The sequence below is a fragment of the Neofelis nebulosa genome, chromosome 14 (genome assembly GCF_028018385.1).
Source record: "Neofelis nebulosa isolate mNeoNeb1 chromosome 14, mNeoNeb1.pri, whole genome shotgun sequence".
NCBI classification, from domain to species: Eukaryota; Metazoa; Chordata; class Mammalia; order Carnivora; family Felidae; genus Neofelis; species Neofelis nebulosa.
The window spans coordinates 73,783,827-74,194,193 of record NC_080795.1 but is presented as its reverse complement, the minus strand read 5'-3'; the positions used below and the strand labels follow the sequence as shown (position 1 = coordinate 74,194,193).

Sequence of the window (410,367 nt, the reverse complement as noted above, 5' to 3'; positions counted from 1 at the left end):
CACCATATTTCCTTAACCATTCCTCTATCGATGGACACTTACGTTGCTTCCATATCTTGGCTATCGTAAATAATGCTGCAGTGAACATAGGGGTGCATGTATCTCTGCGAGTTAGTGTTTTCATTTTCCCTGGGTAAATACCCAATAGTGAAATTATTGGATCATATGGCATTTCCATTTTTAATTTTTTGAGGAATCTCCATACTGTTTTCCAAAGTGACAATGTCAGTTTGCATTCCTGCCACCAGTGCACGAGGGCTCTTTTTTCTCCTCGCCAACAATTGTTTCTTCTCTTCTTGATTTTAGCCATTCTGACAGGTGTGAGGTGTTATCTCATTGTGGTTTTGATTTGTATTTCCCTGAGGATCAGTGATGTTGAGCATCTTTTCATGTCTATATGGAAATGTCTATTCAGGTTCTGTGCCCATGTATTTTTTTCAGAGAGAGAGAGAGAGAGAGAGAGAGAGAATCTTATGCAAGCCCCACACCCAGTGCGGAACCTGACATGGGGCTCTATCTCATGACTGTGAGATCATGACCTGAGCAGAAATCAAGAATAGGATGCTTAACCGACTGAGCACCCAGGCACCCCTTGTTATGCCCAGAATTCGTGATCCCCAAATACTGCCAGGGAGCCGAGTCCGATGCAAAAGCAAAAGAGCCTTTATTCGAGTAGCTCGAGCTCAATCCCCTACCTGCACTGACTTAGGGGTGAGATGCCGGGGAGCGAGAGCGAGTTTCAAAAGCACAAAGGTTTTATTGGGGTCTAGGGGCAGTTGGTGAGGTAATGGCTGTGGCCTCAGCCGATTGGCTGGGGAAGGGTCCGAGTCCTGTTAGGCAGGTGAGGGGGGGGGATTACTCAAGGGGAGGAGGTGTGGTCAAGGTGAAGGACACAGAACAAGATGGAGTCGGCCGGCGTACGCCCGCCCTTTCACCCCTCTCTGCCCATTTTTTAATCACACTGTTGGTTTTTTTGGTGTTGAGCTGTATGAGCTTCTTGTTTTGGGGGCGTATTAACCCCTTACTGGGTATATCATTTGTAAATGTCGTCTCCCGTCCCATAGGTTGTATTTGAGTTTTGTTGATGGCTTCCCTCACTGTGCAAAAGCTTTTTATTTTGATGTAGTCCCGAGATTATTTTTGTTTTCTGGATAAGAGACCTATCTAGAAAAGTGTTGCTACGACCAATGCAGAGAAGTTACTGCCTGCGTTTTGTTCTAGGATGTTTATGTTTTCAGGTCTCACATTTAGGTCTTCTCAGTGCACTGTGTTCATGTTGAAATTTAATATAAATATTCTCAGGGAAGATGAGTGGAATTAAATTAAAATGTGTGAATTACAAAGCATTACAGAAAATAAATGTAAACAAAAGTCAATACAGTTAGGAGTGGAAAAACACCAGGAGGGAGACACAAAATCAGAATATTTGTAAGAAAGTAACAGATGTAAAATCCATTATGCTATCCAGCTCAAAAGAACACTCCTGAAACTCAAAGACCTGGGAGATAAGTAAACAAAAGAATGGACCAAACTATATGAAGTGAATGCAAGCAAAATTTAGAGTACTTATGGCAAAATGAGTATCAGACATGACAATTTAAAGCAAAGAAGCATAAAATGGAATAAAAGTTATTCTATAGTAATAAAAGTATTAGATAAAATAAAAATCCAACTCACGGCCTTATATTCATTGATTGTACATTATTTAAGTGTAGAAAGCCCAGGGCCTTATAAACATAAGGACAGATAAGCAGTCATCTCTACTAGAAGATTTATGACCCATTTCTGTCTTTGATAAATATGATCAATGAAGAGTAAGACCATTTATTATTTGAGCAATATAATTAAGATAATTTGAAAAGTTCATAATAGACAAAACCTTCCAAAAAGCTTATTCTCATTTCCAAAAGAAAAAATTACAGAAATTATATTTACTTACTAGTCCCTAGAAATAATATTAAGCATAAAATACAGAGTAAACCACTAACTACAATTGGGAAATTCAAAATGCTGTCCCCCTGTGTATTTCACAGGAAATACAAACTAGAGTTATTAATTGGAAAATAACAGCTTTAAATATTAGCAAACTGTCTAGGCTTTAGAATCAAAGACATTTTATATGCACCTGCCAACTCATAAGCCGCCTGCAAGCGTAAATCCGCCGGACTGATTTCAAATGGCCAAATGAACCCATAATTGCTTTCTGCAGACCTGCTCCTCCCACGGTCTTCCCTGTCCTAGAAAATGGCATCATTGTAGGCTCAATTGTCCAAGTCGAAGGTTAGAAGGCATCCTTGACCTACCTCTTACCCTTACACATCGTCAGCACTACTGCCCGAACATACCCTGAATTCAGTTACTTACCTCTGCCTCCCCACCTCAGCCGTGTCCAGGCTATGGTACCATCTCCCAGCTGGACCATCTCATACAGGCCCCTCCCTGTTTCCCTGCTTCTGTCCTTTCCACCTTTTGATTCCTTCCCCATACAAAAGCCACAGTGACCTTTTTAAAACGTAAGTCGGATCATTTTATTCTCACGCTTAAAACCCACCAATGGCTTTCCATAGCACGTCCCGTAAATGTGCTTGTGTAACTGAATGGCATCCGGAAAAGCCTCGAAGCTGTGGGATCAGCAAGACTGTTTTCAAGACTCCCCCGATCCATAGAATCACCTGGAGAGAGCTTGTTAAAAAACTAGATTCCCAGGCCACTATCCTGAGGATTCTAATTAGATGTTGTGGAAGTGTGTGTCTTAACAAGTACCCTGAGGTGTGAGACACACGGAGGAAGTCAGTTAAGGGTCTGATGGAAACTCAGGAAAACACTGAAGCATTGAAAATGCATACAGGAAATGTATACAGGAATGTACCTTGTGGGAGTAATTCAGGAAATGTATTACACAGGTAAACGCAGATCTGAGATGCCAAAGGAGGGAGAGTAAGACCAGCCAGAAAGCCGTAACATCAGGTGGGTCCCTCCTCTCCCAGGACAGAGGGAGGAGGTGGTGGTGGTGGTGGAAAACACGCACCAGGTCACCTGGAAGGAACCAGAACCGCAGAGGCCTCTTGGGCAGCCACGGAGGAGATCCTCCCTCCGTGGAGTGGAGTCGCTCACGCACACAGGGATTGTGGGAGAGACACCTGGAGCCTCCTTCGAGGTTCTCCAGCCTCCCTCCAGTGCTTCCTGTTGGCCAGGCCCAGCTGGGAGCCACGTGACCCGGAACTCTCCAGAGCAGAGCAGAGACAGGAGAACAAACGGACACAACTGCACGCAGGCTCAGTACGTGTATTGTGAGTTTGGATACCACATCACACCCTCGTTAAAATCCCGCAGAGGCCTGCCTGGCCCAAAGGGTACGAAAGCCAGTTATCACTGGTAAATTCTTTTAAGGGAAAAATCTCCATTTAACTCTCCTATTCTCCCCTTCTGGGGCAAATTGTGGATAATGGATTGCCCTTCGTGTAAATGATGCCTTCTAAGAGGGTGTGTGGGTGCCAGGAGGCCCTGAATGCAGAGTCTAAAACCTACGTTACGTGGAACAGCGGGAAGCCAGAGAAATGCGTACACATCCGTAGTGGACAGGCCGACAGAAGCCCAGAAGAACCGATTAGCCAATAATTCGCATGTTATGTATTCGTACAATAAATGTGATGACCAGTCCCCAGATTTAGACAGTTTCCTAATAAGACTCCATGTCAGTAGTATTTTCAGAGTGAAGTTTGGGGTGAGGAGAAAGCAATTTAGCTGTAATGGCAAAAACAAAAACAAAACAGTGTATTTTTACCTAGCGACGAAAGGAACACTTTCTTTCAAAAGCCATCATGCCACTGCACTTAATATTTTTGTTAACATCACACACTCGGGCTGGTGAAAGTAAGAGTGTATTGAGAATATTGCTCCTTCAGCTGAGTTGAAGGAAAAAAAAAAACCACACACACACACAACAACCCGGCAAAGTCTCTGTCACCTCCTGTGCAAAGTCCAAGCACCTTAAAATCAAGTCTCTCAAGACCTGACCTCTGTCTGGTGCTTCAGCCTTTTTTCCATCTATTATCTACCCAATATTCTGTGCTAGTTTATGTGGTCATTTACCTTCTTGTCTTTGTTCAGGCTTGCTTTCTCTCTCTGGAATGTTCTGATGTAGGGAATGTACCACATAATCTCCAGCTTCTGGCAAATTCCTCCTTCTTCTTTAAAATTCCTATCAAACCTCACATCCTCCAGTAAGCCTTCCCCATGTCACCGGTGCACATCCCTCCGTCCCTTGGGCTTCCATATTTAATGTACACACATACCTGTCAATTATACTTCCTTCAGTGCATTTTCACTGCTAATGTGTCTTTATCTCTCATGAGATCAAGGATAATTTTTTAACCTATCCTTCCATATCTACCACTTGCTCCTATGTTTGGCACATAATAGATGCTCAGTAAATATTTCTTGAGAAGATTTAATAGAGGCAATAGCTGAAACCGTGGTACCAAGTAAAAATCCAAGAGAAAGAGAAATTTGCTTCTGATTTTCCTAAATACTGTGATTTGAGAAACCAGGGTAAATTCACAAGAAAAAAATTAAATGATGGATTGTTTTATATTTTGTTCTTCAATGAACATCTCTGGTTAGATTCCATTTGTCCATTTGCTGTCTTAATTTACCACGATGGCAAGCCTTCATCTAAAGTGGAGCGATTGTTTTCTCATTCTTATTCAGCTTCATATAAATAACAGTTAAGTGGAACCATGTAAAATCACTGTTTTGTAGGTCAAAAATGGTCAGATATTGGTAATTCCTGTGGTTCAACCTAAAGGATCGAGAGCTGGGTCTCTCTCGCTTGCGTCTGGTTCCTATATTTTACACAGCACATGTAATCTTGGTTCATTGTCTTAGTAATTTATGTAGTTGGTGAAGCAACCACATACATTTTGTTAAAGTAGAGGTACATGGAAGGAACCCAAGTGTCCATCGACAATAAATTCGTGCAATAAATTTGATGACCAGTCCCCAGATTTAGACAGTTTCCTAAGAACCAGTCCCCGGATTTAGACAGTTTCCTAATAAGAAAGAAGATGTGGTTTATATATAATGGAATATTGCTTTGGCCATGAGAAAGAATAAAATCCTGCCATTTGTAACACCATAGGTGGAACTGGGGAGTATTATGCTAAGTGAAATAAGTCAGGCAGAGAAAGACAGATATCCTATGTTTTCACTCAGCCCAAGTTTTCATCAGCCCAAGTGTGTGATGTGGAACTTGAGAAACTTAACAGAAGACCATGGGGGAAGGGAAGGGGAAAAATAATTTCAAACAAAGAGGGAGGCAAATCGTAAGAGATTCTTAAATACAGAGAACAAACTGAGGGTTGATGGAGGGGTGGGGGAGAGGGGAAAATGGGTGATGGGCATTGAGGAGGGCACTTGTTGAGATGAACACTGGGTGTTGTATGTAAGTGATGAATCATGGGAATCTACTCCCAAAACCAAGAGCACACTGTATACGCTGGTATGCTAGCTAACTTGACAATAAGTTATTTTTTTTAATGTGGTATATACATAAAATGGAATGCTACTAAGCGATCAAAAAGAATGAAATTTTGCTATTTGGAATGATGTGGATTGAACTTATATGTGGAATTTAGGAAATAGAACAGATGAACTCGGGGGAAAAAGAGAGACAAACCGTGAAACGGACTCTTAACAACAGAGAACAAACTGAGGGCTGTGGGAGGGGGATGGGCTAGATGTGTGATGGGCATAAAGGACGGCACTGGTTGAGATGAGCACTGGGTATTGTACAGAAGTGATGAACCACTGAATTCTACTCCTGAAACTGATATTACACTGTATATGTTAACTAACTGGCATTTAAATAAAAACTTGAAACAAAAAAATAAATAATCTATGGTAAAAAAAAAAAAAATGGATGCGAGGGTGATCTGGCTATGACATCTGTCACCCCATTGATCACCAGGGTTGGTTTGGCTGATCTAGCCGGCTAGGCAGGTGTCCCCTTCCTCCCTCACTGCTCCAGGTGTGTCCCTCCCAAAGCTTCGCTCAGTCCAAGAAAATGACCTTCCCTGACAGAGGAGGATCATTCTTTAGTCAACGGTATACGAGTGGCTGCAATTCCCTGCTAGAAACTCCAAACAAGTTCTCAAGGCACATAAAATAAATAAAATAAAAATGGAATAAAATAAATAAAATAAAATGGAATAAAATAAATAAAATAAGATGGAATAAAATAAAATGGAATAAAATAAATAAAATAAGATGGAATAAAATAAAATAGAATAAAATAAATAAAATGGAATAAAATAAATAAAATAGAATAAAATAAATAAAATAAAATGGAATAAATAAAACAAAATAAATAAAATAGAATAAAATAAAATGGAATAAAATAAGTAAAATAAAATGGAATAAAATAAAATAAAATAAATAAAATAGAATAAAGTAAAATGGAATAAAATAAATAAAATAAAATAGAATAAAATAAATAAAATAAAATGGAATAAAATAAATAAAATAAAATGGAATAAAATAAATAAAATAAAATGAATAAAATAGAATAAAATGGAATAAAATATACAGAATAAAATAAATAAAATAAGATGGAATAAAATAAATAAAATAGAATAAAATAAATAAAATAAAATGGAATAAATGAAATAAAATAAAATGGAATAAAATAAATAAAATAAGATGGAATAAAATAAAATAGAATAAAATAAATAAAATAAGATGGAATAAAATAAAATAGAATAAAATAAATAAAATAAGATGGAATAAAATAAATAAAATAGAATAAAATAAATAAAATAAAATGGAATAAATAAAACAATAAATAAAATAGAATAAAATAAAATGGAATAAAATAAGTAAAATAAAATGGAATAAAATAAAATAAATAAAATAGAATAAAATAAATAAAATAAAATGGAATAAAATAAATGAAATAAAATGAATAAAATAGAATAAAATGGAATAAAATATACAGAATAAAATAAATAAAATAAGATGGAATAAAATAAATAAAATAGAATAAAATAAATAAAATGGAATAAATTAAATAAAATGGAATAAAATAAATAAAATAAAAATAGAATAAATAAAATAAAATGGAATAAATAAAATAAAATAAAACAAAACAAAACAAAATAATAAAATAAGTAGAGGTAGATTGTCTCCGCGCTGAGTGCTGCCTCAGGAAGTCATGAGACACCATCCCAGGGTACTGTGTCAGCAAAGACTGGAAAGTCGTCTGGCGGAAGAGCCTGAGGAGCGACTTCTGCCTTCTGTAGAGGAGACTTGGTTCCTACCTCCATGTCCGCTCCCAACTTTCAGCTGCACGAAATCACATGACTCTGTGAGAATTAAAGTAATATCACATCAGTAAAATGTTAATTTGTACCTTTGTGCCTGTCCCACAATTGAATTTTCAGGAAGCTGATTACATTTCTTTCTATGGATTCAGGAAACCATTAGTCCCCCTGATCTAATTTATTGAACATATTTTGGCCCTTACAGCTGTCCATCAGTCATCCCTAAACACACTTAGTGCAAAAGAATAAGATGGTTAATGTTAATGACCATCACTTCCTAGAGGAAAAACGATGCTGGTGCTGTGGGTATGGTAGGAAGACAGTGGTCACTACTGCAGGACCTCGTGGTCCTCTGCTGGGGAAAGTCAGAGCTCATTGGAAGTGTTTCACCTGCTGTGAATATAAATACTGGCGTTAAGATGAATTTTGGCGTTGATACGAATGTTGGTGTTAATATTTTTCTTCGTGCTGCTTCCTTAGTTCCTTCTAACTTTTAAACTTCAAAGAATCTTTGGAACTAAATAAGCTGAAAATATCTCTTAAAAATAAGAAACACATTTAGATTCTGGTGCACAGCAAATTCCCTGTGAAGAGAAGTTCCAAATTTGTGATGCTATTTGCATTTCCATAAACACAGAGTATCTTTGTCTGAGCTTATTATGTGACAAATAACAGTGTTAGAAACGGGGTGTTTTAAGACTCTAATTATGCACATGCTCCCATTCTCTTTAGTGCGTTTACAACGTGAAGCAATACAAAATTTGTACTTTTGGCTCAAGAGCTTTGTTCTTAAAACTGACATTTTAATGATTTTTCACTAGCATTGGCCTCGTTTAATGTAACTAAAATATTCAAAAGAAGTTTTAAAAATGCAAAGGTGCCACGGCTCCCCAGGAACAGGTCTGAGATGGAGGGGAGCATGCAGGGTGCCTGTGAGGGAGCGCCCCCCAGGCAGCTGCCTGTGAGCGGGAGGGAAGGGGCCAGAAGCAGGAAAGGGGAAAACCGAGCTGCCGTGGAGGCCTGACAAAGACCTCAGCCGATGCCTAGCGAGCTCTGCAGCTGACAAGGTCCTTTAGAGTTGTCCTGAGTCAGGCTTGGGGAGCAACCTTAGACCCCACAGTGATCAGAGAGAGTGGAACACAGGCTCTGGGTTCTCATACTTCCATAAGAGTACCAGGTCCCAGGCACGTCAAGGGAGCAGCAGAGAGTTCCAGAACCGAAAAGGCCACAGAGTCAAGGACTACAGGTGAATTAGGGGTAACTGGTGTGGATGGACGTCCTTCACCCCGAAGAAGAATCGGAAGCCCACCTATGAATTTGGGGCTCACTGTAATCATGTTCCCTTCAATTTAAATTACTTCAATTTAAATAAAATCAAACCTTCAGTAGCTCAGGTGCACTAACCACGTCTCAAATGTTCAGGAGCCCCATGTCGGACAGCACAGAACACTTCCATCGTTGCAGAAGATTCTAGTGGACAGTATACTTTGTCTGCACAACCGCGTCTCCCAGAGATGCTTCGGTCTCCCTCAGACACTGCAGGAGGAAGGTGCCAGTTCCCAACACCCTAACATCTATGGCCTCTCTCTGCTCCCCTTGACTGGAGATGTCTGTTTAGCCCCCTCGTATCTATCTTTTTCCTTCGTCTTTTGGTTTAACAAGCCAGAAGTGGACTCAACAGCACCTAAAAAGTGTTTCCGTCTCGTTAAGGATAGGCCAGGAAGGAGGGGGAAATATTTGAGTCCATCACACTCATTCTGTTAAAGAAAAGGACAAAAACCAGTCAAGTTTTCATATTCAAAGAGTGTTAACATTCATACATTACTGTCGTTAACATCCGAAAATACAGCATCAGTCATTAGCCGGCAAGAAATGCCCGAAAAACAAAATTATGACATTAATATATTTTAAAACATAGCAAATAAAACATTTTAGGATTAACCTCCTCCCCCAAAAACCTGTGTTTGACGATGATAGAATCTGCTTCCTTGGGCAGACCTTTCCATGAGTTACCTCCTTTAAGTATTCAGTAAATATCTCACTGGTGGCTTGAGTTGCTGATTCCCCCACAGTATTCTACAAGTTTGTGTTCTGCCGACTACCCCTCATTCGTCTGTGGTCCTTGACTGTGTGGCCTCTTCGGTTCTGGAACTCTCTCTTCTAAAATGTCTCCGAACAAACTCTTCTGGACCTGAAATTTAGCGTCTTTAGTACACGCAGTGTCCATTGTTCCTTCCTCCCAGAGTCTCAGCAAAAGTCTGGCCATTGCACACGCCATTTGTGGTACTTAAAGGTATTTTTCCTGGTCGGGTGTCCAGTATATAGGTTGAAATGTGTCATTTCGGCAGATCTTTCCCTTCTGCATTGCACACGGGCCCTCCCGTGAGGTCTATGGGAAGGGAAAGGCAAGCCTGTGTGCGTGTTCCTCTGTGTAAGGGAGCGGAACAAAATCACACATACAAACACGGATTGAATTGTTGTCACACGGATTGAATTGTTGTCAAATGTGATAGATAAATATACTCTGCACTATCTAAAACACTGGTTCTTAGGGGCACCTGGGTGGCTCAGTCAGTTGAGCATCCGACTTGGGCTCAGGTCATGATCTTGTGGCTCGTGAGTTCGAGCCCCACATTGGGCTTGCTGCTGTCCCCTCAAGAGCCTGCTTCAGATCTTCTGTCCTCCTCTCTCTCTCTCTCTCTCTCTCTCTCTGCCCCTAATGGGAAACCGACGACCCAGTCTATTAATTTGGTTAATTGGCCAGCACCCTGATGCAGAAGTTGGGTAAAGATTGGATTGGAGAATCTGGTTTAGAATTGAGGCTACCTCGGGGCTTCCGATTCGCTTCCCAAATGGAGATGGTGAGTGCAGCCTGCCCGAGCCAGCAGGTGGGGGTAGGAGTGGTGACCAGACCCTCACAGCCCAAGCCTAGTCTGTGTCCTCATGGATCCTCTCGCTGCTGGGCAGCAAGTGAAGTCTCCGGCCCAACAGAGGAAGGGCAGCAGGTGTCCCTCACCTGCAGGGGAACGACCCTGCCCACTGGTGAGATGGACCAGTCAACGAAGCACTTCCTCCCCAAAGAAAGGGAAATGATTAGGATGATTAGGATGATTAGGATGGAGAGAGGAATGTACACGCTCCAGATCTTTCTCCTCCCTGGAAATAAAAGGCCGGAGCGCTTGGATGACTCAGTCAGTGAAACGTTGGACTTGAGCTCAGGTCATGATCTCTCACCATTCATGAGTTTGAGCCCCGCATCGGGCTCTGTGCTGACAGCTCAGAGCCTGCAGCCTGCTTCTGATTCTGTGTCTCCCTCTCTCTCTGCACCCCCCCGCTCCCGCCCCGGCTCATGCTCCATCTCTTGTAAAAAAAAAAAAAAAGAAGAAGAAAGAAAGGAAAGAAAAGGCAGAAGCCCCCATCCTGATCAGCGGACCAAAACAACATGAGGAGAGTTCCTTCTCTCTGCCTATAAATAATCCTTGTCTTATAGTTATACTGGGAGGTGGGGGTGAAATAAAACACATGAACTGCCTAGGATAGGCAGGCATGTGTCCAGCATGGTGTCGGGATCTAGTAAGTGGCCACCTGTTCTCTTCTGCCCCCATAGTCTTAGATCTTTGAGCTTTCTAGTAGGAGGTGCTGGGTGCGAATAATCTTCACTATATGTTCATTGAATCAAATCAGTCAGTTTTATTTATTGAGACCTCAACATGCTTAGCACTGAGCTTATTTGGCTTAAAAGAAGTGGAAGAAGGAGCGCCTGGGAGACTCAGTCGATCGAGCGTCTGACTCTTGATTTCAGCTCAGGTCACGATCTCACAGGTTCACGAGTTCAAGCCCCGCCTCGGGCTCTGCACTGACAGTGTGAGGTCTGCTTGGGATTCTCTCTCTCCCTCTCTCTGCCCCTCCCCCTCAATAAATAAATAAACTTGAAAAAAAAAAGTGGAAGAATCACAGAACTTTTCATACCCAAAGGGGCCTTTGAGCTCATATCTCATCCCTTCATTTTATGAAGGATGACCTGGGGGTCCAGTGTGCTGGGAAGGGAGGGATTCGAACCTCCAGCTCAGCCTGCTTTCCACTGCAACACATGCCAGGTGGAGGTGGAGGAGGGGAGCTGCTCAGAGGCAGTGTCTCAACCACGCCTAAATCCCCACCACCCCAAGCAGTGTTTGGCAGGTTTCTGGCTCTCAGAAAATATCTGTTATGTGAATTAATTCACCATATCCCCCCTGCTTGGCCTTTGGCAAATGAAGGATAGCTTGTGGCTTTGCAAGACAGATCCAGTCTGTGATATAACTTTCTCATACCGCATGCAGGGGCTTACAGTTAGACTCTTTCATGGCGTACGTAGCAAAACTTAAAATGTTGTATATTTTTGAGGATATGTCCAAGACTAATGCACCACTTAGGGCGTGTTATATTTTTATTTTAGGTAGACGAAGTCATCACAGGTTGGCGACAAACGTCAGAGTCTGGGACGAGTCCCTCGGACAGCAGCAGAGAGCACACAAACCAAAGGTACCACCTCCCCAGCCATCGGAAGCTTCCTTATAGTTCTCTTCATTGTCATTTGGTGGCTAGAATGCACCTTCCTCAAAGATACAATTATTTAGCATTTACAGATGGTTCACGCTGTGAATGTTCATGTCTATTCCCAAAACTTAGACTCTGGATTTATAGGGCTCTTGATCCCTAAAAATCAAATCTGTGGGCATACAGGCCCCAATTTCTTGTGTCAATAATGGTGAGAGTGGTGAGGTCAACATCGACTGCTAACATCTACTGAGCACTTACTACGTATCAGGCAGTATCGTGTGTACTTCACCCATAGTAACACACTTAATCCTCACCATTTTTATCCTCGGTTTACAGATGGGCAAAATGAGGGAGAGAAGTTTAGAATGTCTGAAGGTCTGGGGGCGCCTGACTGGCTCAGTCGGTTAAACGTCCAACCTCGGCTCAGGTCATGATCTCGTGGTTCGTGGGTTCGAGCCCCACGTAAGGCTCTGTGCTGCCAGCTTAGAGCCTGGAGCCTGCTTGGGATTCTGTGCCTCCCTGTCTCTCTCTGCCCCTCCCCTGCTCATGCTCTGTCTCTCCCTCTGAAAAATAAGTAAACATTAAAAAAAATTCGAATGCCTGAAGATCAGGTAGTCTTGACACGTTGGGACAGCCCTGCTGAGCCCTCGTCGAATGCTGCTCACGCTACCCTTTCATGGCTCGGATGTCACTTCATAGCTTCTAAAGCTCTCAGGGTTGCCAGGACCAAGAGTCCCCACCATGTGCCCTCCCGCCCACCTCCTACCCCCAGATGATCTGCGAGACTCTAGCTCAGCTTCTTCCACACCAGGACCCCTCCCGCTCTCCGTACTCCCCCAGTGACAGGAAGCCTCTCCTCATTCCTAACTGAAGATCCTGGCGGTGCCTCCTGAATGCCCTCAGAACGAAGCTCAGCACCCGTGACCAGTAGCATCCCTTAAAGCATTTGGGACAAAGCTCTCGTTATTTCAGTGCTTCCTTCGAATGCACAATCCCGGGCCTTTCAACTTTCCTTCCACTTGTCGTGATTTCCAGACTGTTACCGTCCAGATGGCAAAATCTATTTTGAACCGAGGCAAACTATCTTTGTGATACAAATGTATATGCTGAAATTATCATTACAAAAATACCTGAACGAGAGCTATATTTATGTCTTGCATAATAGAAGCCGTCAGGCATTCATAACATCCCGAGTCAACTGTGGAAGTTTTGTGGACTTTCGAACGTGGGCTTTGTTTGAACGACGGGTACGGAGTTGAATTCCTTCTGAAAGCTGGGTTGCTGGTTTTAACCTTGGAGACCAGTTGGTCTCCTATTTCCCAGATTAGTGTAATTTACAGAGGTTCAAGGGTACTCTGCTAGCATGAATATTCATGGTCATAATTACCCCCCAGCAGCATCCACACATGAAAGGAGTGTGACTCCCGTTTGTGAAGGATCAGGGAGAGGCAGCCAGTGTGGAAGCTGGTCTTCAGACCCCGGGAAAATCCCCATTACGGTGATGACATTTGAGGACTAGAGATGTCTTAGCACAATTCTTTATGGTAGTACTTCCTACGGTCTGTTTGCAAAGCCGTTTTCATTTTTGAATTTTTTTTTAATGTTTATTTATTCCTGAGACAGAGACAGAGCATGAGTGGGGGAGGGGCAGAGAGAGAGGGAGACACGGAATCTGAAACAGGCTCCAGGCTCCGAGCTGTCGGCACAGAGCCCGACGCGGGGCTCGAACTCATGGACCGCAAGATCATGACCTGAGCTGAAGTCGGACACTCAACCGACTGAGCCACCCAGGCGCCCCGTAAAGCTGTTTTCATTTTTGTTACTGAGAAGTAATCACCTTGCAGCCACACTTAACATGTCTGTGTGAAGGTTGTTTGCGTGCTCCTTAGTCATTGACGGACTTGACCATCCACACCACCTCAGCCTCTGGCTGGGCGATCCCGTAAACTAAGAAGGCCGCACGTGAGAATGAGGTCAGGCAGGTTGTCAGTTTGAGGGACGGGAAGACGTTAGACACAGTGATACGCCGGGAGGGCCAGAAGAGGCCCATCGATCCTTTCGTAGCCAGAGCGGCCCTTTCCTCATGCTGTGGAGACAGAGTGACCGGAGGGGAAGATCAGCAGAGAAAGGTTCTGTTCCTTGGGACCGGAGGAGATCACGTTTTGTGGGGCAGGTCACCGATGCCGTGAACTCTTGTGGTCCTGTGACACTGTATGATCAAGGAGGGACACATACCTCACTCGGGATGGGTTTGTTGAGTGCCGAGTGCCTCCTCTGTGTTACATGATACTATCCATCACCTATCTTTCATCTTCAAAATAACCACAAGAGAAATCCTGTTATTCCTACTGGACTGAGTCTCAAAGAAATTAATTTGCCCAAGATCATAAAGTAGAGCCAGAATGATAAATTTGGGCCCATTCTTTGGCTCGCCTTCCTACTCTCTTCACGAGGTCTTTTTTTTTTTTTTTTTTTTTTTTTTTAGTAGACTTTCTTCTTTAAAGCAATTTTAGGGTCACAGAAAACTTGAGCGAAAAGCACAGGAATTTTCCATATATCCACTGCCCCCACTCATACACAGTCTCCCCCATTATCCACATCCCCCCATGAAGGTGGCACATTTATTACAACTGCTAAATCTACATTGACACACGTCGTTATCACCCAAAGTTCATAGTGGGCATTAGCGTTCAAAGTTGGTGTTATTCATTCCATGGACTTGGACAAATGCATTTCCCTGACAAATGGTCTGGAGCCTCTTTCCATTCGTGTATTTGCCACCTGCACATCTTCCCTGGTGACGTGTCTGTGAAGATCCTTGGCCCTTCTTTCAATCACACGGCTTTCTTATCGTTGCATTCGAAGAGGGTTTTTTGGTATGTTTTGGATAACAGCTGTTCATCGGATGTTTTCTCCCAGTTTGTGGCTTGTCTTGTCATTCTCCCAAAATTGTCTTTCATGGAGCAGAAGTTTATAAATTTAACGAAATCCAGCTTGCCGATGACTTCTTTCAGGGCTCGTGCCTTTGCTGCTGTATCTAAAACGGCATCGCCCGCCCCCAGGGTCCGTCAGCTCTTTTCCTGTGCTCCCTTCTGTGAGTTTTGCAGTTTTGCCTTTGGTGTTTAGGTCAGTGATCCGTTTTGAGTTACTTCTGGTGAAGGCCACAAGGTTTATGTCTAAATTCATTTAAAATATACACATACTGGGGACACCCGGGTGGCTCAGCCGGTTAAGCATCCGACTTCAGCTCAGGTCACGATCTTGCGGTTCATGAGTTCGAGCCCCATATCAAGATCTGTGCTGACAGCTCAGAGCCTGGAGCCTGCTTCGGATTCTGTGTCTTCCCTCTCTCTCTCTCTGCCCCTCCCCCACTCGTGCTCCCTCCCTCTCTCTCTCTCTCTCTCTCTCTCTCTCTCTCTCACAAATAAACACTAAAAAAAATTTTTTTAATATACACATACTGTATTAATTTTCTTAGGTGTGTGATATTTTGATGCTATCATAACTATGCTTTTGTTGCTAGGATATAGATTTGCAATTAATTTTTTGCCGTGGTAAAATACATATCGCATCAAATTCATCGTCTCGAGTATTAAAAAGTGTACAACTTTTTTTTTTTAATTTTTTTTTTTTTTCAACATTTTTTTATTTATTTTTGGGACAGAGAGAGACAGAGCATGAACGGGGGAGGGGCAGAGAGAGAGGGAGACACAGAATCGGAAACAGGCTCCAGGCTCCGAGCCGTCGGCCCAGAGCCCGACGCGGGGCTCGAACTCACGGACCGCGAGATCGTGACCTGGCTGAAGTCGGACGCTTCACCGACGGCGCCACCCAGGCGCCCCCAAAAAGTGTACAACTTTTTAATGGGATTCAGTATATTCACAGTGTTTGTATCACCCCCACCACGTAACTCACTTTTGTGTTTGATTTTGTACCCAGCAGCCTTGCTGATCTCTCTTACTATTTTATTCATTTGTTAGTTGTTTTGGATTTTCTGTCTACCTACAGAGAATGTGGAGTTTCTTTCTTCCTAATCCTGTTCCTTTTGTTTTCCTGCCTTAGTGCATAGGGAAAGGCACCAGGACGGAGTGGGAGGGAGGTGACAGCAACCGTCTCTGTCTTCTTGCCGATCCCAGAGGAAAAGGTCAACATTATAGTATTAAGTCTGAAGCATTTCCTTGGTTTCATAATCCGTGCTGTCGTATTCAAAATCTGAAGTTTCTCGTCTCTATTCACATTCTTGTTGCTTCTGCCGGTTCTCACGCTAAGTGCCCTTTTTCCTTGAGTGCTTGCTCATTTTTACTACAAGCTGCCCGAAATTTCTTAGAAGATAGTTTAGGGGCTTCTCAGAGGCCCGAAAAGTGCTCACCCGGGGAGCGTTGGCCTGCTCTCTGGGGCAGACGCTACCTGAGGACCCTGCCCGTTCGGAACCACTTTACGCTAAATTCAAGGTGGCTGGGTTTTAACTGTGGCCGCTGTAAACCCATGGAAACCCTAGCTGTGGTGACAGCCCAGCCCTTCTCTGTCCTACTTCCCTCACAGTGCCCGTGGGGGCAGGCACAGCGGGTTTACTGTTCAGTCACTCTTACGCCAGAGCAAAGCCTTCTAGGGGAGAGGGCGTCCCCTCACTGCGCACCTGGCATGCTCAGGACCTTGACCTCTGTTCCCAGACTCCGCAAGGCCAGCAAGACCAAAGCATGACTTTAGGGGCTCAGCAAATGCCCTCAGGCCAAAGGTGGCTTCAGGGACCCACTCCCTCTCTGGTTCCTCCTTTTACTGAATCCTGCCCTCATGGTTCCTTATCATCTTATCACATCTTTCCTGATCTCCCGAGGGTTTTCAGTGGGAGGTGGGAATCTTTGGTCCATGTATGCTAGCCCACCATATTACCAGAAGAAAGTTCTTTCCTTGTGTTCTTTAGTAGAAGGACTCAATCTCTGATGTGTGTTATGCCTGGTGATTTTAGTCTTTTTTTTTTTTTTTTTCTTTCTTCCACCATTGATGAAAATATTCATTTTGCCCAACCGGTCATTCTGACTAGACTCCAGAGGTTCTGGCCCTGACAGACAGGTGGTGGGTAAAACAGTCACGTCGGGTGCCTGACATTAAGGGAGGAAACAGTAGGGGAGAAAAGGCCCTCTCCTCTTTATTTTGGGATTAGTGTGATCCTTTGGGGCTCCCGGCCTTATGGGCTCACTGTTTATCACCCGGAGACTCATGACCGATTCAAGTCCTGCGTGCAAATTACTCCTCACAACATCTGAAGTGGGTGAGCCGCGGAGAACTGCAACTGGGCTGAGTTCACTCTTTATTACGAAGATCCAGACGTTATGGCCCAAGAGATACATGCCTGGAAGTGAGAGACGCGGCTTGTCCTCAAAGCCAACATAATTATAACAGTTGAATTTCGCTATTTACTTGATTAAGCCATAGATATGGCAGCCTTTTAAACAAGAGCACAGTAATTAAAAAGCAGAGCCATATTTAATAATGACTGTAACGTACGTCTTCAAAAACTAGAATTTCCTACAGAGTTTACAGTGTACTATCTGGGTCTTCGGAAAATTTACACTTTATACTCTTCGTATACATGATACTTGCCTTCAGCGGGTCCGTGTGCGTTCGTCAAAATTCTGGAAAGAATTGAAACCTCAACTGCCTTCAAGGGCTAAGTGGCTGACAGAAAGGAGGGGGGATGGGCCGTAAGAACAACAGAGGGTTCACACTTTCCAGGGAAAGTCGGACCCCCCCCCCCCCACTCCTCCCAATACCTTGTGTCTGTTGCCTAAATTTGGTCTGAGGACATCAGTGTGGGGCTCCCGGATGAGACCGACCGTGATTCTCTTTGGGTCAGAGACAGTTTCTGATTTAATTTCATGATTGCACCGTAGTAGAGTATTTTTTTTCGTTATTTAACAAGTATTCACAAATGCTATATGCCAAAGATGAAAAAGAGAATCTAATTGCTTCAAGAATGCTGGTTCTAATAGGGAGAACAGATCAGTAATGAGACGATTACATGATAATGTGATAAATGTTCTATTCGAGCTCTCTGCTGCACTGTTAGATGTCACCAGGAAACGTCCTATTTGCACAGACCATGGGATTTCTGGTGTCTAGAATCTGGGAGGCACTTAATGTATTCCGTTGAATGCCTGGCTGGGTGACCAGGGCAGTGATTCCAAAATAATTTGACTGATTATCAGTATCCCTGGGGGATAGGTGGGGAGGGGGGGGAGGGCTTTATATAAATGCAAAGTACTGGGCCCCATCCCCAGGCCTACAGATCAAAATTGACAGGGCGGCAGCCCAATGACCTGTATTATCTAGAATTTTCTAATGACGGCAATACGGGAATCTTTCTTGTTCTGTTTCCACATAGCCGTTGCCGAAAGAACTGGGAGCCGACAGCAGGGGTGGGATCTTGTGGGGGAGACTGGTGGGCTGAGATTTCTAGGCACCTGAACTTATACAAACGCCCCTGCAAAAGCACACAGGCTGGATTGTCTGCATCACCAGGAGGCTGATTAGCTACATTCAGCCTACATAAGACCTGCCTACAGGGATTCTACCGTTGGCCCTGGCTGCGGGGTTTGCCTGCTACAGCATCATTTAAGGATTCTCAGGTGCAGGGCACCTGGCTGGCTCAGTCAGTAGAGCACGCATTGCTTGATCATAGGGTTGTAAGTTCGAGCCCCACGTTGGGTGTAGGGATTACTTAAAAACCTTGAAAAAAAATAAAGCCTCTCAGGCGAACAGAGCCTCTCAGCCGACCTCCCCTCCAGCTGCCCACGCATCAGCACTTTACTTCTCCACAGGTCAAACTCTTGCTTCCACAAGGTTCCGAGCTACTTGAAACCCGGGACAGTCTCTTACTATTGTCTCCATGCTCTAAGGAGAGCACTTGGCCCGTGTTTGCTGAATGAATGAATGAATGAATGAATGAGTTGAGTCTACTTGAAATTTAATTTAAAATGACATCTCTCAATTTCCTCTTGCCTTTTTTTTTTTTTTTCCTGTTGCAGAAGCAAGCGAATTGAGAAATTAGACGTAGATCCTAGCAAGCGTTCCTTCCCCGATGTGGCTAACATAGTTCAAGAGGAAAAACCCACGCCCCGAAGAGTTCGATCTGAAGCCAAAATTATACCAAGTGAGGAAGATCCAGACTTTGAAGATAACCCTGAAGTGCCCCCGTTGATCTGAAACATCAGGCCAGGTGGACGGACCCACCCGATCCCGTTTTCCTCAGTGCAGAGCGGGCAGTATGCCACGTTTGGGGTAAACACAGAGTTATTTGTCGCCATCACTGCTCCAGAGTCTCACTTCTACTTTATGCAGTAATATTCTTCCAGCAGTTTGACGTTCAAGTGTGTACCTTAAAATGCTACGGCTCATTTGCCTATAATAAAATGTCGGCTAGGGCAAACGTTCAGTAAATCATAGAACTCTTACATTAAGACGCTGATTTTTAATCACAGAACTGCTTGCTAATGCAGAGAGACGAAGTCGGAGATAAAAGGACTGATTATTAAGTCGGTGCTTCAGCAAATTGGTCAAGCTCAGAAGTTGAAACTGTAATTTCAGATCAAATTGGAATGCTCTAATATGATTTTAGCGGTGTTTCAATTTTCTTCTCGTGATTACTGGTGGTAATGCCTGGGGTGAGGAGGAGGAGAGCTGGCAGGAGTAGGAAGCGAAAGCCGTTAAGGCTGTAGGTACGGGCTTGACATCTGCAAAACGAGAGGGAAGCAGGTGGAAGTCTAGTGGGCTAAATGGAGCCTGGGAAGGCAGCACACAGCTCGGAGAAGACAGGCGCTCTAGTGCAGGATTGTCCACAGAGGACGAGCCCGTTGGGTCAAGACGGTCGAGCCCAGCTACCCGCCGGCCACACTCAGTCCTTGGCTGGGAGCCACCTGCCCAGAGAGTGGTGGCCACAGTGGGAGACTTGGGGTGCTCTGCGCACGTCGTGCGGGTTCTCTCTTGGGGACAGCCGAGCAGGGTGCCTCTATCGGCCACAAGAAGGTCACAGCAGCTCTACCAGCCTTGAGGAGGTTGCCATGAGGGCTCATGTGAAAGAGGAAGGTGCTCTTCGGTGCTGGAGGAAAGGAGACCCCCCTTACCTAGGGGAAGAGAGTTTAGCAAAGCTGTTGCCCGGGGTAACATGAAAACATTGTAAGTGTACCCACTGCCCCAATAGGTTTAGGGGAGGAGATTTCCATGTAGAATGCCAAAGTCTCCACTGGTGCCTTTAGCTGCAAGGCAAAAGACACAAATAATTCGTCCATTTTCAAGCAGCGTTTAGAGAAAATATAAAGGGACTAAATTGGCTAGGTTCAAAATCAAACTTTCCCCTCCCAGTCTCTCCCCAGCCGAAATACAAACAGCCTCACCCTGACCGTGGACCACATTGCTGTTCTGGGTCTCCAAGGAATTACCATCCGTTCAGAGTTAGTGTCCCATAATGCCTGAAAACTCTGTTTGTCAGTGCACAGTCATCTGGGGTAAGCGCAAGGCCCCTTTGCAGCAGGCCGGGTGGGAGATGCACAGTATAAAATCTGGGCAGTGTGGGCAGGGATCGCCAGTGAGATCCAAGCATGAGACAGTGAGCCTTGTGGAATCCTGGGGGAGGAGTGTCCTAAAAACCTAGAACAGCGAGTGCAAGGGCCTGGGATGGCACACGGTTTCAGGAATAGCCAGCAAGCCAGTGGGACTGGAGCAGCCTGAACAAGGCAGAGTATCAGAGAAGGGAGAGCCAATGGAGAGCCAGGCCCGACGATGCTTGACCTAAAAAGACACGCCTACCGCTGGGAAATTCGCACCGCTCCCGAGAGAGCACCTTCGGATTTCATAGTGTTGCGTTTTTGGTCTTTTGCCCAATGTTTCCCTAGACTCATTTCATTTCCGATCTTCGGAGAAATCCTCTCAACTAAGCATTTGCTCATTCTTCGTTCAGTAGGCATGTGCCTCCCGTGGACCAAGTGTGGGGAGAATAATGGTGAACCAAAGGAAACAGGCCTTGGGTTTCACTGAGCGTATTTTTCTGTGATGCAGACAAATGTGAATCAATTGCACGAGCAAACTAAGCTAACTCTTCTGAACTCACTCTCGCATTTTAGGACCGAGGCCCCTAAACACCAGGTGGCTTGCCCTAAGATGGCTTAACGGTATGTTAGAATGGGATCGTCTGTAGGTCACTTTGGACTCAGTTTCCCCCTTGAAAGGTTTTTCCCTCCCCAAGCGAATGGGACTATTCACATGCCGATGTTTTCAAAGAAGATAGATGCAAACCAACTTCATGAATCTTAAAGCTACTCACTCCCTTGGGAAATATGCAAAGAGGTGTGAGGGTAGAAGGGCTTTGTGGCGGATGATGTCTTTGGGGGTCATGAGCTCTAAGACCCTTGGGCAGGGCCCGTGCCGTGTCCTCACTTGGATCCTGCTGAGCGTGGCTTCCGGGGGACTTTGGGGTGAAGAAGGACGAACACATGTCTTCGGAGAGAGCTGTTACCTTTCTGTGAGCTCTGCCTGCGACTCGGCGTTCCTCCTTTGTAGCCCAAACTTCGTGAGATGACCTTCACGGGATTGCACCGGGGAGCTTTGAAGAGTGTTTCCTGAAGCTGGGGACATGCAGGCTGGTGCCCGACTCGTGCCTGAGAAACCTGAAGCCCACGATGGGCCGGAGTCCCATCCTGCCGGGAGAATCACCCCTGGGCGCAGGGAAAAGCTGTGCCACAGGAGCGGGGAACGTGGCCCTCTCCCAAGGCTGGCGGGGGGCAGGACGCCCGAGCCTTTGCTAAGGACCAAATGTGGGGTGTCGTGGGTGCTGTCCATGTGGGCTGCCCCGAGGGGTGAGGAGCCCAGGCAGGAGGCTGGAGGCCTGCTGCTGTGTGCGGGGCTGAGGAAAGAAGCTGGGAGGACTGGCCAGAATCCGGGTCGTAGGAGAAGGGCAACCGGGAGCCTCTGCAGAGTCCATGAAAAGGCCTCAAGAGGCAGAAACGTCCGCTTCACCTATCCCCTCGGCTGGCAGGACAGGAAGCCTGACCGAGCCGTGTGACGACCATCTTACCTGCACCTGGCAGCTCCTGGCCTTGGACTTGAATGGGTAAAGAGAGGGAGTGGCCACCTGGCCATAGAGAGACAGCCAAGGACGGGGACGAGCTGGGGGAATAGTGCCTTGACCTTACTTTCCTCCTTCCCTCCAATCTCTTGCTAGGGTCTCCCACCGGCCAAACACAACCAGAGGCCAGGAGCAAGGGGGCCTGTCAGTGTGGCCCTTAGAGGTTCCGTTCCCAGGATCCACCCTGTGGTAGAGGGCGGCAGTGAACTGAGCTGACACACTCCCTCTCGCCTCTCTGCCCTCACCCGCCCCTGCCCTCCGGGACTCGGGGACGGAGCAGGAGAGCCAGGAGTCGGGCTGAGAAGCAGGGGAGCAGGGTGAGAAGACGGCCACACGTCCCCTCTTCCTCAGCTGCGGTTTCCAACCTAAGCAGCCGGGGACCCTGGCAGGGGAGGGAGAGGAGTGGAGAATGTTCATGCCAGGTAGGGGACTGTCGCGGGGGACAGTCTCATTACCGAGTAGGGACTGAGCGCCGAAGGGTCATCTATTCCCCCTGAGCAGGAGGAAACACCCTAGACCTGCCCACATGTTCCTCCAGGGCAGGTGAGGGCTGCGGAGGAAGGAAGGAAGGGGAAAGGCAGAGCGGGAGGCGTGAATGCATTGTTTCGATCACTGCTGCGAGGTGAGGTGAGCATTCAGCGATAGGTTCATGCGAGTGATGGTCCGCGGTTCCAGGGTCTGGTACTCTGGTTCCCTGCAGATTCTCCCTGTGCCCATTTCTTTTTTTTATAATTTTTTAAATGTTTACTTTTGAGAGAGAGAGAGAGAGACACAGAGCATGAGTGAGGGAGGGGCAGCGAGAGAGGGAGACACAGAATCCGAAGCAGGCTCCAGGCTCTGAGCTGTCGGCACAGAGCCCAACGCGGGGCTCGAACCCGTGAACGGCGAGATCATGACCCGAGCCGAAGTCGGACGCCCAACCGACTGAGCCACCCAGGCGCCCTCGGGAAGGCTCATGGCTATGCACCCACATCAGTTTCTGCAGGGCCAGGACGGGCCCCAGGAGAGAGAAAACCTCGCCCCCCCCCCCACCTGGTGGGGTGCCAGCTTTGGGTCCCGATGCCCAGATGCTCTCCAGTCCACGAACTCTTCCTCCTGCTTCTCTTTTTAGGTGTCACTGAGCAGCAAGAACTGTCCCTTCTCCACCATCATGTCCCACCGTCCCCTGAACGGCTGTCCCCGTCTCTGCCTCCTGCTCCCCTCAGCGGGTCCCCCCGCACACGAGTGGCCCGTGAATGGCCGGAGGCCGCTGACCGTGGCCGTCACGGGGGGCGGGGTGGTGAGCGCTGCTCCGGCCGCAGGGTCTGGGCGACAGCGCCCTCCTTCCCCTCGCACGGGTGGCTGCCCTCCGCGTGACAGCTGGGGCTGCACCGTGGCGTGTGTCTGTCACCATTTCTCAGTCTGTCACAGCTTGCCTGACACATTTGGATGGAAAGTGCTAGCCCGTCTCCAGTTGACGCCTGTCAGGCCAACGTGTCTGGCACTCCTGGAGCAGACCTTTGCCAAAAGCAGCTGTTCTTTTCCAAGTTCGCTCCCTAACTTTTGCTCCTCTCATTTGGTCTGGCGCTTTCCTCGTATTAGAGATCAGCCTCGGTCGGCCCTTCGCTCGGCGGACATTTACGAAGCACCTGCTAGGTGCAAGGAGCCATACCGGGTGCCAGGGAAAGTTCTCTTCTGAGAGCCCACTCTCCCGGTTCTCCGTCCAGTCGTCGCGTGAGGCCACTACCCGGGGGACCCCTTCGGCCCCATCCTCTTCCCCGTGTGTCCGTCCCACCCCGTCCTGGGACGCTTGGGCCCATTCCTGTGGCTTCCATGCCAGCTCCAGCCTGACGCTCCTGAAATCCCCCTTCCAGGGCCTCGATGCCTTCCTGAAGGTCACCTGACTCCTCCTGCTCCAGCGCTCGCCCGTCCATCATCTTCTCGCACCTTGTCCTGCCTCCCGCCCTCTGACTTTTGTTTTTTGCCCTCGCTTCCCACTCACCCAGACTGGAAAACACCATCACTGCGTCCTGTGTTCATCGTGCAAGTGGTGACTAACTCCTGTCAATTCTGCCTCACAAAGAGCTTCTCGTGTCTCCTCCAAATCCATTTCCACAGCTCACATTCACTCTCCTGCCATCTGTTTTTCGACGTGACTCCCACTTCACCCCTCCTCGACTTAAGTACCCCCTCTGTTGCCTGGAGGACAAGACCTGGGCCCCATCCTGCTGGGAGGCCGCATCTCCCAACACCACCCCACCTCCCGCCCCCGCCGCCCCGGCACCTCGAACCCACTACACCAAGGTCGTCACCATCCGGGGGGTTATGTGTGCATTGGCCCTCTGTCAGCGGCATCACTGAGCTGAGCTTGGCGATGTGCTGAATCTGAGGGCACAGGTGAGCCCTCTCAGGGCTGCCCAGAAGTCGGATGATGTTGCCAAGGTCCGGGGACAGCGTCCCCTGAGGGACAGAGGCCCTGAGAAGGCAGGAGCCAACACACAGGCACCCGTTCCTTGACCAGAGCATCAATTGTGGAGATAATTATACACAAATGGGGCCCTTTTCAGGGACAAATTAAGACCAACTTGATGGGCCATCATCTTGCACCTGCCCATGGTCTGTTGAAGGGAGAACTCACTGACCAGAGCGACCCAGGGACTCCCGGATAGCACTCAGGGTTATGGAGAAGCGGGTTACTGGCTCTGCTCGCCTCCACCACCAAAGGGAAAAGTTAGAATGCCCATTCTGGTTACATTGGCCACATAACACACATTCCACACTTAGTGACAAAGAACAACCATTTTACTATACTCCCAGTTTCTGTAGGTCAGAGATACAGACGATGGAGTCAGCTTCTCTCTCTTATTCCCAGGATAACTTGAAATCTGGACGCTGGAATCACCTGGAGGTGTCTTCACTCACACGCTTGACAGTTGATGTTGGCTTTTGACCAGGACTTCAGCCGGGCTGATGGCCAGAACACCGACACGTGTCCACAAAGGCTGGTCTAGCCTTCCCCAGAGCCCGATGGATAGGCTCCAAGAGCGAGCATCCCAGAAGAACGAGGAAGTGCGTGGCCTTTTGATGACCTAGCCTTGGAAGTGACACAGCTTACTTCTGTCATACCCTGATCCAGCTTCAAGGGGAGAGGACTCAGTCCCTACATCTTGCTGGAGGAGTGGCTAGCTTCCGGAAGAACGTGCAGGACAAGAGACATTGTCAGGAGAACACGGGCCATCTCAGCGCCTCTCATCCTCCACGAAACCCAAGTTTAGGCAACATTCCCTGCTCCCCAAGAAAACAGGAAGTGGTTCCTCTCCTGTTGGTGTATGAATAAAAGATACGGCCAATGGTGGGGGGAGGGGACCATCGGCTGCTTCTCCTTCCTATGACGGGTTCTATAAATAAAAACAGTTACCAATCAATGCACGGCCAAATAAAGATCGCTGGATGCCGTCTAGAAGGGTTGTTCAGAGTTATGAATTAGATCCCATTTAATGTTCCTTAGGTCACGCAGATAAAGATAAAAAAGAGGTTTTTGTTTTGTTTCGTTTTGTTTTTTTTTAAATGTCCTTTGGTCATATTTCTCTGTGAGCAGCAGTGAACTGTGATACTGTACTGAGCTGTTCACAAGTGACTATTTTTCTGGCCTTACCTTTCCGTGCTATCTGATGTAGCCCGGGCTTCCCGAGGGCTCCAGACTCGGGCTCGTCTCAGTGTGAGCTCCCTGTCAAGCATCATAGATCAAAATCTGAAGGATCAAGCTAACGCAATGCTTAGATGAAAATCTATAGCTTTTGTTAAAAAAAAAAACAATTTTTTTAAATAGGTAAATTTATAACTCCCCCGTGGGTATAAATAAATAAATAGCAAAGATTGTATTAAACTCACTAATGAGTGAGCCAGTAGGATGTTACCACTGGTCCCGAGGGGAACTTGTGAGTCGCTAGCATAGAGGCAGGAGGGATTGCTGTCATGAATTCACAGACAGACACAGCTCTGTCTGTCCACAGGGCGGCGACTAGTCTCAATCCACCTGACACAATCCACAGGACTCCCAACTTTTGACAGCTGGTCCTGTTGTGAATCAGAGGATGGAAGGTGGAAGTAACACAGGAAGTTGTGCGGGCAGGCCACCCAGTCAGTGGTCTGTATCTGTCCATTCCAGAACATTCCTCAGTTTTTCTTGACACTTCAAGTGCATTTATGAAAAAAAAAAAAAAAAAATATATATATATATATATATATATATATATCAAAGACTGAAAGAAACTCGGGATTTAACTCTGGAAGCTAGAAAACATACTATAAATGTACCCAACAATGAAGAGAAATCAATCGTGAAAATAAGGCACGAATCCACGAATTCGTGAATAACAATAGAAGCAAATAATAAAGAAAACTGTTCATTTGGAAAGACTGGTCAAGAGAAACAGGAAGGTGATGCAAATTAACAAAATAGAGAACAAAAAAGGGAAAGGAGGGAAATCTGTGACCTATATGATAGAAATTTAAAATTTTCAATAAAATACTAAGGAAACTAGACACCGATACATTGGAAATTTCTGAAACGCTAAAACATTTTAATGACAAAAATCCATTAAAAAATAGAAAACTTGGGGTGCTGGGTGGCTCAGTCAGTTGAGCGTCCGACTTCCGCTCAGGTCATGATCTTGCGGTTCGTGAGTTTGAGCCCCGCGTTGGGCTCTGTGCTGAAAGCTCGGAGCCTGGAGCCTGCTTCCAAGTCTGTGTCTCCCTCTCTCTTTGCCCCTCCCCTACTCATTCTCTCTCTCTCTCTCTCTCTCTCTCTCTCTCTCTTTCTCTCTTTCAAAAATAAACATAAAAAAAATTAAAAATAGAAAGCTTGACCTAAATCAATGGCTGTTAAAATCTTGAAAATTTTCCAAGTTTCACTTAATGCAAAAACTTCCCTCCCCAGCCTCCTTCCCCCACCACCAAATTTCTGAGGCTCTAGCAGTTTTATAAGAATTCTATAAAATTTTCAAAGGACAAAATAGTCTAGACCGTCTAAGTTGGTCCCCCTGCAAACAAAAGATGAAAAAATTGCTTATTAAGATGCCACCTAGAATGATCTTCATACTAAACCAGATAAAGACAGTTCATGAAAAAAAATATGGAGCCATTTCATTTGTGAACAATGATATGAAACTCTTAAATACAGTATCAATTAATTCAATACCACTGTATTAAAAATTACACACCACTAGCAAGTAATCTTTACTTCAGGAATGCAGGGATGGTTTAGCCATCATGAAATCTATCAATTTAATGCACATTAATCGATATAAAGGAGGACTGTATCATATCATCATCTCAGTAGATGCAGCAAAGTTTTGCTAAAGTTTAATAGTTATTTATGATTTTCAAAGGGAAATTAAAAAAAAAGTAATAAAGGGAAAAACTCTTAGAACAATAGGCATTAAGAAAAATAATTTCTTTAACCCGCTAAGATTTTTCTTCCTCCAAAAACCTATAGCGAGCATGACGCTTCGTGAAATTCACTTATTTGTATGCACTTCCTTAAGCTCGGGACGAAAAAGGGTGTTTCCCACCTTTCTTCTGGGTCAGCATGCTACTGTGTGTTCTGATGGGAAAGCAAAACAAAACAAAACAAAACAAAACAAAACATAAAAACAACCAAGTAAGAAATAAGAGGTATTGGGATGACCTTGCTTTCAGATAACGTGATTATGTTCACAGGAAGCCTAAGAGAAAAAGACAAGTTGTTAGAACAACTGAGTTCAGTAGATTTTCCCAGTTGTGAGATCAGTATGCAAAAACGTTAATAGTGTCCCTCTACATCAGCGACAGTGAATTAAAAGTAGGATAGGATACAGGCCGCTATTCACAAACAAGTTTGCCATCTGTAAGCAAAAGCTATCAAGTACCTAAGAATTATCCTAAACATGCAAAAATATTGAGACAAAAACAGCTTCTATCTAAAGGACATGAAAAAAGCCCTTACTCAAGTGTAGATACACTATTGTGCAGGGAAGGGGCGATGAAACATTAAAAATGTGTCAGACCTTCAATAGTTAATTCGATTCACTTCCAATAAAAACAGCAGCAGAACTTGGGGGTCAGCAAATGGCTAAGACAAATCGTAAAATAAAAGCCAAAACGGGGCGCCTGGATGACTCAGTCAGTTAAGCGTCTGACTTCGGCTCCATTCATGATCTTACAGTTCATGGGTTTGAGCCCCTCATCAGGTTCTCTGCTGTCAGCACTGAGCCCGCTTCAGATCCTCTGTCCCCCTCTCTCTGCCTGTCCCCTGCTTGTTCTCTCTCTCTCAGAATAAATCAACTAAAACAGAACAAAATGAAACAAAATGAATTGCAGACTCACCTTGCTACACACCAAGAGGTTCCCTTATTACCACAAACAAATGGATGAAAGATGGATTATTTAGTAAATAGCGTTGGGAAGGAAAAAAAGTAGGAACCTCTACTTCCAAATCCCAAACGGAATGAAGAAGTGAATGCGAAATACCAGTCTATAAATGTGATAGAAAAAAATGTAGGTGAATATATTTTGGATCTCAGCATAGGGGAAGGACGTCTTCAACACGACCTCTTATATCCAAAGTTATTTGAAAGTCTCAAACCATAAGAAGTTAGTGTCTAAGTCACATGAGAAACTTAGATCGGGAAGAAAAGGACTAGGAAGTGGACAGATGGCAAAATCTAAACGCTAACAAGCACACGTGACCAGCAATCAGAAGAGACCAGCTAAACAAGGAGATAGAAAAACTTGTCATCATCAAGTGTCCGGAAGAGGTGGAGAAAGGGGAACGCTCGCTCTCCTCTGGAAACCTGTCTGCAGCTCTTGGTGCGGGGAGGGTGGCGGTCAAATCGGGTACCAAGTGGCGCCCAGCGGGCAATACACCCTCAGCAGGCGCCTGGCCAATCAACGCCCGTCATTCCTGCCACGCGTATCCCGGCGAGACTCGCGTCTAGGTCCGCGGGGAAGTGTGGTTTATTGCAGCACAGAGTTGGAGGGGCCCGACATCCAGGGGAATGGATGAATACGATGATATCTATGCTTCGGATGTCCTTCTTTTCAGTTGTCAGGGGCTGCGAGCTAGATGTACATGCAGACGCATAGATCTCGAAAGCACACAGTATAATCTGTGTATTTTTTTAGACTACACACTTGCTGAAACACAAAAATATTTTTTTTGAGAGAGAGGGCGCGAGTGAACGAGGGGCGGAGAGAGGGAGAGAGAGAGAGAGAATCCCCCAAGGGGAAGGGGAGATGAGGAGAAAATAAAGTGGAATAATTCAGAGGTCGCTGCCTAGCTAAGGCTAGAGGTAAAAACCTAAATCAGTAAGTCTTAACGAAGAGGGGGACAAGGAATCTCATAAGAATGTACGGTGTTAGACTATGTGTGGGTTTCACGAGGCAGGAGTAGTCGTGGCCGGTTACATATTCCCGCACGCTATCTGCGATGCTTGGCATCTTCTCTGACCTTCTGAAATAACACGGATCCCCTGCCTCTTTGTCTCCCTGTCTCCCTCGATTTCCTTCCCTCGACAGCCATTTCAAGGGTTCATGGTATGAATCAGGCACTGAGGGACGTAAGTGAAAAAAGCAGGTCTTAAGTTAATCGTGATAGGCTTGTTGTTTAATGAGGGACAAAAGTTCTTGCCTCTTAATGCCCTCCCCATCCTAAGGCCAGGCCTGGAGCGCAGCTCCGAATGGGGACAGTTCCTTTGAGAGATTTTACAACTTCCTGTCCACTAGAACCTAAGGTTCTCTTCACAGACAGAGCTCGTATAGGTCACTGGTGGCCCCAAGGGCTTGGAACAGTGCTTGCTAATACTAAGGATTCCTCATATTTAGTGGAAAAAGGTTTAAGTGACTACCAATTTAGAGTCCTCTGTTTCCAGTTGGCTGAATTATTCCTAACAGCACTATAGAAATGAGGAATGAATATTGATTTATTGATTCACCTTCCCTTCTCCCCTAGGATCTAAGCTTTCTGAAGACAGTCAGTCATGTTCTTCAGCTCATTACAGGTCATAATTAATTAACGCAAAGCCGCTATGTGGTGTGTTTCATGTCTGTATGCATGCATGTGTCTTAATTATTTTCTCTGTAATCCCACATCCCCACACCCGTTCTATTCCTCCATGGGATCCAATCCAGTCTATTTAGTTTATGCCTTTCAAACTTTCTCCCTTGCATTTATTTTGGTACACATGTGTCCTTTTAAAAATTGTGTTTCGGGGCAGCTGGGTGGCTCAGTTGGTTAGGCATTGGGCTCCAGCTCAGGCCGTCGGCTCACGATTCGTGAGTTCCGAGCCCCGCATTGGGCAAGCCTGAGCCTCGCTTTGGGTGAGCCCCACTTCTTTCTCTCTCTCTCTCTCTCTCCACCCCCATTCCCCTTGGGGGATTCTCTCTCTCTCTCTCCCTCTTTCCGCCCCTCGTTCACTTGCACCCTCTCTCTCAAAAAAATTAGGAGTGGTTCTCAAGAATCTGCACAGAGCTTGGCTCAAAATCAGCAATTTGAACGACTCCCCCGTGCTGCCCTCAGAGTTTCTACCTTTCGTCTCACTGCCCTCCCCCAAAACCTCCAGGGGCTGGATATTCTGGACTTGAAAGCCTGGTTCTTATGTGGACCAGCTGACCCTGAGCCGGGTTCAGACACTCAGGTGAGCTCACAATGGACAGCATCCCTCCACCTACACCCAGCAGGCTTCTCGAGTCCGATCCAGCCAATTCCTGGTACAGGAAGGTAATGAGTGGAGTGGTATGTCCAAAAAACTCTGGATTCATAGAATCCACTTCAAGAATGCTTCTACTAGTTTGGAACATTATCATATTTGACGATCATTGATAAATGATTTATAAAGTGTCTGCTAGGGGGCCAACGCAACACTAAGCACATCGTCAACAGCAGTCTCCAATCAGAATAACCCTGCCGTGTTGGAAGTCTTAGCCACATTTTACAGATGAGGAATGTGAAGTTCATGGAGCTTGAATGACTTCCAGCTGTTTTAGGAAGAACAGAGTCTGGATTGAAACTCAGATCTATCTTACTTCAAATCCATGCCGTTCCCACAGCACATGCTTGCTTTATACTATTCTATACCGATTTATAAGAAAAATGTACAAAATTCTATATTTGTATATTAATAAGATCATAATCTTACCTCCACATATAAAGAATCCCAAACTCTCTCCTTGTATCAGAACAATTTGCAGTGACTTTTTAATATTGCATTGCAATGTCTCTTTAAATCAACTCCTTATTCTTTCCTTTTTTCCCCCTATTAATTAGCCAGGTTGCTAAGCTGGCACAGTGAAGTGGTGTTAAAGTGTCCCCAAATTAATAGTGCCTCATCAGCACTGAGGCAGGGCGTGAAATTACCTTCTGAAGTGTTACCTGAATGCAGTTAGCACCCCTTTTGCTGCTGACTTCAGACAGGAATGAGAACTCAGCAGAAACGTCAGCAGGTCTGCATTAGCCATCAGCAGAATCCTAGGGTCAGAGAAGTGAAGTCGTCCTTGCCCACCAGTGTCCTTCCGATCACCCTGCTCCCACAGGTGTGCTATCCCCAGCACGCAGGGCACAGGGCTTCCAGAGCTGGTTGTTCCCAATTGGAATCATTCTGTCCCTGGCTCACCCCTTAAACAGAGCACATTGCGTCTCCAAGCAACTAGATCAATTGTGAGTTGTGTTAATGGACAGGTCAGGGCAACTCCCTGGCACCATGGAAACACTAGCCCTGCCTTCAGCGCCGGGTCTGAGCTGCCAGGAGCCCCACGCTGGATGGGAGAGATGCTGGGGGTGTAGCAGAACAAAGCGGGGCTCAGTGGGGGCCTCCAAGTGGAACTCTCTCCAGGTAGGTCTTTAGGCAGCCGAGGCTGGATTGCGAATTTCCTCCCCAGCATAAACTCCAGTGATTCCCAACGTGGCCAATATCAGTCCTTAGAAGTCTTATAAGGTTTAAAAATCTGATTTGAAATGAAAATGTACTCATTCAGCTGTTCATAGAAAAGAACAAACTCAGGCCAGATCCATCTGTCCAATGATCGGAAACAATTGCCCCTAGGCTAGAGAGGGACCACAAAATTCACAGGAAGGTTGTAGCTGAGGGAGGGATGATGGTACAGTAGAAACCCCTGGCAGACGTGCGTTCTTACGAAGATGGGGCAGATCCTTGCTCAGACGCTTAGTAGCTGTATGATCTTGGAAATACTACCCACCTCTTTTGAGCCTTGGTTTCCTCTTCTGTAAGATCCGGTGTATAATAATGCTGATCTCATGAAGTTGTTGTGAGGATAAAATGCATATAAAGCTACTGGCATATAGTAAGCACCTTAGTAACTGTTAGTTATCAAAATAATGATGGCGGTGGTGATGATGGCGATGATGATGGTGATTATAATAGTGATGGTGATGGTGATGATGGTGGTGACGATGATGATGATGGTGATGGTGATGGTGGTGACAAGGGTGATTATAATAGTGATGGTGATGATGGTGATGATGGTAGTGATGGTGATGATGATGGTGATGGTGGTGACCATGGTGATGATGATGGTGGTGATGGTGGTGATGATGGTGACGATGATGGTGATGATGATGGGGGTGATGATGGTGATGATCGCAGTGATGGTGATGATGATGGTGACAATGATGGGGGTGATGATGGTGATGATGGTGATGATCGTGGTGATGGTGATGATGATGGGGGTGATGGTGATGGTGATGATGCAATCAGGAGGTCAGCCATTGCAGCACATGAACACTTCCAGCCTCTGCCTATATCTAAAAGGAGAAACCAAACTTCTTAGAAGGTGAGTGAGCAGTGCTCCCTTGTCTGTATTCTCCACTATTCTGTCCCTCCATAAGATTTTTTAGGAGCTCCAGAGAGGAGAGAGCAGAGACGGTGCTTGCTGGCAAGGGCCAAAGAGCTGCCGTTGTTTTTTCATTAGATCTGAGGAAGGCCATTCTGTGAGTTTGGGGTGTTAAGTAAGCAAGTAAAAGTCATTTTAGTCAGTCCCTATTTTTAGAGAAGAGTTGTTTTGTAAAATATAATTTTAAATGTGTTCTTTCATCAACAATGACTTAATTCATGTTAAACCAGAAAATTAGGCTCAACCGCACATCCTTCACATGACATACTTGGTTAAGTGAAGCTAATCTAATATTGTAAAAATGAGAATAATAATAACGAACATTTATTAAGTGTCTGCTGTGCGCCCTTCACTTTATTCAAGCAAATATTGATTGAACGCTTGCTGTGTTCCAGGCTAAGGACACAGCAACAAAAAAAAAAAAAAAATGGGCAAAAAATCTGCAACCTTATGGAGTTTACATTTGACTGAAGGGAAACAGAAAACAAACAAACAAATAAACAAGCCAACCATATAGTATAAGAGAAATGGAGCGGAATAAATAAGACAGAGGCCTAGAGGGTACCACGGGGGCTGCCATTTAAAATAATGTGGTCACGAGGGCGGCATTTGGGCAAAGAATAAACTGACTTGTCAGACTCAGCATGGACTTCTTGGTCAAGGGGGTTCCAAGTAGATTTAGCAGTAACTGCAAAGGCCCTGGGGTAGGAATGATCGGAGTTCCGTGGAGGAGTGACCAGAGCGGCTACATGGCTGGAAACCTCCAGGGGGAGATGCCGTCAGGGAGTTAATGGGGCCAGATTACACCTCAGAGGACTCTGCCTGCCGGCTCTATTTTCGTTCTGAGACAGAAGTGGGCGGGGAGGACGCTGAAGGGTGGGAGCGAGGTGTAAGACTTTCCCAAAGGCCCGCCCTAGCTGCTCTGCAGGGGCAATGGGAAAAGCCATTGGCCTGTTAGAAGTGGTGGTGACAGGGGCGCCTGGGTGGCTCAGTCAGTTAAGCGTCCGACTTCGGCTCAGGTCACGATCTCGCGGTCCATGAGTTCGAGCCCCGCGTCGGGCTCTGGGCTGACGGCTCAGAGCCTGCAGCCTGCTTCCGATTCTGTGTTCAGAGCCTGGAGCCTGCTTCCGATTCTGTGTCTCCCTCTCTCTCTGCCCCTCCCCCGTTCATGCTCTGTCTCTCTCTGTCTCAAAAATAAACAAAAACGTTTAAAAAAAAAATTAAAAAAAAAAAAAAAAAAAAAGAAGGTGGTGACAACCCAGAGGGAGACCATGCTGGCTTAGATTACGGGGTGGTGGAAGGGGTTGGGAGACGTTAACTGCATTTTGTGCATATTTTCAGGAGAGACACATCAGGATTTGCAGATGGAGTGTGTGTTCTTGAGAGAGAGAAAAAAAAAAAAAAAAGTTGAAAAAAAAAATTTAAAAGGGGCGCCTGGGTGGCGCAGTCGGTTAAGCGTCCGACTTCAGCCAGGTCACGATCTCGCGGTCCGTGAGTTCGAGCCCCGCGTCGGGCTCTGGGCCTATGGCTCAGAGCCTGGAGCCTGTTTCCGATTCTGTGTCTCCCTCTCTCTCTGCCCCTCCCCCGTTCATGCTCTGTCTCTCTCTGTCCCAAAAATAAATTTAAAAAAAAAAAAAAAAAAAAAAAGTTGAGAGAGAGAGAGAGGAGTCGAGAGTGACTTTGAAGTGTTTGAGAAACAGGAAGGATGAGTCGACTTAAACCGAGGTCTGCAAGAGTTAGGAGGGGATGGTGGTCGGGCGGGGGGATGCGGCCTTGGCCTTGGGTGTGCTGAGCTGCCAACACCTTTTGGATACCTGAGGAGGGTTGCGTGGGCAGGTGGAGGCTGGAATTCAGGGCAGAGGGCAGGGCGGGAGGTATGCTTCCTCATGCTTCGGCAACACTTAGAGGTGTTACTCACCTCGCTGTGCAGTGAAGGAAACTCAGTTACCGAGGTAAACGATGACATTCATCCAGCTAATGAGTCAGGATTTGAACCCAGTTCGGAAACCACCCCTGAGTGCCAAGTGCCTTCCTGCTCTGTTGGAGGTTTTAGATGTAAAGAGAAAACCCTGGTGTGAGTCTCTCGTTTTTTTCAAAAAATCTTTGTAGCTCAGATCCAGAGCCAACTGGCCTCCCACTCACTTGAAAACACTGCAAAATCCCCTTTTCTGAGAGCCTTTCATTGGCTTTTTAAACACAGTCATGCTTCACAGTCCACCCAACAGGGAATCGTTTTTGGCAGGAACACCAAGAGATGATGTCACTCTCCGAGGACAGGGAAAATCCGTGCGCCCCCGATTCCTCTTTAAAACGGCCACAGGGGCTTCTCCTGCCTGGTGCTGGAGCTGAGTCAGCCCGTGTAACCTCTTTTTGAAAGGGCATTTCCATGATATGGCAAGAACATTAAGTCCGTTTATGCCCTATGACCTCAGAGTTCTAACTCCGATCATCTAACGAGCCAAGGGAAAGAGGGGCCGAGAGAATGGCTCATAAAAACTGGTGAGAGCCAGCAAGAAGGAGAGGCTGATTCCTCAGTGAAATTTCTGCTTGGCCAACACACTGTGGTCTATCCCTACATCACCAACAGAAGGACAAGAGCACCTGGTGGGGACATGTCAAACAGAGGAGGGCCCGTCTTGAATCCAGGTTTCCCGAGACAGACACGAAACGGGTCCAGAAGGGCACGCTGGCCTAGGAGCTGTTCTCAGCAGTCAGCGGAAGAGGGATGGGTCCAGCCCCCGATGGGCAGAGTGTGAGAATCTGTGGCCATCTCTACGACAGTCCAACTTCCGGTCATAAAGTATTTCCCCACGTGCAAAATGCACTCACCCCTTCCCAAGATCCCCCCGAATCCTGTATCATTACAGCCTCAGCTGTGAGATCGGAATCCCATCATCTAAATCGGGTCCGGGTGCTGATGAGGCTCACGGGGTGCGCTTCCTTGAATATGGCTCTTCTCAGATGGAAGATCCATAAACTGAACGGGCAAGTTAACTTCCCCGCGCCCCCAGCGTGCGATGCATAACCAACACCAAATCACTTCACCGGACATTCCGATGTACACGGGGCTTTGGGGGGATGTCAGCTGAGTGGTCTGGTGGCTTTTCAAGGTCTGCCTGGCTGGTCTGAACGCCTTTATGTCCCCGGCACTGGGAAGCCTCCAGAATCTCCATCCAGCTCACTCCTCCGCTATGGTTATTTTCTGCTGGGCTGTGTAGAATCCCGCTCTGCAGGCACACGTTAGTATTTGGTCAGACTTAAGTGAACCCTGTGCCTAATTCCGGAGTTCCTGGTATGTATGGCTCCCTCCTTCTCTGCGGTACCCCCTTCTAAAAACTCCACCCCTGATAGCAGCTCCAGGGCGCAGAGACCTCTGCGTTCTTTTTGGATTTCATCTCCCTCTGCAATATTCTAGAAAGTTCCCCAAGGCAGAAAACTGGAACAATCCTGGGCTCGTCTCACATACTTCCTGTCTCTCAGGAATCACAGCATGCGATGTCCCTTGTCCGCGTTGCCCAGTTCTTCATAAGCAATGTATGTCGCCCAGTAAAGATGCCAGACAGAAGCTGATATTAACGGAAAACAAAACAGACAATGGAAACAAACCGTAGGTGATATATAAAATAAAGATGCATCAGCCAGAAGATAAAAAATAGGATTGAGAATTTTGGCAACGAATCAGAAACTATCAAATAATTAAAATCTCAGAACTGAAAAAAATATAGTAACTAAAATTACACAGTACGGGCTTCTCGAACAGAAGATTAAGCCCCGCCCAGAGGAGAACTTGTAAATTGAAAGATACCGAGAATCAAATGAGAAGAGGAGAGACAGACAAATACAGAAGAGAGGGTAACGGAGCCCCTAAGGACAGAAGGTCCAGAATGGGGCAGCAGCAATTTTTAAAGAGATAACGGTGGGAAGTTTATAAATCTGACGAAGGACATCAAGCTAGAGATTTCAGAATGTCTACAAATCCCAAATGGGATAAATGAAAAGAAAAATTACGGCGAAGCACATCATAGGAAAACTGCCAAAAACCGAAGGAGAAACAGCCTCTTAGAAACAACCAGAGCAGGGGCGCCTGGGTGGCGCAGTCGGTTAAGCGTCCGACTTCAGCCAGGTCACGATCTCGCGGTCCGTGAGTTCGAGCCCCGCGTCAGGCTCTGGGCTGATGGCTCGGAGCCTGGAGCCTGTTTCCGATTCTGTGTCTCCCTCTCTCTCTGCCCCTCCCCCGTTCATGCTCTGTCTCTCTCTGTCCCAAAAATAAATAAAAAACATTAAAAAAAAAAATTAAAAAAAAAAAAAAAAAAGAAACAACCAGAGCAAAGAACAACAGTAACAGACAGGAAGGGTTTACCCTGCAGGGGGGAGGCCAGGGAGTCAGGCAAGAGTCTGGCTCCACCTAGGAGGCGAGACGTAAGCTGGGCCTTGAAAGATGGCCATGGTTTGGATGAAGGGTCTTCAAGGTGGAGGAATGAACAAATACCCAGAGAATTGGAAATTCAGGACACGCACTTCTGTAGGAACACAGTGCACTTAGATCCTGGAATGGTAGGTTGGGTACGGACTGGGAATGAGCCGGAATGCCTCTCCAGGAGCGTGAACTTCCTTTCTGAAGGTAGTGGGGCACCACTGACAATTTTAAATGAGGGCATTGACTAAAGGAGCAACAGGCAGTGAGGCATCTAGGTGGCTCCAGTTGGGTAAAGCATCTGACTCTTGGTTTCAGCTCAGGTCACGATCTCATGGTTTTGTGAGTTCAAGCCCCGCATTGGGCTCTATGCTGACAGCACAGAGCCTGCTTGGGATTCTCTCTCTCTCTCTCTCTCTCTCTGCTTCTCCCCAACTCATACTGTCTCTGTCTCTCTCAAAATAAATAAATAAACGTTAAAAAAAAATTTAAAAAAAAAAAAAAGAAGAAGAAGCAAGAGGCAGGCACTGGGGAGAAAAGACCCAGGTCTCCTTGCCCAACATTTATAGAGACAATATGAAAACGGCCCTCGTCCCTGACCTCAACCACAGAACAGAGTTTGACCTGGGGAGGGAGGCATGGGGATGAGCATTTACTCAGTGCTTCCTTTATGCCATTAGTAATAAAGACACCGTAATAACGATACACGTTGACAAAGGCACCAGGGTGTTGGCTTTCGTTGTGATCTCCTTGGGAGGCCATTCATTTCCTTCATGTTTTTTTTGTCGTGGCAAGCTCTTTTCCTGTCTTTGTACTTTTCCAGGCTTCTGGGAACAGCCCACTCCTGCTTTTGGGGCCTGGCTAACGTCGAGTCATCCTTTAGGGTCTCCCGTCCCACCTCCCTCCATTATTCTGAAAATATTTCCATTATAGCCATTATTTCAGCACTGGTAACGCACTCCCCCCGGGCACTCTGCGCTAGCCCACGAGCATCTCCAAGGCTGTACCCACGTTACCATCTTGTGTTCTCAGCACCCAGCAAAGAATCCAGGCCACTGTCAGAGTAGCCATGACCTTGGCTACTGCTGGTCTTACGGGGTTGAGTCAAAGAGGGTGTGGCCAGTTGCACCCTGGCCCCTAAAGCTTTGACCCAGAAATGACATATCAGTTTTGCTTTGTTTTTTTTTGTTTGTTTGTTTTTTTTTTAATGTTTATTTATTTTAGAGAGAGACAGAGCACAAGCAGGGGAGGGGTAGAGAGACAGACGGAGACACAGAATCCGAAGCAAGCTCCAGGCTCTGAGCTGTCAGCACAGAGTCCGCCGTGGGGCTTGAACCCACGAACCATGAGATCGTGACCTGAGCTGATGTCCGACGCTTCACCGACTGCGCCACCCCGGAGCCCCTCAGTTTTGTTGTCTTGGCCAAAGCAAGTCACGTGGCTTCACCTAACTTTATAGGGGCAGGGAGAACTGAGAATTTCTGTGAATCAATGACTTTGACAAGCCTTCAGCGACTAATGGGATAACATCGTACGTTTTAAGGATCGATAATGTATGTGTGAAATACCTAGAAAGCAGAAATACTGCCCAGATATTATTTCTAAGTTATCAGAGAACTACACTGTTGTGGATGTTTGGATAAGGGGAATATTAAATCCAACGTGAGGGGTTGGGGGAAGACTTCATGGCGACAATGGTGATCGAAAGACAATGAGGATTTGGCCGTGTGGATGGAGTAGAGCAGGCATTCCGGGGGGAGGGAACAGCTAAGGTCTGGGGACAGGACAGCAAAGGGCACACTGGACAAAGGGCATCGTCCACTGCTGCTTGAGAAGGCGTCCGCGGCAAGAATCATTTCTATGGGGAAGAGCTGCCAATGGCCAGCTGGGAAAGAAAATGCCAGCTGAGCTATCTTCAGAAGCAAAGGTGCCCGTCTGCGAGAACCTGGATGCCACGGATACGCAGAAGGCAGCCCGACCCCAAGACCACGGTCACGGTAGCAATCAGATGAGCTCATCGTCCTCCCGAGAGCTTGTTACGCAGCCCTGGCGTGTGAGATGTCTGTGCCACTCATACCCACCCAGACAGAGCTGCAGAGATGAGCTCATCACCATCTTTACAAAAAAACAAAACTCCCCATTGAAACAGCCGAAATGCTTGGCCCCATGCTGTCAGGAAAGCTGTCACCATGGAAAAGAGAAAGAGAAAGTCCCCCAAATTAGCGTTGAATCTCTTCCAAGAACTGTCAATATTTTTGGAAGCCCCCAGAGAACAAATGTTTTCCTGAGCCTGGCAGGGGAGGCAGTGTGGAAAAGACATCGACTCCAGGCCGACTGAGGGCGGCCAGTCGGTGCCCGATCAGGGGGTGACACCTAGGCTGGGCAGTCAGCCGCGTGGAAGGAGACAACAATGCCCCATCTATATAGGCTGCTGAGAACGCAGGCAAAACTCTTTCCGAAACCTCAGGGCAGCATACAGATCCCAGGCCTGTGTTTCTGTTTGTAACCCGAGTTTTGCCGGTTTTATGCTAACCTGCTAAATTCAAAACGTGCCTCCCCCAGAGCGTTGGCCTGGGTGTCTCCGAGGATGTGCTGGTCTTATCGGCCGTTGTGTCAGTCAGAGCCTGGGTGCTCTCCAATGACGGTAAGCCCAAGAAGGGCTTCTTCAGAGGACTATCTACTCATAAAGGCAGGGGAAAGCCGTGGGAGAATTACGAAGGACTAGTTCAACGCAGGGGCGGGGGAGGGTGGTCACCGTCTCACTTGGTCACTAGCTGCCCTAGGAGGGGCGTGACCTTGGGGAGGCAGCTCAGGCAAACCCCGAAGGAGCAAGCTAGAGGAGGGTTTGGGCTGCCCGCACCCTCGTAACGGGCCGCCAGCTCTTCCCGGGAAAAGCAGCTGGGCAGCACATCTACATGTATACCCCGGTCCTCCCGACGCCCTGCTCGCGTCCACGTCGCATGCACGCTCGGGGACTCGGGCCTTCAGCGTCCTGGAGGGCTTCTCTCCCAAGGGGACTCTTAGAATGGAGGGAAGTTAGTAGGACCCAGTAACCTTCAGCTACACAAACAAGTAACCTTCAGCGGCCAGACCGTGGTCACTCGTCCTCGATGTCTTCTGCTGGTGCCGGCCGAGTACTGCCGTCATCCCCTGTCCGTCTGTCTCGCCCCTGAGGATGCCCCATCGTCGTCACCGTCTCCACAGTCCTCTGGGCGTCAGGCCCTCCTGCTCGACCCTTGCGATAGTTGCAACCCCCTGGTTTCCGATGGCTAAGTGCCGCCAGCTGGCCCCCACTGTTTGGGGGGGGGGTCCCGTCATCCCCAGGGCTATTTGCAAGCCAAGCTCTTTCATAGCTTCCCCCGCGTTGGCCCTGGCCCACAGAGGCGCTCCCCGACTTCTCGTGACGCAGGTGCCCTCCTAACAGCTTTCTTCGTTTGCGGCCAATGGTCTGGGCTCTGAGCCCTCGCGAGAACCACCCGGTGGGCCTTCCGCAATGTAGGGACCCGTTCCGGGATGCCCCCTGCCCCGAGCCTTCCCCACCCGCCGTGGCAATCCTAGCACCTCCACTCTGCTCAGCGTAAGGCATTGCTTTCTCTGTGCTTCCAGAATCACCTGGAGTCCCGTGGCAGGATGTTAGGCTCCGTTAAGCTCAGAAGAGCGCCCCTGAGTCCGTGAACGCTATCCAATTTCACATCCTGCGTGACCACCTCGGTCAAGGACCCGTCAGGACTCGCTCCATGCACACGCCCTGGCTTCAGGCGGGACGCGATGGCTAGGTCTAAGTCATGTCTTCTCCTTGTCAGGGAGCCATTTACACCTCATTCTGTGCCCCTCGTCCTATTTTATTGTATTTTTTGTGTTACAAATGCCGTTAACTAATATTGCCGCTAATGAAATACATGATGCTGTGGATGAGGCGGTATTTTCTGTGATCTGGAAGATTTCTCTTTCTCGAGAGACAAAGAAGTCCCAAGGGACCCTGGTCTGCAGTCATGATCACAGGACAGTGATTCAGTGATGAACCCAGAGGACAGGGCCAGGGGTGGGGACCCAACCAGGAGAAGCTGAGGCAAGACTGGCTTCCTGGAGGAGGTGGCCAGTCGTGTCTCCTAGCTTTACTGGTTTTACACTGACCTGCCAAGTACAACAGGACTTCAAAACATGCCGCTCCCAAACCATTTCTTTGGGCATCTCCACGGCTGTACCTGTCTTATCCATCATTGTCTCCATGACCACGTAGACGAGTACTGGAAAAGCCTCAGGAGGTGGCAAGCAGGAGGATGACAGTGACCCGCACGAGACCTGGCAGAGGGGCCGAGATGGCGAAGGCAGCTCGAGGCCGTCCTATATACGAGCTACCCCCTGCCTTTCCCCCGCTCATTCTGTTGGAGTGCAACACAGAGCCAGCAGAGACAGGGTTATCTCTGCCAAAGGGGACCGCGTGCCATTGGATGACTCAACGTGGAAGCAATTTGTCCCCTCCTCTGAATTCTCATGTGCCTTTTCTGTATCCCCCTGGATCACTTTCAATATTAGATCGTTGATATTTGCATGCAGGTTTCAGTATCTCTCTTTCCCTAAATCATGAGCTTTATGAAAGCAGAGACTATATTATTTACTCCCGTGATACCCCAGGGTCCAGCACAGGGCCTCGCACCCGTTAAACGTCCGATAAGCATTTGTTCCGTGAATGAATGAAGCAGGGTAAATGAGTGAATGAGAGGGGAGGGATTCTCCCTTACATGAGAGGCTTTTTATTAAATATACTTTATTGAATATACATACTAAATCAGCATAAATGTACGGAGGGGGTCAAGAGGAAACAATATTAAATATGAAAGAGAACTATCTATGCAAAAGGGTTTCTTAAGGTGCTTTGGAAGGGAAGCCTAGACAATGAAGACATTCCCCCCTCCCCGTTATGTCTTATTTTTTCATGAACTATCCCAAATTTCTATTTAAATGTCGTTAATGTGTCTACTAAAATGACCTGTTGATTGACATAATAAGGCAACATCTCAGACTTCATGCCGCCAAACCAGCTTGCTAGCTTCTTTTCACACTTAACGGCTAATTTCGGAGGTGAGACTAAGTACCCAGGTCTGGGGTTACTTGAGATTTTTAAAATTATCCCGGATCCCCAGGCAACACCCGCCATGTGGCTCGCATAGGCGCGCGGATGCAGGTGTATACCTTGTATCAATGTTTTGTGTCTTAGTTTTCCCAAGACCCAGTGAGATATGAATAATAATACCTGCTTTAAAAATGAGACTTTCGGGGCGCCTGGGTGGTGCAGTCGGTTAAGCGTCCGACTTCAGCCAGGTCACGATCTCGCGGTCCGTGAGTTCGAGCCCCGCGTCGGGCTCTGGGCTGATGGCTCGGAGCCTGGAGCCTGTTTCCGATTCTGTGTCTCCCTCTCTCTCTGTCCCTCCCCCGTTCATGCTCTGTCTCTCTCTGTCCCAAAAATAAATAAATAAACGTTGAAAAAAAAAAAAATTAAAAAAAAAAAATGAGACTTTCAATGACAGAGATGAGATTCTTGACTCAAGGCCACGTGGTCATTAACTCTGAGTGTCAATGTCAGAGCCTAGCCTGTCTGGTTCAGAGCACAGCTCTGGGATGGGGTGGGGGGAGGAAACTTCACAGACACGACCCCGCAGAGCAGTTCACTCTTTGTGACAACAAATCTCTTGGACATTGTGTGTGCCAGGCACTGTTCTAGGCACCGGGATACAACGGGGAGTGAGGGAGAGAGAAATAGTATCTGCCCTCTGGGGGCTTCCAAGTGTGGCAGGGCGGAGGGCAGGAGGCGGGACAGATCATGAACATAAGTAAAATTATGATAGAAATGGAAAATTAAAGCGGGGAATAGTAACGGGAAGAAATGGGGGAGGTTGCCTTGAGATGGGGTTCCCCGGGGATAATGTCTGGAAGGAGGTGGTTATCTGACAAAAAAGCATCCCAGGTAGCGAGAAAGGCGAGTGCAAAGGCCCTGAGGCAGGACTGCACCGAGCAAGCGTGTGTGAAGCCTAGCAGGAGGGCAGGTGTGGCTCGATCCAGGCGAGCATGGGGGAGTTGGAAGTAAGATCAGAAAGGTAGAGGGGAGTGGGCAGGGCTAGGCTGCAGAGGGCCGTAGAGGTCCTCATAAAGACATGGCTTCTGTCCAAGGTAAAACAGACCAGTGGAAGGTCAGAGGCAAGAAGAGACATGAACTGACTTGCATTGTAACAGGCACACAATCGGGGCGGCGGGGGAGGGGAGCTGACTCATTTGTTTTCCCTCCTCACTGGGACCTTTGCTCCCAGCTCCCAGGATCTCCCCGTTCGCATCCTTAGAACTCAGACCTCGCTTGGCCATTACGCTTCCTGCTCCAGGAAGAAGGAGAGAGGCGAGGGTGTTTGGAGGTGTTCCAGGGCAACACGGATCCCCGGCCTGCATCAGCGGCCGCTTCACTGGCCGTAGCTTCGTTCTCTGAGACCCGCCCTGTGCCGCCTGCCGCGTCCCCGAACAGGGCCAGAGGACCTGGGGGCCGAGTTGTGACTTTGCCACTACCTGGCTGTGGAAACTCAGGAAAGTCACTTGGCCTCCCTGTGCCCCAAGCACAGAAGAAGAATAAGCAGGGGGACCAGACTGGTGGGGACACAGCCATGTACCCAGATTGCCTGGCTCCACCTCTCCCCACCTACCCTGCGGGGCACTGGGGAAATAGCTGGTGTCCCTGAGTTTTCATGTCTGCCTCTGCGTCCGTCTCACACAGACAAGCCGAGAACCGAATGGTGCAGGATAGGGAAGCCCGGCTCCTCGAGTCGGGACAGACTCTCTGCGGACTCCCTTATACCCCAGCGTTTCCTGCACGAGCAGGCTGGAGACTTGACCTGAAATGGCACCCCCCCTCCCCCCCCCCCCCCCCCCCGCCCCAGGACTCTTTTCCAGATCCCTGTTCTGCCTCTCCTGCTCCTTTACCAGGTGGTCCTGCAAACATGTCCTCGAAATTCATCTGCACCTGAATCCTGGCGTCAGTGTCTGCTTCCGGGACAGCTAGTCTAAGTTGCTGTCGTTGGGGGGAAAAATGCATTGACCAAAAGGAAGTCTCTGGGCCTTAAGGGGCCCTCCCTAGACTCTGCAGAGGTCCCAGCTCAGGCGGTGTGGGTCCGAGCTAGAACAGTGCCCGAGGGGTGGAGGTGAGGGGCGGGCACACGAAAGGGGTGACGGGGGATGGAGGCAGCGGGAAGGAGGGCAGGCAGGAGCCCAGGATGCCTCCACGTTGGTGGCTTGTGCGATCAGGTGGACGGAGAAAGAAAGAAGAAAGAAAAAGAAAGGGAAAGAAAGAATGAACTTTTAGAAGAAACGACTGGGTTTCTGAAGCCTACAATGATGGCTCAAACCTGAATTCTTATTTCATTTTATTTCTATTTTTTTTAATGTTTATTTGTTTTTGAGAGAGAAAGAAACAGTGCAAGCAGGGGAGGGGCAGAGGCACAGAATCCGAAGCAGGCTCCTGGCTCCGAGCTGTCAGCACGGAGCCCGACACGGGGCTCGAACCCACAAACCGTGAGATCATGACCCAAGCCAAAATCAAGAGTCAGATGCTTAGCTGGCTGAGCCAGCCAGGTGCCCCTCAAGGCTGAATTTTTCACTTGATCAAGCTGTCCCCCCCAACATGATGTTGCTGATGAACCATGGGCTTGGTAAAGTCTGGAGTGGCTGGAAGGGGTGGGGGAGTTCAGGAAGCAGCTTACCCGTGGTGACTGAGGTAATCGGGAAGGAGGGGGGGAGGTGAAGAGGTGAAGAAGAGACAGAGGCCCAGAAAGGGAAAGCCACACATCACTTCTTTCACACATTGGTTTTCTACAAGGCCAGAACGTTCTCCTACTTTCCATATACACAGAAATGTGTGTGGCCACTCTTTGGGGACACATGGACAACCGTGAGAGTGTCCTGAGTTCTGCTCTAAAGACTGTCACTTTCCCTAACATGTTTGTCGGGACAAAGAGCTCCCCGAGCTAGATGTGGAAATCATTGAGGGGTGCACAGCTTTTTGCTAAGGGGTGCCTTAGCTTTTTGTTTTCGCATGCTCCGTGTTTACACAGTACCTGGTAAATAGAATGTTCGGGTCAGTTGGTGGGTGGTGAGTGACTGAACGAACGAATGAATGGACAGGGACATTCATTATCCCCAAGACGACGACAATCCATTGAACAGGGAAGAGTACACCCTTGGAGACAAGACAGAGGAAAACCCGGGCATATCCTTTGGTGCATCAGTCTGTACTTGAGGCAGAAACACTGCCAAGGTGAACCACCTGTCGGCCAGGGCTTCAGAAACTTCTACTACAAATTAGATCTGCGTTTCATATTTATTCTGTGGTGCATTTTGCATTCCAGACAACACCGGCAATACTCTGAAAACGGTTTGTTAATATTAAATTAGAATCCCTTGGGGCTCTTGGGCAGCTCAATCGGTTAAACATCCGACTTTGGTTCAGCTCATGATCTCATGGTCCGTGAGTTCGGTCCGTGAGTTCGAGCCCCGCGTCGGTCTCTGTGCTGACAGCTCAGAGCCTGGAACCTGTTTCGGATTCTGTGTCTTCCTCTGTCTCTGCCCCTCCCCTGTTCATGCTCTGTCTCTCTCTGTCTCAAAACTAAATAAACATTAAATTTTTTTTTTTAATTAGAATCTCAGCATGTCCAAGCTGGAGAGCGCTGGATTTCTTGCAGCTGTTGCAAATGACCTCAGAAAGCGCTTTGGTCAAAGGGAATAACTTCAGAATTCAGGGGAGTTTGAAGAACTTTTAGTCCGTTCTTAAAGATGAGGAAACCGAGGCCCTGAGAGGGGAGGTGGTTTGGTCAAGGCCTGTGTAACACCTGCGTAACACATTAGTTTGTAGAGGCCATGCCCCCCTAGCCGTAGGACGCTGGCCAGAGGCTAGTTAGCTCCCCTTCCTGAGCAGTCCGTTGAGTCTCATACTCTGGGTCACCACAGCCACCCTAATAGCTCAGGGCCAGGTACCAGACGATCAGGCACAGCCCGATGCCCCAGAGCCCACCAAACTAGCCAATCTGGAGCCCGCTTGCCCTGCCTTCGCATGTCCCTACCCAAGGAGACCACAATAAAAAGTGCCTGCCCACGGATCTCTCCTCCCTTTCTGCCTCGTGGCTGACCCCACCACGTCCAGAGTGACCCCATGTGGCATGAGGTGATGTCCCCAGGGAGCTGGGAGTCTACTCTTTGCAGTTCGATTCTCTTTTTTGAACTGCACCTGGCCTCGCCATGCCTCACCCAAGGTAGTATGATTAAAGCAGCCCCACGGAAAACTGGGGCCAAGACCAAGGCTGGGTGCAGAACTGAGCTGGAACACGGGTCGCCTGTCTCACTCCAAAGACCCTTTCTCTACTATAGATGCAGGTTTTGTAATTTCTCCCTTAAATGTACTGCTAAATTTTTGCTTCGGGAAGCCTACTCTTCATTCTGAGGATGCTGTGTGACCTCCTAGGTTAGAAGCCAACCATGTTCTCTAGCACAAACCTCACAGAAGCGAAAATCCACACTCAGCTCTTAGGAGAGCTTTTGCCCATCCAGCAATGCTGTGGAAGTTGACAGAAAGTCCTACTTTGTGGCTGATGTAACTTCTGCCTGTTTCTTTCAGCTCCTCGGTGGGGTTGGAAAATGCCCGATGACGAATTTTTCCTTCCTTCAGACTTGGGCGTGTTGTGTGTTTCACTTTAGCAAAAGTCTAAAGTTCAGGACCACATAAGTGACATTTGCGTGGCCTGACCAAATGGATTCTTTTTTTTGAAGTCTTAATGTCGGTTACAAATATGTCGACAATTGAATTACTAAGCGCAGTTTCCTTTCTTCTTTTTTTTTTTTAAATGGGCATGCCCTTAGATATTTTTTCAACAATCCATTATTCTCGGTAACACGATAAATCACACACAAAGAAATCACATTGTTGCTAATAGCTTGCTTACTTTTCCTCTCTCTTTTGTACAATGTCAGCTAAAGGTGAATGCTTACTTAGCATTTGGAAGCCGATTTGGAAGGGAGGTAAATGTCATCTGACCTGATTTCTCCTATCTGATATTTGAATCCACCGAAACTGTGCTTCTCAAATCGTTCAAGAATTAAAGGTCACTTGTAGTGTCAAAAAACCTCTCAGATCCCCACAAAATAGTAGTTGTATTGTTAGTTTCCACTGATCTAGGAACTATGCTGCTACAAGTCCAGGAACCCTTTTAAATAAAGTTTTACTTTATGAATCACAGTGGCATTTCTGCACATTTCACAATATATATTCGCAAGAGGGGCGGCCAGGGAGGAAGCCTATGGATTCAGACTCTGCAATTACTTTTAACAGCCCTTTGATGCCGCTAACACTCTCTCCAGACTCCCATAACCCACGATGGTATTCTCGAACATTTCTGTAATTCTGGTTTCTGCTTTGTATGCTCCCTGTGTTGGGCATCTCACTACTTCAAAAAGAAGTCCGCTGTATCTTTGAGCTGCTCTTCCAAATATGGGAAGCTTCCTCTTAATAGTGAGCTGCAGTCTGTCTCTCTGTGGTTTTCATCCCATGGGCCTGTTTCACATGGCAGTCCCCCCACACTCAAGTCCTTTACCCCTAGTAGGGCCAGGCTGAAGCAGGCCCAGGAATGGCTGCTGTGCGGAAAATGTGAGAGGTTAAAAGCGGTCAGGGTGGAAAGGTAAGAGGACTGGGCTGTGGGCCCCAAGTTGAAAGTACCAGCCTATTGACATCAGGGATGGAAGCATCCAAGTCAAGAGCCCAGAGCGACCACGAAGAAGCAGAGAGATGGAAACCGCAAAGCTGACGGATGGGGAACCCGGGGATTCCAGGCTGATAGATAATTACGACAGGGAATTTATTAACCGGGTGGCAAGAGGTGGCCAAAGGCAGGTGCAAGGAAGTCTTTGAGCCACCATCTCAACGTAGTGGGAAAAGCACTGACAGGAAAGGCGACACATTTAAAGGCGATTATTACGGAGGATCTCCTCTTGTGACCTCCAGAGGTTCGCACACGTGATTCTAGCGATCTGCAACCATACGCGAGGGCGCATGCGCGCGCACGCCTGCTCCCTTCTCGGTGTTTCCTTTAGTAACGGAGCATGTGACAGCTCGGGGGGGACTATAGTGCCCTGGAGACTCCCATTTCTTCCCTCCCACTCTTCCTGTCTCCCCCTTTTCCGTGTAAACATACCCAGCTCCCTGAAAGTTCTCAAGACCCCTCAATCTGAGTTTCTCTAAATATGTTCCCCCGGGTCACAGTGTGGTACTGAGCGTTTGGCCCACGACGCCATGTGTGGACTGGACGATGGGGAATAAGATGGGACCATCAGCTTTATGGCTCACTGCGTCTTCTACACGGGGCGTGCACTGCACCCCAGGGTTAACACCCACCCCCTGAAGAACAAGTGCCCTGGACTCAGATCCCACCCCCACCCCCCCACCCCCCCCCCAACTCCCCCCCACCCGCCTGGACACTGGGCTGCTTCTCTCCCTCTAACTGGGTGAGTCAGTCTGTCTCCCTCCCGCCCCAACATCTACCCCTGAACAATATCATTCAGGGCTGGACTTTGTTGAAGTTTTGCAAAAAGACTCCTGGTTTTTAGTCATTCCAGCACCTTCCGTTTGTCAGTGCGTCCCACAAATATTCTCTGGGCGCCTCCAACGTGCCCGGCACTGTTTGAGACGGTGATGATGCCGTGATGAACAAGACAGGGTCCGTCACATGCAAGTTTCAGACCTTCCAGGGTGAACCGGCCTGGTCAGCGAGGACACCTGTGTCTCCCAGAAGGAGGGGCTGGCCTCACCCTGGGCTCGGAGAACCACTGAGGCTGCAGCGACCTTCGGAGGTCACACCCCAACCAGGCGAAATGGAGAGAAGGAAGAAGACCTGGTCCTCTGGGAGTTCATTTTGAGGGGACAGCAAGCCATTTCCCAGGAGTCACACGGCGTCTCGGTTCCTAGAACCGGGTCAGATACTGGTTTCTGAGCCCGTCACCGGCAGGGAGGATGGAAACACGGGATTAGCATGGACTGTTCCCTAGGGCACCAGCAGTGCCTTCCTTATATACCTTTTTCTCACCACGCTCGGCACCTTAGAGGCCGGTAGAGTCCTCAAACTAGAATACTTATTAGGACATGCAAGTCTATGATAGCGTTTAATGTATCGTTTTTTCAGACACGCGCATGCGGTCTGTTGCGATGGGCAGGAGCACAGCCAGACCTGGCACAGGGTCTTGCCTGGCCCTCAAGACCTCGCTGACCTAGGGCATGTGCTTGGCGTCTTGAAGTATCTATTTGCAGGTCAGAAAGTTGATGGAAACCATAGGAATAATCCTACGTCATGGGATTGTCGGGAGATGGAACTAGGTAATGGCACAGAGCCACACAAAGCAACTACTCAGCCCTCAGCCGCTTGCAGGGTGGGACTCGTGGGTCAAACCAGATGCCTCGGGGCTCATGTCCCTGCCGCCCGCCCCCCCACTCCCATTATTCATCAAACGTGATTGACCTTCTCTTTGTGCCAGCCATGAGGTCAACTCCCTCCGGCAAAGGCCCCCAGGACCACCCCCAGAGTTAAACAAGTTGTGTATATTACTCATTGCAGCGAGGTCTAGGTCTGGGGGTTTGTTCGGAGATTTGGGGCTGGTCTGCAGAAGCAGGGATCAGCTCTAGTTTCGATGCAGTTGGAAAGTGGGTGCGATTCTATAGCTGGACATCTAATTCTTACCAGGGGGACGGTGGGCAGAGCAGAGCGAGGACGACTGACTGGTAAAGAAGTCACGGTAACACCTTTCAGCCAAGAGAGGGGGACGTCTGCCCCCACCCCTGAGTCTCAGAGTAGCCTTGTCTGACCTTGGGATTCTGTGAGATTGTTTCCGTGCAACAGGAGAATGAAATGGCCCCTCCGTGACTGCCTGGTGGGTTTGGCTGCTAATGCTGGACCCCCGACCCCCTGCCCCCCCCCCCCCCCCCAGATCAAAGTCCCTGCTCTCAAGTGGTTCCAGAAAAGGACGGCACTAATGGAGGTGGGGTATGTAGAGAAAGCAGGGCTCATCAGAAGGACCTTCAGGGAGAGCTTCACAAAGGAGGGTGCATTTGATCTGGGACAAAGGATGGGGGGGGGGGGTGAGGGAGGCAGAGAATGACCGAGTGAGGAAATCCTTTCTGTGTGTGGCCGGCTGCGTGTTCCAAATTATAAATTCAATTCAAGCCTCGGCAACTTTGCCACTGTGGTTGTTTGCTTCTCTTTCTTTCCAGGAAGAAAAATAGCCTTTCTATTTTCATCACCCAGATTGCCATTTGTCATTCTCAAGGTGCCTCGGTGCCTTTGTCTCTGCCGTCAGCTGGCAGCAACCGTTGCTAAAAATAGCTGGCGGAGGGAACCGCTATACGCTCGACATTAAAAATAGAAAGGGAAGCACTGGTGTGAATAATGAATGGGAGAGAATCCCTCTCCCACTGCTCTCTGGCTCCTCTGGGGGCCTGGCCGCTGGGCAGAGCCCCGCAGGGCAAGGCAAGATTCAGGCTTTTTTTCTTTTCTTTTCCTTCTTTTTTTTTTTTGCTCGTCCTTCAGTGAAAGGGCAGCCCGCAAATTGCACTTTGCACCCCACCTGCCTCGGGTGGGGAAGGCTGAGGAGACGTGGAGGCTTGGACCAGCATTCTGGAATGCAAATCAGGTGTCTAATTTGCAGGCACACACTCAAAAGCCATCTGGTCCCAGACAAAGGAGGGAGGCGCCCATGGCAAGGCGGTGAGGGCATTGCCCTCTGTAAGGGCAGCTTGTTGTTGGTTTGGGCTTTGGTTTCGAAGACGCAGCGGCGGCTAATCACAACCGGTCGGAGAGGCAAATTGGGCCCTTCTGAAGCCATCGGATTATGATCTCTGCACAATTGGAGAGATGGGCGGGGCGGGGTGCCTGTCACTTAAGCATCCCACTCTTGATCGGGGCTCAGGTCCTGATCTCACAGTCTGTGAGTTTGAGCCCCGCACTGATAGCAAGGAACCTGCTTGGGATCCTCTCTCTCCCTCTCTCTGCCCTTCCCCCGCTCACTCTCTGTCCCTCTCTCTGTCTCTCTAAATAAATAAATAAACTTAAAAAAAAAAAAAAAAGGAGCTGGTCAAAGTTATTATTACATCAGCCAGAGGGGAGCTCTCCCCACGTCCAGGAAAATCAAAGGCTCCTGTCAATACTGTCGAACAGCCAAATGCTCTTAGAAGGACGCAAAAACTGCATTTTACACTGACTCATTCCCCGTGACCAGAGGCTGGTTGTGCTGCTGGCTGTCCCAGACTCTCAGGGCCGAAAGAACCCAGAGCTTGGAGGGTGAATTGGAGGGTGCTGAGGCCCAGAGAGGGGGAGAAAGCGGTCTCAGATCACACAGCACCCCCGTCAGAGGCCTGGCTTCCCCACCACCACTGACTCGGCCTCCCCGGAGGTTCCCTGCTGCGTCACCTCTTCAAATCATCGCTGGAATGGGAACCTTGTTCCCCAAAGCGTTCTCCCTCTGCTCCTCTGAGCCTTGAGGTGGGTGGGGTTCATCCTCCCTAACCAGCCTACACCTCCCTGCGTGCAGTCCCCTCCCGGCCCTGAGCTGTGGGGCTACTGCAGCCCAGCGCTGCCCCCCGGGGGTAGAGGGCCTCCTCGTCGTGCGTCTAGGGAGCCAGGGTGCGATTTGGCCAGACTGCCACTCTCCTTACCTAATCACGTCTTCCCAACTCTCTGGAGAGAATCGTGGCTCTACTGGGAAAGAGCCTCCCGTTCCTTAGCACCGGGGACCTCATTCTCAGCCCATGCCAGCACCCTCGTCCAAAGGCTGGGAACACAGCTTTGGAGGCACCTCGGGCTCAAATCCAATGGTGCTCCACTCGGAGCAGTGGGCCTCATATCTCGGGTCCCAATTGCCTGCTCCTGTCGGGGGACCCGTTATGCTGAGCCGGTAGAGCTATTCCAAAGCTACGACCTCCAGGGGGGAAATGCTGAGAGCAGTGACCTCACATTACCGGCACTCAGCAGATGGGTGTCCCTCCCCTTCCCCCGAGGACCCCGCCTTCCTGTCTGCTGCAAACCTCCCCAGACTCCAGACAGGAGCTGGGTTTGAATCCCAGCATGGGACACACTCCCTGGGGTAACCAGCGCCTGGGGCATCCATTCCCTCCCTTGTGAGCAAGAGATCAAAGCTCCCTTGCAGGGCCGCAGAGCCCTTTAGTAAGCTCAGGCAGGGAGCCCATCACAGGGGAGTGGCCCAGTAGGGGACACTTATCCCCCAGGACCCAGGTAGGCAAACCGTCTTCCTTGTAGGAGCCGTAGGTCCTGCACGGAATGTGCCGAGTCACCCTCCTCTCCTTGCCTTTCCCCCACAGTTCACTTTCTCAGCCATCCTTGTACTCATCCAGCATTATTCCTGAATGCATTTACTAATGCATTTGTCAGACCCCCAAATATAGACTCGGGACTACATCCTCTGAGTGTGTTCGCAGAGAGGAGTGAGTCGTGCTTCCTGACTTTGCTGGGGTCCCTCCGGCTCACGTTCATCAAGAGACCTGGAGATTCCGCGAGCGTCTCCTGCACTCTTCCTATTTTGCTTCGGTCCTAGGAGTGGCAGACTGATTAATGTCCCCCCCACATGACCAGCTTTAATCCTTGGAATCTGTGGATGTCACTTCATATGACAGGAGGGATTTGGCAGCTGTGGTTAAGCTGAGCATCTTGAATCCTGGATGATTGGGATGGGCCCTGAGTGTAACCACAAGTGTGCCTAAAAGAGGGACACAGAGGGGAACGTGACGTCAGAGGAGGGGCAGGTGCTGTGATTCAAGGAGGTAGGGACCGGAAGAGCGAGGGAATGACGTGGGCAAGGGTGCCAGCAGCACGACCAGCTGGGAGATACAAGCAATGCATTCTCCCCTGGAGCCTCCAACAGGAGCCACCTTATTTTAGTCTGAGAAGCCTTCTTTTGGACCTCTTACACCAGAAATGTAAGCCAGTCCATTTGTGTAGTTTTAAGCCACTAAACTTGTGGCGATCTGTGACAGTGGGAAGGGGAAAGAGATACAGTGGCCATCCGTGTTTTCTCCCTAGTTTACAGACCAGGGAGCTGAGATTTGGAAGGCTTATCCCATGGCTTAGTCAATATCAAACAAATAGTAAGTAAATTCTTCCACCAACTCGTTGTCTCTGTTGATGAGTTAATTTTACTCCGAGTGGTAAAAACAAATGCACACTCGGTCTTAACCCCTCCTTATGTATATGACTGCCCGATCTTTCTCCTGGTAAATTAAAGAAAGGAGAAATGACGGAAGTAAGGAATGAGCAGCCTTTTCAGTATCTTGGACCTGGTTGTGCTTCTGGGTCAGAATATGCACATTTTCACCACGCTTTGTCCTGTTCTGTGGACAAGATGGGAGCCCTTGAGGCTTGAAAGGAATGAAATTGGAATAAGTACAGATGATCTCACTGTGTCTGTAGGTTGAGTTCAGTTGTGAGTTATAACTGATCCTACCACAGTGACTTTCAAAAGAAAGGGATTTATTTTTCTCATGTTTCAAAGGTCCAAAAGTAAGTGCAGTGGCTCAAAGACGCTGTGAAAGAATCAGTTTCCTTCTGCCTGGCTATTCTGCCTTCTTCTAACATGTGGCTTTTATTCTCATTGGTTTACAAGGGTTGCTATACATCTAGCATCACATGCGTCCTGCAACCCAGGCAAGAAGAAGGAGGAGGTGTCACGGACATAGGGCTTTCTGCAGAAGGCAGAAAGAGAGAGAGAACCTCAGTGACCCTCTCTGAGGTTTGTGCGCACATGTGCACACACACACACACACACACACACATACATATGTATCTGAGCTATTCTTACCAGTTTGCAGAAATGGAGAGAGCACTAAACACCCATTCCTTACTCAAAATGTACCTTTGAGGACAATTTAATCGGATATCAGATACAGTGAGAACAGGGTCAGTAATCAGCCCCACGGTATCAGAGGAAACAGAACATCTGCCCAGAGCTGGCCCTGAACTGGCCAAACGGAAATGAATGACACAATGACTAAGCAAACCCAGCACAGAAGAAATAAATATACTTACAAAATGATCACGGCCTGCAGAAGTCAGGCACAGACCCCAACCTGTAAGAAAACACGACTCCTAGAAGGGAAGGACGTGTGTCCTAATTCTCCTGCTGTAGAATAACTTAGTATGAACGTTAATGTCAAATGTAAAAGCTCAGACAAAAATTGATAAAACAACAGAACAGCCTGAGATGAACAAAGACGGTTTAGACTTAGGGTCCCTGTAGCAAACAGAAGGCACTTAATCCAGGATGTTGAAGAGAATTGAATCAAGGTCCAAGTACAGAAGTCTGTTCAGGATAAAGGATACCACTGAGGAATGTTGAGACACCCAAACACTGGTGACAGTAAGAAGCTGTTACCAATCCTCGGCTTCTAAGAACAAGAAGAACCCATGTTACCAGAAGCATGGGAGGAGGGCCATCCAATAGGCACAGAGGGATCCGGCCACTGCTAAAATCAGAACAACAGTCAGGGAGACAGAGGCAGAGAAATCCTCCACAACTCTTTGCTCTATTTTCTGGTCTCCTGCTGGTGTCTCCCACTGACTGAATCCAACCAGCAGAGACAGGGAAAGAGAGAAAAAGTAATTCAGTCCTCGGGGCACAGAGCAGAGAGAAGCAAAGAATAAATGGGGGTCTGGGGAAACAGATGCAGAGCAGCTAACACATGGGTACCACCAACCCAGGACATGCGACGCTTTAGGCCTCTTGTGGCTTTCTGTCTCCAGGAGACCTATAGCTCACGCCACGGTCATGTTGTGAAGCCAGTGGGGCGACAGTTCCATATCCTAACACTGCCATTAGGGCAGCTTCCTCTCAGGGCTGGCCTCAAAGGAACTGTTCCTCCGCCGTCTCGATCGAAGCCAACTAGACCCATCCTAACTCTGGTTTCCCCAGTGGACGCCCATGGGAGCCAAAAGCCACTAATCAAATGTTTAGGTATGTTGATGCCATTATGCGGTGGATTTTGGTCAGAGAGACGTGAGAGGAGCAGAAGCCCACCAAAAAAAAAAAAAAAAAAAAAAAAATCCCTGTCCTTCCTCCCCTTGATGCAGTGATTCCATACAGCCTCTCCAGAGATACCCCACACGACCAAGCCGCCAACGATGAGAAGCTAAGGCCCAAATGCACTTCCTTCCTTTTCTTCCCTGCCTCTTGTTTCTTCTCCTGGGGTTGCACCCCATTCAGTTAAGCTCAGCCTAAGTCTTCGCTTTTGAGGAAATCCAGCCTAAGACACTGGGTTCCAGAAGTGATCCAAGGCAACAGACCCTCTAGATGAGGTTTTGGAGCCGAATTTCCCACGAGTCAGAAGGCAGTAGGAACCCCACTGCTTTTGGGAGGTACGGTAATATCGTCCCACACAAAATGGCATCAGCACTACTAAAGTTTCACGTAGCATTAATTGAATCGAGGTGCGGTGCAAAGCTTAAGAAGTCAGGGGCGCCTGGGTGGCTCAGTCGGTTAAGCGTCCGACTTCAGCTCAGGTCACGATCTCACGGTCTGTGAGTCCGTGAGTTCGAGCCCCGTGTCGGGCTCTGGGCTGACGGCTCAGAGCCCGGAGCCTGCTTCCGATTCTGTGTCTCCCTCTCTCTCTGCCCCTCCCCCGTTCACGCTCTGTCTCTCTCTGTCTCAAAAATAAATAAACGTTAAAAAAAAAAGAAATTAAAAAAAAAAAAAGCTTAAGAAGTCAGACAACAGTCGCGCTTGACCGGTGCGGGGGCAATGATGATTGTGAGAAGTTCGGTACGGGGTGAGCTCTTTTCATGGCATTCAAGTCTTCAAAAATGAGAAGGAGAAGATAAGAGTGATTAATTGCCAACAAAAAGCTACTTTCAAAGCCAGACTACCGTAGGGCCATTTTATAAAGGAGCGTCTCATCTCCAACAGTCGCGGGTAGTTGCCAATGCAGGGTTTCAAAGAAGGGAGATGTAATCCAGACCGCTGTCCTATGTTAGAGTCCAGACCATGACAGGGAAAGAGTGGGACCGTGAGAGCCGACATCGGGACATTTGGGCAGGTGCAATGGAGAACCTCTAACTCCACATTCTCCTAAACCCTGGGGCTGAGAGGATAAAAAGAGAGAATTCCCCCTGAAAGAGAGAATAAAGCCTCCTCTTCCATGGAGATACTATAAAGACCTCACCTTTAAGTGGAGGCCTCACCGGAAGCGGACGCCTCTCAAGATCTGACCCCTTCGTCGCCTTCAGGGTGACAACCAGGGTCAGTTTTCACCTCCGCCTAAAACAGGAGGCGCAAGTCTTACCCCAGAACGAAAGACTTCGTACAAAGAGACAGAAGACTTCCCTCCTGTCAAACGACTTGGACCCACCATTAACCTTCCCTTCTTCACTGGCCAGCCATTCCTCTCCAACAAAGTTCTCCAGCACTCTTCAGTCAGAGCACACATTACAGACACCGATTCATGCTTCATCTTGGTGGTGTAGAACCGTCTAAACCGAAAAACCGAGAGAGTTGCCATTCCAGGAGGGGAAAGAAGACACTTCGGTTTGAAAGCTGCTTAACAGAAAGCGGATCTAACTTCCGCTGTTTCACCAATTACACACCCGCGTACCTGCACACATGTATCTCTTTATGCAAACAGTTCGTGGATTATCAACGAAAAGTAAGTCATCTGTATATAACACGAACAACAGAAAAAACTCAAAGAGCGGTAGTTTTACAAAATGTTTATTTCTCTGTCACACAGAGATGCCGGGGGCAGGCGATCCAGGGATGAAATGAGAGGTTCACGCTTTCCGACTGTTTGGATCCAACTGTTCATCTCTCTGATCCGCCTTCTTCAATGAGCGGCTTCCATGCGAAGGGCGAGGTGAAGGGAGAAGTAAAGAGGACAAACAGGACACAGACCCTGATATTCAGGGTCTCACAGTCTGACGGCGGAGACAGATGTGTAATAAGTGAGTTTATTCCAGTGACCGCTGCCCCCGTGAAAGAATGTATAAGGGAGACGGGCGATACGAAGGGCGGTGTTCCCAGTTGAGCTTGAGGTTTGGTGGAGACACGTCTCTTGAAGGGAGTGGACCTTAAACACGTGGAGACTTTCTGTAGGAACTGGAGGCGTGTCAGCAAAGGTAGACGGCGAGAAATGGGATCCCATGTCTGGGAGCAGCAAGTCTAGAGCTTGGCAGGGACAGAGGAGGGGAGGGGAGACTGGAGAGGGGGTGACGGACACACCGGGAAGGGCTCGAAGGCCACACCCAACTGTTCCAATGTCCCAATAGATGGAGGGGACCCATCGAGCAGAGGTGCCATCATGGCCAGCCCCTGTCCCCCCCTGACCAGCGGTCATCCTCCCGCTTTCTCAGAATAGCATGAGAGTACCCCCTGTAGGGAACACTTGTCCTTTATTATCAGCTCAAATGGTTTAGGTGAGTTCCCCCCCTCCCCATCCCATGGCTCATGGGTAGACAAGAGATCAAGGTCTGTTCAACCATTGTAGTCCTTTCCCCTGGCCAAAGAAGGTGACCCGAGTTAGTCCAATGGGATGCGTTCTTGTGGTTTTGTTGAAACTGTGTGTGTTGGGCGTGATTTCTGCTGGGGTCACCAGGTGAAGAGAATAAAAGCCTGGACAGAGCTCCACTGACGGCATAAGTAATATGGAAGAAGGTTGAGCTGAGAGGTGGAAAGGAGCGAGGGCTTGCTCGCGGCGTTCGAGTCCTGGGTTCCACTGCTCCGGGAACTCCCGAGCTCTGCAGCTCCGTGACCCTATGAAGCCTCTTTTGTTTGAGCCAGCTGAGTGTGGCAGTTGCCACACGAGTTTTGAATGATATGGTAGTTGTATAGAACAAGCCTTGTAAAGAAAAAAACCATCTACGCAGCAGGTAATACCATTAGGAGGCCCTGAAAAGTCGAGTGACCAATCGCCTGGTGTGCTGGGACCGTCCAGGTTTTAGCCTTGGAAGTCTCCCAGGCTCGGTCCCTGCACTTGGTGGCTGTCAGGTAACATTCATGTTTTCTGTGGCACAGAGGAGACTAAGGGGGAAATGAAGGCTCTCTTCAAATATCTGGAGGGTTCTCACATGTAAGAGAAAAAGAGATGATTCTGTGTGGCCCCAAGGAGTAGAGGCAGAATAACTCAGCAGAGGCCATGGAAGCGAGACTATTAGAAAAGGCAGATTGTCTTCATTATAAGGAGAATCTTTCTAAATATCAGAACTGTCACAGGGTGGAACTGGTTTGGATGGAAGGGGAACCCAGGAGAGGGGTTATGTGGTCTAGCCTTGGATAGGCGGAGCTGGGCACGAACCCCGGCCCCGCCCCTCGCCAGCTGTGTGGTTTGGGCAAGTCAGTTAATCTGGCTAATCCTGCCTCCACATCTGTGAAAAGGTAGTCACATAGTACCTACTTCGCTGGGACGTTGTAGGGATTAAATGAAATGAAGCCAGGTTAAGTCCTCAGTGGGTTTTAGTTGCAAACATTGAGAGGCTAGGAGCTGCCCTGTCGGTCATAAAGGCTGGACGATCCCTTGGTGCAGATGTTCTAGAAGGAGTCGAGGACTGATTCCTCCGAATGAGGAGTCTTGGGATGTCGTTGAAATTTTCTTTCTAGGCAACGATTGTGTTTTGCTTTGATTTTGTATAAAAGATGTTGCTGATAGGGCCATTTCAGAGACGGGTGCTGGCGATAATTTTTGACAGACTCTCCCCGTAAAGCTCTTTCGGGCTTCCCTAAAATACATTTTGCTGAGCTTTAAAATGAGTAGCATCTATTTGCTCCCAGCTGTCTGGACTTGGGGTTATTTCTGCCCTCAGCCACTTTAATGAAGCTGTTAAGAGTGACAAAGTGTGTCACCAGCCACGGCTCCGGAAGGGGGCTTGGGTCAGGGAGATGCTTTCCAGCAGCTGCCCGGAGATGAAGCCATCAGCCACAGGGACCATCTGGCTCCCCCACCTCCCACCGGACCCAGCTCCAGTGGGGAGACCAGAGCAGTGTAGACCAGCTCCACACACCATGGCTGAAAGGATTAAGTACCATCTTTTAATTTCCTTTAAACGTTTGGCTTTAAAAAACAAAAACAAAACAACTCACTTTCATACAGAAAAGGGAACGCATCTTTAACGTACATCTTGACGTTTTTCTAGATGTATACCCCCATGTGACCATTGAAAACTCCAGCCAGTGAACATTTTCACCAACTGGAAGGGTCCCTTGGGTGCTCATTACACCCATCCATCGGAAGAAGCCACTGTTCTCGGTTCTAAAACCATACATTGGTTTTTCCCATTTTTGTTCTTTGTACCAATGGGATTGTCAGGTATGTGCTCTTTTGTGTTTGACTTCTTTTCATCAACGTGCGATCTGTGAGAATCAGAACGAGCCTCAATTCATTGATCCATTTGCTTGTTGATGAGTATTTGAATTCTTCGCAGGTTGGAGTTGAGAGTGAAGCTACTGTGAGTGTTCCTTGACGTGTCTTTTTGTGGACACACGCATTCGCTTCTCTCGAGTGTATCTATGCAGGAGAGGAAGTGTGGCTTCATAGAAAATCCTTCCATTTCTCTTTAGTAAATGCTGCCCAAGGGTTCTCCACGGTTGCCCAACCACTGTAAGCCTCCCCAGGTGTGCACGACAACCCCAAGCATTTGGTCTCCTTCTTTTTCACCTGAGCCATTCATTGGGTTATGCAGGTACCATCGGGTTTTATCACCCAAGTCAGGATTATTTTTTTAACATTTTTTTAATGTTTTATTTTCTTTTTGAGAGAGGCGGCGAGTGTGAGCGGGGGAGGTGCAGAGAGAGAGGGGACAGAGGATCTGAAGCGAGCTCCGCGCTGACAGCTGTGAGCCCCATGAGGGGCTCCAACTCACAAAGAATGAGATCATGACCCCGACCAAAGTCAGATGCTCAACAGGCTGAGCCACCCAGGCACCCCAGTCAGGATTATTTTTATTTCCGTGTGCGTTAACAACTACCCCAGGGCTGCTCACTCAAAGTGTGGATTCAGAGTTCACGGCCCATCCGCAAAAGTCTTGAGTGGTGGTTGTGGGTTGAGCTCAAAAATCTACATTATTAACAAGTACTTTATTACAGAGCAAGCTTCCTGAGAAATGCTGGCCTAAGTGGATCTGTACGGTGTATCTGTGGGCTGTTGCTTTTGGTTCCTTGAGAGCGTGTCCTGACAGGAGAGAGGGTGAGAACCCACACGGATCCCAGACTTCTGGACGGGAGCTAATGATGACAGCCACGTGTCATCTCAGTTTTCAAAACAACCCCCCAAACTGAAACTCGGATTTCCCATCTTGCAAACGAGGACACTGAGTTCTAAGGGTAGGCAAAGAAAGAGAGGTAAGGGAATTTGCCTAAGAACTCATGACAGAGGATCAAGGCTTAGAAGCAACGATTGTTCTATCCCCTGTGAATGATTTGTCTAATATACCAAGGCTTGGGGAGCTTTTTTGTTATTTTTAAGTTGTATTTATTTATTTATTTTGAAAGAGAGAGAGAGAGCATGCACTCAAGCAGTGGGGGGCACAGAGAGAGAGAGAGACAGAGAGAGAGACAGAGAGAGACAGAGAGAATTCCAACTCGGGGCTTGAATTCATGAACCGTGAGATCATGACCTGAGCTGAAATCAAGAGTCGGACGCTTAACTGTGTGAGCCACCCAGGTGCCCCTTGTTTGTTATTTTTACACGCAGACGCTTCTTCTCTCCGAGATGAAGGTTTAGGTAAAATCCCCATATATGAAACAGATCATAGTTAAGCTGCTTGGGTAGCCACCAGGGCCGGGAGCACAGCGCCTTGCCTGTGTGACCTCCCTGAGCCCCAATGTCCTCCTATTTCACCTGCTGTGGGCCTGTGACCCTCCCTGGGTCCTAGGACGAGGGCTTCCAAACCACAGGACCCAGCACGTCCCCAACAGGCCCTACGCACAGATGTACCATTTGTATGGCGCTCCATTTTTATTTATTGAAGGAAACATCCTTTCCTACGATCTGGATTCTCTTTTACTCACCCCTAAATTTAACCTGAGAGCAAAATACAACCTGGGGAGCAGGGAGCATGTTGTTTGGAAAGGCAGCAACTTTTGTAGGATGGCAACTGGGTGGCCCAGGAGGTAAAACTGGGAGTCCCGGCAGCAGCGAAGGCTCTTGGGGCTTCATTACTAAAAGCAGGAAGCGGAGGGCAGAAATACTACTCGGAAGAGAACTCCCCTCCCAATACCCAGATAGATCAATTTCGCGCCCTGGCGCTCTCTCCTCCTTGAGTGGCAAGCTATTCTAATTAAACTTGGAGGCCCCGGGGCGCCTGGGTGGCTCAGTCGGTTGAGTGTCTGACTTCAGTTCAGGCCACGATCTCACGGTTCTTGAGTTCGAGCCCCGCATCGGGCTCTGTACTGCCAGCTCAGAGCCTGGAGCCCGCTTTGGATTCTGGGTCTCCCTCTCTCTGCCCCTGCCCCGCTCATGCTCCGTCTCTGTCTCTCTCAAGAATAAATACACGTTAAAAAAAAAAAAAAAAAAAAAAAAGAGATCTCTTTGGGCATGCATTCCTTGCCACCTTAGTCTTTCACTGTCCAGATATGTGACCTTGAACCAATCATTTCACCTCCCTCATCCTTGGTCTTAGCGTCTGTGCAACTGTATCCAGAGCTCTGGACCCCAGAGAGCGGAATGAGGATTAGGTGCCTTGTGCCAGGAGAGGGCCAGCCCACGGGGCGGCTCTGTAAGGACCCGGCTCCTGCCTCGGCCCCTGCTGAGCCGAGTATGTGCCCTGCAGACCCACCAGCCGTCCAGATCACGTTTTGGTAACGGGGTTGTGACTTTCCTCCGCTCTCCTGCTGGGACCGGGATGAGTCCCACCATGCTGTGTACCAGGCGAGGGGAGGGGAGGGCGATGACAACATCAGTAGGAGGCACTGGAGAGAAACACATTGGGGCAGTCGATTCGATCAAGACAGGAGGGAGGATGAGATCATTATGCTGGCTCTTTCAGGAGCAGCACGGTGGCCCAGCTACATCCAGGCTGGGGAGCTGGAAAGCTGCAATTTTAGCTGACCTGGAATAACAGTCACTACCACTTATCGAGCTCTCAGTGCGTGCCGGGCATTGTGCGAAGCCGCTGGTCTACGCGATCTCGTGTATCCTCCCGACAGCCCTGTAGCACAGGAGCTTTTGCTGTCGTAAAAGCTGGGGCTGGGGAACCTTCCCCTGGCCACTCAGCCAGCAAGCAGTGCGGCCGTGCCCTCCTGGGCTCGTGAGACCATGCCAGCTGGGGTACCGTTTGGGTGGCCGTCAGAGGTTCGAGAACAGGGGCTTAAACAAGTCACAAGTTCATTTTTCTCTTGCGTCGCTCTTTTTATTATTATTATTAATTTACATCCAAGTCAGTTAGCCTTTAGTGCAATAACGATTTCAAGAGTCGATTCCAGTGATTCATCTCCTACATGTAGCACCCAGTGTCTCCCCAGCAGTCTTAATGCAAGCTGTCAGGGACCAGGCCCTTGGATCTTATCACTCAGCCTCTCATCTGCATGGCGCCTGAGGACTCGGCATCAAATCCTCATCCCCAGGGGCAGGAAGTGGGGAGGGGGAGGAGAAGCACGTGGCGTCACTTCTGCTCTTACAGCCTTGGTGAGGTCCTGTCTGGCCACAAGAGAGCCTGCAAATGCCCGTGTTAGGTTAAGATGTACTGTTGTTACTAAGGTTAAAGAAGGGATTATCAGTGGCCAGCTGGCACTCCCTGCCTCAATGACCCCATTACTGGACCTCATACCATGAGGTAGTGGACAGAGCGTGACCGGGACGCCGACCACTGAGACAAAACAGAAGCTCACGGGCACCGACCATGTTCCGGGAAATATGTGAGAAGCCCTGGATATATGACTTAGGAGCCATAGCCCTGCAGACAAGAGGAGAGCATGAATTGAGTGCCTACCACCCACCTGGACCTGGCCTGCGGGCTTCCTGGGCGACATGTCCTACGGGTGCTGTGCTGAGACATGAGGACACTGAGGCTCAGAGGGGTGAAATGACCTGCCTCAAGTCACGTGTCTGGCAAGTGGTCAGGTCAAGATTCAAAGTCCCAGCAGTGTGACCCTGAGCAGGTGACTTTCACTTCGCTGTGCCCTTGACCTCCCCATCTTAACGTGGAGACAATAGTATCTACCCCACAGGGCTGCAGCAGGCTGTGGATGCTTTGATGTAGCTAGAACACTGGGGAGAAGCCCGGCCCGCAGCAAGCCCTCAGGAGTGGTTAGACATTAGTATTGTTGTTAAATTATTGCTTGTTTTATCCCCCCCTCCCCCCATCCAGTCCTAATCCCAGCGTGACAAATGCCGTATTAGGAATACAGGAGGCTGGGAATGTCCAGAAAGGGGGCAGAATACTTTTGACCTGAAAACATAGAAAAGTCTCATAGAGAAAAGGCCTTTGCTGCATATTGAAAGAAGGGTAGGATTGTAACAGGCAGAGAGAGGGGTGAGGCTGGATGAAGAAGGAAGGCATTCTGGGGAAGAGGTCAGCCTGGAAGAAAGGCATCCGGGAAGGAGGAGGCAAAGCGTGTCGCGGGACAGCGAAATGGCGAAGGTGAGCGGGAGACCAACGCCAGGAGCTAATTGAAGGAGCCTGGCCTTTTACCTGAGGGCCATGGGGAGCCCTGGAAGGTTTTGATCATCGCTGTGCCAGGGGAAAATTGCCATGGCAACAGCTCTGGGGAAGGAAGGGAGTTGGAGAGGCCGGCTCAGCAGCTGGTGGCATGGTTTAGGTAAGAGGTAATGAGCACCTGCATTACAGCTCTGGCTTTGGGAAAAGCCGGGAGGGGACCGAATAAGCACAGTGCGTGGCTTTGTGTAGGGAAGGAAAGGCCGATGGAGTAGTGAAGCAGGAATGCTTAGCCCACTGTCTGAAGCATAATCTCCGAAGAATGTTGAGCCTCGTAGCATATCACGCTATCTGCCTATGGAGACAAATTAGGTTTTATTTTTTCCAGCTGGCTCTGCTTAGACCCTGAACTATTCCTTCATTCACTTGCTCACTTGTCAAGCCGTGTGCTCTGAGTCTATAGTAAGCAAGTTCCCTTGGTACAGAGATCGTATCTACTTTAGACGACCATTTATATGAGTGAGGTATAGGGTTGGGTGCTGTAACAAAGGAGTCCTGCTGTAGACTATTGTAGAATATTTGTGTCCTCCCCAAATTCACACGGTGAAACCTAATCCCTGAGGTGATGGTATTGGGAGGGGGGGCCTTTGGGATGTGATTAGGTCAGAGGGTAGAGCCTCGGTGATGGGATTAGTGCCCTCATAAAGACGACCCCAGAGACCTCCATATGAGCACACTGTAAGAAGACGGCTGTCTATGAACCAGGAAGTGGCCTCATCAGACACCGAATCTGCCCATGCCTTGATCTTGGACTTCCAAGCCTCCATGACTGTGAGAAATACATTTCTGCTGTTTATAAGCGACCCAGTCCACGTTATTTTGTTATAGCAGCCAAAACGGACTGACAGCCCCCCAAATACGCTGTTATAAACAAGCCGGAAGCTAATTTCTCTTTCTCCTATAAGGCTGGAGGCAGCTCAAGGATGGTGAGGGAGCCTGAATGGCGAAGGGAAGCTAGCCTACTGCTAATTCATGCCTCAGCACGTAGCTTCCATCTCATGACCCTAAATGGCTGCCCCAGCTCCTGCCATCATGTCGACATTCAAACCAGCAAAAAAAGGGGAAGGGGAAGGAGAGCTGCCTTTCCCTTTCAGATCATGATGCAGAAGGGGTGCACATCACTTCTGTTCACATCCCATTAGTTAGAACTTGTTCCCATGACCACATCACTGCAAGGGAGGCTGACGAGTGGTCTCCTTAGTTGGGTGTCCACGTACGGAGATTAAAAACCTACCACCGCAGACGAAAGGGATATTGGCGAAGGAGTAGAGTCTCTGCCACTCTACCCTACCCGCCAAGTGCCCAAAAAAGTGCAGGGAACTTAGAAGGCACTTGATGAATTTGAATCGTGAGTTAATGAACATGTTGAGAGGTACTGGGGATACTGAGACATAATCGACAGACCCTCGGTCTTGAAGGAGCTTTTGGTCTATTCTGGAGCCTAGACAAGTCAAGAAATAAATACAGTGAATCGCTGTATGCCACAAGGGTGGAAGCCTTGTAGGGCACAGCTTAAACAGTCACAGAGGAGAAAGGCAGCCAAAACCAGCCGGGGTGAGAGAGGTCAGAAGAGACTCCACAGAGGATGATGTTCAGCTGAGTCTGGAAAGATGAGTAGATGTTTGCCTGGAGAGCCAGGTGAGGAGGGCTGCTCAAGGGCAAAACAAGAACAGAAGCAAAGACAGGAAGGTTGAGATACCACCTGACATACTCAGGGTCGGGCAGGCAGGAACCGAAGGCGCCCCACTAATAGGGTCAAGTTTCACAGCCTCAACAGAGACCTTTCGAGACTCCCAGTCTTCATGATCTTTTTGGAGCATGGCTTCTGGAATGATGCCCCACTAGGCTTCTTGCAATTCTAAATTTCCACAATCTGTAGGGTTTGCCAAAAGTATTTCGTGGCTATTTCCCTGCTAATGCTTATCACACCAGTAATAAACGCACTGAAGTTAACATCCACCCATCCTTTCGTTTGCTTATTTAATGAGAATTTTCTGGTCTCATTACAGGCTTTCTAAGCAGCACTCTGAAGGACGCCTAGTCCTCCAACCGCATAGTGCTGGACATCATGGTAACTTCCAGCTTTTTATTTTTAATTTTTTTTAACATTTATTTATTATTGAGATACAGAGACAGACAGAGCATGAGCAGGGGAGGGGCAGAGAGACAGGGGGAGACACAGAATCCGAAACAGGCTCCGGGCTCTGAGCTGTCAGCACAGAGCCCGACGCGGGGCTCGAACTCACAAACAGGGAGATCATGACCTTAGCAGAAGTCGGACGCTCAACCGACTGAGCCACCCAGGCTCCCCGAACTTTTTTTTTTAAGTTTATCTATTTCTTTTGAGAGAGACAGAGAGGGCGTGAGCAGGGGAGGGGCAGAGAGAGAGGGAGAATCCCAAGCAGGCGCCCTGATGTCAGTGCAGAGCCTGACACGGGGCTTGAACTCACGAAACTGTGAGACCATGACCTGAGCCTCAAACAAGAGTCAGACGCGTAACCAACTGACTGAGCCACCCAGGCGCCCCCGCTAAGTAAGTGAACATACAGACCTGAGTCTGAGTTCAACTGCTTGGAACTCCACCTGAAGTCCTTCACCATGACGGTATATTGGCCCTCGAATGTTGGGTGGTTTGAAAAATAGCCAACAGTTCTTTCACAGTCCTTCCATGGACTCAATGTCCAAATTTGAGGGGCTTTTGACTCCTTCAACTGGTGGAGCACATTGTTAAGTGATGCTGCGTGGCTTCTGAGGCTGGGTCACAAAAGGCCATGTGGCTTCTGCCTCGTCCGCTGGAAGCCTTGCTGCCCTCTGAGAAGTCCAACTTTCCTGCGGTGGCCACACCAGAGGGGCCGTGTGCAGGTGCTCTGGCCCGCGTTTGGGGAGCAGAAACAGGCCATCCCTGTCCCGCCCTGTCAGAGTTCCCGACCCACAGAATCCACGAGAGTGATGAACGGGCTGTGGCTTGGCACCAGTGGGAGTGGGGAGGTTGGCTCCACGGCAGTAGCTAACTGGAACGTGAAGTAAGATCTCGTGCTCACAGTCACCCGTGTGTCATGTCTATCGTTAGTCTCCATGCCCGAATGGAAGCTTTCTGAGTGCACAATCGTTGCCTCTTCTGTTTACAGCTTTTCCTGGCACCTAACAGAGGACACGGCCTAGAGGAGTTGCTCAGTAAACATTTATGAAACGAATGAATGAGTTTTTAAACGTAGGCACAGAAATAGAGGACCAGGAAGAATCGGTCCTCAGCCTTCTTCCGGCCAAAGCAAAGAGGAAAATGTGAGTCTCCCACAATTCCCAGGGACGGCGAGATAAAAACCACAGCGAAGCTCTGGAAAAGCCTAGATGTTTCTGGCACTATTGGCTGCAGTCATTTTTTTCTCTTGTCTTATCCTTTTCCATCATCTTCCTAGATGGTGAGAGATGTTCCACGGTTTAGGTTAGGTCTTACCTCGTTCCTTGCCAAACGTAGAAGATCCTGGAAACTCTTACGTGCTCCAAAAATATTTAGTGAATGAGACCTCCTTGCATCCAAAGCCACAGGGCCAAGTTTTACGTCCGTGCAAGTAATACAAAACTGAGCTCTTAATTTGGAAAGGAAAGGATCAGCTAATTAATATGCAATGTCAGCAGCCTCGTGTATTTTATGGTTCAAAACAAAACTGCATGTCCTTTAGCCCAGTCGATTTCCTGTTTGTTATCACATTAGGCCTAGTCCAAGGCAGATGGAAAATTTGAAGGACATCTCCAGCCATTAAGACCGGCATAAATCTTTCAGAACGGCATATAAATACGTAATCCTTCCCATTAACATTTTTTGGAATTAGGGTTTACACAATTTCTTGATTAAGCAGGAGCTCTTTTGCGTAGTTCTGTTCCTTTCAGCTGATTATAGGACCCCCCGCCCCCCCTCCAAATCTATAGTCCCGGGCCTGAATCCCTGGTGCTGTTGATTTTGCTTTCAAGGCAGGTTCTGTTCAAAATCCCATACAAAGATCTTTGTTGGTGCTGTCCTTGACCTTCACTCTGTCTGTGTGTTTTTGTCGTCAGCTCGCGACAAAGAACAATGCTTCTAGCACCTGGGTTGCAGCCCTCTGTGCTCAGAACATCTGTGGTCTTCAGGGTAGCACCAAGCACCGTCACCAGCGTCTCTACTTCATACACAGAAGGATGAAGGCACAGGACGATTGAACCCGCCTAAGGTCACAGCAAGAAAGTAGCAGAGCCAGGAGCTGAACCTTGGGCTGCTTTGGCCCCAAGGCAGTATTCTTCTGGCCTTGCTGGAAGGCGCGGAAGGCAAGCTGGCATTTTGTAGAGCTGCTCCTATGTGCCAGGCACTACACTGGGCCCCATACGTCTCTTTTGTCATTTTATAGCCACAGTATAAAGGACACATTTGTATCCCCACGTCACATATTGGAAAACTGAGGCTCAGCGATGGTTAGCACTTGGCCCGAAGTTAAGCAGCTACCAAATAGGGTGTGTGAATCTTGAAGGCAGGATTCAGGTTCGGTCTGCGAGACTCTGCACACTGCTCTTTTCTCTAAGCAAGAGTTTCAACATCAGCTCATGAAAGCTTTTTATCTGTGCAGCTGGTGGTTCCTTTGGTGTGGTCTAACAGATGGTGGATTCCATGGGAGGCCAGAGGTGTCCTGTGACCTTGAGGTAATAGTTAAACGTCTCGGACTCTCAGCGTCTCTGACTGTAAAATGGATTTATGACATTCTCCTTCCCTTACCCACCCCCAAGACCTTGGGAGGACCAACTTTTGGCCTGAATAAAAAAACTATCTGTGCCAAACCCTCACTTTACAGATGAAGATACTGAGGCTTGGATAGGCTGCTTAGCTTCTCCAAGTTGCTCAATGAATCGATGACCGAAACTGTATGAGAACCCTGGAGTGTCAGTCAGCTAATGCTTTGTAACAACTGCTGAGGTTCATTCTAATGTTACAGACCTAACTCTCATGCACGTAAGATGAATATATGTCAAAGATTTTTTTTTTTTACACAACTCATTAAGTAATGAGAGTGATTGATGTTGAGACCAGCTCAAAGGAGATTTTCAAGAACAGAGGGATATACAGTCAAGAACGCTGCAATGAATTCCCTAAAAGATGCACAGCAGGTTACCATTCAAAAGACCATAAAACATAAGGTTTGGGGTTATCTTTTCTATAGCGCACAAAACCATTGCATCTCTCCAGCACAAAACCCATTTGCATTGCTATCAGTTTTCTCTGAGTTAACTTTTGTCCCTAAGGAGTGGTAAAATAGCATCCTCCATAGATAGTCAGCCAAAGGTGCAGATATCTATAGGTCAGAAGATCCCCAGAGGGCTTTCAGTGCTCTACCAAAAGGGCTCTAAAGAATCTCTTTTGCTGATTTCTAACTTTCCCGATATAGAAAACCAAAGAAATTTCAATAGCTTTCAATCATAAGCATTTATTCATCCATCACAGGTCAGGAGGCAGAGGCAGTGGGAGGGCTCTGCTCCCCTCCGTCTCATTCTGGGGGCCCAGGCCGGAGGGGGCAGCGGCTGTCTGGAGCACGTTCTTGTCAGAGTGGGGGCCAGGGCTCCCAAAGAAGCACAACCACGTGATGTGTCTTAAGGCCTCACCTGGGAAATGGTACATTTTTACTTCCGCCCATATTCCACTAGCCAAAGCAGGTGACAGGAACCAGCCCAACATTAGTGGGAAGTACGGTGCTCCCATGGCTGTGGGGGATGGATATGTGCTGAGCAGTGATAAGCATGTCGAGTTGTGCGAAGACTTGCAAAAACCATGTGGACACAGAGGCACTATGTAAACATACAGGAGCAAGCGGGTTTTAAGTGTAGAGATCAGTTGTGACCACCGGCCCCACCCCCCTTTCCAGAAGTGAAAGAAAGTAGGGTTGGCCAGCCGAAGGTTAAGTTTGGAAATGAGCTCGCTCTGATGCTTGCTTTCGTGACATAATCTTCTAATACTGGCCGGGCTTTCGTGGAGATATTTTACACGCTCACCTGCACTGTCAAATGGGTGCTGGCCGCTGAAAGTCAGTTGAGGAACATGTTTCTTAAGTAGGGGGATGTCTAGCTCTTAAGTCTGCAGAACTGTGCCTGGGGCGGATACAGAATGCCACGATACTCGTGGCCACGAGAGGGGGTTTTCCTGGAAGAACTTTGAGAAATATTTGAAGTTAGAAGAAGGCAACAGCTGTAATAGGGCACTTGCAACGAATACATGGTATATAATATTTAATGAATTCATTTTTTTAAAGTTCATTTATTTATTTTGAGGCAGAGAGAGCATGAGCAGGGGTGGGGCAGCGAAAGAGAGAGAGAGAGAGAGAGAGAGAGAGAGAGAGAGAGAATCCCAAGTGGGCTCGAACTGTCAGTGCAGAGCCCGACGCAGGGCTCGAACCCACAAATCATGAGATCATGACCTGAGCCCAAATCAAGGGTCGGACGTTGGACTGACTGAGTCACTCAGGCGACCTTTCATAAATTACTTTAATGTGTTGCTCTATTTTTCAACGCTTTTTTTTTTTTATTTTATTTTTTATTTTTTTTATTTTTGGGACAGAGAGAGACAGAGCATGAACGGGGGAGGGGCAGAGAGAGAGGGAGACACAGAATCGGAAACAGGCTCCAGGCTCCGAGCCATCAGCCCAGAGCCTGACGCGGGGCTCGAACTCACGGACCGCGAGATCGTGACCTGGCTGAAGTCGGACGCTTAACCGACTGCGCCAACCAGGCGCCCCTGTGTTGCTCTATTTTTAAGTTTGTCAGAAATAACTAGCAGAAAAAACACCTCATGGCCAACAACCAAAGATGAAGTTGGGGTGTCATCCACGGGGAAGCCTGAGACCAGGGTGGGACTCGCAGAATCACAGAACCTGGAACTTCTTCCTAGAGCAGGGCTGCGTCCAAGTGCGGCCTCGATGAAGCCGAGGAGATGGGGAACAGGCTGGGGGAGCACGGTTTCCCCAGAAGTGGGGGCCCAAAGTCTCTTCCTCTTAATTCCATTTTTCTTCCTCTTCCTCCTCACCTGGTCCCGGGCCCGCTGGCTGCTACCATTTAGGAATTGCTCCCCCTGGTGTCAGGTGCTGTGCACTACACTTCACAGAAGCCCCACGGCTTTATGCCACCTGCCGAGTCAAACCCTGGCTGGAACTTCCACCCGTGAAGTCCGCGTGAGGCGGTTTCAGAAAATTTACAAACGAGCACCCACTTCAAAGGGAGCCTTAAGTCAATACACTAGGCTGCTCTGCCTTTGAGGAAGAAGGCTGAGATGTTCTTTGCGTCTTTGCCTTCATCTATTTGTAGCATCAAAGGAAAAGTCAAAACGATGAAATTCTACCTAACATGATGTTGTGCAAATATTACATGAGCTCATCTTTCTGTGACCTCATGAGGAAGTTATTATGGCCATAATACTTAATATGTATGTCATACAGAGATAATAGAAATGGAAAATCAGGTTCAAAGAGATTAATGACAGGTCAGACGGCAAGAATAACGTAGCCCCCAAATCTACCTGTAATGCAACATTAAGCCCTCTGGGTTAGAGTGAGTTTCAAACCTCACCACCACCGGGTGAGGAAAATAGAGCTCTTAAGTTTGCAGAACCGTGCCTGGGGCGGATAGAGAATGACATCTCCATTTTCCGGAAGGGGAAACTGAGTCTGAGAGATCCGACTTGCCTTCCCCGAGGCCGCTTAGCCAGTGTGCCAGTGTCGGGACCAAAACCTAGATCCTCCGACGTTTAACCCTGTGTTATCACTGCCTTCTTCTGAAACACCGGAATGATAGTCTTTTGTGAGTTTCACGTTCCCTGAGGAAAATTTTGTCTCGTCGTGAAGACCTTTCCAATAATAGGGACACCACCTTCTGGGCATTAAAGAAAATTCTAGGTCTGGGTTTTTGCTTAGCCACTGCTCTTTGATTTACATAGATTCCACATATATCCCTACAGTTAATATTCGGACAACCCGCATACGTTCTCTTTTTTTCATTAAAAATTTTTTAAATGTTTATTTATTTTTGAGAGAGAGAGAGACAGAGTGTGAGTGGGGAAAGGGGCAGAGAGAGAGGGAGACACAGGATCCGAAACAGGCTCCAGGCTCCGAGCTGTAAGCACAGAGCCCGACGCGGGGCTCGAACTCACGGACCGCGAGATCATGACCTGAGCCAGAGTCGGACGCTTAACCCGCTGAGCTGCCCAGGCGCCCCAACGCACATTCTTAAAGGTGCATTTGTGCGGAACCTACATCATTGGACGGTGGTGGGAACTGAATGAGGTGGAAAAGGAAAGGTGCTTGGCACGGGGCCCGCCACAGAGCAGGCGCTCGGCAGGTGGTTGGGGTGCCGGTTACACGGCCGTGGGATTCCTGGGAAGGCAACTGGCTGGAGATCTTCAAGCAGAGACCAAAGAATGCGGCTACAGATTGGAACTGATTAACATTTTATAGGCCGGGGTCACGATCCCTTAGTGGAATGTGAAGTCCTTGGAGTGGGTTCATGTTACCGCCGAATTGTGTTGTCTGGCCCCCCCCCCCCCCCCCGCCCTGCCCACCAAGTTCGTTGGTTGACTCTCTAACCTCCGGTGCTTCAAGACGTGACTGTCTTTGGAGACAGGGCTTTTAAAGAGGTGCATAGGTTAACAGAGGCGGCTAGGGTGGCCCTCATCCAATCTGAGTGGTGTCCCTGAAGAGGAGAGTTGGACGAATAGATGCCAGGGTGTACACACACAGGAAAGAACCACGTGAAGCCGGTCGAGATGCAAGCCAAGGAGAGCGGCCACGGAAGAAACCAGCCCTGCCTGGCACTTGGTGTTGGACTTCCAACGTCCAGGGTGGTGAGAACGTAATTTTCTGCTGCTTAAGTCCCCCAGCCTGTGGCGTTTTGTGACGGCAGTGCTGGCAAGGTCATACAGGCTGTGACATCAGTGTTTCATAAAATGCGGAATAGCAAATATCACAGGGTATCATCGCATCAGGATAGCACTGTTTCGGTTATTTCTACGTCGATCGTATTACGTGGGCTGGGCTGTGATATAAAATGCGTCACCAAAGACGGAACAGCACCGGACTTGACACCCCAAACTTCTCTCCTAATTTGGATATCATATTAATTATTATTATTATAATGAACATGTTCGTATTCACAGTATGTCAGTTAGTATGTATTAAGTGCCTCTAAGTGCCAAAGGTTTATAAATGTGAACTCCCCTACTCTGGAAACATCCCTTCGAGGTAATTATTATTCCTATTTTACCGGTGAGGCTGAGACTTGGTTATTTAAACTGTCCAGGGTCAAACACCAAGCATTTTTTAGAGCCATGATTCTTGCCCAAAGCAGGCTATCTCAAAATAGGCTTTCCCTATTCAGCATCATTGTGCAGCTACCCATGATCCTCTGCCCAGTTACTTAGCACCCAGGCATCAGCTTCCCCTCTGCAAAGAATTCAGTGATGGAAATTAGGAAGACCTTGGACTTAATAGGCTCTGTGCATGCGATTGGCTAAGGGTACAATGGGCCTTTGATGATTGCGGTAAGAACACAGAGCGCGTCTCCAGTTGGCATGGAGCTTTTCTTCTTGTCGCTAAGGTAAACGGAGCATCGTGATGTCTGTGGGGGCGGGTAATGAGGCACAAAGGTCTGGTCCATCAGGACTGGAAGGAGGTGAGAAAATGGCCCTGACACTCCTTGTCTGAAGACACTGTGAATAGAGTCTTTGCCCACAGTATCCGGCCCTCCTGTGCAAGCAGGCTCCCGGCCAGACGCTCTTGAAAGCAGGTACATGGGCTCATTAGCAGGGAAATGGCAGTGGGTAATCGGAATATGTAAATGGCATGGGCAAACAGGGTGTTTTAACAATCAAGACCTGGAGAGAAGGAGCTTAATTTGGTAGAGAGAAAGGAACAGACTGCCCAGGGAGCCAATTACTGGAGCCAGAGGCTAGATGCTCAGCTTAGGGAACCCACAGTCAGAGCACAGAGAGGCTGGGACACTGGGTGAATTTGTTTCCACCTCTAAAATGCCAAGTGACCCACGACCCTGCTTTTTTCCAGATACCAATTTGTGCGGACTCTCTTTCCTAAATCCCTCATCCTTCCCTCGTCTCAGGGATCTGCCAGCACTTTCCTTCCGGACCTCAGCATCTCAGCTGGGCACCACAGTAGTCCCGCAGCTGTTTTCATGGAAATCGTTTCTCCCACTCTCAATCTGTTCTCTACGGAATCATCAGAAAGCCCTTTCTGAAACCACCTGGGACACATCACTCCATCCTTAAAGCACCTCAAGGTCCCCAAATTCATAAGCCTGGCATGTAGGCAAGCCTGCCCCACGGGGCCCCTGCTCCATTCACACTTCCAGACATCTTGCCCTGGAAATTCCATGCATTGTCTTGACTTCCAGCCTTTGCATATGCTGAGCCTTCCGCCAGGAACAGCATTCTCAGACAGTACATCTCAGTAGCTAAAAGCACAGACTCCAGATAACCTTGGCCCCAACCCTGGGGCCATTAGCTCTTAGCCACGTGACCTTGAGCAGGGTACTTAAGCCCTCCAAGTGTCATTTCATCATGGTTAATACAGAGAACAATAACCGTGATTCCTACCTCATAACTTTGCTGCTAGGATAGATGAGATCATCCGTATAAAGCTTAGCCCAGTGTCAGGCACACAGTAAGCACTCAATTAATGTAAGTAACGATGATGATGGATAAACATGTACCATGAGTCAGGTCATCAAGATGTGATGATGATACAGAAATGAGTAAAATTGATTTGCATTGTTGATCTCATCTTTTCAACTAAATATGGAATTAGATACTCAATTTTCTTTTTTGTTTTTTTCCCTCCTGTTACCCACAGAGAGCCATTCATGAAACAGGAAATCAGTAAATGCCCACTGGAAGGATTAATGAATGAATTCATTAATGGATGAAGTGAATATCTTAACCCAATACAGGTTTCCCCCGCTACCTGCAAGGAGACCTTTCCTACCAAACCTTTCCTCAGCCCAAATGGCATAAAGCGAAGAAGCAATTAATATAGAATTTTTTTTTTAATAGCATTTCCAGACCCTGAGGAAAACCTCTCTTCGGCTTTTCTGATACCTTAGGACACATTTTGCTAACGGATGCACAAAATAAATGGAGATGAACCACAGATGTTCCCAGATACAGTTCAGCGCCCCGGCAGTTGGAAGGCGTGACGCTGAATGCAGTTCCCAGTGAAGGAGCTGGGTGGCACTACCTTCCCCACTGGGGAGGAGTGCTGTCTCTGAAATGGCTCAAGGCAGAGCATACCTTGAAAGCTGTCACTTTCTGCCTTTTTGTTGTTGCTGTTGCCGTTTTCGTAAAAGCGAAAGCCTTTTAAGATTTCTTTCGGTTAGTAAACACAGGTAGGTCTTTCGTAAAAGTCAAGCGGCATAACGTAAACTTTCGCAAAGCTGGGGATACCTGTATATTTAAAAGGAGAAGAAAAGAAATGATATTAAGAAACGCCCAAAATAAATGTAAAGGTGAATGTAAGACCTGCAAATACAAGGCAGGGAAAAGAAACGCTTTCTCCAATTGAGAACAATCTAAGCGAAGTCCTTTAATTATTGCCATCTGGAGTGAAGGTGAACGCCATTTGGCTTGGAGCTCATTCATTCGCCATCCCGCCTGGCTTGAGCTGCCTTCCACAGTCCTATGTCCAGACTCCTTTGAGTAATTTAGTAAATGTGCCCGGTACATCACGGGCTCTCGGTCTAGCTCAAAATGGAGTCTGAGGTAGGGAGCTTGGGAAATTATTCCACTTTATAGATAAGGAGACAGGCTGGGGTATGAGTCCAACAACTTGCCCAAGGCCACGAAGCTCAAAGTCACAGAGTCAGGGCTAGAATTCGAATCAGGGCACCGTAAGCTGCCCTCATCTTCTGGGTGCCTTTTGCCTTTCTCCTGATTCATTCCCAGAAAGCTTCCTCACCTGCAAGGGAGCGAGAGTTCATGCGCCCTAATGTACAATGAAATGACATCCAGGAAAAGGAAAACAAAGCAAAAACATGGAGCGAGGAAAGAGGACAGCACCTTTGATGATTTGCTGTGGTTGAGTTTTCAAGAGTAAAGAATACACAGAGGGAAGCCTTTGGCCTGGACTGTGACAACACCCAAAATTGGAGTTTGCCTGGTCTCCTCCGAAAAGGCAATGGGTGTCTGTCTCCTTAGGAGATGCAAAGACCTGTCTCACTGGCTCCTCCCAGAGGTAGATTTATAACCAGGTGCAGAGCAAGCATTTTGGGGACACTGTTACTCGGTTAGCAGCAGTTTTATGGAATCCTATGATGGTGAGGCATCCTTAAGCCCACAGATGGTGAAACCAGCAGAAGCATGATGGGCAGGAAAGACGATTTTGTATCCAGGAGATGTGTCTGTTCTACCGGAGACACTTCTTCCCCCAACCACGACTGGAAGGTCCAATGTAATCAATCTGCCACCGGGTGGCTGGCTGAACCATCGGAGAAGGTGCCATCCTGGAGGCTGAGCGTTGGTCCCCTCTGTTTGCGGATCAGGCAAAGTGCAGTAGTGTTGGCAATGGTCGCCCCCAGAATATTAACAGAGGGTACTTCTGGGCAACCAGACGACAAATTATGCTTGCTGCCTTTTTGCTGCTTGGTATGCCATACTTTCTCTACAACGACTAGGCATTTCTTGTGCAACAAATAATAGCAAATTTAAACGTGGTCTAAAACAGGGGCACCTGGGAGGCTCAGTCAGTTAAGGATCTGACTCTCGGTTTGGGCTCAGGTGATGCTCTCGGTTCATGGGATCGAGCCCCGCTTGGGGCTCTGTGCTGACAGTACGGAGCTTGCTCGAGATTCTCTCTCTCCCTCCCTCTCTGAAAATAAATAAGTTTAAACAAAAATGTTCTAAAACAGTCATTTCGTGTGTTTAGGGAACCGGGTGACAGGGTAGGCAGGGCCCCCGTTAGCTCGTGCCCGTGAACCTGAGATTCCGTCCTGCTCATTTGATTACAAAAATAGTCACTGGAATGTCATGTCTCCGTAAGCATGTTTCTGTCCATCTGGTCACTCGAGGCTGACAGCCCTGGGAAGCAGGACATACAGGGGGAGGAACCGAGGCTCAGAGAAGATCTTTTGACCTCTCTCTTCTTACACATTCCCAAGAAGTCTCCCTGTCTGCAGGAGAGGAGTTCATTGGCCCTAATGCACAAGATGAAGGCCAGGAAAAGCGAAAACAAAACCAAATCAAAGGCATAGGGGAGGGGTATCAGTTGGCAAATCTGAAGACTAGGAATTGGTCCGGTTTTCAAGGTCACACACTGAGGTCGTGCAGAACTGGGATGCAAAACAGCCAGCGGAATGCCTTGTTTGTACCATGGCCCCCAGCCTGCCTTTCTGGATTCTGTGTTCCTGAGCTCTGTCCTGGTAGCCACACCCAGTTGGTACCTGGGGCTTTCAGGGACTTTAAGCCTCAAAGAAGATTCCTTTCAATGGAATATAGTCATTTGATTTTGGTTAGCTGGAATCCGTGCTAGAGGCTGTTGAGATTACATAGTCCCCCAGACGACACTGTGAGTGCATCCTGTTTTTCGTGACGTTTCCAAACCTCCTACCTGAACAACACCGCACTGGATTATAAAACCATTGAGCAAATCAATTTCCAAACTACATGGCAGTTTCCCTATCACCGGATTTAAGTGGATCAGGGTTATGAATTTGATATTGACTTTACCTCATGCTTTATGGGAGGCATGAACACAGCCTCTGCACTTGATCTTAAAACATTAATATTTGACAGTCTGGGGCTCTCGTCAAAATAGAAGTGTCTTCATGGGCCCAAGGATCCAAATTGTGATTCTGAAAATCTGAACTTTCGACTAATTGCACCGTAACGACGTCTTCTTTCTACGGGGTCCTTGACTAGTCTCCTTTTGTGCTTATCTGGAGAGTCTTTGTGTTTTAAGTTCTGTCACAATGTTTTTGTCACCATGTTACTTAAGTCACAGTGAATACTAAGACTCTAAGAATAAAGACTTTCACATCGGTAAAAGGCAAAACCCAAAATCTCATACACAAACACACAGCAAATGCTTGTGAGCCAGGCATTGTTCTGGGGGCTTTACCTTCCGCATTCAGTACTCATCACTGGTTCACAAGCCTACAGCACACCAGACATCCTTCTAGGCTTCAAGGGTAGGACTCTTGAGGCCCCACTCCCGCCTGGTGAGATAATAGTGACCAAGTAAACAAAATGCAAACAGGATCCTTTTAGGCAGTGATAAAGGTAACAAAACAGGACGGGGTTGAGGGCAACTTCAGAGAAGGCAGGTGCTCCCACATGCAGACAGAACTCTTCCCTAGGCATCGGGATTGCACTGGGATGGGAAGCTGGTGCAGGCACTGGTGGGTCGGGGATGAGCACGGGTGGCTGAGCTTCCCTTTGGAGCGCCTCTCTCTTAGGCTCCTCCCTTTCTCTGCACTTTTCCTCCTTCCAGAGTTTCCACTGACTGGTTCCTGACCAGCCCCCGACTCCTTGCTGAGCATCGGTCTCTTCCTCAACGTGTGTGGGGGTCCCACTGCGCGCAGTCACATTTCCATCAGCCAGTCCACGCGGTCTACGCCAAGCCCGTCCCGCAGCCCAGTGACCCACGGATGATCGTTCTCAGTCGGGTTGTGGCTCTTATTTTCCATTAGGTTTCCATATGAGAGTCACTTTCTGGGCAAACTCTTCTGTGGCATTAAGCGGTTTATTTGTTTGTGCCAATACAACACTGTTGAATGATTTCAGCCTGTGTACAGTTTAACTCCTTTCTTAAAGCTACCCTTATTGGTTCCGAGATTTCTAAGGTTCTCCCCTCTGGCATTCATTGATACAGATCCTCTACCTTCTTTCCTTCTGCCCGCACTCACACTTCCTCTCCCCTCCCCACCCCTCCCCCTGCTCACCTCCTCCCCTCTCCTTTCCCCACCCCTTCCCCACCTCCACCCCTCTCCCTCCCACCCCCTGCTCACCCCCTCCCCTCTCCACCCTCCCCCACTTCCTCCTCATCCCCTCCCTGTCCCCTACCCATCTTTTCTCTCCATACCTGTCCCCTCCCCCATCCCCTCTCCTCCTGGCTCCTCCCCTTCTCTCTCTTTTTCTCCTTGGCAAACTCTCTCAGGCAATCCAGAGCTGGCAGTCCTTTGCAGGCCTTCTGATGGCTCTTCTCTTATGCACTAGGGATAGCTCCTTGACTTGGCCTTGCTCTCGGCTCCTCCCCCCCTCCCCACCCTGTCCAAGCCAGCCAGGGAGCCTGGAGAGAGTGGGAAGGCAAGGAGGCACCAGGTACCAGGAATGAAACCGGTGGCCCTGTGGGAGGGAGTGAGCGGGGAGTTATGTTCGAAGTGCTGGACCCTCACTGTCCTCTGCCGGTGACTTCACAAGATCTAGTCCCCGCCCAACAGTGGCCTCACCTCCCTCTGCTCTCCCCTGCACTCACTGGGCTCCAGCCACACCTAGGCACTTGGGGTTCTGCTGCCTGGGAGGCTCTTCCTGACATTTCCTTAGTTGCCCCTGATTGCCACTTGGGTCTCACCTCAAAATGTCACCTCACAATGAGGCCTTCCAGGACCAGCCAATGTAAGGAAGCTTCCCACTTCTGGCACAGCAGGCTAATTTGTTTCCTCATAGCACTGGCCGCTACTGGAAATCACCCTATGTTTGTTTTCTGGTACTGTCTTCCACCTTTCTAGAATGCACTCTTGGAGCGCAGGGATCTGCTGTGTCCCGGTGGGAGAACATGGCCCCTCTCAGTGGAAGCTCCCTCCCTTGGGGTTTAGTAACTGAATGAATGAACAAGAGACTCGGGCAAGAGAGGGAATGCCTTGCTGGAGCTGGAGCCCACGTTAGGAGCCAAGCCAATTCCACGAGTTCTCTCTCTTCAACCCTCTGCTCCACCGAGCGGTCAAGGGCCAAGGGCCAAGGGAGGTGAGGGCAGCACTAGCCACCATGAACCCGAAACCAAACAGGGCGCCGCCCAGGGTCGGTGGGCTCGCGCCGCGCTGGGCCTCGGCCAACCCAGCAACTTGGATGTTACTTCCAAAGCCAAACGGCAGGACTGGGAGGCGAAAGGAAAACGTAAAGCTGCCGAGGCCGCAGGCCGACCGACGAATCCCCCCGCCCCACGCCCGGCACCCCGGGCCCGCCTCCCCTTCCCCTCTTGGCCCCCGCGCCCCGCCCCGGGGAAAGCCCCAACGCCCCGCGGAGCGCGGGCAGCCCCGCGCGGGCGACCGCAGCGCAGACGGGCCCGCAGGGCCCGCAGGACGCGCAGGGGTGGGGGGCGGCGGGAGGGGGAGGCGGGGCCCCGCGGGGGCCTCCCGCCGCGACGGGGCGGGACAATGGGGCCCCACCCCGGCGAGGGAGGGAGGGGGGGGCGCGGCATGCGCTCGGCCCGCGGCGCGCTGGCTCGCGGCGGCGGCTGCGGGGCTGAGGCTGGAGCGGGCGGGGAGGGGCGCGGCGGGGGGAGCGCGGGGGAGGGCGGAGGCGGCGGCGGCGCGTGTGGCTGGCGGGCGGGCGGGCGGTTGGCACCGGGCTTGTAAATAAACTGCGATGCTGTCTCGGGCTCGCCGGCCCGGGTGCCGCCGCCGCCGCCGCCGCCCCGGAGCGCCGGTGCCAGGCTCCCGCCGCCGCGCGCCCTAGCGCCTCCGCGCCAGCCTCGCGCGCCCTCGCCCGCTGCCCGCAGTGCCCGGCCCGCGCCCCTCGGGGTCCCGCGGCTGACCCGCGCGGGATGTGACCCCCTTCCCGCCGCCCGGCCTCCCCAGCCCCCCGGGGGGCCCGCCGTCGCTTGCTTTTGGAGGGGGGGGGGGTGGGTGGGGAGCGGCGCGCGGATCATGGCATTGGAGTTCCCGGGCTTGCAGCCGCCGCCGCCGCCTCATCCACGCACCCCGAGCGCCCCTTCTTCCCGGAGCAGCAGCGGAGAAGGCGAAGCGGCCGGCGGGGGCGAGGCAGATGGGGCTCAAGGCGCGCAGGGCGGCGGGGGCGGCTGGCGGCGGCGGCGACGGGGGCGGCGGCGGCGGGGCCGCTAACCCGGCCGGAGGGGACGCGGCGGCGGCCGGCGACGAGGAGCGGAAAGTGGGGCTGGCGCCCGGCGACGTGGAGCAAGTCACCTTGGCGCTCGGGGCCGGAGCCGACAAAGACGGGACCCTGCTGCTGGAGGGCGGCGGCCGCGACGAGGGGCTGCGGAGGACCCCGCAGGGCATCGGGCTCCTGGCCAAGACCCCCCTGAGCCGCCCGGTCAAGAGGAACAACGCCAAGTACCGACGCATCCAAACTTTGATCTACGACGCCCTCGAGAGACCGCGGGGCTGGGCGCTGCTCTACCACGCGCTCGTGTGAGTACCCAGCCGCTAGGCGGCGCAGGTTGGGCCCGGGGCGGGGGCCGGAGCCGAGAGGGCTCCGGGGCTTCAAAGCCCAGGGGCGCCCGTCTGCCGAGGGGGAACACCGGTCTGTCCTCGGTGTTTCTCCGCTGTGCGTGCCCGTGTGTCTGTGAGCCACTCTCTGGGTGTTGGACACCAGGGCTTGAAAGATGCAAGCGTGATTACCCAGCTAATTTGGAGATTGGATTGGCGTGTCTGTGGGCGCGCGGGTGCGCATTTATGGCACCTTGTCCGGATGTTGGTATCGAAGCTTAAAAGAATGATGTGGTTTTTCCAATTAACGTGGAGGTTGAACAGCATAAAGCGGATCCTCCCCTATGCTCTGTTTCTGTTTGGGGTGGGTCCCTTCTCCTGGGATCGCTACGGAGTTTAGATGATGCATCTTGGAGTTGGGGATGGGAGTGGAACACTGCCCATAGTGGGGTGTGTGTGTGTGTGTGTGTGTGTGCGCGCGTGTGCGTGCGTGTGCATGAGCGCGGGTATCAGTTGCTTGCTTGTGCTGCCCTTCCTAGGGCTCCATCCTGGTATAGAACCTGGTGTTGCTCTAACTGGGAGCTGGGACTGGTCAAAATGCGTGTCTTTGGGTTATTTTTACGGAAGTTAATGAACACGAGAGTGAGAATACGGGAGAATGAGAATATCTCAGGATCGAACCTGGAGAGCTGGGGCTTAACGGTGCCAAGAGATGAGGGCCGCAATTTATTTTGGCTGAATACCTGCATGATTTGGTCCTGATATTCCCTCCACCTCAGCTGCTGCCCCTAGCCTGGCCTTGGCTGGACAGGGGTGCGGGCCACGTGAAGGGGCCTGGGCTGGAGGTTTGACCCGAGGCACCCTTCCCCTAGACAGAGCCTCCTTGCTAGTCAGGATGAAAATGCGTTGCCGGAGAAGGAAGATGGAACTCCCTTCTGCACCTGACACTTGGGACAGAAAATCTTATACTTGGGGAGGGAGACAGGATGTAAATGGTGACGTTCCACCCAAGAGAGGAAATCAGAACTGTCGGCACACCCCAGGGCTGGCAGGGCATTTCCAGTTACCCCTTGCCTCCTGTCTGTGGCTTAGTCATTCTGATGGCTGCTTCTTGGGAAGCTGTACGTTACCAGCATTTTCGCGGAGAATTGGTCATAAGTTTGGCCCCTCCTGTGCCTTCAGTGGTGGATATTCCTCTGTGTCCTCCTGCATTTGACCCATGACGGATGTGGTCCCAGGGAGTTCAGGGAGCCTTGGAGTTGCTGCCTGCCAATCATCCTTGGTTGAATTGCTTTTCCAGATTTGGCCACCAGGTGGGGGCGTCTGCACAGGACCTCAGACTTGGCAACAGGTTTCTTTGGAGGGGTTGCAGAAGCCTGGAGAGGATGCCTCCCTGAAACTGGCAGGAGGGAGGGGGGCATCCGGCCAGGAGGAGCTGGCAGGAGGGAGGGGGGGGGGGCATCCGGCCAGGAACATGAATTTTGGATGGTCCAGACTCCAGCATCCACTTCTGCATGAATTTGCAGGTGTTAGTGGCTGGAGAGAAGGGTTACCAGAATCTTCTACTTGCTTTCTTTAGATGGTAAAAAGCGATTGAAAATACATTCATTTCTGTTTCTAGCACTGTATTTAGTTAAACTGAACTGAAGGGGGTTCAGTTAAATTGGCTAATTAGTTAAATTAATACTGGAATGTGATAACGAAAAAAGGCACTACAATGATTTGAATGCACACAAACATACCTACCCAGACCCGACCTGCCTTTTGCATGTAAGTGGTGCTCACCATTTATTGGCTGACTTCCAACCCTGGGGTCCCACGGCAGCTTGTGGGGTACCTCTTTCTTTCTTCTCCTCCCACTATTCTCAGCTAGCACCCCTGCACTGCCTTATTCAGCCTGGAGGAGGCATAGCTAAGGCCTGTTACTGACGGAGTCTTGGTTTTATCCTTCTTTCAAATTATTCCATCACACGGAAGCAGGTTTGAGACTGCCATAGCCTGTAGCCTCAGTTTCCCCGAGAGGGCCAGGAAAATCTGAGAGTGTGGGATGAGGAAGAGGTGAATGCCCAACCAGATGCTTTCAGACATGCAGATCATTTATTTCATTGAACTCTCTCTAGGATCTTGTGAGGTGGGAATTACTATCTACGCTTTATAGATGAGAGTAAGAATACTTCAATGGGACCACTTGTCCAGGATCACACAGCTACTGCTTTGGATGCTCACATCTGAATGCAGTGAATCAACTCCTGTTTTGGGAGCCTGGATCCCAGTTCTGACCCTCTGCCAACAATTTGGGGGCTCTGGGTATTTCACTAGGCATCCCTAGTGCCCCTCACCCCATTGGTAACACAGGGCTCTTAGGAACGCCTCTGCCCTCACTTGCTGGCTCCCGGCTGGCAATGGCTAGAAATGGAATTTGGAATCAAAATGGGCTAGTCAGAACCCAGGAAGCACAGTGGCAGGAGAACGTGGAGGGGGGCTAAGGTGCTGGTGGGAATGCAGGTTCTGATGGACCGGGAATCGCATACCTAGTTAGTGGGTGCATCGTACGCCCCTCCTCCAGCTCAGAAGGAAGTGCAGTCAAGTGAACAAATTGAACTTTTCATTGATGATTCAGGGTTTTGCAAGGCACTGAAATTCGTGCTCCGAAGCATCCATTATCCTGTTCTGGGCTGTAGCTAATGGCATGAGGGGGGCCAGGAAATTGGGCTGACCACGGGTTCACACGCTAGCACAAGCTTTTCTTTATATTTCAAATGAACCAGTTCTGTGAGATGTACTTCCCTCCCTTCTGTCCTAAATAGAGACGATACAGCAGATGCGGAAACCAAAGACCCTCACCCCCAGTCTTCTCCCTTTGCCTTAAATGACCATCCCTGTTTTCTCCTGGCTACTCACTTTCACCCTTGGCCCAGCTCTGGTGTCGTTTTCCTCCGGGAAGCTTTCGGCTGACCCGGCCGTCCCCACCCCACGTTGAGCTAGAATCGCCCTCCTCTGCAGTGCCCCCAGCTTTTGCTCGTCTCTGCCGTTGAACTGAGAGCTACTCGAGAGTTGGGCCGTGGCGTTCTCTGGCTTCGTTCTCAGTTTCCCGCGGGCTGCGGGGTCCGTGGTGGTTACTCGGTGAGCATTTAGTGTACGGGTGAGTGGAAGAATACTCTCGGGTGAACCCAAACTGTGCTCTGTGCGGCTTTCCTGCTGTCACCACCATTGTCACCACAACACATAGGCACAGTCAACATTATAGGACGTTAGTGATAAGAATAGCTCACAGGAGTCTTAAAATGGACTGAGGGGAGGAGGGGGAAAGGGTGGGAGACCAGGCTTTGACCCCAGTGTGGCCCGTGCCTTCTCTGCATCCCAAGCCTGGAAAGGATTCTGCTGTTGCAGAGAAAGTGCTGGACTTGGAGCTCCCGTCCGGACTGACTGAAGTGTCTGTGACTTCGCAGGACCTGCACGTTGGGGATGACGACACGCTGCTGTCATCTGAGTGAAATTAGCCCAACGTCAGGCCCTCAGGATTCATTGGTTGATTATGAATAAGGTCTCCCTAAAAGCACATACCGGGGCGCCCGGGTGGCTCAGTCGGTTAAGCGTCCAACTTCAGCTCAGGTCATGATGTCGCGGTCCGTGGGTTCAAGCCCCGCGTCGGGCTCTGTGCCGACAGCTCGGAACCTGGAGCCTGTTTCCGATTCTGTGTCTTCCCCTCTCTCCGCCCCTCCCCCGCTCACACTCTGTCTCTGAAAAATTAATAAGCCTTAAAAAAAAAAAAAAAAAAGCACACACCACTGTTTGTTCTGGCACCTTCCGGGGACTCCCCCTTTCTAGCCTGTCAGTATAGAGATGCTGGCTTCATCTTGCTGGATTGACACTGCACTCGCTTCCTGCTGCCCTCGCCACACCCTGCAGCCAGCCGGGTGTGATCACTCGCTCACCCGTTGACAGAGCAAGGGCAAATGGTCACAAGCAATACCCGCTGTTTGCATTCCCCAGCCCTAACCTCACCCTAACCCTAACCTTAACCCTGAGGTGGGCTGAGCCCCGGGACATCATGAGAGGTGGGGCCTGAGGACCCAGCAGCTGCTCTGGAAAGGAAAAGCCCGGCTGGTGGACTTCTTAGCATGTTGACTAAAGATCCCTCTTTTTAAAAGCCGATCAGGATTCCAGGTGCTTTTTTTTTTTTTTTTAATATGAAATTTATTGTCAAATTTATTGTCTAATTTAATATGGAATTTATTGTCCGGGTTCTTTATCCATTCATCTGTCGATGTACATTTAGTTCCTTTCTACATCTTGGCTGTTGTGAATAGTATTTCAGTAAACATGGAAGTGCTAATACCCCTAATTTCAATTCTTCTGGGTAACGATCCGGAGGTGGGATGGCTGGGTCGTAGGGTCATACTGTTTTTCGTTGTTGCGGGACCTCCGTATTGTTTTCCACAGTGGTGGCACCAATTTATGTTTCCATGGACAGTGTGCTAGGCCTGAAGTTTCTCCTCATCCTCACCAGCATTTGTTTCTGTTTTTTTGTTTTGTTTTGTTTTGTTTTGTTTTGTTTTGTTTTGATCATAGCCATCCTGAAAGGCATGAGGCGTGCTATCATTGGGTCATCCTTTCTTGGGTTGTGAGAGCCTGGTCTTTGGAGTCAGACCTGGGTTTTTTTTTAGTTTTTTTTTTTTTTTTAATGTTTTCAAATTTATTTTTAAGACAGAGAGAGACAGAGCATGAATGGGGATGGGGCAGAGCGAGAGGGAGACACAGAATCCGAAGCAGGCTCCAGGCTCCGAGCTGTCGGCACAGAGCCCGACGCGGGGCTCGAACTCATGAACTGTGAGATGGGGACCTGAGCCGAAGTTGGACGCTTAACCCACGGAGCCACCCAGGAGCCCCCATGGAGTCAGACCTGGGTTTAATGCAACTCTGCCATTTCCTAGCTGTGGGACCTGGGGCAGTTTGCTCACTTTCCTGGATTGCAGTTTCTTTGTTTCTGATCCGGAGAGAATCATGCGAACCTCCCAGGTTGACATTCAATTGAGGTGATGATATATAACACCTAAACATGTCGCTGTGCTGGTTTGCAACCTTGGGCGTTCCCGGGGTTAAATCTGAGACTGGCCCCATGTGCAGAAGCGAGAGGCGGGCCACTCCAGATCCACAGGCCGGCAGGTTTAATAAGCAAGGGAACTTATTTGCGAGGCTTGTCGTGGGTGCTGGAAGCTGAGCAGATCTCCCCACCCGCCCTCCAGAATCTTAAAGGTTTTCAGAGAGTCCTTAATGGGATTCAGTCCCATACGCAGTACAGCCGTCTGAGCAACACCTTACTCTCCAGGCTGCGTCTTTGGCTCAGCTCCCACTGTGGGAACCGTGGACAGCGCGCACATTCCAAGGTCGAGGGAGGCGGTGAGGTCCAGCTCGCGGGTCACCCGGCGGTCACGTCCTCTCGGTGACCTCCTCCAACGCACTGCAGATACTCAGTAAACATTGTTTCCTTTTTTGCTCCCGCTCTCAGTCGCCTTCAATCTGCCCTCCCCTGGCCCCCCTCATAGGATCCCCTCGCCCCTCTCCCCTCTCTAATAACCTCATGTTATTTTCTTGTGGTTTTCTGAATGCCTTGCCTTCTTTCTGCCATTCCTTTTTTTATGCTACTGTTTTATGATACCAACCACCGGAGTCGGATGAAGACGTCGAGGAAGGGGTTGACCGCAACAGCCCTCAGTGTCGGGTCTCCGGGCCCCCCGTGAGGCCGTGTGCTGGGCGGGCCTGTGACCGCAGGTGCCCGGTGTCTCACTGTCCAGGAGCCGGGCTCACGTCAGGTGGCCTCAGCACTGGAAGGGAGACTACGGGGTCTCCCCTTTACAGGTGGAAACAGGTTCTGAGAACCTGCATGATTTGCTCAGACTCTTGGAGCGACCTGAGCGGCAGAACGGGGATCCCGCAGGGGTGTCCCGCCTGGGTCACAGGGCTGTCTGCACCGCGTCACTGTTGTCCCCAATGGAAGACGATGCGGAAGACAGGTAACAGGGAGAGACTGAAACTCTGCCTTCCTGGGAGAGGCGCCTTGTACGGCTGTGTTTCTGAAAAGTCCCCAAGGAAGGGGCACTTGGCCAGCTTAGTCGGTAGAGCATATGACTCTTGATCTCCGTGTCCGTGAGTTCGAGCACCACACTGGGCATAGGGCTTCCTTTAAAAAAAAAAAAAGTTCCTAGGGGAAGGCAGTGTGGCTGGTCTGCAGACTATGCACTGAGGCACAAGGCTTTTCAAACTTTGACATGCGTGTGACCCACCTAGGCGAGAAGGTACCTTAAGAAAAACCTGGCAGACTTTTCTCGAACCGGTCATCAATTTGTGAATCAAACGGACTCTACCCTCCTTCTGAATAATACAGTGGAAATGAACAACATACCTGCCGTGGGGCCTGAAATGACCGGAGTCCATTCATGAAGAAATAATTAACAAATTCACATTGTGGGAAGTCTTGCAATTTGTCTGGCACGGACTCTTCCAAAGGTCCCTGATGTAAAAACAGAGAGACCTGTCTCGGTTAAAGGAGCTGAGGGGCGCCTGGGTGGCTCGGTCGGTTGAGCGTCCGACTTCGGCTCAGGTCACGATCTCGCAGTCTGTGAGTTCGAGCCCCGCGTCGGGCTCTGTGCCAACAGCTCGGAGCCTGGAGCCTGCTTCGGATTCTGTGTCTCCCTCTGTCTCTGCCCCCCGCTCCCCGGCTCACACTCTGTCTTTCTCTCTCTCTCAAAAATAAATATTACAAAAAAATAAAGAATGTGAACCTCTATGGACATTGCAGTATTATTTATAACAGTCAAGACAAGGGAACAGTCTTCGTGTCCAATGGGTGGGTGAATGGATAAAGAAAATGTGGTAAGTAGGCACAATGGAATACTGTTCAGCCATAAAAAAGGAGACCGTACCATTTGCAACAACATGGATGAGCCTTGGGGGCACTTCACGGTGAAGAGAGTATATGTGGGTATTATACTCCTCTTAACTTTTTAAGTTAAATTAAAAAAATAAAAAGTTAAAAATACTTTTTTTTTTAAAGGGCCCTTGGGTGGCTCAGTCAGTTAAGCATCCAAATAAGTGAGGCAGAGAAAGGCAAATACTTATATGTGGAATCTTAAAAAACTGAACTGAGAAACAGATCGCATTGATGGTCGCCAGTGGCCAAGAGTTGGGGGGAAATGGGTGAAGATGATCAAAAGGTACAGACTTCTGTTTGTAAGATGAGTAAGTTCTGGGGACCTACGGGACAGCGTGGTGACTATAGTTAATACTGTATTGTATATTTGAAAGTCGCTGAGAGAGTAGATCTCAGAAGTTCTCATCACACGCACACATAAACACACAGAGGTAACAACGTGACGTGTTAGATGTGTTTATGAACCTTCTGTGGTCATCATTTCCTAAAACATATGTATCGCAAATCACGTGGTACGTCTTAAACTTACTGATGTTACGCACCAATTACATCGCAGTAAAGCTGGAAGAAACGCAAATGAAATTCATGATTCTTCATTGGACCCCAGATGGGAAAAATAAATAATAATAAAGGGTGTGTTATAGGGACAGTTAAGAAAATTTGAACATGGGCTCCACATTAGATAACATCACTATGTCAAAATTTAATTTCTTGAGTGTGGTAATTGCATCGTGGCTCTGTAGGTGAATATTCTTTTTTTTTTTTCACACAAGCTGCACGGTGCAGTCTTTAGTGGTGAAGTGTCACAATATCTCAACGTATGTTCAAATGTTCAGCACACATACAGACTATACGCAAGCATACTTACGTGTACAAAGTACACACAGATAGGAGGAGAGAGAAAGGCACGTGAGGCAAAAATGTTAACAGATGGAAAATCACGGTGAAGAGAGTATATGTGGGTATCATACTCCTCTTAACTTTTTAAGTTAAATTAAAAAAATAAAAAGTTAAAAATACTTTTTTTTTTATTAAAGGGCCCTTGGGTGGCTCAGTCAGTTAAGCGTCCAGCTCCTGATTTTGGCTCAGGTCATGATCTCACGGTTCGTGGGTTCGAGCCCCGCCTCCGGCTCTGTGCTGGCCGTGCGGAGCCTGCTTGGGATTCTCTCTCCCTCTCTCCCTCTGCCCCTCCCCACCACTCGGGCTGTCTCTGTCTCTCTCAAAATAAGGAAATAAAAACTTAAAAAAAAATTTTTTTTTTCTAAAAAACACTGAACTTGCACAAACAGCACAGAGCACATACATGGATACAGAACCAGGCCCCACCCCAGAAATTGATACGGTTGGTCTCTGGGGATCCAGGCATGGTCCTTAGGTGATTCCAGATGAAGCCAGGCCTGAAAACTGTTGGCCAAGCTGGACAGGCTCTCTTAGATTCCTGGATGCTGTAAAGAACGTGCCTCAAGTTCCTCTCCACCTGGGGCTTGTGCCCGGGTAATGACACACACACAGTGCAGGGGTGCAACGTAGCGTGCTGAAGTCATTCGTTTCGAGGCCACACATGCTGATTCAGGTGCCACGCTAGAGGCAGATGAGCCATAATTCTCCTCTGGAAAGAGGGACCTGAGCAACTAAATTTGGTAGTCTAGCAATGCAGCAAGAGAATGCAGATGAGGAACCAGTCATGCACGAAGGCCGCGCTCTGTTGAGCCTCCTGTGTTGGGTGAAGGGAGCTTTCTCCGAAGGAGGTTTACGCGGCTGGAGAGAAGAGGAAAGTCCTCCTGTGTATCCAGCTGAGGACTCAGTTTCCTCTCCTGCTTGAAGAACCAAAAGCCACATGCAGTTAACTTGAATACTACCAGTTCCATCCACGTGGCCACAAAAGGCCAGATTTCCTTCCTTCTCATTGCCAAGTAGTGTTCCATTGTGTATGCAGACCACAACTTCTTTATCCATCCGTCAGTTGATGGACACTGAGGCTCTTTCCATAGTTTGGCTGTTGTTGAAAGGGCTGCTATAAACATTGCTAAGTGAAATAAGGCATACAGAGAAAAACAGATACCATATGTTTTCACTCTTATGTGGATCCTGAGAAACTTAACAGAAGACCATGGGGGAGGGGAAGGAAAAAAAAAAGTTAGAGAGGGAGGGAGCCAAACCATAAGACTCTTTTTTTTTTTTTTAATTTTTTTTTCTTAGTGTTTTTTATTTATTTTTGAGACAGAGACAGAGCATGAGCAGGGAAGGGACAGAGAGAGAGGGAGACACAGAATCGGAAGCAGGCTCCAGGCTCGGAGCCATCAGCCCAGAGCCCGATGCGGGGCTCGAACTCACAGACCGTGAGATCATGACCTGAGCCGTAGTCGGATGCTCAACCGACTGAGCCACCCAGGTGCCCCCCATAAGACTCTTAAAAACTGAGAACAAACTGAGGGTTGATGGGGGGTGGGTGATGGGTATTGAGGAGGGCACCTGTTGGGATGAGCCCTGGGTGTTGTATGGAAATAATTTCACGATAAATTTCATATTAAAGTAATAATAAAAAAACTTGAATACTACCTTCTTATTCTTGCATGGTTAGGAAGCTCCCCCTTTCAACTTGGTGTTTGTGAAAAATAATTCCCTTGGCTTTTAAAAGTCTCATAGATCAGCCGGGATTCTGCGGTATTTTCCAAAGAATCAAGAGGCCCCGCGCTCTGTATTTTGTCTGCGCCTTCAAGTGTTGACAGAATGAAAACAAAATTTGTCGCATCTCTTTCAAACGGGGCAACGTGAAGAGAAGCCAGGGAAAGATCTTCGAATGTGGATTGACTAAGACCCCCTTGCAGACATGGTGCCATGTGGTTCTGGTTTGGGGTGGCTCAAGACAGGTGTGGGTTTGTCAGAAGTGCACTGGGGTGGGGGCCCTAGGGTGGCTCAGCCTGGTAAGCGTCTGACTCTTGACTTCAGCTCAGGTCGCCATCTCAAGGATTGTGAGTTCGAGCTCCACAGCAGGCTCTGCGCGGATGGAGTGGAGTTCTGCTTGGGATTTTCTCTCTCCTTGTCTCTCTGCCCCTTCCCCGCTTGTGCACTCTCTCTCTCTCTCTCTCAAAGCAAATAAATAAATAAATAAACTTAAAAAAACACATTGGATGCGCCATTAGGAGAACAGCATTAACTGTGTGGTTCGGACACCTCAGTAGTCCCACAGTCTGCAAATACCCGCCGCATGGCATTGATGTGAGAATCCCTTGAGACGATGTGGGTGGGAGTATTCTGCAAGCTATGGTCGTGTAACACCCAGAGGTAGCGTTTCCTTAAAGCCGTAGAAAGATCAGGGGAGCCCATGGTTGGGACCTTTCTGTCTGGAGCATCTGCTCACGCACGGATTTGCCTCACTGCTGTCTGTGCTGCGTTACCCGATACCAGGAACCCATTAACTAACTGACTAGATTAACTAGATTAACTAACCAGATGTACTAACCTAGCCTGTACATCTACAGGGGTGTCCGCTTCCCTAAGGTGGTCACCTATGGGGAGACTGATGAGGACAAGGTTTGCAGGTGACAAGGTGATGTCAGTACCGAGGTTTCAGGCCACCTCGGGTTTTCAGGTGTCATCAGGTGCCATCCACACTGTGGCCTTGTCGGGCGGGACTTTTCATTCTGCCACGGAGGAGTAGAAGAGTTTGTTTGAAATGTTCTCTTGGGAGAACAAACTGGGAAGGAATTCAGGAAGAAGATCGCTTCTTGCACGGAGTTGAGGAAGAATAAAGGTGTGTGTGGCTCGCAGAGCGTCCCGTACATCAGCTGTTCTTGGATTCCTCCTGTGGTGGGCTTCCCTCCATGCTGAAGACCTGGGCTAGGGTCTCCTTCTCCTCTTCTCCATCCTCCCATCCTTCTAGAGACCTTTAAAATCGCCTGGACCCTGTAAGAGTGTTACGGTTGAGTTGGGGGCCTATAAATCCAGCGTATCAATTATGACCAATGTTTCCTGCATCATTTCATGGATTATTATATCCCTCCTTGGGCAACATTAATGAGATTCCTGCTTTATATGTGTTAGTAACAATAACTCTTACAGCAAGTCCTTTCTTACGAATTGCTAAATCTGGCTTTCCTGAGGAGGGGGCAGCCTGACAGAGCATTTCTCGGCCATTGGCCCTTAGATTCTTTGCCAGCTTGCTTTAGAGGCACCTGAGTGGCTCAGTCGGTTGGGTGTCGGGCTCTTGATTTCGGCTCAGGTCACGGTCTCACGGTTCATCGGTTTGAGCCCCGCATTGGGTTCTACGCTCATAATGTGGAACCTGCTTGGGACTCTGTCTCCTCTCTCTCTCTGCCCCTCCCCCACTTGCTCTCTGTCTGTCTGTCAAAATAAATAAAAAATAAACTTAAAAAAAAACTTGCTTTAGCAGTTCAAGCCCATTTCTGCCTTTGTGGGTGTCTTTTTGAAGGGATGAGATGAAATATTACCTAACGTGACTCAGAAACACTTCGCTAGGGGAATGCGTTCATCCAGTCCGGGCCATCTGTACTAATGGAAAATCACTTAGCACTATCACGCTGTTTATCTCCCTCCTCCTACCCTTTCTTAGAATCCCAGCCTTTGCTTTGGCCCACCCCACATGTGTCAGTCATGGATGCTTCTCCACCTGCTGGTGTCGGTCCAGAAAATGAAACCGGAAGGACTTCGTAATCAGCAAGTCCAGTGAAACTGATCATCTGTAGTTACGTGACAGCGATGTATGGGATTTATGGACCCGGCACTGAGAGAGGCACTTGGCCAATTATAGACCCTAGAGGCCTTCAGAGCTGGAAGGAACGAACTATAGAGAAGAGGAAACTGAGGCCCAGAGCAGTTAGAAACGTGCCTCCAGTCACACTGCTGGCAAAGGGAAGACTTGAACTCAGACCTTCTTCTAAGGCCGGCTCCCATTCGCTTCTGCTCCTGACCCTCCAACAGCTGTATAACAACAGAGCAGTTTTGCTACAACAGAATTCCTCTGGGTTGCACTGGCTTAGGGTCTGGATCAAATGAACAGAAGAGTCGAGCCAGGGGGCAGGCTGATCAGGCGTCCATACACAGGCTCCAGGTGGCCGCTCGCCGAGGAGGGTTTCTCCTTTGCTGAAATTCCCAGGGCCCAGAGCACCTTTTCTCCACCCCAACCCCCCACCCTCCTGTCCTCTCAAGTGTCGTGTCAAGGAGTTTCTGATTTCCGTTGAGCTCAACATTGAGGTGGGGCTTTCAAAACCATCATCTTGTAACTGATGTTATAATCCATTTGGGTTGTTTATAATGTCACCTATGGCTGGGCCACCTGGGTGGCTCGGTCGGTTAAGCATCCGACTCTTGGTTTCGGCTCAGGTCGCGATCTCACGGTTCGGGAGTTCGAACCCCGCGTCGGGCTCCATGCTGATGGTGAGGAGATTGCTTGGGATTCTCTCTCCCTCTCCCTTCCCCTCCATTGCTTGCACTCTCTCTCAAGATAAATAAACTTAAAAAAATTTTTAAAAATGATGTCATCTGTGGGACAGCACCACCACTTAGTCCATTCATGGAAACTTGATTTATTTTTATGAACAGCAGGAACTGACATTTATAGAGTCATTTCCCTGTGCCACGTTGGGGTTAACACTCAAGATGGCCCTAAGGTGTGGCTGAGAGTTCAGCCACCAGGGGTCCGGAGTTCTCACCCTGGGTCTTAGGCTGATTTGCTGTGTAGTTTTCAAAACGTCACTTTACCTCCAATCTGATAAAAATGGACCTAATGCTCCCCGCCTTCCAGGTTGTTGAATGGATTACATGAAGTGATTCATCCAAGCACTCAGCAGAGTGCTAACATTGGACCTTCGCCTGCGTTCTTCCAGAAGCTCCCGGAGCCAAGGAGCCCAGTGCAAGTGGTTTATTCGACACAGGATTATTTAGTCTTACTTTCATGATCTCTTCTGTGAGCAGTTTTTTAAGACACTTTTTTTCCATAATTGCCCCCACCCATGACATTTTCATACTGCAGATAAACTGCATGTTTCTTTCTGTACTGTATGTATATCTATATAAAAAGAGCAAGATTTTTTTTTCCCCAACCATTCCCCTAAGAACTGATTTTGCCCGCTTGGAGGCAATACCATCCATCCCTGTTGAGAATGCACGATTTAGGAGAGAATTCCAAAAAAAAAAGGAAAAAAAAAGAAAGAAATGAGAGAAATAAGTAAAATTGGGGAAAGGCAGGGAAATCCAACAGGAAGGAGAAAAGGGCCATGGATGCATTTTCAAGCAGGTTACTATGGGGGTCCTTGAAGCTCAGCCCCCGGGGACCCTGGACTGCAGTGTGGAACGATGCAGAATTATCCTCAAACGCCCTCCATCCCTGGCTCGGGGTATTACCTCTCAGAGGAATCCCTTAGACAGAAGTGTGGGCTGTTCGCCAAAGGTATTTATCAAAGGCCACGTCTGACAGGTGCTGCCCGTGGGTTCTGGGGAAGTATGGGAGGGGACTGGCCGTGACTGCCACGCGTCGTGTCCTTCCTAAGCGAAGGAAATATTGTGACTTAAGTTCGCAAGTGTTTCTGTGTTTCCTCAGTAGTTCTTAAGTAAAGGAAGTCTTTGTGGCCTAAGGGTCATGGCAATTCTATAGTGTTTTTTCTCCCTCATTAATTTTTCATTTAGGACAAGCCATTCAAGAAGAAAAAAATCTGAATTAAAAGTACGTGTAAATAGGTCAGTTCAGTGCCTGGTATGTAGTGATAGCTAACCTTTCTGAGCTCTTACCATATGCCGGGATTGTAGAGTTCTCGAATGTACAGTGAAACCTGGCCATTGTCTGCGTTTTCTTTTGGTGGAAGGAGCCATATCCTTGTTGAGATTACTGTGTGTTCACAGTTTAGTAATTTTCATGAAATGAAAAGAGAGAGTTACTTAACTAGTTTTTTCAAATGTTTGTTTATTTTGAGAGAGAGAGAGACAGAGAGAGCAGCAGAGGGGCAGAGAGAGAAAGGGAGAAAGAGAATCTCAAGCAGGCTCCATGCTGTCAGTGTAGAGCCCCATTCAGGGCTCGAACTCACGAACTGTGAGATCGTGACCTGAGCCGAAATCGAGAGTCGGACGCTTTACCTACTGAGCCACCCAGGCGCCCCGGAAGGGAGAATTACTTTAAATAAGGATGGAGAACTTTGGTCTTGCCGACAGTATAATTCTGAGTGGTTTTTGCGATACTTTCAAAGAATGAAGAATCTTACTAATTTATAACGTGAGAAACATTAGCATTTTCAAAAACAAGATTAAAATAGATATTCCCGTTGTTCTCACAAACACGTCTTTTGTTGAGAAAATGGGAGGCTCTTGGTTGTGAAGTGTGGTCCTGTGAATTCCACCCTTTGGCTCCGTTGTGGCTTCCTGGGGGAAATAATTAACGTTCACCTTCAGGATCCTGGAATGTTAGAGGGAATGTTAAGATTTCTTCTTGAACTCCTCTTTTTGTGCCATGATTTTAACACCTTATATGGTTGGGAAGATATTTCTTGGGAAAATCTTCATCCTTTAGGAGTAATATACATGCGTCCAAGCATCTGCTCATGGGACTGAAGGAACTCTCATGGATTATTCAGCAGACGTTGATTTCAGGCCTTATAAATGCCAGGCTTTGGGCTAGCAATAGGCGATACATCTGCCTTCGTCGGGCTCCCGAATGAGTAGGTAAATAAATAATCAGGGGCGCCTGGGTGGCGCAGTCGGTTAAGCGTCCGACTTCAGCCAGGTCACGATCTCACGGTCCGTGAGTTCGAGCCCCGCGTCAGGCTCTGGGCTGATGGCTCAGAGCTTGGAGCCTGTTTCCGATTCTGTGTCTCCCTCTCTCTCTGTCCCTCCCCCGTTCATGCTCTGTCTCTCTCTGTCCCAAAAATAAATAAAAACGTTGAAAAAAAAAATCATATAGTGGTGTGGTACCCACTCCAGTGTGTACATTTACCGAGTCTCCTGGGGGTTCAGGAAAAGTTGTCAACATGGTTTAAATGAATCAGGGAAGATTGCCATCAGCAAGGACTAGATTTCAACATACATGCAGGGTTAAAGACCATTTTTCCTTTTATACATTTCCCTCCGTACGGCCGTGACCATGACTGCGTCACACATTTAGAACCCAAAGGTCTGATTGATTCTCACACTGAAGGAATGGTGCTGAAATAGAGGCAAGAGAAAGTGAGACCATGAAACATACATTTGGATGAACCTTGGGTTGGGCTATTTAAAGAGGTTGAAGGCTGGTCTTCTCACTGCCCATTTCTTATGTGCCAATATCTATTCTCTGCAGCCCAGAGCCTACTGCCCCACCAGGCACAACCAGATACTCAGTGCTGGGTAAAAGGGTACAGTGCCAGCCCCAAGAGGTGCACAGTTTAAGTGATAGAATGAGAAACAGGTAACAGTTAGGGTGGCTTTGAATCCTGGCTCTGCTGTTTTTTCAGCTGAGTAACCTTGAGCAAACTGCTTAAGCCTAAACCTGTTTCCTCCTCTGTAGCATGGACCATGCTTGTGCCCCTAGTTGGTGGAAGGAGGAAAAGAAATGACTGTCATACAGTCCAAAACCTGGTTTTGGCTCATGGTCAGTGTCTGATAAATGGCTGTTCTTTTGCAGTCCTGCTAAGATAAATATGTCCGTGAGGAAAAGTAACGTTGAAGTCGGTATCGTAATTTCTACCTGGAAGTTGTCGCCCTGAACATGAAATTCTGCTAGAATTTGTGACTTGCATTTTGCTACAAGGAAGGAACTGACATCGGGGGTGGGTTAAGAGGAGTGTGGAGAAGGAGGTTCTGCAGCCTGACTCAGGTTTCCTAAGGAAGCAGGGGTGCCGAGAAAAATGCCTGTCTCATTACCGAATACCCGATGCATGCTCCTCAGAACGGTCAAGGTCATCTGAAACGCGGGAAGACCCAGAGACCGTCAGAGCCAAGAGGAGCCGGTGCAGACACGGAAACTAAATGCAAAGTGGCATGCTGGACGTGATTCTGGAACAGAAAAAGGACACCGGGTAAAAACTAAGGAAATCCGAATAAGGTCCTGACTTCAGTTAATAAGAACGCATCAGTGTTGGCTCGTCCGTTGTCACAAGCGTACCAGACTAGTCTGAGATGTCAGTAATGGGGGAAACTGAGTGCACGTTGTACGCGAACTCTCTGTGCCATCGTCTCAATGTTTCCGTAAGTCGAAAACTCTTCTAAAGAAGGCAGTCGATTTTAAGGGAAACCGGAGGACTCTGAAGCGAGGCATTGCACGCATGTGAACCCTCCAACCTGGCAGGGAGGTATGGAAGTTCGGCCTTGCCAGGTTGCAGTCATGGCTCCCGCGTGTCACCGTTAAGACTTGAAATTTGGACCCAGGTCGTGCACTTTCAAGTCCAGGGTGGTTTTCGCTGTTTCTCTTTACCCCACCCCCGTTGTACTCACCGGTGTCCGTGCAATGATGATGTCGCTGAGGGATGGTGTTCGGGTCCTACCCACATGCCATCATCCGGATGGATCCGCCAGAACCAGGCGTCCACTGACTGATTCCTTGGGCATGGGAGGAGGGGACAGTACGCTTTTCTTCATGTATCACTGACCAGAACTGGGTCACCTGCTCCCCTTCCACGGACTGATGGGCTAAAGGCCAAGGGAACCACCATCAATGGCTCTGACCCATTCCGATTCACCCACTGGGGTCCGGCACATCCGGCTGGGCAAAACGGGGTTCTGTTAGGAGGGGCAGGGGGAGGAGTGGCTTCCAGGTAGACAGCAACATGCCTGCCATACATTGTCACCGGGAGCCCATAACAGATGCCCACTGTCATCAGTGACTTCCTGTCATGTCAGTCCTCGGGCTCTGCTCGAATGGCTACCAGGCCTGGCCCTCTGCGGAGAGGGGCGTCCACCACTGCCTTTCCCACGCAGAGTGGTTAGGGGCACGGGACATGGTTCTGGAAGCCCTGGACACCCTGATGGGCCTTGCTGTTGCCGCCTCCCAAGCAGACTTGCTGAGCCAGAAAGAAGTGACAGGATATTAATCCTTGTCTGATCGGAGCTACTGTGTTTTAACTATAGTTGGTTGTTGGGGGTGGAGTAGGAAGCGGGAAACCGGAGAAGACTTCTCGCTGTGTGGCCCTGTTCCCGACTCGCCTTCTACCTGGAGGGAGGTCATGTTGGGCCAGAGATGGCCCGATGGAGTGAATGGGCCCTGGCCCAGGGGACAGGGTAGCAGGGCTCTTGTTCTGGGCTCTTTGACATCATTGATGCAGGCTTCACCCTGAGGTAAAGGTGGATGGATTTGATAAAGCTCCTGCCTTTAAAGACCTCCCTGTCCAGACAGAAGTGAGACGTGCACATGACCGTGGGAGGGGGGGAGGGTGGCCTCTTGGTCAGTGCTTCCGATGTGGGAGCAAATCTTTATTTTGCCGTCTGGGTGACCTCCAGAAAGTTGCTTATCTTCCCTGAGTCTCAAGTATTTCATCAGTAGAATGGCAAAATAGGACCTGCCCCATCAGACCGGTGGCCGTAGGCTGGCATAATGGCTGTAAAGCAGCTGGTTTCATACTGTTGATGGCAACGGTAGCCAGTGACGCATACAGAGGCAGATTGGCACACAGGCTGGAAGACAAAATAAAGGCAGACTCCTGTGGGTTGGTTCTGAGATAGGGCTCTGGCAGGCTTCCTGGAGGAGGCAGCCTTTGAACTAGGCATAGAACGATGCAGTGGTGTCAGGGTCTGGGTTAGGGCTGAGGGCAGAGGGGGTAACGTTGGCAGAGCCTTGGAAGTGAGAACGGTAGACGGTGAGTCAGGTGTGACCACTTCCCAGTGGCTGCGGCTGGGGACTCTGGATGGGTGGGGCGGTGGGGGGGGCGGGTAGCTGAGCCGTAAGAAGATGAATTAGGTGTGGCTGGAGGGGTCAGGCTTTTTCTAAGCTTGGAATTGCTGTGCACCTTTGGGCAAGAGACTGCCATGTCTCTGTGCCTTTCCTTCTTTCCCTGAAAAATGAGGTCGTTGGATACTTTTTGGGGTTTCTTGGTGGAGGAACCAGGAGCATCATGGTGGAACTCTTCCTCCCTGGGCAGCTGTGTCTCACATTTCACAGGATTTTCAGCATCCCGGGCCCTGCCTACAAGATGCCATTAGAACCCCCAGGTGTGATCAACCAGGCCATTCCCAGGCTTTCCCAGAGGCTCTGATGGGGGCTGTCGTGCCCTTGGCTGAGAACCACTAGCCCCCAAAGGCCGTCCCTCTGTGGCTGATGTCTCTGGCCTCAGAGTCCCGGCATTCACGCTGTCAGAGATGAGTCGAAGCAAAGATATATGGAGGAAACTGGAGAATTTATCGTGCTTGTGGGGTTCGTACGGTGTTTTTACGACTTCGGGAAAGCCTGAACTGCTTTTTGAGCTGCAACGGTTTGGCTCAGGTAAAATCCCCACATCCATCATTTCAAAAGTTGGGGAGGGGCGCCTGGGTGGCTCAGTCAGTTAAGCGGCCGACTTTGGCTCAGGTCATGATCTCACGGTCTGTGAGTTCAAGCCCGCGTCGGGCTCTTTGCTGATAGCTCAGAGCCTGGAGCCTGTTTCAGATTCTGTATCTCCCTCTCTCTGACCCTCCCCTGTTCATGCTCTGTCTCTCCCTGTCTCAAAAATAAATAAAACGTTAAAAAAAAAAGTTGGGGAAAATGAGTTACCCGGATACAAACCACATGCTGCCCAAGCACGCACACACACACATACACACACACACGCACGCACACACGCACAGACATATATCTCAATTCCTCAGCCTCAGCTTTTGGAACATTAATTAGTGTCACTGCGTGAAACAAATTAAGCTGGGGACCTTGTTGCTTCCATGTGGAAAAAAAAAATAGCACCGGGAAATGCTGATGTTGGAAATAGCAGAGCCGTGCACGTTTACTGGGGTACCACCAAGGCACAGAGCCGCCCCTTGTGATGGAGCTCACTATTCCAGAAGCCTGGGCACTTCAGCGGGATGGGAAGGTGGTGTGCGGGTGACCTCGTGGCTTGCGTTTCCGGTGAGGAGGGTGTACTGGAACAGAGGGACTCAGCTGGGCTGCAGGGGTCCGATCTCAGATTTGTAACCTCAGGCAAACTGCATATCCCTTCTCTGCCTCTCAGTTCTATTTATAAAATGGGGGTTTCATAGGACCCACCTCAAAGGGTGGTTGCAAGGATTATGTGCCTGCATAGACATAAACCACGGAGAAAAAGACCCCTGGGCCCAGCGCCCACGGGGCTGTGTGTATCTGCTATTCTGCTGATGATTTGTCGAGGCCTCTAGGATTCTAGCTGTAAAACACAGTAGGTGCTCCAAAAACACCAGCTGAAAAAAGAAATAAAACCAAATCAGGGTCCGGGGAGTCATAGCAGGCCACCTCAGTGGGAGAAGGGCCGCCTTCTTTTCCCATATCGAGTTTTTCAGTTCTAGTAAACTACACGTGATGTAAAATACACCATTTCAACCATAAGGGTACAGCTCAGTGGCGTTCGTATGCTCACCTTGTCAGGCAGCTGTCCCCACCGTCCATCCGTAGGACCTTTTTCATCCTGCAAAACTGAAACTCTGCCCTCACTGATGTCAGTCCGTTAAGGCTGCTATAACGAACACCACCAGCGGGTGGATTAAACAACACACCTTTCTGTCTCACGGTTCTGGGGTCCGGGAAGTCCGAGATCAAGGTGCTGGCTGATTTGGTGGCTGATGAGAGCCCACTTCCTGGCTCACAGCCAGCCAGCTCCTTGCTGTGTCCCCACGTGATGGAAAGACAGGGGTGCTCTCTGGGGGTGTCTTTTTTTTTTTTAATGTTTGTTTTTGTGAAAAGAGAGAGAGAGAGAGAGAGAGAGAGAGAGGGAGTGTGAGTGAGCGGAGGGGAGGCAGAGAGCAAGGGAGACACAGAATCCACAGCAGGCTCCAGGTTCTGAGCTGTCAGCACAGAGCCTGACCTGGGGATCAAACCCACTAGCCGCGAGATCATGACCTGAGCCAAAGTGGGACGCGTAACCCACTGAGCCACCCAGGCGCCCCTCTGGGGTGTCTTTAATAAGTCAGTGATCCCATTGGTGAGGGCGCTACCCTCATGACCTCCCAGAGGCCTCACCTCCTGCTACCATCACATTCACAGACGTTGAAGGGGGGACAACAACGTTGTTGGGGGACACAGACGTTCAAGCCACAGCCCCTTTAAACACCAACTCGGCATTCCTCCTTCCCCGCCCCCAGCTCCTGGCTGCCACCGTCCTACTTTCTGTCTCTATGGGTTTGACTACTCTAGGTTCCTCGTAGAATGGAGTCATACGGTATTTGTCCCTTTGGGACATTAGCATAATGTCCTCAGGGTTGGTGTTGAAGGGTGTGTGAGAATCCCCTTCCTTGTTCAGGCTGGAGGATACTCCACTGTCTGGAGGGACCCCTTGTTGTGTGTCCAAGTGACCCCAGGACACTTGCGTTGCTTCTGTCCTTTGGGGACTGTGAGTGATGCTGCCGTGGGCGTGGGCGTGCAAAGCCACGTTAACGCTTTACCCTGGACCAGGTCCTCTTTGCGTTTCTCTGATGTCTCCAGTCCATTCCGCGCACCGCTCCATGGGCGCAAGAGGGAAGAAGGACGGCACGCGCAGTGGGGAGGGGGGGCGCTAAAGTGATCGCTGGCTGGCTAGGTGACTTTGGGCAATTCTTTCATCCCTCTAGGTCTCCACTTCCCCGTCTGCAGAGTGGGGGGTCCTCATGTTTCCTTCCCAGAGTGTTGAGAGAATAAAGCGAGTCAGCATATACAGCACTTGGAAGAGCGCTGACACGCGGTAAACACTGTCAAGGGGGAACTGCTGTTGTTCATAGAACATCTGGATCTGGGCACATTGGCCGTGAGTTTAATCTCACCGTGACCCCGTGTGGACGTGAGGACGTGGAGGCCCAGAGAGGTTAAGTGACTTACCCGGCGGCACATAGCTGGCCGGCTGTGGGGCTGGACGGGAGCTCGGAGGGTCCTGAAGACAAGCCCATGCTTTCCCTCCGAGCGCCTTCCCGGCCTTTCTCCCCGAGCTCCAGCAGACCTGGCACCCCTTCCAGCCTTCAGTAATCTCTGCCTTGGCGAGGTTCGCCATGAGTACCCCGACCAGATCGTGGCTCTGTTGCAGGCCAGAGCCATGCGTGATATATTTTCTTTTCACTAGCCGTGCCAGGCATGATGCTGGGCATGGGGTCCGTGTTTAACAAACACTGTTGACTAATCCCCTTGGCCGTGCAGTGCCTAAGCTGAGTTCCAAACAAAACCCAGATCTGAATGCGGGCATCAAAAGCTGAGGTTGGAAAGCTGAACGCGGCTGACTTCCGTGGGGATGACACACACACACACACACACACACACGCACGCACACACACACCAGGAGCTCGGCAGCCTGTGGAGAAGCTTCTGTGCTCTGGTCGGGGCCGGGGCCGCTCTCCTGCCATTTCCTCAAAACGATCCTGGCCCGTTAGCGGGACTCAGCCAGAGTCTGTTGTGTGTGGATGCTGGTCCAGTTTTGAGGCAGTGGTTGTGCTCAGAGATGACGGTAAACAGATCAGTGGGGACTGATCAGTTAGGGACCAGCCTTGCGGGAGGGGGGGTGTCCGTGGGTTGGAGCAAACCAGGATAGAGCTGACTGGCCTCTGAGCCCAGGGGCTGGGGGCTCCATGAGCCTACAGGGCCCCTCAGGGGTACGGCCCCTGGTCCTGAGCCCCAGGCTCTGGTATAATAGCTGAGGATACCATGCTCACTGGTCCCAAGGCGCCCCATCTGATGACTGTGGCAGCCCGGCATCTCTGGCCTCAACCCGGCAACGCCCTGACTTTGCTTCTGGCTTCTGCCCTGGCCCCCCTCCTTCCACTGCCCACCATGAAGCCAGGGTTGTCCTCTTCCCATGTGAGTTAGATCATGCCCTTGCAGCTCAGAGCCCCTCAGCTCTGCTAACCTTGGCACGAAACCCACTCGCCTTGCTGAGGTTCACGGGCCGGAGGGACCCAGCCCTTGCCCTCTCACCGCCTCCGCCAGGCTGCTCCCCGGTGGCCTCCCCGGGGCACATCAGGTCCTGCCTCCCCTCGGCAAGGGCCTCTGCTCCTAACCGTTGTCTCTGCCTGGGAGACCCTCCCTCAGCTCGTGTAAGATGCCTTCCGCAGTCTCTGGGTGGGGCCTCTCTGATCAGCCCCTCCACATGTGTCCTCGCCGTGTCCCTATCCTTCGAAGCACCTGTCAGAAGCTGCGGTGACCACAGGTTCTAAGTTACGCATTTATTTGCTCATGTGTCTGTCTCCGCCGCGTTGTGAGCTCCAGGCGGGCAGAACCCGTGTCAAGTTCACCTGGGTGCCCCGGGCCCAGCTTGGGGCCAGCCCGTAGCATGTGTTTGTTAGACTGACAGACTGGCCAAGACAGACGGACTCACTGGAGTGTGTCTAGAGGGGGATGAGCTGGATGACCAGAGGTGAACCTGAACCCCCTGCCTTGCTTGGTAGATCCGGGTATCTCTAGCTTGGAGGGAGGAGGGGAGGAGGGCCGTGACCCTCACTTCCAGACGTCCCGAGTTCAGTGTTGTGCGTGAGGACTAACCTCCTGGGGTTTCACGGGCCAGCTCAGGGGGCAGCAGGTAGAAGCAACAGCAGAACCGCCTCCTGACGAACCCAAGAACTCGGTACCGGCTGGGCCCGACTGCAGAGGGCTGGCTGTCTTGGAAGGAAGGGAGTGACTCATCTTTGCTGGTCCATGCCAGCGGAGGTGATGAAACAGCACTTGGCTGGAATATTATTCACCCTTAAAAAAGAAGGAAATCCCGACATGTGCTACAACGACCTGAACGAACCCGAGGACATTGTGCCCAATGAAAGAAGCCGGACACAGAGGGACAAATATTTCGTGACACCACGTATATGAGGCGCCCAGACAGTCCAAATCACAGAGACAGAAAGGAGAATGGGGGTTGCTGGGGGCCAGGGAGCGGCGAAGGGACGCTTTCTGTTTACCGGGGGGCAGAGTTTCATTCTGGGAGGATGGAACGTTCTGCAGATGGATGGTGCTGGCCGTTGCGTAACGATGCGACAGCCACCGAACTGTGTGCTTAAAAGTGGTTGAACGGGTGAATTTTACATCGTGTATACTTTTCCGCAATTAAAAAAAAACTGTGCTTGGCTGTGGCGTGAGAAACGAGGTACAGCTGTGGGTGTTTGGACCCCCCGTGGTTTTAGAGGTCCTCCCAACTCCGGGGTGTTTCGTTCTGTATCAAATGAACTTTATTTGAGGGGCACCTGGGTGGCTCAGTTAGTTGAGCATTTAACTTGGACTCAGGTCATGATCTCATGGTTTGTGAGTTCTAGCCCTGCATCGGGCTCTCTGCTGGCAGCACGGAGCCTGCTTGGGATCATCTGTCCCCCCCCCCCCCCCGCCCCCCCGCCTCTTCCCCACGTGCACTCTCTCTCTCTCTCTCTCTCTCTCTCTCAAAAATAAATACATCTTAAAAAAAAAGAACTTGATTTGAAAATGTTCCATTGTTCCGTTTTCCTGCTTCGGGTGAGCCCCTCAACACTCCAAGCAGGTGGATACTAGTCCTTGTTTTGTTCTCACGGTCTTTCTGCGGGACACGTGGGGTCCTCGTGCTGGGGGGACCGAGGACATCAGAGCTCATCTCATCAAGGCATTGGAGAAAACGGCACGGGTTAAATATTTTCAACAGTTACCACTTCTGCCATGACTCTTGGCCAAGTCCTGTTCATCACGGCTCCAGGGTTGGGGCACTGTGCCAAGAGGCACCCCCTTTGGTCAGATCTTTGCCTGTGTGTCTGTTTATCCATGACTGCGTCTTATTCTCCCCTGAGCCCCGGACATGGCCGTGGCCTTCTCCCTCATTAACTAATTCATTCGACATTTATCGAGCACCGGCTGGTTCCCTGTCCCTGGGATTGGAGCTGTGTGGACAGTCCCACGTGGAATGTAATGTGTCCCCAGCCCAGTGGGCACACAGAAGGGGTGGATGAAGGCCGCCTGGGTCCGGGGGGTGTGTCAGGGAGGTTTTCCCAAAGGAAACTCTTGAGTCTCATCTTGAGAGCTGAAGAGAAGTTCAGAAAGCCCCACAACAAAGGGCATCAGCCAGATGGTTTCTGGAGGGTTTAATTCCATCTTTCTCTGGAAAGAACTTTCTACAGCAACCCTTTCTTCCGTCCTTTATGACCCTTTGCAACTCTGCTTTCCTTCTTTCTTCCCACCCACCCGCTCCCTGTTTCTTGCCTTTGGAGGGGCAGAGACAAAAGGAAGGAGACCATGAACGTGGAGGAGCTTGGAGTCTTGAGACTCTTCTAGAAGGAGAAAGCACTTCCCCCTCAGCTTTGCCGCCCTGCCCCCACTCTGTGGTCTTTGCCCGTGGGAGGCAGTGTGAAGTCAACCCCTCCGAGCCCAGTGGTCAGACACAAAAAACCACGTGAGGCTGAATGAGAACATCCTTCTTGGAGGCCGGCAGTGGGGGAAGCCGGTGTGAGGGGAGGATGGGGATTTGGACACGGAAGTGTAGACGGTGAACATTTTAGTCTGACCCTAAGACCTCTGAGTTCGGGTGGGTGTGGGCAGGGCATGGCATGATCGGATTTAGGTTTTGTGAGGAGGACTTTGCTGCTGGGTGGGGAGATACACGCAGTAGTTAGCTGTTCCAAGATGTTGGCTCCAATTCAGAGTGGGGCCTGTCTTGGGCTAGGAGGTACTCGTGGTAGTCTAACCCATCAAATCACTGCAGCAGCTCAGCTACACTGGCATTGCGTTGTCCCCATATTGTCATTAAGGAAACATCCTCAGAGAGGCACCTGGGTGGCTCAGTCGGTTAAGTGTTAGACTTGGGCTCATGTCATGATCTCACAGGTTTGTGAGTTCAGGCCCCTCATCGGGCTCTGTGCTGACAATGCAGAGCCTGCTTGGGATTCTCTGTCCCTCTCCTTCTCTCTCTGCCCCTCCCCTGCTCGCTCTCTCTCTCTCTTTCTCTCAAAATAAATAAGTAAACTTAAAAAAAAAAAAAAAGAGGGAGAAAACATGCTCAGAGAGGTCCAGTATCCCACTTAGGGTCACACAGCCAGATGCAGCCGAGAAGAATCCAGGCCAAAACCTTCCACTGCATCTGCGACACCACACTTCACTCTCCCACCAGTGGGGGCCCTTCTTTCTTTCACCCTCTCCCTGCAGCCTTCGGGAACCTTCAGGGCCACGGTTGACATTTGTGTGCAAGATAATTTCCTTCCTGCTCACCATAAATGTCAAACTGAATGATGGAAGTGATTCAGCAAGAAATAGAATTTGAGGGGGGGCGGGTGGAAAAAGAGCTGTGTAAAAACATTTGCAAATGGATTAAAAATTTGAGTCCACCAGCTCATGCCAACACACTTGGAAGTTTGCGAGATATTTTTAGACGTCGAAATCCAAATGGCACAGATCGTGGGCTGGGAAGATGGAAATGGAAAGAATAGTTGGGTAGCTTTGACCAGAGATTGCTTCGCTGAGTTTCTCCTGAGCTATAAAACAGCAGCATCCCAAATGCAGAATCCCCTAGAAGCAGCTCTTCCTCCTCTGTTCTTTTTCTTTTCCTTCCTCGTCTTTTCCCCTTGTACAGCAGGAACCCTGGGGCTCTGCACCTGTTCTTGGAGACCCCTGGAGAGATCAACACGCTGCTGCCCTTTCGTGCTTTTGGAGGCCAGCAAAGGAAGCCCCGCAGGAACCAGCCGAGGAGTCCTGGAGAGCTTGTTGGCTCGTGGACCTCGAGGGAACCCCGGGCAGGATCAGGAGAGGGGAGCGGGGCTTACCTGGGGCCGGAACCCCCGGAGCCAGGGGCCAGAGGGCCGGCCAGACACGTGCTCTCATCTCTGCTTCTCTCTGCGGACCCCCCCCCCCCAACCTGGTGGGGACCCTGTCCCTCTCTCTGCCCCTGGGGAGGGAGTGCGCTTGATTCTTCGGTTCCCAGGTTAGGGACTCGGATGCCCGCTGCTGGATCCCCCTTCCCAACCTGTGTTCTTGGGGGTGAGTGAGGGTCATGAGAGAGCATGACAGCAGCTGCGGAACGGGGGACCGAGCAGCTCCCCAGAAGAGGGAGGGGTGCTTGTCAGTATCTGTGCCGTCGATCTCAGGGGTGCTGTTCCCCCGATTTCATTAACAGCGCACCAGGCACTTTCCCAGATGCCCTGTTAACTGTTTTAATCCTCACGATGATGGCACGGAGTAGGTGAAGTGAAACGAAAAATACAAAGAGGATAGGATTGCCCTGTGGTGTTATTGGGACAGGGAACCAGAGAGCATTTAGAAGTTGCTGAGGGCGATGTCCGGTGTGTAGGGCTTACTCAGTGTTAACTTCCTTTTCCATCTCTTTAACAGGTTCTCAGTTACTTTGATTTATTTTTAATTTTTTTTAACGTTCATTTATTTTTGAGTGAGTGAGAGAGAGGGGGGCAGAGAGAGGGAGAGAGAATCCCAAGCAGGCTCCATGCTGTCAGAGCCCGACGCGGGGCTCGAACTCCCGAACCGCGAGATCATGACCCGAGCTGAAGTCGGACGCTTAACTGACTGAGCCCCCCAGGCGCCCCTCAGCTACTTTTATTTTTATCGAAGGAATACGTGTATGCGATTCAAACCCCAAGCTGAAAAGCCCCCAGCCCAGGGCCACCCTCGCCCAGTCCCAAGCCCCTCCCAGAGGCAACCACTTCTCCTTCGTCTGTTCTCAGACCTCCTGGTGCTTCTGGCCCGGCTCTAAATCGTGGGTTTGGGCTGCTGTCTCTTGATGAATCAACTCTAGGCATTTTTATTGATTTCCTGTTCTATCTCGACTCCTTACGGTTTATTTTCTCCTTTCCTCTTTTCTCTGCCCCCACTGCTCTCCTTCCTGTACTTCTTCGGTCTCAGATATGTCTCTTTCCTCCATTCTCCCTTCCTTTCCTTGTCCCCCGCCCCCTGCACTGTGCCGTCTGTCCTTCCTCCTGTGCCTAGAGGCTCCTCCTCACCTTCGCTCAGGTCTCTTCCCCTTCTGCTTTTTTTTTAAGTTCATGTATTTATTTTGGAGACATCACAAGTGGCAGAGGGACAGAGAGAGAGGGAGAGACAGAATCCCACGCTGCCAGTGCAGAGCCTGATGTGGGATTGGAACTCATGAAACCGTGAGATCATGACCTGAGCTGAAACCAAGAGTCAGACGCTTAACTGACTGAGCCACTCAGGCGCCCCCCTCCCCCCACCTCTTCTGCTTTCTTACGGGGACTTCTCTGTGCCCTCTCCTGGAAGCTTTTAGCAACTTTTATCTATTTTTTTGGTAGAAGGTGTACCTTTATTATGAATCTTTCTGCCCATTCTGTTCTGTGTTACAGTTATTTATAACCAGGTTATCACTGACTTTTTTTAGTTTTAATTTTTTTAAATTAAAAAAAAATTTTTTTAATGTTTATTTTTATTTTTGAGACAGAGAGAGACAGAGCATGAACGGGGGAGGGTCAGAGAGAGAGGGAGACACAGAATCTGAAACAGGCTCCAGGCTCTGAGCAGTCAGCACAGAGCCTGATGCGGGGCTCGAACTCACGGACCGTGAGATCATGACCTGAGCCGAAGTCGGACGCTTAACCAACTGAGCCACCCAGGCGCCCCATCACTGACTTTTTTTAAAGTTTATTTATTTTGAGAGAGAGCGTGAGCAGGGGAGGGGCGAAGAGAGAGGGAGAGAGAGAATCCCAAGCAGGCTCCACGCTGTCAGCACAGAGCCTGATGTGGGGCTTGAACTCACCAGCCATGAGATCATGACCTGATCTGAGATCAAGAGACGCTCAACCGACAGAACCACCCAGGTCCCCCATCACTGATGTTTAGAACCCTTTATCTTGCATGCGTTGCCTTATGACGTCTTCAGAACGCTCCGTGACACGAGATTGGGGGTTCTTCACTGTGTGGAAGAGAGAAGCATCCATGGGGTTCTGAGATGACTCAACATCACATGGGGGAGGGAGAGTGCCACACGGATAAGTGTGTTCAGGGCCGGGTCCCCTGTGAGTCACCCTGTTTCCCTCCAGCAGGGTGCCTGCTCCCGGGAGGGGGGGCTCAGGCAGTGCTGGTTGATTGGCGTCAGAGAGAAGTCACGTTCATCGTCACCAGCTGCATCGGCCATGCCCTTGGGCTATTTGAGGCCACGCACATACACACATACACACATTCTCCCACACATACCCCTCGCACACGTTTCTGGCTGTACATTTTTTATAGCTTTCTATAAATCCTGATTTCTGTTTGGGAGGCAGCCTGCTTGTACAAGCCGTGGGTACTTTGTGTCCTCCTGATACCCCGGATAATTTATGGGCTTGGAGATAGAGAACTTGCCTCTTGCGCTGACAGTATTGAATATACATTGCTTCCTTGCAAAATAGCTTTCAGAGTTGTAGTAAATCCTCTGGAAATAAGCTGGAGTTAACTATGGGTTGGTTAAGTGCCAGTAATTACGCGTTCCCTGGGAATTTCTGCTGACATGTGGACGCATGGCTTTAATGGGGTCCCAGAGTCATAGAATTTTGGAGCTGGAAGAGGCCTTTGGGATGGAGAGCCTGATCCCACAAAGGGGGGGGGTTGCCTGAGGACACACAGCTTATTAGTGGCGAAAGAGGCCAGTGCCTGGGTCTTCTGAGCTTGGTTTAGCCCCTTCGTTCTGTCCCTTTCCAGGTAGGGCACCCTTAGGTCAAGCTAACGTGAGGCCTGATGTGGTTTGCCAAGCTGTTTCGCACAGCACTTCCCAAATTAGTTATTTGTCGGGCACTAATCTCGTTGGCCGCAGTTAAAGCATTGCATCGACAGGAGCTTAGGGTGGGTGGATCGATGTCGAGATGGGAATTGGGAGCCACCACGGGGCTATCAGGAATAAACACGTACCAGAACGTTATCTGGTGCTTTTCCTGCCCTAAGAGGGAACCGGTAACCTGGCTTGTCCCTCCTGGGCCCTCGTCTGTAAAGAGCCCAGCGTTCGAACAGACACAGGCGATTAAGTATCCTTCAACTCTGGCCAAGTCCAAGGAGCGCGGTGGTCTGTGTTCGGCATCGGGCAGGGTCCCTGGGCCGCAGGCACATGAAGGACAGACATCTTGCCTGGAGATTCATGGACTGTTTTACAGGCAGACAGAAAGGGAGTGGAGAAAAATGGCCAAGTTCTGGCCTCCAAACAGAGCCTTGGGATTAAGTCAAGCATTTATTAACTGTATGACTTGCGGCCAGGCACGCAACCTCTCCTCTAAAAGTGGGGTAGTTGTCACGTGTAAATGTGCTTGGTGCGGAGTAATCGGTGAGTTTGTTTTGGTAGACTGGGCAAGACGTCTCCGAGGCCTGACTGCTTAGGGGACCCTTTCTCTTACTTCTTCTTAGCGTGATCTTCGTGCCCCAGTTGGGTCGCTCCTGCTCACTCGGGAGCGTTTGCGTGGGGTGCCGTGCAAGGTGCAGGGGATATAGAAGGGGAAGCTCCTGCGTCTCTGCCTCAGTGGACTCAGTCTGCCGGGGACACGGGGAGGTCAGGAAGAGGCGCTGCCGTGGGGCTGGGCATAGAGCGCAAGGCACCCCTGCCCCTGCCCGCTCTCCCCTCCGTGCCTCTCGTCTGCCTGCCTGGCAGCCGGACTCCTCCTCTCTGAAAGGACAGCTCTTGGCTCCCCCCCACCCCCGGAGTGACAGTGACACCACGATGAGGCACTTTTGGGACCTGAGTCTGAATGTCTGCTTTACAAGTTCCCATGACACCCTGCCATCCGTCCACCTTTCCGAGCCTCAGTTTCCCAGTTGGTAAAGTGGGCGGGAAGCAGTGAGAATTTCGAGATGGTGTGGATTGAGCGTGGGGTGTGTTATCTGGAGACACGTTGAAGGTGGTAGTCCGTACTTGGAAGTCTAGGGTGGCTCAGTCCGTTGAGGGTCTGACTTCGACTCAGGTTATGATCTCAAGGTTCCCGGGTTCGAGTCCCGTGTCCATGTTCTTTGCCGTCCGTGTGGAGCCTCCTTCGGGTCCTCTGTCCCCCTCTCTCTGTGCCCTTCTCCCTCTTGTGCGCGCTTTCTCTCTCTCTCTCAGGAAATAAATAAACACTGAAAAAAAAAAAAAAAAAAAGAAGAAGTCCAAGGGCCCCTTACGGTTTCTCGCCAGGCCGTCTGTTCTAAGAATAAAGCTCAGTTTCTAAATTGCTTTGTAATTTCCACGCCACTCGTGCACTCACTGTGTTGCATTGAATCCGCGTAACTGGGGGAAATGGGCAGGAGTTATTTTCTCCATTTACAGAAAAGGAACAGGCGTGGAGTTGGGACCTGTGTGACGTCACCAACCCCGTGGCCTCTGCGGCCCTCCTGGCATTCTGCAGAGTGGCCGGTGGAGTGGCACGGCCCTGTTTCACCAGCTGCGTTTCACCAGCACTAACACCTCACCCTGCCCCGCCCCCCCTCCATTTGCACAACCCCGTGAGGCAGGTTTGATGATCCCATTCCCTTATCTTTACACATCAGGAAACCGAGGCACAGAGAGGTAACATGACTTGCCCAAGTTCAAACCCGGGCTGTGGGCCTGCAGAGCCCTTGCTCACATCCTGTACACAAGGCCACCCTTTTGTTAGGAATCGAGGCCTATCTGGAATAATGGCAATGACTCCGTTTGTGTTGGGCGTAGGGGCTCTCTGCGTGGGGCGGACACAGGCTGTGCTTGTAGCGGGGAAACACATCCTTGTACCACCTTGCACACGCGGAGCTGAATGCCAGGAATGCGAGCAGGTGGCCAGGTGAGGGCGGAAGGGACAGCACAAGAGGCGGATGAGAAGGTGCCAGAAGGGGCACAGGCTGAACCAAAAAGAGAAACGCTGTATCATCTCCGAGGTTGGGCTCCAGAGCCAGACTGCTTGGGTTTGGATCCCAGCTCTGGAACTTACCTGCTGTGTCACGTTGGGCAAGTTCCTTAACCTCTCTGTGCCTCAGGTTTCTGATCTGAAGAAACGGGTCACAGGGGTTTGTCTCACTTGTCAAGCTTGGCTTGCTGTGACGATTAAATTACTTGGTGTTTATAAAGCACTGAGAGTATGGGCTGGCACTTAGCTCTGAAAATACGCGTGAAGTAAATAAAGAAAACAAACAGACGGGGAGAAGAGTCTCCAAGGGGCAGGGTGACTTGGACACTGGGGTCCTGAGCACCCGAACCCAGGGCTCCTGGAACCCGCTCCATACAGAGCCAGACTGCCGCCCTTACGTCTCCCTGCTTGCTGCAAAACTGAGAAAGTGAATCAAGGTAGCGTAACCACCGTGCGCAGTTGTGGGTGGTTCCATCAGGGTGTGTGTGTCTGGGCCTGGGCCCCGGGCCGGGGTGGAGAGCAGGGGAAGGGTGTTGGGGGACACATGGAGGTGTTGGCCGGGTGGTGGTGAAGATCTTTGGCCGAGCCCTTTTCTCCACGCGCCTTCTTGAGAACCCAGGTGCTCGCTCATCTGTGACACGTGGGCATCTCTGTCCCGGCCCCTTTTCACATCACTTTGATTCTCAGTAATGCTGTTTTTCAATTAAATTATTCTTAGCCCTCGAATCTCTGCAATTAAAGAAGCAATTTTCTGTCCTTTCCCTGAAAGAGATTGCTTACCTGGTTTGGTGGCACCTTTAAGCAGAGAACAAAGCAGGAGCGAATACCCCAGGGCCACTGGCTTTAATTGGTGCTGCTGGGGGGGGGGGCAGTTTCCGCTGGGGGGTGAATTTCTGCAAAAGCTAACCGACAAGGAAGGAGGCCCATCAAATGCTAGTCCTCCCCACCCCCCCCCCCCCACCCCCAACCACCTTTATTTCCAAAGGTTATGCTTAAGCGGGTCTTAGTGATAGCTCCAATTTGTAATTCTAATTTCCTTGGAAATAGGGCTAAACAGAGCATTTGTCATTCCTCTCCCGGTGGATTACCAGCCACAGATGACGATTTATGGCCTGAGCCTCTCTCTGGGACAGAGATGGGTGTTGGGGGTTCAGGGTGGGGGCTGGGTGGACTCCGTTAAAAATATCTCAAAGTCATTTTTTTTTTTTTTCCTGTAAGTCTGGCGGAGAGAGAAACAGCCTCTACAAAAGCTTCAGGTTGCCTGGTTATATTCCGAATAAAATATGAAGCAGGAATACGATATTTATTTATTTATTTTTAAGAGTATTGCCTTAAAAAATAAAATTTTATTTATTTTATGATATTTATGTATTTATTTTATTTAAATTTATTTTTGAGGGAGAGAGAGAGAGCACGCAGGGGAGGGGCAGAGAGAGGGAGAGAGAGAGTCCCAAGCAGCCTCTGCACGTTGAGTGCACGGAGCCCGAGGCAGGGCTCGAACCCATGAAGTGGGAGATCATGACCTGAGCCGAAATCAAGAGTCGGATGCTCCCCTGACGGAACCACCCAGGCGCCCCAGGAACATGATATTTAAAGAAGCGAAATGCTTTCAGCACTGCAGGAGTGGTCTTCTACCTGGGTATTTATTTGAGGAAGGAGAAGGTCCTGACTTCAGAGGGTCAGCTGAACACCAGCAGGACCCGTGAGGAGCCCATGCGGGCCCCCCGCCCCAGGCTGACACCTGGGGCAGGCTTTCCAGGTGGCTTGTGGCGGGACTGAATGGAGAGGGAAACCGGGGCTCATCTTGGCTGAAGCCACTGGTGTTTGAGAAGTTTGGTGTTGGCAGTTAGAGCCTGGTCTTGTAGCCATTTACGCACTCCGTGAGTATATTTAGCACCTACTGTGTGCCAGGCTCACTGCTCAGCATTGGGGGGGAGACAATGTTGAACCCAAACCAAAAGGTCCTCTGATTCCACGGAGCTTATAGCCAGTGGGGAAAACAGACATCGTTCAAGGAACCAAAACATGAATGTCAAATCACTACCAAAAGTAATGCAGAGAAAGAGTGCCTGGTGCACAGAGCTCCTTGGAGAACTCAGTGGGCTTTGCCGACATAGTTGGAGCCACAATCGTCTCATCTGTGGAATGGGGCTAATGAGACCCGCTTCTCGGCGGTGGCGTGGGTGTGAGGGACGAGCCAGCAGGTGGATCTGGCAGGCCAGAAGCCTTTAACAAACGGGGACACAGAATTCCTGGTTCTTCACGGCAGTGTGGTGTCACTGGGAGCAGAAAGTCACTCGGGGTCCCGCACACAGAGTCGCTCTGGATTTAGGGCTTGGTAGGGCCGGGCCCTGTAATTTACAGGCTTCCACTCACCTTAATGTCCTGTGAGGGCGCAGTCCCCCAGGAAGCAGTGAGGCAGGAAGGCAGGGTAACCGTCCAGGGTCCTGGGTTACTAACTGGCGGGGTTGGCATGTGATCCCAGACTGAGAAAGTGCAGAGTGGACGTATTTTTTTTCTTATGCCCTGCTGCCTCCCTGGTGCGGGGAGAAGGTCATGTAACTTTGAGCCCCGACTTCTTCAAGAGTGAGGCAGGAAGTGAACCTGGCAAGGGGTCGTGGGCAACAAGGTCATGCATTCATTAGTTACTTCCCGTGCATTTTTCTGTGCCTGGGAAGGCTCTAGGCACAAGGACACAGGGGCCAGGGAGGACTCAAAGACTTCTGTCAGGAAGCTTGCATTGCAGTGCAGACAGGAGGCCAAGATGAGCAAATGAGTCACCTGGGCCAAGGCCGAGGTGAGAAGTTCCAGGAAGGAAGGCAGCAGGGAAAGGGTGGAGGGTGTGTGTGTGTTGAGGGAGGGGTTGCTTCCAAGAAGTTCTCTGGGTTTTTTTTTTTGTTTTTTTTGTTTTTAATTTTATTTATTTTGAGAGAGAGAGAGAGAGAGAGAGAGAGAGAGGCAATCCCAAGCAGGTTCCACATCGTCAGCACAGTGCCTGACACAGGGCTCGAACTCACGAACTGTGAGATCATGACCTGAGCCGAAATCAAGAGTCGGATGCTTAACCAACTGAGCCACCCAGAGCCCCAGTGTTTTAAGGTGACTCTGAGCAGAGACTTGATTGAAGTCAGAGAAAAAAAAACACATGTATTCGTTTCCGACGGCCTCCTGTAACAAATTGCCCAAAACATAGTGGCTTAACACAGATGTGTTACCTTACAACATGGAGGGCAGGAGTTTGAAATGGGCCGCACTGAGCTCAGACAAGCCGTTGGCAGGGCTGCTTGCCTTCCGGAAGAAGAATCTGTTTCCTTGCTGTCTCCAGCTTCCAAAGGCCACCTGCACTCTCTTACGCCACCTTTAAAGCCAGCAACAGGGGCCTCTTCCTGTCTGACTCTTTTCTCCCATCCTTCTTCCTTCTTCCACTGTAGGGGACCCTTGTGATTACCTTGGGTCCCCTTAGGTAACTCAGGATAACGTCCTCGTCGAAAGGTCAGATGATTAGCCACCTTGATTCCTCTTTGTCTTGGAACGTAAGTGCTCACAGGCGCTGGGGATTGAGACAGGGGCAACCAGGACCTTAATGGAGGAATCTTCTGGGTAAGAACTGCCAGGAGACTCTGGCCAATCACTCGTCTCCTTGGGCCTCACTTCTCCATCTTTAAAATGGGTGTAGTAATATCCATGCATCATCCGTCTTTACAATGCTCTGGTGCAGTGTTTTAAGGCACCAGACCTACCCGTGGTGACGATTAGCAGTAGGGGAGGCTGGAAATCTTTCCTTTTGACTCAGAAGGTGTTTTCCTCCGGCCCCGGTCTGTGTCAGGCCCTATGTGGGAATCTGATGATACTGAAAATTTTAAAAGCCATGTTTAGCAGAATGTAAAATTCATTTTAAATTTGTGCTGGACACAGAAATGTGGTGTGAACTTTGAGTTCCCAATTCATCTTAACCGTGTAATACAAAAAAAAAAAAAAACACAAAATCTACGTTTGGCTGTTTTACCTTTAAAAGGTTTGAGATTGCGTTTAGAAGTTGAGAGAAACAAAATCAAAACTGAGTCTGGAATACACAACAAAAATGACATTCCGGCCAAGCAAATTATAAGGAAACAGAACCAAGGAGACAAAAATGTTGGCCCGGCTCAAAGAAGGTTCGTGTGCAAATAACTCCCACACTTATTTCTGTAGAGGCTGCGTTTCGGTTTGTTATAAATCAGGGCGTGATATTGTCTGAAGAGAGATTTGCACAAGGGTAGCGACCTACTACTGTTTTCAGGGTTTTGTTTTTTGTTTTTTTCCCATCGTACGCTGGAATGCAGATTTGAAAACAGAACTGAGGGTATCCTGCGTAGATCTAATACTGTTTAGGAAATGCTGAAAATTTGTCTTACTGGACGGTCACCTGTCGATCGAGTTAAAATATCTCACAATGTCATCTGTAGTCACAGTTTATCTTCTGTGACCCCTTCCGGTGTTTGAACGTGGTAATGTAAAAATCAGAGCTCGATTGCAAACCTAAGGATTGCTCTAAAGAATTTTATTGATAATTCCACTTGCTGCTGCCTCAGGCACGCTCAGCAGAGTGAGGTGTCTCCAAATTACACTTAATTAAAAACTATCAAGGGCGCCTGGGTGGTGCGGTCGGTTAAGCATCCGACTTCGGCTCAGGTCATGATCTCACAGTTCAAGCCTTGCGTCAGGCTCTGTGCTCACAGCTCGGAGCCTGGAGCCTGCCTCGGATTCTGTGTCTCCCTCTCTGTCTCTGCCTCTCCCCCACTAATGCTCTGTTTCTCTGTCTCTCAAGAATGAAAAAGCGTTAAAAAAAATTAAAAAAAAAAACTATCTAAGAACTACATGGACTCAAGAAAGGTTGTGTTATTTGGCATTTTGTTGATAGGGTGCATCGTATGTGAAAACTTATATTATAAAATACAATTCATGCATTTGGTGGAATGAAGGCAAAGAAATTTTGTGGCATAAATATATGATGATTATGAATTGCCTTTTAAAAAAGCCATTTAATAAGTGTTGACCCTGCCCCTTTTACAAGGCACCAACTGGTGGGGACATCAGAATTGACTATCAGGCCAGTGGTGAGAAAAAGCTGAGGGCTTGGGGGCTGGACGGAGCCTGGGGAACTTTCCTTGAAAACATCGTCTCTACTTGCTTTCCTCTACTGCCTTGGGCTCCTGTTCGTTACTCAGTCTGGGTTTGGATCCAGTTTGATTTGGGGCATGTTGCTGTCAAGTCCCTTATTGATAAAGCAAGGATAACAGAAGTTTCCCCAGAGTTGCTGTGAAGACAGAAGGAGCTGAAGGTAGCCTGCGGCGGGGGGGGGGGGGGGGGGGGGGGGGGGGAGCTGAGGTTGCATCAACTTGGGCCGGCGTCCCCCCCAGTTCCTGTCCTTGTGCAGTGGTCACCGAAGCTCCCCGAGCTTTAGTACTTCCTCTGTAAGGAGAGTCATGGCTGCCTCTGCCTTATTTGTGAGGATCAAAGTCACCTGACACGGTGGTGACCCTGAGCCTCTCTTCCATCATCTGAAGAGCCCCATCCTACCTGTGTCTGCGTTCATTTGTTCATTCAGTTTCGTTTCCTAGAACGTTCGAGCGTCTATTCTGTGCCGAAAATATTAACACACTGACAAATTAAAGAGTCAATTAACACTCACAATGAAATACATCAAATCAGATCAAATCAAAGAAATGAAATCATAATTACCAGTGGAAGCATTGGGTCGGTGGTCCGGAATGCCCTGTGCATGGCTCCTGGGGCTTCTCACAGCCTCGTAACTATGGGCTCATGGGCCTGTGTTCTCCACCAGGGCCCCACGTGTGTCCCCCAGCATGGGGACTGTACCTCTGGTACCAGTGTGTGATCAGTAAATATTTATGGGAAGAATGAATCCCATTCATGTCAGGCCGGAGGTTCTGAGAACTCAACTTTGGGGCCAGAAACTTTGTAGACCTAGAAAAGCTTGCAGAAAGAGGTTCATAGAGATTCCATGTGGGATTGACCCTTCTCTAGACTCCAGGGGCTTCCGGCCGGCTCCTGGTCCCCTCCTTTCTACAGCCTCCTCTGCTCCCACGGCACAGTGTTTCACTTTCCCTTCGCCTCTTCCAGAAGCTTACATCGATACTGGGCATCGTTTGGTCTCGTCCGTGCATGCGCAGTCCTTCCCGTCAAAGTATTGCCCCCACAAGGATCCTCATCGTACATGAATTGGCTTCTAGAACTTTCTTGCATTCATATTGGTTCAGTTTGACTTAAAAAAAAAATCTTGGTTGATTAATAGTAAGCCACATTTTGGTTTGAAAGATCCCTGGATAATCTCAAAGTACAATATAGTTTCTCTAGGCCTTAATTTCCTCTTTGACATAACGGGGTCACAAAAATCCGCCCTTGAAGGTTGTGGTAACCACACGAGCAGATTGGTTCTTTGGCAATATTTATCCAGCATCTACCGGGTGCAGGTTCTGTTCTAGGTGCTTAGAATATATGAGTGAGCAGAAAAGGAAAATAACCTTTGCCTTCATGGAATGAGCATTCTAGATGGAGAGGTGGCTGCTAGATGCAACAGCTTGTAAAACTGTATAGTATGTTAAGTATATTATAGAGAAGCATGCCGTAGATAAGAACTATGGCAGGTCCATTATACCTCCATAAAGACATTAACTAATTTTGAAAAAAAAAAAAAAAAAGAACTATGGAGAAAAATAGAGCAGAAAAAGGGGGATGGAAAGATCGAACACAATTTGGCAACTTTGAGATACCGTGCAGATGTTGGTTTGCTTTGTTCAGTATGTACTAACAAAAATAAGACAACGCAACAAACTTTGATCGGCTTCCCTCCGCTTCCAGAAACTTCCAGAAAGGCAGTATCCTGCCCTTGGATGTGCGTCTATCTTAAATTCTGGTAATTTTCAGAAAGTTAGAATGCTGTCTCTGTGGTCAGATCACTCTTGCTGACTTGGAAAGAAAGCTGACCCAAAGGACGTGAAGGAGGAGTAAGCTGTTTCTGTGGAGTTATAGGGCACATGTCGGTGGGGCGTTCTTTTCCACAAACGGGTGGCCAGGGGAGCTTTTCATTGAATTGGGAGCCGGGAGGGGCTGGGGATCCACATGAATGGCGCCGGCTTTTTTGACATCCCATTCACGGAGAGTTCAGGATGCCTGCTCACATTCTTCTCCCATGGACTCTGGACACTGGAAAAGCCAAAGGAACCCCGAATGGGGACTCTTCTTCCACTGTGGAGAAAAGACTAATGTTTTATCTCACCCAGAATCTGGGGTCGTGCAGTGGCTATACCTGTTTGTGTGTTTTCTTCTTTTCAAGGGGAAGGCAGATTATTTTCAGCGAGAACGGGGCCATCAGTTCAAGAAAGAGTCCTTGAGTGCTCTACCTGGGCCCGGCACCATGACAGCCACTGGGGATCAAGCAAGAGGGACACTAATTCATGCCCTCATGAAGCTTTGGGTCTAGTGGGGAAGGCAGGCATTTAAATGAGCAACTACAGTAAATTGTGACTCAGGGCAGTGTGTCCGGTATGGAGGACAGGGAGGGAAAGATAGGGGCAGTGGTTAGATTACAGATGGAGAAAAGGGGATGAGTGAGGGATTTAAGCAGTTGAGTGAGCGATTGGATTCACATTAGAAGGGGGTCACCCTAACTTTAGTGCCCAGTATGGAACGGAGGGGCAAGTCTCTGGAGGTAGGAGACTGGTCAGGAGTCTGGCAAAGACATAATTGGAATAACATTAATGTAGGAAATTGAGGATGCCTTTCAACCTAGTTGTAGTGTTTGACTTTAATGCGTTTGAATAAATTCTTGATTGGTTTAAACTCTGGACTTGAAAACAATGTGCAGTGTTTCGACAGACTGCCGTTTTGTTATGTCTCGGGTTTCGCCATGTACGTTCATTGCTCTCGGCCCTAGATGTCTTAGCTGGTCACATCTCTGCCACTGGAAAGCTGGGTTGCCATGGATTCTTACCCCAACCCCAACTAATTCAATTCCAGCTCACTCTGCTAACATTCACTGAGGGCCTGCCCAGTGTCCGTCTTGTCTCAGGTGCTGCCGACGTAAAGATAAAGAACATATGGTCCCTTGGGAACATGAATTTCCATTTTGGGTCGATAGAGCATTAACAGGAAATCTTTGGGCATGGATCAGGTTGAGTTAAGTGAAATCAATAAGCGTTTTTACCTATGGTTCTCCATGGTTCCTCACGGCAACCCTGTGGAAACAGATTTTGTTAAACTGGCTTTAGGGAAAGTGAGGCTGATGTCTGGAGACACAAAGTCACTTGCCCAAGGTTGCACAATGAGTGAGGAACAGCCAGGAGATGTGAGTCCAGGCCTCCGGCTCTGCTTGAAGAGCCACAGATGGACAGGGTTGAGAGAACATGATGATCTCTGTGTGAGGCGGGGTGCTCCCCAGGCCGCTGTCTGGCCCCAGCAAGAATGATGCAGATATGTCCCCATAGGGCCACAAAGATGAGGCATCCGTGGAGGCGCCCTGAAAGCAAGCCTTATTCCCTCTCCTCCCACTCTGGGGACTGTGGAGCTGCCCGTAAGGACAACAGCCAACACACCTCTGTCCTCATGTCTGATTAGGCCTCTCTGAGGTGAAGCAGCCTCCATCGTCCTGGGAGACAGAAGAGGCTGGGTCCCGTGGGAGAACATCTGTCTTGGTGAGATATGTCCACGGTGGGCTCCAAGGGGAACCAGACCAGGCGATGCACGGGGTCTGTGGACTCCCCAGAGATCAGAGCTGGCCAGGACGGGTCGCTCCCCTGACCGAGGAGACAGAACTTGGATGAGCATTTGGCAGGACTGTGGTAGCAGGATGGAGACCCTGGACGTAGATGACTGACCATATCGTCCCCAGTCCCTTCAGATTCTGGGAGGATGTGATTCTCGCGTGAGCAGCAGTAGATGTGGGAGCCTCTCCTAGTCCATGTACGTGGTCAGGACATGACTCTCTCAGGGCTCGTAGGACGGAAGAATCCTGGCGTGCGGTACTTGGGTTTTCGGGGATGCGAGTGGCCTCTGGGAGGCTGAGGTGATCTGGATGTGCCACTACCTGGGGGCAGCCTGAGGAAGAAGGTTCTAGAGCCCAAGCCTGTCGGAGGTGGAGCATGAGGAGTGGTGGGCAAGGCATAGGGCCTCAGCCAGGGGGTCACCACTCTGCTGTGTATTCAGGACTCAGGGGCAGTGGAAGGGGCATGAGCCCCGAGGCTGGTGGCCAGGGGAGGACTGGGGGGACATTCAAGGAACTGGTAGGGCTGAACACCCCCTGCTGAGCCCTTCTTCCCGCTGCTACCGTGCGGGGCAGTACTCCAAGATTAACAGATACTTTCTTTCCCAAACTCATTGTTTTGCAGACAGGAAAACCTTGGTTTGAGAGCATGATTCGTTCCAGAAACGTGCTTGTAATCCAAAGCACTTGTCTATCAAAGCAAATAAAGGAAACCCAGATGATTCGTTCCACAACCCAAAACTATTTATATCAAGATGATTACAGCACGGTAATATAGCACCAAATAATAAAGAAAATACAAAATATGAAGAAAAATAAACGAACTGCGCTTACCTTTGAAAACCGTCGTGGCTGGTGGAGGGAGACAAGAGAGAGGAGGGTTATTGCGTAGGGCGATTTTCACTATCACTACCAGAATCATTGCTATCTTTTGGCTCAGTGGAATTTTCTTCTGCATGGGGGCCATTGCATACGCTTGCACAGATGTTGACTACGGTACCGTGTTGATAAACTCTTGTCATCCGCTGTATTTCGTGTACCTGGAAACAAGGCAGCAGAGGAAAGGGTCTGTATCTGCAGGCGGCCCGACCTAGAGCCCAGCATTCCTGAGCTCACTCTTGACTGGAAAAGCGAAGGACTGTCCATAGTGGCTTTGAAGTGACAAAAAAAAATACACCAGCGCCGGTTGTGGGCACCTTCCAGCCTTCCGAAAAATCACCGATGTCTGCCAGATACCACGGCTTGAGACTGAGCATCCGAGCATGGGAGACGGTCGCCCACGATCCCACAGTGAGAGAGAGAGAGAGAGAAGAACCATTGGCTCAGTTGGGATCATGTGACGTTCAGCATCGTGTACTACTCGTGTTGCAAGACATCGCTCGTTTATCAAGTTAAAATGTATTACAAATGTTTCTTTGTCTCGCGGAACACTCACAGAACAAGTCACTTGCCATCCACGGTTTTACTGTATACAGGGAGGAGCTGGTGGTGACGGTCCCCCACTGGTGTCCTCAAGGCTCCAGGTGCTTGTCACCTGGAGTGGAGGAGGGCGTTCTACAACAGCTAGAGCTTCTGTAGGCACACACACTGTGACGGTTGGAAAGGCCCCGCAGACCTCCCTAATTTGGATCCTTGATTTCATGCAAAAGCAAACTCCCCAAGTCTAGAGACGAGGGGTGACCTTCCCAAAGTCCCATGGGAGGTTGGTGGAAGACCCAGGGCTGGCACTGAAGAATTTCAGCTCGACTCAGTGACGTGTCGACATGGCACGTTGAAAGGATGCTATGGAAACACACAGTCCAGCAGTTCCTAATGGGGCCTGCTCACTTTTAGAATTTCTGTGACCGTATCCTGCTCCACACAGAGATTCTGGTTTATTTGGTCTGATGCGGAGACTGAGATTGGTCTTTGTTTGTTATTTATGGGGGGTGATTCTTATGCGTAGCCTGTGGCTCAGTTGAACTAACTCCAAATGATGCTTATAAAGGAAGGTCCGGGTGGACCTCTAGGCAAAGCACATGTTGAACATGATCTCCAAGAAGAAGTGGCTCATGAAAGAAGCAAGAAATGCCTCTGGTTGAGATCGTCTCGGAATGATGGTCAGCTGCTCAGGGCACGGCGCGTCCCTTACTGTCTGTGTTCGGTGCTTGGCACAAGTCATGGCAGGGAGTAGAGCATCGGTAACTGCTTGCTGAGTGAGTGAACGAATGAATGGGAGCACTTGTCTCTAGATACAATCTAAGGCCGTGAGCAGAGGAACTGGACAGGGTGTCTGGAAAAGTCCCATTCTTAGGACTTTTTCCGCTTGTGTTTCATGACCCGACATGGAGACACAACCTTTCAGGGTGGACCTCGAAATACGTGTCCTTTGGAATAAGAAAACAATCAGTGTTTGAGAGAATAGGGTATGGGGTCGAGTGGATGGAGTCTCATGGTAGATGACAACGCTTCTCTTCTTAGAGGGTCTTTTCATTAGCTGGATGACCGCAGCCTTGGGATTACCTTTACTGTCTTGGTCTCATCATCTGTCAAATAAGGATGTGATGCCTCCACTTCCTGCCTCACCTAGATATTCGTTCAACACACACGTTCGGGACGTCTGTTGGCAGCCGGCGTGGGCTTGGTGCTGAGGCTGCAAAGGTAATAAGGCGAGATGCCCGCTCTCCCAGAGCTGTTCGTGCAGCCACTCCTCTGGTCCTCACTGATGCACGGTAAGGAGGGCCGGCATGTACCCGGCACTGTGCTTGCAAGGATCAAAACAGAGGGATCTGGAGGGATGTGCTCTTAGATGATGTTTTGAAAAATGAAAAGCTTTACTCCAGATGCCAAGGTCACCCCCCCATTTCTGGGCTTGAAATGGCTAACGCGTCATTTAAGAAATAAGCTTAGAAGTCGCCGTCCGGGTCCTCCTGACTTGCGTCCGGTGTCCCTTCTGTTACAGACTTTATCACATCATACAGTACTGTTCCATTTGGAGGTCTGTCTCCTCCCACAGGGTGCAAGTACCTTTATAGGGGAGGGCTGGTCTCCTGTTCACAACGTGAGTTCCCAGAACACAATGAGTGCTTAACATCTGCTTGTTTACCTGAATGAATATAGCTTTGTGCCAGTGGGGAAGGTGTTCTAAAATGCATATGAGGGGTGCCTGGGTGGCTCATTCGGTTAAGCGTCCCACTCTTGGTTTCAGCTCAGGTCATGATCTCACGGTTCGTGGGTTTGAGCCCCGCGTTGGGCTCTGCGCTGACAGTGCGGAGCCTGCTTGGGATTCTGTCTCTCCCTCTCTCCGCCCCTCTCAAGCTTGTTCGCTCTCTCTCAAAATAAATAAATGAACTTAAAAAAAAATGCATGTAAGTCATGTTCCTGGCAAGATATGTGCTCCATATTTTTTTAAAAAATTTATTTAATTCTGAGAGAGAGAGCACGTGCATGTATGAGAGGGGGAAGGGAAGAGAGAGGGAGAGGGAGGATCCCAAGCAGACTTCGCGCATCAGCCCGGAGCCCAGTGCAGGGCTCTATCTCATGAACCGCACGGTGAGCCGTGACCTGAGCCGAAATCAAGAGTGGGACGCTTAACCGACTGAGCCACCCAGGCACCCACTCCATATTTTTTATAAAAACATAAAATTTACATGTTCAACTTAAGATGGGTGTATCTCGCCCTGTATTTTCCATTTTTAAGATGTATTAAAGGAAATCACAAGCCTGGTAGCATTTTAAGGGTTAATCACTTTTAGTGAACTGTAGGAAGCTGTGTGTGTGTGTGTGTGTGTGTGTGTGTGTGTGTGTGTTCTGTGAGTTGGTGGGCAAGAAGGGAACACTGACATGTTTCTAGGTGCTGGTTTTCGGGGACCAGAGGCTGTGGTTGCTATTTTAAATTGTTTGTGTTAATTATTGCAATAATGTTTTGTAAATAAGTTGCCTTCTGCAAGAGTAGCTTAGTGGGTATGTTTCCAAGGAATTTTGGACCTCGCTGTGCAGGCATTCCGAGCTGGAAGAGCTTCTCTGAAGAATGAAGGGAGCGTGTAGGTAGCAGAGGGACTCTCTCTGCCTTAGAGGAAGGGAAAGGCTCCCAGAGAGGAGGGGGAGGAGGGAGGCAGCCTGGCCGGGAACGAGGCAGAGCCAGATGGAGGCCTGGAGGAGGAGGAGGACGAGGAAGCACCAGCAAGGTAACAGACCTGCCCCGAGCCGAGATGCAGAGATGGAGACAGATGTGAGGGACCGGGCTGCAGAGGGACAGACAAAGGGGACACAGAGGCAGACGCTCATAGCTGGGGAGAGACTGGGAGACAGATCGAGGCCAGGGAGCCTCCCCGGGCGGAGGCACAGGAGGACGTGGGCATGACTGAGAGATAGATCGTGGCTAGGAAGCATTGCCTAGAATTGGTCCATGGGGAACTTGTTATAAAATCTTTACAGCGATTAAAGACCATTTTATTGAAAAGAGATCTGGGCCTCTTTGGGGAAGAGAGAGCCCGGCCTGGGCCATTTTCTCCCCAGTGCTCGTCTGCTATTTCAGGCCATGGACTGTGAGCGTGGGGCTGGGAGACTTGGGTTTACTGCCTCTTTTCATCCTGCCTGAGCCGGAAGGTGATTCTGGAGGCAGTGCTCACAGGGCCCAGCAAGGGCCAGCCGGTCACTTCCCAGGTCTTGACTGGGACGCGGGTGCACTTACATTTGGACTTGCTGGTTCACACAGCAGATACAGTCTGTGGCAATTCCTTTCCTGCAGAGGCTTCCTTTGGAATCAGATCTGGTCGGGTTTTAAGGGTTCATCAAGAAGTAGGACAATTACCCAAGAGAGCGGTCAGAGTGGTTTCCTCCTCTCCCTTCCTGAGATCACTGACCTCATCCTGGCCTCTCACCGTGATGTGATTAATTAGATTAAAGGAGCCAGAACAAGGAAGAGGAGGTGAGACCCCAGGGATCACCTAGTTGGGTCCTTTTGTTTATAGATACAGAGACTGAGGCCCTGAGGGGTGGACTGACCAGAAACCCAGGGCTCAGTGAACCAGGCCGGTGGTCTTTCTCCTGCTGAGGGAGGGAGGGCACCTCAGCCAACAACCTGCTGCCTGCCTGACCCATTGCCGTTCCCGTGGCAGGCATCACTAGTCAATCACGAGCATCGCCAATCAGTCATGATCTGCTGCTTGCAGAGCCTTCTCCAGCAGGGCCTGGGGACGCCAGGAGTCATGTCGATTCTGCCTCTGCGGAACAGGATGAGTTCTCTTTACTGCCCCTGCAGTATACAGGGCTTTCCTCCTGCTCTTTCTTCTGCGGATAGCTTTATAGTTTTAATCTGTGGTCCGCTGTCCACTGATGTGATGGATCATAACACGTGTGATATTGGAGGTAAAAGGAATAATCCATCCTTCCTCTGGAATCCAGGTGTCCCTGATCATGTGTGAAAGCTGGGCAGCAAGACAGAATGGATAGTCCGGTCCCAGGGGTAATTTATGTCCTTGCTTTTTTGCTTATTTTATTAGAGGGGGGCAAGAAAGCCCCTTACAGTTAGCGTTTGAGTTTCGGTCCCTTGTAGGGAAGGTTTTATCATCCCTTGGAAGATGAGGAAGCCATGAGTCAGAGAGTTCGGCCAAGCTCACCCAATTGGAGTTTTAATCACCGTGCTGGTGAGGTGGGGAGTCCGGCCCTAGGGCTTTGGGAATAGCTGAGCTCACAACCCCGCACTGGGCAGGTGAGATCGATGGTACTTTATTATCAGACATGCTCAGAGCCCAAGGGAGAAGGACACCACATGCCCCACGGGGCCCCGCAGGGGCTGCACTCATGACCAAGGAGGGGGCAGGCTTTGTCGTATCAAGAGGGCGGGATGCCCCCAGTTCCCGAGGGACGACGTGATGGGCTTGTTCCAATAACTCTGGGTTGGCAGGAAACTGAGGCAGCCACTGTGCCTGGTCCCCCTGAGAGGCCAGGGACCTTATTCACGGGAGCAGAACAGGGAGGGGAGCTTGACATCAGGGCCGTACAAGGTCCTCCCAATGTCACCCGGTGTCACGGCAGCCCATCATGTTGAGCCTTTCCCCCCCAGCTGGGAAAAGCAGGGCTGAGGACGCTCAAGGCTGAGGCCTCTCCTGTCCACCCAGAGCTTGCGTTGGGATCACAAAGGGAGCACGGGTTTCTTCCCGTCTCCTGCTCTCGTCAGTCACTCTCTATATTTCGTCACAGCTGAGCACTGTTTCATCGTGGAGTTCATTCCCTTCTTAATTCCTCTTTGTGTTTGTCATATTGTGATGGTTGGGAAAACCCAGACACCCTACGTGAATGCGGGCATCATCTAAGAATCAGAGCGAAGTAAGCACCCAGGCTGGGACGGGGATTCGTGGACCTCCAGGCGTCGCGTGAGTCATCGGACGTGACCGTGCGTGCAACAGTTCGTGCCCTTGCTGCGGAGGGTGGTGAGCCTTTACAGACGGAGTCCCCCATGGGCTCCTTGAAGCAACACTCTCGATGGCACATCTCCAAGGACATAACTACTACTCGCACCCCGTGGAGGGTTGGGGGTCACGGCTGTTAGGAAGGGAGATGTAGCACTGAGCTTTCAAAAAATCCTCTGCAGACACCGAATGAAGACGTGGGTAGTGATGGTGGTGATAAAGGGCCCGGTGATGACAGCATGTATGGAGTGTCCCTGTTGCTGGACGTTTCCCTTACACCTTCCCCTTTACCTTCCTGAGGACCTCTCCAGGAAGTTCGTATCATTACCATCAATAAATGTTTTTATTTTTAATAACATTTTAATTTATAAAAATAATATTTCATTTATAAAAATATTAATATTTTAATTTAATTAATATTTTAAAAATATTTATCTATTTTGGGGGGGGTGGAGGGGCAGAGAGAGAGAGAGAGAGAGAGGGGGAACGAGAATCCCAAGCAGGCTCTGCACCGTCAGCATGAACTGTGAGATCGTGACCTGAGCCGAAATCGAGAGTCGGACTCTTGACCGACTGACCCGACCAGGTGCCTCTGTGTTATTACCGTTTTTAAGATGAGGAAACTGAGGCCCAGATCATCTTAAGTGTTGAAATCACCCAACTAACAAGTGATGGAGTTTCCATACTTCTTCCCTTACGTGGAGGTCGTAGGACGAAGGAGAGTGCGTAGAACAATTTAGCGCAGTGCCCGGGATGCAGCGAGCCTTCCACGCGGTCAGCAGCTCTCGTTGTCCTGGCGTTGTGTGTCATGAGACTTTCGGTGACTGTTCGGCAGGGTGTGCTGGGATCCGTTGGAGGGCAGGTTCCTTCTGCAGAACCACGTGCTACTCTGCCTTGTGGACAGATGTAAATTGGATCGGAGGGTCTTTACCCACAGCTGGGCTCACCAGTCCTGCTTTCCAGGTACAAGTTCATTGTAGTGGGTTGAATGGTGGTCCCATGAAGATATGTCCTACCCCCCAGCCACTGGTGGATTTGACCTTATTTGGAAAAAGGGTCTTTGCAGATGTGATTAAGTTAAAGATCTTGAGATGTGATCATCCTGGATTACCTGGGTGGGCTCTAAGCCCAATGACAGGTGTCCTCATAAGAGACTTTCAGGGGAGAGACGCATGGAGGGAGGAAGAAAGGGCCATGAAGGATGAAAGCAGGGAGTGGGGGGACGCGGCCACAAGCCAAGGAACACCTGGAGACCAGAAGCTGGAAGAGGCAAGGAAGGATCTCCCCTAGAGCCTTCAGAGGGAACGAGGCCATGCCATGCCAACACCTTGATTTTGAACTTCTGGCCCCCATGAATGAACCTATTTGCTTTCATTCTCCACGTTCGTGGTCTTCTGTTATAGCAGCCCCAGGAAACTAAAATACCCATGGTATCTCAAGGGCCCCTTCTGCTGGTGGGCTTGAAAGATGACCAGCCCGGGTGCCCCCCAGCCCTGGGCACTTACTCTGCTCTCCCACTAAGGGGCTGTGGGCCTTGGGACAATGTTTTACTTTCTGGGCCTCAGTTTCCTCATTTGTGAAGTGAAGGGTGGGGATGGGGATTATGAAATAACAGAGGAGGGTGGCCTGAGCTCAAAGGCCCCTCCCTGGAGACATGAGGCTCCGTTGTCATATACATGGCACCCTTCAGGAGGGGGTAGGGGCTGGGGTGCGGTGGAACATGGGGAGGAAGGGTGCGGGGCAGGGGGCACGTCTTCTCTGGGGAATGCACGGTAGAACCAGGAGTGGGGGCGGGAAATCAGCAGCCCAGACTGCCTCTCCACTTCTCTGGGCCTGGAGCCAGCTAGCTGGGGTAGGGGGGGTAGGTGGGGGGTGGGGGTGGGGGCGGGGGCTCACTGCCGTCAGGAACAGGGATTTGACACAGCGGGAAAGAAAAGGAATAATAACAAGCTCTCCATTTGAGATCATGTGTCTGCAAATGATGGGAGGCACAGTTAGGATATTCCTGCAGATTTTTTTTTTTTTTTTTTTAAATCCCAGAAATAATTCTTTTGACCTAGTTTTGGTCGTGCTCAAGATACAGTTCTAGTTAACTGAGCTGATGTCCAATATGCTTTTTCAACGTCCCCGGGTGACCTTCAGGGCCGCTGGTCTGCTTGGGTCTCAGCGCTGGATGGACCGGGTGGGTCAGGCCAGGACCTGCAACGGGTCCGGTCCGTGTGGCTCAGAGGGTCAGGACGTGGGCTCTGGAATGAGACTGTGGCTCTGTAAGTTACTTAGCTCTCTGAACGCGTTTATTCAGCTGTAAAATGGGGATACATTTGCCTTCCTCGAGGGGAGTCCCTCATTTGACCTTCACGACGGCCCTGGCAGGCAGGAGTCCTTACTGAACTGCGTTTGTTAGAGCTGTGGATGTGGTGTCATGGGGAGGTTGGGTAACTCTCACGGTCATGTGTCATGGCCATAGAATGCCCAAGCTAAGAGTCTGGCTCCAGTGCACACTCGTAACCACCGTACCTCTCTGCCTTTCCTGATGGCTGTTCAGTAGTGAGTGCCATTTGGTGGAAGGAGCTAAGCCTTGCACGCTCTGGGGGTCCAGAGAGGAGCGAGGTGGCTGGACAGTGGGCCTGACTCGGTGAAATCGGGGTAAAGTCCTGGAACGTCCGTGCACGTAGTCGAGTGGACAGAGGGTAAAGCTGGTCCATCCTGGCAGCTTCGGTGGCCCCCTGAGGGCACACACAGTACGGTTTCCTGCTCCACACAGACAGCAGACAGGGGCATATGGCACTACTCCATTTTTTAGGACACATCAGAATCCTGGCCTGTCCGTGCCCCTGGAGAAGCGGCTGGCATCTTAGCAATGTGGTGGATGGAGTGTGTGAGTCCGGGGAAGGGGCCCCCACTGTGAGCAGGCGAGGCCTCCTGGGCCCCCGTCTCCCTCCCACCCTCCTCCGGGACCTGCTCCTTCCCGGCAGGTGCTGCTTCATGACTGTGCTGTTTGCTCACGCTGTTCCTTCTGCCTGAATTCCCTTCCCTCTGTCCCTCCACCGTCTACCCCTGGGTTCCTTTGTGTCCTCAGACCTTGGCTTAAAGATCCATCGCTTCCTCTCCCAGGCAGCCGAGGTTCTATTGCAGAGACCGACAGACGAACAAGTCAATGAACGAACAGTGAGGCATGATGGCTTGGAGACAGAGACGAGCGAGACAGAGGGGGGTGGGGAGGGGGCAGCCCTGGGATGGAGCTGTCGTGCCCAGCGCGGGTGTGTGGGCACAGCGGCTGGTGGCAGAGGACCTGGTTCTCAGAGGGAACCGTGTCCCGAAGCCCCGAGGTGGGAACGCCGGTGTGTTCTGGAAACTCGGAGGAGCTGGGGTATCATGGAGGAAGCGGAGAAGGAAGAGGTGAGTTTGGAGCAGACCTACAGGATGGGGAGATCAGACCAAATGTAAATGCAAAGGGGCGCATGGGTGGCTCAGTCGGTTAAGCCTCTGACTCGACTCTGGATTTCTGCTCTGCTGATGATCTCACGGTTCCTGGGATCGAGCCCCACATGCGGCTCTGGGCTGACAGCGTGGGGAGCCTGCTTGGGGTTCTCCCTCTCTCTCTCTCTCTCTCCCTCCCTCTCTCTCTCTGCCCCTCCCCCCTTGCACATGCGCTCTCTCTCTCTCTCTCAAAATAAATAAACGCTAAAATAATTAAAAAATAAATGCAAATGCAAAATGGATCCTGTGGCATGATCCTTTTGGCTGTTGTTTTGAGAACTGACTGGGTGGGGAGCGGGTGGAGGGCCATTTCAGTGATGCAGGTGGGAGGGGATGGTAGGTTGGACCAGGGTGGAGAAGTGAAGGGGGCTCAGAGCTTTCTGGGTTCATTTGGGGAGTAGATGTGGTAAAGGAGGAAGGGTCTGGACTGCCTGTGGATCTCTGGCTGGGCTGAACCGAGGTACCATTCCTTGACAAGAGCCCAGTTTGGAGGTGAAGCCCAGAGCCTGGTTTGGACATGGTGGGTGTTCGTTGTCTGTGGCTGTCAGATGGTGGAGGCACTGAAGAGGCAGCTGGGTGGGGGAGGCAGCCGCTCTGAGTGGAGGTTAATGACCTTCCTCTTTCCTGCTGTTGGTGGTGCAGCCCAGACTATGGAGCTAACCGTCCTACCGGAAGATGGGTCATAGGCACTTGTAGGATGATGTCAACCTGGGCCCGTCCTGACTCTTCCTCTGCAAAATGGGGCTGGCATCTGCCCGTTGTCAGAATCCAGACATCTCCCTCATTCCCTGTTTTGAGAGACAAATTTTGTTTGAGATTCTGCAGTCAGATCTAGGGGAGAGGGTCTGCCTGGGCCAGCGTCTCACATCGTGGTATTACCTTTACTGTGTTCCAGTGTGTTCCTCATTTTCCAGCCTGGGAAACATTCTTTTTTTTTTTAATTTTTTTTTTTTTTTAACATTTATTCATTATTGAGAGAGAGAGAGAGAGAGAGAGACAGAGCATGAGCAGGGGAGGGGCAGAGAGAGGGGGAGACACAGAATCGGAAGCAGGCTCCAGGCTCCGAGCCATCAGCACAGAGCCCGATGCGGGGCTCGAACCCACGAACTGTGAGATCGTGACCTGAGCCGAAGTCGGACGCCCAAACGACTGAGCCACCCAGGCGCCCCCTGGGAAACATTCTTTTTGTTGAAGACAGAATAACCAACAGAGGCAAAAAAGGTGGCTTTCTGTCTTTCATCTGTTGCCGACTGCCATTGGTGCTAAGCAAATCACCATTTTGTTTTCCATCCTCCTCCTTAGGCAACACGGTTCTTTCTGGTCACCCTGGTGTCTTTCTTCTGCTCCTTCTGGGTTTGCATTGTTCTCCTGTTCTTCCTACAGATTTGAAACATTTTTAACTATGTTGCCTGTGTCTCAGTCTCTGGGTCCTTTTGCTCACCTGCCCTTCTGTAATTGGTGGTTATCGGAGAGCATTCGCCGGCTCCCAGCATCCGTTTCTCGAGACTTCTTGTCGAACAATGTGTGACTAAGTTATCAGGATTTCATTTTCTTGGAGCTTTTCTTGGACCAGAGCTTAAGCTATCATTACGCTGCGAGCTTCCTTCCACACACCAATTACATGCGTGCATATATTTGTCGTCAAATACCTTACAATCCATGTTTTTAAATTTATTTGTTTTTTTAGAGTAGAGTATGAGTCGGGGAGAGGGGCAGAGCGAGAGAAAAAATCTGAAGCATGCTCCGTGCTCTGCCTGACCTTGGGCTTGATCCCACGACCTGGGAGCATGACCCGAGCCGAAGTCGAGAGTCGGACACTTGACCAACCGACTGAGCCACCGAGGTGCCCCTTAAATCCATAATTGTCGATATCTACAGATAAGGTGACCACAATATTGTATATTGCACCGATGCATATACATACATCTAATCAGAACATTTAGAAAATCCAGTAAGGCTCTCCTCAGTACACACGTGAACTCTATATAAGCCTTTGAATCGTTCACCTTCGTTGTCTGTTGCCCAAACTTCCCCTTGGAACATTCTGGTCTTGCCTTCTAGTTTGCCTTCCAAACATCGTATTTACCGTTTGGATTAAAGTTTAAATGTGTTCCGTGTTAACCTCAGCAGCACTTGTGTTGAGCACCTACGATGTGCTAGCCTGGGTCGCAGAGTTCTAAAGGGGAAGGAGGCACGGTTCTTGCCCTGGAGAAACAGGGGGGCTTCTGCACTGTGCCGGGGAGCATCTGAGACCTCATCGGAGAAGCAGGCATTCTCCTCGCAGCCTTGAGGAATACAGGCCACACCGAGAGCTCCAAAACACGATGCTTGTGCAGCCTCATTTGTCAACCCATCTCGAGCACGCTGTGGTTTGGTACGAGCTGTTCATCAAGGCATGAAGCAGTTAAGTAAACACTCGTGCTTGTCTAGAGAATTCTTCCCTCTGTGAGTCTGTTCTGACCACAGTGACCTCTCTTGTGCTGCCTGGGATCTGGTTAATCTCTGTCTTCTTCTGAGTAAAGCACACAGCCCACACACTTCCGCCTGTCAGCCCAGGAGACATCCAGTCCTGGCGCTGGGTGCCTGCAGCTCAAGGGCAAGGGACGGCCGCGGATGTCACCACGTTGGCCTCCTGACTGCGACCGCCCCGAGGGCTGGCAGACGACCCATGTCTGTGCCCAGGACGCTGCAGTGACGAGATGATGTTTTCTTAGACACATCAGAATTTATCCAGCCAAATTTTCATCCCCTGGAGTGGGTGCCCCCAGATTCCAACAGGGAAGCTCTGTTGGTTTCTTTATCTGTGAAGGGAGAGAATGGCATATTGAGAAGAGCACAGTCAGACATCACAGAGCTGAGACGCAGGCCTCATCAGTTGCTGTTACTGGTATGTTCCTCAGTTGCCTTAGGGCTTTTGGACCTCCCTTTTTCCCATCTGTGAAATGGGCTGTTAACATTGACCATCCTGGAGGATTAGAAACAAATCTCGTGGGGTGCCTGGGTGGCTCAGTTGGTTAAGCACCCGACTCTTGGTTTTGGCTCAGGTCACGGTCTCACGGTCCATGAGTTCAAGCCCTACATCGGGCTCTGCGCTGACAGCACGGAGCCTGCCTGGGATTCTCCGTCTCCTGCTCTCTCTGCCCCTCCTCTGCTCTCTCTGTCTCTCAAAATAAATAAACAAAAAAAAAGAAATAAAGCTCGTACCGCACCTACAATAGTTCCCTGCACATACTAGCCAAGAGCAGAAAATAGCTCGTCCCTTTCTCACCGGCCGAGAGAGCTCTCTTTGGGCACAGGCAGCTAGAGCAGCACAGGTAGGTGGGGGCATGGCCATCTTGCCTCTGGCCGCCATGACGTTTTCTTGGTGAGAACAGCGGTACTCACCAGTTATCCGCAGTTTTGTTTTCCATGGTCTCGGTTTCCCCACGGTCAATCACATTCCAAAAGCAGACGATCCTCCTGATACGGCGTCCGAAAGAAGGTCAACGGTAGCCTCACGCTCTGTCCCAATGCCCACATCATTCCCCTTACACCATGTCGTCGCGGAGGCCTTGGTTCATCGTGACAAGAAGGGTGAGTACAGCTCAGCAAGGTGTTTTGAGAGAGACTGCATTCACATAGCGTTTACCACAGCATATTGCTACAATTGTATTTTATCATTGTTGTTAATCTCTTACCGTGCCTCATTTATACGTTACACTTTACCACAGATGTGTGTATAGGAAAAAAAACCACAGTCTGTACAAGGTCTGGTACTTTCTGCAGGTTCAGGCATCCCTTGGGGGTCTTGGAACGTATTCCCTGCAGATAAAGGGGGGCGCTGTACTTTGAAAAGGGCCTTCTGTCTGGTCCCAGGAGCCCGGCACTCAAGCTGCTGGACTTCCCCTGTGACCTTGGGCATCAGTGAAATTGCAGTGGCAATACAGAAGGAGGTAATGCTCTTAAAAACAATATTCAGATGAAAACTATTACACTTTTTAAATTTTACTCAGGTGGCTCTGTCTTCAAGTATGGCTGGAACCAGTTGCTTCAGTATCAAGGATGTTGTACCGCTGAAAAATGAGATCAAAGATGCCTGACCGAGGCTTAGGTGAGAGCCTTCTGTCCGGCTAGAGCTTGTGACGGGAAGGGATTGCCTCTTTCAAAGGAGCACCGCCATGCCTTAGATCCCAGAGCCTCCAATGTTGACAAGGGAGCATCTAGACCTTTCTAGACTGAGCCCCCCTCAGTTACGCTGAGTTTTCTTCCTGTGTTTCTGCTGTGTGTCCGCCTTGATCTCTCTTAGCCCTCAGGCTCTGAGGTAGGTGCCAGGACACCCATTTTGCAGATGAGAAAGCTGAGGTTTCGAGACTGACTTGCCTTATGCCACGTGACTTTGAAAGGTTGAATTCGGACTTGAACCGCGGTCTGACTGCAGAGCCCTCCCCACCACGGAGGTACCATTTCCTCACCTGCCCCCGCCCCCCCCCCCCCCCCCCCCCGCCCACAGGCATCTTCATTTTTAATTTAGCAAATGAGGAGGCTAAAACTCCTCGTGGAGAATAAATGACTTCCCCTAAACTCGCAGCCATTTGGAAGTGGAACCAGGTTGGGACTCAGGACTGACTCCCGTGCCTGCTTTTTTTCCTGCTCCCCTCCTCACCTCCCCGAAGTGCGTCTCGTTAAACCCACCCAGATGACAGATCTCTTCCTTCCAGATGCCCGTTGATGCTGGCCTTGTCCAGAACGCCGTTGATCTGAACTCATGTGTATCTTGTCCTCGGGCATCAAAGTAATTGTTTCCTCCTTGTTTTCCTGTGGGACACTCAATGTGGGTAATAATGCCCTTGCGCAGAGGAAACCCAAAAGCGGATTTCTTATTCCAAACCACCAGCTGCCAGTGGTGCTCCTGCTCCTGTGTGCACGAACATTCCCTAGAGGTCAAGATGCCTGTCTGCCGCCTGGCTGGCTGCAGGAAGTGCCCCCCGAAGATGAGGCAGGACGGCTCAGTGGAGAGGGGTCTCTGTGCCAAGCCTCCCTGGTTTCTTCCTCTTGCTGCTTGGGCACACAGGTGGCGACTCCTCTTTGCTGTGGCCAATCCCAGGGGGCTTTGCCCGCCCTCGAGATGTCCTGGAGCCCTGCCTCACCTTTGCAAACAGCCCCTTGATAAAAGTGTCCCCCAGTTTCCGTGTTTCGCTATGTGATAACCTGGACTCCGTAGCCCACCGTGTTCACCAGGGATTTCTCCTCTGGGCCAAAGGAGTATCAAACAGTGGTGATGGCTCCTCCGGGAGGACTGTCAGCATCTCAGGCCCCCACACTCCTGCACACTCACACCCTGGTTCTATAGGTCGGCCCCCTGGGCAAAGGTTCTCTTCTCTGTCTCACGCAACAGAGAGCTCCTGCTCTGTGAAGCTTATCTCCTTGTGCCAAGGCTTCTGTGCCTCCCACTCTCTTTTTGTGCCTTGCAGGGTCCCGAGTGGGCCCAGCCCCAGTCTTACCCCTCACTGGCCCCTCAGAGCTTCAGGCTCAGGAGATGCTCCCTTAACACCTCTCCTGAGTGAATTTGGGAATCTGTAAGCGCTGGTGAGTTTGGAACCCCAAGGAGAAGGCCAGTTTTGGAATTCCAATGAGCCGTCTGGTTTGGAATTTGAAAGAGAAGGCAGAAGTATTGGGAGATGAATATTTACAGATCTCTCTTTACCAGGAAAATCCTTTCTTGTTTAGAAACATCAAATTCAAAAACAAAGGCAAGCCGAGCGCCTCGAGACATCTCATTCCCGGGGACGGAAGGCGTCTCGAGGCAGAACCAGCACCCCCAGGCCTGAGTCCTATTTCCGCTCTGCCACTGTGATCTCAGAGGGGTCATTCGACCTCCCTGGGCCCTGGGCCCTCTTCTGAGAAATGAGAGATGTGGCCGGGAGGTCTCTGGCAGGTGCACTGTCAGATCTGCGAATAGCTCGGACCTGTGTTTCTCAGCCTTTTGTTCCTTATCGCGCCCCCCCCCCCCCCACCACCGCCGCAATGAGCCTATAGACCTTTTCCCCCTAATCAGATGAAATTTTAATCCTATAGATATACTACCCCGTGCTGTAGCCCTTTGAAGGGCCATGGACCATGGTTAGAGCTAAGGTGTTTTCTGCCCACACCCCCCACCCCGAACCAGCTTGGGCCCCATTGAGAGGGCGTAGTGTCAGTGACTTCTCTTTGGTGGCCGGCAGGACTCTGCCCAGACCATGGGCCCAGCCCTGCTCTTGAGAGGTTCACGGTCTCAGAGGAGTGCAGACAGAAATGGAATCCCATCGGAGGCTGTGGTGTGCTAGGGAGGGGGCCCTGTGCTCCGTCCCTGCCTGACCGGGGGCTGGATGTGCCGTGGTGTGGTCCAGCAGCTGGGGCCCGGGGGAACTCGCAGACTCAGGGAGACAGAGGGGCAGACAACAGGGGCCGGCATTCCTGGGCCACGTGGAAGATGCCCGGGACGGGGCTCACAGTATGGGGGTGTCCGTGACAATCCTCTGGTGGCAGATCTCACGCTCGCTGCATGGGCCAGGCTGGACTGCAGGCTGTGGGGCCCGCTACCCTCAGTCTGGCAAGAAACTCGGGCTGTTGGGGGCCGGGGGGTGGGGGGAGGGTGGAAAGGAAGGACAGGGTGGGCTCGGCCTGCAGTCCAGGTCCCTGCAGTATGTGGTTCAGGGGGATGCTGAGAGTCCTCCCAGGGGGTTCTGCACCTGCTCTCACTTTGGGGACCTTTAACCCCGTTTGAGCTGGTGAGGCGTCACAGCCCAGCCAGAGAACAGCAGCGTGGCTCCGTGGCCCTGCCAGGTAGGTGTCTTTACCAGCACTGCCTTGCAGCCTCTCCCAGGCAGTGGCGGGGGGCTCGGAGCCCGAGCTGGGCCCGCCGTGCATCAGATTTCATCTTTCCACTCGTCTTTTCCTTGCTTATTCCTGTTTTGCCATCGCTTGTGCAGTCGTGTAAGTGACTCTGGAAGGCTCATACATTCCCAACGAGCAAAGTGTCTGCTTTTTCCCTCAATGTATTTCTGTGCTTCTGGCCGACTTGACCGTCCTCTCCTAAAAGGATCGTCGTGGTCACCGTCTCTTCTCCTTTGCCGCCCTCGGTCTGTGGGGTTGGACATTCACAGCCGTGTCGAGGCGTTTGAGCTCCTAGAGATCGCCCTCCCTCTCTGTCCTCCCCAGCCACCCTACCTAACCGTCCTCCGGAATCACCGATTCAGCCACGTCAGACGTGACAGGGCTTCTCCCGCAAAGAAGCGGCTGGAAATCAGCTGCATTTGACAGGGCTGGGGCCAGGGAGGGCTCAGAGTCAGCCACCTGCCGGTAGGACTCTGAATGTTAAATCCAGAGGGGGACCTGGGAAGGCAGGCATTCCCCAGCTCGGCTGGAGGGGATCCCTCCCTGGGCTTTCCCCAGGCTTCCGGCTCTTTCCCTGATGCTCCTCCCTCTTCCTGGGGAAGCATCCCTTCTGGAGCCCCCGGGGAAACCTGGAGCACCCGGGGCTGGCTACTTTACCCCTCTGCAGTGCGGATTTCTCATCCGTAAGCGGGGCTGATGCCATCTTCTACCCCGCAGGGCTGTTGTGAAAATTAATAATTTAGGTTAAGCTCCCAACAGGGCGTGCTGTAGGAACTCAGGACGAGGTGGATGCTCCTGTTATGGTTAATTATTATTATTTTGTGTAGCGGGACCCGAGCCCGGTCGTCACGGGGGTGCGTCTGCGGGCTGGACCCGCTCTGGGAGGCTGGGGCCAGCGGCTTCTCGGCATGAATAATTCATCGCCGGTCTCCTTTGCTCCTGAAGCAGCGGCTCCTGGCAAACACTGCAGACGGATTCATTTGTCGTGGGTGGGCGTGCATGCGAGAACAGATGGGATTCCCCAGTCACGTGCTCCTGCAGCCGGCGCGTGACACACAGACGCGCCGAGGAAGCCCTGCTTCTTGGAGGAGACAGGCAGGAAGCTCAGCCTCTGAAAACAGAGGTGGCGAATCTGCCCACCGCCCCCCTCCCCCGGGGTGGGCATGGGTGGCAAAAGCTTTGTTCTGTTCTGCATGAGAGGAAGGTATTTTCCATCCCACGGTGTCCTTGACAACGTCTGACAATGTTTGTTAACCATGGTGGGGGGGGGGGAGGTGGGGGGGGGGGGGAAAAAAAGCACATGCGTCTCTTGGGAATTACAGGATCAACTCCAGAGCCATTCGCTTCATCTGTACTGGCTTCCAGGCCCTGTGTTAGGCGGGAGAGGACACAGGTGGATGGAGAGCCACCCAGAATGTTATGGAAACGCAAAGAAGGGGGTTGGTGACGTACAGGAGGTATTCAATAACCCGCTACTATATTAATAAATAACTGCTGGCTGAAAGCTACTTCATCCAGCCTGTGGCAGTCAGGGGAGGCTTCCTGGAGGAGGTGGCCATTCAACTGCTACTTGGAGGGTGAGCTGAGGGCGAGCTGGGGTTTCTGGATGAAGGAGCATTTTGAGGACCATGTGAGAAAACGTGGTGTTTTCAGAATACTGAGTAAATGAGGGGCCCCTGGGTGGTTCAGTTGGTTAAGCATCTGACTCTCGGTTTCAGCTCAAGTCATGATCTCTCGGATTTGAGTTCGAGCCCTGTGTCGGGCTCTGCACTGGCAGCACGGAGCCTGCTTGGGATTCTCTCTCTCCCTCCTTCTCTTCCCCTCCCCCCTGTGCTGACATGGGAGGAACAGGAACCCCAAGGCTGCCTGTCAGGCCAAATCAGTATTACTTTGCTTTATTTATTTTTCTTTTTTTTAATGTTTATTTATTTTTGAGAGAGAGAGAGAGAGGGACAGACAGAGCGTGAGCAGGGGAGCGGCAGAGAGAGAGAGGGAGACACAGAATCTGAAAGAGGCTCCAGGCCCTGAGCCGTCAGCACAGAGCCCGACGCGGGGCTCGAACTCACGGACCGCGAGATCGTGACCTGAGCCGAAGTCGGCCGCTCAACCGACTGAGCCACCCAGGCGCCCCAGTATTACTTTGCTTTAGATAAATAGGGTCAACGGAGCTCAGTGCTTGGTCTGATTGGAGGACCCTGTTTTGAGAGACATGACGCGCAGCCCAGGTGTGCTGCTGGATAACAACCAGCGGTCCCCTACCTGCTGCCCTGGGGCAGGGGAGGTGGCCATGCTGTGCTCCCGTGGCCCCCAGGATCCATCTGGAGCATGGCCACGGCCTCCCCCCCGTTCTGTGAGCTTGCTGGGCGTCCCGGCTGACAGCTGGACTGTGCCGTGCCAAATGCACACGCCTCTCTCACCTTCACATTGCTCAGGTGGCCAGTGGTGTTCGCACCAGGGTTTCTGCTCCGTGCCTGAAACGTTGCCAGGATGCTGGGGTCCCGGGTGGCGATGGCGTGGCACTCCTTCGGGGCAGAAATGACCCATCTGCCTCCTCCTCTTGTGATGTCCTTCATGGGCATATTTTCCTGGACAAGTGTGCTTTGTGGATTACCTGAATCGGAATCACCTGGGACGAAGGTTAAAGGGCAGCTTCCTTACTGAACGAGAATTTCCGGTGGTGGGGGCAGGGAGATCACATTCTTCCATCACTACCCTTGGTGATTCCGAACTCCTTCACGTCTGAGAAGCACCACTGTAAAGCACAAAGCTTTTTTTTTTTTTTTTTTTTTTTTTCTGGAATCAGCCGGGGGCTATTTGAGCAGCTGCCGTGTCCCAGGCGCTGTGCCGGGTGTCACGCAATGGGCTATTTAGTCCTCGTTCCGGGTCTGGGGGCCGGTGGAGTGAGTCCATTTTCCACTCGGTTAGTAGGGAGTGAGGCTGGGGTTTATACCCCAGTTGCCTAAGGCCTGTAAGGTCTTCATCCGACGCTGGCGCTGAGTTGGTGCCGCGGACCACTGGACAGGACGGGTGCCCGGGGCACCAGCAGCAGCTGCATCGTCGTCCCCCTGTGCCCGCCTCACCCCCACCCCCTTGGGAGCTCCGGGCTCCTTTCTAGGCCATGGCTTCTCTGCTGGCTCGGAGAGAAGAGCATCCTGCTGTCCCCTGGAGGCTCAGCGCGCAGAGCCCAGGGGCTGCCTCTGGCTCCTGTGGGCGGAACAGCAGAGGAAGGGAGGGGGAGGATCAGGAGGCCTCTTGTGGTGAGGCTGATGTTTCTGTTTATTTGTCTCGGGCTGGGGCAGGTACCCGACTCTCCTGCCTCCTCTCCTGGGCCTTTCCCTGGTTCCTGGGAGCTTCCCTCCTAAAGCCTTTTCCACCTCCCACGGGGCCCCTCCTGGGAGTCCCCCCTCCCCTCTGCGGCCCAGGGCCACCTCCGGTCTCTCTCTTCCCAGAGCGCCTTTCCAGCGGGCAAAGGCAGCCTTTCTCCCCGGGACATTCCTACCTCCCTGGCCCCACGTCGCCACGCCCCCACCAGGAATCAAGCCCCCTGGACCACTCACTGTTGTTACTCTGCTAAGGCCCGCCCACTCTTGCCCAGCTCCTCCCCGGTGTCCTTTCCCTCCCGGGTCCCCTAAGTCAGGGGACACATGTACCCCCAGGTGGTCTCAAGTCCTTTTCACGAGACAGGTGCTGGTGGATGAAGCAAGCCCAGTCCCCCACCCAAGAGGGTATTGAATTCACAAGAGATTTCTTTGTAAAAAAACCACTTCCTCGTGTTTTCCCCTTCTCGGGAAAAATGCCCATTCGCATTTACAGCAGGTAGTGGGCTTGGGCCTCACAGCAGCTGAGTCTGTGCAGCCCCGCTTAGCTGTCCTGGCACCTGTCCCTGGAATCCTGTTCCTTCAGCTGGGCATCACATGCAGTTTTATAGCCACGGGGCTCCTCGGGCCCCTCCCGCACCTACGAGTCAGAAGCTGCTGGAACGAGATACCCAGGTGCTCTGTATGCACAGCAAGGTCAGAGAAACGCTGCTCTGCGCCTCACCTTGAAGAACAGGGAGCCAGGTGGTAGCTGTTGTATGAGGACCTGGCCGAGACCAAGGCTGGAGTCCCGTTCTGCCATCTGTCACCCTCCCTATAAATTAGCTAAGCGGTCTCCAAAAATACCTCTCTGCGTAACGACCTGACCTTGGCATCCATGAGGTTCCGTGTATCCCAAACTCTTGGTGGGAAAATACGACTGAGTTTCTGCAGAGATGCCGTTAAAGGTCATGTGGCACCTACTGTCCAGTTCGTTCTTTAAGGACGTGTGTCAGGCACTGTGACAATACAGTGCCGCTTCACGTGGGATTCTCCCATGAGCCTCTGCCCCGAGGACAGGTGTCTCCCTCCAGGTGGATGGGCTGCTTCTTTGCATCTGGCAGCAACAGTGTCTTTCCCTCTTTGTCCTCTTTGACCTCTTTTGTTTTCTGGAGGCTCAGAGATGATGGTAACCGAGACTCCTGGCCTGCCTCTCTTCTCCTTCCCAATAAATGAAACGCTTCCTTTTTGAAAATCTTGAGTTTCGCTGTCAGATTTCTCTATGTATTCAAGCTGCCTTATAGCCTTTCAAAATTAGTGGTGGTTGTCAGAATGGCTAAATTAACAACTCAGGAAGCAACAGGTGCTGGCGAGGATGCGGAGAAAGGGGAACCCTCTCGCACGGCTGCTGGGTGTGCAAACCGGTGCAGCCACGCTGGAAAACAGTATGGAGGTTTGTCAAAAAGTTAAAAATAGAACTGCCCTACGACCCAGCGGTTGCATTACTAGGTATTTATCCAAGGGATACAAAGATGCTGATTCAAAGAGGGTACATGCACCCCCATGTTTATAGCAGCGCTGTCAGCAATAGCCAAAGTATGGAAAGAGCCCACGTGGCCATCGACGGATGAATGGGCAAAGAAGATGTCCATTTATATACATACAATGGAATATTACTTAGTGATCAAAACGAATGCAATCTTGCCCTTTGCAACAGTGTGGCTGGAACAAGCAAACTAAGTCTGTCAGAGAAAGACCAATAATCCTGTGATTTCACTCATATGCGGAATTTAAGAAAGAAAACAGATGAACCTAAGGGAAGGGAAGGAAAACTCAGATGAAAAAAGAGAGAGAGGCAAACCATAAGAGACTCTTAAGTCCAGAGAATAGACCGAGGGTTGCTGGAGGGAAGGTAGGTAGGGGGATGGGCTAGATGGGTGATGGGGATTAAGGAGGGCACTTGTTGGGATGAGCCCTGTGTTGTTATATGTAAGTGATGAATCTACTCAGGAAATTCTACTCCTGAAACCGATACCACACTATATGCTAATGAACTTGATGTCAAGAATATTTTAAGCATTTCCCCACTTTAAAATGACTCGTTAGGGGTGCCTGGGTGGCTCAGCCGGTCACGCGTCCAACTCTTGATTTTTCAGCTCAGGTCGTGATCTCATGGTTCATAGATTAAAGCCCTGCATATAGTGCAGAGCCTGCTTGGGATTCTCTCCCTCTGTCTCTCTGCCCCTTCACTGCTGAAGTGTATTCTCTCTCTCTCAAAATGAATAAATAAACTAAAACAAATAAAAGAAAACGACCCGTTATAGTCGTCTCTTAAAGAAACAGCACCCCCAGCGCTTTTAAAATGTGGCTTGACTTACGCATCTTACGCATAGCACTTCTGAAACTGACCTGTGTGAGCAAAAGTGGTCTGGCTGGTTGGGGTCATCAGCCAAGACCGTCTGGAAATGCAGATTGTTTCAGGGCCTGAAGTGTTTTCTCACCTTGACCCACACGGACCTCTAGAATAGGAATTGTCTTGAGAGCCAGGTGGGAAGGGGATGCAAGGGTGATTTAGATGAGATGCTCATTTATTCAACCAATATTTCCTGAGCCTCTTCTGCATCTCAGGCCCTGGGTTCTGTAGATAGTTCTGGAGATGTACATCCCAGACAGATGCACGGTGGAACCGGGAAGTGGAAAGCAGAGGCATGATGGTTGCCCTGGAGATGCTGAGCACAGAACTCTTTATTTTGGTGGGGTATCTAGGAAGTGGAATCTAGGAGGTGGCATTTTTTTTTTTAACGTTTATTTATTTTTGAGACAGAGAGAGAGACAGAGCATGAACGGGGGAGGGGCAGAGAGAGAGGGAGACACAGAATCGGAAGCAGGCTCCAGGCTCTGAGCCGTCAGCCCAGAGCCCGACACGGGGCTCGAACTCACGGACCGTGAGATCGTGACCTGAGCCGAAGTCGGATGCCCAACCGACTGAGTCACCCAGGCGCCCCGGAGGTGGCATTTAAACTCAGTGTTGGGGATCTGCAGGTGGCACAAAGTAGGGAAAGGACTTCTTTGGCCAGGAATTCTAGGCCCGAGGATCAGGAACCGTCGCTGAGTCACCTTGGGTCCCCAGGGTCTAGCACGGCTCAGGGACAGAACGGGAGCTCCACACAAGTTTGTAGATTCCATGGATGCTTGGATGGAATTAGAGATAAGTGGGAAAAATCTTTGGAAGGCAAGCGGGGCACGACTTTTTGAAAAGTGGTAAAGCTATGAATGGGTCTAACCTTGGAAACAATATAACATAGCAATTAATGACTCTTGTTCTTCATCCCTGGGTGTCTGTGAGTTCCTCTGGGGAGGGATCCTGTTAGCTTTTCTGTTGCTGCATAACAGATGACGCGGCACTTAGCAGCTTCAGACACCCATTTACTATCTCGAAGACCCTGCAGCTTGTAGCCCTGACACGCTGTGGCTGTATTCTCCGCGCAGGATCTCAGGGCAGAAGTCAGGGTGCTGGCCAGGGCCGTATTCTCATCTGAGGCTCCGGTCTTCCTCCAAGGTCACTGTTACTGGCAGAATTCACTTCCTTGTGGTCGTAGGACGGAGGCTCTGCTCTTGCTGGCTGTCAATTAGATTTTGTCCTCAGTCACTGTCCCTCCTACTGAGCCCTCTCCGTTACATGGTGACTTCCTGCTCTTCATCTCGGTCATGGGCTCACCGGATTGGGTCAGGCCCGCTGAAGCTAATCTCCCTTTTGATGAACTCCAGTCAGTGGGGACCTTAATTACATCTGTAAGATCCCTTCTGCCATACGAGGTAAAATCACCATCAAGAGTGCCATCTTGTCCTATTCACGAATCCTGCACATGTTCAAGGGGAGGGGATTATACAAGGCGTGCACGTCCAGGGCTGGGGGACTGGGGCCATCTTGGAAGCCTGCCTACTGCAGGGCTCATGTTTGATCCATCCCTGGATTCCCTGTGCCTGGCAGATACCAGCGTCATTGCAGGTCAGGGCACACCCGGAGGACCAGAGCAGGGCACACGGAGGATTCCAGTACACCCAGAAGATAGACGCAGAAGATTCATAATGCAGCACACCAGGATTTGGCAAATAGCCTGGGGATATTGCCGGATTCTTGAAAGTATCTTCAAAGAGTATTATGCCAGAGTTTTCCTGGGGGGAATTTTGGGGAAGCCATTCTACACTGAATCTTTAAGAAGCAGCCTACTGAGTTTAGTCCATGATGATTTACAAGGAAGAAAAAAACACAACACTACCTGACACGTGTAGTCTGCTCAACGCTTTTTATAGCCCTTTGGCACGGAGCTTGATTAATTAAGTGGATGGGTGGGTGATCGAGAAGGTGGATAAGTTCCTTGTTACTGAGTTCATTTATTTACTTACTCCTATCTGTCCCCTTCCCGCCCAGCAACTTCCGCCAGCCAGTGTGCAACATATCTTTATTGAAAGGCCTCCCCCCCACCCCCCCCACCCCCCGCCTGCCCCCCCGTGCTGTGCTGGGCACTGACGCTCTGAAACCTTGACAGTCCTGATTCTTCTTTTGCCCACAGTTGCTCGCGGTATGCTCTGGGGTTGCTTGAGCCTCCGTTACCTAGGGAACAGGTAGAAAATGCAGATTCCTGGGCTCTGCTACCGACTGGCTGAGTTATACTATCTGGGGGTGGCACCAAGAATATGCACTTTTCATAAGCAGCCCGGGTGGTTGGTGGCAGGCGGTGGCGGGGGGGGGGGAGGGGGAGACAGGCCAGCAAGTAGGCACGTTCAGTACGTGATGGCGGGAGGCAATGGGGACATCAGCTGCTCAAAGGGCCGGATGTGTGAGGTCACCAGTCCGTTGGATGTTCTTTCTTTCTCTGTGGGTTTAGAAGTTGTTGCCCCAAGTTGCCGAGTCCTTGAGCCCCTTTTCTTATCCCCACCCCAAGATTTCTATTCCCAGCACCACTTGACTGGGTCCGTTGGATGTTCTTCTCTCTCTGTGGGTTTAGAAGTTGTTGCCCCAAGTTGCCAAGTCCTTGAGCCCCTTTTCTTACCCCGCCCCCCAAGATTTCTATTCCCAGCACCACTTGACTCAGCAAATAAATAAATAAATAAATAAATAAATAAATGAAGTGTTAGCACCTGGCACCCATTGTCCCTCTCACCAAGGCCACTCTCTGCTCTGATTGCTAAGTGTCCAGGTGGTACCTGGGATTAGATAGTTTGAAGCAGCACTCTTCCCTCAGCTAAAAGATTTATTCCTCCCTGTAACCTGGTGAAATTGGAAAATTTGCACAGAGAATTCAAGCCGCCCACACACGGCCGCCCACCTGGGACATTTCTGCCTGGTTTCTTGTTCTCCGTGTCTCAGTCTTCAGTTCTCTGTGGCCTTTCCTGACCCGCAGGCTGTAGGGAAGTGACGCTTTCAGAAGACACAGTTATATTTCAAGGGGGGGGGGGAGCTGTTCCTTTGAAGACCCCTTCCTCTGCGGTGCCTTTTGAGAGTCCCCGGCTCCATCTTTGTTGTGACGTCATATCCCTGCCACAGGCTAGAAAAGCACCGAATCGAGGCATTGGTGCGTGAGGAGATGTTACACGAAGAAATGACGGGGCCCTGCTGCAGTGTTGATCTTGCCGTGAGCCAGCCAGGTGGCTTTGAATTTGTCGGTTTCCACTGTGAGGTTCAAACTCCTGGAAGGTGGGACGCTGTCTGCTCCCTTTGGCACCCCACCTTGCTGGCCCAGCACAGCCCCTGGCCCCGAGTGGGTGCTTTATCAGAGTTGTTTGATGGCCACGGGATGATCACTAGTCCACCACGTCTGGAGGGTCACCTTCCAGATAGTGGGGAGGCGAGCCTCAGCAGCTCTCTCACCCTGAACCCATGTGCGAGAAGGGCTTCTCAAAAGCAAGAGCCAATCTGTGATCTCCCACGCGTAGGGAGGCTGGGTGCTAGAGGGAGAGAGGGATGGGGACCGCATGACTTGGGGGTCTCTGTTCCCCGGGAACAGAGGGAAATGGCCCTTTCCTGCAACAGGACATCTTCTCCTGCACAGTGTGGACTGAGGGTTCAAGGGTGGGGTCCGTCTCCTTCTCACGCCCAGGGCAGCTCCATGGCCAACTTCTGAAGAACGGGGAATGTCTCATCTGCTGCAGTGATCCCAGCCACCTGCATCTTGCCCTCTCGCCTCCCCTGACCTCACCCTGGCCCTCGGTGTGGCGGGAAAGTACAGACCTAGCGGTCACGGAGATACGTGTTCAAAGCTCATGCGTTCCGTAACCGGGATTGTGGGTGAGGCACTTGGCAGTCTTCACTTTTTCCTCATCTGGAAAAGCAGGACAGTGGGATTATTGCAAAAATTAAGATCAGTGCTTGTCCTATACAGATTGCCTGACCTTCATGGGAAATGCCCGATGAATATTCTCTTCCTCGCCTTGTCCGCCAAGAATGTCCCGCGGTGGAGTGACGACCCAGAATTTTAGTTCTTGTCTCGGTCGGGGTTCAGCCACGGAAGCAGAGCCAGCAGGAGATACTTATTAAGAGATTTATTGCAAGGAGTTGGCTTGTGTGACAGTGGGGGCTGGCCAGGCAGTTCTGAAATCCTCAGGGGAGGCTGTCGGGACAGCCAGGCTGGAACTTCCCGCACAGACTGAAGCTTCTGTCTGCAGGTGAGATTTGCTCTTTATCAGGGAAGCCTTACCTTATGCTCGGTAAGGCCTTTCAACTGATCCGGTCAGACGCACCCAGGTTATCTAGACTGGTCTCCCTTATTGAAAATTAACTGATTAGGGACTTGACTCACATCTACAAAATACCTTCATGGGAAACACTTAGTGTTTGAATTACCGGGGACCGTACCTAGCCCAGCGGATACGTTACAATCCCAGGTCCTAACCAGGGGAGGAGGGAGAAGGGAAGAGGCATCAGGAGAACATTCTCAAGTGACAGAGCCCTCCTTCCCCTGGAGACTTTGGTACGTGACCTTTCTTCCCATCAAGAACCACTGATCGTCAGAGCCCATTCTGGCCTACTTCCTTCTGCCCTGATCAAAGCTCCCATGTTCCCCCGTTTGCCCTGAATTTATGGGAGATTAGGGGAAACGGGGCCAGTCTGAGCTGTGTTGGCCAACTCAAGGCACAGGTCAGCTGAGGAGTCCCTGGTGGCATTGGCATCAGATGAGAATTGAGGAGACGAGATCAAGAGTGGCCCTGGGGAGAGGACAGTGTCACCCTCACCCTATGGCCCTGACCCCCTGGTGAGGTCTCAGCAGCTGAGCCAGCTGCAGGACATTTTCTGAGATGTCCAAAGGATGGACAAATCCAGGTCCCTATTCTCTGCGGGGTGTCCCGAGCTGAAGAGAAGACAGAGGCATGGTTCTCCCCAGTAGGGTAAGCGCGGCTGCTCTGGGAACACAGCAGGAGAAAGTCACGAGCCCCAGGTTGTATGGGTCAGCAGAAACTTCCAGGGGAGATCACTCCCCACCTTAGTTCTGAAAGAGTCATACACACTGGCCGGTGGAAAAGGGATTTTGATGCTTTTGTCCTGGGGGCTTCTGAAGTTCGCCATTGACACGGTTTGGGTGGATCGCTGGCCTTCCTTGTAAAGTAGTGTTTCTGAGGCATGGCACGGAGGCCAGATTCATGCTGCTTAAACACCCTAACTGCTAATTAATGAACCCGAAGCCGCTGTTGCTCAAATGTGCCAGGCACGGCACTTGGAGCAGCCGGCTCCCTGGAGAGCAGAATGGGCCACGGTCCGTACAGAAGGCTCTGGCTGGAGTGACCAGAGAGGCTGTCCAACTCCAGAGTCGGGGGGCAGCTCAGAGCAGCCCCGGGGCCTCCTCAGACCCAAGGGGCCTCCAGGACCAGAGGAGGGCACCGGGTCATGGCTCTCTTGGTGACAGTCCTCCTTTGAACATTTTCTGGCTTTGGGAAAAATTTTTTTTTTTCCTTTACATTAATAAGCTTTATTTTTTAATGCAGTCTTAGGTTTATAGAAAAAGTGAGCAGAGGGTGCAGAAAGTTCCTGCATGTTGCCTTCCCTGCTCCACACACGTTCCCCTTATTAACATCGTGCATGGCAGGGGCAGGGCACCAATGCTGATACGTTATCATTCACATCAAGCCCAGGGTTTCCTTTAAGGTTCACTCCTGCAGGTCTGTGCGTTTTGCCAAATGCGTAATGTCCTATATCCAGCATTGCAGTATCACACGGGACGGTTTCACTGCCCCCCAAGTCCTCTGTGCTCCGCCTCTTGGATCTCCGGTGGAAGCATGCATGGAACAGCATGCGAGGCCTGTAAATGAGCCCATTTGTAAACAACCTGTTAGGTCACGCTGGACTCTGACGGCAGAAAGACCAGATCCCGTCACAGCAGCCGTTAGTGCCTTTCGGAATTAAGATGTGCTAGAGGTTTGTGTTTGGCGGTGATCAGGCATGTTGAAGAGGGAATTAAGGGAACTCAGTCTCAGAGCTCACCAAGCAGACGTTGGCCACCAGACGCCATGCAGTTTGGGGTGGGGCTCAGCTCGGGGGTCGATTCTCAAGCCGGGCTCCTTAAGCCAGGAGGAAAGTTGACGTTCAACAGACAGCAGGAAGAAGTAAGAGCAGAATGGATGGATGGCCCCATCACTGGACGATTCACTCACACCACACCCTCCTTCTCCCCGCATGCCTGCACGCTCTGGGCAAGGGGAGGGTTTTAGATGATTCTCCACAGTTCTGGATGGAGCGATCTCTGGGGTTCGTATTCCAGAGCCTCGGCCCCGCCTGTCTCCCACACCACCCTCTTCCAGCGGCCCACATGCCCGCCTGGCTTCCAGAGGAAACAGACATAGTCAGCTCTTCCTCCGGGGGTGCCATGTGCTGAGGGTTTCAGCCTCTGGATTCTCCGAGGTCCCGCTGACCAAATCTAGGTGGCCCCTGTCCCTCCCCTCTCAGGCCAGCACTAGTGAAAGCATTGCAGGGTTGGCTGTAGGCCTCAAGCATTTGCTTCCCGTTAGCGCTGACATTCGGAGGAGGGAGGGCTGGGCAGAGTCTGGAGTGAAAAGAAGAGATGCTTTGATTGCTTTCCACTTGCACATTGATTTGTTATAACCAAACGTGTTTCCTCCTCCCCAATTCTTGGCATCGTCAGGATCATATTCATGCCGTTAAAAGGGACACAGGACATTCTGGTGGCAGGATCTGCTTATCCAACTTTCTTATGGAGTCGGGGGCTCTCTTTCTGTGATCCTCGGAAGCCCCCGAGCTGGGAGGATTCCCACGTTCATGGCTCCCCGTTCACAGCTGCATCCCTGGCCCCTGTTAAAGAACAGATATTCAGTGCCACTTGTCAAAGATAGTAAGGCATTTTGTTCAGGACAGTCGCTCTAGCTGTAGGGACGACCGCAGTGGGATTTTACCGTGGCGGGCAGAGATTGGGTTCAACTCTGAATGCGGCGTGGGCAGGTGGGAATTTTTAGCCAAGGGGCAGGGCAGACCTCAGCGGACTGGAAATTGCTAAGAGGAAACAGCAGGGCTAATGGTGAGGGGGGCGGTTCCAATTAACCAAACCCTAACAGGAAACTCACTGAAGACAGGCAAGGTGGTCAGACGTCACCTGGAGGGTGGAGGAGGACGAGGAACCCGAGATCCAAAGTGATCAGGTGTAGAGAGCGAGGATTCTGCTTAAACTGACCGAGCAGGGTGCTTGGTGAAGCCCGATTTTACAAGGAAGTACACAGGTGGGCCTGGGAGAAGGTTCTGGTACAGGTGTTCCTCTGCTGACTCCCTTTGGCCTTACCGCCCTTCCCCCTGCCGCCCCAGCCCCAGCCTTTTCACGCTAATTTTGTGAAGCCGAGCAGAGGGTTTCCCAGCTCGCCTATGCTGAGTGCTGGCCGCAGCCTCCGGCTGAGGATGCACGGAGCTCTGCGATCACGTCGGGGGCCTGGGTGACGTGTCAGAGCCACAGTTCTGCGGGCCACCGTCTGCTTCTCACGGTCCTGGTGGACCAGCCAGTGTGACCGTGTAAAGACGTGGGAGGGACAGGACCGCAGTTCAGTGCCGTCGTGTCCAGATGCGAAGGGACAGCATCCAGACCCCTGGAGAGCCTCACCGTGCTGTCTGTCCATGCCCCCCCCCCCCCCGGCCGTCTCTGCCCATGTGGACGAGGCTCTGTGATCGCTTTCCTTATGGACGGGACACGAAAGAGCTGGGCCCTGCAGCCCAGCACATCGGCCGGCTTCCTTAACGGCCAGAGTCAGAGCTGGGGTGGGACCGTGGTGCTGGGACCCATGGTGGCATCTCCGGGCCAGGTGGCTGGCTCTGCCTCCATGTAGCCAGTGCCCCTGGCGGCCGTCCTACTGAGAGCCAGCTGATCTAAGGGTATCACATGTGACTTTCAGGGTTATTGTACGAGATGCATACCTGCGCGCAAGGCTGTGGGGTCCGACTCTGTGCCTGCAAATCAGACCATGGCCACGTGAGCCACGACCAGCCCCGTGCTGAGGCCAATGGGATAACGTGAGAGGTGCTTGTGCGTGCACCTTCCCTTAGCATCTATCTCTCCTCGTTGTCTTTGCCTGTTTACATGCTTGTCTCCACTCTAAGGGCCTGGACGGCAGGGGCGATGCCCCACGATTCTGTCTCCAGCTGTGCCCAGCTCACAGTGTAGACAGCAGACTGCTTGCCAAGAGAATGAGCGAATGAACAAATGGACGATTGGGTAGTTGAAGGCAAACTGGGCTAAGAGGCAAAATCTGAAGGTTGGAGAGTTATTTTCAGTGAACCTAAAAGACGTAGAAGGCATGATTTGGTTGTGGATCCATGATGACTTACCAGGGGGAAGAATGAGGAACAGCACCAAACAAAATAGGACCGAGGGCTAAATTATATGATAAAGTCTGGGGGTGGCATATGCCTTCTGCTCCCTGCCTTGAAACTAGCTCTGAAATTGGGATAGTTGTTCATTTGCTCTTCAGCAAATATTAATTGAGGAGCTCGTAGACCTTGAGCTGGAAACTCAGCACGAGATAGTGTCCCACCCTAATGGAGCTAAAACCTAGAGTGGGGAGGTCACTGAATCGATTTAGCAAATATGAAAGGAAATAGAGTAAAACCTTAGTCGCTGGGGTGAGCGGCTTTTTAGATAGGATAGGCAGAAGAGGACTTTCTGAGGAGTTGATATTTGGGCCAAATCTTATGTCAGGGAACCAGGTGTCCTTGTGGGTAGAGAGAACAGTCAGTGCAAAGGTCCTGAGACAGGAAGGGGGTTGGCTTGTTGGCTTGTTGGAGGGACTCATTAAAAGGCAATGGGTTGGAACCAGGCGGTGGATGGAGAGAGTGCCGTGGGATGTGGCCAGAGGACCTGTTGTTCAAACAGAGAGGGTCTTCTTGGGTTTTTCTTCTAAAGGAAACACTGGAAGCCACTGGGGGAGTTGTTTTTCATTTCCTCGGAGTTGACTTGTTTTTCATTTCCTCGGAGTTGACTTGTTTTTCATTTCCTCTGGACTGCTTAGTGCTGATGGCTGTGTGAAGAGAGGGTTGTGAAGAATGGGTTGAGGAGGAACAGAAATAGAAGCGCGGGGGCACCTGGGGGGCTCCAGTCGCTTAAACATCCGGCTTTGGCTCAGGTCATGATCTCGTGGTTTGTGAGTTCGAGCCCCCGCGTCAGGCTCTCTGCTGTCGGCATAAGGCCCTTCGGATCCTCTGTCCCCGCCCCTCTCTCTGCCCCTCCTTCACTTGCTCGTGCTCTCACTCTCAAAATAAATAAAGAAATAATAAACAATAAACATTAAAAAGAATCGAGGCTGGGGTAGCACTCGGGAGGCTCCTTCAGGGCTCCAGACGAGAGGTGATGGGATTGAAATCACAGGGGAGGAGGGGAAGCATTCAAGGTAATAACAGCTAATCCTTCCTGAGCGTATATTCTGGAGGGACTCTCGGAGTGACTCTTGTGACACTCTCAGCGGCCTTATTGGATGGGTCCTATTACTGTCCCCAGTACCCAGATGGGCGAGCTGGGGCTTAGAGAAGTCACTTGCCCGAGAGCACAGAGCTGGGAGGAGCATCGAGGATGCTGTTCCCCACCATCCGTGTGGATCCATATGAGTTCCAGGGTAGAACAGACACGTCTCGCTGCTGGGCTGGGTGTGCGGAGGTTGGGAAGAGAATGTACCAAGTGTCTGGTGGACAGGAACCCAGAGTTCTTTTCCGGACTTTTTTTTTTTTTTTTTACCCCTTCAGCTCAGGCCCTTGTTCCTCGTCCCCAAGGCCTTTGCACTGGTCTCCTCCCCATCTGCCACCTCTGCAGACACGTAAGCACATACCACTGTCAGCCCAGAGACATCGTGCTATCTCCCTCCTACGTAAGGCTGTGCCATCACTTCCCTTGAGGTCCGCACTGGCTGTTCCATCAGCCAGCGCGACTACCATACCCAGTGGGATCCTACTGGGTGATCTTCCCCGCTCTTCCTCCCTCACTGTAGCCGAAACCATGTGGTCCCCCCCGAAAACAGACTCTGCCTCCAAAGTCCGCTCAGCTCTGAGCACAGGGCAGGACACAAGGCAGATGGTCGGTACAAGATGCCCGAACAGATCACGAGAGATTCTCCGTTCTCACTCGTCTCCCCTCAGCGACTCTGAGCAGGTGAGGAGGCAGGTTAAGGAAGCAGAAAGGACCTCCCGAGAAGTGCCGACTCATCCCCTGCTCTTTGCTCTCTGTCCCCTGATTCGTGCTCCATGGAGTGCTGGTCTACTCTTGTCTGAGATAACCTTTCATTCCGCAGACAGTGATGAGGCACCTGTTGGCGCTGGGCAGTGTTGGACGTACCGTGAGGCAGAGGTCAGCAAAGCAGGCAAAAAATTCCCGCCCTGGCAGAGTTCGTGTTTCAGTTAGGGTCACGGGCAAGACGGCAAGTGAGCACGTGAATATGTGGTGGGGGAACGAGTGGTCCTCCTGCTGTGGAGTCAAGCAGTGAGAGCAGGGGGCGGGAGGGTGGTTTGCTGTGATGCGCTGAGTGGCGAGGAGGCCTTGTCCGAAGGACCGCTGGAGCAGAGAGCACGAGGAAGGGAGGGAAGAGAACACCGAGCACATGAGGCTGAGGGATGAAGCGGGCTTGGAGGGCACTAGGAGCAAGGAGACCAGCGAGGGCAAAAGCAGGATGTGAGGTTAGAGAGGTAGGAGGCCAGGAGCAGAGACAACCAGGGCCCCGAGAGCCACCGTAAAGCCTGGGCCTTCACTCGGCGGAATCCAGAAGCTCCTGGAGACTTTTGAGAGGTACTATGAGCCGACTTGGTTCCCAGTAGCATCTCGCCAGCTCCCGTGCAGATAATAGACCGGAGTGGTCCCATTTTACAGAAAAGAACACTGAGGCTCATAGAAAGTTTATTTAATGGCAAATAGCTGGTAAAGGGGCAGGCCCTGGTCTGGTCACTGGGGACCTCGAGGTGGGCAGGATTCTGGTGGCACATAGGTGCATCGCGGTCATGACTCTGATAGAAACACCCAGAAAGTGCCTCCATCTTCATGGTATTCTGGACACTGTAAATGGGTATTGAAATGTCAGGGTTTTTGGGGGGATCCCTTCTCTCTCCCCTCCCCTAGCCCTGTGGGTCTCAGGTATGAATGACCAGTGAGGGCCAGGATGACAAGGCTGGGGTGAGAGGCAGTAGAAAGCGGGTGCTTCAGGAGAGATAATCTTCCTGCGGGACAGACAGCTTGTTGCTTACCTGCTAATAGAACAGCCTCCCAGGAGAGCTGCAAAAATGTTCAAACGCACTGGAAGGAAAAGTCACCCCCCCCCCCCCCCCCCCCCCGCCCACAAGCTGAGTCCCAGGCTGCCGTGTGAGCCCGCGGAGGCGAGAGCCCTTTGTGCACATCCTTAGAGTTTTTACTGCAACATTGTTAACCACCGAAGCCTTAGAGTTTTTACTGCAACATTGTTAACCACCGAAGCCTTAGAGTTTTTACTGCAACCTTGTTAACCACCGAAGCCTTAGAGTTTTTACTGCAACATTGTTAACCACCGAAGCAGGTTGATTCTACCGCACACACAGAGCCATAGCTTACGAATAAATGTCTCAACCACGTGGCATATTGTGTCATTGGTAGGTGCTCCGGCATTTTGGGGACACCTTCCGTTGTTTGGGCAGAGGTCTGGGGAAGCCTTCCCCTTTCGTTGGGAGATTCCTAAGACGGCCCGGCTCAAAGGGCACCTGACGTGGGGCTGCACTGGTGCGTCCTTATGTGTGTGGAGGCACGGTGGCTTCACTCTGGGGTCAGAGGTGGGGGGTGTGCCCAGGCCGTCTGGGCACGCAAGGCGACGTTCGGCTCCTTTCCTTTGGGGCAGACCCAGCGTGACCTGGGGTCCCCAGGAAGCTCAGTGAATCCATCTGACATGCCGCATAGTTTATCCGCTTCCTTCCTTCTCTCCTTTTGCTCCTGGATCATCCTCCCTGCCCGTCTTGCTCCTTCTTCCCTTTACCCCCTCCAGTTCCACCCACCTCTCCACTTCTAGCATCATCCAGTCTCTTCCTGTCTCTCTGTAATCCAGCCACTTAACCTGCAATATTTACACAATCTATACATCTCCGGCAAAATTAAAATAGCATTTTAATAGGGGGAAAGGCTTATGCAAGTAACCTTTAATAAAACGTTGAGTTTGGGGGGACACCCCCAAAGAGATTCTGACATTTGAGACTTTTTTTTTGGCAAAGCACATAGAGAACTTAGGAAATGTGAGTGAGCACATCATTTTGGAGAATGCCATTTTAAAAATAAAAGCCACCGTGATCTGGTTTCTTCCCATTCTATTTGACTATAACGCTTTTTTTTTAAGGCATAAAATGCAAAAATGAAACCAAGATGCTCCAAAATTTGGGGAGACTGTATTACACAAAAAATGAAAATAAAAATTAGCTAGCATGTCAAATAGCGCACCTGCAGCCCATCGGACCTGTGCTCCCGTTTAGCAGAAGCTGCTTGTAGAGAGTCAAGACGGGACCCTGGGATTTGTGCTTGCCTTTGAAGACACACTGATTTCCCTAGAGACTTGGTGACTTTCTTTTTTTAATTGATGTGGGATTTGGTGATACTCAGCGTGTGCCTCTGACACTGTCTGCCTCCTCCAGCCATCTCTGAGTAACCACCCAAATACAGCACACAAATAACCTTGTGAGGCTTTTGCACAGAGTAAATGTCTTACAAGTTTGATTTTTTTCACAGTAGATCTACTTTTTTTAGAAGATAGCCTTAGGACTCAAAGTAGGAAGGGAGGGAGGGAAGGAAGGAAGGAGAGAAGGAAGGAAGGAAAGAAAGAAGGAAGGAAAGAAAGAAGGGAGGGAGGGAGGAAGGAAGGATAGGAAGGAAGAAGGAAGGAAGGGAGGGAGGGAGGAAGGAAGGAAGGATAGGAAGGAAGAAGGAAGGAAGGGGGAGGGAAGAAGAGAGGGAAGAAGGGAGGGAAGGACAGGAGGAGAGAGGGATGGAAGGAAGAGGGAAGGCAGACAGGCAGAAGACAGGTGGGTAGGTAGCTGACATTTAGCTGAATACGAAAAAAACAAATTCTTGAACTTGGAGTTAGGTGATAATAATTTGAGTCCTGTATCTTATTTGCATCTTTGAGCAAGTTACTTGTTTGGGAATTATTTTCTAACTTTTTTAAAACTTATTTTATTTTTCATTAAAAATTTTTTAAATGTTTATTTATTTTTGAGAGAGAGAGACAGAGCACGAGCAGGGGAGGGGCAGAGAGCGAGAGGGAGACAAAGAATCTGAAGTAGGCTCCAGGCTCTGTGCTGACAGCCCGACGTGGGGATGGAACCCACGAACCATGAGATCATGACCTGAGCCGAAGTCGGATGCTCAACCTACTGAGCCACCCAGGCACCCCTAACCTTTTGAAATAATTATTAAATGAAAAAAAAAAAAAGCTTTTCAAGCTAAATGTTCCACAAGCCAAGGAGGTTCACTGGGTCACCTGTGTAACCCCTTGTTAGGCATGATTTATTGAACACTTGCTTTAAATTCTCAGCTGATGGGCTCTGGAGAACCTGTCCCAGGCCCTTAGAGATCACTGTTGGAAAACAGCATTTCATGACAAAGCTTCTACTTTGTACTGGGCACTCCCTGTGCGAGATTTTACATGATTCCTCCCCTCACTCTACCTGGTGTCCATGTTCTTGTTCTGGTTTTCTGTTCCTGAGGAGGCAGTCGAGTCCCAGGGAGGTTAAACATGGCCAGGTCACCAGGTGCGGAGAAGCAGGGGGCTAGAGAATAACCTAGTACTTTGCTCTCAAGCCGGGCCCCTGTCCAGCTCATCGTGTGTTGAAAGGGAGTACTGCGGTCGGGCGGGATGGCAGATGATGGTCGACATCACGCAAGGCGGTCACATGGGACACAGTGAGCCCCACTCAGCCCCCCAGACTGAGTACTGAAGTTTCAGGGAATGATTTGGTAAAATGAGACTTTAGCCCATTAAGCCACCGTCCAACTGGATCAATTGGATTTGATGTGTCTGTGGCAGTGGGGCTTTTTATGAAAAGTGCAGTGATAATAAGAAGCCACTTGGGAAATAAATGGGCTCCAATGTCAGGGGACAGCACGCATAACCAAGCTGTAGTCATCCCCGAGGCATAACCACACACGGGAATAACAGTGAACACGGGGCGAAACTCTAGGTGTCATCACAGACACCGGGGTAATCTCTCCATCTTTTTTTTAAATGGTTGTTTGTTTTTCTTTTTGAGAAAGAGCGAGTGGGGGAGGGGCAGAGAGGGGGGGGCACAGAACTCCAAGTGGGGTCCAGGCTCCGTGCTGTCAGCACAGAGTCTGACCGGGGGCTCGAACTCACGAACTGGGAGATCCTGACCTGAGCCAAGGTCTGATGCCCAACTGACTGAGCCACCCAGGCACCCCAGTAATCACTGGTTTTTACATACGATCTGGATCAGCTCTTGGTTGCAGAGCCCTACTGCTCGGTGTAGGTCACGGCTGGAGAACTGATCTCCCTGGAAACTGAACCCGGACACCCCAGTGTGTGTTACCCTCATCTGCAAAGTGGGGGGAATAGCGGTTCCTTATGGAGATTAAGGAGGCAACAGGTGCAGTGCGCCCAGCAGAGCGCCCGGCTCAGCAGGAAAAGTGACAACGGCGAGTGCCGGGGCTCCTCACGTATGATCTCCTGTGACTGTTACGACCAGCTGGGCTACCAGATCCAGCTCCGTTTAGTGGATGGGGACCCTGGAATCAGACAGGACTGCGTAAGGCACTCATCCAGACGGATGGTAGACAGAGGTGGGGCCGAGCTCAGGTCTGCGGCCCCAGCCTGGGCCTAGCGTCTGGGGGGCGCATCGGCGAACAACCTGGCACATTGTAGAAGCTCCGTAATGTGTGGTGAATCCGAAAGCTCCCGAGGATGAGATGCTGGTTGAGCACCTGGTGTTATCGCTTTGTGATTAAAAGCCTCTCCGCTTTCCTGAGTTTGTTTTTACGTTTCTGAATTGCCTTGAGCGAAGATGCTGGGGCAGGTTAAAAAAAGGGCTACGTTTTGATTGCAAAAGCTGTACTTTTTTTAATGTTTATTTTTTTTTGATAGAGCATGAGCAGGGGAGGGGCAGAGAGAGAGGGAGACACAGAATCCGAAGCAGGCTCCAGGCTCTGAGCTGTCAGCGCAGAGCCCATCGCGGGGCTTGAACCCACGAACCGTGAGATCATGACCTGAGCTGAAGTCGGACACTTAACTTACTGAGCCACTCAGGCGCCCCACAAAAGCTGTATTGAATGGAGCAGGGAACCACTTTGATCTGAGCTGTGGTATGTGAAACGGGCTTCAAGCCATCTCTTTGCTACTGAGACCCTCCTGATGCCTCTTTCAGGGCATGGTATGCATGGAGAGTTCCAGATAAAACAGCAGGGCTGCGAGGGGATCTTCAGAAGCACGTAGGAGCCCTGTGCCTGGTCTGTGAGCTCTTCGTGACTGTCGCTGGGGCTGGCTAATTGAGCTTTATGGCTGGTTGCCAGGGATGCAGGCCCGTTCCCAGCAGGCCTCAGCTCGCTTTCGCACCCCGTGCATTTGGAGCTGGTCCTCGGGTGTGGGTTAAGTTGCATCTCTGGGCAGAAGCACACGTTGTCTTCCCAGGCCGTCCAGGCAGCCCTGGCCAAGCTGCATTTAGCACCTCTTAGCAGCAGACGGAATCCGTCTGTGGTTAAATAAGCAAATGATCCAATCTGAGGGCTTTCCAGCTTTGGGCTGTGCAATTACCAGGGGCCTGAGGATCGGGGCAGCCCCACGGCTTCTCCAGCCCGCACTCCTCACACATGCTGAGCCCTGCTCCGGCCTTCCGGGGCCCCATTTAATCAGGATGATGAGGGTAACAGTTGTGGCCACATTTTAGGTACTTACTCTGGATCAGGAAGTCATTTTTCAAAGATTAACCCATTAATCTTTTTTAAATGTTTATTTACTTTGAGAGACAGGGAGAGCACACACACATGCACAGGAACTGGGGAGGGGCAGAGAGAGAGGGAGGGAGAGAGAGAGAGAGAGAGAGAGAGAGAGAGAGAGAATCCCAAGCAGGCTCCACGCTGTCAGCACAGAGCCTGACGTGGGGCTCGAACTCATGAACCTTGAGATCACTGAGCCGAAATAAAGAGCCAGATGCTTAACCGACCGAGCTACCCGGGTGCCCCAACCCATTAAATTTTCTAACAAAAATTTCGGGGCATGGGGGTTGTACTAGTTTTATGACTGTTTTCTGAGACATCGAGACATCGAGTCAGGAGCTTGAGGCCTCCATAAGCTCTTAACGGGCAAGAATAGAAATTGGTCCCAGGTCTGACGACCCCAAACCCACGGCATAACGGTGGCCTTTTGCTAAAACCTTCCCTGAGCCCGAGGGTGGAAGTCTGCTCTCTCTTCAACCTCCCCAGCCTCTGTCTGGAATTTCTGGTGGGTGCCCCTCACCTCCTCCTGGCGCGGCAGGGAAGGATGCTGCACCCTGCCCCCCACACAGATGGCCCTCAGAGTGCTTGCACTTCTGGTCTTTCCTCCTGACTCCAGGCCCTCTGTCAGAGTCAGGGTCTGTAACGGCCACGCCGGCCCCGTGGCCTACATTTGCTGCCTGGTGGGTAGCTCCTTTGCTTGAACGTAGACCCGAGTCTGACTGAGTTTTGTATGACATGGGGCAAATCAAGGGACATGGCAGGTACTGGGCATACCCTGGCCCGACCGATGAGGACAGAATATCTCCGTGGTGGGTGGTGAAAGATTATAACCTTACCTTCAGCATGCCTTGGCATTTTCATGGAACGTGTCCCCGGAATGAAAGGCACGTGTCTAATGGTGGGATGAGCGGCGGCCTGGAACACTGCGGTCCCCACTTTGTCACTTAATCAGGACCTTAGGAAGAAGCACAGGGCCACCCTCGTCTGTCCTTTGGCTCATAAGCCCTCCGTCTGATGGGTTGTCCTGTGGCTAAAAGGAGATGTTTGGAAGAAAGCCCAAGCGCGGTGCTCCCCCGAGAATAGGCACTTGGAGACATTATTCCATTCACTCGTATGTTCAGCAAGCGTTTATTGAACACCTACTATGTGCCTGGCACTGTTACAGAGTGGAGGACGCTCAACAAAGTGTGGCCTGCCGGCTAAATCTGGCCCGCGATCCAGTTGTGTAAATAAGGTTTCATCTTGGAACCCAGCCGTGCTCATTATTTATGTAGTGTCTACGGCAGTTTGTGTGTTACAAGGCAGAGCTGAGTAGTTGAGACAAAACCAAAAACCAAAAAACAATAAAAAACCCCTCTATTGGATTATAAGGTGAAAAGTGCCGTGGCAAAAATGGAGGAGCCTAAAGGGGTGACCGCAGCGGGGTGGTGGAGAATGTCGCAGTTTTTTGACCGTAGAGGCTGCCCAAGCAGACCCAGGGGCATCAGCGTAGGCATCGTCGGGAAGGTGACATTTGAACAAAGAGTCGAGGGAGATGAAGGAGTGAGTCAGGCTGCCTGTGGGCTAAGAAACTCGAGGGCCAGGGGAGCAGCGAGTGCAAAGGCCCTGGGGTGGAAACGTGCCTGGCATTTCTGAGGAACAGCAAGGAGGCTAGTGTAGCTGGAGCGGCGTTAGGAAGATGCTGAGTGGTAGCAGTGGAGATCAGGTAGGTGAGGGGCCGTGGACAGGGCTGGAAGGACAGCCGAATGGCTCTGTTTTGAAGGTCCCGGCAAAAATGGTAAATTCTCCCGTGGAAAGTTGTAACCCAACTCGGGAACCAACGATGACTTCCAGAGGGTTTCTTTTGGAGACAAGTCAATACAATTGACCCAGGAGCTGAAGAGCCACTGTTCTCCTTGAACACAGAGGGACTCGGTGTGGGTCTTAGGAGTGACACTGTAACCAGGCATGTTTCTCCAGGGGGAAGCCGAGTGCCGAAGACATTCAGACGGTCTGGCTTGGAGCTTCTGGGTAATCAAAGTCCATGACGGTCTCAGACGGCCGCAGGTGCACACAGGAGTGGGCGCACACCGTCGCAGGTGTGGTCTGGGGACACAGAGGCCTTGCGCTACATATCCCGGTCGGTTCTCAGTGGGGGCTTTAGAATGGGTCCTTACTGTTCTTTTTCTGGCTCACGAAGCACCCCGTGTCCGCACACAGCCTCTCCTGCTGCGGAGGCAGTTTCCAAGACAGCAGCTCCCCGGGCAGTGTGACATCTGTATCCACAGCAGTGACAGCCATTTTCGAGACTGGTGGCCGCAGAACGGTGCCCCCCTCCGTGTGGGATGTGGTGCAGGAGGCTGGCTGGCACTTGCTGAGAATAAGCCTCAAGGGGGTCAGAAAGTTGAGAAATGGGGTAGCTGTGCGGAGTCTCCTGCTGCGGGGAACGGGATGTTTTCTCTCCTGCTTGCCGCAGGCCAGGAGGGAGGATGTTTCTGACTCCGTGTTCCCTTGGTGAGCACTGTGTACCCAGGGGCAGCCTTACAAAGCAGTTTGGTGCTGTTTGTTTTAGCTTGACAGGCTCCTAAAATCCAGATCAGCCTACGGATTTGCTTGCATGGGTGTCATTCTCCAGCCACCCGCCAGGCGTGGGGGCGTGAAGCGTTTTGTAGCTGAGCACATGTTGTGTGTTGGGGGCTTTTGTGTCCCTTATCTTGGTACAGCCTCCCCAAAACATCAAGGACACGTGAGAGCTGCCTTTGTCCTCCTCCTCTTCTTGCAGACGCAGGTGCAGAGGCTTGCAGAGGTTATGTGCCTGCCCTAGTCCCCCACCCAGTAAACGGGGGCGGGGGTGCTGTTGAAGATCTGGCCTTCTGACACCCTGATCTGGAGGGCTAGTTTCTGAGCCGTGGACTAAACGAGCCTCAGTCCGGCCAGCCGTCAGCCCCCATCACCGCTCAGAGTACACAGTAGCCACTGTCGGCCGAATCAAGGAACGAAGGATCATGGGCGCCTGGGTGGCTCAGTCGGTTAAGCGTCCGACTCCGGCTCAGGTCACGATCTCGCGGTCCGTGAGTTCGAGCCCCGCGTCGGGCTCTGTGCTGACGGCTCGGAGCCTGGAGCCCGCTTCGGATTCTGGGTCTCCCTCTCTGTCTCTGCCCCTTCCCCGCTCGTGCTCTCTCTCTCTCTTTCCCTCACAAATAAATAAACATGAAAAGGGAAAAAGTAAAGAAGGAGCCAGGCTTTGTCTCTGGGGAATTAACAAACTTTAATTTGGAGGATGCATCCCAGGTGGACGCACCCACTTAACTCCACAACTAGGTCATCTCTCTGGATTCTGAATGATATTTCACTCTTTTCGGAAGTGGAATCCGCCCCTGTTCCCAGCCCCCAACTGAGGGCAATCCCAGTTTGTCCCGAGATTACGGAAACCAAACATTCAATAGTAATAACATTTGTAAGGGCCTACTGAATGTTTGGCATTCTCTTGACCCCTTCGTCCCTATTACCTCATTTAAACAATAACACGTGCTCCCATTTTATTATTATTAACACGCCAGCCTAATGCTTACTGAGCACTTAAAATGTGCCAGGTAATGTTCTAAAACCTTTGCGGGTATTGGCATTTGTAATCCTTACAGCATACCTTGAAATACCGTTATGGCACCCGTGTTTTACCAAAGAGGAAACTGAGGCACAGGAAGGCGCTCAGGGTCGTAGAGCTGAGGACAGTTGAGTTTAGACACAGACGGGAGGTACTACTTTCTCGCCTGCGTTGCATCGGTGCTAGGTGGCCCTCGGGCTGCAAGAGAATCACCTCGGGGCGTATCTGAAATGCGGAAGTGGTGCCTTCCCCTCACATTCTGTTTCAGTACCTTGGGGCGGGGCCCCCACATCAGTATTTTTGTTGTTGTTGCTTCAGTACCTCTCTCTCTTTTTTTTAAAGTTTATTTATTATTATTATTTTTTTTAAATTTTTTTTCAACGTTTTTTATTTATTTTTGGGACAGAGAGAGACAGAGCACGAACGGGGGAGGGGCAGAGAGAGAGGGAGACACAGAATCGGAAACAGGCTCCAGGCTCCGAGCCATCAGCCCAGAGCCTGACGCGAGGCTCGAACTCACGGACCGCGAGATCGTGACCTGGCTGAAGTCGGACCGCAAGATCGTGACCTGGCTGAAGTCGGACGCTTAACCGACTGCGCCACCCAGGCGCCAGTTTATTTATTATTTTGAGAGAGAGAGAGAAAGCACAAGTGACAAAGGGGCAGAGAGAGAGAGAGAGAGAGAGAGAATCCCAGGCAGGCTTCCTGCTGCCATTGCAGAGCCTGATGCAGGGCTTGAACTCACAAACCGTGAGAGCATGACCTGAGCCAAAGCCAAGTGCCGGAGGCTTCTCCGGCTGAGCCACCCAGGCACCCCTCAGTATCTCTTTTGATTGTGATTATGACACCCATGACGAAATGTGCATAACGGGAATTGTACAGTTTCGGGAATTCACGGAGAGGGGACAGCTTGGTCACCACCACCCATGTAAGAACGTTGCCACCTCCTACACTGTCCTTTTCCATTGTCACCACTGTGCTGACTTTTGCAACAATCACTTTCTTTTCTTTGTACGGTAAAACCTTGGTTTGCGAGCATCGTTCGTTCTGGAAGCGTGCTTGTAACCCAAAGCACTTGCATATCAAAGCGAATTTCCCCATAAGAAGTAATGGAAACTCAGATGATTCCTTCCACAACCAAAACCAATTCATATAAAAATGATTACAATACTGTAATATAATACAAAATAATAAGGAAAACACAAAATGTAAAGAAAAATAAACAAATGAACCTGCATTTACTTTTTTATAAAATTTTTTAACATTTATTTATCTTAGAAAGAGAGACAGAGCATGAGTGGGGGAGGGGCAGAGACACGGAGGGACACAGAATCTGAAGTGGGCTCCAGGCTCTGAGCTGTCAGCACAGAGCCCAACGCGGTGTTCGAACCCGTGAATGGTGAGATCATGAGCTGAGCCAAAGTCGGACGCTCAACCGACTAGCCACCTGGGCGCCCCAACCCGCACTTACTTTCAAAAACCTTTGTAGCTGGTGTGAGGGAGACCAGAGAGAGGGGATTTATTATGTAGGACGACTTTCACTATCACTAATGGATGTTGACTACGGTACCGCGTTGATAAACTCTTGTCATCCGCTGTATTTTGTGTACCTGGAAACAAGGCAGCAGAGGAAAGGGTCTGTATCTGCAGGCAGCCCGACCTAGAGCCCAGCATTCCTGAGCTCACTCTTGACTGGAAAAGCGAAGGACTGTCCATAGTGGCTTTGAAGTGACAAAAAAATACACCAGCGCCAGTTGTGGGCACCTTCCAGCCTTCCGAAAAATCACCGATGTCTGCCAGATACCACGGCTTGAGACTGAGCATCCGAGCATGGGAGACAGTCGCCCACGATCCCACAGTGAGAGAGAGAGAGAGAGAGAAAGAGAGAGAAGAACCATTGGCTCAGTTGGGATCATGTGACGTTCAGCATCGCGTACTACTCGTGTTGCAAGACATCGCTCGTTTATCAAGTTAAAATGTATTACAAATGTTTCTTTGTCTCGCGGAACACTCGCAGAACAAGTCACTTGCCATCCAGGGTTTTACTGTACTTTCGTGATGTGAGTGTTCATTGCCGAACACTGTATAGTCAGCCTCTGCCCGTTTGGGGACTTTATGTTATTGGACCCATGTAGTAGGTGCCATTTTGTATCTGGTTTCTTTCATTCAGCCTTATGTGGGTGAAATCTATCCGTGTTAGTGAATGTTGCTGTGTCTCGTTCATTTCCATTGCCGTACAGAATGCCATTGTATGTCCCCACCACCTGTCACCATGGATGGACATTTGGACTGATTGCCATATTGGATTATTACAAATTATGCTGTTAGGAACTTTCTTGTGTATGCTTTTTGATGCATATATATATACATGTTTTTGCAAGGTCTGTGTTAGGAGTTGAATTGTTGCTTTCGAGGGTATGTTTATCTTCAAATACGGAATATAATGCCTGTTTCCTAATGTGGCTGTATGAGTCTGTACTAGTAACAGTACAGAAGAGTTCTCCACACCATAGCTCAATGACCCTCATGTTGCAGCCGTTTCAAGTTCAGCCATTCTGATGGGCATGTGGAAATGTCTCCTTGTGGCTTTGATTTGCATTTGCCCCATGGCTGATGAGATTTTTCTCACTTTTCATTTGGTTAAACGCCATCTGGAGGGGCGCCTGGGTGGCTCAGTCGGTTGAGTGTCCAACTCTGACTCGGGTCATGGTCTTGCGGTCGTAAGTTCGGGCCCCGCATCAGGCTCTGGGCTGACAGCTGGGAGCCTGGAGCCTGCTTCGGCTTCTGTGTCTCCCTCTGTCTCTCTGCCCCTCCCCTGCTCACGCTCTCTCTCTTTCTCTCTCTCTCTCTCTCTCAAAAATAAATAAACATTAAAATAAATTTTTTTAAAAAGCCATTTGGAGATCCTTTTTAATGAAGTGATTGCTCCGATCTCCACGTCGCTTTACTGTTGGTTTGCCTGCATTTCTCTTGTATGTTCTGGATAAAAGCCTTTTATTAGTTATATGTGCAGCAAATATCTTTTCTCACTCAGTGGTTTCACTTTTCCCTTTCTTAATGGTGTCGGTGCTATTGTTTTGTGACCAATGATTCTTAATTTTAATGCAGTGAAATTGGTAAACTATTTCCTTTATGAAAAAGGCCGTGGAGATCATCTACATTATTTTCTTCTAGAAAATTTATTGTCTTATCTTCCATGGAGACGTCTATCAGGCTGGGACTGATTTTTGTGTATAGTGGGAGGGAGAGGTCAAGTTTCACTTTTATTTTTTTCCAGTTGATACCACATTTTCTCAGGAACATCTTTTGAAAACTATTTTATCAGCTTAGATGTTAATGTTTGTTGAAGCTTCATGGTAAAGTCCAAATTATAGCCTAGAATGAGAACTACTGAACTCTGTTGAAATCACATTTCATACAGAACATACAGGGAAAAGCACAGAATCTCAGAAGAAGAACAGGAAAACCACTGCCAGTCCCAGCAAATGGACCCAGAAAGAGGTCCATTCATTTATTTCATGAAGACCAGCATCTAGGCTATTTTACGTGACAGTCCCCAGACCCACGCCCGGCACTTTGTAGATGCTTGATATTTTTTGAAAGAATGAGAACTTTCATTTATTTGCTTCCATCCCTGTTGGTCTTTGTGTCTTTTCACAAATTCAGGTCATGTTCTACATGCGATTGGCAACACGATTTCTTCCCTTAACAACAAAACTTCCCTGTTTTCTAATAGTAACTTCTACGTGATAACTTTTACTGGTTACGTGTAGAATGTTTTTACCCAGTGCCTTGCTGTTGAACTTGTACATTATTTTCCAGTTTTTAACGAGTGTAAATAACATCTTCTGTCCTGGGGTCCTCACATGCTCTCAAGTGTATTTCTTCAGAATACATTCCTACAGGTGGATCAAGGTATGGATATTTATGAATATTTTAAAACTTATTTCCAGATTTCTTGCCAAAAACTTTCGAATCAATTTCAATTTCTCCAAGCAAATGATAATAGTGCCTCTTACCCAGAATCTTCAAAATTACTTGCATCATCATTTTTTAAAATTTATTTTAATTACTTTGTTTTATTTATTTTAAGTTCTTTATTTTTCATATTTTATTTTATATTTTTAATTTATTTCCTTCAAGGGTATTTTTTATTATTTAAAAGCATTTTTAAATGTTTATTTATTTATGAGAGAGAGAACGTGAGCAGGGGAGGAGCAGAGAGAGAGGGAGACACAGAATTTGAAGCAGGCTCCAGGCTCTGAGCTGTCTGCACAGAGACTGATGCGGGGCTTGAACTCACGGACCGTGAGATCATGACCTGAGCCAGAGTCGGGTACTCAACCGACTGAGTCACCCAGGTGCCCCTTAAGCGAATTTTTAAATTATATATACATATTTAACTCTTTATGCTTCTTCTTTTTTAACTTGCTGAGATCTTGTAAGAGTTCTTTATTAAGGACAGTAACATTGTGATTATCAGATATACTGCAAATATGTTTTCCAAATTGTCACTGTCTTTGAAGTTCATTGTTTTTCTTTTCTTTGAAAGTTTCACGTCATTATGTACAAGATCTACACTGTGAAACTTTTGTTTGATGTAGTTTTATCTTTGAGTTTCTCCTTCTTCAAGCCCTCCCTGCATTGTCCCAGTGAGATTATCTCTAGTTTTCTGAATTGAGATGTTTCTTATTGGTTTTAAACAATTTTTCTCATAGTGAAGAATTCTTTCAGGGCTACTAATTTTAAAATGCCAGGAACAGAGGCACCTGGGTGGCTCAGTCAGTTGAGCGTCCAACTCTTGATTTTCGCTCAGGTCATGATCTCAGGGTCCAGAGATCAAGCCCTGCATCGGGCTGTGTGCTGAGTGTGGAACCTGCTTAAGATTCTCTTTCTCCCTCTGCCCCTCCCCCACTTGCATGGGCTCTCTCCTTCTCTCAAAAAAAAATCACATTTGATCAATTGCCATTGGTCATTTATTAAGATGATTATATTGATTTTTTCCTTTGACTTATTAATGTAATGACTCCCACTAATAACCTTTCTAATGATAGACTGTCTTCTTTTCCTGGTGTAAAGACTTTATTATTTTTGGCATTAATAAACATAATGTCCTCTTTGGATGTAATAAGCTTTGTTTTCTTAATGTGCCATTTGATTCTTCTACTGGGATTTGATTTAGAATTTTTGAACTATAACTATTTGATGGAATGATTTTTCAGTGTTTAAAATTCTGTTTTGGTTGGTTTTTCAACATGATGCTTTCCTCCTCAAAATGGATTGGGAGAATGTCTGCTTTTCCTGAGAGCCAGAGGAATGACTCATGATGCATTCCTTGATGGTTTAAATGAACTCGTAACTTTTTATTGTATCTCTCTGCTGTGTTGAGTTTTAGTTTCAGTTTCAGTTTTTCTTGGTACTGACTTTAGTAATTCAGATTTTCCTTTAAAATCATCTATTTCATCTACATTTAAAAAGATAACAGCACAGAACCAGCTATAACACACAGTTTTGTGATTTAAAAATGTATCTAGGGGCGCCTGGGTGGCTCAGTCGGTTAGGCGTCCGACTTCAGCTCAGGTCACGATCTCACGGTCCGTGAGTTCGAGCCCCACGTCGGGCTCTGGGCCGATGGTTCAGAGCCTGGAGCCTGCTTCTGATTCTGTGTCTCCCTCTTTCTCTGGCCCCTCCCCCGTTCATGCTCTGTCTCTCTCTGTCTCAAAAATAAATAAACGTTAAAAAAAATTTATAAAAATGTATCTATTTCTGCACTTATAAAAGCTTCTTATTAAAATTGTGTTTGCTTATGTTTAACCGGCTTTAGTTTGTTTTTCAATTTTACTCTTAATGTTTGCTTTTATATTTTTAATTCCATTAAGATGTTCCATGATTTTTTTAATTATTCAATTGAAACCTCACTCCATTTATTTTAATCTAGACTTCTCCAATACTGCCAGCCTTGAAGGCTATGTATTTTCCTCTGAAAACAGTAGTGGACAGCACCTTTACATTCTGCTATGAGATGTGCTCATTACGATTTTCTTTTTACTCAGGAGAGTATGCTCTCTTAGGAAGGAAGGTAGATATCAAAATCACCTATAGGGTCTTTCCAGATAATATAGGTGATCTCAGAAAGTCTAATATCTTCCCTGCCTGCCTTCTCATCCTTTATTTTATTTTTTCCTTTTCCTTTGTCACTTTGTTTTAGGTGTGTTGCTAATAGGTAAAGAAAAATATTAGATTAGATTTTTTTTTTTACCCTCTCAGTGTGTTTTAAGGAAATTCGATCCTATTTGCTTTTACTATCCACTTGATCATCTGTCATCATCATCTTGTTTTATCTTAAGCTTCTGTAAGTCATATTTCCTTGCAATTCCTTGGTCTCCTATGTTTGGGGATAGGTCTGCTTCTGCACTTCTTTTGTTCCAAGGTGGATCCCTTGGTCTGATGGGATGTTATGTGAGATCCAGTGCTTGTCAGCCAAAGAAGTTCTTAGATCATGGTGCTGTCTGAGGTCCAGGAGGCAGGAAAGACCAGGAAGTGTATCTGTTCTTCCAAATGGAATGGCTGCCCATTCCGGATGGAGGGGTTACCGTATCCACCTTGCTTCCCAGTGACTGGTTGGTCTTCTCAAGTGATCGTGCTGTATGGGATCTCTGTGTTGGTCTCCCGCCTGGCAGGTTGGGTTCCCCAGAAAGCAAACTCCGAGGACATTAGCCTGCAGGATGTTTGTTAGAACTTAGCACTTGTGGGAAGGAAGAGGAATCAGCACTGAGCATAGCGAGAAGTTGGGTGTGGTGCGGTCTCTACATGGGCCTCAGCCAGCTCCACTGGGATCTTCGGAGCCGGGACGATCTTTCATAAGATTGTCCCAAGTTGGAGCAAGGGGGCTAGGCCTCTGTCTCCCCATGTTGGTTAGTTGTTGGCGGTGGGCCACGTCTGGAAAGAAGCATGGTCTTGGGCGAGGAGTTTTCTTCAGCCAAGGCCATCTCCTCAAGGCTGGTTGCTGGATGTTCTGGTAGCAATGCAGCATCTGCAGGGGGAGGAGGAGAGCCCTTTGTTCCTGAAGGGGCACTTGGGTGGCACATGACAGCATCCACAGAGGTCTCCTGGGTGCCAGTCACAGGACCACATGCTGTATATGCATTATCCTGTTCAACTCCCTCTCACAGGAGCTCCGTGAAGTCGGCACTGCCAGTGTTCCCATTTTACAGATGGTAAAGTGAGGCACCGCGAGGTGAAAGAACTCGCCCCTGGTCGCCAGGCAGCAGAATTGGTACTCAATCTGACTTGAATACCCTGCTTCCTTCCGTACTTCTATACTGATACGGAAGGTGTAAATCCTGCTCTCCATTTTCCTAGCAGTTACTTTTGGCATTAAAAAAAAAAAGATCCTTGAACCTGTATTTCCCCACTGACTCTCCGGTTATGGCTCCATGTTGCTGTTACACTTCAGTGACCAGCTGACAGGTAGGAATTCTTGGGTTTGCAACCTATTCCCATTAACCTCTGCATGGACGTTCTACCACTTTCTAAGGTTTAATACACTGTGCTGAGTAGTCTTAGGGCCCTGATTCTTTAATCTTCCATTATTCATGGCCTGTCCATTTCTGTTTGTATGCTTGTAGGAGTCTGTTTCCATCCCAGAATTTCAAATGTGCCAACACGTTTCGTGTTTTCTTTTGTTCTCTCTGCCCTCCTCTTGGGGAGATCACTCATTCGTTCTTTCGTTTGTTCACCTTTTGAAATGTGTTGGCCTTCCTTCCCTGCCAGCTGGGCGATGGGTACACACAGAGGTAAGTCAGCCAGAGTAGCCCACGGGGACGAGGACACAGAAGGTCAAACACAGCGCGTCGGGATTGGCGAGTGCCGGGGGAGACAGACCCAGCAAAGGCTTGCTGAGTCTGGGGAGGAGTCTTTAGGGCAGAGAAGCCTTCTTTTAGAAGGGGAGCTCTGACTTGGGATTTGAAGGATGCACAGGAGTTTTTCAGATGACAAGTGAAAGGTCTCGCATTGACTCCCAGTCTCCCCAGTGAGGCTTTTCCTCTCAGAGGAGGTCTGACAAAGTTCATCACGGCTCATTGTAGCTACCGCTTCACGCGGAAACCATCTAGATGCTCTTCCTCTGTTTACTTACGAGATCTGTATTTTTCAGAGGAGAGACTGGAGCCCAGAGAGGTTACACAGCTGGCCCAAAGTCACACAGCCGGGAATCGGCAGAAGCACAGCTTGGTCCCCCGCCTTGTGGTGCTCAGAGGGAAAGGCAGGACCAGAGACTCAAAGGCCGACCTGGCCCTCGCTGGGAAACAGGAAGAGCTGCCTCTAGATTCTTCTTCCACTAGGAGGCCCTCCGTTCCCTACTTCACCATGCCCCCATCCACCAGAGCCCCTCTCCAGACACCCTGCATGAGTTGTATCGGCCCTGCTTTTGGGGCAGAGTGGGGGTGGTTGTGTGAAACCAGGGTGCCGCTGATGGAAAATCACTGCGCCGAGAGGTGAAGGGGGGTGGTCCTTGTTAAACTAGCCTACCAGGGTTCTTGCTAAGGGCAGACGGGGACGCAGACATTGTGGGGCTGAGGAACCCGATCAGCTATCCAGGGTGGTCACAGGTGTCACACGGGAGATGCTCTCTCTAAACAGACCCGGCAGCATTATTTGGCAAGACTGAGCTGAGCCAGGCCAAAGCCAGGACAGGGGCCAAGGTCAAGGCCGAGTCAGAAAGAGGGCTCAGAGGAGCCTGACAATAGTCTGCTCAAGGAGAGGGTCTCCGTCCCCAGCCGACGTTCTACAACACAGGGCCCAGCAAGGTCTGTTGAGTGGGTGAACGCACACACGCTGGGCCATCTCGGCACTAAAGCGAGTGGGCCTGGCTGTAATCCCCAGCTGCCCCCCTTCCCTCATTGCCTCTCTAGCAGCCTGAGGCTCTGTCTGACCTTTGCTGGGCTCCCAGCATCCCCACCCCGCTGCCTGCAGGCTGGCGGTGCCCCCCGGACCCCCGCCTGGCCCCTCACCAGCATGACCCTGCCCTTTACAGATGGAACACACTGTGCGTGGAAGATGTACGTGATTTCCCGGCCCCTGCGAGCCTCCTTGCCTCTGAGGCAGCTGGAGGCATTCCTCTGTGACGCCACCCCACCCCTGTAGCATCTCTCCCCACCTCGCCTACCCTGTGTCCTCATGGAGCAGGTGGACAGCGGTCTTCAGAGGAAAGTTGCTGGCTGTTTGGGGGAAAGAAGACAGAATGGTTTGGGGGTGGGGTGTTTTCAGCTGTGGGCTCTTAGAAGACATGGGGCCGGATTTTTGTCTGTTTGCAACGAGAGAATTTTCGGGAGAACTAGACGCTTCTTATGATGATGCTCGGGCTGGGTTCTTTGGGGACCCTGTCCCATTCGGTCTTCCCCCAAATTCTCTGAGGCAAGTACTTCCCTTCACTCCATTTCAGAGATGGCAACACTGAGGTTCAGAGGGTCGGTATCTTAGGCAAGTGGTGCTGAGCTAAGAAGTGGCAGAGCCAGTATCTGGGTGCGGGCCGTCGGGCCCCTTGGCTCCTGCCTTGTCCACAGTATCAACCTGTGAAGGACAGCAGGCCCCCGCCACCCTCCCTGTATCCTGTCCCCAGCTCCTCGGCAGCTTGGGCCTGTGTCTAAAAGCATCTTGAGGCTAAAAGCATCTCTCCTGTCCCTTGTTTCCCTGCCTCACTTCTCAGAAGCCTGACCCTCACAGCAAGGTGGCACAAAGCCCCATTAAGATATCATGGCAGGTGAATTCTATCTCAATAAAATTGCTATTTAAAAAAAAATGGGCAGAGATTCCAAACTTTGTATTGGGGCCCTCCACCCCCAACTCCCCTTTCTCCCTTCCGCTTCCCGGAAATGCATTCCTCCTTTGGTTGTTATTTATGTGACTGAGCCAAGTTCTCTGCCCAGTTAGTGCCTTGGAGCCCGGGACGGGGAGCTCCTCCAGCGTGGGCCTCAGGCTTGCGATGAAATAGTGTTGGGATGCCCAGCTTAGCAGGTTTCCAGTCACGTGGCCGGATGTCCTCACCCCAGTTCTGACTCCAGGATCAGCCCGGCCGCATTCGGGCCTGCCTGGGCCTCTCTGGTCCTCTGTTGTACCCAGGGGGGCTGAGCCAGAGTGAAGGGACCCCGTCCCCGTGAGAGCCAGGCTGCTGGGCCTCCCGGACACTGGTGTTTATTCCTTCTGCAGCCACTGCTAGGATGTCACCCAACTTTTGCCGTTTGGTTCACTGACGTATCCCAAGCACGAGAGCAGTGCCCGGCACGTAGCAGATGCTGGGTAAATATTGTTGAGCGACTAAACTCTCATTGCAGGCTGACGGTGACGTAAGTAGGAGTTAGCTCGCCAAGGAGTCTTCCACGTGTAGCAAAGTCCTCTCCTCTTCCTTGCAGAGTAACACCACTGGCAATCCTTAAACACTGGGGGGGATCCTGTGGCCTGGGAACCCTTGTACCCTCTCTAGGACGTGGTAGTAAACACATCAGGGCCCTGCTGGGAAGGACTGTCACTGCTCAGGAGAAGCCTGCATCCAGGCTCTGTGCAGAGGTGCCTTCTTCCTTCTTCTAATTAGCACCTCCTGCTTCCGTAGTAAGAAGACTGACTCTCCAGGAATCAAGCTGGATGTCTTAAGTTTGGTGAATGTGGCTCAACTTCCTGTAACCGTGTGTGTGTGTGTGTGTGTGTGTGTGTGTGTGTGTGTTGGCCAGGTAGCTGTGTCAGGGGAAAGACCCCAGGCGTGCCCAGGCAGAGGGCAGGCAGGAGAGTTTCTGGCCTGGGCAGCTTGGGAAGTGGGCCAGGCGGAGAGGCAGACTTCTGAGTCTCGAGGGGCTGTCGTGTGTGGGCACTGGCACCTTCTTCACCTGGCTTGTGATGCGTCACTTGGACCACCAAAGTTGGGAGAATCGCCTCCTGCCTGTGAAGGTGACCGTATGTATACGGGAGGAGTTGAGATGTTTGCCTCACTCTCATAGGACCTGTTGTGAGGCTGGAGGGGCCACTGTGTCCACGGGAGCTGGAAGAGAGCCCAGGCTTTGGGCTTACACTGGCCTGAGCTCAAAACTTCCTTCTTCTGATGCCCCTGCTGAGCGCCTGGTAGGGACCTGTGGTTTTACTTCTTGACTCTTCTATTCTCATCCGAGGGGATGATAGAGTCCCGTAAGTAGTTCTTGAATGAGAAGGAGGGAACGGGGTGAATTTTCTCATGTGTCCAGCCCAGTACTTGGCCCACAGAAGGTGTTCAGTAAATATCATGTGTGTGTTTTCCTCTTAGGTGGAGGCAAACACGGCTGTGTATCTTTACATTGTCTTAATTACTGTTATCATCCTGGTAATAATACAGCTCCAGGATTTGTTGGCCTTTATATCATCACAGGTAGGCTAAGCCAAAAAAAAATATTTTTTTTTAAAGATGCCAAGATTTCCTCAGGAGCTCCTGGAAGGGAAATCGGGAAGGTCGCACAGCAACTAGCAAATACTTAATTTGTTGCGATATGTTCCCTGTCTTTGCCTCTTGAACAATTAGCCAGATGAAAAAATAGCTGTCTGCCCTCAGAAACAGAACATAATATGCAATTAAAATTAAGGACTTGCTATTTGAGGGGACCTGTTACATGAAATTAGAGGAGGAAGCGATCGGGGAATATTACTGTTTCGCATCTTTAGGAATCGGGATCATTGGCAGAGAGCAAAGAGGGAGGGCCAGCTGGACGGGGCTGCGCAGGGGAGGAGGGAGAAGGGCCCCGCCTCGCTGGGCGTGGCCACTGCCGGGGGTAGTTGGGTTACATACAGAAAATGGGGTGTCTTGCAGCTGTTGTCAATGATGGGGTGAATCCTGGGGGCTGTGGTTATGGGGAGAAACTTAGACTATTTAGAATGGCCCAGGTTTACATTCTGGCCCCTCCGTTTAGTCGTCGTGTTATTCTTCCCTTCTAAACTTGGTTTTCTTTTCATCTGAAAAACAAGATAATCTTTCTGACCACAGAGATTTGTCATGGAATTCAAAATGAGACAATGCTCAGGGCGCCTGGGTGGCTTAGTCGGTTAAGCGTCTGGCTTCGGCTCAGGTCATGATCTCACGGTTGGTGACTTTGAGCCCCGCATCGGGCTCTGTGCTGACAGCTCAGAGCCTGCAGCCTGATTCAGATTCTGTGTCTCCTTCTCTCTCTTCTCCTCCCATGCTCATTCTCTCTCTCTCTCTCTCTCTTTCTCTCTCCCTCTCTCAAAAATTAATAAAAACATTTAAAATTTTTTAAAAAATGAGATCGTACTCGTAATATGCTTCCTAAAATATTGCAAGTAGTAAGTCTTCAACAGACATTAATTTTTATTATTCTGTTTGTCAATGTGCAGAGATGTCCACGTATAAAGCAAACCCATAAACCAGGTTACAAATAGTACCTGATCTCGAGGATGGCTCTGGCTGCAGGTAAAAGAGAACCCAGCTGAAGGGGACTTGTACACTAGGGGCATTTATTATCCCACAGAACAGGAAGTCCCGGCTTGGTTAAGTTAACTGTCAATGACTTGATGGTTGCCATTAGTAGGTGGAAACAGGGAGTTCCCAATCAATGGGCATAAAGCTTCAGTTCCACAAGATGAGTAAGTTCTAGAGATCTGCTTACAACATTGTACCTATGGACAGCAATACTGTATTATTATACACTTAAAAATTCATTAAGAAGGTAGATTCCGTACTAAATGTTCTTACCACTGTAAAATAAGACTAAAATTAAAAATGAAGGAAGTTACCTAAGGGGGCCAACTCTCCCCCCCAAAACAAAACAATAACAATAATAAAAAGCCAATAGCAATAACAACAACAAAAACCCAAAGGGCTTGGGCATCTCTGGCATCTGGACAGTCACATCTACAAAAGTAATGTTTTTTTCCCAGATCATGTGATTCCAGACTAGCTATAACTTCTCCCTTTGTCAGTTCTGAGCAGTTAAGTTTCTGTGCCTGAAATGCTTCCATTCCTTTCTCCCTGACCCCCAGCAAGTTAATGAGACCGTGTGGGAACATTGGGTGGGGTATGGAAGCCCACAGGTCAAGGCACAGTTGTGAATTACCAGCATCGCATTTGGAGCGGAGGAATTATATTGACAAAAGGTAAAATGCTGCTGATTGGAAGATAGACCGTCAAGTTAGCCACAGCTTTTTGAGACGAGAAAGCAGAAACGTTAAATGTACACATCAATTTAAGACATCCTGATCTCAGAAATATAATAATGCGAGGAGAAGGAAGTGCATCTTTTAGAATTGGAGAATTAGTATAAAAACCGTGGGGAATTGGAGAATTAGAATAAAAACCGTGGGGATGGGAATTTGGACAGATGAGAGAGGAAATGAACTTGGCATGCTCGGCAGGGTCAGTGAGATAAAGCACACTGATTGACACGAAGGTTCCATGAGGGTCTAACACTAGCCGGGCCTCGGGCTCCGCACTGAGTCATACCCTGCCCTCAAAGAGCTCACAGTCCGGAAGTGATAGTGATTTCTTACCTGGAAAACCTATTCCAACCTGGTGAGTGCTGGGATGAGGTATGCAAAGAGTGCTAGGTGAGCTCAGGTGAACACTTATCTGGCGTGGGGGTGGGAGGGGGCGAGGAGAATTCCTAAAGGAAGGGGTACCTGTGGTGCATCTCCAAGGTTAGGAGGTGGACCAGGAGGAGACACTGGGCCGGTATTGCAGAGAGGAGGACTGATCCAGCCAAAGGCTCACAGGCGGGAACGTGGCTGTTCATTCTTTCCAGGGAGGGCCGTGGAGAGGGGGGCAGTGCCCCCACCACAGGCTGTTGGACAGGGGAACTGGGGCCGTACTTACCCTGAAAGCAATGAGAACCAACAGAAAACAGACCAGCAGGGAACCTCATCACTTGACAGCCAGGGTGCAAAGAATGGGTGCAAAGCAGCTATTCTCAAAGTGGGGTCTGGGGACCCTGTGGGCTGCTGAGACCCTTCCAGGGAGTCTGAAAGGTCAAAAGTATTTTCTTCATAATACTCAGAATTTATTTGCCTTTTCCAGTCTCATTGTCTCAGGAGCATACGTTTCAAGCTACATCAGGACACCCTGAATGCAGAAGCAGGAGTGAGCGTCCGGCTGTCTTCTGTTAAGACAGACGTCAAAGAGAGTAAGCAGAGAGACAAAACAGTGCCCTTCTCTGCTTTGTGAAATATAGCTATTTTCAAAAAAGATACGTATGCTAAAATTTCATATGTTTATTATTTTTAAATGAATTAAGCTTATGTTAAAATATCTCAGTTTTAGTGTCGAAGAGAGTGAATATTGATAGATATGATCCCATGAACGAAAAGCGCCTCTATAAGAATGTCAGACTTTGAGAACCGCTAGATGAAAGGTTAACTTTCTGGGAGAGCCAGTTCCGGGGGGTGCCAGCAGGGGGAGGTGTCGGGTCCAGGCCCTTTGGGCCCAAGGGTGGGAGAAAGGGGGCAGGAGGGAGAGGAGGAGGGCCCAGCAGCCCAGGACACAACTTCGTTCGATAGTTTCTCCACTCTGTGTTCTAGATGTTAACAGGGACCGTTTCCTGCAGCCCGTGGCGCTGAATCTGACATTTGTGTTTTTCATCTCGCTGATCTTGGCAACATCACAAGGAAGCGGCCGGCAGGGTTCAGATTTTACAAATGAGGCAACTGAGGCCCAGAGAGGGAAAGTGGCCTCCCCCAGGATGCGGAGCGAGGCAGGACACAGAGCTGGGCTTCAAGCCCAGGTCTCTCTGACTCCGTGGTTTGTGCGGGTCTCTCCCACGACCTGTCACCTTCATTGCTGGGTGGGTGTTGGAGGCCCCAGTCCCTGAGAGCTGTTCCAGGGCTGTGGGGCCCCTGTCCCCCGGCTTCCTGTGGGGCGGTCTCAGATGGCGTCTGGAGAGCACCCTGACCATGGTTGGTGGCAGACTGTGGACGCTGGATCTGGCAAAGAGGCTCTTAGCCTCAGGAGCTTTTTGCCACTTGCGGGGGCTTCTGGGAGGAGGTGTGCCGCCAGTGATGAGCTCATCCTTGGGCAGGACCAGCTGGCAGATGGGGAGGGGGAGACTCGGCTTCAAGGCAGGCTGTCTGCTTTCAGCACATGGTGGACCCCACCGCGCGTCTGTTACGTGCCAGGTGCCGACCTTGGTCCATCGACAGAGCACCGAAGAGGAGAGAAAGAACAACGGAGATTCATCCAGCTTGTACAGTGCGGGCAGCACGCAAAGGTCGAAACTGCACTGGGTCTGTGGGGGGCTCTCCACCCAGAGGCCTGGCCTGCCACTTGTCAGCCGTGTTACCTTGAGCGTGTGACTTAACCCCTCTGTGCCTCAGTTTCCTGGGAGTAAAGCTGAGATGCAAGAACTCGCCTTGTAGGGTTGGCGTGAAAATCAGGTGAGTCAGTACCCGTACAGCGCTTAGGTCCTGGCCTGACGGCTAGAAAGCACTGGACAAATTCACTCCCAACATTCGATTATACCACACAACATACGAAGATCAGTGTGTCTCATGAGTGTGTGTTAGCTGCTTAAGGCACGTCTTGCCACATCATTTTACCCGGAGGCCTGCGTGTTAGGTGTTTTATTATCGCCCCAGTGATTTTGAAACGTAAACCGAGGCTCAGAGAGGCCCAGTGACCTGTTCCAGGTGTAGATGTCCAAGGCCATCTCTCCTATCAATTCCGACTGTAGGTAGCTAACTTTCCAAGGCCCGCTTCTGTGGCCGGAGGCCTGGATGTTGCCATGACTTTGAACTTGCATTCTCCTTGCACGGAGAGGAGCTTCTTTGATGGAAGAGGCCTGCATGGAGTCGTGGTGGGCGGGGGGGTGGGGGAGGGAATCTTGTGAGAAAGGGGGAATTCGCTGACCTCATCTTCGGGGACAAGCAAGAGGGGTCCGGAGGGGAGGCTCTTCACCTCAACGAGAGGCCCAAGATCCCAACCAGAGACGGCGGCCACGGCGATTCTGAGATTCCGCGGCTCCGCTCATTTTCCGGTGCTTTCTTTTCAGTGTCTCCCTGCTCTTCCTGCTCCTGAATAACCACGGTTAATTTCGCGGAGCCCCTCCTTCCGGGAGCAGAGCCCTGCAGTTTGCCTGTATTTCTGCCCATAATAGTCGCAAGGAACCCAGGAGGTCGTGCTAAGGAGAGTGCTCTGTGCCCCCCTGAGCCCACCCAGCCAGGCCCCCTGATCCAAGTGTCCTCACTCGCTCCAATCTCAGAAGAGCCTTGAGGGGTGGGAACTGTTAGGGTGCCCATCTTACAGATGAGGAGCTCCAGGCTTGGAGACAGGTGGGACGGTGCCCAAAGCACCTAGCTGGCGAGCGTCAGTGACAGAACAGCGTCAGAGACAAGATCTATTTCTGGAGCCCGCCATTAAGGTACAGGCTGGGACAGAAAAGCCCTTTCGCCTTCCCTCGGTGGGGTGAGGTTCTGTATATGGGACAGAGCAGACGGAATGGATGGCTGTTGGCGGTCCAGGCCAAGCCACTAAAAGGCTAGAGACGTGCCCGCTGCTGGAGCCATGGCTGCAAGATGAAGCGAGGTCTCCTGACACAGCGGGCACGCTGGGGTGGAGGGCCTTGGGGGCTGGGGCAGGAGCCGGTAGGGGGGCAACTCACCCTCAGCTTTGTGCCTCCGTGTGCAGAACAAGGACGTCTTAAGTGGTGACAAGCCACCCTCGGTGGGCCTCGAGACTGGATCACAGGCCAGAGCTGAAGGCGGGTGTTCGCCAAAGGGCACGGGCATCAGTGTGTTTGCTGTGTGCAGAGGGGACATTGAAGGAACACAAGGCCTCCTCGGCTGGTATTTACTCTGGAATTATTGACTGTTGACTTTGGAGCCAAGGCTTGCGAGGCTCCAGCTGTGCTCCTAGAGTCTTAAAGGAATAGGAGGGGTTTTTTTTCGTGATGGAGGTAGGGGGTAGAGTGTTGGCGTGTGTGTGCCTGCTTGTGCTGACTGTGCAGGAAGACGGGCACCTTCCGTGCCTCTGGAAGATACTGCCTCCTGCTTGAAATAGGGCGCACCTTCAGAGGGGGCTTAACCTTAACCAACCCCATTGCTCTGGGGACCAGTGTGTTGAAAATAGCCAGAAGCACACTCCTGCCAGCCGTTTCCATCTCGTCCCTCCCGTCTCGGCTCAGGTGTGCCCTCCTCCAGGAAGTCTTCTCCGATGGCCTAGGCCAGGTGGAGGCTTCCCTCCTACGTTTTGCTGCACCCTGCGTGGCCGAGTTCTCACCTTCGCTGTACTTCATTGAAGCCTTTGGTTTACATGGCTGCCTCCCGCAGGCTTCTCAGACCAGGGACTCAGAGCTCAATAAATATTTGTGGCCTAAATTTGACAACCCGAGGAGGCAGGCTATTAGTCCCATTGAGAGCAAGGAGAGAGCTTCTGAGAATAAGTCACTCACCCAAGTTATTAAGTGTTTGCGTTGAGACTCGGACTCATTTCCAGTAGGTCACATTGGCTAAAGGCTCCAGAGGAACAAGGAAGCCCAGCAAGTGGCCTGTGACACGGCCGATCAGCAAGTGTGACTTGGGTGCCTACTGAGAGCCCTTGTGTCCTGAGCGAGACAAGGGGGTGCTTCCTGCCCTCAAGGAGAGTCCGACTGAAGAGAAGGCTCCGGTGTGAGCTGACCTTGCAGGGCAGTGGTGGGGAGTAGCCGGGGGTGGGCACGGAAAGCGCTCTGCGTGGCTCCTGGCACAATAAGTGTTCCAGAAATGCTGCCTCTTGTTACTAACACAGTTATCATTTCTAGCGGTACCAGTAAGAAGGGCATTCCCGGCAGTGGGCTTTGCTCCTCGGCGTCTGCCCCAACTCGGAGTGGGTGGTTCCCCACCTTGCCAGCTGTGTAACCGGATCCCCTATTGCTGTGCTGCTGAATTCGGCCAAGCACCCTTGCTCTCCTCTTCCTATTGATTGGGGCCGTTTGAGGCCAAAGAGAAAGCACAGGGCTCTAATGGCAGAGAGAGCTTGCCAGAGGGAGCAGGCTAGTGGCTTAGACAACTGCCCCTCCCACGGAGGGGCCACGGGCCCACAGGAGTCACTGGGGACACACTGCTCCAGGTAGGCATCAGGAGAGCATTGCAGGACACCCTTACTGGCGTCTGCTTCTTCTTCGGGGTCAGGTTTCTGCAAGACTCATTCATTCACTCATTCACCCATCATTTCATTCATTCATGCACGCATGCGTGCTGTGAGTTATTTATTAAGTGCCTACTGCGTGTAGCTCATTGAAGCTTGGTGAGCTTGGAGGCCCAAACCACTGGCGATCATGAATAGTGGAGGGTGCCCATGTGGAGCGCTGGCAGAGTCAGGAGCACGGACTCAGCCAGGAGTCAGATGAGACTTCAGCAGGACCCAGAATGGGGGAGCGGGCGGTGATGGGCTGGGTCGGCCGAGGAAACAGAGCAGCTTGGGGAAGGCCTGCGGTTGGGAAAGCACAGAGCCGTGCTAGGGTGAGGGAGGTGATGATAGTGACGATGGCAACAGTGGACATTGATCGAGAGCCTGGTCGTACTTCCCGACTTCCTGAACACCGTGTGCATGGCATCTCAAGGAGCGTCAAGTGCTGTGTGTGGATATGCTTATAGGAGCTCGTTTCTAGGGTTGAGACGTCTGGGTGTGAGTCCTAGCCCCACCCCTGTTCGCTGTGGGATCATGGACAAGTGACTGAGCCTTACTGAGCCACAGTTCCCTCGTCTTTGAAAACTGACAATACAGTCGTGTATCTATGTCAGTATGGACTCATGATATATATTTTATACTTTGGGTTATAGTCTTATTCTGCATTATTTATTTTGTTGCTCAGATTGCTACAGCTTTGGCCAGTTTCCAGGTGGGTCCTGTGTCCCTCTGACATACTTCCATTGATGTGTGTGTGTGTGTGTGTGTGTGTGTGCACGTCTTTACTTTCTAGTGCTAGGTGGTTCTCCAGACTCATCCCATATAGTCGCTGCCACAGGCTTAGAACCAGCCATTTTTCAAAAGATCTCTGGTTTCTTTTACTGGACCATGGTATTCACAATCAAAATCTGGCTGGTGCTGAGCTCATTATTATTGGGGTATTGTTGCTTCTAGACAAATCTCCAGAGCAGAACAACTCCAAGTAATCTACCCAGAGAATCCTCTTCCAGGAGGTAGAGCACTGCTTTCCACCCCCGAAGTGTGGGCTGCACACAGTGACTTCCTTCCGATTAGTCCAGTATGTAAAGAGGGAAAACGAGGGCCGGATTTTCAGTGGCAAAACCTGACACACACGACCTCAGCCAGGTGGTCAAGACCAACACGTGATATTGGCAGTGTATACCCTTGATAGGATGTGATGAGAATGGCCCTCGACCCGCGCCCCCAAAACCCATGACTCCAGTCTGCTCAAGAGAAGAACACCTTAGAAACCCCAAATGGGAGACACTCAACAAAATAGCTGACCGGTTGCCCCCTCAAAACTGCCAAGGTCATCAACAACAAGCAAAGCCTGAGAAACTGTCACAGTCCAGAGAAGCCTAAGGAACATAATAAAATACGATGTGGTATTCTGAATGGGATCCTGAGGCAACAACCCCCAAAAAGGACAGTGGGGGGGGGGGAATGGTGATACCTGAATTAAATAGTACTTATTTAATTAGGAATTTATCAATATGAGTTCATTACTTGTGATAAGAGCACCATGGTGACATAGGATGTCAACAATACGGAGATTGGCTGTGGGTCTGTAGGCTCTCTACTCTTTTCACGACCTTTCTGCAAATCTAAAAGTTTCCTGAACTAAAAAAATTATTTTAAAATGTAGGTAATGTTGTTATTACCAAGTAAGGGTCTTGTTAAAAAGAAATGAGACACTGTAAACCCAACACGGAGTAAGCCGTCTGTTCATGTGTATTTTTAGTGTCATTATTGCCACTCAGTCCTTGCTAATCCCTGATGAAGGCGGCCGATGCCTCATGATGACCCTTTGAAAGAGGTGGCACCCCATATTCCTTATGCAAACTCAAGGTTCACGTACTTGAATGTCACTATTTTTCAAAATGCACCTACTGTGTACCTAGCAGTGTGCTCTCTTTTTCTGGAAGTGGCACATTCTGATTCTTAAATACGTCTTGGAGGGGCAGAGCTGCTGGGAACCATGTCCTTGCGACAGAACAGAGTGACATGTGTGTATATTTCATTCGGACAAGTGATCTGGGGAAGACATGTTGGCAGAAGGGACAAGGTGACCCCACAGCACGAGGTCTACCAGAAATAGTTGTGAAACTCAGAGACTGCACTGCCTCCAACTAATCCCAGTGATGCTTCTTGTTTGTTTGATGTTATTGTTGAGTTTTGGCTGTCAGGCACTAGAGGTTGAAGAAACATACGTGGCAGAAATTGTTTTCGAGTTGAAAAAAAAAAATCCACCCAGTAGCTTAACTGTGCAAAATTAGGACAAAGCCATCCCTGTTCTTTTTTTGTAGGTTTGGAGGTCTTGAGTGGAGACACTGTATCTGATTTTTTCAGGTATTGCCAACAGGCTTAATAAATGTTGAGTGAATGAATGACTAAATAAATGTGAAAATGACTTAATTTATTAGTCCAGCTCTTTAAACACCAGTGTGCTGTTGGAGTTTAATTTAAGAGCTTATTCTCCGGGGTAAATGGAGGGTCTCATAATCTTTCTGGAGAAGGAAAAAAATACCAATACAGGAAATAATTGCAGATGAGTGTGCAGGAGAAAATAATGATATGAAGTTGCCTCTCAACTTTGGAGGTTGATTGGGAGGATAAGTCTGCAGGCTTTTGTGGCCTCAAGCTCGAGTTCTCTGCACGTATAATGTTTGATGTTGGTTTCTTATGATTGTGCCTTCGATGTACTGCTTCCTTTTTTTTTTTTTTTTTTTTAATCTTCACAACATCTTCCCCTGGACTAATTCCTAGTCATCCTTTAGGACGTTCAGTTCCGAAAGAAAAAGAAGGAGAACTTCCAAATTCTTTTTACAAAGCAGTCATAACGACGGTGCCAAAACGTATTGAAGGCTACATAGAAACAGAAAACTGTAGGCCAAATTCCACTTACGAATATCAAGCAAATATTCTAAATAAAATATCAGCAGAGTTCAGCAGTACATTAAGAGATCCCATGATCAAGTGGAATTTGTTCTGGGATGTAACATTAAGAAATCTATAACAGTTTTCATTGTAGCAAATTGATCTGAGGAGAACAGGCAGAGGATCATCTTGATAGATGCTGAAAATGCATTTGGCAAAATTCAACATACATTTCCTGAAAACTTTCTTAGTAAAATTAGAATTGATGTATTTTTTTTTACCTGATAAAAAAAAGACCTATCTTAATTCAAAAGCTAGCATTATACCTACTGAGAAAACATTGGAACATTCAGAGTCATGACATGTGAAGGCAAGAACATTCACTGTTAATGCTGTTATTTAACATTGTACTAGAGATACTAGCCAATGTGATTAGACAAGAGAAAGGAATTGGAAGTATGAAAATTTTTTTAAAAAAGGTAAAATTATTGCTATTTTCAGATAACACGATTAATACCTGAAACATGAAAGAATAAAGTTAAATATGCTACAAGAGATTCAGTAAGGTGGGAGGGCAAAAATTAATACACGGAAATCAATATGAAAATGAAAATGAGACCACAAACCTATGTACCATAGCAATAAAAAAAAAAAAAAAGGGGCGCCTGGGTGGCGCAGTCGGTTAAGCGGCCGACTTCAGCCAGGTCACGATCTCGCGGTCCGTGAGTTCGAGCCCCGCGTCGGGCTCTGTGCTGACAGCTCGGAGCCTGGAGCCTGTTTCCAATTCTGTGTCTCCCTCTCTCTCTGCCCCTCCCCCGTTCATGCTCTGTCTCTCTCTGTCCCAAAAATAAATAAAAAACGTTGAAAAAAAAATAAAAAGATAAAATACTTAAGGATAAACTTAACAAGGAACGTGCAAGAGTTACATGAAAAGAACTTTACTCTGAAGGTAGTCAACAAAAGCCCCAAACAAATGGGAGGGTTTGGCATGCTTTGGAATTAAAAAGCCTTTACATAAAGATGTCAATTTTGCCTGTGTTCATCTATAAAATTAACTTAATCTCAATATAAATATTTTGTTCTTAATTCTGTTTACATGTTTTACTAGCATTTACTTTCTTAATCCAATAACAAACCATGACACAAAGAACGTCATTACCAACATGTCTATTCTATAGCTGAGGAAACTGAGTCACATAGAGGTTGAGTAACATGCTCAAGGTCATACTCAGCTATAAAATGGTAGAGCCAGCCTGAAAACCCAGGGAGTTCACCTCTGGCTCTCCCCCACTTCAACCATGGTGCTACATCATGAAATGATAAGAAACGAATACTGTGATAGGAAAAGCACACACGAGCACCCAACTCATTGTCTTTCTTTACTGGGTAAAATATAGGAAAAATGCCTGCCTCATAGGATTTTTTTTTTAATTTTTTTATTTTTTAAAATTTACATCCAAATTAGTTAGCATATAGTGCAAAAATGATTTCAGGAGTAGATTCCTCAGTGCCCCTTACCCATTTAGTCCATCCCCCCTCCCACAACCCCTCCAGTAACCCTCAGTTTGTTCTCCATATTTATGAGTCTCTTCTGTTTTGTCCCCCTCCCTGTTTTCATATTATTTTCATTTCCCTTTCCTTATGTTCATCTGTTTTGTCTCTTAAAGTCCTCATATGAGTGAAGTCCTATGATTTTTGTCTTTCTCTAATTTCACTTAGCATAATACCCTCCAGTTCCATCCATGTAGTTGCAAATGGCAAGATTTCATTCTTTTTGATTGCCAACTAATACTCCAGTATGTGTGTGTGTGTGTGTATAATACCACATCTTCTTATCCATTCAACCATCGATAGACATTTGGGCTCTTTCCATACTTTGGCTATTGTTGATAGTGCTGCTATAAACATGGGGGTGCATGTGTCCCTTCGAAACAGCACACCTGTATCCTGTGAATAAATGCCTAGTAGTGCAATTGCTGGGTAGTTCTATTTTTAGTTTTTTGAGGAACCTCCATACTGTTTTCCAGAGTGGCTGCACCAGCTTGCATTCCCACCAACAATGCAAAAGAGATCCTCTTTCTCCTCATCCTTGCCAACATCTGTTGTTGCCTGAGTTGTTAATGTTAGCCATTCTGACAGGTGTCAGGTGGTATCTCATTGTGGTTTTGATTTGTATTTCCCTGATGATGAGTGATGTTGAGCAATTTTTCATATGTCGGTTGGCCATCTGGATGTCTTCTTTGGAGAAGTGTCTATTCATGTCTTTTACCCATTTCTTCACTGGATTATTTGTTTTTTGGGTGTTGAGTTTGATAAGTTCTTTATAGATATGGATACTAACCCTTTATCTGATATGTCATTTGCAAATATGTTCTCCCATTCCATTGGTTGCCTTTTAGTTTTGCTGATTGTTTCCTTCACTGTGCAGAAGCTTTTTATTTTGATGAGGTCCAAATAGTTCATTTTTGCTTTTGTTTCCCTTGCCTCCAGAGACATGTTACATAAGAAGTTGCTGCGGCTGAGGTTAAATATATTTTTGCCTGCTTTCTCATCTAGGATTTCGATGGCTTCCTGTCTTACATTTAGGTCTTTCATCCATTTTGAGTTTATTTTTGTTTCTGGTGTAAGAAAGTGGTCCAGGTTCATACTTCTGCATGTCGCTGTCCAGTTTTCCCAGCACCACTTGCTGAGGAGACTGTCTTTATTCCACTGGATATTCTTTCCTGCTTTGTCAAAGATTAGTTGGCCATATGTTTGTGGGTCCATTTCTGGGTTCTCTATTCTGTTCCATTGATCTGAGTGTCTGTTCTTGTGCCAGTACCATATTGTCTTGATTACAGCTTTGTAGTATAGCTTGAAGTCCAGGATTGTGATGCCTCCTGCTTTGGTTTTCTTTTTCAAGATTGCTTTGGCTATTAGGGGTCTTTTCTGGTTCCATAAAAATTTTAGGATTATTTGTTCTAGCTCTGTGAAGAATGCTGGTGTTATTTTGATAGGGGTTGCATTGAATATGTAGATTGCTTTGGGTAGTATCGACATTTTAACAATATTTGGTCTTCGTATCCAGGAGCATGGAATCTTTTTCCATTTTTTTTGTGTCTTCTTCAATTTCTTTCATAAGCTTTCTGTAGTTTTCAGCGTATAGATTTTGCACCTCTTTGGTTAGATTTATTCCTGGGTATTTTATGTTTTTTTTCTGCAACTGTAAATGGGATCTATTCCTTGATTTCTCTTTCTGTCACTTCATTGTTAGTGTATAGGAATGCAACCCATTTCTGTGCGTTGATTTTATATCCTGCAACTTTGCTGAATTCATGAATCAATTCTAGGAGTTTTTTGGTGGAATCTTTTGGGTTTTCCATATAGAGTATCATATCACCTGCAAAGAGTGAAAGTTTGACCTCCTCCTGACCAATTTGGATGCCTTTTATATCTTTGTGTTGTCTGATTGCAGAGGCTAAGACTTCCAATACTATGTTGAATAACAGTGGTGAGAGTGGACATCCCTGTCTTGTTCCTGACCTTAGGGGGAAAGCTGTCAGTTTTTCCCCATTGAGGATGATATTGGCGTGGGTTATTCATATATAGCTTTTATGATCTTGAGGTATGCTCCTTCTATCCCTACTTTCTTGAGAGCTTTTATCAAGAAAGGATGCTGTATTTTGTCAAATGCTTTCCCTGCATCTATTGAGAGGATCATATGGTTCTTGTCCTTTTTTTTTTTTTATTGATGTGATGAATCACATTAGTTTTTTTTGTAGATATTGAACCAGCCCTTCATCCCAGGTATAAATCCCACTTGGTCGTGGTGAATAATTTTTTTAATGTATTGTTGGAGCCGGTTGGCTAATATCTTGTTGAGGATTTTTGCATTGATGTTCATCAGGGAAATTTGTCTATAGTTCTTCTTTTCAGTGGGGTCTCTGTCTGGTTTTGGAATCAAGGTAATGCTGGCTTCATAGAAAGAATTTGGAAGTTTTCCTTCCATTTCTATTTTTGGAACACCTTCGAGAGAATAGGTGTTAACTCTTCCTTAAATGTTTGGTAGAATTCCCCTGGAAAGCCATCTGGCTCTGAACTCTTGTTTTTTGGGAGATTTTTGATTACTAATTCGATTTCCTTGCTGGTTATGGGTCTGTTCAAATTTTCTATTTCTTCCTGTTTCAGTTTTGGTAGTGTTTTTGTCCATTTCTTTCAGATTGCCCATTTTATTAGCATATAATTGCTCATAATATTCTCTTATTATTGTTTTTATTTCTGCTGTGTTGGTTGTGATCTCTCCTCTTTCATTCTTGATTTTATTTATTTGGGTCCTTTCCTTTTTCTTTTTGATCAGACTGGCTAGTGGTTTATCAATTTTGTTAATTCTTTCAAAGGACCAGCTTTTCATTTCATTGATCTGTTCTACTGTTTTTTTGGTTTCGATAGCATTAATTTCTGCTCTAATCTTTGTTACTTCCTGTCTTCTGCTGCTTTGGGGTTTTATTTGCTGTTCTTTTTCCAGCTCCTTAAGGCATAAGGTTAGGTTGTATATCTGAGATCTTTTTTCCTTCTTTAGGAAGGCCTGGATTGCTATATACTTTCCTCTTATGACCACCTTTGCTGCATCCCAGAGGTTTTGGGTTGTGGTGCTCTCATTTTCATTGACTCCCATATACTTTTTAATTTCTTCTTTAACTGCGTGGTTAGCCCATTCATTCTTTAGTAGGATGCTCTTCAGTCTCCAAGTATTTGTTACCTTTCCAAATTTTTTCTGGTGGTTGATTTTGAGTTTCATGGCGTTGTGGTCTGAAAACATGCACAGTATGATCTTGATCTTTTTGTACTTACTTAGGGCTGATTTGTGTCCCAGTATATGGTCTATTCTGGAGAATGTTCCATGTGCACTGGAGAAGAATGTATATTCTGCTGCTTTAGGATGAAATGTTCTGAATATATCTGTTAAGTCCATCTGGGTCAGTGTGTCATTCAAAGCCATTGTTTCTTTGTTGATTCTTTGATTAGATGATCTGTGCATTGCTGTGAGTGGGGTGTTGAAGTCTGTTACTATTATGGTAGTACTATTGATGAGTTTCTTTATGTTTGTGATTAATTGATTTATATATTTGGGTGCTTTCACGTTTGGTACCTAAATGTTTACAATTGTTAGGTCTTCTTGGTGGATAGACCCCTTGATTATGATATAATGCCCTTCTGCATCTCTTGATACAGTCTTTATTTTAAAGTCTAGATCGTCTGATATAAGTATGGCTACTCTGGCTTTGTTTTGTTGACCATTAGCATGATAGATGGTTCTCCATCCCCTTACTTTCAATCTGACGGTGTCTTTAGTTCTAAAGTGGGCTCTCTTGTAAACAGCACATAGATGGATCTTGTTTTCTTATCCATTATGTTACCCTATGTCTTTTGATTGGAGCATTGAGTCCATTGATGTTTAGAGTGAGGACTGAAAGATACGAATTTATTGCCGTTATGATGCTTGTAGAGTTGGAGTTTCTGGTGGTGTTCTCTGGTCCTTTCTAATCTTTGTTTCTTTTGGTATGTACATATGTATGTATGTATGTATTTATTTAGTCATCTTTTCTCCCCTCAGAGAGTCCCCCTTAAAATTTCTTGCAGGTTTGGTTTAGTGATCACAAACTCCTTTAATTTTTGTTTGTCTGGGAAACTTTTTATCTCTCCTTCTATTTTGAATGACGGCCTTGCTGGATAAAGAATTTTTGGCTGCATATTTTTCTGACTCAGCACACTGAATATATCCCGCCACTCCTTTCTGGCCTGCCAAGTTTTTGTGGGTAGGTCTGCTGCAAACCTGATCTGTCTTCTCTTGTAGGTTAGGGACTTTTTTTCCCTTGTTGCTTTCCGGATTCTCTCCTTGCCTGAGTATTTTGTGAATTTGACTATGATATGCCTTGTTGATGGTCGGTTTTTGTTGAATCTAATGGTGGTCCCCTGTGCTTCCTGGATTTTGATGTCTGTGTCTGTCCCCAGGTTAGGAAAGTTTTCTGCTATGATTTGCTCACATAGCCCTTCTACCTCTATTTCTCTCTCTTCCTCTTCTGGGACCCCTATGATTCTGATGTTGTTCCTTTTTAATGAGTCACTGATTTCTCTAATTCTTAAATCTTGCTCTTTTGCCCTAATCTCCCTCTTTTTTTTTTTTTTGCTTCATTATTCTCTATAAGTTTGTCCTCCATATCGCTGATTCTCTGTTCTGCCTTGTCCATCCTTGTCGCTGCTGCATCCATCCATGACTGCATCTCAGTTATAGCATTTTTAATTTCATTCTATGTTTTACTTCTTTTATCTCTGTATAAAGGGATTGTAATCTATTTTTGACTCCAGCTAGTATTCTTATTATCATGATTCTAAATTCTAGTTCAGACACCTTGCTTGTATCTGTGTTGGTTAAAACCCTGGCGTTGTTTCTTTGTGCTCTTTATTTTGGGGTGAATTCCTTCGTTTTGTCATTTTGAAAGGAGAAAAGGAATTAATGAGGTAGAAAAATTAAAATTAAAAAATATTAAAATTAAAAAATGTTAAAATTAAAACACACACACACAAAACTCGAATAAGTGATGCTAGATTCTAGGTGTGTTTCGGTCTGGGTGTTGAAAGTGCTTTGACAGATTAGAGGGAAAAAAAGGAGGGCAAAGAAAAAAAAAAGGAAATCGTTTGAGAATTTGAAAAAATGAATACACTGAAGTAGACTAAAATGAGATGATGGGAATAAAATAGAATTTGAAAAATTATACACAAAAGTAAAGAATATAGTAGAAAAATTAAAGGAAAATATTTTTAATAAAAATTAAAAATAAATGTGAATTTTTTTTCTGTATTCAAGAAAAAGAAAAGAAACGAAAAAGAGAAAAAAGATTAAAAAAAGGAAAAAAGAAATCGTTTGAAATTTTGAAAACATGAATACACTGTAGACTAAAATAAAATGATGGAAGTAAAATAGAATTTGAATAAATGTACATAAAAGCAAAAATACAGTAAAAAAATTAAAGAAAAATATTTTTAATAGAAATTGAAAGTAAAAATGAAGTTTTTCTGCATTCAAGAAAAAGAAAAGAAACTAAAAAGAGGAAAAAAGAAAAAAAAAGAGATCGTTTGAAAATTTGAAAAGGTGAATACACTGAAGTGTAGACTAAAATAAAATGATGGAAGTAAAATAGAATTTGAAAAAATTTACACAAAAGTAAAAAATATAGTAATAAAAATTAAAGAAAAATATTTTTAATAAAAATTGAAAATAAAAATAATTTTTTTCTCTTTCTGTATTCAAGAAAAAGTAGTGTACAAGAGAAAAAGAAAGAAAATTGAATAGATGGACCTGCTCACAGATTGAAATAGGACTGAAATTACTTCGTTTTCCCCTAGAAGTCAGTCTATGTAGGGCTTTATCATCCATAAATTAAGCCGTTGGTGAGATTTCTGTTCCTGAAGAGCGAGGTTGGCCCAATTGGGCGGGGCTCAGTGTAACGGCTCCGCTCTCCACTAGATGGCGCTGCTAGCCTCCTGGGGTGGCGTGCTGTGGGGCTCGTGGGTGCGCCTGCGCCTGCGCGGGAGCGGTGAAAAATGGCGCCACCCAGCCACCCAGTGTGTTCTCCCAGATCGGCAATCGCGCGCCAGTCCTCCGTCTTCAGGTCTCGTCCACTCCCCGCTTTTTCCCTCTCTGTGACCAGGCCCCGGGCAGTACCTCTCTCCCGAGTTTTGTCTGGGATGTGGCTGTTTTCCCCGCCCCTTACTTCCGAAGGACTGCGGCTTTGACCCGCTCCGCCCCTCTGCGGGAGGGTCTCACCGAGCAGTGGCCGAATGAGCAATGGACGAATGCCGGCTGCACCCGGGAACGCCCGCTGGACCCCGTTGTTGCCGGTGCCCCGAGACTGCCGCCAGGTGCCAGCCCGTCCCAGAAAATGTTCACGAGACAGTGTAGAAGCAGCGTCTCCGGGATGATGGAAAATCACAACACGCGTCTGGCACCGGGCTTCACCCTTAACGGCCTTGTTCCAGCACCAGCGAAGGTGGCCTCCTTCCGGGGTCTGCCGGGACCGGGAGGCTTCCACAGTCTCCACCAAACGTCTTTCCAGCAGTGGAACCGCTTTTCCCCGTGTGGCCCGAGACCCTCCCGGACCCCACTCTGCTCCTGGGGATTCGCCCTTCCCACCAGAGCACCGCCAGGTAGGGAGCTGCGGGGTTGCAGCCTTTGTGCTCCCCTCGCTTATAGTCTTAATGGGATTTAAACCCTCTTCTTTCTCCCTTTTTAGTTTAGTCCCTGTGGCGGTTTCCAATTTTCCGCTTTCTCTCCAGCTGCTTTTGGGGAGGGGTGCTTTTCCCGTATTCTCCCCCGCTCCAGTCTCCATCCTCTCTCTGTTTGCAAAAGCACTTCCCTTCCTGCACCTTCCCGCTCCCCAAGTTCACTTCTCCGCGCCCCGTACCTGCTGAATTCTGTGGTTCAGGTTGTCCAGATTGTTGTGTTAACCCTCCAGTCGGTTTTCTAGGTGTGTGGGATGGTTTAGTGTTGGTCTGGTTGTATTTCATGGATGCAAGACATGCAAGAAGCTTCCATGCTGTTCTTCCATCTTGGCTCCTCCCCCCTGCCTCATAGGATTGTAAGAATTAAATGATTTTACACATGTGATGCATCTACAGTGCCTGATGCAGAGTAGCTATGCCATCAATGTTAAGCCCTCTTTACCTAAGAAGGAACCCAACAGAAAATAGGCTTCATGTTTATTCATTAATGTGTTCAGTACAGTCTTAATGCTTGGCTCTGATGTAAAGCAAGAACAATTATAAAATGAATGAGTGGCGAAAAGAAACAAATGATAAAAGATGAAACACAAAACAGAATCAGTAGCAGGACTGATAGAACAGCATTTACCACCTTCTCACTGATATTCTCTCCCCATGTTGAAATAGACATTGTCATTATGTTGTTATTCTTTATCGCCAGATAAAGGTGGAGAATGGGCAATAGCTATTTCCTAGCTATGTGATTTTGACCATGTTTAACTCCAGATCTTAGTTTTTTTTTATAAAATAAGGCAAAAGAAAAATAACATTATGCACTCTATGGTGGAATAATCTCTACCAAAAAGTACCTAGGCAATTATCAGAGTTCACTATTCTATGGTTATTATTATTTGGAGTAGTTGTGTAGTAGTTTAGCCATGAGCTCATGCTGACCTTGGCATGCCATTCATCCATCTGCCCATCCATCCATCCATCCATCCATCCATTTATTGAACCCATTTGTTAAGTATGTATCAAATACCTACTGTGTACCAGGTTTGTGTGAGGTCCCACACACAATGAGAAGTTAAACACTCCTGTATCTACTCTTCTGGAATTTGCAGTCAAGAGCACTGATAGTCCTCCAGCCTGGGATCTCACCACCTTATTTCCTGAGCCCTCCCAGCATAATCAACAAGGCAAGCTCCCTCAATGATGGAGAAGTTTTTCATGGTAAAGAGGCATATTCAACGGAGAAGGCTTAGGGAATCCATTGTAGCTTCATAACATGAAGTCATCAACCCAGAGCTATCTGTTATATAGGTGCGTCGCCAACACTTAGATACCGATATTGGGGTGTTTTTTTTCTTTTCCTCCTAAAGTAATTTCCTCCTTAAATGTTTTCAAATTATATCTGCTCCAGTATTGCCTTGCGCAATGTTAACCACATCCTGTGTCTAATCTGTATTCCACCTGCCCTGAAATGTTTTAATTCAATTTTTGCATTATGTCCGATGTGATGAATTAGAGCCAGAGAATCATTGACTAAGTGTCAGGAAAGATGGATCGAGGAGTTGAAACTAATGGCATTTGGGGACGATATTTTTCCGCAAATATCAGAGTCACAAATGAAGAGGTGAATTATGTTACAACCAAGAGCAGTACACAAACTTCAATGATACACGCGGACTTTTTACAAGAGAGTGAATCGCATCTGAGTTTAGATTCTTTGAGAGATTCCGGTTTGAAATATAAGGTCAGCTAGGGATAAAGAGTGGAATCACCAGTCCCTGGCACTCAGAAAGTACAAAGGGTGGAAGAAAGGAGGGCTGGAAGAAGAGGGAACCAGGAGGGTTTGGAGGATGAGACATGGAACGTGGTGTGGAAGGAACAGTAGTGAATGAAGGACGCACTCTGCGGCCTTTCGCTGGGGCTGCTGCTGTTGGCCCCGGGCTAAGTCTTCAGGCTAACAGAAGCCACTCAGGGTCGATGTGACAGAGCTGTCCCCATCAGAAGGTCACCCTGGGTCAACACCTTCCGAGATGTGGATTTTTAGGAACACGTTGATGAGCCCTCCTTGACATGATGCATTCCAAATGCTCTTGGGTCTTTTTTTATGTGAATGTATAGCTATATCAAACCACATCCTGTATGCGCGCGTACGCGCACACACACACACACACACACACACACACACACACACACAACATGGCCTGGTAACATTGTCCAGAGTATGCTCCAAAGGATACCAAACAACTGTGGAAATAAAGTTTCAATAGCAACATAGTTTGGGAAGTACTTATCCACCAAATGGACTCATACTACACATGAGCTCCTTAAAGGCTCTGAGAAGTCCAGCACCATCTAGCCTTTCCCAGAACCATTTGCCACATGGCACCCTTCTGTGTTTGAGGATTTTATCCACCAATATCCTTCCGAATTCATGTTCCACTTAATACTCTTGGAGGGATTTGAATCAACACATCTCGTTAGCTCTGCCAGTGGCCAGGTTTTGCTGAAGGAAGGGCTTCCTTCTGAATCTGGCTTCTGACCCCGTGCTCTGCTTTTGTCTGACTTATTCATAGTATTTACTTACTGAGAGCACCTTCCCTTCACTGTTCAAATCATTGCCGGATGGGATTCCCTACCTCTTGTCCCCCCCACCCCCCACGCTAGCCTCAAAACCCAGACCGACTGACTGTCTGCGTCCCGACCGTGCTTCCAGACTCCTCACTGCTAAGTCTCATTAACGTGGTCATAAACCCTGGCCTCCTCTTGTCTTTTCTCAGCTCATTACATCTGCTCTCGTGCGGGCTGTGAATATGAAGACCATGGGCCCTTCAAGCCCGCTTGCCTTTGCACTTGCTGAACGTCTTGTCACGCTCTCCCTTCTTCGCCTGACCGATCCCATAGCCCCTTCATAGGTTCTCACATGTCCTACTTCCAGGCATCAGGGGACCTCAGGGATTGTGCCGTCCAGCAGTACCTTTGAGACTGCCTCAGAAGCGAGCGTCATCCACCCTCGGGGGTGCATTTGCCTCATCGTGTCATCATCTCCTTTGTTTGTGTCCCCCAGCTGAGCTGGACTTCTCAAGGGCAGACTTTGGCTGTTCCTCTCTGTTTCCACTGTTCCTTTATTCCTTTCTGTTTTCACTGGAGCTGAGAGGTGCTCAGTAGACGTTTACAAATGACTTGGCAAAGTGGAGTTTTAACAGGTCCTTAAAGCGTGCTTTGAATTTGACTCAGGGGTAAGGATTAAAGGGTGTCCGCGGGTAGAGATGTGGCATTCTTAACAAATAACAGATCCTCTGTTTGGAACCTTCTGGTAGACCTAATTTAAGACATAGGAGGATTTTGTTATACGCTTTGGAGAGACGTTTTGAGGGCTTTAAAAAATTATGCTTATTTTTCTAGTATGGAATTAGTAGCAGTCTCTTTTGAAATATTGGAAAACAAATAATTGATAAACGATTGATAAGGAAAAATTCACCCAAGCCACACACGAAAGGTAAAACACTAATACTTTTTTAGTGGGCTTCTTTTGGTTTCTCTTTGTTCAACTTTTCATCAGAGAATTCAAAATCCTACTCATTTCATGAAGTATCTTACAACATTCTTAATGTGGCCGACATCCTACTCATTTCATTTACATAAAACAGAAGTGTTTTACAACATTGTTACTTAATGTGGCCGACATTATTTTGTTCACATACTTTTAATTGCTGCGTAATATTTCTCCCCTTGGATTTTGTTTAAGGGAGTTATTATGTTCCATTATTATGTCATTATAAGTAAGACTCAAAGACTTTACTGGACCTATATCTCTGACTGGGTTTTAAACATGTAGGTGGGCAGTTTGCAAGCCTAAATGCACTTTGCCTGGATTAATTTACAAGATGTAATTACTGGTGTACTCGCTTTAATCAATAATTGAGAATTCTGTTTTACTGCCTTCACGACTTATTTTATGGGTGTGCAAGGAAGTTCACTTCATTTTCGTTTCTTTCGGTTACTTTTAATATTGACCATTTTAGGTATTTGTCATGTCTTCAGGTCTCTTTTTTTAGGCATCAGAGAGATTTCCCACAAATAGAAGTTCCACAGGCTGATAAACAGAGTTGCTATTCTAAACAGTTAAAACAACTGTGATCCGGGTGTCAGCAGCCTGAAGAATTCAGAGGATAAAAAATAGTGATTTTTTTTAAAAGGTCAATACATAAAAGCCATGTTGGAAATAAAAAAACCTTTGCCTAGGAGCTATCATGAGGCACGGACATCGGTGGGGAGTGTTGTTCAGGGAATCTGGGGGTGAGGGGCTGGGGAGGTTAGTCCAGAACAAATCCCACATGAAGCCAAGAGGTCTGCTTTGGGCCAGGTGTTCCCGGCGCAGTTCCATTCGTGGCCAAAGTGCTTATCTTCAGAGTGTCCCCTCGAGAGCGGCGTGAGAGTCCAGCGTCCCAGCTTCTGGGCCGTGTGTCCTGGAGTGGTACATTCATTGCTCAGTACTTCTGTGAAATGGGCTACCTGGCTGGGGGTGAGGACCAAAGACTAAAGCAGTAGGTGGCCTCTAACCACGAATGGCACACTGGTTGTTTCCTGACTTGGTTTTAGAACAGGCTTGCTCTGTTTCTTCAGCCATCCATTGGTGAAGAGTCCCCCGCAATAGCCCCAGATTCCTCTGATGGTCTCGGAGTCACCGTAATGCCTTGCGTTTTTAGAGGACTTTGCAGGTTGTGAAACACGTTCGTGTCTGTTATTTTCCTCGGTCCCCACACTAACTTGTGAGGAAGGTGTCCATCATCATATCTTTTAATTCTTATTCTTGCATTTTCTAGCCGGGCGGCCTTGGGAACGGCAACGGCTCTCTGGGGCCTCAGTTCCTACTCGTTAGTCCTGGCTGGTGCCCTCAGCACCCAGATTCAACACTCCTCTCCTGTGACACCACCTCCAACCCCCCAGACAGGCTGGGTCCCTCCATGGTCTTTTCATCCTTATGACACCAGCATCATGTCTTTTCCATTGTTTTCTAGCACAGCGGTTAATACGCACTTGATGAAAGAATTTGTGCTAGACAGATACCCAGCTGAGGATTGAATGGGCTGGTGTGTGCGAAAGGGCGTTGGAGGTGTCCACTCATTGTTGACTGAATGCATGTGAATTCCTTCTCTCTGCCCTTGGGATTACAGGATTGGGCAAGACTTTACTGTTCTGTCATCAAATTTCTTAACCAAGGGCACCTGGGTGGCTCAGGCGGTTAAGCATCAGACTTTGGCTCAGGTCATGATCTCGCGGTTCATGAGTCCAAGCCCCGCGTCGGGTTCTGTGCCGACAGCTCAGGGCCTGGAGCCTGCTTCAGATTCTGTGTCTCCCGCTCTCTGCCCCTCCGCTGCTTACACTCTATGTCTCTCTCTCTCTCTCTAAAAAATAAATAAACATTAAAAAAATTTTTTTTTAAATGTCACATCCAGTGCAAAAACCCTCCCACAGTCACTGGATTAATCAGTAATCCTGTTTCTCCCAAGGAGGCTGCTGTTGTGTAAGAGGTCTTGAGGTAGGGAATGTAGACTTCTCCACCCTGGAGAACACAACCATGAAGGGACCTCCAACACAAGAGAAACAACAAAAATTGTCTTCTTCCAATTTTCCTGATGATAGCTCCTTTCCATAGACCATAAATACATCTAAGATAGTCAGGGTATAAGTGAGAAAACACGGAGGCAAGCCTTTGGGGTCTGGCATCACAGGGCCTGGACACATCTCTTATAGGCTGTCAGGTATTAGGTTGGGTGATATTAATGCCTGTTGTCCAAACTGTCCTGGGTTAAGTAAGGCCTGGTAAGCCAACCATTGGCTGCGATTTGGGGAACTTGCATTGGGTGCTAAGTGAGGGGGTGGAATGAAAACCAGAGAGATAAGGGAAATCAGGAGAGTACACTCTGGGGGTGTCTGGGTGGCTCAATCAGTTAAGCATCCGACTTCGGCTCAGGTCATGATCTCACGGTTTGTGAGTCTGAGCCCTGCATAGGGTTGTCTGTTGTCAGCGCAGAGCCCCCTTCAGATCCTCTGTCTCCTTCGCTGTCCCTCTCCTGCTTGGGCTCTCCCTCTGTCTCTCAAAAAAAAATGAAAAAAAAAAAAAAAAGGAGAGGAGAGGAAAGGATACTCTGGACTTAAGCCCATAAGAAGAGCCAAGCAGAAGCCCGATAGAAGCATCACCTGAAGGGCCTGGGAGGCGAGGCTGAATCCAGGTTACCCTTCTTCCCCACCTTCTTTTCTGGCACAGTCCCTTTTATAAATGACCGCTGTGTGCCCAGCACTGTCCTGGACCCCAGGGACACCAAACAAGCTTCATGACCTTCACAGGTCTAAAGAGTGAGACAAAGAGTGAAGGGGAGAATAAAGGCATAAGCCAGGGAAGATGAAAATAAATTGAGGTGATGCCCCAGGGAGGCAGGAGGTGAGGGAGCAGGAGGGGTGGGTGTCGGGAGAGCCTGGTCTGCAGGGCAGAGGTACCAGTGCCTGAGGGCCGCCCCTGGCGCTGTCTGAGTGGAAGGCCTTGGCCAGCAGTCCAGAGGGATACGATCGGGGCCGACCCCTCTTTCAAAGACAGTTCTTTTCTGTGAGGTGCAAAGTGCGATCCTTCACGCGTTCTGCCAGCGGTTCCTGAGCACCTACTATGTGCCGGGGACTGTTCCAGTGATCGGCAGAAGCGATGAACAGAACAAGGTCTCGGCCCTCACAGAGCTGTCATCCTGGCTGGAGGAGACACACAATCAGCAGGGAGACCCAGTGTCGTAGGTCAGGTGGGCATGATGGCCATGAAGCAGAAGAAAATGGGATGGGGGACAGAGTGAAGGAGGTGGGGCACGAGGGAGGGAGCTGCAGAGAAATCTAGGCCGTGGGGTTGCTTGGCTAATTCCAGGAACGGCAAGGGAGCCAGCATGTGCCGGTGGGAGGGGGGACAGGAGACAACACCACAAGCTCTGAGAGATGAGAACTTCTCTGGCCACAGCAAAGGGCTTCGTCATGTGGCTGGTATCCCAGTCAGGGGCCCTAGAATCTTAAGAACTGAGGCCGTGTTAGGCAGTGATAACCGGGAGAATCTAGAACGGAAGTTAAGGGTAGATGGTGTCAGAAAGACAGAGCTGTCCAGATTTGGGCCCGAGAAACTAAATTCGTATCAGATCCAAGGGGCTAGTGCAGGCCCAGGAGAGTAGATGGGAGTCAGAAGCTGGGTAAACACAGGAAGGGAGTAGGAGGGAAGCAGGAGAAAGTTCTGGGAGGGTTGGCAGAGATTGAGCCTGGGCTTCCTATGAATGCGATCCTAGTCACCTGCCTGGTGGGCACCTTGACTTAGGCTTGCCAAAGGAGAACCTTTGAATGACCATCAGGGTGCTTTGGAAACTCCCATTGAATCATTTGTTATGTCGGTGGCATCACCACTAGTTTCTAATGATCACTAACATGATCGGGAAGCACTACTCAACTCTCTCACCTGGTCACACGGGGGTAGTTGGATTTGTCTCAAGGTCTTTTTCCAGAGTATGTGCTCACATTCAATTGGTTGCTCTCTTCCTGATGCAGAAATCCAGCATCCCACTGCCCACAGACCTCTAACCCGCTAGCTTTTGTCCAAAGACCCTGGTGTCCGAGGTGCGCGGTGAAGCCGTGTAGCGAAGGTGTCGCCGCTGGCTTGACCCAAGCAGAGGAGGCCGAGAGAATGATACACCCCTTCCCCAGAGCTCCCAGCGGGACAGAGCCTGGAAGGGCTCCCGGAATATGAGCCCATCCGAGATGCAGACAATGAATGGTGCTCTAAGCCAGAAGCAGTTCCAACAATTAGAAAGTATTCGGTTAGAAAGGAACAGGTTGCCTAGCAGGATAAACTTGACCTGAATCACAGATGAGACGTTTTTCCCTCTTAGGCTTAAACCAACGAGCGAGAGGTTTCCTGCTCTTTTAAATGGTGGGTAACGTGGTTGAGGGCCCACTACGATCCAACTGGCATGTTATGTGACGCTTTCTCATTCTACTTGACCCTCACAATTATAGTGTGCTGTTCCCAACTGACAGATGGAGAAATGGGGGCATGGAAAGGCCAAGTACGGGACCAAGGTCAAAGAGATGGCAAGCATCAGGGGAGTTAGTGCAGAGAATTTGTTGATGAGCACACGGAAGGCAGAATTACAGCGACAGACAGGGATGGCCCCAACCCGTTGTTCTCCATCCTCTGTGAGCTGCTGGTGTGTGTATGTTTTCTATGGAACCGTGAACTGCCAGTCTGGACCATCAGGGAGGCTTTGGGGGCTCACAGACCCCCTTTAAAATGTTTTGAAAGCACTGAGTCCTTGTCCAGGAAAAGCGTGCATTCACACAAATTAGTATTTATCTCTGGGGTTCATACTCACCCACAAGCACATCCCTGGACATAAAATGAACATTCTCGAACCTGTCCGGTTCCCATATTGCAATTCCACATCGATGTTGTTAACCTCTGGTGGGGTTCCTCCATGCTTTCTGAACACCTCCACGTCATGGTTGCAAGCTCACTGCCTCCTCACCTCTGGAAAGCTCCGTCAGAACATTTCCCCCCGAATCAAATAAATAAGTCTGTCACGTTCTGTTTGGTCCGAAGTTGATGGTGCTGGTGGAATTCTTGAGCTAGAAGGAACCAGACGTCTCTAGGCTGACTGTGCCCAGGGTGCCTTCTTGATGTTCTCCTTCCTCCAGATGCTCTTGGGTTTTACAGGAAAAGCCTTCTGTGGCTGAACGAGTCTGGACACGGCCTCCTGAGACAGAGCTGGCCAGGATCCCCAGCAGAGCCATGGCGACTCCCAAAAGGGGGTCCAAGGAGGGGGCATCTCCCAAACCAAGTAGGCCTCAGCATGTGTTCTTTGGAGGCATCTTGAAGGTCTCGTGTTTCTCAGAAAACACTTGAGTCAACCCTGATTCAGCCCAGGCCCCTCCCTCGTTGTAAGTGGAGGAAACGGAGTCTGGAGGCCCTGAAGCTGGTTTACGAGAGTCATCCACTCCTCCTGCCAGAGTCACCGTCTGTCTCCTCCGTGCCGGGTCCCACTCGGGGGATAAGACCTGGCCTCTGAGCTCAAGAGGCTCATTTTTTTGTGGCAACACGGACGGACGAATGATCACTGGACTCCACAGACACAGTCGTGAAGAAGCGGCTTCCACGGGGGGAGTGACGTTTCAGGTGGGCGTGGGGATGGGCGGAGTTTGGATGAAATGAACATAAAGGGCCTTCCAGACAGAGGGACCTTGGGGCCAGACCACAGACACCTTTAAGGAAGGGCCGTGTGGAAGCCCAGTACGAACTCCGCAAGCCATTTTGCGACATCGGCTGGGTGTCCCACGGTGTAACTCGATTCTGACTGTCTACCTGCAGACAGCCTCAGATCTCCCAGGTTAAGGACTAGGTCCCACGACACTGTCCCGGCTTCAGGTGCCAGATGCAAATCCAGGTTGTCACCTGTGCCTCTGACCTACCGCCTATAACTCAGAGTTCCCAAATGCCCTCTTCAGATTCGATTCATTTGCTAGAACTCAGGAAGACAATTTATTTACTAGATTATTAGTTTATTATAAAAGGACATAATTCAGGAATAGCCAGCTGGAAGAGGTGCTTAAGGCAAGTCTCTAGGGGACCCAAGTGCAGGAGCTCCTGTCCCCGCGGGTCTGGAGTGCGTGACCCGCTCAGCAGGTGGATGCGTTCAGTAACAGGAAGGCTCGTCAGATCTTGTTCAAGAGTTTTTGTACGGCTTCATCTGTGGCCCACCCTCCCTTCCCCTCCCAGAGGTCAGTGGAATGGCTGTAAGTTCCAGCCCTCTATCACTTGGTCCTTCTGGTGACCAGTCCTCTGCTGAGGGTACCTTGCCCCGCCCAAGATGCCTCATTGGCACAGACTCAGAATGAATGACAAAAGACCCTCCTGTCACTTAGGAATTTGCAAGAGTTTGAGGAGCCTTGTGCCAGGAACTGGGATAAAGACAAAATATGTTAATGTTACAGCAGCGCCAGGAGAGGCAGGTGACTCACCTTGCAAGAGGAGCTTGTCGCTGGAGAAGGAGCAGCCAGGGCTGAGATGAATCGGGGTGGGGGTGGGGTGCCTCACGAAGGGCTTCAAATGCAGCACTCCGGGGGCCCGGCTGGCCCTGGAGCCTTGAGAGTGTGGAGCAGGCAGACTGTCTTACCAGGATCAGAGGGGCAACGGGCCTGAGACCAGCGTGAGGCGGGGCCGTGAGTTTGGGGCACTACAGACTCCACAGAGGGCAGGTGAGAGGCTTGACTTGGGGAGTTTGGGGCCGCAGCTGCCTCTAGTGATCGATGTCCCTCTCCCCCGTCTCCTTTCAGCGGTGGCTGCCCCGGGGCAGCTCTGTGTGAGCTCACGCTTGCAGACTGACCTTGCACGGCCTGCGTGCATGCAAGCTTAGTCCGCGGTGCAGGGCAGTGAACGATCCTGGCGTCCACTCAACCACTGGGGGGAGAGGAGACGTGGGCCAGTGTTCCAGCCTCCTGCCCTTCCCGCGGATCCTTCTGGGAGACTCTGTGGGAGCTTCCTAGGTGGTGCTGGGGGAACGGACCCGCCGTTCTCCGCAGCACAGGCCCACGCTGGCTTTCCTCTCTGCCTCCCTCTCCCCACTCGCTCCCTCACTCTAGCTTCCTGGACTCACCTCCCCAGAGAACCGCCCACCCCAGGCCCTTTTCTCAGGCTTTCCTCTGGGGGAAACCCAAACTGAGACAGGGACATAAAAGGAAGTGGGTGTTGTTTTTGTTTTAAGTCAAGTGAATCTCATGCCAGATGGCCTGACTGGGTGAGTAACGCAGTATTCTCTGGCTCACTCAAAAAAAGATGATTTTCAAGATGTTCGCGGTACTCCCTGGGTAAGTGACTCAACTTCCAGAATCCCAGGGCCTTTTATTACTATTATCATAAAAAATTTGTTTTGGATCTACTTCATTTTCTCCTATGCCACAGGGCTGTAGAGCCTCCCACCTGACACATATTTAAAAAGCTATCTAATCTGGGGCGCCTGGGTGGCACAGTCGGTTAGGCGTCCGACTTCAGCCAGGTCACGATCTCGCGGTCCGTGAGTTCGAGCCCCACGTCAGGCTCTGGGCTGATGGCTCGGAGCCTGGAGCCTGTTTCCGATTCTGTGTCTCCCTCTCTCTCTGCCCCTCCCCCGTTCATGCTCTGTCTCTCTCTGTCCCAAAAATAAAAAAAATAAAAAAAACGTTGAAAAAAAAAAATAAAAAAAAAAATAAATAAAAAGCTATCTAATCTAATCCTAAACTCGTACTTAAATTGCCTCTGTATCATTTCTGTTAGGGACCCACTTCCCTTGTTTCTCTCCTTGTGATGGGGGAGCTCACTACCTTGCAGACCCTACCCCTTCCTAGGCAATCGCTCAACAAGTCAACCCCAACAGATATTTAGTGAGCATCTGCTAAGAGCTCGGTGTGGGGGTTTTTGAAAGCGTTCATCCCGGCTTACTTTCCTCCCAGTTGTAAAGCATGTGGGAAATAGCGCAGAAGTCTGATGGGGCCACGTCTCAGCTCTGTTGCTGATAAGGATTCATCAGGAAATGGGGCTCTGTCCTGAGCCAAAAAAGCTTCCTAACAGACCATGGGACAATGGTCCGTTAACAAAAATACAGACCATGGGACATCCCTAAGGGGGAGAGGCAGGTCTGCAGAGTGGACGTACATCCGGCCAGCTCTGTGGAGGACTGGGGTCTAGCTGGTGGCTCTTGTGTACTGAGGAGCCAGGTCCCCAAAGTAGGAAGGTATCCATGGGTGGCCTCTGAAGCATCGTGCCTACGTTGTAGAGAAGTGGGCACCAAAGACCTGGCAGCCTGCCACCGTCTCCTGGGGGAGTGCTGGCCTCCCCTGGGACCAGAATGGGACTGTAAAGAAAGAGGTGACAGATGTCCTGCCATTCCCACCCCAGTCCCAGCGATTAGATGTGTTAGATGAAGGGACAGACTCCCTCTGACACTTGCCCCAGTGCACAGCCTGGGGAAGTCAGAGGGCAGTGCGAGAAGTTTGAGAAACGTGACTGTGACAGTGATGTTGAGCCCGGGGTGCTGGGGCCTTGGAGATCATTTCAGCCAGCCATTCTCCTCCGGGTCAGTTCTGCTCCCCCCAGGGGACACTTGGCAATGTCTGAAGACACTCGTGATTGTCACAATGGGAGAGAAGTGCTACTGGCATCCAGGGAGTAAAGGCCAGGATGCTGCCAGATATCCCACAACACGAAGGGACAGCCCCCGCCACAAGGACTTAGCGGAGCCTGAATGTCAGGACTGCTGAGGTCACCACGCCCTGGTTGAACCCAGCCGTCTGTTTCCACGTACCAGATCTGGAAACAGGCCCTGACATGTGACAAGACAGCCCGAGGCTGCACGGTGGGCCAGGGGAGGAGCAGGGGCCAGAATCAGAGTGCCCCTGCCTCCCAAACCAGGGCTCCCCCTGACTGCCACGCCACCTCCTGAGAAAACAGTGCCCAGGAGATGTGTGCTCAGGGGAGGAGGAAAGGACAAACCTAGGAGCCCAAAGCTAGACCATCTGGTGCCACGCACATCTGGCTGGGTGCTCCCCAGTCCCTAGGATGACAGTACCGGTGAGGAGGGGCGGTGCAGGAAAGTGTGCTCAGGGCGGGAGCTTCCGTCTGAGGGAGGTTAGGGGGCCGATGAGGTGGCTCTGTGCCCCTGCTGTCCAGGGCGGCCTTGCGTGAGCAGCGACAATAGCTGTTCTGGGCGTCAGCACACTTAGGAGTAGGTGGGGAGAGTGTGTGTGTGTGTGTGTGTGTGTGTGTGTGTGCATTACCATGGCAGTGGTTAAGACACAGGTTCCGGAGTCAGACTGGGAAGGAATCCTGATTCCCCCCACTTGCTTCCGACTCAAACGTAAACAAACCACTTCGTCTCTCTTTGCCTCAGTTTACCTATCTACAAAAACGAGGAGAGTAAGTCCCTTCTTCACATGGCTGTGGTGAGGCTTAAAGGGGGCAATGGCCAGAAAGTGCTTAGGGACACACGAACTCTCAGTAACCACTGGGACTCACCACCTCACTTGTCCTGAAAAGCACAGCATTTGGGGCCGAAGGGACTTCGGGGGGCACCCCAGCTCTCTCTGTTTACAAGGGATGAGGCTGTGGTTCAGAACGCAGGGCTCACCGTCTCACAATAGCCCGGGACAAGGCCTCCTGCCCCAACCCAGAAGTCTTCCCAGAACATTTATCTTGGAGAAACTTGGCTTTGAAGGGACACTTACGTTCCCCTCACTGTGGTGCCAACCTGATGGCTGGGGTGAGTGGCCTGAGAACAGAAGGCATGTCTTCTGCTGCTTTTTGACTAGCAGGGAACATTTACGGGGCCTCCACTCAGTGCCTGGCACTGTGCTCAGAGTCTCATAAAACCCCCCCATCACTCCTGTGATGGTCTCCCTCTTACACATGAGGAAACAGAGGCTCAGAGGGGAAGTGTGATTGCCTGAGCTATCACCTACGTAAGGGGCTGCGCTGACATTTGAAGTTGGTCTGCCCTCACAGCCCTGCTTACCTGACTTCCTGGAGCCCAGGCGATGCCTGCCTTTTGCCGTTCCGGTTTTCCGAGCCCAGAGGACCATCTGAGAGTCTGTGCCGTCTTTGGTTTACGAAGGCAAATTGAGAACCCAGATAGTTAAGGGGATTTGGCTCGAACATTTCTGGGGGTGAATGTGCCCCAGAAGTTCAGCGAGCCTGGACTCCCTGTTTGCAGGTGGCAGAACCCTCACCTGCACTAGTTCAAGTTCAGAGGGAAAGATCTTGGCTCGTGTCAACAGACCACGTGGTAGTCAGGCTTGGTTAAAACCAGACATGCTCAGAACCTGTCGGTCTTCTCTCTCACCCCGCTTCTCTCTGGATGCCAGCTTTCTTTTCTCAGACCCGCTTTCCCACAAGAGTGGAATTGTGATTGCTGCCAGTTCAAAACTCACCTTCTAATTGCTTTGGGTTCTTCCTCTTCAACTCATTTGGAAATTCCAGGGAAAGGTTCTGATTGGCAGGCTCGTGGTCACATGTCAATCCCTGAGCCAATCGCTGTGGTAGAGAGGCGGGACTTTATGATTGCCCCTCCCACCACAGGGCGGGACCTTCCCGCCTGGACAAGTAAGTCGGGAGGGGTGTGGCCAGCATGACCAGGGTGACAGGAGTTCCCCAAGCAAGCCGGTGGTGGCGCCTGGTGGTGCGAGGCCCTGGGGCTCTGGCGGGCACCTCGGTCGCTGCTAGAAAAAGGAGCGCGCTCTTTCTGGATGTGTGAGCCTTGCTCACCACAGGTAACAAATAGCCTCGAGATCTTTTTATAGCAATAATTTATGCTCACTGAACCCGCAGCTCTGCGGTAAGGTAAAGGGAGGCATTCTACATCCCGACCTCAATCTGGTTTCTAGAGGGGCTTTGTGACATTTCCACAAATAGACCAGTTCTTGATTAAGTAGCCTAAAGAACAGGCACATTGTCTCTTCACCTAGAGCTTCATGCTGTTGCTGCCCTGAGGACTGTTTGAGAACTGACACTCTTGCTGAGTGTCCTCCAGGGTGGTGCCCCGGGGACAGCGCTGATACCCCAGGCAGGCTGCAGGGCTGCTGAAGCCCTGCACCCAGCCCTCCCCACATCAGAGGCTGTTTGCTGGGAAGTGGAAAGAGCAGTGGCGACCAAGGGGTGCTGGGGGTGCCCGATCCACTCTGCAAGCCCTGCCATAAGGGAAAGAAACGAGCTTAAGGAGGAGTTCAGCCCCCGGGAGAGGAGAGATGGGACCTGGAAGGCAGGATGTCCCTCCGTGCAGAGCAAGACCAGGCTGCCTTCTCAAAGAAGGTAGGAATATCTCGAAAGAATTTGCCTACCAGAAGTGGGGTTGACCCACCACGGAAGTCTGGCCATGGAGAGTCAGAGGAGCAGAGAGGGAAGCGTCCCCTGAGCGTTGTCCAAGGGAGAGGCGGCACTGGCCCAGGAGCACGACCTGTCCGGTTTTAGTGGCTGCATATCCTTGTGGTGGAAGGTGGAAATGTCAGGCTGGCCAGAAGCTCAGCGCCAGGAAATACTCAAATATGTAATTAATGCCACGTGTTTCGTTTCCTGTCTCACCCAGACAGCTTCTGGTTTGCAGCTGGCCTGCAGGGAGAGACCGCCCTGAGCCAAGGAACTAACGTCTAGTATCCTTGGCAGTTGTTCTTGCTGTGCAGTGATTACTTGGCATGCTGGTTTATACATCAATCTTTTTGAATTGTGTTAATGTGAGTCTGCCTATGATAGGGGAGACCCTGAAAATGGCAAAGACACTAATGCTAAGTTCCATCCTGTAAGGGTACGTGGCAGCCAGCTGCCTCTCGTATAAGTATCCATCCCTCTTAGCTTTCCTTCGGATTTCTACAGTGGCGATCCTGTGAGTGTTCAGCAAAAGTTGGGCACCAGGAGAAAAATCAAACAAGCTCCTACATCTGCCATAACGTACACAATTCAAGCCCCCTCTTTTTTTTTTTAAGCCCCCTCTTATCTGCAGGGCATGAAAAGACAATATCGTCACAGTCCCCAAGGAGCTAAGTAGACAGATAAGGAACACACACATGTAACCACAAGGCAGTGAAAACCTCCGCCTGTAGCCATTTTAGAGCTTACGCTGTTCTCTCTTGCCTGCGATCTCACCCTTTTGCTATTACAAATCCAAAGTCTGTGAAGGCAGGTAGTGCTAACTCAAATTACAGATGACGGAATGACACAGAAAGGTTAACCAGATCTGCCCAAGAGCCGATTTGGACACACGTTTGCCCAGCTCCCCAGTTTTGGCCCTTTCTGTGTGCCAATAGCTGCCCCGAGTTGTCGATCAATTTTTTTTTTTCTGGTAGTCCTTCTGCCTGCAAAACCTCTCCCTCTCCTCCGTCTCCCTCCCCACCTTCCCTTCTTCCTGCCCCTGCATCCTCCCAGTCTCCCAGTCAGAATCCTACTGCCAACCCTTCTATAAATCCAAACCGTTTATCCGGGAATTTATCGGGCATCGTGCTAAGTGTGGAACTAGAGGGTCAGGACAGTGAGGAATAGGCAGATTCCCCAAACCTCCCCAAAGAGAGAAAATAATCCTTAACTGTAGGAACCATGATGGAGCTGTCAAAAACTCATGAAACCAGCTATGAAGTCATGACACATGAGTCACCGAGTATTTCTGCCCTAACAGGTGACAATAGCATAATCTCCATCAAAAGGAAAAATAAAATCAAAGAGAAAAAAAAAAAAAAAAAACCACAGAGGAGCGCCCTTGACATAAAAGGAACAGTTGTTGTTGTCACTTGCTGGCGCCATCTTGTGGTTAGAGCTGGTATTCCCAGAGCTGAGTAGCAACACCGCGCTCCCTGTGCCTTGCTTCCCCCAAGCACCAAGGTGCCCTTGTGTCCAGGGCAGCATCCGACTTAATCACAGTGACTTTCCTATGTCAGTCTTGCTCTGCTTTCCTTAAGTTGCCATGACTTTTCAGCCTCAGCACTCTTGATATTCCCAGCCTGAGGATTCTTTGTTATGGGGTCAGTCCTGCGCATCGTGAGGTATTCAGCAGCATGCCTGGCCTCCAGCCGCTGGATGCTAACAGCATCCCGACTAGCCTTGTGGTCCGGTCCGATGGGGGAGCCTCCCGTGAAGGGGAGGACAGATGGATTCGCCAGGCTCTGGACCTGCGCTGTCCAGCCGGGTAGCCAGTAGCCCCGTGTGGCAATTCACATGTAAATTAATTAAAATCGGATACAATTAAATATATACTGTCTCCATCACCCTAGCTGCGTTCCAAGGGCTCTATGGTGTCATTCAGTGAGTGACACCACATTGACAGCCCAGAGAGAGAACGTTTGCTTCTTCACCAGAAGTTCTGTCCGACGCTGCAGCACTGGATTTCCCACACAGCATGGAGACCCTGAATTGTAGCCTTTGCTAGATTCGAGCATAGGTATCCCCCAGGAAAACTTAACTTCCGCCGCTATGCAAACCAGCAAACCTGCGGTGCGAATTTACACAGAGATATTTTCAGTGTTAAGTAACCACCTCTGAACGTGTTGATTCCAAATTAGGGCAGTTCATACCTTGGTTTGTCATCCCCGAAGTGTTGGTTCCTGATTAGAAGCTGCAAATGGTAATTCACTTCTCCTAGGGTGTGAATTACAGTTAACTTGTAGGAACAGATCACAGTCTTTATAATGCAGTACGTAAAACAATTTTTGTTCATGTTTATTTTTTTGAGAGAGAGACAGAGACAGAGACAGAGACAGAGCAGGAATGGGGTAGGAGCAGAGAGAGAGAGACACAGAATCCGAAGCAGGCTCCAGGCTCGACGCGGGGCCGAACTCACGCGAGATCACGCGAGATCATGACCTGAGCCGGAGTCGGCCGCTTAACCGACTGAGCCACCCAGGCGCCGCTATGATGTACTATTTTAATGTGAGTGGCGCTGTGCGAAATGCAGCAGAGGCTCTGAGAGGTGTTAAGTCCTGTCCTGCCTCTGAGCATCCTCTTGTGCTGGTCCTCTTACCTGGATAACTCTCTTTCTACCTGGCTGGCTAACTCTTACCTAATCCTTCCTGTCTTGACGTAAGCATCATTTCTCCAAAAACGACCCTCTTTGATGTGGCCATCTAACTAAGTTCACTCGTAGCTATTCTTCACTCCGAGGGTCCTGTCCTCTCACCTCACAGCACTTGTCATTGTGTGTTGGCTTGAGTGTTTGGCTCACCCTTTTCTCCTCCCCTCCCTCACTGGCAGATAATTCCACAAAATAGAACACAACCATGTTGTTCACTGCTGTGTTTCCAGCATCAGGACATTAACTATCATGCAAGCAAAAAGCAAAGCCAACAAATAAGTTTTCACAATGCTAAAAAATAGTCTGGGACGTCACCAGAGGGTACTTCCTAGGCTCGGGAAATATTGGATGGATAAAGGGAGGGCCGGGGACCTAGTGGGATCACACTGTTCATTGGTGGCCGAGTCAGGATTCGAATCCACACCTGTCGATTTGCAGGTGCTTCTTTCTGAGAACCACGGAGCCTAGGGGCAGAAGGGATCCTTAAAATCAGCCAGCCCAGGGTCTCCGGGAGCCAGGCTGATATGATACGTGGGTGGACGAGCCCACACAAGACGAGAGAGGACGGTGACAAAGCTGTCAGCGTCGCCAGTTAGAGCGAGCTCAGTTCAACTATGTAAAAACAAGACCAGCCAGTGACGTGGACTGCTGCCCGAACTGTTTTGCACTTGATTCCTCCTCCCCAGCATCTCCGTAGGTGCTATCAGCTTCCATTCCTCAAAAAGCAGTGCCGTGTGTTTGGGGGCCTCTTTGCCCACAGGCCATCCCCCCAGAGAGCGCTGGGCTGGAGGGAACAGCTTCCTGTTCTCCCCACCCCCACCAGACTCTGGCCTGAAGTTTGGGTGAGGCTGGCCAGTGAGATACCCTGCTGCTTCTTGGGCACCTGTTTGCTTTCCAACCCGTACCTCCCGGGAGATTTTTCCAGGCAGATATCGAGGAATTTGCTCCATCGTTTTGGAGGACCATCGGTTGCAGCTCAGCTGTATGAATCATCCACGTCCCCTCATTAGACTTGCTGAGGAAGGGGAAGGAGTGGTGAGTCAAGCTTCCGAGCCGTGATGGAGAGTGGTGGAGAGAGCTCCAGTCTTCCCTCGTGCTAACAGCATCACCCTCCCGGATCACTCGAGGCTTCTCAGAGGACGGCTGAATCATCCTGACCTTTAGAGATGCTCCCGCCCCCGCCTCCCTAGGCTCTGCTCACCTCAAAGGCGCTGGCATTTTCTCAGGGTGAGGTGATGCTTGCATGAGCAGAGGCCAGAAGAGGAAACGTAGCTGGAGAAAACCAGTGTGGAAATGCCAGTCTGCTCTTTCTGGAACCCGACAGCCAGAGCAAGGTGCCATATGGCTTCACATTCCAGATTTACTTGTAAAGTAACCCCTGTGTGCCCTCTGTGGTGGGGAGGGGAGGGACCAGCTGTGGTCCTGTCCTGGCCAGCATCCCTATCACCGTCCTCACCATCACCGTCACTGTCATTGTCACTGTTATCGTTATTATCGCCATCACATCATCACCATCGCCATAACCCTCACCCTCACCATCACACCATTAACATCACTACCATCACCATGGCCATCATCATTGTCATTGTCAATGTTGTTATAGCCCTGATGGATAATAAATAATAAGTATTTATCGAACTCCTATTTTGTATCAAGTTCTGTGCCTGTCATCTCATTCTCCTATCATCTTATTCTCCAAAGCTCTTGCATTTTAGAAATAAGGGCCCTGAGACTAAGTGATTTAGGTAATGGGGAGAGAAACCTCCCAATTATAACGTGTCAGGGTAGGATTCAACCCAGACTGTGGCCCGTCCCAAATTGTGCGATCTCAGTGTACGTGAGATTCTCCCTCAATAGTGTCTATCACAGCTGTACTCAAGGAATTATTCATGTGGTAATGGCCTTCCTGATCCGATGTAGGTTTCATGGGTGAGGACCGCGTTGTTCACTGCTACATCCGTAGTGCAAAGCCAGTCAGACCTGGCACATTGTGGGTGCTCTGTACCTACTAGTTGCTTGAACAGGTTCTTGGAACCATCACACTCCTACAGTTTTACATATTCTATGCAAATTCCAAGTGTATTCACCTTCATTGTATTTTTTAAATCCTTCTAGGCAGATCTAAGGCAGGGAGGCAGGACAGGTATGCATGATCATATTCAACAAACTAGAGAAGCTGAGTGAATGCAGCTACTTTATAATTGAACCAGAACTCCAGTCCTTATTTCTGATCACCGATTCAGTGATACTCTACATTTCATCAGGGTCATAAGTGTCAGTATCTTGCGTGACAGAGAGGAGTAGGGATTCACCCAAAGTCCCTCAGCAAATCAGAATTGCTACACCGTGACCCTTGATCAGCTCACCAAACGGGAACGTGGTCTCGCAAAACTGGTCCCGCAAAACCATTGACCAACTGGTCCCGCAAAACCATTGACCGTGTGGAGCTGTATGTTGCCAGCTAGGCTGACCTTGAGAAATTGATCACTTTATCATAGCTCCTTGCCCTCTTCTTCGGGTTACCACCCATCTTTTGTTTCCTGACGTCTTTTCACCCTTTTTTTCAAACCTTCAGGAACCCACCACCAAGTTGCCCCACCCAAAGCACGCAGTCCCCTTTTCGGCACCGGACTCCACCCCTTGCTCTTCTCCCACCTCCCTTACTTCTACACTGGCTTTGTCTTACCCATCATCTCTATGCACGTGCCCCCATCAGCTACCTGATGCCTGCACCTGTGGCCTATGCTGGGTCTTTCCCAAGAATATAGACAAAGTCACTTACTATGTGTTACTTACCTGGGCTCTGGACATTCAAATTCTGCGGATTCCGACCCTGATGAATTATGTGACCCTTGGCACTGTTTTTAACTCTTCTGGGCCTCAGTTTTCTGATAGTGGAGTTATAACCACCCCTGCATAAGGTTTTCTTAAAGAGCCAGTGAGTCAATATGTGTAGAGTGTTCAGGACAGCGTTTGGTACCTGCAACAAACTCAGTAAATGTCTGTTTTATTCGGCTCTGAAAATGACGAGTACTCTGCACACACAATCTCATTTCATCCACGTAACAGCTGTGTGAGAGCAGTACTATTATTTACAGTCAGATTTAGATCTCTCTTCTTCTAGTGCCCGTGTCTTTTTCCTCATATTGAAAATGAACTCAGGGGCACCTGCGTGGCTCAGTCGGTTAAGCGTCCGTCCGACTTCGGCTCCGGTCATGATCTCACGGTTCGTGAGTTCGAGCCCCACACTGGGCTCTGTGCCGACAGCTCAGAGCCTGGAGCCTGCTTTGGATTCTGTGTCTCCCTCTCTCTCTGTGCCTCCCCTGCTCACACTCTGTCTCTCTCAAAAATAAATATTAAAAAAAATTTTTAATGAACTCATTCATTCATTTAAGACACCTTGTTCTTTTCTCCATATAATGTCATGATCCTATAAAAAATCAATTTGTCTCTTTAGGGAGGCCTTTCAGGAGAGTGTCTATGGTCAGACATTTTAGGCACCACTGCCTCCTAAGAGAGTAGATGCTTGTGGCTGACAGAGACAGGAAGGAAGGCACTGCAGTTTCCCTGAAATGACACGAGGTAGGATGCTTCCCACTCAGCCCGTGCATGGATGTAGCTTTTTGGCAATGTCTTTGAATATGACACACTTACGAAACTACTGGCAAGGCTACGTGTTTAGCAGATGAGAGGGTTACTTCTAAATTTATGTTATTGGAGGATGGGATACTAGTCCGACAATACTCTGTACGTAGTGGAACTGTCCTCTCTACCTGGATATCCTTGGATGGGGTCACAGCGTATCACTGGAGAATCTTCCTTCCTCCCTGGGTGTATTTCATAATATACCTTCTCACTTACTGAAATCATGTTCCCAAAGAGGCTTGGATAATCCGTCCCCCCCCCCCCCCCGACCCCTGCCAAAAGTACCTGTACACACAGGCCAATTATTGCCGAGCAACGGGCTTCATGTAAGCACAGAGGACATGCAGCTTCTGAGAATATTTGTCCTCTGTTCTGCCATAGTCTTCAAAATAGAAACATGAGTATCCTCTTGTCTGCAAATCTTATTCCATTTCCTGTCTTTGTCACTGAACGGATTTGACACAGATATGCCTTTCATTCCAGGGTAGGAAAGAAAATATATGTAATTGAGAAGCGCATACTGTAAAGGTTGGCAGAACCACATGCAAAGTCATTCAGGACCTCACATGGTGGTCCCCACAGGAATGTCACCTCTGGCTTGCCAAGTCGGGGCGGGAGTATCTCTTGGGCGGGAGGAGTAGCTGGGAAACCAGCTTCTCATTGGAAGGTCCCTGAGGAAGCCACAAGCAGCACCTGGGTGGTCATGCTCTTCCTGCCTTCCAGAATGAACCATCATACCTCATCCCAGATGGCCCTTCACGAGGCAGGCTGGAGCCTTGACGTTAATTCCTATGAGGTCAGCGAGCTTCGTCTTCTTCAGTCTCTGCCTGCTTTGTGTCCATAGGCCCAATCTAATTTCATAGCACTGCTGTGGCTTTCCTGGGTGTATTTTCCCAGCTCGATGCCCGGGACACAGATGGGTTTAGTCGGGGCTCTGGTTCCAATCTGTGGTGCCAAGACCTGAACACAGAAGAATGTACTGCAGGCCAGGCGGTGTGATGTTTACGCCATCAGAAGGATATCAGCAAAGTTGCGTCTTGCCCCCGTCTAACACAGGGTCTGGAACACAGGGTGCCCTCAGTGAAATCGTAGCTAACCAAGGACTGAATAAGTGATACAATGGATGAGTGAGTGACTGAATGAGAGAAATGGAGTGAGCAGTCCCACCCATTGAACACAGTAGCCCACCGGGGGATTGGAGAGTCTTCAGGATGGAGAGGTGGCCAGGCAAGCAGGCCTTCTACAGGGTACATGTTAGAGCAGGACCGGATTAAGCCCTGCCCTTTGCTGTGGCCTTCGGGCACAGAGACAAGGCGCCAGCCTGTAGGAAGAGCTCACAGAGCTCAGCACAGGGCCCTTGGAGAAGTGACCCTGTGCTTTCTTCTCCTCCCCTGCAGGTGATTTTTTTTTAAGGTATGTCGTGTAAGAAAATTGGTGACAAGGGAAGAAAGGCCCTGTCTCATGAGCGAGAACTACATATGATCCATGCTCCATGTGTTTGCTCAGTGATGTTTAGACTTTTATGACCGTACCTCCAGAAGTATTGAAACACTTTTATTGTGAAGGAACCACGAGGGGAAAAAATAAATTATCATACGTTTGAAGCTTTGTAGTCCAGAAGTTAGAAACCCAAGTGTCCATAGGGGCCTGGCAAATATTACAAAAGGGTAATGTGCCCAACTGAGACAATAGGGATTCGTGGGGCTTGTGAGCAACTAGGAAGGGCTGATTTCTCTAAAGGGAGAAACACTGGTTCCACTGACTGCCACCAAGTGGGAATGGAAGCCCAGTGTTACCAGATCTCATTTGTCACAAGAGAGGGCAAGTCTGGATTTTTGTGCTGATGATCTTCAGTCTAAAACACCTCATCAACTTAACAAAACAGATTCACAGGCCAAATTCTGCCTGCAGGATGCCTGTTGGCTGCCTGTACCCTACTTGTCCCTCTATCCCTTCTGAAACAACACCCGAGAAGGAAGGATTTGGGAAATCAGATGATGACTTGGGTAATGAGAGTAGGGGTGGTGATTCCTTCTGGGAGAAGTCTCAGTAGATGAGAGAGAGAGAGAGAGAGAGAGAGAGTGAGAGAGAGAGAGAGATTGATTTCTGGGTGAGTGGGAGGTGAAGGAATGGCCCGTCTTTGAAGAGATATGATGGCAAAAAGAAAGGGTCATGGTTTGTGTTTGAACGAGGGACAATCAAGTGAGCTCAGGGCATAGAGAAAGAGGCTAGGAGATCAGCATCACCTATCTGAATTTATGGAAAACCAACCATGGGCAACAGTGGATGTGAGATTGGGCAAGGGAGGGGTCAGTGATTGATGGATCAATAACCACTGGAGGTCATTGACTGGATCGAGGACACATGGAGAGAGTTCGTTCAATAAGCAGAAAGGGCACTTCTGCAAGTCTAGAAGGAGCAGAAATAGGAAGAAGAAGGGGCTGGGTAGAAGAGTCAGGATGTTTTTGTGCATGCAAAGCCATCCCGTTTAGTGGAGAAGAGGTGGGACTCATGAGAGCTATTTTTATCTAGTGAAAAGTTCATGGTTGTGTGAAAGTTTTATACCAAGTGATTAGAGGTGGATAAGCCCCGTGTCTCTTTTTCCATAGCTTTCTAAGATTAGAGAGATGATGGATAGGTTTACAACAGAGAAACCAGGTCTGGATTAAACCCACAGTGGAATGGGCCACTGTGTGCTTTCATCCATTCACTCAGTCACTCATTTTTCACAGACTTGTTCGTTTATTCAGTTATGAAATTGTGGTGCTGGGTGCTGAGGATAAAGAAGGTCTCACAGCTGAAGAAGGGACCATAAGACATGTACATACACAATTGTGATCCGAGGTAGGCTGTCCGCAAAGGTAGGCCAGAGCAAAGAGATGAAAAGCTCAGGAGTTAGGGGCAGAAGCACCTGGGAAGTGGAGGCCACTGAGTTGAACGCCTCAGGATGGAGAGAACTTGTATCCTCGTGCATAGATGACACTCCTGGAAAAGTGTGACCGTGTCCGCTCTCCAACAGGCACCTCTGCCATTGAATTTCATCAGTGGCTCCTGCCCGTGAGGCGCTCAGGCATTAATGTGGAGCTCAGGAGGACATTCCTACAACAGTGCTCGAAGCTTTGCCCCCTGGGCGGCATAGCTTTCTCTTCCCTCTCTCTTTGCTCCCTTTAGACCAGGACTGTCCAGTAGAACTTTCTGTGATGGTGGACCTCTTCCGTACTTCCACTATCCAATATGGTAACCACTAGCCACATGTGACTATCGAGCACTTGAAGTTTGGCCGGTGCCACTAAGAAACTGAATTTTAAATTTGATTTGATTGTAATTAATTGAAATTTAAATAACCACATGGAGCTAGTGGCTAGTGCGTCGGATAGCACAGTTTGAGACTGAGGACTCCTTCCGGTTTTCCGTGTCCATGCAGCATCCAGCTCAGTGCTTGGTGCTTGGTCAGGTGCTCAATATATGTGCAATGAAGGAAGCTATATCTTGCTGCTTAAAATCTAGACTGCTGCTCTAGAGGAGAAAATATCTGTTTTTAAAAATTTTTTGTTGTAATACCAGTACAGTTCAGACAGTGTCATATGAGTTTCAGGTGTATAATATAGCGATTCACCAATTCCGTACATTACACAGGGCTCATCATGGTAAGTGTGCTCTTAATCCCCATCCCCTGTTTCTCCCCACCCCCCACCCACCTGCCCTCTGGTAACCTTCGGTTTGTTCTCTAGAGTTAAGAGTCTGTTCTCTGGGTTGTCTCCTTTATCCTATTTGTTTTGTTTTGTCTATTTTTTGTCTTTTTTGTTGTTGTCTTGTGTGTTTTTGTGTTGTCTATCCTATTGTGTATTTGTTTTGTTTCTTAAAGTCCACGTAAGAATGAAATTATATGGTGTTTGTCTTTCTCTGACTGACTTATTTTGCTTAGCGTTATAGTCTTTAGCTCCATCCATGTCATTGCAAATGGCAAGCTTTCTTTCTTTTTTAGGACTGAATAATATTTCACTGTGTCTATGTATATACCACATGTTCTTTGTCCATTCATCTTTTGATGGACATTTGGACTTCTTTCAAAATCTGGCTACTGTAAATAATGCTGCAATAAACATGGGGGCTCGCATACCCTTTTGAATTAGTGTGTCTGTATTTTGGGGACAAACAGTAGTGAAATTACTGGAGCCTCAGGTAGTTCGATTTTTAACTTTTGGGGGAACCTCCACACTGTTTTCCACAGTGGCTGCACCAGTTTGCATTCCCACCAGCAGTGAAATAGGGTTCCTCTTTCTCTGCATCCTCGCCAACACCTGCTGTTTCTCGTGTTGTTGACGTTAGCCATTCTGACCGGTGTGAGGTGACATCTCATTGCAGCTTTGATTTGCATTTCCCTGATGATGAGCGATGAGGAGCCATCTTTTCATGTGTCTGTTGGCCATCTGTATATCTTCTTGGGGGAACTGTCCATATATTTTGCCCATTTTTAACCAGATTGTTTATTTTTGGGTTTTTTGGATTTGGGGGTATTGAATTGTAAACGTTCTTTATAGATTTTAGATACCAACCCTTTATGAGATATGTCATTTGCGAATACCTTCTCCCATTCCATGGGTTGCCTTTTCGTTTTGTTGATTGTTTCCTTTGCAGGGCGGAAGCTTTTTATCTTGATGTAGTCCCAGTCGTTCGTTTTTGCTTTTATTTCCCTTGCCTCAGGAAGACATGTCTAGAACAGCATTGCTATGACCAGTGTCAGAGATGTATTTCCTGTGCTGTAGAAGACAGAATATTTTTATAGAGAAGACCTTTTTACCCCTGAGCATGTCCCCTCCTATGGATTTGGTTTTGTAAATTTGCCAGTAGAAGGTGCCTTATCTACATTCCCAAGGTCAGTGTGGAGCGTGAGGCCCAGGCTTTGAGGGAAGGGGAGGCTATTATTCCCCAAGAGGCGGAAAAATTGGAGTTTATGGTCAGGATAAGAGCACTGGGGAGACCAGACAGGGTGGAGCTGAAGACAGAGGCCATGTGCTTGTCACATCCCCATAACCTGCCCCCATCAATCTTAACAATCCCAACTGATAAAATGTTTTGTGTGAGTGGATATTTTGAAGAAACCAGTGAAGAGGCTGACTCTTGTCCCCTGGGGTGCAAAGCAAAACAGAGACCCCGCCCAGCAGGAAATCCTGGGATTAGCAGGTTCTTTTAGGCAGCAAAACAAAGCACTACAAACTGCATAGGTTATAAACAACAGAAAGTTATTTCTCCTAGTTTGGGGGCTGGAAGTTCAAGACCAGGGTGCCAGCATGGTGGGGAGAGGGCCCCCTTCCAATCCTCCTCCTTCTCGCCTTGTCCTCTCCTGGCAGAAGGGAAGGACCAGGGAATGCTGCGGGGTCCCTTACAAAGACACCTGCTCCATCCATGAGGACTTCCCGCTCATGACCTGAGCGCCTCCCAAAGGCCCCACCTCTTAACATCCTCACATGTGGGTTAGGATTCCAACATGTGAATTCTGGGGGAACACAACCTCTCAGGCCATTACAGCGGGTATCCGAGGGAATGCACTGACCCCCCCAGGCATTTAGGATAGCTGAGGACACACTGGCTCTGTTTAGATTTTTGAGGGCTGAGGGGGTCTCTAGGTCCCCTGGTTTAAACTGGTGGGATGGATGAATATAGGAGCAAATGTACAGAGGAAGGAAAAGAGTTAAGAGATAATAGACAACGTAGATTCTTGTTCTCCTGAAAAAGTCATCAGTCCTCGCTGCGAGGGCCCTGGCCCGGCTCTAGTCCAGCCCCTGCCTTGTTCACAGGAGGTGCCTGGGGCCCAGAAAGGGTGAAAGACTGGCCTGAGGCCACACAGCTGCCTGATGGACGGTAGGACAGGAACTGGTTCCATGTCCCACATCTCTGATTCTGATGGCTTTTCCACCGTATTCCAGGTGCTCTTATACTGTAGGAAATGGGATTTCTCAGTGTGCAGCTCCTTTAATGGGTTTGCTGAGGGTCCCTCCTCGGGCAGTGCACTGGCTTCTCCTGAGGTTTGCTGAGCCAGCCTCCCCCACGTTATATAAGCTCGATTAAGAGACAGACACCTTGAGGAGGGGGTGAAGAAAGACTAGGAGCTCGCATCACTGGGAGGTCTCAGCATCCATTCTCCCCCCACCACCCTCTGCGCCGTCACTCCCCCCCAGAGCCACTTTTCTGCCTGGCTGTGTCCTGCACGAAGCAGCTCGATTTTCTCTGTGTCAACGTGTCTTCAACAGGAAAGGGCATTTGCTGACAAACAAGCAGCCTGTTCCTGAGAGCACAGATGGGAATTCTGGATGGGCGGGCGCCGTTTGGGGCTGATGATAGCGAGTGTCCCCTTCCACCCTCGGCTTCCCCCCGCACACCCCTGTCAGACCACCGAGTTCCAAAGAGCAGTGACAGAAATAACAGCAGTAGTAGTGAAATGAACAGTCCCCAAGTGCGAGCCACTCTTCTGAACACTATCAGAGATTAACCATCCAGCAGCCCCCTGGGGTGGGTCCCACCATTATCCCCAGTTTACAGTCCCCAGAGAGGGCAGGAGGCTTGTCCAAACTCACCCAGTTAGGGAAGGGCGGAGCTGGGATCTGAACCCAGCCAGCCTGACTCTCACTGATCCCCGAGTAGGGCCGAGTAGGGGGAGTCCCGGGGAGCCGGGGAGCCCTGATCTGGCTCTGCCTTGCACATTAGTGTGTGACCTTGGGACCACGCGGAAGCCCTGACCTTCAGGGTCTCCCAAGCGGGGTAACACCTGCTCTCACATCATTGTCGTGAGGACTAGAAGGAACAACGTTTGCATAGTGGTCCTTCCATACTCCGCCCAGCACCCCAAGGTTCTCAGCACATAGAGAAGGGAAAATTACAGAAGTCATCTGTCTCTCTAATGCTTTGACCATCTGAGGCTCGCCACTACATGTTCCGTTCCCTCTTACTCAGCTCACCCCTACATAGCCCCGATTGGTTCCCATTTTTCCTGTGTCAGGTTTACTTGGAAGAATAGCTGGATGATAGGAACATTCCGTGCATTTTATGGGGTTTCTCTCTTGGCCGGTGTTTTGCAGAGTTCATTTCTGTCCTGTCAGACTTCCAGGTTCAGTTTCGTAGCACAGAATCAACCCCCCAAAGGTCCAGGGGCAGGGGAGAGTATAGGGTATATTGAGTGTTTATTATATGCCAGGCATAGGCTAAGGCACGTTGGTTTTTATCCTCGCACGGAGTCCAAATGCATTTACCCATAGCTGCGATTTCTGCATCATGATTCCTCCATGCAGAGCCCACAGCTTCGGGGGTTGTGCTGAGCCCTTGACACTCTGTGAATTCTGTGTCTATAGAGTGTGTTCAGAGTCCCAAGCTATTGACCAGCACAGAGCATGCTGGTACCAGCCCATGATTCATAAGTGGGAGCTGACTCTGTGTCACTTGACCTGAGGAACAGTTATGTTGCTGATCAGTCCATGGACAGGCTTCAAGGCCTCTGCTCCCCTTGAATTATATGTGGCCATGGCCAATGCCAGCTCATGAAGGAGCTTTATACAAATTAGAAAAAGGTGGATCCCAACATCTTCAGGAGGAATAATTGCAAAAGGGGCCTCCTCCTTGGGCAGGCTCGTTGCCAAAATGGAATTCCTGCTCCAGGAGACTCGGAGACTCGGGGCTTGCTTAGTGGCATTTCAGCCCGTCCTGGAGGACTTTTGTGCCCTTGTGCAGTGCACAACCTGAACAACCCTACAGGGTTGTTGCCTGTGAATTGTTGCCTGTGCATATGATCATTTTGGAGAGACAGTTTTGCATTGGGGCATCTCTGATCCAAAAAAGATTTGATAATCAGTAGTGATAAGATGAAGGGTGCTTAATACTGAGAATAACTATGAGGAGGAAGAAGGACAGCTGGGAGGAAGGGGTGACAGGTCAAGTTCAGGGAGGATTTGGCCAAGCAGAGAAGAGGTTGGAGATGCAGCGTTTGGGCTCAGGACCCAGAGGAAGAGGGCTGCCAGGTTTCAGATCCTCGTATCCTCCTGGGCATACTCCTTAATCGTTATTTGTAAAGCAGGGATGATAAATCCTAGCTCCCAGAGTGTTTCTGAGATTTAAACAAAGGAGAAGGAGTAGCAAGTTGGGCCAAAGAGGACAAGGGGAGTTCCAGGTGGAGGGTACATCTTGAGCCAAGGCTTGTTGGCCGGGAACAGGACGGCGTAAACCTCTTAGTATTAAAGCAACGTAAGTGAATGCTGGGAGCAGGAGAGCCAAGGATAGAGAGGGATTCAGCAGGAAACCCTGGTTCAGAGGAACCAGCAGGGAGACATGGCCTAGAGCAAAGTCACAGGGGAGTAAGGAAAGCCTCTACGAGATCACTACTTCAGACCAGTGAGGGGCTGGCACAGTGAGGGGGCTGCTTCATTGTGTCCCAGCAGAGAGAAGCCCAGTCCAAGGGTGGGGGTACCACATGCCCTGGCAGAGCTGTCCAGCCATGGCCGGGTGCCCCGAAGGCAGGACCGTGGCACCTCCAGACACCGTAATACACCTGCCAGCTGGCCTCTCCAATGGGACTCTGTGGAGTTCTGGCCTGAGGTCCTGGCATGTCACCCTGGGGAAGCTGGGTGATCTTGGGTGAGCCCCACCAGCCTCTCTGAGCTCGGTCTCTCACCGCTGAAAAAATCGGCCCAATCACAGTGCCTGCCTCACAGAACTTGGTAGGTTGTGAGGCATGTCCATAGCCATCGGCTCAGTGAATCTTCAGATGATCTCGGGAAAGAGCCAGGCACCATTTCCCCTCCACGTGTGTGGAAAGTGAGGCTCAGAAAAGTTAAGCAACTTGTCCAACTTCCATAGCTAAGTAGCAGCTGGAGAGAATATCCTTATTAGTCCTCCCGCTTCCTCTCCCATGCTGACCTTGGCCTCAACTTGTTTGTGCTGAGAAGATTATTTCAGGGCATTAGCCAGGTGGGCAGTAGGCAGTAGGAAAGATGGGAATGCAAACCAGTGACTATGTCAGTGCCACTCTGACCTGCATTTGTTACCTATATTATGTTCTGCCGTTGAACAAATAATTCCGAGATTTAGTAGTTTAAAACAAAAAGTATTAATTGCCTTACAGTTTGTCTGGGTCAGGAACCTGGCTGTGGTTTAGCTGCAGGTCTCTGATTCGAGATCTCTTATGCATTGCTGTCAGGCTGTCTGGTGGGGCTGCATTCTCATCTGACGGCCAGTGTGGGGAAGGTCTGCTTCCAGGCTCACCCTCGTGACCAACTTTGGCAGGCCTCGGTCCCTCCCCATGTGAGCCTCTCCATGGGCTGCCTTACAACAGCTTCCCCCAGGGCTAGTGATGCAATCGAGAGTGACAGAATTCATGAGAGGGTCTTCAAGAAGGATGTCACAGTCTTCTTACCATCTCATCTCAGAAGTGACGTCCCATCGCTTCTGCCCTATAATGTGCCTTCAGAGCAAGTCACTAAGTCCAGGTGACATCCGCAGGGAGGAGTCTGTACGAGTGTGTGATTACCAGGAGGCAGGGACGGTGGAGGCATCTTAAGGACTGCCTCCCATATGACCGCTGACCTGCCTGCCCCCACCACATGGAGATCTCTTGAGACATCTGGACACCTCGGCAGAAGGCGGCTGATGAATATGGCACATCCTCCGGTGCTTTGTCAACGGGCCACCGATCTGACTGTGGCACAGGAGTTGTTCTGCACAGCCAGTCTGATCTCCTTTCTCTCTCTTACCATGTCAACTTCTTTGTCACCACAGGGCCTTTGCCCTCAGTATGCCATCTGCCCGGATCCCAGAGAATTTGTTTGGGGTCACCCTCTCTAAAGCACTGCCCCTCTCCTTCCCACCTGGCCCAGCTGGCTGGCTGTACTCTATGGTAACTACATATATGATTTCTTTATTAGTAACTTGAATAATGATATATTATTTGCTTTTATTATTAACTTAATGTATAATAATATATTACACATTGTTATTTATTTACTATTACTCTTCACCCCCAGCAGAATGCAGGGACTTCATTTCCCTTGCTGGCTAGCATCCCTTAGCAAATCCTAACTGAGAACCTACTGTGTTCTGGGTTTGGGGGTGTGGTTTTTAGCTCGTACCTGCCCACGAGCTCACCAACTAATGAGGAAACAGACCATCTAAAACCGGCTACAAGGAAGGCTCACATCTTCTCCTTTCTCTTGGGGTGAGCCATTCATTGGTTCCCAGGGGTGGGTAAATCAAATAGATTCCATTGCTTTGCTTTAGCTAGAGCCGGGGAATTGGATTTTTTAATCCCCTAAATGGAAACAAGCGCAATTTCAAGAAGTTCAGGGTTATTATCCCCATTTACAGATGAGGAGAGTGAGGCCCAGAAAAGTCAAATGTTGCCCCAACGTTCATAATTAATTAGCGTAAGTGGTGGAATGGAATTTTGAACCCAGGTCAACAAAGTCTGTGGCTGTCCCACCGCCATGGGCCCACCCCCACCCACAGACTCACCCCACCCCCACCCTCAACAGTTCCAGATCACTTTACTTACTGGATGTTACCTGTTTCCTCCTCTTACCTGTCCTTTCTCTTGACTCTTCTTGTTTGCAACATTTTTTAAAAATTGGACACGTTTCCAGGGATTAAAAATTCTAGTTCCCCTGGATCTTTTTAAGGCAAAGATGGGGAATCTGTTCTTTTTGCCAACCTGTGGAAATCAGTCAACGCTTCATACTGAAGAGATGAGCCGCCTAGGTTTGTAGGGATTTCTCTCTAAAGAAAAGGACATAAAAATCCCGAAGACGTTTGAATCATTAAAATTTCATTCCCTGCAAAGTGTCTGGAAAGGAAAATCAGAGTTCTGACTTCAAGTCAGAAAGCCGAAAGAAGGGGGTAATGACAGAGAGCCCGAAAACCCACCGCCCAGACCCGTCCATCCAGCGTATTTCCCTCCTGACATTTTCCTGTGGAGTTTGACATCCTCATCAGCACTTTATGTTACTTTGAAATCACCAGATTTTGATTAAAATGTGGAATATAAAGTTTTATTTAAGAGACGGAGCAAACATTTTTTTAAAGGTCTCTTAGTTGCAGGGAAGGCACAAGGCAGGAATGAGGGAGGGAGACAGACATCTGGACAGAACCGCCAGCCTGCAGAGAGGGGAGGGTTCGGTCCGCCCTCACGCAGCATCAGGGTCCCGTTGCCCCCGCTGTCCACTCCCAGGCAGCGCGACTATGACGCCAGGCTGGTGCCAACCACCCCCCCAGGGCAGGAGGCTGGGTGGGCTGAAAGGGCAGGTGGCAGGGCGTGGGGGGAAAAGACAAGCCTGTGTCTCATGTCACTTCCCCTTCTGGGCGTTTGCTTTGGTCCTGTAGATTCATTCTCCCAGCCTTCTGAAATCAACCCCTTCCCTCCCTGGTACAGGTGAGCATGAGAAGTCAAACCCCATTTGTCCTGCAGAAGCTTCCAGAGCAAGCATCCCGCTCTCCCCACCCCCCCCCGCCCCCACCAGTCTGGCTCTTGGTGTGGTTAAGGTGTCCTCATGGGACACAGCCTGGAGATTAAGGACCCGGGCCCGGAGTCCCACAGACAGACCTACCCCTCGCCCCCAGCATTTGTGAGGCAGGGCTGCGGTAGAAATGAGGCCCTCCAGACCGTGGGCTTCTTGCTTCCCTCCCCGCTCCCCCGCCTCACCGTCAGGGGCTTTGTGTGCGTGCATGTCTGTGGACCCCCAGCTCACAAGTCCACACTCCGCCACTGCCTGTCCCCTCCATTTAGCATTCCCTCCAACACCCCCCCCACCTCCTCGTCTCTGCACGGGCCTGGGCTGCCCCGGGGAACCCAGAGCCAAGAGGAGGCTCACCCAGCCCCTGAAACGTGGGCAGAGGATTTGCACGGTCCTGGGTGCACAGCTGTGAAACAAAAGGGACGATATGGACTCCAAACTGGCAAACTCCCTTGGTCTGGGAGAACCTTCTCCTTGCAGGGGCAGGGGACACAGCAGGAGGAGGACCCTAGGGGGGCCGCTAAGGTTAGAGCCAGGGCAGGTCTGGGTTCAAGCCCCGCTGCTCCCTATCATGCAGTTTAGAGCGAGTTACTGAATCTCTCTGAACCTCAGTGTTCTCCTCTATCACGGGGAGCTGTTATTATCAGCATGTAACTTCATAGAGACCACGGGGACCCACAGAAACAAGGTCCGGAAGGTCTTAGGGCACCTGGCACACAGAAAGCCCCCATATTAGCTCTTGCTATTTTCTCAGTTTCCTTCAGTTGGTGTGTTTCTTGTCCATAAAGACAAGGACCAGATTTGCCAAATTCACCACTGTTCGCCCAGCACCTGCCTCGTGGCTGTGCACACAGTCCGACTCAATAGTAATTTGCTGACTTTTTGGGTTCTGGGTAGGGCAGTGAATAAACCAGTAAAACAATCAAATCCCCTTTGTCTGGTGCTTCCATGTTAGTGAGGGAGTTGGAAAAACAAATGAGCACCAAATATAGAATATGACCAGAGGGTATAAGTAAAACCTTGGGTAAAACCTAAAACAGGGAAAGGGGCCCGGGAGGTGTTATTTTAGAAGAGACAGTCAGGGAAGGCTCTTTGATGAGGTGAATGAATGAATGAGTGAATGAATGAATAAATGAATGAATGAATGTTAACTGTCTAAGGGCAGGGACCGGGTCTTTTCTCTGCTGTGTCATTAGCCTCTTTCTTGCCTTACGTCTGACGCACAGCACGGTGCATGCTCAAAAGGGTTGTGCTAAGGGTGGATACAGGTCTGTTGGTATAAACTTCTACCAGGGGTGGGGGTCTACACCGCTCTGCAAGTGGCCTGGGAACCCTGCCTGTGTTCCCAGGCGTAGGAACCCCATGGTTGCACACACTGTGGAACCACACACTGTGGGGCAGCCATCTCCCTGCTGAGCAAGCTTTCGGATGTTATTTTATATGCTGTGCCAACTTCTTCCCCCACAGCACTTCCTCCTTCAGCCGTGAGCCCTTGGCATCATCCCACCCCAACCAGTCTGAATTCCCCCCAGAGATGAGAGGCTCACGATCCTGGGGAAGGTCACTCTCATGCTGACGTGACATTTCTCTCCCTGTGCTTCCATTCAGGGTCTGTGGGCCTGCTGCGGACTGAACGTTTGCGGCCCCCATCAGATTCCTTTGTTGAACCCTAACCCCCAATATGATGGCATGTGGAGTTTGGGCCTTTGGGAGGTGATGATGCCATGGGATTCGGGCCCTTATGAGGAAAAGAACACCGGAAAGTGACCCTCTCCTTGCCATGTGACGACAGAGCAAGAAGACGGTCACTTGCCAACTAGAAAGCGGCTCTCAGCAAGAACCGAATCTACCTTGATCTTGGACTCCCAGCCTCCAGAACCGTGTGAAAGAAATGTTTGTTGTTTAAGCCACAGTCTTAACGGTGGTAGTTTTGTTATAGCAACTGGTACTAAGACCAGTTTCCTCCCATGGGGCCCAACCATGGTCGTCCATCTCGCGTGGGACGTGTGATAGATAGGTTGCGTTTCCCTGAGTCCTCTCTCCTCCAAACTAAATAGTCCCAGTTCCATATTCGGCTACCTGTTCTGGCCTTATAATCCTATTTTCCTTGATTGGGACCATGGTGTGAGCAGGTGCAGGGACTGAATGTCTGTTATGTCCAACTGTATTAGTCTCCTACAGCTGCCGTAACAAAGTACCACACACTGTGGGGCTTCAACATTCAACATTTATTTTCTTACCATTCCGGAGGCTAGAAATCCAATATCAAGGTTCCAGCAGGATTGGTTCCTTCTCTTCTTGGTTTATAGGTGGTCATTTCCTAGCTGTGTCTCCAGCTGGCTTCTCTCTGTATGTGTCTGTGCCCTAATTTCCTCTTCTTATAAGGTCATTAGTCATATTGGATTACGTTCTACCCATATGACTTCATTTTAATTTAATTACCTCTGTAAAGACCCTGTATCCAAATAAGGTCACAATCTGAGATACCGGGGTTAGGACGCCAACATATGAATTTGAAGGGGGACACAGTTCATCCCGTATCAGCCCACCATCTCCTTTCTCAGATGGGGAGACTGAGTCCCTGAGTAGAGAAAGGTCTTGGCCAAGGGCCCAAGTCTGTGTTGGAGCCTAGAAGGGATCCAGTCCCCTCACTCCCAGCACACTGTTTATCCGTTTCATCCGTGTGACTGATGTTTTCTGAAACCCTCACAATTAGCTACTCCCTCCCTTCATTACTGTCAGAGTGCCCATCTCCCCACCCCCATCCCTCCAGGGGCCTCAGGAAAAGGCAGGAGAAAGCCAGTCTGTCCCTGCGTGGGCGTTGATTCTGCCCACTCCCAGCTCCTACTGAGCCATGGTGTGGGGCAATCCTAGAAACAGCAGGATGAAGGCCAGGGAACACGCTGGCCTGATTTTTTTTTTTTTTTTAAGAAAAAAAAAATTAACTAGGACAGTGAATACAAACATTATTCCCAATTTGTGCAGGCTGGGAAGCTTCGAACTTTGCTTCACAAAACAATGAAATAACGGTAGAGCTGAATCCCAGGAAAGTGGCAGGTTATAGCAGCCAAAGCTGGGTTCTGGAAGCATGGGTGCCGTCACCTGCCAGCTTAGAGACCCTCAGAAGGTCACTGACTGGCTCAGTTTTCTCATCCAATAAAATGGAGCTGATAACTCATCCTCCTTTTTCTGCCAGCGTGATGATTTGAGGTAATCTGTATGTAAAGAAGTTGACATGACATGCGGTACCTAGTAGGTGCTCAGAAAATGGCCCCTTAATAAATAAAAAGAAATTCATGTTAAACTGCGTTCACTTCCCTTTTCCTCCAGAATAGCCTTTCCTTAGAGAAGCAGTTAATGAGGTAAGGAAAGGGAAGTGAGGGTTGAAGACTGTCTACCTGCCTCCCTTCCTTCATTCGTGCGTTTGTTCACGTAATTCGAGTATCACGTATCTGCTGATTTCAAGACACTGTGTTTAGAGATTAGGGGTACAGAGATAAGTAAATAAAGTCCCTCCTCTCAAGAACTGTATGGATTGGCCGAGAAGAGACAATGCAGCGGAAGGCATTATCATGAAGTGAGGTGTGTGCGTACCATGCAGAGGGAAGGCTAACCGGACTGGCCATGCATTTGGGGCCATACCAAGACATCAGGGAGGGCTTCCTGGGGTTGTTGAACATGGGATTGAAAGGTATGTAAGGTATTTCAGGTGGAAATGTCAAGGAGAGTGTGTTGCAGACTGCGGGAGTAGCACCAAGAGCCTAGATACGGACTCGGGAAGCAGGACGACAGTTTCAGAGAAAGCACGAGCACAGTGTACTTGCCAGACTGTCTACAGTGATGCAGAAGCGGATGTGGGAGAGGGTGATGGAGAGCATGTCCGGAATCAGATCGTGGGAGCCTCAGGCGCTGAGATCAGGAGTTTGGCTTCCTTGAGTAAGTGATGCGAGCATATTAAATGTCAGGGAAGAAAGGACACAGTCGGATGTGTTTTAAATAGACTACTTCGGGGGCGCCTGGGTGGCTCCGTCGGATAAGCTTCCGACTTCGGCTCAGGTCGTGATCTCACAGTTAGTGGGTTCGAGCCCCGCATCGGGTTCTGTGCCGACAGCTCAGAGCCTGGAGCCTGCTTCCGGTTCTGTGTCTCCCTCTCTCTCTGCCCCTCCCCTGCTTGCACTCTGTCTCTGTCTCTCTCAAAAATAAATGAAACGTTAAAAAATTAAAAAAAAATGGACTACTTCGGCAGGGTGGTGGTCGAGTTGCAGGTGGGCGGGGCTGAGAGCCATGCTTATCTCCGTGGCTCAGCTGAGCATGTGATAGGAGTCAAGTCACCTAGTGCAGGCACATGGCGAAAAGGGGGAAAGGCGAGAAACGTGGAGGTGGAAGCAGCCGATGTAGAGACTTTACTGGAGGTGAGAGATGAGGGAGAGTTTGAAGAACAAACCCAAGTTTTGACTCAGGTGGAAAACTCAGTGACGCTGCCATTTCCTAAAAAGGGGGGCTAGGAGCAGGTTTGGTGGGGGTAAACAATAAAGTTTGGGATGTATCAGGTTTTGGGGGGGGGGGTCTATGAGACCCCTAAGATTCCACGGAATGGAGAATCCAGGAGAAAAAAAAAAGGTGAGTCAGGTCTGGTGAGTTCAGGCGTGCACATGACCAGATTTGGTGCCTGTGGAATATCTAGGTGGAGGAGTCTGGTAGATGGTTGGATGCATGAGTGTGGACCTCGGCAGAGTGATCAAAGCTAATGAGAGGGATTGGAAGTCATCACTATAAGGAGGTGAAGGCATGGGAGAGAAGGAAGATGTTCAGGATCATGAAGGCTGAGAAGAGCACTCAGGAAACCCAGCTCCTTATAGTTCGTGGAGACTAAGAGAATCCTGGTCTTGGGTGATGATGTCCCTAGGCATCCATTCTGTGAGGGCAAGATGCTGCGGGGCCTGGGTCGGGGTGGTACATATGGGGTACCGCGGTTATAGGCAGCCAGTTAGTCAAGTGCGGGACCCTTGCAGCATTTGCACCTTAGAAAGATGCCCCGCCTCCTGGGGCGGAGCCTGGCTCAAGCCAGTGTCAGGCCCTATCAGGCTGGGGTCATAGCAGATAGGTCAGTGACAAGGGGGGTAAGTAAATCCTTGGGGTAGGAGTCCCACAACTTAGGATCAGGAACATCACCACTAATGAGATGGCCCAAAGCTCATCTCAGACCCAAGGAAATAGGCAGCCAACAGACTCTCCGGTCTGATGGGCTGGGGACTCTGGGGTACTCAGTGTCCCGACTGGAATTGGCTGGTGAGCTGGGGAGGACTGAGCCCACCGGGGAAACCAAGCGCAGCTCCAGCCGAGTGGGCCTAGCCAAGGCGAGGTGCACACAGTTCATCTGGGCCTTGGCGTCCCCATCAGAAGGTGAGGAGATTGGCCCAGGCCCATCCCAGGGACCCCTTGCAACTCCAATCTCAAAGACGGTGTTCTCTTTCCCTCAGGAGGTTGTGAGCATCGAGGGCAGGGGCGGTCTTGGGTACTTTCGTAACTCTACTGTTGATCCAAGCTTGAGTCCCGGCTTCAACTCTTGAAGCTGTGTGACTTTGGACAAATAACTCTGTTGTGGGGACAGTAGTGCTTACCATTGGTCATTGTGGGGATTAAATGAGAAGTATCTAGATGTGCCCATAGCAGGATGTTTTTGGCGGACCGGAGGTCGGCTATCTTCTTCTCTAAAGGGCCAGCTAGTAAGTAAATACTTGAGGCTTTGTGGGCCACAAACAGTTTCTGTCACAATTTCTCAACTCTGCCTTTGTAGCACAAAAGGAGCCACAGACAATCCGTAGACGAATGGGCATGGCTGTCTTCCGAGAACATATGTATTCTTTACAAAACACGTGGCAGGCTGGATTTACAGGATTTGACTCGTGGGCTGCAGTTTACTGACCCCTGACTCAGATGCCTCAGCCTTGTGCCACCTCTCCTGAGGCCATGGGATCACTTCCCCACACTCCTCCCGCCTTTCTGTGAACAAACGCAGGACTTGGTTTGGGGGGAAGAAGGCAGAAGGGGGCTGAAGGGTCAACCCACGTGTGAGGCTCAGTACCGGGCAGAGTCTGGTACAAATGGAAAACGCCTTCCTCGCTTCCTAGGGGAAGAGCAAGCCCCACCGAAGGCATGTCCAGGAGAGAGAGACCGGGAACACTGTGTGTCCTGCACACATGATCACTGCCCCGAAACAATGGGCCCAGGGTGCTCGACTCCGCACCAGCCTAACAAACCCGCAAGTGGCACGCTCTGTGCTTTTCCTCGGACCGCACGGAGAAATGTAATTATTTTGGGAAGCTCCGTTCCCCGCGATGGGTCATCACCAACTGTGTCCAAAGGCCTTCACGCCTGCGTTTAACTGGTTGTGTGGAAGCTTGGAAGCCTGCACAGCTCAGAGCTGGCCTCGGAGGGGTGAAGAAGAAGTCACCTGCCCCAAGATTCCCATACACATGGATCTGAGCTGAACCAGTGAAGGCAGAAACCATTTGCCTGCTGTCTGAAGGCTTGGCCTGGCTGGGACTCGTGCTTTGGCCTCTTCGAGTATTCATTGGGGTCACCCCATCTTCGAGATTTAAATGAAATGTAGGCCCGACCTACCTCTATTCCACATATGCAGGTATGTTGGGAACCCCCAATGAGCTATTCTTCTTCACTCTCCCAACATCCCTGCCACATGGTGGTGGGGGACAGGTTTCCTTCTCCATCTCAGTCTTGCCTTGCCTTCTCCCCTCTGAGCTAACAGAGGCGTCCGACTCAGCCCCTTGCTTTGACTTCTCTCCAGATTTCTCTCTGGAAGCATGTGTCTATAGAGTTGACTTTGCTGAGAGCTCAGGATGTCAGCAGAGACAGGAGAAGCAAATTAAGCACCAAGCAGCAAATAAAACTGTACATTAAAGATTTCTGCTCCTCAGTTAATGTGTCCCCAAGAATTGCCTGTTTGCCAGAATGTCTTTGTTAGCCCCACCCTCCCCAGGCCCATGGTATGATTCTGACTTTCCATCCATCGTCCCTGTCTTCTTTCACTCCCCTCTGGGCTCTCTCACTCCCACCAAACCATGCCCTGAGGCCACATCCAGGCCATTTTCCAGAATATCTGCTTTAAAAAAACCCTCTCGGGGTACCTGGGTGGCTCAGTCGGTTAAGCATCCGACTTCGGCTCAGGTCATGATCTCATGGTCTGTGAGTTCAAGCCCCGCATCGGGCTCTGTGCTGACAGCTCAGAGCCTGGAGCCTGTTTCAGATTCTGTGTCTCTCTCTCTGGCCCTCCCCCATTCATGCTCTGTCTCTCTCTGTCTCAAAAATAAATAAACATTAAAAAAAAAAACCCTCTCTGTGTTGGTCCTCCACCCGCCATGTGGGCGCAATAATAGTGCCCATCCCCAGGGCTCGGGGCAGGGGGTGCAGGGGACCACAAGCACAGGTGAGGAGTGGGCCAGTCAGAGGGCTACCTGCCCAGGACTCCTTTCATGAGGCTAGATTCTTTCTCCGTAAGGACCAGATTTTAAAGAACAAGGAGGATTTTACCTGGCACACTGGTGGGGATGTGATTCTTAGTGAAAGGAACAGCCTGGGCCAAACCACAGAGGTATGGTAGTGAACGATGTGTTCTAGAAATGGAACACAGAAGAGTTTGGCTCAGGTGTAAATGACATGGGGAAGCCACAAAATAATGCGACTGGGAAACCGGGGACAATTGTGAAGGCCTTGCTGAGACTGTGAGTCGTGCTGTGAAGTTTGCATTTTATCCTGTAGGAATCCGAGTCCAGCCCAGAAGTGACACAGTCAGATTTTCTGCTTAGATGCATCCTTCTGTGTGTACGTAAAGGGGGAGCAAATGAAGGCAGGGAGACCCACAATGGCGGTACCACGGCCAACCAAGATGGCGGTACCACGGGCAACCAAGATGGCGGTATCACGGCCAACCAAGATGGCGGTACCATGGCCAACCAACATGGCGGTACCGCAGCCAACCAAGATTGTGGTGACAGATCTGGGTTTTTGCTGGGCAAGATGGTGGTCCACGGACAGCGTTTTAGCAGAGCACAATGGTGGTGCCTAGGCAGATTTTCACAGGATGAAATGGAGGGCTCTACCCTGTCTTAGTAGTAGTAGTAGTAGTAGGGTGATAAGAACCTGGTGGGACCTGGGAGATGCGGGACAGTTTGTATGCATCAAGCATCGTGAGTTTCTGTGGCTGACTGACCCCTGACTGTCTCTACAACTCTACAAAATGGGACAACTTTATGTCCCAAGCCAGCCAACTACTCAGTAACTATGACCTAGTTTGGTGGGTCTCACCCCCCAGCTGCGTGTTTTAATCACCTGAGACCTTTAGAAATGCAAAGACCAGGTCCCACCTTAGACTACTTGAATCTGACGTCCCTTGTAGGTAGGTCTTGGGCACATGTGCTTTTTTATTATCTTTCACAGGCCACCTAGGTAATTCTAATACGCAGCCATGGTTGAGAACCACTTACGAGTGGAAATGTGGGTAAGAGGAAGTTCTCACGTTTGCAAGTGGATACAGTGGCTTCAGCAGGTGTGGATGGAGGTGCCGATCAGTCGCAAATGTTTTGAAGCTTCACCGGGCACGAACATTCATTTGTTTTCTCATCTGCTGTGAATAACAGCAGCTCCTCGATTCATTAAGGCTTCCCTCTTCCACTTGGTGCTGAATATAATTTCAGGAGCCCTGGCTCAGAGAGAGCGGTGCTGTCGGGATGCATTTATTAGATTTCCTTCTGAGAGATCAAGCTCTGGCTTCTCCTTTGAGTCGAGCGTGAGTTGCTTGTTGCCCTCGGAATTAGGTGGGTTGAGAAGGTCAGAGAGATTTACCGGGATCATGAACAATTTGGGTACATTTCAGGGCGGAAGGGGGCTCAGGCTGGTGTTCAGTGGTGGGCTGGATGTCCTGGGTGACACTGTGACCTTGGGTGCGTCGCGTAGTCTCCCCAAGCCTCCGTCACTTTGTCTCTAAAAAGGGCAGGTAATGCCATTCCCACTAGACAAGGCCAGCATTCCGATGAGACGGTGACATGGTACTCTTCACATATGTTTGTCTCAGGTGCTTTTTACATCAGCCCCGTGCACATGGGTGCTATCATCCCCATTTTAACCAATGAATAAACCGAGGTCTGAGAGTCCAGTAACTTGTCCAAAGTCACGTTATCTGATAAATGATAATACCAAGAATATGGCCTTGGCCTTCAGACTTCAGAGCCCATAGTGTTAATCCCCAGATAAAATGCTATGTGCTGTGGCACCTGGCGACTGTATAAACCCAACCATATATTAATTTTTTTAAGGGTCGTACTTTCAAGATTGACAGCTTTACTGTTTGTTAGAAGTAAAGTCTTGTGGATTCGTTAGACATCGTGGTGGGCATCTATTCATGTTTTATTTCGTTCCTTCATTCAACACGTAGTTCGGGAAGGGAACTAAGTTTGTCCAAGGCTGGTCAGCACAGGTGCCGTGGGAATGAGGAGGCGGTCGTTTCTGAGGACCTGAGAAGGTAGGAAGGAGGTTGGCCTGAGGAAGCTCTTCATTTTGCTTAAAAGTCTTCCATTGCAGAGTCCTGAACAGGCCCCGGTGTGCCCGTCTATGCAGTGATAAATCCACACTGACAGGCCAGACCATTAGAGCAACAGAAAGCCCGTTACATCGTGCTGCGCCAGTGATCCAGGCGATATAGATGAGCGTGCGAGCAAGCAGGAGCCCAGAGGGTCGTGTGGCTGCCATCCATCACCCCCAGGCGGTGCCGCTGCTTCGTGGCGGGTGCCCAGTGGCTCTTCGGTTCACGGACCCCGCGGCCTGGAGTCAGGCCGACCACGGGGCCAGTCTGGCTCTGATCAGTGAGGAGTCTGCCTCTGTTCTCTGTCCTGATCTCAGGCATGTTCTTAAGGCGGCTGTGTCGATTTATTCTTTTAAGTCACTCAACCAAAAAGTACTGAGCCTGCAGGGTGCTGGGAGGGCCGATGAGTGAGACCGAGGCCCCTGTCCTCACAGAGGCCACGATTCAGGATGAAAAGGAGCCTGCCAGCAGACAGGTATCACTGTGCCGGCCGTGGCCTCATAGTTAGAGCTACGTTAAGGAGGACATCTCCCTGGTCGACTTGAGCGTCTCCTTAGTGGGGGGACCCAATCCTGTGACCTCACATTTTTAGTTTCCCAGGATTCTGGAGAAAAATATCTAGCAGACCCAGGCAGGCCTAGGGTTCAATTCCCATCACATCGGCTGTGGGATCTTGAACTTGAAAAACCTCCTCAGTCTCTCGAGCCTCAGTTTCCCCAAAAGTCTGCAGTCTGTGCAATCGGATGTATCTGGGCCTCTGTAGTATTTCCTGACACTGGGACACATGAAGACATATTATCATCCTTTTTGCATGCCTTTCGCTCCCCCCCAGCATGCCCTATCATTATTCTCCCTGGTTCTGGATTGCCTTGGTTTACCCCACTGCTTTGCATCTCAGGGGCATTTGGGGATCATAATATTGTTACAGCTCAGCCTTTCTGAAACCTTCCTCCCTTGCCTTTAATATGTATCTCTTTTTTGCGTCTCCAGCCCCTTGGCAGCTTCCTGCGCTCACACCTTAATATTTCTCTGGCCAGTCCAAAGCGCTTCTCCAAGGTCATGGGATCTAAGTATCCTTAAAGGCAAGGACCCAGGATTCCTTGGGGCAATGGATTCAGGCCCAGCTGACGCTTCTGTGGCACCCAGCAGTATCTCACATAGTACAGGCACTCAGAAAATAAGTTTCGTGCCTGCCTGCATCACACCCGTTCCCTCATTTTGCCATTTCGAAATGGTTGTTGACAGATTCAGAGAGGGTGGGCAGCTTACCCTAGGTCACACAGCTGTCTTCAGCAGAACTTGAGCTCAGGCTGCGTGATGCCACGTGTACAGGATTGAGCATTTCCCCTGGGCTGGGGGAATTTCCCACCAGTGCTTCTCCAGGGTCACACATCGTGCCTCACAATGGCCCACATGGAAGGACCTTCTGCTGTCCTCACTTTGCAAATGAGGAGTCTGAATCTTGGGGAGCTCAGGAGCTTGTCCCCAAATCACAGAGCTCGGGAGCTGGCAGAGCTGGGGTTCAAACCAGGTCTGACTTCAGAGACTTTATTCTTCACTGCTGTTTCACCTCTCCTTCCTAATACCCAGCTCTGCGAGCTGGTGAGTAGTTGGTGGCAGTCAGAGTGATTCCGAAGAAGAGACAGAAAGTGCTCGAGGTGGACAAGGTGGGTGGAGCATTTAAATATGAGCTTTAAATACATAGATTAGCAAATACATAAATAATAATAAATGAATGAATGAATGAATGAATGAATAAATAAATAAGAGCTTTCAGGACCAGGATGGTGCTGAGGGTGTTTATGCCACAGCAAACCACTGAAATCATGGGAGTTTGGATAAAAGGGGCCCATTTAATGACTGCGTTTTATCTGGGGACAGATGGGGTCTTTTATAAAAGGACCACATTCGGGAAGAGAAAATAAGCAGAGACACAAACAGCAACTCATATGTTCAAAGCCTGAAGCAGATTTCCTGTCCCAGGGTCATTGTTAGTAAAAAATGTTTCTATGAAAGTTTCCAAAATTATAGATGCCTCAAAAATATTCACTGAGCTACATTCGGGCTATTTTAAGGCAGTCCCTTAAAATAAGGCAGTCCCACTGCCTCTAAAAGATTGAAACGCATTCAGAAGCATGAATCATAGACCAATAACTTGTGATACAAGAGAGAGACTACTGATAGTTTATAATTCAATTTCGGCCTGAAATGAAGTTTAATAATACATAGAGCGGCCTCGTTTTCCTCTTATTAAAGTGAAGGATATGGCTTCAGGGAGAAATTAGCTAATCGAATAGAAATATTTCAGCTATAAGAAAAATAAAGGACACAGATTGCCCTCCTAAAAGGAAAAACAGGAACTGCGCAATCTTGAGAAGTAGATTATCTTTCAACTTGAAGAAAGTACTCACAGACGAAGGCCTGTATGACAACTCAAGAGACCCCAAAGAAGAATAAGCCAGGGAAAAACCCCAACATTTTTTAAAGGTAGACAAGGGAAAGTCAAACCTTGTGAGTGTGAGCTTTGACCTTTTCCTACCCCTGGAGTCATAGCTCTGCTCTCTCAGTCTTGTGTCACCTAGACGCGACCTGCACCTTACCGCCCCCTTCCCTGTGTCCCCCTTGCCCTTCTCCCTGTCTTCGCATGTTCCACCTAGACTCTTGCAGTGGCTTCCTCATTGTGTCCAGTTTTCTTCTCACTGTGTCCAGTGTCTCCTTCACATTGCCAGCTAAGTGATCTTACTAAAATGCCAGGGATGCTTGGGTGGCTCAGTCCGTTAAGCGTCCGACTTCAGCTCAGGTCATGATCTCACAGTTCGTGGGTTCGAGCCCTGCATTGGGAATCTCTCTCTCTCTCTCTCTCTCTCTCTCTCTCTCTCTCTCTCTCTCTCTCTCTTCTGTGTGTGTCCTTCCTTAGCTTGTGCTCTCTCTCTCTTTCTCAAAATAAATAAACTTGAAAATATGTATATATAGGAAAAGTTTTTTTTAATAAAATAAAATACTTAACCATGTCTCTGATTTTCTGAAAATTATTCTGCAGTTGGGTCTCTGTCACCTGCAGGATTAAGTCTAAACTCATGATTTCAGTCCTATTTACCTTCATGGTCTGCTTTCCTTCTGCTCTCTATTCTGTTCCCTGAGGAATTCTGTCCTCCGTCTAATCAGTTTCTTGCAAATGTCGGAACACATTCTGCTCTTTCGTGCCTTCCGGTTGCCTGTCTATCTTCTCTGTCTGCTGTGAATGTCATTACCTTACTTGTTCATCTGACATGATCCTGCTTCTCTTGGACACTTCTCTCAAACATCATACTCTCTGTTAGGTGTTATTTTGGTGTTTGGATTAGAGGAAATACCGAATTTTGCTAACTGCTTGGGACAGTATTTCCTGGGCTGTTCTTGATCTCTTTGGTTTCTGATGCTGCTATCCCATAAACCAAATTTCACATTACTGGGGACTCTTTTCATGTAATTTGCTCTGTTGCCTTCACATCATAATTCTGGCAATGTACTGTTTGGATTATTAAAGATACTTAATAACTATCATTTTCTTTTAAGACAAGGCCCCTGCCTTTACTCCTGTTTTTCAAAAAATTCTGGCATATTCTCCCATGTTACTTTGGAATCATTTAGTTTAACTTTGTGTCTATCCTCCACCAAAATCTTTGGGGTTTGGGAGGAATTATATTAAGCCTAATGAATTGGGAAATAATCAAAATCTTTACAGTAACATCTTTTCTTCCAGAAACAGTTTTTTTTTCTGTATGTCTTCCTAGAGATCTGAACATTTGGTGTTAGGATTTTCTTTCCCTCATTATGTGGTTGCTGGAGTTATTATTGTTGGTTATGCTAATTTAAATGCAATTACTTTTTTAATTTTATTGTTTCTGTTTATGTGTAGGAAATGTATTGTTTTGGGCACGTGCATTTATTTTTATACCCAGCCACTTTGCACTCTTGTCTCTTGTTAGTTACAGTGCTTGGTTTGGCTGCTATTTTTTGTTTGTTTTGTTTTCAGTTGGTTTGCTTGGGAGGACTCCTTCAGAGGTGGATTTTAGAGCCAACTCAGCTGGTTCCCTAGTGACTGTGGTGTGATCTGGAGCAAATTAACCTCACGGTTTTTCAGTTTCCTTATCTGCTCATTGAGTCTACGATAGCACCTACCTCCTAGGGTTATTGTGGAGATTCACTTAGGAACTTTACCTAAAGTGTTAAACAATGTCAAGTCCTCATGAGGACTCCATAAACATTACCTCTTTCTATTTCTGGAGATAGACAGTCATGTTACTAAAAACAATGGTATATTGCTCTCCCTTTTTTGCAAAATCCAGAACTCTTAGTTTTGATTTCTAATTCCTCTGATTTTTCCTTCCTAAATGAGACTATAAAATTACTTTGATGATAATACGGGTCCTTGTCTTGTCCATGATACTAGTTGGATCCCATGTCATAGCTCACAGTCAAAATATTTTCTCATGTGAACCAAACATTCTTCTGTTTTTAATTTACAAGATTTTTCCCCCCCAAGGAGGGATAATAAAGTGGATCACTTGTTCTGTTGCTATGAACAATTGACTTGCTGATTTTAAACCCTGTAGCATTTCTGCCATAAACCCTATTTGATGGTTGCAGGTTATCCCTTTAAATTGCTCTTCTGCAATCCATACACTAACATTTTGGAGGACTTTTGCACCCAGCTCCTTAATGTAGATATTTTCTCCCTTCTGTCAGGTTCTCTCCTTGTAAGACTCTATTCTTGTTTTGCAGAGACCAGGTTCTCCCGAATCCTACTGCAAAAGCTTTTCTTGCTTTTTGAAAATGTTTTTCGGGCTCCCGGAGCACATCTCCGTCAGAAGTATCTTCTGGCTTTGAGACTTCAGGATAATGTTTTCCTCCACTCATATCACACTGCTCTGTTCGTAGATTCCGTGTTTCTCGTATTTTTCCCTTTGTCATCTATAGATAAGGGGTTTCTTTCCAGCCCAGAGCGTGGCAGCAGGCAGACTTATGGGAACCACCTGTGGCCTCACTCACTGCCACATTAGGGACGGTCACAGCCTTTTGCCAGGTATACATCGAGGAGATTGGTGGGCACTGTGCCTCCTGGCCCAGTCCCAGGGGCTTCCAGGCATTTGGTCTGTGCAGATGTGATGGACTGTGATGGGGTCTTCTGTTTTCCGGCAGTCGGTCCGGTTTTCCATCAGTCCACGGCACATGGAGGACCACTGCCCAAGCTCTTCCTGTCTCCAATCCCAGTGGATGTTTCTCCTGCAGTGAGCCCATCCCCTCAGGACACAGCATGTGCCCTGATGTTCTCTGCCTTGGCTTTTCCCTGGAGATGAAAAGACTGGAGGAAGGAAGTGACTGAACACAGTGTCGGCAGATTCATAAAGCCATGCTCACAAGCAGAAAGAGGTCTGCTGACTTTTCTAGTGAGTACAGACCCTGGTTCTCTGTCAGTAGAGAGAGGAGGGCAAATGCGTCCTGTATGAGTTCCCTATGGCCACCATAACAAAGTACCACAAACTGGGTGGCTTAAAACAGCAGAAGTTTATTCTCCCACAGTTTGGGAGGCCAAAGGTCTGAAAGCAAAGGGTCTACCGGGCCACCTCTGCAGGCACAAAGGAAGAACCCTTCCTGGCTTCTCTCAGCTTCACTGAGCTGCTGGCCATGGTGGTGGCCTTCTTCCTTCCAGTCTCCACCTCCGTCTCACCTGGACTTCTTCCCTATGTCTGTCTGTGTGTCTTCTCTTCTTACAACGACATTAGTCATTGGATTTAGGACCCACTCTACTCCTGTATGACCTTGTCTTAACTAATTACATCTGTAGGTTCTCAGGTTCTAGATGGACATAAGTTTTGAGGGGACACTATTCAACCCACTATACAGCAGCACCTCTCAGCCTGGCTGGGCCTCTGTCTTCCAGAAGACAAAGTCTTCAGAGGTCACTGAGTCTTTCTTGAGTCTAGCTCCTCTGAGTTAAACTAATAACAGTTAACAATTACTTAGTATTTCCATGGGCCAGGCACTTTACATGTGTGAATGCATCAAGTAGAGTTGATGAAAATTCTTTCCAAATGCTGACATTAATTGACCTATCGCTCTTGGGTTTTGGTATAGTTCTGAGTTAGGAGAGTTTGCCTTTTTCCTGAGTCATCGGTATTTTCATGAGGAGTAGGAAGAGGGAGGGCAAGGCTTCCTGGACAGATACCATCTTAACCTTTCTGTCTCTTGAAGGCTAAGGTTACTTTTTTTTTTTTTTTTTTTTTTTTTAACGTTTATTTATTTTTGAGACAGAGAGAGACAGAGCATGAATGGGGGAGGGTCAGAGAGAGGGAGACACAGAATCCGAAACAGGCTCCGGGCTCTGAGCTGTCAGCACAGGGGCCAGATGCGGGGCTCGAACTCACGGACCGCGAGATCGTGACCTGAGCCGAAGTCGGCGCTCAACCGACTGAGCCACCCAGGCGCCCCAAGGTTACTTTTATTTCTTTTATTTTTTTGCTTCTTTTTAAAACCAATTAGTAACCAAAGGGCAGTCCTATTTCTCAATTTCCAGATTCTTTGGTGGCCTCTTACTTTTGATCTCACGTAGTACCTGTGTAATGGTTGTGCAGTGGCCTATACAGAGCACATAGCACATAGCTTCTGGGGTCAGAAGCCTCATCACTGGGTCTTGCCTTTGGATGGGTTTACCGGACTCATTCTCCATGCGCCCCACCCCCACCCCCCACCGCCTGAGTCACCTCAAGCCCCAATACAAAAATTGGGAAAGTTCCAACTTCCTAATCAGGATGTTTAGCTGTTTGCCTGTGATGCCCAGCACCCCCGTTGAGAGCCCTCCTCCTCTGCCTTCATGCAGGTTGGGGGGGGGGTGGTTGTTGAGGGACATGACCAAGCTTGCATCAGTCAGCTACGGGAGTAAACACCCAACCCGGGCAGTGGGGCTCATCTCCTGGCACCCCATCACTCCTGCTCCTCAATGCTCCTCCTTTTCCCCAGGCCCTCACCATGGGGACCACAGTGGAATGCTCTGCTCCCATGCCAGCAGTCCCCACGGAGAATGGAGAGAAAGGAGCCTTAAGAGGCACGAGCAGCAGATCCTGCTCCGAGAGGGGTAGCGAGCACTGGAAGTGGACCCTGGGGGGCTTTAGGGTAAGGGGACCCGGGCCTGAGGACGCACAGCAATACGGACGGACAAGGAGCTAGTAAGTGAGAAAGGGCAATCGCTAGGGAGCAGGAAAGCACTAGAAGGAATCCCGGGTGAGGACGTGAAGTCTGCAGGCCCGTCCTGGCAAAGCAGCAGCAGCCCAGGGATCTGAGCAGGGTTTATTTCCACTCTTGTCCTCTGCATCCGCCCCCCAGACAGAGGGGACGGGCACATGTGTTACCTCTGTTTTTAAATTGCTTTGAACTTAGCATTCTGGGGTCAGCACATTTATTCTAGTAACTCATTTATGTGAGGGGATCTGGCTTTCCTAGTAAAGGTTGTGATACAGACTTCCTTTTCTTAGGCTGTCATTGGATTTAAGTGGGAAAGAAAATTGGTTTAAAAATATAACTAATAGTGCAGCTAGTCTCCCTGGATAAGACAAAGACGGCGATAGGGTGTCTGACCAACGGACATTTGGGAAGGCCTGGGAGGGATCTAGGGCCCTTCAAAGTTCAGTATTTCACCGCTCAGTGTTCTCCGTGAGACAGCTGGGATTCAAACTCCGAGAGAGGGACCTATTCAAAGGACTTGGTGATCAAAACGATGTAGATTTGTCTTGCCTTCTTTTTTTTTTTTTTTTTTTTACATCTTTTAATGTTTATTTAATTTTGAGAGAGAGGGAGAGAAAGAGAGGCAGAGTGTGAGCAGGGGAGAGGCAAAGAGAGCGGGAGACACAGAATCCGAAGCAGGCTCCAGGCTCTGAGCTGCCAGCAGAGAGCCCCACGCGGGGCTCGAACTCAGGAACGCGAGATCACGACCCCAGCCGAAGTCCAACCCTTAAGTGGTTGAGCCACCCAGGCACCCCTGCCCTGCCTTCCTAGACCATTCTTCTGTTCACTTTTTTTGTTTGCAGAATCCTTATTATACAGGTACAAGTTCATTCCTTTATCTAGAATATGGTGAGAGTCGGATTTCTTGCATATGGTCCTTGCTACTCAATGTGAGTGATTTTTTTGGCAACAATGCTGGCACTGGCTTCATTTTCTGAGGCACGCCTGTCCATGCGGGCCGTGTTCAGGGTGCCAGTCCTGCTGGAGCGCTGAATGGGTCATTCGCACACACATCTCTTCCAATGCTCATGGTGCTCCATGTGGTAGCTGTGCACCTGCAGATCGGCCCCTAAATCAAATACCAGAACAATATCAGAATCAATATCAGAAAACACAGAACAGTGCCTGGCAGGTAGTAGGTGCTTAATAAATATTCATGGACTGGATAAGCAGCAGGAGGTGATAATAGTTAACCATCAGATAGACCTGGACCTTGGTTCCGCCACTTCCTAGCGGTGGGATCTTGAGCTATTTACTCACCCTGTCTGAGCCTCAGTTTCTCTTCTCTGTAAAGTGGGGGTGACAACATTCTTACAGCATGGGGGTATTGTGAGACTTCCATGACTTCCACGAGCAAGCGAACCATGTCAGTCACTGGGCCTGCCCCACTGCAAGCACTCTCATTGCTGATACTAATGATTATAAAAATAAATGTTAAGCGGTTCTGAATTACGGCGCCTGATTCCCACATCTGCCTTATGTATGGCTCTTGCATGCATCCTTAATGATTTAGCTTTGGGAACCCCATTTTTCTCCCTGCTGCTGTATTCTTTCTGGAAATGCCTTCCATCTTTGTCTGTGTCTCCAGACCCTCCAGAGCCAGGTCCCCTGTCTTGCCCTTCCCATTAGCTGACTCCTTCTCTCTGTGCTCCTGCAACCCTCCCGGTACCCTTCTCTCCAGGGGTGTTTGTCACTGTGGATGCTGAGTTGCCCTCTTTATCTGTTCTCCTCCTCACTGGACCAGCTTGTCCAAAGGCAGGATTGCAGCTGGAGATTCTGATGAGGAAGGAGGCCATGGAGGAAGAGAGGGACCCAGGCTGGAAGTCAAGCGCAGTCGCAGGGTCCAGCTCTATTTTTATTCAACCTAAAACCTGGGACTGCTTGTCTTGTGAGGCTCCTGGAGATGTCTTGCCTTTCTTTGTTCTTCAGCCTTCCTGCCTGTGGCTCCCCGCAGGCCTGACACTGACAATTCTCAGGAAGCCCCAGGAAGCCTTAGTGCTTGTTTCTAGGACAGGAAGCATGCTTGTCATCCTCAGGGGGCCAGAGGAGGAGACAGGCTCTCATGGGAGGAAACCAGCTGGCCCGGGGAGAAAAGAAGCTGGTGGATGCATTTTTGTCACCGGGGAGCATAAAGAGAACCATAAGGGAGCTTTGTGACTCCTCAAGAGTCACATAACCTTTCTGATCTTCTGTTTCCGCAGCTCTAAGACTTAAAGCTTGATTACAAGAGCAGTTTTCCAACTGCGTTCAGCATCATGCAAAGCATTCTTCAGGCTGATTGGGCCCCCAAGTCTGGGAAGAAGGGGGAGGCCTGTGGCCAAGGCCCCTCCCTTTGTTCCCCTGCCAATCACAGAGGCCCCTCCCTCACGTGTGCCACCAAGCACAGAGGCTCCGCCCTTCTTACACCCACCAATCAGAATAGCTCTGACCAAAGGAATTTACATATTGAGCCTTCCTCTGTGCTTTTCTTTTATATGATACCATTTTTTGGCTTTTAAAAGCTTAAAATGCCCCAGAACGAGATCGTTTGCACGTCTTTTTCCATGCCCAAGAATGTATGATACTAAAAATTACACTGAAGTTTGCAAAGACAAGAAGAAGGAAAAGGTGAAGTGATGGGCATTTATGGGCCTTCTTCTGTATACTCAGCACTACTGTGAATCCTTTAGTGACCGGTATCCTGGCCCAAAGCTGACTCTTCTTTTGCACTTAGCTCAAGACTAAGTTTACTGAGGAACAGATCATGCTTGAGATCACTAATTCCGTTCAATTAAACAAGTATTTATGAGCCAGTGCTATCCCCTGGGCTCTGGGGATTCTGCGTTAAAAAAAAATAACATTGCCCCTGTTGTTATGGAGCTTACAGTCCTCTGAGGAGTCCTGGATCTGGGAAAAGATGTGTGTGTGTGTGTGTGTGTGTGTGTTTTTTAATTTTTTAGTTTTTATTTATTTTTTGAAAGAGAGAGAGAGAGAGAGCACGAGCAGGGGAGGGGCAAAAGAGAGAGGGAAACACAGAATCTGAAGCAGGCTCCAGGCTCTGAGCTCTAAGCACAGACGCGGGGCTCGAACCCATGGACCGTGAGATCATGACCTGTGCCAAAGTTGGTCGCTGCTTAACCAACTGAGCCACCCAGGCACCCCTGGCAAAGGATGTTTTAAAGATAAGCTGATTAGGCCCAGAGCAGTGAAGTGATTTGGTCCGAGTCTCACACAGCAAGTGATATCCCTAGAACTAAGCTGTAGGTTTCCAGTGATTTCTATAAACTGCTTCACTTCTGCCTTCCCAGTTTATTACTTATTATTAGCAGGATGACTAGAAGCTGCCTCTTGAATGAGCCACAATCTCAAGCGGTTTACGTGGTCTGCAAAGGAGCCAGTCTTGCTGTTAATGGCCCCAGCGGGGGCGGAAAAAATGGGGAAATCTTCTCATTCCACTCTCACTATGGATTCTCACTGCCACGTGGTGTCGCTGTTGAACACAGGTCCTGCACAGCCCAGTCGCTGCCTCTTCACCCTGCACAGGAGCTATTACTGGCCCAATTCTACACTTGTTTGCAAGGTGCTGCGAACTTGGGTTCCAGGATTTCACCTCTTGGATTCCATGCTTTTATGCTGAACCATTGGTTCATAAAGAATATTTTCATGGCTAGGTGGCTGGATCGGCTTTAGCTGCGTATAATACTGGGATCAACCTTCCCCACAAATTCTGTGGTCCACGCGTTAGATCAGTGTTGCTGACCAAGACTTTCCCAACCTCTGAGCCATTTTTGTGTCCCGTCTTGTTTATTTCCGTGTATAATCCCATGGACCCTTTTTGCAGTCTTCTCCCACTTCCCAGCTCAAGATATAAAGGGATGCTGTGGAGGCTCTGTCTGTCTTTGTTAAGCCAGGTAATAGTCCATGATCCTCTTTCCGCGGAGCAATTTGTGTGTGTGTATAATGAGGGCTATCACTCATGACACTTTGCCCTAAATAGCAGTCTTTCTAAGGTTACCTGGTCTCTCTCTCTACAAAGAGGTTGCTCTCTTTTATATTAACTTACAATTCGCACAACCTCTTCCTAGCTCGTCTGGTCCCTATAGCAATTTCTCTTTTTAATAAGTTCGGATGTGCATATATTGGTGTGATTTAGCTGTGTCACACCTATGCACACTCAGCTGGAAACGGGTTTGAGCCTCCGGGGTGAACCACTGCCCCTCTCTGAGAGTCACGATGTGGTCTCCGTGGCTGTGAAAGCTTAATGGAAAGTGCTTCCTGGGTGGGGAGTGAGAGAAAAACAAAAACAAACATGCTGAGAACAACTTCCAGGAGCCAAGAAAATATTCACCTGAGGGAAGGAGAAGGAGAAGCGTTTTTCAGACGCCCACACCTGGGCGCAGTGCAGGCTAATACAAAGGATGCAGACATTGGAATTGGAAGGGTGTGTGTTCCTGTACTGTGCTTTGATTGGCGTGGCCTTGGGTGAGTCACTCAACCTTATGAGTCCCTTTCCTCCTCTGTAAAGAGTTGAGTACCTACTGTGCAGATTTAAGGAGAAACAACCCAGGGAGGGAGCTTAGCACATTGTCTGACAGTAAGTAGAACCTTGCACTATCAGCAAGAAACAATTAGCCTGCAGTAAAGACTGTTTAGTGAAGGGATATTGTGCAGCTCGTGGGCGGGGCTGAGGCAAGGGTAGGCTAGTGAAGCACCCAGAGGCCGGCAACTGCAAAAGCCATTACCACCCCCGGTTGAAGGGCCAGGAGGAAGAAAGATACTGGAGTCACTGTGGCTGTCATTTATAAAGCGGGGGCCGCCAAACAGAGAAGCTTTCGTTGGGGGCATGGGACGATACAACTACTGCCAGACTTGGTGCCGAAATTGGGTGGGGAGTGGGGGGCTCACCTTGCTCCCCAACCTCCTGGCTCCTGTCATTGGCTTGCGTTGCTGTCCCCGCCCCCCCGGGAGAGGTGGTTTAGTAAACACGATGAGCAAGGAAGACCAACCCAAGAACCGGTGTTTCAAGAATATCTCAAAGGAGAATCATTAGGGAACGTATTTGTCAGGTTGTGAGGCTCCTAGGCGGGGTTTTAGGGCAGCAGTTAGTGAGCGTGGCCTGGACAGAGATTGGCCAGGAAACCAGGGAGGTCCCCGGAGCAGTCAGCGGTCTTATCTCTGGAACTTGGGAGTTCATACAGAGCTGTTGCTAACTTAGTTTGTGGTCTTAGGATCTTGGAACATACAGGACTGTGTGAGCTTAATTGGTATTGCATGCCATGATTCATTTGATCCCAACTGGTTTCTGTTTTCTCTCTCATTTCCATTAGCCAAACCCTATCAGAAGGTAGCCAGCAAGGGAGCCCAGACAAGATGGTCAGGAAAGGGAGAAATGGTCCTCGCTCCCTCTCCCACTGCTTCATTTCCCCAGGGATACTAATTCTTCCTCATTTGTGTCACAGCAACATGTCACTTTCCTCTTTTCGTTGTCACACTTTGAGAATTATTGCTCCAAGCCTTTGCAAATTATAATCATATATATTACGTAGATATAATTTAACATAATATAATATGCATAATACATAATATAATAATACATAATAATAATACATAATATAATGTATTGAAAATATATTATGTTGTTGAACATTTTTATGTGCCAAACACTTATGCAAGGTGTCTTATGTACCCAGAAGTCTTATTTTCTACATCGGCACTGCCCAACGGAACTTTCTGGAGAAGTTTTATAATCTGTATTGGCAAATATGGTAGCCATTTGGCACATGTGACTACTGAGCATTGTTACTACCACTCTTATACATAATGAGGAGCTAGGTTTTATAATTTTAGTTAATTTTAGTGAATTTGTATTTAAATGGCCACCAGCAGCCAGGGTCACTGTGAGACAGTGCCGTTCTAAATTGCCTCGCAAGGGCTACTTTCATTATCTGCAGTATAGACATGAGAAAACCGAGTCCTGGTGAGATTACGTACCATGCCCACGGTGACCTGGCTGGTAAAGATGGAGCCAGGACCGGGGCTCAGTTCTCAGTGGCCCCCAAAACACTCAGCTCCGTGACATGACCGCCTCCTCTGCCTGGAGACCCTTCTTCTCAGCCTCTTGGCTAACTCCTACTCATCCTTTGTGATCCAGCTCCAGGGTCTCTTCATGAAGACTCTAGAGTCCTCAAGCCCAATTTTCTTTTTTTTTTTTTTAACGTTTATTTATTTTTGAGACAGAGAGAGACAGAGCATGAACGGGGGAGGGGCAGAGAGAGAGGGAGACACAGAATCGGAAGCAGGCTCCAGGCTCCGAGCCATCAGCCCAGAGCCCGACGCGGGGCTCGAACTCACGGACCGTGAGATCGTGACCTGAGCTGAAGTTGGAGGCTCAACCGACTGAGCCACCCAGGCGCCCCCTCAAGCCCAATTTTCAATACACGTCGTCATCATATCCAGTAAATCTCACCCCATGTCCTTTTCAACTTGCATTGAAGTTATTTGCTTAATCATGTACATTTCTTAGCAGAGTGTGAGGTCTTTCAGGAAAAGAACTGAGTCACCGTGGGAGGCACTCGGCAGGTACGAAGAAACAGTTTTGTAAACAAGTGTTTTATCATCATTGCTGCCTTCCACACACTGAAGTGGTAATGCTAGACCCCGGACTTGTTGGTGCTAATTTCATCCATTTCCTTCATAGGTTTAAATTCTATAGATCAACAAGATCTCTGCTGAGAGAAAAATTCAGGCCTGCCTGCCTCCCTCTTGGGTTCCTTGTGCACTCCGGTTCTTGGGCGATCAATAGCTCTGGCTAGGAGTATTTTAAGCCTGCTGTCTTTTGACTTGAGCCTTTCTTCTCCCAGCCATCACGCGTCTGCCAGCACGCCTCCCCAGCGGGGTGGCGGGTCAGCAGTGCCTGAAGATTGTGGTATAATGCAGCAGGTTCTCCCGAGCAGTGTGCAAAGGTGGCCAGCTGCCTTCTGGACAGATACGTACATCTCTGGGTGTCCAGGATAGCCGTGGGCCAAAGAACCACCCTGCTGAGGGGCCCTGGGAAGTGTGAATTTGCTGGTAAAACAGGGTAAAGGCGTTCTGACTCACAATCTGGGACACGGCATTGTTACAAATGGATTTGAGAGCAGAAGAGGGAGGACAGCTGAATCCTAAGAAAATGACTCTATAGCCCAGAGAACATTCTGATGGCGTCTATTCAGGACTAGTCTGTGGTCAACCCTTCCGGGTGAAGGGACTCAAAGGAAATGACCCTGTCCCCGTGTCTTCATTGTGTTGTCCACCGTGACTGTTTGTGCTTCAGCCGCTTTGCGTTGCCCTCCGAAATCAGTCCAAATTCCTTAGCGTTGTGTTCCAGCCGTGGCAATAGGTCAAGTCTCAGATGCCAGTGAGGGCCGGGTGGGTAAGATCAAGAGTGAAGCAACAGTTCGGGGGGCTTGACAACTGGAAAGCCCATAGCTTTTCAAAGGAGCAGCCACTGCTGTATCTGACCGTTGTCACATGGAAGAATGAAAAGCCCACGCTCTCCTTTTTCTTTCAGTAGAAGAGCGAAATCTAGATTTTGGTGTAAAATCGCTGATTTCTCACTTTGCGAGACCAAGTGAAGCACATCTCTGGGTCAGGCTTCGTCCAAGGGCTGTTATTTTGCAACCCCGTCATCTGCCCCAGTACCATTGCCCTCAGTTCCCTCATGCGCTCCACTTTTTTGCCATTTTGACCATCTGGAGTTTTCTGTCCTTGTTCGTACCTCGGTACGTTTGCACGTGCTGTTCCTTCATCCTACAGATCTTTTCCTGCCCATTCATACATTAAGCCTATACTAGTCCTGCAAGGACCAGCTCAAGTGTCACCTTTTCTAGAAGATTCCCCACATACCCTGGCATTTGCTCCTTCCCCTGGGCTCTTGTGGCTCTGTTTCCACCTGGTCTATCGCATTTGTTCTTCTACATGCTAATTTGTGAGCTCATCGTGGGTTTTCTCAATTTGACAGAGTGCTCTTGAGCTCCAGAACTGTACGATTTACAGAGTCAGCTTTCTGCTGAACCCCGCTCCTCCAAGTGTCCCAGTTGGAACTGATCTGCATCCCCCTCCCACCAGCATGATTCCATCCATATGTTACGATCTCACTGAATGGCAGCACCCCCATCCAGTTATGAGGCAGGAAGTTGGGGAGTCATCTTGGATGCCTTCCTTTCCCTCACCCCTGTAATCCTGTCAGTCACCAAGCAAGACCTCCTTTCGATTTCTCCATTTAGTTCCTATCCCCCTCGGTTGGCCCTTCCTGTCACTTAGTAGATGGTCAGTAAATAGTTCCTTTGTGAACTGTTTAATTGCGAGCTTATTATCACATAGGATTTCAGAGTCAATTGCACTGTGAAGGCTGCAGCCATCAGGGACGGCTCCCTGAGGAAAATGGAATGGAGTGGGACCTTGCTGGCTGGGTAGGCTGAGGGCAGGAAGGGGGCAAAAGAGTTGGACAGTCAGGGAGGGTGGAATGATGGCTGGAAGGAGCAGGGGCCATTTTATAGCAAGAAGGGCGTGCTGGCCCGACTGGAGTGGAGTATCATGGGATGGATAGACGGAGGGGAATGAGGTGGGATGGGTGAGCCACGCGGTCAGTTCCAAAGGGCCTGGAAGCCTGGAGAACACACCCGGAGTCTGTGCACTGGAAAACGAGGAGCCTTTGCTGGTTTTTGAGCAGGAGATCTGTGTCTACGTGCCCCAAGTAGGAAGGAGCAGAGCAAAATAAAAGCAAAGGATGATGACAGGGAAGCTGACCGCATGGGCCAAGGGCTTGGGGTTCCTGGGAAACTGGGGCGGTCATAAGACACCGGGCCACTGGGCTATGTGTGAGCAAGGGCAGCACTGGAGGGAGACCCTGTACACTGGAGGGACATGGAGTATATATAGAGGAAGAGAGAGACCCAGGAAGCCCATCACCTCTTAGTCTGACTTGCTAAGCAGTGACGAATATGAGCCTTCTCTCTACCACAGTTGGAAGAAAAATGGCCAAGCTGGCCGTGTCTCACTCTTCACTGGCTGGCGTAATCCCTTGTTAGGGCAGCAAGTTCATGAGGATACTTACCACCATTGTGATGCTAGGGGACCCTTGCTAGTGCTTTCTGCAAGGTGCTTGTCCATGCAAGGTGCTTTCTGCAAGCAAAGTGCTTGTCCGTCGTCTTCTCTGGTTCCCACACGAAGCCTACCAGGTCTTTGGTGGTGCCGGTCTTAACCTACTACAGATGAGGCTGCTGGGGTCCTGGAAGAGGATTAACCCACCAGAGGTCGGGCGGGTGGAGTCCCGTTATGTGAGTGTTACTTGAGATTCGGTTTAAAACCTAGTTCCCCGGTGGTTGGCGGGGGGGGGGGGGGGGGTTCCTCCAAGATTCTGTTTTAGTGCATGTTGGGTGGGACTGAGGTTCCCAAGGTAGTTCTGGAAACCACAGTGCTTCCCCCCACGCTGCCTGGCTCTGATGTAACAGTCGTGGGGTCACGGGGTCATAGTGCGAAGCGCTGATGTGTCCCCGAGTTGCAGACTTCCCAGTGCCATCTCCAACCCCTGAAAGACCTTTGGGGCATCTCTCAGCAGGGACCTGTTTTTACAAACTGCCACTTTCTGACAGCCTGTGAACACCAGGGTGCGCCTGTCTTCCGCACCCCCTCCGAGCCAAGACAGAAATAGCCCTTCCTACAGGGAACAAAAATAGAGATCGTGAAACAAATCCGTGTATTCTTATCTCTGCGCAGGGCACTCCTGTCATATGGGCAGCCGCTGCTTCAACATTCTGCCACGTGAAATGGCAGCAAAGGGCTTTCCCTGTCGGGAAGCGAAAATGCAGGAAATGCAGTAAATGTGTCACTTTCCATGATGGAATGATGATCCATGGTCTTGTCTTTTTCTTTTTCTCTTTCCCTCCCTCCCTCCCTCCCTCCCTCCCTCCCTCCCTCCCTTTCTCCCTCCCTTCCTCCCTCCCTCCCTTCCTTCCTCCCTCCCTTCCTTCCCTTCCTCCCTTCCTTTCCCTTCCCCTTCCTTCCTTCCTTCCTTCCTTCCTTCCTTCCTTCCTTCCTTCCCACCCTCCCTTTCCTTCCCTTCCATCCCTTCCCTCCCTTCCCTTCCTTCCCTTCCTCCCTTCCCTTCCCCCCTCCCTCCCTTCCTTCCCCTCCCTCCCTTCCTTCCCCTCCCTCCCTTCCTTCCCTTCCTCCCTTCCCTTTCCTTCCTTCCTTCCTTCCTTCCTTCCTTCCTTCCTTCCTTCCTTCCCCTCCCTCCCTTCCTTTCCTTTTCCTTCCTTCCTTCCTTCCTTCCTTCCTTCCTTCCTTCCTTCCCTCCTTCCCTTCCCTTCCCTTCCCTTCCCTTCCCTTCCCTTCCCTTAATAGACACATTCTTTCAATCTGCCCTCATTTCAGTTGTATTCAGGTTGCTGTGTGTGTTACTATCATACGTCAGAGGTATGTATAGTTGGATGAGATGTAATCCTTGCCCACACGGGGCTTCCCACTAGTCAGGGAAACAGATACATAATAGATATTGACAACCCAGGGCTACAGGTTCTGGAACAGGAGGATGCCCAGGGAGTTGTGAGAAGGCACAGACAAGGGCACGCAGCCTCTTTAGAAGCCAACGTCCCTCCGCCCACAGGAAAAGCATCTCCATCATTGCCCGGCCTTGGGCTCAGTTCTGTGACCTTAGAAACAGAATTTAAATTGCTTCATTTTTCAGAGAGGCAGGAAGGAATTACTTGTTGAGACTTTTAAAAAGTCATGTGCCCAATTCTGGAGGAAGTAATAGGACATGTGGGCTGAGAGCCATGGGCACCTCCCTAATTATATTCCGTTTTCCGAAACGAGGACATGCCATTTCTCAGATCTTGGAGCAAGATGCCTCCAAGGGATTAAATATTAATAAGATCCTTCCTTCCTCTTTTTCCATCCTTGTTGCATCTTAAAATGCATTTTCCCTTCTCTTACCTCATTCATTTATTCTCTTGATCCATCCAATTGGAATATGCTGTGAATGTTGCTGGCACAGGGGACACTCATTTAAAATAATGAGTTCCCCTCACGAGTCTTGACCCTGGACAACCATCGGAACGTCTCGAGAATCTAGCTTTCATATGAATACAAATGCTCTGGAACCACCTCCAGGTTAGATTTTTAGGCGATAAAAGCAAAAATGTAGGAAAGTGTGTAGTCTGGTAACATTTGTGTGGGAAATGATTTGGGAGGGAAAAAACGTGCACGCATATTTTCTTCTGTCTGCACAGAATATGTCTGAAAGGATATATACGAAGCTAGAGGCACTGGTTGCCTGTGGAAATGGGAACAGTTGTCTAAATAGAGAAGAAGGGAGACCTTATTCTGTAGCCTGTTGAACTCTGTGCCACATAGAATATGTTTCCGTTTGGAAATTATTTTAGTTAAAAAGTAAAGAAATAACAAACATTCTCTGCGGACCTCCCAGCAAGCAGCCATTCTGAATTAGTGCGTTAGGGTGCCCTCCACGTCCAGTTCTGCCTACCAGCCACCTTTAACTATTTGCAGTTCTCCAAACGGCCCATGTTCCATCCGGTCTCTGTACATTGGCAGATGCAGTTCCCTCTGCCTGGTACACGCTTCCCCTCCAGCGACCCGTCTCCACGCCCTCGTTATTACCCGCCGCCCCCGCCCCCACTACCTTCTTCAGAGAGGTGCCCCATCTCTGAAGACAACCCATGCTCTCCCGTGACGATGGCCCGTGACGTATGGAAGTGCCCATCAAACTCCGGAGAGAAGAGATCACCTCTGGCATATTCACATGGGAGCCCTGAACCCGGCCCCTAGACTGAGGCAGGTAAATGAAGATTGAATAATGACAGACCAGCGAGCTCTGTAACGTGTCCACTGCTTCCAATCACGCACTATTGAAACGCCCTTGGCCTTTAAGAGTCCAGGAAAGGGGTTGCCAAACTGCAGCCTCCAGGCCACCAGCTTTTTGAGTAAACAAAGTTTTACTGGAACACAGCCATGCCCATGTGCTTATATATTATCTACGGGCGATTTCTTGCTACAGTAATAGATTTGAGTAATTGTGACAGAGACCATATGGCCCACAAAGCCCAAGATATTTTACTCTGTGGTCCGTTACAGGAAAGGTTTGCCGTTCCCTGGTCCGGGGTTTCTTTGGCTCCTGCTACAAGATTCCAATCCCAGCCGGCTTTGCCTTCTGACTGACTGAGGTGGCTCTTATCCTAGGTTGGCCAAACCATCTCAGTTTGCTGAGGACCGTCCTGATTTTTAACACCTAAGAGTCTTATGTCTTGAGGTGCTTGGGTGGCTCAGTCGATTAAGTGACCAACTCTTGATTTCAGCTCAGGTCCTGACCCCAGGATCATGAGATCGAGCCTCATGTTGGGCTCTGCTCTAGGTATGGAGCCTGCTTAAGATTCTTTCTCTCCCTCTGTCTGCATCTCCCCTGCTTGTGCTCTCTCTCTCTCTCTCTCTCTCTGTCTCTCAAACAATTTAACATGAAATGAAATGAAATAAGTTAAAAGAGAGTCTTATGTCTTAGGAAACTCCTCAGTCCTTCACAAACTGGGATGGCTGGTCACCCTATGCGTCCCCTATTAGCCAGTAGAGTCCTTGTGGACCGAAACCACATTGCTTCCCAGACACATTCCCCCCTAACAGAGAGCTGAATAGACAACATGGCAGTCTGCATGCCCACAAAAACTCTTAGGGGAACAAGTGCATAAATGGTCATGATTTCAGAATCAGAACAACCCAAGCACTCTGACAACTAAAGTATACTTTTAGGAAGAAGGGTTGAATACCAAGACAGTGAGTTGCTTGTAGCTGTCATTAGTGCCTCCACTGTCTATTTCTACCCCTCACCCTCCGGGGTGGCCTGTGTCCAGCTTTGGCCAATGAAACGAGAATAACACTGACCCATCAGTTCTGTTTGGGAGTGTCAGGAGCCAGTGCGTCAGGGGAGCTGTGGGGGACCAGGTGATAGTATAGCATCCCTCAGGGTAGCTCCCTGCCCAGACCCACATGGACTTGTAATGCGAGCGAGATGGAAGTAAACTCTGATTTTGTAAAATTATTTACTTAGTTATTTAATATGAAGTTTCTTGTCAAATTGGTTTCCATACAACAGCCAGTGCTCATCCCCAACAGGTGGCCTCCCCGATGCCCATCCCCCACTTTCCCCTCCCTCCCACCCCCCGTCAACCCTCAGTTTATTCTCAGTGTTTAAGAGTCTCTTATGGTTTGCCTCCTTCCCTCTCTGTAACTTTTTTTCCCCTTCCCCTCCCCTCTTGTCTTCTGTTAAGTTTCTCAGAATCCACCTAAGAGTGAAAACCTATGGCATCTGTCTTTCTCTGTGTGACTTATTTCACTTAGCATGACACTCTCCAGCTCCATCCACGTTGCTACAAAAAAGCCAGATTTCATTCTTTCTCATTGCCAAGTAGTATTCCATCGTATATATAAACCACAACTTCTTTATCCATTCGTCAGTTGATGGACATGTAGGCTCTTTCCATCATTTGGCTATTGTTGAAAGTGCTGCTATAAACACTGGGGTACAAGTGCCCCTATGCATCAACACTCCTGTATCCCTGGGGTAAATTCCTAGCTAAACTCCGATTACATGAAACCACAGAGATTCGGAGAGTGTGTGCTATTGCAGCATAAACTATCCTATCATGACTGATCTACTGTTCTAAATCATTTACAACATGTTTACAACATAAAGTTAGTTTGTATTTGGGCTGTAATGCAGAAGGCTCTAGGAAAAGCCAGGTTAAACCTCCTTGGACAAGGAAAATTATTGATCAACAAATTGTCCATGAAATCAGAATTGTAGGTCGCATAAGGTCATAGAATAAAAATGAAGCTTTGGAATCAGAAAGACCGAAGTTCACATCCTGGCCTGGCTATCTGCACGTTCTGTCTTGTAAGGCAAATGACTTGCTGTCCTCAGTCAGCACTGTCCAGTAGAATGTTCTGCAAGGTTGGAGGTGTGCTGTCCTTCACTGCCCAATATGGTACTTGCTAGCCACGTATGACGATTTCAGTTTGAATGAATTAAAGTTAATTAAATGAAATTTAAAATTCAAGTTCTCAGTCATCATAGCCACGTTTCAAGTGCCCAGTAGCTTTAATGTGCAGAGAAAATATATATAAAAACACCCGACCTTGGGGCGCCTGGGTGGCTCAGTCGGTTGAGTGTCCGACTTCGGCTCAGGTCATGATCTTGTGGCTTGTGAGTTCGAGCCCCTTGTCGGGCTCTGTGCTGGCAGCTCAGAGCCTGGAGCCTGCTTCCAATTCTGTGTCTCCTTCTCTCTCTGCTCCTCCCCTGTTCGTGCTCTGTCTCTCAAAAATAAATAAACGTTAAGAAAATTAAAAAAAAAATACCCGACCTAGAGTAGTTGCTCAATATGAAAATTCTTCCTCTTGCCAGCAGTTGATCTGTTCCACATTCCTGCAGACAAGGGGGGGTATAAATACACCATTCAGAGAGATAATATTTGGTGAACAGCTGCCAGTGTGGTCAGCATGGGGCTGTAGGGTCAGCCATAAGTCTGGATGTCTACAGTTCAAGAAATACAAAGGATCTGATCATTCAGACATCCCACAAGTACTTATGAAGGTATTTCCCTGGGTTATGAAGTAAGTCTGAAAATCTTAAGAGTTTAGCCCCAAGAATGAGAATTTCCCAATGGAGAGGGCAGATAGACCAAGAATCCTAACTTTCTAGTTTCAAACTTTTTCTTTCTGATTGTCCTTTTCATCCTCAGGTGGCTCCCACGGAAGCACTGTTTCCCACAGTAATGGCCCACAGAAGCCTAAACCCCTTGCCCACAAACCCTTTTAGCATCACTGAAATAAACTAATCTTTCAAAACTACCTTACTGAACTCCAAGGGAGAACATTAGAGGGATAAGCTTAGAGCCTATGAGGAATTTACTTCCAGTAACGGCATTTATGAAGGAGAGAGTTCTGGTGCTTTCCAGAGAGAGTTCTAGTCCTTTCTAGAACTCATCATCTCTTTCCCAATTGGTATGACACTTGAAGGTAAGGACACCCTTGCATGAGTCTTATCACTCAGTCTCTGGAGCATTGCCCTGCACAGCATGACTCCTTCATCATCAGGACCTAGAGAAATGGAACCCTCCTCCCCACCCAATGCCTTCTATTTCATTCCAATGTCCCAGTCTGAAGACCTAACCCTTCCATGGACTGACACCAAGAAGGACCTCCCTCTTCAGGTCTGACAAGTCCTCAAGCCCAACTGCATGACCATGAGCCTTTCAACATGGAACCCAGTCACCATGTAATAAGAGGTATAGCATTTCAGTAACTGGCCAATCATTTTCTCATGTGAAACTGGATTAAAATCATGCAAACATCAGTGTTAAATCACTAGTGATAGTCCTCTGGGAAGATCATGGTTTTTACTGAGCCTAAGACAAATGACTAGCCATTTATCCAACTCTGCATGCATCAGTCCACCCATCCTTCCTTCTGTTGGTCCATCTCACTATCCATCTATTTATGCGTTTGTCCAATCATCCCCACCTGTCCTGTGTCCCTCCCTTCCTCCCTTCCTTCCTTTTTTCTTCTCTCCCCACTTCCCCTCCTTCTTCCTTCCTTCCAACTGTATATCTGTATAACTGTATAACTGTATAACTGTATAACTGTATAACCTTCCAACTGTATATCTGTATAACTGTATAACTGTACCTACCTGCCCATGAACATTTGTAATGTGATAGTCAATAACTTGTCCTCTGGAGTCAAATTGAATGGGTTTGGATTACAGCTGTAAGTTATTGCCATGTGACTTGACCTCTCTAAACCTCCTTTTCCTCATTTCCATGGTGGAGGTGAATAATAATATTTACTACATGCTTCTTGGGTTGGGTGAGAATTGCCTAAGGTATTAACGTCTCAGGAACACTTTGTGAGATACGTAGCTATTATTATTAATTACCTACTATAGATATTAAGGAAACCAAGACATGTAAGGTCTAGCCAACATGAACTTCTCACTACAGTGAGATTCAAACCTTTTCCGCTTTTTATGTAATTGATTATTTTACTATTTATCACTTAAGGTAGCAACAGGTCAGTCAAACATATCATTTGAAAATTACAACCCATGGGACACCTGCGTGGCTCAGTCGGTTGAGCTCCCAACTCTTGATTTGGGCCCAGGTTATGATCCCAGGGCCGTGAGATCGAGCCCTGCATCAGGCTCTGTGCTGAGTGTGAAGCCTGGTTGGAATCCTCCCTCTGTCTTCCTCTGTACCTCTCCCCCACTCGTTTGCACTCCCTCTCTAAAATAAAAAATAATTAATTAATTACTTAAAATGAGAAAAGGAAAGAAAGTTAGACGTCAGTATGTGAAAAGGAGACTCCAGAACCCTTAACTGGGTGCGTCATGAACAATTTTGGGCATTTGGACAGGACTAAGGTGGGATGGGGCCTTTTGGGGGACAGTTGGTCCTACAATCTCCCCAGCAGCAGCCCCTGTTCTGTGTGTATCAGTCAGGCCCTAGACTGTCTGTACAAAGGATATTTCCTTTGTTATCTCTCTTCTGTTATCTGCCCATGGAGGCCAAGCTATCTGTCCTCATTTTGTCTTCTAAGACAGGCTTAATGTTGTTGTTGGCTTTTTAAAATTATTTTTTCCCTTAGGGTCCTCACCTGGTATCCAGACCTCAGTTATAGATGGTTTGAGTGAATGGATCGCCCCAATAATTTGGAGATCTTGGCTCTGGGGTCCTCTCCTTAGATGGGGCTCAATACTTTGTTTTCATCCAATTACGCATGGATAGCATCTTTCATACCTTTTGTTCAAGAAGCGAAAGCCTTTATTTTCCCCAAGTGAAGCCTCTTGTGGATTTTTAGTAAATAAAATAGACAACGTGAATCTTGTAAACAATCAGAGATACACTTTGGGGACAATATTATCTGAACTAAGTGTGGTTAGTTGTGATCGAGAAACATGTCTGAAAAGTCTAGTAGAAATGTAAAACTTAATTCACCTCAATTAATAAATTGCCTTTATCACGATATAATTTGGATGACCTGACTTTGGAAATGCCCTGGAAAACAACAACAATAATAAATGGCTCCTCTGTGCATATTTCACATCAGCAGGCTAAACTTTGGCGATGGAGAATTCTTTTTATTGGTCGTTTCCCAAGCTGTGAAAGGAACATTTGTGTTCATCTCTCTCAGTATCCAAAAGGGAAAGTCTATTTGTGTTCAGATGAGAAAGGCAAAGAAATTAACATTTGCGGTGCACCTGCTAGGTGTTCGCGCTGTGCCGAGTGCTTGATAAGCATTACTAGCTCCGTGAATCCTTAATGCCATTCTCTGGATCTGCTGCCTCCGTTTCCTCCCCACGCACTCCAGTCTGGCTTCTTTCTTCCACCATTCACCGAAATAGTTCTTGCCAAGGTCTCTAGTGCGGGACATTAAGTCCAGTGGACATTTTCCAGTCTTCATCATATTTGATACCTCAGCAGCATTCAGCACTTCTGGAAATCTCTTCCTTTATCTTCCATGAAACGATACATCCTGCTTTTCCTTCTCTCTCTCTCTCTCCCTCTCCCCCACCTTTTTCTCTCTGATTGTTTGTTCTCTGTTGTCTTAGAGGCCCCCATCTTTCCCAGGTGGAACACATCCCTGCCGAAATCTCACACGCAAGACCCCCCACTCTCTTCCGTGCACATTCCACTCACAATTACATATCTGTATATCTGTTCTCAGTCAGAACATCTCCTTGCCTTCTTGTCGTCACCACTCAGATAACTTCATCTTTTTCTCTAAAACCTTGTGGTTTCCCAGTATTTTCTCAGCTCTGTGGGTGACACTTCCATCCATTCTCCAATAGAAACTTACAAAACACCCTTGAAATCTCCCTCTCTGTCATCTTCCATATCCAACTGATCACCAAGCCTTCATGGCTCTACCTCCAAACTACCTCCTGAGGTCTCTCTCTTCTCTATTCTCCAATGCCACCCTTGCTTGTCATCCTTAGTTCAAGCTACCTGAATCTCAAGTCTGATCGTTGGCAGCTTCCAGAATGGCTCTCGTGCCAGACATTGTTGCTGCAGCCGTTTGAATCTCGGCTAGAGGGATCCCTGTGAAAATGCAGGTCAGGTTGTGTCTCATCTATTTCCCCGCCTCCCCCCGCCCCCACCTCCAAATGAAACATACCAGTGCTTTCCATTGTTCTTAGAATAATCACAACATCCTGACCGAGATCCATGAGGACTTTCTGCCTGGGATAGCCTCAGTCTTCCTCTCCTGCCTCACCTCCTTTGTTTACTAGATGTCAGTCCTTGGCTGGGCATAGAGGATGCTAAGATGAGTAATAGTACTTTAACATTTTTAATTTAATGACTAGTCAAGATAGTGGGCAGGAGTCCAGGTTGTGAATTTTCTACTTCTTACTAGGATTTTGGATTTGCTATCAAAAAGGAGGGGCTAATTCTCACAGATGAACTTTGAGCCTGGCTTCTACATTAGCTGAGTGCATTAAAGTCTACTATATTACAAAACCATTTTTCTACAGGTGGGGAACAGGCCGTTTCTAAACAAGCAAGGAAGACTTCTATAAAAGAGAAGAGAGTCATGTCATTGCGACTTAGACATACTTGGAGATATTAGGATGTTTCTGCTTGCTACTGAGGATGAAGTCACAGGTGGAATAAGACAGTTGAGAGGGCAGGTCAGAGGACATTCGAGACTTTTGGAAAGTCTGTAACTTAACAAGGAGACAGAGGAGGAAGATCATATAAAAGCATTACCAAAAAAAATGGCAGATGTGATTAAGGATTTTGAAATCGGGAGATGGTCTCAGATTTTCCCAGTGGGCCCTAAATATAATCACACGTGTCCTTGTAAGAGGATGGCATTAGAGATAGGACACAGGTAGAAGGGAAGGTGGCAACAGTGGGGCAACAAGGCAGAGATTGGGCTGATGGGGCTGCAAGCTAAGGAATGCCAGCAGCCATGGAGGCTGGAAGAGACAGGTAGTGGATTCTCCCCTGCAACCTACAGAGGGACGCAGCCCTGCTGACACTTCAGTTTCAGCCCGGTGATACTGATTTGGGACTTCTGGCCTCAAAAGCTCAGGGAGAATGAACTCCCGTCATTTTAGGCTGCCAAGACCCTGTAATCTGTTACAGCAGTGTCAGGAAACTCCACGCCCCGATATCGATAATGTAAATCATGCTGTGTGAGAAGCACTCACTGTTAGGATCTATGCATTTTTAATTAGCCTGCATACGATGACACAGACCACTCTTTCCCACTCCCAGCCTCCTCGATGCAGATTCTCGTTTCGTGAGGACCCAGCCATAGAGTATCCATATAACCTTGAAATGAGAACATATCTGAGCGATTTATTTTTCAACCCAGCTCTCGTATCCCATGTCCTCTGCAGCTCAGCTGACATTTTTTCCTTTTCAAAATCATGTTAAAATCCACTTCAATCGTTTGAACCCTAGGCGTTCAAACCCTTGCCACTTTGAACTTCTGTCTTTTGCTTCCTGTCACAACTTGGAGAATTGTGTGTCGAGCACAAGGCCTTGCCACCCAAGAATGTGAATAAAGACACTATCCCTTCATGGGGAATGGTCCCTCAACATTCCAGCTGTGTCCCCATGTTGTGGAGATGTCCTGGGTCCATCCATAGACTGACAACGTTGTATGGAAGACCAGGTCGAGGACTGCGTGAGTGAGTTCAGTTCAGCTCAGAGATTCGTAAATATTAGTCCTGTACTGAAGGATCTCAAAATCCAGATAACAACACAGACACATAAGGACTCCCACACAATGTGCTGCCTGCTCAAGAGGTAGGACAAAGTACTCTGCAAGCAGAGATACAGACACAATATGGTGCCAGAGAGTCAGAGAGCTGTGGAGAAGGGCCACACAGGACTGATGAATTTGTAGGTAGTTGTAAGGCAAAAGAGGGTGGAAGGAAGGGCATTTTAAACAGTAGGAACAGCATGGGCCAAGGCAATGAGGACAATTTATGTGGACTTGGGGGTAAACAGGTGGTCCCAGAACAGGAGAAGAGGCCACATTTACACGGGAGAACTACCTGAACAGGAAGTTCTGAAGGAAGTTGATGTGGTTTTTTTAAGACTGAAAGGGAGGGGTGCCTGAGTGGCTCAGTAGGTTGAGTGTCCGACTTCGGCTCAGGTCATGATTTCACAGTTCGAGAGTTGGAGCCCTGCGTCGGGCTCTGTGCTGATGGCTCAGAGCCTGGAGCCCACTTCAAGTTATGTGTCTCCCTATCTCTCTGCCCCTCCCCTGCTCATGCTCTGTCTCTGTCTGTCTGTCAAAAACAAATAAACATTAAAAATTAAAAAAAAAAAAACAATTATAAGACTGAAGGGGAAGATGCTAGATACCTCATGTCCTGTAAATACAAGCAGTTTTTTGAAATGGTAAGTAACGTGGGAATGCCAACGTGGGTAGGATGAGAAGACCCCTCACGTACCATTCATGGGAGGCTGAGTTAACCCAACTTTGGTAGAGAACCACTTTGCTGTATGAAAATACCCATATATTTTATCCTGAGAATCCTGCCTCCAGAAATCTACCCTAAAGGGATAAGACAAACTATGGGAAGACATCATGCATAAAGAGATTCATTGCAGTCATATCTATAATGTGAAAAGCAGGAAATAACTGATATAATCAAGAAGAAGGAAATAGCTAAATAAATCAGAATTTCCAGCGCTCACAAGGTAGCAGCCAGAGGGGCCAAACCAGAAACAGGCCTTTTTGTTACTAAGTATGGAAAATTCTCATAAAAAACTAACCATTTTAAAGTGCACATTTCAGTGGTATTTAGTATTTACACGATGTTGGGCAAGCATAACCTTTATCTGGCTCCGAAACATTTTCATCTGCCCTGATGGAAACCCCAAACTCATAACTGGCCACTCCCCATCTTTACTCCCCCAGATCCCTGGAAACCATGAATCTGCTCTCTGTCTCTACGGATGTCCTTCTTCTGGGTATTCCATGTACATGGGATTATACAAGATGTGACCTTTGGTATCTGGCTTCTTTCACTTAGCATTATGTGTTTTGAGGTGCGTCCATGTTATAGCAGATATCAGTACCTCATTTCTTTTCATGGCTGCATTATATTCCATTATATGGATATACCACATTCTGTTATCTACTCATGTATCTATGGCCGTTTGGGTTATTTCCAGCTTCAGGCTCTTATGGCCAGTGATGCCATTATGTATGTTTTTAAACAGTAGTAACTGCATACAAGTTTTTGTTTGAATACCCATTTGTAATTCTTTTGAGTGCATATGTAGAAGCAGAATTTCTGGGTTGTCAATTGTTTTTTTAAAAATGAACTTGAGTATGTTTTTAGTTAGGCCTTCATGACTCAACTTGGCTTTAGTTCCAGCCACTCCCTGTGGGGTTTTTTTAAATGTTTTATTTATTTATTTTTGAGAGAGAGAGTGTGTGTGTGGGGGGGGGGTGGGGGAGCAGAGAGAGAGGGAGACACAGAAAATGAAGCAGAGTCCAGGCTCCGAGCTGTCAGCATAGAACCCAGTGTGGAGCTTGAACCTTCGGTGATCACCTTCTGGGTGTGTATGTTTCTCAGTGCTTTCAGACCACATTCAAACCAGTGTAATGTGTCCTCGGTGACTTTTCCCCAGTGGCCACCCTGGCATAGAGCACAGGTGATGGGAAGTGGCTGTGACCTCTTGGGGGGTCAGCAGCCCGCGGGCCGCACTGATCACCGTTAACGACTCACGTGAAACCAGGAAGAAGTTCTTCCGCCCAGCACTGGGGTCCCCGCCAGCGAGACGCAGAAGAACATACGGAAAGGAATAAATCACTTTTGTTCGCTTCAACTGTTTGCTGGTCTGTCCTCCATGTGTGTGTTTTCTGCTGAGAGAAATGCAGGAAAATATAATGGGAAAAGAACGGGATTTGGAGTCAGACATGTTGAATCCATTAATGTATTCATGTTTTCATGCGACAAGCACTTGATAGGACCTCCTTCTTCCTACCCTGATGCTGAGCTATCTGCTGGAGAGTCAAAGACAGATACTTGATCTTTTTGTCTCTCTGAGCCCCTGTTTCCTCCTCCAGACAATGAGAAGTAATAATAACACCTTAACTGGAGGAAAACCCCAGACGGATCCTTGGAAACAATGGAGCAGATATTCAGCAAGAAAGGCTATAGCGAGCTTCCATAACGAAAAACACAGTTACTGAAAGTTTTGCTTCTGTCCCTTGCTCATTCCTTGCTCGTGCTCGGTTTCCCATCGGGACCCCCTCCCGGCCGCTGCCCTCCCTTCTTCTCCCTCTGCCCAGGCTCCTCCTGGCTTCCCCAATGAGCCCCTTCCTTCCCTCGCTCCCTCCGGCTGCCTGCCTCCCTCCTGCCAGCATTCCTCGCCCCCAGCCCTCTGCTGAGACCCTGTGGCCTCTGAGCATCCCTGTGGTCACCGGGCCAGGCCGCTGGCACTTAACGGGGAGGTTTGCCCATCAGGAGGGCGACTATTCTATTTTGGAAGCTTCAGGCCAGCAGAGCTCTCGACCTCCGACGTCGAGGGAAGGGAGCGCTTGGTGGCGCCTGCCTTGGAGCTGGAGATGGCCTGGCAGGCATCGCAGGGAGAGGGAGCCCTGGCAAAGCAGCCCTGGCAAAGCATGGATCTTAGAAATGGAATTCTCCTGGAGGGGAACAGGAGGGGGAATGCAACAGCAAAAGCTGCTTGGCGGGGGAGCAGGGGGGGATGCGTATCGTGGGGGGGAGGAGGAGACCAACACCCCGCCTACTGTGCTCTTGAGAGGCAGCCGGGGAGACGGTGAGAGTGTGCCAGGAACAGACTTGTGTTCGGTCCCTTAAAACTGGGCAGGGGGACAGATGGGGCTGGGAACAGGATGGCAGCCTGCTCTCCCCGACTCCCTTCCTAAGCGAGTGCCGAGGTTCTCATTCTGTGAAAATTCGGGAGAAGCACATGGCCCTGCTTCTCTTGCTGGAGGACAGGATAAAGGGCTGGAAGATAAGGCTTTCGAGGACCTTCTCGTGCCCTGCTGTTAAGGACATCTCCCTTATATCCACTGGGGTAGATGTTTTTATTTTCTAAAACTGCGCTAGAAGCTGGGGAGGCAGAACCGGTCCCTGACCTCCTGGTGCCAACACGGTGGATGTTTCCAGGGAGTCTTACAGGGTGCGTTGGGGACAGGGTGCTTTGGGGGCACACGACCTGGTGCCATCAGAGACAGCCTTGCGGTGCAGGTACATCTGAGCCACGGCTAGAAGGAGGGGTCGGAGAGAGATGGGTGAAGGGTACGAGGAAGGTGACTGAGACGGAGTGGGGGGCATAGGTAAGGAGCAGGGAAGAGAGGTCAAGAGGAAGTCCCCAGAGCTTCGGGACCATCAGTGACAGGAGTCAGACCGGAGGTGGGTCGTGGGAGCTCCTTGGCCTCGGAGTGAGCTGAGCCACCCTGTGGGCCATGAGAAGCCACGATAAGTCTCTGAGCGTGAGAAGGTCTACAAAGCCCTGCCTTGGGAAGTTCTCCCACGTAGCAGTGCATTGCTGTTAAGTCACGGGTGAATGTCAGGGGCCAGGTGGGGCCACTGCACTTGTCACCATGGACGGGTACACTAGGGAGTGAAGTAGATGAGGTATATGTATATATACACATAGGTACGTATGTATGAATCATAGATACATAGGAGGAAGAGATTTGTATATGTGCATTTGTGTATAAATATATATACAAGGTAGATTTGGTAGGTTGGGGCATGGCTCTGGTGGGACGTCAGTGCTACTCTCCCAGAGTAAGTCAGCAAAGGAGGGACAGGCTCTTCTTGGGGACCAGAGAACCTCCTGGGGCTGCTGCACCCCGAGAATGGTGCACACAGCCGAGGTTTGCCTCCGAGGTCCCTCTCCTCTGTCTTTTCAGGACACGTGGCTGTCCTCATGGAAGGGCAGGTGGCATGAAGGGTCTAATCCGAGAGAGGTGCTCAGGCCCCGTCTCCGGGCCCGAGTCCGTCCACTGGAAAGACCGTGAGATCTCGCCCGCTGGGTTGCCTGCCACCGAACAGAGCCGGTGCTGAGCGAATGGAGCTCCCTGCCCCGGCCTCCACTGCCCATTCCAGACCCAACAGCCATCCTTGGCGCTTGTGCCCCTCTTGTCCCCCTGGAATCCAGACAATTAAAAAGGTCACATCACTTCTGCTTCTCCCGTTCAAAACCCTATAGTGCTTAACCCTGGCCCACAAGCCCAGCCAGGCTTCTCCATAGTCCTTTCTACCCATGTCCCCCTTGCCGACTACACTGAAGAGACAGTAGCCTTTCTTCTTAAACGTGACGATAGTGGTGATCTCATCTGGACCTTCAAGTTTCTTCTTGAACGTGATGATCTCATTTGCACTCTCAGATCTCTGGAATACTAGGGTATTCCGTCTTCCGTGATGTACTCCTTACAGACCTTCATGGCCAGCTCCCTGGACCTTCATCTCTCAGCTGAAATGTCACCTCTGCTGAAACGTCTTCTTTGACCCCCCAAGTGAACACGTCCCATCCTCTTCAGTCATGACTGTTTGGCACATCTTCTTCATAGAGCTTTTCTCTCTCAGAAATTATCTTCGGGATTTGCTCATCATTCATTGTCTGTCTTTCCCCTACTGAAGCCTAAGTTCCGTGGGGCTAGAGGCTTGGTTTTTCTTTTTCACTAAGTGGTGGTACCCTAGCACCCAGAACTGAGTCTGGTGTGACTTATATTGGGTATTTGGTAAATTATGTTAAATAAGCAACTGAATGTCGGTCGGTACCCTTATCTTAATTGTTAATTCCATGTGGAATTTGTCAAAGCTGGTCAAATCCATGACTGTCCTCGACAACCAGATTTGTATGTATGTATGTGCATACGTGTATATATGTGTACATTTTGTACACACATGTATAGTCATATATAGATCTATGATTACACACACGTGTGTATAGAGATGCATATAGATTCATATGCAGGTATGTATGGATGTGTGTATACAGTTAGCTCTTGGACAACACAGGTTTGAACCGCTTTGGTCCACTTATGTGCAAGTTTTTTATAGTATAGCACTATAAATGTGTTTTCTCTTATGATTTTCTTAATAACGTTTCTTTTCTCTAGCTTACTTTATTGTAAGAATACAGTATATAATACATATAACATACAAAATATGTCCTAACTGACTTTATTTTATTTATTTATTTATTTATTTATTTACTTATTTATTTATTTTGAGAGAGAGAGCATGTACATGCACAGGCATGGGGGAGGGGCAGAGAGAGGGAGAAAGAGAGAATCCCAAGCAGATTCCCCGCCGTCCGTGCAGAGCCTGATGCAAGGCTTGACTCCATGAACGGTGAGATCATGACCTGAGTCAATATCAAGAGTCGGACACTTGACCGACCTGGCCACCCAGGTGGCCCTGTGCTAATTGACTTTATGTCATCAGTAAGTCTTCGAGTCAACCGTAGCCCATTACAGCTAGGTTTGGGGGGAGACAGAAATTACAGAAGGGTGTTTGCGTAGGGTGTCAGCACCCCTCACCCCTGCCTTGTTCTAGGATCTACTGCACATATTTATGTGTCTCAGCAGCAGCAGAACAGACAGTGGTATCTCCGCTTTGCAGATGTGAAAACAAGGCTCAGAGAAGAGTCCCCTATTTTGTCTGGGTTTAATGGGGGCAGGTCAGAGGCACGCTTACACTCAGACTTGGGTGGGTTCCTCCTGGTCCCAGTTATTGGAAAGAAACAGAGACGATAAGCCGTTGATCCTTTAGGCTCTGAACATTAAAATCCAGACCTGAAGTCTGGCCTCGCATAACTGTGGCCAGTGCCCCTGTTGATGGGACATAACCAAGGGCCAAGAAGAGTCTGGGGGACCATTGCCTCGTCTGTAAAATCACATTCCTGACGACGGCCCAGAGATGCGGAGAGGGACAGTGAGGTCATGGTCGTGACACTGATTTCATGAGAACGATGCTTGTCTTCCCGTCCAAATTGAAATTGTCAGTTACGAGTCCTATTTCAGACTCTGCACCTCTCTTATCTGTCTCTGCGGGGCTTCGGGAAGTGAAAAAGCGCTCAAGGAAAATGTTTCCAGAGTGCGATCTTCGGGAGCCAGTGTCTGCTGATCAGCATTGTTATGTGCCGTCTGTGATGGACTCTTTTGGCAGCCAGCCCATGGCATTCTCAGGAAGATGTCTTCGGATGCATAAAATAAAATTAATAAGATTACAAAAGTGGCCAATTATCCTGAAACACAGTTATCAAAATTCAAAACAAACCATTCTAAAAAATACGAACATATGTGCATCTTTATTAATACGTTAGGAACAAGATCAGGCAAAAGGTCAAATAACGGCCATAATTACAAAGCAGTGGGAAGTGGAAATGCCTCTTTGAGATATCTGTCACACATGTGTCATATCAAAATGCCTTTGATTCTTACTAACGACAAGGGCTATTCTGTGGATGACTCTTAATGCTCCTGTATTAATAATCTGTTTACTCACGACGAAGGATATGGTAAAGTTCCATGAGGGCAGCGGTCAGTGAGCTGTTTTGTAAACTGCCAGAGAGTAAATATTTCTGACTTTTCTTTTTTGTTATTTTTTTAACGTTTATTTACTTTTGAGAGAGAGACAGAGGCAGAGAGAGACAGAGCATGAGTGGCGGAGGGGCAGAGAGAGAAGGAGACACAGAATCGGAAGCAGGCTCCAGGCTCCAAGCTGTCAGCACAGAGCGCGACACGGGGCTCGAACCCACAAACCATGAGATCATAACCTGAGCCGAAGTCAGACGTTCAACCAACTGAGCCACCCAGGCGCCCCATTGAGAAGCTTCTGTGATCCTTCTAGGAATCACACTTTGGAGATACTTATCTAAGTCAAATCCTGTAACAAACACAATACCCACTTTTTAAAAAAAATTTTTTTAATGTTTTTATTTATTTTTGAGAGAGAGAGACAAAGCATGAACAGAGGAGGAGCAGAGAGAGAGGGAGACAGAATCTGAAGCAGGCTCCAGGCTCCGAGCTGTCAGCACAGAGCTGGACACGGGGCTCAAACTCACAAACCGCAAGATCATGACCTGAGATGAAGCTAGACGCTTACCTGACTGATGCCCCCACAATACCCACTTTATAGTTGAGAACTATATTAGTCCAGGTTCTCCAAAGCCACAGATAGAACCAATTGTGAGTGTGTGTGTGTGTGTGTGTGTGTGTGTGTGTGTGTGTGTATAAAGAGCTTTGTTTTAAAGAATTATCTGTGATTAGGAAGCTGGAAAGTCCAAAAATCTGCAGGAATTGCAAACAAGAGAGCAATTATGGAAAACAATCCGCTTTACTCCAAGCCCACCAATTCCAATGTTAATCTCACCTAAAAACACCTTCACAGAAACATCCAGGATCACGTTTGACTCCATATATGGGCACTGTGGCCCAAGCAGGTGGACACATAAAATTAACCTTTACCAGGACCCTGAGTCTGGAGGAAAAGTCACTGCTCTGAAGTCTCATGGTACTCATGTCACAGATGTCACTAGATTTCAGGTTTCTTCCCTTCAAGAACATTGGTCACTGGGATTTCATATTTCACAGAAGTGTGTTACATTGTTGGCATGTGAGTGGTGATGCTGAGCTATCTGGTCTAAGGGGCTGCTGGAACCTTCTGCAGGCCTAGTGATACTTAAAGGGTAAATATTCTAGAACTTGGCGTTGTGGAGGAAGACAGGCCTGGCTGACACTTAGAGTTGGATTGTGTCTCGAGGGCCGTGCAGAGAACCTCCAGCCCTCCTAAGCTTATCAGCCCTACTCAGAGGTCTGGAATGTACCCTCAGAGGCTAATTGCTATGAGCCTCTGCTAATACAGAGAACAAGCCGGGAGCATACTAGCTGAGTGAATTCATTGATCATTAGCAGCCTAACATGGGCACACTTACTGATTTTTTAAAATTTATTTTTAATTTTTTTTGATGTTTATTTATTTTTGAGAGAGAGAGAGTAAGAGACAGAGCATGAGCGGGGGAGGGGCAGAGAGAGAGGGAGACACAGAATCTGAAGCAGGCTCCAGGTTCCAAGCTGTTGGCACAGAACCTGATGCGGGGCTTGAACTCACGGACTGTGAGATCATGACCTGAGCTGAAGTCGGACACTCAACCTACTGAGCCACCCGGGCGCCCCACTGAGAAGCTTCTATGATCCTTCTAGGAATCACACTTTGGAAATACTTATCTAAGTCAAATCCTGTAACGAACACAATACCCACTTTTTAAAAAAAATTTTTTTTAATGTTTTTATTTATTTTTGAGAGAGAGAGACAGAGCATGAACAGGGGAGGAGCAGAGAGAGAGGGAGACAGAATCCGAAGCAGGCTCCAGGCTCCGAGCTGTCGGCACAGAGCCCGACGCGGGGCTGGAATCCACAAACTGTGAGATCATGACCTGAGCTGAAGTCGGACACACTTATCCGACCGAGCCACCCAGGCGCCCCTGCACACTCATTTATTATTAAGGAACAGTCCATAACCTTTAAAAATCACCTACCGTGTGCCCGATGCTTTAGTCGGGGAGCCTCAATCTGGACTCAATCTGGGCTGCAAATGGTTCCATCTGTGGAACTTGAAAAACATTCGGAGGCTCAGTCCTCGTGTCCACAGATTCTCATTTAATTGGTGTGGAGTAGGAACTCCGGCTCTCACACAGTCTGTGTTAAATCTCGCTAAGTAGTCGGCCACCGACGTCTCAGCACGAGGAGCTTAGCAGGGCCTGTTGGGCTCGGGTCCAGTGGTTCCCAGCCCAGGCTGCACGGTAGACTCACCGGGGGGAAAAGTCTTAGATCCTGTTGCCTGGGCCACACCCCAGACCAAATAAATCAGCATCTCTGGTGGTGGGACTCTAGCGTCTTTATTTTTTATAAAGCCCCTCCAGTGACACTAATGTGCGGCCAAGTTTGAGAACCAGGAGTCTAACTCTTTGGAATTCCTGGAAATCTGTATTTTCAGCGAACACCACAGTTCTTAAGGAAGACGTACTCACAAGCCCTTGCCGTGGACATTAGTTCTTTTTTTTTTTTTCTTTTCATTAAAGTTTATTTATTTGGAGGGGGAGGGACAGAGAGAGAGGAAGAGAGAGAGAGTAGGGGTGGGGCCGAGAGAGACAGAGAGAGGGAGAGAGAGCATCCCACGCAGGTTCCCATGCCGCCAGCACAGAGCCCGACGCGGGGCTTGATCCCATCCAGTATAAGATCGTGACCTGAGCAGAAATCAGGAGCCAGATGCTTAACCACCTGAGCCAGCTAGGCGCTCCTGGGGAGCAGTATTTCTCAAATTTCAACGCATACACATCAGCCATCCATCTCATCATAGTGCATGGTCTATTTCATGGGTCAGGAGGGGCCTGAGATCCTGCGTTTCTCCCGTCACCCCCGTGATGTTGATGCTGCTGGCCCTCAGGCCATGCTTTGAGTCAGCGAGAGAGTTCGTCTTCTCACTGCCCCAGGCCGGGCAGCCGGGAGTCCTGCATTTGGACCACATTGCCTTAGCCCCACCGGACTGTGCCCACTAGGCTGGCACGGGTGTTCCGATCCGGTCCCGCCCAAAGAAACTGCCGCGGGGAGCTGGGAGTGACGGGTCTCCCTGCCCCTGAGCCACTGGCCCCACAGAAAGCTGCTTTTTCAGGCATAAGTTCCAGCAAACACATGTCATCCTGGCATGGGTGGCAGTTTTCCCCGTGGATGACGCTGGTTGCGTAATCTCATTTTTGTTATTTTTATTTGTTTGTTCGCTTTGGCCACGGGAAGCTCAGAACCAAAATGCAACCCAAATGTGGAACGATCCTGAGATTTATGGCTCTGCTTCTGTATATAAATTTTACCTTCGATCTTATCATCCCATTTGCAAGGAACTTCCCTGACATCTCTGAGTTGCCATTTTCTGGAGCACAAAACAGAAATTCTCTAGTTACTTAGAGGCAGTGTGGTGCTGTGGAAATCTCGTGGTCTCTGAGGACAGATGGATTTGGGCGTGATTGTGTCCTGACTCATTTGACTTCCAGCTCTGTGGCCTTGAGTCAGTCCCCACCTGTCACAGACAGGCGTGACCCCGACCCCACGAGGGCGAAAGTGAGGTCGTGGGACATCAAACGGAAAACGGAGAGACGCAGAGGAGAGGGGTAGGAGCGGACAGCAGAGGCCGAGGAACCTTCTAAGAAGCAAAAAGACCTTTGTCTGCCCTGGTTTCCAGAGAGCGAGACTGCAGCCCGGGCCGGCAGCCTGCCGGCTCCCGGGGAAGGTATCTAGCCCAGCCCAGCTCACAGCTGGTAGGGCAGGTGTGGGGATTCTGGGCCTGTCCTTTGGAGACTATCAGCAGGGACTTTTCCAACTCCAACGTCTTTGAGTCTGCGAACTCACCCATCTGCTCGTTTGGGCTCCTTCTCAGCAGGGCGTTTTTACATGTGTTGACAAAAAAAATCTTTTGACATGTAGAAGGTTAGTAATTTTTAGATTTTGCGAAAAGACGCTCAAAAATCTGTCTCCCCAGCCGGTCTTCCCTTCCCTCCCCCTCTGTAGAGTCCTCCTTCGGACTAATTTGGCAGCCTCGCAGGTCCCTCCTCCAAGACTTTTCAGGATTTACTTTGCAAACCTGGGTATCCAGCTTCCCCGTGTATCTGCAGTGCCCGTATGATCCACATCTTTTCCAGAGTTGGGCAAACACTGGCAATAACCTTGGTTGGACAGACGTTGGAGTGGAAAGAAGACCGGTGGAGGGAAGAGAGCCAGATTCAGGTCAAGAGTCCTGCGTTTGAATTTGCTACTTAGAAGCTGTGTGACTTTGCGGGGCGCCTGGGTGGCTGAGTTGGTTGGGCGTCGAGCTTCAGCTCAGGTCATGATCTCACAGCTCATGAGTTTGAGCCCCGTGTCGGGCTCTGTGCTGACAGCTCAGAGCCTGGAGCCTGCTTCATATTCTGTCTCTGTCTCTCTCTCTCTGCCCCTCCCTTGATGGCACACTGACTGTCTCTCTCTCTCTCTCTCTCTCTCTCTCTCTCTCTCTCTCTCAAATATAAATAAACATTTAAAAAAATTGAAAAAAGAAAAAAGAAGCTGTGTGACTTCAGGCAAATTGCTCAGCATCTCTGAGTCCCAGACATTATCATCTGTGAAAGGAGGCTGATGACATTTACGTTATAGGCTGTAAACTTAGAATGGAAAACCCAAAAGTGCTCACCATATTCTCTAGCACACAGTTTCGGGCAGGTTTTTGCCTTTCTTTAAAAAAAATATTCTTTTTTGACATCTTCAAGCCAGTTCTGGTGCGTTTTCCTTCAGTGTGTTTTATTGACGTGACATGTTCACTCTGCGCTAAGGGGACAAAGGAGATGGTTGATTGAGTACCTACTCTGCTCCTGGCTCTGTGCACGCATAACAGCATCTTGGTCCCACAGCATTGCTTTGAGCCAGGCATTGTCATCGGTGACCGTTATCCCTGTTGTACAGACTCGTGGGAGCTGAGTGGCACAGTCGCCCAGCTCTGAATGGCGGAGTGGGGACTGCACCCTGGCCTCGTCTGATTTTCTCTGGGGCACCTACTCGGCTCTGCATTCACAGTCTTGGGGTTGATGATGCCGACCGTGGGGAGCGTTTTGATATTTCGGAGGAAGGCAGAGCAGGATAGAAATGAGGCACAGAGCAGGATAGAAACGCCTGGTGGAAGTGAGCGGGGACACCCATCTTGAGTCAACATAAGGGAACCGTTTGATACGCGGTCGAGACTGGAGCCAGGATGGGCTGCCCTGGGGGGCGACATGGGCTCCCCACCGCGGCAGGTGCTGCGGACAGGTGGGACACTCCCTCGGCTCTGTCGACGGCTCTGCTGTTCCTCCTTGCGTGACCTTTCCCAAGTCCCTTCCACCTTAGCGTGTCCTCTTCTGTTAAGTTGGTAGAGGGCACCCACCCGCTGGCGTGGCTATGAGCTTGAAGTGAGGTGATCCCGCAGCAAGTGCCAAGACCCGTTTCCGACATGCAGGAAGGTGCAATACATGTAGCCGCTAGGATTATTTGCATTTCCACAAATAAACTGTGGTTTGTTTATTTTTTCTTTACGGTTTGGCTCATTTGCCTAAAAGGCCCCCGATTCAAAGGCACGTTAGGTGTTTCCACACCCCTCCAGGCTACTGCGTAGGCGAGATGACGTCATGCTGACAAGCCCTCAGTGCCGTGGCAGCCCCTGGAAGGTTCTCGGTCAGCTGTATAGACGGTGGTGGTAGTCGTTAGTGGTGGTAGTTAGTTTCGCTGTTTGGGTCCAGTAGGTGGTCCCAGAAGGTGGGCTCCAGAGGTCATCAGTGAGAGTGAGTGCACGTGGGCACAGTCCACTGTAGCGCCCCCAGGTGGCCGTGCTGAGCTTGTAGGGTAGAACCTTCACAGCCTTCCAGCTCCCAGAGCCTGGGTGCCGAAAACCGGTTGGGCTTCCGTCCCTCCCAGGGGCAGGTCCTAGCTTCTCTTCCCCTCCCTGCCCCCATCCCCGGGATCTCACAGTGAAGTCACTGAGTTTGCTTTTAGTTGATCAGAAGGGCCCGCAAGTGATCTTTAGGTAGTAGCATTCGCCCATTCATGTGTATGACGCTTTGTAGCTTAGAAAGGGTTTCCCAAGCCCCCTTTTGTCTGTTTGCTGGCTCATTCATTCCCCAGGTATTTATGGAATGACTGCTGTGTTAGGGATCCTGAGGGCCCTGGGGAAGCAAAGAAAACTTGGGTCCTTACCCTGTCCTTGAGAAATGCCATTTAATGTGGTCTTGGGTCCTGAAGCCACTTAAAACCTTCCAGTGACCCTCCTCCGTGCTCAGGGAAACCTGTACCTCTTACCTTGGCTGATCACCCGCATGGTGTGGACCCTGTCTCCCTCTCAGGCTCTGCTTCCTGTTCTCTGGTCCACTCACTGCACCTAAATGGGCTTCTTTCCTTGACTAGCCCTGCCGTGGGCTCTCAGGGTTCAGGGCTGTCATGTGGGGACAGCCCCCAGGTCCCCTTTTCAATCTTTAGGTCTCTCTTACCTAAATCACCACTGCACAATGATGTCAGTTTCATGTCAAGGCTAAATAACAATGTCAATGACCACATAGGACCTCTGCCTTTGATAAACCCATGTCAGTGCCCTCTCCTCGTCAGGCACTGAACCAGGCCCTGGTGCATCGTTTCTAGGGGCTCCTGTAGACAAGGCTGGCTTCATGACAGCAGAGAAGTGGTCCAAGTTGTTCTTTCTGTATCTCCAGTGCCGAAAAGAGTTATTAGCCTTGCACATAATCGGGGCACAATATGTGCCTATTGGCATGTGTGATCACTCTTCCTTATCTTTACTTGGTGTCTAAGTGTTTCATGAGAACAGGTCACAAATCACTGCAACACAACTGGGAGCCAGAACTTCTCAAATTATAGTGTGCGGATGAATCTCTTGCTAAAATGAATAGTATTGGGTCCCATCTTAGAATTTCGAATTCAGTTTGAGTGAGTAAATGAATGAATGAGGCTTCTCTTAAACCTTTGTAATGGAAAGGATACAGACCATCACCTAGTCCAGGGGCTGGCAAATCTCTTCTACAAAGAAAGAAATATTTCAGACACAGGGGGTCTCTGTTACAACTGCTGAGTTCTGATTTTACATTGGGGAAGCAGCCACGGATGATACAGAATGAATGGGCGTGGCTGTGTTTCAATAAAACTTTATGTATAAAACCGGGCAATGGCTCGACTTGGCCCATAGGCTGTAGTTGCCAGTCCCTGAGTCCAAACCTCCTTATTTTACAAATGAGGAAACTGAGGACCAGACTCAACACCTTGCCCACGATCAGAGTTAAGAGGGAGGTGGTGGGGGTTTTGCCTTCTGTTGCCCATAGTTCTTGGAAGGACAACCTCAGATGAGCGTGTTTGGAAAACAAAATGTGCCCGTTTCTGCAATGAAATGCTTACAAGCAGGACTCCCTGCATATGGAGATTCTCTTTCAAGTAGTTGGAAACTAGAGAAATCTTGACTTGGTATTTTTAGAAAAACGGCCTTTTCTCAACCATCAGTTTTCAATCTAGCACTGTCAATATGCATTGCCAGAGTTTTAATTGAAACACCAAATTAAAGTTTTCTCTGATTACTTTAGCAAAGCTGAATACTCACGTCTGCTTAAATTTTTTTTTTCAGAAAATCATAAAGCTTTGAGATCCTAGGGAAGCTGAGGCATTCAATAAGAAAGTTGGAAGGTTGGAGAAAGGGGTCCCATAAATAAGGAGCCCCTTAGAAAGTACTTGGCCAGATTATCCACTCACTTATTCCAGAATTATCAGACGTCGTCATCCAACTGTAAATTCTCTGTTCGGGTCGGTGTGGGCACGTAGGAAACCACCTTCTTTTACCCTGCATGCCCTGCCCCACCTTGCTGTTGCCTGAATACACAAAGACAGAAATCTCACTTAAGGGGTATTTTCTGAGCCCCTGCTCTGCATGAGGCCTTGGATTAGGTCCAGCTTTGAGGCGGAGAGGACAGGAGTTAGGAAAAGGAGAGAAATACGCACGGGGCACCGTATTCAAAAGGCTCACGGTCTGGCGGGGAAGGCAAAATGTATGCATCGTGTAAGAGAATTCTAGCTGCTAGAACAAGTCTTTAACCAAAAGGATAGTTTCTTTCTGATATAAAGTCCAGTGGCAACAGGGAGTAGGGGGTTGGTTGTGTTAATGCCATGAGTAACAATAAATTAGTGTTTTAAAAAGCAGTGTTTTTCAAAGTACGGTTCTTAGAGCATTTGCACCAGAATCACTGAGAGAGCTTGTCAAAACTTCAGCTTCCTGGGCTCCGTCCCCCGCTGTTTTCATTAAGGAGGGTCAAACATCCTCCTGGGAGTGCTGATGTATGCCAACATTTAGGAATTACTGATGCCGGCTGTAATAAGGGTTGAGGATTGACAAGGAGCCATGTGTGAGATTCTGGAGAGAATTTCAAGTCCTGCTAAGGAGTTTAGACTTTGCTCTGTAGGCTGTCGAGAGGGCCTGAAGGTTTGGATCAGGGGAGTGACGTGTTCAAAGCATGGCTCTGAAAGGGTTGATCTGCCAGCTGTGAGTTAAAAAGCCATGGTCCACGTCCAGGAAGAACGTGCCAGGGTTGAGTGTGAAAATACATGCAAAGAATTTAAATAGTGCCCTGCACAGAAGAAATGGACGGCACATTCCAGTTTCAGTCTTGACCCCTGAGCTGAGCTCAGGCAATGAGAAGTGAGAGGAAGCAGCATGGCTGAATTCCAGTAACAGAGATGGAACACAATCGGGGACCCTGGTTAGGTGGGTGATTTTGTGTCTTTGCTTGTGTCCCCCAGAGCCGAATACAGCCACTTCTTCATATTCGGTGGGATTGGAAGGTGGCTCTTGGCATCAGGCCTGAAGTCCACAGAGAGCGTATTGGAGCTTACTCCTGAAGTATCTGAGATGGTCACATCTGGGTGTGAATCCCAGGGCTCCACACTCCCCATCTGCCAGCTTTTGTTGCCTGCAAAACTATCCATTTCCCCATGGACACAGTCTTTTCTTTTGCCTTTATGTCTAGTGTCCTTCTAGCAGCTGTAATAGATAAGCCCTCAAATTTCAGATACGTAACACAAAATTTCAAGTATTAACCAGGGGGATAGTTTCCTCCATATGGTGATTCAGAACAGACATTCTCAAAGTGTGGCACTAAACCAACAGCCTCATCTGGGAGTTTGTTAGAAAGGCAAGTTGTCCGGGGGCCTGGGTAGCTCAGTCAGTTAAGGGTCTGACTCTTGATTTTGGCTCAGGTCATGATTTCACAGTTCCTGGGTTCTGTGCTGGCAGTACAGAGCCTGCTAGGGATTTTCTGTCCCACTGTCTCCCTGCCCCTCCCTTAGTCATGCTCATGCTCTCTCTATCTCATTCTCTCTCTCTTTCTCTCTAAAAATAAATAAACATTAAAAAAAGAAGAAGAAAGACAAAGTCTCAGGCCTTACCCCAGACCTACTGAATCAAAAACTCAGGTGGGGCCCAGAAATCTGGGCTTCCACACACCTTCCAGGGGTTCTGAAGCAGCTCAAGTTTGAGAACCACTCCTACAGACCTCTGGAACATTCTGCTTCCTGCCTGAAGGGGCAGGGTGGAGAGGCAGATGCCACAGGCTTGATGCACCTGCTCACTCTCCGCCCACTCCACTGGCCACACCCACTGCAAGGCAGGCTGGGATTTGTAGTCCAAACATCCAAAAGAATTAAAAAAACAAACAAACAGGTGTAATGAAGAATTTGCAGCACGGCCCCTATTTTCCAATCCATAAAATAGGCACAGTAATGCATGGTCACAGAGACACCATGAGGATTATTTGATAAAATGCAATCTCAGCTCCTGGGGCTCAGAAGAGATGCTCAGTAAATGTTAGTCCCCTATTCATCCTGCTCTTGAGCCCCCAACATAGTCCTGAGACGATTGGTCTTCCATCATTTATGCTCCTGGGGAACTTTTCTGTTCTGCCTCTGTAAAGAACACATCCAGAGAGATCTATCCAGCAATCAGCTCAGTCAGCAAATGCTTTCACTCTGTACATAATGAGGCAGCACTGAACGAGGTCCTATTATCTGAAAGACACTTTATTTTTTTATGTTTATTTATTTATTTATTTATTTATTTATTTATTTATTTATTTTAAGAGAGAGAGAGTGCGTGAGCAGGGGAAGGGCAGAGAGAGAGGGAGAGAGAGAAAATCCCAAGCAGGCTCCATGCTGGCAGCACAGAGCGTGACTCAGGGCTCGAACTCACAAACCGTGAGATCACGACCTGAGCTGAGATCAAGAGTCGGACACTTAACCGACTGAGCCACCCAGGCGCCCCCAAAAGTCACTTTAGATAATTAGTATCATTCATTCCCAACTACACTTTGGGAGGTGCGACGTCAAACTCCCTTTTTTACAGAGGAGAAACCCAGGGCTCTGAGACATAAACTGGCTAGCAAAGGTCTCCTGTGACAACTGAGCCAGGCTGCCCGACTCTTTCTGCCCCACCTGGCTTGCCTCCTTGGAGCTATAGAAGAGACAGGAAAATAAAGGGTGAAGCCCAAAGCCCAAGGAGCTCACAGTTTAGATGATGACAGCGGATAGAGACAGAAAAAGACACTGACGTTAAAAGCGTGTGTATGTGTCTCCTCACCTTGTTCTAGGGAGGGAAAAAAAACCCCAGAGATTTAAGACAAACGGACTCGCATGACGCCATTAAAAAGCCAGATGAGCTAAGCTCTCCATGAGCCATAGACACGGAGGTCGTGGTGTGCTCTGACGTCAGTTTGGATTTGCGTGTGTCACAGCTAAAATCTGCTGATGCACAGTGTGTGACACACGAGCCTAGGAAAAGCCCTGTCTCCATGGCAATTGGCTGTGCGTCTCAGACATCGTCTGGGGGCTAGGAAGGCCAGCTAGAGGCCCTGGAGACAGTCGACCCTGTCGGAACAGCGAGGCCTGGGAGGAATGCAAAGCCCCCTTGCCCTTGCCCTTCCCCTTGCCCTACAATTCATTGTCCTGGGAGAGCCCGGAAGTACAGATGGGCTCATTGCCAAGGAGATACAGTTGCACCACTAACACCCACCTCCTGAGATTCTAAGAATACTGGTTGACACAGGTGGCCTTGCTTTGCAAGCAAATACAGATTTTCTGGTTGGAAATACAGAGGAGCTAGTTCACCCAGAGAAAGAGAATAAATGGCCAGTAACATTCCCAAACCATCAGATTCAGTAGAAATTGGCTAAGTGTCCTTAGTCTAGAATGCCTTAACAATAGCTGTGATTTGTTGAGCGTTTACTGTGTGCTAGGCACTTGACTGGGCCCCATGCTTTTATTACTGCCAGCCCTTTCAACAGCCCTGCAAGGTAGCTATTCCCATTTTACAAACAGGACTACTGTGGCTCAGAGAGGCTAAGTGCCGTGCCCAAAGTCACACAGCTCACAGGTCTAAGCCCAAGCATGGGTTCTTTTGTCTCCATCTGTCTCTGGCATTTAAGGTAATGGGCCAGCGAAACCAGCCCCAGCCCCAGGAGGTATCTTAGCAGCAACTTGCTGGGCCAGTGCCTGTGGGAGTGGAACATGGCACCTCCCCAGGAAACTGGACAGCAGTGGGGACACAGAGTAGAGCAAACAGCATCAGATCAGCCTCTTTATGGGAAGCAGGGCTCTGGGCCCGGAGATGGGGTTCCAGCCCCAGGAAGTCAGCCCTTGGGAGAGCACACAGAACTGCCGACACGTGGGTGGGTTGCCAAGCAGATGCCAGGCCCAGGACTGAGCTGTAAGAGCTGGACGAGCCCAGCCAAATTGTCCTCCTTCACCATCCAAGCTAGAGGTGAGGTCAACACCAGACCAGCAGGATGAGGGCGTGTGATGCCAGCTCAATCCTGCCTCAGTAGGAGATAGTTACACGTTGCAGGGCGCATTGGCCTTAGGGTCAGATAGAAGATTAACCCCAGTTCCACTTTCTACTTGGTGCAGAATCTCAGGCAAGTTACTCAGACCTCAGCACCTCCTGTCCCTGGACTAAAATGGGGACAGTGATTGTACCCACTTATATAGATAGTCATTGGTCGAATTAAATGAGCCCGTTCATTCAAAGGACTTAGCCGGTGGTCTGTCACACAGATAGAACTTCATAAATGGTGTTGGTATTTCAGTGTGTAAAACATAAAACCTAGGTAACAAAACAGAGCCGTTTCTTTTTCGCTCGTGTACATGAAGTCTGGAAATAGCCTGTCCAAGGCTGCTGGGGCAGCTCTATGGTGGCAGAGGGGGCCCGGAGCACCTTGTGTTTTTGCCCGACCCTCCTACGCATATGTCTTCATCCTTAACAGCATACATGGTGCAAGGTTCATGGCCCGGATGCAGATATTTAAAAACTTTAATGAATCAATTCTTTCTAATATTAAAATAAAAAAGAACCATGAGGAGCATAGAATACAATAAACACCCAAGAACCTACCACCTAACTGGAGAAATAAAATACTATGAATACAGAAGGAGAAGCCCCTCGAGGATCCCTTCTTCAGGTTGTAATCCCTTTGCAGAGGTAACTATAATACAGGTGAATTGGCTACACAGGGTGGGGGTGAGGGGAAGGTGAGTGCGGACCAGTCGTGTGAAGTGCAGGGTCAGATCCTGTCATTTAATCATGGGGTTTTTACATTAATTTTGACTTTTTAAATATGGTATCGAATATCTTGGTTGCTGAGAGGCGCCTGGGTGGCTCAGTCGGTTAAATGTCCGACTTTAGCTCAGGTCATGATCTCAGAGTAGGTGGGTTCGAGCCCCGTGTGGGGCTCTCTGCTGTCAGGGCAGAACCCACTTCAGATACTCTCTCCCTCTGTCTGTCTGTCTGTCTGTCTCTCTCTCTGTTTCTCCCCGGCTCTCTCTCTTTCTCAAAAATAAATAAACTCAAAAAAATATCTTGGTTGCTGAGATTTGTAGCATCTCCTTAAATTTGTTCTTGTAACAGCTTTATTGAGATCAAATTCACATACCATACAGTTCACTCATTTAAAGTGTCCATTTCAGTGGTTTCTGGAATGCTCACGGAGTTGTACAACCTTCATCAAAATGAGCTGTAGAACATTTTATCAGCCCCCAAAGAAACCTTATGCCCATTAGCAGTCACTCTCCATTATTCCTTCTCCCCAGACTGTGGTAGCCACTCATCCACTTCTCTTTCTGTAGATTTGCCTATTCTGGACATTCCCTACTTCCCAGATGTATACCTGTGTCCAGCTCCTTTCCCTTACCATGCTATTTCCAAGATTCCTCCATATTGTAGCACGTGTCAGTATTTCCTTCCTTGTTGTTGCCACAGAGGACTCCACCGTATGGGTAGACCACATTTTGTTCATCCACCCGTCAGTGGATGGACATCTGGATCACATCCACTTGTGGCAATTACCAGTAATGCCGCTGTGACTGTTGGTGCATGAGATGAGTGTCTCACTCACTTCCCCTTCGTCCGTGCCCTGACACTCCATGTAAAGAGCTTTATTGTGTGGCCGAAAGAGCAACCTGATTCCCCGACCCTAGTGTCGACATGGCCTCTGGCGACGGTGCGGATGATGGCTGGAAACAGTGGGAGTGGCCAGGTCACCCCCAGGCCCCCTGAAACTATCTCCGCTGCACTCTCCTGTTCTCCAAGTCACATCTGCTCCTGCAGCTGGATCCCCATGGTGCCTGCTATTCACACATTCTGCTGCTTGCCTCTTCTGCAGAAAGTGGAGGGAAGACCTGCCTATGACCCTTCTCTTCCAAGCTTCCAAACAATCGCCACCATTTGGGAAGCCCGCTGCAGAGCCGAGGATGAGGATCTGGGCCAGTCACAGAACCAAAGAATGCCTGCAGGAGCATGGGCTGCACGAGCGTAGAGTGGTGCAGGGCCGTTTCCCAACATGGAGCCTGGTGGGGCGGAGAGGCAGGAGTATGTGAAGGTGGCTGTCCTGGGAAGCGTGAGGGGAAGAAGGAGGAGGCAGCTCAGTCTTCAGGGAGAAAACCAATACATCAGCATGGATTGATGACTTCGGGACCACTGCACCCCCTACTTTTCTCAACCTACTCCAGATACAGAGCCAAACTGCATGCCTGTTCCTAGGCCCCAGTGTCTCTTTTGCCTCTGGCCTCCCTCGGAGAGATTTAAGTTTTAGGGCTGTTGGGAATGATGAGTTGGTATGAGTTTGGTATGTTCTAGCAATAGGTAGTGGTAATTTACTTTGTGAATTTATTAAAACCCAACGAATTGTACACTTTAGAGAGTGATTTTGATGGTATGTGAATTATGTCTCAATAATAAGAGACTGGAAGACCGAATGGGATAGTAAAATGTGATCGGATTGATGGATGAAGGTTGGATAATTCAAAGCAGGAACAGATTCCTGAACAACTGTGGAGGCTCCAAACAGATACCATTTGATTTTGGCTGCTTTTTTTTTTTTTTTTAACCAAGGATGGGAGTAAGGTGGAAAGCATTTCATGGTAAGAAGCAAGACAGTCTCAGGATCGAAAGTTCCCCTCATTCTTAGAAGCTATTTTCCAGATAGCACTACCCCAACCACCCACTCCCAAGCATTCTTTACTCCCCCACAGACATTCTCCCCTTTTCCCTTTTATCTGGCTAAATTTTTCTCCATAGCACTTATAAATATCTGATATAATATGCATTTATTTTTCATTTTTTAATTGTCTATATTCCCACTGGAATGTAAGCTCCTTGAGAGGAGGGAATTTCTTCCTGCTCTCCTGTATATACATGCATGTACATACACCCATGCATGTATGGGTGTATATACATGGCTGTATTGTCCATAGAACAATTACACATAGTATGTCTTCAGTAATAATCAAGTGAATGAATAAATATCCTTATTTCTTCTGGAAAAGAAGAACAGAACACTTCTATCCCCACAGTTTAGACAGAAAAGAAGAAATAGAACATACTATGCATTTTGTGCAACCTCCTTATTATATTTGGAACCCACCTGCATAATTGGAGAAGAAAAATTGGAAATACAGGTCAAATTGGAACCCAGTGATCTCAACTTGTTAATTTCTGCAAAAAGACAGCTGGAAATTTGACAGGGATTGCATTGAGTCTATAGATCAATTTGGGGAGTATTTTCATCTTAACGATATTGTCTACTCCGTGAACAAAGAGGTCTTAACATTTAGTTAAACTTTAAAAAATAATTTAAAAAATTTCAACAGTGTGTTGTAGTTTTCAGTGTATAAGCATTGCACTTTTGTTGTTAAATGTATTCCTAAGTAATTTATTCTTTTCAATGCCGTGATAAATGGAATTGTGTTCTCAATTTAATTTTCCGATTGTTCATTGATTTTGTGTATAAAAATGCATATTGATCTTGTATCCTTTGACTTTGATGAACTCATTTGATAGTTCTATTAGTTTTTCAGTGGATTCCCTGGAATTTTCTATATACAAGATCATGTTCATTTGCAAATAGAGATAGCTTAATTCTTCCTCTGCAATGTGGCCACTTTTTATTTCTTTTTCTCACCTAACTGTCCCAGGTAGAACCTCCATCCAGTACAATGTTGATAGAAGTAGGGAGGCATCCTTATCTTGCTCCTGATTTGGGGAAGGGAACATTCATCTTTTATCATATATTAAGTATGGTGTTAGCTGTAGGTTTGCAAATGCCTTTTATCAGATTCTATTCTAAGTTTTGAGTGTTTTTTCCCATGAAAGGTGTTAGATTTTGTCAAATGGTTTTTCTGTGTCCAGTGAGATAATGATGTGGGTTTTTTTGTCCTTTATTTTATTAATGTGATGTATTCCCTTGACTGATTACATATGTGGAAACAACTTCGTGTTACTGGGATAATGACACCAGGTCATAATGTATTTTTTTTTCATTTGTTACCGGATTCAGTCTGCTAGTATTTTGTTGAGGTATTTTGCGTCTATATTGATAATATATATTGATCTGTAGTTTTCATGTGAGGTCTTTTTCTGGTTCGGGTATCAAGGCAATAGAATGAATGGGTAAGAGTTCTCTCCTCTTCTGTTTTTTATTAGAGTTCATGAAATAGTGGTGTTGATTCTTTTATTACTGTTTGGTGGAAGTCACCATTGCAGGCATCTGGTTCTGGACTTCGTTGTTGGGGGAGGATGTTTTACGGTTACTCATTCAATCTCTTTACCTGTTAACATCTATTCATATTTTCTATTTCTTCTTGTGTCAGTTTTGGTAGTTTGTGTTTTTCTAGCAACTTGTCCATTTTATCTGAGTTTGCTCCATTCTTTCCCCCTTCCTTTGTGCTACAATTGATTGACCTACCAATTACATTTCTATACATCATATGCCCATGGACACAGATTTATAATTATTGCTTTACACATTGCCTTTTAGGTCTTTTAAATCAAATACAGAAAAAGAGCTACACATAAAAAAATACATCTGTAAAGTCTGTTATCTTTAACCTATGTAGTTATTTTTATTGCTGCTGTTATTTCTTCATGTAGATTTGAATTACTACTGTCTGACGTTCTTTTATTCCAGCTTGAAAGACTTCTTTTAGCATTTTTTTTAAGTTTATTTATTTTGAGAGTGAAAGAAAGCATGAGTGGGAGACGGGAAGAGAGGGAGAGGGAGGATCCCAAGCAGGCTCCACACTGGGAGTGCAGAGCCCCACATGGGGCTCAAATCCACAAACCGCAAGATCATGACCTGAGTAGAAATCAGGCACTTAACTGACTGATCTACCCAGACGCCCCTCTCTTAGCATTTCTTGTAGGGCAGGACTACTAGCAACAAATTCTCTCAGTTTTTGTTTATCTGGGATCGTCTCAATTTCTCTTTTATTTTTGAAGACAGTTCTGCTGAATATAGAATTCTTGGTTGACAATATTTTTCTTCTAGCACTTTTAATATGCCTTTCACTTTGCTGGCCTCAATAGTTTCTGATGAGAAATCAGCTGTGATTCTTCTTGCGGATGACTTTTGCATGATGAGTTTCTTCTCTTGTGAAGCTTTCAAATTTTTTTCTTTGTCTCAGGATGCTGAAAGTTTGATTATGAGATGTCTGGGTGTGATCTGCTGAGTTTATCATACTTAGACTTCATTCAGCTTCTTAGATGTGTAGATAAATATTTTTCATCAAATTTGGGAAGTTTTCAGTCATATTTCTTCAAATATTTTTTCTGCCTTTTTCTCTCTCTCTCTTCTCTAAGACTCCCATTATGTATACATTGATACACTTGAGGGTGCCCTGCAGGTCTCTATTCATTTTTCTTTTCTTTTTGTTCCTCAGACTGAATAATCTCAATTGGCCTACCTTCAAGTTGACTTATTCTTTCTCAGATTTGATGTGGACTTCTTCTAGTGAATATTTCATTCCATTTAATGTCCTTTTCTGTTTTGTTCTTTTATATATATAAACATATAGATAGATAGATAGATAGATAGATAGATAGATATCCTATCTCTTTATTGATATTCTCTACTTGGCAAGACATCATTCTCAAACTTTCCTTTGGTTCTTTATACATGGTTTCCACCAGTTATTTGAACATTTAAAATATGAGATTTAACATCCTTGTCTAGTAAGTCTTATAGCGAGGCTTCCACGGGGACAGTTTCTACTCTTTTTTTTTCTATGTATGAGCAATACTTACCTGTTTCTTTGCATGGCTCATATTCTTTATTAGAAAGTGGACGTTTCAAATAATAAAATGTGTCAACTCTAGAAATCAGATACCCCTGGGGTTTGTTGTTGGTGCTGGTGTTTATTCAGTGAGTTTCCTGAATTAATTCTGTAAAATCTGTATTCTTTTTCAGGTATGAACATTGGCTTAGTCAAAAACTAGTGACTGAACAGGGATTTCCTTAAATTCATAGGGCCAAAAGTTCTCTTATGAATTTCCTTAAATTCATAGGGCCATAAGTTCCCTCTTATTCATAGGGAAGTTCTCTCTGCCTTCGACGAGGGATTCTGCATGCATGCTGGGGAATGCCTTCAGTGTTCAGGCAGGCAGTTTATAATTCCACCTTAGCCTTCACTTCCTGCTTGTGCAGAGCCTCAAAATCAACCAGAAGTGAGAGCTTAGGGCCTTATCAGGTCTTTCCTAGCCATGCACAAAGCCCTGGACTTGTGCACAGCACTAAAAATGTGCCTGGTCTTCTACGTTTGCAGGACTATGCAGGAGCCTCTGTGATCCAGATTTTTCCTTCAAGGTTTTCGGTTAGTGCATTGTTTTCCCCAACTGTCATTGCCACCTCAACCAGATGCAGTGTTTAACAATTTCCATGGATTGTTTTCAGCAAAATCCTCTTAGGCAAAAGCTGTTCTCGTTGTGTAAGTCCTGAGTTAGGTCAGATATAGATTTGATTCTGCAAGTCAGATTCTTCAGGAAACTACCAGAAAGGTCAAGTAATGGCAGCTCTCTGCTAATTGGGCTTTGCAGGTACTGTAACCCCACTTTGTCCCCTCCGGAGGCAAGTTTTTACTTCAATTTGTGGGTCTCTTGGTTTTTGAGGCTCTCATTGGGCTGGAAAGGGGGAAATGGGACTACGGACGTTCAAATGCAAAAGCTTGCTATTTCTACCGAGGTTCAGCTGTTTTCCTCGAATAAATACTCCTGGATTGTTTTCAAGCCTTTGGTTAATTTACAGAGTTCTGAAAAAGCTGATGTTGGTTTTCCCCTCCTTTAACGGAGGAGAAGACTTTCGGAAGTTCTTATTTTGCCATTCCTTAACAGTCTTTTCCATTCATTTATTCTTACAACCTGCCCTGTTAGTCTTTGGAAATGCAAAGAGAAATAATTTATACTTTTTGCCCTCAGAGAGCTCACAGTCTGAAGGACACAGGCACATGTAATGAAAATATGATGTGACAAAGGCATTAATGGAAGCATATACTGTGATGATGTATCCAGTAGTTCTCTGATCATGGTAATGTCCTCAGGAGTTAGACTGGTACACCTCACTATGTTATGCATTGTTAGTATCCCTAATCTGTCTATATAAGTGGTTTCTTTGCATTGTTAATTTGTTCCTTAAATGTCCCTATAATTTCTGGGGTGCCTGGGTGGCTCAGTCAGTTGAGCATCCAACTTCAGCTCAGGTCATGATCTCACACTTGGGTTCGAGTGCCGCGTTGGGCTCTGTGCTGACAGCTCAGAGCCTGGAGCCTGCTACAGATTCTGTGTCTCCCCCTCTCTCGCTGCCCCTCCCCCACTCATGCTCTGTCCCTCTCTCTCTCTCAAAAATAAATAAACATAAAAAAAAAAAGTCCCTGTAATTTCTAGATTGCTTGGTTACCGGTCATTTGCTTAAAATGGAGTGCCTCTACTCCCCACCCCCAGGCAGTGGAAAGGGAAGACGGCCATTCTCCGGCTCATTCCATTCCTTTCCCCTCTCCTCATAGCTGCACTCCTTACCTGTCAGTGGGTGTGTGAATCCGATTGAAACGCAGATTCTGATTCAGGAGGTCTGAGGTCAGTCCTGAGACTCTGCATTTCAACAGATTCTCAGGTAATGCCGGTCTGTGGGCCCCGCTTTGAGAAGCAAGAGCTGAAAGATTTAGCAGATTTGGTTGGCCCAAAGCCCGCCCCCTCTGTCTTCTTGATAGAAAATAGCTCCCATCTGCTTTCTCCACCTGGGCTATTTATGCACTTGAACTTTAGAATGTAGGTCACAGAAGAAGCCTGTGGGATTTTCTTCAGGGCTCCAAGTGGAGGAGAAGCTCATCTTCTACAGTGAATTCTTGTAAGGTTCTGCCCAAAGGCCAGGACTAGATGGAGGGGTTTCCAGGTCACTGTGAAATCAATCATGGTTGAGTACTTTGGATGCTGTGCATTATCAGTACTGGTAAAGGGAAAGCCAGGACAAGACTGGATAGTGACAAAACATGTCAGGTGGCTCTTATACACCTTTTCTCTAGGCCCACTGAGGAAAGGAGAGAAGAAAAAAGATTATAAAGCAGGAGGGGAGGAAAAAGAATGCCAACACATGGACTTGAGGGCCGCTGTGTTTCAGGGGCTGTAGGAGAACATATTGCTTCCGGACTCACACGACCTGAAGGAGCTTACGTTTATCGGTAGCAAGGCTTTGGGCCTGTTTCTTCTGTGCCTCAGTTTCTTCTTTTGTAAGATGGGGATCACATCAGTACCTGCATTCAACCACCTGTCACACAGTTGGTGCTTAGTGATGTTAGTGCTTGTTGCCATATCACGAGGCATTTTGCTCGGCCCTTGTCATCTGTGATGTCACTAAATCCTTCTAACTTCTTGAGGGAGGCGTTGTGGCCCCAGTTTATAGCCTAGGTCACAAAAGCCCAGAGAGGGTGATCTGTCCGAGGCTGGCAGCTGGAATCAGAGCCAGGAGTGGAGCCCACATCTGCCTTCCAACTCCCGAGTCTTTGCTTCTTGGGAGAGACCCCTGCATTACGCCAGAATGGAAGCATCTGGGGAGGCTTATCCCAACAGCACAGTGTGTGACACAGAATACCCTTCATAAATACGTGCTCTTGCTTGATCAGACGAGTGGGCAAATTCTTGAAAGAGAAGTGTAGAAGCTCTTGGGACATCTTTGTCTGAAGACGTCAAAAGGTGCTTTTCCAGGTGGTTGAAGTATTTCACTGATAAGGATGGCAAAATGGAGTGGCTGGAGTCTTAAAAACCAGTGACAAAGGCAAAAGCAAGAGGGAGGTGTTTTACCTGGAGCGGTGTCACTCTCTAACTGCTTATGGCCTGGGATTAAAATAAAGCCATTAGGATCTGTCAGATTGGAACACACTTAGGATGCCCAGGGACCTCGAGGCAGATAGCAGATAATGCCAACTGGGATCCTGTGTTTTAGCCATGGTCCTTTCCATCAGGGGGAAAAGAAAAAACCAACAATGTGTACTCCTTGCCTCCAGACCATTCAATGAAAATAGATTTTTGGAGACAAATGCATGTCTTCATACGGATCTTGTCTGGTCTCAGGATTGACTTTAGAATATCTGGGGCAGTTGATAAACTGGAGTTCACAAAACCCTCCCTCGATTAAGTTTCCCGCTGCCAAAATGTTGGTAGTTAGTGGGTAGGGATGAGTTTGAGGCCACCTTCCGGAGTATGCGAAGGGAAGCTCTTGCATTTGGCCAGGGAGGGGCCGCAGGTGTAAGGAATGCCCTGATCTGAGAGGAAAGCCAGTGACCTTCTTCGAGGTAGCAAGTGTCTTGAAGGACTTGGGCCCAACTTGAGGCCCACCCACTCCTCTTGGAGTTGGGGAAATGGTCTGTGGATAGGCCAAACGTCCTCTCAGAGATTGTTTTTATAATCTGCTCATGTTCATATGCAGCTAGGCCATTGAGGCCCTCAATCTTCCAGTCCCAATTTTAAGGTAGGTGTCATCCAATTTAAGCCCACTTTGGAAATGTAGGATTTTGTGAAATATCTTAACATATACCATGTCCCGCTCTGTGTAATGATAACTGCAGGCTCATTAGGTAGTTAGTTAACTGAGGCCAAAACACAGGTCATATTCACAGACTCTATTCCACAGGGTCAGCCCTTCTATTCTTCCATAAAGAATTGCTGAAGATCCTTCTAGCCAAGCAGAGTCGAAGGGTTCAGATGGTGTTGTCAGGAATCTGTTTCTCCGCTCTGCTTTTCTCCATGTGGGCTCTATCCTCTGTCAGATTCTTCCCTCCTGGAGGCAAGACTGCCCCCCCGCAGCTCCAGGAATGATGTCCCAGCAGTGAGCCATCCCAGCAGAGAGATACCTCTTTTCTTGTAGTTCCAGCAAATATCCATCCCACACTTCCCCTGATTGAGCTAACTTGAAATCACCATGGCAGGATGGGGAAGGAATCTGCTGCTTGCCCGGATCCAGGGTCTGTGCCCACCCCTGGTTGGGGTATGGAGAGGCAGCCCCCCATGAATCACACGGACTGACTACATGGGAGTGTAAGAATAAGCAAAAAATATAGAGGCATGGTTATTCGAAGAAAATCCCCAACAGAAGTTGTTGGAATCTGAGCCTTCCCTTCGCTTTGGCCCTGGAGTTGCGTTGAGTTCCAGAGGGGCAGAGAGCGTCATGAGCTCCTCCTAGAGGCCAATATGAAAGAATCTGCTCAAGCCACTTTCTGGTTTTAATTGGGGAGGTGAGGTTGGAGACCTAACGTGAACAGGATTGACAGTATTCTCTTTTTCCAAGTAAACACATAAATAAGCATATGAGTGTGTGTGTGTGTGTGTGTGTGTGTGTGTGTGTGTGTGTGTGTATGGGTTAGATATTAAGCATATGAGTGTATGTGTGTGTGTATATATATATGGGTTAGATATTAATGAGTCTATAAGCATATTCATATGCTTATTTGTGTGCTTACTTAGAAAAAGAACACTGCCAATCCTGTGTAATATCTTTATCTCTGTATGGAAGTTTATAGACTGGAAAGGGTCTGTGGACCAGCTTTCGGGAGCCACAAAAGGTGGATTCTGGTATCAGGAGAGCAGACAGTGCTGCCATATACGGGCTGTGTAGCCTTTGGTAAATTGTTCAGTGTCTCAAGGCCCACCTCCGTGGACAGGGGTCATGATAGTACCTACCACTAGGATTTGGGTTAGGGTGAATGAGTTAACGTTTGTGACCTGCTGAGACCAGCGCCTGGCACCTGCTAAATAGTGTATTTACTGTTATTTTCATTTTTCCCTCCTTGTTCCAAATGATCGTGCAGAATGGAACACTCTCAGCCTTCAATAGTCATTTCCCTTATCTGTTTAGCAAACCAGGCGTTAGGGTGGCTAATGCGAGTTAACAGACGGTGATAGGGTTGTGCCACCGGCTTGGATCTCGCCTTACCTGGGGAACCCTGGTGAAGTCCCTCAGACCCTTCGAACCTCATTTCCTCTTCTGTCCAAACAAAACAGAAAACGTACACAGTGTAACACCTAGGTTTATTCTGGTAAAATAAGAGGAGAGGACACGTTTATACATGGAAAAGGGTAGAATTCGGTTGGAGTTCACAGAGGCGGGGAAGTCTAGGACCACAGCACAGTGTAACAAGAGCCACAACCAGTGATAAAAGTCTAATGACAATTATTATTACAATGACTATAATTTCCTAGGCAGTGGCTATTGGCACATATTTTATAGACATCTCATTACCTACATGAACTTTATGAGGTAGATGTCAACATTCCCCTCTTTTATAAACTATAAACGTGAGACTCCGTGTTTAAAGCACATGCACAGAATGGCACCTGTGTAGCCTGTGCTTAGATATAAGCGATATACTTCTTCAAGGTGCTGAGTACTTTCTGGGGCAGGTAATGCTTGGGCTGAGACCTGAGGGCTCAGTTGAGTGGGTTGGGAAAAACAGCAGTAAAATGTGACATTCCAGGCGGAAGGGACTGCACGAATAAAGGCAGGGAAGTAAGAGAGAACACACTGTCTCAACTCTGAAATGGAACACCCCATTAAATAATCTGATGTAATGCCCTGCCATGGGAAATGCACAGACTGGAACAATCTATCAAATATTTCCAGCTTCTTGGGGAGGGAGAACAAATGAACAAGGGGGCATTATCAGGGCAGGGATCAGGCTTGCCGAACCAAAGAAATTGTTCCCCTCTTGCTAAATAATGATTTAAAGTGTTTATATTTCCAACTTCACGACTGCCTCATAAAAGAAACCAACACCCCAGCAATCCCCCTGGTGATGGGATGCTAAACCAGCACATTTCTCTGCAAACCTCCTATTTCCGTTAACTTTATAGCTTCTTCATAAATTTGCTGCTTTGGGCATTTTTTTTTCTCCCACGTTCCTTCTCTCCTGTAGAGAAATGGTTTATTGGAAATATCCCATTTGGCTATTTTGAAGCAATGATTTATTTATTTCCTGGTTTTATTTAAATTCCCTTTGACTGTGCCCAAAGGGCTCTGGGCATTTGCACAAAAATTGGAAAATGGGACAGGCAGTCTGTTACTGTAAGCAGCTGGGCTCCCCTAAAATAATTGAAGGCCCCCAGCCATGTCCCATGTGGAAAACAGCCCATGCTCTGATTCCTCAAGGTCAGTGTATTGAGAAGGAAAAACCAAGAAAGCCTTCTCATTTCTGTTTTTTTTTTTTATTTTTTTTTCAACGTTTTTTATTTATTTTTGGGACAGAGAGAGACAGAGCATGAACGGGGGAGGGGCAGAGAGAGAGGGAGACACAGAATCGGAAACAGGCTCCAGGCTCTGAGCCGTCAGCCCAGAGCCTGACGCAGGGCTCGAACTCACGGACCGTGAGATAGTGACCTGGCTGAAGTCGGACGCTTAACCGACTGCGCCACCCAGGCGCCCCAAATTTCTGTTCTTTTTTTAAAGTATATTTATTTTATTTTGAGAGAGACAGAGACAGCACAAGTGGGGGAGGGCCAGAGAGAGAGGGAGGGAGAGAGAGAGAGACTCTCAAGCAGGCTCCGCACTGCCAGTGCAGAACCCGATGTGGGGCTCGAACCCACAAAGCTGTGTTATCATGACCTGAGCCGAAACCAAGAGTCAGATGCTCAACTCACTGAGCCACCCAGGTGCCCCAAGAAAGCCTTCTCATTTCTGTGTCTGGATTCTGGAGGGATCCTTTGATTTTCTCATTCATTCACTCACTCATTCATTCATTCATTGACCAATTTGAGCACTTCTTACGTAACAGACAGTCTACTAAGTTAAGAGGCTACTGAGGTAAATAAGATGTAGACACTATTCCCAAGAGGCTCACAGGCTAATAGTGTCAATGAGCAAATAGTGGTAACTGCCCGGGAAAACATGTTCAAGGCCGCAACAACATATATGTTGGGGAATAGCTAAATAAATTGTAACAAGCTCATGCCATGGACTGCTGTGCAGCAGTTAGAAAGCATGAGGAAGTCTGCATGTTTTAATACGCTTAAATATCTAAGACATGCTGACTAGGAAAATGCTACATTGAGTATGATACAGACATTGAGTATTTAACAGACATCTTAACCGATGTCGCGTAAACGATTAATTTGCAAGATGACTGAAGGAAACAATAGTTATTTTCTTATTTTGTTGGGAGGGAGAAGGGTGGTTTCAAAACTCCAGAATTTGTGGACCATATCTGTCTGTTTTAAAAGCCATAAATGTAGTCCATTTATGTATTAGGAGTTCAACTGCTAAATGTAACATTTGATGCACATATAGGCTACAGACATAAGAAGAAAGAGTTTCAGGAAGAAGGGAAGCTTTTCTGTAGGAGAGCACATCTGACAAGGGCTTTGATGCATGAATAGAAGTTTTCTGGAATGATAATCCTAAGCAACACGCTTACAAATAGGAACAAACTGCAAGAGCTGTACCTGAAAAAGGCAGGTACAGATTCGATCCTGCAGGCCCAGGGATGCCCACAGGGAAGGGAGTGCTGACAGTCTTTGAATAGGAACTCAATCCATTTCAGCTTTCAGAAGTCAGCCTTGGGTCCCTGCACAGCCACTGAGATCTGACCAGTTCCAGCTTTGGCACAGATAAGATAAACTGAGTCAGAATACGACAGGAGGAACTTGCATTGAGCACATTCTACGTGAAAATCCCTGTTCTAAGTATTCCCCGTATATCGTCCCATTGAACCCTCACCACTGCCCTGTGAACAAGTGCACTAACATTACCCCCACTTTGCAAATGAGGAAACTAAGGGACAGACAACACCTGAAAACCATCCCAGAGGAGGCTCACTTCTTTCCCCAGGCTTTCGATACGGACAGGCATGATTTCAAACTTGAGGTGACACCTTACATGCCGTAAGACACGTGACAAGACCATTCAAGATGCTAAAAAAAATGCATATTCTGATCGCAACTATTACGTAAATGCATAAAAGAAATGCCAACAGAAAAGATGCCAATGTGATAAGTTAGCAGGACGTGGGTAGCTTTTTCATCCTTCCTTTCCATTGGTTAACTCCAGTGCTGTGGTCATGTTCCTCTTACAATAAAGACTGTGCTTCTATAAATAATGAAAAGACATTTACCTCAATGCTCCAGTGTTGCCAATAAACAATGACGGGATGACACGGGCAGAAATGAGAGAGGCTTCTCTGCCGACTGGAAAAGGGAGCAGAGGACATCAAGCTCATTTCTATGCGGTGGGACTTGAATTCAAGATCCTGAGACCAGGACCTCAGTCTCCCGTGTGCACAGTTAGGGGCTAGGCCCGTATTCTCTCCAAGATGGATTTTCTCCATGAGATGTATTTAAAAACTAAGTGGAGAAACAGGAAGCCAGATGAAATGGAGTCACAGTATAAGAATTTTTACCCTATTGTTCTTTCAGTCTTTCTGGTTAAAAAGAGAAAGTCTCATTTTGGTGACAGTATATTTTTAACACCTCTCTATCCCCTACTGCCTCTCTCCCTGCCTCTCTCCACTGTTCTCCCTCCTTCCTTCTTTTCTTCCTCTTTTTCTCTCTTTCTTAAGCAATAAAATAAAATAAAATAAAATAAAATAAAATAAAATAAAATAGAGAGAGAGGGAGAGGAAGAGAGAGAAAGAGAGAGAATTCATGGCCTCAGCACATTAACCAGGCAACAGTATCTGGTTGTAATTTAGTCAGTCTTGTTAATTTCATTGCACCTGTTTTTACAGTTTCCTCCTATTTGTAGCAAGTAATAATACAGTTTCCTTTTTAAAATAAATGTGAAAGTACCTTTTATGTTAAACCATGAAGCTCGAGAAAAATAAGGAGTTAATGGTACCAGTAGCATAAACATGGAGAATCCGGAAAGCTTGAGAAGCCTGCACCATCTGATATCTTTGGACCTAGCCAGTCTTGGGATTCTGGGGTACCAAGTACCTCGGTCCCTCATCGGACCCTCATTGGTGTTTGAATCTGCACAATGACATCCGGGACACCTGCCTTTTCTGCTCGGCTGCGGCTTTCCTTTCAGCAGCGAAGTTTCCGTGAAAGCCTTTTGCCGCTGATCTCCCCTCAGATTTTCAGTGAAGCATAGACTTATATGCACAGTTCGACAATGGGAATACCTGAATTGTGGGGTCGATATATTATCCTAAGAGTGTAGAACCGGGAAACAAGGATGATTGTTGGACATTTCTATTCTTACAGGTTCAGTAAAAGGAAGGAATAAACGGAAGTGAACAGTTATTGAGCACTTACTGTGTACATCGAACCGTTAGCAACTTGATCTTGCTATGAAATTGAGGCTCAGGGAGTTTAAGTAATTTACTCAGGGACACACAGCCATTTAGATGGGAATCAGGATCCGAGACCAACTCTGCATCCAAAGCGATTGCTGTTTTCCTGAAGCAACTCTTGTCTTACTTGATGAGGATCCCAATACAATCTCCACAGATGGGTGAGAAAAGGAATCACTTTTTATTTACTACTTTTTACTCTGCTTCCCATCTGGCTGAAACCCATCAGAGCTCTACATGTGTTTCCTTCCCCCTCCCCCCACTTCCAGACCTTTACAGTTTTCCTGCCTGAAATTCCCTCCCTACTCCCTTTTCACCTGCTCTGCTTTGCAAACCAAAGCCACTGTCACCTCCTCCAGGAAGCCATTGGGCATGATTTCAGATCATATTGTTCTTTCTCCTTTTGAGAGTTCCAGTATGGGACTAGAGACTCATCGTGAGACTGGCGAGGTTGTATCGTATCTGGTGTGTGGGGATTCAGCCCTCCTGTACCATGTGTAGCCTCGTGAGTTTGGGCAAGCCATTTAACCTTACTAAGCCTCAGGCTGCTTGTCTGTAGAAAGGGCTCACTCAGCATTAAGAAAGAAACCTCATGGCACGTATCACGTTTGGACTGGCATATTAATCACATGGCTCTTCTCTTTTTCCCGTCTAGTAGCTTCCTGTCCTGATACTTTTTATCCACTACTGCTGAGTTCCTCATACAACAGGGATTTATCTTATAATTCCTCAAAAGCATTCAGAGTCTGCCACTCTTTCCTTGTGTAAAATATTACGGTAGGACCAAGGTGGCATCCCAGTGTCACTGCAGAAGAGTCATTTGTTCGGGGCAAGTTCCTATTCTCTCTGAGATTTATGTTCTCATCTGTGAAACTGGGAAAGTCTACTCCACAGGATTGGGGTAAACAAATGCTTATACATCAGTATAAACACTGTTTCGTCCCCCTGCCCAAATACAGTGTCAGATGTTATGATAAACTCAGGAAATTCTATTACAGAAACTGACTTAATTATTCACTCCTTCAGGAAGTATGCATTTTGTACCTGCTATGTGTGCGGTGCTATCCTAGGTGCTGGAGAGCCAGCAGTAAATGAATAGCCATGGAATTTACATTTTTAGCATATTTATCAGCTTGAGTTTCTTACTGGTTATCTTGTCAGGAGCAGAAACAAGGAAATAGATCTTTCTTAAACTAGATGCTCTGCTGTTGAAGGTGGTGTAATATAGAGGTTAAATTTGCAGCTCTGGAATCAGAGAAGTCTTGATTCAAATCCCAGCCCTTCCACTTACCAACTGTGTGGCCTTGGGTAGGTCCCTTGACATCTCTAAGCATAAACAGGGCCAGTATTACGAGGTTGTTCTGGTGGTCAGAGGAGACCAGGGATGCAGGTCGCCAGTGCATCATAGGGGAGTGCCATGGATGTCATCACCCTTCCTAGTTCTTACAAGGGTGGGAATGTCTTCCACTCACCCCTTCCCATAATTCTTTGCACAGTGACCTACACGTAATGGGTGTTCAGTAAGTGCTTGTTGATTGAATACTAAAAAGTTACTGGACAGAAACAAGCAGATGCATTAACCGACCACCTCTCAGGTCAGCAACTCTTGACTTACCCACATCGGAGGTATCTGCCAATCTACATGGCTCAAAGAGACATTTCTTTCCCACTAATGCATGGGGGGAGAAATGAGCTGAGCTTACTTCCTGCTTCACAAGGAACTTGATGTTGTTGTTAAGTGGTTGTGCAGAGAAGACTAAGTTCCTGAGCAAATTAAAATATCCTTGATCTATCCAGATGCCCTTGGCTGTGTAATATTTGATACTGTCTTGAGTAAGTTGGTTTAATTCCCGCTCCGCTTTTCACTTCTGTGACAAATGGGAATAAGCTTTTGCCTTCTACCATCCAGTGCTTTTCTAAGGCCAAAAGGAGGCGATGGATAATGATTATAATAACAAAATAATTATTTAAAACGGCATCGTTGCCTAATGTTGTTATGAAGCAGGAAGAATTTTACCCTGCACTTAGATAAGCGCAGTGATGAGGGCTTTGGCAGTTTTCCAGCCGCGTGACCTGGGGCAACTTATTTAACATCTATTTCCTCATCCATGGAATGTTTATAATAATTATGGTTATTTCATAGGGTTGTCATGAGAACTGAGGGAGTTGCTGCATGTGAAGCGCCTAATATAGCATCTGGCACATACCAGACCCTCACTAACTCATTTATTTATTCAACAAACACTCATTGAGAGTCGACCATGTGCCGGGCACAAAGCGAGATGCTTGACGCGTCCATGAAGACAACAGTCTCTGCCCCGATGGCAAGGTAGTGCCGAGACGCTGTTACTAGTCAAGAGCCCATGGGCTTCCTGTGACAGCCCAGGCATCAGGGTTGGTGTCGGTTGCCCGTTTGGAGGACAGTATGCTCTATTTTCTGGGTTAAATACCGAATGAAGGTGAACACAGTAGAGGAGGGAGTGGCTGCTGGGTCCCTTCTCTCAGTCTGTGTTTCAACACTTATTGGCACGAGCTGCTGGTAGTGAAGACAAAGTTCCTGCCGTGTCTCCTGGCCCATCTGGAAACGGCGCATTAGACTTGAGCTGAAAAATACCCTTTAGACACAGAACATTTCCAGGGCAATAAACTAAGTGGCAGAGCCAGGATTTAAAGAACTGGTCTGAGGCCATGATTTGAAGGGAAATGGGAGATGAGAAAGCTGGCATATATTTAATGAGCTCTTCCTGTCAAAGATCGTTCTTTATGTTATCACACCAGACCTTTAAATATTCACAGCAACTCAGGTGTTGTTTTCTTGACACGGAAACTGAGACTCGGAGTGTTTAAGTGACCGAGATCATTCATCAATGACAATGTAGAGCTCAAGATTCAAATTCAGGAATTGCCTTATTATCTTTCACTGAGTTTTTCTGTGATCGATTGATCATTGGCCATCTGTAGGGTCTCCTTCAGTCACTTGAGACTGTCCTAAATATCACATTTCACTAGAATCATTGCAAGGGTCACCCATGGCATGGCACTTTGCAGCACCGGCTGTGGTCTTCCGGCTTTCACTGCCTGCCAGTTTCAACGTTCATATCCACTATCCTTTCTCCAGGACCCACAAGGTCCTTCCACCCTCCTCCTCTCTAATTACTTGGAGTTTCATTGTGTCATCCCCTATGTCACCAGCTTCCTAAGTCAGGGGCTTTCATGAAATGTGCTTTAATTCTCCAAGCAGTAACCATAGAGGTATGTACAGAGGTGTTAAATTCCCTCCATCTCTCACACGGCTTTTATTTATTCATGTGTTAAGACGCGGTTGATTATATCTTGTTGGATTTAGCAATGTGCCAAGAGCAGGGTGTATTTGCAGAAGCTATCAGCCCATGGGATCAAACCAAGTCAGAAGGAGGATGGGAGTAGGGCAGAGGGCAGCGGTAGTTCTTCCAGAATTCCCAAAGTTTCAGGGTTGGACTGACTTATGGAAGAATAACTGATCCTCCAAAGAAAATGATTTAAGAGGCCCAGGGCTTTCTTTATAATGGGTTAGTCCCTTAATAATTAAGGCTCTGCCAAGCCTTTCTATCCATCAATTAATTAGTCATTGGGTAAGCTCATCAGCCTGACACATAAGATATTTCATGAGTCCCCACCACATTCTTCTCCAGAGCATTTTCTTGTCTTGCCCCATTGCTGTGTCCACCTATGGTTCTTTATTCAGCATCCCTTTATTAGGACTTTCCCTCTTCCTTCCCCATTCATGCAGTAGAAGGTTCCGTATTAGGATCTGTGACCCCATGGAAATGGCTGATTGGGCTGGGGGTGGGGGGCCCTAACCCAAGCCGGGCCAGTGGATTCCCCCCGCTGAGAATTCAGTCTTAGGCCCAAGAGGTGCTATCATTTTCTTTCTGGGAGCTTGGAATGCGACACGTATTTGGGAAGCTGTTGGTGATTCTGTTGCCTGAAGAATCCAGGGGGGAGGAGGGAATGTGGCAGGGGTGGGGGGAGAGAGGAGAAGAAGAAGAAGAGGGGAGGGGGTGGAAGAAAAGGAAGAGGAGGAGAAGGAAGAGGAGGAAGGGGAGGAGGACACTGCACAAAATGAGGCAGAAAGGAAAGAGGGAGCATTTGAGCCCGGCTCTTGTAACGACTTTGACTTAGCTCAGCAATCCAAGGAGACACCCTAGTTTTTGTTTGGTTTTCATTTTTTGTCTTAACAATAAATCCCCTTTATTTCTTAGGTGCCTTTCAATCTGGCTTCTGCTATTTGCACTCAAGAAACCCTAGCCATTAGAGCATGAATCCAAACCATACCACCCAGCTTTCACTTCCGCATTCCTTCCATCTCTGTACATCTCCAGGCCTGTGTTCACATGGCCCCGCTGGCCTGGACCACCCCCCAGCTACTCCCAGGTCAGGCCCCTTCCTGTTCGGTGAAGTCCTTGCCTGCTGCCCCTGCATGGGCCATGGGAGGTGGTGCCGTGTTCTGGTTAAGTGCCCAGAGCTGGGTCCAGACTGACCCCGAGTAGGAACCCGGCCTCTGCTCCAAGGGCAGAATCCGGAGCCAGTGCCATTAATGAGGTGAATGTTTGTGAGCTTCCTGAGCTGCAGACAAAGACGAAACACACTGGTTCCTACCTTGTAGAGTTCAGTGTGAGGATCAACGGAGATGCTGTGTGCTCGGCCCTGAGCACAGAGTAAGTCTCGGTGGATGTTAGCTGAGCACAACCGTTGTTCTGTGCCACTCCCCGCTGTGCCCCGTGACTCCATGCGCTTTGTAAGGTTGCCGTGAGCGTATTCGTTTTCCGTTGCTGTGTAACTAATTGCCACAGACTTAGTGGCTTAAGTGAGAACCTTTTACTAGCTGGCAGTTCTCTGGGACAGGGCCCTGGGCATGGTATGGCTGGGCTGTCACTCAGGGCATCACGAGGCTGACATTCGGTGGTGGCCAGCTGATTCCCAGCTGGACCCTCTTCAAAGCCCATTTGGGTTGTCGGCAGAGTTCAGCTCTTGGGGTTGCAGGATGGAGATCTCTGTCCCCTCACTAGCTGGCAGCCAAGGGCCATTCTCAGCAATCTGGGGCCACCCACATTCCTGGTCACGTGGCCCCTTCTTCCTTTAAGCCAGCAGTGGAGAATCTCATGCTCCAAAGCTCTGACTTCTTCTGGCCCCTCGTCTCAGATTTAAAGGGCTCATATAATTAGGTCTGGCCCACCCGACAACTTCCCTAAAAGTCAGCCGTGCCATATAAGATAGCCCGATCATAGGGATGGAGGCCATCAATCACATTCAGTCCCAAGAATTATCCTGGGGCCGGGGAATCCTGGAGGTCACCTCAAACTCTGCCTGTCATCAAGGACCTTTAGAGAATAACACATGGGGCGTCTGGGTGGCTCAGTCAGTTAAGGGTCCAGCTCTTGATTTCGGCTCGGGCCGAGTGGTGGCCATGGTTATTTTGTTGTTTTCATTTTGTTCACATTAGTCTTAGCCTTGTTCTCAGTCAGGCTTCTGTGTTCTGAGGGTCAACACTGCCTTCTATTTATTTTTAACTCCCAAGAAAAGATACTGGAATCTCTGCAAGCTTCAAAGATTTGTTGGTTGTTTTGTGTGTTTGGATTGAATCACCCGATGGAGGTCAAGGTTAAGCCGGAATCATTTGGGAAACAATTGTCTCTTGGGAAAGGATTTCCGAAGTATTTACTCCCAGGTAGAATCAAATATTTTCTAAATGAAAACCATTTGCCCTTTGCAATTGTGCTTCTGTACTTGGGCTCAGAAAACCCTTGCCAGGACTGCTGAGTTAAATAGAGCCCAGTGGGCAACTCTACTGTCTTTCTAGTTTTGCCCAATTCCACTGTCACATTAGCATAGGCGGCAGCACCGAGGAGAATTGGGCATTTCTGATGGATTCATCCAAAGAAGAATCCCATTTGTCCAGCATGGACCCCATTCACACGGAGCACGTGCCAAGTGGGTTGGGCTGACAACGACATGTAAACCCATACATTGGATGATTTCAGACAAGGCTGAGTGCCATCAAGTAGTGAACAGCATGATGCCATTGCGAATGGCTTGGGGACGTGCTAGCTCATTTTATTTGAGGAGGCAGTGGGGAGGCGTCTCTAGGAAATGACTGAGATCCAAATAAGGTGAAGAAGCAGTCCCATAGAGATGCGTGGCACATTCCAGACCCAGTGTCAAGTAAATGCAAATGTCCTGAACCTGGAGTTTATACAGCGTGTCCAAGGAATAACTGGTACAGAGTGAGTCAAGCAGGTGGATGACGGGGGAGGTGAGTGTGATCTCTTAGAGTTTCATAGGACACCAGGTGCTGTGGGTTATTCCAAATGCAGTGTGCTGGTGAGGGTTAAGCAGGAGAACGGTGGGGTATGACTTACTTTTTATTTTAATTTTATAGCTTGTTATTGCATTGGTGGCCCAGTGTCCTTTTTTTTAATGATACAAGTTACATACCACAAAATCGGCCACTTTATAAAGTATACAATTCATAGATTTTTAGTATATTCACAAGGCAGCGCGCCCAGCACCACTAGAGCTGATTTGCTATTGGAAATGGTGGTTCTGGCCACTGTGTGGAGCATGGACTGAATGGGGGAGGCAAGGAAGCTCCCGAAGTGGTCTAGGTGGGGTGGATGGCGGGTGGGAGCGGGGCAGCAGTGGTGATGGAGAGAAGCAGGGGTTCCTGGGGCTTCCAGTGTTCCAGATCAGGTGACCTGATGTGACAAGTATGGGGATGGACAGCCTAGCTTTGGGTCTGCTACTGGTCAGTTGCCTGACCACAGGCAGGTCACTTAATTTACCCAAGCCTCAGTTTCCCAATGTGAAGATGACAAGCCACCTCGTGTGTTAGCTATGACAACCAAACAAGTTGAAATACACACGCATCCCATCACCTCGCCCACCATGTAGGGTGTGCTCTGTAAGTATTTTTTCTGTTTCTAGAGCTCCTGGGTTAGATCTTCCTGTCCCCCACCCCCCAGCCACTGTCCCCACCCACCCCCAGAAGGCAGCCCCACCTTGAGGTTGGCTTTCAGGAACTCAGTTCAGGCTTCCCCCTGCCATTACAGAGTTAATTTCCCAGACCTGGAATGGGAAAGCAGGTTGAGCTTCCAGCCACCAAGGAAAACACTTTTCACAGAGATGGGACAGTTGTGCACAGTTCTGACTTTATTGCCGCCAAGTTGTGTGGTCTTGGGAAAATCACAACCCTTCTGAGTCTCAGCGTCCCCTTTTACCAAAGGGAGATATTAACATCCATCTTAGGAAGGGTGTTGATGACCTGGAAGGAAGAAAGACCAAGGGAGACCTAATATGAGATGCCATAGGAACCACAAGGGCCTGTACAAATGCCCAGAGTCGTTTGTTTCATTCCATATCTGCAAGTCTGAGGTCATCTCCTCTGCGCACGTCTGTGATCCGCAGTCAGCTATGCACACTTGGGAGAAAACTAAAGACAACCGTCCTGATTTATAGGGAGACCACATGTCCTGGTTTGTCGAGGTTTGTTCTAGTTTACTGCTGCTGTCCCAGAACACTTATGAATAGCTCTACCTTTCACTGTCAAACGTGGTCTGGTTTGGACAATAAATTATTTGGTTACGCCATTTATTCGCTTCATCACTTTTCCCATGGGTCAAATTAGACCTTTTCCTTTATTGCTTCAGCTGAAACGGAAATGCGAGGTTCTGATGATTCGAGAGAAATTTCAGAGATCCTCGAGGTTCTTTTAAATTACTTGCTGTTGAAGGAATTTCTGCCCTTTTCTCTGCCTTTACAATCTAGTTGACATAAGATACCCTTCCAGTGTATGTGCATAAGGATCTAATTTATGTTATATATCTATATTGTGTCTATAAAATATTAATGAAGGCAAACATTTTTGTGGGTGTCCGCTGGCTGAACCAGAGGGAGATGAAGGGCCTTTGTAGATTGGCATCTCTCTCAAGCAGTGAAGAAGAGAGATGGATGTATTCATGCGCGAGATGGACGGTGGAAGCAGGATGTTTTCTCTGCTTTCCCTCCCGTTGGCACCAGAAATCTAAGGGGAAAACCCACGCTTCCATTGATGCTTTTAGACTGGGCTGTCCAGGTGATTTATTAGCTCTGAGTTAATGCTAATGTTGAGCCTGCAGCTCAGAGATAACCCGGAATGCATCCTACACGCACCAGGCTCCCCACACACCCTGGCAACATATAGAGGTTGAACTGGCGGCTGTGGGGCAAACCTAGGATTTAGCATTTTCTCATACCAGCATCCAAGTTGAAGTTATTTTAGGAAATGGACTAATAGAGCCTGGATGAGAAAAGCGAGGGGAAAATGAAACCAGGACAGAAGATTTGCTTCTGGGAGAATCCAAACCAAGTCGTGGACCGTGCTCCAGGTTGTTATTTGGCTGGAATTCATTTTGAAACCAGGAGTTTTTAATGTCTGATGTGGTTTGGCTTCTTAGATTTGAATAGCCCACTCTTACCTCCGCTGGTGCCATGATTGAATGTCCTCTCCCAGGCAGGGGTCGTGGTATTTGGGAATCCTTCAGGCAGTGGTACAGGTCACCAATAAGATTGGCTTATGGGAGAGGATTCTGTTGCTCTCACAGAACAGGGAATAAGAGGCAGGCAGATGCTGACATTTGCTCGGCAGCTCAACGATGCCCGAGCCATTGTTTGCGTGATCGTGTTCGCTTTTCCCTCACGCTAGTTGTCTCGTTGTCATAAAACGCTGCATCGACGGGCATTAAACCCATGTGTAAGATGGAAGGAAGACACGGGAGGCCTTTTATAAGGAAAGCCAAAAGCCTTCCTGCCCCATCTCATTGGCCAGATCTGTCACATGACCACCCAATCCACAGGGAAGCTGAGGGTGTCAGTGTTTGGGCTGTTCTTATAGAAATTGGGTATCCGTTAGTAGTGAAGAGAAGAAAGAGTGCATATGCCAGTAGTTGGCTGAGAACATCTGTCGCAGGGGTGGCAGTAATGATTTTGTTACTTGAGTGCTGTACTTTAGAAGTTAGGAATGTAAGCATTTGTTGACCAATTGCTATGTGCCCACTATGTTGTCTGAACAGAGGAAAATAAGTCAACATAGTAGCCAATGGCCTAACGGAATTTAAAATTACATTCTTGGGGTGCCTGGGTGGCTCAGTCGGTTAAGCGTCCGACTTCAGCTCAGGTCATGATCTCACAGTTCGTGAGTTCAAGCCCCGCATCGGGCTCTGGGCTGACGGCTCGGAGCCTGGAGCCTGTTTCAGATTCTGTGTCTCCCTCTCTCTCTCTGCCCCTCCCCTGCTCATGCTCTGTCTCTCTCTGTCTCAAAAATAAATAAGCATTAAAAAAAAAATTAAGTTCTTGATTCTTTTTTGTGTCCATATTACCTAGCACAGTGCTAGAAGCATAGCAGACAGCAAAGGCATGTGGTGAATTCATCCACAGGACAATTAAAAACAAAAGCGTGGAACTATTTGCTCTGGAGTCTGTTGGGGTAAATCCTCACCAGTCAAAGCATGGTACAGAGGCCAGCATCATGTGGGAGCTTGTCAGAAATGCAGTCTCTCAGGCCCCACCCCAAACCTACTGAATCAGAATCTGCTGTTTAACAAAATCTCCCAGTGATTCCTGTTGCATATTGAATGTTGCAAAGCTCTGCTGTTACCGTAATGCTTGAAGTAGCTTGATCATGTTTGCAGAAACAGGAATACGGACTTGGACAAGAACAAGGGTAGCTCTTCCTGTGGTAGAGGGGGATGAGCGTATGCTCCAGAGTCCTTTGCCTGTGGTCTAAATCTATGTGTCTCTACTTCCTGGTTGGGTGACCTTCACCGACTACCCTGTGCTGGACATTATCAAGAAGATTGTCTCTGTTGTCCACAGGGAGGTGGTGAGGGACAGGGCGTCCAAGGCATTGAGCACCTTGCCTGGCATGCTGTGGGAGCTCAATCAACGCAAATTTCCTTTCTGGGAATATTCAACATTGGAAGTGTCGTGCCACCTTCAGGGCCGTCGTTGCTAAGAACTGGAGGCAAGAGCTAAAGGGCGTGATGATGTGGAGCCATCATGCAAAGTACAAGCGTGGCCTGGAACCTGCCGGAGGATTGGGGTGGACGTCACGAGTCGGAGGGAAGGCTTAAAGGCATCCGCAGAGACTCAGCCATTTCTATGCCTTGGTTTCCTACGGCTGCCATGAACTGGGTGCAAAACAACAGACACTTATTCCCTCATGGGCTGGAGACCAGAAGTCCGAAAACAAGGTGGTGGGCAGGGCCGTGCTCTCTTTGCCAGCTCTGGGGAAGAATGCTTCCTTGCTTCTTCTGGTGTTTCCTGGCAATTCTTGGCGTTCCGTGGCTTGTAGATACACCACTTCGGTCACACAGCCATCTGCTCCCTGTTACAGCATCACGTTGCTTCTCTCTGTGCGTGCCTATCTCTCTATCCAGATTCCCCGTATAAGGACACCGGTCATACTGGATTAATGACCTCGTTTTGACTTGATTATCTCTAGAAAGACCCTGTTTCCAAATAAGGTCACGTTCTGAGGTAGTGGGGGTTAGGAGCTCAACATACCTTTTGTGTGGGTGGGTGGGAGGGGACAAAATTCCACCCATCCCACTAAGCAAGTGTTCTTGGTGAGAAGCAGGCGTGATTCTGGAGGGATAGGGGCAGTTGATATGGAGAACAACCTAATGTATATATGGCCCCAGCAAAATGTTTTAAAAAAAGGTTTGGAAACAACCAGCGAGAGAGAGTGCTTTCTTTCCAAAAATTAGTGTGGGCATGACTTTTAAGGACTATGCCTTCCCTTTGCCCCATTGCATGTGGATTGAGATAGATTCTCACCTCCCTGCTCTCTGTAGAAACTTTCAGAATAATGTCACAGGGACCTTCCTGAGTGAGAAGCAGGGAGACACTGTAAGAAAATTGCTGTGACTTAATATGGTGAGGGTTTGGAGGTTGTTTTTTTTTTTGTTTTTTTTTTTTCTTCTTCTCTTTTTTTTCTCTTTCTGCCTGTGCTGGCAATAGCAGCTGTCTCTTTCTCGGCAGTGACAGGCTGAGAAAATGGAAGATGAATTTCGGCTGGGCGTGGGTGTGATTTCTCTTTTCTCTAGCGGGGGCTTCATCTTGGAAGGCACAGAGCTGTTTTTATCCTGGCCTGGGAAACTGAAGAAGTAACTGTCGGTGTGCAAATGAGGACGTTGCAGCCTCCAGGGGCACTTCCTGCGGGAGCCCTGGCAGGGTTACACACTAGAGTGCTGATTGGATCTCCCCCACCCCCACCCAAGGAGGCAGCGTCAGGGGAGACGCTGGGAGGGGTGTTTGGTCCTGTCACCTGTAAACAGGTGAGCTAGGCCGAACATGGCCCTGAGGCAGAGAAGCAAACATGGTTTTGACAGAGCTGCTTCCCAGATGGAAGGTGAACGATCAAACCCCGGCCTGCCCTTCCCAAAGCCAGTGGCAGTTCGGCACTGCTGGAATGTTCTGTGAAAGATGCCAATTATATGGGTTGATATATTTGCCCGTGCTCTCCTCGCCCCCGATCTCCTTGTAGGAGAATCGCGGCACATCCTTAGTCCTAATGCGTTCAGCCTGGGGCTTCACTCTGTCCTGCCATGTTCCATCCTGGGGCGATGTTGTGTTTGCTTCCTTGCTCAGCGACAAGAATGCACCTCATGGAAGGCCCGAGAGTGCCTACCACCACCCCCTGCTCTTGAATGCCCTGATTGATCCTGTCCATTCTCACAATTTAACCAACCACCTGTTAGCTCACGACTTCCAAACTTCTAGCTCTAGGTAAGCTCTCTTAGGAGCTCTAGCCCATGTTTGCTCACTCACTATCACCTCCTGGAAGCCACCTCACAGGCACCGTGGACACAACCTTCAAACTTAAACTCACCAGCTTTCTTCCGCTCCTGCTTCTGTACCAAAAGTCAGTGAAAGGCAGCTCCTAGCCACACCGTCCTCCAACCTCTATTGTTTTCCACTCTCTATCCTCCTCACTGAAGTCGTGAAGTCAATTAACTGTAAGTCTTCCAAGGATTTTGAGTCAGGCTCCTCCTGCTGTCCAGGGCCACTAGCTTGGTTGAGTCCCCCATCCCAATCGTCTCCCCGGAAAGCTATGCTAGCAGCACCATTCATGTCCTTCTTCGCCACACATCCGGAAAGATCTGTAGGAAACACAGATACGATCAGGGCTGCATGCCCTCCCCCTGCTTAAAATCCTTTGTCAGGGAGGAAAAATTTTCCCCTACCCTTTTAGATTCTGTCAGTGGGACATGCAAATTAAACTGACAAAAGACAGATCAACAGGAGAAAAGGCAAACTTTATCCATGTATGCAGATGGCAGAAAATATGGCTCAAAGAAGCCATTAGAATTTGGAGCTTAAGAGGCGAAGGGGAAGGGGAGGAAGGGCACTTCTGGAAAGAGGAATGACTTTTGGAAAGATAGATGGGTCCCGGGGGAATAGACGGGCATTAGATAGTTTTGTGACTGTTTGTCGATGCGATTTCTCATCCCAGTAGGGACTTCTAGTTTGCTGTGATAAAATTCAGTCTTCCCCGGTATAGTAAGCTTCCCTTGAAGGGGGGTTTATGACAGCTGAATTGTTTGGGAAGGATCTGCTTTTCGGCAGATGGGGGTGAGGGTGGAGTTCAGACATAGCCCTTTTCTGTACCTTTTGATTCTTAAATGCCTTTAGCTCAAAATAATTTTTAATGCCACAGTGATAGATTCTGGATGCCTGCACCTTCAATGTCTCCCTGTTATCTGCAAGATAAATGCTCCGTTCCTTACCGTGACATATCAAGCTATTTAGGATTTGGCCTCTATCTTCTTGGCTTCACCTCCTAGAAATTTTTTCCTTTCTTCTTTGTCTACTTCTCCTTTCCTTCTAAGAATCAGCTAAGTGGATAACCCTGGAGGGAGACTTCCAGATACCCCCTGGCTGGGATAGCTAACTCTTTGCACCTCTATCCCAAGATTACCCTTATCCTACACTTTGACCACCATGTATTGAAAACGTTTTCTTGTCTCCATCTCGACCAGATAGCAATAAAAATAAGGACTGCACTTTTTTGAGTGTTCACTATGTTGTACACACTTTTCTAAGCATTTCTATGAAGTAATTTAAAACTCGCATCTCTCCGAGATCGGTACTAGATTAGGAGCTCCCTAAAAGAAGGAACTGTTTGGGGTGCCTGGGTGACTCAGTTGGTTGAGCATCCAACTTTGGCTCAGGTCGTGATCTCGCTGTCCGTGAGTTTGAGCGCCGCGTCAGGCTCTGTGCTGACAGCTCGGAGCCTGGAGCCTGCTTCAGATTCTGTGTCTCCCTTGCTCTTTGCCCCTCCCCCATTAATGCCTGTCTCTCTCTCTCTCTCTCTCCCCCCCTCTCTCTCTCTCTTTCTCTCTGTGTCAAAAGATAAATAAACATTTAAAAAAGTATTTAAAAACAAAGAACTGTTTCTTTTACAGTCGTGTATTCTCCATGCCTAATTCTTTTCCAGATTCATAGTAAGTGCTCAGTAAATATTTTCTTTAATAAATGAGTGAACAGATGGATAGATAAGAGAATTATTTAGTATAATATAGTACCCCCTGTCCATATGACTCAAGAAAATTATTCATTTGCCGCTTCAAGGCCTGAAAATTTTGGGTTCTCGAAAAAGCCCACTAGTTGAGAAATCACGTGGACTCGACTGGTGTAAATCAGAAAAGTTTACCCAGAGGCAGAACTGCCTGAATCTTGACTAAATGTGTGACAAAGTTAATAGGCGCTCCCTCTGGCTAATTGCAGTAGCTTTGATTTTGTCGACACGATTTTGCACAAGCAGGGGGGTTTTTCATCAAATGCAGCTTCTTCGCTCTTGATGGAACCAAACACAATCCCGCCGGCTTTGGTTTTATGGTTTTTAACTTCCGCGCAAACTCAGTCGTGCTTTTCGCCTCCCTCGCTTCTGAGTCTGAGTCCGAGCTGTATCTACGGTTCATGAGGCAAGGGCGATATTGCAAGACCCAGGCAACGGGAGGTGAGTTTGTAATTTTCTTACAGGCGAGCGAGAATAGAAATGGTGGTAGAACTTATCATGGGCTTGGGGAAAAGAGGAACTCCCTTCTAATCTTGTGGAGGGCTGAGATTTCAGTATCGGTTGTCACGATCGAAGGGAGAAAACTGACATTTATCGAAGACCGACTGTGTGCCAGACACCGGGTGGGGGACTTCGGGATATTTCATCGCATTTTCACATCGCTCGTTTATTCGTTGACTGCCTATGGCATGGCAGGCACAGTGAACGGAGGTAAGCAGAAACAGACTTAGCTGTGCGTTCTCAAATACCGAGCATATTTAAAATTGGGAAATGCTATGGGCCCGAGAGGTTAGGAGAAGGCCTGCTTCTCTCAAAGGCTTGATGCCTGGTAATGAGAGACAAGTGCAAAAACGTGGAATGAAGTCAGCCAGACTCTACATGAGAACAAAACTTGTGCTTGGTAGGAGAGCTACAGAAAGGCCAGGGAGCGGGCAACTGTGATGAGGGTGTGTTTACTGTAACCTGAAGACAGAGGAGGTGGACGAACCACCACGTTACAGGAGAAAATACGTGAGGAATCAGACATGAACTGCGTCTGCCTCCTCAGAGTGCTGGAAAAGTGTCAGCGACCACCTTAGCTTAGACCTCCTTAGAGATGCCCTTAGCACAGGGCCATTGGCCCTGATCATTGTCACCCTGCAGTGGGTTCAGGTTACCACAAAGCACTGGCCGACAGGTCCCTGTATGAGCTTGCTCAGGCTGCCATAACAAAATAGAGAGACTGGGCAGCTTAAACAACAGAAATGTATCCTGTCATAGCTCAGGAGGCTGGAAGTCCAAGATCAAGATGTCAGCATGGCTGGTTTCTCCTGAGGCCTCTCTCCTCGGTGTGGAGACAGCCACCTCCTCTCCGTGTCCTCACGTGGACTTTCCTCTGTATGAACAAGCCCCTGGTGTCTCTTTCTGTGTCCACATCTCCTCTTTTTATACGGACACCATCAGATTGGATTAGGAGCCCACCAAGGGTCTCATTTAACATAATCAGTCTTAAAAGACCCTGTCCCCAAATTCATTCATGTTCTGAGGTCCTGGGAGTTAGGGAGTATATGAATTTGAGGACACAATTAAGCCCATAACAACCTCCAAACAGCTCTGTCCCTAAGGATAAAATTGGGATCGCAGTAAAAGGAAGACAGAGGGCAAGAAGGAATCCCACTCTCTTGGGAAGTGTAAGGGAGACTTCATGGAGGAGGGAAGAGTTAAGCTCAATTTTGAATTTATGACTGACAGAGAATGGGAAGAGGGGATCTAGAACAGGGAAAATGGCACATATGAAGTCATAGCACTTTGAAAATATCTTAGATGTGAGAGTCCAGTGTGACCAGAGGCTGGAAAGCGATGAGCAAAGTAGGACATCGCACTGAAGTCCCGATGCCCTATCCTCAACTCTGAGTCAACTATGAGAGTATGGATCTTTCTCAGGGGAAGAAACAAGAACCATCATTTGGATCCGTTGGGACTCATGCATTAAGCACTCGATTACATACTGACTTGTGTGGGTGGGTCACTTCTCTCTCTGCCACCGTGGACAAGGGACCACCTCCCTGAGAGTTTGTCTGCTGATAAATGAAATCAATGACACTTTCCTCTAAGGATGCTGTGATGCTTCAGTAGGATAATGGATGTGAAATTCTCAAGATCTTGGTATGAGTGTTAGTTACTCTTATTTTTATCACGCAGAGAGTGTTGCCAAAATGTGGGCACGGAATGATATCCTCCTCACCCAGTTCGTGTTCATTGATTCGGTCTTGGCGGGATCCGCAATGAAACCTGTTGTCCTCTGCTTGTCGTGGAGTGCAGCTCCAGGAGCCCATTGATACCTGATACCCCCACTGTCTTCCCAGGATGACCTTGCAGTAGCCTCGAGATGCCTCTCTTTATACTTCTGCAAAATGGCACAGTCCTTAATAGCTACAACTCGGGTTTATTTTTAAGAACACCATGCCTAGTGTGTAAAATAATGGCATTCTGGCTCTGTATTTCTTGGAAGTTATTCCAATTTGGGCCTTGGCCACTTGTCAATTCTTTGGTTTATTTTAGATAAACCACTAAACCATGATTCTCCGGACCTGCCTCCAGGTTCTTGCGCGGATGTGTGTGCACACGTGCGTGCGTGCACACACACACACACACACACACGCACACACACACACCTCCTTTTCCACCAGGAATGGATAAAAACACTCCATAGTTGGTATTTAATTTTCATATGTATGTTATCAGCACGGCAGTCTTAAATCCTTCCATGACTATTTCTAGCACAGGAACGCAGACTCTCAGGGGAGGGAGTGGTTCCTGATCATTTGTTCCATGCCCCCGTGTGCTAGTTGGGTCTCCTTGCTGACACCACGTAAGGGGAAATGCATTACTTCCAAAGAAGCAATCCTACCCCAGTACAGCTGTGGTTCTATATCCCTGGTTCCACGCAGGTCTTGTGGGCTGTTAGCCTGGACCCCATAACCAGTGGAATGCTGGGATAACTTCTCTTAAAGAAAAGCCCTGGTTTGCAGCATTTGCTACTTCCTGTGGTAGATGTGTTCCCACTGTGGCCAATTTCAAGCTATCAGTGTAAAGTGAGTGAAATCAGAGACAGGAAGAGGTGCTCATTATTGGCTCCTGCCAGATGGTGTGAGCAAGCTCCAGGACATCCCTGTCACCCAGTTGGCGTCACATGGGTAAAGCCTCTTATGACATCGCTGGTCTTCCATCTGAAGCCCACGTCCTCACCCACCCTGTCGTCTCTGTCCTGGGTTGCACTGGGTCCTACCTACTCCTGAAGAGTTTTTAGCAGAAGTGGAGACTCTGCACTCCTTCCCCAGCCACTGTTACCCCCTAAATCCCAGAAAATGAGTCCAGTGATCTTTCTAGATTGAGTATCTGACTTCCTCTGGAATGCATTGAATTGTGGCTAAAATTTCAGTGCCCTCTGCCTTCACAAAGGGACGCGGCACTAGCTACTTTTATATTCGCCTCATACCATCGCGATTAGAGGTGTGAAAATATTTTATAAAGTCTTTTCTCGGGGGAGTAATATTCCTCAAGGTTCTTCCTACCAATAGAGTGCAGTTTTTTTCTCTTGGGGCTCAATCAGAACAAGCCTTGCTAGGGATCTCTTCCAGATCACTTCCTGATCCTCAAACAGGGGACATACTGGTGGGTTTCTTCTGTCTCAACTTTATCATAAATACTTGATTAATGCAGCCTCTCCCTTTAAATTGTAAACCTGGAGAGGGCAGGGACCCTGTCTGCTCTGTCCATCATCGTATTAGTGTCTCACATAATGCTTGGAACACAGTAGATGCTGAATAATGAGACCTGACCTTTCCTTCATGCATTCACTCATTAATTTCCAACTAACTTCCTTCCTTCATTTCACTCCTTTTTCTGACAACTGAATTACCATTACGTAGCTGATGTTAGGAACAGGGAGTTCTAATGAGCAGAATGGAAAGTTAGGACAAAGGGTTGAGAGCTCAAAAAGTCTCCACATCAAGGTATTTGGAGTTGACCATGGTCTAGGTATTGGCTCATTTTTCAGCCACTTAGAATAAAGGTTGTCCTATTCCCTTTGACTCAAGTAGCTACAACGAATCTAATTATAACACTTTTTGGAGATAGAGGGAATGGCAAAATGAGAAAGCACGCCTTGGGTGTTTGGTTCTTGAGGGTACGTTATCTTCCCGCTGATGGAACCTGGTGCATCAGACCCCTTTAACTGTGACCAGTTAGTAGGGAGACAGGTCAGAATTGGGGAGGAGCGAGGCAGAATGTTCTTCAAAAGAATGATTCCTCACTTTCAAGGGCATATAGACACGCAGAGTCTCCACTGCCAGAAGGGGGGCCCAACAACTATCAGACTGAGCCTGGGCTAATCAGTCCACAAAATTAAGTTTTAAAAAGCAATTAATTCTGTTTTTGCTTTTGTGTGAGACTGAATTTTAACTCTGGGCTATCTCCATTACATTCTACAAGGATATAAGCGTAAATTTTAGATCAACAAATTAAATCCATTTGAAAACAAAATATTATTCTGGAGCTTAGATATGTTATTGGATTTTAATAATTTATTATTTTTTACGTTTACCGAAAATTTATTGAACACTTGCTATATGCAAGCCACTGTGCTCAATACTGAGGAGTCAAAAGTAAATAAAATCCCCACCTTCTCTAAGTTAGTCTTTCAACACAGGTACCTACTGCATCAGGATCTCCTGGGGTTTTATGTCAAATTTCAGATTAACCCAACCACATCCCATGCATACTGTATCAGAGCCTGTAGGGAAGAGTCCCAAAATGTGCACTTTTTTTAAGTGGTCATTGTGGAAAACATAATAGTAATGACTTGCATTTATGCTTTTTCAGTGATTGTAGTATCTTGGGATGCACGCCCTAGAATCCTTAAACACCTTACTTGTAAGCCCCGTCTGGCAAAAAGTGCTAAACTCAAATACCACCACCTCTGCAAACTACCCCTACTTTAATGACTTCAGCATGTTTTTGTGCTTTGCGCACATTTCCATGAAAATACTTCTTACGGGCGCCTGGGTGGCTCAGTTAAGGGTCCGATTCTTGGTTTTTTGGTTCAGGGCATGATCTCACGGTTCCTGGGTTCGACCCCACCTGGGGCTCCACCCTGGCAGTGGAGGCTGCTTGGGATTCTCTCCCCCTCTCTCCCTGTCCCTCCCCCACTAACACACGTGCGCTCTCTCTCTCTCTCTCTCTCTCTCTCTTTCTCTCAAAAATAAATTAATAAACACAAAAAAATTTTTTTTAAAGAAAATACCTCTTACATGGGATTACAGTTATTTCTGTAACTGCCTACCTCCCTCCTGGACAGAAAACTGTGTCTTGTTCCTGTCTGAATCCCCAGGCTACCACACTGATTCTTAGTGGGTCCAGAAAAATCCTTCCTTCTTTTCCTTCCTTCCTTCCCTCTTTCCTGCCTCCCTCTCTCCCTCCCTCCCTGCTTTCCTTCCTTCCTTTTTTCCTCCTTTGTCTGAGAATTTATTCATCATTGTCTATAGTATCTAATTTAATCTGTTGAATATGTAAATTTACACATTTGTGAAGGAACAGAATTTACAAAGCGCTTTCACACACAGCGTATGCTTTGATGAGACAACCAATAGCGATCGTTGATAACATAGCTTTAGCCAAGTGTTTGTCAATTGCCAGCCACTCCTGTTCACCTTCATGATTTTTGTCACAACCAGGTTGGTATTGATTTAATACTTTTCTCTTTAAGGAAACTCAGTGGTTCTTACTCCATAAATTTAATCCTAAGCAAGACTATCTGTGAAGTCATGTATCTGATGTGCTAAATTATGTTCTTTCAAATCCGCTTTAAACATACAACTATATTTACACTACTAAAAGTTCCCTGAATGCCAACCAGGCATACATTCCACATCGTATGAAAGACACTGTCCTAAGCCTACCTGTGGCTGACTGCACTAGACAGAATTCTTGGTTCATATTTTAAGATGTCCTGCTTGTGACTCGTAGGTTTCTCCTCCCTCCTGACACCGTCTTACTGTATCTAGCAAAAGAGACACACATCTGTACCTCCAGACTTTCCTCCTCCTGAATGTTCTCTTCTCCCTAACCCGAAGCCCACCTAGAATACCTTCTCTTGCTCTAAGCCCACCCTGAGCTCTCCCTTCTCTGGACCTAACTTGACCATTCAACGAAAGCAAGCAATTATATACCAAGTGTCTGTTATTTCCCTGCAAATAGTGGGTTTTCCCATGTGCATAGTCACTCAAGGAATATGTCTTAACTCCACTTGTCTAACCATTTGCCCTGGATGGTTTTGAGATCAGTGGACCAATGTGGGAATTAACCAGTTTTCAGAATCCTGGTTTGCTTTATGGATTTGGTAAACAGAGGCTCTTTTTGGTGTACTTTGTGATTAAATGGGGACATTCCCTTCATTCAGAATATTCTGGATATTTTTTAAAAGAATGATGCTTTAGGGGCGCCTGGGTGGCGCAGTCGGTTAAGCGTCCGACTTCAGCCAGGTCACGATCTCGCGGTCCGTGAGTTCGAGCCCCGCGTCAGGCTCTGGGCTGATGGCTCGGAGCCTGGAGCCTGTTTCCGATTCTGTGTCTCCCTCTCTCTCTGCCCCTCCCCCGTTCATGCTCTGTCTCTCTCTGTCCCAAAAATAAATAAAAAACGTTGAAAAAAATATTAAAAAAAAAAAAAAAAAAGAATGATGCTTTAGGGGAAAAAAATTCCATCAGCTCAGAGCCCAAAGTACTAATTTCAGTCAGCTTCTACACTCACTTTATCATGTCCTGAAAATCAGCTTACCTTGGCCATGGTACCTCCTGGTAACTCTTCCTCCAATTTTGGAAGGGAGGTGGTGGCTGGGGTCATTGTTGCTTATTTATTCCCAACCATCTCCAAGCTTAGGATCTCAGAGTCTGCACTCTTTCTGCTTTTCTTCATGCTTGGAATCGCAAGAGGCAGATTTGGAGATGTGAGGATATTGCACTCAGCCGATAAAGGACCTCACTTAATGGATCTTAGGAAAGTAATATCTGAGGGGGAAAAAACAGAAAAAAAAAAAAAAGGAGTGTGGTGTACTGGGAAGAGAACCAGAGAACCGAAGAAAATATCAACAGGGTTTTAGGATTCGTGCCAGCTCCACAAGTATCTTCCTGGGGGACCTCAGGAAAGGAGCTGGACCTCTCTGGGACTCATCCTCCTCTGTGAAATGGTAGAACATTCTTTAGCAGCAAAATCTTTTCTTTTAAATGAAATCTTGCGTTGAACCACAATATTCACAGCAGATGAAAACTGAGGTGCTCTGTTGAAAGAGGATATGGGGCAGGGCAGCAGGGCTGGTGCCTTTCCCTTTTGGGAGGGAGCCTGAGCACTAGCATGACAACTAGATTTACGTTTTAAAAGCTCACAATGACTGTTTCATGGAAAATGGATTCAAAGGGCCAAGACTACAGGCTCAGAGACCACTTACAGGGGTAGTTGTTGGGTGTGTGGGCGATGAGGGAGGAACAGGAAGCTGTGGGGCCCCAGGGTAAATAGCGCTTTGGTACAGACACAGAGGGGAGATAAGGAGAGGTAGCCCCCCAGCCACCAGTGGGGTGGATGGCTTCTCCCAGCCGTGTCAGGTCCCCCGTGTGGTCTGTGAACTGTAGAAAGAACAGAGAACTGACCCTGCATGACCAACAAGCTCTATGAAACTGACCTTGACCTTGGGACCTGCTCATCAGATGTGACCTGAGACCATGGCATCACCTGGGAGCTTATCAGGCCTCACCCCGGATCTACTGGGTCAAAATCTGCATTTAGGAAGGCCCTCACGCAATGCCCGTGCACACTGGAGTTTCAGAGAAACGTTAGCAGAAAAACGCCTTCGAAACAGATGATGAGTCTGCACTAGATTCCTCGATGAATTTGCTGGGATTGACCTTGGGCAAATCACTTTCCTTTTCTGAATGTTCTACTCCACACCATGGAAACCATACTGTTCACCTCACAGACTGTTGGGCCAGAGATACCGTAAGTAGAGTTTAATACTGAGCTCACTGTTGAAACAAAAGCTGATGTTCAAGAAAATAAAGGAATAAAGGAAAACAGTATTCATACACACACACACACACACACACACACACACACACACACACCATTCCTCTGTGGACAAGGAAACAGGAAAGAAAGTGAGGAAGAAGTGCTAGGCCACCACTGTGATTCTGGTGTGAATTTTTGGTTTTCTGTCTTCTCCAGTGAGGGACATCTATCATATTTTCTGTGGGGCAGGGGAAAAGTTTTCTCTCCAAATTGAGTATTTCCAGGAAAACTGTCACCATTTCATAGTGCATAGAAAGAACATGGATTTTAAATTGAAACAGACAAGCTTTTGACCTCCCTCTGTACTTCCTAACCTGTAAGACGCTGGCTGGCTGGATTAACTTTAGTTTTTCCCATCCGTACAATGAAGATAATAAAACCTTCCAGATGTTTTGTAAGGATTAAATGAGATACTATATGAAAAGAGTCTCTTTTGATAAACCCCCCTTCCTCCTTCCTCTTCTTTGACTGCTTTTTGTCTGCCATTATTGGAAGAACCTTTTTCATCAAAACTGGGGTTCGAATTATGGCATAAGAGCATTCATTCATTCAACAGAAATTTACTGGATGCCCACCATGTTCCAGGTGCTATTCTAGGTGCTAGAGTTACAATATGGCCAGGTTTGTTCATTCTTCTATGACATCCCCCAAGCTGTGGGTTACACCGATTCTGGGTACTGTCCTAGGTGCTAGGCATGCAGCGTCCTGGAGTTTGTTCATTTTTAAATTTCATTTCCCATCCTATAGGTTACAGCAGGGCTACCTGACCTGCATGGGGCACAGATCTGTTCTTGGGATACAGTTGTGGTTATTTTGTGGTCATTTTCATGGGATTCAGAAAACTTGCCTCATTTAGGTTTCAAGGATAAGGCTCATTTTGCAAGGTCTTTGCATCCTCTATTTAAAATGCACCCACAACCACACACTTGGCTAAGCAAATTAATAACACAAACAAGACTGGAAATATTTAACCTCCTTAGGAGAACAAACTGTTTTTCAAGGAGTCTGGCAGGGCCATTTGCATGCAAACACTTAACGGGCTGCTTTTAAATGATCCTTATCTATTTATTGAAGCAGGTCTGGCTAGACCCCTCCTTGGCAGTTCTTTGTTAGCTATTAGTTGGAGCCACTGTTGCACGTGAGCTGGAAAAAGTCATCAAAATGCATTTATTGAAAGATGCCCAATCGTTTGGCTTCCAGTGTTTTGCATGGGCCTCTGCTCAATTAGCTAGGCCAGTCAGCTTTGACTGAGCCTGCTGTTAGAGCCAGCCACGAAGAAATTATGACTCCATATACCTCGCACATAGTAGGTGATCTGTAAGCAGTGTTGAATGAGTGAATGAATGAATGAATGACGTTGTCTGACTTATTTCCTCTGCACCCTGCCAGGACCCTTTATTAGGACTCTTCTCCAGAGGGGTGCTAGTAAGCAGTCAACAACCAGCTCAGAGTAGGGAGGAAGGAAGAGCCCTGATTTGCAGTGTTTGCTGATTTCTGTGGTATGAATAATCCCACCGTGGTAAACTTGAAACTACCAAGGCGACCCCACTGAGCATGAGGAAGAGAGAGGCACCATTATATAACATTTCTGCCATACTGAAAACAAAAGGCGTAACCCCAGGGGCACAGATAACAGAGAAATGTAAAAAATTAGGCAGTGATGAATTTTGAACTTGTATTACCTTTGTTTTTAATATAATATAGTTCACTGGTTCCTAATGACAGTTGTGTTTAACAGTGGGCCCTCAGGAGACACCAAGTGATGAGGTGTGTTCTCTCCCCCCACGAGGCTTCACTAGCACCCTGCGTGCACCCCTCAGTGGCATTTTTCACCTTTTCCTGTGTGTATTAAGAGCTACTTGTGTACTTGTCCCTTCCCTAGGGTCTGTGCCGTCCCAAACTGTGAAACCCAGATGCCCAGTGAAGCTCCCTGTCCTTTGGGATCCAAGTGGAGTGCGTTCCAACGATACCACACCACCAGTGGGAGTCTGCTCCCCTCTACCCAATCCCCTTGAGCACCAGGCGGGAGCACGGCCATGTTTGCCTGTTGCCCTCTGGCTGGGAAATCTGCACAGATATCATCCAGTGAAGGAATGAGCACTTTATTCCTGAGCTGCAAGGCCGTTGCAGGGCTGTGCTTTGATATTGCTGCTGTTGCTGTTGTCATTGCTGTCTTATATTCTCATGTGACTTGGTCCCCTTTTCTCCTTCAAGCTTCCACTCCTCCCTTTCTCTAGCCTCCGACCTACAACTCTTTCACAAGATGCAACTCCTCTGCTCCATGGGTCATGAGAACAGTTTATTATACAGAGAAATGTGGCTATTTATGCTTTTTTGCCTATTCCCAGTTTCATTACATTTACTGATAATCATGGGCCCTCAGTTCCAAATCTTACCTCAGGTTCCCCAGAACCCACTCTAAGCTACAGAATGCAAAGGGATGCTTTCGGCAAAGCCCCGTGGAGGAAAGCTTGAACCTGATCTCACAGGAAGCTCTGGAATATGAGTTGCAGCTCAGAACTTCCTGACCTGGGACCCACCCATCACTGGGTAACCCCCACCCTCATCTGGTGGGCACTTCCTGCCCTCTGCTCCCACCCACGGATTGAGCAGTTCTAGCAGTGCATGGCCTACTTCTTCCAAAGAAGGAGAGCAGATTTAGCTCGTTGAAGGCAGAAGCCTGAGGAGCAGCAAAAGATCTTTAGTCAGAGGATCATCCGCCACAATCGTTCAGAGCAAACTGCTCAAGGCTTTGGAAGACCTATCTTCCTCTCTTTTTTCCTAATTGTCTCTCCGAGGAGAAGAAAGCAGGATGGAGACTTCCCTCTGCTATGAATGATGGCATGGCTCCTAGACAGCACGTTGCTGTTGCGTAGCAGGGAGAGGGGGGAATAGGCATACACCCAACCAACAGTCCCCATTTACAAGGTGATATTTGGAAAAGCGATCGTATGTTCCAAGAAAGAACCTCAGTGCCTGTGAACCAGCAGAGGTCAAAAGGACTAGGAGCCCTAGCCTTGGCAGGGATTGGTTAGAGAGGGTCAGCAGGCTGTGCTGCCATTCACTCGATAACTATTCCTGGACTATGCCCTCGGCACTGTCGCCAGGTACCTGGGCTACAGCAGTGATCTGGAATGACATGTTCCACCTCTCATCTATCTGAGACAGTGTCCTCACCTATGGCGTGGGATAAGTCATCCAGCCCAGCACATTGGTAGAGAACAAATGAGATAATGACACGAAAGTGTTTTGTTAGCCCCCATGGGGTGGAGTCATTTTTGCTTTCCCAGGTAAAGCATTCATCAAAAGGAGGACTCATTCAAATAAGGAAAGAGCCTAATTCAGTGCTTCACAAATGGCACATGTGTGATTGGAAGGAGGGGAGTGGAAGAGATGAGAAGTGTCAAGACAGGCAAGTGAGTAGGGCTCCCCTAATCCCTCCCCATAAAGCTGCTACACATTTTCCGTTGGAATTATTGGGCTCCTGCAGAAGATTTGCTTTTGAAGAAAGGATTCTGCTCATAAAATAAAGAAGAAGGGAGGGAAATAAGGAGAAAAAGAGAAAGAAATATTGGCCTGGTTCATTAAAAATCAACTCCAGTTGGGGGGACGAAAGTCTACCCATGTGTTTTCAGGAGCACATCTCTTGCTTAAATTGTGGTCTGTGTGTTGGTATTAGAACTAGTTAAGGATCTATAGAAATTACCTAGCTGTTAGGAGGAATTGTAGCTCAGACAGGCAAAGGGACTTGGCCTAGGTCACCAAGGTAGCTTGGGGCAGAGCCAAGACTAGAACCCAGATCCCTTGACTCCAGTCCGGGGTCTTTCACTGCCCCTCCCTCCATGCCTTGCTTTATAGTGAAGACAAGTATATATATACAATGCATTTGCTGGGCACCTCAGTTCTGAGTCATTCTGCATATTTTTCTTCTCTTTGTGTGTGTTTTTTTCCTTGTCCTCATTTCAAGGAGAAAACTTAGTGTCCTCATCTCTAAAGAGAGAGAGAGAGAGAAATCCCATTTGAAATGCTGCACTCATGACACATGAAGCATTGATTACTCAGTCCCCATTAGAGCCCCATGAGGTCACAGGGACCTTGATAAATGGATCTGGGGTCTTCTCTGCTGTGGCTGGCATGGTTTTCAAACCAGAGCTTGCAATAGTCTACCGAAGCGATAGCTGGCCTTCAGACCTGCCCGCTCAGAAAGCTCTCTCTCTCCACATCCTCTGAGCCTGTGGCCTGTCAGTAAGAGACGGACAGACCAAGGACAACATTTGCCACTCTCTCAGGGCTGGAGGGGATGATGTGTGAGGAACTGAGTGTCACCGGTGTCGGTTTGGGACTTTGAGCCCCCATTCTATCTGTAGCTACTCTCAGATAATGGAGAGGTGAAAACTGTCAAGCTGTCTGAGAGATGGGCTCTGGGAGACAGAGGGGGGTGAGAAACGTAAGCCAGAATCCTTCTTTCCCCTGACAGGGCCTGGCTAGAGAAGGGTGAGGGAGTCATAGAAAGCTGTAGAAGAAGAGTGGCTCCTTCATTAGTGAAGTCCACTGTGCCACTGGGAAGACTGTCATTCAGATGGCAAAGCTGAGGTGGACATTGAATGCTCCAGCAACAGAACAGAGTTTCCAAAATGATTCCAGTGGCTAGAGATACGGCAGGGCCTAAGAAGAAGAAATTGAGGAAAGATAAAGATAAGAGGACTTAGGTCCAAGAGGTAGTCAGTTCCACAAGCAGTGGTAAATGGTCCAAGCTTTCATAATAACAACTGTGGGGGGGGGGGCGGACAAAGCCTGTATTTCTATAAGTTCACTTTGAAAAGTCAACCGTGTCATTCTTGTGCCCCAAACTCCAGTGAATTCAGAAGCTGTCCGAATAGGCTGCGGTGGGACCTGAAGGAGAACCCCTCTTCTGTCCACAGCACCAGGCAGTCCATCGGTGACTGCCTGCGAGGCCGTGCACGGAGAAGAGCATCCCAGGAAGGTTGAGGCGAGGAGAGTGACCGCAAGTAGTTTATGCCTATGTGGAGAAAAGCCAGCATCACAGCCCGGGGGTGGGAGGTGGGGTGAATGGTGACGTCATTGGGGGCAAATCAGAGTGACATGAGAAGATCCCGTCTGCAGGAAGAGCACGGGGTCTGCAACTGGAGGTCTGGAGGACTAAAGCCTGACAAGGCGCCGGATGTGAGACCCTACCCAAGAAGAACCTTCTTCGTAAAGTCACTCTGCCTGGACCTACGGAAGGGGAACCTTTCCCTCGACGCAGTCAGACCGCCTTGTGTGCGGATCTAAAGATCACTCATTAAGTGAACACGGAAGTGTCTCAAGGAGAATGAACAGGATGGCAAAAAGGGCAAAGGTCTCTCACGGGAGGCCGGGTTTACGGACCCTGTGTCGGAAAGAGAGGAGACTTGGGCTTTCAGTGACACCTTCCAATGCTTGAGGAGCCACTCGTGGAAGAAAGGTGGTGTTCTCTTCGGAAGGGAGAAACACAACAACTGGGCGGAATTTATGGGGAGACAGGTGTTGACTCCTTTAGAGGAAGGACTGACAGAGGCTCTTGGGACTGAAACCAATGGGAAGGGACTTCCGCAGGGATTTTTCAGGAATGGCCAGCATCAGGTTAACCCCTGGAGATGGGAAAGCGAGTGTGGGAGGCTCTGCTGTGTGTGTGTGATGAGTAAAGGAAGTCAGGCGACCAAATGGGCAAATAAGGCATCAGTGGGCATTTACCCTGTGTGCGGCATTATGGTATGAGGTCAAGAATGTGAGTTTTGGGGGCGCCTGGGTGGCTCAGTCGGTTAAGCATCCGACTTCGGCTCAGGTCATGATCTCACGGTTCATGGGTTCGAGCCCCGGGTCAGGCTCTGTGCTGACAGCTCGGAGCCTGGAGCCTGTTTCAGATTCTGTGTCTCCCTCTCTCTCTGCCCCTCCCTCACTTGCACTCTGTCTCTCTCTCTCTGTCTCAAAAATAAGTAAACATTAAAAAAAATTAAAAAAAAAAAAAAAAAAAGAATGTGAGTTTTGATGGCCAGACAAACCTGGGTGGGTTTGAATGCTGGGATTACCACTTAGTAGCCATGTGGCCTGGGAAATATAGGTAACCTTTGTTGAAAGATAATTAAAAAAAAAAAAAGCAAACTCATGATTCTCATACAGATATAAAATATATTTTAAGGATTTTCTTTAATTTATCAGTCATTGACATAACCAGACAAATGTTATAAAGGGCTCAAAAAGGAATCTGAAAAACAGACACATTTATAGATCAGGAATTTTTGAATTGAATGGGCAAGTGAGACAACATTGGTTTCCTTTTCATAAGACAAGAGAGAAAGAAATCAATTAAATCCTCATTAGACAGGACAGAATTTGCATTAGTTTGCATTGCTATCTGTTATGTACAATTTACAGGCATAAAGTAGCTCAGAGACAGGGAAAGAATAAAGTCAATAAAGACCGTGAAAGACTTAAGATAAACTGGAAGGGTGTGATCTGAAGAAAGCAGAGTTTTCTACTGAAGCACAATTTCTTTACACCTTGTAGGGCCTCTGTTTGCCCATCTTGAAAATGGCCATGATGTGTGTCAGTAGTTTGCTGTGAGGATTAGACAAAGTGATGCCCGTCTTGCATTTTGACCAGCGACTGACACACGGCAAGGCTTCAGCGAGGAGCCCAGCAGGCTTGGCGGGTGGGTGGAAGACAGTAGAATGTGTCACACCTGCCACAGGGCAGGTCTGTGCAGTGTGCTGTGGGGAGCCCAGAGCAGGACACCATGACCTCTGATGTGGGAAGCTGGAAGGCAGTGGCTTCTATGCAGGCTGTTGACGATAGCAGCATTCATTGAGTGGTCGTGTGCTTTTAATGGATTGTCTTGTTTAATTTTCACAATGACCCATTAGATATATATAATATCCCCAGTTTCTACATGAAAGTAGGGTAGTGAGTAGATGTTAAGGTGTACCCCTTGACGCCTTCTGATGTACATGATAACATAAAAGTACAGCACCATCTTGCTAGGCTCTATCCATCCATCCATCCATCCATCCATCCATCTATCCATCTATCCATCCATCCATCCATCCATCCATCCATCTGTGTATCTCTTCCTGGCTTTGAAGCAAGCTGCCATCATGAATCCCTACAAACATAGGAAATAAATTCTGCTGCCAACCCAAGGTGGCTTGGCACCACCTTGGTCCACCTAGGTTCTTCCCCAGTCAAGCCTCTGATGAGAACCTAGCTCTGGCCCACACTCTGATTCCAGCCCAAAGCAGAAGCCCTATCTAAGCTGTGCCCAGACTGTTGAATCACAGATACTGTGAGATGATAAATGTGTGTCTTTTAAGCTGCTAGATTTGTAATAATTTGTTAGAAAATTTATATAAATAGTGAGGCTATAGATATCAAGTACTTGCCTGGTATGTCTTTACTAGAAAGCATTACAGATATGATTCAGAACCCCCTCCTTCTGACTGCAGAGACACAGCACTACCATGGCAGGTGCCCACTGAAGGTTCCTTCTTTGACTATACACCAGCTGGAGACAGGATCCACATCCATACAGTCTGACTCCAAAGCCCACAGTGTTAGCTGTGATTTATTCTTTTCAGAAAGTGGTTCTCAATCGTGACTTCACAGTATTATCACATAAGGGAAGTTTAAAAACCAGACCAGCAGTGGCCCCACTCAGGACAACTAAATTAGGAGGTTCATGGGTTGAGGGAAGCCATTGGCTTTTGGGTTTTGTTTTTTTTTTTAAGATTGATAGGTGATTTTAATTTGCAATTTTACAAACCATTGTTCCAGGACAGAGTGATGCCTGGAAAACCCGTATCAGCGCTACATCGGGGGAGAAGGTCCTTGCTGAAAGATAATTTTCAGGATGAAGCACACTCATAACTGACATCATAGCTTTCCATTGACACAAACATGTTTTCTATACCCAGCTCTTCTTGCCTAAGGAGGGCGAGGCTCCCATTCAGCCTGTGCTTAGCTGGCACCAGCCATTTTCCCCAAGTACTCTGATAAATGCTGCTAGACAAGAAAAAGAAAAGACACAGAGGGTTGTGTGGGTTCAGAGAATGAGGAAGAACCTCACAGAGAGGTCAGAGAGTCACTGATGAATGAGAGAGGCAAGGACCAGTGAGTGCGAAATCCTACTGTCTGTCATCCTCAATGAAGAGGGGGCCTGATGGAATTACTCCCACTGTGTCTGGATGCCTAAATGCCAACAAATGTTCCTCTTCTTACATAGGTAAATTGTTTTTAGAAATGGCCTGTCTGCTTCCTGCCCTTCACCGCTCCTCCATAATTGAACCCCAAGGGTCTGTTCTAAGCTTTCCTCTGTCTCGTTTACCTCCTCTCTGATAGCCTAAAGCCCAGAACACACCCTGCTGCACCTTCTAGACTCTGATGCAAATAAGCATCACAAACCTATTCTAGATCCAGAAAGTGTCTTAGGAGAAGGAGATGTGGAATAAACCTGAGCTGAACCTACTGTGTGCCAGGCACCGTGCTAGAATTTTGAATGCTAGGATTTTGCATGCATTCTCTAACTGATTCTTCCAGTGGCTCTAAGCAGTTAGACCCATCTTGCCGAAGAGGTCATTGGGGCTCACAGTCAACTTGCCCAAGATCTCCCAGGTAGTTGGTGGCAAAGACTTGAAATTAGTTTTTTGACCCTAGTATTCCTTCCCCATCCTTCATTTCCTACATGGAAAAGCACAGCAACTGGTGCCTTTTTCTCAGGGCACCCCCAGATAAATATCATACCTCAATTTACAGTGTGACGCTCGTTCCAGATGTTGGGAGTAGTAGAGCCAAGTGAAACCAAGCTTGACAAAACTCCTAACACCCATGGCTAGTGAATGATCTTGCATTTTTCTCCAAGTGGCTGATCTTAGAAATAGGTGAGAAGGGGATCTCAAAGTCCAGGATGCTGTGCAGTTTGGAAATTGTAGCTAACAGCTGGTAACCCCTGAGAACATATTAGGGTGCCCTTGACCATCCTCTGTCCCTGCAGAGTAGCACATTCCATATCCATTCTAATGGTGGTCACTTTCCAGTGGAATAATTGGTTTCCTTATAATGCCATAAATATCTTAAGGGCAGACTTGAATCTTGGGTTACCTCTGGACCTTGACACAAGGCTCAGTACAGAGTAATTGCTCAGTAAACATGTATTGAATGAAGGACTGAGTGAATGAATATAAAATCCAGGAACATTTAAAGATAAACGCAGAGCCCAATGAGGGAAGGAAATTGCTACAACAATCAGCCATGATGGCCATTGTTTCTGCAGTGCAGCTGGGCAGACAGATGTGTCTCCACCATGCTAATGCTAGCATGGGACACACTTCTTAAAAAATCTCTCATTTTGGAAACTTGAAGCCACTAAGTGTCTCCATTCTAATGAGATTTCCAAAAGGAGAGGGAAAAAAAATCTAGAATAATCAGAGCTGTGTCATGCTGGGGGAAAAACAGCATGGGACCCAGATCTTACTTTGTGTCTCTATGTTTGGCTCTCAGAAGAACTGGTGGAGCCATTTGTAAGAAAGTGCTAATGGGATAAGAAAATATAAGATGTTTACACCTTTTGATTTGGGTCTGAGAGGACCATTTTTTACATCTGAATGAGAAAAGTCTCCAGGGCATGGTGAGAAAAGTAAGTAATACACCAATTACACATTGGCATTCTTCCCACTGTCTTCAGCCTGAAGGCAGTTGAAAAGGCTGGTGTCTGATTTGGCCACCATGTAGGTGGAGAAGGTAAATACCTACTTGGGAGAATTTCTGAGCTGCTGGGAAGGCTCGGTCCCTTTTCTCCAAAAACCTCTGTCCCTCAGCTGGCGGTCCCTTAAGAAGTACCTTAATCTTTAGGCACAAGACTTTATTCTCCTTTAAAATATAAATCCCAAGTGCTATTTTACACCTTTTAAACTAGCAAGTCCAGTAGCAAATGGTAATAACCATTGCTGGTAAAACTGGGTGAAAATAGGGTCCTCATATGTTCCTAGGGACAATGTAAAGTCCTGTAACCTTCTAGAATAGTCTGGCAGAATATATCAAGAATTCATACACATGTTCAAAATCAAGATACACTGGGGATTTATTCTAAAGAATTGGTCCTCACCAAGGAAAATATACATGCACAAAGATATTTACTCTAGCATTATTTATAATAGCACAGAACTGGAAGCTATAAACCCAAATATCTATCAATAAGAGACTAGTTATATATATTTCAGTGCGCTGATGTCATTGAATGCTGCTCTTTCATTAAACATGATGGTTTTGAATATTTTATAGCTAAGTGGAAGAATATTTATGCTTTAATAAGATAAAATGTAGAACATAATGTTGTGACAAAGCAATATGTAAAAATTGTATATGCCTGTGTCCTTGGGCTGGAAAGGGGACAAGGGTGGGGGGGGGGGAGAAAAGAGTTGACTTGTTAGACTTAGAATTAAATATAATGATTTTTTTAAGTTTATTTATTTTGAGACAGAGAGCATGAGGGAGGGGCAGAGAGAGAGAGAGAGAGAGAGAGAGAGAATCTCAAGCAGGCTCTGTGCTGTCAGCACAGAGCCCAATGTGGGGCTATATCTCACAAACCGTGAGCTCATGCCCTGAGCTGAAATCAAAAGTCAGATGCTTTAGGGGCGCCTGGGTGGCTCGGTCGGTTAAGCGGCCGACTTCGGCTCAGGTCATGATCTCGCGGTCTGTGAGTTCGAGCCCCGCGTCGGGCTCTGTGCTGACAGCTCAGAGCCTGGAGCCTGTTTCAGATTCTGTGTCTCCCTCTCTCTGACCCTCCCCCATTCATGCTCTGTCTTTCTCTCTGTGGAAAATAAATAAGCGTTAAAAAAAAAAAATTTAAAAAAAAGTCAGATGCTTTAACTGACTGAGCCACCCAGGGGCCCCTAACTATGATGATTCTTTTATTTTGGTCTCCATTGTCCTCTTTAGAAGGTCTTTTGTGAAATGTACAGGATGGAGGGATCTAACTGTGAGCAAGATAACCAGGAACAGATGAGAGGCTGGTACCCTTTGAACCTGCAGTGAGAAATGCCTAAGAAAAAGCTGTCGGGTGGCAATGGAATACTGGAAGCCCCTTGGAGCAGATGTGACACTGGAAGGAAAGGGGTGCCCTAGAGCACATGTTCTGGACTCTAGACTCTGGGCTCCACCGGAGACATGAGGAGGACTGAAGAAACAATGTTGGCATCTACTGTGAGCCTGGGACAGATATGCCCCTTAACTTCTGGAAGGTAGAGGGGTAAAGGGGAACCATACAACCTGTTTGCCATTCCCCCATCGCCTTCTCACCTGCCGCCCTCATAGACCAAAGACCCTCTCCATGCAGGCCTGGGGAAGGCATCTGGGGAGCGAGCCTTCAATGGACCTTCCCAACCCTCTGGTGAGAGAGCAGTGACCCTACACTGAACATCTATAGGTATAGTTACTCTAGATGGTTTCTGCTCTGGCCTCCCTGGGAGAAGGTGCTGTGCCCAATACTTGAAGTCATGGCAACATTACCATTGAGCACATTTGGAACCTCCCACATACCAGAGTGTGCATCCGGAGACTTTGCATCCTTTATCACCAGTCTGTACTATAGTCCTGCAAGGTGGACACTGGTGTTACCAATGCACCAATAAGGAAGCTAAGAGGAATTAAACAACTTCACCTGGGTCACAAAAATTTTAAAAGGAAGGGCCGGGGATTGAAGGCAGTCTCTGATGGGGCACACTCTCCCCACCATGGCATACTGCCTCTAGTGCTTCATACATATAGGTGCTTCAAAAATGCACATATAAGATCCCTGCACCCCATTCTGTTTCATGGGAGGGGGGGGGGGTCCTCATAGTACCAAGCAATTGTCTGTCACCAACTGGTGTCCTACAATTTATCTTACTTCTGACACCATCTACCTGAAGATAGCATCCAATTCCATAATTTAAGAACTCAGTCCTACAAGAGTGGCCCCCTGGCCCCATTTTAGGCACCAATCAAAACTCCAAGTTGTTCTCTGTGCTAATGGCTATATAGATCAGAGATTCCAATGACCCCCTCATTGGGTTCCATTAATTTGCCAGATTAGTTCATACAAACAGAAACATTTGACTAAGATTGCAAGTTTATATTTTTTTATTTATTTATTTTGAGGGAGAGAGAGCTCTCAGGAGGTGGGAAGGGGCAGAGCAAGAAAGAGGGGAAGGGAGAGGATCCAAAGCAGGCTCTGCACCAGTAGTGTGGGGCCCAAGAGGGCTCGAACTCATGAACCGTGAGATCATGACCTGAGCCAAAACCAAGAGTTGGATGCTTAACCAACTGAGCCACCCAGGTGCCCCTAGATTACAGGTTTTTTATAAGAGGGTATAACTCAGGAGCAGCCATATGCAGAGATGTCCAGGGTGACATATGGGAAAGCCACAGAGTTTCTATGCCTTCTCCAGGCATGCTGCTTTCCTTGTGTTGGCCAACCCAGAAGTTCTCTGAACTGAGTCCTTTGAGGTTGTTATGGAGGCTTCATTACATAGGCATGCTTGATTAAATCATCGAACTCAATCTCCAGCCCTTCTGCCCTACCCAGAGGTTGGTAGGGGAGGAGGGACCACAAGTTCCAACCCTCTGATCACATGGTTCATTCTCCTGGCCACCAGCCCCCATCCATAGATGGGTCCAAAGTCACTTCATTAACATAGCAAGAGATCCCTTGGTTCCTCTCATCACTTAGGAAATTACAAGGGTTTTAGGAGCTCTGTGCCAGAAACTAAGATGAAGACCACTTGTGTATATTTTATCAGTCCCAATATCACAGCATAGTAGGTGCTTTGCAGGTGTTTGTTAAATTAAACATCCTCTTGAGGTTGTTCAGTATCATTCTTATGGCAGTGTAGATGTCTCTGGAAGGATGGATTCAGACCTCAAAAATACCAGTCGTAGTGTGAAATGAAGAATATTTTGTTGACAACGCTGACTGGACTTCTACTTGAAGCTTATGGATTTTTAATCCTGCCCTTGTTTTTCCACCCTGTAATGTCATGCAGACTCCTGCCATGAAGGAAAGTGAGCCCCTGAAATTTCTCTTTTCTGATTTTTCAAGGTTTTCTTTCTTATCTCTTTTGAACCCCATCCAGCTCTCTGATACTATGTATCCTGTGATAAGGTCTTGAAGAAATTATGAAAAAGTCAATAAAAATGTTCCTGGTAAAGTGTCCTGAGTGGAAATGTAGATCTGCATTTTCTCTAGCCTTCCAGGATCCACTTTCCTAGATGGGCATAAAAGAAATACTGCATTTTTTTTTCTGGGCATGTGCTGTACGTGCAGGAAAGTTCTGTAAGATGATACGACCCACTCAGCATGGTTGAAAGTTGGCAGAGAAAATGGATGGGGTCTGCAGTCCAGGCGCTGAGAATGGTGGGGAGGACTTTGTAAGTTATCAATGTTCATTGATAGTCACTCTTCACCTGCACTGGGATCACAGAGCCCTGGCAGGCGTTCCCACTCACGTTTTCTTAGCCGCATTGTACAAATTAGGATACTGAGGTTTTCAAAGGCGAGATAGTGTGACCAAATGTACATGGCTGGAAACGTGATCCAGGATCCAAACCCAGATTTGCACCCCGCACCCGCCCCAGGCCCTTCTCTAATAAACCAAGTTGCTCAGATGATGCTTGACTGTGTGTGTGTATGGAGGGTGGGGAGTGATGGGTATAAGGCGGGGAAGGACAGCTCTGGTCCTCTCAGGAGGAACTGGAGGGGAAACAGTGGAGGGCTGCGGGAGTGCTTTCAGGAGACCCCTGGAGTGATTGGAGGGAAAAATGATGTAGCTTGACGAGGGCATTGGTCGAAGAGACAGAAAAGTAGAACGGATGTATGGTAGTACATCAGAGGAAGAATGGACACAATTTGCTGAAGGGTCAGGTATGCCTGCAGGGGGTGGGAGGGGTCAGAAGGGCACTCAGCTAGCTTAGGTGAGCCCCACAAATCTCATTCCATGAAAGTATGGGAGCTCTGGTTCCAGCGAAATGTGTGGAGGTTCAGACAAACTCAGAGTAATGACAGCTGTGATAAAAATAGAAAGAAGGGCTTAGGCCAAATAAACCACGGACCCAGACTTTAATGCATGTGCCCCACTAGCACTGGGGACATAGGATCTTCCTCCCGCCCCTCACACACACCTGAGTTGTGTGTTAACACCTCATCCCGTCCAAAGGGTTTCTGAGGACTTGGTTATAAGGCAGTGTTACCTACGTCTGTTTTGTCAATTCTAACTATATGTCTTTCCCCATTTTAACATCTCTAAAATGAGGCTGTGAATTACAATCAATGGCTGTCATAATTTATTTGGCAGTTTCCTCTTTTTAGTAGTTTCTACAATTATGTATCTTACAATTAGTATCGTTGCTTAGTTTTACCCAAAGACGACATGTGTCTGATGAATTCCAAATGTAGTAACGTTTCCTCCCATTGAGAATCTATAAATTTCCCAGGCATTGTGTTTTATGAATTAATAAAAATAACAATCATATTAATAATAATAATAATAATAATTGCTAACATGTATTAAGCACTAGCTTAACATTTTATTATCCCATTTAACAGATGGAGAAACTGAGGTGCTTCAGTCCTCACAGCAACTCTGCGAGATTGAATAATCACCCCCACAACGAACCTGAGGGATTGGAGGGCCAGACGGGTTACGTTACTTACCCCAAGTCACACGCTGTTCAATAGCATAGTCAAAATTTAAACTTATTTCATGCCTGATTCCCAAATTTATGCTCCAATGATAAATATTTGGTAAATGAGCATAAATGTCAGCAAATTGGAGGGCGACTACAAATTACCGCATGCCCACTGCCTGCTGTATGCATTTTATATCTGTTACCTCCTTGAACCCTCTTAGGTAGCCCGCACTACATTCTCACCCTACAAATGAGGAGCCTGAAGCCCAGTGGTAAGGTGACCTTGAGGGACTGATGTGTCTGGCTCCAGGGCCCACCCTCTTCCCTGACAGAAGGTCCCCAGAATACTTGGTCAGGTCTGGAGAAGTTTGCCCTGCAGTCCAACGTAGTGCAATTAGTTCCATCCACAGATATGCTCCTGGGGCAGCCATAGGAAGTTCAAATGGACTGTTGCCACTGTTAATAAGACAGGGGCGCCTGGGTGGCTCAGTGGGTTAAGCGTCCGACTTCAGCTCAGGTCATGATCTCGCGGTTCCCCCATAATTTGTATTCTTTTCCCAAAATGTGTATTTCTTTTCCTCCATAAACCTGCATTATGTTCCTACTGTATTCCTCTAATCATGTTAAATATTCTGGCATTGATCTCAACAAAGGGGTTTTTAAGATTAAATCCCTAAATTTTAAGTTTCAAAATAGTTTTGGGGCGCCTGGATCGCTCAGTCAGCTAGCCATCTGACTTTGGCTCAGGTCATGATCTGACGGTCCGTGAGTTCGAGCCCCGCGTCGGGCTCTGTTCTGACAGCTCAGAGCCTGGAGCTGCTTCAGATTCTGTGCCTTCCTCTCTCTGTCTGCCCCTCCCCTGCTCATGCTCTGCCTCTGTCTCAAAAATAAATAAACACTAAAAAAAAATTTTAGGTTTCAAAATAGTTCTTCTGCACCACATCGGATGTGGAATGTATCTTCAGGTGACACTGAGGGAGTTAAATTGCCCTTGGCTCTCAGTGTAGGTCAGGGGTTGGGAAACTTTTTCTTAAAGACCCAGATGGTAAATATTTTAGGCTTGCGGGCCAGTCTCTCCTGCAGCTATTCAACTCTGCAAGAGCAGCCACAGATAATACGTAAACGAATAAGTATGACTGTGGTATTAAAAAAAAAAACTATTTACAAAAATAGGCAGCAAGCTGGATTTGACCCAAGGGCCATAGTTTGCTGTCTCTTGGTTTAAATGGTCAAAATGTGCATCTACTGTATTACACATCTGTGGGTCTGTTGGTCGGTGTGGATAGGGCATAGATAGATATAAACACAGATTTGTGTGCGGTTATTTGTGTATGATATTGTTACCTCATTTCAAGAACATGGAATTTTTAAAAACAAAGTCATTTCTTTCTATATGTATTAAGGTCAATTTTTCGACTCCTCTCTATGAGCGTAAGATAAGGAAGGTAAGCAAGCAGCACCTGCTGAATGCCTGATGTTTAACAGAATTCCAGGCAGTTCACATACATGAATCTCTTCTAACCGCCATGGCCATCCCATGAGGCAGGTTGAGAGAGTCCCTTTATTCCACAGTTAATGGAATTGGTGAAAATCTACAGAAAGGGAATCTGCTGAAAATGGAACCAAACGTCACACCAAATAGTGAAGAAGACATCTCACTAGAAAATACAATTAAAATACAAAAATGTGTGTATTGTATCTCATCATTAACAAAACACAGGTTGTAATTGCAGCCGTGCTCTAATTTGTAGAATGAGCAAAGACGGAATTGAGTGTGGATCTGAGGGTGTATTTTCTATGCTCAAATTATTTGCTAATACAATGTGACTTTGCATTTTATCTTCTCGACATTTGGGGGGGGGAGGACTCTAAAAGGTTTTTAATGCTCTGAGGTATCAGCTGATTTGTCTTTAATTGTTGGAGTGAGAGTGTCACTTGTGAATGGCTGTGCTGTATTTAGAACCTCCCTCCGTTGTCATGTCCATCAACCTCACGAAATCCTGCATCTTTTGTAAGCTTTGCCTTCTCACTGTGTACATGGTTCATGTTGTGCTGTTGGACGCGGTACGTGTTGGGGAGGCAGGGACTGGCCTGTAGCACATCCTCAAGGATGTTTGCATGGAGACTTCATCAGAGAAGTGGATTTTGGCTGTCACGATTTTTGCTGCCTTGAGTAATCTCTTAAAGGCTGGGATGAAGAGTGCAATAACAAAAATCCCTTGTGTTGTTACTCCTGCATTGTAGACGAGAAACTGAGGCTCAGGAAAATAAACCTATCTAAGGTCATTTCGATTCTAGGTGGTGATCCAGGATTCAGATCCTGGTTAGCCAGGATTGGTTATCTATTACCGCATGACAAACTGCCACAAGATTTAGCAGCTTAACACAATATATGTTTATTATCTCAGTTTCTGGGAGGCGGGGATCCGGGGACTTCTGCTTGGGGTTTCTCACAAAGACCACAATTAAGTTGTCAGCCGGGGCTGAGGTCTCATCTGAAGGTATGACTGGTGAAGAATCCTCTTCCAGGCTGCCTTTGGTGGTTGTTGGAAGAATTCGGTTCTTTGAGGGCTGTTGGACTGAGTGTCTCGCTTCCTTGCTGGCCATTGATCGAAGACCACCTTTAGTTCTGTACCACCTGGGCCTCTCTGCTTGCGTCATCAAAGCCGCAAGAGAGAGGATCTCCCAGCAAGACGGCAGTCGCTGTGATTCTAAGAGGCTGTTGGGCTGACTCATAGGGAATCAGGAAATCCTTGGCACACAGTGGGTGCTTTACCTTTGGGGCATTTCAGCTGAAGATCGGTAGGATTCTGACGTCATCTGAGGGGTTGGATTCTCTGCTCGAGAGCAAGAACCGGTTGTGCTGCTGAGGATGGGGACGTGTGGGCTTACTCTGGCACCCGCAACACCTGCTCCCTAGAGGAGTCAGTTCCGCCTCCACCTGGCCGGGGAGAGTGTTTCTTACACGTCCCCACTTTGTGGCAGACAGACACGGATCGTAAGCAGGAGAGCCCGGTAGAGTCAGCTGCTGCCTTTCCCCCATCTAGGACCCTGGCCGAGCTCCAGGTGCTCTAGAAGCTGCCCGAGAGCAACGTAAAATTGGAGTGGGAGCCAGCTGGGACCTCAGGGAACTACCTGGAAATGCAACTGAGCGTCTCTGTTCCCAAGAGACCGGAGGAGAAGGGCCGGGCCATCAGCCCCCTCCCCCTCCCTGCCTGTTCCCGAAGATTTTCCCTCCAGGCCCCACGGTGGCTCTCAGAGCCGGTGGGTCCCCCCAGCAACACTGCCCCTCCTCCTATCATGACCCCATTGCCTGGGCCTGGAGGCTCCGTTCCTCATCTGTAAAGTGGGGACGCGAATATAATGGTGACAGTGACCCCACCTCGCAGGAGTAAGGGAAAATGGTGAGCAAAAGAAGTTATCAGATAAATTCTGGAGTTTCGCCACCCGTTTGTCTCGCTGCGAGGGAAGCCGGGGCCGGGGAATACTTAGCTGTTAGGCCTCGTGTCTTGTTCCCAGAGGACCCAGCTTTGTTCCTGCAAGGGAGGCCAGGCCTGGCTGAGAAGAGGGCGCAGGAAACCCGGGTTCCACTGTGGGTCCTCAGTCGCTTTCGCTTGCGCTGCGGCCCAACCGAGGTTTGGTATTAAGGGGCCTGGACCGGAAGCTCTGGACCTTACGCTTGACACAGCACACACAGGACCAAAGCAGCCTCCCTCCCGCCCTCGGCAAGCCCAGCTTGGCTGGAAGATGTGGAGGATTCGGGGGGAAGCACGTAGGAGGTGGTGTCTGATTTAAGGGCATGTCTGAGACCCTTGATCATGACCAGCCTTGCTGGCCAGGACAGCCGGACCCCGCAGACAGGAGGACGCTGTTGGCTCCCTCCCAGACATCGGCCACAAGCCCTGGCCCGACTTGCCGGCCCTGGGAGGAGGGAGAGTGTGGGCCGGAGGAGGGAGAGTGTGGGCCGGAGGGAGGAGGGAGAGGGGAGAGGAGAAGTCAGGGGAAAGTCGGGTAAAGGAGACAGGCACAGATGCGGAGCAGGGATATCAGTGGCATGGCTAAAATCAACAGTACAAGAGTCACAAACACACACACACACACACACACACACACACACACACAAGAAGCAACAAGTGTTGGCAAAGATGTGGGGAAAAAAAAGGTTTGTGCACTGTTGGTGGGAATGCAACCTGGTGCAGCCACTGTGGGAACCAGTGTGGAGGTTCCTCAAAGAATTAAACTGAGGGGCGCCTGGGTGGCTCAGTTGGTTAAGCGTCTGACTTCAGCTCAGGTCATGATCTCGAGGTTTGTGATTTTGAGCCCAGTGTTGGGCCCTGTGCTGACAGCCTGGAGCCTGCCTCAGATTCTGTGTCTCCCTCTCTCTCTCTGCCCCTCCCCGACTCATGCTGTGTGTGTCTTCTCTCTCTCAAAAGTAAATAAGCACTTAAAAAAATTTTTTTTAATTAAACGTAGAACTACCATATGATCCAGCAATCACACTGCTGGGTAGTGGCCCCCAAAATACAAAACCACTAATTCAGAGGGATACATGCACCCCTGTGTTTATTGCAGCATTATTTATAATAGCCAAGATATGTAAACAGCCCAAGTGTCCATCAGTACACAAATGGATAAAGATGTGGGGTGTGTGTGTGTGTGTGTGTGTGTGTGTGCGTGTGCCTGTGATGGAATATTATTCAGCCATAAAAAAGAATGCGATTTTGCCATTTGCAACATCGATAGAGCTAGAGGATGTTATGCTAAGTGAAATAAGTCAGAAAAAGACAAATACCATATGATTTCACTCATGTGTGGGTTTAAGAAACAAAACAAACAAAGGGGGGAAAGAGAGACAAACAACAACAAAAAATAGACTCTTGAGAACAGACTGCTGGTTGCCAGAGGGGAGGTGGGTGGGGGAATGGGGGAAGGGGATTAAGGGCCACACTCGTCGTGATGAGCACCAGATGATGTAGGGAAGTGTTGAATCACTATATTATTGCACACCTGAAATTAATACCACACTGTGAGTTAGAGACACCGGAATTAAAATAACACACTTTTAAAAGTGACAGAGGAAGTAAAAGAGTCATCGGTGAGATGTGGGGGAGTGAGAGAGCCAAAACAGTAGGAGGGAAGACGGTGCCTGACCACAGACATCTGGTTTCCATGGTGAGACTGGTAATTTGGTCTGCGTGTCTGAAATCAAGTGCATATCTTAAGAGTAAGTTGAAAAGTGTGAAATACCGAAGAGCATCTTCCCCTTCCCCGATTAAGGTGGGCTTCTTGATGCTCTTAGCTTTATAAATGGTTGTTCTCCAATCTCAGAAAGTAATTTCCTGAAGTTGCAGGTGCTTTGAATTCCTTGAGGTTTGAGAAAATGCTTGGTGTTTGCTGCCCCCTGCTGGCTACAGCCTGGGTCTGCACACTCCCTGCAGATGGGAGTCAGGCTGACGTTGCCTTTCCGCGGCGGGTTAAGGCCAAAGGATCCCCTTTGCTGGCTCTAAAACCACAGGCTGTAAGAGCTGAAAGGAACTTAGGTTTCCACCCTCAACCTTTCCCCTGAGCTTTAGGCTTGAATTTTGATCAGCCTGCTGGATATTTCCACTTGAACCTCAAACTCAGCATGACATAGTTAATATAATACGTTTTATTTCATATACAATGAAAACAAATGATTGCAAAATGATAATGGCTTATGCTCAGTCCTGGGATAGAAATGCAGTAGGGTGCTCCAGGACCCCAGGGGAGAGGCCACACAGGGGAACATGCAGAGAGCAGCTGAAGGCATAGAAGCCTCCAGAGGCAAGGCATGACTGGTGCTACCAAGACTTCGGCAGGGGCATGAAAGGGTGCTGGGGGGGATGGGCACAGAAGAAGAGCATCGAGACCGGCACACACACACTGAGGGAGTCTGAGGAAACGCTCTCATTCAGGATAGCTAGCCTGGGAGTGGGGAAGCAGCTAAAGAAAAGGCTACGAGGACAGCAAGGTCAGATCACCAAAGGCCCACATCTCTTGCTCAAGGAGTAGATTGCACTGGGTTCTGTGTCCATGAACATTTGCACTCTGCACATGCCCATGTTGTTCCTGATGCCTCGGGGGGGGCATGCTCCGGGTCGACACACCTAAAATAGGCAATGTCCTGGATAAACTGGGACATACAGCCAGCTCTAGCTAAGCCTCAGATATACTCCCAACCCCTTGGCCACCGCCTCTTGGATGCTTTCGGTCTTGTGCTCCCGAAGCATGTGGTGGACACCCAGATCATAACCTCTATAACTGTTTGTCCTCTGTTTTCCCACAGCACTGGGAGGTCCTTGAAAAGGAGGGCTAGGTTTTATGCATGTTTGTATCTTTTTTTTTTTTTTTTAATTTATTTTTGGGCCAGAGAGAGACAGAGCATGAACGGGGGAGGGGCAGAGAGAGAGGGAGACACAGAATCGGAAACAGGCTCCAGGCTCCGAGCCATCAGCCCAGAGCCCGACGCGGGGCTCGAACTCACGGACCGCGAGATCGTGACCTGGCTGAAGTCGGACGCCTAACCGACTGCGCCACCCAGGCGCCCCGCATGTTTGTATCTTTAAAACCAGTGCTGTGCCTGGGACAGAAGAGGCACTCGATACATTGATGTTAAATCACCATAAAAATAATAGCTAACAGTTAATGAAGACACTCTTCCAGGCACCTGACGTGGATTATCTCATTGAAGAGTTGAGGACGTGGGCACCTTTACTGGGTTCATTTTATCGATGAGGAAACCAAGACGCTGAGAAGTTGTGTAACTTGCCTAAGATGACACCACATAAAGGAGGAAGGGGATTCTAACCTAGGGCTTATCTCCAGAGCCTGTGAATGAATCAAATAAAGCCTTGAGACAACCAGAGTGTGGATTTGCAGCATCATACGAGACCACGTGCCCCAGGGCCTGCTGGGGAACCGGCCAGTGACGAGCGCGTGAACGGGAGAACACCGGGCTTCATTTGCGTGATCCTGTACAGTTGAGCAGATAACTCCCCATCCACTGTCTCCTGTGGCCCTCACAGCAGCAGGATCTCTAGGCTGATCTGTTATTCCCATCCTCTGAATGTGATCACCAAGGTTTCCCAGGTCAATGAGCTACTCAAGATCACAGAGAAAGTGCAGAGCTTCCCTTTGAACCTGTGTCTTTGAACTCCAAACTCTGTGGTCATTTTACTGGCAACACGATTATCCAGATGGTAATGAATCCTTCTGATGAGTTTCTTCATCTCTCAAGTGGGAGTTCATGTGTACCTTGGGAGGTGGCTGTGAGGAAGGCCGCTGACAGTGGCCAGTGGCAGGTGATCACTAACAGGTGGTGTGGGGGCTGATGTTGTTACCGTCGTCATCACCACCGGAGAAGATTTGGGATTCAGGGTAGGCAGATTCCAGGCATAGGTCGAGAACCGTAAGTTTGAAATAAAATGACCAAACGCGGGACGGAGTTGAAAATCTTGTTTAGGTTCCTGGAAAGCTTGGAAATATCAACTCAGATCTGCCCATCACCAGGCTTATTGATCAGAAAATGTGATCCGGGTCACCAAGGGTCAGAGCCAGGACTCGGGTCCCCAGCCAAGGCCAGGAGCAGACGTCTCCAAACCTCCCAACGTCGTGGTCCTTTCCATCGTGGCATGAGACGGCTTTCTGATTGGCTGGACTGTGGGCTCAGGAGGACAGATCCAGCTTATTCATCATAAGCCTATGAAGCCTAGCTCTGTGTCCCCAGTGACTACCATATAAATATTGAATGAATGAATGAATGAATGAGTGAATGAATGCACAAGTGGGTACCTACATACACAAGCAAGCCACCAAAGCGTGAATGGGAACCCAGGAGAGTGGAATAGAGTGGAAGGACCAAGCTTCACCCATGGACCCTAAGGAACCTGGTGCTGAGCACTGAGCCAGAGAGTCTCCACCAAGGGGGAGGGAGAGCCATTTTTCTTTGCTGAAACAATGAAGCCTGCACACACACACGCACACACAGTCTCCCTCTCCCCACCCTCCCCCACCACCGAATTCATGTAGATGATCATTTCAAAGGATTATTTGCAGTGTGCTCCTGCCTGAGGCAGGCACATGAACAAGGTGACCTCTCTGTGACTTTTCCAGGACCAGCATTCTGCATCATGCACTGGGGTGGCTCCTCTTTTTTCCATTAGGAAGAACACTTTGTAATTTCAAAACCAATTCTGAAGGTCCCCAAATGAGAGAGGTTGTTTCCTCTAGTAACTAGTGTCTGTAAAAGGAATAATACTAAGACATGATCACGGAGGCCCTTGCTGAATTTATCGATCTTTGAAACGAATTTGTCACTTGTTTATACTAAGAATGTTTCATATATTTGAAAACCATTGTCCTATATGTTCAAGAGACATTATTAATTCATTTATATTCCTGTTGCTTTGCCGAAGCTTGGTGGTGACTTGGTCTGAAAAATTCTGCAGCACCCCCCACCGCCCCCCCGCAACTGGTTCCACTAACCAGCTGGCAAAGTAGAGCTGTGCACACTGCTTACACTTTCTCAGATCTGTTTTCTTTCACTGAATGATAATTCCTACCTGCCACCCAGGTTTGCTGTGAGGTTAAGGGGGATAACAGAGAAAGCGCATGCCAACGTCTGAGGGAAGTCATAGCTTCATCCTGTCTGACACCTTCCTCTGGAGCAAGCCAGGACTAGATGTTTCCTCCTTCCTCCCCTCCAGGTTCCTGATTGTCCTGGGATGCTTGATTCTGGCCGTGCTGACCACGTTCAGGGAGTACGAGACTGTTTCGGGAGACTGGCTGCTATTACTGGTGAGATCGCGCACCTGCCATGGTGCTGTTCCGGGGCAGACACCTCTGGTAGGACTTTCACAGTGAAGGGCAAGGGGGCTGCCCTGGGGCACCGCTGGTGTTGGCTTCCTGGAGCCTGCGACCAAGTCCAGGCCCAAGAGAAAGCAATGCCCGGGTCAGTTGGTCAGGTCTGCCACGGGTACAGGCGGAGGGGAATGACATTTGTTAACCTAGAGATGAGAGGGCACAAACAAGGTCATAGCAAAAACCAAACATTAGTTGTATTACAAACTGTAGCTTCCTAACCCTCTGAAAGCTAACACAAACACATGCTCTGTTTTACAACCTGCCTCTGCTTTTTCTCCTTGAACCCTGAGGATCTCTGACTCCCTTCAAGGCCAAGTACCAAATCCCATTTGTGCATTAAAGTCTCCACGTCCTCCACCCCCTCCCCGCCGGGCCCTCTGCCTATTTTCTCTCCGTGTTCACCATCTGCACAGGAAAGGGATGCCAGCCCCCCAGTTAAGGTCCACAAAATGGCAGAACCTTCGCCTTGCACTGAGCATGTCATTCGTGACACCAGATTCAGCAAATTCCTTCTCAGGTGATATTAGTCCACACCGTCTCACGCTGAGACCTTAGCAGGTGCATCCTGGGAAGCCATCTAGCTCCAGGAGCTAAGTTTCGGGGATTATCACAGAGCGACAACTCCCCAAGGATCCCAGGAGGTCACCAAAGAGAGGGGGGCAAAGGTGTCTGTGTCTGATCAACAAGGGAGGCAGGAAGGAAGGAGGAGGCCCTGGGTCCAGGGAGAGAGCACAGCATGATGCTTATGCCCGTGGGCTCTGAGCCTCAGTGCCAGTCCAGGAGTCCTTCTTTGCCACTTCCTAGTCTGGAGAAATGTGTTTACTCCTTGGTTTCTCAAAACGTAAAATGAGGATAATGTTAGAAAACACTTGAGGCGGTGCCTGGCCCAGGAGCCGCGCTTAGTAACCGTTGGCCATGATTAGCAATGCCAGGGGCCAGGCACTGGGTGAGATTAGTAGACTGATACTTCTCTCTTCAATTTAACTGCACTTAAGGAGCTGGAAAAGAGACTTTGAAAAAAATGATCCGTTGGAACCAAAACAGAGAGAGGAAAGCAAGTGATCACTTTGCAAGGCTGATATTAGGGACAGTTAGCATGTGAGAGTGGACACGGGAGCTGTCCCAAACCGAATGGCGGTGGTAACGTGCTCTCCTCCCCCGTCCACCACCAAAATGGCCACAACAGAAATCCCGTTCTTCAGAGCCTGGGAACAGAAATCGCTCCTTCCAGACAACTGGGTCCTGGTCGATCAGTGTCTGTCCATATGTTCTTAACGCAGGAAACATTTGCTATTTTCGTCTTTGGAGCCGAGTTTGCTTTGAGGATCTGGGCTGCCGGATGTTGCTGCCGATACAAAGGCTGGCGAGGAAGACTGAAGTTTGCCAGGAAGCCCCTGTGCATGCTGGGTAAGCCCTGACCACCCCCCCCCCCAGTCACATGTGGCCCTGGTCCCCTGCTTTGGGTGCACCATTTCCCCGAGGGAATTTTAAGCAGCCGCTGTTCTCCTGGGAAATCACGTGGTATTCTGGAAGCCAGCAGAGCCTCCGACCCTACCTCGATGGGGAAGAGCTGCTCCAGTGTCCGGATGCCGAATTCCTTCCTCCGCGGCTTGCCCTAACGGCTCAACAGGGCAGGGATTCTCAATGGGTCAGGGTGGGGGCCGCTCTTGGCATTGGGGCTGTGAAGGAGCAGCTCATTATAGGACGTTGAGCATCCCCAGTCGCGAAACTCGGTAGCCCCCAGTCACTGTGACAACCCAAACTGCCCGCAGCCTTCCAGACTGGCTTTGGTGGGCGGGGGAGGGGTGACGCCACTGCCAGTTGAGAACTCCTTCTGTAGGTCCACGTTATGCCCATTTTACAGAGGGGGAAGCCGAGGTTCGCGGTGCTGAGTCATTTTCCAGTCACAACAGGTAGTAAGCAGCAGATTCCATCCTGACACCCAGGTCTGGAAGAATCTAACACCTGTGCCCTCCCTCCCTACCATGTTGCTGGGCCTTGACCCAAAAGTTGCTTTGGGGAGATGTCACTGACACTTTTCCCTCTGGGTGCAGGCGTTTTGACAGCGGAGAAGGTGGTCACTTTCGTTTACCCCTGTTGGTGCAGCATGGACCCATATGTTCCCAACTGGAGATCCTACTAAAATCATATAGCGACAGGGACGGGGAGGAGGAGGAGTCTCAAATTCCTAGGTCACAGAATGCCAGGGCTCGGAAGGCCCTCCAAAGGCACGGAGTCCAACGTGCCACCCCGCCGGATGCTCCCGCCCCCTTTACAGCAGCCTTCAAGTGGTCACCTACTTGCATACCTCCAGTCCCGGGGCGCTCACCACCTTCCAAGGTATTTATGCCACCTTAAGTCTTCGGACCGTCTTCAGATAATTGAGTTCCGTCATTCTGTTCCTCGTCTCCACTCCAGCAGTGGAAAAATGTGCTTTGTGGCTCCAGCTACACCTGGTATCACGTGTTCTTGGAATCATCACCTCTTCTCCGAGCATGCTCACCGCCCTTTTAAAAAGCAGCCCCCAGGACTGAACACAGCCCTTTGGGTATGGATGGCCAGCCCGGGGAAGAGGAGCTGGACCCCTCTTCGGTCCTAGGTGCCACACTTCTGTCCACGCAGCCAAGGGTGAGCTGCCTGGCGGCCACAGCTGGTGGCACTGCCCTGACCATGACTGAAACTGCTCTTTCTTCTGCCCGTCTGCTGCTGAGGTTGCATCCCTGAGGGTTTTGTTTCTGACTCGGAACTTTTAATGCAAGGAGAGGGCACGTGGGTGTACGCGTGTGTGCGCACGCTCGTGCACACGACTTTGGAGAACTTTGCAGTTACTGATTTTTTTTTTTTTCGTACTTTTTTTAACCTTTCTTTCTCTGGCCTCCTCCCCTGTCTGCCCCTGTCTTTGTCCATTCAGGCAGCTAGAACAATGCCCCACCGGGGGCTTATGAACAAGAGACATGTCTTTCTCATGGTCCTGGAGGCCGAAGTCCAAGATCGGGGTGCCGGGCTCTGGGAGAGTCCCTCTTCTGGGTCCCAGGCTGTCCACCCCTTCTTGGTCTCCATGCTGTGTCCTCACACTGTGGAAAGGGTGGGGAGCTCTCAGGAAGCTCTTTTATCAGGGCACTAATCCCACTTATGAGGGTTCCACCCTCATAACCTCATCACCGCCCAGGGGCCCCACCTCCTAAGACCGTCTCACTGGGGGACAGGATCTCAGCATATGAATTCGGGGAGGACACAGACATTCAGACCATAGCAACCCCAGCTTGCCTTCCCCCCCCCCTTTTTTTTTTTTTTAACCTTCCTTTCAAGTCTTTTGCAAAGTGTTAAGCTGACTTCTTTTTCTTCTTTGGAGACATCTATGTAAGTGCTGACCAGAAGTCGTGTGTGTGTGTGTGTGTGTGTGTGTGTGTGTGTGTGTGTGTGTATATGTGTGTGTGTGTTGGCAGGAGGTGGGGGAAGTGACCTTGTGTCCAAACTCAGAGGTTCCTACCCAGTTGGAGAACATCCTAGTGTTGTGTGGAGCCTGGACCCTTCCAGGACAAGCGCATTCCCCGTGGAGGAGTCTCTCCACGATTCTAAGAGGGGCTGATTTGACCGAGCTCCTAATGACACTGCAGCTGCCAGCCTCCCCTGGAGAGCCGAGCCCCCACCCCCAGCATCCCCATCCTTGCTGGCTTCCTTTCTGGGGTGCCTGTGTTTTCTGCTCTCCTCATCTCGACTTCTCCCATAACATGGCTCTTGTGGGTAATGTTGCTTTTCTCTACGTGTTGGACATGAGAGCGGGTGTCCCGTCAGTGAACATCATGGCTTCCATATTCGAGGCAGCTTCAGACCCTGCCATTTCGGGTGTGAATGGATCCAACCGGGCCAGAATCTTGCATTCGCTCTGCGCATCATAGGCCTGACACATTTGCCACGCATCCAGGTTCTGTTGTGTTTTGCTTTCTACACACATTGTAAGTGGATAACTTCACACAGATAAACTGAGAAGCCTAGCCAAGGATACAGACATATTGGCATCCAGATGTTTGACACCCAAGTTTTTCCCAAAAGTTAAGCGCATTTTAGGCAACACTTTGATATGGCAAACGTAGCCAGGTGTGAACTGAGGGACCTGTTCCGAGCCAAGAGACCAACACAGACAAAGGTATGGAGGTGTGAGAGAGCGCTGTGTGCTCAGCAAACCGCACTTGCTTCTGGAAGGCTCCTAAGGGCCAGGCCACAGGGTTTTCAGGAGCTTGGACTTTACCCAGCGGATAAATATTGCTTCCAGTGTGTTCCTTAGAACCCGATGCTCTTGCAAAACAACAGTCCCATGGTCGAAATCTTTGGGGAAAGACTGTACTTCATTTGTATAACTGAGAGCCACCGTGCATACTCGCATTTTGATGGTTCCTGGAAGTCCTAAAGCAGCAAAACCTTCTTAATGGATTTTTTTTCCCCAAATTGACTTGGCTATGGGGTCCTTTTTACCTGCTGGCCTCTGCAGTGGGGTAGGGAGATGGTCGGCATGGGTATTGCCTCCCTCGCCCCCAGTCTCCTCTGCCTCTCTGCTCTCGGTCACCAGCATCGCAATTCATGGGTGGACCTCATGTTTTAGCACAGTCTACGCCAGGGCCTTCCCTGAAGCCGAGGGAGACCACCAGGTGGCACAGCTCAGAAGTGTGGGGACATTCACCACCCCAGGGGTGACCGTCCACCAGCAGGGGGCAGGAGCCCCCAGGCCGAAGTCCCAGCTCCCATCTTCCAGGGCGACAACCTTGGGAGGTGTTCCGCCCGCAGAACGGAGCCTGCTCACACCCATCTCACCTTGCCTTTCTCCTTCCCTGGCTCCCTCTCCCCTCTCCCCTCCCTTGTGCCTCCTGGGAGATTATCTCCCCACACGTCACCCACGGCCAAGGCCTGGATTTGGTGCCGCTTTTAGGGGAAACCTGCCTTCAACAGCGTCTGAGCTTCAGGCTTCACCTCCACAACCGGGGCGGCCCCGACCCCTCCTCTGGGGGCCGGGGTGGGGGAGGGGGTTGCCCTTGGGGAACCGCTTCCCTGGGATGGAGAGTAAAGGCTCTGACAGCCCTGCCCCCAGTCCCCCGCTCGGCTTGGGAAGGCGCGCGCGCTCACTTCCCGTTTCTCCACCTGCCACGGGAGACTCAGCCTGCCTACCACGTGCGACTGGTGTCACGGTTTCGCCCAGCGATGCCCGGCACGTGTGGGGCTGCAGGCAGCCAGTGGCTGCGACGGCTCCACTGCCTTGGCCTGACCTTCTTTTCCTTCTCCCCGCCCCCCCCCTCCCTTCCCCGCTGCCAGACATCTTCGTGCTGATCGCCTCCGTGCCGGTGGTTGCCGTGGGAAACCAGGGCAATGTGCTGGCCACCTCGCTGCGCAGCCTGCGCTTCCTGCAGATCCTGCGCATGCTCCGCATGGACCGCAGGGGCGGCACGTGGAAGCTCCTGGGCTCCGCCATCTGCGCCCACAGCAAAGTAAGTGGCGCGGAGAAGCCGCCAGACCGCGTGGGCCTCTCGCCCACCGGTGGTGCCTTGCGGGGCTTCCCCTCCCGCGCGGCGTCCCCCCCCCCCCCCCCCCCCCGAGGGCGGTCGCGGTGCCACCACCGGTGAGGAGGAGGAGGAGGAGGAGGAGGAGGAGGAGGAGGAGGAGGAGGAGGAAGAGAGGCACAAGCAGGGGTGCAACAGCAGCAAAAGCAGGCACATCCGGGTTCAAGCCCTCTCCCGCTGCACCCTGTGGCCGAGGCGCTCAACTCTCCCTGAGCCTCGGGTTCCTCATTTCTAGAGGGAAGATGAGGATAGCTCTGCCTCGCGGTCGTCGAGGGGGTGAAATGAGCCAGCGCAAGGCAGCAGGGGGATGGGGGGGAAAGGTTCAGGGCGCCCACAGACTGGGGGGAGTCCCAACTCTGTTGGCGTGACTGGGGATTTTCCGTAACCTCCTGGGTCTTGGTTCCTGCTTTTTAAAATGAGGATGGGACGCCTCGGGGGCTCAGTGCCTTGAGCGGCTGGCTCTTGATCTCAGCTCAGGCCTTGATCTCGGGGTTGTGAGTTCAAGCCCCTTTCTCCTCCCCCAGCTTCGGGCTCCCCGTTGGCCTCTATGTTGGGCTGTGTGCTGGGTGTGGAGCTTACTTAAAAATAAAAAGGGGGTACCTGGGTGGCTCAGTCAGCTAAGCTTCTGAGTATTGATTTCAGCTCAGGTCATGGTCTCACAGTTCGTGGGTTTGAGCCCCACTTTGGGCTCTGCACCAAGCAGAGCCTGGTTGAGATTCTCTTCCTCTCTCTCTCTGCCCCTACGTCACTCTCGCTCTCAAAATAAATAAATAAATTTTTAAAAGAAGAAGAAGAAGAAGAAGGAGGAGGAGGAGGAGGAGGAGGAGGAGGAGGAGAAGAAGGGGGCACCTGGGTAGCTCAGTTGACTAAGCGTCTGGCTCTTGATTTCGGCTCAGGTCATGATCTCATAGGTTATGAGATCAAGCCCCACATCAGGCTCCATGTTGACAGGGCAGAGCCTGCTTGGTCTTCTCTCTCTCTCTCTCTCTCTGTCTGTCTCTCCCTCCCCCCCCCAATCTGTGCTTCCCCCACTCACATTCTCTTTCTTTCTCTCTCTCAAAATAAATAAGCTTTAAAATAGATAAATAAATAATTTTTTTAAGTATAAAGCAAGGATGATAATGCACTCACCTCAAATGGTGAAAAGATTTAGAACATGCTGTTTTTATGAGCCTCCTCAGCAGTTGAAATGAGAATCCTAGCTGCTCGCGCAAGAAAAGATACATTTCAGCGCCTGGATAATAGTAGGTGCTCATTTATTATTCCAAATATGCTTTTCTTCACAAACAATACAAATAAATATAGAAATAAAATGAAATACAAAGGTAGAAACACCTGGAGCCCTTCACCTCATGAAGCCATACATGCTTTATTCTGTCTCTGTTCCCTCTGACCCCAGACTCGGTGAGGTCTGAGCTTTCTTTCGAGATTTCTGTCCTCCACCTGACCTTTTACTCTCTTGTCAGGGGACACGCTAGCAATACCTAACCTTGTAGCCATGGAGCTGAGCTGATTCACGGCTCCGGCAGACATCAGGGCTGAAAACGGCTGGTTTCGATTTCTGTCCTGTGTTCCCTCAGATTCCAATAGAAGACTGTTGCATATTTCCCATGGAGTTCCTGGGAAGGGACAGATCCACGCCACCGCCAGACCCCACACCCGAGGTCAGGTGGGCCGAACTTCAAGACAAAATGACATCTCCGTGGCGGGAGACCAAAGGCAGAAAAAGAAACTGCTTGTCAAGCCCTACGTGCCATTCGGCCCCCGACACGTCCCCGCTCTTAGCATTGTGCTGTTCCTAGGCCGCAGCATGGCTGCTGGGCCGCCATTCACTTCCGGGTCAGGCGGTGCGTTTAGGAAGTGAGCACATGCCAGGATTCCAGCCTCGCTTCCCCATTTATTAACCATACTCCCCACTCTAAGCCTGGTGAAGGAGCACTTGTCAATTCTTCTCTTCATCCACTCATTCAAAACCTCTGTCCTCCGGGCCGGGTCCCACGACTCGCTCCTCTGGGTTTCTGCAACACAGAGTGGAAGCCCGTGTTGCACGGGGTGAGGATTTCAAGGTCAGGCTACGCCAGGCTGTGCTGCCAGGACAAAGAAGCCCGGAGTTTCTGCGACTTCGCGCAAAAATGCCTCTGCCTTCTCACTCACGTGGGGTCTGACGTGAGCCTGGAGCCCCCTGCGCAGTGGACTTCGGGAACAGGCAGGAAGCTGCTGCCGGCATTCCCCCCACGTGGGCTCCACCCTAGTCCCCCAGTCCCAGTCTGATCTCAGGGTGGCTCAGGGCAGGAGTCTGTGGGCAGAGGATGGGGGGGCGGGGGTGGGGGGCAGCCACAAGCCGTGACCAGCAAAAAATCGTGGAAAGTCAGAATTACCTTGAAGAGCCTTCTGAATGACTGCAAAGCACAGAACTGGGACACATTTTCACTCCTTTTCAGTGCCCATTATGCTACTTCTTAATGATCTAACAAAACCAATTTTCCTGTGCGCTGATGAACAGACCGCAGTTTCCCCAGCTAAGCACCAGATGAAACTTCTGACTCGCACTTGGGGGCCGGAGGGTATGACAACAGATAGGAACATGAGAGCCGCGCTCAACGAGGCGAGAAGTTCGTGCCCAGACAGTCACTGGGGAAGGACCATCCAGTTCACCTTTCTCTTCTTGAACTTGACCGGCAGGGCCGACAGTCACCAAAGGGAATGGCCGGCTGGCTGGGTTGCCTGCACCATTGAAACTCTCTGGGCTGTAAAGTGAACTCACCAAAGGGCACTGTGCACGTGATGCTGTGGGGGAAACCAGACCTAAGCAGTGAGCAGAATAAGTGTTGCAGGTTTGGAGAAGTCTACTTGGGACGTAGCGAAAGCATAAGGGAACTACAGATGAGCTCTGTCTCCTTGAGCAAGTGAATGTTCGGGAAACTTGCATCATGGAGGTGACGGGAATCTCAAGATGACCCACTCCTCTTCATGGGGAAGGGCAGTGTGGGCAGTGAGACCAGTGTGAACAGCGGCACGAAGCACCCCTCTCAGCGAGATCTGACCCAGAAGGTCAGAGAGATGGGGCATATGGATATGACCCACTTTGCTCCCCAGGAAGACGTAGCAGGGGCGTCAGATCTAATCTTCAGACTGTGTTTGCCAATAACCTTGACTTTCTTCTGCCCAACCTACCGTGCTGACCTTTGAAATCGGAATAGAATGAGAGAAATCGAAAGAGGCTTAGGGATCCTCTGGGTCAGGGTATTCGAAACTTCGGTGAGTGGCTGATCTTTGCCATATCCCTGCACCGTCCTTACTGTTTCTTAGCATTTTTCTCTTAATCGACTCACTTTTGTGCATTCACTCCTACGTCCTAGTCTATCATGTGATAATATCCACGAGATAATGGGTTTTATGGTCATTTTAATTTATGCTAATTTTTAATATAGTTTAAATCAGTAAGTGACTCTTTAACATAAAAACTGCCTGTCTTCCTTCCATGAGGAGTACACGTGTCACTTTGAGGAACTGTGATCTGGTACTTCCATTTCGAAAATAAAGAAACGAAAGCTGGGGAGGGGGATAATTTGCCAGGATCACACAGGAAATCAGTGGCAGGGCTGGGTTCCCTATGCCACGCTAGCGACCCCTGCTGTTGATTTCCCAGTAGCGCCGAGCTTTATCTTGGATCTGAGAAGTTCTGCCCGGAATCAAGTCTCCTGAGTCCTGGGCCTTGTCTCAGAGGCAGCTGTCAGGTTTTCCTGCCTCCCTACCTCCCTGTGAAGTCTCGGGAGCTGTGATATTGAGGATCCCTGAAGACAGAACTCTTCCTCTCCTCCTAGAGCTATACACTCCTTCTGTTAATGATGGAAGGAAGGACCATATTATTACCACAAAGACAAGAAACAACAAGTGTTGGCGAGGATGTAGAGAAAAGGGAACCCTTGTGCACTGTTGGTGGGAATGCAACTTGGTGCAGCTGCTGTGGAAAACAGTAGGAAGGATCCTCAAAAAAATTGAAACCAGAAATATCCTATGACCAAATAATTCCACTATTGGGTATTTACCCAAAGAAAACAAAAACACTAATTCAAAAAGATATATGCACTTTTATGTTTATTGCAGCATTATTTATAATAGCCAAGACATGGAAGCAACCTAAGTATCTATTAATAGACAAAGGGATGAGGAAAATATGGTGTATATACACAATGGAATATTAGCCATAAAAAAGGACGAGATCCTGCCATTTGTGAGAACATGGATGGACCTAATGGATATCATGCTGAGTGAAACAAGTCAGCAGAAAGACAACTACCATACGATTCCACTCGTAAGTGGAATCTAAAGAAGACAACGAAGAGAGCCCAAATGTCCATCGAGTGATGAATGGATAAAGAAGATGTGGTATATATATACAACGGAATATTACTGAGCCATCAAAAAAGAATGAAATCTTGCCATTTGGAACAACATGGACGGAACTAGAATGTATTCCACTAAGCAGAATGAGTCAGAGAAAGACAAATACCGTATGGTTTCACTCGTGTGGAATTTAAGAAACAAAACAGATGAACGTATGGGAGGGGGGGGTATAGAAGAGAGGGAAACAAACCGTAAGAGACTCTTAATGATAGAGAACAAACTGAGGGTTGATGGAGGGAGGTGGGTGGGAGATGGGCTAGATGGGTGATGGGGATTAAGGAGGGCACTTGTTGGGATGAGCACTGGGTGTTGTATGGAAGTGATGAATCACTGAATTCTACTCCTAAAACCAATATTGCACCATATGTTAACTAAAATTTAATTTTTTTAAATTCTAACAAATAAATAAAATAACAACTAACAAATGAGTTAAGCAAAAACCAGAATCATACCTTTAAATACAGAGAAGAGAGGCTCCTGAGTGGCTCAGTCAGTTAAGCAGCTGACTCTTGATTTTGGCTTTGGTCATGATCTCACCGTTTGTGGGTTCAAGCCCCGCATCGGGTTCTGCACTGGTGGCTCGGAGCCTTCTTGGGATTCTCTCTCTCCCCCTCCCCACCCTGCCCCTCCCCTGCTCACACACGTGCGTTCTCTCTCTCTCTTTCTGTCTCTTTCTCTCAAAAATAAATAAATAAACATTTAAAAAAATACAGAGAACAAACTGATGGTTGCCAGAGGGAAGGAGGTAGAGGGTTGGACAAAATGGGTCAAGGGGAGTGAATGGGTCACAGGCTTCCAGTGATGGAATGAATAAGTCACAGGAGTAAAAGACAGCATAAGGAATATGGCCGATGACATTGTAATAGAGCTATAGCGGGACAGATGATAGCTACACTTGGGGCGAGCATAACATAATGTGTAACCTTGCGGAATCACTATGTTGCACACCTGAAACTAATGCAATGTGTCAACTATACTCAAATTTAAAAACAGAAAGAAAGAAAAAGGAAAGAATGACCGTATTACTGATCCCCTTTCATGGTGACGGGAGGTGAGGCTCAGGGAGGTACATAACCCGCCCACAGTCACAATGTTCGTAAGCCCGGACTCCACCTCCAGGGTATCTGCCTCCAGCATGCATCCAGAGACTTCTCAGTGACCACCTCCCTTGTCCACTGCTTGCTCTCCCAGGAGCTCATCACCGCCTGGTACATTGGGTTCCTGACGCTCATCCTTTCTTCGTTTCTTGTCTACCTGGTTGAGAAAGACGTTCCCGAGGTGGATGCACAGGGAGAAGAGATGAAGGAGGAATTCGAGACCTATGCAGATGCCCTCTGGTGGGGCCTGGTGAGTCACCATCTTGAAGGCCCCCCATGGGGACTGACTGTTAGAGACAGAGGTGTGGAGGGCGCGGCATGGGTGTTCTCCTAGGTGGCAGCCGCGTGCACGCACAGGTGCGTGCACTTGGAATGGGCTTTTCCTTAGTGCTTACAAGTGATGGGAATAGTCAGTGCCCATCACCACCCAGGGACCTTGCTTCATTAGTTGTAGGCTGTTATCAGCTGGGCCGTGCATGTGCAAACAGACACAGTGGCAGGTGCACACACGTGCACTCAGACCTTCAAATGCACCTGGAGACCCACAGCCCCGTGCCCACCAGGGACACGTGTTACGAACGCTAGCAGTTTCCGAAGGCTTACTTTGCTCCAGAGCATTGCTCTAAAGTCCTTCCTTGTATTAACATATTTTAAACACAATTTCTATTTTGAGTCCCTTTTTTTAAGTGGGGAAACTGAGGGGGCGACTGGGTGGCTCAGTTGGTTAAGCGTCGGCTCAGGTCAGACCACTTCGGCTCAGGTCATGAGCTCGCAGTTTGTGGATTCAAGCCTCATGTCCGGCTCCGTGCTGACCGTTCAGAACCTGGAGCCTGCGTTGGATTCTGTGTGTGTGTCTCTCTCTCTGCCCCTCCCCTTCCTCTCAAAAACAAAGATTAAAAAGAAATTAAAATAAAATGGGGAAATTGAGGCATGAAGCAGTTAAGTATGTAATGAAGCCAAGACAGATCCCTGAGCCAGTTAGTGGTGGAACCTGGGATTTAAACTCAGGCAGTCGGGCTCCAGAGGCCACACGCTTAACCGCTTTGCTTTCCCGCTCTCCATATTCGTAAGTATGTGTGCACAGTCAACTACACTTGTAAACACACCCAGGACTATACAACTCCCATCAGCACAGACAAGTGCACACATACACGATATGTATAAACGCGCTCATAGGCACGCATACATTGGGAAACATGGCCATACCCAAAATCACACATAGGTCAATATGCCAGGAATGTACGTGCACGTGTTTGCAACTATTTGAAATGTTTGTTGGTTGATCGACTATAGGTAGGAAATCCGTAACTTAGAAACAGGTGTGGTCTCCAGGCTCCCACGTACTTACTTGGCACTTGGTACCTTGTCTCCCGTGGGGGAAACATCCCCAGGCAGTACAAAAGGCCGACAGGTGGAGCTCAGCTGACTTCCCTCTCCCCGCGAAGGCTCATGTCTGACTTCTTCTCTCTTCAGATCACACTGGCCACCATTGGCTACGGAGACAAGACGCCCAAAACGTGGGAGGGCCGCCTGATTGCAGCCACCTTTTCCTTAATCGGCGTCTCCTTTTTTGCCCTTCCAGCGGTAAGTACCTTCGATGTTTACCCTAGAGTGACACACGGGACCCCCTCCGCCATCTACCCGGCCCCAGCTGAACCTCCCAGGCGGACGCTAGCCCCTGAGACCCCCTCAAGTCCACGCGCCGGGCTGTTCCAAGCCCAGTCCCCAGGCTGCCTTCTCTAAGCTCAGTGAGTCCCTCCCTCCTCTGGGCCTGACTCTGCAAAGGCATCTCTGACCCCATGCTGCCTCCCCCCCGCCCCCGACCACAGACTGTGAGCTCCCTGGGGGCTGAGATTATATCTCCCACCCACGTTTTCCCCAGCGCCTTGCACGTGGCAGGTCCTTCGTCAATGTGAGCTCCCTTCCCTTGTCCTGTCATTTCGTGTCCTGGCTTATGTAAAAACAATTCATTTCCCGCCAGAGTGAGTCTTGACCCGTGATAGAATAACCCACCAAAGCCCAGCGCCCATGAGCGTAACAGTAGCAACAGTCCTAGAAAGCACTTGTCGGACTTACCCTGTGCTGGAATCGTGCCAAATGCTTTACCTACATCATGTCTTTTAATCTTCATGACAACTTCGTGAGTTTGGTGCGGTGTCTGTCGCCATTTTCCAGATGAGAAAACTGAGGCTCAATTAGGTCAGTCAAGTTTCCACAGTCACAAGGCTCCTGGGTTGTGGGTTCTGTCTCTTAATCGTGAGGCTGGAAAGAAACTTCTTAGGGAAAAATCGCCCTTCCTCATCCCCCCACCCCGCACCCCGGTTCATCTCCCAGCCTTCCTCTTTAGCGATACTCGTCCTCCGTGGTAGCCCCACCTTGTCTGTTTCTCCTAAGCTCTCTGACCTTGGGCATATGACCTTCATGAATCTCAGTCTCCTCATCTAGAATAGGTTGGGGGCTGTGGGGGTGCCACATGGTCTCCTCTAACTTGAAAAGGGCGTGGCTTCTATCCATGTAATCCACGTGTGAGGCCGACCTGGACACCAGAACAGGTCACAATTCTGGGAACTTCTGGTAGAAGTCTTAAGGGACAATTCCAGCACTAAAATATTTTTATTATTTCTTTAACATTTACTTATTTTGGAGAGAGAGAGAGAGAACGAGTGAGCACAACGGGGGGAGGGGCAGAAAGAGAGGGAGACAGAGAATCCAAAGCAGGCTCCCTGCTGCTGGCTCAGAGCCCATTTCGGGGCTCTAATCCACAAACCATGAGGTCATGACCTGAGCCAAACAAAGGCAGATGCTTAACTGACCAAGCCCCCCAGGCGCCCCAAGCGGCTAAAATATTTTTAAATTCCACTCAACATTTACTGGACATCTGTTCTGTGTCATACTTCTTCTTACTAAACAGCTCCTATACATGATTTCACTTTTTCCGTAACAAAATTATGAGGAATGTACTATTAGCCCACTTCCCGGTACAGGACGCCAAGGTGCAGTAGATAAGTGACTTGCCCAGGGATCTCACCACTAGAAAGCGGCAGAGTCGGGAACTGAAGCCAGGCCTTCCTGACACCGAGATTCCACTTAACCCAAAACCTACTCCCTGGAAGAGAAGAAGGGGGTCTTTGTGGCCCTGGGAGTGGGGGTGGGGCCCCCAGAGAGGCCAGCGGGGCTGACCTGGGCCTGACTTCTCCCTCCAGGGCATCCTGGGGTCGGGGCTGGCACTCAAGGTACAGGAGCAGCACCGGCAGAAGCACTTTGAGAAAAGAAGGAAGCCGGCCGCTGAACTCATTCAGGTCTGTCCTCCTGGGGATAAGCCGGGTCGGGACTGAGCTCATGCATCTGTGTGGGGGCCGGGGGGCTGTGTGTGCTTGCACCGCAGTGGGCGTGCCTGGGACTGGGGACAGAGCCCAGGACCGTGCCTGCTTGTGGACGGCTATGGGCGTCCTGTCTGTGTGGCACCAACGTGACAGTCCCAACGTTCTCCCATCCACGTTTGAAGACAAGCGAGAAAGAGACATGGGACTCTGAGAGGGACCAAGGCATCAGCTGTTTTACTAACCGTATTGGACAATTTGTTTTTTTTTTTTTTATTGTTTTTTTTTTTATAAAATTTTTTTTTTCCAACTTTTTTTTTTTTTTTTTTTTTTTTTTGGGACAGAGAGAGACAGAGCATGAACGGGGGAGGGGCAGAGAGAGAGGGAGACACAGAATCGGAAACACGCTCCAGGCTCCGAGCCATCAGCCCAGAGCCTGACGCGGGGCTCGAACTCACGGACCGGAGATCATGACCTGGCTGAAGTCGGACGCTTAACCGACTGCGCCACCCAGGCGCCCCCGTATTGGACAATTTGACTCTGGGTCCGTACTAGGCTTCTCCTCCTCCTACTTCCCACCCCTCTCTTGACCTAGGGACCCACAAGGAAGAGCAGACCTAGAGTCCAAGGACTTAGCTCATCAGCTACAAGGAAATGTGGCCCCTCACATCTGCCAGTGAGGGAGAACCCATAAGCCAAGACAGAAAGAGTTGCCTTACGTGTGCCCAGTATGGGACAGCGGGCCATTTGTCCTGCCCAGTAGACCATCATGCACCAGTGGATGTTGGACGCCTGCCAGATCCATCACTCCTGCCCCGTGGGCTGGATGTGGGGAGAATAGTGAGAGGTGGGGAGAAGGGTAGACGTGTTCCCGCTTAAACCTCAGAGGGAGATTCTGCTTCATGGTGTTGTGGGTTGTTGGGAGCACAGAGAAGAGGAGGGTGAAGTCCCCCGACTACAGCTACGTGGGACCGAACGTGTGCCTACCATGAACCTGTGTTACGGTGTACCCTCGTGTACGGATGGTCTCTGCAGGTCTGTGGGTCTGACACCAGATGGTACACGATGTTATTCTACGTAGTGAAGAGTCCAGGCCAGTCCCAGCCTCTAAGGGTCTGTTCCGTTACCCCCCAAGCCCCAAACCATCATGGTATTCCTGAAGTTCTAGTATATTCGAATCAAAACCTCATCTCCCAGGCCGTCTCTTGCACCCAAAGTGGCACAAAGATAGTGTGCACCCTCCTACCTGTCTGAGAAGGCTCAGGGAGCCTTGCAGCCAGAGTAAACCCTGCTCCTTCTGGGGATTCTATGCCCAGCCCCCTCCTCTCCTTCCTTCGCATTTCTCCACACCCCGATGGCCCCAGTTATGCCTCCAAGATGGTGGGTCAGGGAAGGTTTTCTTCCCCAAGGAGCTACAAAAAGCCAGGAAGCCTGGCTTCTCTGGATATTACCTCAATTGCATATTTAAACTCTTAAGAGTCAGGGGCTTCACAAATGTTTTAATCCTGTGGGATTCTGTGTGAGTGTTTCAGTGCTGTCTGGTCATTCCAGCCCCTCCCTTTCTCCTCCTCAGGCTGCCTGGAGGTATTATGCTACCAACCCAAACAGGATTGATCTTGTGGCAACGTGGAGGTTCTATGAATCGGTCGTCTCTTTTCCGTTCTTCAGGCAAGTGACCACCTATCTGAACGCTCAGGGTGTGACTGACCATCCCCGCCGTGGGTCTGTATTTGTGCCTGTGGGCTCCGTAGTTTCTTGGAGAACAGGGCTTGGTTCCCAGACTGCGCCACACATTCAAATCACCTGGGAGCTCAAAAAACTCCCCCAGTTCACGGGCCACACCCCAGGCTATTTGATCAGAAATGCCAAGAGTGGAGTCTAGGTATCAGTATTTTTTTAATGTGTATTTATTTTCAAGAGAGAGAAAGAGAGAGTGCGAGGGGCAGAGGGAGAGGGAGAGAGAGGATCTGAAGCAGGCTCCGGGCTTTGCATTGATAGCAGAGAGCCTGATGCAGGGCTCGAACTCACAAACCGTGACATCGTGACCTGAGCTGAAGTTGGATGCTTAACTGACTGAGCCACCCAGGGCCCCCCAACGTCAGTAATTTTAAAGCTTCCCAGATAGCCCCAGTGTGCCACCGGTGGTTACCAACTGGACAGTGTGGAGGGGCTGAGAAGAGAAGGTTCGATCATTGTTTGAGCAGGGCCGGGGTCTGAGGAAGTGGGAAGCCCGGGCAGTGGGCCTCGCTCACAGTTCTGGATGCTTCCCCCGCCTGGCCATGGCCTGTACACCCACAGACCGTTCTAGATGCTGGGAACAGGCAGGCGGAAGAAGCAGCAGGAGGAGTCCTCCAATGACCCGGAGATGTCGTTTTGTGTTCTTAGAGGTGGTAGATTAAATTAAAGGCCTCGGCGCGGGGTGGGGGGGAATGAAAAGCGTTGCCCACAGCCAGCACCTGTAAAAAGGAAGAGAGAGAAGTTAATAATCGCTAGATATCCAGTCCATCCAAGGTATCTGAGTTCGTACTTCAACTGGCCCTCCCAGGCAGCCTAGGAAGCAGGCCAGAGGATCCCAAGTGTTAAGAGGCGTTAAAATCCGTGGAGGGCGGATGTCTGGGTGACTCACTTGGTTGAGCATCTGCCTTCGGCTCAGGTCATGATCTCACAGTGCATGAGTTTGAGCCCACGTTGGGCTCTGTGCTGACAGCACAGGGCCTGTGTCTGGTGTTCTGTCCTCCCCCCTCTCTCTGCCCCTCCTCTGTTCACACTCCCTCTCTCTCAAAAATAAATAAACATTAAAAAAATCAGTGGAGAGCTCTGGGAGCTCGGGTCCTATACCCGCCTCCAGCCATTTCCATGGTGCTGGCCTAATAAAGCATCTTGGACAGATGCCCCAAGGCGAGTCCGACAGCGTGGCTCACGGTCCCCTCCCGGGGACAGGCTGAGACAGGCTGAGTGGTCGGGTCACCAGGCTCCTCTCACAGGGGGGCGAAGCTGGGGCTCAGAAGCTTGGGGCATTTTGGCCGATGTCTGCCACGTCAAGAAGCCCCCAAAGCCCGTGATCTCTTCACTGCCTGGGCTACTGAAACAGACTGTGCTTCTCCAGGGTGTAGATGCTGCTGTCCTGAGCCGGGAGTTTACGCGTGTGGAAGGAATGCAGAATTGCTGTTGGATTCCTGGTTGGGAGGGAGAGTAGAGGGACCCCGAGCCTCACCCCTGAGCTGGGCCCTGCTCTGAAGCCCGTTTCTGCCACAGGCCTTTGGTTTCAGGGATTCTAGTGCGACCCGGTCACAGCCAAGTGGCCCTCTCGGTCCCCGTCCCACCCTCCCACCCACCTGTCATGGGACCTGCAACCAATGTCAGAACCCAGCCTCACATATCCCCTCACCCCATCGCCAGATTGTGGTACAGATTTACAGAAATTCAAGAGACCTGGGTTCTTCTGGCTCGTTTCCCTGCATAAAACCTTCCAATGGATGACCGTGACAAGGAGAGTAAAGTCCAAAACCTGACCATGAGCTGCAGGGCCCTGAAAGCTGACCCCTGCTTGCCTTCCGTCTCATTCCTGCAGAGGCCGTAGTGGCAGGTGCAACTTTCTACTCCGGGCATCCAGTCCACCAATCACAGGTGACCAGCAAAGGAATCTTAACTTGATCCTGAGGGCAGAGAGAAGCTGCTTGAGCCCGAGTATGGCATGATCAGATCTGTGTTTCAGGAAGATGACAGGAAGGGTGTGGAGGCGGGCTGGACAGGCTCAGGATTCGAGACAAGGAGACCGGTGAGCAAAAGAGTGCAGGATTCAGGGTGAGAGCCAGCCGGGGCCTAGCCCAGGGTAGATGCTTCAGAAGGACGGTGGGTGGAGGACCAGAAAGGGAATAAGAAGAGGGGGGTATCTCAAGGAGTTACGATGGGCAAAGGAGTCAAGGGGATGGAAGAATCAAGGCTTCCAGAAACCAGCGATGAAGCTTGGGTTCCTAGGCTGCGTCTTCTTACCTGTCATTAGATCCTTTGGCTCAGGTGATGGCCTCCACGGTTCCCTTTGATTCTAAAATTCTGTTTTTGCCATCATCATTTTGGGTCGGGGATGACATCAGTTTTCTTTTGGGTCACAAGAGCCTTCGCAGGGGCAGGCGGCCTCCCTGGTAAAGGACAGAGTGACCTTGGACTTGGAGACGATGTGCAACCACACTGAGCTCAGAACCAAGATGATTTCTGTTTGCTGGGCAGCCCCAGGTCTTGGCAACAGGCCTATTCTTTTGGGTTGATTTATTATAAATAAGGCATTGTCCTGGCTGTCAGAGACTCGGAGGAAGATGCTGTGTCGCAGGGCTGCTGTGATAGGGGAATGGCTTTTAAACTGAGAGAGAACACTTCTTTCTTTCATTCTTTCAAGGACAAAAGTATAAAGTCACTAGCAAGACTTAGCAAGTCCAACCAGAGTCACTTAGCAACCGTTCTGAAACAAGGCAGTCCCTTGGGAAAAAAAATGTCCCTGAATGCCAACCCCCTCCATACGTTCAGCGGTAAAGGTGATAATTCATTGGTGTGTCCTCACCTGTCCCCTATACGTTTTTTGTCTCTTGTTTATGCTTTAAAAACATATTGAGGTATGTTTCATATGCTGTAGGAGGGTCTCACTTACACTAAAAAGTACCCCTTGAAAGTAAACAGTTTAGTGGTTTTTAGTGTAGTCACGAAGTTGAGCATTCATCACCAACTGTCTCATTCCAGAACATTTTATTGCCCCAGAAAGAAACCCTAAACCCATTAGGAGTTACTCCTCTCCTCCTTTCCCCCAGCCCCTGCAAGCTCTTGCCTATTGTCTGTCTCTATTCTACCTATTCTGGACTTTTCATATAAAAATGAAATCTCATAATATGTGGTCATTTAAGTACGGTTTCTTTCACTTAGCATGTTTTCAGGTCTCATCCAGGTTGTCCTATGTATCAGAAATTGATTCCTTTGTATGGATGAGTAATATTCTATTACAGACGCTCTGTTTTGTTTATTCATCAGGTGACGCACATTTGGGTGGTTTCCACTTTTTGGCCATTATGCTGATGTACTCGTTGTGTGGACATAAGTTTTCAATTCTCTTGGGCTTATACCTGGGAGTGGAATTGGTAACCCTCTGTTTAACTTCTTGAGGAACTTCCCGACTGTTTACCGTGGTGGTGGCATCATCTTATATTCCGCCGAAAGACTCGGAAGAATGATGTTATTTAGCCCAGCCCTAGGAGTGGGGCCGTATCAGAGTTTCCGGCTCGGTGCAGTCCTCTGTGAATTTGCAGGATATATCTGTTTAGGCCTAGCGCTGATGGATGATGGTATTGCCTTTTTGGTTTTTATTTTCTGTTACTATTTAAAATTATAAACTCATCGCTTCTGAATTAGAAAGAACTTCAGAGGGCTATGAGTCCAAGCCCAGATCTTCTGATTTATTGGCCTATGGAGACTGTGTCTCCTTAGTGCAAGTAGGCAGTGGGAGTCTGAGACGGTACGGGGAGGACCTTAGGGGATGGTGGTTGTACATTGTTATGTGCAAGCACAGATGAGGGCAGACGTTAGAAACTACATGTCGAGGCACCTGGGTGGTGCAGTCGGTTAAGCGTCCGACTTTGGCTCAGGTCATGATCTCACAGTTCGTGAGTTCAGAGTTTGAGCCCCACATTGGGCTCTCAGCTGTCAGAGCGGAGCCAGCTTTGAATCCTCTGTCCCCCTCTCTCTGCACTTTCCCCTCCTCCCCAAATAAATAAACATTAAAAAATTGGGAAAAAAAATCCCACATGTTGCCTTCCATTGACAGGGAACCTGCATACCGTTTGGTTCCCTAAAGGCAGTGGTAGAATTATCTACGGTACATCTGTGCCAATGTGGTCCCCCTAGCAGATGTGGCTTTTGAGCCTCTGTCTGTTACTCATGCAACTGAGGAATTACATTTTCGATTTTATTTCATTTCAACTTAAATAGTCAGATATGACCAGTGGCTACCATATTGGACATTGTAGCTCTAAAATCGTTAGACGTTAGAACTAAAATGGAGATAAGACTTAGGCCCCACATGTAGAAGCCTCTTGACCAAGAAGACCCAGTTAATTTTACGTATAACCAGAACCTTTTCCTTTTATGACCAGCGGCAAGATCACTAGAGTGCCTAGCAATGGAGAAGGGGAGCATATCCAGTCATCCTTCCCTTTGGCCAAGTAACATGGGTCTGCTTTCATACATGCTAATTCATTGAGTCTTTAGAATGCCCTGGAAGAGCAGAAGAAGAGGTAACTCCATTTTCATGTGCAAAATATTATAGGTGAAGAATCCAGAGCAACAGTGAGGTTCATTAGCTTGCTCAATGTCGCCCCCTAGTAAGTAAAGAGGAGAACCCAGGTCTTATGCCAAAGCCCATTGTTATCTCTGGGAAGACAGAGTTTTTCAGGGAGAAAATTGGGTAAAAGTAAGATGAGACAAGGGTTACTGGGACAATAATACCTATTTCTGAAGACTCTTGTCGCGAAGGTCAAATTGAATAGGATGTGTGGAAGCACCTTTTACAGCACCTGGTTTACAGCAGGTGTTCAGTCTCCTCTGGTTGAATCTGGCCCAGAAGGAAGTATTGGTGTTACAGCAGGAAACGAAGACACTAAGAACCCATAGGAAGCCACTGCTAGCGACCACAAGGCTGAAACACCCTGTCTGGAATGTGGTTACAGATCTTTTATTTCTTTATCCCATTCATTCATTCATTCATTCATTCACCAAGCCTTTACTGAGCCTCTCTCAAGTGCAAGTATTGTGTTTGGCATTGGGGATGTAACCGGCAACAGAAAGGGGTCCACTGTGCTGATCCTGTCACAAGGTTGATGGAGACACGAACGGGGAAGTGGCCCCTGGATGTTTATCGTTTGGGGGTTGTTGGGGCCTTGAAGCCAGCTCACAGGGAATAAAGAGTGACATGAAATGAGCATGTGGGGACAGGAAGTGCACATGACAGCTGGAGAGTAATGTGGGGCCAGGGCATTTTCCTTGACAGGAAGGATCTAATGGAGAGGAATCAATGTGGATACGGGGGGGGGGGGGGGAAGGAGAAGGACTGGAGGAGAGAGCAGGCAGAGGCGTGGGTTCTGAAGCACGAGTGGAGGATGGGCACGAGTGGAGTGTGAACCTGCATCCGTGTGCTCAGAAGGAAAGCCCAGGGCGCAGGGCCAGGTGTATGTGACTGCTGACCTGGTGATGGGACACAGGGAAGATCTCTCTCAGTGAGAAGTGAGTCAAATTCGTAGCCTGGGAGGGAAGCCAGAGGCGGGAAGTGTGACGATAGAGACGGCATGGGATCCTTGTCTTGGAGAGTGAGGAAGAACTGGGGGGGGGGGGCTCTGTCTCTTTAACACTGCTCCCCACGGCACCCCAGCGCACCTCCTGGCCTCCACCCGCCCCCACCCTTTTCTCCTCCTCTCAGTGCTCTCCCCACCTCCAGAGTCAGACATCCAGAGCATTCTAGAAAGGCAGAGCGCTTTCTGTGCCCATGCTTCAGGCAGAGAGATGGGCCCAGAGGAAGTGACCCGCCCAAGGCCACCTGGCACTAGTGGGGGAGCTGAGCCACGAGCTGGAAACCCCCCAGCTGGTCCCTCTGCTTCTCTGCCATGATGCTTCGTATTCTCTCCCCATTTCTCCCATAGTCCACTTATTCATTCAGTATTTATTGTGCATTTACCATGTGCCAGGGTATGGGGTGCTCAGGTGGCAGGGCTGGAAACGACAGAGGGCCTGCTCCAAGCAGCTCACAGACTACCAGGCCATTATAAAACAGTGTGATCAGAGCACAGTGCCATGTGCAAAGAGATTCACTCAGCCTAGACCCTGGGGCTTTGGGTGAGAAACTCCAGGAGGGACCCCTCTGGCTGGAATCTGAAGGATTAGCAAGCCTGGGCAAAGGCTCAGAGTCTGGAATGTGCGCATACCCCACGTGGCCTCGTGGTCAGGACGGTGAGCTTCCCCTGGGTTGGAAGCCTGAGTCTGCTACTTCCTACTATTTCCTACTTCTGCTAGTGTAAGACCTTGAGCAGCTTTCTTAACCTCTCCGTGCCTTAGTTTTGTCAGCAGGGAAATGGGAACGATAACACCGTTTCCCTCGTGGAGTTGTTTTGAGGATTAAATGAGTCGATCTATAAAAATAACTTAACGTGGTATCTGCCTAGTAATTATTTCTCAATAAATATTAGCGATGATGGTGGTGACGTCGACTGTGATGGCGTGGTGGTGACAGAGCGATGGGGTGTGTGGCTGCTGAGTGACGAAATTCCTGGTTTCCTGGTCTGTCCCCACCGCTACACAAATCCCCTGAGCCCAGCACAAGGTCTGGGCCAGAGGAAGTGCTCAGCAGCCACGCTCTGGGTGAGGAAACGAACAGCGAGCAGCGGCCCGGAAGAGGCCCGAGAATGCGGAGCCACACCCGGAAGAGGCCCGAGAATGCGGAGCCACACCCTTGCGGCAGGGCCTGGGGTCTGGCTGGGGAAACCCGTTCCCCTTCGCTGGGTCCCAGGCGCGTTCACCATCTTGTCCTGCGGCTCCACTGAGCACCGCCACCTTCGTCAAAGGGAAGCTTCGGGCACAATGTGGGGAGAGGGGAGGCTGTTCGTGTAATTTACACTTTATGTTTTTCTTTCTCATCCCCTCCTAGGAAAGAACAACTGGAAGCTGCAGCCAGGTACGTTTCTGATCACGAATCGCCTTCTTCCCACCACCATGGCGGGACAGAGGGTCCGGTTCAATATGGCGGAGGGCCCCGGGGCAGCATGCCGGTTATGAGGCAGAGTTTGGGGCTCACCGCCGTCGCTGACCACCATATTCCTCTGCCGTTTCCATGTGAATTTACTCAAGGACAACTCAGCTGTGATCACAGCCACAGCCATTTAGTGAGCAAGACACAGTTCTGTGCCTGGACTCCCGCCTATGTTTGTCTCATTTCGTCCTCACAACCGCAGTGTAAGACAGTCCCGGGTACCCCCAATTGTGGGTTGAGATTGAGGCTCAGGGAGTTTGAGTTATCCCTCTTGGGTCACACAGCTCTTGAGAGGCAAGATCAACATTCGGACTCAGGTCTGACTATTAAGACCACATTCTTTCCATTAGATATTGCTTCACTTGCTTCTTGGGTTCACACATGGCTCCTCAAAAAGTGAATCAAGACTAATTCACGATCCCCAGTAAACCATGCTCACTACAGACTGCTGCAGAGGCAGGTTGGGCTTCTGGATTATGAGCACTTGTGTGCCCCTCCCTTCTCTCTCCCTGTCAAGAAGATGTCACAATATCAGGGACACTATGGACCCTGCTCAAGACTGTAAAGAAAAAACGTCAGTTAAGTTATATATTTATAAATATAAATAACTATAAATACAGATGTCGTTTAATCTATTATGTTGAGCAACTACTTATGAGGCCTTGCAGTCTCCTGGACACTAAGTTCAACATCTGTCCTTCTAGAACTGACAGAATTCAGGTAGAGAGGGTAGCAGGACCCTGGGCCACATGATGGGGGGAATACTTGAAGACAGTGACCTTTGGGAGGCTGAGTCAAATCCTCTTGAATGGAGTCCATGATGGGGCCCCATCCCAGACATAATTCCTCTTGGAAGAAACAGTGACAGACACAGCAGTTAAATCACATACAGAACAGCTAGGACTTCCTGGCTCTTTTGTGCGTGTTTTCGAAAGGATGGAGTGTTTCTTGCCTGGACCTGGTTTGGACTGTAGGGACGTTGGGGGAGATGGTAGAGGGCAGGAATGAATGACAATGACCACGTCCGGGGACATTTGCTAGAGCAGCCGCAGCAGGTCACAGAGGCAGGCGGGAAGACCTCAGATATCTTCTCCCAGATACATGTGTTGAAGCCGAGGCGCCCTTCGTAGAAGAGGGCAGACTCACCCCAAATTGCGGGTCTCAAGACTGCCAGAGGGGTACTTGTCCTCTCCTTCTCTCGTGACCAACAGGGTTTTGCATCCTGCATCATGCAGGCATTGACGCTGTAAGTGAATTGCCACATCCACCTGAGAGCCTTTTCTATACAGACCGAACAAGATTCAGCCAAATTGCATTGGATTATGCGCTTCCGGCTTCATGAGAGCCTGGGTAGATGCCTTCTGAGGCTTTGCTAGGGATGCCGCCCCGGTCCTCAGAAAGGGGCTGTCTGGAGTCTCAGCAAGCTGTTCATGCGCCTCTCCAGAGCTCCGTTAGGGATGCAGAAGGAAAACGTGTTTCACGATTTCTCAGGGTGAGAGTTCCCAGGTGTTTGCTGGCTCATCCTCCCCGGGGAAGAAGAACGAGGTCAGTTACATAAGCCACTCGGTCCCCCTCGTCCGGGCTCAGGCACAAATATTTTGGGTTTGCACAGCAAACGGGTTGGCTGACAGATTGACAGGTGAACTACCAGGTGTGATTACAGCCAGGAGGCCGGGCGTGAGACCTAGAGGATGTTACGGGTGAACTGTCGACGGAGACGTCAATTCCCTGACCCCAGAGGGCAGGGAGCAGGGTGAGCGAGTGGTCAGCAGTGGACACGTGCATGCGACGTTTGCTCGCTGATGGCCATTTTCCACCTTTGTGTTAGCGTCTTCAACAAGTTTCCGGCTAACTGGTGTTTCAGTCTTACTCATTGCTTTTTAAATAGCCAAAACCAGATTGGAGTTCATCTCCTTGTCCCCTCCAAGCATGGGTGGTCCACACTTCTGTTTATTTGTTGGGCTGATGTAAGTGTTCTGTTCTCTGTGACTTAACATATCTCGGTTCTGCATTGGGGTAAGAAAAAGGAAGTTCATCAACTTAATGGAAAGAGCTCAAGCCCATGGTTGCTCACTAAGCCTGCCCCCCCACACACACACACCTCAGAGGGTCGACACAGAGATGAGCTTCTCTAGTCCTGAGGACAGGGCCATGTTTGACTGCTTTGATTCATGCAGACTTGTTTGAGGAACCTTGGTCCCACTGACTTCCCACAATGGCTGGGAGGTTGGCTTGGATCATTTTATGCTTCTTGGGATCTGTGATTCTGAGGCTAATCAGAAGGAAGAGAACCAGCTTCTGTTGTGGGCTTATGAGGAGCTGAGTACTTTTCCTAGGTTGTCTTAATTAATTCTTATAAAAACAGAGGCAGCTGACACACACACACCCTCACCCCTTTGTACCACTCATGGTGCCCCAGGTAGGACTCAGAATTTCCCTATGAAAGCTTTTGTCTTGTATTTAGTCAAAACCTGATCTCTCGTCCTCTCTAGACCATGAGCTAACACGGAGCCTGAAGTATAGGGGGTTACCCCCCCCCCCAAATACTTGCTGAATGAATAAATAAATGACTTAATGAAGGGAGTTTTGTACCATCATTTTACTTGTGTAGAGACTGAGCTCAGGCATTTAGTTAACTAGCACCTTAGCCAAGCACAGAAGTAGCCAAGGTGGGGATTTGGAGGGTGGGTCTGTGTGACTGGACCAGATCGTATCAGGCTGCGGCCCACTGCAGCACATTGGATTGCCACGCCCTCCTTGTACCCAGGGGTACAGCGTGAGCTCAGTGAGTCTCACAGACACATGAACTTGGCATTTGTTCCCTCTTGGCCAGGATCTCCTATCTCATCTTTTCGTATAGCTCAGTCCTTCACTTCAGTTGGGACTCTGTCTAATGTCACCTCCTGAGAGAGCCCCTCTTTGACCCTCTACCCACACCCCATCAGTCTCTATGCCCTTAATCCTACTTCGTTATCGTTGTTAGCATTGATGACTATCTAATATACTATGTATTTGTTTCTCGTTTGCCTTCTGTACTAGATAAAATGCCTCCAAGGGGTTGGGCTCTGTTTTGTTCACTGCATTATTTCTGGCACCTAAAACAATTCCTGGAACACAGCCTGAGACATGGTTAGCTTTCAAGAGATATTAACGCACTGAAAAAAGTGGGTGGGTGAATGGGTGGATGGATGGATGGATGGACAAACTCTTATTCTACAAGTGTCATAGACACAGTCAAAACTACCTTGGACTAAGAGGGAAATGAAATGGCTCACATAGTCACCCAACGAAGAGGGTGAGATCCCCGGGAAACAAGGAATGGAAGTCTTCTGGAATTTCTCTTTTCCTCTCTCATCCCCACTTCTCCTTTCTGGTCTCACTCTCTTGCTGCCCTTCTGCATACTGATGACGATGTGGATGCAAGCAGCCCCATGACCACCTATTTTTCCCTCTTTCTGTATCTGTCCTTCACTCCTCTCCAGTTTGAGAAACCCCAGGGAAGCACTTAGATTGACCCAGTCTGGGTCACATACTCATGCCTCGGACAATCTGTATGACCCAGGGAGAAAGAGGCTACTGCTGGCCAAACTCTGGGTCCCGTATCCACCTGTTAGTGTGGGTTCAAGACGCTATGATTGACAGCTCACAGTAGAGTCACTTGCTTGAAGTTGGCAGGAATCAGTACCCCAGCAGAACAGTGTCCTTTTCCCCAGCGTATCGGGGACGAAACACAAAGCAGACAAATACGAAGCTGCCCATGACAGGCATAAATTCCACCTGAAAATTTTCAAGTGCCTAAGAATAATACTGCATTAAAGAACATCAACAGTAGACCATATTGAGGCTCATTTATTCTATGGATGATTCCAGAAAAGACTGGTAGTTTATGGTAGGAACATCACTTTAAACATCAATTGCAACTATTCAGCAGACATGCAGCAGAGCCGATAATTAGAGGCATTTGTCTCATAGAAAATCGTGTTTTTGTGAATTTTCAAAACAGGTAACTGTGTTGACAGCAACTGCTTGCTTGAGCCATACTGTTTACTTTGTATTTTCAAACAATTCAATCTTAACAGCGGCGTACAGGACTCAGCTCTTCTGTAGCCATCTTTGGAGAGGGAGGATGTTCATCCGAGCCATCTTCTTTATCTGCTATCTTGTTATATCCTTCCCATTGCAGAGCTCTCACATTTAGTAGAGGATCACCCTTTGAGTCAAAGAATTTAAATACAATCACAAGAATTTATGAAGAAGGCTTACTGCTTGCCAGGTAAAGTTCTCAGCACATCTAGCCCTCATAGCTGCCCTGATAGGGAAGATAACTATTTTGAATCTCTTTTTTTATGGATGAGAAACCTGAGGTTCAGAGAGGCAAGTGATTTGCACACGGTCCTGCAGCTAGACGGTAGCAGGAAAAAAACCGGATCTGGTTCATCTGGCTCCGTGATGTGTGGACCCAGCCACTCGGCTGGTAGTTTCAAGTCATTGGGAACAGTTAGGTAACTGTACTCAGTCACTGCGGGTGTCCCCTTTGGCTTGTTTTGTTTTCTTCTACTCTTCCTTGGCTCTCTGTGGCTGGAGTTCCTGCCATGAGAGGAGGTATATTTCACACGTTACTTTCTCCCTGTGACGTTGGCCCCATGAAATTGATCTCACAGGGTGACAGATGATGTGGGCAATAAATCTCTTTCCATGCCCTAGAATCGAAGACTGTTAAAGGTACGCGGGAATTTAGAGATCAGTGAATCCAATCCCCTAATTTTACTGATGGGAAAATTGTTACCGAGAGCAAAATAAGAGTCTTGGACACAATTCCATAGCTGTTAATATTTTGTCCCGCTGTGCAGTCCCTGAAACACTGGTCCCAGGCTGCAGAGTAAGATTTGGACCAATTTTGTTTAACCCCAGAGTGATCTCCAACATGCCCTGAGGGCTTAGTCTCAGTTTTCTTTTTGGAATATGGGGGAGTGTCTCTGAATTATGAGCTAATTGGGAAATAGGAATCCAAAACAGATCAAAATATAGGCCACATTTGCTGGGCAAAGCAGGATTGGCTCTGGGAGCAAGAGTGAATGTCCTAACACTTCCCAGTACGTTTGACCTTAGGACCAGCCACACAGAACAGACACTCTCCCAGCCAGACACCTGGGGCCATTGCTTATCTGACCCCATGGAGCACTGACAACCAGAGAGAGACCACGTATGACCTTGAATACAGAACTGACCTTCAATACAGAAGCTCACCCAATCAAGAAGATGAGTCAATGGTTATTTCACACACCCCATAATCAGATAATTCACCTCCTTCCATGCGGAAAAGCTGGTAGAGGACCAGAGATTTCTTCTCAATTCTTCTAATTGTGTGGAAATTCCATATTTATGGCTCTGCTAAAGTATGCAAAAAAGATGGTCCTCCCTACCCTTCATTGTAGCCCCTGTCTACCTATGAGCACATCGTTCCGTAGCACACAAAAATGTGTTGCAGCTCTCTGGCTTGGTTATCAGACTAAAAACAGTCCTCATGCACCCACTGTGCCCTCGTTTTTGCTGCCTTTTCCTGAGGATTCCATAACAAATGACCACAAACTGGGCGACTTAAATCAATAGAAATTTATCCTCTCACTGTTCTGGAGCCTGGACGTCCAAAATCAAGATGTCAAGAAATCAAGGACTCAAGAGCCATTTTCCTCCAGTGGCTGTGGGGGAAGAACCTTTCCTTGCCTCTTCCTAGCTTCTCGTGGTTGCTAGTAATCCTTGGCCTTCCTTACCCTTGCGGACCCAACACTCCATTTTCTGCCTCCATTTCCACGTGGCCTTCTTCTCTCTGTGTGCATCTGTGTCTCTCTGTACCCAAACCTCCCATTCCTTTCTCTTATAAAGACACAAATTGTTGGATTAAGAGCTCACCCTACTCCAGTATGAGTACGTCTCAACTTGATTACATCCAAAGAGACTGTTTCCAAATAAGGTCACATTATAGCTATCAGGTCAGGGCTTGGGCATATCTTTTGGGGAACACACTTCAGCCTTTCACAATTGCCAAAGGCGAGCACAATTTGCTTGCATACAAGGTAGGAAGCTGTCTGAGCAGATCCAGGACGCATGATTTTGAGAGGGACATTTATGAGTTAGAGTCCAATATCCCCTACACAGATGAAGACACAAAGCCTCAGCAAGGTGAAACAACTTACACATATCCCAGCCCAAATCGCACAAATAGAATTGGGTCCTATGTCTACCTGGCTCCCTCCTGATCTGTGGTCCTCTCCTCTTTAACCAGGGACTAAAAATAATCAGTTGGTGGAATTAGGAGGTAGTCATAGCAACAGGAGCTGGGAACAGACTCCAGAATTAGACCATCAGACCTCAATGCCTGGCTGCCCTACTTACTAGCTGTGTGATCTTGAGCAACTCAAGCAGCCTCTCATGTCCTCATGTCCTTATCTGTGAAGTGGGGATAATAATAGGAACAGCCTCATGGGCTGGTTGGAATGGTACCTGTGGCCCAGTACATAGCAAATGCTCACTAGAGATGAGTGCTGGCCAATTGGCAAGTTACTCATACATGAGATTTGGATACATGGAGAAAGCCATTCTTTTAGAAGAGCGACAGAGAGACCTCACGTCAGTGTGTGAGTCTGTGTGTCCTCCGACTACCAGCTGTAAATGTCCCGGAATCGTGCTCATAGATTTTCCCAGATTCGCTGGATCAGAGGAATCCAAGTAGGCCATTGGCCCAGCTAACTTTGCAAACCTCTCCAGATGAGAGAGAACCAGACGAACACATCAGGGTTATTTCCAAGTCGTGAAGCTGTTGCTACAGCCCAACAGCCAACCCGGTCACGATCTTGCCTCCTCCTCCCTGCTTTATCTGTCCCCATTCTTTCTCAACCTAGACAGAAGCCCCCAGTCACCTGGCCTAGGCTGCCTCATCACTAGAAGGAAGAGGTTGGAATAGGGGAACCCTAAGCCACTTCAGGTCCTGTATGCTATGAGTCTGTGGCCATGGCAGCAGAATTGGACCCGTTATTTTGGTGTGATGCACACTGTGAGTTATGGGTCATTTTTAAGAATCTTGAGTACATTATCTTGGACACATTGCCAAACCTCTCTGCCTCAGTTTCCCCATCTATATAATAGTTATGGTGAGAGTACCTACCTCCTAGCACTATTGTGAGAATTCAATGCTTAGAAGAGAGTCTTACCCATGATGAGTACTACATAGGGTTTGCTTTTATTATTATCACTATCATTTTCCTGATTGGCATCCACACTTCTAGGTTTCTGTGTCTACATTCTTTTCCACATTGTTCAGGTCTGGTTTAGGAGGCACATCAACATAGGTTTGAATCCTAGCTCTGCAATACTTTTCTCCTCCCTCTTACCCTCTGTCCTTCCTTCCTCCCTTCGGTTCTTTAACAGCCCTGCTTCATGTTAGGCCCTGAAGATTCCCAGAAAATTGGAACTCATTGTCTAGTGGGGAGGCAGAGGTTTCAACCAAAGAGGAGCAGTGTAGTGTTGAGGGTGCTGCTATGGGAATGTTACAGACACAAGGATAGAGAGAACAACAAAGGAAGAGAGCTCGGAGTTCTACCTATAGCAGGAGATCAGGAAAGGATCCACAGAGGCACTTTGCTTTCATCTGTCAAGGGCTAGTGGCTTTTCACCAGGCTAGGAGAGGGATTAAGACCTTAATTTTGTCCCTTCCGTCCTTCATGCTTTCATCCTTCAGGCTAACAAGCATTGGGTCCCTAGGCCTATGATCTTTCCACAGGCCATCTATTTCTATATGAGAAATCCCCAGGAATGCCAACTCTGTAAAGAAGACGGGCATGCAGGTGTCCCAAGGAAAATTCACAAAAGGCATAAATAAGTGAGTCTTCATTTCTCTACAGGGAAACTTACTTTGTAGCTAGTCACAAAGTGTATGAGTTACTTGGTTCTCCCAGCTCTACTATGAACGGTGTGAGAGCCTAGAGAGATTGCCATTGTCTTCCTCAGTGTTGATGCAATGGAGGCCATGTCACGCCCCAGCCCCTAATGCCACTCCACCTTCATCGTTGTCTAATCCCTAGTTAAGATCTACTATTTCGTTAAAAAGAAACAAAGTCGAGATAGCAACGTTCATCCATGGTCTTTTCTCAGAGAGAAAAAAATAGGACACCAAAGCCTCAAAGGTTTGGCCCATGGATGGTGACAGGTGTTTTTTTGTTTGTTTTTGTTTTTTTGCCTCTTTGTCTTCTCTGTCTTTCTTGGGACAGACCATGGTGCTAAAGGAGCCTTCTGAAAGCAGGCTGCATAGCTTGTGTAAGGCCCCACCCTCTCCATCTGGAGAGATGGAAGGTGAAAGAATGAAGGAGAGAAAGGGAAAAATTAGGGCTTTAACCCCTGTAGGTGGGATGGGCTGCTCTGTGCTGGTCACTCAGTCTGTGCTCATGGGGCTTTCACAACAAATCACACAAGACTGATTGACCGCTTCTTCCAGAAGACTCTTCTCTTAGCTGCAGTGACTCTGTACTCCTGGTTTGTTCACCATCCATTCATTCATCACCCATCCATCTATCCTCTTTTTTTAACGTTTATTTCTTTATTTCTTTTGAGAGACAGAGAGAGTGCGGAAGAGGGGCAGAGAGGGAATCCCAAGCAGGCTTCCGGCTGTCAGCACAGAGCCTGACTCGGGGCTCTGCCCCATGATGAGGTCATGACCTGAGCTGAAATCAAGAGTCAGACACTCAATCAGCTGAGCCACCCAGGCGCCCCCATCCGTCCTCTTTTTCTCCCTTCCATCCAAGTACTAACCAGGCCCAACCCTGCTTAGCTTCCGAGATCAGACGAGATCGGGCGCGTTCAGGGTGATATGGCCGTAGACTCCATCCTCTTTTTCAGTGACTATTTGTTAAGACGTTTCTGTGTCCCAGAAACCATTTTAGGGATTGTAGCTTCAGATAAGAAAGGCAAAGTCTGTAAGTGTTTGTTTGACAGGATGCCTTCCTTCCTGACACATCCCAAACTCAACTTTTGTTTTTCTCTTGTTTTTTTTTTTTAATTGAAATTGTATTAGCTTTTCCAGGACACACATGCCCAACGAAGGTGACATGAGGAGGGTGGGGAATTAAAAACACCCATTGAAAACAACTCCCCATTTTCCGCTCCTCCCGGCCCCCGGCCACCACCATTCTACTTTCTGTCTCTGTGACTTTGACTCCTCTAGAGTCAACAAGCAGGATCATATAGTGTTTATCTTTTTCTCACTTGCTTATTTCACTTTACATAATATTTTCAAGATGAATTGCAGCAGTGTCCAAATTTCCTTCCTTTTCAAGACTGAATAATATTCCATTATGTGGATATACCACATTTTGTTTATCTCTTCATTCCTTGATGGACTTTTGGGTTGTTTCTACCTCTGGCTATTGTGAATAGCACTGCTGTGAACATGGGTGTTCTTTTTTAAATGCAAAACTGAGGGGCGCCTGGGTGGCTCGATCGGTTAAGCGTCCGACTCTTAGTTTAGGCTCAGGTCATGATATCACAGTTTGTGAGTTTGAGCCCCACGTCTAATAGCACAGAGTCTGCTTGGGATTCTCTGTCCCCCTCCACTGCTCATATGCATGTGACCCCCCCACACACCTCAAAGATAAACAGAATAAATATTTGAAAAAATGCAGAGCCGATATACTCTCCTCAAAACTCTTGATGGCCTCCAAGTGCCCTTAAAATCAAAAAGAAATTTCTATTTTCCATCCTTAATTCTGAATCCTACTTCTAGAATCCCTGCTGATCTGGCCTCTGACCTCATGCCGCTCTGCGCCTCACTCACGATGTTCTGATCATGTGCCTCCCTTCCGCTACACAATCCCAGTGCTCGTGCCCCTTGCACCTGTATGTGATTCTTCTGCCCAGGGAGTGCTCACCCCTTTTCTTTGAGGCCTGGCCTCTTCTCACCCATCAGGTCTCAGCTTCACCATCCGGGCCACCATCATTTTAATCCCAAACTCCAGGGACCAGCTACTTAACTGGTCTTCCCATCCACCCAAAAGGCCTTCTCTGACCACTCCACCTAAGCTGACTTCCTGTTACACTCCATTACTGCACTCTGTTTCCTGGTCAGATTTCTAGCAATGTATGCATCATTTGCTTATTGTGTGTTTTCCTGACCTCATCATAAGCTCACTGGAGGCTGGAAACTATGTCTGTTTCAGTTACCACTGTATTCTCAGCAAGTTACCAAGAGCCTAGCACTTCCAGGTGTAGACTGCATTCTCATTGAATAAATAAATAACATTAGCTCTATTTGACAGATGGAAAAAGTAAACCAGAAAGAGCTAACGACTTGACCAAAGTTGAAATATTAACTACAAAGCAAAGGTTCAAACACAGGTCTCTTACTCCAAAGTCCACTCTTTCCACCACACAGTACTCCCTCTCTCAGCTGAGATTGGATGCATTTTATTAACAGAAGATCAAATGTCACACTCCTTCATTCGTTCGATATCGTAATAATGCTTTTAGTCCTTACAATGCGCAAGGTTCCATGTTAGATGCTGGATAATTGACCAAACTGTGGGTTGCAGACAAATAGCTTACCTTTTAGTTTCTCAGTGTCAATAACGTGGGCATTTTGGGTGGGATAATTCTTCATCATCAGGGGCTGCCCTGTGTGTGTGTGTAGGATGTCTAGCAGCTTCTCTGGCCTTAACTTGCCTGAAGCCAAGAGCATTCCCCAAGTTATGTCAATCAAACATGACTCCAGATATTGCCAGATGTCCACTGGGGGGCAAAATTGTCCCTGGTTGAGAACCACTGCTTTGGGGAGAGAGTCCCTAGTAAGTCAAAGATTTCACTATGGTGGCCAAGTGCCATGGTTGAGAAAAGCCCATAAAAAGCTATAGTGAATGGGGGGGCGCTTGGGTGGTTCAGTCATTTCAGCGCCTGACTCTTGATTTTGGCTCAGGTCATGATCTCATAGTTTGTGGGTTCAAGCCCCACATCAGGCTATGTGCTGGCAGTGTAGAATCTGCTTGGGATTCTCTCTCTCTCTGCTTCTCCCTAGCTTGTGTGTTCTCTCTCAAAATAAGTAAATAAACTTTAAACAAGGAAGGAAGGGAGGGAGGGAGGGAGGGTGGGTGAATGGATAGGTATTTGGACCAAGAGGGCAAGCCAGCCTTGGGGCTGATGTTTGGGTCAAGTTTCAAAGGAAAAATCTGACTTTTCTTTTATCATTGAGATAAAAGAAGGGATGAAGGTTTTCCTGGGTACAGGCCATGGCATGTGCAAAGGCCAGGAAGCGGGAAGTGTGAGTGTCGAGGAACTGGGTGGTGTTTAACCTGGCTGGGGTAACCTGAGGCAGGAGCCCAGGGCAATGGCTGCTGCCAGGGCAGAGTTTAATTTTTGATTTTACTTTCCTGTCCCCGGTACCTCCATTTCCAGTTTTACAACTCATATTTAAAAATTGTCTGCACTTGATAAATCAGGGGCCCCAGCTATCCAAGAAAACCTGATGTCAGTCCCAAGGGAGGCTTTTCTTGCAAGACTTCTAGGACCCTCCAAGCACAAGGCCTGAATTATGTGCTAGAAATCCATACGGAGAAGGGCAGAGATGGGTTTGAGTTTCAGCAGCGGACTTTGCCTTGCATCTGATTATCCTTCGGGGTCTCGGATTCCAGGCAACGCAATTAAGAAGTAAGCTGATCACCCACTTTGCTGGAGGCAGAATTCCGTAAGCCTCCTGGGTGTGATGGCCGGGAGTAAATCAGAGCTGAGGTTCCTGAATTGTGCCTGATGCCTCTGGGTTCCGAACACTGTGGGAATCTCTCTCTCGTAAACCGTCCTCTGTGGCCATGGCGTGTTAAGTAAACATCGCCAAAGCAACTCAGACTGTGAGAGGTTACAATGAAGCATTGAAACGTCAAACAGGCAAATCCTAAATCCCCACACAGATAGAACCAAGAGGGTCCTCTCATTAACTTTCTAACACTCAGGCATTTCTGCTGAGATTTCGAGCCAGGACCCCCTGGCTGCCATTACTTTTGACTTGCTTAGCCGATCTGGAATTAAGCTCCTCATATACTTATCTCCTGCAGAGGTCAAGTTCAGTGATAATGGCGAGTGTGTGAGACTGGCATTAGGAAGCACTGTAAAATAATATATAAACCCCGAGAACTTAGTTCATTAAACACACACACACACACACACACATGATTATTTTGTGGCTCAGGAAATTTTATCCATCCTTTAGCCCTCTATGGCTTCTGAGGGAAGAGAATTATTTACTGAGATAATGGTGACAGCCAGCATTTACTGAAGGCTTCTCCAATCCTCATTCCAGAAGTCGGCTAAGCACTTTTCATGCAGCCCCTCACATAACCCTCACGCGGCCCCTCACAACGAGGGCCATCGTCACTGTGCGTGGGAGGAGCTGGGGCCCGAGACCATGACTTGTGTGTCTCAAGTCACGTGTTTCAGGACCTTTCCACGCGGACTGGAATTGTCCCAAAGACCCTGATTTTCACAGCTACCCTGAACAGGAAGGGCAGGGCGTGGGCTCAAAGATGACCAGGCCGGGTCTTTGCTTGACGGGGACTACACGTTCCAGGGGCTGGGGGGGGGACTGACATGGAAACACATGGTCTGCACACGGTGTGTTAGACACAGTGTTAGCCACACTGGAGTGTGTCGTTGGACCACGTGGGGAGTACCTGATTTCCAAGGGAAGACGGGTGATGCTCAGGCCGTTCTAAAAGGAGCCAGCAATGAGGGGCTCCCAGGAGGCAGGGCTCATAGCAGCTGGAGGAGGTGGGCGCACCTAGGCATGCTGTGGGGACTCAGGGCCGGGCAGGAGGCTCGGTGCAGATGGGAGGACGGATCTGCTTGGCGGGATAGTGAGACACGGTCAGTAGGCAGCAGACAAGGAGAAGCAGACCTGAGAAGAGACTGTCCTGAAGTCCCCCTTTTCCTGAGCTTCTGGGTTGGAAAGCCTTCTGTCTGTTCAGCCAACTTCCTGCCTCGTCCAGTATTTTTAGCCCACAGGCCCTGTCCTATCAGTCATTCATCTAGAACTGGTCTGGGGAGCCACTCCGAAAATTTTGTCTTTGACTCGGGGAGGATAAAGCCATCTGTGTCCTAGAGTTCCCCTGAATCTACCCCGGTCAGACTATTAAGGTAACAACGCTGGGTGAGAGAGAACCATCCAGAGGGGGCCATACCGCCCATCCGTTTGCTCATCCGTGTATTTGTTAACCAAACGCATCCTCGTGCCTTCTCTACGCCAGGCTGGAGGCAGGAAGCATTACGGATGTTACCACGTGTAATGCTCCCCAGGCCTCTACGCAGCAGGTGTTGTTAGGCCCGCTTACCATGGAGGACCTGGTGCCCAGAGAGTGCGGGGCACCTGCTGGGCAGGGGGAGTGTCCTGCCCTCCTCCGAGGCCCCCACGCCCTTGACCTCTCCCACTGCATCAAGCCGAAGAGACACCAGCAGCTTCTGGCAGGAAACACGGGGCTGTCATAACCCGACTCCTTAGAAATACTAAATCAGCTCAGGCCAATGCAGAGCCTTCTTCAAAAACCCATATTCACTCACTCACCATGTGTGCCACAAGTACGCGGTGCACCTACTGTGTGCCAAGCCCTGTGTAGGGTAATGAGGGGAAGCCACCGCGTGGAGTGTATTGATGTGCGAAAACTTGTAGGATGGCTTTTCTCTGGTAGGTATCCCGCATAGAAGGCCTTTGTCCTCATGCCCGCTAAGGTGAGGGGTGGAGGTAGAGAAATAGAGTGAAGAAATTAATACTTACAGGTCACCTACTGCGTGCCAAGCTCTGTGCCACATCCTTGACAAATATCGTCTCATAGCAACCGGGGCAAGCAAGGAGTGGTCGTCCCCATTTTAAAGATGAGGTGACTGGGGCACCTGGGAGGCTCAGTCGGTTAAGCGTCTGACTCTTGGTTTCAACTCAGGTCATGATCTCAGGGTTCGTGAGTTCAAGCCCCGCGTCTGGCTCTGTGCTGACAGCACAGAATCCTGCAAGGAATTCTCTGTCTGTCTCTCCCTTTCTCTCTCTGCCCCTCCCCAGCTTGTGTGCATGTTCTCTCTCTCAAAATAAATAAATACACTTAAAAAGATAATAAAGATGAGGTAACTGAGGCTCAGAAAGGGCACGGGTTTGCCCAAAGTCACCTGGATGGCAAGGGGTGAAGTTGGACGCAAGTCAAGGCACTGCTGGCTTTTGCACGAGGGCTTTTTATGTTGGACTTACTAATCATTTGTTTGCTTGGTCGGTTGGAACCAAGAACACTTTGGGCAGTATGATGAAGTCCAGGGACCCCTTCTCAGAATACCCATCTTGAATTCATAAATGAAATGCATACGGTTACAAAAGACACTGATTATACTGACAACTGTCAAAATACGTGCACATCCGAGATACAGTCGTGTCTGTGTTTCTCGGTGATGGATTTAATGATGAGAGCTGGGGCCGCTTGAATACCGACATAATTCTGAAACACTATGAGCACAGCAGTCCCCGGAGAGAACAGGATAGCAAATGCTCTGTGATTTCTGTTGTGGAAGACACAGGTTAAGACCGGGGCACTTAGGATACTACTGGGGTTTATTGCCTACATTCGTAATTGAAAGATACGCTGATTTCAGTGAGTAAAGATGCGGTGTTTTCCCCCATCCAAGCTTAGGGACCGCTTCGCCTCTCAAGTCCCATCCTTGGGGGGGCGTCTGTGGCCACCGGGTTAGGGTGCCTGCTTCCTGTAATTCGTGTCATTTATACTGTTCGAGGAACATTTGAAAGGCTTTTTCTGTGAAAGTTGCTACCTGGGCACCATGGAGTGGAGGAAGTCATGGAGGCAGAGATGACGGGACAGGGGAAGGCATGAGGCTCGGGGACCTGCTGCTGGGAGCCAGGCACTTGATGTCCCATATGTCATTTGAGCTCCACCTAAGCATAGGAGGAAAGGGAAGTGCAGAGAGGTTAAGAAACGTGCCCAAGGTGTCATGGCTTATAAATTGCCAAGCCCTGTCCCACCCCAAGCTGCTAAGGCAGATCGAGCCCTGAGGGCACGCCTCCCCCATCACATGTGGAGGTCAATGTGTGAGTCTTTATGGAGAGGGCCGGGTGATTACGAAAGCCTGCACTCAAGGAGGAAAATTGTTCACTTTTGCTTATTTTGTAGCCAAAAGCTGGGTCTCTTGGATCGGGTTCGCCTTTCTAATCCTCGTGGTAGCAATACTAAAGGAAAGCTATTTACCCCTCTGAATGTAGATGCCATAGAAGAAAGTCCTCCTAAAGAACCAAAGCCTGTTGGCTTAAACAATAAAGAACGCTTCCGCACCGCCTTCCGCATGAAAGCCTACGCTTTCTGGCAGAGCTCTGAAGGTGAGGCCTGTCTTCTCCCTCACTCTGTCTCCTCCACTTCTCCCTTTGCCATGCCCGCCCCTTCCTCACCTCCCTCCCTCCCCGGCTGAATACTGTCCAGTCTGCAGAGTAGCCTGTCTCCACCCTTCCTGAACCAACTTCTTGCTTTATCCCATTCATGTCCGCTGGGCTGGGGGCGCCTGTAATACATCCCCACACTTCAGGGAGCAGGGGGGTCCCGAGGTAGCTATTCTCTGTGCCAGGATCCCCACATTCGTCTGCACAGACCCCTCCAGGGAGCCTTGGGGCTTACTGCCATAGTTCCAAAGCGTAGCCACATTGAGGTGCATTGCCATGGAGGTCAATTTGAAGGACATAGGGGGCCAGGTGCAGAGTGATCTGGAGACCCAGGGGCCTCAGCACCCCAAGGGGTGGGAAGAGGTGATAGAACCGAGCCCAGTAGGCGGCAGTGGGAACAATACCTCGGTGTGTCCCTTGTGCTTATGACAAGGGAGGATAAGCAGTGCTCAGAAAGTGACCCCACAAGGTCTCAAGGGTAGTGACTGAATCTGGACTCAGGTGTGTCTGATCGTAACCCCCAGGAGGATGCCCTCTACTGCTTCTGAGAAGTCACTCAGGGCCACAGAACTCACGTCACTGCCTTCCTGGCCTTCTCCCCAGTCAACAGTCCTGAACGCGGGCATCTCTGACTCCTGTCTGGAGCATAGGAGATGCCACGAAGGCCTGAATGGCATCACAACTGGAGAACACCACATGGTTTCACAAAGTGGGGGCAAGGACTCTGGCGGTTGAGCTTAGAAGGCTCTGACTGAATGGGGTCCCCAAGCCTTCTAAGCGCCGTGGCCTGCTGGTTGATATGTGTGTCTCCCTCCCAGATGCTGGGACAGGTGATCCCATGGCAGAAGACAGGGCCTACGGGAATGACTTCCTCATCGAAGAGATGATCCCCACCCTGAAGGCCGCCATCCGAGCCGTCAGGTGAGGCCCCTTCCTCCCCACAGTGGGCCTCCCCAGGCCCCAGTTCAATTCCCACAGGATACTGGCTTTGGGAAGGTGTGTGGGAACTTGAGTAACTCCTGAATCAGGTCCAAGAGTATGTCAGTACTCCAAGGCAGATGCTGCTGGAAGAAAAATGATCTCTACAGCAGCAAGGCATCCTGGGTATCTCTTGCTCAGGCTCCTGACGGTATTTCTAATTGTCATGCTTTTTGTCTGGCTTTGGCCAGGTCTAGGAGAGGGGGAAGGGCATGTTGACATGGAGTTTTCTTCCTTTATAGGCATCTTACCCAAAATAGCTTTTCTTATCTGTCTTCATCCATTAATATTTTCAACAAAATAGTCAATTATAGGATTTGTGTGTGTGTGTGTGTGTGTGTGTGTGTGTGTGTGTGTGATGAGACTATAATCTACCCTGGCCAGTTTTTGTTTTGCTTCAGAATTCCTGAAGAAAATTAAAAAAAAAAAAAAATGCTTACTTGCGGAAAACTTTGATCAGCATATGGGCTTACAAACAGTCTACAATGGTGACTGTGAATTCTAGAAACTAAGCTGAATTCTCCAAGAATTAGTTGGGATATTTTCAGCCAGAGTCCTAGCCCAGTAGATCAGGGAAGCACAATAGTGTCACAATATGTGAACCTCGGCAAAGCCGTTGACCTGTCATCTCATGACACCCCATGTGCAATGTGACAGAAATACAGCTGGACAAAAGCACAGCTACCTAGATTCATAACTGGTTGAATGATCCTATTCAAAGAAAACCAGTGAATGAATCTGTGTCAACCAGGAGAGAGGTCTCTGCTGGGATGGTCCACGGTCTGGCTTCTACCATGTTCTTTTTAGAATTTTTATCGATGCCTTAGTCCAGGCATTGGCCACCTTTTTCTGTAAAGAGGAAGATAGTGGGGCGGCTGGCTGGCTCTCAGTCAGTTGAGCGTCCGACTTCAGCTCAGGTCATGATCTCACGGTTCGCGGGTTCGAGCCCTGCGTCGGGCTCTGTGCTGACGGCTCAGAGCTTGGAGCCTGCTTCGGATTCTGTGTCTCCCTCTCTCCCTGCCCCTCTCACGCTCTGTCTCTCTCTCTCTCAAAAATAAATAAGCATTAATGTTTTTTTTTTAAAAAAAGAGGAAGATAGTAAATATTTTAGGCTCTGTGGGTCACAGGTCTGACCCTGTTGCAAGTACTCAGTTCTGACTTCGTAACACAGATGCAGCCATTTGCCGTACATATGTGAATGGAGGTGGCTGTGTTCCAACATCACGTTACTTTCAAACACAGGCAGTAGGGCAGATTTGGCCTTCGAGCCACCCCCTGCTGACCGAGCTGTGTAAAGGGCAGGCTTATCAAATGACACCTAGTTGGAAAGGACAGCACGTAAACCGGATGGCAGAATCAATATGCCAAAATAGTGTTGAGAGGCTGCCGTGGACTATGACAAACAAGGAACTCTGAAGGCCCTGCGGAAAGAGAGCTGCGCAAGGAGGGGGGGGGGGGCGGGGGACGGGGCCTGGGGTAGGCCGTGTTTCCCAGCCCCGGCCTTCCATTAGGGGTGTTAACGGACGCCGTGCTCGGTGGGGGTTGACCCCGTGATGGGGTTTTCAAGGAACATTAGCCATCTGGGGTGCGTTTATTGGTTCCCAGGATTATAGAGATGAGGGTTTGGCATCTCTGAGTTTCAGGTGCCCCACCTGACTGAGAAAACCTGAGAACAGAAGCTAGTTTCTCTTTTCTCGGCGCTCACAAGCCAAATAATTAAAGAGGCTGTTGAGGAAGAAATTTGTCAGCTGTCCTCAAATAGAAGGCAGTGTGTCACAGTGATTAAGAGCATGACACTTGTCAGCATACAAACCTCCGTTTGAGAACAGCTCCGACATTATTAGCCAGATGGCCCTGGGAGGATGCTGTCACTCTCTGGACCACAGCCGTACCATCTATGAGTTGATCCATTAGCGGATGGTTCGTAACATACTCAGCTCAGTGTCTGCCCTATAGTGCATGCCCAGTAAATGTTAGCTCTTATTGTTACTATGACTTTATCGTTATTCAGATGATTGAAGGGAGGTAATCACGAAGACAAGAGACACTAGTCAGCCTCATTCTGGGTGGTTTGAAGGGAACCGGGACCATGAGTTGGAACTTCCCACCATCAAGTCGTTTTCTCTTTGGTTCTTTTCTCTCCCTGCCCCTGAGTTTGTTAGACTTGAATTATAGTTTCCTTCTCTCTCTACTCACGAAGCACAAATGTCTCTACCTCACCTTGCAGAATTCTACAATTCCGTCTCTATAAAAAAAAATTCAAGGAGACTTTGAGGCCTTACGACGTGAAGGATGTGATTGAGCAGTATTCTGCAGGACATCTCGACATGCTTTCCAGGATCAAGTACCTTCAGACAAGGTAAGACAGTGGCATCTGGAGGAATGATGCTCTCTTGACCACTAAGGAGTCAAAGCCAGATGAGCCTAGACCTTAGGGTGAAAGGCCTTCGGAAATGATCCAGAATGCCGGGGAGAAAGTTTAAGAACAAAAACGTTCATCAAGCACTGTGTACGTCAAGGCCGACAAGCACCAAACAGGCCGTGAAGAAGCTCTGTGACATTGACCTTGGCCAAGGTCAACACCCCAATCGGTCCTGGTGGAGAGAAGGCGTATGTCTGGCTAGCCCCTGACTATTATACTTTGGATGTTGCCAACAAGATTGAGATGATATCAATTTTCCCAATTCTAAATACAAATTTTTCACTATATTGAAAATTTTTGAGTGTTATTTCTAATAGTGAAAATATGGAAACACATCAATGCCCAAATAATAATTGCCACCATTTTTGTTGAGCGCCTACACCTATGTGCCTAATCCTTTGTAACCTCATATGGTATTGCACTGTGGGTGTCCTTTTACTGATGACAGATCCAAAGCTCAAAGGGCAATGGAGTTACCCAAGATTAATCAGTGGCAGAGCTGGAAGTCACACGAGATCCAACTGGCTACACAACTCCTGTTCTGTCTGACACACCACACTCCACTTCCCCAATTATATAAGTACCAATTAAGAAAAAAATGGTGTCTGCTCTCATTAAAAAGTTATGCAACCATCAAATGACATTTAGAAAATGTATAGGACGAGATTAAAAACTTATGTCCTCTTTGAATATATATATGCACAATATGATTACGAATAATAGTCGGACATATATACATGTGCTTAAGTATATACAAATGGTTATGTTGATATATATTCTCTGCATCGATCTTATGACACTAATAATATATACATACAATATGATTACAAAAACACATGCACATACATTTACTCAGAAATATATACATGTACTCCCCATAGGGAACCTACAGAAAAGGACTACGTCTTCCGCCAAAGGATTACAGTGGCTGTACTGAGAGAGAGAGTCCATATGTGATTTTTTTTTCCGGTTTTTAAATTTATCAAATCTTTAATGAATTGTAAAAATATTCTTTTAATAAGAAAAACCATCTTATTTGTGTGTGTGTGTTTCCTAATGTTACTTAACGTAGATGTTACAGTAACAATAATATGTTAATATTTTTACAACTTCAGTCAATATTCACGTACGTTGTTTATTTTATTTTATTTTAATTTTTTAATTTTATTTAAATCCAAGTTAGTTAAAACATAGTGTAATAATGATTTCAGGATAGAATTTAGTGAAAACCGTTTTAAAAAACTGAAGGACAATATGATGTCAAGACATAGAACTGACATCATGAAACTAAAGCCCTGTAGGAGGCTCGCTCCCTGGCCTTTGTAAGATTTCCAGTGGACACAAGTCCAGTCCTGCTGGGACCTTGGGTTTCTCATCTGAATAATGTTTCTCTGCCGTAGTGTCCTGCAGAATTAACAGGACCATCAGATTGAATGAGTTGGAAGTTAACGATGATGTTGGGTTGGAGGAACGCTTATCTGTGACCTTGCTTAATCCATACCTGGGACATTGACCGTGACTTCCTAGCATAGTGGCGGGCACACAGTCAGTGCTCAATGCCTGCTTCACGAATAGATTTGCGAATGAGTTCTGAGCCTAACATGCTGCTGTTTCTGCAAATATGGCTCCCTGAGAGATGGAGGGAGCCTGACGTCTAGGACAACACCAGATCAAAATACTGGCCCATCTTTTTATTTTCTTTTAATGTTTATTTATTTTTGAGAGAGAGAGAGAGAGAGAGCATGGGAGGGGTAAGGAGAGAGGGAGACAGAGGATACGAAACAGGCTCTGAGCTGTCAGCAGAGAGCCCAGTGTAGGGCTCGAACTCAAGGACAGTGGGATCATGACCTGAGCCAAAGTGGGCCGCTTAACCGACTGAACCACCCAGGAGCCCCAGAAATATTGGCCCATCTTAATGCACGCAGTGTAGACCTTCACACTGCTGTTGCTTTCAGTATTTATAGGCACAAGTATTCCAAAGAGTCATGGCTGGAGGTTGACCACCTGGGTAGCCAACTGCATATCCCAGCCATGCTGATATGTGACCAGAGAGAAAAGAAGGGCGATTGAGTACATGGTGGTGTCAGCGGAGGAGTGCGTGGCCTTTGTGGTCCTGGGCCTGTGATGAATCTTCGAGGTCGCTCCCACACCCGTCCCAGTCCCACAGGGCAGTGGGGACATTTGTCTCCATTTGTGTTCCGAGTGAAATGGATGGGGAGCCAGTGCCTCATGCAGAAATGGAAGTGAGGTGCAGGGCAGGTGTGGATCCGTCCCTCCCATGGCCAGGAAGCCTGCAGGATAGCAGAGATGTGCACGGCTGAACACGAAGCCTAGGGTTTGTCAAGAAAACTCGCTAGTCAGGTGTTTGAGGAAAGAATGAAAGACCTGGAAGACCAGGCAGGCTTGTAGCCCACGTTTCCTATAGGAGCTAACAGGATGTGACCCTCACCCTCTCTCTGTGGTTGAGCTGCCTGTCTCCCCTGGGATGGGGAGATACCCTCATATCGCTGGACCAAATAATAATAATAGTAGTAATAATATACGGGAATTAAAAATTCTCTCTCTCCTTCGCTCCCGCTTTCTCCCTCTTCCCCTACCCCCCCTTTCCTTTCTCTTGTATATTTCAAACCTTGCCTGACTAAAGAGAGAATAGAAGGAGTTGTTCTCCTGTCTTTACCTGTAATGCTCTTTGTAATGTAATCCCCTCCTTGTGTGTCTCTTCCAGAATAGACATGATTTTCACCCCTGGACCTCCGTCTACCCCAAAACACAAGAAGTCTCAGAGAGGGGCAGCGTTCACCTACCCATCCCAGCAATCTCCCAGGTGGGGCGCGGAGACGTGGACTGACCAGCGGCGTGGCCCATCCCCATCCCCAAATCTCAGCTCGCTCCCTTCATGGTTGGGTGGGGTAGCCATTCCCCTCAGGAAAGTGAAGAAAAGAGCTTGAAGCCTCTTCTGTCCAGCTTGTGGCCATTTGTGAGGTTTCTGTAACAAAAGACTGCCCGCCCCTCTTCCCAGACCACATGGGGGACACTCCCTTCCACGGTTAATGAAAATGAACATAATAATGTCTGTGTTATAAAATAAGATGAGGCCTGTGAGTTTATTGGAATGGGAAGAATAGCTCATGTGGGCAGAGTTGAGGCATTCTTTCTCCGGTCAGCCTTTGGCTTTGCCTACATAGTCGGCCCTGTGTTGACGGATCCCAGTACCAGAGAAGGCGATCAGATGTGCGGCCTCTCGCCACATCATCGCGGGCAGAGCGTGTCCGTCAGCAGGGAAGTTCTGCTCATCTCACACAAAGTGTTTGGAAATGTTCCTTGCACAGGTCCCGAGGAACCGGGAGCAGTCCCGTCGGAAGGCCAACACCCGAATGTACACCTTCTTTACTCCCAGAGGGCTTCAAAGCAGGGAACATAAATGAGTGAAGGGAGTCAGGCTTAAGAGCTCACACACACCTTATAACAACCAGGCTCCTTATTAGAAACGAAGCAAGAGTGTAAGAGTGATGATGGAAGGCATCTGACCTTCAGCCTCAGTCCTGGGGATAGAATAAGGGAGTGTGGGCCCTGACAACCTAGAGGGCACTTGCTGTCACCAAAGGAGGTCTTTGTCACTCCGATCTGCTGTGCTAATGTCAGGAATCAATATCCTCTGTTTCCGGATAGTCTAATTTGTCAGGAAGAGCCCATTATCCAGATGTCACGTGAACTTTCTTATTTTTGAAATGGCTGAAATGTCTTAAAACTTTTTGAGCCAAGGAAAACACTAGTGGGCTAGAATTAGCACGTGGGCCCCGAGTTTCTGACGTCTGCTTTAATTCAAGACCACTCAGCCGGAGACAGGCCAGGAATGTAGCAGGAGTGAGTAGCTTATGAGAGAGAAAACCAGCTACCTACAAAGTGCCTGATGCAATGGTTTTGAGCAACAGCCGGGCTCCCTGAAGATTCTCTTCTACATAGAGCGTAACCCACACCGCCATGGAGCCCGTGTGAGGCACATCTCAACCCCTTCTCCGCCAGCATCCATTTTTGCATCGTTCTCCAGATTCAGCATCTGTAACAGAGGAGATATTGATACCCACTGTATAGGATTTCAGAGAGTGAACAACCCCACCCCACCCACCCTACCCCACACCCCTTGGAGTAGAAGCTCTCCGCCATAGTCCAACGCTAAAAGCCAAAGAAAGGACTATAATTTAAAGGCACTGAACCCTCAAGGCTCAGTTAGCTGATGTATTAACTTTGACCCAAAGACTCCTAAGACAGCTTTGTATTTGGCTTCAGATAATTGCTGCAGAGAAAGTAAGATACCAGTGCTGCAGGCAGGAAAATGTTAGCTTTTCTTGACTCACATGTGCCTCCAGAGTTGAGCAGGCCTCTTCCAGACTGCATCAGCATGAGCATGGGAACGACAGCTCCAGGGACCATGGTCCGCTCTGCTGAGACAGCCTGGCAAAACAAAGACAGATACAACAATCTTACAGACTCGTTGGCTCTTTCCTAGGAATGAACCGTACGTAGCCAGAACATCCACATCAGAAATCGAAGACCAAAGCATGATGGGGAAGTTTGTGAAAGTTGAAAGACAGGTAGGTCTTTCCTTTTCCTTACCAAAAAAAAAAAAAGCATATAAAATTTATTTTCAAATGTCATTTTTTTCTTCCATCGGGAGATACGATGGTTGAGTATCTGAGTATCTACCATTGAGAAGAAGGATGTAGAAATTAAATCGTGATTTGGCACTTACTGGCTCGGTGTCACATGCAAGTTCATTGTGCCGAGCCTCAGTTTCCTCGCCTGTAAAATGGGGATTCTAACACCTCATAAGGTTGCTATGACGATTGAACGAGTTGGTACACGCGAATCACGTAGACGAGTGGCCGACGTACGATAGACACTCAGCAAATATCGCTGCTGTTCCCACGTGCCTCACGGTGCTCCCTTAAGAAATGATAGTTCCCTTCCCCACATGTCCTGGGTCCCTAATCCTTCCCTCAGAGGCCGGGTCAGTGTGTGGTCCCTGCGAGGAGGCCTGGAGCAGGGCGGGCTGTGGGTGGGTTCGGTCAGGGCAGAAAGAAAAGCCATTCACGCCCAGCTCACCTCTCATTTCTGCAGCAAAGGCTTATATTAGAGTGTAGTCCATTCAAGTGCACATCAGATAAATGGCACTGTCAGTTCCCGCTAGGGTCCCCACCAACCTTCTTATTTTATTCATCACCCCAAATTGGATCTGCTCAAGAGAGGCAAGAGGAAACTTGAATGATTATTCCTTCCTGGCATTTCAAGAATATCATTTTTCATTTAAAGATTTTAATTTATAATCTCAGCTCTCCCATTTATCGCCCCTGTGACCTTTGACAAGCTACTTCCTCTCTCGGGGCCTCTGTTTCCTCACCTGTAAAAGAGAGGTAATCCCAGTCTTAGGGCTTGTGGTGAAACCCCTCCTAGGGTTGTGGTGAAATGAGATGAGTTAACAACTCGAACGGGCACCAAGCAGATCAGGCACCTACTAACTGCTCTGAGTCTTAGTTGCCAGGAAGGCTTGGATGCCGTCTCAACCCCTACCTGGTTCCGTGCTTCCTGGCGGGGGTCGTGAGTCGTCGGGGAGACAACGTCACCCGTGCCTACACGCACATGCACATGGGACACACACAAAGACAGAGCCGGTTCCCAGTTTTGCGGGTAGGAGCAGATACAGCTTACCTCAGGGCGGCTCACGTGCCAAGACCCCTGCGTGGACCCTCAGCTCTGGGGGGCACAGCCCTTGCTACTGACTGCCCTCGTATCTCTGTTGACACCGCACGGAGGAAGAACGGACACTCAAACCCACGTGCTTCTGTCGAAGCGAATGTTTGCAAATCAAGAACTCCCTCTCCTTGACCCCACCGTCAGCAGCAAGGCCACCTGCTCCTCGGGTAAAACTTGTCCTCGGGTCACTTCTCTGGTTCCAGCCTTCCCTTCCCAGAAAGCCCCCGTCAGGTGGGTTCTAGGTTAGCGGTAACGGCTGCTCGGGGCTCAGAGTCAGGAAGCGCGAAATAATTAGCTGTGGTTAAGATTATGATTCGCAGGAACCCTCTCGCTTTCCAAAAAGTAGACGCCGTGGTTATTTCCTCCCGCCTGGGAACGGGTCCCCCCACAGCCCTGCAAAGGCAGTGATTCCCAGGTCCGTGTATTTTTCAGGTTCATGACATGGGAAAGAAACTGGACTTCCTCGTGGATATGCACATGCAGCACATGGAAAGGCTGCAGGTGCACGTCACGGAGTACTACCCGACCAAGGGCACCTCCTCGCCGGCCGACGTGGAGAAGATGGAGAACAACCGAGATTCTGATTTGAGAACCATCATCTGCAACTATTCGGAGACGGGCCCCCCCGAGGCCCCCTACAGCTTCCACCAGGTGCCCATTGACAAAGTTGGCCCCTACGGGTTTTTTGCCCATGACCCAGTGACCCTTCCCCGAGGGGGACCCAGTTCGGGAAAGGTCCAGGCGACGCTTTCCTCCTCAGCAACGTCGTATGCAAAAAGGCCCACTGTCCTGCCTGTCTTGACTCTTCTCGACTCCCGAGTGAGCTATCACTCCCAGGCTGAACTGCATGGCCCCTGCTCGGACCGGGTCTCCCCTCGGCAGAGACGGAGCATCACGCGGGACAGTGACACGCCCCTGTCCCTGATGTCGGTCAACCACGAGGAGCTGGAGAGGTCTCCGAGTGGCTTCAGCATCTCCCAAGACAGAGACGATTACGTGTTTGGCCCCAACGGGGGGTCGAGCTGGATGAGGGAGAAACGTTACCTCGCCGAGGGTGAGACAGACACGGACACGGACCCCTTCACACCCAGTGGCTCCCTGCCTCTGTCATCCACAGGGGACGGGATTTCTGATTCCGTATGGACCCCTCCCAACAAGCCCATTTAAAAGGGGTCAGGGGCTGCGTCCTCCTTGTAATGTAGACACACGTTGTACGGCTCACTTGCTCTCACAGCCGACACTTAGCAGTGAGACCACCAGTGGCTGCGTGAAACACATGCATGTGCGCGGCGGCCTCCCACCGGGCAGGGCCTTCTTCCTCCCCAGGTCACCACAGGGAAGCCGCTTCCTTTTCAGCATGGTTTGCATGACTTTACAATATATAAATGGTACCGCTAATCTCTTCTAGGATACACATTTCTCTGCTGTTCTTACTTTAAATCATGATCGGACCAGTACGGGGAGAAATTATCGACGAGCCGTGCTACTTGTCCGTTTGGGTTTTGGTTTGGTAAGCGGGGAATGTAGTTTAAGTTATTTCTCGAACCACTGCCCCTTTGTGTAAAACAGTTCGGTGATTAACTGTTTTCTACGGCAAGCAACTAGTTTGCTCAGCAAAAATGCATTGCGTGTCAGTGAGGTGGCCAACCGAGCTAAAACGCTAGGAAAGGAACAAGGCAGTCATCGCCTATCCAAAAGCAAGAATTTTAAAAATTACCTGATTAAGGAAAAACTAGCAAAACCATCTCAAAGCTCTCAAAGGGACCTCACCTGGTCTGCCATTGTCTGGTATCATGCCTCGGTTTCCTCATCTGTGGTAATCCCAAGTGTAGCATTTCAAGTGAGTTATGAATTGACGGGGAGAAAATACACACACACATACACACTCACACGCAAGTTCAAATCGTGTCCAATTTATGTAGCCAAAGATAATGAAATGTATCAGAAGTAGGGTGCCCCTCTGGACAGGAGCTAAGTTCAGTGCCTTCAAAATGAGGTTTCAACTCCCATGCCTCCCCCTGATACTTGTACAAAATATCCATCTCAGATGAAAATTAGAAACCAGAAATTATCTGGTCCAAGTTCTCCTTTGTAAAAATGAGAAACCTTTGACTCCTGTAGAGACAAGCCGGGGTCGGTCCATCGTCCCCTAGAGATCCGGGACTCCAAGCCCAGTCAGCTGACTCGTTCCATGCCCTGGTCTCCTCCTTTCACGCCACTCTGCCCTTTATACGATGGGATCCAGAAATTGTGCCAAGATACCTGTCCTCCATGTCGTGTGGCAGGCGCCTACAACACAATTTCCCTGGCAAGAGGGGGCTGTTTGCTTTTATTGCAAGATGTGCTTGCCTGACGCGTTGCATTTAGGATCCAGAAACACACACACACACATGCACACACACACACACACACACACACACACACACACACACACTACAAGCAAGCTTCAACATTTACTAATATGCAAAAGGGCAAAATTTTCAGAATCATCCAACTCTACTCCTCCAGATTTTTTAAACCACACGTAGCCGTAAGATTAGCCAAAGTGCGAACAGAGCCCCTGAGAGCACTGCCCTCGTGGATGAGTATTCCATATTAAGCACAAGCCCTCCTGTGGCCTCTTACGAGATGTCACTACTCTCTGAAACACTTTGATGGAGAAAGGTTTCTGTTAGGCTTGGGCTGGGTTAGCTAAATGACTAGGCCACAGTATCACTGTCTCGCTGTTATCCCACATCTAAGCGCTGGTTGTGGGTGGTTACCATGGTGACCATCAAGCGGATCAAAAGGGCCTAACCATCTACATGCATATTCCACTGTGGCAGATACCTGGTTGACGGTTTCATCGTGACCTGATGCAGGACTCGTTTCTCAGAGACGGGCTCCTTTCGACCCCCATGTCAACAGCTACTGTGCAAAAGGCTCAGAGTACAATAATAATGAAGGTTTGGTCCCTGACGTTAGCAGGGCACAACCAAAGCCTGCAGTCTTTGGCCCAGGGCAGGCATTGTCAGAGGTAGGTGACATTTACATGGAGTATCTCACAGAGAGGTATTGACGTTGAGGTCCGAGGTGGGAAAGACACAGGAATGAGCACACACTTCGGATATGAACCTCCTCCCCTATGGTGCGCCATTTGACCTTCTAACAATCTGAAGGGCAAAGGGAATGGGACACAGGCATGAAAGTGCCATTGGAGTTAATGACCTAAGAAACCCAATGCCCCTTCCTTAAGGTTTGGTTCTTGCTTCTGACCTTCCTGGAATCTTTTACTACAAATGATTGAGCTTCTGTCATCTAACACATTACTATGGTTTTCTTTATGTACATGAGTTATTTGAAACAAACAAAAAAACTGGAGAATGAATCAAAGCCTCCACATAGGCACCAATTATTTTTACCTACCTTATGAATATTCTTGCAGAAGCGACTGGCCTCAGTACCTTACAAATACATGCATTCGCCAGGAACTCAATGGAGTCCTCAGCAGGATAAGTGAAACTTTCTCATCCTCAAGCTAAAAATAGTTACCATGGATCCAAAGTCAGAGGACCGCCTTGGGTTCTTTTAAAAACCTACAAAGGATAAGAGCTTGTATTATCTCTTAAACCACAGGAGGACAGCCTAGCTTCCCCTGCTGGATCATAAGGCCAGGATGACAGAGATTGGGTTTGTGTCAATTATCATCATGTCTCCAACATGTAGTAAGCTGTCATTATCAGTGTAGACAAAGACAAAACACATTTTTCATGAATGGCTAAATGGTAAGACTTTTTAAAAGCGATTCTTTCCCATCTAAAAAAAAAAAAAAAAGAAAGAAAAATGATCTTCTGGAATTTGCTGCTTGGATATCCCTTAAAAAAAAAAAAAAAAAAAAAGTCATCCCAGAAAAGCAAGCCGAATCTGTTCAAGTTATCTGCTCATGAACAACATCATCATCGTGGCTGGCATTGATGAAGCAGAAATTCAAGGTGTAGAGTTGAACTTAAGTTATGGGGAGAAACAACGTGTGCTTCCACAAAGATCTTTTTGTCAGACAAAAGAACAGCATGATGGAAAAATCCAACAGAACAGGCTAATAACGTGGCCCAAGATTATTCTACTTCAGATTACCAGTGGTCCCGAAGCTTGCAGGAAAACTACAATAGTTTTAGCAGAATACCATGAAATTGTGACAAATTAATTCCATTATAAAAACTGGGAATTATTTCCGCGAGTGGAACCATAATCCCATTATGGGTATTCAGTCTCTCTGTGTCACACTATGATATATGAACACTTCAAGAGGTCATTTTGTAGCAGAATCAAAATGAATGAGATCAATCTATCTTCCAAATGTTAGGTGAGAGGTGATCCTGTCAGGCTGAGAAGAAAGCAGTTGAGATCAAGTGTGCGTTTTGACCATCAAACACCAGCACACAAGCAAACACGAAAAGTTTAAGAAAAAAAATTGTGAGAGGCAAAGGAAAAAAAACCCATCAAACTGAGAAAGTTCTATTCACTGCCTATTCTTTTTCTGGGGACTAAGAGCTTGGACTTCTTAGATATAACATGGATATAATAAAGCTCTAGTTTCAATGAAAACATCAGAAAACACCAAGATATACAATAGTTCAAAATGAGCTAATTAGTCAGCAGTGAATGCATTATGCCTTGCCATCTTTGGGCAAGGCAGTTCCTAGACACTAAGTTGAAAGAATAATTACTTGTAGAAAATCCCAATATAATAAGATATACTCAAATTTGCAAGACCATTCTCCTAAATCCATGCCACTCTACCAAGAAGGTAATAAAAACATTCATTTGTTTACCCATTTACAAGATTTACTAAGCACCGCCGTCTGCTAGACACTGTGCAACATACTGGAAATTCAGAGTTAAGAAAACCACAGTTCCTGCCGCCGAAGAGCTAGGAATCTGGTGGCCTCAAATATTGGAGGTCTCTACAAATTATGTCTACCAGGAATGGAAAGTATCTGATTTTATCCCCGAAGACATCTGCACAGATAGGAACACTTCCTCATGTGGAATCGGTGGGAGATTGAGCATGGAGGAAAGTAAAAGCATGAATTCTCCATCAAAATGATAATGATACCATCAGTTCAGGGAAGACTGAGTGGTTGAATGAGGACTTTGAGTTTGGGTCCAATGCACTGGGCTTTATAGCTCCAGATAAACTACGTACAAAAGAAGTTCTAGACTGAGAACGTTCTTGGGAAAAAACTAGCTTTCTCCTCCTCTCCAGATCCCTACAATGATTGAGTCCAGGCAAGAAGCTGGGCTACCTCCATTTCATTATGTTGACCAAGAGAGACTTGTACTAGCCAAGACATATATTTCAAGAGAAAAGTGTCACTCTGCCAGTGGGACTCTGCTAATCAAATTCTCCTGAAGTGAGTGAGAGAAGAAATTTGTTCAGTGGTCTAAGTTGACTTCACTTTGGGCAGTACTGACAAGCATATCCCCAGCTTCTCCCAGAAGGTGCCACGTAGCTGGCCTTTGTTTTCTGTGAATATGCTTCCAAGGCACGTAGGACCATATGGATTTCCTTTGCTTTCTGAACCCCAGGCATCCTTAAGAATTTGCCTCGTGTCCTCACTTGTCCTTGGAGGCTGCTTATTTGAAGATGAACTTTTTCAAAGAGTAGAAGTCCTTTCTTGGCATCCAAATCACCCAAAGTTTTTATGTTACTGATATTACACTACTCAAAACTGAGCTAAGAGTTCCCTAAACAAGGCAGCAGGTACCACTTCTCTGATGCCCAGATTAGAACATGTTAAGAACCAGGCTATCTCTATAGCTTTCATGGCTTGGGAAACCAGCAGTGGAAATCTCAAACAGATATAAAGGATCTAGAGATGACCTGGATGAAAATTTGAATCTCAGGACACTCAAAAGTGTTTGACTTTCCTGGTCTGTTTTGATGTTCAAATGAGACAATCGAGATATATATATATATATATATATATATATATATATATATATATATATATATATTTTTTTTTTTTTTTTTTTTTTTAAAGCCCCTAGTACAGTGATGGCTGGGGACTCTTACACATGTGCTTTTTTTAATACTGTAAATGGACGCCATTGCCTCAGTCTTTGGTATTATTTATGAATTCTAAATTTACCCCAAGAAATCCTTTTTAGAAAAAGAGTGGTGGAGATACAATCCTTATTCAGGCACTTTTGCAATGGCTTTCTTTCTTTCTTTTTTTTTTTTTAAGTACATCTCTACCAATGAAATGAGGAAAGACAGGAATGTTGGAATGAAGGTGGCAGGACTGTTGGGTTGCGGTTGATTGGGTTGTGGCACTTCCCTTGGACACACAATACCACCTGTTGGACCATTCTCTTAAAGGATGATCTCTAGGAGGCAATGCCAAGTAGCAGGGATAATTAAATATGAAGGAACCAGTGGCTGCAATGAGGAAAGTTAACCAAGCCATGATGTCTGTCAGACAGCACCCTAGCAATGAATGGAGAACTTCCAGAGGAAAGGGTTCAAGCTCGCTCAAACTCGCCCTGGGGGGATTTGTTCCCAACCTCTAACAACCTCAACTTTGTTATCCCTGTGGGAAAAGTGTGACCAGTAGGTTGCTTTATTATAATAGATGCAGGGAGATACAATTTCATAGGTTCTTGATGCTCAGAGCAAGAAGAGTCCTTGATCATCAAGAACAACCACTTCTCTGCTCAGATCAGGAAGTAGAGGCTCAGAGTAAAGGGAGTCACACTAGTCACTCCGTGGCTGAGTAAGTGATTGGGCAGCAGAGTGAATCAAGAACCCAGGTCTCCTAACTCCTGGTCCAGATATCAGAGATCAGATACGGACGGTAAGTAACAACCGAGAAGAAAACATTATAGGTGGGCCCAGAAGATGAATGAGAACTTCCTGGCCCACTCCGGAAACTGCTAAACCAGATGCATTGATTGGAACTCATTCCTGTCTCTGGAATATGATTGATCTCATGCCTTGAAAGATGACAACGTTTCTTCTCCCAAGATCCTGCTGACTCTCAGAAGGCCTGGCAAAACCCACGGCTGCTGTGGGCAGTTGAGAAAAGGGATAAAGAATAGCCTCATGGCCATGCAAGCACTCTCCTTCACTTCTCTGGCCTCGACAACTCTGTCCCCTCCTTGTCCTGCTAAGCCTGGACTGGTCCTATTCTTTGGCCCCCTCCCCTGGACTCATTCAGCTCCAGAGCCATCACCCAAGTTGTATCCTCATCCAGAAGCCAATTTAACAGGATTCTTCCTTGGGAAAAAAAAATCTGTGTTCTTGATTTTAGGAAATGGGATGTGATTTCTTTGGGGATCAGTATGACCCCAAGTCATTAGTTCTACTAAGGTATCCCTTTGCAGTGGGATCTCTGTCTCCTGCTTTGTCTCAGAACATGCCCATGTTGGCCGGATCACAACTGGCACTCTAGGGTTGTCACTAAAAGTTGCAAAGAAGCAGACAGGATCCAACTTAAGACACCTTATGTTTGTGTAACTGGGAAATTATTTTAGAAAGTAAACAGGCCTCTGTTGGCTCAAATGAGGATTAACATAGTTGGTTTCCACTTATGTAGTGCTTGGGATAGATTTGCCAGAATTTGGTAGGCCTCCCGATAGCCCTTGCTAGACCCCGTAAATAGACGTCCAGGTCTCCTGAGTCAGACTGAACCAGAAATTTCTAAGACAAAGTCAGAATGATGGCAGTAATTTTAGACTGTCATTCTACCTGTCTTCTTAGCCTCTAAATAGCCCTGTTCTGTGGTTTAAATAAGTTTCAGGGGGAAATAAGTCAAAAATGGGCTCTATGTAAGAATAACCTGAGTGTGACTTATAATTAAGCAGTCAAAAGCCTGGCCTAATGCTTAGGAATATCTTTGTAATTCCTCTTATATTTGTCAAATGGACTATAATCTGATGCCTAAGAGGAGTGAAAAATGGGAATGTGTTTTCTTCCAGTGTTCCGTTCTCTCCTTCTGCCCACAAGACGGGTCAAGGAAAGGGAGAGAAACTTACCCAAACTGTCTTTCTGAGTTGCATGTGATGTGATGGTCTCTCTCTTGACTTCTGCGGTCTTCACCACAACCCCATGTAGGCGGTGTTATTGTCTCCCTCGTATAGTCGAGAGAACTGAGGCTGGGGGCAGGGGGTGGGGGTGGGGGATACGTTGCCAAAGGTCACTCATTATAGAAGTGCTGGGTTTGTAACCAAAGCTCATGTACCTTCAAAATTCATGTCTCCCCCTACTGAATCTCCTACATCAATGGAAATGCTCCCACATCATGCCCTGTGGTCCCCTACCAAGACTTGCCCTCCTATATCCAGTTGACTTTGTAGTAAAACAATCAGACCCATTGAGTCCCTGGATAGAGTAGTGATCCCTGTGTCAGCTGCTCCACTTGGCTGTTCAGTGGGTCCTGCCTATTCCTTTGAGTGGGCTCACAACCCAGCTGTTAGTGGCAGAAAATAATGCCACATTAATTCTTCACCTCATCCATGGTGGAATCCATTAGTTCTTAGAGCTTGGGGTGGCTGCAGATAATCCCACAAATGCCCCTTGTTCTCTGCCCCCAAGCATCTCCTGTCTTTGTTTTATCCAAACAAATTCAAATGTCTTTCCTGCCTCTGGTCTTTTATCTCTAGGCTATACCTTTATTTCAGGGCTTTGAAATCCTGCAGAAACAGGTGAGTGTGCAAAAACATTCTTTGGGAGGCCAAACTCTCAGAACAGTTGTGTTTCTCTTCCTCAATATTCAAAAGATCACAGGTCCCGGTGGAAGTCAACCTGATCTGGTAATTGGGCCCCTGCCCTCCTCTGAATACTTTTTCAGGCGAAGAGGGAGCCGCTCCACCCTCCACATTCCTTGAGGGTTAAGAATTCACGTGTGAGAACAACCTCCAAGATTGGTGGCAGCCAATTTTCAAGTGTCAGAGATTTTGCTGTTGGGGACACGAGGCAGGCTCTGCCCCATCTCAAAAGTCACCTTAGTAAGATGGGTCCACTTCATCAGATTTGTCAGTCATTTCCTGTTTTAAAGAGAAAAATGCTCTCTACGTTGTTTTCAGTGGGATATGCTTTTCTTCCTTTTTTTTTTTTCTTTCTAACATAGCAGTGATGGAAAACACAAATCTCTGCAGAGTAGATCGAGACTTCCAATGACATGAATCCATTGTATTTGATTTTGGATTGTATTTTCTTTAACCCCCTTTAATGGCATAAAATTCTGGTGCCTTGCTCCCTGAATTTGTCTCCATGCTACAAGTAGGCTTTCTTCACATTCTGGCTTACACGGGAACACAACTATTCCACAAGTGGCCTTTAGTGCTCTTTATAATATGATTTCCTGTAATTTTTAAACTGTATGTGTAATTTCTATTCTGGCTCTGGCCAATATTTGAACAACTTTAATCGGTTGATTTCCATATATATTATGCAAACACTTCTTACCTGATTTTTTATGTTCTATCTTAAAACAGATACTGCACCACTTATTAATAAATAGACATTTCAATGGTCATGGGACAGAGTGTTATTTGCCCCATTGGCAACATGGAGTGACAACACAGTCTGTTGTCGGTTGTGGGAAGGGGGGTAAAAGAGGAGACATGAGCATATCTGTAAATGTGAGGAAAGAAACAATTGAGAGGGAGAGGATAAAGACTCAAGAAAGAAACTATGATGGAGGCAAGAGTGATGTGGATTACTCTTGGACCCATAACGTGTGAATCACACTCCCCAGAAACAACCACTATTGTTTCTGGAGGTAACAAAGGCCTTCGAAAGGCTGGAGGTACAGCGTTTCGTAAAATATTATCCCACCTTCACAGTTTTTAGACCTGATCGCTCCCACTTTATAGATGAGGAACTCAAAGCTCAGAAACATAAAGAGACCTGGTCAAGGTCAGACCCCAAGAAGTGGAACATTAGGAATAAGTCATAAGTGGAATAAGTCACAATTAGAACCCAGGACCACCCACCCCCAAGCGTTGTGCTACTTCCTTTGTGGAGGCTTCACCTCCTACCCCATGTGGGAGGAAGAACAAATGGATGGCTCAGAGAGACTGTGAGTGAGGTGGGAGGAAGTCAGGAAAGCACACATCAGTTTGCCTCTCTCTGTTGTCAGTAAGTAGGAAGGGAAGTTTTCTCATGAGAATAGAGTTGGAGTGGGGAACCCTGGGGGGTTACTGAACCTTTTGATGTCTAAGTTCATCATCTGGAAAGTGGGAAGTTTGAACTGGTATCTATAGAGAACTCAGCAAGGGAGATAGCACGTAACAAATGTTTAATGAGTGACAGTCAAAAGCTGTACCCACATACCAGGTTGCCTGAATTTGGGTTTCCAGAAGAATAGAAACAAGATGGTGGGTTCAGGGAGTTTATTTGGAAAGTGATCCCAGGAAACACCACTGAGAGAGCGGGGAGAGTGGAAAAGGGAGGGAGAAAAGCCAATAAAGGAAAAACGAATCCTTCAGGTAACAGGGCTCAATTCTATCAGGAACCCCATAAGAACCATGTGGAATGTACCAAAGGATTATTCCACCTTGAGACAGGAATCTGGGGCGTTCATCCACTGACTCCCATTCTTCCTTGGTTGAGGGTTGCCCCTGGGGTGTTAAATCTCCTACTCTGTCAGGTTTCCCTGTGCTACAGATGAGCAAGCTCCAAAATGCCAAAGCTCTAAGGCAGTAGAGTGGAGAGACACGGCCAGTGGAGATGTCAGCATGTTGCAACCTGTCTACCACAACTACGAGTGAACTCAGAGGTGGGCAGAGGGGACACCAGGTGGGGTGACAGAAGCACCTGGTACATAAGCCCACTTGAAAACACTACATACACAAAGGTAAGGTCGACTGCCACAATTTAGTCTGTAAGCCAAAGGACAAATTTGACCCACACTGGACAAGCCGGTCATGGCGCCCATGACCATGATCCATTGTTAAAATGGTGCCTGTAGCCTCCAGGAACCAGGGTAGGTAGCCGCTCTTCTGCTAGAAGGTCATCGTGCTGCAAAGTCCACATCAGTCATCAGAAATGCCTGTGGCTGACTTTGCGGTTATGAGAAGAGTATCCACTCTACAGCAATATATTTCCCTCCCAGCAAAGTTTACCCACCTCTGGCAACTGTATGACAGAGAAAGAGCGTGAAAATGATATCCCTGAGAAAGTCTCTTTCCATCTGCACAAATGGAGCAGCAGCCCATTCATAGCCCACTATCCCAGATACTCCTGGGACCCAGTGGCTCCCGCTCCCTGAAGTCGTGTAAGGTGTCTCCCCTGAGAAAAGTCCAATTGTCCTTGTATCCTGCCTCCACATCAGTTTATCTTCTGGTCCTGGGCAGATCAGTGTCAGAGCAGTGGAGAGCAAGGGAGTCAGCAGAACAAAGAGGAGTGAGAAATGAAATAAGAGAGGCAAAAGGCAGGTCATGAATGGCCTCGTGGGCCATTATAAGGGCATTTGCTTTCATACGGAGTCAGATGAGAAGTCCCTGCAGGACTTTGAGTAAAGCGGTGACTAGACCTGATTTATGCCCAATTCTCTGGGCACTATATTGAGAACCCACTAACAGTAGCAGGGGCATAAGCAGGGAGATTAATCAGAAGCCACACTGCATTAGCAATAATCCAGGTGAGAGCTCAGGCCAGAGCAGCAGGGCTGGAGGTGGTGAGAAGTGTTTACAATCTGGGTATGTTTGAAGGGTCGAGAAGGCAAGTTCTGCCGATGAACAGAACGCGAGGTGTGAGAGAAAGAGAAGAATCCAGGACGGGTCTAAAATTTTTCATTGAGCACCTGGAAGGATCAAGGTGTCACTAACTGAGCTGGGGGTAGATTAGGGGAGGGGCATGTTTTGCAATAAGGACATGAATTTGACTTTTTACCTGTTAAATTTGAGATGCATGTGGGGCATCTAGTGGAAATCCTTTGTACGTAGTTGAGTGTGTAGTTAAGGAGATCCTTTGGGGTTGAGTCGGCATCTCTATCATCTATCAATTGATCAATTCAACAACATGTAGATGACATGAGACAAGATGACATCCCCAAGTGAGCAAGTACAGAGAGGAAAAAGAAGACATCCAAGGACTGGGCCGTGCAACATCCAGAGGTCGGGGAGGTGAGGGGAGTCCAGCAAAGGAGGCTGAGCAGGACTTGAGCTAGAAGAAAACCAGGAAGGTGTGGCGCTAGGGAGGCCAAGTGCAGACCTGGTCCCGAAGAGCAGGGTCGAGTGGTGGCCCCAGGTGCTACCGAGAAGCTGAGTAACAAGAGGAGTTGGCGGTGTGGAAGTCATAGTGACCTTGACAAGGTCAGTCCTGCTGGGATGCTGGTCTGATACCTGATTGGAGGGGCCTTGAGAGGGAGGAGAGGAGGGGGCCCTGGAGTAGAGAGGGCCCATTTTAGGTGCACAGTTCCGTGTGCCCAGTTCTTTCACTGTTGTGCAGCCATCACCCCATCCGTCTCCGGAACACTCACATCTTGTAAAATGGAAACTCTGTCCCCATTAAACAGGTGCTCCCCACGCCCCTTCCCCCAGTTCCCACAACCACCATTCTACCTTCTGTCTCCATGATTTTGACTAATCTAGGGACCTCGTGTAAGTACAACCATACAGCATTTGTCTTCTTTGTACTGTGTTTTTAAGCATCTGAAAATGAGGCTCAAAGAGGCTAAGCAATTTACCACGGCCACACAGCTAGCAAATCACAGAAGCAGGACCAGGGCTGTGGCTTTTTTTCTCACCCAGAAGTGTTATTATGGTTAGCACAACAGGTATGTCTCCCGGGGATCAACGAAATGCACAGAAATGCATTCTTTCTAGGACGGTAATGGTAAGAATTATCAAATGTCCGCTAAGAACCAGGTACTGTAAGCTCTTGCTTTGTGACCATTCGGTCATGATAACCCTCTGCAGAGGCCACTGCTGTGATCTCCATTTCACCGTGAGATGACATGATGAGAACAGTGACTTTGAGGTAACTGATCTCCCCAAACTGAAATGTGAAGTCCTGGAGCGCAGAGATCTCAACTCTCTCCCTCTCTCTTAGTCAGAGCTGTGTCCCAGCACCCTGACCAGGTGAAAGGAGTCTCCTGTGTTACTCCTGTAGACAGAATTTGGCCTTGCCCCTCTCCCACGTCTCCACATCTCTGTGCAGCTACTTCCTCTGGCCATCACAGCAGCAGCAAATGGAGGCTCCTCGGATGTGCAAATTCTCTGGCCCCAGCCAGACCAGACTCTGAAGCTCTGGGGTTGGGCCCAGCAATCTGGGCTTTAACAAGCCCTCCAGAAGATTCTAATACACATGATCCAGTCTGAGAATCACTGGTCTACCCGGGTCATCAGCTCTGAGATACTTATCCTGCACATATCATTTAAAATCCTGGCCCTTCAGAAGATTCCCTTGATTCACTTTAGATCAGGGGTGGTGGCCCTTTCTGGAACCGTCACACTTTTCTGTGTCCCTAGTCATACTGCACCATCCATGATTCACAGTGAGCTCCCTGGGGGCAAGGACCAAGAACTGTCCGCCGTTGTGTCCACAGTCCTTAGCACAACACCTGCCTTGAGGAAGAGCTCGAGAAGCTTGAGTGAGAAAGGGTAAATCCAATGAGTCTCTTCCAAACATCTACATTCCAGGAATCGTTTGAGATGCAGATTGAAGGGGGCAGAGTAATGAACGAAAGGTGGTAGACCCAGAAAATAAAAAAGCTATTAAGAGGAGTCCTCTAGGAGCCAGGTGAAAAACCAAGGGCAGAAAAACATTCATTCACTTAGTTGTCAAACCTGTGCTGATTGTCACATCTCTGTCAAACTCCATGGTGGTGGCTTGAAGTACAAGGGGACTTGCCCTGAAGGCGGACACAGCCTACTGAGGGGGACAGACAAGCAAAGAGATCACCCCAGCACAGCAGGATAAGACAAATACTAATACAATCCCCTTAATGGGAGGGGTGGGAATCCGACAATGCTTCCTAGCGAAGGAGATGTCTGAAATGAAGATAAAAAGGACAAGGTGAAGTTCGGGGTGTGGGTAGATGAAGGGAGAAAATAGCAGCCAAAGACCTGTTTTTTCAATGTTCGTTTATTTTGAGAGAGAGAGAGAGAGAGTGGGGGAGGGACAGAGACAGAGGGAGACAGAGAATCCCAAGCAGGCTCTGCACTGTCCGTGCAGAGTCTGACACAGGGCTTGAACTCACAAACTGTGAGATCATGACCTGAGCCAAAACCAAGAATCGGTCGCGTCACCAACTGAGCCACCCAGGCACCCCAAGACCTATTTTAAAAGCATGAATTAGATCATGTCTCTCTTTTGCTTCAACTTTCCCAGAGCTGCTTCCAGCAGCTAAATTAAATCCCAAGCCCTTACCCTGGCCGGCAGGGCTTCCTAATTCTCTAGCAACATCTCCTGCCTCTCTACCTTGCTCCTGTCATTCCAGCGAGAGGGAGGCGTGAGGAAAGGCCCATGGAAAGGAGAGCAGCAAGGACACGGTTTGAATAGGAACCCCAGGCTTCCTGCTCTTGATGGAGCAGAAAGCGTGAGGTCAAGGGTGGCAAAAAATAGGGTAGGGAGGGGACCAGTGTCTGATCATGGGGAACGCTGTGTGGGTTAGCCTGGCGCACCCGGGGTTCATCTGAGAGGGGATGAGGTGCCGTTGAAGGCGGTCACGGTCAGTTTTGTGGTCTGGAAAAATCACTTGATTTCGACAGTGGTATCATCCAACATGGTAGTCACCAGCCATGTGTGGCTACTGAGCACGTAAAATATGACTAGTCCAAATTGAGGTGCACTGGAAGTGCAAAATACACACCAGCTTTTGAAAACCTAGTGCAAAAAAAAACTCAATAATTTTTAATATCGATTTTAGCATTGAGATACTAGTTTAGATATACTGTGCTAACTAAAACACATTCTTTTTTTTCTTCTTTTTTTTTAAATTTTTTTAACGTTTATTTATTTATTTTTGAGACAGAGAGAGACAGAGCATGAACAGGGGAGGGGCAGAGAGAGAGGGAGACACAGAATCCGAAACAGGCTCCAGGCTCTGAGCCGTCAGCAGAGAGCCCGACACGGGGCTCGAACTCACAGACCGTGAGATCATGACCTGAGCCGAAGTCGGATGCCTAACCGACTGAGCCACCCAGGTGCCCCTAAAACACATTCTTAAAATTAATCTCACCTGATTCTTGTTTGCTTTTTAAACGTGGCTACTAGAAGACTTTAAATTGCATGTGTAGTTTGCATTACCTTTCTACTAGACAGAAATGTAGACGATGGATGAAGAAGGAGAAAGACCAGTTAGGAGATTTTATCAAAGGTCTAGCTGAACAATTGATTTATTCATTCATTCAAGAACTATTTATGTCAAGCATTGCACTAGCCCCTGGAACGTGGTAGTGAATATGGCAGAGAAGGGCCCTGATCTCCTGAACCTGACATCTCTGGCAGGGAAACAGACCATAGAGAATCAAGCCGATAAATAAACAGAATAATTAGGATTTATAATGATAATGCAGAGTAATTACAATAGCATCCTTTGGTGAGGCACCCGATTGTAGGCAATATTTGCACTGATAATTGAAGGAGAGGAAAGAGCCAGTCCTCAGAGAGGGCCAGGGAAGAGCATTCCAATCAGAGGAAACAGCCAGTGCAAAGTTCTTGGGGCTGTCACTCGGAGGCTATGAACAAGGGAAAAAGTGCTGTGTGATTGTAGCTAAAGACTTAGGAAGAGGGCATCTGTGTGAGCCCTTGTGGGCCAGGGGAAGGAGGTAATTTTATCCTAGGTATCTCTAATCACATATTTAATGATTTATCTCTACTCACATATTTATGATCCTATTGATATGAAATGTCCAGAAAAGGCAAATCTACAGGAATGAAAAGTAGATGGTTGCCTGCAGCTGGGGTCGGGGTGGGAGGATTAGCGGTAAATGGGCACAAAGACTCTTCCTGGAGGGACAAAAATTGACTAGAAGCCACTGAATTGTACACTGAAAATGGGTGGATTTTAGTAGTATTTGTGAGAAATAAGCCCACCAGACCAATCAAAGGAAGGATGCGGAGCCTCGGGGGACAGCGAAGCAAGGCTTTAATCAATGTTCTTGCAACAGCGAGTGTCTGATGGACAGGCTCACTGGCGGCAGTTACAGCAGACAATTTATCTCCTAGCATGAAGTCCTGCCCCCGGTTCCTCATTGGCTGAGTACTATAGAGGTAAGTCCCGCCCCTGGTTCCTCATTGGCTGGGTACTACAGAGGTTACAGCCTTACCCCTACATCATGTATGGCAAAAAGTAGTCTGATTGGAACAAATGTACATTGCCTGAGGCGACACAGAGACTTTCAGTCCCTCCTCCCTTTGTTCTTTGGCTCATGCTCATTGCGAAGCCAGCAAAAATAAGCCTGAGAAATAGAGAGGGGAAGAAAACCAGGAAGGGAGGTGTCTGAGGGTTTGGGACTCCATTGCGGGGACTGGGGCTGGTACATATTTCCAATAGGTTGCAAACCTACTGTTAATTAGACAGCATAGCTTTTATTTGGTATTTCTGAAAATGAGTCATCTCTCTTACGTCTCACAGTATGTAAATTTTACCTCAGCAAAGTTATTTAAAACAAGATCTCTCTGGATGATATAAGGGGAATCCATTCAGGGAAGCACGGGTGATAGCAGGGTGACAAGTTCACGGGAATTCCAACGGCTCAGGTAAGAAAAATCAACCTTGAACTTGGGTGATTAAAATAGAGGTGCCAAGGTTTCTATAAAGGGCAACATAGTCAGTATTTCGGGCTTTGTGGCCCGTGTTTCTCCGCCACAACTCCTCAACTCTCTCCTTTTAGCACAAACACAGCCCCGGAGAGTATATAAACGAATAAACGTCACCTTGTGTCAATAAAACTTTATTTGTGCATACTGAAATGTGAACTTCGTATCCTTTTTACATGTCATGAAATACTCCTCTTCCTTTTGTTTTTCTTTTTCAACCATTTAAAACTGTGAAACCAGGGTGCCTGTTGGGCTCAGTCGGTTAAGCTCCTGACTTTGGCTCTGCTCACGATCTTGCAGTTTGGGAGTTCAAGCCCTGCATCGGGAACTCTCTCTACTGTCAGCGCAGAGCCCGCCTCAGATCCTCTGTCCCGCCCTGTCTCTGCCCCTCCCCACCCCGCCCCTCTCTCTTTCTCAAAACTGAGTGAACAGGTAAAAATTTTTAAAGAAAATATAACTGTAAAACCATCTTAGGCCTGATTAAAAAAACATGAAGTGAGTGGGCCAGGCTTGTCTGCCCTGCTCTGGGCACCAGCTGCAATCGACAAGCGGTCCCAGCCATTTCTTCAGAGACTTCCGCTGGCCCGCATGCCAGGGGACGCTTGGCAAACAGACCTTTACAACCAGGAGGGAAAATCATCACCTAGTGATCCTGTTCTGCTCCTTCAGTACGCGTAATTACTGTCAGAAGAGGCTTCCTGTCCCCCGCTCAATCGGTGCATTGTCATTGTCATTCTGCTCACGGAGTCTATTCAGCCCTGAGCAGAGGCTTTTTTTTTCTAACGGGGTTGATCCTGTTTCACCGCCCTGAGTTTTTGGCAGGATTATTATTTCTTTTCTTTTTTTTTCCTGAAGGATTTAAAGCAAAGTTATCAAGCCTTTCCCCACCCCCCCATCCTGTGTATCTTTCACTAAGAACTCATATAAACCCCACAGCTCTGGCTTAGCCGTTAATCTTTCTGGCTGCTTAAAATCTTTGAAGTCATTTATCCCACTCAGGAGACAGGTAAGTCATATATTGTAGATATTTTTAAACCCTCCGGCTTCCTCTCTTTCCCGGAGCATGAAGCCAGATAAGGAATGCATCTGCTATAATTCCCAAGCTCTGGGCTCCTGGTTGCTGAATGATAGGAGAGAAGTTTCTATCACCCAATCTCTACATTGCACTTATGCTAAGACTCCGCCCCTTGATCACAGTCCCTTTCTGGTTTCTTTCCCTTAAGCTATTGATTAGAATCTTAGTGCAGTCATCAGCTGTAAGGATGGCTTGTCCTCACATCTGTGATAAAGGAAACGTAATCTTTAATCCAAAAAATTGGAATGGGGTTAAATGAATGCCCTAAAAAAGCGCTGGGAGCAAAGCAAAGCAACGGCTACAAATTATACTTTCTTAGCCAGTGGCCCAACCAATCACAGGCTTTGATGGAGACGCAGACCTGGGGTTCCTGTCCTGGCCCTTCGGCCGCCTTCTGCTGGGTCAGGTGCTTGTCCGAGCCTCGCTCTCCTCAAACTATAAGAAGAACAATCAAGGCTGCTTCAAGGACTAGTGAGCGACCGTGTGTAAAAGTCCTAGCCTATCAGATAGTCAACAAATAGGAGATTCTTCCCTCCTTTTTCTGCATTAATTGTCCTTTTTTAATTTTTTAAAACTTTTTCAATGTTTATTTATTTTGAGAGAGAGAGACAGAGAGAGAGAGAGAGAGAAGGGGCAGAGAGAGAGAATCCCAAGCAAGCTCCACGCTGTCAGTGCAGAGCCCGACCTGGGTCTCGATCCCATGAACTGTGAGATCATGACCTGAGCTGAAACCAAGAGTCAGATGCTCAGTCGACTGAGCCATCTGGGTGCCCCCCTGCATTAACTGTTCTTGAAGAGGCAGGACCTCGCCCTTCAGTGTCCTCCTCCCGGACCTTGGAGCTGACTGCCTGAGCGCGAAGCCAGCTGTCACTCAGCAGTGGAAGGACCCTGGGCAAGTTATCCGACACCTAAGCCTCTGGGTCCTCCTCAGGAAGAGGGAACTGATACTTGCCTGGAAGGTTGCTGAGCGAGCGGACCATAATGTGTTGAGACCCGTTAGCTCTCACCGTGGCTGGCCCGAACGGGATAGGACTTCTGTGCGAGTCTTCACCTCTTCCCTGGGCCTTGCGATTATTCTGTATCGGACTGGGCGTCTTTTGGCCGCAAAGTAGAGCAACAAAGGTAGGTTTACCCAGCCGGCCAAACTAACTGTGGTGGATCTGTGATCCTTGTTAATTGGAAGCAACGTGATGTTTAATTAAAGCCCCAGCAGCTTTGATCCCTCCGTTTACATCCAAAACGCAGACATATCGCGAATTCACTTGACGAGACTCTCGGGCAGATTCTTGGCTCACTGGGCACGACGGCACTTCACAGTCCTTCTCTCGGGAGCATGACTGGATTTCTAACCGCTTCCGCCCACCAGAGCACTTTGAAACGATCGGTTCTGGTTTTTTTTTTTTTTTTTTATAACATCCGGCCTTTTGTGGCACACAGAGATGGTATTTAGAAGGGAGGAGGGTGCAGTGGAACGTGGTGAAAAAGGAAACAGACTTTTTTTAAAGTTTATGTACGTATTTTGAGACAGAGAGCATGCACATGCATGAATGGGGAAGGGGCAGAGAGAGAGAGAGGGAGGGAGAGAGAATCCCAAGCAGGTGCCACGCTGTCAGCCCAAAGCCTGATGTGGGGTTGGAACTCACGAACCCTGAGATCGTGACCTGAGCCGAAATCAAGAGTCGGACACTTAACCCACGGAGCCACCCAGGTGCCCCAAAGAAACAGACTTTGGTATCTGAGAGACTGTGGTTCTCTCGCTTAGGAGCTGTGGGACCACGAGCAGGGGCTTCTGCCTCTGATCCCTGGTACGATGGGAATATCGGTGTCTCTCCCACGGGATGCTTGAGGAGGTAAAATAACAGAAACAATGCCCCAAAATGGAGGTTCCATAGATTATACTGTCGGAGAGGGAAAAAAAAAAAAATCTTTGCTCTACCCTCTTAGGTTCAGTGACTGGGGCATGCAAATTGAACAGACCACGGGAGAAGGTTTGTGTCATATGCATATGGCGGGCCTCACAGAAATGAAACGAAAACCACAGAGGTGGTTGGGCCCTGGGGCTTACATATCATTTCGACCGAAGGATGATAAGTTTGTGGGGAGGTGACCAGGAAAGGAAGAGAGCTTTGAGCTCCCAGGGCGCTGAATGGTGGGAAGGCAAAAATATGGGGAAGCAGATGGAGATAAGGATCATTCTACTGGAGCTCGTTGATGCAGACCCATCTTGCTGTGACTTTCCGACTTTCCGTTGTCTTCACGGCCCTAAAACCCCAGGCAGGGGAGATTCATAACAGTCCTCGTTTTCAGAAGTTTCTGCACTTAGCCAGGTAAGGGAGGCTCTGGGGAGGCTTGTAGCTGTGGCCTTCGTGGCATATTTGGGGGCAGCGTATTCTGATCCTTGTCAGTACATTATTACCGTTGTCCTATCGTTACCGGATGAGTTTTCTGCCAACGTCACTGAAGAGACGATGATTTGTGAACAACCGTCCCATTAGGGCCATGAGGAAAGCACGGAAACGATAACTTAGTTTCAGGGTAAACTTTTGGACATCGGATCCAGTCTTCATAAGATGTAACCTTGAGGATCGTATCTCTAACCGAATGGGGAATACTGTCTCTCTTGTTCGCCACTGGAGTGCTGATATATTTATTGCTTCTCTGTGTTAAACACGTACGTGGTACTTGCTCTGTGCCCGACACTGTTCACTGTATTTTACAAATAGCATGCGTTAGTCCTCCTGACAGCGTTGGGTGAGGACACTGAGGCACGGAGAGGTTCAGTGACTTGCCCAGCTAGCAAAAGGCAGAGCCTGGAAGCCGACGCAGGCTGGCAGGCTCCAGGGTCCGTGCTGGTGACACCAATGCCATGCACTCTGCAAATATTTTCGAGTGAATGAAGGTTGAGGGATTGACCCAGACAGCACTACTCAATAGCCGACTTAAGATTAAAATCAAGTCTCTCTGACCTACACCCAGCTCCTCCCCAGGGTGTCCCACCATGGCCCACGCTCCCAAGGAGGAGTCAAGGGAAGCTTGACCTCCCTAGTTTGGCAGAAAGGCGAAACGCAGCCAGTTCTGTTTGTAGAAGCTGCAGAGTGGAGGGCACGTCCCTGGCCCCATGAATCACTGCACACAGTCTGCATCACTCTCCATCTCCTCGTTTTTCCTTTCTGGGGTCGGGGCACTGAACGGTGTGGAAATTCTTGTGGAAATTAGCAGCCCCCGGGTGGCTGTTAACTGAGCGCCCGTCTCTTGATTTCGGCTCAGGTCATGATCTCATGGGTTGTAGGATCAAGCCCCGCATCGGGATCCATGCGGAGTCTGGAGCCTGCTTGGGATTCTCTCTCTCCCTCTCCCTCTGCCCCTCCCCACTCTCTCCCTCCTTCCCTCCCTCCCTTCCTCCCCCCCCTCAAAAAATAAAAGTAAATTAAAAAAATGAAAAACACAATGTGGAAATGCTTGAAAAGGAGAGCGAGCCAGCTGAGGACCAGGGGTGGGATCCTCACAAGTCTCAGCTCACGTGTTCAATCCACGGATTCTGTCTAATTCAGCAGAGAATTCGTGGAGCAAGTCTCCCGGGTCAGTACCACATCAAGCCCATGGTAAAAGCAAGTTCTCTTTGATAAAACTCCCCGACTCTCCAAACTACCGTAGCTCCAAAGACTGCCGGAGATACACTCAACAAATTCTGCATTGTTTATCTCAAATTCGTATTTAACTGGGTGTCCTGTGTTTTCATTTGCTCGATTCGGCAACCTCACCCCAAACACATAGTCGATTTGGCCAAGAGCAAAGAATTAAAAAAAAAAAAAAACTAGACAGAAAGAAAAACACATTTTTCTCCAAGAACAAAATCAATAGAGAGCTGCCTTCTCACCGTAATAAAGGTTAGCGTGCCTACTCTTCATAAATGGAGGTGGCGGTTACGTAGATGTGGATAATTATTTTTCTACTACAAATTTGTGTCTGTTCCCGCCTCGGGCATGGTGTGGGGCTTCAGGAGGGGGGTGGAGGAGGAAGGGGGGAAGAAAAGAGACCGGAGGCAAGAGAACGAGACAGGAATTAGGA

At 48.6% G+C, this 410,367-nt stretch overlaps 2 protein-coding genes and 4 long non-coding RNA genes across 10 annotated transcripts in view; 5 read left to right on the top strand and 1 right to left on the bottom strand.

Annotated features, from left to right (window-relative positions):
• Window positions 1-19,484, top strand: part of DNAAF11 (dynein axonemal assembly factor 11) — a 79,576-nt gene extending 60,092 nt beyond the window's left edge. For 2 of the 3 annotated variants that reach the window (XM_058699103.1, XM_058699102.1), the window contains 2 exons: window positions 11,755-11,840; window positions 18,884-19,484. In XM_058699103.1, coding sequence (XP_058555086.1) covers window positions 11,755-11,840; window positions 18,884-19,061 — 264 coding nt within the window. In that variant the 3' untranslated portion in view covers window positions 19,062-19,484. Of the gene's footprint in view, window positions 1-11,754; window positions 11,841-12,194; window positions 13,048-18,883 lie in introns of those variants that run through there. The other variant, XM_058699104.1, reaches the window with a different exon arrangement.
• A 49,940-nt stretch (window positions 19,485-69,424) lies between these two features.
• LOC131494654 (uncharacterized) lies at window positions 69,425-80,139 on the bottom strand. 2 transcript variants are annotated; one of them, XR_009253530.1, is made up of 6 exons: window positions 79,542-80,132; window positions 78,090-78,186; window positions 75,864-75,959; window positions 75,269-75,421; window positions 69,976-70,132; window positions 69,425-69,771 (listed from the first exon to the last, which is right to left on the bottom strand). It is a non-coding gene; the product is annotated as an uncharacterized LOC131494654 (long non-coding RNA). The 2 variants fall into 2 exon arrangements; XR_009253529.1 differs by lacking the exons at window positions 69,425-69,771; window positions 69,976-70,132; window positions 75,864-75,959 and having other exon boundaries at window positions 75,311-75,421; window positions 79,542-80,139.
• Window positions 73,569-75,128, top strand: LOC131494653 (uncharacterized). The gene is made up of 2 exons (XR_009253528.1): window positions 73,569-73,752; window positions 74,832-75,128. It is a non-coding gene; the product is annotated as an uncharacterized LOC131494653 (long non-coding RNA).
• Window positions 80,140-80,878: 739 nt separating the features above from the next.
• Window positions 80,879-389,869, top strand: KCNQ3 (potassium voltage-gated channel subfamily Q member 3). Its single transcript, XM_058699100.1, has 15 exons — window positions 80,879-81,336; window positions 340,567-340,657; window positions 342,004-342,130; window positions 346,028-346,200; window positions 351,871-352,026; window positions 353,250-353,360; window positions 354,980-355,075; window positions 356,670-356,764; window positions 363,771-363,797; window positions 379,061-379,263; window positions 380,139-380,241; window positions 382,526-382,657; window positions 385,446-385,544; window positions 387,228-387,312; window positions 388,904-389,869. The coding sequence occupies exons 1-15, from the start codon at window positions 80,954-80,956 to the stop codon at window positions 389,636-389,638; spliced, it is 2,616 nt and encodes an 871-aa protein (XP_058555083.1). The 5' UTR covers window positions 80,879-80,953; the 3' UTR covers window positions 389,639-389,869.
• Window positions 132,205-133,929, top strand: LOC131494652 (uncharacterized). The gene is made up of 2 exons (XR_009253527.1): window positions 132,205-133,619; window positions 133,777-133,929. It is a non-coding gene; the product is annotated as an uncharacterized LOC131494652 (long non-coding RNA).
• Window positions 209,524-211,383, top strand: LOC131494651 (uncharacterized). 2 transcript variants are annotated; one of them, XR_009253525.1, is made up of 2 exons: window positions 209,524-209,603; window positions 210,756-211,383. It is a non-coding gene; the product is annotated as an uncharacterized LOC131494651 (long non-coding RNA). The 2 variants fall into 2 exon arrangements; XR_009253526.1 differs by having other exon boundaries at window positions 209,533-209,603; window positions 210,184-211,383.
• Window positions 389,870-410,367: the final 20,498 nt, after the last annotated feature.

Coding starts and splice junctions, on each gene's coding strand:
- KCNQ3 (XM_058699100.1), top strand. CDS start 80,954: ATGGGGCTCAAGGCGCGCAGGGCGGCGGGGGCGGCTGGCGGCGGCGGC. Junction 379,264..380,138: donor TTTCTGGCAGAGCTCTGAAG/GTGAGGCCTGTC, acceptor TCTCCCTCCCAG/ATGCTGGGACAGGTGATCCC. Junction 385,545..387,227: donor CCATCCCAGCAATCTCCCAG/GTGGGGCGCGGA, acceptor GCTCTTTCCTAG/GAATGAACCGTACGTAGCCA.